Here is a 486,136-nt window from a genome sequence, read left to right on the forward strand (position 1 = left end):
TCTCTGAGAGCTGGGAAAGGAACTCAGGAGGCCTGACTCCCAATTCCCTGCTCTAGCCATTCAGTCTCTGTTCTTCCAGATGCACTTGGAAGGGGAGAAAATGGGAATTTAAGCACGAATCCCCTGGAAGAAAATCAATGATCGTGATCTGCCCAAAAATGCAGCACTAGGAGGGATGGAACATGTCACACTGCAAGAGAGAGCCCAGTCAGACAGCCATGTTTGCTTCAGTTCTGCACACTTGCTGTTAGCCCCAGGAGGGAGCTCCCCTCTGAGCACCCTGAGAATTGTCCAACTCTCAGCCTCTGCAAACTGCTTGGCATCAGCCCTGCCCCCAACTCCAGCCACTGTACTGGAGTCAGGTCTCTGTTGCTCCAGATGCACTTGTCCACAGCCCCCTGCGTGTTTAGTTTCAGCCTATAGAGCTCTTGCTCTGAAGGGGATTTCAAGGTGACTCCAGTTTTTACAGGGAGTCTCTTACCACTTCCCGCTTTTCATTGAAAAGGGCTGCTGCCTCACTGGAACAACTAGCCCTGCAACTGAACAAGGGGTCATAACGGGTAAACCACAAGGGTGGAAAATCAAAGGGAAAACAAAGAAAACCCCCAAATGCTGTTCTCTTGGCAGAAAGCCAGGATCCCAAGGCCCTGCGTCAGAACCGGTGACTGAATAAGATTTCCAGTCAGTCTGAGTCACCGGAGAATTCAAACTGCCAGAGATTGCTCTGGAATACAACACAACTGGTGGCCTTGTTATACTCACCGGGGTAGGTCCAGTGTATGGGTGATGGGTAGCCATGGTCCTCCTCTCCCCTGCTCCCATGCCCAAGCACTGAAAATCAGAGACCAAGGAGGAATAACACTTAGCACCTAGATGCAGTATTGCCAACTCCAAATTCTCAAAAATCATGAGTCAGACTCGCCAAAAATCATGAGATTGGTCGTAAATTCATGAGATGCTGTAAAAACACTAGATTTGGGATTCTTTTTATTTGCCTTCTGCTTTTTGAGCCTTTAGGGCGCACTGGGATCCCATTTTGAAGCTTTCTCCACAGCCACAAGGGCTAGCAACTTACTTTTTCTTTAAGGATGAAGACTAACATCATCACATCTCCGCTTGACTCCAGGAGCTGGGGCTTTAAGGAAAGCAATCATTATCAGGAGACTGATGACAGAATCATGAGAACTGGGGGGAGATAAACCTTGGCACTCACCAGACTGAAGAGATTTGGGATGGGGATTGACGGAGGGCAGATCCCAAAGCTCGTAGTCAGGCAGAGCACCCCTGGACTTCGGTGGATTAAGAATCGGAGCCCTTAGGCTGCTTGCAGGAACTGTACCTGAGGGTGAGGCAAGGCTTGTTTCTGGGGCTGGCTAGATTGCAGAGGGTAGAGCTGGCCCACAGGCTGGGATTGGGCAGTTTGCAGGGGCTGCAGTGGGCACAGGGGCTGAGGTCAGGCCATTTGCAAAGGCAGGGGCTGAGGACAGGCAGGCTGGAGTGACTGAAGCTGGGGCACTGGGCTGAGAGCAGGTAATTCGAATGCCCAGGGGCTGTAGCTGGGGCCTCAGGGCTGATGCCAAGCAGTTTGCAGAGGCCGAGGTTAGACGATCTGCAGGTTTTTCAGAGGAGAGCTCCCTTCTGGAGCTAGCGGCAAGCTTGCGGACAGTGCAGGACTGAAGCAAACATGGCTGTGTGACTGGGCTCTCTCTTGCAGTACAACACCTCCCACCCCTTTGGTGGTTGCAGTTTTCGTCAGATCATGGCCATGGAGTTTCATGGTTAAATTCCCATCTTCTCCCCCACAAGTACGTTGCCACTTGGACCTGAAAAAAGCACATGGCCTCTTGTGAGAACATACCATATCTGTGACTAAGCATCAGGTGACTGCCCAGCATACCGGGCCAGAGAGGCCCCGGGGCATGACAGCATCTCAATTAGAAGGTGAGGTAACTGCTGCACCAGCAGAAAACAACCGGCATGTATCCAGTGGTGGCGCATTTCTGCCGGCTGCCGATTGAATCAGCGGCAACCTATGTCCTCATCTGACATCGATCATTTATGGAGCTGTCCCCGTTGTACTGGTGTGATGGGCACAGACAGACCCAGGCATTGGCAAGTACATCTCTGGGTCCGACTGGCTTCTCAATCTCTCTGTGTGCGGTCTCTGCCAGAAGCTACAGTCTAGCTGACTGTCATGGTTACTGCGAAAAAAGTAAAATATTAGAAGTGAAACTTGTCACCTAAGGGAAGGAGGGTCTCACAGTCATGAATAACTCAGTGAACACCTCAGACAATGGACATCCATGGAGCCAGCATCATATACTGTCAGGACCAGGTGCCAACTTAAGGATTTACAGACAATAAAACCCCAAGAAAAGTCTCTGGGGTGAGAAACCATAGTGTGTAACTGTAGAAATGAAGCAGAGAGGACCCAAGATTTTATCCATTACACAGGAGAGACTCTGCCAGCCAGGGCGTCTCATGAAAGGTAGATCCCTGCTCTCTGGGCTGGACAAGGTCTATAAGGCCTGACCATTTGGTGAGAAATACCTTATTAGACAGGAAAGTAACTTGTTAATAAGGATAGGTTATAGATTACATTGTATGTGTTTCTTTGACCTGTAACCTTATGTTTCCAAATCCTTACACTTGCTTTTATTTTGTAACTTAAGTGCTGATAAATAAACTTCAGGGCCTTGAAATAAGTTGTGTGTTGAACTGAAGTGAAACGAGTAAACTGGGGTGCACTGCTCCCACACAGGCAGCGGATCTGTGTGCCTTATGGGTGTCCAGAAGGTGAGGGACTGGGCCCTCGAGAGTAGCAAAGTGGGGTGTGCTAATTGCTAGTCTGCAGAAGAATAGAGTGGGGCTTGTAGAGCCTGTGTTGCCAGTTGCCGGTGGCTGGGGAGAGATTCCCCGGGGAAGGCACAGACAGGGTTCCTTCCTGCTGTGAGCCAGTGGTGGGGATTCACCCCAGACCTTTCGGTTAACACAAAGTGTCACACAGTTGGTCCTTAGAAATTTCCCATCACATTCCTGTCATGCACTGATTTGATAACTACCCATTCCCCATTATCTTATTATCACCTCCTGGTTCCCATTGACTCATCAGCATCTCTCTGTTCCCACTGACGCCCTTCCCTTTCCATTACCTAGCCAACGGCCACCTCTCCATTCCCCTTGATTTGGGTGCACTAGCCTCCACACCTAGAGCATGCGAGGTGAGCACAGAACCAGAACAAGGCAGAATGTGCCGTTGGGGGGCGAGGGCTTTGGGGATAGCAGCCGCTGAACTGCAGGGAGGGCACTCTCTATGTAAGGTCTTGAGAGCGTGTGTCCATTAAAGTTCCCATTTGTTAGAATATGAGTGTCAGCTGTCAGGCTGTGGCAAGGGTTGATTCCAGACATTTCCCCTGTTGGATACTGTTCCTTTTCATTTCATGTCCTGAAAGGAATGCTTTTGAACAGCTGCCCTGTTCTGTTCCGGAGGTGGTTACCTTTCAGTTGTAGGTGAAATGAGGTGTACTTTGTAGGATCAGTCAGTAAAGTTTGTAAAGCGCTGTGGGATCCTATTGGATCTAATCTGTTCATCCATTCTGCCTTCCATACTATCCATTCATCTATCCAGATTATATCTACCTATCCATCCCTCTTGCCTTCCCCTCTCTCTCTATCTAGAGGCAGTTGTGCTTAATGGATAGACCACTGGACTGGGATTCAGGAGACCTGGGTTCTATTGCCTGTTGACCTTGGGCAAGTCACTTTGCCTCTCTGTGCCTCAGTTTCCCCATCTGTAAAATGGGGGTCACGCTACTGACCACCTTTGCAAAAGGTTTTAAGATCTACTGATAAGTGTTACGTAAGAGGTAGGTATTATCATCTATCTATAGCCCTATATAAGTAGTTGCTCTGCCCCGTTGTTTTTCCCCCTTTCTTTGTCCCATCCCATCCCCCGAGATGTGATCTTCAATGCAGGGAAAGAGCAGGCTGTAACCCGCTGAGCTGGATTGAATGCCTATAAGTGGAAAATTCCTTTCTGTTGAGTGTAGATTCCGGCTCAACAGGTTTTGTTCACAGCACTATTTTTTTTTTTTTGGTTGGTTGGTTGGTTGATTCAAAAACTCATCCCTAGGGCATTTGTTCAGATCACATGGGCAGGTGTATAAGAATGGAACTTGCCTGCTCAGGCCAGTTCATACTTCGAGGACCTGGGAGATCCTACCAGCTGTTCCTTGGACATAGGAAGGTGGAGAGAACGTACAGCCTCGTGCGTTAAGGCAACAAGAACCAGCACACAGGTAGGGGTGCCGGGTGCATTGCTTGGCTTTGAACCTTGGTTGCTGCTTTTAATGATTCTGCCTCCCTTTTTGTTGATGGTTAACCTGTATTCAAGGGGCTGAGCCTGCTCCATACTTAAATAAAAGGGAGTTCTGAGATGGAATTCCTCAGGAGTTAGGTCTTTCACTTGATGGCGGGGGGGCTACGGTGCAACTTCCGACCGCAAACTGATTCCTGGAGGGCGTGCAGAAGGGAGGTCTTTCTTTCTGGTTCCACATGGATAGAAGTGCCTCTTTAAAAGTGCGTGGGGTGAAGGGACATCTAGTAGTTCATATGCCTGTGATGTGGATTCAGATGTACTGACCCGATCCTCCTCTCCCATTGACTTCCGTGAGGGCTCAGCAACTTGCGAGATAGGCCTCTTGATGAGATTTGACCTGTTTGTGTACTCAGGGCCCGTATGCTTCATGTGCAGGTTAATATGTGTGGAATACTGGCAGTACTTTTGATTAAGGGAGTTCCCTCATTTTTATCAGGGCGCTGCATAGTGAACAGATGTCATATACAATCACCCCTGAACAATGCAAAGGGAGCAGAGATGGACTGGGACATTGGGTCCAAACACCCCAGCTGCCGAAGAAATTCTAACCTCTCTGGAATGGGATGAACCAGACAACTGATTCTGAGAAATTCAGAGTCCATCGCCAGGTTCTGTGGCTTGGTCCTAGCTCCCTATCTGATAATAATACTCAGCACTTAGAGTCCATGAATTTCAAATTGCTTTAGAAAAGTGGCTATCATTATCCCAGTGTTATAGATGGGGAAACTGAAGTATGGACTGGGGCTGTGACTTGCTCCAAGCCACTCAGTGAAACAGGAATAGAAACCATGCATCCCAATCCTTCACCCAGTGTCTTACCCACTGGTAACGTTTCACCCAGCAGTTAAATCAGTTAAAAAAACTTAGAAGTAGCAGGGCTGTCTCAGCTCTGAGACTCCAGGAAGGATGATCTAGTGAGTAGGGCACTGGATGGAGGCTTGAGACCTGGGTTTGATTCTGGTTCAGCCGCAGACTTTCTGTGTGACCCTGAGTAAGTCACTTAATCTACCCTGTGCCTCAGTTTGCCAGCTGTAAAAGGGGATGGCACTTCCCTGTCTCCCAGGGATGTTGAGAGGATGAAATCTATTGATCATTTTGAGGTGCTCAGATACTATGGTGATAAGAGCCATATAAGACAGACCGCTAGCGATGTCACCCATTGAACTTTGGAGAGAATAGGTTCTGGTCCTGCTCACCCTACCCTGGGGAGCAGGAGAAAATCTCCAGCACTATCCAGAAGGAGAGGCAGAGGCTATGTTACAAAACTGAAGCCAGTGGGCCCAGGGAAGGGTTTAGAAGCAAATGCTAAGATGGCTCCTAGGCTTGTAGTCCAACAGGCCACTTTAAAAGATCATTTTAAAAGAAATATTTCAAATGCTTCAGGAGCCATCAAGTTGTGCAGATTATTCAATAAAAGGGGTAGCCAATTGTTTGACTGCACTCACGGTTCATTCTTAAAAATGCTCAAGAGACCAAATAACCTAATTTAGACAAATGTATTGTTTAAAGAAAAACAGTACACTATGAAAAGAAGACATACATACCTCCTTCTGGGGAGCAAATTCTCACAGTGTGTTCTCCTTCCACAGGAGGTACACTTCCAAGATATGCATTTCAGCTAGTTGTATTTATAGGATGACTTCACAAATTACAAAACTTTTGAACATCGCTAAAATCCAACCCACCAGTTCCTAAGAGTTGCTTAGCTTGTGGTCTTGTTGTGTACTTCTCTTATCTCTGATTGGACACTGCATTCCAAACCATTTGTGCATGGAGGTACATCCCAACCTGTGCTCAGATACGCCATTCATGCATCTTGGCTTTCACAGGCTTCCTGTTTTCTAATGCCAAAGCTGACTTCAGCTTTGCAAAGTGTTGTGGGATACTTGACATGGGTGAGCAGAACTATGCGGAGATCATAATACATTCAGTTAACATAACGTCCCAACTCTTAGATATCTATATTAATACTGTGCACATAATACCTATTAATATGGCATATACTATGCCTAACATGTATGTATTGGCTAACAGTATTGGACCTGATCCTGATCCTATGGAAGTCTTTCAACTGGATTTCAATGGCAGCAGAAACAGGCCAGTTTGTAGCCTATCTAACTACAAGATATTACCGTTACCCTCATCCTCCATTGCCTCTTATTGTTTATTACACTCACTTGTTGCCCCTTGTCTTGGTTTATATTGTAAGCTTTTTGAACCATGTTTCCCTATGTGTATCTAGCATAGAGGGTATAGCCCTATGGCTCTGGTTTAGAATAGGCCTTAAAGAACTAAAGTGGTTAATTCATTATTAATTATTATTATTATACATACAAAGTGCCTCCATTTTTGTGTGTGTTTGTTTTTACAAATAACAAGACATTCAACTTAACAAATGCAGCACATGTCTTAAACACCATTCATTCCCTTTTCCCTCCAAAATCCAGCCAACAGCCCTGATTCACTTTGGCTTTTGAGGCAGAGGAGATGGTTTAACATCCCCCTCCAGCTTTTTCCCACCACCAGCTCTGTCACGGGATCATAGCCGTTAGAGCCAGAGAGCTTTCTGAGTATGTCTACACTGCCGTTAAACACCCATGGCCAGCCTGTGTCAGCAGGATTGGAGTCCCAGAGCTCAGGCTCCAGTCCAAGTCAGGGACACCGGCCAGTCGTGGGTGTTTAATTGTAGTGTGAACATATCTTCTGAGTCTGTGCCTGCCTTCCATGGGAATTGCAGGTGCTTAGCACCCCTTTGGCAGGGGGCAGGAGGAAAGTAGCGAGGGGTTATCTGGGACATTCAGAAGCAAATTGGAAGAAGGATTCTCTCCAGAGGCAGCTCTGCTTAGCCTGCTTCCATTTCGTCCGCACTTCTCTCCCCACAACCCTCTCCGCCTTTATTGCTATTGGAGACGGTTGCTTGGAAACGGGATCTTCATTTTTTTCCTTCTTCTTTATGTGCAAATTTAAGGCGGGGAACACGTGCCCCAACGAGAGCCCTAGAGAACGAAACCCACGATGGGTCCACAGAGCAGGGAGTGGGGTAAGGAGCCTCACGCGCCCACCCTGGGAATTCAGTGTCCATTCAAGACTTGGCTTCAAGAAGGGGGCCAGCTAGGGTTGGTCTTGACTGGGATTTAAAGGTGCGCAGCCCCCCCCCCCGCCCACGTCAGCCAGGAGGCATCACAGACCTGCTAAGTCCCTGCTGGGTGCATGAGGGAGACTGGAGCGGGCGTTGGAACAAGCAGAGGTTTCGCAGAGGCAGGCGTTCCGTTATCTTACTGTCAAGCCTGTAAATGAAAAAGAGAGTTCAGAGCTTCAGGCCCCAGCTAGATGGAGCCCAGGCTAGAGAGTATGAGGCAGTGCTGAGTTCTCACCCCAGGAAGACACTGACTCCCTCTGAGGCCTTATATTATTATTATTATTATTACTGGTGCACCTGGAGGCTCCCACTGAGATCAGAGCTTTGTACATACACATGCTAAGAGACAGCCCCTTCCCTGAAGAGCTTGCAGACTGAATAGACAAAGAGTGGAAAGAAAGCAACATTTTTATTTTTTCCTTTAACCAACGGGATTTGGCCAAGGTCACATAGTGAGTCTGGAGAGTGGCCGTACCAGGAATAGAACCCAGAGCCCCAACCTTTCCTCTCCCCTCTCTGGAACTCAGTTTCCCCCAGCTGTAAAAAGCAAGGAGAAGGATCATCATATTTAGCTCCCTCACAGATGCTTTGTGCGAATTAATTCATTGCTGAGCATTTTGCAGATGAAAAGTGTGAGGTACCACTGGCAATATCATCCTCCTATTTTTGTGCTGCTGTCCCCAGCAATAAAAAGCCCAGAGAGAGAGAAAAGCAGAGACCGCGGGGCGCTCTAGTATAAGCAGAACGGTCTCCAAATAGAAAGCTTTTCACAAGTTTTTATGAGATGTCAGCAGCTCTTAATACTGCATGAAGCTGTGAATACTGTATGAAGCAGCAGTTCAGTGGGGAGTCAGGCCTGTAAATGTTTCATACCGGCAGCTGCAGCTCTCCCTGCAGGCTCCGAATTTGTCGTGCATGCTCAGAACCAGGCTGGGGCTGGTGGCAGAACACAGCCGTAGAAGCCGCGGTTTGCATGATGCTGTATAAAGAACTGCTTCTTAACTTATCATTGCAGACTCAAGCCTGCTCTCACATTGGCCTAGGATTTGGCCAATCCCCTTCCCGAGGGCCCCAGGTTTTTGGTCTCAATACTGCAGTAACTAGGTGGAATTCTCTGGCCTGTGTTATGTAGGAGCTCAGATGGTCTGTTGGTCCCTTCTGGCCTTAAACCCTAAGAATCTGTCAATGGACCTATGAAATTCCGCCCCAGTATGAATGACAGTATGAGCTACACATTGGGTGCCAGTTGGTCAGACATGGGGAAAGTGGCAAAGTCACGAAACCTGCACTGACATAGGACCATATTCAGCCTTTGACCTCAGTAGGTGCAAATTCTACCGAATCAGGGTTAAAGCAATGACTGGATTTGACCCTGGGCTTGCTGGGTAAGGTGTAGGATACATTAAAAAGGGACCAGCTACTTTATCTTACATCCTTCCATTAGCTGCTTTTCTTGCTACACCTCCCATCAGTGTGAAAAGCACCCCCATTTTGCACCCCCATTAAATGACAAACTGGTGCAAATCACCTGATTTTGCCACTGACACCTGTGTCCTGACCAGCTCATGCCCTGTGCATCTTTAATACTATGGAAGCGGCCCCAAGCAAAGTCAGAGCCCCACCTTGTCTCTCTAATATCTGGGGACTGACATGGCTACAGCTACACTGTATGCCATCAAGAGCTGGCACCGTATGAATGGCATTACCTTGGAGACACAATGGAAGACCGAGGGCTGGACGATATTTTTCAATGACTGCCTGGCCGACGGGACTTTCCACCATTCTCCTCCCACACCTGAGCCCATGAAAGGGTGGGGACCATGCGGGCAACTCACTTGACTGCAACAAGAAACAAAGAGGAGTGTGAACAGACTGGAAGGACAATGCTGCTGTCTACCTACTGCAAGGGAGATTGAATCCTGGATGCTAAGGCAAGAGAGGCAGGTTGTGCTGCCAGGGTGGACTGGCATGTGAGCTTTGCTCTTCCATTTTAACCTAAGGATCATAAGAACGGTCATGCTGGATCAGACTAACGGTCCATCTAGCCCAGTACCCAGTCTCCAGCCGACCGACTTGCTTTGAAAAGGTTCCCTTGCATTGCTGCAAACATCTGCTGCTTGTCTAGCTCCCATGAGGGTTACGTCTCCAAGCAGGCATTCTAGCTCTGGAGGAGCCAAAGTAAGAGATGGAGGAGCTGAAGCTGGGGACCCAGTGTCTGGGTAATGGGGCCATGGGTCTCACCCCTATGAAAAGCAGGGGCCCAGAGCCTAGCGCTAAGAAGGAGACGTTGCCAGAGAGACTGTGTGAAGCAGAGCATGCCCTGTGGAAGTGTGACTAAAAGCTTACAGCTAAACAGACATGTCAGATCCCGAGTAGGAGAGATGAAGGATTATTACTCCTCCAGGCCACTGCTGCATCTGGCCCAGATATTTCCATGGGAGAGGCACCCGCTTACTGCAGGCTGTGTATTTTCGAGTCAGGTTTTCATTCCCATGAGCCCCGTGGAGCCAAGGCGGGTACAGGAGAGGCAGCCAGAGCCTGTTCAGCTCTGCGCATCATCAGCAGAATTGCCTATTTCCTTCCCATTGCAAAGAGCTCAAAGCTGGATGATGCCTGGGGCAGAAAGAACCCAGCTGGATTTGCAGCTCTCAGGTGGAGATTGTGGCACTAACATGTAGAGTATCATCCTTCCATTTGTAACCTGAGTCAATCAGATCTGGAACCAGCGAGTGGGAATCGATGTTGGCAGTCACTCCTCTGACAGAGTCTGATTGAGCTTTTCACGAGGAGACTTGTTTTGGGGATGTTTATAGCTTGGAGATGCTTCTGCTCTTCCAAGAGAAATGATCTTGTGCTCAGAATGGAGACTCCATAGTGATTCTAACTCCCATTCTGGGTTTCATCATCTGCCATACCCCTGACCCACCTGCAGCTGCGAGCCAGCTAAGAAGAGCGCAGGCTGTGTTAATACTTGTGTGGGAGACCTCCAAGGGAAATCTACATGACATAGGAAATGATGCTGGTGACTCAACTGGAGGTTCTTTGCTTCAGTGCCTCAGCATTAACTGAATGTTCCAGTAGGGTGTTAGCAGGTGCTGCATTTTGGATGGGACACGAAACCAAGATTGATCACTCACGTTTATTCAATAGCCCATGGCACGTTGTTAAAGAGTTGGGGTGTTAACCCAGGTATCCTGGCCAAATCCCAACGCTGGTGATTGCATTCCATCTTCTTACTATGTCTCCCCCTGCAGTTTCAATTCGCTGCAGGATTCTTCTCTGCTGTCTGTCCCAAACTGCTAAACAGCATCGCCATATACAGTGAAACAGCAGCTGCACTTCACCCCAGGGGTGGCTGTATGTCAGTGACAGGTAAACTGATCATGGTGTGCAGTTTTGCATGAATCTTTGTAAGTCTAACATGCTTTCACCCAGAAAGCCAGGAACGGGCGAACTAGAGCAGACCAATGGTGTGTCTAATCGAGTGTGCTGTCTCTGGGATGGATCTTGCCATGGTGGTGGGATTCCACCTTGGAGAGATGCTCTTTTACCTACTTCTGGCAAGGGGCGTGGCCTGGTGTTGCTGTTGCAGCTGTCCCAAGGGCTCCAGACTGGGAATATCTGAGAGAGGCTGAATTGTTAATTGTTAACAGGACCAGAACTGGTACCTTTAAATGTGAACGAGTCCCGGCCCAAAGGCCCCGGGCACCTTATTGTATGAGTGGCTCTATATGCTCGGGGAGTGGCTGGGGCTATTATCCCTGGTCATTGTCGCAGCTGTAGTTGATAAGGGGGGTTCTGGCACAGTGGCACCGCCTTGCACCCAGCTGACCTCACACCCCCCTACCCGCACTGTCATGGCACCGTTTTATCTGTGACATCAGCTCAGCCCTCCTGGTGCTCTGCAGCGCTGGCTCGGCTCTCCCTCCCGTGGCACCGGTTCCATCTCCCCGGTGCCATGCTCTGCAGCGCAGCATCCCTTTCCCGCTCTCCTCATTCCACTTACGGCTGGGCTAGGCTCTGTGATTTTGCAAAGTGCTTACTTGATACTTTTATTGCCTGCTGGGCCCGAATGGATATTAAGTCCATAAAGCCATCCATCTGAGATGCCATCTCTCTCCCCAGCCAGCTAGCTCATTAGACTATCTCAATAATGGGAGTAGACTGAATTAGCCCAGCACTGGACCAGTTCTTGTTGAAGGGGTTACTAGAGTTCATGCGAATGCTTAGCGGCTGGTGCACTGTGCAAGGGGACCACAGGTGGCTTCTGCCAGGAAGAAAAGTCGGTGGGATTTTGCTTCATTGTGTAACAAAATCAAACCTCTTTGTGCATTTCAAGGAGTGATTTTATCCACCTTTCCCAGGAATATCCCCTGCAGGATTTGGACTGCACTGGGCTTCACGTCCTCTGATCTTTCCTTTAGATTTGGGTTCTCAAAGTAAAACGCAGCCAAAACTAGCTGAGTTTCACAGCAACCCATAAATCGACCCGGCTTTGCTAAAAACTGCCCCAGTCTCACACACAACTTGTCCCGCATTTGCTGGAGACTCTCCCCAGGTTTACTTAATTCATGACCCAGCCTTGCTTAAAACTCAGCCTCAAGCTCCCTCCAAACAGTTTCCAAATCTCTGTGTCTGAAAGTCTGGCTGGTGCAGTAGCTGCTCCTTTGTATCAGGGCTCCAGCTTGCCAGCCTTACCCCAGATGTGTTTAGAAACTGTTGATATAGCAACTGAATAGAGAGAGGAGGAGAAAATGCCTCTTGTGCTACCTCACTTCAGAGTTCAGACGAGGGAAACTTTAGACAAAATAAACAAGCAAGAGAGCTCATTGGTCCGCTTTGAACTCTGGGGCACTAGGTTTTGCTTAGGTCACAAACAAACGGACTGTAATGCTCTCAGCAAAAGCTGTCTGACACATAGTGATTTGAGCGGGGGATGGGGAGTCAAGATTCCTGGGTTCTAGTCCTGGCTCAGCCACTGACTTGGGCAATCACGTCCTCTCTCTGAGCCTCAGTTTTCCCTTCTGTAAAATGGAGATAAGACTGCCCCACTTCCTTGGAAGAAAGGGTGAGGCAACCTTAATAAAAGTCTGTAAAGTGCTTTGAGATCCTCAGATGAAAGAGTAAAACAGATGCAGTTTAGAATGATGACTGGGAATAGTGCTGGTCCCTACACATCCCCTGCTGTGGGGGTTCTTAAGAACTGTGCCATGTGAAGGAATTAGGGAAGAAAGAAACGGATGTTAAGTTCAGCATCACTGAGAATTTTCCTCCCCATTACCCGAGACTGTGCAGCAAGGTCAATGGGCAGCCCTGATTCTTTGTGTTGCTGCATTAGAACTGGATTTTAAAGAGCCCAATATCCATCATGCAAGAATGATGGTCTAGGATCTCCCCGTCCAGGGGCTGCCTCTGCCCATGGGAAGGGAGGGGGCATCCTGCGGAGAGCCGGGGAGGGAGGAGTTCCAGGTCAACTCATCTCACCTGCACTTTTCCCACCTCTCCTTTCAGAGCCTGCTGAGAAGAGAAAGCGATGGAAACCCGAGCCAAAGCCCACCACACCGTGAAGAAGACCAGGATGGATTACAGCTCGTAAGTACCTAGCTCACTCGTGTTTTCCTCCTTAGTGTTTTGTAGCTAGACACTCACACGGTCAGTCCAGATTTGGCCCAGTCTTATTTTCCTATCTGGACCCACAAGGTGTCCAGGGGATTCCGCTCATTGTGTCCCCGTTTAATGTACCCCATGTCTGCATCTCCAGACGCCTTAGGGAGAAGGCCCATTGCTGGCAGATGGATACCCATTGGTGATTAGCTCATAGCAAGGCTTGGAGGTGGGTAAGGCAAGTTCTGTGCCCTGGAAATGCAGAAAGCTGAAGTGTTCCCGGCTCCATCCAGCCAGGATACAAGAAAGGCAAAGGCTGCTGTGAATTCAGAGGATACCCCCAAAGGAATCTGCAACACTTCACCCGCACACCCTCACCACTCCAAATTAGACGTGGTTGTATCACAACAGAGCTCAGCACCTTTTTTTAGTTTAGCCTGGCATATTGCCCGGGCATCCGAGTGCCTTAAAATCACCTGCTCCGCAGGGTGAATTCCCCTGACTATCACTGAGCTCGGGTGCATATGACACTCCCTTCCTGCACGATGGCCTGCACTTTAAGTTCTCCAGGACGATGTGTGGAGGGTTCCTTCGTGCAGACTCATGGGAACGTCAGCCTGTGCGAGGCAGAGAGTGGGTCTGATTTGAGGGGAAAGAGGAGGGTGCTTCCTGGGCACGCACATTAATGCAGCCCAGCTGGCCTGGACGACAACCTCCCTCTACCTCAGTGCATGGTCAGCTACCCCCCTTCCTATCAGAACAGGCAGAGAACACAGCCTGCGGCAGCTCTCTGCCCGTCACAGGCAGCATCTGAACTTTACCGGAAGGCACAGTTCTTCATGACCACACCCAGAGCTGACTCAGCTCAGCCTGTTGTGTGCTGACAGGGCTTTGGCAGCTAGCACCAAGCTCACCAGAGGAAGAGGAACTGAGCTTTGCAGGACTCCCCACTAGGCCCAGGCCACAGCAGGGGAGGGATGTACGGAGCTTGGAGGAAGAGTATTTATCAGTGACGTGAATTCCTTTGTGAAGTCACCGCACAGACTGCTGGGCGGGGACTCCATGGGGCTTCTGGGTAACAGAGAGTGCAGCACTGGGTCTGGATAGAAGCCTTGGATTCTGGACAACAGAGAATGTGGGGCTGGGACTGGGTAGGGGGCTGGAGGGTTGGTCACAGTATACGAGCCTTGAGAGAGTCAACCGATCGTGTGTGTTCTGAGAAGGGCACTTCTGGAAGCGGGTAGCAAAGCTGGCTGTTTGCCCTCTCTGCCTTCCTGACATCCTTTCATTTGCCGGTTCAATGCCGGTGGGTGTTCGTACCCCTTCCGCACACAACTCGCAGTTTGACCTGTGGCTGCTGTGATGTCTGGACGAAAAGCTCAGTGTGTGTATTTGGGTTTGGAGCTATCTGACAGGGAGCGAGGGTGATTATAAAGCAGGGCAGATGGGAGCCTTCTGGGACAAGTTCAAGAGGCTTATATCAGAGAGAGACACTGGCACACAGAGTAAACTGCATTTTAATGACAGCTGTGATAAAACAGCAGACGTGGGGGAAGGGAGGGGATGCTGCTGCTTCTGTTTTGCATTGGATCCAGTTACTGACTTACAGCTGGAGCTCCAAGGGCAGCTTAGGCCCATGCTTGGATGTTCTCTCACAGCTCAGCCAGAGCTCAACCCATTTGTCTGAGGCTGTGATGAGACTGTAAGAAGGGCTGGGGCTTCTGGTGAACTGGGCTCGTGGTCAGATTGTGGTCTCGGTCAGTCTTGCAGGAAGGGACAAGCGGGAAAGAGGAGAAAGCTCATGTTCCTGCCCCATCAGCTAGGCAGTGCCTACATTTTACATACCCCCTGGCTGGATAATGATTTGGGATGGGAGAAATCCATGCGCTGAGACTCAGAGCTTCAAATGTTCATCAGAAATAGATGGATCGATAAAGCTTTAGGCCTTCTGAATGGAAATGAACTATCTGCAGATTCTCTCTCACTCACACACACACACCCACACCTGTCAGGGATGGTCTAGGTATACTTAATCCTGCCTCAGCATGGAAGGTTAGACTAGGTGACCTCTCGAGGTCCCTCCTGGCCTTACATTTCTACGAGTCTATCCATCTGTCAGTCTGTCGCCATCAGTACTCCTCTGTCCATCCATCCATCACCATAGATATTCATCCATCCATCAGTCACCATAGGTACTCCTCTCTCCATCCATCTCTCTGTCTCTCTTTGCTTTCATACTGCTCTCTTTGTGGTATCACACATCATAACCATCTTAGCCCCTACTGGCCATTCACTTCCTACTCACAGGACACTGGGGAATTATGGGCCTGACTTAACCAGCCGTACGCACTGCAGCTGTAGCCCGGGGGTGGGGAAAGGTGGATCCTCTAGAACAGAATCTGGACCTTACATCTGGAGGGTAGCTGAGATGAGAACCCCCAATGTGCCAACGTTCCTGGACTAGTCCCTACAGCCTCTCCTGTTGGAAGACACTACCAGAGGAATATCTGTGGACTTCTCTAGAGTCAGTACTTTGCCTCTATTCCATACAGCACCTCCCGCTGAGGGACTGGACTAGCTGATAACTTCTACCCCATTCCCTACAATGGTTCCTCCTTAGAGAGGCTAGGACTGGAATAACTGAATTCCCCTCCATGCGACATCCTTCCCTGTGGTACTGGGAGAAGCAGGGACTGGAGTAGCTATGGGCTTCCCCACAGTCAGCACTCCTGGGCCAGTCCCTGCAGCACCTCCCACTTGGCCTCCCCCATAGCTAACGCTCTGGCTGGCAACGTTCCCTGAAGTGCCCTGTGGCCAGCACTCTGGCATCGTTTCCTGTAGCACCTCCTGTTGGCAGAAGCTGGGAATGGAATAGCAGTGAGCTCATCCAGAGCTGGCATTCTTTCGCCATTATCTGCTGGCTGGGCCTTGCCTCGCTCTTCACTCCTGCACAGCCAGGGCTCCTACACCATTCCCGGCGGCACCTCCTGCCAGGAGAAGCTGAGACTGGAGTAGCAGCGGGAATGTGCTTGATTGAGCTGTTTTTTCAGTGCCAACGGTACAGCCTGGAGGTTTTGACCAAAAGCCACAATTGTGCTTTTGTCTTGCTTCAGATGGTGGGGAGTCACTCAGGAATTAAACTGATCGTAAAGCTGCCAGGAACTTTTATGCCACAATTAAGCACCTGCTACGACAGAGCAAATAAGCCAAATCATGCGGCTGGCAAGCAAGCTTTACGTATTCCTTCCCCGTGACCCACTCGAGGACGGAAGCTAAAAGCTGCAGCTCAGCCCAAATGCAGGGAAATGAATAGCTTTTCCCAAGAAGTCGACAGCCTCATTGCTAGCTTCCATGGTCGCTGTGGAATACGGAGACTCACCAGGGAGAAGCGTATGCCAGACTTAAAAAACAAAAGGACCCCCCCCCCAGACAAGTACTCCAGATTCCTTCTGCTATGGAGAGAGAGATTCCTGTCTTACGAGTTAGGTGAGGAACGGCATGGAGCAGATGAGCAATGGTGCTGAGGAGAGGGAGGGAGGGAGGGGGGGCCGTGATGTTAGGAGCTGCTGGATGACTGTGTGACTGGACTGCAAAGGTGCGAGCTGAGGCAGATGCTGGAGCGGTGACGCTGGCTGACGCCGCATTGCATCAATGCCAGGCCTTTGAGCGGTTCTGAGGGATCGTGGCTGGCCGGATCCTAACGGGAAGGGAACAGGAGCCGGGGTTATTTTGGTTAGGCACCGAGGAGGTGGGGGGGGGGGAAAGCCTCGAGACGGACAATGAGGCATCACATGATCTGGATATGATGGGGCACAGCAGCTGGCCTGGGCTGCGGGGAAGCAAAGCTGCTTCTCATTGGTCAGGCCGCAGAGATGACTTTAAGTTTTTACTCTCTCTGCTCTGTCCTTGGATTGTGGGGCAGCGCAGAGGGGCTGGGGAGAGGGACTGCAGAGATGAGTCTGGGGGGGAGGCAGCGGAGAGGTGCGAGACGGGTGCAGTGGGAAGATCATGGAGTGGGTGGAGCTGGGAGTGAGCAGATCCGTGAGAAGGGGCCAGGGAGCTGGGTCAGTGAGAGGGGGCTACTCACCTTGTTAGGTGCTGGTGGAGCTGAGCGACCCGAGGCGCCTGTCTGTTGTAAAGATGCATAGCTTCAAAGGCCAGAAGGAACCATTAGATCAGCTAGTCTGGTCTCCTGTGTAAAACAGGCTGGAGAATTCCTCCCGCTACCCCTGCGCTGGGCCCAGGTAGAGGCAGATTTCCGCATGCTTCCTCAACCCACACCTCCAGGTAGGAAGAGAGTTCAGTCTGTGACCTGTCCCACCACTGGCATCTCTGCAGAGATGGCCAGCAAGGCGGAAGAGGGCTAAATCAAACGAGCTTTTGTTCCAAGCCTCCACTAGGCAGAGGACTGAGAACCCCCCAAGCTGTTTCGCACAGGTCAGGTGGCAATCTCCATCGCTGCTCATAGCCACGCAGGCCTGGTTTGAACCAGTGACCTTGAAGTGTAAAGATCTCTATCCCAATGCAGCTCCCTTGAGCCATCCAGAAACTCCTCTGAGCCTCAACCCCACTAGTGACTGAGTGAGGGGTCTCCCTATCAGAGCTGCCCCCGTCCCGATCGATGCAGCATCCTTCACCAGAACACCCCGAGACATTCTGCCAGTGGCAGTCCAGCCTGCAAAGTATACTTCTGAGGGCATTCTGCACCAAAAAATGTAAAATTCTGCACACAGTATTTTAAAATTCTGCAAATTATATCTGTCAATAAATAAATGGGGAGGCTCCAGCATGGCAGTGGGGAGCACATGCCACTGACTGCACAGAGGTAGGAGATCACCCTGCGCCCCCTCTCCCCGCACCCAATCCTGACTCAGTGCAAGGACCAGGACTGTCCCAGAAACACCCCGGGGCCCTGCCACTCTGTGCCAAGCACAGTAGATGTAGGCAGGCAGGCTCAGCCCAGCAGGATCTAGATATGGATGACCTTAGTGTAGGGAGGTCCAGGTGTGGGGTGGTAGGGTTCTGTGTGGGGCAATCTGGGTGCGGGCGGCTTGGTGGGGGGGTCTGGGTGCGAGGGAGATCTGGATGAACAGGGGCTCGTTGTGGGGGAGAGGGGTTGAAGGCAGCAGTTGAAGGTGGCTGGAGCTCAGGGCTCAGGGGGGGGATCCAGGTGCTGGCTTGGTGGGGTGTGGGTCTGGGTGCTGGCTTGGTGGGATTCAGTGAGGTGAATACCAGGATGGTGTCTGGGAGCAGAGAGGGGATGATAGCGGTGGTGAAGGAGGACGGATGGAGAGGCAATGGGCTGGATAGAGGCAGGAGCATGGATAGATGGAGTGGGTGGGTGGAGGGGGATGCAGGGAAATGGATGGAAGAGAAGAGATGCAAGGAGTGCAGGGGGAGGGGCGCAGGGGATGGATGGATGGAAGGGAAAAGGGGCGGGGATGCAGGGGATGGATGGATGGATGGAAGGGAAGAGGGGCAGGGGGAGGGGTGCAGGGGGAGGGTGCAGGGGGATGGAAGGGAAGGGGGCAGGGGGAGGGGTGCAGGGGAGCAGGGGGGATGGAAGGGAAGGGGAGGGGCAGGGGGGCAGGGGGGATGGAAGGGAAGGGGGCAGGGGGAGGGGGGCAGGGGAGCAGGGGGATGGAAGGGAAGGGGGCAGGGGGAGGGGGGCAGGGGTGATGGAAGGGAAGGGGGCAGGGGGAGGGGGGCAGGGGGGATGGAAGGGAAGGGGGGCAGGGGGCAGGGGGAAGGGGGCAGGGGGATGGAAGGGAAGGGGGCAGGGGCAGAGGGATGGAAGGGAGGGGGGCAGGGGGAGGGAGCAGGGGGGGATGGTAAGGAAGGGGGACAGGGGGCAGGGGAAGGGGCAGGGGGATGGAAGGGAAGGGGGCAGGGGGAGGGGGCAGGGGGGATGGTAAGGAAGGGGGACAGGGGGCAGGGGGACGGGGGCAGGGGGATGGAAGGGAAGGGGGCAGGGGGAGGGGGCAGGGGGGATGGAAGGGAAGGGGGACAGGGGCAGGGGCAGGGGCAGGGGCAGGGGGATGGAAGGGAAGGGGGCAGGGGCAGGGGCAGGGGCAGGGGCAGGGGGATGGAAGGGAAGGGGGCAGGGGCAGGGGTGCCGAGGAGCGGGCGAGGGGTGGTAGCAGCTAAGGCAGAGGACGGTGAAGTCCCCGCAGACTCCCGGCCCCCTGAGCTGCCTCCTCCCTTCCGCCCCCCGCCCCCGCTTGGCGGAGCGGCCTCGGCCGGGCCGGCCTGGCACAGGAAGTGCCCCGCTCCCGCTCTCAGCCAATGGGCAGCTGGGGGGGGAGGCGGAGGCGGGGCCTGTGGCGGGTTCTTGTTTTTGTGAATGAAGCCGGGCGCCGGGCGAGCGGCAGCGCCCGCGGGCTCAGGGACAGCGCAGCCCTTGGGGCCGCCCCGCGGGGCGGGGGGATGCTGCTGGTGAGGAAGCGGCGGTGGCTGTAGGCGCCGAGCCAGGGCCCTGCATCCTCTCTGGGGCCGGCGCCGAGCGTGGCGGGGGAGCGGCCGAGCTCAGCCCCCAGCGCCGCCCGGGGTGGCAGGATCTGAGCCGCGCGCTTCTGACCATGGACGTGTCTCCCGGGGGGAGCTTCCTTCTGCCCACTGGCAATTCCCCGCTATGTGTCGGTGTAAGTAACCGAGCTCCCCGAGCATCCTCCTAGCTCCGTCCCGGGCCGAGCGGGGAAAGCGGCAAACCCTGGCCTGGAGCCGCTGCGGGTTGTGCCTGCGCCGCGGCTGCGGCTGCTGCTGCTCCGGAGAGGCTGCACCGCCAAATGGCGAGTTTCTTGCCATGCCCCTGCTTGGATTGCACGGACGTGGGTGCCCTTTGCCAAGGCTCTTCGGGCCGATTAGCTTTCACTGCATAAGTCTTGGCGGTGTAGCCAGGCTCGCCTTTTAGGTCTGATCCCTTCCCGTTCCGAAAATCGTTGCAATATAGAGGCGTTTTGTGACTGCGTGGGGCTGGCTGTGTTTGTGCAGCATCTTTGCATTTTATTCTCGCTTTTTTAATATATGTATTCTATATTTACCGTTTATTTGTGCTTGATTTGCAGACGCCTTGCTAACATCTTTGTAAAAAGAAGAGGCAGACTTGTGGCACCTTAGAGACTAACAAATTTATGAGAGCATAAGCTTTCGTGAGCGACAGCTCACTTCATCGGATGCATTTGGTGGGAAAAAAAAAACCACGTTTGTGTTTTGTTTCCGCTTTGTTTGCACTGTGCCCTCTGTTTAGATTTGCATTTCCTCCGGCATTGCAATTATTATGACTACTACCACAAATAATATTGTGCAAGGCCTTAGCCTACAAGATTCTTGGCACCCAGTTTCTCTTTTTTTCCACTGAATGCGTCCGATGAAGTGAGCTGTAGCTCATGAAAGCTTATGCTCAAATAAATTTGTTAGTCTCTAAGGTGCCACAAGTACTCCGTTAGTGTCTCTTCTGATCATCTTTTGTTGGAGATGCTCCGATTTCACCTGCCCGCCTTTTCCAGTGGCTTAGAAGGTTCCCAGTTGGTGCTGCATTCATGAGACCATTCTATTTTTGTTGCATTCCTTCTGTTTAACAGGATTTGTGTGTGTGTGTTTGTGTGTGCCTGCCTCTTTATGTTGCAAGAGGCAGGATGGAGGATTTTTAGCCTGAGAGTTGCTAGGAAACATGCTGGGCTCCCTGGGGTGATTCTTTAGTTTCCTTGGTAACCAGAGACTGGGGCTGCCGAAAATGAACAAATCTCTGTTCTCCTTGGAAGGTAAAGGGGGTAGATACAGTGCCTTGGGAGGGGGATCCAGAGAAGGGCTAAGGGGCTGCATTGCAAGTAGGGAATAAGGGTTTGCATTGGAGATAGGGCAGAGAGAGGAGCACATCGTGGGGAAGGGGAATGGCTGAAAGAGGGTTTATGGGGTGATTTAGGGTTTAAGGGTGGCTCAGGAGAGGGAACGAAGCAGATGCAGGGGGAGAGACGAGAAGAATTGAGATGGGGTTATTACTGGGGACATATGGAGTGGAAGCCTGTGGCTCAACCTCAGGGCCTGATCCATCTCATTTCATTTACCTCAGTGGGAGTTGGATCGGTTCCTGGTGTGGACACGGAAGAGGGGAATGAGGAGATGGGACATTGGATTGTAGGAGGTAGATGCAACAGCGATAATGAAATGTGTCTCTGGCAGGGTGAAATGTCACATGGACGCTGATTTGCCACGCACACACACCAGCTGCTCTGGCAGAAGTTTCACATTTCCTTCCTTTTGCGCCATCCTTTTCCTCTCCCGTCTCCCGCATTTCTTTGCATGGATGCTGAAGCCTGCTCTTGTTGGCATTCTGTTTTTCAACTCCCTACGTTTCTACCATGGGGGCCCGAGTTAAAAACTAACCTGTGCTTAGATAAATGGGCTCCGAACTTACTGCACAGGGGCTAATGCCAAGACATATGCCACTGAACCAAAGCCCGCCAGGCACTCTCGAGGCGCACAGTGGTCCACCTTCCACGTCACCCAAAATTCTGGCTCTGCCCTGCAATTTGCTTCTTGTTTTAACTGATGGGCACTTTGGGGGCACTGGGAAGAACATGTTGTAGTTATATGTTTTAGAGGCCTTCTGAAGAGCTTACTACTCCCACTTCTCTCCCCTTCTAGGGCTGAACCATGTAGGGATCTAGGAGGAGCATGGGGCTTGGGCAGAGAAGTGGGAGTCCTTGGGCAGGATTCCTTATGTCTGCTTTAAAAAAATTCTGTTTGTCTGATGTCTTTGCCTTGTGCCCATTGCCACAGTATCTGAGCACCTACCTAAAGCTCCTTTTCTTTCCTGGCATTGCAGTTAGCAGAGGTCTTCTTCAGCAGGATATGAGCACCTCAGTTTAAATAATCTTTGTCCTGGGACATGGCGGTTTCCCCATCAGCTCAGGAGCTGGCCTGATGCATTGTCTTTGAACGCACAAAACCTGGGGCCTGCTCCTGCAAGGTGCTGAGCCCCTGCAAGTGAAGGGTGCTCAGCCTCTGCCAGAATGGGGCTCCTAAGGAGCTGGGCGGGGATGGTATCATTGGAAAGTCCCTTTAGTACTTTTAGCTTAGGCTACTGAGAGCTGCATTCACATCCCCTTCCGCAGCTCTCCGTTGCTATCGTTACTTTGGTATTAGCTCTGAGTGCCCGTGGGCTGGTGTAGGCGCACAGCACCTCAGAAGACCTTTGCCTAGAGGTAACGCTGCTCGAGAGAGAGTTCAAAGCCGGGCAACTTGGGTTTGTTGTTACCAAGAGAAGCTCTTTTCCCCTCTTTCCTCCCCACAGTAGCCTTGTAAATCCCTGGTTTAATTTAATTTAATTTAATTCTGTTTGCTGCAGGCCCCTGCTCACTACATGTCCAGAGCTCGGCGCTGGCAAAGCATGGCCGTGTGTGCCTAAGGCTGCTGAGAGCTGGCTCGGAGCCTCGGCCTCTCCGTGCCCAGTTACAACTCCAGCAGCGCAAACATCCTCCCAGCGGGGTGGGGTGTGTGTAGACATCTGGCGGGTGGGGGGAGAGGGAGGATGTGTTTGCTCAGGTGGATCTGGAAGCTTCCCAATGCTGGGAAGGGAGGAATGGGGGGAAAAAAATCTCTCTCACATGACCAAGTATGAGCCTGGGCTGGGAGGGAGGAGAGTCCAAGCAAACAGACAGGGCATGTGTCTTATCAGAGGCAGAGCAGTGCATGCTTCCAGGAACCCATTACACTGTAAAGGGAATCCGCCTGGAATGCACATTGAGAAGGGGTGGGGAGCTGCCTTCGCTCCGTTCCCCTTCCAAGGGCTGTTTGTTGCTCTCTGCTCAGAGCTGCTTTGGGTGGCCTGGTCCCCCCTGGGCTCTCATTGGGAGAACGGGGGAAGCAGCCAGCCAGGGTCTCTGCAGCTCAGGGTGGCTGGGGCCGTCAGGGGTGTGAGGAAGGGGGAGAAGCTCATAAGGACCCCGGATGAGGTTCCCTACTAGGAGAAATAACTCCGAGTGCATGACAGATGGAGCGAGTCGGACAGCCTGGAGGCTGCCCCCACGTGGGAAGGTTCTCTGGGAGGGACACAGACCATGTGGGAGTCCCTTTAAATCGGGCCTTGTGAGTATGGCAGGAGCAGAGGTGAAGCTGGAGGATGCCCACTCCCCGGTGCATTCCCAGGCACTGTCCCTTGCCCAAGCGAGCAGCGCTGTTCCCCAGATCCCCCCTGCCCCAGCTCTGAGCACCTGCAGGGTGGCTTGCAAATCCTCAGGCTCCCATCCCGCCGCTCAGTGGCAGCAGAGGCTGAAGTGGGTGTAAGTTTCATTCTCTTTCCGCAAGTGCAAGGTTCCCTAGGTTGGGTGCTCCCAGGAGATCCCAGCCCCGGGCCTTACCCTAGGTGCTGGCCACGGCCCAGCTCTCAGTCAACCGCGCTTGTTAATTGGCTATCTCCCCAGGGGTTTGCCATTGCTCTGCCTGGGAAATCTTTTCCCGCTGGGATGAGTAGGGTGGCTGCTTCCTGCCTGCAGAGTTTATATGGGGTGGGGGTGGCTGGCCACGCTGGGGGAAGAGAGGACCCCCTTCCACTTGGCCAGCTGAGGGCTCTCTGTGGAGAGTGGAGGATCCACCCTATTGTGGCCCATTGGCTCTCTGGAAGGGAGCCCACCTTGATGAGAACCAGGACCCCCCGTGTGTGTCCAGTGGCTCTGTGGAAAGAGGCCCATGTTGATCATGGGGGCCCAGTTGCTCTCTGGGATAGCAGGACCTCTCTCCCGCAGATTAGTCCAAGGGCTTTCCTGGGAGCCAAGGAGGCATAGGCTGGCGGCACCCAGAGCCGCCTTGCAAACAGGTCTGGAGCACTGACCCAGCGTCTCCGCCGTCCCCTCTCCCTTGCTTTCTCTCCAGGTCCCAATTAATGGATTCTGACATGGATTATGAGAGGCCAAACGTAGAAACTATCAAGTGTGTCGTGGTTGGGGACAACGCAGTGGGCAAGACCCGTCTCATTTGTGCCCGCGCCTGCAATGCCACGCTGACCCAGTACCAGCTTCTCGCCACCCACGTGCCCACGGTCTGGGCCATTGACCAGTATCGTGTTTGCCAGGAGGTGAGTGACGTCTGCCTCGCGGGCGGGATTGGTGCCGCCGGGGCTGGGGGGACTGTAGCTGTCACAGGACACCCCTCTCTTGGAGCATGGTGCAGACGGGTTGTCCAACAGGGTGCGGGGGGACCATTTAGAGAACTGGGGCAAAAAAAAAAAAAAATTGGGGATTGTGCCTGCTTTGAGCAGGGAGTTGGACTAGATGATCTCCTGAGGTCCCTTCCAACTCTGATATTCTATGATTCCTATGATTGCAGTCCACCCTCCCAAGCCAAGTAGAGGCTCAGGGGAAGAATTCCCTGGTCTGCCTCTGGTCAGCAGTGTCATTAACTCCCCTTTAATGTCCTACCTCCAGGGGGAGAGGGGAGCTAGCTAATTCCATCCCCTGCCCCTTCCCCTCTGCAACCTTACTTGGAAGGTGGCTGACCTTTTCTGTTCCCTCAGGTGCTGGAGCGCTCCCGAGATGTGGTGGATGATGTTAGTGTGTCCTTGCGACTCTGGGATACCTTTGGGGATCACCACAAAGATAGACGCTTCGCTTACGGAAGGTAGGGTGACAAACTGGTCTTTCCTGCGAGCCTAGGAACTAGAAGGAGAAAAAGCATGAAAGGGCAGGTGCATTGCACCCTAGGGGTGGGGAAGGGGGAGGAGGGCTGGCTTCCATGCCAGGAATGTGCATTGTACTCCTGGGGGGGCTGGCTCCCATGTGGGGGAGTGTGCATTGCACCCTAGCAGGGAGGAGAGCTGGCTTCCATGCAGGGATACGTGCATTGCACCCCTGTGGGAGGGGAGGCTGGTTCCTGTGCGGGGATGTGTGCATTGCACCATGAACAGGGACGGAGGGCTGGAGCGTGCGTTGCACTTGCGAGGGGGAGACTGGCTCCCCTTCTAGCCTTAGATAAGTCTAGGGTGCAAATAGTACAAGTCACTAATGGTTCACATTTTATTGAGTTTGAGGTTGGTGAAACATACCCACAGAGTTTATTTAATACAGACATCTATCCCTGAAATCACAGAAAAATAAGATAAAGCAAGATAAATACAACAACCCTCTTCCCCCACCTCCAGATCATGCATACTTATAGCCTTAGGCTAGCACAAAACAAAGCTGTCTCCAAATGTTGACATGCATACAACCTTATGGAGACTGGTACCAGCAAAAATAGAAGAAAATGCAAGGGGAGGTACCCACAAGACAACTCGTTCATACTCAGGCTTCCGCCATGGTCATCCCTGATGTCCCAAGTGGGGCTTGGTCTGATCATCTTTTATACACATTTTCCTGTTCCATCCACACGTATCCGGGACCATATTTGATCAGGTTTCAGCCCCTGCCCATGAGTGATATTCCAGCTAGGCACAATTCAACTTCCCACAGGTAATACCTCGGTTACATCAATTATTGTCCCGATGTGGTTTTTTCATGGTTACATATACCCCAAAACCCCCTAGAAATCCATTACTTCAACCTTCTGTGATGTACTTTTCAGCACAAGCTACGTATTGCAAGATGTTGCTAAATCTTCTAACCTTACATTAAGCAGTCTTGCTAACTCCTTTGCTAGACTATCAAAACTACTAACAGGCCCACAATGCCACAGCTTATGGCCAAGCCTGCCTTTGTGGTTATCCGGATTCTTATGTTTCTCTACTTGCATGTTTTGCATAGTTGCTGTTTCACTATTTTAAAGCATTTTAAAGCACAGAATATATAATTTAATCTTGCACCCTAAACTCAGGTCTGGGTTTACAGGTCAACACCACGCAGGGAACCAGCGTTTCCTCCTGGTGCTGACCCCTTGTGCAGGGAGTCTGCCTTGCACTTATGCACCTGTGCAGGGTAGGTGCATATGCTTCCCATGCTTGAATCCTGTATGGGATGAGTGCATGGCCCCTGGGGGACAGAATCGTAATGGAACCCTGTCTCTTCTCCACTCTCAGGTCTGATGTCGTGGTTTTATGCTTCTCCATTGCTAACCCGAACTCCCTGCACCATGTTAAGACCATGTGGTACCCAGAGATCAAGCACTTCTGCCCCCGAGCACCTGTCATCCTCGTGGGCTGCCAGCTTGACCTTCGCTATGCTGACTTGGAAGCAGTCAATCGAGCCAGACGACCCTTGGCCAGGTAGAAATTGGGATAAAGCAGCATACAGGATATGAGGAATGTCAGGGCAAGCCCCGGGGGACATGTATTGCTTACCAGGGAGCAGACGACCACTTGCAGAGGGGCGAGGCAGCAAATCCTTTCAGATGGACCCATGCTGTGAAATCGGCAATACAGAGCAATTCTCTTTTGGGCACGTCTGTGTGAGAGGAACAGAGAGGGAGAAGGGAGGAAGAATGGGAGAAAGGAGGGAAGAAAAATAAGACGGAGAGAGAGCCAAGATGGCATTGGTCGACCCCTGGGTAGGACGTTCCTGGCCCCAGGCAGCCTGCTAGGCCCGAGGGAGTTCTGTGTTTGCCACTGCACAGAGCCTTACGCTCCCCCTGTTGTATCTCTGTGCAGTCCCTTGCTATGTGGTTCAAGGTCTCTGAGCAGCTCTTACTGTTGTTCCCCACCTTTCCCTGTTCCAGGCCAATCAAACCCAATGAGATTCTGCCACCAGAGAAGGGGAGGGAGGTGGCCAAGGAGCTGGGCATCCCCTATTACGAGACCAGCGTGGTAGCCCAATTCGGCATCAAGGACGTCTTTGACAACGCCATCCGGGCCGCCCTCATCTCCCGCCGGCACCTGCAGTTCTGGAAGTCCCACCTCCGCAACGTCCAGAGGCCGCTGCTCCAGGCCCCTTTCCTGCCTCCCAAGCCACCCCCCCCATCATCCTGGTCCCAGACCCCCCTTCCAACAATGAGGAGCGCCCGGCCCACCTGCTGGAGGACCCACTGTGTGCAGATGTCATCCTAGTCCTGCAAGAGAGGATCAAAATTTACGCCCACAAGATCTACCTCTCCACCTCCTCCTCTAAGTTCTACGACCTGTTTCTGATGGACCTGAGTGAGGAGGACCAGCAGGGTGTGGCTGGGGGCAGTTCTGGGGCCACGGCTGCCACCGAGCGGATGCTGCACCAGGAGGAGAGGCACCACGGGCGCGACTTCCTCCTCCGAGCCGCCAGCTTCGACATCTGCGAAAGCACTGAGGAGTTCAGCTCCAGCCAGCGTCCACCGTGCCTTAGAGCCTCCACCAGCGATGGGATCCTGCGAGGCAACAGCTACGAGAAAGGGCAGCGCGGGCTGAGGCGGGGAAGGATCCTATCCTCCTGGAGCCGTGCCTTCGTCAGCATCCAGGAGGAGATGGCCGACGACCCCCTGACCTACAAGTCCCGGCTCATGGTGGTGGTGAAGATGGATCCTTCCATCCAGCCGGGGCCCTTCCGGGCGGTGCTCAAGTACTTGTACACGGGGGAGCTGGACGAGAACGAGCGGGACCTCATGCACATTGCCCACATCGCTGAGCTGCTGGAGGTCTTCGACCTCAGGATGATGGTGGCCAACATCCTGAACAACGAGGCATTCATGAACCAGGAGATCACCAAAGCCTTTCATGTCAGGAGGACCAACCGCGTGAAGGAATGCCTGGCCAAGGGGACTTTCTCTGGTACGGCCCAGGGGGTTCCCCGTTGGAGCGATAGCTGTGAGGGATGCGACTGCTCAGGCGGTGGGGGTTCACTCACCAGTGAGGAGGAGCCTGGGGCTCAGGGGACTGGGTGTGGGGAGCCTTTATCACCTCCCTCTGGGCCTGGGCATGGCACAGGGAGCCTTTCTGAGTCCGGTCTGGGTCAGTCGTGACTGAGAGTTGACACCATCTGATGGCTATTAGATGACCCGTGAGCGAGGAAGTGCATCTCAGTCCAATTCCTGGACAGGCATCTGTATCTCAGCTGCCACTCATGGGATCCCTTGTTGGCAGTTTCAGGAAAGGGACCCAAGGACTGAGTTAGCCATAGAGGCTGAACTCTGAGGCTTAACCATGCTCCATCCAGAAAAGGGCTGAGGCACGTTAATGGGGCAGCTTCCGGCATGGCTGTCCAGGATGTCAAATGTGCTACCAATAAACAGGCTGTCCGTCTTCAAGGCTATCCAGCCCAGCCTTTCCCCACGGCTTCTGGAGAGCTTCTAGTGCAGGTTTTATGTAATTGTGACGTCACAGGTTTCTTTCTCCCAGAAAGCCCTAGCTCTAGCATCTGGTTTCCTGCAAAATTTCTGCCCTCCAGCCAGTTTTCCAGCTCCAGTTATTTAAACAAGAGCAGCTCGAGCGACTTAGTTTCTACTTGTTCTGGATTATGTAGAATTGTCCCCTTACATGATGGGAAACCCACCATTTATGGGACATTCCTGGGTCCTGAAACCCCTTCCAGGGATTCTGAAATCACATCCCGGTAGGACGTTGCCATGATATTCTGGTGCCATGTCATCACGCTTTGTCGTGACATCATGGTACGATGTTATGACATCTTGACGTAAACGTCCCAGCGTCACCCTGGCTGAATTTGTTCCGTTCAGACAAACCCCAAGGTCACATAAGTAGCCAGTAGCATCTCTGAATTAGAACGCGGGTTCCAGAGGGTCCGGGGTAACAGCGTGGTCCTGGGAATAGGGAACCAAGAAAGGTGGCTTCTTCCACTCTCAGGTCTGCCAAGGATTGGTTTGCAGGTGTTTATCCTTTTGTGCCTTTGTTTCCCCATCTGTAAAATGGGAGTCGTGATACCTGTGTAGAGCACGCTCAGAGCTGTGTCTGAAAGGCCCTGTCTAGGTAGTATGTGTTCTGCCGGGCTTTGTTCCGAGCCCTCCCGCAGGATGCTCACAAGCAGGCAACTGGAGATAGGAAAACCTTGTAGAGCGTCGTGTCCAGAGACTTGGCTTCTCCTGGATTGTTCCCTGGGGCAACTGCCCCTTCTGGGCCTGCGGGTTCGGCCTCAAAGTTTTATCCTTGCTGGGTTTCTTGTAGGGAGGGGCAGAGACGCTGGCTGAGGCTGCTACACACGTGGGGGGCGGTTGACAGGCTGCGAGCTCCTTCCTTGACAAGGACGCCCCTTTGCTTGTTTGCAGATGTCACCTTCATCCTGGACGACGGGGCTATCAGTGCCCACAAGCCCTTGCTCATCTCCAGCTGCGACTGGATGGCTGCTATGTTTGGGGGTCCGTTTGTGGAGAGCTCTACCCAAGAGGTGAGGAGGGCGGCAGCAAACGCCGTGGCAGGATTGGGATTTGCCTTCTCTTCCTCTCCCTCCCTGCAGCCCCGCCCGGTGCTGCCGAGAGTCCTAGAGAAGGGAATGCAGCCTGCTCCGTGCAGCACTTGAACAGCGGTTCTGATGAGCAGGCACTTCCGCTCCCTGCATTGCTGTAGTGGCATCCCAGCGGCCCAGAGCTACAGCATTAAGGAGAGAGAGAGAGAGAGAGAGAGATTGAAAAAAGCCTAAGTGCCTTTTGCACTGACTCAGTGCTTTTCCTCTCTCTAGCCAGGGCCCATGGGGCAGAAAGGGAGGGAAGCCAAGATTTCACGGCAAGCAGTGACTGGCTGGGGTCAAAAGGAAAAGTCCACTCAGCAGATCCTGCAGGTTCCACGGAGCAGGAGGAGACCGGGCAGGGGAAAAGGGACATTTGGGAGGGCAAAGGGGAGTTCCTGAGACAGATCTCTCCCTTACACACAAGCCCCTCTGTGCCAGTCGGACAGCATAAAGTAGCCTTGACATGAGTGGGAATGGTCCCCCGAGATCCCCCTTGCACAGCTTTAGAACTCACGGAAGGACTCTGTTCCCAGCGTACTGGGTGGCCGGAGCGCCGTGCACTATGGCTGTTCTCCGCTCCCCAGGGGGCGAGTATGTTCTAGCAGCCTTGGGGCCATTCTGACTTACACAAGGGGCCAGGCAGGGCCCCGGAACAGCTGTAGAATACAGGAATTGCAAAGGGGGCTGAAAGCCTGTCCTCCCTCTCCCTCCCTCAGCATAGGAAGGGAGTAAATGAGAATCAGGCTCAAGCACTTCTCGGGGCCATTGCCCACACTGTGCATGGCCTGACTGAGAACGAGAAGTCTGAAGAGACAAACAAAAGCTCAGACAAAGGGGTGCGAGGAGGAGTGGTGCAGTCAGACAAGGGATTGGTCAGTAAAAGGTGCCTGCAGACAGACAGAGACACACAGATGGTTCAGGGGCTGGTGCAGGGAGCATTGGTGCCAGTGCAGCTTACCCTGCTTGGCCACGGGCAGCTGAAATCCCCAGTGTGGACAAGGAGGGGTGGGTGCAGCCAGGACACAGGAGGTAACCCTGTCTGTGTCCACGTCCCTCCTGCGCAGGTGGTGTTCCCTTACACCAGTAAGAGCTGCATGCGGGCTGTTCTCGAGTACCTGTACACCAGCCAGTTCAGCTCCAGCCCGGACCTCGACGACATGAAACTCATCATCCTGGCCAATCGGCTGTGTCTGCCGCACCTGGTGGCTCTCACAGGTAACTTGGGGGGGACGTGAGAAGGGCCTGTGGTCAGGCAGCACCCAGGGCAAGCCAGGCTTTGTCACCCACAACCACATCCTGAATCGGGGGAGTGGGGGTTCTGTGACCCTAGCTTACAGCTAGAAATGAATCTGAATGATCAGGGACTGGAGGAGGTGGAGGTGCTAATGGGGTCACTGGCCCCGGTGGAGAAGGCAGCGAAAGCTGGGACGTGACCATTTTATCTGGAGCTCCTTCCTCCAGTAGTAAGTGAAGGGACCCAGAGGCCCTCCCTAATCGGGGACTCCATCTACCTATCTCCATCGGAAGGGGTGGTGACTTAGGGAAACGGGCTTTGGGGGTTCTCCTGCCAGCTTTCCAAGGTTCATCCCAAGGCAGGTTGAACCCGAAAACCAGTGCCCAGTAGGATGGCCTGACAGCGCTTGTCCATGTAAGGGAGTGGGCTTGGGACCCCATGAGTATGGGCTGGCTTAGTGATTCATTGCTCAGAGGTTCAGAGGCATGACAAGCTCAGTGCCGAGTCTCCTGCTAGGAGTGTGGGCTGCAACATGGCAGACGCACCCTGCTGGGTCTGTCACCGTTACCCATCTCACACAGGTCCAGTGGCTTGGTGCTGGAGGTAAAGCCGGCCGGAGGGCAACACAGGTCCAGTTGCCTGAGTGGTTGTCTGTAGAACGCTCCCTAACCCCTCTGTGTGTGTTACAGAGCAGTACATGGTGGCGGGCCTGATGGAGGCATCGCAGATGTTGGTGGATATCGATGGGGACGTCCTCGTGTTCCTGGAATTGGCACAGGTACGAGTTGCTCATTTCTGGGTAGTTCCAGTGCTGCCCTGTGGCTTTTCATGGCCCGCTGGCGATGGCTGTTGCTGCACTCACAGGGGGATGAGAACTCCAGGAGGGAAAGGCCGGGAAGATGGAGTGGAGCTAGATAGAGAGCTTTTGCGAGCAGTTCTTCATGCTCTATGATCCCATCAAGTCTTGCACGCTACCACAGGGGCAGGTTGGGTCTCCGGCTGGATGGGAGACCCATAAGAGACACTGGATTGCGCATGAAGTGGTGTGGGTGGAACTCTTCCATCAGTACTGAATCCAATGGCTCACCGGTGGGTGTTTGGGGCTGCCACCTTTCAAACAGGAAGTGAAAATAACATCCTGACCTCTCGTGGTCACAGAAAACCCTATTGCAGGGTGTCCAAATTCCCAGGTGGGTAACTGCCTGTCGCATTTCCAGCGGGATGCCATATCCTCCTCCACTTCTCTAAAGGGCTCTGCGGTTAGCCGTGCATTGATAAACAACGCCTGCCTTCCACCCCAGAAGTGGCTGCACTGCAGTGACGGTAGTTCGTAAGGCAGGTGATGTCCCCTTGCAGGTATTGGGCTGGTGCTCGTAATGGTCGCTCTCTCTTCCAGTTTCACTGCGCGTACCAGCTTGCAGACTGGTGCCTTCATCACATCTGCACCAACTACAACAACGTCTGTCGGAAGTTCCCCCGGGATATGAAGGCCATGTCAGCAGGTCAGTGCTAGCTACTGCCTTCTTCATCACCTACCAGGAGAGTGGAGTACAGCTGGGAGGGACAGTGGGGTCAGCCCTAAGAAGCCCAGGGAGGGGTAGGCAGGAGAGCACTGCCCTGCACCCTGGGAAGGGGTAGTGAGCTCAGTGCTGTGGGCACTTGCCACTGCAGGGCTTGGTGGGATGCCACCTCCTCTGGTTGTGTTGTTAACATGCCCCTGGGCTGCCTCTCCCTCCAGAGAACCAAGAGTACTTTGAGAAGCACCGCTGGCCGCCGGTCTGGTACCTGAAGGAAGAGGATCACTACCAGCGGGCCAAGAAGGAGCGCGAGAAGGAAGACTACCTCCACCAGAAACGGCAGCCCAAGAGGAGGTGGCTTTTCTGGAACACCTCCTCTCCCCCTTCCTCATCAGCAGCCACAGCCTCCTCCTCCTCCTCAGCTGTGGTTTGACAGCCCCCCCATCGCCCTCGCCCCAGCGTCCCTGTGAGAAGGTGGCGGCCGACCGACTCCTACCAGCATCTGGTCCACCAGGCTTGAAGTAGACACCACCAGCTAAGCCCTTCAGTGGAGAACGTGGAAAGAGAGTCCTTGGTAGGGTGGGCGCATGCGATACAGGGGGGCTCAGGACTTTGAGCCCCTGGATCCCCTTAGGAGTTCTCCAGGGTCCTGCTCCCTGCTGTAGTTGCTCTGGTTGGAGACAAAGACTGGGTGGCTTTCAGAGCAGGGCCCCCACCACGGGGTGGCTGGCATGCCGAAGGCTTTGCAGAGACTTGGTAGTAGGAGAACCTCACATTTACCGGAGCGTGAGCCTTCTTTGGTTTTAAAAACAATATTCTACAAGGAGAAAAATGAAATTCCTTCAGGTTCTGCTTTTATTTTTTAACTGGAGGTTGTGTCTTGTTTTGTCCAATGGCAACTCATGCCTGGGACATTTCAAACCACAGCAGGAACATGCCCCGAGGTTTCCGCTGGGGCTCATTTGACAGGGAGCAGCCCGTTTCTCTTCGCACTTACTGGCCTGGCTCTGGACCATTTGCTTAGGCAAGGCACGTCTCCTGGGACCAGCCTAAGCCTGTACAACCTTCCAGGAGAGCCCCATGGACACCCAAGCAGCTTCAGCCTGGGAATCGGTCTTGCTTTGTTGCAGGTGGGGAGTATCTTCACCAAGCAGCCAGCTCCTCGACTGAGCGAGAGCCCCACCCCCATCCTCAGCCTTCCTTCCTACTTCGCAAGCTCTCCCAGGAGGATGTGGCATTTAACAATCCCAGCTGGAGTCGGCTGAGGTTCTGTGAAGAGGCTGCAGGTTTAGCCAGGGCCAGGTGGGGAGCATGAGCTGAGAAAAGTTTTGGGACAGACTGCTTCTGCACCAGTGTGGGACCCCAGACTCTGACTTCTTTTTAAAAAACCCCGCACACACACCCCCAACTCTCAGTGGTTGGGATTTGAGCTCTGAAGGCTCCATTGTAATAAATGGTATTTTAAAGACCAGCATGGTTCCTGTGTGTTTGGAAAGAAGCAGGTGCTGCTTAGGAAGGCAGGGCTCACCTGCCCCTGTGGATATCACTGACTAATCCCTCCCCCATGCCCCCACCTAGCCAGCCACACACCTGGCAAAGCCACAGACTGGCTGGAGGTCATTGAAGGCAAAGCAGCTGAGCACCACCACTCACATGAAACAGTTTAAGAGCAGAGCCGTCGATCAACCTCACGCAGGCAAAGCTCCCATTGAAGTCAGCAGGAGTTTTGCTACAGAGCTGCCTAATACTATTTAGCAGGCTCCATCCAGAGAGGCACAGAGCAGCGGTTTGCTCTGAATCCAAATCAGGCAGAAAACTCCTTGCCAAGGAGCCAGCCTCTAGTCTGGTGCCCTCTCCAATTGAGGGTGGTACCTCAGGGCCTGCAGTCAGGGCAACAAGGCAAAGGGAGAGAACATGTGTGCTTTGGCATGGTCATCTCTTTTGATAAAGGGAGCATCCGGAACCTGTCCTGGCCCATCCCAACAGCTGTTAAAGGAAGAGCTGTCCCACAGAGCAGCTTTGGAGGATGCTAGTTTCATATACAGGTGTCTTGAGGGATCATCTTTAAAATATATTTTTACACTTAAGTGGGGTGACTCAGCTCCCCACCAGAGGGCAGGGACAGTTGCAGAGCTGTGTGCATTTTCCACTCAACGCCCCACCTGGAGCAGAGGGCCAATTCCCCTGCTACGAGTCATATCCACCTCCACAAGGCGGGGCTGCACCCCGAGCAGTAACTGACAAGGGAATGTGGTAGGTAGTGTGGAATTAGGGTCTGATCTAACAGCCATGCATTCAGGGGGAGTTTTTCCTAGCTGGGTCAGGGTCATTAGCCTTAATGTTGCTGGTGACAGCTAAAATGGAATCAGGGAGCTCTGAGGGCAACAATCCTCTTGATGCGCTCTGGCAGCATGAGACCTTTCAGGAGGTGGGCAAGAGCAGGATGAGGTAGTCCATTCCATCTCTGTACCAAGGCAGAAGGGTCATTTATTCCTTTGCTGGTCCCCTCCCCGAGAGGGGCACTTATCTTGTGCACATCAAAAGGGCAGGTCTGCTTCCACCTCCCATTAAGACCCCACTTCAGCATTTGTCCAAGGCAGTGCTTTGTGCACACAAAGAAAAATTCAACCCGGTGCCCAATGGCATACTAACCTTAGGAGCCAGCCTCTCCTTTTGCAATGATGGGGAAGTCAGGGGGATACAGAACCCAGATCTCTCCCTCTGGTTGTGTCTGATTAGAGGGATGCCAACCTTTCCTTGGAAGCCAGACCTGTGTTGAGCTCGCCAGGGTGCAGTTTCTCTGCAACCTGGCTTGGTGGAGATGCAGTGATATATCAACAGAGCATTACTGCTGGCTTTGACACTACACAAATCTATCAAGGAGGCCCCACTTCCACCCCCAGATGCCAAAAGCTTATTACAGTGGATAACTTTGCTTCTGCCTGGCCAATGTTGGTTTTGACACAAAATGAGGTCGGTCTGGGGTAGGTGCCACTGAAGGTCTGATGATCCTTTGCAGTGCACCTGGTGTAATTTACATGTGCACCATATGGATGTTAAATGTTAGCAAGTGTGAATGGTCAGGAGACTTGGGGGGGTCATTTGCATATGAATCTCATTGGTTAGTGGAGAAATACCCAGGAGCAAGCGTTTGCTCTGCTGTGGTTGCTGCCATGAAGGGGAAAAACCACTGTGGAAGGATCATAACAGCCACAATGAACTGTAGACCAGATGATGTAAACATGTGACTTCACTCCAGTTAGAGCTATGTAGATACACACCAACTCGATCTCCATTAAAACCCAGACCACTAAGTCAACATTGTGGCTGAAGGCTGCGGTGGGCCGGAGGGAGAGAGACTAGAAGAGAAACTACAGCATATAAAAAGTTTATTCTTTCTTCATTCAAGTCATGTATAAAAAACTGGAAATACTTAAAAAAAACTGGCTGGGCCAGAGCTCTGTATAAACAACTACCACACACAGGAAAAAGGAAAAAAAAAATCCTATTTTTATATTACCTTTCAAGTTAATTTACATTTAAAATTCCTAATAAATACATAAATATGGCACCTACTCTTGCTTCTTGTTTTAAGCACAGCTTTAAAACCCAGGGAGGGATTGTGTCAGGGAAGGGAAGGGGAGGGTAATTTTGACATTCAAGCATGAGTAGCCTCCATCTTTTCCATGTGATGCTGGATGTGAGGAAGTGCAGCTTAGACAGCCATCATGCTGAGCAGAGTCCCGCTACCAAGGGCTGGCATGGTGGATAGCTCAGACGGCCGGCAGGTGCTAGTCTGGCTTGTTGGAGGGCTGGAGGGTTGTCCCTTGCACTCAAGTTGAGCCAGCTCAGTAACTGCAGGTAATTCCAACAGCCAATAAAATTGTCCCTCAACTATACCCAAAAGATATTTGGACTGGTGTCCGGACAATGCGTCCCTATGCATCTGATAGGGGACAAACACTGTTAACTTCACAACCCCTTGTGAGGTAGGGCAGTGCTATTATCCCCATTACTCAGAAGGAGAATGGAGGCAGAGGACTTGCTCAAGGTCCCACATGAAATCTGTGGCAGAGCAAGGATGTGAACCCAGGTCTCCCAAGTAGTGTCCTAACCACTGAGCCATCATTCCTCTCTGCTACGATTTGGCATCTTCTAAAAGACAACAAAACCCCCCTGGATCACAGTTTCAGTACCAATAGGGTAGACAGTTATTTGCCCCTCATTCCAGTAGAGTCCTCAGGTTTTAGGTACTAGGAGATTTAACCCCTACAGCAAATAAAACAGGTATCTACAGCTAAAATGTACAGTGGGTAACAAATGACCCAGGAACCAATTAAAACCTGCCTGCCACAGACAGAGGTAGAAGCTCCGGCCAGCTGGCTGAGGCTCAACAAGTTTTCTAGAAGGCTAAAGTATCCAGCAGCAGCGGCAGGAGGTATAACATTTAGTCAGAGCTTTCAGAGGGAGCCCTGAATGACAAACACGCCAGCTTTGCCAGTTGCAGCTGCCGATAGCCAAGTCCCTGCAGCTGGAAAGAGCCAGGCGATGCCAATACCCACCAGGGTAAGATTCCACTGGTGCTCCACAATAATGTATTAGCAGAGTCATTGCAACAGGAGTGTTGCAAGGAAATCCCAGCCTGGATGTCTCACAGTAACTTACATTCTGTCATTCAGAGGAAGAACCTGGGGTTTGTTCAACAGCTTTGGCAGCATCACACTCTTCCTAGAGGGCTTCCAAGGCTCTTGTGTCTCTAGAAGACAACCAACTCCCCCAGCCCAGCTGGTATCTATCAAGGATGCCTTACTCAGGAGCAGCCCAGGGGAATCTTTGGGCCGGGGGTATCCAGGATTTCAGAGGCATTTGTGGTTATGGCTTGGAGAGAAGCAAGGCAATCCCACCCTGTTGCTTAGTTTAATTCTTCTTCCTCATAAAGGCCAATAAGCTTGGAGCAGATAATGTCTGCGACGCCCCTGAGATCAATCTTGTCTAGTGTCTCCAATAGGTGGTTGACAGAGGCCCCTATGCCTGCTTTGTTCAGCCAGGTGCATAACATCTGGTAATGCGGCTCCTGTGAGTACTTGTCACTCCTCTCTGCAATCTCAATCTCGTTTTCCGAGAGGAGGAGGGCTCTCCCAAACCGTCTCCAGTCCTTGAAGGGCACTTCTTGAGTGAAGGTGTCGAAGGAGCACCGCAAAGCTGGGGAAAGAGCCAAGGCACAAACACCCCATGAGAATAGGGTAGAGAGAGTATAATGCATTTCCAGTGTCCCTAACAACCCAGCCATCTGTTTTGGTAGTTTCCATATCCCATCACACTACACTAGGCCAGCTTCTCCTATATGCCCCATCAGACACTGGATGCAACTCCACCCATACTCATTGTGCAATGTTATCCCATGGGAGAAGCAGGGAGATTTCTTCCAGACCCCACCTCTTCCTGGTAATCAGATCATGCCCTGAAGCATGGGGATAATTCACTTTTGTTGCTATTAACCACGTTAAAGGGCTAACCCTATCCCTTTTAAAGGGAACAGTTATTTGCCTCAGACTATACAAAATGCCAGTCACCCTCCTTATTCTCCCTCCCCCCACCCACCTTCTTCACAGCCACACGGGGAATAGGCCGGGGAAGATCACTGGGACATGGATTTTGGACCCCAGACAGTTATCCCCGAGCTATAGGACAAATCAGGAAAACACAGGGGAAGGATGATCCCCACTAAGGTTCCCTTTCTCCTCCAGGGATCTTTTGTCTGCCAGGCCGAGGTGACTTTTATCCAGAGCTAGCGGAGGTTGTGTCAGCCTCTCTCCAAGAAATGACCTCTCACATGAAGGGACAGTTAATAGAAGACTTGTCTCCTTCCAAGTTTTTCTGACTAAAAAATTTGCAAGTTTCCATTTCTATTCTTTCCTCCCCTCCCTGTTTTATGCAAAGAAGGGGGAGAAATCAAACCGAAACCCAAAATGAGAGTGTGTTAGATTTCAGCAAAAAAAAAAAAAATTAAGTGAGAAAAAACTTTAGTACAAAAGTATTTTGACCAGCCCTGTTTTCAGCTACTGGGGAGGGGGTGTGCAGTGGCACTCAGAAAGCACCCACTGGGACTACAACACATCCCATGGAGGCCCAAAGCACTATAACACTTACTCTCTATTGGGTCCTTTCCTCTCCCTGGAACCAGTTTCCTTCTCCTGCTCGCCATTTGAGATGCTGGGTTTCTCTGAAACACATGGAAAGATGACAACACATCTCCATTACCCTAGGCAACAGGTTGACACATGGAAAGATCCCTATGGGGCAGGTCTGAGCCTTTGGGGAGAGCTGTTCTTGATTTCCAGGAGCACCTCCATCCCATGGTTACTGGGCTGGATTCTCTGATCGAAGCCCCCAGCAACCTGTAATGTAGTGCACGCTGACATTACCAGCTACCAGTAAGCACCAGCAAAAAGGGGACTTTCCTCTTCTCCCTTGGCTGATGCTGGGTCATGCAGGGGATTTTATGCTGAGTAGTCTGCCTTTCCTGCAAGACTTCAGTTGAAGCTACTGTACAAGGATCATCTGAACTTGCTTAGCAGCGATATGCTGGGATCCCTAACCTGGGGCATGGGGAACAGCCCTGCCACTCCACAAGGAGGAGGAGAGCGAGCCACGACGCTGCTCATGACTCAGGGTACCTGTGCAGAGTGTTCAGCACCCCAGGGGTACAAGGCTTCTGCTCAGCCTGGGATATCGTTAAGTGCTGCAGGCAACAGACCCTGCAGTTCTTCCACATGCCACAAGAGACCAGGACTGGCTGGGAGATCCTGCCTTGCTAACTCTCATCACTCCCTTCCCTGGCCGGGAGCACTAGGTCAGCCAGTCACACAGGGAAGGGATGGGGCTTGGAGACTGAAATCACTATCTGTAGACTCAGGCTAGGGCACTGTGGCCACAGGCATCTAGTCCCCATAGTGGCAAAGACTGAACTTGTGATCTTCAGCTCTCAAGAAGCTGCTTGGTTAGAAGATGGAGGGGATGGTATGATTGAATAGCCTAATTTTGGCAGTTGACTACTACTAATGGTAAATATGCCCAATAGCCTGTGATGGGATGTTGGATGAGGTGGGATCCGAGTTACTCTAGAGCATTCTTTCCTGGGTGTCTGGCTGGTGAGTCTTGCCCACGTGCTCAGGGTTTAGCCGATTGCCATATTTGGGGTCAGGAAGGAATTTTCTTCCAGGGCAGATCGGCAGAGGCCTTGGGGTTTTTTTGCCTTCCTCTGCAGCGTGGGGCACAGGTCACTTGCTGGAGGATTCTCTGCATCTTGAAGTCTTAATCACGATTTGGGGACTCCAATAGCTCAGACATAGGCTAGGGGTTTGTTACAGAAGCAGGTGGGTGAGATTCTGTGACCTGCGTTGAGCAGGAGGTTGGACTAGACGATCATAATGGTCCCTTCTGACCTTAAAGTCTATATTTCTAAGAGAAACTTGCACCAGGTCAGATGTTAAAAAGGGACGGAGATCTACCCAATTAAGTCTTAGGATCTAGTACATGCAGTAAGGGCACATCAGTAAGTTACCTCCTGCTTGGGGGCACTGGCTGCTGCAGACAGAGCCGTAGTCTCACATTGGCTATCCTTCCTTACTGCTTCTTTGCCGTCTGACACAGCCAGCAACCCATGCTGGGATTCCTGATCTAACTGCTCATTCCGCATGTTGTCCTGAGTTCCCAGCCTCCCTCGAGCGCAGTTCCTCAGGGGTGACAGGATATGAGCCTTCGTTAAGGAAAACTAAAAAAAAAAAAAAAAAAAGCCTAAAACCAGCAGTACCAGGTCTGGAGGTATAAAATTCCAAAGGATCAGGACTGTAGAGAGGCCTATTGAAGGGTTACTTCAGAAGAAGCAGATTTCAGAAGCTACCATAAGTTAGAGATGGATCCCACCCCTCCAGATCTGGATTCTGAGCACCCAAGTTTGGTGGAGGGTTGGAATGTGGTCCCAGAGCCTAACTATGAAATATTGGCCAACCTGAGAATCCCTAATCCAGAAGTGGGGTCCCAACCCACCCTGCATTTCTGTTAGGGCAGGTAGAATCTAAACTCCCCTCTGATACTAAACCACGCTGTCCATCCATGACAGATTTACAGCTTGAAGAGGCCTGCTTTCCAACCTGGGTGCAGCCAAATTCTCAGACGACCAACTGGCAGGAGTTCAGTACTTTCAGATCCATACCCCAGGCCTTGGACTCCCCTCCCGGCACCCTCCCCAGCTAACCTAACCCCCACTCACGACACAAGAACAAGAGTGCTATAAGACAAACACCCCCCTCACAACGAGAGGCATGTGAAGTCAACAGCCCGCTGCATTTGTGCCTGGGATGGCAGGTTCCAGGGAAGAAGGATCAGCTACCTCACAGAGGCCAAGTTGAAAGTGGGGGAAGGGGAAGAGAAAAAACCCTCCCTGGCCAGAAATTGCCTTGAGTCACACAACTGCCCGAGTCCTTGCATTTCCACAGTCCCCACCCCCTAGCTAGGAGAGCTTCAGGCCCAATGCCCCTCCCTTTCCGACAGTGAAGGAAAAGGAGCCGCCACCCACCCTGTCCTCTTGGAAGCCCTATGGTAGCAGCTTCCTTACTTGGACCTATGCAGATCCCATGGGAACCTAAGAGGCTCACGCTTTCTGGTTACAGGCAGATCTTTGAAAGCCCAGTAGGTAGTGAGTGACAGCGTGTGAGTGACAGAGAATGAATGAATGGTGTTTTTTTGTAAAAATCAGACTCCGATTAAACCCACTCTCCCTAGGCTGCACAGCAGACTAAAGTGACCCTCACCTTGAAGCTGGCCGATTTCTTTCTAGGACCACCTGGAAAAGAAACAGGAGCCGATTAGCAGCTTTCACCCCTTCCCCCTGGCTCTCCTGTCTTTTCCTTGCACAGACTCCTTGTGCAGAAGGAGGGGAAAGAGGGAGGTGGCATGCAGCCAAGCCTGAACCGAGTCATTCCTGCCCCACAATCAAGCCATTTGAGTTCTGTTTGGCTGCTACAACCCAACCACCAGACCCACAACTGGCTAAACCACCCTCCCCATTACACTATGGGCAGTGGTTTTCAACCTATTTACCATTGTGGGCTGCAGCTCTGTGCGTTAGGTGGGCCACATCCACACAATCTCTCTCTCACACCCCCACCGCCCGCAGAGGTCATGCGGGCCACAGCTGTGTGCTGATTATACCACAAGCAGCCAGCAGGTTGAGAACAAAGGGCCAGGCTAGGGCCTGGCCACACCTCAATTAAGGTTGGGGGGGGGGGGGACAAAAACACCTCTGTTCAAAGCTGATAATTCTTCCCCCAAAGTGCTCCAAGATCCACATGCACCATCAGATAGTCCTGAAGGCTGACATGCCAGCAGAGGGGAAGGGGCAGAGTTTGTGGGGTCCCAAGATACAGGTCCCCCAAAACACAGATGTGTTCTTAAAAAACTTGGCAGCCAGTCACTTTTCACTGCCAGGATTCAACGTACAACCTTCCCTGTGTCATACGACCCCCGCCCCGTGAGCATCTCTTACCTCCCGAAGATGAGTTGCGACTGTAAAAGCACCACAGCAAGACTGCAAGCAAGATGGTGAATATGAGGAGTGGTGCTGCAATCCCAACTGCTGTCCAGGCTGCAATGCCATCTGAATGAGAAGAAACGGGGCCTGAGAAAGCACTCACGAAAACGGGCCAGATTCTCCTCTCAGCCACCAATTCCAGTGAAGTCGCTTCTTATTCACAGCAATGAGTGAAAAGAAGCAGGCCCAGGGAGTCTGAACGCCCACTTTTCTCCTTCAAGTACAGCACCAAGTTAAACATGAACTCCCACTGCTTCTGCAGGCATCTCCCCTCAATACCCACTCCCCGATAACCCTCTGCCCTTACCTGCCGCAGGAGGAGGGCCTGTGGGATGCGCACACTGGATGTCACTTTGCGGCATGCAGGAACTGACCTGCACTTCTCCTTCAGGACACCTGGGAAGAAGACAAGAACGGATCAGAACGAGGGAGGCCAGCCAGCCAGCGGCAGAGCAAGTTACAGAATTCCCCACAACAGAGTTAAGGGCAAGCCTACACAGCAGGGTCATCAGACGCTTCTGCTTCAGCGCTGATGACTCACCCACCTCCCACAGCCAGGGTCAAGTATTTCCCCCACTTCCTTCCCAGCCCAGCCCAGCAGCAGCTCTGACCTGAGTCTGCACCTCTGGCATATTTCACAGGGATGGTCTGGAGAGCAGAAGGTACCATTCTTGCAAGTACACTGTGTGTTCTTGCTGCTGTTGCACTGACTCAGCTGCACCTCATCTGCAGAGCATAGGAAAGAACTCCATTAGAGCATCACCTCACCCAAGCCCACAGAGCATCCAACATCAGTGTGATGAGCAAGAAGGGCTTTTCTTACACTAATGGGTCTGACGAGGTAAGGCTGTTACCTCCGTTTCAACTGAAGAGCTCAGATCCTTCTTGCTGGGGCTAGAGATCCTGCCCCCTCTACACAGACAAGATCCTGAGTCATATGTCCTTAGCATCACAATTTACCCAGAATTCTTTGCCAAAGTCTCCTCCCTTAGCCGCTCCTGTAGGAGGCGCTGGTTGATTGCATCCATACACCCAAGAGCTGACAGCCGTTCTCACACTTGTAAATAAGGTAGGCAAAATGCAGGTTTCCCTGTCTGTCCACTCCCACATACAACTGACAGATATCGATGTTGAGTTTTAAGCATTTTCTATTTGAATTATTACAGCCATGGGAAATCATTGGGGAGGAAGGTCAGGCAATTAAACGACAGCGAGATTCTGTAACTTCTTAAAAAAAAAAAAAAAAAAGACTGTCAACATCCCATGTCAAAATATAAAAAAAGTAAATATCCTTAAGCCAAACTCTAGTAAGTTCTCAAGCAGCATTTTGCTTACTTTGCCCATCTGTAAATTTCAGTCATTATCAATGGAAATGTGTCAGGGTGTACATATGTGAACTTGACATTTACCAATAGAAGTCTAATCCTTCCAGCCTACTCATAAAGCAGACATTGCCTCTCCACCCGCAGCGGCTGGTCCATATGGAAGATGGCCTACAACTGCTGCCCGATGACAGTTAGTACAACACTAACTCAAGCAGCAAAGGTCTGTGCTGCAGAGTTCAAGGTCTTCGATTCAAGCCTTGACAATTGCCCAGTTTGTTACATTTTATATAGATAATGGGATAAATTCAGCCCTGGCATATGCAGGTACCATGGAGTCAATGGTGCTGCACCTGCTTATGCCCGCTCTGCTATCCAAAGGCCGAACACCAATCCTGCTATAATAGACCAGCAGGAGGTGCTGTGCATCTGCCCATCACTCAGTAACTTTTAGCCCCTCCAATACAAGATGCTCTCGGCCAAACTTGTTTACCGCAGAGTAAGCCACTTATTTGTAATGTAGTGGCAGCAAACAGCCCCAATCATTGGCCAGCAGGTTATTGTGCTAGGCACTGTACGAACCGAACCAGCCACCTGTCCCACAGAGTTTACAATCCCTCCATCGTTTGACTCAAACTAGCATGGGGAACTGAGTACAGTGAAAAACTGCCCCCTGAAGGAGTGGAGGACCTCAGCATCTATTTCTCCTCAGTACCTTTTCTGCAGACACGACAAGTCAGGCACTTGGAAAGCGCATTGGGGTACTCTGTGAATTCAGCTCCTTCTTTACACCGAGAGCACTTCCCGCTACTGTTCGAGGTAACACAGTGCTCTTCAACATGGAAACCTGCAGGAAAGGAGGAGGAGATATGTGAAGAGAGACAGAAACATGACTAAGAGTACACAGGTGGCATTTCCACGAATAAAGGGCTAGACCTGCATTCACTGAAATCAAAAGGTAGCAAACTCAGAACTGATAACAGGAAACACTTCCCACATAATGGGTAATTAGACCGCGGAATTCTCCGACACAGGAAGTTAAGGCCAAGAACTTAGCACGGTTCAAAAAGGAATCTACATGGATAGCCTAATAAATAATTAGGATAACCTAGAATTACAACGATGTTGGAAGCGATATTAAATCTCGTGCTTCAGGGTTTAAGTCAATCTATAACTTCTGAAGACCAGCAGGAGACTAAGTCTACTTCCTGCAGGGGTGCAATGAGATGATGACCACAGGAGCGTCTTGAGACCATTGTATTTAATGTTCTGACTTATCCGTATGTCACAGCCAGCTCCCAAAAGAAGGAAACATTTCAAAAAAAAAAAAAAAGTTTGCTATGTTTAGATGAGCCAGACTATGTGGGCCCTTGGACTAGCCCTCAATGTCAATAGAGGTTCTAGATACGTGCATCTTGCTTGTTGTGTTGGGGGGGCCTACAGACTCTGGAACAACAGGGAAAGGGGAGGGGAATTAATGCAAAATCTCAGAGCAGATTATGCAACTAGCCAGCCCTATGAGGAGGCTAGTGTGACCTGATGTCCTGCTTTTAATCAGGACTCTCCCAATATTAGGGGCTGTGTCTTCTATAGGACCCTCTTCCCACCTCCACTCAAACCTATTCTGCCAGCCTAATTACAGTTTTGATCAACATCAGTGTTTATTTCAAATTTGTATAGCTATGGGAAGTTATGGGTGGTCAGGCAATAATCCTTTAGTGACAGATTTTGAGATTCAAAACGTTAAATATTTATAACTGCTAAACAAAACAGCCAACACCCTGCGTCAAAATATACAACGTAAATATCCTGAAATCCAAACGCTACATTTTTCTTACTTTTGTGTATCTGATTTTCAATCAATGGCATTTTGTGTTTGGGGGTATAAGGTGAAAACATTTACTTGTTTAAAAACAAACAAACCAAAAAACCCACTAATCCTTTCAAGCCTACACATGACCACCCACCCACACACCCTGGAGGAAGAGGGCTGTGACCTTTTCACAGGAGCCTGGGAGACAAAGCAGGAGTTTGGGATACAAGGAGCCAGTTTGAACTGACAGAGGGACCTTCATTTTGACTCGGATAGACAGGACCTTTTGCACTGTGGAAGGGGTGGAACTGCCAGGGTCTCCATAAGACTGATCAGGGAGGGTGTTACTGGCAAAGCATTCAGATGCTTTTATTGATTTATATGTTCTCAGAGAGCCTTATAAAGTAAACGTACTCTAGAAGAGCTGCTCGGTCATTATAACAACCACCACTCATAGCCCTTGGAGAGAAACCAAGGCCGCAGGGTCTGGACATTCATCAGGATAAGAGCAAGGGGCCTGCAAGCCTAAGCCCCTAGTCAGGAGAGAGATGGGTGTGGATCCCTGCTCACAAAGATGTGATGGTTAGAGGTCTGGGACCCAAGAAGCATTCCTGGAGCAGACCACGGAGTGGGGGGGCAAAGGGGCAGCCACCCTAGAACAGATATGGGGATCTTACACCTTGTGCAGCATTCAGAGCCACCATGGTCAGAGACAGGATTCTGTACTAGAGGGACGCTGGCGTGAACCAGTCTAGCAATTCTTATGTTGCTATTGCAGGCGAGTGAGCACCAGTGAAGCAATGAGATATATAGAGATTGCTACCTACTCAGAGGCTACTGGTAACCCCACTGCTCTGGCATCCTGGGGTGCTGGGGGGATGGACATATACACAGAGACCCAGTGGCACATGCACCAAGCACAGCTGGAGCAGGCGGCATTATTGCAATGGAGCCTCACACCCCCATGGACACCCAGGACGGGCAGCGGGAGGAGAATGTGATGCCCCCTACAGGACAGGGAAGGAGAGGGGAAGAGCTGGAGAGCAAAGTCACTCCTTATATCCCCAGGACGGGGACAGAGCAGGGCTGGATAGCAAAGGCCCAGGACACAGCAGGGAGCTGCAGGACGGCCGAGTTTCCTACATAATGACAGGTGTCAGAGTAGCAGCCGTGTTAGTCTGTATCCGCAAAAAGAAAAGGAGGACTTGCGGCACCTTAGAGACTAACAAATTTATTTGAGCATAAGCTTTCGTGAGCTACAGCTCACTTCAGCGGATGCATCCGCTGAAGTGAGCTGTAGCTCACGAAAGCTTATGCTCAAATAAATTTGTTAGTCTCTAAGGTGCCGCAAGTCCTCCTTTTCTTTGAGTTTCCTAGTGATCCCCAGAGCAGGGACAATGCAGGCAGGTGGACAGAAGAGAGGGGAGCAGACGAGGCAGCTCTGGGAGCATCATACCTGCAGGGCACTTTCTGCAAAGATGATCTTCGTGTTTGTAGAACTCGGAGTCCTCCGTGCTGCGACTCAAAGCTATGGGGATCAACTCGGGCCCCTTTGGATCCTGGGCCAGCGAGACACTTGCTGACTTGGCTCCATGCTATAAAAATAGATTAAAGACACAGAGGGTCAGTTGAGTTTGGGTGGCTGATTTGCTGAAGCGATAGCATCTGGCTGAAGACTGGAAAGCATGGCAGGGGGGTGCATGCGGCAGGAAAGAGCTGTGTGGTGGCCGAGACTGGGAGATACTCAAAAGGCGGGGGGGGGGGGGGGGAGAGAAATGTGGACAAAGGACTGGGAGTAAGGACTCCTGGGTTCTAGTCCCAGCTCTGCCACTGGGTGGTCTTGGGCACTTCATTTCCCCTCTGTATGCTCATGTTTCTTCAGGGAAGAACAGAGGCCCTCAACCCCCTGGAGAGGTTAATAAAGGTTTACTGGGATCCCCAGATGTAAGGGCCTACAGAAGGGTGCAGGATTATCAACATTTCCCTTTAATGGTTCTCTCCCACCTGTGTCTGGTGCTTGTGAACAAATGGTCAATTGTGGTGGGATTGAGGTGCTGTAAGAGGAAGGGGAGCACACGCAAAAACAGCATCGCCACCCCCCCCAGATGCAAAAAGTTTGCCAGCTATGCCACAAGAAAAACACCAACAGCGGGCTCAGAGTGACTTAAGCTTCAACCTCACGGTTTGTGAGGAGGCCAGAGCTCTCAATGAACAGCCTTGAACATGAGGTAACTTTGTGTTATTCCCCTTAATCTGGTCTAGAAGATCAGGAAGTCCATGGCCTGTTTTTATCTGCTCTAGTCATTACTCATTCATAGGAGGATGTTGCATCAGACCTCACCACCTCACCTTCTAGTGGTCAGATTAGAGTTAGTGTGGACACACCCTGGATTTATCTTGGGCCAAAATACCAGCCCCACGCTACAGTGCAGCCAGCCCCTCTGCAGGACAACAAAATTGTTGCACCTTTCGCCGGAGCATCTTTACAGAGGCAGGCACTGTTATCTACCCCCACATGTATATGTGGGAAAACTGAGGCACAGAGAAGTTATTCTGTGCCTGACTTGTGACTTCAGCAATAGAATATGGCTTTCTCCAACTTCCAGCACAAGCCAGATGGCCCAACAAATCTGGGGAAGTTCCCTTGCTGTGGGAAGACAGGAATCCAAGAGGCTCCCAGAAGTTACGGGGACTCGTCTTCTCTCAAGACAGGCCACGAGAAAAGCTTTTTTCCAGGGCGTCTCCTCTGCATGGCCCTTTTACCTGTTTCCATAACAAACCTCTAGTCTCTGCCACTTGCCTGCCCCTCCCCCCATCTGCCCCTCCCCACTAGTTCCTGCTTTTATTCACACAGGACAAATATCAGATTGCAACCTTCCTCAAACTCCCCTGCCACCCCATACACACTCCTTACCAGGGAGGGAGCGAGGGAGAGAGACAGGGAAGGGACAAGAGATGGAGAAACAGACAATGGGATGTCAGGGGTATGAGGGATAGCTCAGTGATTTGCGCATTAGCCCGCTAAACCCAGGGTTGTATGTTCAATCCTCGATGGGGCGGTTTGGGATCTGGAGCAAAAATTGGGGATTGGTCCTGCTTTGAGCAGGGGGTTGGACTAGATGACCTTCTGATGTCCCTTCCAACCCTGATAGTCTATGATTTAGAGTCCCTACCCCCTACATATCAGCCTGGTGCGACTGCAGAAGCAAGTAGGGGATGAAGGAGGATGTGGTCATTCCCAAACAGGATGAGCTGGGGGAAATGTACAAAGAAAATCTCCTTAGATTCTTCTGCTGGAGGCACAGCTCAGATACCACCACCTCCCCCACACCCCACACCAAAGTTATGCAGGGAACAGTGGAGAAAATCCAGCAGCACTTTCTGCATTCCACAGGCCTTCATCATCCCTCCACCAAACTAAGCTTCCACTCCCTTCCTCTCTTTCTAACCAAAAAAAGAGACCATTTTCTCCTCCCACCCCAGTCTCTGGCACCATCTGGGCTAGTCCTTCCTCACTCATCCCAATCTTTCTAGGCCCGTTGGAAGCAACACAGGTTGTTGTTTTTTTTTAAAAGCAGAAAGGAAAAGGTTTCCTGAGGGAGCCAGAAGCAGCTTTAAAAAAAAAAAAAAATCTCTCTGCAGGAAACAAGGTTTGAAACAATTAAAATGCACTTGACATTAAATAACTGCACAGATCCGAGCTGTGTAAACTTCGCCCAACACACAGACTCACTTTTATTGGGGAGGGTGTGAGCTAGTAAACTGGCTGCAGCTGGTTTCCCGCAATGGTGCTCCCTGAAACTAGGATGACTCAGATCCATAAACATTCTTCAGGCCAGCCCCCATTCCATAGCAAGCGCAAACTCTTCTGTTTGTTCTTTGCGGCATCAGGGCTGCACTTTCAAGTACACAACAGCAGCCAGGGGAGACTAGTGTTTTCTTCAAGCACGCAGATCTTTTGCTGGATGGATAGAGTGAAATTCACCCCTGGTTTCCCCTCCCCATTATCCCAGAGCCACAGCCATCCCCTGGTTAACAGTATGATTGGGTCGAAGCTTGAGGTGGAGGAAATTCCAGAGCCCTGCAATAGAGGACATTCCTTATCCTCGATTACTCCAGTACAATCCCATCAACTCAAGGCATCACATCACAGCCATCTGCGGCAATGCCACTGACATTTTAGCTGCATTCATCAACCCCACAGATCCCAAGGTGGTTCAAGAACACTCCCCCCCCCCCCCCCCCCCCGCCCCTGGATCCAGGATTTTATCACGCACTTTTGCAATGAGAGGTGGCTGCTACAGCTCAACACAGGTTAAGGCAGGAGGTAAGGATATCGCATGGCCCTGAAACTGGGGGTGGGATATTGGGATGGAAGTACGCCAGAACTTCCTGAGCCGCCGGATCTTTGATGCTCATGCAGCGAGGACACGCATGACAAGAGCGCCAACCCCTAAAAAACAAGTTTGTTCACCCTACCATCACATGCCACCAGACAGAACTCCCAGCCTCTGGAGACTAAGAGCCAGATTCTCCCACATGGCTGCCTGCTAGTGACGAGTGGGTGAGGGGCAGAGTCTCTATACAGCTAGGGAGGTTACAAACCCCCTCACCTGCTGATATATAGATGTAACTAGGGGTGCGTGCACCAGTTGAGTTACTGCACCCACCAGGAGCTCCCTGCACTCTTCCATTACTCCCATAAGCTCCCTGCGTGCCACCCACTCCGCAACTCCCCTCACCAGGGATTCCTATGTGCCCCCACTCATGACAGATGCTCTGTGTGTATGCCATTCCCCACACACATACATGCACCACTTTTCCCTATGCTAAGGGCTCTGTGCACCCCCACACCATGGTTCCCCAGTTTTGCCCCCTGCCAGGGATTCTATATAGCCCCATACAAGGGTCCCAGTTCTCACCCTCTGCTGGGGTCACATCCCCATACCTCCCCTTATTTGTCTGGGAGATTGTAACCTACTGACACCCTGAATGACTCTGTTGGAAGGAAGATCAGGGGTATTACATAGGGGAAGGTGTTAGTGGGGCCATTTGATCTAGACCAGAGGATTCTCAAACTTCATTGCACCGTGACTCCCTTCTGACAACAAAAATTACTACATGACCCTAGAAGTGGTGACTGAAGCCTGAGCCCACCCAAACCCCATTGCCCAGGACAGGGGGACCAAAGCCCAAGGGCTTCAGCCCTAGACAGGGGGCCTGTAACCTAAACCCTGCAGCCCAGGACTCAAGTCCTCAGGCTTCAGCCCCAGGCTCCCAGCAAGTCTAAACCAGCCTTCATGACCCCATTAAAATGGGGTCCCGACCCACAGCTTGAGAACTGCGGATCTACACAATTGCAGAGGTGCTTAAAGTTATAGCTGCACTAGTCAGATGGCAAGGGCTCAAGGTGTCCCCCACTCCTCCTCCCAATTAATAGGATTCTGGCCCTTGAGACCTAAAATTTCCAGGAATGTTTTTGAATTGATCAGATGGTGTTCCAGAGTAATTGTAAGACACAAAGAGACAAACACAGAAGTGGCATCAAGTTGAACACAAGGCACTTACAACTTGACTAACAATCCACATATCCACTCAAAATTACCCACAGGTAATGAAGTATGATTTCACCTTTCAGTAATAAACCCCATTTAACCTGTAACTATTTTACTCACTATCAACCCCAACTCTAACAAACAGCTTTTTCTTAGCTGTAGCTTAGGCAGGTCTCAATAAACACAAGACTTGAAACTCACCAAGCAAGGGAGCGAATAGACGCTCACCAGAATGTTCTTAACACGAGATAACATCATCAGCAGACACCCAATGGCAGCACCTTACATCAGTCACCCCAAGACAGCTCCTGGCTATTCCCCTCAAAAAGGATAAAAAATTAAACTAAAAGCCCTGCGTGATCTTCAGAGGGCACATTTTACATTAAGCCTCAGCCCCCTGTGGTTGGGACATATCCCATTTAGAAGCTTGGAAACGGACAAATGATGGAGACTTGCCCAAGATCAGATAAGGTACATCTATATTGCATTGTAAACTGTAGTCTGTCGGACCCAAGCTCATGGACTGAGTGTTTCTAAGTCTATGGCTGCGCATCTGCACTGCATTGTAAACCTGGGCTTACAATTGCTAGATCCAGGTCTGACAGCCCTACTAATGAACCTACACTGCACCATGCCGACCCTCTGACTTGGGTCCGCGGCTTGAGTTGTGTCCATGCTGCAAAATGATAGGGCTTGGAGCCAAATCACAGTGGGACTTGAGATCAGCCCCAGACCCCCAAGATAGGTTCTAGGATCTGGGTCCTGAGTGTTTGTGCATGGGGACTAGTCAGCAATCGGACTTGGAAGAGGCTCAGAGCTGCGTCTATAGACATATTCATAGTTCATCTGTGGCAGAATCTGGAATATAACCTAGTCTCAACCCTGTGTTTTAACCATAAGACCTTCCTTCTTCCCTAACCCCTTCCCACACAGTAGACACACCAAGGACTGAATGAATTGGTCCCTCCAGCTCAGGGTTAAGATATATTGGTGGGGTGAAGGTCACGTGGCTATATCCCCTCATCTGCTGAGAAAACCTGTCACATCCCTTTCCAGGAGCCTAATCCCCATTCCACTGAAGTCAGTGGGATCCTCTCTCAGCCTTCAGCGAAGCTGGCTTCGCCTTTGAGGACTGTACAGCATTTTCACGAACACAGCCTTCACCGAAGCAGTAAACTCAGGCCCATATCGGGCCACCGAAGGCACAGGTTTGCCAGCAAGAGTCCTCTACTGAGCGCACAAAGCTAAAACACATGAGACTCGTGCCATACAGCCAGGGAAAGCTTTTTGAGATGAAAACAGGAACCGTAAGTCAGTCATCAGTGATGAGATTGATGTTCTTAAAGTTACTCACCCTAGTAATATTAATACATAGCTGTCTGCAGAGGCTACCTCTCCCAGATGAGATATTTTTAAGAGGCAAGCCTGGAGAAGAGAGCATAATTCTCCCACCAGAAGACAGGCCTGGGCAATTATAGTCCATCATGCAGACTGCTATTTAGTGCAGTACAAGTCCCTTATAGCAAGAAATTCACCCCTCCCCCCCCCATGCACCGAGCCACAGCAAGGCCTGGGCACCACTTTAATGGTGCCGACTGGCCACACAGGAATGAATTTCACCAACAGCAACCTCCAATAGCTCCTAATATAGTTCAGGAGAATGAAAGTGACATTAGTACAAGTAGTTTAATATAGCAAGTGCCTCCCATGGCCCTACTCGAACAAGGATTGAAACAAAAGGGTTTCAACGCACGTTTGGATGGCCACATGGGACGTCAGTATTTTTTTGCAGCATAGAAGGAAACTAGCCATATTTTACACATAACCCAGAACCACAATACCCCACATGCAATAGGAGATAGAATAGATCAGTTTTTAGCCCTTCGATCATCATTTGTGGCGAGCACAGTTCTAGGGGCTTGTCTACACTTGCATTTTATAGTGCTCTAACTTGCTGGCTCAGGGGTGTGAAAAATTACCCCGCTGAGCACAGCAAGTTTGAGCCCTTTAAAGCCCCAGTGGGGACAGGCTCCCAACACTCAGAGCTATTCCCCTCGTGGAAGCGGATTACCAGGAGCACTGGGAGAGAGCTCACGCAGGACCACACTCACTTCAAAGCACTGCCACGGGAGCGCTCCAAGGGCAGCGCTTTGAAGTTTTAGTGTAGACCTAGCCTAAGTGTGCCTCACACACACACACACCCCCACCCCAGTTTTCCTCTCCTGCCAATAAAACCAAAGTTTTGGAGCAAAGCAGCCAGCCGAGAATCTACACCAGGCTTACAACATTCTGAAAAAAGCTTTTATGTCCACACCAGTGAAGGAAACAAGTCTATATTGCATTTTATAAGACACTTCTAAGATGACCCAACACTTCACGACCCTTGCCCCAGAGAGATTACAATCTTTAATTATTTTTAAGTACCCAAAAGCATTTTAAGTGCTTCCCAGAAACCAATGAAGCCATGCACTCTGCCCAAAGTCCTTACAGGTGAAGGCCCTGATTTGCAGACACTTGAACCCCTGGACCCCTAGTGAATGTAGTTCCCAGATAGAGCTCAAGGGGTTAGTCACATGAGTAAAGTTAGAGTTCAGGTCAAGTTCAGACATGACTCAGCAATTACGGGGCAACAAAAAGGAAGGAAAAAGGTGATGCTAAACACACGATCAGTATGTGAGGCATGTCACTGCCTAACTGTTTCTTTCAGTATGTTGCTTGGGCTTTGTTTTTGTTTTTAAAACAAGTCACCTCTGATAAACATCTCCACCAGGTTGCCCGAGGAAGGCTATAACCTGAGAGATGGGTTCACTACAAGTATTTGACATACAGGGCAGACGATGGAGGCACAGATGAGGGAGTGGGAGAAGCAATGACAGATTATGAAAGTTTCAGAGTAACAGCCATGTTAGTCTGTATTTACAAAAAGAAAAGGAGTACTTGTGGCACCTTAGAGATCTGATGAAGTGAGCTGTAGCTCACAAAAGCTTATGCTCAAATAAATTTGTTAGTCTCTAAGGTGCCACAAGTCCTCCTTTTCTTTTTGCAGATTATGACAGAGCTGTCAATAGCAGAACAAAGAGAAATCAACTAGGGGAGGAACATGGAAAGAGACAAGGTACGAGGCTGCTGCTTTGAACACAGCGCTGGCTAGTCCAGTTTCAACTACAGCATGGACAGGCCAGAATCCAAAAAGCAACTGCACTTCCCGCAGCCAAAGAGAACTGCAGATTATGAGCAAAATCCTGCCCCCAATGAAGCCAATGGCAAAACTCCCATTTTTTCCAGGAGTCTCCAAGCTATAGAGCAGAGGTGGGAAAACTACAGTCCCGTGGCCACATCTGGCCCACGGGGAGGCTGTCCTGCCCAGCCCAGGAGGCTAGCCCCCAGCCCCTTCCCTTCTGTCCCCCCTCCCCCGTGGCCTCAGCTCCTCTGGCCAGGTGGCGCAGGTGCCAGTCCTGGTGCTCTGAGCAGCATGGTAAGGGGGCAGGGGTTGGATAAGGGGCAGGGGGTCCTGGGGGTGGGGGGAGTGGGAGACAGGGAGCGGTTGGATGGGGCAGAGGTTCGGGGAGGGAGCGGGTCAGGGGGATGAGGAATTAGATAGGGATGGGAGTCCTGGGGGGGCCTCTCAGGAGGTGGGGGTGTGGATAGAGGTCAGGGGCCAGGCTGTTTAGGGAGGCACAGCCTTCCCTACCCAGCCCTCCATACATACAGTTTCAGAACCCCGCTGTGGCCCTCGGGCCAAAAAAAGTTTGCCCCCGTCCCCCGCTTTAGAGCATACACCCAACCAAACCATACTAGGAAGGTCACAGCCCAAGAACCCCGTTCCCCCAAACTCAAACCTTATTAGTTTAGAACATAAAACGAGACAGTCCCTTGCTCCTCGGCAAGAGCAGCCGGTTCGGGCCCGAAAAGTCACCAACCCCAAGCGCTCTCTGAACACCCTGGTAAGCCCACGGTTAGGAGAGACGCCCCAAGACACACAGCTCGCAAGTTCCTGGCGCGTTGACAGCAGCGGAAAAATCCAAGCAGGAAACCTGAGCTCAGACTCCAGGAGAAGGGAGATTCCCCCCCCCCCGGCCCCTGGGGTGCGGGGGAGCCTGTAGTCTCTTGGGGCTGGGCAGCGAGCTAGGTACCCCCACCAGAGCGCAAAGCAAACCCAGTCACCAACGCTCTCTCCAGGTATTAGGCCAGGTCTACACGACAGAGCGGTCTGGGTGTAACTAAATGGCTCGTAAATCCACCCCCCTGAGTGAGGCAGGGTTTGACCCCCAGTGTAGCCAGGGCTATCCCGCTCGAAGGGCTTCTCCCCGAGGGGTAGGACAGTCTCCACTTACCGCAGCACAGCTAGGTCCACGCAGCCTTGAGCTTACAGACCGGTCCACACCGGCTGGTTGTGATCGACTCCCTTCGCTGCACCCCCCCCCCCCCCACCCCTTACACACCTACCAACACGGCTTGAAGAGTGCCCAGCTGAGCCCCCCTCGCTTGCTTATCCAGGCGATTCCCCCCCCCCAGCTCTGCCATAGGGAGCGCACAAGTCCGGACACGTTCCGCAGCGGCGGGGAGACCCCGGGAGCTCCAACCCCGGCCCAGCCTGCACCCAGGGCGCTCCAGGTCCTCTCGCCAAGGGGGCTCTGCCCCGGAGTCCCCCCCCCTTCCCTTGGGGCGCCCCCGTCCGAGCGGTGGCTCACCGCGAGCAGGTAGAGAAGCAGCAGCAGGCTGGCACTCGTGCTGGGCAACCCCGGGCTCATCCCGCCGGCGAGAAGGGGGACACCGCCCCTAGCACTCCACTTCCACGGGCAGGACTCCTCTCGCTTGCGGCTCTTTCTGTCTGTATTCTCGGTTTGATCCCGGAGAGCTCCGCGCGGCTCGCTAACCACTACTCGGGTAAGCAAAAGCGGCAGCAAGCAATTTAGAGGAGGAGCCCAGAGGCGGAGAGGCGGGCGTGGGAGGATCCAGTTCCTCTGACCTGGAGATTAGATCAGTGTCTACCTCTCTCTCTCTCTCCCGCGTTAGCTGCAGGCACCTGGGCGTGGTGCATCACTTAATTCCGCTGCAAGGAGAGATCCTGCAAACACTGTGTGTTGCTTTTATTCGTGTGAGTAATGCCCCTGATTTGGAGAAGGTAACGTTTTGCAAGTGCCTAGGGCCCCAGTCCCCCAAACAAGAACATAAGAAGGGCCCTACTGGGTTGGACCAAAGGTCCCTGGAGCTCAGTGTCTTGTCTTCCGACAGTGGCCAATGCCAGCTGCGCCAGAGGGAGTAACAGAACAGGGAATCACCAAGTGTTACCTAAGTTCAGTAAAACTACTCCCTTCTTTTTGCGAATACAGACTACTAGCACGGCTGCTACTCTGAAAAATACTCCCTTCAGTAACCCTACTGGTGTGCTTAAGTGACTGCAGGATGGAGGCTTTCGTTAAAAGTTTGCTCTAGTTCTCTGCCTTAAAAAAAACACAATAGCAAGAACAAGACGAGACAAATAATTTAAAAGCAATCGTTTGCATGATGCAAAGACACAGTTCTCAGTTCCAAGTGAAGTCCGGAGGAAATTCCAAAAGTGAAAGGATCCGATTCCGATCTCACACATGTTTAATGACTGAATCCATGCGATGCGTGATTTACACCAATCTGAGGGAGCGAACGATCAAGCCTAAAGTTACTTACCTTATTGCTAACTCTGGAAGAGTGCAAATTAAGTCCCAAGACGTCATTGCTGATGTTATTGGAAACACATGCGGCTAGGCTGAGCACTTGTTGTGGAGGAAACCAATTTCCTGCTTTCTAATGACCAGTTTCCCATCTTCAGTGTTGCATTAAAGGGGGGAGAACGTTTTGTTCTTCTTTACCTTTAATCTGTTGTTTAGAACTCTGACTGGCAGCTGCTGGGGAGGTTGGGGTGTGGGTGTATAATATGAAGGGTAAACTGAGAAGAAATGGTATTATGCTTCTTAACAAATTGCCTTCCCCCCCCCCCCAGTATCAGATTGTCTTTTTTTAGCAGGAGCCAAGCCCAAAAGACAACACTTACAAGCCTGCTTAATTTAACTTTAGCTGCAGGGACTAGTCATGGTTGTAAAGTTAGTTAAGTGTTTGCAGGATCATGTCTTACGCTGCATTAGTAAAGCTATATGGGCATGTCCCTGTTCTCCATAAACAATCATATAAATGTCTTCATTGAGTGCCAAACACATATACTGCGTTTTACAAACACATCAGAGGCGGTTTGATGTTGGAATTAATTTCTGGCCTTGGATTATAATAAGATCAGAAAAATATGCTTAAAAGAATAAAAAACAAAGACTCAAATGACAATAAGAACCTGATTTTCAGCCATGTTGAGCGCTGTCATCTGAATTTGTGGGTACACGGCCCCTGTGAAAATCAAGCTCCAGAGGAGTCTTCAGCTTAGATTTTAAAATAGAAGAACAGAATGAGTCCAGGACCACTCATAAAAATAGGAATGATTTGAAGAGGCTGTGACAGTCTGTATCCCTACGTCCCCCCTTTTTACAAAACTATAATGGATTTTTTACAAAGTATATGGGAGGTATCATTTGAAAACTCATAATTTGCTGATTATTGTCCTGGTAAAATATTTGTGGCAACATTGTATGTAAAGTTATAAGATTCTACTGTATGATATTACTAAGACATAGACTAAGGCCATGTCTATATGACCACTTATGTCAGCAAAATGTATGTCGCTCAGGGGTGTGAAAAAAACACACAGCCCCTGAGCAACATAGTTTTCACCAGCATAAGTAGGGTGACCAGATGTCCCAATTTTATAGCGACAGTCCTGATTTTTGGGTCTTTTTCTTATATAGGCTCCTATTATCCCCCACCCCCATCCCAATTTTTCACACTTGCTGTCTGGCCACCTTAAGCGCAAGTGGGAGTGTGCACAGGTGCTTGTTGGGGGTGGTTTAATTATGTCGATTGGTGAGCTCTCCCCTGTCAGCATAAAAAGCAGCCACACAAGAGATCTTACTGTAGTGTAGTTGTATCAGTACAGCTATGCCACTGTAAGGTCTCTAGTGTAGATATAGCCTAAATCTGTAGAAACAGCCACAAACCAATACCTCCGAGACGTACAGTAAACTGATGTCTCAGTCAGGTGTCAACAAAATCAAATGGATTATCACCTGGGTTTCAGGACTATCTCCAGGTATCAGCTAAATTTCCCCGTCTCCACAGACTAGCTATCTCCTGAACCTCAGCATCAAAGAAGAGAGGTCCTGAAGGGAAAAATACTTTATCTCTACTGATGATATTAACAACACCTGAAGGACAAGGAAATTAACAGTGAACTAGAGGATAGATCCTGGCTGAAAGGATTCTAGCTAGTAAGACTGCTCAAACATGTAGTGAGAAAAACCTTTCCTTTGTCTTCAATTAATGCATCCGATGAAGTGAGCTGTAGCTCACGAAAGCTTATGCTCTAATAAATTTGTTAGTCTCTAAGGTGCCACAAGTACTCCTTTTCTTCTTGTTAAGTTAGGTATTAGATGTATTTTACCTTTTATTTATTTTTGTAACAAAACCTAATGTGGTATAAAAGTCAGAGTTGAAGTGATTACAAGTATCTTTCTGTAGTTAACAAACTTTTTTGATTGTTTTATCTAAACCAGTATGTGTTTGTTTAGGGAACTCCTTGGAAATAAGAAGCTTTGTGCCGATCATTTTCCATTAATGAAATGATTGGACTCTGTATGAGCTTGTATTGTCCAGAGCGGTGCTGGGTAATACAAGACACACATTTCTGGGGGAAAGTCTGAGATTTGGAGTTGGCTGGTGTTGCCCGTGGTGTAATTCATGGGTGGTTGGCTGCCTGATTCTAGCATTCGTACACAATAGCTGGGGTTGATTTACATGCTCCTGGAGGCTGTGCATGGGCAGACCAGGAGTGGTAGTTCTCATAGCAAAGTAGTCTAAAAGGCACCCCAAATTGGGGAACTGAGCAGACAAAGCTGTCAATCAGTCTAGATTGTACCACGGGGAATGTCCTGGAAGCCCAAAGCTGGAAGCCTTTCCTTCAACCTGTATAGTTTGTACAGGCTTATATGTATTTGTTTTCCAGGAAAAGTTTAAGATGTTTTGACCTACAGGGCCAGTTCAGCTGAAGCTGCTTAGAGCTAGTCAAAAAATATGTAAATGTTGTCATGAAACATGTCAATGTTGTTCCCATTTCTCAGGGTTGGAAATTGACCCTTTTTTCCCAAAAAAACATTTTGTGATACTTTTGAATCAAAATTTGTATTTAATAAATGTTGGGTTTCCCCCCCCCCCATGTTTTGTTTCCTCTTACTTGGAAAAAATTCTTTGTCTCAGTAATTGATCAATTTTAGTTTTTATAAAATTGTGGGAAATAGGGTTTTTTGGTTTTGTTTTGTTTTGAAATATCAACAGTTGTTCCTGAAATTTTTCATTTTTGAAAACTGTCATTTTTTTGTTTGGGGAGGAGGGAATTCTGCTCTAAAAATTTCAATCAGCCGGGTTAGTGTTGCTAAACACGCAGCAATACCAAGTCATAGCAGCTGCCACTGATGCTAGTGTTGTATTTTTTGCTTACACTCAACTGTTCTGAGTGTGGCTGTGGGCAGTTGACTCAGCTTTCTGAGGATAAATATTAAAACCAGTGGAAGTGAATTTGGAATCAGGCCCACAGTAATTTATATCGCTGTGAAGTGGGTGGAAATGCTACCGTATAAGAATAGTGTAAAGCCTGAACAAGGTGCAAAGTAACCCTGAATGTGTTAGTCTGGGGTGGTGTTATATGTCTGTTCACAGAATACACAACCCTGCTCTTTTCTGCACAGGATTCAATTCTTTCCAGCTCTGGACTCAAGTGGGGATTTTCACTGAAGTTTTCTAGGGACTTTTTTCTTTTTAAACTTGCTTTTTCTCCCATTGCGCAATTAGCTCATTTCCCAGATACCATTTTATAGGAACTGTACACATGAAGGCAAACCTGTCTCTCTGAAATACAGCCTCTCGATTTACAAGCTGTAATTTGCTAATCTCTACTGCTCCATCTCCAATGAGCTTCAGGACCCAGCAAATTCTGATTTGTGCCAGATCTATTCTGTAGCCCAGAGCTCTGGAAATGCAACCTAACCTCTCTGATGAAGGGTATAATTTCACCTCTAGCTGCCTCTCAGAGTGGCCCCTCACCCTTGAATCATGAGTGGTTTGGCAGAGATTCAGAACAACTGCCGGCTGATGACTAAATGTCTGACTCAGAAGTGTTGAAATAACCACTCCTTTAGTTTTTAAAAATGAAGAGATTATGTTAGGATAGAAGAAAAGGAGGACTTGTGGCACCTTAGAGACTAACAAATTTATTAGAGCATAAGCTTTCGTGAGCTACAGCTCACTTCATCGGATGCTTTTTTTTTTTTCCACCAAATGCATCCGATGAAGTGAGCTGTAGCTCACGAAAGCTTATGCTCTAATAAATTTGTTAGTCTCTAAGGTGCCACAAGTCCTCCTTTTCTTTTTGCGAATATAGACTAACACGGCTGCTACTCTGAAACCTGTTAGGATAGAGTATGAGGAATGGAATAGTATCTACAACAGGAGAGCTACCTCAAAAAAGAGATGAGCCTGGGAAAATGTGGACAGGTGGTTCTGGCTGGCAGACCAGGGGCCAACTTCTGCCAAGGTCCCAGGTCTCTATTGAATACTGACAAATACATAGCTGAAATCAGTCTGGCTCACCTGTGTGTTAGGATTGTTAAGATAGGTATTAGAATTATAAGAATGTGTCTAGCCAATTGTCCACCCCTTGCATAGGCCATTGATTCTGCTCCTCCATAGTCATAGGAGAGGGGCACATCCAAACATCTTCTGTTGATCTACACTATTTTACACACCCCTCCATTGATTCCCAGTAAGCTCCTCCCCTTCTCATTATTTCCAAAGGGCTTGTGGGGACCACCTTAGTTGCCGGTACCATTTCCTTTCCAGGTACCATAGTAGCTATTACACAGGTGCTGGCCTCCTAGTTGAGCATTTTGTACTCCCCCCCACCCCACCCCCCACTGTTCCTCTGATATTCTTGTTAACTGCTGGAATTAGCCTACCTTGCTTGTCACCATGAAAGGTTTTCCTCCTTTCCCCCCCCTGCTGCTGGTGATGGCTTATCTTAAGTGATCACTCTCCTTACAGTGTGTATGATAAACCCATTGTTTCATGTTCTCTGTGTGTGTGTATATAAATCTCTCCTCTGTTTTTTCCACCAAATGCACCCGATGAAGTGAGCTGTAGCTCACGAAAGCTTATGCTCTAATAAATTTGTTAGTCTCTAAGGTGCCACAAGTACTCCTTTTCTTTTTGCGAATACAGACTAACACGGCTGCTACTCTGAAACCTTGTATTCTCATAAACATCTTTCCTCCTCACCCCAAGTCAGCCTTTTGAAGCCATCCCCCACCCACATCATGAGATTTTCTGTTCATTAAAACACAACAATGCTAGCAACAAGACAAACACCACAGACTAACAAAACACAGATCCATGGTATTGTGGGTTATTTTTCCCGCTGGCGCCAGCTTGCTTGTAGAGTGCCTGAAAAACAAAAGAAACAATTGCCACCCCCCTGGTGGGGACAGATTATTGCTTAATAATAATAATTAATAATATAATATCACTTCCTTTTACAAATTTCCTTGCTAATTGCAGGAAAAACAGAAGAATTATCTCCAGGCTGTCCTTATTTTGTTCTATAGTCAGGCTAGTGAATTACCCCACTCACTGGTCATTTATGAAATTCATGAGGTGGTGTACCTCAGTTTCCCATCTTGTACAACAGACCATGTTTGCAATAGTTTCTCTGCTGTACCAAGCTTTAAGTTTATTCTCTTTAAGGTAATAGCTGAGACAGCTTCAGATTTTAACACTGTACACACACACCCCTTAGGGTTAACCTGTTCCCCTTATTTTCAGGCTTGACTTCTTTTTTTTCACCTCCCTTTCTTGGAGGGCCATAATCTGAGTCATCCGATGAAGTGAGCTGTAGCTCACGAAAGCTTATGCTCTAATAAATTTGTTAGTCTCTAAGGTGCCACAAGTCCTCCTTTTCTTTTTGCGAATACAGACTAACACGGCTGCTACTCTGAAACCTATTCTAGTAGCTTGTTTGCTGACCAGATGTATTCATTATTTGCGGCTCCTTTGTGCCCATCAGCTAGTTAATTTGCATTTACACAGAGGCTTACCAGCTTGCTTCTGGATCCAAAGCTATTAGCAGCTCAGAGACTGTCTTAAAAGGGAAACATTCCACTTCCAATAGAGTTCTGATTACTTTCCACTTTCATCTCCTGCTCCAGAACACACAGAGATCTAAAAAAGAAAGCACAACCTATTGTGGCTCCTTTTGGAGCCCTAATAGGATTTTAATGAAGTACCATGTTTTATTTGCATTTCTTTTACCCCTTTTCCAATATACACGGCACCCGTCCTGGGAAAATGCACATTCCTTCCATATAGTTTAACCTCTGTAACATTATATTAGCCATATTAATTTTACACAAGGTGTAACTGCCTCCCCCATGCCCACAGTTTTCATGCACACCCACCAAAGCAACAATCTGATCCCTCAGAGCCACCCCAAGGCTCAGTGTTCCCATCATTCCTCCCCTTTTCCTTTTCTTTTACCTGTGCGCGCACACAAAATTTTCTTTTGCCTAACATCCCTTGCACTGTGATTACTCTTTTTTATACAACTGTACCCCGATTACACTTCCATCTTGTACAACTAGACACAACCAGGGGCAGCCAAGTTAAGTTCCAATAGAAACCCCTTACATTCCTTTAGTGATTTTGATTACATTACCCAAGTCACATAATTTTGATCAGATTCTCTCTCCGCCTGCTGCCTGCAGCAGTCCCTTATAGGCCATTTTTGTGGGAAAAGGGCCCATTTTCTGTAAAGACTTCTGGAGACAGAAGCATAGTGGTGGTAGTAGCCACTCTACCTGACCCCCTTGCACAATTTAATTACCAAGCTTCCATCCAATGTGACTGCACAGAGTTGCACATACAGTTACATTTATATAACTGGGTTTTATCATTAAACAAAAACTTCCTTCTTGTAACACCACAACTGCTACCTTTTATCATTTCCACAACTCCGAAGTGTTTACTTTCCTGCAAACCCTGTATTATCAATTTTTGCAAAAGCTATTTGTAACTTTTCACTCACTTCTTTAAATCACTTACTCCTACATTTAGTTCTTTAAGGTAGTGCAATTTGTCTGTAACAACTTAGCCACCAAATACAATTATTGCCACACAGCTGCCTTAACCTGTGCTGTCTTTACCTTGAGACTGTTCAAAGAGGCAGTAAAACATTTGTCTCCGTGGATGCCCATGGATCTTTTACTCCAAAAATTCCAGTAGAATACAGTAGACCTCCCTCATACTTTGTCCAAAATAACCCAAAACATCTCACATAAGTATCCAAAGTACACCCTCCATTAAAATTTCAGAAAAACAAAAGAGTGTGGAAAGGCAGGGGGAGAGGTGGAAAGCAACCAATTAAGCCTGTCGGGTCAGTTTAAAGTATAGGCTACCAGCAGTAAATTAAGTAAACCAAGGAAAAGAAGAAGGAAAAGAAGAAAAGGACATAGCTAGCTCTGAGCCAAGAGTAGGCTCCCTGGGTTGAAACAGTTGGGAACCCTTATCGCCAGGTTCTCATTCTGGCTCTGGGAGAAGAGTGGGGGTTGTTACCTGTTCCTGCAAACCCTTCCATTTTGCACTTTGACAGGTTTCAGAGTAGCAGCCGTGTTAGTCTGTATTCGCAAAAAGAAAAGGAGTACTTGTGGCACCTTAGAGACTAACAAAAGTGAGCTGTAGCTCACGAAAGCTTATGCTCTAATAAATTTGTTAGTCTCTAAGGTGCCACAAGTACTCCTTTTCTATTTTGTACTTTGAAACCTTTTTTTTTTTTCTCCTCTTCTTCTTCCTCGCCACTCCCCCAGGACCAAGTCCCAGCTCCAGTCTCTAAAGGTAGTTTAACTCTGCTTTTGACTTTAAACCCTGTCATGCCAAATCATCTTTAACTACCCCTAACTAATTTACAACCCTCCAGCAGCCCTCGCTGAAGCAGCACCAAACTTGAAAGATTACTGGCAGCTTCCCATAATGCTGCCCTTACTTCAAACCTCTCACAAGCAGACTGAAGTGCCTCCTTTCCCTGGAAGACATTCAGTCCCATGGGCAGGGACCTTCTTCCACTACCCATATACCAAGGGGGGTGGGCTCCTCAGCCAGCCCCCATCCCTCTGGGTCCCCTAACACTTCCTCCATTTCCTTTTTAATCTCATCCCAGGTTGACCCCTGCACCTGGTATGGGCCCTGGTTCTTCCTTATCCATTTATCCAAAAAATCCTTTACTCTGGCTTGCCAGAACCCGCAACTACCGTCATGAGAGTTTGCGATACCCCCTCCAAGCAGCTGCGCAGACTGTTGGAGAGGGGGACTTACAGGCTGACACTCACTTTATCCGATGTGATGCATCCAAGTCACCGGCACCAAGATGTTAGGGGGCTTATTCCTTCACCCGCTTACTTCCCTGGTCCTTCTTGCATGAACAGAGAGCAACAATACCCAAAGTCCAAAGGTGCAAACAATGCAATGTTTATTGGGGTGAACTTCCAGCAAGCATGATTCCAGTTTCCTTCCTTAGTGTCCCCCTTCCCAGCTCTGACACCACAGAGCCTTACACCTGTGTCCCTGTTCCCATTCCTGCCCCTAGCCAAACATGATTCCCATTTCCCCCACCTACACACCCACTTCCTGATTGACGGCAGACTATATAGTAAAATTTGAGTTCTGCTTAGCTATACCTTAACGAGTCATTTTCCTGAAATTTAACTAACCAATCCTAACATATTGTAACATGATTATGTAATCAATTATATCCCACCACCTTAATTAGTTTACACCCAGCAAAATTAATTATACAGCAGACAGGAACAATCAGAGAACCAGACAGAGATTATACAGACAAATAATAGGGAAATGGGGACTACAGTGATAGAAAACACAGAAATGAGGTTTCAGAGTAGCAGCCGTGTTAGTCTGTATTCGCAAAAAGAAAAGGAGTACTTGTGGCACCTTAGAGACTAACAAATTTATTAGAGCATAAGCTTTCGTGAGCTACAGCTCACTTCATCGGATGCATGATATGATGCAGAAATGAGGATTTCACATCCCAGCTATTGATAAGTGAGTTCTTGACAGACAGGATGCTATCAAGCTAAGTTTCCTTTTACATCTGGAGGCACTTCCCTTTCTCTGGAGGCGACAGGCATTATCAGGACAGGATTGTATTCCTAATAGCCCAATAGCACCTTATTTCAATGTGATTAGTTTGGAATGTGACCGGTCGCTTCCCAGTTTATGGCTGCCTCTGTTGCTTAGCCAAAGGCCTTAGCCTAAGAACAGGGCCTCAGACTGTCACAGTAAGAGAAGGACCTTACACTGGCAGGTTTCAGAGTAGCAGCCGTGTTAGTCTGTATTCGCAAAAAGAAAAGGAGTACCGGTGGCACCTTAGAGAAATTTGTTAGTCTCTAAGGTGCCACCAGTACTCCTTTTCTTCTTACACTGGCAGACAGTGATTTTGATTCTTTCTTTTATACCTCTAGAACTAGCCAAGTGATAACTTCTTAGAGTATAGGCCTTTACAGATAGAACTGAATATCTATATCCTAACCAAGGGGACTGTCTGTGGCTCCAGGTTATGGCTATTAGAGTGCCGGAGTAGTCTACACAGGACGATTGGTTGGTGCAGTCCAAGTACGGACATGCCAGCCAACGTGGAGTTTGGGATTTGGTTCTTAACAGGCTGCCCTGAGGTTGGTACTGAACGCTCTTGAATCGCAGCTGGACAGCTTGGCAGTGGCAACCCTGTTGCACAGATCAGATGGGGCCCATTCACAGAGGCAGCCCACACTTCTGTGAGCAGTGTGAATGGAATCAGTTTGCCCAGGCTCGGGAGGAAGAGTATTCACGCTCAGTCTCCTCCCCCCCCTTTTTTTTTTTTAATTAAAAACATCTGTTTGCGTGTCTTGGCTACAGCTAGCTACAACCCAATCATTTCAGGGCCTTAGAGCAACGGTAGGAGTTACCGGCCCCTCGCAAAGAATGATATTTGAGACTAACAAATTTATTAGAGCATAAGCTTTCGTGAGCTACAGCTCACTTCATCGGATGCATTAGCTCACGAAAGCTTATGCTCTAATAAATTTGTTAGTCTCTAAGGTGCCACAAGTACTCCTTTTCTTTTTGCGAATACAGACTAACACGGCTGCTACTCTGAAACCTAATGATATTTGAGTGTCACTCTATGTGCCACGTCAAATGGTCGTACCTGGCCTTTCAAGAGAACGCCTTTCTTCTGAGGATCCCAGAGTGCTCGGCCCACATTCATGAAGCCTTGCCGTGTCCCCAGGAAGAAGCTAATATTTCCATGTGACAGACGGGGAAACTGAAGCACAAACTGGGGAAATACTTTGCCCAAGATTTCATGGTGAGTGTATGGCAGAACTTGACTGGATTTCCAATTTAACTAATAACCTGCACTGTTCCCTATGATGCACCGTGGCAACGTGGCGTATAGTGAGAAAGGCAGCCTGATTTAATGACACGAGTACAACCTTTTATCTGTCAACTTAGACAATCCTGTCTCATAGTTTCCATGGGCTCTCCCTGTCGATCTCCATCTGTTGTCTCTTGATTTAGACTGTAAGCTCTTCGGGGCAAGGACCGTCATTTTGTTCTAGCAGCCAGGACAATGGGGACTTGGTCCATGACAGTGAATCCTCGACACTGCTTTAATAATAATTAAGATTTAATAAGAACCCTGGGCACCAGGAAGTCCTGAGTCCTGCCTCTGGTTCCACTGAGTGAAGCAAATAGATAATGTTTGTACAGAGCTTTGAACACAAATAAGCATTCTGTATCTGAGTATGTAACCTGAAGAGTAGTTATGAGTGGTTAACATGCTCCCAACCCCCACAGAAGCGTTCAGATCTTTGTGGATCCCATGTAGAGTGAAAGGCTGACTCATGATTCACTTCACCAGGCAGAAATTTCCACCTGCACAACCTGCTTTGCCATAGGCAAACATTGCACTTCTATCAGCCCATCACTGAAAATGCCATTATTGCCATTTAAGGATTTAACTCCAAGGCAGGCATTTGCCTCATAGATGACGGAGGATGTCTGTGTTTATCTTTCGCAGACATGCTGGATTCACGCCTCCTGCCCCTGCTGCACACAGTCCTTATCACTCAGCAAAGTATACTCTAAGGGCCTCTCTCACCCTGGTATAAATCATAAGTAACTCAGTGGAAGCCATGGAGGGTACACTGATGTAAAACTGGCACAAGTGAGAGGAGAATCAGGCCCTCGACGAGTCACCAAGGTCAGTTGAAAAGGGGTTGGGAACTGGAGCTGGTTTTGGATCCTAAATCCCCATCCCATCTCCCAGTCTCTCTACCTCTGATTCAAAACAAAATTGTTTGCAAAACTAATTTCCCAGCAGCTCTAACAGCCTCTTGAAACAGGACCACTGGGACAAACAGACCAGTGATCCAATATTCTGCCTCCAACAGTGACCAAGACCAGGGGCTCCCAAGGAAGGTGTAAAATGCCTATAATGGCGGATGACATCATAACCTGCCCATAGGGGAAGTTTCTTCTTCACCTTGCACAGTTAATGGTTAACCTTGCACAGTGGTGTCTTATGCCCTGAAGCTGAAGGGAGCTTATGGCCCAGATCCTCCTACGTATTTAGGCACCGAACTCCTGTGGGCACCTAAAAACTTTTGAGGATCTGGCTCCATATTCTGTAGACATTTTTGTCCTGTCTGTTGCTTATGTCCATTTATTTAAGGAGTGCATGAAGCATGAAGATATTTGAATGCTGACCTCCGATTCCAATGGTTTTCCAGGCTTATTGTTTAACTGCAATTTCCTTGGCATGCCTGGGTTTTGAATTCTAATATTAAGTTGCAGCCTCGGCCTGTCGGCACTTTTGTCTGTTCATTTACGAAGGGGAGTTGAGATCAAGTGACCGTCTTGAGCCTCCCCTTCAGGGTAATCAAATAATTTTCTCATGAATGGAAGGTTCATTCCTCTTAAAGGTAGGAAGGGTGGTCTGAGGTTAAGACGTTGGGCTGGGGCTCATGAGAAGGGAGTTTAATTCCCAGCTGAACCAAAGTATAACCCTGGACAAGTCACTTTGGGCCAGATTTTTAAAGGAATTTGGGCTCAGCATTGTAACACCCAAGTCTCATGCTAAAAAGTGATTTAGGCACTTAAGAGCAAAATTCCATCACTTTTGAACATGAGGCTTAGGCTCCTAAATCAGTTAGGCTGAGTGCACTGACACCTGAATACCTATAAAAACCTGGGCCTTAACCGCTGTGTGCCTTAGGTCCCCATCTGAAATGAAGATGTTACATTTTTTTTCTCCCATCCTTTGGCTGGTCTTGTCTATTTAGCTCAGAAGCTCTTTGGGGTGGGTACCGTCTCTCACTGTATACTTCCTAACACCATGGGTCCCCAGTCTTACTATGGACCTCCAGGTGCTATTGTGACACATGTATGGTTCTCCCCACTGTTCTCATTATCTGCTCTTTTCTGCTCTCCCCATTGTTCTCATTATTTCTCTTTTGGACATTACAAAAGCCACGAGAAAAATTGTGTGCCTGTGTTATGAATAATAAAATGAATGTTACAAATAAGACCTTTCACTTTTGTATTGCCTTATCCTGAGGCTCTCAAAGCACTGGATTATTTTATCAAGTTAATGGGAATTTGTTTGTTGAGGTTTTATTTTAGATCAAAGTTCCTTTAGCAGCTTAGTTCATGGGCCTGCAGAGAAAGGGTTAAGAAGTTGGCTTCTTGTGTGGCCCGATTCCGATCCCACTGAATTCAATGAGAAAACTACCTTTGTCTTCAGTGGAAGCTGGCTCAGGCCATTGCTCAGCTCCAAAAAGAAAAGGAGGACTTGTGGCACCTTAGAGACTAACAAATTTATTTGAGCATAAGCTTTCATGAGCTACAGCTCACTTCATTGGATGCATTCAGTGGAAAATACAGTGGGGAGATTTATATACATAAAGAACATGAAACAACGGGTGTTACCATACACACTGTAACAAGAGTGATCATTTAAGGTGAGATATTACCAGCAGGAGAGCGGCGGGGGTGGGGGGGGCCCTTTTGTAGTGCTAATCAAAGTGGTCCATTTCCAGCAGTTGACAAGAGGAACAGTGGGGGGTAGAGGGGGGGAATAAACATGGGGAAATAGTTTTACTTTGTGTAATGACCCATCCACTCCCAGTCTCTATTCAAGCCTAAGTTAATTGTATCCAGTTTGCAAATTAATTCCAATTCAGCAGTCTCTCCTTGGAGTCTGTTTTTAAAGTTTTTTTGTTGAAGAATTGCAACTTTTAGGTCTGTAATCGAGTGACCAAAGAGATTGAAGTGTTCTCCGACTGGTTTTTGAATGCTATAATTCTTGACGTCTGATTTGTGTCCATTTATTCTTTTACGTAGAGACTGTCCAGTTTGACCAATGTACATGGCAGAGGGGCATTGCTTGCACATGATGGCACACATGGTGGCACACCCCTGGAACCCCGATCTGGGGTATTCTGTCTGCTACCCAAGATCCATAAACCTGGAAATCCTGGACGTCCCATCATCTCAGGCATTAGCACCCTGACAGCAGGATTGTCTGGCTATGTAGACTCCCTCCTCAGGTCCTACGCTACCAGCACTCCCAGCTATCTTCGAGACACCACTGACCTTCCTGAGGAAACTACAGTCCATTGGTGATCTTCCTGAAAACACCATCCTAGTCACTATGGATGTAGAAGCCTCTACACCAACACTCCACACAAAGATGGACTACAAGCCGTCAGGAACAGTATCCCCGATAATGTCACGGCCAACCTGGTGGCTGAACTTTGTGACTTTGTCCTCACCCATAACTATTTCAGATTTGGGAACAATGTATACCTTCAAATCAGCGGCACTGCGATGGGTACCCGCATGGCCCCACAGTATGCCAACATTTTTATGGCTGACTTAGAACAACGCTTCCTCAGCTCTCGTCCCCTAATGCCCCTACTCCACTTGCGCTACACTGATGACATCTTCATCATCTGGACCCATGGAAAAGAAACTCTTGAGGAATTCCACCAGGATTTCAACAATTTCCATCCCACCATCAACCTCAGCCTGGACCAGTCCACACAAGAGATCCACTTCCTGGACATTACGGTGCTAATAAGTGATGGTCATGTAAACACCACCCTATACCGGAAACCTACTGACCGCTATACTTACCTACATGCCTCCAGCTTCCATCCAGGACACACCACACGCTCCATTGTCTACAGCCAAGCTCTACGATATAACCGCATTTGCTCCAACCCCTTAGACAGAGACAAACACCTACAAGATCTCTGTCAAGCATTCTTACAACTACAATACCCACCTACTGAAGTGAAGTAACAGATTGAACAGAGCCAGAAGAGTACCCAGAAGTCACCTACTACAGGATAGGCCCAACAAAGAAAATAACAGAATGCCACTAGCCATCTCCTTCAGCCCCCAACTAAAACCTCTCCAACGCATCATCAAGGATCTACAACCTATCCTGAAGGACGACCCATCACTCTCACAGATCTTGGGAGACAGGCCAGTCCTTGCTTACAACCCCCCAACCTGAAGCAAATACTCACCAGCAACCACACACCACACAGCAGAACCTCTAACCCAGGAACCTAACCTTGCAACAAATCCCGTTGCCAACTGTGTCCGCATATCTATTCAGGGGACACCATCGTAGGGCCTAATCACATCAGCCACACTATCAGAGTTCACCTGCACATCTACCAATGTGATATATGTCATCATGTGCCAGCAATGCCCCTCTGCCATGTACATTGGTCAAACTAGACAGTCTCTACGTAAAAGAATAAATGGACACAAATCAGATGTCAAGAATTATAACATTCAAAAACCAGTCGGAGAACACTTCAATCTCTTTGGTCACTCGATTACAGACCTAAAAGTTGCAATTCTTCAACAAAAAAACTTCAAAAACAGACTCCAAGGAGAGACTGCTGAATTGGAATTAATTTGCAAACTGGATACAATTAACTTAGGCTTGAATAGAGACTGGGAGTAGATGGGTCATTACACAAAGTAAAACTATTTCCCCATGTTTATTCCACCACACCCCCCACTGTTCCTCAGACGTTCTTGTCAACTGCTGGAAATGGCCCACTTTGATTATCACTACAAAAGGTCGTTGTCATCCCCCCCCCTTCCCCCTCCCGCCCTCCTACTGGTAATATCTCGCCTTAAGTGATCACTCTCATTACAAAAAGAAAAGGAGTACTTGTGGCACCTTAGAGACTAACAAATTTATTAGAGCATAAGCTTTCGTGAGCTACAGCTCACTTCATCGGATGCATCCGATGAAGTGAGCTGTAGCTCACGAAAGCTTATGCTCTAATAAATTTGTTAGTCTCTAAGGTGCCACAAGCACGCCTTTTCTTTTTGCGAATACAGACTAACACGGCTGCTATTCTGAAACCTGCTCAGCTCCAGTTACTTCAGAGGAAGTGGCTTTCAGTATGTCTACAGTGCAAAGGAAAACCTGTGGCACAGAGTCTCAGAGCCTGGGTCAATTGACTCAGGCTTGTGGAACTAAAAAGAGCGGTGTAGACTTTTCTGCTGGAGCCCTAGCTTTCAGACCTTCCCCATATGCCGGGGTTCAGAGCCCAGGCATGAATATCTACACTGCTATATTTAGCCTCAGGCTCTGAGACTAGGTGCTGCTGGTTTTTCTTTGCAGTTTAGACATACCCTCAGTGAACTATGGAAAAACACTAGAATCAGTGGTTCAAATCCTGGCCAGTTAAGAGACCATTGCTCCCAAGTACATAAACTGAGCTTCATGTGGGTCTTTTGAACACAGCCTTCAAACACGTAGTTGTGTGCAGGCAGATCCCTTGGCACGTGTTGTAAAATGCAAGATTTATTAGTTTGATCTTGGGCAAAAAGTCCCTCTCCCTTTAGGAACTTTGCTTTTGCCCTCTCCAAATGTAGCTTAGCTTCAGTGGTGCTGCATGTAGAGGAGTTTGTGTATCCTTTGGTGTGTGGTAAGATGTTATGTTCCAGCAGTTATAGAGTTAAAGCCAAAATCTCCTGTCTCCTTGAGTTAAGGCCACTCTTTTTGCTGGAGAAAGCGGAGAAGCCCTGCCCTGCTGAGTCATCTCCTGTGCTGACATAATTATCAAAGAATGCACACATGGACTTTGCCCTAAACGGGTGACTCTCAAACTTTTTGTGTTGGTGACCACTTCCAGACAGCAAGCCTGAGTGTGACACCCTCCCCGCCCCCGTTTATAAATTAAAAACACTTTTATATTTAACACTCTTTTAACTGCTAAATGTATAACCCTCTTGTTTTAAATGAATGTACCTTTTCTCACCACTTTTAAATTAAGACTAACACATTTTTATTGAATTATTGTTAGAAGCAGAAAAGCTATTTTTAAAAAATAGTTACTGTTTAATACTGGGGGCAGGTGGCCGCATAATGAAACTGTGTCAATATCGTTTTCACAGCAGACTTAGTACCCCATTGTCACCCTTGCTTCTGGTGGCAGGTGCTGGCTTCAGAGCGGAGTGGTGGGAGAGCAGCAGCTGCTGGCCGGGCACCCAGCTCTGAAGGCAGCGTTGCTGCCAGCAGCAGCACAGAATTGCAGAAGTAAGGGTGGCAATGCCATACCATGCCACCCTTACCTCTGTGTAACATTTGACCTTTGCACTGGGAGAGGTGGCTATGGGGGGGCAAGAAGGCAAATTTTGGGGTGGCTATGGCTCCCGCAACCGCCCGCCCCACCCACCCACCCAGTACTGCCCCTGTCTGTGTGTCTGACTGTTAAATTTACTTTTTTTTTTTTGGATGTGCTGATCTCAGTGTTCTGATTGGTCTCCAGTTTAATGCAGCTCTTCAGCTGCTGAACAATCAAGCGCTCTAATGCAGTCTCAGTCCTACCTTTTTAGTCTCACAGCAACAAACCTGAGCACATGATACTACAATCCCTGCAGTCCAATTTCCTTAAAGTGGTGATAATACAAATATATATTTTGTTTAGGAGCAATGATCATTGCTTTATATGTTAACAGTACTTTCTGAAGTAAATACACTGCACTGCCGTGGAAGGGTATGTGTAATTTTCTAAAACGTTAGATTTAAATTATATATTTTATAGCAGTTGCTCTCTGTTTTGTGCATGTACTTTTGACCCCCACGTAATAACTTCATGACCCCCAGAGGGAGTCACAACCCCCAGATTGAGGGCCCCTGCCCTAAACATTGCTTCCTGCCTCCCTCACCCCAACACATCAGCCTCCGCCTCCTTTCCCTGATCAGACTGTATTAGAAAATCCCCTGAATATTCTTGGAGAATTTTTTTAATAATCAACAATGTCAATACCCTTGCATGGCCAAGACAATCAAGATCCTGCATCAATGAGTAACCTGCCACAACGATTCATAAGAAGGGCCATATTGGGTCAGACCAATGGTCCATCTAGCCCAGTATCCGTTCTTCTGACAGTGACTGATGCCAGATGCTTCAGAGGGAGTAAAGAAGACAGTGCATGCAGAACAACCCAGTGACAAACCAGGGTGCAGTAACCCACCTTCCTGAGCACCCTGCAATAATAAAGCAGAGATTGCAGTCTATGGATTGACAGGCAACCCTACATCAACAAGCCAGCATGCACAGCCCAGCTCTTGAGAGTCGACTCCCAATAATAGCTCTATGCATGCAGCTCAGCTGCCTTGAGCAATTCACCAATAACAAACCAAGGGCCAGATCCTGTAATTGGATCTGCATGGAGACAACCCAACACTTGCATAGAGCCTCACTGACTTCATTCAGGTTCCATGCAGGCACAGGGGTCTGCTCATGTAGATGGCTGACGTATCTACATGAGCAGACCCCTGTGCCTGCATGACATACAAGGCGTAAAGCTTATAATTGGCATAATAAACCAGCGCCCAGCGGCAGCCCTACAGTTGGGAGAAAATGTTAAAGCCCTTGCGGTGATCCCAAAAATAGTCTTGCCTGTATGCTCCTATTTAAAGCCAAAGTTTCAGATGGGCCTCTAAACAATGCAACTGGAAAATCTGTTTCAGAGTAGCAGCCGTGTTAGTCTGTATTCGCAAAAAGAAAAGGAGTACTTGTGGCACCTTAGAGACTAACAAATTTATTAGAGCATAAGCTTTCGATGCAAATGCATCCGATGAAGTGAGCTGTAGCTCACGAAAGCTTATGCTCTAATAAATTTGTTAGTCTCTAAGGTGCCACAAGTACTCCTTTTCTTTTTGGAAAATCTGTGCAACACACCCCATTACAGACAGCAAAGAAGCCTCTTCACATCTCTGTTTCCAAACAAATGCTCTACCAGGGGCATTTAAAAAAAAACATTTGCAAATGTGATCCTTACTTTAAACCAGTTCTATGGGAATATCAGAAAAGATGGTGAGGGTGAATCCTACCAAGTGTTCTGGTGCCCAGGAGAGTCACTGGAGGGGAGCAGAAGGGTCCCACAAAAAGGTAGGGGATGGGGGCAGTAATTGATGTGGCAGGAAGAGGGGCATATCAAATTGTTCAGGGAAGGATCACTGGCGACCCTGTTCAGTGTTTTTATATATATATATATATATATATATATATATATATATATATATTGAGCAGGGGAGGTGGGACCCATCTCTTCCTAAACTTCATGTCTTTCTACGTAGCTACAGGCCTGCCCCAGGGGTGGAAGGACTCGTAGTCCTGTACAGTTCTATAGGAGACATTTCTTGCCAGTGTAAGGCCATTTCAAATGCCTTGATGCACCAGACTATGGACAAGGTAGTGTGATCCATTGGTTAAGACACTGATTTAGGTCTCATGAAATATGAGTTCAATTCCTACCTCTGCCATTAAGCCCCTGGGTGACTTTGAGCAAATCGCATTGTGCCTGTATTTCCCCTAGTCTGTCTCATCTATTTAGTTGGTAAGCTCTTCTAGGCAGTGACTGTCTCACTGTGTGTTTGTACAGTGCCTGGTACAATGGGGAACCGGTCTTGCCTTGCTGTGTGCTGCTGTGATATGAATAAACAATAATTCACACATAACTTTAAGAACAGGAATGGTCTCATTGAAGCCAAGTGAGGCAAATCAGTGACTTCCTCTTACGGGCTAGAAATCTCACATATGGAGCTGCACAAAACTTCTAGAATTCACCTATTTTTTTCAGAGTAGCAGCCGTGTTAGTCTGTATTCGCAAAAAGAAAAGGAGTACTTGTGGCACCTTAGAGACTAACAAATTTATTAGAGCATAAGCTTTCGTGAGCTACAGCTCACTTCATCGGATGCATTTCAGCTTATGCTCTAATAAATTTGTTAGTCTCTAAGGTGCCACAAGTACTAGAATTCACCTAGTCATCTTGCCAAAAGCACTGCTGAGTACAATGGAACCCAGGTTAGATGGGAGGGGTGCAGAGGTGGAGCCAGTGTGCCATGAGCTGGTGGGGTGGGATGCTTAGTTTTGTACTTTCTTAGAGCTTTGCCAGGTTCTTTTTATGTCCTCAGTTTAAATAGTTTTATGGTCTTGTAAAATCAAAACAACCACAGAGAAAAGCAAATAAACTCACACCTATAAAAGAATTTCTGTTCCTCTTGCTTATGATATCTCTGTAACCACAATCCTGTATGCAACAAGTGAATGTGTCCTGTATTCAGTACAGATTGGCAACTACATCAGAACGTGTCTGTAGCTATGACTGGTCAGAAAATGAGAATTCCGTTTTCAAAAAAAGTTGTGGTTCTGCTATTTGTTGCCCTTCTGCTGTGAAGCAAAACCAAGAGCTACTGCAATCTTTAATGCAGAGAGAGGGAGACAGAGACACACTGGATTAGATAAAACAAGTTTATTAACTACAAAGAGAGAGATTTTAAGTGAGTACAAGCCATGGGACATAAGATTCAGAAATGGTTAAACGAAAAATAAGGATAAAAAGCTTTCTAGTGCCTAACTTAACAAACTATATTAGATTCAAGCAAAGTTTCTCTACATATGCTTCCAGCAGTATTACTTACCAACCTCTAGGTCAGGACCTCTCCCCCAAGTCCAACGTCTGCTTCTTTTGTCTTCTCGGGTGCAAAGGGTGAGGTGGATAGTGAAACAGAGAGGGGTCCCTTGGGGTGTTGCCCCTCCTTTTTATAATGTCAGTTCCCCTTTGGAAAGCATTTTGAGCTGAGAATCAGCAGACAAAGAGTCCGTGTGGAAGGATATTCCCTGCTGGGTTTTTTTCACCTGTGTGAGCTTTCTTTGTTTTCTCCCTTCCCCCTTTCTGCTTGATGACTCTGTTTACTGCTTAAATGCAAATTAAGATGAGTATTCACTCCTTTGTTCAAGACGGGTCTGTTTGACCAATTTGGTGCAACGTGAGTCTGAACATATATTTTTAACATTGTACAGGGGGGAATTTATAACTTTACACATAATGCTACTGCACACATTTTTACAATGATCTTACTGATCAGCAAGTTACGAGTTTTCAAATGATACCTCACCAGGCATACCTTGTACCAAGATTATTACAACAGTGGCTAAGGTATGAGTACAGGGGTACATTCTGGCGCAGCGATCCCTCCAGATCAGGACTGAGGGACACTGCACTGGAAACATGCCCTGCTTCAGTTTGTGCTATGCCTGTTCTGTGAGGAAGCTGAAGACTTCAGAGGGCAAAGCTGTCAAGCTGCCACCATTCAGCAGTAGAACATTTTCTGAAAAATAAATGAGCAGGGCTTTAGTTTGTGACGCAAAAAAGCTCTGGTTTGGCTGCAGGGTCTGGGTGTATAAGGAAGGTCTTGCCAAGCAGCTTTGCTTCCTTTGGACGATCCCCAAGGTTGTGGGGGGCAGGGTCACTTAGTATGCTGCCTTTTGGATCTCTATGCTATCAGGTGACAAAGGGCTTCCTGCTCTGGAAGCATCCAGACAACTTAGAATCAGGACTCTGGGGACCACCTGCTAGGTTTTTTCCCAGAAGACTATCTTTCCACCCATCATTGTTTGGATGGTCTGTGTTTCAAGACGGGTCGGGTGGGTTGCCGACATCACCGCAGACCCCGGGTGCCCTGGCGCGGCGCTCCCTGCCCGGCGGCGCGATGCGGTTGGGGCGCACTGAGGACAGTCCGCCCCGGTTGACAGTCTCGCTGGGAGCAGGGGGACCTGTCCCCCTCACGGCCCCCGTACCGCACCTCCCGCGAGGGGAAGGGGCAGGAGGCCAAGGGGGAAGCTGCGGCGGCGGTCATCTCCCTCGGCCCCAGGATGCGGCGAGAGCTGCTGCCTGGGGGCTGTAACACTCCCTGCCGTGAAGCGGGGAGCCACCTGCTTCACGGCTATTGTTTTAAGAAACTGCTGTTCATGCTCTAGTAGATGATTTCCTTTGATTGGAACCACAGGACTCTCACAAGGTTTCCGCTGACGTTTCCAGCTGGAGAAGAAATTTCTCAGCTCTGACAAGCATGCTGGGAAGAAAAAAGGGCCACATTTTCGAGGGGCATCAGCAGATAATTTGGCCCAGGATGGCCTCAGACCCCCTGCACACTTGGCACACTCTTTATGCAGAAATCTGAGGTGATCAGGCCCTGTAATGGTAGCGGGTGGATAAGGAATATTAAAGGAAATGTTTCTCAAAAGGAGGAGTACTTGTGGCACCTTAGGGACTAACACATTTATTTGGGCATAAGCTTTCGTGGGCTAAAACCCACTTCATCGGATGCATGCAGTGGGAAATACAGTAGGAAGATATATATACACAGAGAACATGAAAAAATGGATGTTGCCATACCAACTGTAATGAGACTAATCAATTAAGGTGGGCTATTATCAGCAGGAGATCCATGTGGAACTTTCACTCCTCTCTCACAAGCCAGTCCTCAGGACTCTCTGGTGCACGTGGGCAAAAAAGGGAAGCCGAGCACAAGTAAAGCAAGACCTTGCATGTGAAAAAGAGCAGTATAGCAATGCATACTTCTGTCCTGCCCACACACGTCATTCAGTTCCCTGCTCCAGCCATGTGCTTTAGAAGTAGGGTGACCAGTCAGCAAGTGTGAAAAATCAGGATGGGGTGGGCACCTATAGAATAGGCACTAATAGGCACCTATAGAAGAAAAAGCCCCAAATATCAGGACTGTCCCTATAAAATAGGGACATCTGGTCACCCTATTTAGAAGGTTTCAGAGTAGCAGCCGTGTTAGTCTGTATTCGCAAAAAGAAAAGGAGTACCGGTGGCACCTTAGAGACTAACAAATTTATTAGAGCATAAGCTTTCGTGAGCTACAGCTCACTTCATCGGATGCATTTGGTGGAAAAAACAGAGGAGAGATTTATATACACACACACAGAGAACATGAAACAATGGGTTTATCATACACACTGTAAGGAGAGTGATCACTTAAGATAAGCCATCACCAGCAGCAGGGGGTGGAAAGGAGGAAAACCTTTCATGGTGACAAGCAAGGTAGGCTAATTCCAGCAGTTAACAAGAATATCACTTGTTCTTACCCCACTGTTCCTCTGATATTCTTGTTAACTGCTGGAATTAGCCTACCTTGCTTGTCACCATGAAAGGTTTTCCTCCTTTCCCCCCCCCCCTGCTGCTGGTGATGGCTTATCTTAAGTGATCACTCTCCTTACAGTGTGTATGATAAACCCATTGTTTCATGTTCTCTGTGTGTGTGTATATAAATCTCTCCTCTGTTTTTTCCACCAAATGCATCCGATGAAGTGAGCTGTAGCTCACGAAAGCTTATGCTCTAATAAATTTGTTAGTCTCTAAGGTGCCACCGGTACTCCTATTTAGAAGGGAGAGGAACAAACTGGTGGAAAACACTCTGAGGAGGTGCAGGAGAATCTAGTGGGGTGACAGTGGCAGCTGTAGAAATTGGCTGGAGAATAGGAGATATGTCCCAAATGTGGAAGAGATTTACCTCTATGGGGCAAACTAAATGGAGCTAGGAAGTCTAGTTATGTACATTTGTACATGAGGCATACTGTGCTTATAGTGGCACTGAGTTCCCACTGACCAGTGAGAAGAAACAAACTGTTGTAGTGAACACCTGCTTCTGAAAGGAAATAACAGCGTTGATTCAAAGAGCCCTTTGTGCACAGTAAATGTTTGGCTACTTCAGAGCTGTCTGTTTAGATATCACTTTGATAGGTGCCTTACAAATATGATAAATTAGACACATAATAGAGCAGCAGTTGCAACTTCCCCAGTTAAAGTTGAGCTGAGCTTTCTGCTTAAAAGAGAATTGTTCATAGAGCTGTAAAATGCACATGCATAGGTAGATTGTCTTGAAAATTGTTGTTTCATATAGCTAGCTGGCAGGGTTTCCTTGACTGGATAAATACTTTTAAAATGAAGACACCTTCAGCATCTGCCATAGATTATGATTGGCCTTAGATTGTGTATTTATTGATCTACATTTTTTTGTCATGAGAATCAGCTAGTCTTCGGTCAATGGCTCAATTGTATAACATTGTTTTGTTATACAAGCACAAAATACAGAAGTCTTTATTTAGTTTTTCACCATGACAACTGTAATCGCACAGTGACCTGATGCAATGACATTGCCGCTCAGTGGGGCAATCTTGCATTGCACAACACCATGACCGTTTGGTTAAAGTGATATTTTTTTGTACAATGTGATGGGGCTTTGCTCTTTTGCGATGAAGTTTCAATGCGACAAGATGACAATTTAATCCTAGGTAGTGATGTTTGGCACACCCTGATGAGGAAGGATGATCCAGTGATTGGGGCACTAGCCTAAGATCTGGGCAATCAGGGTTCAATTCCTGATCTGCTACAGACTTCCTGTATAACCTTGAGAAAGTTACTTAGTCTCAATTCCCTAGCTGTAAATGAGGATAATAGCACTTCCCTACCTTACAGGGATGTTGTGAGAAGAAATATATTAAAGATTGACGTGCTTTGAGATCTACTGATGAAAAGTGCTATGTAAGAGCTAAGTATTATTACATTGTGTTGTGAATTGTTTATGATGTGTCAAGACGATCTCTCCCTTTTTTATTCCAGCATTCAGCATAATGGGATCCCCTATCTGATTGCTGCATTTGGGTGCTACTGTATGATAAATGAAATTAAATAATAATAATGAGGAATTTTTCCTCATTATGTTGTGAGGATGATGCTTTGCAGTTGGATGACACTTGACCCCCAAGAGGTAATGTGGTGATAGGGTCACAATGTATTATGATATCATAGAATCATAGGACTGGAAGGGACCTTGAGAGGTCATTTAGTCAAGGTCCCTGCACTCATGGCAGGACTAAGTATTATCTAGACCATCCCTAACAGGCGTTTGTCTAACCCGCTCTTAAAAATCCCCAATGATGGAGCTTCCACATCCTCCCTGGGCAATTTATTCCAGTGCTTAACCCCCCTGACAGGAAGTTTTTCCTCATGTCCAACCTAAACCTCCCTGGCTGCAATTTAAGCCCATTGTTTCTTGTCCTTTCCTCAGAGGTTAAGAACAATTTTTCTCCCTCTTCCTTGTAACAACCTATGTACTTGAAAACTGTTATCATGTCCCTTCTCAATCTTCTTTTTTCCAGACTAAACAAACCCAATTTTTTTCAATCTTCCCTCATAGGTCATGTTTTCTAGACCTTTAATAATTTTTGTTGCTCTTCTCTGCTTTTCTCCATGATTTGAGGTGATGTGAAACTTCAACCAAAGCTTATGATATGATGTGATGACGTTTGAATACATCATATTCTGATACTGTGTGATTGATGCCAGTTTGGACCTAGCTACATGACATTGGGATATGTTATTTCACGCTGTGAAGGCATTTTGACCCAAAGTGGTAATGATGATGCGTGATCCTGGTGTGCCATGGTGTGGCGCTGGTTGGATGGAGTGAGCTGACATTTTAAGACGTCAGTATGCTGTGACCTTTCAGCACGCCTCAGACTGATGGGACGTGCTGTTTTGCCGGGCCGCGCTGAGGTGCATTATGCGGCACCCCCACCCCGCGTTCTGAGGTGAAAGGGTGTCGTTTGGGGACGTCTTGAAGTCACAGTGACTTGACGAGACCCGACACGCCGTGACGCCATTTCCATGCCCTGCCCTGCGACACGTGTGAAGACCCCCCCCCCCAAGGTATGCCGGTGACGTGCTGGCGTGATGTCATGTCACCGTGCTGACATGATGATGTCATTCTGAAGCCCTGTGATGTCATGGGGTTACCACACACAGCTTTCTCCTTGCAGCATGATGCTGGCATGGATATTTGGGGGGGGCCCATGTTGGGGGCAGCACTGGCAACCCCAGCAGCCACACAGGGGCGGGAAAAGGCCCCCTCTGCCCCCCACCCCAGCTCCCGCAAAGCATTTCGGGAAGAGAACTTTGCCCCGCCCGCCAGTCAGCCGCCCGGCGCATGCTCAGGAAGGCCTCACACACGGGGCTGGGGCGGCGGCGCATGCGCCCTGCTGCTGCCCGGTCGTGAGGGGCTACCGGCCGCGGCGGGGCGAAGGGGGAGGCTAGGCCGCGTTGGGAGCCGCGGGCTCGCGTAGATGTGCTCGCCGGCGGAGGCGCTTCCCGGGCCGGCCCCGGAGGGGGCCCTGCCCCCGGAGTGGGAGTCGGACGAGGAGCGTATGGCCTTCCTGTTCTCGGCCTTCAAGCAGAGCCGGGAGGTGAACAGCACCGAGTGGGACAGCAAGATGGGCTTCTGGGCCGAGCTGGTGCTGGGCCGGGGCCGCCGCCGCGGGGCGGTGCGGACCTGCCTGCGGGAGCTACAGCAGGCCTTCGAGCGCCGCGGCAGCGTCCCGCTGGGGCTGGGCACCGTGCTGCGCGAGCTGCTCAGGTACCGGGGCGGGGGGGGCGGGAGAGCAATGGGCGGGGCACAGGGGATGTGGGGCGCGCTGGGCACGTCGGGCATTAAGGCAGGGCAATCTGCCGGGGGTCCCTAGAAGTGACTGGGGGTCACTAGGTGCAGGTACAGGGCTGGGGTACTGGGAGCAATATGTTGGGGGTCACTAGGTGCAGGGCACAGGGGTGGGTTATTGGGAGCGATGTGCTGGGGGTCCCTGGAAGTGACTGGGGGTCACTAGGTGCAGGTACAGGGCTGGGGTACTGGGAGCAATATGTTGGGGGTCACTAGGTGCAGGGCACAGGGGTGGGTTATTGGGAGTGATGTGCTGGGGGTCCCTGGAAGTGACTGGGGGTCACTAGGTGCAGGTACAGGGCTGGGGTACTGGGAGCAATATGTTGGGGGTCACTAGGTGCAGGGCACAGGGGTGGGTTATTGGGAGCGATGTGCTGGGGGTCCCTGGAAGTGACTGGGGGTCACTAGGTGCAGGTACAGGGCTGGGGTACTGGGAGCAATATGTTGGGGGTCACTAGGTACAGGGCACAGGGGTGGGTTATTGGGAGCGATGTGCTGGGGGTCCCTGGAAGTGACTGGGGGTCACTAGGTGCAGGTACAGGGCTGGGGTACTGGGAGCAATATGTTGGGGGTCACTAGGTGCAGGGCACTGGGGTGGGTTATTGGGAGCGATGTGCTGGGGGTCCCTGGAAGTGACTGGGGGTCACTAGGTGCAGGTACAGGGCTGGGGTACTGGGAGCAATATGCTGGGGGTCCCTGGGGGTCACTAGGTGCAGGTACAGGGCTGGGGTACTGGGAGCAATATGTTGGGGGTCACTAGGTGCAGGGCACAGGGGTGGGTTATTGGGAGTGATGTGCTGGGGGTCCCTGGAAGTGACTGGGGGTCACTAGGTGCAGGTACAGGGCTGGGGTACTGGGAGCAATATGTTGGGGGTCACTAGGTGCAGGGCACAGGGGTGGGTTATTGGGAGCGATGTGCTGGGGGTCCCTGGAAGTGACTGGGGGTCACTAGGTGCAGGTACAGGGCTGGGGTACTGGGAGCAATATGTTGGGGGTCACTAGGTGCAGGGCACAGGGGTGGGTTATTGGGAGCGATGTGCTGGGGGTCCCTGGAAGTGACTGGGGGTCACTAGGTGCAGGTACAGGGCTGGGGTACTGGGAGCAATATGCTGGGGGTCCCTGGGGGTCACTAGGTGCAGGTACAGGGCTGGGGTACTGGGAGCAATATGTTGGGGGTCACTAGGTGCAGGGCACAGGGGTGGGTTATTGGGAGTGATGTGCTGGGGGTCCCTGGAAGTGACTGGGGGTCACTAGGTGCAGGTACAGGGCTGGGGTACTGGGAGCAATATGTTGGGGGTCACTAGGTACAGGGCACAGGGGTGGGTTATTGGGAGCGATGTGCTGGGGGTCCCTGGAAGTGACTGGGGGTCACTAGGTGCAGGTACAGGGCTGGGGTACTGGGAGCAATATGTTGGGGGTCACTAGGTGCAGGGCACAGGGGTGGGTTATTGGGAGTGATGTGCTGGGGGTCCCTGGAAGTGACTGGGGGTCACTAGGTGCAGGTACAGGGCTGGGGTACTGGGAGCAATATGTTGGGGGTCACTAGGTGCAGGGCACAGGGGTGGGTTATTGGGAGCGATGTGCTGGGGGTCCCTGGAAGTGACTGGGGGTCACTAGGTGCAGGTACAGGGCTGGGGTACTGGGAGCAATATGTTGGGGGTCACTAGGTGCAGGGCACAGGGGTGGGTTATTGGGAGCGATGTGCTGGGGGTCCCTGGAAGTGACTGGGGGTCACTAGGTGCAGGTACAGGGGTGGGGTACTGGGAGCAATATGCTGGGGGTCCCTGGGGGTCACTAGGTGCAGGTACAGGGCTGGGGTACTGGGAGCAATATGTTGGGGGTCACTAGGTGCAGGGCACAGGGGTGGGTTATTGGGAGCGATGTGCTGGGGGTCCCTGGAAGTGACTGGGGGTCACTAGGTGCAGGTACAGGGCTGGGGTACTGGGAGCAATATGTTGGGGGTCACTAGGTACAGGGCACAGGGGTGGGTTATTGGGAGCGATGTGCTGGGGGTCCCTGGAAGTGACTGGGGGTCACTAGGTGCAGGTACAGGGCTGGGGTACTGGGAGCAATATGTTGGGGGTCACTAGGTGCAGGGCACAGGGGTGGGTTATTGGGAGTGATGTGCTGGGGGTCCCTGGAAGTGACTGGGGGTCACTAGGTGCAGGTACAGGGCTGGGGTACTGGGAGCAATATGCTGGGGGTCCCTGGGGGTCACTAGGTGCAGGTACAGGGCTGGGGTACTGGGAGCAATATGTTGGGGGTCACTAGGTGCAGGGCACAGGGGTGGGTTATTGGGAGTGATGTGCTGGGGGTCCCTGGAAGTGACTGGGGGTCACTAGGTGCAGGTACAGGGCTGGGGTACTGGGAGCAATATGTTGGGGGTCACTAGGTGCAGGGCACAGGGGTGGGTTATTGGGAGCGATGTGCTGGGGGTCCCTGGAAGTGACTGGGGGTCACTAGGTGCAGGTACAGGGCTGGGGTACTGGGAGCAATATGTTGGGGGTCACTAGGTGCAGGGCACAGGGGTGGGTTATTGGGAGTGATGTGCTGGGGGTCCCTGGAAGTGACTGGGGGTCACTAGGTGCAGGTACAGGGCTGGGGTACTGGGAGCAATATGTTGGGGGTCACTAGGTGCAGGGCACAGGGGTGGGTTATTGGGAGTGATGTGCTGGGGGTCCCTGGAAGTGACTGGGGGTCACTAGGTGCAGGTACAGGGCTGGGGTACTGGGAGCAATATGTTGGGGGTCACTAGGTGCAGGTACAGGGCTGGGGTACTGGGAGCAATATGTTGGGGGTCACTAGGTGCAGGGCACAGGGGTGGGTTATTGGGAGTGATGTGCTGGGGGTCCCTGGAAGTGACTGGGGGTCACTAGGTGCAGGTACAGGGGTGGGGTACTGGGAGCAATATGTTGGGGGTCACTAGGTGCAGGGCACAGGGGTGGGTTATTGGGAGCGATGTGCTGGGGGTCCCTGGAAGTGACTGGGGGTCACTAGGTGCAGGTACAGGGCTGGGGTACTGGGAGCAATATGTTGGGGGTCACTAGGTGCAGGGCACAGGGGTGGGTTATTGGGAGTGATGTGCTGGGGGTCCCTGGAAGTGACTGGGGGTCACTAGGTGCAGGTACAGGGCTGGGGTACTGGGAGCAATATGTTGGGGGTCACTAGGTGCAGGGCACAGGGGTGGGTTATTGGGAGCGATGTGCTGGGGGTCCCTGGAAGTGACTGGGGGTCACTAGGTGCAGGTACAGGGCTGGGGTACTGGGAGCAATATGTTGGGGGTCACTAGGTGCAGGGCACAGGGGTGGGTTATTGGGAGCGATGTGCTGGGGGTCCCTGGAAGTGACTGGGGGTCACTAGGTGCAGGTACAGGGGTGGGGTACTGGGAGCAATATGCTGGGGGTCCCTGGGGGTCACTAGGTGCAGGTACAGGGCTGGGGTACTGGGAGCAATATGTTGGGGGTCACTAGGTGCAGGGCACAGGGGTGGGTTATTGGGAGCGATGTGCTGGGGGTCCCTGGAAGTGACTGGGGGTCACTAGGTGCAGGTACAGGGCTGGGGTACTGGGAGCAATATGTTGGGGGTCACTAGGTACAGGGCACAGGGGTGGGTTATTGGGAGCGATGTGCTGGGGGTCCCTGGAAGTGACTGGGGGTCACTAGGTGCAGGTACAGGGCTGGGGTACTGGGAGCAATATGTTGGGGGTCACTAGGTGCAGGGCACAGGGGTGGGTTATTGGGAGCGATGTGCTGGGGGTCCCTGGAAGTGACTGGGGGTCACTAGGTGCAGGTACAGGGCTGGGGTACTGGGAGCAATATGCTGGGGGTCCCTGGGGGTCACTAGGTGCAGGTACAGGGCTGGGGTACTGGGAGCAATATGTTGGGGGTCACTAGGTGCAGGGCACAGGGGTGGGTTATTGGGAGTGATGTGCTGGGGGTCCCTGGAAGTGACTGGGGGTCACTAGGTGCAGGTACAGGGCTGGGGTACTGGGAGCAATATGTTGGGGGTCACTAGGTGCAGGGCACAGGGGTGGGTTATTGGGAGCGATGTGCTGGGGGTCCCTGGAAGTGACTGGGGGTCACTAGGTGCAGGTACAGGGCTGGGGTACTGGGAGCAATATGTTGGGGGTCACTAGGTGCAGGGCACAGGGGTGGGTTATTGGGAGTGATGTGCTGGGGGTCCCTGGAAGTGACTGGGGGTCACTAGGTGCAGGTACAGGGGTGGGGTACTGGGAGCAATATGTTGGGGGTCACTAGGTGCAGGGCACAGGGGTGGGTTATTGGGAGCGATGTGCTGGGGGTCCCTGGAAGTGACTGGGGGTCACTAGGTGCAGGTACAGGGCTGGGGTACTGGGAGCAATATGTTGGGGGTCACTAGGTGCAGGGCACAGGGGTGGGTTATTGGGAGCGATGTGCTGGGGGTCCCTGGAAGTGACTGGGGGTCACTAGGTGCAGGTACAGGGGTGGGGTACTGGGAGCAATATGCTGGGGGTCACTGGGGGTCACTAGGTGCAGGTACAGGGCTGGGGTACTGGGAGCAATATGTTGGGGGTCACTAGGTGCAGGGCACAGGGGTGGGTTATTGGGAGCGATGTGCTGGGGGTCCCTGGAAGTGACTGGGGGTCACTAGGTGCAGGTACAGGGCTGGGGTACTGGGAGCAATATGTTGGGGGTCACTAGGTACAGGGCACAGGGGTGGGTTATTGGGAGCGATGTGCTGGGGGTCCCTGGAAGTGACTGGGGGTCACTAGGTGCAGGTACAGGGCTGGGGTACTGGGAGCAATATGCTGGGGGTCCCTGGGGGTCACTAGGTGCAGGTACAGGGCTGGGGTACTGGGAGCAATATGTTGGGGGTCACTAGGTGCAGGGCACAGGGGTGGGTTATTGGGAGTGATGTGCTGGGGGTCCCTGGAAGTGACTGGGGGTCACTAGGTGCAGGTACAGGGCTGGGGTACTGGGAGCAATATGTTGGGGGTCACTAGGTGCAGGGCACAGGGGTGGGTTATTGGGAGCTATGTGCTGGGGGTCCCTGGATGTGACTGGGGGTCACTTGGTGCAGGTACAGGGCTGGGGTACTGGGAGCAATATGTTGGGGGTCACTAGGTGCAGGGCACAGGGGTGGGTTATTGGGAGTGATGTGCTGGGGGTCCCTGGAAGTGACTGGGGGTCACTAGGTGCAGGTACAGGGCTGGGGTACTGGGAGCAATATGTTGGGGGTCACTAGGTGCAGGGCACAGGGGTGGGTTATTGGGAGCGATGTGCTGGGGGTCCCTGGAAGTGACTGGGGGTCACTAGGTGCAGGTACAGGGCTGGGGTACTGGGAGCAATATGTTGGGGGTCACTAGGTGCAGGGCACAGGGGTGGGTTATTGGGAGCGATGTGCTGGGGGTCCCTGGAAGTGACTGGGGGTCACTAGGTGCAGGTACAGGGGTGGGGTACTGGGAGCAATATGCTGGGGGTCCCTGGGGGTCACTAGGTGCAGGTACAGGGCTGGGGTACTGGGAGCAATATGTTGGGGGTCACTAGGTGCAGGGCACAGGGGTGGGTTATTGGGAGCGATGTGCTGGGGGTCCCTGGAAGTGACTGGGGGTCACTAGGTGCAGGTACAGGGCTGGGGTACTGGGAGCAATATGTTGGGGGTCACTAGGTGCAGGGCACAGGGGTGGGTTATTGGGAGCGATGTGCTGGGGGTCCCTGGAAGTGACTGGGGGTCACTAGGTGCAGGTACAGGGGTGGGGTACTGGGAGCAATATGCTGGGGGTCCCTGGGGGTCACTAGGTGCAGGTACAGGGCTGGGGTACTGGGAGCAATATGTTGGGGGTCACTAGGTGCAGGGCACAGGGGTGGGTTATTGGGAGTGATGTGCTGGGGTTCCCTGGAAGTGACTGGGGGTCACTTGGTGCAGGTACAGGGGTGGGGTACTGGGAGCAATATGTTGGGGGTCACTAGGTGCAGGGCACAGGGGTGGGTTATTGGGAGCGATGTGCTGGGGGTCCCTGGAAGTGACTGGGGGTCACTAGGTGCAGGTACAGGGCTGGGGTACTGGGAGCAATATGTTGGGGGTCACTAGGTGCAGGGCACAGGGGTGGGTTATTGGGAGCGATGTGCTGGGGGTCCCTGGAAGTGACTGGGGGTCACTAGGTGCAGGTACAGGGGTGGGGTACTGGGAGCAATATGTTGGGGGTCCCTGGGGGTCACTAGGTGCAGGTACAGGGCTGGGGTACTGGGAGCAATATGTTGGGGGTCACTAGGTGCAGGGCACAGGGGTGGGTTATTGGGAGCGATGTGCTGGGGGTCCCTGGAAGTGACTGGGGGTCACTAGGTGCAGGTACAGGGCTGGGGTACTGGGAGCAATATGTTGGGGGTCACTAGGTGCAGGGCACAGGGGTGGGTTATTGGGAGCGATGTGCTGGGGGTCCCTGGAAGTGACTGGGGGTCACTAGGTGCAGGTACAGGGGTGGGGTACTGGGAGCAATATGCTGGGGGTCCCTGGGGGTCACTAGGTGCAGGTACAGGGGTGGGGTACTGGGAGCAATATGTTGGGGGTCACTAGGTGCAGGGCACAGGGGTGGGTTATTGGGAGCGATGTGCTGGGGGTCCCTGGAAGTGACTGGGGGTCACTAGGTGCAGGTACAGGGCTGGGGTACTGGGAGCAATATGTTGGGGGTCACTAGGTGCAGGGCACAGGGGTGGGTTATTGGGAGCGATGTGCTGGGGGTCCCTGGAAGTGACTGGGGGTCACTAGGTGCAGGTACAGGGGTGGGGTACTGGGAGCAATATGCTGGGGGTCCCTGGGGGTCACTAGGTGCAGGTACAGGGCTGGGGTACTGGGAGCAATATGTTGGGGGTCACTAGGTGCAGGGCACAGGGGTGGGTTATTGGGAGCGATGTGCTGGGGGTCCCTGGAAGTGACTGGGGGTCACTAGGTGCAGGTACAGGGCTGGGGTACTGGGAGCAATATGTTGGGGGTCACTAGGTGCAGGGCACAGGGGTGGGTTATTGGGAGCGATGTGCTGGGGGTCCCTGGAAGTGACTGGGGGTCACTAGGTGCAGGTACAGGGGTGGGTTACTGGGAGCAATATGCTGGGGGTCCCTGGGGGTCACTAGGTGCAGGTACAGGGCTGGGGTACTGGGAGCAATATGTTGGGGGTCACTAGGTGCAGGGCACAGGGGTGGGTTATTGGGAGTGATGTGCTGGGGGTCCCTGGAAGTGACTGGGGGTCACTAGGTGCAGGTACAGGGCTGGGGTACTGGGAGCAATATGTTGGGGGTCACTAGGTGCAGGGCACAGGGGTGGGTTATTGGGAGCGATGTGCTGGGGGTCCCTGGAAGTGACTGGGGGTCACTAGGTGCAGGTACAGGGCTGGGGTACTGGGAGCAATATGTTGGGGGTCACTAGGTGCAGGGCACAGGGGTGGGTTATTGGGAGCGATGTGCTGGGGGTCCCTGGAAGTGACTGGGGGTCACTAGGTGCAGGTACAGGGGTGGGGTACTGGGAGCAATATGTTGGGGGTCCCTGGGGGTCACTAGGTGCAGGTACAGGGCTGGGGTACTGGGAGCAATATGTTGGGGGTCACTAGGTGCAGGGCACAGGGGTGGGTTATTGGGAGCGATGTGCTGGGGGTCCCTGGAAGTGACTGGGGGTCACTAGGTGCAGGTACAGGGCTGGGGTACTGGGAGCAATATGTTGGGGGTCACTAGGTGCAGGGCACAGGGGTGGGTTATTGGGAGCGATGTGCTGGGGGTCCCTGGAAGTGACTGGGGGTCACTAGGTGCAGGTACAGGGCTGGGGTACTGGGAGCAATATGCTGGGGGTCCCTGGGGGTCACTAGGTGCAGGTACAGGGCTGGGGTACTGGGAGCAATATGTTGGGGGTCACTAGGTGCAGGGCACAGGGGTGGGTTATTGGGAGCGATGTGCTGGGGGTCCCTGGAAGTGACTGGGGGTCACTAGGTGCAGGTACAGGGCTGGGGTACTGGGAGCAATATGTTGGGGGTCACTAGGTGCAGGGCACAGGGGTGGGTTATTGGGAGCGATGTGCTGGGGGTCCCTGGAAGTGACTGGGGGTCACTAGGTGCAGGTACAGGGGTGGGGTACTGGGAGCAATATGCTGGGGGTCCCTGGGGGTCACTAGGTGCAGGTACAGGGCTGGGGTACTGGGAGCAATATGTTGGGGGTCACTAGGTGCAGGGCACAGGGGTGGGTTATTGGGAGCGATGTGCTGGGGGTCCCTGGAAGTGACTGGGGGTCACTAGGTGCAGGTACAGGGTGGGGTATTGGGAGCAATATGTTGGGGGTCACTAGGTGCAGGGCACAGGGGTGGGTTATTGGGAGCGATGTGCTGGGGGTCCCTGGAAGTGACTGGGGGTCACTAGGTGCAGGTACAGGGGTGGGGTACTGGGAGCAATATGTTGGGGGTCACTAGGTGCAGGGCACAGGGGTGGGGTATTGGGAGCGATGTGCTGGGGGTCCCTGGAAGTGACTGGGGGTCACTAGGTGCAGGGCACAGGGGTGGGGTACTGGGAGCAATATGGTGGGGGTCCCTGGAGGTGCAGCGTATGGGGCATTTAGAGAGGACAGTTTTCTGGGGGCTTGCTGGAGATGCAAGTTATAGGAGTGCAGAGGACATGCGGTATTAGCGAGAGCAATATCCTGGTGGGTTTGGGGTTCAGGGAGGCAAGGGACATGGAGCACTAGGGTGCAAGGAAATGCTGGGAGGGATGTGGGGCACGGATGGGGCAATATGCCGGTGATCACTAGGGTGTGCCGGGCACGGAACGTTGGGGAGCATGGGGCATTACGGTGGGAAACGTGGTAGGAGTTGTGGAGTACTGTGCACAAGGGGCAGTGATAGGCATGGATCGGAGGGGGCACTGGGCTGAAAGGGTGATAGAGAGCAGTATGCTAGGGTTCACTGGGAAGCTTGGGTGCTGGACACAAATGGATAGAAGAAAAGGTTCATAAAGGGTGCTTGAGGCAGAAGGAGTTAGTGGGCATAGGGAGCAATATGCTTAGGGACATTGGGAAGGCTGCTTTCCGTGAAAGTGCGTGGGGCCATATTGTAGTGGGTGCCGGGAGGCCAGTGTGCCACAGACCTCTGGAGAGGAGGATTAGGTTTGGTGCTGTAGAAGCTGCTTGGGCACTGGAGGCAACCTTTTGCCTTTTCATAGGCACTATCCAGCATCGGGGGCAACAGCACTGAGATTGTTCCCCTTTGAAAATACTTAAGGAACGCTCTAAACTTTTTATGCCAGTCGGAAAATCTTTTACCTACTGATGTTATAAATCACACACACAATGGTCATGTCTGGAAGAAATCAGAGAAGAAAATCATTTGTGTTTCCAGTTTATGTACTTTATGCAGAAAGTTCTGTCAAATGCACAATCACTATAAGAGCTTCACTGCAGCCAGTTTCCTCTGTGTGTGTGTGTGTGTGTGTGTGTGTGTGTGTGTGTGTGTGTGTGTTTGTTTTATTTTCACATGGTAAAGTGAGAGAACAACATAGGAAAATAGTTGTAAAATCAGCCAAGTTGCAAGAGGATGTGTAGGCAGAGGAAATCCCTTGAACTACTTTCTATAAATTTGCAGTGTGGAAAATCCCCACACAAATAAGAAAGGAAACTGACTATAGGGAAGTTTTTATAGTAAACCATTGTGTATAAATTCTGTCAAAAGCACAAAGTAAATACACTGGAAAAACAGTAGTCGTTTTTGAGCGTTTTTATATTGTATTGTGCATACAATTTTATTTTAATTGAGATTTCAAATTGATGTCCAAATAATCCCTCAGTTAAACAATCTTGTTAAAACTACTGCAATTGTGAACCAACTTATATGTTCTGTGCTGGGGAAATGTTACTGCTAAAGTTGATTCTTCAGAGATCTCTTCATGCACTGATGATTCCATCTGCACACTGGGGACTGCACGTCCATTTCTAATTCTTGTATGTCTTATTCTCTTCAGACGTGGCAAACTGCAGAGGGAGTCAGACTTCATAGCCAGTGTAGACAGCAGCTGGATCTCGTGGGGTGTGGGGATCTTCATTCTGAAGCCCCTGAAATGGACCCTGTCGAGTGTGCTGGGTGACAGTAAAGTGCCTGAGGAGGAGGAAGTGCTGATATTTGTGGAGCTACTTCAGGTGAGCATTTCACTGTCTGGAGCTTACCCTGGTTACCCCTGTTATGAGGATGGAGTATGTGTATGTGTGGGGAGGGTGTTGAGATGGGTTTTCCTTGAATCACATTATAAAGATTTCCCCACATTAACAGGAAAGGGTCAGAGTTGAATAAGAGACCTTCATCTCTACTCATGTACATTCAAAAACCCAAGAGAAGGGAGAGGGGTTGAATGGCTCATAGTTGGGACATAGAGCCCTTCCCTTCTACATATATGTTCAGATATCAGTGTAATGGCCGTTAAATGACTTCTGTAAAATGAATTGATGGGTTTTTAGTTCATTTTCTCGTGAATGACACTGCATCATAACACACAAGCAGAGTTGTTAGTCTCTGCTGTGAGGCCACTCTTCTCTTACATTTAAAAAGGGTCTCCTCCAAGTTAAGTTTGAGGAGTATATATATTTTTTTCAGTACAGTATGTGTGGAAGCCTGCAGATTACTGTCTGAGCACCATCTGTTCTATAGATACATACATAAGTGTCAGGGACTGTCCATCCAGTATCTCTTGTCTTCATTGAATTTACATGCAACTTTAAAATTAAATTGAAGCAGTGTTTATACACTTTTCAATCATGGTTATATGTGCGTCGCCAAACCTGTGAATGGCCCTTGTTTATGGCAACTTTTGAAGTTTAAAAATAGAGGCAGATTCTCAACTGGTGTAAATCAGTGTTGCCCCATTTGGCCTAAGTGGCATTGCATCTGATTCCTTTAGTTGGCCCTATGTCCTTGAGTTAGCTGAACTAAAAAATAAGAGTTTGAAGTGAAAAATCAACTAAAAAAAAATCACACATCTTTCTGAACTTTTGTTATCTATTTTCGTTACAAGCAGCAGCTTAAATGATTATAACTCACTGGGATTATAGAGAACTCTTTTCTCTGTTCAACTTGTTTGCATTGTGCACTTGACAGCATTCAGTGTACAGTTGCACTGTTATTTCCTGGATAGTCAGTGTCCCATATTAGAATGGGGCTTTTATACAGCATCAGGAAATAAAACCCTTTTTAAAAAAAAAGTGACCGTAAAGCCTCAAACGTTCACTGTGGGATTCAGGGGCAGATGGAATTCATGACACTGCATTCAAAACTTTTTTTTTTTTTTAAAGATTTCAAGTTTGTGTGTCTTTCATTTTGAAAAGGGACATGTATTTTGTGTAACATGTGGAAAAAATGGCATAACTGATCAAGTTGAAATTTAAAAAAAAAGTTTGAATTGGGACAAAGTCGAAAAGGAAAACCTTTTGAGAAGCATAGAAAGGGCTATGGAATGGCTTACTCACCATGCAGTGTCTGTTGCTTATTTTGGTATATGCTTTGGCAGAGGAAACAGGAAGCTTGCAGTTCCGGTTCCTCAGGAACTGAGGGAACCAAGTGATTCTCCTATACTCCATTAACAGCAATGCCATTTTTAAAGAATTACAAACTTTCCCTTTTTTTAAATTTTACAAACAGTTCTTTTAATTTAACCTTCATAGTCTACTTTTAGCCCTCGGACTTTTAGAAACATTACTGTGTAACATATGCAATAAATAAAATATACCCCCAGACCTCCTAAAATACAAAAGTCACCTTTCCCCAAAGTTGTAGACCAGAGCTATGATACCAGGTAACCTATAAGCCTCTGGGAAGAGAATACAGAGAGAATTTGATAGGCAGAAGAGGAGACATAGGAGTGTGAACACATTCGTTTGGAATGGATATGAAAGCTGATAAGGACATGGTGCTTTTTAAAAATGAAACATAAACCCTTAGTATTCCTGTGAGGGTAGGTGTGTTACCATTTTACAGATGCGGGAGCGGTGAAGTGACTTGCCTCACTTGGGATTACTACTCCACAGCTTCTGGCTCCCATTCCTGAGCTCATATCTCTACACCATGCTATTGTCGCTATGTTATGCGTTAAGACGTGAGCTATACGTTATGTGTAGATTTGCTGGAAAAAAAAAAAATTCTTGAATTGATATACATGGCTTGTGTGGGCCATGATACAATGTTGTTGTGACTCTTCACCTGTGTATGAAATCTACATTGGCACAGACGTGTCAGATTGGCACCCCTTGCAGTAATAAGAAAGGGATCCCAATGCACACTAACAGTTTTGTTCCTTTCCTTCAGGAAAAGGCAGAGGAAGTGTATCGCCTCTATCAGAATTCTGCACTCTCTTCCCACCCTGTTGTTGTCCTCTCAGAATTGCGTTCACTCTGTGCCAGCATATGTCCGGATGAGAGGACATTCTATCTACTGCTGCTCCAGCTGCAGAAGGAAAAGAGGGTCACGGTCATGGAGCAGAATAGAGAGAAGGTGCAGAATGGCAGATGAAATTTAATGTTGATAAATGCAAAGGAATGCACATTGGGAAGCATAACCCCAACTACATGTATAAAATGATGGGGTCTAAATTAGCTGTTACCACTCAAGAAAGAGATCTTGGAGTCATTGTGGCTAGTTCTCTGAAAACATCCACTCAATGTGCTGCGTCAGTCAAAAAAGCAAACAGAATGTTGGGAATAATTAAGAAAGGAATAGATAATATGACAGAAAATATCCTGTTGTCTCTATAGAAATCCATGGTTCGCCCACATCTTGAATACTGGGTGCAGATGTGGTCGCCCCATCTCAAAAAAGATGTATTGGAATTGGAAAAGGTTCAGAAAAGGGCAGCCAAAATGATTAGGGGTATGGAACGGCTTCCGTGTGAGGAGAGATTAATAAGACTGGGACTTTTCAGCTTGGAAAAGAGACGGCTAAGGGGTGATATGATTGAGGTCTACACTTTCTCGATACCAGTCATGATTTTAGATAAGGAAGTGTTGTTTACTACTTCTCATAACACAAGAGGTAGGAGTCACCAAATGAAATTAATAGGCAGCAGGTTTAAAACAAATAAAAGGAAGTATTTCTTCACACAACGCACAGTCAACCTGTGGAACTTCTTGCCAGAGGATGTTGTGAAGGCCAAGACCATAACAGGGTTCAAAAAAGAACTAGATAAATTCATGGATGATAAATCCATCAATGGCGTCCCTTGCCCCTGTTTGCCAGAAGCTAGGAGTGAGTGACAGAGGATGGATCACTTGACGTTTACCTGTTCTGTTCATTCCCTCTGCGGCACCTGGCACTGACTGCTGTCGGAAGACAGGATACTGGGCTAGATGGACCCTTGGTCTGACCCAGTAGGGCCATTCTTAGTTAGAGAAAGTGTGGTCCCATTCCTGTCTTGCATTCTGTTTGGCTGACAGGGCACTAATTTTTATGGCTAAATGCCAGTGTCTTCCATTAGCCGTTCACCTTGTATGTGTACAGGAAGAAATGGCTTTTCCCCTTTATCATAAGCTGGTGGTGCAGGGCTGAGGGTCTGGAGTGTTCACTAAGTGAGGGGTCTAAATTCCACTCCCCAAACAATCTCTTGTAAATATATAGGGCTGTTCACTCCAAAGAATTCTACACATTACAAGCTGATAGGCAAGCTATAGACCCGGGTTACTTGGTGTTCTTCCAGAAACACTACCCAATGCTCTAGGACAGGAAAAAAAGGAGAACACTGTAACCAGTTGAAGATGCATTTTGGAGTGGTTGAATGTAATCTTTCCAGTTGGAATTTGGCCACAACACTGGGGTTAATACTGCAGCTCTTGTGGGGTGGGCTATACCATAGGCTGGGTTTGATGTCAGTTTTACATCTAATCTGAATGATGACACCTTCAGCTGTGTAGTGCCCACTAATATTATGCAGGGGCACTGTTTAGATAGTAGTAATACTTGGTCACGTCACATCTTCAAAGTGTGACACAAACACTCAGTAATTGATGTTGAGTCCAAAAGAAGAATGCCCCCATGGAATTACCCAGCACCACTGCAGTTTCTGGGCATTCCTTTGAGGCATCGTGGCTGCATACTAACATGGCTCAAATGTGATATTTTACTGTATTATAGCACAAGCTGGCATTGCCCTTTCTTTAGACTCTAGTGTACCAGTATCCTTTTTAGTATTATGGGCCCAAAGCTGAACAGGGAACTGTGATGGCAGAGTTTACACAGCCTTTTATTTTTTTAAGGAAGAAGTCTTGCTTTCTTGGTATAGATGTTGCTCTAGAGATTCCGGCTTGTGAGAACACAAATCCTACAGTCTGGCAATTCAGTAATTTGCTGCTCCTCCTTTAGATAGTTAAGTTTGCCCGAGGTCTGCATGCCAAAGTATCCCCAGTGAATGATGTGGACATTGGGGTCTATCAGCTAATGCAGAGTGAGCAGCTGCTATCACAGAAGGTGGAGTCCCTTTCCCAGGAAGCAGAGAGGTAATGGGTGTGTGTGTGTCTCCCCCCTTCAGCTCTGGGGAAAAAACTTTGCTTGTGACCTGGCCCTTAGTGCATGTATAATATGTTGCTGAGGGACTTTTTTTTTTTTTTCTTGTAACTGTGTGAAAAGGTAAGAAATGCCTCTTATTTGCCTGTTGGGTGCATGGGGAACAAAGTATGGTAACCCAGGGTTCTCCACCCATTTTACCTTGTGTCTCCACAGTCAGCCGCTTGCCACGTGTTGTCCTTGGATGCACCCCAGAATACTTTGTATCATTTCTTGCTAGGCATCCTGGAAAGTGGTGGAGTGGTTTATGGGGTGCACTGGATCTGAGCGAGTCAGTTGCAAGTGGCTGAACAGTGGTAGAGGGGAGGATGGGGTAGAGAATATCACAGCTGTTTCATGACCCCCTCCTGCTTATAGGCTTGAGCTTCTCCTTGCCCTCTGTCCTTGCAGGTGTAAAGAAGATGCCCGGAGCGCTTGTAGAGCTGGCAAAAAGCAGTTGGTAAGTATACCCTGACCCTGCCTGTTCTGCTTGGGAAGCTGTGGTCTTGGAACTGTGATACGAGATGGGCAACTTCTGAGTTTCAAAGTTGCATGCCAAGACCATTCTGACAGCTGCAAAACCTACTGCTATGGCAGAGGGGTTTGATTCACATGGTGTCACATCATGCAAACATTGTGGTCTGGAGGAGGATGCTGAGGAGAGTTTGAGGGCATCTCAGTCCTAACATCAGCCCAAGGCGAGTGCTTTGCTGCACTGGAATAGTTGTTTTAAGAAGGAACTTTTTTTGGATGCTGCCTGATTTCTGATCAAGGTTGTGTATATGTTCCCAGGCACTGAGATGTTTGAAGTCCAAGCGAAGGACAGAGCGGCGGATTGAAGAGCTCCTTTCCAAGCTGGATGCAGTTCAGGGCATCTTGGATCGAATATATGCTTCTCAGACAGATCAGATGGTAGTGTGCTTCTTCCACCTCTCGCTTCATATGGTCATGTTGCTGCTCAAGTTTGTTTTGCTTTACCTACCTCTTCAAGCTCTGTGTTTGAGGAGCTCCTGCATATGGGTAAGATCTCATCCTCTCTACTCCAAGAGATACTGAGGATGGCCTAGGAATCTTACTGTGATTGTGGCAAGGAAATTGGTCTCTAGCTGCATCTTCTTTTTGCCTCTTCATGCTGCTGCCCTACTGAAAACTCTGCTAGGGTTTCTCTGAAGAAGTAACAGCTTATAGTGTAGTCTAAGGAACACATCCTAACAGAAGTAACATTCCTTTCTTTTCTCCTTATTAAGGTGTTCAATGCCTACCAGGCTGGAGTAGGAGCTCTGAAACTGTCCATGAAAGATGTCACTGTGGAGAAGGCAGAGAACCTGGTGGATCAGATTCAAGAGGTATTGTGAGATGATGGTGGAATATAAGAACCGATAGGGAAACAGTGGGTGAATGTTCTAGGCACATTTCCCAGGTGTTAGACATGAGGCTTCTGATACTGTTTTGCCCGTATGCTCTGCATGTCTCTTGGGCTGTAGGATCCATACAACTTACTTCCATGTTACTTCTTTGTCCTTAAAATACCTGTGACATTAGCACTTTAAGTGCTGGTAGATGCTCTCTAATGTTCTCTTACAGCGCTCATCTGTGTAGCGTCTAACTGCGGTCAAAACTACTTGAGGGGCTTTGTTGCACAGCCATGTACTGTTAATTCTCTTACAGCTTTGTGACACCCAGGATGAAGTTGTTCAGGCTCTGGCAGGAATGTCAATCAATGGCTTGGGTGAGTTCATCCATTTTGTGGGCTTTCCCTCCTCTTCTCTCCTCCTTCCCCCCCCCCGCCCTCCCACCACACATACACACCATTCAGGTGCTTGCCGGTGGCTGTTCTCTGAGAATAGGCAGTTGTTTTCAGCCCTTCAGAGTCATCTGCTTTACTGGTGCCTTGTAGAGGGAGAAAGCATTTACAGGTAGTATCCTGGTGTCTGATCACTGATTGCAAGTGACTCAACAGGTAGAGTCATAGGTCTGGAAGGGACCTCGAGAGGTCATCTATTCCAGTCCCCTGCACTCATGGCAGGACTTAGTGTTAGGTGATGGAGAACTGGGGATGGGAGCCGGCTTGCAGTTTGACTCCTCCAAACATACAGGCTCAAAGAACTGCTGGCAGTCCTCCAAGGTTGAGGCTGTAAACTACTGAGTAGTTTAGTCTGTTTTTTGGATGGATGCTATTAGCTTTAGAAATGTCTTCCTTTCTTCCTGGTTTATCTTTACAGCACCTCTCTGTGTTGCTATCTGTCTCTTCCAAAATACTTCGCCGCCCCCAGACCCTCCCCCACACACAGGCTTCAGCAGTGATACATCCTAATCTCAGTCAGAGGGTATCAGCTCCTACTGCCTTTAGCAGACAGAGGCTTCCCACCCCAGTCCTAGGTGTTGAACTTTCAGCTCCTTCTGCCCTGTGGCATGAGGTTCCTGTCTGAGGAAGACGCATGCAGCACTGCTCATGGTTTTGGAGAATAGGAGAGTTGCAGTGGTTCTTTTTCTGGCTTGAAGTAACTTTGGTGGAGGCTGAAACTGGGACATTAGTGCTTGTTCTGAACTTGACTTGTAAAGTCAGTGTTAAGTTTTCTTACCTGAGCAGGAATCTGTGCAAACCACCAGGTAAACGACGAGTTGGCAGGAGCTTTTCAGGCTCAGGTTCTCAAGTGTAACGTCTCCTTTGAAAGGGGTGTGACATCTTGGCTTAGTGTCCAGCCGTGAGTGAGCAGCTCTTCCACTGATGTAGGATTGTCTTTGCAGCACTCTCCTGCTACAATACCTTCCTTGGCCACTGGGATGTTTTGCTTATATGGTCTTCCAGCCCATTTCGTGTGCTATGAAGGTTTGTTTAATTCCTCCAGAGATTGATTTGTTTGTTTTTTATCCTCGCAGAGGTTGACAGTGAGGAACTTGAGAAGGAACTGGATAGTCTCCTCCAGGACTCCACTAAAGAGCCTTTGGACCTGCCTCCTGTTCCCCAGAAGCCTCTGCTTCCCAGCGTCTCTGACACTGAGCTCGAAGCAGAGCTGGAGAAGGAGGATGGAGGTATGTATCGGCAAACAATCTTAGCTGACGGCCTACTACTGGGATCAAAGCCAACCACATATCAAGAGGTGGTGGCTCTCTGTCCACGTGCTAACAGTCAAATGTCCTGCTCTACAAATTCACTCCTTTGCCGTAAATTAGCACCACCTGGCAGTCTTGGCATAAAGGCTAAGCACGATATGGGCCAGGAAAGCGTAGTTACCTCGAAACCTCTGTCAGTGGGGTTTCAGGGGTTGTCCTATTAGAGTGGTGCTGCAGGGTGGAGGGGTAAGCATGATCTATCCCTGCCCATGTCATCCCTATTCTGTGGCTAAATGACTGTAGTCTCCTTGGCTGTGAATCCAGCATTATATTATCACAGAGAGAGGACACCCTTCTCTGAGCAGACCTCCTCCCATTTACGGTGAAACAGAGAGTTCTCCTACTTTAGTAGCTAGTGGAAACTGTTTTCCAGCTAGTTAATGCCTTCTGAAAACAAAGCACTCAGAAGAACTGGGTGGAGCCATCTGCGAGTATCGTTGTTGTAAAAGTGTGTTTTGGTTCATTTTATAAATATTGATAGGCCCATAGTTAAAACAGTTTATCTGCCAGGTCCTTGAATATGCTGCTGGCCCTCTTTGTGTTCTTCTAGGCCCTGCATCCCCTCCTCTTTTCATGTCGGTGATACAGATGCTTAAATTGGCCACCAGTCTCAGCTTCACCTAGTAATAATGGGTGACTTAATTCCTTCTTTAAATTAACCTTAATGTACTGGATCGAATCAGTTGTGCCTCTAGTCTCGAAAAGTAATAAATATCAGAAGCTTCAGAGGAAGGCATGAAATCTTGTGATGATTGAATGACCTACCCATAGAATTTTCTTCATGTCTTTGAGCAGTTAGTAACTTTCCTATGTTCTGAACCATGAGGGTTAGTATCCTTTACATCTGAGGGAAAACCCTAGGTGGTATGCTATTTAAGTGTCAAGAAACCACTATGGATTTACAAAGTATGGGGGGCTTAGTTACTTTTTGCCTGTGTCTGTCTTCAGGACTTAGGATATGGTTGGTCTTTCTTTGACCCATTCTGCTGCTAAACGCTCACTTTTGTTCTCTGTTGCTTCTTCATTTGTAGGTTTGGCACAAAAGACTGCTTCTACCTACTCTGAACCCAAAAGAGCTCTGGGACTGGGTCTCTAACAGCGTCCTGCTGCTGTAATTTGAGAAGTTGTCTTAAGCTTGCTTAACTAGTGACCATAACTTTAAAAAGTAACTTTTGGAGTGTGGGCTAATGCCCCCCTCTTTACTGGATATCACTTTGCTAAACGACAGGATCTACTGCCATGACAATCCACCCTTTCTGGAACTGATCCTAGCTGGTGTTGCTGTCGTCTCTTTAGTGTCAGTATCTACATTGGTCCCAGTTTGATTTGTTATCCCAAGTTGCCTACGATGTTCACTCTTGCCAATGAGCTCTGTCTTCCCTTCAGGATTACGGTTCCTGAGCTCTCCTACTTCATAACAGTCTCAGTTTTGCTATGGCCAGCATTGAGGAGAACCTGAAACGCAGTAGGATCACAGCTGCTTGACCTCTGGCTGTTTGTGTGGTTGTGAAAAACGTTTGGCACGTAACATAGTTACTGTTCTTGACAGTCATCTATCTGCAGCAAGCTTACACACATGTTGATAGTACTATCTATCTTTCCTTGTTTGTATTTGCACGATTGTGGTTGACGAGACCAATAACTGTTTTAGTGTATGAGACGTGTTGCCACTTGGGGGCAGCAATTGCCAGCACAAGATGAAAGTTGCTCCTCTCTTTGTAATACACCAAGGCCTTGAAAGGAGACCTGCAAAGGATTTTTACAATGAAGGTGTTGCTTTTTAGACTGCGTGATGATAAATGCCAGCAATGTTTAAGTTTCTGCTTGTTTTTTACTTGTAGAAATAACAGATAGTTCAAGCTTAGTCTTCCCTGCCTTTGCCGGAGAGCTTCTTGGGAGTCACAGGGATGGCTAGTGTGAGCTTTTTACACCATCACTGAATGGATGGGGATTTTGTATCCTTTTCCAAAGTGTTCCTTAGACAGTGGTATTAACAGTAAAACAGCTCATTAAACCGTCTGACAATCCCCTCTGTTAGTTTGCAGTCTTGAGATGTCATAATTTTGGTAGGACACCGGTTGTCCTAGAGAAGAACTGAATTTCTAATGTAAAAAGACAAGCAGAAGGAAATAAACTTTAGGAGTGGCCTTTTTTCATTAGGAAGAAGTGCAATTCCTCTTTGCAGGTCACTTTTACGATGCTTATCATGTACATGGAAGAGGGTAAGTCTGATCTGTCTTGCTTCCAGTTGCATCTAGCATGGCTGGATTAGCCGCTTTAGGCGAGGCAGGTGCTTCCAACTGTGCTCTTGTGTATCCTGGCTTCTGATGGGAGCACTATGCCCTAGACAAGGAGTGGTGAATAACAAGTGTGGTCTGACCCCAGGAAAGAAGGCTATAGGGTGGACTAGGTGTGTGTACCTTTGTAACTGGTCTCCTACTTCTGTCCCCATGTTTGAGTCAATGTCTGCTTATTGGGTATTATCCCTATCCTGCCTCCTGTACCAGTGGCTCTCCATTGCTCAAGCCAGGTGGAGGGCAGTTTGTATGAATAGTAATAATGGGTCATGGAGTAATGAACGGGGAAGGGGTACTGGTCCTCACCCGACTCCAGGAGAGCCGGGAAAGAACTACCAGCAAAGTGTCTACAGTCTGCTGCATCTGAACACACCCAGCTTCTCTTCTACTCCCCTGCAGAAATACCATTACTGTTCCTGAGTGGAGACCCTCCCCCTGTGGAGGGTATGGTACAAGGGGTTAGCAAGTCACATGGGCCACAAACACAATCATACTAAATCATTTTAATCTCCGTGTTCCTTTCCTATGTAAAGAGAAGGGGGAAACAGTTGCTGTTTTTTCTACCTGCTGTGTAATAAAGAGGGAAAAAAACCAAAAACGTCCATTGTGCTGCCAGTTTTCTTCTCGCATTATCTCTGAGATTGATCACATTATTAATGCTGCTCCCATGGTGCTTCCAACATCTATGATGGAAAGATTGCTCACTAAATATAAATGGGCAGCTGACAGTGGTTTGATTTCAAAAACAGAGTGATGGATAATCCATGTACCCGGCTGTTGGATGTACCCACAACATGACCTCTGTAGGAAAGAGCAGCTAGTGATCTGTACTGCGTCTAAATTAAAACAGGCAGTTGCTTTCAGTGGGAGAGACAGCCCTGCTGGCTTGTGGTTCAGGAGCCTTGGCACGTTCATGAGCGTTGGCTTAAAAAGCTATTTGATTGCTCTCTTTGCTCTTCAGGGTATGCCATCCTTTCTGCCTTTTCTTCTTTCCCATGTTTTTCCTCTGGTTCATTTTATAAAACGTTGGGATTTTCACCAAGGACACTATCCCACAATCTAATAGACCTCCCTGCTAAACAGAGGATCAATGTAAACGTTCCTTTCGTCAGCTTCCTTTTGTTACGTCTCATGTCCCCTTGGATCACAGTAAATGACTGTGCTTGGTTATTGATCCCATTTGAATGCTTATACAGTCCCTGTCTGAGGACCTGATCAGTTATTACCTACTTTATTGGATTAATCTTCATAAATCATTCTCTCCTACTCTTTGATGATGTACGACTTTCCCTTATTGATTTTAAATTAAGGGTTAACATTCGGAATAGCAACCACTGAGTCCTGTATTGTCAGTCCTAGAAAGTAGCTAGAGTCTTCCTTGTTCTCTAAATTCCCAACTTCTCTCCTCATTTTTTGACGATGCCTGGAACTGAATGCTGTATTCTACATTAGTAGGGCAAGGGATTATTGTGTCACTGCTTCATGCTGTGGTACTGGCCCTCTATTACATTTTGCAGGGGAAGACATTTGTTTGGTTCACATGTTGCATTCTAAGTTACTTGTACACTGCCTGAACCTATAATGATAGGTGACACTTTGCTTACAGCCAGTAGTTCTAGATCCTTTCTGTAGGGACTTAAGTAGCAGAGTACCAAACTCCCTGACAGGATAATTCCCTTCTGTGAGAGGCAAGGCATGGAGAAGTTGCTGTATATATCCCTATTGCAAGCGTGTGTAGAACATGCCAGAGAGACTATTGTTCTGAAGGACTGGAAGAGGCATTTAAGAGTTAAATCTGAACAGCTGGTGCGTTACTTGAAGTGGCTTGTAATTTTCATGCTTTGACTCTGAGTGGTAAAGTAATCAAGACGACTGAATGGAAAGAAAGCTTAAAGATGTGAAAAAGAAGGGGGGAAAATAGTAGCGACGTAATTTAGAGAGAGCACCCTGTTGCTGGGAAGGGAAAGATATTAAATACAGAAGTGCTAAAGAATGACTTGCCACCAAAATAGAATGGTTTCTTACCAAAGTGCTTTGCAAAATATATACACAGTGCTCACTTCACTGAAATGCAGCTACTTCTGAGATGGATCAGCAGCTGTTTAATGATGCAACCTTACATACTAGTTTAGTGTAGGAAGCAAAGGATATCGCATCCAACAGAAATTGCAGGAAGAATTTCAGATGGGCAGAATGTAATTACCTAAGCTCCAATTTGGTCATGACACCAGGGTTAACAACTTTCTCTTTCAAAAAGGATCAGAGGAATTATAATGAACATTAGTTCTGCAGTCTGAGGTACAGAACCGTGGTTTTATGCATTAGGCAAAAGGTTGTTCCATAGCACCATGCTGAAGCATTGGTAAGGAACTAACTTAAAAGGAAGGACTATAACAGGGTTCAAAAAAGAACTAGATAAATTCATGGAGGATAGATCACTCGGTGGCTATTAGCCAGGATGGGCAGGGATGGTGTCCCTAGCCTTCTGTTTTCTAGAAGCTGGGAATGGGTGATTGGATGGATCACTTGATGATTACCTGTTCTTTTCATTCCCTCTGGGGTACCTGGCATTGGCCACTGTTGGAAGACAGACTACTGGGCTAGATAGACCTTTGGTCTGACCCAGTATGACCACTCTTATGTTCTTAGGAAGAATGCCCCCTTCTCCATGAAGAATCATCAACCCCACCTCCTGCAATGCCTAGGTTTTCCTGGAATGCTTCCCATCCAAGGACTGGCCTGTGTAGCTTGTGAGAGATAACCATGTCCTGGCGTGCGGTGGTCTTGCTTGTAGGTATCTTGAGACACTGATTCTGACCTAAGTGTGGGACAGAATGCAACTTTGGGTTGAGACTTATGACTATGTAACACTAGGTGACTGACTTCCAGGTGATGTGCCTACCCTATGTCCAACAATGAGAAGAACTTTTGAAATCCATGTGCTCTGCGTAGAGAGCATTGAGAGGAATGTCCTTTCAGATCCAACATGGTAAAAATGACCTGCAGTGTCAAAAGGTGCCTATGCATAGAAGGGTAACGCTTTGGGCTAATGCTCAGCATCATGAGAAGCTGCATCAATGCCTAATATCCCCAGTCTCACGCACTTAGTGCATCAGCTTGAATCATAGAAGTGCTTTCCTGTGTTTGTATGTCCTTGGCCAGGAGTCGAAGTCTCTTGTTGCTTATATTATCCACTCTCCCTTCTGTGCTGAAATGCCTTCGTCCATTTTCATATCACCATTGATTGGCAAGTAAAAGGTCTGACCGTTTCAAAGGCGCTAATAAAAGTTTTAAAGAGCAAACACACCTTCCTGGTATAAATAGTTGGCAGGAACCTGCTAGAAGGCGATAGAACTTAAGGAGACAAATGAAGCTCTTGCAAGCTGTTACTGTAATGTAGGTAGTTAGTTTCTTTTAAAGAGCTCATTCAGAGGGGATGCTGTGCCATGGAATTGATTAAAGAAGAAAAATATTTTCTTCATGATGAAAACAATCACTTTCTTGGCTAGATCAGAGAGAGTGGGTGTCACCTATGAACAGCCTTGAAGACAGCAGCCACAAGTAGTTCTGGGGTAGTGTCTGTTCAGACTGAAATCTGAGATTATACAATGCATGGGGCGGGGTAAAGCTAATGAAACCAAAACACACAATAGGCTTGGGTTGTTTCAATGTGATTGACTGCTGCTTCATTTAGAAATGGTGCCCCAAACAGGGAACGGTTAAGGTCACTGCACTGTGTTGTATTACAGCAAACAGCTGGGTAATTAGCGAGTTTAGTGCTGAGTGGGGCTGATTTCTTGGGCGTGTGTGTCTTGGAAGGGTTTTGCTGCTTGTTTCTTGGCAAGTTTGCCAGTGAAGAGTTTCTCTAAAGTAGGTTAATCTTGAGAGCTATTTCCCCAGAGACATCCCTAAGGAGCACAGGTCAGCGCTCTTTTGAGCCTTCTTTGGGGACAGACTGTGATTCAGTGCCGAAAGAATCCTAGGGCGAGACAGAACATGTGGCCCACAGGTAAAATGCATATAAAGGGATGAAGATTCTTTAGGGTGGTACCTACTTTTCCCTGAAAAATTCAGTGGTTCCTAATTCCTAAAATCTAAACCATATTTGCTGCCATTCACCTTCTCCTGCGATGAAGGCTCCAGCCTACTGGGCCAAAGTGACCCTTGGTATAACTTCGTTGAAGTCAGTGGAGTTGCAGGGGTGGTGGAAATGGCCCATGAACTGGAAGACTAAACTGCATGTGAATGGGTCAGTCCTGATTCCTAATAAATGAGTGTTGCTGGGCTGGGCTGGGGGCCCTCTAGGATGGGAAAGGTGGATGGTGTTAATGATAGGTTTCAGAGTAGCAGCCATGTTAGTCTGTATTCGCAAAAAGAAAAGGAGTACTTGTGGCACCTTAGAGACTAACAAATTTATTAGAGCATAAGCTTTCGTGAGCTACAGCTCTGTAAAGGGTCGGTGGCAGTTGCTTCCAAGTCTGCATTGCAACAGCCTCCCCGCCCCGTTCCCCCGGCCTTTGTGATGCTGGGGATCTCTCTTTCCTGATCTAAGCCCAAGGGAGTTCAGTCCTGCGTTTACCCAGCGGTACTGTAGATAGGATAATAAACTGAGATCACTGAATTCTCCTCTGCAACTGCTCCAGCACCACAAGAAGGGGAGGAGTAGTGACAGTGGGTCACTGCATCTCCTCCACCGAAGGGATGACCCCGTAGATTCAAGGGTCAGATTTCATTGTACTGACCACTGGCTACACAAGGACCTGTTTAATCAGTCTGGAATAGAGGCTGGCATTTAGATTTTGTACTAACATGAAAAGGTTCTTTGCTTTCTGTATACCACTCCATGGGCCTAGACCGTTGGAGTTTTAGTACGCCCCCTGCCCCCAAACCCTAATATAAGGATTGCCCTAATAAAGAAAACACCTAGTTGGGAACAGAAGTGTGTTTATCTCACTTTATTAAAATTGGACAAATTGAATCCTGGTACAAAAGTCCTTATTAAATCAATATTTTACACCTATTATTCTTTACTTCAGGCCCCCTTCAAATAAAGACAGTTGTGTACAGCCCTGCCCTCACTCTGTGATCGGAGGAAGAGGACTCTGGAGAGATTATACTGCAATAGCAAGGGACTCTATACAGTGCTTTTCATCTGTAGATCCTGAAACATTTTACAAAGGAAGGCAAGTGTCATTATCCACTATTTACAGATGGGAAAACTGATGCACAGAGAGGGGAAGTGACCTTGTCTAAGGTCACACAGCAAACCAGTGGGAACAGAACCTAGGTCTCCTGGCCCCGTAAACTAGTCATTAGACCATGCTGCCTCCTACTGGGAGGATCAAAATGACTTGGATCCCACATACCAAACTCCCAACCTATCAATAAATGTCATCTAAGCCTCCCAGATCTTCTCAACCCTGTCTGATTGCTCATCATCTCATCCCTCTCCCCGCCCCTGTTGCCTGTTTCCCTACCTTCTCTAAATCCAACCCCTTCCCCAATCTCTGCAGAAAAGTCCCAACCCCATGCCCCCAATATCTCAGGACTAAAAGGGCAGAGATTAGTAGGGTCAGAAGGCCAGAGATTGGAGAGTAGGGGGTCAGTGCATGGAGAAGGAGGGGATCTCGCCTGTGTAAAATCTGGAGCAAATTAGCAAGGGAGGAAAGAACTGTGGCAGCAGAGCAGCTGGGTGTCTGAGCTGAGAAGCAGAGAGCATCTAGCAGCAACAGCAGAGAGTGATCATCAAACTCCCCCGGCATCCGACCCAGCAGCAAGTCCCACCCTGGCCCGTACAAAAGGGATTGACAGGGATTCTACAAGCGATGGATTTGCAACAGCTGATGAGCCCCTTGTGAGAGGAGGGGGAGGGAAGATTGCAGTTGAGCCCACCCACCCCACATGAGAGCAGGAGGTGAGGACTGGCTCTTTGTGACCGGCAGGCTGCATTAGAAGAAAAGTGGTGGGGGAAAAATGCCAGGCTGCCTGCAGGAGACCTGGAAAGGAGCGAAAGGTGGGAGCACTCGTGACCGGGGATCTAGCTGCACTTGTCAGAGTTCAAGAGCCAGAAGGGTCGCAGTTTGTGCTTCTGAGATGCAAGAGGAGGAATAAAGAGGAGGCAGTTTGTGTGCCGATGGGGACGTAGCACCAGTGAGATCTCTGGGGACAGCAGGACAAAGGGAATTCATGGGTGGGCTTTACCTGCTAGGAGGGGGAGATGGGCTGGAGATGATCAATGACACGCTCAGCAGGACAAGTTGGGTGGAGGAGGACAACTCGGAGCTGTCCTTGCGGGTGGCGATGGCTGCCCTGCTCTTCTTCCTCATCCTCTCCACCTTGCTGGGCAACACTCTGGTGTGCGTGGCTGTGATCAAGTTCCGGCACCTGCGCTCCAAGGTCACCAACTTCTTCGTCATCTCGCTGGCCGTCTCCGACCTGTTCGTGGCCGTGCTGGTGATGCCGTGGAAGGCAGTCGCTGAGGTGGCCGGTTTCTGGCCTTTCGGGGGCTTCTGTGATGTCTGGGTGGCCTTTGACATCATGTGCTCCACAGCCTCCATCCTCAACCTGTGCATTATCAGCGTGGACCGGTACTGGGCCATCTCCAGCCCCTTCCGCTATGAGAGGAAGATGACCCAGCAGGTGGCTTTCATCATGATTGGGGTGGCTTGGCTGCTCTCCATCTTGATCTCCTTCATCCCTGTGCAGCTGAGCTGGCACAAAGCCAGTGACCTCCTTGCTCAGCAGGAGCCCGGCTCCAACTCCACACAGGGCTCAGAGGAGAACTGTGACTCCAGCCTCAACAGGACCTATGCCATCTCCTCGTCCCTCATCAGCTTCTACATCCCCGTCGCCATCATGATCGTCACGTACACCAGGATCTTCCGCATCGCTCAGCGGCAGATCCGCAGGATCTCCTCTCTGGAGAGAGCTGTGGAGCATGCCCAGAACTGCCACAGCAATGACTGCCCCCACGAGGCCTCCCTGAAGAACTCTTTCAAGAAGGAGACCAAAGTCCTCAAGACCCTCTCCATCATCATGGGTGTCTTCGTCTTCTGCTGGCTGCCCTTCTTCGTGCTCAACTGCATGGTGCCCTTCTGCGACCTTGGCCTGCATGATCCCGGGGAGCTGCCCTGTGTCAGCGAGACAGTCTTCAACATCTTTGTCTGGTTTGGCTGGGCCAACTCCTCCCTCAACCCCATCATCTATGCCTTCAATGCTGACTTCAGGAGGGCCTTTGCCACCATCCTGGGCTGCGGCCGTCTCTGCCCCAGCAACGCGGTGGAGACGGTGAATTTCAGCAACGAGCTGGTCTCCTACCACCATGACACCACCTACCAGAAGGATGTGGTGACTCTCAGCGACCCGCACCTTCTCCCCCATGTCACCCTGCAGGCAGAAGACAATGAGCTGACTTTTGACCAAGTGCCCCAGATCTCCAAGACCTCCCACAACAACCATGCCAACGCCATCTTGCCAGCTGTGGTCCACGTGGAGTGCGAGATGGATATATCACTGGAGAAGATCACTCCCTTCACCTCCAGTGTGCTGGATTGAAAAGGGATCAGGAGAGGGAGTTGGGACGGGGAGACGGGATATGGCAGGGAGAGGTCTGCAGCAAATGGCCCAGTTTCTGGGGAGTGTGCATACAGGGGAGGGAGGAGAAGAGGAATTGGTACCCCTCTGGCTGGGAAGGAGTTTGTATGTATGTATTAGCAAGTATGTTGGTGTCTTCCTTTGTTTCTCTGATATACTCAGAAGAGTGACTGTCTAGGGGACTGGATGGCTCGGGGGGATGGCGCTTTTCACCTCGAGTCCATGGGTTCAAACCCAGGGCCAGCCCAGGTTCGTAGTGAATGCAAGTGGTTGATGTCTGTTGGGTGCCTTATGTCAAATGAGTTTGGTGGGTCTCAGTGTAGTTTCTAGGAAAAAGAAAAATCCCTTGTCATAGTTGTCAGTAGCTTCCTCTGGGAAACCATGGACTTGAACATGCCCCTGAGACTGACCTTCCCCCTCAACCCATTGAGGAGGCGAAGTGAGGGAGTTTGCCCTACTGCTGCTTCTCCCAGTCCTGTGGCTAAGCAAATGCTTTCACTCTTCTGGGCTACTAAAGTGACACAGAAAATGCAGCAAAAAAGAGGGACTGCTGCCTGCATGATTGTTCATTCAAGCAGGCAGGGCGGGGTAATGCTATCAGCTTCATGAGTGTGACAGCCCTACCTATCCTGTCAGCCTTTCACTGTGGAGACAGACTTCTCTTGTGAAGCCTGTGTAGGGGAGGTAGAGAAGAATTGCTTTACAAGACACCTTGATCTTGGCCTTTTCCCCAGCTCCCTCGCTCATGTCTGCATGCTTGTGCTACAGACAGCCATCCCCTGAGACTAGCAGGGAACAGCCATCTAGGACACCTCGGTTCTGTTCCTGGCTATGGGAGGGGAAGATGGTCTAGAGTTTAGGACGGGTAACCCAGGAGTCCTGACTCCTAGCTTGAGGAGAGTGTTTAGAACAAGGTTCTGGGTGTTAGGAAGTTGGGATGCTAAGGCAGAAAGGTGGTGTTGTTGCCATGCTCTCCTTCTCTCTGGGAAGTAGAGTAAATAGGCACCAGTTCAGCTGTGAGGAGGTGTCTCTCTTCTTCATCGCTCTGGCTCAGGCATGTTATCTTCCAGGCCAATACAAGGCCCATTGGATTGGAGCTTTCAGGCTGCAGTAGTCTGCAGTAATGGGCCCAAAGGCTGTACCAGACTGTAGTGCTTTGACTCATTGCTGTAGGATGCTGTGTACTAAGGGTTTGGTCCTGCATTTGGGGCAGAACCACGAGTTCTGAACCGGTGCAGAACACGCTTCGGTCCTTTCTCCACTTGCACTTAGGCCGTGTTCAGCTTCACCATACCTGTTGCTTATCGCTGTTGTCAGCGAAGGGTGCATTTTCTGTGGCAGCTGACTCCAGCCTCAGTCCTTTGTATGCAGGAAGTGGAGGAAAGAGTCAGACCCCTGGTTTCAGAGGGAAGAAGTTCCTCTGCTTCCCCCTATCCTCCATCAGTCACACTCTCTCTCTTCTCCATTTCCCCTGCAACTTCCCAGTCTTTCCAACCCCCACCACCTCTCCCCATTACAACCGATCCCGGTGCATTGTCTCATTTCAATAACAATAGCTTTCTGAGAATCTCACTCTTTCCTTACTCACCTGTACTTTTAAATTAGCATCTTTGCATATTGTAACTTTGTCTGGTACTGGAGCAACCAGACACGTGTGTGTGCGGGGGATATGGGAGAAATCCCGGCATTGCATTGTAAAACGTGACACTGCTTTATCGTTTTTATAATATTTTGATAGGGGATTGGTTAAACATTGCCGCAAAAATGGTATGTCCACCTTATCCTGAATCCAGGTGCCTCCACTCTCTGGTATCTGCAACTCCATAGCGCTGCCAAAGCCTTTCGTTCTCTCTTCCCAACAAACCTTAACAAAGAAAAATCAGAAGGTGATAATTACAGAGTAACTGTAATTATCAGATACAGCCCAGTGACAGTCAAGTCACAGCGCAGTCAATGTGGGAGGGAAGCAGAAGTGTGGGGTCCTCCCTAGGATAGCTCTGCAGAAGCACTTGCAGGACGGAACTTATTCTCTTTATAATCGCCTCTTAGTACAGCAGGGTTGTCTCGTTAGTGGTTAGAGCAGAGTCAGGATGCCTGGGTTCTATTCCCTGCCATGGCGAAGGGCAGTCTAATGGACAGAGTAGGAGCGGGGATTGGGAGTCAGGATTCCTGGGTGCTGTGCTCTTCAGGACTGTCATTTACTATATGTTTATCCAGTACTTAGCACAATGGGGCCCCTCTAGGGTGACCAGACAGCAAGTGTGAAAAATCAGGACGGGGTGGGGGGTAATAGGCGCCTATATAAGACAAAGCCTTGAATATCGGGGCTGTCCCTATAAAATCAGGACATCTGGTCACCCTAGGCCCCTCCCTGGTTGAGGCATTACTGCATTATGTGATAATTAATTATACTATTCCCAGCTGTGGAAGAGGAGTATTTTCCAGCGGCTAGAGCAGGGGGGAGACTGGGAGTCAGGACTCCAGGGTTCTATTTGTGGCTCCACGGCTTACGTGGACGAGTCGCCTAACCTCTCCGTCTCGGTCTCCCCATCTCTGATGAGGGTCTAATACCTAACCCACAACGATGTTGTGTGAGGCTTAATGCGTAAGTGTTTGTAAAGTGCTTTGAGAAGGGCAACTAATTCATAATATTCTTGTGACAAAAGTTGGGTGAACTTGCCGCATGTATGACGACCAAGGACTCAGCCCTTTGACAGGGGGTTAGCTGGGCAGAAGCGGACAAGCAGAGGTGAGCAGTGGCTGCAAAAATGTTATTTATTATCCGCGTAGAAACAGAGAGACTTTGCCTTTGTGCGTGCATGTTAGGGGACGGGTAGTGGCAAAGGATTCTTCGCTCCCCTCGGTCTTCAGAAGCCCCCTGCTCCTCAGGGCTGGTTCTTCCCTTCACTGACTGTACAATGGATCATTTCCCCCCAGCTCTGACTGTGACCTCCGTCAGAGCCACCCGTGGCCGATGTTTTCCTGGTGCCTGCGGCCCAACTGCCCAGGGAGTGGCAATGACTGAACTGACCCCATGGCCTCCAGGGCATTGTACTGGCCCCTCTGTGCTACAGCAGCAGGCTAGGAAATGGATGGCAACTTCCAAACCACATGCGTGTTTCTGTGTTTAACTAGGATTTTCTTAGTCTGGCAAAAAAATACATCTCGCTCCTTTCAGCGTAGTGTGGTTTTCTTGTGGGTTTCGCGGGCAGGAGGATGGGATTGCAGGCTGCGGCGGGGCAGAGGTATTGTGGGACCGAGGCAGCACTTGTATGCTCCCATCCTGCTGAAGGCACCTCAGTATACACTCGGGGATCCCACAGCTATACAAGAGGATGAGTCAGACGAAGAGCCCATGCCCTGCTTCTGAGCTGCACCTTCCATGATGCTCAGCTTACTAAAGGTGGCTGTAGCCCCTGGTTTACCCTCAAGCATCCCCAGGGGCTCCCAACAAATCCCACAATTCCCTATTGGGCCATTTGGCAGCCTGGACTAGCCAGAGCGCAGCAGAGTGCACTCCAGCGGCTACGCTTGCAGGAGAACCCTACATGGGGGCGGCCAGGGCGCTCCTGCTAGGCTTTGCCACTGTGGAAGCCTGCCCCGTTGGGTATGCCCCGGGGAGGTGCTCGCCAGCCCCGGAATGCCCTCGGGATACAGAGACCAGAAAGAGTCAGCAATGCTAATGTAAGAGTTTATGCTAACGCATTTTGGAAGGGATCTAAAAGCTCAGGGTTTAAGCCAGTCTCTAACTCTTCATGAGGCTTTCAAGGAGGGCAGACGATCCCACAGCCGCCTGCTGCTGGGTTGCTTGCCCCTTCCTCTGAAGCAGTTGGTGCTGACCAGAAGGAGAGAGAAAATACTGGACTAGATGCACCTCAGCTGTGATGCAGTCTGGAAGAGATGCATGCAAAGTTTTGGCATTTAGCTGCTTCCCGTGAGCCATAATTCCCAGCAATGGTCCACCACTGACAACTGGCTCTGGCTTCTGTGTTGCCTCCCCTTAATGCTGCAAGGCTCTAGGCTGGGGTCAGGAAAGCATCTGGGCTGAACCTATTCCTAAATGGCAATCTCCTAGTTTGGTGTCCATAGGCTCGCTCTTGCCATGATTCTCCATCTCATCCTCTCGCCCACCCCTAGAGTGCACATCTCTCATAAGGTGTGAAACCATGGTCCTCGTCCATGTGTGGTCATTAGGTGGTGCCCTGTGGAGCAGTCCAGGCACGTTCTACCTTATATTGATTACTTTCTGCCTCTCTAAATTCCCCCCGTGGTTTCACTGGGATACATATTCTCCTTCGCTTCCCGTCCTATATTCTTGCAGTGAGTTGTTCTGCACCGTTACGCAGCGGCTGCATTTCAGGGGCAAGTGAAGAGACTCCTGTTTGTGAAGTGCTTTGGGATCCTGAGACAGAAGCACTGTCCAGCAGCAAGGAAAGAGTTCTCTCTGCTCATTGTGATACTTTTCGCGCTGTGAGCAGGGAGGGAGGCTGTGACCTGATTCAGAGACTGAAGCAAAGGAGTGGGAGTCAAGATTTCTATGTTTTCTTCCTAGATCTGCCAGTGACTTCCTGTGTGACCTTGCAAATCACTTGGCTGCTCTGTGCCTCAGTTTTTCCATTTACAAAATCGGGCTAGCAATGCAGATTCATCCAGCTGACATAGTTCCTGAATATTAACTGTTTGCAACACGTCAGTCTCTCTTTGCTATGATAACCGTCTATGGCTATAATTGTCGAGTGAGGCAGGAAAATGAGGCTGAGGGGTATGAGGAGGAAGAATGGGAGGAAATGAAGCTAAGGCAAATTGGAGCTGAATATCGGGGAAATGTCCTGGCCATTGCAATCTCTGAAACTGGAATAGTCTCCCTGGCCACAGGGTGGAAGCCCCAACAGTTGGGAAATTTAAAACTTGGCTGGACAGAGCCCTGGAAATACTGTCGGGGATTAAAGAACATTGGTCCCTCTGAGGTGGACAAGAGGGGACCTAACAGGACTAACCATGCCTGAATTTTCTTACCCTGAGGCCAGGTGAGGCAATAGCCAGGGGTTCTATCCCTAATGAGTGTGTGCATGTGGCAGGGTGTGTGTGCTCCTATTGGCCCCGGGTGTAAGAAAGGATTAAATGCAGAGGCTGCTATTTTCAAGGGGGCCTAAGGGATTTAGGTGCCTGATTCCAATTTGGTGGGAGTTGGGTGCTAGTCTCACACCTTACTCCATGATCCCTGTGTTGCTGGGTGTGCTGAGCGCTGACTGTGTCCTTGGCGGTAGCTGCTGCACACCTACCAGGGGCCCAAGATTATCTCACTAGGCCCCTGACAGGGTGGACGTGCAAAAAGAGCGTCTTGAATGTGAAGGGTTCTCCAGGTTCCCTGTAGGCACCGTTCAAGTGGCTGAAGCTGTTTGCTGAGACTCGGCCCTGCCAGGTGGCTGGGTGGGAAGAAGCCTTAAAACCTCCATTTAAATGGAAACTGGAAGAAAAAAGGACACTCAGCGGCCACCAGAGCAACCCAAGCAATCCGGGGAGAGGAGAGGCTTGAAGGGAAGCTGACGCGGCGGCACTGTGGCAAGTCATCGTCTCCTGCCCCTGCTTGTTTGAGCCTGCGTGGAAAATGACCCGCGCTCAGCTGGGAGAGCGAGGAGGTGAGATGTGAGAGAGGCTGGTTCACTGGCCAGTGGAGTAGGACTGGAGAGATGGGGGATTGCGAGGGCTCACAGCTATCCCAGAGCACCCCCACATCTCCCACAGCAGGAGGGGCTGTCTCCATATTTCTGACCCCTGGGACTTCCCTTTCATCCTAGGAAGGGGCTTGCTCTATATTTCATACCCCCATTGCCAACGCTGTCCCAAAGGTCCCCTTTTCCCACTCTGACGGGGGCTTTCTCTAGCTCTCTGTATAACTATAGGCGCATTCGCCGTCTCAGCTTGCATGCCCCTCCGCCCCCTCCTGCCAGAGCTCTCTGGTGCATCTGCCTACCTACTCAGCTCCCCAGAGCCCTGCTGGGTTTTTGCTTGAGGGTCACTCTGGGGTGATGAATAGCTAGTGCCAGGGTGACATTTAGCCTGATGGCCCTGTTACCGGGAGACGCAGGAGAGTGCCCAAATCTGGGGATGCTCACGAGGAGCTGCCCTGGAGTCTATTAGAGACACAAAGGCTCATGGTTCATCTCTGTTCCCTGAGGTAAATTCCAGAAGCCACACAAGGAAGACTCTCCTGACTCCCAGGCTGAGGGGGAGATGGGGCCATGGCATGAGGGAACCTGCCCTGATTCCCCACAACAAGGTGGGGATGGGGGCCATTTGAGCAGAAACAGCATCTGCCTTTCTGAGGGGAGGACTCAGGTGGGCAGGCATTCTGCAGCCATTGAAACATTGGGGCCTGGAGCTTCAGTGCTCGTCTGACACAGCCCCCTTAAATCAGGATGGCACCCTAGATGGTTGTGTAAGATGCTGGCAAAGCATGTCCCTCTCTGGTGGTTGGTCCTCACAGCAGATAAGTGCCTACTACTGCAGCTAGCTCCTTTAACTCGAGTGGTAGAGAGCTGTGTTTCTGGTGCAAAAGAGCCCAGATTCAATCCCTATGGATAATCCGGGTCAGAGTGTTGCAAGAGCCCTGGGCTGGCACTGAGTCCAAAGGGGCATGCTGCTATTACACGACCAAATCTGGCTCAGAATTTGTCCTCTTGAGTTGCCAGGCTGCCTGGAGAGGAAAGCAGTCACTTCCTAGCCTGCATCAGGACCGGATTGACCCTGCATTGCTCTGTGTAATCACTGATTCCGTCACAGGATATTGCCTGGGCGCTGAGGGGAAGGCGGTTTGGGGAAATCTACCCTGGCCAGAGGCAGCTGCTGCTGCTGCAGATTCAGCGTCCCCTTGAATTTAGCTGACTGGCACAGAAGCCACCTCCGCTCTTTTCCACCAGGGCTGCAAGGTTGGGAGTTGTGGGCACAGATGTGCCATAGCTGTGGTGAATGGGACTAGCCAGGAAAAAGGGCAAAACCCATCAGCCTAGAAGGCTATGGACAGGGAGGGGCTGGGGGAAGAGGTGGCTGGCTTGTTCCTTTTCTGATGTTGACGGGCATGAGGAGATGTGGGATTCTAGGGCTAGTCAGAAAGCCGCCAATCTCTGTCATTAGCTCTCCTCTTGAGTTTCTTTCCAAATTGGAGTCATTAGATGCTGCCCTCATCAGACAGAAGCAGGTGCAGGGGGCACAGGCAGAGATCCATCTCTGAGGGAAAGGATGGAAAAGGCTGAGGGTTTCTGACCACTTGAAAGAGCCTGGCAGAGGCTCTTGTGAAATCACAGGCCTGGCTGTCTCAATCTGTATGGTAATTCAGAGCAATCAGAATCAGCAGCTGGGGAAAGGCGGGAGAGATTAACCCTTCCCGGAGCAAGTAGGCCAAGACAGAGACCACCTCTCCTGGCTGGGATGGGAGAGAGAGAGAGAGGTGCTTATCACAGCTGGGGAGGAGATCAAGGTATCAGCCTTGTGCTGGAGTTCTCTGGATGGGGTAGGGGGGCGGATGTGCAGACAAGTGGGTGAGGCGTAAATCCTGCACAGGCAGGTCTGACTGGACCCTTGTACAAACCCCTCTCTCCCTTTTCCACCTCCTCAGTGGCTGTCTTGCTTTCGCAGCATTTTGTCCTCATCCAAATGAAAAAGTGAGAAACGTTCGTTCATTTCCCAGGCAGATAAGGAGAGCGAGGGGGGGGGGGGGAATCTGTGATGAGCACCGACCGCTGGTGCCGGGGTCTGCGTGTGTGTGGGCGCGCCTTGCTTCTTTCGTGTGCTGCCCACACTTTCTCCAGGATGCCCCTTTGGATAGGACAACGATGTCATTGTGAAACACCTCTCTGTGTGTGTGTGTGTGTGTGTGTGTGTGTGTGTGTGTGTGTAGGGGGAATGCCCTCGCACGAAGGTTGGAAAGCTGCGCTCCAAGGTAAACAGCCCCTCAGACTCAGCATAGATTTGGCAAACGCCAGCCGCACAAAGAAATCAAGAGGAAGAGGGTGACAGATGCACTTCCTGGCTGGGGAGTTATTGAAGGTTCTGAGACAGGGAATGGGAGGCGAGGGGGGGCAGTTCATCTTTCTCCCTACTTTACAAACAAAGTGCTGGATTCTGAACTGAATACAGAGTCTGTCAGGGTCCAGGGATAAACTGATCTCAGTAAAGGTTGCAGTGTGAAAGAGGGTTCCATGTGCCAACCGCAAGCTGGGGCTGGCCTTTAAATACAGCCCAAAGCTTGGGCATGTCAGGACCTCTATACACACCACTCAAAGTCCTAACAGATTAGCCAAAAGTGAAGATGACTTTGTAATAGCAAGGGCAAGGTCTTGCCCAGGGACAGGAATTGCACTGAGATGATGACTTCTCTGAGGCAGGGACTGTCTTTGTGTTGTCTGGTACAATAGGGCCCTAATCTCTGATTGGCTTCTACTGCAATAGAAATAATGAGAGTCGTTAATTACATTTTAGGAGCACTTCACTGGAGAACCGTGGGTTTATTTTCACCCTCATCCGTTCTTGTGCTTAAAAGCGACTGCATTTTAATCAGGGGCTGCAGGATGCCATCTAGTGTCTGTCTCCACTCGCAGTGGATTTTGCAAATTGCTGTGAGATCTTGTCCATTTAACATTATTACCCTGAACTGGAGACTGCCTTGTGGCTGGGGAATGAAACTAAATGGGGCTGTGACTGACGGGTAAACAAACCGAGAGAATAGACTTGCCTGAATTTTTCAGCTAGTGTGTAATCCCTCTCCGGCTCTTGGAAGCATGTTTGTAAGCCTGCCTTGTTCCCTCACTGCCCATTGCATGGCTCTAGCAATAACAAAGTTCCTTTTACACGGTATTTCTTCTAAATCCCTCTCAGCCCTTTGGGAACTCTGAGTGACCTTGGGCAAGTCACAACTGCTCAGATTTTCATGTGGCTGCTGATTGTTTTGGGTGCCCCACATTGGGACTTTCTTTCAGAAGTATCAAGCACCTGCAGGTTTCTTTACTTCTGCTGAAGGTGCAGGGGCCCAGACTCAAATCCTTACAGGTATTTAGGTGCCTAATTCCCTTTGAAATCAGAGGAAGTTAGATGCCTAAGTAGCTTTGCGAATCTGGGCATCAATCTGAAAATCAGGTCCAGGATTTTTCAAATTGGCCTCCAAAACACTGAGGCATTCAAAATCAGACTGCTTTTGACCACTTTAGTTCAAAAACAAACAAACCAACCACCTCAGTTTCCCCATCTATTATTGGAGACTAATGATGACCCCCTTCCTCTTTTTTATAAAGCCACTTGAGATCCTTAGATGGAAGAAGCCATGTAAGTGCAGAATACAGTACTATTATTTATTTGCTGTTTTGAAAAGAGAGTCAAATTACAGGTAATTTGTGCCACACAGATTAGCTATCCCTGCCTCAAAGCACTAAGGCCTGGATCCTCAAACCTATATAGGATTGAAATCAGTGTGAGTTAGGTGCCTAAATACCTTTGAGAATCTAGGCCCTACAGCCTAATGCCCCAATCCTGCAAGCTGCTCTGTGCACCTGGACACCACTAACTTCAATGAGACTCCACCTGCATGGAGCTCACTAGCAGGATTGCGGCCTAAAGATCTGAGCAGTGCACACAGCACACACACAGGTGCATGCGGTCATTGCAGCTGATGTGCATCATGAAGCAAAGTAGGTGTGGAGAAGCCTGTGAGCGGAAGAGAGCTTGCCAGACGAGCTACAAGGTTAGACTTGTTTCCATAACCCTTTGAGGATGGGGGACTATGTGCTGGAATCTTTTAAAGGGAGTCTCTGCTTAAAAAACATGTATTGCACGCAAAGAAATGTCTTTCTGATATGAATAGTAGTTTAAATATCAAAATGGAAATAGAGCCATAGAAAATACAGTCTACTTGTCACTATTCCTGTTCCCTGTTGGCTTTCCTCTCCTTTTCTGGAACAAAACAAATCAATGAAGTCAGTTTCCCTTTTGCGTCTAGTGAGTTTCTCTTTCCATTCTGGGCACTGCACTATTTGAGCTGCAAACTCTCTAGGGGGATATTTGTGTGTTTTAAAGACACTGGATTCTATTAGAATTTAAAAGAGCTGCAGCAGTGGGAACAATTTTATTCATCTTTATGTTTTGTAAATGCTTTACTCTGAACAAATTGAAATTCAGAGCCATGCTTTGCTGATCATGTCCCTGAAAGCAATGGTTGGGAGGTCTGCCTAGTGAGTTCCCAGGATTCAAGGCAGAGTGACTATGGTGGCCCTTTAAGACAGAGAGAGAACATTTTGGAATGAGAGAAGATTCTGGAGCAGTTAATCAGAGAAAGAAGGAGAAACAGCTCAGTGAGTTTCTCCAGTGATTGTAGAGTCAGTAAGTTCCCCGGCAGGTGGGGTTCTGATTTGTCTAAAAGAAAAGAATAGAAAATAAAATTTGTCATAATTCAAGGGCTAGAGCTCCTAGCCTGACTGCAGGGACACAATTTTGTTTGACCTTTAGTTAGTGGTCTGAAAAGCGTGGGGGGGGGTCTATCGTAATCTGGGAGCAGCAGTTTTGGTAAAACAGTGCTTAAAGTGTGCCCCTCAATAATCCAGATCCAGTTTGATTTGTGGGGGGGGGAAGGCGGGGTCTGCAGCCCCTTGTGATTCCCCACCCCACTTTAAGTAGTGTCTTGTGCCTTTAGTGAAAGTCCTAACCTCTCCCAGGTAACCAGTTTTTACTCTTGGGTAACCAAGTTTAACTGGTTAATGAGTTCAGTTCTTTGAAGTTGTCAAGTGCTGTATAATGTGATTGTTAAGCCTCCTTATGAGCCATGAATAAAGTTTTCTTGGGCAGCGATGGATTGGCAATATCCAGATGGGATCACTTCCCACCGAGACAGGGTGACACCCCCTTCCCCCCCCCCCAACAAAAAACAAACTCCTCTTCCAGTAAACTAAGATCCTCAAAGATATTTAGGCACTTTACAACTTACTTCAGAGAATTTAACTAATGATTTCAAGGGGAGTTAGGTGCCTAAATATTTCAGAGGATCGTGGCCTTAAAGTATCACAGTAGGAAGTGCCCAGCACAGATGAGAACTAGAGAGGGACCAGGAGAAAGTACTGCCCTGGGTCTAGCATCTGCTGAAGTAGCAGATGCTTCAAAAAAGCCTTGAAAAGCCTTTAGCATAGCACAATGATTGCACATGATTGATCTCTGATTTTATTTCTCATGAATTATTGCTTTTTGTACTTTGCCCCTTCACCTGCTGTGATAGATGAGGGAGGAGCCATCAAATAACGTATTAATTATCAATTTGTTTGTGATCATTATTATATAGAAGTAGAACTAGTGGGTTTCTACCTTGTTTTGTGAGGTCTAATGGAGAATTACTGACGCATACCGAATCTGATTCTTTCACTGGTATAACTCCATTGCCTTCTTCAGTAACTCCTGATTTATACTGGAGTGAAAGGAAGAGAATCAAGCCTGGCAAATGTAATACAGCCCTGCCAGTGTCTTGCCCAGCTTTCATTAGGAAGAGGCTTTAATAAATCCCTCAGTAGAAATACCTGCTGGATTAGAATGACTGTATAAGAAGCAGCTAACTCTGTATCAAACATTGTTCCGGGGTAAGGCAGAAATTACCCAGCCCGACTAGTCTTTAGTTGGGTGAGTAAGGATGAGTCATGTGAGCAGAGGTCACTGGACCAAGCCTGTAATGACCTGACTTGACCAATCATATTTTGAGAAGTGGTGTTAAGATCTAAGCTTAGGGGAGACTGTAGCACTTGGAACTGGAGTAATGTACCAAAATATTGGACTTGACAGCTGTGATAGGGAGCATCTGGGCCCATGACTGTCGGATAATCTAAACCTCTATAAAGCAGTAGAACAAATGAAGGCTCAGTTGTGCATGTAAGTAATTTTAGGCACGTGTCTCATCGTATTAAGTGCCCGGAGATTATTCATGTGTCTGAAGTTGTGTTCTTAAGTCTTTGCAGGGTTGGGGACTTAAGCTATGTCAATGCTATAAGAGATTCACCTGCAGTGCCGCAGCTGTAGCATACATGCTTCCTCCATCAGTGGAAGAGTTTTTCTGTCAACGTAGTTAATCCACCTCACCAATAGGTGATAGCTAGAGCGACAGAAGAATTCTTCCGTCGACTGAGCTGCGTCTACATCAGGGCGGGGGGAATAGTTCAACCTAACGACAGCGTTCAGGGCACGAGGGACAGAGCTAGGTTGGTCTAGTTTTTATGTGTAGACCCATCCGAAAGGGGTCCCTTTGTGGATTTGGGCCTAAGGGCCAGGGCTTAATTTGTGCCCAGGTTTGCCAGGGCTGAGCCCCAGCACCTCTAGGCTTGGCAGTTCACAGCCCTGGCACCTCTGGTTATTAAAGTAAAAAAAATTGCTTGAGTCCCGGCACCTAATTGCTTGAGCTGCCGCATCTTTCATTACAAATTAAGCACTGCTAAGGGCCCAGCCCTGCGAACCCTTCCTTAGAGAGTTGTCCCGTTGCCTAGGTGGGATGTCTCACGTGGGGTAAGGGTTACTGTGGAGTTCGCAGGATCGGGGTCCACCTTTTAAAATGGAAGTTGCAGGACAACACTTCCCCCGAACGCTGCTGTGCATCTGGAAACTGGTGTGTTATATGGGGGCACCTTTGGAGTGGGACCAGGAGGGCTAGGGAAGAGAGGGGACTCCAGGCCCCATCCCCAAATCTGTGAGGCTTCTATCTAGCTGCGCAGCTCTCCTGAGGATGGTTTGATGTGGGACGCCCAAGCGTAAAGGGTGAGAGCGAGGATTAGGACACCGTATCCTCCTCAAACTTACTTCATTGTCCTCCTTAGACGTCGTCTTTGCTATGAGGCCTGCAAAAGGTAGGACAACGGTCAGGCTATTGTTGAACTGCTATCACGCAAGGCCATGGGTCAGTACTGGTTCCTTGTACTCCCCCCGGTGGTCTGCACCCCTCTGTTGCCTGGAAGTAAGCATGGTCTACAACTAATGCTTAGGTCGACCGAGCTATAGCACGCAGGCCTGTGGAAAAATTTCACACCTTGCACGACGTAGTTAGGTTGGCCAACCTTAGGGCGCCCAGATAGCAAGTGTGAAAAATCAGGACAGGGGCTGGGGGGGGGGGCAATAGGTGCCCCTATAAGACAAAGCCCCAAATAGCAGGACTGTCCCTATAAAATCGGGACACCCGGTCACCCTAACCTACCTGTAGACGCAGCAAGGTGGATGGAAGAACGCGTCCGGGGCCCTAGCTTCCGCCTCTGGTGGGGATGAGTTTACTCCAGCAACCCCTTCCCTTTCTGTCGCTGCGGTGAGTGTCCACGCTACAGGGCCGTAGCTGCGGCCCTTGGGTTTGCCTTACAGCCTGTCAGCGCTTGCTGCGGCGTGTACAGCGCCGAGCACAGGGGGCCCAGGGCCAGGCACAGAGGCCCCGGCCATCCCCATAAATAACCCTTCACGCAACTAGGTGAGGAGCGTTTCTGCCCCCTGCCCTGGCCGAGCACAGCGGGCCCCGCTGCCCGGGGGGCCGGCGCCGGTCAGTCCCCGCCCACGCCCGGCTCTGCGGGGAGGCGGAGGCGGGGCCGGGGCGCGGTGCCGCCGCCGCCGCCGCCGCTGCTGCTGGTCCCCGGCCTGCCGGTGAGTGCGGGCCCCAGTGCGCCCCCCAGGCCGGCCCCGGCCCCCCGCTTCCGCCGGCCCGGCGCCGCCTCGGCCTTCCGAGCCCCCGGGGTCGCTGGTCCTGCGCCCGCAGTGCGGGCTGCGGGGGCGGTCCCGCTGGGGGTGGATACTTGCGGCGGAGGGTGGGTGCTGGAGGGGTGTTGCTGTGGGTCTTGTTGGGGCTGGGGTGGTGGATGCTGGAGAGGCTGGGGGATTGCTGGGGGTGGGAGCCACGGTGGATCCCGGGAGGGCGGGGAATTGCCTTTGGGCCTTGCTGATGCCTGTACAGGATGCAATAGGACTTTGGGTGGAGGGTGTGGGCTCGGGCTCCGCTGTGCAGCCTACATCCGAAGTGCCAAACCACCGTGGACCTCAGTAGTACCAAGGAGCCAAACCATTTATAAGTGCCCCTCTTCCCTCCTCTCCCTCTGCGTCCCACTCTTCATCAGGCCACCTCCCCGCTGTCACCCTGGCGCTGCGTTGCTTGGATGGTGTCTTCCTCTCCCCTAATGAGAATGACTTTGTCTGCAAGATCGCCGAAGAACTAGACCATTTTCTGCACCAAAACCAGCATGAGAAGTAGGTGGCTTATGTTGTGCTGTTTACATTGCAGGAGCTTTCAGATAAGGGCCACAAAACCTGGGCCCTTTTTACCCCATGTGAATAATAAGATGTTTGTGGTCCCCTTTGCCCACTGTCATGCAGGATGCTTTGTGTTGTTGGGTGGCTGTGCATTCCACCCAGAGGTGGCTGCATTTCTTTGCTGCTGTATGTCTGTAACTTCAGATGGGCCCTACAGGACGAAAGATTTTATTAGAGATGGGGGGGTTGAGCTGCCACATTTGGAGCCAGATCTCGTGTCCTAGAGCAGTGATTCTCAACCAGGGGTATGCATACCCCTGGGGGAACGCAGAGCTCTTCCAGGGGGTACATCAGCTCATCTAGATATTTGCCTAGTTTTACAACAGACTACATAAAAAGCCCTAGCAAAGTCAGTACAAACTAAAATTTCATACAGACAATGACTTGTTTATACTGCACACTGAAATGTAAGTACAATATTTATATTCCAATCGATTTATTTTATAATTATTTGGTAAAAATGAGAAAGTCAGCAATATTTCCACAATAGTGTGCTGGGACACATTTGTATTTTTATGTCTGATTTTTATAAGCAAGTGAGGTGAGGTGAAACTTAGGGTACACAAGACAAATCAGACTCCTGAAAGGGGTACAGTAGTCTGGAAAGGCTGAGAACCACTGTCCTAGACCATTCAGAACTGGGTTATGGTTTAAAGCAAGAGGGGTCAGTTACAAAGTTTGAGCCTGGATCTGCACTTTCTCAAAGTGCAGAGTTTTTGCCCTGGGCCCATCTCTAACTATTATTCTTCCCTGGGTAGAATTATGCTGGATGCTAGCAACTTCTGCAATAGCCAGTTCCCGGCCTCGTTCGCTTGATGTCCCCGCTTGGTGGGTTATTACCAACAGTTTAAGATCAAACTGTTCTTCATCAGCCCCTCACTGCTAAGACCTTCCTGTGCACAGTGTCCTCTGTCCCAGCAGAAAACTATTATGGGGCATGATGAACACAAACCCCTTGGCTTGGCTGCGCTCCAGAAGTATGTTTTGCCTGTCTGCTTGTGCATAGATAAGATTCAGATGAGTTTCTGTCAGAGAGTAGGGGCTAGATGAGAGAGAGGGACGTGTTCCAGGTAGACTTGCTTGGACTCCAGTTATTTGAATTGAATACTTAGTACAGTATTTTAGATTGAGGAAGATTTTAAAGTCCAGTTGCAAGGTACCTGAGAGTGAAACTAGATCTGATTTTAGTGTGTGTATAAATACCATGCAGTGTGAAACAGAATATCTTTTTTCTGACCTCATAATTTCTGAAGATACACATAATAAAGGGTTTCCCTGTGAATTTAGCACTGGTGAAAGGTGCCAGATTGAAAGGTCTCAACCTTGATGCCCTCTTGTTTATCCATAGAACAGATAAAGGCAGAAGGATAATCTTGTGGTGAAAGCACTGGCCTGGAACTGGGGAAACCTGGTTCTGTTCCAGACTCTGACCTGTGTAAACTTGGGCAAGTCCCTTCATCTCTCTGGGTTTCTGCTCCCCACCTGCAACCCGGGGTAATAACACTGCGCTGCCTGGCAGGGGTGTTGCGAAGCTAAACTTGCTTGTGTTGGCAAGTTGCATCATGACGGCAAGTTACATCATGCTAGCAGAGCAAGCAAACCCCGTCCAGTCGTGCCCTGGAGGGGTGAGAGGGTACATCAGGCACCACAGACTGTTCGCTCTCTAGCCCCTCTGCTGTTGCTCCCAGCTAGGGGGCCAATTGGCTTTTGGGATGTGGCTCGCTGGCCACAGGGAATGGAATTAGGACCCCACCCCAGGAGTGATTTGGGGTCACTAATGGGGACTTGCAGTGTCTGCTTCTGCTTCTCCTTCCCCGCCCATTTCAAGCTGATGATGCCCTGTCTGTTTTCTTTTTCCAGAGTTCTCTTGTTTCCCCCCTTGTCCAGCCGCCTCAGGTACCTGATCCACAGGACTGTGGACAATGTTGATTTGTTAAGCAGCTTTTCTGTCGGGGAAGGATGGAAGAGGAGGACTGTTATATGTCACTCAGTCATAAGGTAAGGTGCTGTAGGTACAGCAGTACTTCTCCCTTACTGTGCCTTCCTTCTCAAGGCACTGTGGCTCACTGCACCCCGTGAGGATGGCTTGATCCCTGCTCTATTCTGCAGATACGGAAAAAGGCAGTGAGTGGTTAAGTGACTTGCAAGGGTCACATGGCGAGTCAGTTATGAATAGAACCCAAGAGTCCTGACTGCCGGTCACATTAAAGGAATTGGCACCTGAAATTGCAAGCCCATTAGCAAGAATTTTTAATGAATCTGTAAACTCAGGAGTAGTACCGAATGATTGGAGAATTGCTAATATAGTTCCTATTTTTAAGAAAGGAAAAAAAAGTGATCCGGGTAACTACAGGCCAGTTAGTTTGACATCTGTAGTATGCAAGGTCCTGGAAAAAATTTTGAAGGAGAGATTAGTTAAGGACATTGAAGTCGATGGTAAATGGGACAAAATACAACATGGTTTTCCAAAAGGTAGATCGTGCCAAACCAACCTGATCTCCTTTTTTGAAAAAGTAACACATTTTTTAGATAAAGGAAACGCAGTGGATCTAATTTACCTAGATTTCAGTAAGGCGTTGGATACCGTGCCACATGGGGAATTATTAGTTAAATTGGAGAAGATGGGGATCAATATGAACATCAAAAGGTGGATAAGGAATTGGTTAAAGGGGAGACAGCAACGGGTCCTACTGAAAGGCGAACTGTCAGGCTGGAGGGAGGTTACCAGTGGAGTTCCTCAGGGATGGGTTTTGGGACCAGTCTTATTTAATCTTTTTTTATTACTGACCTCGGCACAAAAAGTGGGAGTGTGCTAATAAAGTTTGCAGATGATACAAAGCTGGGAGGTATTGCCAATTCGGAGAAGGATCGGGATATTATACAGGAGGATCTGGATGACCTTGTAAACTGGAGTAATAGTAATAGGATGAAATTTAATAGTGAGAAGTGTAAGGTTATGCATTTAGGGATTAATAAGAAGAATTTTAGTTATAAGTTGGGGACGCATCAATTAGAAGTAACGGAAGAGGAGAAGGACCTTGGAGTATTGGTTGATCATAGGATGACTATGAGCCGCCAATGTGATATGGCTGTGAAAAAAGCTAATGCGGTTTTGGGATGCATCAGGAGAGGCATTTCCAGTAGGGATAAGGAGGTTTTAGTACCGTTATACAAGGCACTGGTGAGACCTCACCTAGAATACTGTGTGCAGTTCTGGTCTCCCATGTTTAAAAAGGATGAATTCAAACTGGAACAGGTACAGTGAAGGGCTACTAGGATGATCCGAGGAATGGAAAACTTGTCTTATGAAAGGAGACTTGAGGAGCTTGGCTTGTTTAGCCTAACTAAAAGAAAGTTGAGGGGAGATATGATTGCTCTCTATAAATATATCCGAGGGATAAATACAGGAGAGGGAGAGGAATTATTTCAGCTCGGCACCAATGCGGACACAAGAACAAATGGGTATAAACTGGCCACCAGGAAGTTTAGACTTGAAATTAGACGAAGGTTTCTAACCATCAGAGGAGTGAAGTTTTGGAAGAGCCTTCCAAGGGAAGCAGTGGGGGCAAAAGATCTATCTGGCTTTAAGTTCTACTCGATAAGTTTATGGAGGAGATGGTATGATGGGATAATGTGATTTTGGTAATTAATTGATCTTTAAATATTCAGGGTAAATAGGCCTAATCCCCTGAGATGGGATATTAGATGGATGGGATTTGAGTTACCCAGGAAAGAATTTTCTGTAGTATCTGTCTGGTGAATCTTGCCCATATGCTCAGGGTTTAGCTGATCGCCATATTTGGGGTCGAGAAGGAATTTGCCTCCAGGGCAGATTGGAGAGGCCCTGGAGGTTTTTCGCCTTCCTCTGTAGCATGGGGCATGGGTGACTTGAGGGAGGCTTCTCTGCTCCTTGAAGTCTTTAAATCACGATTTGAGGACTTCAATAGCTCAGACATAGGTGAGGTTTTTCGTAGGAGCGGGTGGGTGAGATTCTGTGGCCTGCGTTGTGCAGGAGGTCGGACTAGATGATCAGAATGGTCCCTTCTGACCTTGGTATCTATGAGCTGAACAACAAAACTATCCATCGTCAATTCACGCAATAGGCCTGAATTTACAACTGTGGGTAATTTCACCCCTTGGGGTTCAAGCAATATGTTGGCGGTGTGCAATCAAAGCTCGTCAAAGTGATGCTGTGACAATCGCCACGCTGCCTAGTTGTACTGAATCCAAGACAGAAAAGAGAGGAGCAAGAATGAAAAAGCCCTGAGCTGGCTGCTTTTCCCTGTGGCAGATCCCCCGGCATAGAGGATGGGGCTGTGGTATGCTTGGCCCATCCAGTTCATGGCTGCAGCACTGGCCCATTGAGGCCTGGCACTCTGAGGACCAGTGTGGCCCCAGGCTCAGGGGAGCCTCCTTTGTCCTTCTGAGTGTATCTCATCCAAAAAGCTAACAACTTTACCCTACTTTTGTAATGCAGTGAATTCTATTCCGATATGTAAGGCGAGGGAGTTCGGTCTAGTTGGAGCACAGGACAGGGAATCGGGAGGCCTGGGTTCTATATCTAGATCTGTAAGGGAGTGTTGTCTAGTGGTTAGAGTTGGGAGTCAGGACTCCGGGAATCTAGACCCAGATCTGAGGCAGACAACAGGGAATGGGGAGTGCTGGATTCTATACCCAGAACTGGAAGGGAGTGTGTGCTAGTGGTTAAAGCCAGGTGTCAAAACTCTTTGAATTCCATTCCTGTTCTGTCATTTCCCTGTGCGATCTTGGACAAGTTACTTAACCTTATGGTGCCCCAGCTAAAGGGACGTTGTCCGCTTAAAAGTCATATGTATTAAACATCTATTTGTTATACGCACTTTAAGATTAAAAGTGCGAGAATTAAAAAGACAAATTCGTTTGTCAGTAACTTACGCTGTTTGGTCACGTTGTTTTTTTTCCCCTGGCATTTCTCTCTTTGAAGAATCAGCAGAATTACTTTCACTTTTGTGCACAGTCATCTTTGTTTTCGGATACTCACTGCTGCAATGTTTGTGTTGCAAAACCTCCAGAGGGACGTTTGTATGTGTTTAAAAACAAAAGTCCCTATTACAACCTAAAACAACAGCATGGGGCATTTCAACACATCTGTCGGACTCAGATTCGGTAGAAGCTCTTTTTAAAAATTCTGAGTCAAAAGAGAGTTGACTGTGTCTCTTTTAGTGTTAGCCTGGCGATCGGCCTGGATTCAGGCCGGAGGGGCTGTGATGTCCCTTTTAGGTGGACAGATGGAATTCTAGACCGAGGAGGGAAGCTTCTTAGTGCTGCAATGTCTGGGCCGCAGACGCTGCAGGAGATGAATGTTTATTGTTAAAAACAATTGTTTTCATTGACCCTTTTTTAAAAAAATTGTAGAAAAATTCCTGTTAGTCTTGGGGATTCATCAGAAATTAAATGTTGGGCCAAATGTAAGTGGATGGGCTGCCCCTTTAACCCACCTATCAAAAGGATAGATGATGAAAGGCAAAATACTGGTAACGTGTGCATGCTTTTGCAGGGTGGGTATCTGAAGCCGCTGTTATTGTATTGTCCCCAGTGAATAGGAGGAGGTGTAGAACTTTTTTCTCCATCAGGAATTAGAGCCCAGCGGTTTACTCTGTCCCTCACTTTATTTTTGGTGATGATCAGTTGGGTGGCACGCCGAGGGATGAAAGTAGAGCATAGCCCAGGGGTGGGCAAACTATGGCCCTGGGGCCACATCTGGCCCTTCAGGTGTCTTAATTCAGCCCCCGAGCTCCTGCCAGAGAGCGGGGTCTGGGGCTTGCTCTGCTCTGCATGTGCCGTGGCTCCCGGAAGCAGCAGCATGTCCCCCCTCTGGGTCCTACGTAGAGGGGCAGCAAGGGGCTCCGCACGCTACACCTGCCCCAAGGGCTGCCGCCGCAGCTCCCGTTGGCCAGCAGCCGTGGCCAAGGGGAGCTGCAGCGGTGGCACCTGCTCGTGCCTCTGTGTCGGAGCAGGAGGGGGGCCATGCCACTGCTTCCAGGAGCTGCTGGAGGTAAGGGCCAGCTGGAGCCTGCACCCCTGACCCCCTCCTGTGCCCCAACCCCCTGCCCCAGCCCTGATCCCCGTCCCGCCCTCCGAACCCTTCGGTCCCAGCCTGGAGCACCCTCCTGCCGGAGCCTGCACACCTGCACCCCAACCCCCAATTTTGTGAGCGTTCATGGCCTGCCGTAAAATTTCCATACCCAGATGTGGCCCTCGGGCCAAAAAGTTTGCCCACCCCTGGCATAGCCGGTTTTCTGAATTAATAGCTTCTTGTCTCTCCTTCTCATTTGTTGCTCCTCAGGCTTCTCTGCCCCCTGGTCCCCTTGTCATGTGCTAATGCATGTGCTTGGTTCCCTCCTCCCCCTGTATGCAGCTTAACACTTGGTCCTTTTCTCCTGACATACTGCCCAGTAGCTGCTTTCCTTTCTCTCCATCTTCCCTCGACGTTCCTCTCGGTTTCGTCCTCCTCCTATGTAGCAGAGCCTGCTAAAATGGCAGCTGCTTTTACAGGCCTCCAGGCTCCCTTGCAATGAAGAGCCTAGACCCTTGTGGAAGCAGCTGGAGAGGAGGGGGTGAATCCAGTGCCCTAGTGACTTAGCCAGCTCTGCACAGATCACCAGCAAGTGATCTGTGGGCCGCAGTTTGGATCATCTGCTGCTGCTGTGAAGGACGCATGCATGCAGTGTGTTGGTGACAGTGTGTGTGGTTGTGCTTTTGATCTTGTCAATAGCGCTGACTTGTAATCGGAAGGAGGGGAAGCTGATCCTGCTGAAGTTTGACTACAGCATGAAGTGTCCCAGCACATCATGTATTTCCCTGCTTTTTTGGCGCTAGGTTGCCTGAGGAGCCTGGCGATGAGAACAGTTCCTGCAGCAACACGGCGAGATCCCACCGCCCTCTGCAGTCCAGAAGCAGGGGAGGCAGAGCCGCGGGGCCGCGCCACGCGGAGGTACCTGCCGATGGCTCTCGAGTCAACAGAGGAATCGGCAGGACTAGGCGGCAGCCCCGGAGGAAGCCGGATAAAGCTTTGTATGTCCCCAGGGTGATGCGTGAAAAACTGGAGGAGTTGAGAAATGAAAACCTGGCAGCTGAGCCAGATGGTGATGTGGTGCGAGAGGCAGGGAGCTGCATTGAAAGTGCAACCGATGGGACCCCAGAGGAGTTGGGTAACTTTGAGGCCACTTCAGATTCCATCAGGGTAGCAAGTAATCTTGATTCAGTCCCTAACAAGGAACTTCCTGAAGGCCAGGGCCCTAAAGAGGCATATGAAGAACATATTGTGGGTGAAATCCGTGGTGATAAAAGTAACACGTGTCCAGGGGACTGTTCAGATGTCCCTGTGTTGGAGTGTGCCAGGAACCTATCCGTATTGGAAGGCCAGGATAAAGACTGTTTAGATGCCCCTGCATTGGAGTGTAGCAAAACCCTATCTCAACATGAAGACCAGGATACCAGCAATACAGATGCCACTGTATTGGAGTGTAGCAAAAACCTGCACCAAGGAGAAGATCAAGATCAAGACACCATGGATGCCACTGTATCGGAGTGTAGCGAAAACATACTGGCCCTGGAAAACCAGGATAAAGGCTCTACGAATGCCACTCTATCAGAGTGTAGCAAAAACCTATCCCTACCAGAAGACCAGAATAAGGAGTCTGTGGATGCCTCCTTATTGGAACAAAGTAAGAACTTTTCAGTACTTGAAAACCAGGACGAGGGCTGTACAGACACCATCGTATTGGAGTGTAGCCAGAATCTCAGTCTCCCAAAAAACCAGAATCAAAGAGGTATGGATGCCCCTGGAATGGAGTATGGTAAAAAACCATCTATACTGGCTGACCAGGATAAGCACTGCATGGATACCTCTGTACTGGATCGTGCCCAGAAGATATCGCAACCAGAAGATCGGGATGAGGATTGTACAGTGCTGGCGGGCAGACTGCGGTGTGGGTTGGAATTGTCTGCAGAGGATAGAGGCACGGAAAACCCTGCAGTGAATGAGCAAGAGGAGAGCGGCGTAAAGGATGATTGTGGCGCTGAACTCTTGCAAGAGGTAAAGGTTTTGATGTGAATGTTACCTTAGAGCCTGGATTTGTGACAGTAATGACCAGCGGATGGGCTGTGGATTAGAGACGTGGAAGTGATTTTAATAGGCCCTGTCTTTTCTAAAAGGGAGAGGAGGCGCCCCTGAGACACCTCTTTGTCATGGCTCTGGCAGACCTCTGGTTAGGGCTCCTGCTTGCTTTTATTGAACCACTTAAAAGTATAGAATTGTAGGACTGGAAAGACCTCGAGAGGTCTTCTAGTCCAGTCCCCTGCCCTTGAGGCAGGATTAAGTGTTCTCTAGACTGTGACTGGGGAGTGGGCGGCTCAGGCAGTGGGCTGTGTGGTACACACAGGTGGGTCTCAATCCATTTCCTAGCAGCCAGGGGTCTCCATCTTAAAGCCCTTCTAAGCTGCTAACTGGGTCTGTTGAACAGCACAGCCAAAGACTGAATGGGCGTTGGGAGCTGAATTCCCCCCTCATCCCTAGAGGGGTCTTTCCAGAGCAGGGCTCAGGCATGTTGGTTGGAGCAGCGGGTAGGGGAAAGTTGATGGCTAAACTGGTTATGCCATTTTCCAGTGGGATCAATCCTAAGTATCTTACATGGCTCCCATGCCGTAGTATCTGAGCATCTCACGATCTTTAGAGCATTTATCCTATGAGGCAGGGCAGTGCTATTATCCCCATTGTACAGGTGGGGAACTGAGGCACTGAGAGACTAAGTGACCTGCCCAAGGTCACACTGGAAGGGTGTGGCAGAGCAGGGAATTGAACCCAGGTCTCATCCCAGGCTCGCACCCTAGCCCCTATATATGTAAAATATACAGGCATACTTTGTGCTTGATAGAAGGTTGCATTTTTGAAGACCCCTAAATGTCCTTGCTCGTTGGCTTCTCTTGCAATAGTAGAAATGCACCTTGTCTTCTAACACTCTTCTCCTCCCAGATTACAACTTATTTGACTGTAAAGGACATTAGCGTCGAGAAGATCCAGTTCGATTATTCCAGCTATGGGGATGCACAGATCAATGAGGGAGATTTTGGACATGTTATAGAGATCTACGATTTCTTGCCATCCCTGAAAACGGAGCATCTGATGGAAGCATTTTCAGAGTTCCAGTAAGTACCTACCTCAGAACAGGGCAGTTCCTTCTTGCCATCCGAGCTTAAAGACATTCCGCTTGACATCAGTGGTGCCAGTTGCCTGAATGAAGTGAGCAGGATGCATGCAGCTTTGCATACACAATATAAATTGTTTCAAGGGCCAGTGCAAGAATCTAACGAAGTTTCATTGCATTTCAGTTCTGTTCTTGCATTGTTTTTAGTGGCTAGAGCACCAAACTGGGACTCAGAAGACCTGGGGGGTCTGTTCCTGGCTCTGCCGCTGGCCTGCTGGGTGACCTGGGGCAAGTCACTTCGCTGCTCTGTGCCTCAGTTTCCCCATCTGTAAAATGGGGATAATGTTACTGGCCTCCTTTGTAAAGCTTTTTGAGATCTACTGATGGAAGGCGCTGCGTGAGAGTGAGGTGGTTTATTTGTTTTACCCTCGATTTCTCTATTAAAAATTAGAAATAGTGATTCTTTAGGCCCTAATCCGGCAAACACTTACAAAAGTGCATGACTTTACTCGTGTGAGTATCATATGGATTTTAGTGGGACTGCTTGTTATCTAGGTGCTGATATTATAATAATAATAATATTTCGGCCTTTCATCTGTAAAACTGTTTTTCACAATCTTTAATGTTCTTATCCTCGCAACACTCCAGTTCCGCATCTTACAGAGGCTAAGTGTCTTGCCCAAGGTCACAGAGGAAGTCTGTGGCAGAGCAGGGAACTGATCCTAGCTCTCCCAAGTTCTAGGCTAGCGTGCTAACCGCCGGACTATCTTTTTTTTTTTAAACGGCCCTCATCTCTGTAGTATCTGAGTTCCTGATTAAAATTATACCTGTTTGATTAGAGTTCAACTCATAAAGTATATTCAGTCCTTGGCTTCTCTGCTGAAAATGCAGTAAGGATTGGGTCCTTACTTTGCTCTTTCAGAGATAAGATTGATCATGTAAATGTGTAGCACAGAGGCAGTAATCGAATTAAAGCTCCTTAAGGAGTGCATTGATTATTGTGTCAGAACAAAATTCATCCCCTTAACTGTGGAGCTGTGACCGGTGTGCCTCTAATACACTGTGTCCACATTGCAAAAATGTTTGATATTGCAACTGCAGATGGATACGCATTCATGCTCTTCCCCTCCCCTACCACCTGCTTAATGTACATAATGGTGTGGTGTTAAGTTTCTGTAGGAGACCCTGTAGTTTAATAGTAACGTTAACTCCTAAAGACACAAGCTACATTTTACAGTCTGTCCCTGGCATTTACTTTATGCACTTAGCTCTGATGGCGGGACTGGGCTGAAGGCTATCATTAAAACTAAACTGATCGTTTTCCAGTTCTCATGCCCCTAGCATAAAGCAACGGCATATGAGTTTCCAGTGCTGATGGGGAGTCTCTGAACATTTTGTTTGGCTGGATTTCATGCGATTAAAAACTCTCTCTCCCTGTTAGGTTTTGTACCACCTTTTTGGTACCCCTTTCTGACGCTTGCACTTCCTGCACCCGCATTCCTGTTGACATTGGAGGAATCAGTTTGTGTCTGAATGATAAATAACACTTAGCTCTTTCCATGACAAATCCCAAATCTGGGATTAGAATTAAACAGTGTGTTTCTTTTAAAGAAATGTATAATCACTGGGGGCAACAAGTCCCTGGTGTAGTGGGGGCACTTGAGTGAGGATCAGGATATGTGGATTCTGTGCCTGCCTCTTTTATTAAGTCACTGTATGGCCTTGAGTAAGTTCCACTTAGCCCCTCTACTTCTATCTTCCCTCACCTACAAAAAGGGTATAATGCTTTGTAAAGCATCGGGTATCTAGGGAAGAAAAGCACCCCTAAGTACTGATATTACTAACTGACGCTATTTGCCAGATTGTTTAAGGTGTTGCTCTCCTTTTTCTTTGTAGCAAGAGTGGTTTCAAAATTCAGTGGGTCGACGACACTCATGCCCTGGGTATCTTTTCCAGTCTGGCAGCAGGTAATGTGACTTGATTCTTCAGTAACCTATGGCGTTGGTGGGACTTCACCAATGTTGCACGGTAAATAGTTGCGGAACCTTAAAATTCCACTTGCCCTGTAAGCTGAATTCCAGTGAGTGTCACTGGGTTTCTGTTACTAAAAAGAAGACGCCCCATTCCTTCTGGTAAGGTGAAATGTGGAAGAGCCAGGGCCACAGCATGGTATTGGTAAGGAAATCGTATTTAGGATTAAATCCCGTTTCATCCCAAATCCCACATTCTCACTGGCAGTTGAAAAGAAATCCATTTCCTTATGTGGGCGTGGAGAGTTCTGTAACTTCTCATCACCCTCGCACACCCTATGGAAGTGGAAGTCTTTCTCCCACAGCTGTTAGGCATCCTGGTCCCTGAATGAAGCAACCTTCTGTAACAGTCATGGGAGATACCGCTGACAGTGCAGGCCAAGCCATTCCAGTACTGAATCTAAGCAGCTGCAAAACATTGATGCCAGTTCCCTGCCCTGCCACCTCCCCCAACTTTAAGCTTCTTTAAACCACAGGTTCAACTTCTGACACAAGAACCTAGAATTAATTCTGCATTGTTGATGTTCTCTTCTATTAAGTACATGTTTTGCAGAAACTCTGCTTTGCAGGCTTTTAATTGGCTTGGGTAATAACCAGGCTGCTGGGACTCCCTATATAAGGAATTAGTGTGTGAATCATTTTGCATTTTAGAAATGAATCTGTTCTGCCAACTGGGTTTATTCTCAAAAATGAACAAAATTCTAGCAAGCCTACAACAAAGGGGACGTGCGACCCTCTGTGGACATTGTTAATAGCTTGTGACATCTAGATCAAACACCTGACCTTATGGCAAACTGACCCCCCCCCCCACTCAATATTCCTTAGAGCAGTTCATGTCTGGCTGTACGTACATTCAGAAAGCCTTCATTCTATATGTGGGGCCTGATCCTATCATCCTTGACCCATCCTGAACAAAACAGTTATGAATTTCCGTGGGAATCTCGCAGGCCCAAGGCCTACAGGATTCAACATCTGAGCGAATTGAATAAATTCTGCTGTTGCGCTAAAAATCTTGGGCCAGATCATCAGCTGAGATAAAATGGTGTCGTTCTATTGACTTCAGTGGTGTTGTGTTGCTTTAAAGCAGCTGAGGATCTCACCGTGTGCACTGAACTTTTATAGTTACAAAAATTCAGCTTGTTGACCGTAACGATCTTTATTCTTTGAAGCATCTCAGGCCTTGGGACAGAGTTATCCTTCTCTAAAGATCCGATCCTTGATCCATGGGACAAGACAGTCTAAAACCAAGGCACTTCAGCGACCAAGTAAGAAACTTTTGATTTGTTTGTTTGTTTGTTTTGCATATCTTCTGCTGCTAGGGGTGGTTACTGTGACTGACTTATTAATTATACTGGATTTAAAAATAAACCCCCAGTAAAGACAGTTACTGCTTTAAGAACAGGTGTTTACTCTTGTGACACTGTTGTGGTGTAGGAAAGTGAGCTGAATTCTTTTGTGCCTCATGCATCAATTGTCACCTTAATTCTGCTTGTGGAAGATTTCGAGTTAGGATGCCTGAGGCAGACAGAATCCAGTTGGATCCGTAGATTAGAAAAATGACTGAAGGGGAGCACATCAGAGGTGGAATAAGAGTATTAACACACCAACTCAGTCTTGTTGCAAGTCACTTTTCGGACTATTGTGGCACACCTCAAAACCATCTGCTGCCTTAAGGAGCGGTGTGATGAAGTAGTATGTAACAGGAGGACAAAGCATGCAGAGGAAGATCATAGAGGTTTGTGTTAGCGTAGGCCAAAATTTTTAAAGTTGGGTGCCTACGGTTAGGCACCTAAATAACTAACCTGACTTGCAAAGTTGCTTTTCACAGACCACTCTAATTTCAGAGACAGCTGCAGAGATATCCCCACCCTCGAAAATCAGGCCCTATGGACACCCAAGCTTGAAAATCTTGTCCGTAGCCTGTTAAATACTGTAACTTCTACATTGTTCCACCTGTTCCACCTATTATTAGCAAATATCCTTTTGAAAAGCAGTAAGTCCCGACAGGAGGCATGGTGTCCAGTAACACAGGAGCCAGTTCCACTCTCTGGTACAGTCACAGTTCCCACTGACTTCAGTGAGAGGTGCCAGAAGTTTTGGGGGTAGAATTAGATTCATGGTAAGAAAGCCTGTGTTGGGCTCTGACAGTACAGACGGGATTGACGGATTGGTTGCTTTTAAGCACATGCTTAAATTCCACTACTTTCAGTGGGGCCTCGGCCCTGAGGCACAGACTCTGGTGAATCTAGGACTACTTTTCTATGCCACTTGCTTCAGTTGTATAAAGCATAAATAGCAGTCAAGAATGAGATCTGTTTCCACCATTGATGTTGGGGATCTGGGGTGTATATTAATTGATGTTAATAGAGAAACATGGTACATTTTCCCCCTATGCTAGCAATTTAAATATCACAGAAAATGAAACCAATAGCAGTTAGTTCTTTGTGGTTGGCATAATTTTATTTTTCAGTAGCAGATTCAGATAAAATTGTTTAAGCTTAGCCATTCATAGTAACATTCAGTTCATTTTATTACTTTAAAATCATACTGTAATCAATTATGCTTGCTGCAGTAAAAGTGAAAAATGCCATGAATCTTGGAGCAATAAAGATTTTACTGTACATATTATACTGTTTTTGTACAGTATATTGCAGTCAAAATAAATTTCAGTATTAATTAAAAGGACACTGTCATTTTTTTACCACTTCCTGAGTTACTAGCATTGCTAGATTATTGAAACTGAATTTTTCAACAAATCCAATTAGCTTTTCCCACTTTGTTCAGCTTGTACGGTGAAGGGACTGGTCTAGTTCACATCCTGATTCTTGTGCACTAGGCTAGGGGTGTGCTATCAGGGTTGCAGAGGAATGTTTGAACCTGAACAAAATTGTATTTAATTTAAAAAAAAAACAAAACGTGTTTTACCCAAACCTAAACTAGCTGACAGTGTCCCCTTTAGAACCTTGTCAGGAATACTGGTGATTTATTTTCCAAGCTGGGGGTGGATAAATTGAGCCACTGTCCCTCTTGTTTTGTTTTTTTTTTTTGCTGCCGTTGGGCCGCCTCCAGTTTTTTTTTGTTTGAACAATCTTTTAATAACCCAGGCCAAGCCATATTGCTCACTGGATAATTTCAAGTTTGCAAACAGTTAAAAAGGACTCTACTGGTATCAAATCCACTGTATATTAAACGAAGGCTTATTGAGCCTGCGGGTTTGGACTTGGTAAAATGTTGGCCTTTTTTAAAAAAAAGTAATCCATTTTGAAGCTTTAACAAGCCAGCTGGTGGCTAACGGCAGCAATTGCCAATAACCTCTGGCAAATGGGCTCTTCAGAAAAGCCATTTAAAATCTACACAATCATTTAAAAATGTTTAGTAGTTGAAGCAGTCTGCTTTCTACTCTGCCATGTTCCGAGGGGTTAGCGCTAGGCTCTCAGAGCGAGTGTCTCAACTGAAGTCCGTTGTTTTTCTTGGCATCTAAATTTTGCCAGGAGTGGTTCTGAAGCAGTTGGTGAATTTTAATCACAGAAGGTTCTCTACCACTGCAGTGAGGGACCAAGTTTTAAGCCATTTGAATATAACAGTTTGCCTTTTGTCTTTGAATCTCTGCATTTTACAGACAAATTTGGCCCCTCAGCATCCCATTGAGGCAGGTCAGTAAAATCCCCTGGTGTGAGGTAGGATGGTTGAGACAGCGGTGAAATGACTTGCATGGTGACTCTGTGGAAGAGTTGACTCCCAGTTATGTAGTTTAGCTACAAGACTGTGTTCCTAAACTAAGAGGATTTAATTAGGGGGACTTCCCCCTCTCCATTTTGTTTGATTTCTCATCCGTTTTATTTAGAGCTCCTTCAGCTGGCTAAAGAGAGACCCCAGACTGACACTGCAGTGGCTAGAAGGCTGGTGACAAGGGCTCTAGGTTTGCAGCACAGAAAGCAGAGAGTCTCCGGTGGTGACGTGCTACATCCCGGGAACTTGGAGTTGGAAGAGTAAACTGACCATAGGCTGAAGACAAGCTTCAAAGGAGCACGGGTGGGATAGTGAACTGCATGCGGAACAGTGAGTTGCCATTATAACACACTGTGGAGTTGGGTTTTTTCCCCCCTTTAAATGGAGGAAGGGAACAAGTTTACTATTGTTAATATTGAACTCCCTTGTTGCATTCTGGGAAATGGGCCATCTAGTTTTTCAAATTATTTCTCACTAATCCAGGGTACAGAGGCCACTGTAAACTATCTCTTTACTATGGAAAGCATTTTATCTTGTTCCCCAGCAGGTGGTTAACACCACCCTGCCAAAGCAGCTCATTGCCACTTTGGTGTGATTGCTACAACAGCAAAGCCTCCTTGATCTAAGCACTAAATTCTTTTTTCTTAAAATGAATCAAGCCTTGAGGAAGAGCTGCCCTTGATTGAAGGTTGTGGGAGGGGAGAAGGGAATACCTTGGGCCTTGATTGTAAGCAAGAAACACAGAGCAACACATTTGCAGGAGTCAATAGCTGTTTAATGTTTACTGAATTTGTAAAGCTGATGTTTGCTAAAATAAAGTTATACCACAAAACTGATAAGCAGCAAATGCATGTGGCAGCATCAGGTTTTTTTGGATACACAGTATGTAACAAGCATGATTAAGGTTGTGATGGTGCAGTATTTCAAGGAGCGTTCTTATGCACTGATTTGGGGGGGGGGGGAGCCAGAACTTGACCTCCCCTGATCCTGAGAGAATGCTGCAAGACTCCCACTGCAGGAGCTCAGGCCTTTACTAAAGTCTCTCCTCTTCAGAACAAAATGGAGCTTTGCAGATTACTGTACGTGCAAAACTTTTGCCGGATGCATCGCTCTAGGCAGAGAGGAATAACTTAGTATTTATTAGATACATACTTGAAGATCCTCTGATAGACATTAGCAAAAGGACTTAGCAGGCATTCCTTACACCTCACAACACCCCTGTGAGGTAGGTTAGAGAGAGCAAAAATGAGGTTAAAGGGACGCATCCAACTTCACTCACACTTTAGGTGTATAATAAGATAAAACATTTCAGTCCAGTGATGTTAGTATAACTATGTCATTTTCCAATTTGCACTCAGCTGATGCAATACCAGCCTTTGCTGTAATTTAAGAATTGACTAGAGCTCAGGTTTGTTGAAATCCCTTTAGTTGGTTTGCTGACTCAAAGCAAGCGAGTGGGAGTAGAACCCAGGTATCCTGACTCCCAGTCCCTTGCCCTAGCTACATGGCAGAGGGGTGAAAGAACTAAACTTCCAGGTCACTCAATGAACATACACAAAAATGGCATATAAAACTCTTTTGTGGGCAAAGGAGATTTTTATTCAAGTAGGTGTGTGTCTGAAGACATGTAGCAACGTGCATCCTCAAACAAACAGAGGAACACACTTAGCACCATTATGCATTTACCGAAGTGTAAAATCTTTTAAAAAATCACTTACACAGGTGGTCTGACATAATGCAAAGATCCAGATCCCTGATAGTAAAGGCCAATAAGTTATCTTTGTAAAAGTATATTGATGATAAACTATATTCATCCTTTAAAGAAAAGGCACAGATGTAATATCTAGCTTAAAAGGTGTTGGAAGGAAATAGATGTACATAAAATCATTTGGGTGAACAGCTTAGTGTGCAGCAGAAATGCTGTTTAGTCTCCCAACACAAGGATGTGTACTAAATAATGGAACTTTTCCAGGTCTAGATTGCATCATTGACTTGTAGCTGTGTGGAGTTCTAGAAAGTACTGTAGAGAACACAGTGCAGACCAGCCCTGCTTTAGATGTTCTTTTTAAAGATCATACTGTGAGTGTAGCATTTGAAATGAACAAGTTTGTTACAGTATTAAATTACACTTGGCAGCTTCCTGATCTCAGGAAGGTGCTCCAATTTTTCTTAGCTATGTGCTAAATTGGGTATTTTCATGGCAGGACTGAGGAGGAGTTGGATTTAAGTACCTTTAGAAAAGCAGTGTCCGTTTTCGCATCAGTTGTGTGTGTTCAGACTCAAATCAAAGCGTAAAGATGCTGAGACAGGAGCAAGGCAGCTGAGAGGGAAGTTATGTTTAAACACTGTCAACGGTAGGGACACATGTAGGTTGTCCTCACCCAAAGGAAACCACCACCACCTCTGCGATCTGCTCACTGCAGCCTGGACCTGTGCAGATGAACAAGGTAGGAGGAAGTCTCCAGTGAACAGGTCAGCCTGGATGGATGCGGGGACATGGGGCCTAGTGGAATTAAAGTCTGGTCCCAAATATCTTAATATTAGGAGTGAAGTTACAAAGCAAGTTATGTTTCCTAGTGTGCTGAGCACCTGAAATGGGTATGGAGGGTATCGCTGAGAATAACTTACAATGCTAATTTAAAGTCCATAGTTGTTTACTTAGTTTCTTTTTCTGTGCAGTGGTTAGGGAAGTCGCAAAACAGGCATCCCTGCTTCCTTAAATAGTGGGTGGGAGGCCAGCTGCTCTACCGCGTGGACACCTGGTTATTTGTGAGTCCGCTGAAGTGATCAAACTTCTGTTCCATTTCTTGGCCTAAGGCGTCACCTGTGAGAGGCAGAGAGAACCAGGTACCGTCAGCAAGATATCACTTGAGACTGTGTAAATTATGCCTCTGACACAAAAGGCAGATGCACAACAAACCAGGTAAATTGAGTAAATTACGCCTCTGTTTCTAAGCTGCTACAACATGAGTGTTCCTCCACACCACTGGGAGTTCTGAACTTGGATCAAAGGCCATTGCCTACCTTTCTGCTATTTAATTCTATTAACATTTGACAACCATATAGCTCAGCTTCAATTCATACACGACTGAAGGAGTGAGGGGAAGAATAAAACTAACACTTGGCTGTACACCTCACCCAACCCTCTAAGAACACTGTCCCACAATTTCCTGCCGATACAGACCAATATCATCTTTAGTACCTGTGCAGAAACAGGAACTGCTGGTAAGTGACCTGCCGCATACGACATAGCGAGTTAGTGGCAGAAGCAGAACCCACAATTTGACTCCCAGCAGCTGGCTCTAACCTGTAGTTCACGCTGATGCCATAGCAAAAACTATTTTTTGAACAGCTCAGCTTCCCACATGCTCCTGCTCACCTATATGGCAGTTGTACATCCAGATGCGCTGTCCATCATACCGGCTCTTGCACTTCATCACGTTGTTTGAATAATCAGATTCTGCCACTTCGTAGTTTGGGTTAATGACGATCTGGGAAAGGGTAAACAAAACATCATAGAACCCATTGAAAGATGCTCAGTGAAATGTAAATGGCAAAAAAGATGGTCTCTTTCTTTTGTTTGATTTTTATCCACCCTGATGCTATACAATGACTTTAAAAAAAAATAATTTTTTTTTTTTTTTTTTAGCTAAAATGCTTTTTGAAGAAAAACCAATCTAAAGAATTTTAATTAAGATACGTTATAGCTCAAAGGCATCTCATCACGGAATAGGAATTTTACATTCTAATTTGATAGTATGAGACAATATATTCATGGAACTCATTACAATAGTTCATGGATTAGGGACCCAATCTTATGGGGTTCCCGTATCGATTATTTAAGTTAATCTTTCTAATCTACCCCATGGGACGCAATGGTCAGTCTAGAACATATTCTTATTTTGCAATTCTCAAACTGTGGATTTGTCTCCAGAGAACATACTTGTTAACAGCAAAAATGTTTTTAAATAAATAAATGCATACATACATAAAGAGGTGAGAAATAAAACCTCAACTCTATTGTCCCTCTGCAAATTTGTGTACATAGAGTCAATCCCTTACCTCTCTAAAAGTGCAAAGGTTCAAAAGTTCAAGGAATAGAAGATTGTTGGGGGTGGAATAGATCTGGACAAGGAGAAGAAGTCTGGAGATAGATGTGAGAAGTGAAGGACATATGGTTGTTTTGTTAAAATATATGTTTGCTGTTGAAGAAAAAAATACAGACTACTTAATGTTGTTTTAGTTCATTTAAATGTCTGTCTGGTGATGTTCTCCTCCTCGAACTAATGATAGTTCACCTCCCAATGACTTCATAAATATCTGCTTCAGTTACCTTTGGTAAATGAAATAACCAAATAATCATTTCATTTTCTGATAGAGCTGTAAAACTAATCTGAGAAGTTTTCAAAATAAATCACTATTTAAAAATGTATAGTGTGTACCTTCTAAATATGAAACCTACATCTATCTCAGAGTTGTGAAGAATATGTATTAAGGTTATAGCCACCAATAAGAATGCACTTTTATGTAGAAAACCATGATTAAATCAAGTCTTTCTGACTGGTGATTTAAATCAAATCCACCCCATACAACGCCTGGCCCGCAACTAGGGCTCCAAGGTCTACGGTAATACAAATAATTAAGAAGAAGAGCTGGTCAGAATATTTTAAAAAGCCTGCATTTTTTTCCAAACTATTTTTCAGTTTATTTTCTGACTAGCTGTATTAGTAAATCCTTAAACTCTTTGCTACATCACAAGAGATTTCCTTAGACACCATGAAACAGTTTCACATGGAAGAGGATTTTTCACATTTGATTGCAATATTATTTGCATGCTCGCAGCGCCGAAAGAGCTAGGTGCTTCTCAATCCCAACTGAAGACACTGGACCTACGTCAAAGCTTACAGGCAAAGGGGAGGCTTGATTGTATTTAATAGGACAGCTGTCAAGACAAAACTAATTTATTTAAAAGCCTTCTCTCTGCTCTCCTGTACATGAAAGGTTTTAGATTTTTCACCCTTTCCACAGTTTGTTTGAATTTCAGTGCACTTGGGCAATGAAAGTAGCATTAAAGTGAAATTGACTGAAGTAGCACTGGTGGATTTTCATACTGCAATGTTAGAGTTGAACCGAGTGCATGAGAATGATCAGAATTCTTTTCACTCAAAAAAAATTACAGACAATGCTGTTTATACAGGGGGTTGTAAAACACTTAATCACCAGTCACCTAAATTTTTGTCCGAAAATGACTTGAGAGTATTTCTGAAGGAAGGCTGGAACAACAGTACGGTATTCAAAATATGGCGCAGATCATAGAAGATTAGGGTTAGAAGAGACCTCAGGAGGTCATCTAGTCCAACCCCCTGCGCAAAGCAGGACCAATCCCAACTAAATCATCCCAGCCAGAACTGCGTCAAGCCAGGCCTTAAAAACCTCTACAGATGGAGATTCCGCCACCTCCCATTCCAGTGCTTCGCCACTCTCCTAGTGAAATAGTGTTTTTTCTAATATCTAACCTACGCCTCTTCTCGTGATCTGTCTATTGTAACTAGCCATGCTACCTTGAGCTTATTTTTAAAATCTCCTAAGATTGATAGAAATGTAACCAGTTGGTTGCTAGATACCAGTAGACAAGTGACCACCCACATACCTGGAAGAGGTAATCTCCTGGTGGGATATCAGTAATGTCGACCCATTGGCAGTCAATATCGTGACGATAGACATCCCAGCATCCCACTGTGATTCCTTGTTCCCCAAAATTAGCACATTCATACTGTTTCTGCACATCTACAGAGGAAAGAGGTGTGGACAGAGAGTGCATGTCAGAACAATCACAGCTGGTGTGGTGGGTATTCTCTTATCACTATGAGACAGGCAGTTCCTCTGTGAACAGAAGAGTATATACACAGTGCTCCTGAGGTGAATATCGTATCTTAGGATAGTGTGTCCATCCCAAAGCAGCGTATGAACTCAAGGGATAGGAAGCCCCCTGAAATGCAGCAGTGTTTGTGACAGAAGGCTACAATGCTACATGAGAGGAAGTCTGTGTCCTTTTGAAATTAGAGGGGGAGTTTTAGGAAAACAGAATGTAAATACACAAGTTGGAATTTATCCAGGATAGCAGCTTAGCACTTCTCATGTAGAAAGTGCCAATGGTTCCTTCAACTCCCTCAAGAGACTTTAGGTCTCATCCAAAATGTTGCAGCTATAACAGTCTGCAGGGGCAGGGAACAAGATGATATAATGCACACCCTTTCCCTACCTAATCACCCAGATCTGTGGCTAGGAAGTACTCGTGTCATTGGAAAATCTGGCCTTACATTTCTGACTCCAAACAGCCCTGCACCCAATGAGCTGAGCACTTTTGAAGCTCCTCCTCCTTCTTGTAATGGCACGAGGAAGCTTTGGTAAGCACCAATGGGTCTCGACTCTTTTCACGGTTTAAAGACTAGGAAGCTTTGGCCTCCTTCGCTTCAAGAACAATCACAGCTCTTGGATGAGCAAGTTCGCCACCCTCCCTGCTAAGGGACATGGCTGGGTCTTTGGATCCTGAGAACACCAATAAATTCCCTGCACAAACTTCCCACGCTACGTGGATATAGCAAGAGTACCTGCTTCACATTCAGTATCTTCCAAACAGAAACTGGCTTTGTGTCCTTCGGCCACCTTGGTACCATTGAGGTTCAGCAGATCGTAGTGTGTGAAAACCTCCATGCTGTGATAATGTCTGTAAGAGACAAAGAAATATAGTCTTTAGTTAGCGTAGCTGTTAACTTACTGCCATCTTAAAAGCATAGCGTAACCCCAAGAGAGGAAGGACGGTCCAGTGGTTAGGGCATTAACCTAGAACTTCAGAAAGTTGGGTTTAAATTCCTTGCTCTGCCACAAACGTCTTGTAGGACCATGGGCAAGTCACTTAGTCTGTGTGCCTCGGTTCCCCTGTAAAATGGATGAATGCTGCCATACCTCACAGGGGCACTGTGAATATAAATGCATTAAAGAGCGGGAAACCAAGAGTGTTCGGGGCCATGTACGCATCTCAAAGATGGAAACCTTAGCCACCTTAGTTCAAAGGGTACAGAATATTAAGTTGCTGGCCAGAAATTAACAGCAGAATGAGATAAATTTAGTTTTGAGCTCATTTCACTCCGCCTCAAACAGGATAGCTGGGTTCATATACACAGTCCACTTCATAATTTTAACTGGGCACTAACAGAGTCAGCTTGACCCTGTCTGCGGTGCTGTCAGACAGGTTCCTGCTCTACACAATGTCATTGTAGACGGGGGTTCCACCAGTGCGGATGACTTGCGTGTGTGAGAGAAATGTGGTGCATCAAGCCACTGATTCAACAAAGTTGCTTAACTTTAACCATGTCTTTAAGTCCAACTGAAGTCAGTGGGACTTGGGCATAAGTGCTTTGCTGAATACGGATGGACTTAAAAACATGTTTAAAGTTAAGCATGGGCTTTGCTCAGTCAGGGCGTAGTTACACTGATATAACCGAGATCAGAATTTGTCCCCTGCTCCTTGGAACCAGAGGTAGAGCAAAATGACTGGAACATGGTTGTTGCCAGCACGGTTACCACCAAAGGCTCTCAGATACCATGGTGATAAGCACATGAACAAAACAGGCCCCAAATCCTGCCATCTGATCCCTGCGAGCAGACCCATGCCAAGCCTCATTGATTTTAGGAGCACTCAGGATGGGCCCCAAGAGTTCATCCGCACTGATCCAATTGCGGGATTGGGCCAATTGCACAGAGCCTAATCCAAAATACATTGCTGAAGAACTTTTAAAAAGTGGCTCGTCTTGAACAGAAAGCAGAACTAGCCTTCTGCCTGTAAAAATAAATCAGGGCTTCTCAGTAAATGGTGCTCCCAAATACTGTCTGTCAGATGTTTGCAACACCAAGCTACGTATGTGTTCATTTAACTAAAATGTGCTTACAGACCAACAAAAAGCATTTTTTTCCCCTATAGGAAAAGAGGATTTTTGTTCATCCCCCGCCCCTTCCAAAATTGCTGTCACTGAAATCGCTGCCAGATGTTCTTAAGTTTCCCTTCACCTGGACATTAAGTGACTTTTCTCCATTTTTGTCCTGCTCCTATGTCACAAGCCTGCTGAACAGAGGCTTACAGTACCGGCCTGAGACAGCTGAAAGAAAAAAAAAAAAAAAAAAAAAAAAAAAAAAAAAAAAGGAGCATTCTGTGGTGGCCAAGCTACTGATTTTGAAGTAGTCTATTTTGGCTGCCTCCACTGCAAAAAAATTTCGAACCTGGGGTCTGACTCAGTTCCTAAAATATGTCTGCATCATTCAAACTGGTGCTTATATTACAGTGTTTACAGACTGGAAAGATGCAAGAGGAATATAGTTCATATTCCTCCATGTAAACAATCCAGTTTCAAACACACACAGGGCCTGTAGCCTCTTCCCGAGCCACTCCTCACTTCATTTAAGGTGTCTTCCAAAAGACACGGACCTTTGCTCCTTTTGAACAGCCAGTCTCAGTGCTTGGATTCTCTTGGGCCATAGTATTGTATTATTCTCTATGTAATAAGAGGGACTCTTTCACGATGTAGCCACCTTGAGAAAGGCCAACTACTGAAGGCTCAGAGAGGAACGGAGCCGGCAAGCAGTATAGAGGACCACAAAGAATCTGGAAACTGGTGGAGAGGGTCAGCTGGATAGAATAGTCCCTGTGGAAGGTACTGTATTGCCTAACCCCCGCTACTGATCCCTCCCTATAAATGCTCACTTACTGTTCAGCAGACAGTGGAAACCTGTCCCCCAGTAGGGTGCTGAAAGCGTCGACAAAGGGGATGCAGGTTTCTTCTCTCTATTGGTAAATCTCAAGCTGGTTTCCCTTTCCATCTGCCAGGCAGGATCTCCTGTTTATTTTCAATCTGTTTTGTGCAGTTGTGGAGCTGGCCCTACCCCCTCCAACTTAGCTGGAGCATGGGGGAAAGTGTCCTGACTCTAATAAAAGTCTGCCCAGAAGATGGACCTTGGTTCATTAAAAGCAGGTTGGCTGACTGGGGGAGTCAAATGGGAAGGAGATACAGGAGGAAGGGTTCCAGCTGGTCATGGGGAAAAGGAAGGGAAATGGGAGCCTGACTGAGGAGATATGGAGCGATTATCTTTGAAGAGTCGTGGAAGACGAGTGAGATTCCAGAGGACTGGAAAAGGGCAAACAGAGTGCCCATCTATAAAATGGGTAATAAGGACAGCCTGGGGAATTACAGACCAGTCAGCTTCACTTCTGTACCCAGAAAGATAATGGAGCAAATAATCAAACAATCAATTTGCAAACACCTAGAAGATAATGAGGTGATAAGTAATAGTCAGCATGGATTGGTCAAGAACAAATTGTGTCAAACCAACCCGATAGCTTTCTTTGACAGGGTATCAAATGGGTGGGGGTGGGAGAAAGTGGTAGACATGGTATATCTTGACTTTAGTAAGGCTTTTGATACTATCTCGCATGACCTTCTCAAACAAACTAGGGAAATGCAACATAGATGGAGCTAGTATAAGTTGGGTGCAAAACTGGTTGGAAAATCATTCCCAAAGAGGAGTCATCAGTGGTTCACAGTCCAGCTGGGTGGGTATATGAAGTGGGGTCCCAATGGGATCAGTCCAGGGTCGGGTTCTGTTCAATATCTTCATCAGTGATTTAGATCTGGGCATAGAGAGTACACGTATACAGTTTGTGGATGACATCAAGCTGAGAGGCGTTGCAAGTGCTTTGGAGGATAGGATTAAAATTCAAAATGATCTGGACAAACTGGAGATATGATCTAAAGTAAATAGGATGAAATTCAATAAGGAAAAATGCAAAGTACTCCACTTAGGAAGGAACAATCAATTGCACACACATAAAATGAGAAATGACTGCCTAGGAAGGAACACTGCAGAAAGGGATCGGGGAGTCATAGTGGATCACAAGTTAAATATGAGTCAACAGTGTGACACTTGCAAAAAAGTATTAGCAGGAGTGTTGTAAGCAAGACATGAGAAGTAATTCTTCCGCTCTACTCCATGCTGGTACTGCCCCAACTGGAGTATTGTGTCCTGTTCTGGGTGTCACATTTCAGGAAAGATGTGGACAAATTGGAGCAACAAAAACGATTAAAAGTCGAGAAAACATGACCTATGAGGGAAGATTGAAAAAACTGGGTTTGTTTCGTCTAGAAAAGGGAAGACTGAGGGGGCGACATTGTAACAGTTTTCAAGTATGTAAAAGGTTGTTAAAGGAGGAGGAAGAAAAATGGTTCTCATTAACCTCGGAGGACAGGACAAGAAGCAATGGCCTTAAATTGCAGCCAGGGAGGTTTAGGATGGGCATTAGGAAAAATCTTCCTGTCAGGGGGGTTAAGCACTGGAATAAATTGTCTAGGGAGGTTGTGGAATCTCCATCGTTGGAGATTTTTAAGAGCAGGTTAGACAAGCACCTGTCAGGGATGGTCTAGATACTACTTAGTCCTGCCGTGAGTGCCGGAGACTGAACTAGATGACCTCCCAAGGTCTCTTCCATTCCTACGATTCTTGGCACCTGTCCCTTAGCTTAGGGCAATCAGGTGGTGAGCTCTTGTTTGAGGGTTATGGAACCATCAGTGTTTCTGTATTACAAACCCCTTTGCATCATCCATGGGGAGGTAAGGAATTTTACCCAGGAACAACTCAGCGTACTTTTGGTGTCCTTCAGTGAATTCTGATTTCTCAGTAAAGCAAGCCACAACGAGATTCCAATCAGTTGTGCTACCTGGCTTCATCAGTGATTTTATATTGTAATAAACTGTGTGTATGCGTTTGCTATTGGTTGGACTCATAACTGCTTAAGTGTGTGTCACAGGCCATATACTCTTAAGGAGCTTCTCCTTTACTCCAGGCCTATGCTTTTGAATGAGAAGGATCTGAGCTCTATCCCAGATGTCTCCATGAAGCCTGAGCGACTGTGGTGTGCAGCACAATGATAATGGCTCAAACATCTAGAAGAGGCCAGTTACTGCTATTTGGACTGGTGGCTTTGAGATGTGGAGGGGCCCAGGTGGGTCTATGAAGAAATGGACCCACCTAATCTCTCATGGCCAACAGGGGGAAGCAGAGTGGAATGTGTCTTGGGTGCTTGCAATCTGATTAGCAACAAATGCAGAGGGACCTAAGCACCCACCTGTGACAGTCGTGCCAAATCCAGGCGTGGCGGCCGTTCTTGGGGCGGAAGTCAGCCTGCCCATTGTTGTGGATCTGGGAGGAGAAGCGCAGGAGCCTCCTGTAGCCAGTGGACACGGATGTGTTGGCAGCCGAGGTGGCCAGACAGTTCTCCTCAAGTGCACACTGCAGCAAGAACATTGGGCGGTCCTCCAGGTAGGAGGTTTGCTCCACCACTTCGGCATTGAGCACCAGATCCGGGGCAGCTGGTCGTGGAGAAAGGAAAATGTCTAAGACCTGTCCACACCAAAGCGATGGTTTGCCACTCAAATCGTATCCCAATTGTAGCCATTGGCCTAGCTGCCCCGCTGTACGCTCCTAGAGGGAGCAGGACAAGGCCACAATCTGCGCTGTTTGAAACCAAGGTTTTCAACATAAACTGCAATACACATGGCAGTTGGCTCAGGCTTGAGAAAGTGCAGATGTTGCTGGTGAGAAGGTCAGAGCAGGCAGCAGTGGCAAATACCTGAGTTTGGAGGAGGAGAGGCAGAGCACGTGGGAAACGGGAGGCTGTTCCCAATATAAGGTGGAAAGCCAAGGGTTGGAGAAGATGCTGGAGAAAGCAGTTACAGAGGAGCAGACGACGGAATGAAAGTAGAGACTGAAGAAGGCGCACGAGAAGAAGAAAGAAAATCAATCAACTGAACACCAAATAAAAAGCTACGTTCCTACCACTGCTTTTTGGACATTTAACTCTATATTATTCAGACAGTCAGTTGATCCTAACATTTGCCAGTGTGTTAAAATAGAAAGATGGCCCAATGATTGGTATGAGCCTCTCTCTTTCCTCCCAGCATCCCAAGAGAAGCCCTTTGGAAGGGAAATCTCCATGATCAGTATCACTTTTCTAGGTGTCTTGACGATTGGAAGAAGAAAATCCAAGTAACTCACTTTCTGAGCAGGAAACTCCTGCGGCAAAGCGGCCGCCGCCTCTGGGGCACGACACCTGGGCCCCGTCGTGCCGGCAGTGCGCCAAGGACATCTCCGTCCCGGAACATTTCACGCCACTCATAACAACGTCATTGGCGCTGACGTCTCCGTGCCAGTACCAAGTTTCCTATGGAAAAAGAGAGAGAAATGGGTCATTTGATTCCAGTCGCAGGTTGCTCCTCTCAGGGAGGATGTCCAAGCACAGGTCACTGCCAGAAGGACAGACCCCACCGGTGTACTTTAATATGCAAGTTAGATCCATCCAAATCCCATAACTCCCACTGGAATGAGGGGCAAGTGTGTACGAGGCAAACTATGGCACAGGAGACAGCATCAGGGTTTTTTGTGAATGCATGAACATTTGCATCTGTATTTGGAACGAGCCCTTTTCATATTCCTGGAGAGGTAGTGCTCCCCTCAAAGCAAATCATTTAGAGGCCATCAAGCTAGGAAATGCTTATTCTGAAGGGAGACAGAGCTCTCACATCTATCACTTTGGGGCACATTTATTCACTTCAGAAACCAGGTAAGCCAGTTATTAATGATTTACAGCACCATAGGGGAGACCCAGGTTTGAATCCTGGGTCACGATTTCCAAAAGGGACCAGTGATTTTGGCTGCCAAACTTGAACCACCTTAAAGAGGCCTTGATTTTCAGAGGGTGGGTGCTCAGCACTGTGTAAAAACTCAGCCCCCCGCCTGCCCCTCTAAGAGCTCACATGTTGGGCGGCCAGAATCATCAGTCACGTTTGAAAACCCTAGACCCAGCCTTCAAAGACGAAGGAGATACCACTACCCTTGGGAGCAAAGTGTAAGTGGTTAATGTTCTGGGCTACCATGTGGGAAGGCCTGGCTTCTGTGCTAACCTCAGTCATGGACCACCTGGCATGCAGAGATCTCCTGGAGCTGGGCTAACATTTGCACAAGATGAGTTTTGCAATTCATCAGCCTTTCTCCACATTAAATTAGCCAGGAGCCACTTCAACTTTAATGAGCTGGATGGGAATCCCTTTTTCATACCGGTACCAGGCTCCCCAGAGTGTGTGACCAGCCGCTGCTGTGCAGGGAGGCAGGAAGCAACAAAAACACAAGTTACTGTATATGGAGTGAAAGGAGAATTTGTGACCATTTAGCAGGAGGAAAACTTTAAAAAAAAAAAGTCCCCCTCTCCGCCCATTTTAAAAAGGAGGAAATAGTAGCAAAATATATATAACAATATTCAGACACATTCTGGTGCCACAGCTTTATCTGTAAATGTATTATCACGTTGATTCCTATATTAGGAGGCCTGCTTGGGCTTTTTAACCCGGTCAGAGATTGGGATCTTCATTAACAGGTTATCAGCAAGTTGCCCTGACAAGGGTACATGATTTCATTGTTTGACTTGCTGCTGGGATTTTGTACCGTCTTAAATCAACTGAACTCTGTAGCAAGTGTATATATTTGTAAACATAAGTATGCAGTCAGCCCTCATGACATGGGTGTTGTACCACACCATCCTTAACTAACTCCCTTGGGCTTCAAGCCATGCAATTTAAATAGAGCAAAATTGTAGCAGTCTATATAAAATGAGCTGGAATTGTTGCTAATAGATATTTTAGAAAATGGCACATCCTGCCTTTTGTGGCTGTACTGAAGCCACGGGGGCATCCGAGACAATCAGATGTCTGTCTTATGATAATACTAAGCCCTTTGGATCTACAAAAAGCATTGTATAGACTTTTAACTAGTTCATCTTCACAACTGCCTGCGAGGTATTATCTGCACTATATAGACAGGGAAATGGAGGCACAATTTAACTGAGGTTAAATGACTTGCCACACAATGAGTTGCAGAGAATAGAAATCAGGTGATCTGACTCTCAGTCCCCTGCTCTAAGGCAGGAAACGATACTTCCCTCCCAGAGCTGGGAGCAGAACCCAGGAATCATGAGCGTCCTTTGTGCTGAGCATGGGTCACAGTTAAACATGGTTAAAAACATCTCTCCTTGTTTTTGGATATGTTTAAATTCCACTTTGCTGTAGTCCAACTCTACATCCACATCTCCACCCAGCCAGTTTATGAATTCATCCTCTCGGTCTGTTGGGATGGGCAGATACACTGCTACGTTAGGATAGGCGCCTGGCAAATAAACCATGTCTGCCTTGCAACATTTGTGCATCAGGGAGGGCCAGCAGGATGCTCCAGCAGGAGACCAGAATGCTGTTGCATGACTAACACCAGAGAAAGAGAATTAACAGCCGGACTGGCCTAGTGCGAGGCAGAGATGGTGTCAGCCAGAAAATAGGAAAGCCCAGAAGATAACAAACAAGAAGGAAAGTTTAGAAGCAAAAGTTTTCCTATCGGAAACAAACGCGTTAAAGGCCTCTGACATCATTTTAGGGCCAAGTCCTCAACTCCCCAAGGGTAGCAAATGGTTCAGTGGCATAGTCTGAAAGGGTAGCATGCTGTACTCAGAAATTGTGAAGTACTGTCTGCTGAGAGCTAGACAAGGACGGGAGCATCTCTACTCGTTAGAGCTAGAGTCTAGGACCCAGGAGTCCTGAGCTGAGATTTTCAAAGCAGTTCACAAGATTTAAAATTAATGGAAGATGCGTTATTAAATCCCCTGAACAGCTCCAAAGATCTCAGCCCTCCACCTCTTCCCAGCTCTGCCTCCGTGTAACTACGGGCAAGCCACTTAGCCCTTCTGTGCTCAGCTTATCTAAAACCGGTATCGTTATATTTAACAAGCTCACAGGGCCGTTAGGAGACCGAGTGGTTTAAGAGGCAGGATGGTCTAACACCTATAGCCCTCATCTGGATCTCAAAAGATCTAGATTCAGTTTCTGGCTTTGCCATCAACTTCTTGTTTGATCTTGGACAATCTCTCTCTGTCTTAGTTCCCCACCTGTAAAATGCAGATAACATTCCCTCTTCCCCTGCTTTTACCTGTCTTTCCTATTAAAACTAAGCTCTTCAGGGCTGGGGATTGTCTCTTACTAGGGGTATGTACAGCACTGTGGGGCCCTGATCTTGCTACTGTAATTCCGTTTTGGGTATGCTTGGCGATCTGCAGCTAAAGGGGGAACTGAGTATAGTGGATTAATTGTATCCACATGAACTCCAAATTAATTGTAAATATAGACAGTTTCCCTGGTGGACCAATGCAGGATTATTCCCCACTGTCCATTGCCCTGTCTAGTTGTCCCAAGACTTCTTCCTCCTGGCTAAGAACCTGACATTGGTTGCAGTTGCAATCACCTTATGCTGATCTATGTGAAAATGTCAAAGCTGGAAATGCATTTCAGGTAGAGAAGGAATGGTCTGTACCATGGCTGCTGTTGCAACACACTGTCTCATTAACCCTGTTAGCAATGCCCTGTGCGCACATAGCTAACCCCTGTTCCCCACAGTGTTGCTTTATGTTCATGTGTATAATGCACCCTGGTCCCACATAAGGGTCTTTTCTATTCTAAATACCCACGGGCCCTGCTAAAGGAAAATATCTCATTTCAAGACGGCCTGTTGGTGCCGCGTCAATGGAGCCGGGCGACTGGGAAGGGCAGTGTTCGATGGATGCAGCTGCCCTGGGCTCTTGTGCGCTAGCTTGGCAGCTGCACAAGAAAATAAACTGAAAGAACCAAAGCAGCAGCTTGTGAAGGTGGATTGCTAAACTAGCTGTGAATTCAAAGCCCTGCGTGAGAGAAATGACAGCACTACCCACCCAACCCCAATTCCTGAAGAATTAGGCCCTTCTGACCAGTGCTAGGACAGGGTGGAGGGAGGATCACCATCAACCTGAAGGCCTACAGTGGCGGGAAATCATTGCCTGGAGGCAGCCTACAGATCACTAGTTTAGGGCATGACGAACTAGAAAAGCTCAAAGGCCACGACGTTAGTGGCATCTCCACTAAGCCACTCACCCCAAAGTTGTGCTGGTGGAACCACCTGGGCAGCCTCAACATACCAAAGGAGGGGAACAGCAACTCAGCCTTCCCCTCAGAGCACAAAGGGCCAGGCCAGCTGGCTGGAGAAATGGGATGGGAGAGGGTAAGTCGGCCTATCAAGTGGATTCCTGAAGACACTGGGGAAGAAGTGGCTGCATGGGCAAGCCCCTGAAGGAGGAACTGGATCCTAAGAGAGTGCAGGAAGGCCTCCTGGTCCAGTAGAACTGCTGCCAGGTAAGGGGAGGCTGGGGCCTGGTGGGGAAGAAGCTTCTTTGGAGGGTCTCTGGCTACATTAACATAGGAGCATTGTGCAGCTTTGGCCGGCTCCCTCAAAAGCTTTTGTATAGGAATTACAATGTTTCGATTGCCAGGGGTCCTGGAACCCTCTCTGCCGGAAAGTGGGTAGTCTGGGCCTCGTGCTTAGATGACAGCTGTTTAATCTCAATGGTCTTCCAAGAACCTATATGCTCCATCTCTGGCCCTGTTAGTTGCTCTACGATAATGCTGTCTAGAGTCTGCCATGTTCACTGGGCCTAATATTTAACATTCTCCGTGGAGATCCCAGATGGAGTCGTTTATTACACAGAGACAATAACTCACCTACCACAGAGCTGCACTCAGGTTTTGCCTTGAGTCTCACCTATCTTCAGAGCAAGCTACCCAATCCCCGGCAGGATTCAGGAGCTATTAGTCATTTGAAGGCCTCGCTCTTTACCCACATTAAACAAGCCCAGGAATGCAGCTGGCATTATTTTGTACTGTTTTATTAGGGTGAAGCAAGATTGTGCTAGGCACGGCGCACCCACAGCGAGACAGTCCCCTTCCCGGAAAAGCTTGACATGTTTGCCTCAGCTCTGGACGAGGGTCTCTCTTGGGACAGGCCTCCATTGCTGCCCCAATCACTAGCTGTCCGGCCTGGCTGGCTTCCTTTATAGGGATTGCATTCTGCCTCCCTAGTCTCCTACTGCCATTTCGTCTGGATCGGGTAACTCTCTGCTCCCTGTCCTAAGCTGTTCTGCAACGTTCCAGTGTCCTGCTAAGCTGCTGCCACATTCTAGCCTAGAAGTGCGGGGCAGAGAAAACAATCCTATAGATAGGATACATCAGTCAAAGTGCTGTGGGGGGTCCCTTAGCATGGAAGTTGTCAAAACATTGCCCCAGATGTGCCACAGAAACCAGCAGAAAAGGGCTGAGGAACTGCAGCCCTGAGATGTAAGTTTCCCGAAGGTTTATTTTCCTTGGCAGCCCTGCCATTTCTGCCCTAGGGCAAGTGATATGGCTGCTCTGGTGCCCACTGTGGTGGCAGCCCTGTCCTGTACCTATCAGCCATGATGTACTTTGTAGTGCATGCTGCACCCCAGGCTAGATCAGATCATTCTGGATTCACTGTGGGATGGAGGCTGTGGGCAGTGCATTCCTGCAGGGGGCATTCAAGGAGCTTGGGCATTCATTTTGGACAGCGGCAGAGAGAGAAGCAGCAACCTACTTGCAGAGCATAACTGGTGTCAGCCCAGAGTAAAGGGGTCATCGAGATCAAAGAGTTGCCCTTGGGATTTAAAGAAACTCCCTTGGGCTGCTCCCAACCACTGCACCCCGCAGAAGCCTTAGTGCTGCTGAAAATACAGTCCTGTCTCGCTGGCTGAAGGACCTACGTGGCAGGCCCATGGGACAAACTGCTGGGAGCGAAGGGGCTGGATGGCTCCAGGGAATCTCTGCACTTGTGAGCAAAACCATTACCATGTGATTGACGCTCGGGGGTTCCGTGTGAAACAGTGAGGCTCCCCACAACCTGGTGGATACCCCCTTCCCCCCATCACCTGCACCACCATCACTGCTGGCAGGCTCAGCAGGGAGGCCAAGGATAGATTGGGCCCTGCAGCCTGAACTGTCACGCTCCTCACGGGTGCTCCTGCTAGCCCAGGGTTGAGGTACGCTGGTAGGGCAGTGTGCCCAGATGCTGCCTGTGTGGTACCTGCTCTGTGGATAAACACAGGGCTAGGGGCAAAAGGTCCCCTCGCTCCTCTATGCCCAGAGCGCGCGCCATAGAGAGGAGACGTACCTGAAAGGCGTGGCTGGCGAAGCCGAGGCCTAGCTGGCGACACACCACCATGGCTTCCACGGTGCTCCAGTTCTGGCTGCAGACAGTCCCCCACTTCAGAGTGCCATTGCGCTGCATGAGGACTTCGACCCGGCCCTCGTAGGGGTTACGGCCACCGCTCAGACGCAGCTGCAGATTACCAAAGAAAGAGAGAAATCGTCTCCTCAGCTCTCTGAAAGCGTCTGCCAGGAATTTCCCAACTGACCTAGTTCCACATCTGAACAGACACAGGCTCGCAGATGTGGGCAGCAAAACACATTCTCCGCTCTCATCTGAGTGAGTGATTTATAAAAAGACCATCCCAGCTGGTGGCCCGTGGAATTGTTTGCAATGAAGCTACAGCAGCTGGCGAGGGAAAGTTCAGATCCTTCTAGTCTCGCTGTGGTCTTAGGGTTAAGGCACTGGACTGGGACTCAGGAGATCAGGTTCAACTCCTGGTTCTGCCACTGACTCCACGAGTGACCTTGGGCAAGTCAATACAGTTCTACAGCTGTAAAGTGGGGATGATAATATGTCCTTCTCCAGCCCTTAGGGACATAGGCTTTACCCGTTCGGATCAGACCCATCTAGTCCAGTATCCGGTCTCTGACAGTGGCTGCTACCGACTGAAGCAGGTGCAAGACACCGGGCAGTAGACACTTTTAGGGTAACAGGCCCACCTTGATTATCACCACAAAAGGTTTTGCTCCTCCCCCCCGCCCCCCGCTCGTAATAGCTCATCTTAAGTGATCACTCTCCTTACAGTGTGTATGATAACGCCCATTGTTTCATGTTCTCTGTGTGTGTATACAAGTCTCCCCACTGTATTTTCCACCGAATGCATCCGATGAAGTGAGCTGCAGCTCACGAAAGCTTATGCTCAAATAAATTTGTTCGTCTCTAAGGTGCCACAAGTGCTCCTTCTCTTTTTGCGAATACAGACTAACACAGCTGCTACTCTGAAACTGTCAAAAAAGGCTCCCCAGGGAAAGATTTCTCTAAGGTCAGTTTAAGCCCTGAAACAGGAAGCTTTCTATCCCTTTCAAACTCATGTTAACAGTTACTACTGTCTTGTGTTATTAGATTGGATAGTAAGCGCCTCTTGGCAGGGCCTGTCTCTCACTATGTGTTTGTACAGCACCTAGCACAATGGGGACTAAGCCTGGGGACTTTAGGCACTGCTATAATGGAAATAATAAATCATGTCTCATCATGCTAAGCAGAGGCCTACACAAACTGCAGGACATGCTGGAATTAAACAACATTTATTAAGCACTGAGCAGAGAGGTCACAAAATAATAATAAATAAGACAGCTCCTTGCACTTTTAGAGCACTTTGCAGGCCTGGATCTCAAAGCCCTTTCCAAAAAGGTGGAAGGCAGTCTCATTATCCCCTTTTTAGAGATGGAGAAACTGAGGCATGGAGAACGGAAGCGACTGGCCAAGGTCACACTGCAAGTCAGAGGCACTGCTGATAATACAATGCAGAACACCAGACCCTTCCCTGTCTTCTAAACCCTAGCAGGCCCTCTAACTTATCAATATAGAACCATTAATAAACTCAGCTTGGCAAATCTTCGCACATCTTTCCATGACCTTATTATTATTATTATTATGTGTTTCCATTCCCACCCATTCTCTCGTCCATTTAGACGGTAAGCTCTTCAGGGCAGAAACAGTCTCTTCCTATGCGATTCTCTCGTGGCTAGCACAATATAATAGGCACTGCTATCATACAAATAAGAAATAAAGGACATGCCCAAAACCTATGCACCACTTCTATGCTGATGAAATCTTCAGGATAGGGCTTGAGTACGGCATGGGCTTTGTGCAGACTCTCTGCCCAGGGATGAGTTTCACTCACAGGGAATACTTAATGGCATTAAGCGAAGGACTTTAATATCACCAAGGGGCAGCCCAGCAGAAATTACGAAGCACAGCATTTGGGGAATTATTGTTCTGCTGCTCAAAACATTTTGCTCTCTGGTCTAACATAATACAGATGTCAAAATTCATGGAACAAGAGTTTAGCCAAATGATTCTGACACAATCTTTGTTCTTACTGGCAAGAGAGATCCCAAGTCAGTGTCTGAAGGGCTGTGGCACAGTACCAGTGGTTAGCATGAACCTCTGCAGGAGCCCACATGCTACTTCCAGATGGACCAAGGCCCTATTCATGCCCTCCCAGTCTTGGCTTTTTGTTTTGTAGAACAGGAAAATAATCCACATCACACTGGATTAGTAAGCAGAAGTAACCTAGTCCCAAACATATCTTAACTTCTAATGAGAGTTGGGGGTCCCAGGACAAACCCACACAACAGTGTCACTGCTGTGCAGACTTGTGCGGGGAGAAGGAAGGGGACCACCACCAGGTGCAACAGCCCTTTGATTGTAAATGCAACTGGTGGTTTTTGCCTGAGGCATTTCTGTGTTTCCCATCACCATGGTATCTGAGTGCCTCCCCCGAGGGAGAGGTGTGTTCTTATCCTCCTTTTATAGACGGGGAAACGAAGAGAGGGAGATGGTATGGATGCCTATGTATTGGAAATAGTATCTATGTCCCTCAGTCTTTGGCTGCTCAGCTTTAGACACAGTCTCTGATTTTTAGTGGTACCGAGCACCAGCAGCTTCCATCAAGTGAAATCAGGCCCCACGTGTATAAAGCTGGGCAATCAAAAAAACCCAGAGAGAGACACAAAATTAGAGGCTGCTTTAAAAATCTGACCCTAGGTGACCTGTGCAGGGTCACCCAGGACATTTGTATTAGAGCTGAGAATGCAACCCTAATCAAGTACCTTAGCCAATCAACCATCCTTCCTTTCAGTATGGAACATCCTCATATCTTGATGGAGCTTAAAGGTAGAAAGCACAAGGCCGACTCAGATGCAAAACCTCAACCCTGGATGTCTGCCCTGTGAAATCAGTGCGACTGTTCGCTGCTCTAGCTCCCTTTTCATCTTTCTTGAGAAAAATCTCAGTGGCTCACATTGGGCGGGGCGGTGGGGGTGAGATGCCCCACTATGCAGAGAGCCAACACAGGCACCACTTACGCCCTATTTTGAAGGTTAAAGTGGGACTTAAGTGGTCCCCAAACTTTGCGCTGGGCCAATTGCTGAGAGATTAATTTCACCCTTGGCTCATTTGACGCCGACACGAAGCAGCAGGTGCAAGGCGAGAATGAGACACACAAGGCTTCTTTGAGACACCGCACGTCCGGTACAGGGTTTTCTTTGGAAAGCACAATTGCCAGAACCAGTTATTTCCCCAGAATATTTTTCGGGACTGGAAAAACACAGCCCCAGGAAAACCATTTGGTTCCTCTTCCGAAAGCTGTTTGATTGCAGCTCCAAAGTAACAAGTAGTTCCAGTATTTTGTCTTTCAGAAATGTTAAATACAAATATCTTGAGGCCACGGCTTCAATCTTAAACTGCGTAATCTCTGACACACAGCAGCTCATTAAAGTCATAGGACGCTTTTTGTTTTCCTTTAAGACAACCATGCCATGTGTTAGCATTTCTCAGCAAAACTTATTCTATATTTCCTCTCCTAGCCTCCAACCTAGTTTTACAAGAACATTGTTTTAGGACGCAGGCCTTGTACAAAGATAGTGGGACGTAAAAGGTGGATTACATCCTGTGGACGCTGATTGGAGCATTGAAGATCTATCCCGCCTCCACAAACCACTAGACTAAATGACAGTGGGTACCCCAGGTTAGAGTCTTTAAAAAATCCTTTCCCATCAACAGCTTAAACTGAGGGTCATGTGTGTTGTGCTAGCAGAAGTCAAGGGTAATGGGGCTAATATTTAAGCAATCATTATTTTAGCTATGCTTGACTTACATCTGTTGCAAAGCTGGATAGGCTACTTTGCACCTAGATGCATCGTTAGGTGCCTAATACCTTTAAAATCTGGCCCCAAGTCACTATTGAAAATGGGACTTAGGCACTTTTGAAAGCGTTATCCTGTGTCCCTATCACTGTCAATACAGGGTTATGCCCAACTGTGCATTTCATATAGTTTTTTTTTTTGGTCTGGCCTAGTTTTATGTCTCAACTGATGGGGCTTCCATCACTTCCTTCAGGTGACTATTCCCACAAACAATTTGAGATCATAATAGGTACTCGGGTCCTATAGTCAAGAAGGCCATATAAGGAGGGGGTGGGGGAAAGACAGAGACACACACCCCACATTGTATTCTTGTTACATCCACATAATTTGACTTCTCACCTGATTCTGGAAACCCATGGCTGGAACGTTGCACCTTACAGCAGCATCTTCTTCATGGTTACAACTGAGTGACTCTGTGTTGAACTTGCAGTCTGTGATGGATTTTTCAAACCCTGTACAGTCTATTTCATTTAGGTGAATGGGACCCATTCCTTTAAGAGAAAGAAATACAGGGTGGTCATTTCCCTGCCAGCCGCCCAAGGAGAGGGAAGCAGAAATCAGCAAAAGTTTATATTATTGCAGATGATCAACAATGGAATCCAGCGTTCAACACACCAGCCCGAAAGGACTTCAGTTGATTTCTGCTAATGTCATCTTGCTGCTTGTTTTTAAATGTTAAGAAATTATTTCCAGTAGTCTAAGATTTTCAAATGTGCCAGAAATAAAGGAAAAGCCAAGTTTCCACTCATCTGTAATTTACACACTTCAGCTGGAGAAAATTTTAAAAATGACCCAGTTTTTTGGCTGGTTTTATCGGACAGGAACCTGCAGTCGATCAAGCTCTGACATTTTAAATGGGGACATATATACATGTGCCAGGGCAAGAAAACAAAGTATGCAGATCCTTATAAAAACCCAGCCAAACAAGTAATCTCAAATACAGGTGTGCAGTCCAAGATTCCAAGAGCACCGACATGAACGAGGATTGTAAGAGGGTGATCTTCAATTGTTATCATTTGAACTCTCTCTCTAGGCATTTCTATAGCAGGAGCCACTGAATTGTCTAGGCCGGAGGATAGGCGTATGTTCAAATTTTTCTTCTAGTTGACCTGCAGAGAATACTAAAATACCTACAGGGAATCAATAGTTGATCCAATGACACTTGAAACAGTGTGGTTCCTAGTATGACAAATGACTGCACAGAGCTGCATCTTGCACCAAGTAATGCCACCTCATTCTTGAGCAAGAGACAGCAGAAAAGCATGAACACACAATACTCCCTAGTGGTTACATTTTGGTTACTCTCATATCCAGGACCTGGGTTCAATAGCTGGTCAGGGATAGAGGCTTTCCCCTGCTCTTGGTGGAAGGCATCAGATAATCTAGTAGGTCTTTTCCATTTCCTAGGACGTGTCATACTGGATCAGACTTGAGATTCATGCAGTTCAGTATCCCCTGTCTGATAGTCACCGCCAACAGGTGTCAGAACCCTGCAGAAGATGATGTGGGATAATCTGCCCCACATATTAGGTCTCAACTTGGTCTCTGACAGATCTCTAATTCCTGTGATTGTCTATGAGGAGAGAGAGAAAAGAAAAATATTCTGAACTTTGCTATGGAGTCATCCTCTCTCTCAACTCAGCAGAAGCCAAACAACTGGCAGGTGGCATGTTCTACAGATGAATCATTTCAGTGTAGCCCACAGACGGCTATGCACATCTGACCCAGAGGTGTTCCAGATGCTCTTTGCTGGCTAGCAGTCAGCTTTAGCTGGAGGGCGCTGGTGGGGGAAGGCATTACTCACGGGCGAGGTTTCCAAAAAAGAGGAAGGAGTCCAACCACTGTTACTAAGCACAAGTTACCTTCCCCCACCTCTTTAGTCAGCCCTTATCCTTTGAGGTGGATGTTAAGAGCAGCCAATGTCGGAAATGGCAAACACTCCAAGTCATCACTTTTTTTTAAATATACTTATAGCACACAGCAATAGGCACCAGGCTGGTCCACTTGTAACCATGACCTTGGAAAAACTGAAGATGTCCTGTGAGCATATAATAGCAAGTGGGCAAACCAGGGGGAGAACGGCAATGCTTGTGTCGGCACTGTCGATCGCCACAGCTGATTTTTTACTCCCCATTGCTGGTTTTATTACAGTAGTACCCAAAGGACCCAACTCAAATCAGGGCCCCATTAAGCTCCGCATATAACCAGTAAGAAAAAGTCCCTGCCCTGAAAAATTTGTAATCTTCAAGGACCAGACAAAGGCATTATCATCATCCTCATCTTACAGCTGGAGAATTGAGAAACCGAGCAATTAAAGGACTTGCCCAAGGTCACCCAGGGAGTCTGTGGCAGGAAGCTGGGAACTACAGATCTCCCGAGTCACAGGCCCAAAGCCTTAACCACAAGACCATCCTTGTTTGGACCTCATTAAAGAATAAGATTACCCATCTCCATAGCTGTTCCTTTTAACCTGACCCTCATAGGAAAGGGCTGACTAAGGAATGCAGAGGTGGGTAACTAGTTTACCAACAGCGGTGGGGACTCTTTCTTGGAAAGCTCCTACCCCCATCCTTCTACTAAATTTAACTGCTAGCCAGAAAGTAGAGGTGGGAACACCTTTGGCTCAGATGTGCATAAATCTCTGTGGTTCACCAATCCATCTGGAGGACTTGCCATCTGTTCAGACTTCTGCTGAGTCACGACAGAGACCAGTAAAAAGGGGTTGAGCAGCAGAATCCAGAAGCATTTTTCTATTCGCTGCTCCTCTCTTCTCCTCAGAGCAATCACAGGGACAAAAGATGGAAAGGACCAATTAAATCACCTGACTTGATATCTAGATAGTTCTCTTTCCTGATGCTCATAACTCTGTATTTTGCCTTTTCAAGAGGGCAGAGGATTATATTTTTTTTAAAAGGAAATCAACGATGGAGGTAAAGGGGGAAATGTGTTTGTGCCGGTTTTTACTTCTTTATCTCATTAAAAATCCTTGTAATCTACATCTGCAGGTGAAATTGACACAAGTGTTCTGCCCTCTGTCAAATAGCTCAAGAAGAAGGTACAGTTTGATCTTGCCAACAATCACACCCATTCTGGAGTCTCTGGAGAGTTTTGGACTGGAGAGGCTTAATGCAAATATTTTACACAGCTCTCAGTAGGATCCCCCATTTGACTGAATTTTACCCACCATGCATTGCTCTCCACTCAAGCCAACTCCCATGTCCCCAAGGTTTCTGAAGCATTTGACCAACACTGTAGATTGGAAGATGCGGGGGGGTGTGTGTGTGTGTGCGCACGCGCGCATTTTGTCCAACAGAAAAACCCTTTTTTGGTGCATGTTGCAATGCCTCCAGGTGGGACTCTGGAATTAACACGTGCACTGAGCGGAACACAGAGAAAACAGAGCTCTCCAGTAAGGTCCTAATTATAATGGAAATTGCAAGCCTTCCCTCCCCCTTCTTGTAATATTTTTATTGGAATGAGACGTTTCATATACGTCAGATGGTATAAGGACAACGTTTGTGCGTGCTGCACTTCCGAACCCCTTCCCACAGGGTGTAGTTAGTATGAGGTCCAGGGAAGGGAATGCACTTAATGTTATGTCAGCTAGACCACCATACAGACAAGATAATCCAAAAGGCATTTCTATCTTGAGCTCTTAAAATTCTATGACCCTACGTTCCTAGCCTGCCTACAGCTCTCACAGAAGACAATAGTCTGGCCCCGGCTTCTGCAGAAGCCAATGGAAGGCTTTACACACAAAGGAGACTAACAATGGAAGCCAAAGAGAACGTCTCTGCCTATTCTGGTTTCTCTCTCATATTAAAATCCTTCTTGTGCTCAACCTCTGGAGAGGGTGGGATTCCAGATGGGTTTGACATGGACGCAATAATTTGGCCCTCTCTCACACATCAGGGAACCTGGATGGTTTAGATCCATGGTTGCCGGATGGATTGGGTCCTAAGTTTCCATCCCCATAGAAAATCTTAAAAAAAAAAAAAAAAATACAGGAAAAACAATCAGAGAGAGAGAAAAGAGACGGGGAAAAGGAGCAGGGACCTAGCTCTTTGATTCACCCCACCCCTGCAAATTTTGTCCTTCTCTGTTAGGTCTCTCTGCTGACTCTGCATGTCAAAGACCAACCCCCTTGCACTGGAACGTTTCCGTGTTGCAGGACAGTCTGTGCTGAAAGTTGCTGATAAAATGGAAAAATAGGGCTACATTTCTTCTGGGTAAAGGAGTGACTTTGTATAGCTGCATAGGAGGTGATCCTATAAATGTGATTCATGCAAGCAGTCCCATTAAGTTTGATGGAACTACTTGTGTGAGCAAGAGGTACAGGATTGGACTGCCATATACCATTCTACTATATACAATACTTTCTGGGTACTATAAATACATGTTTTCTCCTAGGCTTTCGGGGATGGGGAGCACTCAGAGTTAGAAGGGTTTGATGGACATGTAATTAAAGGCACTGGCGTGGGACTCAGGAGATCGGGGCTCTATTCCCAGCTCTTCAACAGACACCCTGGGAGAGTCATTTAATCGGTCTCCCAGTTCCCCATCTGTACAATGGGGCTACGTTTGGCTCGTTTAGTGAGGTTGAGAATTCATCGAGTTTAAGGCCAGAAGGGACCACCAGATCATCTAGTCTGACCTCCCGTATGTCACAGGGCATGTTTACACTGCAATCAGAGGTGTGAGTGCAGCATGTGTAGACGTACCTGAGCGAGCTTTGATCTAGCTAGCTGGAATACCAATTGCCGCACGGGCCAGTCGCCCAAGCAAAGAGCCAGGATTCCAGATGGGTCTGTACAGCCCATGCTGCTGTGGCTTCACTGCTGTTGTTACTCAAGTTAGCTAGACCTAAGCTAGCTCGGGGTCGTTTCCCCATGCTGGAGTCACACCTCTGTACGGCATATGGGATTAAGAGCTATCCCCCGTTACACTATATGAAATGCAGTCACATCAGTCTCTTATTCTACTGCAATAAGCAGAGATGACTTTCTGGAGAGGAGACTTTTCAAGATTTATTGATCCTAGAGAGAAATTTTGGCCAAAGTAAATTGAGCCTGGGGACTCAATGTTTAAAATAAAAAGAAAGAATTTCACTGGGAATGAACAGCCACTGCTAAAAGTTTCCAGGTTCTGGGCGTGTAGTATGACAGAGTAGGACATTCTCTCCTACTATGCTACATTTTATGCATGAAGATAATGCTTCCTTTTACCCACAGTCAAATACACATCAGCAACACTCTGTGTCCTATCACCCAGCTCCTTGGCAATTTGTTCAGTAAGGGCACATTTAAAGCTTTTCACTTTCTGGCTATTTCTCATACGTGTAATTAATTTTCCATTTCCTTCACCAAACCAAACGTCTGGAGGAGTTTCAATTATTCATTTGGTTTTACAGCATGGACTTTTGTTTGCTGGGAGTTTTCTTTAGATTTGACGCTAGCCATATGAGAGCAAAGACTAAGGACTATAGAGGCAGGCCTGGGAGATACTTCTCTGGATTTTGAGGTAACTAACGCCTGGGATCTCAATCATCCCCACAGGCAGGAAATCCAAACCCAGATCTGGTTCCAGACTGTACAAATAGCTCCTATAGAGTTGCCAATTTTCACATGGTAAATAAGCACCCTGACTTCCACAATAAGCCAAAAATCAAGCTAACCCCATTTCAAAACAAGGCCAAAACAAGTCAATCCCTAAGAACCCTAACACTCTATGTGACCAGATCCCCCAGTGTGCAATCTGGAACTGTGGTGGACCCACTGTGCACGACTGACTCTCTCTCTTCCCCCCCCCTTGCCCCTGCTTGCCCACCCTTGCTGGGAGCCGACCAAAAAAAAAAAAAAAAAAAGGAGCAACAAGCTACATACAACATGCAAGAAGCTACAAGCCAAACAAGCAACAAGCCAAAAAATAGCCAACAAGCAACTCACAAGCAAATTAAGCCAAAAACAAGCCCAATTTCTGCCCCCCCCCCTTTTTTTTTTTTGCTGGTTTGGCATATCTGGGTACAACAGGCTGAACCAAGACTCCAGATCTGAGTTTTAAGGTGTTTGAAACTAGGATCCAGACCCATATTTTGCAGCTGGAGCCAAGCTCTAGTAGTGAATGGCACCAGGATATTTATCCTAGCGAGTTTCTGAAAGCTATTTTTCATTCTTTAACTCTTAACAACCAGAGTAAGTAACAGCTGCAACAGCTGTCCAAGGGAATGGGTACATCCATCCTCACTAGAAGTCGTTAAATGAAGACTGGGTCTCTTTCTAAATGATGAGCTCTATCTAGTTCAACCACAAGTTATTGGGCTCAATAGTCTCACTTAAATAGCAGGGAAGAATAATTTTCCTCCAGTGCAGGAAGTTATGGAGACATATCCCCTGGCGTGCGTGATGCAGGAGGTCAGATGAGTTGATCATAGTGGTTCCTTCTGGCCTTTAAATCTACGAAAATAGCCATGGCCATAGAGAGCAATTTGGCTTATTTCTCACACAACCGGATATAAAGATACATCACTCCTGACTTCTCCCGCACACAAGCCTTATCAAACTTCAATTGCTTCCCATGCCTATGTCTTTTTAAAGTTAGTAGGAAACAGATAAGGAAAGGAGATAGAGAAGGCAAGAAAAGAAGGCCTCCATGTTTGAACACAGTTGTAGCCACTATTATTTCAAAAGTGGTGTGGCTAGGGCCTCAGAGAACAAACTTGTGCTAGTAAGGGTGGATTTGATGTTTGTGCAGATCTCTAAATATTTATGAATCTACGAAGCCAACAAAAGGTCTGTCGCCAATCATTTTGTTCCATACACTTGGCCAAATCCAAAGACACTCTGAATGACATTTCTGAAACACGACTTTTAAAAGTCAAAATGTCAGCTACCACTGAAATAACGACGTGGGAAAAGTTGCGATTCCGCTCCCCAATTCAACCAGCTTGACTGCTGAGCACTTGGAACAAGCACCGGTAGCAAAGTTTGTAATGGAATGGTTTTCCATCCAAAAGTCAGTTTGGTCAAATCAAAACATTTTACGGGAATGTATAGATTCTGATTTTTCTCATTTCATTTCAATAAGAAAATTTCCTTTTGGCTATTATATTATATTAAAATCTTAACTATAATACATACTATATAACATATATAATTTATATGGTATTAAATAATTTGACATATGTAGATATATGACAAATATGTATATATTATATTAAAATTCAAAAAGTCAAAAGGAAATGTTTCTACCTTATCAAAATACAATTATTTGACCAAATCTCTCTCTCTCTTTTTTTTTTTTTAAAATGAATTTTCATTCTGTGGGAAATTTCAGCTTTTTGTTCTGGTTCAGAAGGAATTTTTAATTTTTTTTTTTTTTATTATGTCCTGCAGAATGAAAATTCCAGTTTCTGACCAGCTCTTTCTGCAACTCAGTGACTTCCAACGACCCCATACTAATGATTTCAGTGGGAATTGTGGGTCTCAGGATCTGGTCCATAACATTACTGAAGTTCAAAAGACTTAGCTGAATTTCTCTTTCCTGTTCATCTAATTTCACATCCCTTGGGAGTTCTCTGAAGGCGGTCAAAGCTGACTGTCCATTACGTTTTCATCATTACCTTGCCCAAGCCTTGCGCCTGTTATAGCCTCCTGGGCACTCCCGAAACCCAGCTCTCGGCAGACCACACTCGCTGAAATCAGGTTCCATTGATCGTCGCAAATAGTTCCCCATCCCCCATTCTTCAGCACTTCCACTCTGCCTTCTCCAATCTTGGCCCCGCCTTTCAGCCTGACCAACGGCTGCTGTAATACAAAAACCCAAGTGCAACGTCACTCTTTATGAAAGCAACTGGCACAAGTAGTATTTATTTATAATTCAAACTTTTGGCCTTGTTATAGCCATGCTGTTTACCAACTTGCTAATAAACTTGACTGCACGGGCCCAGATTTCCAGAAGTGACCAACATGAGAACCTTAACGGGACCTGATTTTCATACAACATACACAAAAGCTGAGCCACATGCAATCACTGGTCACTTCTGAAAATACACAGCACTAGCCGAATGACCCCCTAATAACAGAACCGCTGCAACAGGACTTCTCTCTAGAGTCCCACTACAGTTCCTCTAAAAAAGATAGACAGTCTGTAGCAGGCAGCTGTTCAGGACGGCCAGGCTTAAGGAGACCCTGTGTGGTTACACTTACTCCAAGAGGGAGATGGTGGGAGAGAAAGGGAGGAGAGAAGTCCCCTTAAATGTATATTTTCATGCCTCAGGAAAGGGCTGGTTCCAAGAAATGGCTAAGGTTTACGATGCACACGTGTGCGTCTCCCCTTCCATAGTCCTAGTTCATGCAAAGGGATGGGGAATACAGTAGGGTAGAAGATGTGCTAGAATCTTATTCTCTGCTGTTCTGGTGCATGGGTTTGGGAGCAAAGAGGGCATGTCCACAAACCACCCTAGGCACAAACAGTTGGGAGACAGGATAGCATACAGGAACAGACCTGGGGTGGCTGACAGATCAGCCCTCACATCACATCCCCAAGAGAGTGAAGTCAGAGGCTTGGGACCAGTGTCTATTCCCCCAGCCGGCTAGCATGCTGGTTACCCACAGCAGCGTGTGCACGAGCACGTTGCAGTTGCCCAGAAGTAGGGTTGCCAATTTTGATTTGGACGTATTCCTGGAAGTTTCATCACATGACATCATCTTTAACTGAAGATTCAGCTTTGTCCTGGAGGCTCCAGGACAGTCCTGGAAGCATGACTGCCTTCCCCAGAAGGACGGCAAAGAATCTCAGTCAGACAGTGAATGGGCCTGCCTGTGGATTCCTGGCCTGGTAGCCAGGATTCCTGTGGCAGTGGGTGCACCGGGAGCAGCCCATCCTGTGCCAGTCAAGGCAGAATTTGGCCTGCGTGCTGCAGACAGACACAAGGAGAGTCAGAGTGAAATGAAAAACACATTCCTCAAATATGCTCAGTACTAAGAGACAATGAACTAGTGCAGCTTCACTGAAGTCAATGAAGCTTCAGCAATTTACACCAGTGGAGGATTTGGTCCAGTGATCCTATTTGGATAAGAACCTGGGGCCCCAAATCCCAGCGTGAACATCAGCTTTCATAAGAGCTGTAAAAAATATGTTAAACAAATCAAATACCATTGCATCATCCAAGTACACTGTGTCCATGCTTTCCCATAAGGTTGAGGAAATTGTCCCTTCCAGAAAGCTACAGATTAAGTAACTATTAACGTGGAATAAATGCAGCCTTTTCACAAGTTGCATGGTAACATGCTGTCCCAGAACACTGATCCCAGCTGATTATACCTTAGAACTGGGCTGGGTCTATCCTTCAATCCTTATGAGCCCTGATCTTGCCCGCACTGAGACTGATGGGAGTTTTGCCCGAGGATCTCGACCAAAAAGAATGATTTTTTCTTTTAAATCACACACAAGAAGGCTGAAGGTGGCTTTTGAGATAGGTGTAATTATATGTTCACTTGCCATATGTTATTCAGTCACTAGAAGTCTCTGCTGTTTCAGACAGAGTGGGATCCCTGGAAATCAGGTGAGACAGAGCTGGAGCTCAAGCTAAGTAGAAGCCTGTTTGTCTGTAGATGTAATTGTTTCTTTAATAAATGCTGCTTGTTTAAAACAAACAGACTACAATTAACACAAGAATCTCATTTTCAGAAAAAGGTTATAAAATTCTACCTACAGTACTTCACAGGGATGTTGCAAGGGTCGATTGATTAGGTCTCCAAAGTACTTTGAGATTCCCCAGTTGAAGAGCTGTATTTTAAAGTATATGATAATATAGAAACCCACAGTAGCGCACCTGCCTCACATTTACGGAAGGAAAAAATATCACAATTCCCCAAGAATACATTTGCTTCAAGTCCCTGCAATCTTATGAAAATAGACCATCGGTTCCATACAGTAGCCCAAGAGGTATTCTACCACTGTCTGGTGAGCATCTCAGTAACCAGTTATGTTGCTGAGGTTTAAGGGCAAAGAAGTATTTAACTCAACAGAAGGTAACACCCAGTATAATTATAGCATGCAGTGCAAAAGACATGTCTGCAATCCTGAACGGGGGCAGGAGGAGGGGGGGGAATAAAAGCCAGTTAAAGCTGCGCAAGACAGCACAACGTCAGTGAAATACCTTTGGCTTTGAAACTGTAACTGCATGTCAGCATACAGACATCACACCATAGCCATGATTACATAGAACTTATATTACTGAAGAATTACCATATACAGTTAAATGCCAAGGAAAGAGAAGAATGGTCTTGTGGTTAAGGCATTAGACTGGGAGTCAGGAGATCTGGCTATCATTCCTGGCTCTGTCACAAACTCCCTGTGTGACATTGGGTAAGCCAGTTCAGCTCTGTGCCTCAGTTTCCCCATCTGCAAAATGAGAATTATTAATAATTCTTCCCTACTCACAGGAGAGTTCTGAAAAGAACTGTTAATGTTTGAGGTGCACAGATACTGTGGTGACGGCACCCTGCCAGAACCATTTTCACAGTTCTGATGACACTTTTCACTGAAGTTTAAATGAAAACCAAGTTGGGTGTTTGTGACGCTGAATATATTAAAGATTATGAGGCGCTCAGATACTAGAGTAATAGAGGGCACAGAAAGTACCTTGGTTAGTTTTTTGACCTGCTGTAGAACTGGTGGTAATATTTTGGTTTTTTTAAAATTCCAACAAACATTTTTCATCAAAATTTCAAATTTTGATTAAAAAAAAGGGATGACACTTCCATGAAAATGACAGCCCATTTTTCAATCCATCCTACGAGCTCGCGATGCAGGAGGCAGAATCAGTCAGGAGACTGGGAATGGGATGATGAGTCTTTTACGGCTGGGTTGCTGGTTCAAATCCAGACCAGGATAGATTTAAAATGTTAGTTTTAAACTCAGCACTGGGAGGATTAAAACTTTTTCCAGCTCTGCCCATTACTTTCCAAGTAGGGAGAGAAGTGGCTGGCATTGCAGGTGGAGGATGAGCTATTGCTTTGGAGAGCCAGCCATAAATAAGTGAACAGTGATTTGAGCGAGGCCTGAGACCAAAGAACCTATAGGGTTTAAAACCAGAGATGCATACAGCCGGGCCCAGTTGAAGGACATCCAGAGCCTACAAGAATGCTTAAAGAATTAATTGGCGATTTGAAAGCCTCAGAAGAATAGTCATGGTTTACACAGCCTTTCACCTCTGAGGCCCAGATCCTGTAAACACTTGACCACACACGTGAATAACTCTAGGCATGTGAAGAGTCCATGGCCCAACCGAGATCAAGGCCTTAGCGTTGCAGGCCCTGAACAGACACATAGTAAGAGACATTCCCATCTTTATAGACCTCATGAGCTAAACAGACAAGATGGATGAAGGGTGGGAGGGGAACAGAAGCACAGAGAGAGGAAGTAACCTGCCAAAGGTTACAGTAAGTCAGTGGCAGAGATGGGAATTGAATCCATGTCTCCTGACACCCATTTTAGTGATCTATTGACTAGGCCAAGCTGACACGTTTCCCCAGCACTAAATCCCCTTAAAATCCAAACAAGCACTTGTGCTAGGATCTACTGTCATTCAACGGTATTTGTCAGTAGAAGATACCAAATAGCCAAGTTGTTGGATTATCTACAATATCTACAGTGAGAGACTAACCAGAAGAGTCTAAGTAACTGTAAACCAGCAAGCCCAGCAGCAACCAGGCAACTGTTCAATGGGCTTCAACAGACAAACTCAAAAAAAAGCTGTGACATATGTATTTTCTTCCTACTTGCTTGTTGCCCTGCCAATTTCGGCACTAAACGAACCCCACAACATCTTGAGCCAAGCATCCTGAGTGAGAACAGCAGGGAGGTTGGAGGATGGATGCCCAACCCAATCTACGTGCTGCAACGCTCACTGTAAAGAGAGCTCTGCTGGTTGAGGGGAAGGGAATTAAGAACCGCAAGGCAGGTGGTTTAGTTTTTAAGGCATTGGGAGTGGGACTCAGTGGGTTTGGGTTCCATTTCTACATCTGCCACTGACGCCATCGGGGAAACGGCTTAGACATGTCTGCACTGCAATCCCAGGGGTTGAGTGCAGCTTGTGGAGGCATAATGAGCTAGCAATGTGGGTTAGTGGCTCAAATCATTACCCGGGATTCTAGGTGGGCTCATACAACCTGCGCTGGAACCTGTGCTCTCACAGCTTCACTGTTCTGATCTAGCTAGATTAAAGCTAGCGTGGATATAGCTACACAAGCTGCAATCACACACAGTTATTGCAATGTAGACATACCCTTATTAGTCTCAGTGCGCCTCAGTTCCTAGTCTTCTCCCACCCTTTGTCTGTCTGGTCTATTTCAATCCTGCAACCAGCTCCATGCGGAGCCAGGCTGAAATCAATAGAGTACCACCTATGCAGAACAATTTACAGACTGGAGCTTTCAATTGTAAGCTCCCCTAAGCAGGAGTTCTCTCTTATTATGTGTATGTACAGCACCTAGCACAATGCAGTCCTGATGTGGGGAGGGGTCTCAAAACACTATTATAACTCAAGTGATAACCAAAAAATAAATTATTATTAGAAATGTTAAAACACAGGAAATAAATTACATCTCCCGCAAAAAACTAATTGTTTTTCCTGGTCAAAATCACATAGGAATTCAAACACATTCTTACCAGTGCTATAGTTGGTTGAACAACAAGGACAAAGTTGTCAAAACTCTTCCCCCAACTTTTTATTCTTTTAATTTTTGGCTCAAATTTGAAACGGATGAAATTTTTCATGGAGATTTCAAAACTCAAAACGAATTTCATCCAGTTCTAACACTACCACAAATTATTCTGAATGAATGCAGCGTAATCGACAGTCACACAAACATTTTTGTCCTAACACAGTGCAGCCCTGATCCTGCAAAGATGTACTCATATGCTTAAAAACTTTACCCACTGTGAACAGCTCCACTAAGTGGATGGACCACTTGGTAGATAAAGCTATGCCCATGGGTGAGCCTTTACAGGATTGGGGCCTGTCTTGTGTAAGGATAAAAACGTTTCCAACGGTAAACTACACTGCATTCATTCAGAATAATGTGTGTTATTGGAGCTGGATGAAATTAGTTTGATTTTTGAAATCTCCACATGTCCGACAGTTGATCGTATTTATGCAGTTGAACACAAACCTGTAAAATCAACGCTCTTTCCAGTGGGATGGCTGAAACGGTCTCCTTACCTCCTGCCTGAAGGCTTTTCGGAAGCCACTGTTGCTGCTGGGAGCAAAGGCACGCCCAGGGATGCAGCTCACCACGGCAGGCATCCCGTTTTCACAGGTGATATTCTTCTCGGCATCCACGCTGAGATGGTTGCCCAGTTTGCAGCTGGAGATGTGAGCTTCGTTGCCAGTGCAGTCCATGGAGTAAGCCCAGTAATTTTGCTTCCTCTTGCTGGCAAACATCCTGAAAGAAAAAGGGAATCAGACAGCTAGTGAAATCATTCAAAACCACTCAAAGGAAAATCATTCTCTGCACAGCCAGCCTGTGGAACTCCCTGTCACAAGAAGTTATTGAGACAAGTACTGCAACTAGAACTTTAAAAGAACCCTGGATTAATTGAAGGCTACTGCTAAATTTCTAGCAAATGGATTAGTACAGAAATGTTCCTATCTTTCCCATGTTGCATCTGCTTCCTGAAGCCAGACAGGGAAGCTGAGAGCAGGGTGATACAGGCTTTATTTACACTCAGAAGTTGCACTGGTTTAGCTACCTTTAAAAATAATTCATTTAATGAAGTTAAGATTGACTGGCCACAGATCCACTTGCTTGTGTAATGACCCTTTGCTTAGTTTGTCACCAAGGACTGATCTCGAGTCTGAAGTTCAGACCTCTGCCACTTGAGTAAAAGGACTAAGTCCATGAGCTGGGAACAGCAGCAGGAGACTATCCTCTCTTGGGATCAGCCATCCAAAGGGACGCAGACACACTTGTGCAATTCTACTTGCATCACACACTACACATGAATAAAATCGACACTTTGCACAAAATGCAGAGATTTTTTTTTTTGGCATATGCAAACTGGTGCGGTGCAAATAAAGCTGGTGCATCGTTCCAGGCCCTGTGAAAATGTGGCCCTTGACATAGCTGTTATCCCGGTAAATTAGCTGGGGGTAAGATGGCAAACTGGAGATAAAGCAAGGGCTCTCCAACACTTCTCGGAGCTGCAGTGTTAACAGCCTCGAACCTAAGGAGCATTTCCGAGCGTGAGAGCGACTCTCCTTATGACACGTTTACAGCAGAGGAGATTGGCAGGAGATTCCACATCTTTCTCCCAAATTGGATTGCTCAGCAGGAATGACTCCAGCGACTGGGGAGTGGAGGAGAGATAAGCCCCGGGGGAAAAAAAAAACTAAACAAAGCAAAAACAAAAAAAAACTGTTCAACTTCCTCCCGACCAAAAACACACGGCTGTCTTATGGCTGCAGCTGAGCTAAAATGGTTGGTTGGTTGGAATGACATCTACCACCACCAGAGGGGAGATTCTGCAAATTAAGTTAATCAAAATCCAAAGGAGCCAAAACACAAAACTGTGATCCTGAAGTGTCTTTACAAGAGCCCACATGTGGCACTATTCCAGAGTGAGTAGTAAAGGAGTGACAGTGATCCGAATGGTAGCTAGGAGAGTGTAATTAAGGTGGATAAAGCGCTAAAAAATGAAGCTAAGATATTGATTAATTGTAGCATTGATAAAAGAAAGCCAAAATGGGGTGAGGGCATCTGAACAGTTCAGGGAGCTGGTAGAGAGAGTCTTTTTCTGCTCGCTAGGTTGTTGGTGTTAATCCAGCCTAGATTGGAAGCGACTGAAAGCTGTTCCCATTTGATGACCATTCAGAGGGGCCATGTGAAATAGGATCTCAGTCCATTCCCCAGTGGGCAGCTGTCCAAAAGGACAGAATCCACCATTCAACAGTTGACTCTAATTGCCCGTCCTTGTTGTCAGTCTCAGGAGAGGTGTCTAGGCTGCAATGGCTCCTGGATACGGAGCTGTCAGGTTCCTAGAGCCAGATTCTTCCGGATCATCACAGAGCCGTGCAGGAGAAACGTGTCTGTCTTGTACCTAAAGGCCTCCAAGGCTGTTGTCAAGGTTCCTTCCCCACTCTGAACACTAGGGTACAGATGTGGGGACCTGCATGAAAACTCCCGAAGCTTATTTTTACCAGCTTAGGTTAAAATTTCCCCAAGGTACAAACTATTTTACCTTTTGCCCTTGGACTTTATTGCTGCCACTACCAAGCGTCTAACAAATATATAACCGGGAAAGAGCCCGCTTGGAAACGTCTTTTCCCCCCAAAATCCTCCCAAACCCTACACCCCCTTGCCTGGGGAAGGCTTGATAAAAATCCTCACCAATTTGCATAGGTGAACACAGACCCAAACCCTTGAATCTTAAGAACAATGAAAAAGCAATCAGGTTCTTAAGAGAAGAATTTTAATTGAAGAAAAAAAAGTAAAAGAATCACCTCTGTAAAATCAGGATGGTAAATACCTTACAGGGAAATCAGATTCAAAACAAAGAATCCCTCTATGCAAAACCTTAAGTTACAAAAAGACACAAAAACAGGAATATCCATTCCATTCAGCACAGCTTATTTTATCAGCCATTTAAACAGAATCTAACGCATATCTAGCTAGATTACTCACTAAGTTCTAAGACTCCATTCCTTTTCTGTTCCCGGCAAAAGGATCACACAGAGAGAGCGATCCTTTGTTTCTCCCCCCTCCTCCAGCTTTTAAAGTATCTTGTCTCCTCGTTGATCATTTTGGTCAGGTGCCAGCGAAGTTATCCTAGCTTCTTAACCCTTTACAGGTGAAAGGGTTTTTCTTCTGGCCAGGAGGGATTTTAAAGGTGTTTACCCTTCCCTTTATATTTATGACAGCTGTCAAACCAAAAATAAAATCTTTCCCCACCACTAAATTTACCCCCAAAACCGATAGACAATTAATTTAAAAGTCAAACTGATAGAAACCCAGGACAAAATCAGTCAAGCCTTGTTTGGTTTTCAGAGGCAGGGGTGATGGCAAAATTTTGAAATTTCATTGAAATTACAAAAATTAAAATAAAAAAACCTTTCTAATAGCTCTATTTCACCATCCATCTCCACCCCCAACTAAGTCTCCCTGGCACAAGTTTAAAAGGGAGTCACCAGCTAGAGCACAAAAGTAACAAAATCAACATCCCATTTAGAAACAAACACGCACAGCAGGCCGATCAAGGGAGATAAGGAAACACAGCTTGTAGATTTGGGCCAGCCATTCCATAACAGGAACATCCAGTTCCACTTTAGACCGAAGCTTGGGATTGAAAGGCAGTGAGAATTGGGTGCCTAATTCCCTTAGGCGTCTAAAAATCCCAGCAGAAGTGACCCCAAAGTTAATAACTGATCACTTTGGAATACAAACAAGGGGCCAGATTCTGTTGTCAGTCATACCAGGGTAAAAATTGAGAATAAAACTGACTTCAGTGAACATTGACTTCATTGACGTTACTCCGGACAGTATAATGGAGATCAGAATCTGGCCCTACATTGAGACATTTGTACTCATGAGAGCCGGCTGTTCTGGCCTCAGTTTTTTCATTTGTTTATTAGAAAAATTCAGGCATTATAAGCATGTACATTGGAAACCCTTGACCTGCCACACACATGCGAAAAGTTGCATGAATTTTGCAAGCAGACAAAGGACGCGAGTCTGCCTTATAATACCAAATGAAGGGATGTCTTCTTATAGCAAATAATGATCTCATCCCAAGGAATTTCTTGAGGTATTTACATTAACAGCCCTTGGTAAACTGGTTATTAATATTCAGGAAATGCCCTGGGCTTCTTGTCAGCTCACCTCCCTTGACAGATTCTGGATTTTCAAAGGTTGTAGAGTAAAGTTTACTTTACCGTTCCCTAGGCTACCCAATAGGCTACTGAAGACTATCTGGCACTGATGATACAGAAAGGACCCTATCCAAACTTCACTGGCGTAAATCAGGAGTAACTCTACCAAAGCCAAAGGGATATGAATAAAGACTCAGGTCCTGAAAGTTTAAGAGACAATCAACTGAGCGTGTTTTAATGGGTCATTAAAAACTGATCTTCACCATCCACTGAACTGTCCCTCTATCAGCTGTAATGGAAACAACACAAGTATGAGGGAAGTCTCAAGATTCAGCTGAGAGCAATCTTGCTTTGTTAGGAACGGTGTGAGAGGGGAAAGGGTCCTCATTACAGAAGAGCATAAAACGGTGGCTACAGCCAGCCAAAGTCACTGGGAAAAATTCCTCCATGGTATAATGAACTGAACCAATGATTTTGGCCACCTGCGGTACATAAGCATGGAGCATCCTCGGGTATTTAGGGGGAGCTAATCCTGTCCTCAGATAGATTAACAGGAAAAATCAATCAAATACTCTCCCCTCTGATTCAATGGGCCTGAGACACCGGTTTCTGGCTCTGCTGAAAAGACAGCATTTCCACCCCTGACTAACTTTCCCCGGGGCGGGCATCTGTACAAGTTAGCAAGCATCCTTTCTTCAGCCTTGCGCAGCAGGGCAGAGGAGCTGCCAGATCTGTTGCCTTCTGCCTACTGGGGATATTGCTTTCCCAGCAAAAACCAGCAGAGATTTATTCTCCAGATAGGGGCACAATGCATTGCCCCATAAATTCAAACACAGGTGTATGATCTTATGATTTTAAGGTTGAGGGCAGCTCTCAGCCACAGATGAGAAAGGAATGGTTTGATGTGAATACAGGTCAGAAAGGCACGAACTCCCAAGTTCTATTCCCAGCTCTTATACTCCTTGACCATCTTGGACTGAGATCCTGCTCACTCCAGTGAGAGTTGCAGATATTCAGGATTTCCTAACATAAACCCATCTTCCCCCCAATTTGCCCATCTGTAAAATCGAACTAATGCTGCTCCGCTTCCACCACCAGAACAGGGGTTTGGGAGATGAATTTATGAAAGCTCTTAAATAGCTCTGAAGGAGCAACAGAAGCATAGAAAATGCACTGAGGTTTGTTTGGTTTCTTAACAGAAATTGTGCCATCAAATGGAGAAGCTAAGTTATATTGAGGAATAAAACTTTGGCAGCACGAGATGATGAGCTAAGTTGTTTTCTTTCAAGCAGGATCCATCTGCAAATTATTTCACCTCCCACCATGGTACAGAAGCAAAGCTGAATATCTGCTAGCTCAGACCACCAAGCTGCAGTTAGCAGGAAAGGGGATTACTGTGGGTCTAGAAGGGGGTGTTTGCAATCCCTAACCTGCAGTATTATGAAGCCGATTTTGGAACTGGATCTGAAATCTGGTACCCCCAGCTGCAGGATAACAGTATGAAAGGTTTCACTCTCAGGAAAAGGCTAGTTACAAGTTATGCCATGCGAAGCCTGAGACATGAGAAAAACGCTACAGGGCTTGATACTCATGTGAGAAAGGAGGCTCATTCCACTATGAGGGACTAGGGGGGGATGAAATCTTTCCTTCCTCAAACCACTAAGCAATAGGACTCGAAGATGGTCATAATAAGCTACAGCAGGGATTGGCAACCTTTGAGAAGTGGAGTGCCAAGTCTTCATTAATTTAAGGTTCCGCGTGCCAGTAATAAATTTTACATTTACGGAGCCCCTCCGACGGAACCCCAGACTAGCAGCAGGCTGAGCGGGGCAGGCAGCCAGGACCCCGGCTGGCAGGGGCCAGCAGACAGAACCCTAGACCGGCAGCATGGGCAGCAGACAGAACCCCACACCGGCAGCGTGCTGAGCCGCTCATCCCGCTGCCAGCCCCGCTCATCCCACTGCCAGCCCGGGGTCCCGGCTGCCAGCCCCGCTCATCCCACTGCCAGCCCGGGGTTCCATCCATCCAGGCCAGCAGCAGGCTGAGCAGGGCCGGCGGCTGGGACCTTGGCTGGCAGCAGAGTGCCACTAAAAATCAGCTTGCATGCCACAGGTTGCTGACCCCTGAGCTACAGAATGGAGGATGAGCCCTGGATTTGCAGGGTATCACAGATGACCTGGATTCCTGAGCAGGACTTTAGAGTGACCAAAGCAGAAACTACCCCTGAAGTCACTAGCCCTGATTTTACAAGGCCCATGGGGCTGGACACTTGGAGTTTTACTTAGTCCTGGCAGGCCACTTTTCAATACAGCTTTGCCCTAATAAGGAGCCTTAATGCATTAAATGCAGGGTTCCAGTAACTTTGGGCACACACGCCATGCCATGGGAAGGGAAACAATTCTTTTAGATGTGACAATCCAATGAAACTGCCAGTCTGACAGATCTGTACTTAGGAAAAGTACAAACACAATTCAAACTTCTCCTCCCTTTGGCACAATCACACCCCAGGCTGTTCCAACACTGTGGAAAATATTCAACACATTTTCCAAATATTTTTATTTGGGTGTCAACAGCTCAGATACCAGTTCTCCCTTTTACCTGTAGATGGGCCTGAAACAGATACAAGGGGGAGACTGCCTGGGAACAGGCACCAGGTTCTCAGCCACTGACTTACTGTGTGACTTTAGAACAGTCACGCAGAGGCTGGTATTTAGAGTATCCACAACTCAAAGTGTGATAGCCAGCACCTCTGAAAATCAGGCTCAATCTCACTGCCTTATTTTTCTCCCATCTGTAAAATCGGGTTAATGATGCAGTATTATTTATTTTTATAGGCACTAGAAATATGCAAAAATCCCTGATCTGAATATCCTAATACACACACACACCCCCACGCACACACACGTGTACCCATTAAATATATATCTATACACACAGAGCATACTTTATCCCATCCATAACTGTGCACCTGAACACAAGATTCAGCTTACAAGGCTTAAAGGTAAATAACCCAATCCTTAATAGAGAACATACGGAAAGATACCACATGTACCTAGAAACACGACCCTCACCTCAGAGAGACCAAAGGCATATTGGTGGACATGATGCACACAGAAAAGGAGTACTTTTGCACCTTAGAGACTAACAAATTTATTAAAGCATAAGCTTTCGTGAGCTACAGCTCACTTCATCGGATGCATTTGGTGGAAAAAACAGAGGAGAGATTTATATATATATATACACACACACACACACACACACACACACACACACACACACACACACAGAACATGAAACAATGGGTTTATCATACACACTGTAAGGAGAGTGATCACTTAAGATAAGCCATCACCAGCAGCAGGGGGGGGAAAGGAGGAAAACCTTTCATGGTGACAAGCAAGGTAGGCTAATTCCAGCAGTTAACAAGAATATCAGAGGAACAGTGGGGGGTGGGGTGGGAGGGAGAAATACCATGGGGAAATAGTTTTCCTTTGTGTAATGACTCATCCATTCCCAGTCTCTATTCAAGCCTAAGTTAATTGTATCCAGTTTGCAAATTAATTCCAATTCAGCAGTCTCTCCTTGGAGTCTGTTTTTGAAGCTTTTTTGTTGAAGGATAGCCACTCTTAGGTCTGTGATCGAGTGACCGGAGAGATTGAAGTGTTCTCCAACTGGTTTTTGAATGTTATAATTCTTGACGTCTGATTTGTGTCCATTCATTCTTTTACGTAGAGACTGTCCAGTTTGGCCAATGTACATGGCAGAGGGGCATTGCTGGCACATGATGGCATATATCACATTGGTAGATGCGCAGGTGAACGAGCCTCTGATTGTGTGGCTGATGTGATTAGGCCCTATGATGGTATCCCCTGAATAGATATGTGGACAGAGTTGGCAACGGGCTTAGCCACACAATCAGAGGCTCGTTCATCTGCGCATCTACCAATGTGATATATGCCATCATGTGCCAGCAATGCCCCTCTGCCATGTACATTGGCCAAACTGGACAGTCTCTACGTAAAAGAATGAATGGACACAAATCAGACGTCAAGAATTATAACATTCAAAAACCAGTTGGAGAACACTTCAATCTCTCCGGTCACTCGATCACAGACCTAAGAGTGGCTATCCTTCAACAAAAAAGCTTCAAAAACAGACTCCAACGAGAGACTGCTGAATTGGAATTAATTTGCAAACTGGATACAATTAACTTAGGCTTGAATAGAGACTGGGAATGGATGAGTCATTACACAAAGGAAAACTATTTCCCCATGGTATTTCTCCCTCCCACCCCACCCCCCACTGTTCCTCTGATATTCTTGTTAACTGCTGGAATTAGCCTACCTGCTTGTCACCATGAAAGGTTTTCCTCCTTTCCCCCCCCTGCTGCTGGTGATGGCTTATCTTAAGTGATCACTCTCCTTACAGTGTGTATGATAAACCCATTGTTTCATGTTCTCTGTGTGTGTGTATATAAATCTCTCCTCTGTTTTTTCCACCAAATGCATCCGATGAAGTGAGCTGTAGCTCACGAAAGCTTATGCTCTAATAAATTTGTTAGTCTCTAAGGTGCCAAAAGTACTCCTTTTCTTTTTGCGAATACAGACTAACACGGCTGCTACTCTGAAACCTGTCATGATGCACACAGAATCATAGAAGCATAGGGCTGAACGGGACCTCAAGAGGTCATCTAGTCCAGCAGTTCTCAAACTGTGGGTTGGGACCCCAAAGTGGGTTGTGACCCTGTTTTAATGGGGTCTCCAGGGCTGGCGTTAGACTGGCTGGAGCCCGGGGCCAAAGTTGAAGTCCAAGCCGCACTGCCTGGGGCTGAAGTCAAAGACCGAGCCTCACCTCCCAGGGCCAAACCCTGAGCCCCACCATCCTGGGGTCAGCTTTGGCTTCAGTCCTGGGTGGCGGGGCTCAAGTTACAGGCCCCCTGCTGGAGATGAAGCCCTTGGGCTTTGGCCCTCCCTGCGTGGGGGGGTGAGGCTCAAGCTTTAGGGTTCGGGTGGGCTCTGGCTTTGGTACCCACCCCCCCGGGGTCGTGTAGTAATTTTTGTTGTCAGAAGGGAATCGCGGTGTAACAAAGTTAGAAAACCCCTGCTCTAAGTCCATCCCCCCATACTGAGGAAGCATTAAGTATACCTAGCCCATCCCTGACAGGTGCTCGTCTAACCTGTTCTTAAAAACCTCCAATGATTGGGATTCCACACACTCCCTAGGTAACCTGTTCCAGTGCTTAAGTATTGGAAAAACTTTCCAATGTCTAGCCTAAATCTCCCTGGCACAAGGGATGAAGGAAAGTTACCAAGGAAAGCTGGGATGAAGGAATATCGATGAAGAAAAGTTATCAAGCCATCATTTAGTAAGTACAGTTGCTTCCAACCATTAAAACGATACCATCCTTCTTGGAAACACCTCTAAGTGCAGAGCAGGAAGGATCTGCTTTGTCTTATTAGAGCGAATTGATTATGTGGTTCTGATGTGCAATGCAGGAGCACAACAATGACTGTGAGCGGAGGTATCTCTTTAGCTCAGGAGAGAAAACGGGCATGGATGGAAACGTGTTCCTCTACTCCAATAGTCCAGAACAAAACATGAGACCACCTGGTAGCAATTACTACCTCACTGCTCGTATCCCTTAGACGCCGGGAAAAAAATGCTAGTTTTATTTGTTTCAGAGTAGCAGCCGTGTTAGTCTGTATTCGCAAAAAGAAAAGGAGTACTTGTGGCACCTTAGAGACCAACAAATTTATAAGAGCATAAGCTTTCGTGAGCTACAGCTCACTTCATCGGATGCATTTGGTGGAAAAAAAGTTTTATTTGTGTTGCTTTGCCGCTTTACAGTATTCCAACCCCAGGACCTTTTCCACCCTTCATCTTCATCTCACTAATGAGAAACATGAAACGCAGCCAGTCAACTCCAACAGGAACCTAGAGAAACAGCCCTCCTGTGAGCTAAACGAACAAGCAGAAAAAGAACAACTATTGCTTCTTATGAATAATGTCCTCCCCCACCAGCTCAGTCCCTGGTCCAGCTCCATAGATCACGGACTTGGGGGGAGAAACTGGATGATTTCTTAGCATAAGCTATTTTGCAGCTGCCTTATTGTAAACTGTAAAGTGTTTATGTTACTAGCTGGAGACAAAAACAAATCTGCAGCATGTTAGCTCGCAGGGGACAGTGAGAATTCCTGCTGGTTTTGTTCTGCATGCAGCCAAAAGGACACTGCAGGCTTTTCCCCAGGGATCGTAGAATCATAGGAGATTAGGGCTGGAAGAGAACTCAGGTCATCATCTAGTCCAATCCCCTGCTCAATGCAGGGCCAACCCCAACTAAATCATCCCAGCCAGGGCTTTGTCAAGCTGGGCCTTAAAAACCTCTAAGGATGGAGATTCCACCACCTCCAGAGATAACCCATTCCAGTGCTTCACCACCCTCCTAGTGAAATAGTGTTTCCTAATATCCAGTCTACACCTCCCCCACTGCAACTTGAGACCATTGCTCCTTGTTCTGTCATCTGCCACCACTGAGAACAGCCGAGCTCCATCCTCTTTGGAAACCCCCCTTCAGGTAGTTGAAGGCTGATATCAAATCCCCCCTCGCTCTTCTCTCTGCAGACTAAATAACCCCCTTTCTCTTCCCTCATTTTATGCCCTCTGTGGATATTGCAAGAGAGTGCACTATGTAGTAGCAGTAAAGCCCTGTTTGTAGTAGCGACACTTGACCAATGTGCCACCATTGCTAACGTCATTTCAGATCCACAGGCAGCAGCCATGTTGGGAGGCTTAGCATAGACAGGCTGCTGACATTTCAAGCAGCGTGTCATCTAACCCTGTTCGCAGCAGGGCTAATTAACGTACTTAATACAGTGAAGGCAGCTGGCAGCCTGGCTACTGAAGAGCTCCCAAGGCTGCTAACTCCAGTTGAGCTGAGCAGTGGGAGAATTATTGGAAAATTTCTCCATGGCAGACTAGCTGAGCAGCAACCGACTCACAACCCTTAAATGCAGTGAGTTGGCAGCCAGACACCCAGGAACTATGGAGGGTGAGCCCAGGTGAGAGGCAAGTGCCAGAGAAGCTTGGTAAACCCTGGGTAAACATTTTATGTGAGGTGTGAAACCCTGAATTCTATGCCGTCGTGTGAATGAGGAATCTTGCGTTATGACGCAAAACAAGGACCCGTCTTACTACAGTTCCAATCAGTTAAAACTGCCCTTGCTGCATGCACTGGCCCTGATCCTACAACTGGATCTATGCAGATCTATCTATGGATCCTCTATGCCTGCTTAGGCTCTCTTTGAGGTTGATGGGCCTCCATGAAGATCTAGGTGCAGGACTCAGACCGCAGTCATATACATATGTTACACACACACACACACAGAGCCCAGGCCAGTAGAAAGAAAGAAAGATTAGAACTATCTAGTAGTTGGAAATAGAAAAACTTAGTGAACCAAGCCCATCTTTTTGTCTGACTTTCAACAGATAGTACACTTTATCTCCTCCAAAAGGTTGGGCTCAAACTGGCCTCATGCACCCCCGGTTACAAAAGGAAGTGCCCGACATTTAAGGTATTTACACAGAAGTAAAATCTGATCCACAGGAATGAAGCAACCAGCCGAGGTTTGCCCACTTCTAGGTCTCTGCTAGAATTTGAAATTTGCATTTTTGAACAAGGCCCGAGTGTTCGGGAAACACGACCAAGGCTTATAAAAAGATCCCCTCTTACTTGTAGACCTTGACATTGTATTTCCTCTCGCCTGGAAATCCAAACATGCCGCAGACGACTCGGGAATTCTTCGCAGTCCAGTGTTTGTCACAGACCTGCTTCCAGCTCCCTCCATCTTTCACCTCCACGTAACCCTCTGTAACGGGCACACGCCTACGGTAGGTAGCAAGAATGGCTCGGATCCTTATGTCCTCCAGCTGGATGTTCATGTTCTAAGGGTAAAAAAGGTATTTTAGGGATGCATTGAAGCAAGGCAACAGGTTCGAATGGTTAGATCAAGGAACTGGAAGTCAGGGCACCTGGGTTCTCCACCTGACTTGTTTTCCAGCTGAATAAACTGACCCAGGGAAGACAAAGTGGCTTATGCAAAGTCAGCACAGGGAGTCCAGAAGGTCCTGTTCCCAACTCCCCCACGGACCTTCTGGGCAACCCTGGGCAAGTCATTTCATCTTCCAGTGTCTGTTTCTCCAGCTTACAAAAGCGATGATACTTTACCGACCTATGTGCAGAACCTTAATATGCCCGGACAAAAAACATCATATATATGAATGCAAAAAGTACTATGGCCGGATGGACCTTTACAAATAGGACATTTCTGGAGTTTCTAAAAAGATCCTTCACATGAGATTTTTGTTGTTTAAATAATGTTTTTATTTTAGTCTATTTCATTTTTCACCACCACCCTTGGCCATAGTATAGCCATATTTTTATTTTCCCTTTTTCCAGATTGCTTAAAATGTCCTCTCCACTGAGCACCAGGGGAAACTTTACAAACGTGTGCACAATTGAAGATCCAACTGCAATGTTTCCCCCACCCACTCTGCGCTTGCCAGCAACAGCTGCGTCGTTCCATACTGTGTTGCAGCAATTAGCATGCTGTAATGGGGAGAAAAGGTAGCTAATGTCTTTGCATTTTAGGTGCGACTTGCTTTGTGCCTTAATTCACATGCAGGGGCCTGAGCTAGGCTGATTTACACCAGCTGAGGATCTGCCCTCAGAAGCATAAAAGTGAGCTGGGCCTGAAATTCATATAATCACAGCAATGTATCTGTGCATCACTTTCCTCACTATGGACCCCAGGTACTACAAGTACCCAGGGTCCCTGACGGGCTAGTACTCTGGTTTCTAGCCCATGCCACTGTGTCTACACTACTACTGTTACCCATGTTAACTAGGTTAACATTAGCACATGTTACAATCACACCTTCAATTGCAGTGTAGACATACCCACAGTGACTTGCCCAGGGTCACACATAGGAGGTCCTGAGGCAGACAGGGCATTGAACTCTGATGTTTCAAGTCCCAAGCTAGCATGCAAGCCCCTGGGCTTTCCTTCCTCCCTCCTTTCATTCACCAAGAGCAGAAATTTTAAAAGTGGGTCTCTCCAATTGTTATTTGCGTGTACTCGCTGTTTGCTCAAACTGGATTTCTCCTTTAAATGAAATGCACTTGGGACAGGACATGAGTCACAGCGGCCACATGGAGTTCACATTTTGAGCCTACATGAGGGCAGGAATACTGTACAGCAGAACTCAGACATTCAAGCCCTGAGCTTGGAGGAAAAAAAAAAAATCCGCTGTGGCAAGCAATTAAAAAGCTAATGGAATTTTATATAAAACTTCCAGAAGTCCTTTTTCTTGTCAACAGTATAAAAAGTACACGGTTCCCAATGGTTACATCACAGCTGTGGAATTCTTTCTCTCCCCTCCCCAAGTTTCAACACTTAAATGTGAACAAAGCCCAGCACTTTAAAGGAACACGTGCTGCTTTGATCCACTGGGGGGGGCACGAGGAGGGCTGCCCGTGCCGCAGCAGGTAACGGGGGGGGGCCATGCAGGGGAACTGCTCCCCGCCCCAGCTCACCTCCGCCACCCTCGGCCTGAGCGGGAAGCCGCCGCCTGCTTTTCAGCCCTCCCCGGCTTCCCGCTAAACAGCTGATTCGCAGGAAGCCGGGGCAGGTGGGGTGGAAAAGCAGAGCGAGGCGGTGCGTTCAGGGGAGGCGGCGGAGCGGAGGTGAGGTGAGCTGGGGCCGGGCGCAGGGTGGGCAGCTGCCGGTGGGTGCTCTGCACCCACCAAATTTTCCCCGTGGGTGCTCCAGCACTAGAGCACCCAGGGAGTTGGCGCCTAAGGTGCCACTTTTGATGTGATCAGTGGGGGAGAAACTGCTCCCCCTGCTCCTCTCTAGCTATGCTCCCTCTCCCCTAGGAGCCAGAGGGACCTGCCGGATGCTTCCTGGGAGCTGCCCCAGGTAAGCACCTCAGGGACTCCCCACCTCGCCCCCTGGCAGGTGCCTCTGGCTCTTAGGGGTGGGGTGGGCACCCACATAACTCACATGCAGACCCTCCTGCCTGGTTCTGGGGGCAGTCAGGGGACAGCAGCAGGGGTTCTGGGGGGCCGTCAAGGAACACGGGGGGGTTGGATGGGGCAGGAGTCCCAGGGGGGCGGGGGTGGGCAATGACCCCCTCGTGGGGTGAGGAGAGAACCCGTTGTTAAGATTTTGGGAGCTCATCACTGCACATCAGCATCACTCGCTGTATATTCCATTCATTATACTTGACGATTCCCCCCTCCCGCCCCCTGAAAAAAAAACTTCTGAATCAAAACTTCAGGGTTAAAAATCCACCCCCATATTCCAGTTTAGAGCCACTTCCATTTTACTTGAATTTTCAAAACTCAGCAACGTTCTGCAGCTCAGAAGTCTGCACTCAACTGGATGGAGGAGATGAACCCTTACAACAAAGAACGGTCTCCCAGACATGCCATCTTCTAGAATGCCCTTTGTCTTGGGAGGAAGGCCCACAACAGCAATCGTGAGTCTCAGCTGAACGATGCCTGGTCCTTATCCTGGCCAACAACAAAAAATCTGGGATCCTTGATCCCATATTGCACCCACTTAGACCCTGCCTCTCCATTATAACTATTCATTATTTTTACGGTGCAGCCTACAGGTCCCAGCTGAAAAGCAGGTTTCCGCATCTGCGACAGGGATACTGACACTGACCTCCTTCATGAAGCGTTTTCAAGAGCTCCTGATGAAAAGTGCTGAGTAAGATCTAGGGATTAATATTATTGTGCAAGGTCATGAAAACAAACCTAGTAGCAGAAAACCCTGAAGAGTTTAACATCTAAACAGAGAAGTCAGACAAAAGGTGGGAGCAAGGGGATGTTATTAACTCTGTCTTGTAGAGGGGGAACTGAGGCAGAGACCAAGTGGCTTGCCCAAGAGACACCGTGGCAGAGCCAAGGAAGTGAACCCAGACCTCGAGGTCCAGGCCAATGGCGTCACAAGACAACCCTTTCTCTAGCCCGCAGCTATGAGCCAGTTACCCTCTTAGAGCTAAACCATTCACTCTGTGAACTGTGTTTTTTCAAGGGACAAATACGTGCATTAGGAAAAAAAAAAAAAAAAAAAAAAAAAAAAAAGGGCTGAGAGCATCCTAACATGGAAAGGCTGCAAACACCCTGTGCCTCGCTGGGGCGTACCAGGGATTTCCAACAGCAGAGCAACAGGCAAAGACGGAAGCCAGCAATTTCCCACTGGAGACTTTCCCAAGTTACCCAAACAAAACCCCAAGAGAAGGAATTGCAATCTTAGGAAGGTATTTAAAAAACTAAAATCTACTGGCCCAAGTTCTGTTTTTGTAGTTAGTCCAGCAGCCGCTAGGCGAAGCGCAAGATAACATCTGTTCCCGGGACAGTGCTGATGTCCTAGGGAGTGGGAAAGTGGTCTAGAGAGTGAGAGGCACACATCCCAGCTGTACCAGTGACTGATTGTAAGGTGGTTGTGGTCTACTGGCCAGATCCAGGAACTAGGAGTCAGGACCCTGGGGGTTCTCTATTCCCAGATGTGCCACTGTCTCACTTGGGCACGTCACTATTCCTCTATCTTCCCATTTCACAGATGGGTAAACTGAGGTGCTAAGAGTTTAAGTGACTTGTCCAAGCCCATGCAAGAAATCCGTGTCAGAGACAGGATAACAACTCAGGAGTTCCTGGCTCCAGTCATATGTCCCTCTCTCAGAAGAAGCTCATGCACCAAAATACATAAACCAGCCAGCCAGCCATACTGACTTGTACTCAGCTTAAATAGAGCCACTCTTCATTTGTTCTGATTTGTAATTTTGTCCTAGCCAAGGAGAGAGAAAAAAAAATCCAATTAGCAGGAAATAAATCATCCTTCTTATACTTCAATCTCCAAATGGCTATAACTGGCCAGCACGAAACATCATTTCATGATCTCCCTGAAGACCAAGTATAAGCCACATCTATTTCCCCCCGTTTGTTTTCTCTCTGACTATTTGTAACCATACAACCCTTCAATTGCTTTAGCCATGGATCTAACCCTGAAGTCATTACTCAAGCAAAACTTCCATAGACAGAATCAAGAATGGCAGAATCATTGGAAAACTAAAGCGGGGACAAGGTGGGGAATAATCAAAACAACTAAATGCATCTTTCTTAGGGAACTCTTTAAAAGGACTGGTAAGATTCCCTGCCTCCATGCCTGCAACTCTGTATGGGTTTCAATGGCTTCTCTCCACTGCAGGGTTCTGTAGGTTGCACTTGAATTGGTGCGTAGTCAGTGACAATGCGAGTACAGACGGACATGCGCTTTATCCTTCCAACATGAACGTCTACAACAGCCAGGCTAATGTGGAAAACAGATTTCTCATAAATTCAGAAGGAATCACGGCAAACAACATTTAATAGCCAGAGCAGATTTCTTGTTTAAATGACTATTGTCGTATTTCATGTAGAAAGAGATCAATAGACACAGAGTGCATTTATGGGGACAATACAATATTTATTTTTCTGTTATAGTAGCATATAGCAACCCCCACAGAGATTGGGGCTCTGTTGTGTTAGGTGCTCACTGGGATTGTCAAAGGAGCCCAAGGAAATGAAGCACCTGAATCCCACTGAAAGTCAATCATGCACCCTTATTATTATGTGTATTACATTAGCATCGAGAAGCGAGATGGAGTCTCATTGTGCTAGGAGCTGCACATATAGTGCAAGAGACAGTCAGTGTCCTAAAGAGCTTACTATCTAAACAGACCAGGTAAAAAGTATGGGAGAAAAGCATCATCATCATCATCATCATCATCATCCATACTTTCCTAATGGGAAACTGAGGCACAAAGAGATTAAGTGACTTGCCCCAGGTCACACAGGGTGTCTGTGGTAGACCAGAGACTTGAACTCAGTCCAGTGCACCAGCAATAAGGCCACCCTCTCTTACAAGACCAGATTTCCCAATCTGCAGATTCCAAAGCATTTTATTAAGCAGATATTATCCTGTTTACAAATGGGGAAACTGAGGCCTTATTCTCACACATGCTGGAGACTCACGTGCTTCATCTGGAGCTGTGGGGCTCAGCACAGCATAAGAAGTAAAACCCAGAACCCTTGACTCACCCAGTTCCACATGTAAAAATTAGAGAACACTTCCCTTACTGTAAAAGGGTTCTCACAAATAGCCATCTTCGTGATGCAGGGGTGGAAGACAGATAAAAACCAAGAGAATTGAGAAACATATTGAATTACCATGCCTCTTGCATAACAAGCCCTCCCCTTTGGAGCTATTCAGCCAGTCTTGCATGACTTCTACCCATTCGCACCAACAGCTATTGAGAGTGAGATGTTGTCCCATCTATCCCAAACCTCAGCTCCCCTTTGGCTTGGAATTCAAGTACTAGCCTAATCCCAACCTGGATCCAAAACCTCAGCCTCTCTCTGCTTCTTAAACATCCCACCCGTATATTTTATATGCGGCCAGCTATTGTATTAATATTTGTAGCGTTACTTTCTCTCTGAAAGGATCCTGTTTCTTGCATTGTTAACCCCACTCACTGAGATAAATGAGTCTGTTCCTTCCTTGTCTGGCACTTTTCCACAAACTGCACTTCTTGTTTTATCCAAATGTAGTTTTGGCGCACATGCGCACGTGCACACACACACACACACACACACACACAGAGCACGTGCGTGCACACGCCAACACACAAGCAACAAGTAATCCTCAGGTCAGGGCAACAGATTTTCTCTTCCCTCTTTTAAGCTGTTTTACCCAAGAAAGATGTGAAGACCCCACTGAAACACGACAGGAGGAGGAAGTGGATTAGGTACAAGAGAAAGCACTGCAGATCTTTCGCTATGGTTTTTAAGCAATGGCTCTGCCAAAAACAACTCACTTTCAACTAAAGCTGAATGGGTTTGAGTGAAGTAAAACGCCACTCCAAACTAGACTGATGTAAACAAGAGGAAAGCTAGACACTGGATTGGGACTCAGGAGAGCTGGGTTCAGTTCCGAACCCTGCCACAGACACCCTGTGAGATCTTAGGAAAATCACTTGGTGTCTCTGTGCCGGAGTTCCCCTTCTGCAAAATGGGGCTATGGAAATCTGGAGCACAGGTTGAAGTAGTGGAGACTCTGGAGGAAGCACCGGAAAGTCAGTCTGCATGCACATGGCTAGAATGCTAGCTGCAACGTCTCTGCAAATAGTTCTCTTAAAAAAGAGCCAGTTGAGTTTTACAAGCAGGGAGCCCTCTCATGTCATTACCCAGTACGCATCCATGAAACGGGTTAATGATACCTCCTTTCTTCCACCTTCTGCCTGTCTTGTCTATTGAATTGTAAACTCTTCACAGTAGAGCTGTCTCTTGTGTGCGTTTGCATAATGCCTAGCACCATGAGGACCTAATCTTGGCTGACACCTCTAGGAGCTACTCAAATGCCAACACATAAATCAAACTACAATTCCAAGAACTGTAACGGTTTGAACCATCTATTTGTTCCCTCCTGCTTCCTCCAAGTTTTCTCAAGTCTGTATTGAGTTTCCTCACTCCTCCTCTACAGCCCTGGATACAACACCTACCATGTAACCAGCAGCCAAGGGTGGTTACCTAACCACAAATCTCGGGCTCAGATTGTACAGAAGACAGTAAAAATAAAAGTTTTCTTGTGATTTTTCAAGAAAGAGTCCCAGCTTCAAACACGTTCACGTGAATCTCAGCTGGTTTGGTTCCCCCATCTGAATCAGATGCTTTCTCACAGCTTTAGATCCAATTGCAAAAGGCTCACACAACCTTCAAATTTTTTCCCCGTCACCATTTGCCATCTGTTTTGCATTAGGCAGAGCAAACATATCCTTCTATATCCACTAATAGTCTCTCCCCCAACTTGCTCCTTGTGACAGTCCTGTCGTTTAAACACCCATGTGGATGCAGATTAATGCACAGATCGGAATGGATCCACTTTCTTAGTCCTGGGAATCTGGTCCCCATCCCTCAGGATCCACTATTCATACTTCATTAAAAAAAGCAAAACAAAACAAAATCAGGGAAGTGGCAGAAAATCTGCTTGTTTATTCCCTTTCCCTTTAGTATTGCTATAACCACAAAGTGGCTAGATCATGGCTTTAGACAGGGATTTTCCAACAGTGAAGTGCCTAATTCCCAAAGAATTAGGCACCACAATCCCTTAGGCTTTTTGGAAACACCCACAGAGTGGTGCTGCTCCGGGGCTCCAAGGCACACAGCAGCAGTATTGGCCTAATGGTGCAGCATTTGCTCCCCAGCACGTCGGCTCACCCCTGCTAGCTGGTTCACGTGCTGGAGCTGTCAAGGCAAGGGTCTGCAATCTGGCAAGGTTACAGGAGCACAAGGACAGAGATCAGACTAAACCATGCACAGGGACATAAGATGGGAGGATAGAGAAGGCTCCTCTTGGATCCCCAGCACAGAACAGCCCTTGGTTTTTACAGAGGAAGCAGAAGAAATGACAGTTTATATCCTTTTTGCAATTAAAATCCTTAGGCCCAGGGCCCACGGCATCACTCTGTAAATAGCTGCTAATGCATTTTGCCCTCCTAGCTAGCAGACTCACAATGTTGTGTTTAGAAGAGCAATGACTGTCTTCCTTCATTATCTACTCCAGCTCAACTAGTTTTTTCCATCCCAGCTGAATTGTCCCAGTTTGACATTCCTCAGGCTTTCCGTCAACGTTAAAAAAAAAAAAAAAAGAAGGACTGATCCCAGAGGAGAATATATCTTAGGCGACTTCAGCAAACCACAACAGATGGGCTTTTCAGAAGGGAAGCTCAATTGCCATATTAAATATATATCCATGCAACTACATCATGAGGGAGCCAGCCAAGGAACTGATAGGACGATCTAGTCTGAGCAGCTTGTGGTTTCTGCTCATTGACAGATAAGCAAGCTGAATGCTTTTCAACACGTAACTATGAGTCAGTGGTTCTGAACTGGTGACTTATCCTAAGACGAAGGGTCAAGCTAAGCCCAGAGGGGGATTTCTGCTGTGACCATTCATCATGTTGTGGGATTTTGCCTCTGTATATTCTAATATTATGTTACCATCATTAGAGCTGAATGAGAACTGCAAAAACAATGCTTGGAAGTGCTAGTTTGGATGTAGCTTGGAGCTATTTGGTTCAACCATGTTCATGATCCTATTTATTCACAAATATACATGTATATATTCACATGAAAGTTTGGGAAACAGCTATTCCTTGTATGGATACTTGCATTAACACATTCCCAGGGTCTCTACTCTAACAGGAATTTTGGTTACTCTGTACTCACAGTTCTCCTGTTTTAGAAAGCTTTAGTCATCCAATCAGGTAGCAGGAACAATTCCATGTGATCTTGGTGACCAATCATACTAGTAGTATGATTCCATATATCATTACATACCTTAAACAGGAGACATGTATTAAAGAAAGCATACTACAGACAAACAGACTTCCACACAGTTTGACTTCCAGCTTTGTCTCCTTCGTTTACCAGGGACCACACCAGGTTTAGAACACTATACAGCACACAAAGAGATCAGGCTGGACAATATATTGCAAGTAAACGCACCACTATGAGTAACAAGTAGCAAATCAAAGCGAACAGCCTGCAAATACACCATTGGCTGAAATTAGTTCACAAAACTGTTTAAACAGCTATGACTAGCAGGGGGAAAAACCCTTCAGCCTTCTTTTGGATCCAGACATCAGACAGTAGATTTGATCAATTTACCGTGCCAGCTCCTTCCAAGGCCATTTTAAAAATGGAGGAAGCTACATGAGGAAATCAAAGGGAACAAAAGCTCTGTTCATTATCGAAGCACTGGCCAAGCTATGTGTTTCCTTCATCCTCATGACCACTTCAGGAGTAGCCAGGCCAACAATAAGCTGAGCTCAGCACTGGAGTACATTTCTGGGCCTGATGAAGCCTTTTACACTTGTCAAAATGCAAAAGGTCCTGGTGAGATCACCACCCGTGAGATGTAAGTGTGAATCCTGGTCATGAACCAGCACACATAGAAAGATACAGCCTCATAAGATGGTAGGAATTTAAATTCATCTCCATTCTAGATGTGCACTAATTATATTTTGGATCATGAAGAGAAGTAGATACACAATCTGCCTTCTTGCAATACCTAGCTTGTAGCTTGTATCTAATGTTGTACATCAGTAGATCTCACAATACTTTACAAAAGGAGGTAGCTATCATCATCCTCATTTTACAGATGGGGAAACTGAGGCACAAGGCAGCAAAGTGACTCACCCAAGATCATCCAGCAGGCCAGTGGTCATGCCATGAACAGAACCCACTTTGAGTCCCAGCCTAGTGCTCTATCCACTGGGCTACGCTGTCTCCTTATAAAACCTTAGAAAGTAAATTAAATTAAAGGTTGAATTTTCCAGTCCTCCAGCCTTGTGGGCAAGAGCCACAATTCACCTATTGCTAATCTACCATCTTCCTCCTCATCCATCTTCTCTATTTACGCTTCTTTTCCAAATGCCTGGCCTATCCCACTGTCCCCACAGCTACGTAAACATCTTTTTATTTTAGTTACTGTCAAGTTCTAAAACACCACGTCCCAAGATGTTTTTGCTTCCAAAGCACAAAGTCACGAGGGTTGTGACTCAACAGACTGGCCATCTATTTATACTTTTTATCAAAAAACATCTCCATACAGCCCTATGCGCACCCCAGAGAGAGTCCTCCTCTCCTTTATTAAAGCAACGGTAACAAAGAGTTTATCGGCTCCCCCATCACAACAAAGGCATTACCCAACTAACTCCATACACTTAAAGTGACTTTTAAAACCAAACCATTTCTCCACCCATTCCCCACGCACTAATGTATAGGAGATCTGTCTTGGTTTGAACATCTGGAACCACCCATACACGCTACTGCTGAGTAGCATGGACTTAAGAATAACCCAGCGTCCCAGATGTGAAGCAAGCACGGTAGTATCGATGAGGTAGGACATGGAAGCTCCCTTAAGATCAGGAGACCCTTGAGGGAGCAATGCCAGAAGACCATTACTTAGATTATAAGCTCTTTGAGGCAGGGACCCCAGCACCTAACATGATGGGGTCTTTGTGAACGTTGGGAGCTTTTAGGAACTAATGCAATACAAATTGTAGAGGCTTTTGCTGCACAGTGAAGGGCTTCACAAGCAACCTCACCCTTTGCACTATAAGTTGCCAGCATGGAGGTGACAAAGGGGAAATGCTAGGGGAGAGGATCAGCTGGCAGACATGAGACAAAGAATAGCAGCACGCAGTATCATGGAGATTCTTCATTGTGACAAGTGGTTGCTTCAGTCCAAGAGAAGGATACTTGTCTCCCTCGCAGAAGTGCTCTGAGGATAAGTTCATTAATGGTTGCAAGTTGTTTAGGGGGGAGGCAATAGAAAATAGAAAAGTTGACTGTACCCCATCAGAAAAACCTAGCAAGGCCATTTCTGCTGGATGGACTTGCAAACTCAGGCGGAGCTGCAGCAGATTATACCTCGGTCCCTTTCTGAACCAGAGAACATCTCCTTCTCAGGTCTATCTGCTGCCCAACTCAGAACTTCTGTTAGGAGACCGCACGGGACCACCAAACCTGCCATCAGAGCCACCTCCCTCCCAGGTCATCAAAGTGACAGCCACAACCCAAACAGAAGGAACCACTTGAGCAAGCAGAAAGCAGCACTGCAAATGTATAGCATTAAACCAACCCATTGGTTTAACATGGCTGCACTTTAATTGATGTTTGTCTGGGCTTTGGCTGAAAGAACAAATGCTCAGATTTCCCCCTCCTCTCCGACACACATTTATGTTGCGGGCAGGTTTGCATTTAGAGAGAAGTAAACATTTAAACTGACACAGAGAGAGAGTAAAACAGAGTTGTCATAACAAACAAGAAAATAAAACTGTTCACGTCAAGAATACTTGAGAGTGGGTAAATCAGAAAGCAAGATGTACATGTGAAATCTTGTATCCTGGATTCAATCTGCTCTGTGGATAAATGGGGCTTTTCAGCTTCCAGGACTGAAAAGTCAGCAACTTTCACCAGTACTTTCTGTGTTTGTACAGTGCTAGCACAATGGGGTCCTAGCCTATAATTGCCTATAATTGATTCTAAGGTGGAGCCATAATATGAACAACTAAATAAATACTAATGGTTTGAACTGGCCTGGTAGACTGAGCTCCTCCATTTTGCTCAGAACAAGGACACACAGGAGTAAAAGCAATACCAATTTCCTTCACGTATCTCCCCTCACCCACATGTTACTTATCGTTTATTTGCACTGCTCCCCAGAAACACAGAAGAGTTGCCTGCCCTGAGGAGCTCATAGCCACCTCTCACCATGACAGGACAACCCTCCAGGGGCGAGAGAAGAGTATGTTCCCTGTAACCCTTTCCACCTTCGGCCTCTTTGCTGAGGCTGAGTGGAAAACATGGTGATGCCTTTCGTGAGGTAGATTCAGAGCCACCAACCTCATGCCACATGGGTCGTTGAAGACCATTAGATGGTGACTTGCTCTGGATTCTAACCAATGACTAAGAGGTACTTTAAAAAACTCAGTATCCCCTTGGCTAGCCATTCCTTAAGTTCAGTGTAACTTTTAAGAGGACTATATTTTATTCGTATGCAGTGGTGTTGTAGCAGTGTCAGTACCTGGATATTAGAGAGCCCACGTGCGGGAGGTCATATCTTTTATTGGACCAGTTTCTGCTGGTGAGAGAGACAAGCTTTTTATGTTATTTGTGCACTTCTAGCCATAATCTAGACAGAGAAGAGTGATAAACATTTCCTTTCTACGTATAAAATAGCCATTTTGGTCTAAACTTACCCTAAACAGGTACTGCTAGGGCACTTCTCTGTGACAATGATTAAGTCATTCTTTCGAGGGGTGTTCATTAAGGGCCTGATCTAGAGCCCATTTAATCAACAGGAATCTCTTCATTCATTGTATAGGCTTTGGAGCCGGCCCTAATAGATGGAATAGACCAGCCTACCTGTCCAATTCAGTTCTGGCACCCGCTTCTATTCTTCATCAACAAGATGACTCCATTCATTGGCTCAGAGGATTAATGAATCACCCTCTGAAGTGACCTTTTAGAAGACAAGGCAGTTTATGAGTGGCCAGCCAAATTGGACCACAATGATATTAATTATTGTTTGTGGTTCCTGAGATACTGCAGAGATGGGTGCATGAGAAAGCTTTGGACAGAAGTGCACACCATCTCTATGGAACATCACTCTTCAGTGCTGGAAATTCGAACAGGCCCTTGGCCATATTTTCTAGCCTAGAATCCCACCAACTAGATAAAGCCTACCATGCCCACAGAAAATCCTCATTTATTTATACAAAAGGAACTAGATGGTGAGGAAGATTTAAAAGTTGCAGATCATCATAAGAGGATAGGTTCCCCCCAAATCTTGCACATCCCATCTTGAGTCCCAAATAGTTATGTCTGAAGCAGATTATATACTACAACCACCACCTAGTCAACAGAGCCCAGAACAACATGGTTAAAAGCTGTAACATAGGCAGGATTTAACTGTGTTCCTCCCCATGGGAGGAACCACGCCTACGGACAGTTCTACCCACAGTCTAGCTAGTGCTGGACCCAAGTAGCAGTTTTATTTGCAGATATCTAAACGCTGCAGCCATTAAATATACTTAGTAGTGAATCCTATATTAAGTGAAGGGGCAGAATTAAATATTTTTTAAAGGATGTTTTTGAGATACTTTTTAAAAAAAACAACACCTACCATGTGTCTACTTTTAAAAATTATAGTAGGATCCTGTTACCGTAGACCATAAAATTGCTAAGTATGTTTAAACTATATTTAGACAACACAAGCTATTTGAAAAGCAGGCCGTGAAAAATTACGGCAGAAAGCCTATATCCTTCACTTATGCTTTTGTGGAGAACACAAACATTGGAACGAATTCGATGCCAGCTGCCAATGTCTGGTGAAGCCTTTGAAATCAAGTCCCAAATGTTTTTCATTTACACTAAGGCTCATTTTACCCCACTCTGGCATGGAAAGGGGTCTTAAAGCAGGTACAGAGTACATTTCCGCTTTGAAGGCACCTTTACAGTGCCAGAATGGTGTCAAGGGGCCTTAGTGTAACTGAAAAATCAATCCCATGATGCAGAGATTGTTTGGTTTAGATCATTCTTGTTCTACCCTGGGTCAGTATCATTTTTCATTGTAAATTAGCAGAGGAATGGGCAAGGCAGTGTGTCTAGGGGCAGAGAGTCAGGACTGTTGGGTTCTATTCCAAATGCTTCCCCTCCATTACTGTGTTTTTTGAGTGATTCACTGAAAAATCTGGTCCTTAGCCTTTCTTGCTTCTTTACACCATCTGCAAAATGGGCATCTAGGACAAAGGGGCTTTGAAAAGTTGAATTAAATGGTTATAAAGTGCTTGGAGATCCTTGGAGCTAATATTGCCAGGCCTTACATTTTCGAGAGTAGCTATTATTGTTACTCAGAGTACGTATTTATAACACTTATTGTTCCTTTCTTATATGCTCCCAAGGAAATCCAATGATCAATGCACGAGTGTATTCATAGACATACACTGGCCCCCCAAGAACAACCTGATCTACTTTTTCCCCCTGGCACTCACGCTGCGTACTGCTAGCAGGGCCTTAGAAGCATCCGATCAATCTCATTGTTTGTCTAGAAGCCATTCCACTACAAATAGCATGCTCCACAATCACGGTTAGATCCAAGCTTTAAATCTGGCCACTAATGTGGATCAGAGAGAACACAGCTTCAAGCTTTATCTGGAGTTTAAAAAATGGAATGCAGAATAATTTCTAAAATGTGGATACAAAATACTGAGATAAACCCACCTCCCTGAAGACAATGGAGTTACGCCAGGGATGAATTTGGCCATGTGTATTCTATAATGTGTTTGTACGTAGGTATGTACGTACAGTCATATCCATGTAAGTACACATGTAAAGACTGCAGTAAATAGATTTACAAATTCAATTTGCCTGTCTTTTCATTCACTAAGCTCAGCATTGACAAGCACTCCACACTACTCCTTCTGTGCTCCCTTTCCATTCACATGCAGAAACCCTATTAGAATTTGGTTAGACACTCACCTGCCCTGCTTCCACTCCAAGACGGTTGCTTTTTAACCCCTTAGTGGCATGCTGCTTACTATTACACACAGGTAAGAGTGATGAAGTGGAGAGAGGGGACTACTCTCAGCAGTGAAAGATTTACCTGCCTTTCCCTTTTAAGGTTCACAGAGGCAAAGAGGTATTAACAAACAAGCCCAAGCCACAGGTCCCTGCTCTCGTAACATCAATGAGACGCTGTCTGGGTATTTAGACTATGCACTTTTTTATTTTTTCCAGGAAAGAAATCTTCCCTCTGTAATATTCACTCACTGTAATTTAAACTTCCCAGTAGAGCTGGGCAAACACTCCTTTCCTAACGTTGGAAAGCCGAGTATTTGCACAGCCAAGGAGAAGGGGCAGCAGGCTAATTCTCACAAGCCAGCAGCACATTCATGGGGCTGCTCTGGTATATGCATTTTTAGGCTCACCCCCAAGAAATGATCCTTTGAACAAATCTCAAGGGTAAATCATGCCATGACCACAGAAAATATCTGGCAGGAATGAAGAGGTTTTTTGGAATGGTTGAAAATTTGCCCTAAGATAAATCTGTTCTTTCTAGCCTGGAGGCTCGCCATTCGTTGCAGATCTTCCATCGCTAACTCTTGGTTGTGACATTTCAGCCTGTCTCTCTCTTAATCCATTTGTTGCCTGACAATGAGTCTTCCCACAGGACCAGATCACAAACCCTATTGAAAGTAACGGGACAGCTCAGGCAATTGCTGTACCAGTGGGTGTCAAGAGTTCACCACTTGGCTTACAGTGAGGGGCCTGGATTCACCAAGCCATGAATGCAATACTGGGGACACAACGTCAGCAGCAGTGGGTCCGTGACAGGGTGCGTATATGATATCCCCTTTGTTGAGATGATTAGAGTTCTTATCCATATATAGTAACAAGTTTCTCCTAATCCCAGTAGAAATGTCCAGCTTCAAAAGGAGCTCCGCTCAGGGCTGGTCTACACTGAAAACTCACTTCATAATAGCTATGTCTGTCAGGGGTGTGAAATCCACACCCCTGGAGAGATGTAGCTATGCTGGTCTAAACTCCCGGTGTAGACAGCGCTAGGTCGACAGAAGAATTGTTCCATCAAACTAGGTATCGCCTCTCAAGGAGGTGGATTATCTCAAGTGACGAGAACCCCTCCTGTCACCGTAGTGAGTGTCTACACTGAAGCGCTACAGTGACACAGCTGTGCCGCTCTTACGTTTTAAGTGTAGACATAGACACCTGCTGTCCGACATGTATGGGACATGTAGGCTTTGAGGGCACTATGAGGAATGCTAAAGCATCAAGCACCATGGAGGTACAGAAGGTCAGAACAAATTCTGTCCCATTTTCAGCCAAAAACCTTGGTCATCTCTGGGCTGTGCTCACCCCCATGACCAGCTTTCCCCTGCTATTGGTTCTTGTTGGGAACCAGTAGGGAGGAGGAGGGTTGGATAAGCGTGATGGCCAGGGAGGATCAGGAAAGGCACAAATGGTGTTGCATGGCCTGCAGTGGGGAACTGGGTGGCAGCGACGATGGAGAGCTCCCAGGGGAGCAGGAAGACGAGCAGAGAGTGAGAAAGATGGTTTATAGAGAATGGGAAAAAAGTCTCCTCATCCATTCCTCAGTGCCGCTCCCAGAGAACTAATCTCAGTGCTGTAAGGGTTAAAGAGAGAAATTTCTCATGATGGAAGGAGTGGGATCTAGTGGTTCAGACAGGGGTCTGTGAATCAGCACTTCTGAGTTCCACTCCCACTTCTAACAGGGACTCCTAGGTGGCATTAGGAAAGATTTCACCTTCCCGTGTCTCGCTTTCCCCATTTGTAAGAGAAGGATAATAGCCTCCCTGGGGGGGTTGTGAGGATGAACTAAGCCATATTAATAAAGCACTTTGAGATCATCAGATGAAGAGGGCAAAGGGCTATTATAATACCTCCTTGCCACACAGCATGAACCAGTGGTAACAGTTTGAACAGCTGTGCCTCAAGGTTCTGTCTGTAACCATCGGCTTTTCCATCATACAAGAACCCCCACATTGCTGAAAGAAGGGGACTTAAGGACACTGAGGCATGCGACTGAAAAGCTCTGGGGAAGGCTCCCTTTGTTCAGCTGCGAGAAGAATTATTGCTTCAAAGAAGCAATGAGCAGGTATATTCTTTCATGTCAGGATGGGGTCGGAAGGAGCAGGGAAGAAAAGAGACACAATCCTCAGACTATGAAAAGAGCTGTAATGGGAAAAAAGATCTTTCTGATCATACACACAGAGCAAGCTTTTTACAGTCATCTCTGGAAAATTTCATCCTATATGCTTTACTTGCAGTGTTTCCAGATTAGGAATCTGACGGACATTTTCCAATAAAAATAACCTTTGCTAGAGGAATATAATGTTGCTTCTGAAGAGTGTAAAGATCTTGCCTGTTTGATTTTAGGAACCTGGGTCAAATCCTCAGCTGGTGTAAGCCTGCACAGCTCCACTGATTGAGTCCCACTGAAATGGAGCTACATCGATTTACACCAGTTCATGATCTAGCCTTCTGTATTAAATCTTAATAATACTTTATAGTTCTAAAGTGTTTATTCCAGGAGGATCTCAAGGCACTTTCCAAACAAGTAATCTTTCTTAACAAGGGGGCTGTGGCATATGATCCCCATATTACAGATGAGAAAATCTAACGTATAGAGAGGTTAAAAGTCTGTCCCAATGGTCACATAAGGAGTCAGTGGCAGGTCTGGTAATAGAACTCAGGAATCGATAACCCCTTAGGACATGCCTACATTGCAATAAAAACCACCTGTGGCTGGCCCAGGTCAGCTGACTTGGGCTCGCAGGGCTTGGGCTGCAGGGCTATAAAATTGCAGGGTAGATATCCAGGCTTGGGCTGAGGCCAGGGCTCTGGGTCCCTCTCACCTCAAGGAGTCTCACAGCCCAGGCTCCAGCCTGAGCCCTGACGTCTACGCTGCAATTTTATAGTCCTGCAGCCCAAACCTATAAGCCTGAGTCAGATGACACAGGCTAGTCACAGGTGTTTTAGCATGGTGTAGACAAAGCCTTAGATTAAAACATTTCGCAGCGGCAGCATCTGATAATTCATAGGATTTGCACTCAGAACCCACTTATATCAGAGAGAAACTTCACTTTAAAGTGGACTGGAGTATCACTATAAAGCATGAAAATCAACTCAAGAAATCTGGGACATCTACAATAAATCTGACAGCGAAGTGATGTAACTGAACTCACCCACATAAGCAGGTTCCATTGTACATAGCCACACAATCCTCCTAAGCATTCATTTAGGAAATGTCACAGTTGCTAAAAAATTAGGCCTTGCTATGCGAGAAAGATGCACTGGATTTGTTAAACTGCAGTTTTAAAGCTCCTTATTTTGGCTTAAACCAAAGTTTATTTTGATTAATCTTAAATTGATTAGGAATTGGTTTAAATTAAACTAAACATGGGAGGTTTGCATTGGTTTAAAAAGTGATTTAAGTTAAAACTAGTGGAATTTTCTCACCTAGACCAGGCCGCGATGCTCCTACTTAATAAAGAATTTCAGGTTACCAGAAACCTTCCAACTGGAAAAAGCGGATGAGTGGGAGAAGACTGCATCAGAAGTGCACTAGAAGTGAAAAAGTAGGAGCGTACAGAACAACAGTTTCCTTTGGTGAATCTGAGCAAGATGTGCAAGATTCTCAGACGTGCAATGGAAAAGCAAAGACTTTCAACATTCATTCGCACAGGCATCTTGACCTCCCTGCTTCGGATCTTATGACCCTCTGATCTCATCACCTTTGGCTTGAAACTATGTCATACCAGCTGCTAACAAGATAAAGTGAAGATTAGCCCCGGGGGCAGGGGCGGGGGGAGGGGAAGAGGTTAGATATTTAGCAGCTAACTGTTACTGAAAAATATCTTTGGAATGGAATTTTAAAATTCATAGCCGATCACCCTTAGCCTTGGTCTGTGATCCTGCTGTAATAAAACAGCAGAAGAGAGGACCTTCCAGCACACCCTGACCTCTCAGAGGGATGTGATAAAATGGGTTTGGCTGTGCGAAGTAGGAGCAATAGTATGTTTTTATCCTATTTAGGAGGCCCCAACAGTTCAGGCCAAGTGATGTGCAGGAGATAGGAACATACCAATATTGGACCAAATTCTCAGTGGGTGGAAGACGGCATAACTCCACTGACTTCAACTGAGCTACACCAACTGGTGCACCATCAATAGCATCAATCAAAGCTAGCAGGGGAAGGAGAGGGATTTCGAGAACTAACCCCTCCTTTCTGCCCTGCCTTTTAAAGGTTTCATGAGATAGTCGCATGCATCAGCCACAACTCAAGCTTTTATCTCCCTTTCATGCTATAATTAGAGGCCAAAATTTTCAAGCCCAGGCGCCTACACTGAGGACTCTAAATCCATATTTAGGCACCTAAATAAGAGAGGCCTGATTTTCAGAGGTGCCGAGCTCTGCTCGGAGCTCCAGGTGAAAGCCAGACCACTTTCGCAGGGAGACTGTGCAGCCTAGTGGATAAGGCAATAAACTGTGACTCAGGAGATCTGCATTCTATTGCAGGCTCTGCAACTGATCCGTTTGGTGACATTTCACCTCCCTGTACCTCAGTTTGCCCCAATTTCCCTCCTTTGTGAAGTGCCTTGAGATCTAGACATAACGATCTGGATGATGGAATGGATTGCACCCTCAGCAAGTTCGCGGATGACACTAAACTGGGGGGAGAGGTAGATATGCTGGAGGGTAGGGAGAGGGTCCAGAGTGACCTAGACCAATTGGAGGATTGGGCCAAAAGAAATCTGATGAGGTTCAACAAGGACAAGTGCAGAGTCCTGGACTTAGGAAGGAAGATCCCATGTTCCGCTACAGGCTAGGGACCGACTGGCTAAGCAGCAATTCTGCAGAAAAGGACCTGGGGATTACAATGGATGAGAAGCTGGATATGAGTCAGCAGTGCGCCCTTGTTGCCAAGAAGGCTAACTGCATATTGGGCTGCAGTAGTAGGAGCATTGCCAGCAGATCGAGGGAAGTGATTATTCCCCTCTATTGGGCACTAGTGAGGCCATACCTGGAGTATTGCATCCAATTTTGGTCCCCCCACTACAGAACGGATGAGACAAATTGGAGAGAGTCCAGCGGAGGGCAACGAAAATGATTAGGGGGCTGGGGCACATGACTTACGAGGAGAGGCTGAGGGAACTGGGCTTATTTAGTCTGCAGAAGAGAAGAGCGAGGGAGGATTTGATAGCAGCCTTCAACTACGTGAAGGGGGGTTCCAAAGAGGATGGAGCTCGGCTGTTCTCAGTGGTGGCAGATGACAGAACAGGGAGCAATGGTCTCAAGTTGCAGTGGAGGAGGTCTAGGTTGGATATTAGGAAACACTATTTCACTAGGAGGGTGGTGAAATCTCCATCCTTGGAGTTTTTTTAAGGCCCGGCTTGACAAAGCCCTGGCTACGACGATTGAGTTGGTGTTGGTCGTGCTTTGAGCAGGGGGTTGGACTAGATGACCTCCTGAGGTCTCTTCCAACCCTAATCTTCTATGATTATTAGGTCATACATAAAGGCAAATAGATACAAGGGTCATCCAAATTATCCCACCGTGTTCAAGCCTCTAATAGAAAGAAAGGGCTGCATGTGTCATAGCAATAGAGCTGGACTAAGGAGCTGATTCTGCAGTCTTTACTAAGGTAGACACGGCAACTTTCCATTGACACAAGAGGAAGAATGATTTTGTGGTAACCACGTTGTCCCAAGATTAAGGAGATGCGGGTTCAGTTCTTTCAGTCCACAGATTTCCTGTGTGATCTTTGGCCCAGGTGATTTACTCTCCCTCTGCCTCAACTGGTAATGGTAATAATAATGTTTACTGACATCAGAATGGGGTTTTATAAGAATCTAGACAGATTGAGGGTACTCAGCCTGGAAGGATCAGGCCCCTAAAAGATCAGTTCCACTTTCTTTGCAAACACAATATGCTTAAGTCACCAATGCTCCCCTGCTAGTCCTAGGAGGCCTGCTACTGTCCTTTAGCTTGGATGGTCTGAGAGCCTCCGAGATCAGCCAGGCGGTGGAGAATTTAATTTATTTCACATCTTTTCCTACTCCTGGGGGATCTTGCCAGTGACTCACATTTGCATCATTTAAACGGCTTCAACTTTGCTTGGAACGTATAAAATGAATTAAAGCCTCAAAAGCAGCAGCAAGTCGGAACAAAACAGCTCTAAGTTAACCCAATGTGTTTAACTCATTAGTCAAACGCTCTGCTTTTCCATTAGCTAAGCACTAGAGCTCTAGGATTTATGATTAATATCGGAAGCATCCCCAAGCGAGGTGACCTCTGTCTAGACTGATGCATGCTTTCCTCCAGCCTCTGTGCTGATAATTCCCGGGTGGCTATGGGGAAGCAAGCATCTGCCAAAGCCATCTCTGATATTCCAGGATTTTGTATATACTCCCCTATAAACAATGGTGCCATTGACCTGGTCACTGAGAGATCCCTGTTAGGATTTGAAAGGCCTCATTTCCCTTCTTACTCATTTATGGGAAGCTGCTAAGGGGATGGTGATGGGAAATGGGAGAAAGCCACTGTAACAATTCCTTGCACAGCTGCGACGCCTTTCACAAGATAGTCTCAAAGCTCTTTACGCGTTACCCAGTTGAAGCTACACAGTAGCCCCATGAGGTAGGTCAGTAGTGTCAGGTGGGGAAACAGATACATAGATACTAAATGGCTTTACCCAAGGCCACAGCTAGTTAGTGGCTGAGCCAGAACTCTCCGTCCTCTGCTCTAACCACTGAATCAGCGCTCCAAAAAAATCAACAACGACAACAAAAAACCCCCCCACTCTCAGTATTTTTCTCCTTTTTCACAATGCCACCAATATATTTCCTCTCTGTCAATCTGCTGCAAAGCGAGGGATGGCTAGGACTTCTAGCCTGGGGTTTTCTTTCCACTCAGGTGTGAATGTCAATGCATGTGCCACTCATACTGGAAGACTGTGGGCCTATGTCCTCCTCTAGTGGCTGGTCCACACAAGAGGTTTATGCGTCCGCCACACTAACCATTTTAGGAGGCTAAAGTCCTTAAGCTCAAGCAGTAGAGGCCCCTGCTTCAGCAGTGAAGATCACAGATTCAAACGCCACAGTCTACTCAAACAGGAGCAGCTACATAGTGCCACCCAGCGTGGAGCCTGAACCCATGAGCCTGGCAATAAGAGTCATGGACCGTAAATTCACTCAGACCGAGACTCGGAACATCAGATAGTTTGAAGAGTACACAGGTGAAAGTCTTCCACCATCCCCTTCATCCTGGAGAGCTCTCCCCCTCCTTCACAGTCTCACAACAACGCTACATTCGCAGCTCCGGGACCAGCTTCTCAGATGACTGATTCCATAATGCAAACGACACCCTCTTCCTTCTAATGGTTGAGATGACCTCATCCACACCACACACATGCTGGGAGGATCTGAGATTACTACAGAACTAGTGTGTGCGGTGACCCACTAGGCCAAGGCCTGCGCATTCTTAAACAGGGAGTGCTACATTTCTTCACCATCCGAATTATATTTACACCATCCTCCAGTGGAGCAGTCTATAGGAACCAAAAGGAATAGGAATATAGGAATCCTATATTAAAAGATTATTGCTAGTTATTCTACAGCTAACAGTCCTTTGAATAATCTTGTTTTAAAAGTGCATTAAAAAAAACAAAAAAAAAAAACCCCACATATCCACTATTGTTGCAGGTTGTAAAAGGTGTCCACAGCCAAGCCAGGACTTAGCCACAGAAATCACTCCGTGGTGATACCACGGATTCCCCCTTATACTTAGGCTCGGATATAACTGTGGTAATTGGATGGGATCTGCTGGCAAATGATGATGAATGGTGATCTCTGTATTTGCATATTAAAACACTGTAAAGAGAGCAACTTTGCGCTGAGTCATCATGAGTCGTTTGCAACCTGAAGGCACTCAGAAATCCACGATGGCAGAATTATTTGCTCATCTAGCTCATCCTCTTTCCACTACAGGATTCATCCTGGCAGTTTATTCTCAAGGAGTCTGTCAAATCTAGTTTTAAAATGACTCAAGCAACAGAGCTTTCATCATTTCCCATGGGAAACTATTCCATGGCCGAATAGCCTAACCTCCCTGTTAAGAATTTTTTCCGGACGTCCTGCCTACACGTATTAAATTTCCTCCCAGCACTCCTAACACTAATCCTCAACTCTTTCAGACACTCTGCAGAGTTATCACAGCCCCTCTTTCATCATCCTTTAGCCAAGCGGCACATAAATAGTTCTTTAAATATTGCCTTATAAGTCAATCCACTCAAACCCACAACTCTCGGAATCTGCTCATGTTCGTGGACAACTCTGTTGTACCCAAGTTTGCCCATAAGACCCCAAAGAGAAGCCAGATCACGACTATAGAAAACAACACCCAATAATTCATAGCTTTTAACAAATAAGGAATTCATCTAATTACAAGGACTGTATAACACGTGTCTTTCTGATTTGATTGCCATTAATATTAAAGTACAATAATTTTTTACTTTTGTAAAAGATGATCCACAAAGGAAAAATAACCGGGTTTGTACCTTCCCGTATACTACCAAGAAATTCTAAAAACGTTTGTTTAAAAATATCAGCATGTGTCTTTATTTTACTTCTGACAAAAAATTAATCTGTCTAACAAAACACCCTGGAATATTTGCTTGCTGTTATAGCCGGATTGTATACTATTCTTAAGACAGGAAGAAGGACTCATGCAGAGTTGTTGTTTGCCATTAAATATGTTCCACCCCAGAATCAGCTGTATTTTAGTACTGATAGGGGTGATTCTTGCAAACAGTGTATAGTTTGTAAAGAGTCTTGCGATTCTTCATGCTGAAAAGGTGCTACATGTTATTGTTCTCGATTATTTATACTACAGAAGCAGCTAGATGTCTCGAATGAGATCAGTGCCACATTATGCTAGATGCCGACAGTCTCTGCCTCTAGGGCCTTTGGTCTCAATAGACAAGACAGACAAAAGGGTAGTAGAAACTATTATTATCCCCATTTCGCAGAGGAGGAGCTGTAACACAACATTGTAATATGTACGTTAAGACTAAGTAGATAAGAGAAGAGCCATCCATAGGACAACTCACGAAAGCATCATGCAGTGCTGTTAAATATCAGATCGGATCATTTCCTCACACCCACTACGTGACATGGACTTCAATCGAAACGCCAGCTCTGACCATCTCGTGCGCTAGGAAAGTTTGAGCACGGATCTGAACGCTGCAGGTTGAGCCCAACAATTTCATCACCTGGGCAGATATAGCGCCTGATCCGAACACCATGGGAAGCCTGCCACTGACTTTCAATGGGCATTGAATCAGTTCCTTCAAGTTATACGTGCATTTACCTCTATTTGGTTGAGAAACGACTTGTCAAACTTGAAGCCAGGGATCCTCTTTTCACTGCAGACAACTCCCACGTCTTCGGTGTGTTTGCAGTCTGTGACACCCCAGCCATTCGTGGTACATGCTGCCAGCGTCGCCTCTTTGCCAGTACAGTGGACATTGTCCATCCAGATTTTGCCTGAGAAGGAAAGAATAGAAAGACTTGAGACATCAGTGGGCAAAACTGCAGAGATGGTAAATCTAGATTCAGTAATTGATCTAAAACGAGCCTGACACACCAGTTCTGCTAAGTGTGTGTTCCCCACTGTAACTCCTGTCAAAGGAAGGTCTAAAATCTTTACTTAAATAAATTGAGAAAACAGCTAAATCAATTCAGTCTATCCAGGCCTGTGCAGGACCCACCTCAGATATTTATAAACCCGAAACACAACAGTTAAGTTGAATAAGGTACATGTTTAGGGTTAGATCCTGAGATGGTGTAAATCAGCATCACTCCATTGAAGTTAATGGAGCTACACTGATTTGAGGATCTGTTCTTCAATGTCCAATAGCAACCAAGTCTGCATTAAGATACACAAGCCAAGAATTCCCAAAGTGACTAATGAGTCGGGGGCCCCAAGCTGACACACCTTACAGGGGCCTGATTTTCTGACAGTGCTGAGCACCCATCCTCTGAAAATCGGCTCCTTTAAATGCATCTCATGTTGGGAATCCAAAAATCAAGTCAAATTTTCAAAATCTTCCCCACCTTCGGTATTGAAGCTGAATTTAAAACGAAAAGGAGTACTTGTGGCACCTTAGAGACGAACAAGTTTCTGATGTGTTATGGACTTCATGACCTGTTGAGAAAACATGATTTAAATGCATCCGATGAAGTGAGCTGTAGCTCACGAAAGCTTATGCTCAAATAAATTTGTTAGTCTCTAAGGTGCCACAAGTACTCCTTTTCGTTTTGCGAATACAGACTAACACGGCTGCTACTCTGAAACCTGAATTTAAAATGTGAAGCATGTAGCGTAGTCATTTCAGATAGATACATGACACCACACTGATGCTGTGCTCAGAGAGTTCTGCGCTTTGTGCACATTGTATCTGAGTCCCACCGTAATGAGTGGATGCCAGGCACCGTGTCCCGCTGCGGATAGTCCTGTTTCGCAATGTGGAACAAAATCCTTTTTTCTTGCATACCACCCCCTCTGCCATTTGCATCAGCACACGAAGGAAAGGCAGGCAAAAGTGACTTTAATCATAAACTTTCTTGTGGTATAAGCTAGCTTCCCCTGATGACGGCCACTTCAGAGCATCTGGTGTCAGTATGTCCCCTCAGCTCAGTTGATTAGGGCACGGCCTCCAATTGCACATGCTATGAATCAGCTGTCTACATCCAGGGCCTCTTGCATCCTCTCTAATATGTCAAATCCCAATTAAACTTCCTTTTGGAGAGAACTCCGAGTTTTGATTGAATCGTGTCATTTTTTAAAATGTGTATTTTGGCCCAAATTTCAACGGGTGGCTAATGACTTGGGAGGCCTGGAATTCCAGGTGCCAATTTGAAACACCTTAACAAAGCCTGACTCTCAGACAGTGCTGAGCCCCGACTTTCTGAAAAATCAGGCCCCCTTTAAGGCATCACCAGGTTGGACACCTAAAATCACAAGCCACATCTCAACACCATGGCCACACTCTCCCTGCAACAGCTGATGAGGGTGAAAGCATTTACAGCATCACATGGAATCTACCGTCCTAACTCTGGGCTGCATATAGTGCCCATCCCTGGAGTCTTTAAGGGACTGATCCTCAGAAGCACTGAGCATTTGCAGCCCCTAGGACTTCAAGGGGCCTCTGAAATAAAAATCAAGCCCTGCATGCTTAACCCAAGTGACAGACCACAGAGGGGGTGTTCCACATTTGGGGATCAGAAAGAGATTCCCCTCCCCCAGCTGTAACAATCCATTCTGACACCTTTAAAAGTGAGATGTATAGGACCTCCTCGGCATCAGTGCTACTATGTTATATACAAGGGATCTGAGCTGTTTCCTCAGGCCCTGTGCAAAGCCTATGTGAATGGCCATGGTGTAATGCAAGCTCTCACGCTGGTCACATGGAAGGAATCCTCTCCTCTTCCAGTTTTGCGGCTGCTACTGAAAACCAGGGCAGCCTCTGCAACTGCTGCATTCCCTCCTCTGTCTCTCTAACTAGGTTCCTATATATCCCCCCCATCGCCATAGCTTCAGAGGGTGTGATTACACCACAACCAAACACCTGTGGCTCACCCATGTCAGCTGACTTGGACTTATGGGGCTATAAAATTGCAGGGTAGATGTTCGGGCTCCAGCCCAACCCCAAAGTCTACACAGCAATTTTATAGCCCCATGAGCTTGAGTCAGATGACACAGGGCCGCTGTGGGTGTTTGATTGCAGTGCATGTAAGCCCAAGATTCGAACTCAAGCTCAAGCTACACACAAATCGTGCTGACCCAGGGTTCCAGGACCCCATGGAGATGGAGGGGCCAAGCCTCAGCCAAGCTGGGATCCTGATTCAAGCTCCATGTCTTCAACGTAGACGCAGCCCCAACAGACTCGTGCTCTAGGAGTCTGCCAGAAGCATCCCACAGACTAACTTCCTTTGTCCTCTGGACAGTCAAGTTTGGTGGATAGTCAAGTTTCTCCCCCAGCCTGCTTCATAAACAACGGGCTACAGTGTCTACATTTTGGGTGGGCGCTAGGAAGTCTGGGATATAGTTGGTTGGGACTCGGGGCCGCATGACATCACGTAGACGCTATAGCCCCAGATTGGGACCCAGGCTTCAACAATTCCTAGCCAGGGATTATCAATGATGTAAAGGCTCATGCGAAAGCTTAACAAACCCAGGGTCTGATAAATCAAGTTCCAACAACCGCAGGCTCACACTGCAATGTAGACATACCCTGAGCCCATAGTGCATTTTACATTTGGCTGGTTGATTCACCGTATCCTGGATCCATCAACCATGCTCCTCCTCTCTTCCAGACCAAGCCATACTCAGACCCACCCCCACAGCAATGCAGAAATTGCCCTGGTGAATCCCAACTCCAAGGCATGGGCTCCCTGCAGCACACAGAGAAAGAGCACTCACTCTAAGTGAATCAGAGGGTAATGTTTTGTTTAAAAAGTGTCACGGCCTCTCCCTTGGAAATCTCCTGCTGGACCATGGGAGCCAAAATCCACAATGTGGGACAACATTTGAGGTCTCAAATTTCTCTCAAGTCAATTTTAAGCCCTGCTTCCTTTTTATGGGTAATTTTACAGGTGTGAGTGTTAAAGAACGGTGTTAAAAAACTATGGACCAAATTCGTCCCCAGTGTAACTGCCTGGAGTGAATGGAGTTACATCTAGCGTGAACCTGGCTCTATGCTTCATGCTATCAATTATAAAATATTCAGTAGGCAAACATTTACTTATGGTAGATAAGACAATTAAACAGAGTTAGAGGTTTATGGAGCTATTAAACCCCAAATATGATTTTAATAATCAATTCCTACATATAACAAACCAATATTTGCCTTCCTACATCTTAATTGAATGCATATTTGGAAGCCCCAGTTTGAAGTGTGATCGGTTTGACGTCTCGTCTATAACCGTCCACTTTACATCCAAGCCATCTGTATGTAATATCAAGGAGGAGAAAAAATAAACACAGAGAGTTCCATGTAAGGTTCGGCCTGATGAGAACTCTTCCCCTGCCAGACCTAGTATGTTAGTTTCCTGAATGATTAATATAAATTGCATTTAATTACATAATTAGAAATGCAGGCTGGGGCATCTCACAGGCTAGTCCAGAAGCCACTCAAGACAAACTGCTTCCCTCAGCAAAATTTTAGTCTGCCGCCCGCTTACTACCAGTAACAGACAATCCCTTACAATCTGAAGAATCAAGGCACAGGGCGGGAAGAAGGAAGGACAATTATCCCCATTCCACAGACGGGAAAACAAGAGACACAGATTAAGTGACTTGAAGAAGGTCGTACAGTCGTAGACCACCAGATCATGCCATCTGACCTCCCGAATATCACAGACCACCGACGCCACCCAGTTCCCGCACGCTAAACCTGACAACCGAAATTAGACCAAAGAAACTGAGACCTCCGGGAGATTAGACTATGATGTGCCACAGGCAGAGAATAGGAGGAATTGAGGTGCATCAGTGCCTAAGATCCCAGCAATGGCAGGGAAATGGTTAAGTGAGAGATGCCCAAATAACCTTGGCAAGTGACCTGCACCCACCCGCCGCAGAGGAAGGCAACACCCCTCCCCCCCGCTCCATGGTCACTGCCATACTGACCTAGGGGAAAATTCCTTCCTGACCTCTCCTATGGTGATCAGTTAGACTCTGAGCAGGTGAGCAAGAACCAACCACCCAAACTCCTGAGAGAGAGAATGCTCTGTGCCCTGGCCCACCCTGTCCAGTGTCCCATCTCCAGTCATGGCCATCCATGATACTTCAGAGAAAGGAGATCAATGATAACCACCACCCCGAATAGACTCGGCAGAAAATATCCCTTCCTGACCCCTGTAGGCATCTGGCCAAAACCCTGAAGCATGAGATTTTGGGAACATAAGCTATAAACCAGAAGTTAGCCCCAGGTCTGCTAAGCCCTGCCTCCTATCATCAGGAGCTACCTTGAAAGGTCCCAGAGGGGGGTCTGTGACAGCGCCCGAAATCAAACCCACATCTCTTGCATTCCAGTCCCATGCTTTAACCACAAGACTTCCACCAAGCCTCTCCCAATCTGAAATGTCTGGGTACCCTAAATCTCAGTTCCATTAGCACCAGCGGTGGTAGCCTGAGAATGGGGTCTGAGTCACTTCCTCTTCTCCGAGAGGTGGCCCCCTCTAGGCCAGGGCTGAGCCACATCCTCAGTCTGTTGTGTTGACACATCAAGGGCTTTAAATCTCCCAGTTGCTCAATCCGGCCCCTCTCAATAGCGTTAAACTCAACTCAGGCCTGCCTACACTGACACTTAATTCGTGGCCAGCTGGGATATAAATCAATCCCACGGTAGCCTGCCATGCTCCAAGCATCCACGTGGACCCTGCTACCACATACTATAAACTCTGTAGTGTGCTTTGATATATTCCGCTTTGAAACGGGAGTGGATTAAAGCACACTAGAGAACTGTTAGTGCACAGCAGCAGGATCCACCCAAATACTGGAGTGCGCAACAGGCTCGCGCGGAGCAGATGTACACCCCAGCTTGCCATGAACAAAGCGTTCACGTAGACAAGCCCTTTCATTTTGTTTCAATCATTTGCCACCAGAAACCCCACCACTGGAGGCCAAGGAAAGTAGGGTGAACATAAACACAAGGTGGGCCGTAGAGACCGGGCGACTTTACCTTCTCCCTTTCCATACTTGGAGCTCGACACCCACGACACAGCCTCCATGTAGCCCAGCTCCCTGCACACCACATGAGCGGCATGCATGGAGAAGTCGTCGTCGCACACCGTGCCCCACTCCCCATTGTAGAACACTTCCACCCGCCCCTCGTTGTGCTTCCGCTTCTGCCCGGTGAGCCGCAACTGAATCTTGGGGACGTTAGCTGGCTGCTGGGGGGTGTGGTATTGCAGAGGGGGCTGCTCAGGGTAGCCTGAGTAGGGCCAGTGCTCATACTGGGCAAGGCCCAAATGGCTCAGAGAGCTGAAGAAGAACAGCATGATGAAACAGTGGTTACAGTTGAAACTCTGGCATCTTCCCATTTTCAGCCCCTGCGGTTCTCAGGGCCAGCGTCTCTCTTTCGCAGCTGCTGTTCAGTCCAGGTAGGATGCTGCGTGGGTTGGCTGAAATGAAAGAAAAGTCTGTGTCAGAGGTAAAACATGATAACAATGGGGACTTATTTTTCCTCTCTACAGAAGGGACCTGACCAATGGAAGGATATGTCCAAGCTGCCCCTCCTGGTGTTTTTGTGAAATTTTTTTGAAATCATAGGTCTTGGGTTTGTTCCTCAGGGCAACGGAGACAAATGTCAAAACCGCAACGTGGTGTGTGACAAAGAATTGTTTTTCTCCAGCCAGCTCTAATCTGAAAACAATTCATGGAACTGCATTTAAAATGACCAAAGCAGACTAACCTATTCAACAGTCTGACTGAACAAGAGTTTCGCCATTTTAATTCAGTGGCCATCTCAGCAAATGTACAATTCATAGAATACCAGGGTTGGAAGGGATCTCAGGAGATCATCTAGTCCAATTCCCTGCTCAAAGCAGGACCAATCCCCAATTTTTGCCCCAGATCCTAAATGGCCCCCTCAAGGATTGAACTCATAATCCTGGATTTAGCAGGGCAATGCTCAAACCACTGAGCTATCCCTCCCCCCCAATACCAGGATTGGAAGGGACCTCAGGAGATCATCTAGTCCAACCTCCTGCTCAAAGCAGGACCAATCCCCAATTTTTGCCCCAGAACCCAAATGGTCCGCTCAAGGATTGAACTCACAATCCTGGTGTTAGCAGGCCAATGCTCAAACCACTGAACTATCCCTCCCGCCCTAAATACATACATACATACATAAATAAAAAAAGCCAAATCCATCCTTTAAATGGTGGAAAAATACAGGAGGAAACAAAATAAAATAATGTGGTCAAGAATGGAGAGATTTCCATTGCAGTTTGAGTTTTTGTGATTCCCAATATTATGACATACGGCATATTTCCATTACTGCACGTCTGGCTTCATCTATACGGAATTATTGTATGTGGTCATGCACAGGAATCATTTTTAATGTACATTTGTCTGACATTCTCTGGCCTCTTGGTAATGGTATACCTAAACTCCAGCCATAAGTCAACTAGATAGAAGTCCAGTTGTTAAACTTCTTCGTGTTTATAGTGAGTGAAGGGTCGGAAGGAGGAGTTATTTTCTGATTGAGAAACTTGAGCCAGAAGTGGTGCTGAACTAAATGTCAGCTCATTTCCTGCCCCAGCCCTCAGATATTCCACATTGTCATTCATGCAATCAGCACGTGGAGCAGTCAGGGAGTACACGTGGAGGTTAGAGGCTGAATAGTTTCCAAATGAAGCAATGCCAGAGAGCAGTGGGAAAAAGATCTCCAACTCCCCAAAGCAGTATCGTTCCCTGGCAGCAGCCAAAAAACACAGGGAAGGAGAGTCACCAATACAGATGTCTAGAATGGAAGATTGGTCAGTATGCGCTAGGTCTGTGCTACCCCAAAAGGTGACAAAGAGACACGGGCACAGGGAAACCTGGATAAAGTAGCCTTCCAAGCTGCTGATGGAGGCTGTGTGGTCTATTGGACTGGAAGCCAAGAAACTTGGGTCCTAATTCCCAGTTCTGCTACCACACTGCTGAGTGATCTCAGGCAAGTCCCTTCCAGGGATGATAATACAGACTCTCCTTTCGTAAAATGCTCTGAGACCTCTGGACGAAAAGCATCTCTCTCTGAACCAAGTGCAAGTAACAAAGGTGGGTGCATTTGAAACATCCCTATCCTTGACTGGCACAGTGAGGTTGTTAACTATGGTTCAAACGAAACTGGTTTGGGGAAACTAGGGGGATAGAATGCTACGAAGTTCTGGGTTTGGGCCAAATCTTGAGCTTGTTAACATCATGGATTCCCATGAACTTCACTGGACTAAGATTGATTTCTAGGCTATTGCATGGGACTCATCACTGTGGTAACTATACACCTCACAACACCTCATGAGGTCAGGAAGCATTATCTCCATTTCACAGATCAGGAACTGAGGCACAGAAAGAAAAGCGACTTGCCCACAGTCACACGTGGTGTCTGTGGCAGAGCTGGGAGTAGAACCCAGATTCCCGAGTCCCAGGGGAACATCTCAATCACATGACTTTTCTTTTCTTCTGACAATTCATTAAGGGGGTTTGCCAACGGAAGTAGAGTGAAATATGCGTTATGACTGAACTTAATGTGCCTTTTTTGCATATGCGAAAGGCTCCTGGGGACCAGATGCTGCATAAAACACTCCCGGCACATATCCAGTGATTCTAGCGGAGTTATGTTGGGACAGCACTGGATGGCCATGTGAGTTATGAGTTTGCTTTTTGTTCTTAGCTCGTGTCAAAATATCTGGAATAAAAAGCCAGCAGAGCCCACATGCTGATGTGATCCAATAAGGCAAATCTTAATGCCTAAAGTTCACATAGGCAGTCGGCTAGCTCAGGGATGGGTCCAGGACAAGAACATTTAAAGGAACAAATGGCAACCACCCGAATTAGGTAGGTTAAGAGCACAGTGCACAGACGTATAGCTCCATCTTCCGAAGCCACCAAACACCCCTCCCCCCCCCGCAAAAAAAAACCCTAGTGAGGTAAATATTTACAGCAAAAGGCTCACCCAGTGCTATGGCTGAGATCTGCAAAGTCATCCCAGGGATTGGGACTCCCCTGAATCTCAGTGGGAACTGAGCACTTTAAATTCCCCAGGCAACTGAAAATCTCACTCTGTGTTCATAAGATGCTCCATTTGTGCCAGGACTGTTTAATACCTTTGTACTTCGGCAAATCACTCTCTCAAGCACTCTGATCTCCCTCTAAAGAGCTCAAAACACATTCATGATTTAAACCTCACCCCCATGTGAGATAGGTAGGTTTCCCCATTCAGGGGAAACTGAAGCACAGAACATTAATTTGCCTAAGAAGTCAGTGGAAGAGCCTTGAAAAGAATCCAGATCTCTGGACTTCCTGTCCTGTGCTTTAAACCAGATCTCTGTCTCTACATTAACTCATTACTTAAGATTTGATTCTGCAAGATACTGATTCAGCCCTTATCAGGACTGGGGTTTTATCAGTCATGGAAAAGGCTGGATGAATGCCCAGGGCTCTGAGGAAACATGCAGCTCCTTTTCTTCACAATCATGTCATGCTGTAATTTCTTCAGAGAATTCAGCAGGTGAAACAAATATACTATTTGCCTCACAAAAAGTCCCAATATAAACCCTACAGAGCTCATCAAGAATCCCTTTTTAAAAGTTGTTGCATCATACGAACAATGGAGCAACTCAAACATGACCAAAAATATCAGATTCTCCTCGTTGCACAAACACCACCTTTCCCTCTGGAGTTTAAAAAAAAAAACAAAAAACAAAAAAAACCCAATGATTTCAATAGCCACCTTAAAGCAAATTTGAGTCCTTTTGTACAAGGGTGCCAGGAATGCTCCATTTGGCTTGCATGCAATAGTGTGTACATTCAAAGAGAAGGAACAATAGACATTCTGATTGCTATTGGCTGGGCTATTTCACAATAGGGATAAGGGAATAGCTGCCATTCACCGGCCCGAGAAGGTACCACATTAAACTGTACACTGTGTGTTCTATATTCAATGCCCCGACTCCCTACAGAACACATTCTTCAAGCACATTAATACATCCTATAGTAAGGAGAAGAATGTTACCAGAATAGAATACAACAGTCGAAAGATCATTTCATCTATAAACGGTGCGGTTTATCATCTCAATAAGGACACTTCCACACACAGGACCTGATCCGCTAAAGCTAGTGGGGGTTCAGAGATATGCAGAGATCAACCCTGCTGTTTATCTGGTTTCAGAGTAGCAGCCGTGTTAGTCTGTATTCGCAAAAAGAAAAGGTGTACTTGTGGCACCTTAGAAGACTAACAAATTTATTTGAGCATAAGCTTTCGTGAGCTACAGCTCACTTCATCGGATGCTCACGAAAGCTTATGCTCAAATAGATGTGTTAGTCTCTATGGTGCCACAAGTACTCCTGCTGTTTACGGAAATCAACATCACTTGAATGGGAGCAGGAATGGGTCTAGCAGCACATAAGCCCGTGTTGACCCTCAAATCATTCCCAGCCTGCACTGGGACTAAGGGACCACTCATTGAAACCATTATGCACTTGAGAAATCCCACTGAAGTCAATGGGACAACTCATGAGAGGAAACACTACTCCTAGGCTTTCAAGATCAGGCCCCAAGAACCCTTTTAAGGTGCCACAACATACAGAGACACAGACAGCCGTCAAGGTCACCAGCAGGGATTGAACCAGAGACCCTCGGCACAGGCCCCTACCACTTCAGCTAGAGGAGTAACTTGGCTGAGCTCAATGCTCATGTCAGTTATTAATGTGACCTGAAATAAATCATAGGTTTCAGAGTAGCAGCCGTGTTAGTCTGTATTCGCAAAAAGAAAAGGTGTACTTGTGGCACCTTAGAAGACTAACAAATTTATTTGAGCATAAGCTTTCGTGAGCTACAGCTCACTTCATCGGATGCATTTAAATCATGTTTTCTCAACAGGTCATGAAGTCCATAACACATCAGAAACCTGTGTGATGACTTAAAGGCCTGACTTTAGACCCATTTTAATAATTTGGTAGGTGCTGGTGTGACTATGGGAAAGCCACAAGAAGAAAAGCAGCATCTTGCTGGTCTGGAGAACCTGATTTGCTAATTCAGTGTGCTAAAAGGAGAAGAAAGTACTACACTGATGAACAGCCCAAGGGTTCCGGAATGTGCAACATTGTGCAATTGTACCTTCAAGCAGCTTCCCCACAGAAGTAGTGAGGCCTCGATAAAAAGATTGGTGACTTCAACAGAGCTCTTTAATACTCCCTTCTGAGATCTCAGCATCCCTACCCTCTCTCTCCTTATAAAAACTACTGTGCAACGGGCAAGTGGAAATGTGTACAGTAGATGGAAGTTTAATGATCCACAGTCCTTGCCCTACCTGAGGCAACACAGAGCACATACCATGGTGCATCATCAGCTTTTCAAGAAGAGTCAATGGCTTAGAGGTATAGCTTGCTTCTGATAAATAGATACTCACCAGCAACTATACACCACACCACAGAAACACTAACCCAGGAACCAATCCCTCTAACAAACCTCATTGCCTACTCTGTCCCACATATATACTCTCGTGACACCATTGGAGGACCCAACCACATCAGCCACACCACCAGGAACTCACTCACATGCACATCTACTAACGTGATATATGCCATCATGTGCCAGCAATGCTCCTCTGGCATGTACATTGGTCAAACAGACAGTCTCTACATAAAAGAATAAATGAACGCAAATCAGACATCAGGAATGGTGACATACAAAAGCCAGTAGGAGAACACCTCAATCTTCCTGGACATTCTATAACAGATTTAGAAGTAGCCATACTTGAACAAAAAAACCTTCAGAAACACACTTCAAAGAGAAACTGCAGAACTAAAATTCATTTGCAAATTTAACACCATTAATTTGGGCTTGAACAGGCACTGGGAGTGGCTGGCTCACTACAAAAGCAGCTTTTCATCTCCTGCAATTGACACCTCCTCAACAATTATTGGGAGTGGACTACATCCACCTGATCAAATTGGCCCTGTCAACACTGGCTCTCCACTTGTGAGGTAACTCTCTTCTCTTCATGTGTCAGTATAGTAAGGTCTGCATCTGTAATTTTCACTCCATGCATCTGAAGAAGTGGGGTTTTTTACCCACGAAAGCTTATGCCCAGATAAATCTGTTAGTCTTTAAGGTGCCACCGGACTCCTCGTTGCTTTTGTGGATACAGACGAACACTGCTACCCCTTGATACTTAATGCAGGAGTAAGTACTCTGGCAGAGATCACCCTTATAGCAATGTTAATTCATGATATCATATAGGGTGAACAATGTATAGGGGCTTTTAAAAGCAGCATTTCCAAAGAGATTGCACGCCACCCTGATAGGCTGTACATATAGCTTCAGCTCTTTAAATGGGAGAGAGTTTCCTAGCTCTTCACATACTGCAGGTGAAGAGCCAAGTGCTGTAGTTTGGAATTTTTCCATAGGCAACTCCTGCTTGAAGCATGCAACTGTTTCACATGCAGACTCACACTGCAACGTGCCTGCAATTTACCTGTAGCTGGATCCTCTTGGATTGGATTCAGTTTTGATCAGTAGTTACAGCTTGGTTTAAAAAAAAAAAAAAAAAAAAAAAGATAATGGTTAGATCAAAGTGCTCTCATATGGCATCCAATCCAGGGTTCACTGAAATCAACGTAAAAGCTCCCGCAAGATTCAAAAGATGCAAGACCGGGCCCAGGACAATAAAAGTGTAGAGCTCATTATGGGCCCTGTTTGTTGGATGCCGCAAGCCCAGTCTAGTCTGCAAACCTTTCAGTCAATAGTGATGTAATATATTCAGCTGCTCATCACCTAAAATGAATGGAACCGGTCATATGAAAAAAAGCTAACAGATGTTAGCAAGTAGCATCGGGGTTTTTCCATTTGCCTCAGTTCTGCCTGAACTATCATTAAAAACAGAACACAATGGACGGCCAGTAGCAAGCGGATAGCTGCTTTAGCAAACCCAGGATCTCAACAGACTGCTGCAAACTGAATAGGCCCAACTGGTAACATCTGCGAAAGCAAAGAGGATTTAATTCTATCACTACCCATTCACTTTGAAGAACGGATGAGTCTTGGGCATAGAGAGACACTTGTACTTCATTAGGGTTTTTCAGGGACAAGGTAACAAACAGACATCGTGCTGTACTACGGCACAAGCAACATCTGACTTGTCTCAGGATCTAGCTTGGCAAAGAACATAGGATCGGCAGATAATTACGAAAAGCTTTCTGGCATCAGCTGCACATTCATGTTAGGTAACGAAAAAAAGCCACTGACTTAATGAAATACGTACAACGGGTGGGGTGGGGGGAACCCACAGAAACAAGACAGAGCACAGTGCTCTGCCAGAAGAGAGAAGCTGGAGGGATAAATGTATTTACAACACACAGAACTTTTCACAACAAAGAAGAAAGAAGCCTGGGATTTTCCCTCATTTGCTTTAGACAAGATCTGAAAAGAGAAACTCTGGTAACTGAAAACGCAGACTACATGTTTAACGAGCCATAGGTCCAGCCACACAACTCAACATTGAAGGAAGTCAAGTGACTGAACCCCTTTGTACCACCCAGGGAAATTCTACAGGTCCATGAATCCACACTGTTCCAGCATGCCCTTCAAATATCCATGGCTATCACAGTGTTTGTGCTACCAATCTCATGTAACTGAAAAGCCCAAAGAAGGGGCTAGGAGAGGTGAGAAGCACAGGATCTCAAACTCGCTCAGAAATTGTATGGTAACAGCAGCATTGCTGGGAACTGTAGTTGCTCAGGCTGGTTTTGACAGTACCACTGTAGCTATTAGCTTCACTAATTAATTTTCAATTCCCTAATCATCCCTGAAGATTTTCTGTTTCCTGAAATGTATCTGGCCTGAAGAGTGGGATGGAAGTGTGGAAAGATAACAAGAATGCGAGTCTTAGCACCATGGCATCAGTTAGCATTAAAGCTCTCTCCTTTCTCTCTCTCACTGCACTGAAGTCACTTACCTTCACTCTCAGTTTTAGCGCTTACTTTTTTTTTTTCTTCTTTTTTTTTTTTTTTTAATTCCCCTTTACAGTTAAGTAGAAAGAATTTTTGTTCTGGGGACAGAGGGACACATGTCAAGCCCCGTCCCCACCTCAACAGCTGCACTTTCTGATGTGTTTTATTTTGGCAACAGAGCTTCACTTTTCTCCCCTCTCCAAATTTGCTTGGCAATGAAGGACGGAGCCAAATGGAGAGCGACACCCTCCGTGTTACAGCATGACTGACTTTCTCAGGTTCCTGGCCAATATTGATTCTTGGCTATCCTATAGGTCTTGGTGACTAAATGGACCATAATGTATCAGTATGAAAAAGTCCAGCGACAGATATGACACTTACACCCTACCCTTCTAATTCACATCGGAACTAAACTTTTGAACCCAACGTTATTCTAGTTATTTACTGTAAGTTCCAGAAATATCCTATGGTTTCTTAAACTTTAGGACAATTAATCTGCTCAGAACCCTTATTCATTTTAACAGAAGCAACAGCAGCAACTTGAACCACAAAACGTATGTTTTTAGTTTATGCATAATACTGCCTAGCATCACTGTTTTCATCAGTCGATCTCAAAGTGCATTATAAAGGAGTTCGGTATCATTATCTCCATTTTACAGATAGGAAAACTGAGGTGCAGCTTGGGAAAGCGATTTGCCCGTAGTCACCCAGCAGGGCAGCTGGGAATAGCACCCAGATCTTCCGAGTCCCAGTCCAGGACTCCATTCTTTAATGGCATGTGATTTGCTCATTATGAATACGAGGCTACAACTGGGTAATGCAATGAAATCTACAGCTGACATGCTTGGATTCATCGCAATAGAACGTGTGCGTGCATTCACACACACACACACACACACACACACACACACACTCTGGATACACAATGATTTTGTGGAATGCTAGCAAATATTAAATACCTTTTAAAAAAAAGGAAAATCCCCGCATAATGCTGATTCAGTCTAAATACCTGAACCATCAACGCTACATGTAGTCGCAGAACTGGAATGGTGACCCTGGTATTTAGAGATGCATACATCTTTCTGGTTTTCCATTATGCGGATATGTAGCCCATGTTACTTTTGGACTTAATTCACCCCTTGATGGAACATCCCTTAATATTAATGGGCATGATGGCTGGGGTTTTCCATCAAGTCCAAGGGAGTTGGGAGCCTAAGTCCCACTGAAAGTCAAAGGGAGTTGGACCTAACTCTCTTTTGAAGATCAGAGTCTGGAGGTTAATAAGCATAACCACAGGGAACAGAACAGAACAGCTAACTAATACCTTATAGCACTGAATAAAGATAAAAAATATTCTGGATATCACATGCACAGGGATGATGTATACGGTTTCTCCAAAATTCACTAGACTTTTCCATCTGGGACTTGGTCTGATTTTTAATTTTTTATATATCTACTTTCCATATTTATTTTGCCATTGATTATTTGCAGACTCTATATTTATAGCTATCTATGTACATCCTCAAACACTGGATCAAATGAATCATTGGCAGAACTCTATTGACTTCAAGGGGCTTATACTGTGCATCAATTTCACCCACGACATATATTTACACACACTCACAATATACACCGTATCTAGGCACACACCTCATTCCTAGAGCATTTCACACTTCTATACAGTCACACTTTTCATCCTGAAGTGCTTTACAAACAAACTGAGTGATGAGCTGTGCAATCATGCCACCTACTACTGAAGAGAAGCCATTTCTAGGGTGGAACATGGCAGCTGTTTAATAGTGTATGGCAACACCATGCAAAAAAGTTTAGGATAAGAATTAATAATGGATTACACATGAAACTGGAAGGAGAATTTAGGAGAATTTCAGACCACATGTGCCCTAGAGATCAGTTTTACTTCATCATGCAAAAGACAGCACTTACAGCAGCAAGCACAGATCATTTAACAACATGGGTGGCGGGGGGGCCCGATTGTCTCAGGGATGGAATGCCACATACTAATCATTAAGGCAACTTTCAGCAGCAGTTGGATTTCCTTGGTAGTACTAACCTGGATAGCCTCTGCTTAGCTTGTCAGATTTGACCAAGACCATAGCACAGGGCTACAGACCTCCTTCAGATGTACTTTTTATTTGCTAGTAGTGAAGAAGGGCCAGAGATGGAAAGACTCGATGTTAGATCTCTCTGTATCATATGTGATCTTAAAGAGAGTCATCCTGTTACTCACTTATCTCCACTTGACTGTCTCAAATATTACAGCTAATGTTAAAAAAGAAAGCCCTTCTCATGTGTTTTCTAAGCTCACGTAACACTTAGCGAGCCCAGATGAGATTTGTTATTATGCAGCAACAACCAGCAAGCATACTATCCAGGAAAATGTGGTTTCTGGTTAGATTTTCTACTGTTACAATAGCTCATGCCAATATTTGCGTTGTCTGATTTGTAACAGCACTGTAACCTCCACCTAAGGAGACACTATGTGGGTGATATAACGTGGGTGCAATTAAAACGATGAGTGGAAACCCGAAAGCAAATTATTTCCAGTCTCTATCAAGCAGCTGTTTGAAAACAGGACAACGTTGTCTTTATGAACCGATTCCTACCTGGGATGCTAATTGGTTTTCTCCCCATACTCACAGATAACTGAGGCAAGTATTGTTTTAAGCTCACCTCTAAACTATTTGATCTCAGGTTCTCCTCCGCTGCTGCAGACAGTGACACCTGTTGTTTTCAGCTAAGTTGTAGCCGCTAGTCTGAAAAGAGAAGAGTCGTTTGCTTCTCTAACACCCTCAGCACAGGGTCCATATAAGAGCAGCATTCATTCCAGAAAGAGGTTTCACAAGTTTCATTGCTGAAGCTTTGTTCGCTTGTATTCAACTGTGCATCTGGTGTCACCTCTAGGTAACACTCCACAATTCTCTCTCATGATACTCACAAGTTGAAAGTCATCCTAAAACCTACTGGGACAGCTGTCACATGGTCACTCTAAAGAAAGAATTGTTTGGTGCAAGGACCATGCTTCAAGGAACAGAGTGTCAGCTCAGATTCAACTGAATCTTAGCACAACAACAGAAAGAAATGTCCTCTTATGAAAATAGATCTCTGTATGTTTCATGCCATCCCTGGATGGGGAACATTTGCTTTTAAATGTTTCCTTTGGAGAATCATTTATTCAGGCAAGAGAATTTAAACTGCTTCTGAAGTCTTAAATGGGTGACATTTACACAGAGGTTACTGCATGGACTGTAGTTTCCTAGACTCAGTCAGGCACAGGCTAACAGTGTTATAGAAACTACGCTGTCTCAACTTGCAGGCATTTAGTAACACGGCTTTTCCACTTCATTAGTTCAGTCCCAACTCATTCCTGTAAGTGAACAGGGGAGAAAATTTTACCTGACCACAAACATCTTTGCCAAGTGACAGAGAAAATCTGCAGAACTTTTTTTTTTTTTTTGAAGAACAAGTTTCCAAAGGAATACAAGAAGATCTGTTTTACTGGTTCTCTCCCCACCCTCGCCCTCCTTTTGAGATATAGATGCTAAATAACCAACTGAAGTTAGAGAAATAAAAAGTTCAAAGAGTAGTGAGGTTGACTTTCAGCCCCAACACAGGCTAGGTAGTTGGTTTAAGCTGGCTGTCAAACACCACCAAAAAGAGTTTCCCCACACAAATCAATCTGGCATTACTTCTGTAATGGTAACGCCACTCTTCGGATTGCAATGCAGCAGGATTGCACTTACCTGGAGATGCTTTGGTGGGGGATGACCTCAATTCCTTCTGCTCTCTTTGCACTGAAGTGTCTCTTCTGAGCAGAGAGTGCAGTTTGAGGGGTCCCCTTTCCTTTAGGAAATACTCTGCAGCCAGGGAAATGTGCTGCAGAAATCCTGGTCCTGCTTCTTCCTGGCAAATTTCACTGGAGTTATCCAAGCAAACCCCTCCCAGGGCCCACCCCCTCCAAGCTCAGACACACCAGCTAGGCTGATGGGTGATATCATGGGTTTTTGCTGTAATCTGAGAGCTGTGGCATTCCTTGAGCGCTGCACTGAAATGATTTGCAGCCAAGGAGGTGAACAGGGAATGTGAGCTGCTTTCCAGGAGGCCCCTAAAGAACAGACCATTCAGGATCACTTTACTGTGTATTATTATTATTTAAGATCTATATTGCTGTAGTGCCCAGAGACTCCAATGGGGTTCACAAAAAGAAAAGGAGTACTTGTGGCACCTTAGAGACTAACAAATTTATTAGAACATCAGCTTTCGTGAGCTACAGCTCACTTCATCGGATGGGTCCCGTTGTGCTGGGTACTGTACAATCAAGTAGTAAGACATGGTCTTACAGCAAAGCATCCGTTATAATTGCCTCCCTTTCTAGGGCTTTAGTCTTGCAGCATTCCTCCTCCAAGGCTGTTTTTTGTGTAGGTCTCATCTCACCTTAACCCGTTTGGTGTTATGTTCATCCCTATCTAGCACCTCCAGCTCTGTGCTGTTTTTCACAGCAAGGATAGTCAAACCTGAGGCACATACTCACAGACTATGTATCTATCTCTCTCCTGGATCTGCATCATCAGTTACTCCAGAAAGTCTGATGCCCTGGGGATTAGACAGCTCTCATTAAAGCTGTATTTCCCCTCCATCAAAAATCTGACCCCTGCAGGTACAGGAGCACTAAAAAGATTAAATTCAGAGAGAACCTCAGCCATTGAATCCAAATACACCTGAGATTTGAGGCAGGGGGTGTTAAAATATACATTTCACCATTCACGCATGCTCTCTCTCTAATAGGCCAGGCTAAACCAAGATCCCTGAGCCCTGGAGAGGTTTAAATTCAGTTCTCATTTGAACAGTTCTCAGTTGTAGCCTTTGAAGAATAATATTGGGTAGAGTTGGTCAAAAAATTGCAATGGAACAGTTTTCCATCAATGCAGTTTCATTGAAATCAAAACATTTTGTGGGAATGCATTGATTTAATCTAAGTTTCTGATGGAAGGAAGTTAAAACATTTTCTGTCGATAGCGTTAAAAGGTTTCATTTCGACTTTGTTTCATTTGATTTCATTTTGACTTGTATAATAGAACATTTTAATATTTTATATGGTACCCTTTCAACCTCATCTCAAAACAAAAACTTTTGGAATTTCCATTTCATGGGAAATTTCACCATTATGTCTTCAATTGGAACAAAAATTTTGATATAGCAGTTTATCCCATGGAACAGAAATCCTGTTTTCTGACCAGCTCTGATAACAGGGATTTTCAAAGGAGACTAGGGTGTTTAAGAACCCAAATCCCACTGAAAGTCAATAGGCGCTGGATTACCGACTCCTCAGTCTAAATGGGTATAGGTAGGACTCGCAAAGGGTGACCTTCAGAAAAGAACTAGAAGTCGAGAACTAAGAGCCTGAGCAAACAACCCATTAAGTCTGTGGGAGACTTTCCAGATACTTCAGTAGCTTTGGATCAGACCCCAAAGTATTCAAAGACCTGCTGGCGATCCATTCCACCCCCACTCCACATGCACAGCCCCCACCAGCCCAGGATTGTTCCTTCAGCACATTCTTCAGGGTTTGGTCCCCCCCGGTTCTATATTAATTTCCAAATTCATTCACTTATTCTGAAAAGTTAAAACGCTTAATCCAAACCTCTGATTACATTTCCAGCAGTCAGCCTATCAATGTGAGAGAACAGACTCTTGCATCAGATTTCTGCCATTTCCCTGCTTCTTGTCAATTAGCAGAGACCCGTTCATTTCTAAAACTTCATTTATTTACACCAGATATGGCCATTATTCCTTTCACAGGGAATACCACCAGTGGCCTTGTGATTGCGTCAATCAGTTGTCTGCTCCCGATTCATATTCGGGAGAAGTATTACTAAACTATCCATTCCAGCTGTTTGGGGCTCAGGTCAACCTGTGAAGCACCATCAGTCTCTGATTAGGTCTCTTACCCTGGAGCAAGCATCTGAATGTTCTTTAGCGCAATCATTAAGCAGAGACAACATACTGCTCATTTCCACCACAAAGCTCTCTGTTGGAGTGATTTTAATATTAACTGCTGCCTCCTTAAAAGCAAAACAGTGTCAGCTTAGATCTTGATATAATGCCCATCACTACAGGCAGATTCCTTATCCACCAAAGAGATACAGCATGGATAACAATAAGGAAGTTTTCCCCATACCGATGGGGCAATGTGCCTCAAACTCGCACCAGTAGGGGGAATAGCTGGATTCAGTCTCTGCGACCCATTCAATCCTTGGCCTCTCTGTTAAGTAAGCAACAAGGGAGGCAATTATTTAAATTGGGGACCATCATTTTGTTCTGTTTTGGTACAGGTCTAGCACAATGGAGCCCTGGTTTATGACTTTGGGTTCCAGGTGCTAATGCAATACCCAATGAAACAAACAATAACAGTGCCAGTCACCTAGTTGGTAGTTTTATGACATGGACCCGACTGGAGCGTCAGCACCAATTCATTTCACACCCCGGATACCAGAGCAGCCCTCAGATGGTGGTAACTTGGTTATAGCTTGGGCCAGGAAGCCCTGTATTCTCATACAGCTGCACACATTCTAAGAAAAAAAGAAAAAAAAAATAGTGTTTCATAACGCTTTCCCCTCTGCCCCCCACACTCGGTGTGGGTTTCTTGCTCACACTTAATGTTGATGTTTAAGGAACTCCATGGACTAAGTGCAAAATTGGCTCAGCTGCAGTGAGAAAGAACAGAGCTTTAAGGAATGAGCAGTACAAGCCAGCAGTCAGTACCAAACTATTACATAATTAGGAAAAATACAACCAGATTCATAATAAACTGCACCAGCCACTGGTGGATGGAGACTTCTCCAAGCTGACCTTGCTCTTCTCAGTGCAATGGACATGTGTCTTCACCTTGGTCAGTACTTGGATCTCAACCACTCCTCTCCCATTCTCTTATTTCTCTTCCCAGCTAGTTGCTGCTCTGTCCACCACTCATTCTAAATTCTATTACCATTATACCAAAACTTTACCGCTTCACCTGCAATCAAGCAGCAAATGTTGTTATGGACGCCTTACGCTGTTATCACATTAGATTTCAGCTAAGTAGGGGATGAGCCTGGTTAGCATTTGGATGGGAGACCTCTAATGAAACCCAAGGTTGATGATGCAGGAAGTACATTCTTTTCGAATAATCAGCACTGAACTCATCACCCGGCAGCATCATACGGGGCTGCATGAGGGAACATCTTTCATATCTAATTTGCACTTGGTTAAAAAAAACCCGTAACACTTTAAAAGAAAAGTGTCTCCCTTCTTGGTGCAATGCAGAATGTGAGCATGCAATGAGTTAAACCCATACCAAAAACATAACCGAGTTACAGTTAAACCTCTGGCCTGATACGATAGAGTTAAGAAGAGTTTAAGGAGGAAAGTAAAGCAGCATGAATCAAGGGCATGTCAGCAAGACACCTGAATAGCTATGCTTCCGTGGACCCTTGATACTGCCAAATTTCCACCTTGATCATTTTCTTCCCTTCAGCACTGGGAACTGGTAGTCAAGAAATCAAAAAAACAGTGATGATATAAACCAGCATTTCAGAGTCACCAGTGATTAGAGTGCCACCTCGTGGTCTAAAGCTCAATGTGGGGGCTCAGCTCACTAAGATGGGACCAGCGAAGCCAAAAATGTGTCTCAACATAAGCTCCGAATGGCAAATCTACTTCATGCTGTCAGGAAACTGAAGCTAAATTGGTCAGAGAATGGAACGTGTGAGCGTCTGCCAGTTTAGGCACACAGAAATCTGATTGTCCACAGTAGGAATGTTTGCAGCATGCCCAAGTGCAAAGAGGTCAGGGGAGGATATAGAAGACAAATGCCATGTAAGCATCCTGCTTATTAAAGTTCTTGTCTTTTATCTAAAATGAGTTGTTCAGCTAAAGCTCAGTACCACCCTTCCGGCAAAATGCTGAACGTGTGCTCACTTGTTGGGCGTTCCCCCTTTAATTTTTGTCTCTGGTTAAGGCCCAAGACAGAGACAACTCACAAACATGAAAGTCACTCTCTCACAAAATGCAATCAATTGCAGGAAAGAAATGCTGTTCAGAATTTGTTTTCAACATAACAGTCATCACAGAGAGAAGGCTGTTTATAGTGACTAAACCAAGGTCCAGCAAAACTCTTTGGAACACTGGCTTTGCCAGCCCTATGGGCCATCAAAACCTATATCCTTTCCCCAAAGAGATCCCTACTTGCTGCTTCAGAGAAAGGGGTAAGTTGCCACCTAATGGATGTTTATAGAATAACCTGTCCATAGGGAAAAGGAGTACTTGTGGCACCTTAGAGACTAACAAATTTATTAGAGCGTAAGCTTTCGTGAGCTACAGCTCACTTCATCCGATGAAGTGAGCTGTAGCTCACGAAAGCGTACGCTCTAATAAATTTGTTAGTCTCTAAGGTGCCACAAGTACTCCTTTTCTTTTTGCGAATACAGACTAACACGGCTGCTACTCTGAAACCTGTCCATAGGGGAAGTTTCTCCCTTAGCCCTATCACTTAGTGGTTGGCCTGTGTCCTGAAGCACAAGGATTAACATCCCTTATGTGCTTGTATCCCATCTAGGGCAACTGTTGCCTAAAGAAGTGGTTAGGAAAGTGAAGGTCAAACAAAATGAGAGTGAAACTTTGGGGGTGCTCTAAAGCAGATGTAGCGGTCTTTTATTCTAACCTACCACCACTGGAAGGTTGTTCCACCACAACCCATGGCAAATTGTTCCAATTATTAATTACCCTCTCTGTTAAAAATTTGTGCCTTATTTCCTGCATTTGTCTCACTTCAACTTCCAGCCATTGGATCTTGTTATACCTTTGTCTGCTAAATCAAAGAGCTTATTAACCAACTTTTGTTCCCCATGTAGGTACTTACACATCGTGATCAAGTTGCCCCTTAATCTTCTCTTTGTTAAACTAAATAGATTGGGCTCCTGGAGTCTATCACTGCAGGGCAGGTTTTCTAATCCTTTAATCGTTCTCATAGCTCTTCTCTGACTCCTCTCCAATTTAGCAACATCTTCCTTGAATTGTTGACACCAGAACTGGACACATTATTCCAGCAGTGATTGCACCAGTGCCAAATACAAAAGGTAAAATAACCCCCCTATTTCTACTCGATATTCCCAAGGATTGCATTTGCCTTTTGGCAACAGCATCACACTGGGAGCTCGTGTTCAGCTGATTGTCCACCTTGACCCCCAAGTCTTTTTCAGAGTCACTACTTCCGAGGATAGAGTCCCCCATCTTCTAAGTATGGCCTGCGTTCTTTGTTCCTAGATGCATGACTTGACATTTGGAGATATTCAAAACACATCTTGTTTGCTTGCACCCAGTTTACCAGCAATCCAAATCGCTCTATATCAGTGACCTGTCCTCTTCATTATTTACCACTCCGTCAATCTATGTGTCATCTGCAAACCTTGGAAGTAACGTGTTTTTTTTTTTTCTAGGTCATTGATAAAAGTGTCAAATAGTGTAGGGCCAAGAACCAATCCATGCAATAGTAGAGCATACACACTTGAAGCCCAGTTTTTAAAGATGGGACAAAGCAACTGCAAACACAAAACACAACTGCATGCACACCCTGTTATACAAAACTTAACGTGTGGACAAGCAAATACCAGATTTGCATCAGCAGTCATGGTGTCTGCTTGCAGAAATTAGCTACACACCATTGGTTCTCTTATCTTGGATAGCCGGTCCCTTGATCATTCCTCTCCAAACTTCAATTCATTCTCAACACCAGGCGGAATGATTTAGTAGTCTAAACCTTGTGTTTTCATTATCTAGACTCCCTGGAGCCACAGGTTCAAATCTCACCTAGGTCGCCTCGGCCCTTCATATTCACAAAGCAGATAAGCTGAGCTCTGTGAAGGTTACTTTGTGCACAGATTGCTTGGATGATACCTTGAGAACAGAAGGAGCTACCCGCTCTGTAGGAGCATTAAAGATGCCGTGGCACTTTCATGAGAGTTGGCCCTCACAGAGAATGCCAATAAAATTTAAATTTGAGAACTATATCCCTGCTTTAGAATTCATAGCATGGTTTAAGAAAACTAGAGACAGGATGTCATTCTCCAATAAAAATTGATTACGTTGTTTTGTTTGTTTTTTTTAATATAGAATCCTCTTACATTTTTATTGGTCCTTATTGTTAGAAGGAATAATTCACCTCTGTGAAGAGAGCCATTAAAAGGTCTAAGCACTAAGCAATTCCTATTTAAGACATGGTGATTTATTTCACCCCAATGCCAATAAAGTTCAATAGGACGTTAACAGAAGAAGGTAATGGTGGCTTTGAGCTGATCTCCCTGACCAAATTTTCCCTTCCACCCAATATTGTGCAACATTACCCTCCACCCCAGAAGTGGCTGCATTTCATCAGTGCTGTCTGCAAATTGACAGTGAGGCACTTTGGAATTAAAAACACTACAAAGCAGTATGGATCTTTTCTACACAGTAAGAGGAATGGTTTTCTAGTGGACTGTTTGTTATTTCACTAAAAAAAACACTGAAAATGCTGGAAAGTTCAGATACAACTCTTCTACCTAGCGTAGGAAAATCCCAGAGGATTAAAAGTTGTAGCTGCTGTGCAGAGTTTTTAATTAATTAAAGCACAATTCTGATTCTCCAGCTGAGCAACAAAAAGAGTAAAACCAAACTCCAATCTAACTAGATAGGGTTGGTTTTATTTAATATATGTAAATAAATAAAATAAATAAATATATAAAAGTCACCACAATTAATTTTAGGGCCTCGATGGCCGAAGACTTCATTTGTATTACAGCAGCTCTTAGAAAATGCAGCTGAGAGGCAAGCTCCATTGTGCTAGGCTTTGTACAAATGTATAGTAAGTGAAACTTCCCACTCTGAAGAACAAAATCTACGCAAAGTCTCTCTAGACAGGCAAGACAAAGAGTGGGAGGGGAAACTGAGGCACAAAGAGGCAAAGTCACTTGCCCAAGGTCACCCAGCAGCTCAGTAGCAAAGCCAGGAGCAGAACCCAGGGTTCCTGACTCACAATCTAGCGTCCTATCCACCAGACAATGTTGCCTCCTACCCACCCCCTTAGCTTAAATTGTCTCTGACATTGAAAAAGGCAATATACTTGATTAAGACTACCGCAAGAACAAAACCTGAATATACATCACATCGAAAGGCAGAATTCTGGACCTTGCCTAATCCTGGCCACCGATACATTTCTGTATTGGGGACATCATCTCAGAAAGAACCAATTCGGATTCTAGATTACTAATCTCACAGGAGATAGCTGCTCCTGGTCAGTCACAGACAGTGCTTCACTCGAATAATGGAGAAGTCAGTTTAGGACAAAGTGGGTTTATACAATCTTCCATGCCACAGATGTTAAAAGGAAATAAGAGATCAGTTAACACTGATATTTTCCAACTGGAGTCTGAACTTCCTCTTTCTCCAGGTCAAAAAGGACTGAAGCATCAGAGACCAAAAAGGCCAGGACTTAGGCCAGGACTTTTTTTTTTTTTTTTTTTGCTCTCAGTCCCTAAGAGCAATTCACAGACCCGTGCCACCTTTGGAGGACTGACTCAGACAGTCAGCTGTTGAAAGCCAATCTTCCCAAGGAATCTCCTAATGAAAAGGTAGCATCTTTCCTGCAAACCATTGACACCTGGTTGCTTGTGCCTGTAGCATCTTTCAGAAGTTAAATAAGGGTCAGGGATGAGTTATGAAAACCAAAGTCTGCGCCCCAAAATGGAAGAACGGTGAGGTTTTGTATGCGGGAGGAGTTTGCTGGAAATTCAGGCTCAGCCACTCAATGCGCAGACCATCCTCATCTCCTACTGAGGACCAAGGACAGGTGGCAGGATTTGGCCCTTTGGCTGCAACCAAGGCCCAGTCCAGGCCTTCAGAAAATCCCACCCATCACCCGATCGCAGGACTGTACCCAGACCTCTTTGAAAAGGGGAACAGCAAGCAAAAATAGAGTGTCCATCTCACCTTGCAACATGGAGAACTTGAAACTGTTTCTGACGTAGGATTATCATTTCTCAACCAACATCATTCATCTGTAAAACAATAATTTGACAAATTAAGGTCATTAAATGTAACATGAAGTTTAGTGCAAAACTGGTGTCTCATCTAATAAGGTCTAAAGCTCCCCAGGAGCTCCTAGTTTAGCTGGAAGCATTTCTTTTAGGAATGGAAGAATTTGGTTTGCAAAATCTTGAACCTGCTCCAGAAAAGTGATGATTTCTAGATTTAGGGAAGAAAACACTCACAATTTTTCAGGTTCTTCTTCAAAGTGGTGTTGGCAAAATACATGTCCTAGACTGGTGCTGTGCTGGAGAGCAAGGAATATCTTATGGTTATGGTACTGCATTCAGGAAATTTAGATTCAATTCCCAGCTCTGCTACAGACTGTCTGTGTGACCTGGGGCAAGTCACTTCAGCTCTGTGCCTTGGTTTCCCATCTATAAAATGGGGAAAATATTTCCTTTTGCACTGTCTGCCTGTCTTGTCTGTTTAGATCATGAGCTCTTCAAAGCAGGAACTCTCTTACTATGTTTTGTATAGCACCTTATGCAATGGCAGCTCTCATCTCAATTGAGTCCCCTTGCTGCTACCTTTAATAATAATTTTGTTTTTTAAAGCCATATTCTTCTTGTGATCCTAAGAGCCTGGAAGAATTACCTCCAAACCATACCCTTTATTGCTTGCATAGCACAGGCCTCTAGTGGTTAGAGAGAGATTTGTTTTAAAATTAAATTTCCACTGGAAAACAAAAGGCTAGATTTCAGGGAAATAAAGATTTTCGAAGACCACAAAACTTCTGCCAAACCATGAACTTTAATTTAAAAAAATTAAATAAAATAAAAAAAGTTTAAGAGTTGCACACAACTCCGAGTGCCACTCGGTCTTCCAATGGCAATATTTGTAATATTCTTCCAGACAGTGAAATTAATCAATTGCAGAAAGCAATCCGCTATAAACTAAGACCACATGCCATGGGAAATATGGCAATAAACATAATGCAGAGGGCGCACAAGCACCACTAATAAAACCAAAACACAATAAAACTGTTGTTTTTCTGAAACAGATTTGAAGGCAATAGTTGCAAGGCTCCTAACCCTCTTATCACTCCTGGAGTACCTTGGTATGTGTCTGAGCCCAGTCTGCCCCCGCCCTCCAAATTCCCTTGGTATGCTCAAAGAAAGAACACTCCCATGGGCATTATGAAAACCCACTGTACACTGATGAAAACAGGAACTCCTTTGAAAGGCACAGCCTCTGGAGTATGATGGCCTTTAATCAAGGAAATGAGCTCAGTGTAGGCATTAAAGGAGACTTTTTATTCTCGCGCCTTCCACAGACAAGGCAACATTGGTGGAAGAGAAATTTTCTTACTATCACTGATGTCAGAGAGGGGCCTACATGCACCATACAGATTCAGCAGATGTATTTTTAAAAAACAACATGATATTAAGAGTGTCATGTGGCTGTAGAGGAAATGAAAACCAACAATGCCATTTGGTACTATCAACCTTTAATGTTTAAAAAAAAAAATCACAAGTTAAGATCCAAAAAATAATGAGATTGGCTTATAAAATAAGATTTAAAATATAATACATTTTGGAAGTTTTTTGTTTCCTGTCTGGTTTTTGAGTCTTTAGGGTCATGGTTTCAAGATTTTCTCTGCAGCCACAGAAGCTAGAAGTTTACTTTTTTTAAATGAAAGCTGAGTCTCGCACATGATCACGTGACTCCAGGAGCTGGGGCTTTAGGAAGAACACCTAATCTTGCAAGGCTCACCAGGACTGGCAACACTGGTAGTTGTCAATTGATAGGACCACAATAGCTATGGACACTGTTAATACTCCTTATATATGGGAAATGTACCATCTATTTAGGGCACAATGCTATAAGGCACTTAAGACCATCTGCACCCATGGACTCAGGCTCCTGGATTGTAAGATCTTCTGGACTGGGCCCTCTAGGTACTACTAGAATACAAAAAAACCAAAAAACAATTAGAAACTGGCTTCTGGAAAGTAAGCTTTGATCCATACCGAACGATCACTTCGGCAATTAGGATTATATGATAGAAGACTGGAAAGTCATTTGTTAGCAAAACAGGCCCTGGGAGTGCTATGTGTTTTGTTTTTTAAAAAATTTGAAGACTCTGCAATACCATTTTTCCTTGGGAATTTAGCACCCCTTCCGTGGAGACCTTTATAGCGGTGCAAAGAGACAAATTACCACTAGGTGGAAACAGTTCTCCTTATAATCAATAATATCCTTTGGTATGTGGAGCTTTACATTTCAACACAACACACCAAAAATTAAACGGGTTTCAGAGTAGCAGCTGTGTTAGTCTGTATTCGCAAAAAGAAAAAAGGAGTACTTGTGGCACCTTAGCGACTAACAAATTTATTTGAGCATAAACTTTTGTGAGCTACAGCTCACTTCATCTTGAGCTGTAGCTCACAAAAGCTTATGCTCAAATAAATTTGTTAGTCGCTAAGGTGCCACAAATACTCCTTTTCTTTTTGCAAAAATTAAATGTTGTCTTACACCCACTGGGCCAAATTCAGTAGGGACTTAAACACTGACTAAAGCTGCTTTTGGGGGTTGATTGTCCTACCCCAGTGAGAATCAGAGGTCATTCCACTGTAGGAAATGCGATTACACCAGCGTGAGAATTGATGAGGGAGGAGAATCAGGCCCTTTGGGTGTAAATTGGTCAAAAAGAGATGCAAGGGGCAAATTTGTGCAACCTGCACCTCGGTTTGCAAACTCAGTGTTTTATGCGTGCAATTTACAGCTGTAGCCAGTTACATCAAGGTTAAATTTGAATGCAGGAGCATTGGGGATAATGCAGCATGAACTAAAGTGATGGTGGCAGCTTTTTCTTACACTTCCTGTCCATTTCTTGTTTTGCCACAACCTCTCTTTGCTCCCCTCAGTGTATACGTTGCTCAATTAGCGTGACATCTACAGGAGGCCAAACTGGTGTAAGTTACGCTGCCTTGCTACTTACACCCAATGTGTAACTTACAGCACTGCTTATGTCTCTGCTGAATTTGGCTCAGAAACAACAACAGGCTCTATTCCAGGCTGCATGGGTAACGCCATCACCATGGGACGAGCATAAACGTAGGAGTTCTGGGATACATAAATTCTCCCCTCACCCCAAAAGAGAGTTATGGAAACCCGCGTACAGAGGAATTTAATGTGGATTCATTGTGACAAGCACAGATCTAAACTAAACTAGGAGAGTCTCTGCTAATTGTGCTCTTATGCAAGAGGCTGAACTTGTAACAACTAGTTCAAGGCCTGGTAAAGGATTGAAAGATGCTCCTTGCAAATGGCATCAGCAGATTGTAGGGAGCTCATGCTGATGTGAAAATGGGCTGAGGGATATAGGTGGGAAACAAAGATGTAGGGGAGCATTGCGGGGAGACGGGCTTTTGGACCTGTCCTGCCAGATGCTGAGCATCTTCAAATCCTATTGAAGTCGGGGGGGGAGGAGGGCAAAGGGGGAGCTGAGCAGCCTTAATTTGCTTTGAGCTCACCAGGGCTGCCTACACCAGCCTCCTCTGCCCCTCAAATTTCCTACTGGGGCTCACACCAGCTCAGCTCCACTGGCGGAAGCATTAATGTAGGCAAAGTACCAATGGTTGCGTGAGTTTATTACCACTTCATCTAGACTTGCTCTGAGCAAACTTAGATGACACGATGATAAAAATGCCTTGACACCACGTTTACATTAATATTCCCACCGGCAGAGCTGTATCAGTGTTAGCAACCGCAGAGAACTGTGGAGAAGAAACAGCTCCTGTAGACAAGGCCAGTGAATGGAGGGTGTTCAGCCCCTCATAGGGTCAGGCCCCTAGAAAGGTGGAATTTATTTTCTGTAGGCTCAGATCATCCTCCACCTTGCAGGCTAATTCTAGCAGGGAATTGGGGGCCAACAGGTGCAGTCCACCCCACAAAGCACTCAGAGCTTTTGAGATCCCTAACAAACATCCATCTGGACTGCCTGTGCTATTAAGATGCTTGGTAGTTAGGAGGGAATAGTCTGTTTTTCTATGGCACTTAGTACAATGGGGTCATAGCCCACAGCAAGATGCTACAGCAATACAAACAACAAACACGAAAGGTAAAATCCCAATGGTAAGCAAATGAAGAACAAGAGCAGATAACCTCCAGAGATCTGCAAGACTGACATCCATTTGATCCCTCAACACTGATCAACTCCTGCGTTTTCTCCCCGTGGCCAGTTTGTCTTTTTCACTCAGCATTTATCTTGGCCAGCTAGGTGCTGACCAAGACGCTCCATCGGAATAGCAGCAACACGCATGGACGTGTCCAAATCTGGATAAAGCATCTTCTCAACAAGTGCAAACCCTATGGGGATCCCAAACCTTGGGATGGTTCTTCAAAGCTGAATGACAGCCTCTCTGAGGATCACCTGTCCACATACACACTCCTTGTTTTGAGAAGAGCGTGTGTGCATTTGGGGTTCGGGGCAGGGGGAACAAACAAAAACGGGAGCCAAACCACTTTATAGGATGCAAATTGTTTTTAAAAAGTTCTATCTATGGTACTTATCTGGCCTCTATCACTCTAGTACCTGAGGATCTCACAAGCTGTAATGTATTTATACTGACAAGACCCCAATGGGGTAGGGTTATTATGTTACTATGTTATTATGTATAAATGTTACTATCCCCATTTTACAGATGGGAAATTGAGGCAAAGAGGCAAAGTGACTTGCCCAAGGTTACACACAAAATCTGTGGTGGGTGAGAGAAGTGAACCTGGGTCTCCAAAGTCCTAGGCTATTGCCCCAACAACTGGACCATTCTTCCCCTCAAGGCTGTCACTCTGTTCACAAGACTTTCCAAAATGCTCAGCACCCATACTCGGGTCCAGATATTCAGAAGATTTTAGTTCACATTTAAGCACTTAAATAAATGGACACATTTTCAAAAGGGCTCAGCACCTCGAGTGCATGGCTTTTCTGAAAATCTGGTCGTAAGTATCACAATGGGAGCGGCCGAGCTGGGTGTAAATCGATCCTTACTCTTTCAGGTAATGGAAATGGTGTTAACACTACTGCAGCCGAGGGCTAAATATTCCATCTCTCTTCACAACAGCCAAAGAACAGGGAGATAGAATGACATTGGACTGCCCTGGTTTCACCACATCTGCAGTAAGACAGTATTGAAATTAGGTGGAAGATGATTCATTTTTAACATGTCAGTAATTGCCAATTCCTCCCTCCACTCCAAGAAGAGTATTAACAATGGAACTTTGTGTTTCGGTTCTTGGTTGACTTATTTGTAATGGAAAGAAAATGGGGGAGGTTTGGGTGGCTAAATTTGGAATGTCCGAAAGGGGCCTGGTTTGTAGAGAAGTGTCCTGAAAATCAGGGCTTTCAAGGCATCTTACCCTCGTCACCCAAAACTCAGAACACCCCACATCATGAGTCACTTTTGAAAATTTAAGGCAATGTCCCTGCCCTCAGCAACTTACAGATGCCACCAGGGACTGGGGTGGGGAATGTTCCACTGACTGGGACAACTATGTGGGAAAGCATCTGTTGCTCTCCAAATTGAGGGAAGGGATCAGAAAAACAAAGCTCTGAAGAACAGGGGCAGAATACCGCTGTGCACCCAAGACTGTTCCTTGGTGGGAGGAATATAGCAAATCACTGCTGGGTACACTCCAGCCTTTATTGAGCTTCATGCATTATTTACTAGCAACAATGGTAGGAACAATGAAGCAAGAAAGAACAGGGTGCCCCAGATCAAGTTTATCTTCAAGCTGGTTAAAGCTATTGTCCGTCCCCTTCACTAAGTGCTGGAGAAACCTGCATAATTAGAAAGGCTCTTTTGTTTCCACATTCTGAAGGCTCCAACCCTTCAATCTGGGTAAAATGAATGGTGTTGTTTTAAAAGCCGAATGTTTCCCTGCTCCACAGGTATGTTTCAAATGGGATCCACCTTTGTCTTCCAACCACTTCGCCCATTAAGGAGATGCATTTAAGAAAACGGCTGCACCTTTTGTTTGCTTTGCACATGTTTCTCCAACACAGGAGCAAAAAGAAGAGATGAGCGATACATTTAAGTGGCCATGAAGCTAAAGGCTTAGGTGTCACTCACCTGCCCAGCCAGGTCACCGGCAAAGGTCAAAGAGCAATGCCCTAGCCTCTTCTTTGCGTTCTTCCCACATGGCTTACCAACCTTAATGGGCTTGGGGAAAGGAAAGGGTGAATGGTGGAGGTAGGAAAAAGAAAGCAAACCTTGTTACCGTATAAACACACACAAACAGATCAACACTGCCTTTGTCCCAACACGGTCTGATCACAGGGTTAGGACTAAAGTGAAAACTGACATAGCTAAGTCTCTTAAAGGTGTTGCATTTCACTCAGGTATTGTTGCTCAGGGCTAGTCTCGAGGTAGCAATACAGATTGTTCAGGAGACTGGGGGAAGGGAGAGATTAGCGTGTTTTCCTTTTCCTTTTGATTGCCTGACCTTTTGAATCTACACAATCTGCAAAAACAAGTTGTTTTTGTCCTTCTCTCTTGGGTTGGGTCACAACAATTACTTATAGCAGAAAAAAAGAGAACTAGTAAAGGAGGATGATCCAGTTTATATTGATAAAAGTATTAGATCAGGATCACATGGCCAGATTTTCAAAGCCGCTCAGGACTGGATTTGCCAGTGCTCAGCTCCCCATTTAGGCACTTGAATAAGAGCCAGAGTGCTCAGGACTCAGCTGCTCCCATTGAGATTTACAGCCAGATTTTCAAGAACCCCAAGCTCTTTTGTAAACCTGCTCACATATTTTGGGGCTTAGCTGAGCTGTTCTGCAGTTCTGGCCCCCACTGGGAGTGATGATGAGCAGTTTCGGCAATCTGGGTCCATGTCCCAAAATCTCTTTGGGGAGGTCATTTACAACAGATGAAGAAAGCCACCCATTTGCCGCTTACGCTGTACAAAGAACATGCAATGAGTTCATATGAAGTGATTAGAAAGAGGGACTTGCGGGACTGGCTTGTGCTAAACTGAACGCTGCTAAATTATAGAGAAGATACAAAAAGAATGGTCTCACCAATGTCACACTCACGCTTACAAATACTAATATAAAAAGGGGAATGAATGCACTTTAGGGATTTTGCACAGTAAATGCTAAAAATTGCAAAGAAAAACTGTGGCCCTAGCAAGATCCTCACTGACCATTACCTTTTAGTCAACTGGCTTTTTACTCAGCACCCTATCTCTTCATCCTTGCACAGCCAGAACTGCAGGAGACTTGGCACAGGTACATAGACGCACCAGCACAGATCCCGTTGAAGGACTGAGGCCTTTGCATGAGTTTTGGCTGTTTAAGCCAGTCCTGCAGTGAGCTCCATATAGACATCCCATTGTGCTGCAGAGAGACCATTGGTTTCTAGGGGCCACAACTGGAGAACTCACTTTGGGATTGGGTCCTTAGGAATTGTGTACATGGGAAAAATGACTGGAATTGTTATTCTGCAACAGTTCCCCACCTGGATGTTCTTCTTTTGGAACTCTGCCCGAGGAGTTACTCCAGAATAGCTCTTGCGCTTTAGATTCACACCCTGCCTTATTCTGGAATAATTTCCCCATGCAGATAGGCCCTTAGATTGTCTGGTCTTTGGCGGTAGAGGCTATATGGATAGCCCCCACCCTGCACACAAATTAAACAAATATGCTCACATTTCCCCACAGAACTAGGCATGGACTCTCAACTGTTTATCTTTAAAAAGTCCCCAAAGAACTAAGCTTGCTTGTGTAAGCATCCCAGCTCCACGCCTCCCAAGAGCAACGCAACCCAGAGGCCCCAAATTTGCATATAATTCTCTTTCCAAATAAACAGACTGAAGTAGATACTTAACATTTTTACTGCAGAGCCCAGGAAACTGCAGGATTCCCTTCCCTCTGCCCCTGCTCGCTCATTATTCTTCATGGAAAAGCACATGCACAACTTCTGTTTTTAGGCTTCTGGGAAATCAGGTAAGTTTGATGTTGGGCTCTAGATTTTCTTCTGTACTGTGCACCCCACTGCAAAAAAAAAAACCCACAAAACCATTAGCTACCCTGTACACAGCATTACGCTGGTGTTCCCCTGCACGTGCCCCAAGCAAACTCTAGTAGGCAGTGTCAGCACACAGGGCAGATCCGATCGCTCCACAGCAAACAAACAAACAAAAAAAGGAACAACTGAAGGCTCCCTCAGCAGGACTCCTTCCTAAAGGGCTTATTCTTTAGACTTGGAGTATTTCAGACCAACCACACAGCACAAAGATCCTGAGCTTGGGATACAGCCTCCTGTGGCCCTCAATATGGGGCTCCTTTCTCAAGCAGTCCTTCTCCTTACTAAAACTGCGGGCCTCTGATTGGACCCTTAGCCCCAGCCCTGCTTCTTCACTGTATCTTGTGCAGCTGCCTGAGGTCTGTGCAAAGGGGTTAACTCCCTGCTTGCTGAAAAGTAGGCGGCCTTTTGTTGCCCACAAAACAACTGTTGCATGCAATTCAATCTACTCCTGGTTCTCTTCGAGTCTCCTGCTCCTAAACGTATCACTGTGAATGACTCTATGTATTGCTAAGCTTTCTGATTTAAAAGAACTAGACCCCCTCCTCCCCAGTTCTTTTAAGTATAAACTAGATTTTATTAATGAAGCACTAAGGATATTTAAACCATAACGTAGCAGAAGCCTGCCCAAGAGAGCAGGAGTGAAGGAGCAATTTGAGGAATCTATAGTTTATTGATCCTTGAAACATACCTTCCTACCCCTATTTATGGATATGTTAGTGACTGTCTAAGACTGGTGCTACATTGTAAACCCATCCCTCTTGTGTATTGACAGCACACAGAGGGACAGGTGAGTACCTAACAAGATTTCTTTTAGCCCTGCAGGATTCCTGGTCTGATTTTCAAAGGTGCCAAGCATGTCCATTTCCCCTGGAGTTCAACACAATTTGTAGCAGCTCAGTACTTGCTCATCTTAATCAAGCCTCAACAGCTGAATCCAGGAAGCTTTTGCATGTGAAATAAGCTCTTAAGCACAATACAATTTACATTAATGAGGAAGTTTGTCTAAGATTTTAGCCCACGGGCCTGATTAATCTTAAGTGTTTTGCCATGCGCTGTTTAAATTTTCAATTAACCCCAGCTCAGCAGCTTTTATTGAAACCAATCCTTTTAGGGGCTGTGCTTCCACGGTGGGGGTAAGGAACAATCATGCATCCGATGAAGTGAGCTGTAGCTCACGAAAGCTTATGCTCTTATAAATTTGTTAGTCTCTAAGGTGCCACAAGTACTCCTTTTCTTTTTGCGAATACAGACTAACACGGCTGCTACTCTGAAACCAATCATTTGGTATGTCATCCTTATTTTCCTTTCCCACAAGATCCAGGAGACCCGAACCACTGGCATCTCAGAGTCACTACACCGCTGGCACCTTTGGGGACAAGACTCAAGGGGAGAAAGGCAGGTCCACCCATTCTGGGTACCAGAGACTCACCCTCATCAGCTGAAATTCCCTTGATTTTTTTTTTTTTTAAATTACTGCCACTGGCTTTCATCTTTCTGATCCCTGCTTTGAGCCTTTGCCTTTCCCCCTCCTGTAATTTGCTATACCCGACCCCTACCCTTCACTCATTTTCATCTCCCTGTTCCTCCCACCTTCCCTATTCATCCCATCAGTTCCACACAACACCCCTGCTCCCCAGCAGTTTTTGAAAATGATCTGGAACAGTCAAATTCAACACATTGTTTTCCTCTGTAGCCTTATGAGCTATTCACCATTTCCTTTATCCTACCCCCATACATCTCTCTAGGGTTCATTATCCACAACTGGTGTAACTTGTTCAGACAGCACTCAGAACAACACAGGCCTGATCCCCCACTGGGGCCTGTGGGCATTACCATGACACCAGTCAAGGTGCTAAAATAGCACAACCAATTCTTGTCATAGCTTGAACTACCGAATCACACTTTTGAAGCTGACACACAACACATTCTAGTGCAGGCGTTCTCAATCTTTTTCTTTTTGAGCCCCCCCACATGCTATAAAAACTCCACAGCCCCCCTGTGCCACAATGGTTTTTCTGCACATAAAAGCCAGGGCCAAGGTTAGGGGGCAGCAAGCAGGGCAGTTGCTCCGAGCCCCACGCCACAGAGGGCCCTGTGAAGCTAAGTTACTCAAGCTTTGTCTTCAACCCCAGCTGGCAGAGCTTGGAGCCCCAGGCAATAGGGCTTCAGTTTTCTGCCCGGGGCCCCAGCAAGTTGAATGTCAGCCCTGCTTGGTGGAACCCCTGAAACCCGCTTGTGGTCCCCCCCGGGGGCCCTGGACCCCAGGCTGAGAACCACTGTTCTAGTGCAGAGTCCATAAACTCATGTTCCAGTCCCTGCTCCCCCGATGATGAATTGTGGGACCTTGGGAAAGCTGTTTATTGCTTATTTTCAAAGCTTATGGAGCTTTAGGGCATCACCCGTCTTTGAGAGAGAGAGAGAGAGAGAGAGAGAGAGAGAGTAAAAAGCATCTAGTGGAACAGGACCTCAATCCCACTGGAGAATTATCTATAAAAGTAAGCATTGGGGATAAAAACCCGATCGTTAAATCCTCACAAAGAGCACCGTTTAAAGGGAAACATACTTAGGCCCTGAAACTCTCCCTTCCAACTTTTTGTTGTTTTTAGAAGTGAAAGTCACCCCTTGAGTTTTATATTTTTGCATGCCGAGTTTGAGACACTCCACATCTTTCAGTAAATGATCCTTGGCATCCCCCATGCCAGTCAGACTCTGCATGGCCACTGTGCAAACTTCCTCCCCACTTCACCACTAATCTCAACCCACATCCGGAGGGAGCCTTTACCCAAGCATGCTTTTGTGCTCACTCGGTTCTCGGCATCTCAGCAGGAAGTACAAGCTCTGACATAATCATTTGGGTAATCGTCCTGATAACGATTATCAGGTCAATGAGTGCAACAAGTTGGTACCAGCATTCCAGACATCAGAAGCAAGCGATTAAGCCACTTCTGCTGTGGAGGTATATCATCTTATGTATTCATTTAGCTAGCAATCAGAAAAAAATACCACAATTCCAAGCACATTTGTCCTTCAGGTGGTGAAATGCCCAGTTTTATGTGATGTGCTACTCCCTTTTTTTAAAGCTATTTGTTCTTACTCAACAAAGGTTCAGTTTAAGCCTTCATTACAATTCCATTTCGAAGTGGTAATCATCCATCCAACTATGGTGGTAGTTTTTAAACTAACCTTTCCAGCAATCAAAATAAAGCTATGTCTGTACAATCATAGGCATGGCTACAACATAACCATCTGCAACAGATATTGGTAAAACTAGACTTGCATGTTAAAGCATGGATTTTAAAGTAAAATCAGGGTCAGCACTGACAAGTCTAACACAAAACCCCAGGAACAGAATGGTCAAGCTTTCTTAATCTGTGCTTGGACCTGTCTCAGGCAGGAATTTGAGAGGAATTGCAAACCACGAGTCAAATTAATAGATTGAGGACAGAAGAGACCATTACAATCAACTAGTCTGACCACCTCCAAACACAGGCCCATATCTTGTGGTTGAACAAGAGTACATCTTTTAGAAAGACAGGCAACTTCTGCCTCTGTGTGTGCACTTGAATTACCTGGAACCCTCCTACACCCTGATGCTATGCAGCAGAAGGCTTAATTTGGCCTGAGAGGAATATACAGGATGATCATCAAGCTAAGATCTGGGCTCGGATTCGGGAAATATGGGTTCTAGTCTCTGCTCCAGACCACAGGTAAATCATTAGTCTCGGTGTTTCAGATTTCCATCTGTGAAATGGGGATAATTCCTCCCTGCCTCACGGGGGTTGTGATAATAAATATGAAGTGCTCAGTCAGATACCATGTCAGTGCTACGTAGATTATCTACAATATACAGGTTTCAGAGTAGCAGCCGTGTTAGTCTGTATTCGCAAAAAGAAAAGGAGTACTTGTGGCACCTTAGAGACTAAAATTTATTAGAGCATAAGCTTTCGTGAGCTACAGCTTATGCTCTAATAAATTTGTTAGTCTCTAAGGTGCCACAAGTACTCCTTTTCTTTCTACAATATACAAAAAGGCACAATTCCTTGAGCTGGAGATACAGTCACAAAAACAAACCAACTTTCTCATAAGTGCCCAAAGGTTTTTTGCAGGAGGATTTAGCCTAACTTCTCCTTAAATCATTCCCCCCATCTCCTTTCAACTCCTTGGAAGTTATACAGCTAAAAGACTGTTTTTAAACCTGGAAACAAGGGTTAAAATGCTACTGGCAAGCTGCATTTTTTAACATTTAAAGCAAACCTGTTATTGAAATTGTATTCGCTTTAGAAGGTAAGATCTCCTCAACACTTACAGTGATTGGTTCTAAAACTTGAGTTCCAATTCTGGAAGTGGTCTCCCACTGGAGAAAGCATAACTACACTTGTAAAAGTTTACAGGCTTGGGCCCATAACATACAGAAACAGCCAGTCCCCCCCCCCCCCCCCCGCACTCATTGCAACCACTTTCCTTTTCCAAAGAAGTAGCGTGCTTTAGGTCAGCACACACTAAGTAGCTCTGAAAATTTAGAAGAATATTCAGATTGCATCAGGTCAGCATAGTCTTTGGTAAGCCCTTTGCTGTAGTTCTGATCTATGTTCTAAAAACTGATTGAAACATTATGCTTACTACGCTTGCCAAGCTGCTGCTTTTCTGGAGTAACCAGAGTTTTAAATGCGGCACACACTGTAGCAGTTAGCTACATAGCGATGTCCTAGTCAGACCTGCAGTGTAAAATACTTTGCATCTCTTTGGCTCTAAGTTATGGGGAGCTTTCAGAGCTCTACCGACATTAATTATGCCTCACAACAGGCCTCTGAGGAAAGATATTTGATATACTTGGAAATTTCTATCATACAGCAAGCCGTGTTTACAAGATTGAACAATGGCCCTGATTCAGGCACAAGACAGATCCATCCCCAATATTTTTTCCTGCTCACCGATTGGGGAATCTCTTTATCCACCCATGAAGTGCAGCAACTTCTGGGATGGAGCTTAACCCCCTCGAACTGCATATCCAATCACACTACAACAGTTCAAAACAGGAAGTGAAAACGTACAAACCACCCACAGATCTGTTTGCTCTTAGTTTTAAAAAAAAAAATGGACAAAAAAGTCAGCTCTCTTCAGAAGCTGAGAGGGGGGGGAAAAGATTCCAATATTGAGAATTGCATCAAGTTTCATAACACATTTATACTCATCATGGCAGGTGATTTATAACGGGCATGTTAGAAGTGAGCGCCAGCACTGTTTTATATAGGATAATAAAGTTTTCATCAACCAGAGGTTCATATAAATGCCACTTTTAATCATGAACAAGTTTGCTTTCAAGTAAAACTAATATTGTTTTAAATAAAATATAAATTAACAGGCAAGAAGTTATACCAGGAAAGAACAAAAATAAAGACAATGTGCACGTGTCTGCTCCACTCGGACTAACTGAAGTCTGTGCATTTTCCAGTCCTTTCAAGCTTGTAAGCATTTCAGGGAGATCTCTAGACCATCATGAAACACTGTCAAATGAAGGATTAAAAAGAAATCACTTTTGCCACCATAAAACTATGCTTCTGAGACATCAAGGCGAAACCTATAATGACTAAACGAAGCAATGATTTCAGTTGTGTTTTGCATAAACACAGCAGTAGCCACAATAGATGTTTGTCTTCCGTTGCAGTACCTCACTTCAGATGTCAGCTTTTCACATTTTAACAGGTCCATTTGTTACTGCTTCTAAAAAAAAAAACAAACCCACACTTCCTTTTTCTTGATTTAGAAGGCTGAGAGTTTAGAAGCTGAGTGATATCAACCATGGACTTGAACAAAAAATATGCATAGCTCTATCCACTCATACTACCTAGTAAGTGATATTTCAATATTTTACTGAAGAAAGAGAAATCAATCAATCATTCTGTTATCATAAGCTGCCTCCATTTATTCATTTACTGGCATCAAGTCTTGACTTCCCCTCCCCTTTAACGTGAAAGTGCATTTACTTTTTTAAATTAATTTTAAAAACCATTTTTGGCAGATATTCTCTAGTCCATTCAGCGTAGTCTGACCTCGATTTCCCATAATCTAAGTTGTTTCCAAAGCTCTTGCTGAGTTCAATACTGCTGGGAGAGGTTTTCTCATATGATTTTGGGGGGGGGGGCGGGAGGGGAGGACATACGGGGAGGGGGGAGGAGAAACCCTGAGGTAAAAAAAAAATGGCTTGTACTTTAAAAAGTCTAATAAGGAGGCTCTTTATCCTAGTGTTTCATAAGGCTCCCGGAATCTTCTGCGGTGGGAGGCCTTCCTCAATCCAGAGGGAAGCGGATGAGCCATTGCGCAGCATTCTCCGGTGAATCCGTCTCAGCCTCAGCAGATACAGCACAATGGACAGCAGCACAATCAGAAAACAGACAAAGAACAAGTAGTGATTGTAAACAAAGGAGAAGCCCCTCCAGTGGGAGTGATTTCCTCTGAAGTTCTCTTGCTGGATGTCTCTGAGAAACAAAGGGGGAAAACACGTACAAAACAGGACTTCAATCCTTCAGCAAGGCAAAAGGATTGCCTTTTGATCATCTTACCACAAAAACTGAAAGCACGTACACTAAACACATCTCAGCAACCATTACTGTCGTTGAGCTATCTGAAGACAAGACGAATCTGGCTGATTTGCTGGTGTTTGTTTTTTATCCGCAGAGATTTTTACTAGACATGCTTTGATTTAAAAGAAGCACCCAGGCCCTACGTACAAGTGTTTTATATGCTAAACTTGAAGCAATGTTTCCTCTGCTCCTGTTCGCCACGTGCTTTCATATCAAGCCACCCCACCATCCAAGCCTTGCACCTAACCATTTGCATAAACAAACAGTACCTTAAAGGTAAAAATCGTGTTCGGTAAAGGATGGCTCCCAAAGTCCATTGCACTTCCTTATCATAAACCTGCAGAGCAGTTTTTAAATTGCTGTAGTTGATGGGAAAAGAGAAACCACTGTGGAACACTTCATACATCCAGGAAGACTTAAAACACTGATACCTACAGAACAAGCAGAATAAAGGCTGGTTATGTGTCATTTGATTTTTCATTTTTTAATACTACTTATACAGTGCCATCGGGTCACACAGCACTTAGATATACAAGATTCAGATCCCAGCTCTGAGGGGTTTATAATCCACTGTGAAAACAAGAATATAGATAGCCCCAGGCCCAATGGTCTCGCACATTAAGGCAGGCACAGAGAAGACCTAACGTATATATAGGTGACAGAGGATTAACTGATCTCTTATTATTTAAGCCCACTCTTCTTCTCCGATCCAGTACTGATGTGGGTTAGCCGTTTTGGGCCTCACGGGAACTGGGGGTTTGGTTCCCCCTCTCCTCCCCTTTCATGAAGGTATGGCACCAAGCACAATGAGACTGGAAAGCAACACGGAAGACTCGATTCCTAGTCACCTGCTCCAATCACGAAACTACACCGCAAGATAACACTTGTCCTGCCAATCAGTGACATACGGGAGATACCTCAGATTCCATTAAAAAGTTTTATAAACCGCAATAAAAATGCATTACAAGATTGTTCCCATACTCCAAGAGTTGCATTGCTGTATCGCTAAAGAGCAACACTGGTTTATGATCCATCTTTCTTATAGAGGATGCAATTAAGTTTCACTCAACCTGATCACAATAGGTCCCTTCTGGCCTGGGAATCTATAAAACTTGCATTCAGATTTCCAATGCCTTTTTAAAATGAGAGAGACCCCACCTTCTCTCTCTAATATCCTGGGACTGACACAGCTACACCTACGCCACATATAACAATGTTTTAAAATCAGTCATTTGGGCATGACGCTTCTCTTCTGGCAATTCTGCACGAATGATTTCTGCTGTACAAACATGAATACTCACTTCAATCTATGAAGATCAGCATGTGATGCATAAAGACCACGGTCAAACCGTTCCTGCAGGACAGACCACTTAGTGGCACAATAATCCTTAACGAAACAAAAAAAGGCTCTGTTTACATATTAAATAAAGGAAAATATGCGATGCCAATGGATAAGCAGCTTTATAAACAATGAAATGGAATTTAAAAATAAAAGTCAAGGGAAGGCTGGCAAAAAGTTAGTGGGTCACAGTTGGTTTGTGTTCTGGTCTCCTTTTATATGATTTGAAGCACACATGCTGCATGACAGATAAAGAAACTGTAGTTACATTTTTCAAGTGTAAGAGTTCGGCTTGAGTTTTCTACAGTTCCTCTGGAGTTCAGCTCTCAAATTCTGGGATGGATCTTGCTCACCTTAGAATCCCTCTACTATTATGTAGTAGTGAATCGTTCTCATGAGAAAACCCCGATGAGGCCAGACAATGAGCTACTGTCAGTTATATAGGTAAAAGGAGTTTGGATTCCAAAAGAAAAGCTTCATTGACCCAGTTTCAGAAGTGGATGCTGTTTTGGATTACTAGGAAGAGTATACCACAAGAATACTTCACCTTTGCAGCTTTAATAAATTTAGCAGCATTGTAGTCTCCCCCCATACGCAATACATCTTCGGTACAGTAGAAGAACTCAGAGAAGCCATAAAACTCGCTATTCTGGAAGTGCACTGCAGGCTGATAGATGCCATTTAAAGATGTCTGGGTTTCATTGGTCTTATTCATGAGAGGCTGAATAATTTCACGACACAGATTAAAATCTCCAGTCCCTCGCATATACAGTGTCTGTCCATTCTGTCGGATTTCATCCTCAACCTCTAGAGGCAGGCAAGGGTCCAGGTAGGGAGACTCAGAAGTCATACCAGTCTGTTTACCCAGAAGTCTGTCATAAAATTAAGCACAGTTGAAACAAGCGTAGGTACGGTATGCTCAAAATCCTATTTCGGACAAAGTTACATCATCAAAACAGATAGAGGGAAGACCAAGTCATTCTGACTCGGGCAAGTTTTGGCACCTACTTTTGCATTCAGAAACCATCATACGGAGTACATTAAGTCAGGCACACTACACTAAATCTACCAGAGATACAAGCCATCTGGCCCGGAGACAGAGAGAACAAAAATTCAAGCAACTGCAGATTTTTTAATATTATGTTAAGATTTTACACTAACTCCATGAAGTGCATCTAAAAAATGTCTTGGTGCAGAGCAGGCTTTATTCAGAATGCTGAAGCTATCAGAAACAACAGCTGCATCGCTACTCCAGTTGCAGCTTGGCTAACAGATACAAAAGTATTTAATTAGCATAATTAAAGAAAAGTTTCATAAAACCAGTAACTGGAAGTTGGTACCAAAAAAGTATAGGTGCCGCTAAAATGGATTCTAAGGCCCAGTCTACAGTGCCCCACATTTTGGATCAAGGCGGTGTCAACAGCAAGGTGCTGTGCTGTAACTCCCCCGTGTGGACACTGTGCACACAAACTAAAATAAGCAAAGTTAATAACTTAGTGCAACTTGATAACTTAATTGGTTAATAACACAGTAAAAGCATCCTGATCGGTTAATCATTAAATCACACAGTGTTTTAATAGCATGTGATGCAAAGAGCCGCAGGAGACACATTAAAGGGCTACTTGCAGCTCCCAAGCTTCAGTCTGAGTATTACTGCTCCAGACTGATGCAGTGTGAGATCTGGAGGAGATTTCTGTTTTGAGGGTGAGTCAGAGACTTTTCCCCCAGCCCCAAAAAAGAAAACAATTCTATTTATCCAGTCAGACATTTGGCACCTGCTGTTAACTATACAGCTAGAACAGACTGCTTGGCTCAGTGAAGTCTGAGAACCTCACATGGGCTAATTCAAATGCTCCCAGACCCTCCTGTGGCTGAAGGAATAATTCCTCCATCAGCAATCTCAATGGTAATTTACAGCACTTGCATAAAAATTGACTGTTTCCTAGAACAGAGCTTCAAAATAATTTGCTAGAATGGCAGGTCTTGGGAACACCAAACACTTTGGATCATGAAAGCAGGCTTAGGTGGTTCTCCCAGTCCACGCTTTCTTCCCTGCAGCAGGACAGTTCCATAGCACTGAGAGTAAAGCCACGTGGCAGCATTAAAGCACTTGAGTCCTGCTGAGCTAGCCGTTCTCTGAACATCATACATCTGCTATTTGTGGATCACAAACCTATTTCAGTCCATCAAGGTTCCAGAGTATTCAAGTTAGGGAATGAGTAGGAATAGTATTTAAAGAGGGACAGCATACTGCTCAACAATTTTAGATGCGTCTATTTAGGGGGTCTACATTTTGCTTGGGTTTTCAGGACCGTTTAAGCATTTATAATATGCAATCACACAGCAAATTACCTGTTTCTAAACATTGTGTTGGTAAATATACTGTCCTCGTATCTTTGCCGTGCTGCATTCCCACCAAAACCAAGGAACGTCGCTACGTACACTCTGTACACGTGCTCGGTCTGATGAGCATCACAGCCCAAATTGAACTCTGCTAGTAAGTTTTTGGCTACTTCCTCCTGCAAGCACCGAAGTGACAGGAGATTAGAGAGACTTTTGCAATACAAAGCCAAGCTAGTCACAACAAGCCTTTGAACACTGGAGTGCTACAGGCACTGAAGTGTCATTTCAGATTGGTTCTCAGAGACTCTGCATTCAGCCACTCTCACTCAGATCGCCTCAGACACGTCCCAAAATTGCTTGTCAAAATTTCTGAAGCACTTCAGAGAAAACACCAGTACCACTTTGGGATGGTCTCCACTACGGGGAAATTGATACTGCTGCAATCGATGTACCAGGAATCGATTAAGCGGGTCTAGCAAAGACCTGCTAAATCAATGGCAGAGTGCTCTCCGAGAAGAGTACGGGAAGTCGACCAGAGAGCGTTAATCACGTAGCTGAAGTAGCATAACTTAAGTTGATTTACCCCAGTAGTGAAGACAAGCCCTTCAAGTAGAAGGTGCAAAGGGAATCGGCGTAATGGTGTGTGGGGGTTCCAGCATCTGTAGTAGCAGGCTCACACATATCACAGACATTTGCTTGGTCAAGAGGGCAGAGGAAGGACCAAGGCATCACAAAAACTCTTTAGATCTAACATCTGACCACAAGTTCAGATAGTGCCTTATAAAACGATATGCTGGTAAACAATTCTTTACAACCCCTCGTACTATCAAATTCATCTTTAGTTCAGAGGACAATTTTTTTTTTTTAAATAGCACAAATAGTCAGTTTCCTCTCCCTGTTCAATTTTTGAAACACTTAAAGTGCTTTGTCAAAGACTTGTAATAAAATAAGCCCAGATGGTATGTATTTTGAAGATTAAGATGATCCCCCATTAACATTGGTATTGAATTCCAAGTTTTTAAAGAAGTCTCCAATCAGATTTCCCCTCCAGTATCCTCTTCCTATACATGGGCATATCCCACAGATGTATGTAGGGAGAAGGGGAAGAATATTGCAGTAGATCTTTTGAGGAAAGAGGACAATTGTGCCCTCTATCTGAAGAGGCAGAACTTGCTAATACAATTGTTCAGAACGAGGAAAAATGCAATTTCACAGACTGCTTAAATACAAATTGTTTAGTTTTAATAATGTATTGTGGGTCAAAGCCTGTGGTTCTTATACAGTCTCTCCTCTGGCAAATTTCCCAGGAAGTCAATGGGAGTTTGCCTTATTCAAGACTTCAGGATTTGTCCTAAAAATCAATACATACTTTTGAGATTAAAATAAGTCATATGGTTCCATTTGAAATTTAGAAACAAGTTAGTTCTCGTCTCTCCCACAGCACATATACTGTATGGTACACATAGCACATTTTGTTTAATACAGTGACCTGTTACTTTGATCATTTTCTCATGTTCTAGCTTATCAAGGGAAATTACATGACAAATACAGCTCCCTTCTCACGCGGGAATTACACAACTTTTAGCATGAAAACTCTGAAGTACAAGTCTGCTTAGAAAAATCCAATTAAGAAAGTTAAATACTTGTACAAATGAACGTTCCACCATGCTTTATCAACTTATTTTTTTTTCAAATGAACAAAACACAAATGAATTGCTTAGCTGATGAGGGACTTGTGGTCACATCTTCTCTTGCCTGGTGTTGGGATGTGATGTAATGAGACAAAAACCAATGGATATGGGTTAAAAACAGAATAAAAAACAAAACCCAAGGAAAATTGTACAGATAATAACCTGCTGTGAAGAGGCAAAGCTTACAGTTTTAGGGACTTCATATGCTATCTGGGTCGACACACCGCCCATGTCGAGAATACCCACTGTCCTCTTACGAATGATGGCTTCTTTGTTCTCACTGGTAGGAATATGCACCTCCACTATTGCATCATCCTCTGGAACACAAAATGGATAGCTGGCAATACTGAGAAATACATTTGGGATGGGATCTGAAGCTGCATCAAATTCAAAAAGAAAGAGCACCTTCCATTGAACTGCTGTGTTGTTAATTACAAAATTTAATATTGAACATGAATCACTAGACTAGTCCTGAGAAATTTAGATATCGCTCTTTGCACAGTGCATGACTGGTATGCTCCAGTATGCCTATTTGAAGACACTCATTAAAAATAATGATCTGGCACTTCACTTCCATCCCCGTGTGTTGATAATATACAGGAAGTTCCTTTTAAAATATAATCAATATACTTGCCATCATCAATATGTTCAAATCGTCCCAAAACAAAGTTGATGCCAATCCATGCATACACTCCTAGAAGCATTTAAAAAAAATAAAATAAAATAAAAAAATAAAAAAGCAAATTTGTAAAAAATGTTCGACCATCTGGTAGCTTTTTAAAAGCCTATTACAGTTTAGTCTCCTTCACTTATCTTTATGTTCATTTCATTTGTTAACACATTGTATGTCAACTGTGTTAGATGCAGAAACTTTTTATAAGCATTGCTTCAAAATGTAACAGTTTTTGTCACCTAAAATATTCAAACAATTCTCATAAAGTTCATTAGTTTAATCATTCAGTAGTTCAGTCATTCTTTAAGGCAAGTTTTTAAGTAAAAAAAAAAAATCAGAATAAAACGGGAAGATCTTGTCATCTCATAAGTAAGGCTACATTGTAGTCATGGGTATTTTTAGTAGAAGTCAAGGACAGGTCACGGGCAGGAAACAAAAAGAAAAGGAGTACTTGTGGCACCTTAGAGACGAACAAATTTATTTGAGCATAAGCTTTCGTGAGCTACAGCTCACTTCATCGAATGCATCCAATGAAGTGAGCTGTAGCTCACGAAAGCTTATGCTCAAATACATTTGTTTGTCTTTAAGGTGCCACAAGTACTCCTTTTCTTTTTGCGAATACAGACTAACACGGCTGCTACTCTGAAACCGGGCAGTAAACAAAAATTCAGGGGCCATGACATGTCCTGACTTTTACTAAAAACGCCTGACTAAAAGTTGGGGTGGGGTGAAGAGGGGAATATTGGCTCAGCAAGACAGCCTGGATGGGTGCCGCGGGTGCTCCCTACTCAGTTCCTAAACGCCTCGTGCTGCCTCCGCTCCGCCCTAAGCGCCGGTTCTGCAGCTCCCATTGGCTGGGAACCGCGGCAAATGGGAACTGTGGGGGTGGTGCCTGCCGGCAGAGACAGTGCATACTGCTAGGAGCTGAGGGAGGGGAGTTCCTCTAGCCCTTCCAGGGAGCCTGTCCTAGGTAAGCTCTTCCCCGCATGCCAATCCCCAGCCTTGAGCCTCCCACACACCCAAACTCCTGCTACAGGGGGGCGAGACTGCCCCAGCAGCAGCCGGTGTGACTGGTCCAGGGGCTTCCTTAGCTGCTCAGGTGGCCCCTGACCAGGCACACCAGCAGCCACTGCAGAAGTCACGGAAAAAGGTCAAGGAATCTGTGACAACCACAGAGGCTTATCTATAAGCCTGTCATAGCCAACTATTCTTCCTCTACAGCGAGCTTATATGTTTCTAAAAAGACTATTTTTTTCATACAATCAGAAATACAGGGCTAGAAGGGATTTTGTGAGGTCATCTAGTACAGCCCCCTGCGCTGAGGCAGGACCAAGAAAACCTAGATCATCCCTGACAAGTGTTTGTCCAATCTGTTCTGAAAAATCTCCAGTGATGGGGATTCTACAACCTTCCTTGGAATCCTATTATATTGGACTGGCTGATGTCAGAAATAAGAGAAAATGGACACACATGGCGTGACAGCTAAATAAGGAGGCATTTGTTATTTCTCCTGATTTTAGATGACATTTTTCATAAAATATTGGGGCATTTTTTGCTTTTGACCAGGATGCAAAACAGTTGCTGTTGAGACATAAGAACTCTTAACTTACCAAGCATTTGGACAAGCCAGAAACAACAAGAATTTAACAAAATGGGAAAAGAAAACAAAAATATGTTAAAACTGTTTTATTCTACAGCATTAACTTACCTTCCTGTTTCCCTGAAATAACTTCTGCATGAGAGTCCGAAAACAGAAAATCAAAATGCACAGGAATATCAGTGAGAAGATCTTCTAGTATTGCCTTCTGCTGGCTGCAAAATTACCAACATTTTGAACAATGGTTAAACTACTCAAAGCACTAACATCTTTAAACTAAATATTGAAAGAAATAAGGTACCTATTCACCTCTCAGGCAGGATTCTCATCCCTGCAGTACAGAGGATATAGAGAGGAGTTTCTTTGTGTTTTGCACGGGGCACGTGTTCTGCAGCGAAGTTCAGAAGTGGAGAAATATAATCACTGACTCTTTCAGGAGAGCTAGCAAACTCTGAAATGCCTAGAGAAACAGACAGATGAATGAGGAAGTGCCAAGGGTAACGTAAAAAGTTTCTTTCACATAAAAGCACCAAACTTGCTTTTTTTTTTTTTATTAAAAACCCCTCATAGGCTTTGAAGATTTAAAGTAATTATTTTTACATACAGTAAGCTATTTACAACCGCTAACCAGTTTTGTAAGAAAGGGGCTCACAATCAGTTAGTGTGTGTAAGGGAATTACTTAAAGACTAAAGAAGACTTGATCTACTAATAACTTTCCTGCTAACAGTCAATGCAAGGCACAAACCAAGTACAAAATATTATTAAAGTATCTATGCTATATACAAGCCTCATAAGAATTCATGGTAATTTCTTTTTGGCTGGAGCAATATAAGGTAGTGAAGTTCTGAAATACAGTTTACCTCACCCTGCTCCCATTTCTAGATATTTCAGTTCATTGTGGTTTTTAGGTTAAGATTAATATAAACTTTTAAATGTTCAGCACAGACTTTGGCCAATCCTCATCGTGATCAGAACAGTGCTTGCTATGCTGTCACCAGCAGCATTTCCATGGTCAGCATACACAGGTATTTTCACACAATGGCATGAGAACTATGCAACAGGAAGACATGGATTGGACTTCAAAAGGAGACTGGGAACTTTTAAAGTAAGAGTTTAAGCAAACAGTCAGTTTTTAATTATTCAACTACATTGTTCCACTAAGTTACCCAATTGTCTACTTTCAAATTTGAGACAGATTCCATTTATCAATTAAAAATAACTTTGAATTTCACTTAAGACCTTACAGCATTTTACAAATAGTAAACCTTATAAACCCTGAGAGAGAAGTATTTCCCGCTCTGAACAACAGAGGTAACTTCTGTACAGAAGTTAAATGACTGAAGGTCACCTAGTGAGTTAACTGAAGACGTGAGAAGATAACTCAGGTCTGACTCCTATTCTAACCAATAAAAAATGGCCACAATCTATAGTTCAGCCCATTATCACTTTTATGAATTTGTCTCTGAAACATTTAAAAAAAAAAAAAACAAAACAAAAACACCCACAACTTGTTTATCAAAATAACAAAATCAAAACTGATTCTAACTGAGCAGAACTGGTTATTTAACTGACAGCTCAACCAGTGATGCTTTTAGGTACCTCCTACCTCCACAATGGCAGCATTGTAACCAACTGTAAAGCTGAATAAAGCACCTTTCAAACCAAACACAGATGAAGTCGATGGAGGTCTACAATAATGTAGTTGTCCATTTCATAGTGCTTTGGGAAGCCACTGCAATCCAGCCATTAATACATGATTTGATATGAAGCAATTTTAAATAATCTGTGGCAAGAATTGCTTTATTGATGTGCCTAAATATGAAGTATTTATTACTCCTTAATTTATACTTGCATCTAAGATATTTTAAAAGATAGACGTAGGTTGGTTGGTTGTATTCCAACTGACCTTTTAGGCAGCAGGAAACAGTTTTTGATTTTGAAGTTAAAAGCCCTATTTTCTCTGCCAACCTAGCATGATTATTTTTATGATTGGAGACGGGAGCAAGCTACATTTTGACAACATTTAGACAACATTTCAACAAGCTTAATTTTCAGATGGTTTTAAAATTAAGATAATTTTCAAGAAATTGCAACACTGTTCTATTTATTACTCGGAGGCCCTTATAAAAGGCTGTTTATGAAATACACCTAATTATTCAAATATGCCTAGAGACCAGTTGTAGCTACTAGACTCCAAAATTAAAAAAGAAGTCAGCTCTCTTCTGAAAAATGAAGCCTTGGGATTTTAATTTGAATCTTGAACATTGTTTTGCGTTAGATAATCAGCTGTTTAGAAAAAATGACTGAACATTAGGGTTTTTCATACCTGGTTTAATTTTCATAACCACTGGTTTTCTGTTTTTGTCCCTCATTTGTTTGATGTCCAACAGATCATGCGGGTTGCCATTATGTCTTGGCCAACAATACACAAAGATCCTAGACCCGCTGCTGCCACAGTCTACCACGATGCCATAGTTCAGATTGGGATTGCTGGTATCTGTAGCTTCAGTGTCAGTCACTCGAGCAAGGTATCTAGAAGAAAAAGTGGATAAAGTCTATTGGGAATAAGGTTTTGTTTATATATTTGTATTACAAATGTAATTTGATACACCAGACTAAAAAAAACCCCAAATACTTTTGCCTCTATTAAAGAGCCTCAATTTTTTTTTTTTTTAATAGACATTAGGCACACCACACATTGTGAGATTTGAGAGCATTATCGTCATTTTGCACAGGGACAACATGAAACACAGGGAAGAGAAATGTCTGCCCAAAATCATACAATTGCTGGTGGCAGAGCTGGAAGTGGAAGCCAAGAGTTTCTGACTCCCCGTCAGAAATGTTCTCTACTATACAGCACTTCTCCTTCCACCTTTTATATGCCGAGATAAGGACAAATCAAACATGCTAAATTATTGGAAAGTTTAATAGTTAATAAACTAAAAGCAATTTTAAGTGAGGAGAGGTACATCTAAAAGAGAAACACGAGTGAAAAAAGTTAAAAAAATACAACTATGCAACATATAGACATTCATATACAGTTGATTCCCCTTATTAGCAACCTCTCTGTTGCCAGCAAAGAGTTGCTATTATCTGAAGGTTGTCAATAAGCAAAAGATAGATGTGCAAAGCTGCAACTCGGCGAGGAAGCACTGCAACATGCACGATAAGTCTCCCTGCAGTCCTGCAAAGCTGCCTATGGTTGGGAGGGGAGTCTGTGGACAGGGCAGCAACAGGGAGGATTGTAAGACTGCAGCCAGGGAAGGCATGTCCGAGTGCTTCCTTCCTTTGCTGCATCCCTACAAACCTTCCTGAAGCCGGGGCTTGGCACGTCCCTGCGCTTCCTTCCTGGCTGCTGTCCTGCAAACCTGCAGCCAACGAAGGAAGCCCTGGGACATGCCGAGCCTAGGTTCCCGGTACCAGGCCAGGGCACAATCTGGAGAGGACAGACAGGTACCGTGCAGCCTCTAGGGCCCCCAGCGCTCCTGATCCCTGTGGAAAGCCCCTGCAGCTTCCCCTTCCAGCTGCAGGCAGGTTTGTGGGACTGCAGCCAGGGATGCCATATCAAAAAGTTGTCAATAAGTCACATGCCTGTTGCCAATATCGAAATCCCATTTACATTAAAGGCAGTGGGACAGGATCGGTTCCTGGCAAAACACTGCTATTACCTGGAAGCTGTTAATATCCTGATTGTTATTAAGCGACATCCACTGTATATGTAAGGAAGAGATATAAACATATACAGTCGTCCAACAAGTTCAAGATAAGAGTACCAAAAGGATATAGTATTTAAAAAAAGTTCAGACCTCACTTACAAGCTTGTTTAGGAGTTTACACCTTTGCCTTCAAAATACAAAAAAACAACAAGTGTGAAATTACCCCAAAAGTAATACACAAGGTTTGGAGAGAGGAAAGATTACTCCAAGACTGATTTCAGTGAGCAGCATCTTACATAAAAGGCTTTCAGTCAATTTATTTTTCCATGCTGCTTCGTACACACCAGGAGATCCAATCACTACTCGCTGGTTCAACTGTTTGAAGTGTTCAACACGGAACTCCTGAGTTATGTTTGTTTCCTGTCCTGAACATTATATTAGTCCTCACCTGTGAAACTTTTTATCCTTGTATGACTGCCCATATTTATTCCGGATGACAAGGGAATAATAAAGCAAGGAGCCGGCAGCAGCAAGTATTCCAATGACAATAATTTGTCGCATAGTGGTGTTCAGTATACGAGGACATCCCACTGGGGAGATGCTGAAGTGCCAGGAAGCAGGAAACAAACAGGAGATGCTGATCCTGAAATTCATAAAGGAGACAGACTGTTTGAAATGCATCCTAAAGGCAGGGAGTTAAGCCTTCCCAAAACTGGCGAAGAATCTGAACAAATACTTAAATGAACTTCCAACTTTAAAAAGTACATACAACGGACCTGCTCCTGTTCCTAATAAAATTACACTAAACTCAGTGGGATCAAGATTACACCCTGAATGCTTGAAGAATTATCACCACAAGTTTAACAGCCAAACACCTTTCTGTCGGAACATGCATCCTACAATTTCAGTCATCAAACAGATACTTTTTTCCATCTTTAACTACCAAAATCTTAATGTTGCATAGGCCTCCTACTCAGGTTTTACTTGTGTTTCAATGACATCCAGCATTAACAGAGGTGTTTGCCTTTCTAAAATGCAAACAAGCTGGAAACCCAAATACTTCAGCACTATGATAGTACATGAGCTTAGGCAAGCGTTTGACACATGCAGCATTCTAATCCACTACACAAACTTTACAGTTCGTAATTTCTGCTTCAGAAGCCATGCATAGCAAGTTTTAAAAGCTGCACAACAAAAGCTTCTTTCATAAGGCTCATGAGCACAAACATATCAGAATGAGTTTTGAGTATAAAACTGTTAAAACCCTTTCTGATAAGAACGGCCATACTTTGTCAGACCAAAGGTCCATCTAGCCCAGCGTCCTGTCTTCCAACAGTGGCCAATGCCAGGTGCCCCAGAGGGAACGAATAGAACAGGTAATCGTCAAACGATCCATCCCGTTGCCCATTCCCAGCTTCTGGCAAACAGAGGCTAGCGACACCATTCCTGCCCTTCCTGGCTAATAGCCATTGAGGGACTTACCCTCCATGAATGTATCTAGTTCTTTTTTGAACCCTGTCTTGGCCTTCACAACAGCCTCTGGCAAGCAGTTCCACAGGTTGACCGTGCATTGTGTGAAAAAATACTTCCTTTTGTTCGTTTTAAACCTGCTGCCTATTAATTTAATTTTGGTGACCTTGCTCTGTTCTTGTGCTCTGAGAAAGAGTAAACAACCCTTCCATATTTACTTTCTCCGCACCGGTCATGATTTTACAGACCTCTATCATATCTCCCCTTCGTTGTCTTTTTTCCAAGCTGAAAAGTCCCAGTCTTATTAATCTCCCCTCATATGGCGGCCGTTGACCCCTAATCATTTTTGTTGCCCTTTTCCAATTCCAATATAGCCTTTTTGAGATGGGGCAACCATATCCGCACACAGTATTCAAGACGTGAGTGTATCATGGATTTCTATAAAGGTAGTATGATGTAGCTTAATTTGCATTTTAACAGAGCTATATTAAATGCCACTGTAATTACTTTCCTTTAATACCATTGTTTCATGGCATCAATCTGTTGTGCTCTGGAGGATGGTGTTACAGTGAAAGTGCTTTATAGTTCTAACACCTCTATTCTGCATTTATTGTTAGGTTTGCATAATCACGTTCAGCAGAAATGTGATCCAAGATTCATCACTTTTCATTTTCAGAACAATTTCCAGATAACTAACCAACTAATCCTCAACGTCCCTGTGAGATGGGTGGTATTGTCCCCATTATAGAACTATGCAAAAAAAAGATTGAGTGGATGCCCAGATTTAGAGGCACTCAAACCTCAGAGCTGGGACTGGAGTTCAAGATTTCTAGGATTGCAGCCCTATATTCACCATCCTGCAACTCTAGCTGTTTGATATTGAGGATTAGTTTTAGAGTCTCACCTTCCCATGTTGGGATATTCTGATCAGGGCAGGCAGTCAGGCACAGTAGCTTGTGTTCTAGTATCATCCAGACATTCCAGATTTATAAGGCACATGGATCCTCCCCAGAGCCATTGTTCTTCTATTCCTGCATAACACAGATTTTAGTTAAATTAAAAAGTGATATTCTCACTAAGGCCCCAATCCTGTAATTCAGGAGCCCGAATTAAGTCAAACATTTATTAGGATTAGTTTTATATACTCCTTGCAGCATATCTGGTAAAGCAGCTCATTTTGAGGAGTTTATCTTTAGCTCTCGTAAATCACCAACAGGGATGGCAGCCCCCCAAATATAAATCATTCCAACTGTATTCTTCGAGGATTTTCAACATTTCAAACACAAAAAGCAATAAATCCAAACTACATTTCATTAATATTCTTAAATAAAGGATTTCTTTCCAATTAATCCCAAAGCACTTTACAAACATAGGCCCCAGTATGGCAACAGGATCTGCACAGTTGGTTGATGGGATCCCATGTGGATGCACGGGTACACCCACACACATCACACTGTGAGATTGAAACTCTAAATATATACTGTATGAATTATATGCATGGATCACTTACCACTGAAATGCAACCACCAATGAGATGGAACAGCAGCTGTAGCAGTGCACAGCAACACCATATAAAAAGCTCAGGATGGGAGGTGCTGAAGAACAGTCAATCAAGTCGGAACTTCAGGGAGAATTTAAGGAAAAAATCTGAATAATTAAATCGGAATTTGATCCACACCAGCGTTTAAACACATTTCAACAGAGGAAACCTACCAGTTTACAAAAAATTTCTGATATGTGATTTTTATCTACCATTGTTAAAAACAACATTTACACCTGAGGGAAAGAAAAAAAAATACACCTTTTTCAGTTTACTTTCCCATGTGACAGCACCTTTCTTATAGTCAATTTCATGTCTGTGTGGGTTCAAACAATAACAATGGAGAGAACATTAAAACCATGTAAATATAATTCTGAAACCACAAATTGCCATGGAAACCATCAGGCATATGTAATACCCAGAACTACTTTTGACTTCTTCTGCTTTGTATTTTTTAAGCTTGTCTAGGTTTCATATTGGCAACGTTCCTTTCTTAAATAAGTAAAAAGTTACTATTTCAAAATAATTTTGGATGTACGATTCTTATTTATGGTCACACGTGCCTACTTTTACTCGAACCATCATCTCAATCAACGATTACGTAAATCCAGATTACAGGTTATTAAAGCACTCTGGTTCACAAACTCAGTGGAGTAAGGAAGAACTATTTTTGAAAGACGTTGTGAGACCTGGATCCCCACATGCATTTTCTCCCTCAACTCAAAAATCCACATAGCAAATGCAACTACCACTATCATTGCCTTGAATATGAGAGTGTTTTCAAAATCTCATTTACAAAATCACATACCAACCAGCCTTAATTATTCTAGCAGATACGCTGTACAACAAAGATGCTACAAGACATTTTGAGAGTTAGGTTAGAAAACAGCCAATCCTCTGTTAGTGCTGCAGTCAGTAAAACGGTGTCCTTCAATACTATAGAAGCCTGGAAAGATCAATATTTCAAGGTCTGTGTGGCCTTTAGCAACGGGAGGCAGATAAACGTTACTGACCCAGATGACAAAATTGAAATTCTGCATTCAGAGAGGGTTTGTTTGAAGGAAAGTAAAACGGTGCAAACCTATAGGGTCACAGTGCAGTGTATGGTTTGATTAGCAAGGCAAGGACAGCAACGTTACTACTGCTTACGGCAAGTCTACACTACCGCACTACATTGACATGGCTACACCAATGCAGCTGCACCTCTGTAGCACATCCGGTGAAGACGTGCTATGCTGACAGGAAAGTGCTCTCCCGTCAACATAATGACACCACCTCCACAAGAGAGTGTCCTTTCCACACCCCTGAGCGAGGTAAGTTACATCGACTTCACCTGTAGCGTAGACCGGCCCAAAGCAATAGGATAATAATGTCAAACTCTTATACAGACCTTTCCAACACCAACATTTTCACAAGCAACAGTTATACCCTTCACTCATTCCATCACAGAACGGAGACGTGACTGGCCCCAGGTTGGTCACATAGTGAGCCACATAGCAGAATCAGGGAAGATCCCAGCAGTCTTAGCTCCCAGGGGCCCCCCCATCCTAGTTCCCTAGACCTCACTCCCCTCCTAGACTCAGAAAGAGAACCCTGGAGGCCACACTTCTAGTTCCCTCCTGCTGTAACTCGCTTACCCCATCCTAGAACTGGGAAAGGAACCCAGGAGTCCCAGCCCAAGTATAGAACCCAGGAGTCCAGCCTCCCAGTCCCCCCCCCGTCGAGAGCCAGAAATGGAACCCAGGAGTCCGGCCGCCCAGTCCCCCCCCCCTTCCAGAGCCAGAAATGGAACCCAGGAGTCCGGCCGCCCAGTCGCCCCCGTCGAGAGCCAGAAATGGAACCCAGGAGTCCGGCCGCCCAGTCGCCCCCGTCGAGAGCCAGAAATGGAACCCAGGAGTCCGGCCGCCCAGTCGCCCCCGTCGAGAGCCAGAAATGGAACCCAGGAGTCCGGCCTCCCAGTCCCCCCCCCGTCGAGAGCCAGAAATGGAACCCAGGAGTCCGGCCTCCCAGTCCCCCCCCCCCGTCGAGAGCCAGAAATGTAACCCAGGAGTCCGGCCTCCCAGTCCCCCCCCCCGTCGAGAGCCAGAAATGTAACCCAGGAGTCCGGCCTCCCAGTCCCCCCCCCGTCGAGAGCCAGAAATGGAACCCAGGAGTCCGGCCTCCCAGTCCCCGCCCGTCGAGAGCCAGAAACGGAACCCAGGAGTCCGGCCTCCCAGTCCCCCCCCCGTCGAGAGCCAGAAACGGAACCCAGGAGTCCGGCCGCCCAGTCCCCCCCCGTCGAGAGCCAGAAATGGAACCCAGGAGTCCGGCCACCCAGTCCCCCCCGTCGAGAGCCAGAAATGGAACCCAGGAGTCCGGCCACCCAGTCCCCCCCGTCGAGAGCCAGAAATGGAACCCAGGAGTCCGGCCTCCCAGTCGCCCCCGTCGAGAGCCAAAAATGGAACCCAGGAGTCCGGCCTCCCAGTCGCCCCCGTCGAGAGCCAGAAATGGAACCCAGGAGTCCGGCCGCCCAGTCCCCCCCCCGTCGAGAGCCAGAAATGGAACCCAGGAGTCCGGCCACCCAGTCCCCCCCGTCGAGAGCCAGAAATGGAACCCAGGAGTCCGGCCGCCCAGTCCCCCCCCCGTCGAGAGCCAGAAATGGAACCCAGGAGTCCGGCCGCCCAGTCCCCCCCCGTCGAGAGCCAGAAATGGAACCCAGGAGTCCGGCCGCCCAGTCCCCCCCCGTCGAGAGCCAGAAATGGAACCCAGGAGTCCGGCCTCCCAGTCGCCCCCCGTCGAGAGCCAAAAATGGAACCCAGGAGTCCGGCCTCCCAGTCGCCCCCGTCGAGAGCCAGAAATGGAACCCAGGAGTCCGGCCGCCCAGTCCCCCCCCGTCGAGAGCCAGAAATGGAACCCAGGAGTCCGGCCGCCCAGTCCCCCCCCGTCGAGAGCCAGAAATGGAACCCAGGAGTCCGGCCTCCCAGTCGCCCCCGTCGAGAGCCAAAAATGGAACCCAGGAGTCCGGCCTCCCAGTCGCCCCCGTCGAGAGCCAGAAATGGAACCCAGGAGTCCGGCCGCCCAGTCCCCCCCCGTCGAGAGCCAGAAATGGAACCCAGGAGTCCGGCCACCCAGTCCCCCCCGTCGAGAGCCAGAAATGGAACCCAGGAGTCCGGCCGCCCAGTCCCCCCCGTCGAGAGCCAGAAATGGAACCCAGGAGTCCGGCCGCCCAGTCGCCCCCGTCGAGAGCCAGAAATGGAACCCAGGAGTCCGGCCGCCCAGTCCCCCCCGCGTCGAGAGCCAGAAATGGAACCCAGGAGTCCGGCCGCCCAGTCCCCCCCCCGTCGAGAGCCAGAAATGGAACCCAGGAGTCCGGCCGCCCAGTCCCCCCCGTCGAGAGCCAGAAATGGAACCCAGGAGTCCGGCCGCCCAGTCGCCCCCGTCGAGAGCCAGAAATGGAACCCAGGAGTCCGGCCTCCCAGTCCCCCCCGCGTCGAGAGCCAGAAATGGAACCCAGGAGTCCGGCCGCCCAGTCCCCCCCCCGTCGAGAGCCAGAAATGGAACCCAGGAGTCCGGCCTCCCAGTCCCCCCCCCGTCGAGAGCCAGAAATGGAACCCAGGAGTCCGGCCGCCCAGTCGCCCCCGTCGAGAGCCAGAAATGGAACCCAGGAGTCCGGCCGCCCAGTCCCCCCCCCGTCGAGAGCCAGAAACGGAACCCAGGAGTCCGGCCTCCCAGTCCCCCCCCCGCCGAGAGCCAGAAATGGAACCCAGGAGTCCGGCCACCCAGTCCCCCCCGTCGAGAGCCAGAAATGGAACCCAGGAGTCCGGCCTCCCAGTCCCCCCCGCGTCGAGAGCCAGAAATGGAACCCAGGAGTCCCCATCCAAGGGTTGGAACCCAGGAGTCCGGCTTCCCAGTCTCTCCCCTCCCCACCCCGAAGCGAGAACGGACCCAGGAGTCCCAGCCCCCCTCCGTCCCATTGCTCTCCCAGCCAGGGGATGGAAGGAACCCAGGCGTCCGGCCCCCAGGCCCTTGCTCTAGCCATCGGACTCCAGCCCCTCGCCGCCCGATGCTCAGGGGGGAGAGGAAACCGAGGCGACTCCTCCCCCGGGGCCCGCCCACCCGACCCCGCTCACACCTGCGGGTCTGGCTCCGGCCCCGGCAACGCCGCGGCACCTAGCGACACCTCAACCATTCCCACTTCCGGGTCCCGCACGCCGGACGTGACGCAAGCACGCCGGCCTTCACGCGAGGAACTAAGGGGAAGGGGGCAAAGGGCAATGGGCTGAGCTAAGGATTGGTCTGCGTGGGACTGGGGGGCGTGGCTAGAGGCTGGGGCGGGGCTGAGATGGGGCAACAAGGCATGATGGGAGTCTGGCTAAGACAAAGCATCATGGGAGCTGGGTGTCAGCTGGGAGCCTGGCTAAGGCAAAGCATCATGGGAGTCTGGCTAAGGCAAAGCATCATGGGAGCTAGGTGTCAGCTGAGAGCCTGGCTAAGGTAAAGCATGATGGGAGCCTGGCTAGGAGCGGGCTGGGGGCATGGCTAGGGTCAGGTAAAGTGGGGGCTTAGTTATGGCAGGGCAACTGCTGTGTAAGGGATCCAGGCAAATAATTAAGTGGATATTTAACTGCCCCTCACGTGGCGTTCATGCTGGGCCAGCGGGGGCTGCGCCTTGACCTCCCGACTGTTTATTTATTTAGCTTTACAGAGTATTGAACCATTGCAGATTTCCATCAGAATTAAAATTAACAATTAACACAGCCTCTTTTTAAATGTAATTTTGCTGCACAGGTACTAAAGCTCTATGTGCATTAACGGACCACTACTGTATTTATATCTAAAATCTTTAGCACTACTTACAAAACACTCTAGATGCTTAGGAATCAGTCCCATAACTTCACACCTAGGGCATTGCACACATACAGTACTGGTAACCCCACATGTTTAAAAATCATCAGTCTCGGGACGCAAAAAAATCACGGGATTGGTTTTAAAATCAAGATTTTTTTAAAACTGGGCTTCTTTTTATTTACTTTTGGATTCTGGTTATTTGGATCACATTTTCAAGCTTTTCTGTACAGCCCCAGGGGATAGACATCTAATGGTGTTTTTAAATGAAAGCTGAGATTCTCACATAATCACTCTACTCCAGGAACTGGGACTTTAAGAAAAAACATCAAATATCACATGAGACTCTTCAAATGTTGCAGGCTGGTGGCAATGCACTTATAAAAACATTGCACACTTAGGGCCTGATCCTGCAACTTTCACACTGACGGCACTGTGCACTTCGAAGAACACTGCAGGTAAAATCCTGCACCCTTTGAAGTCAATGAGAGTTTTGCTGTTCACATTAATGGGGCCAGGATTTCATCCTGCCTGTTTTGGGCCTGATCCTACAAACACTTACACATGGGAGTTGTTTTTGTGGAGATGTATTTGCAGGATTCAGCTCACACTCTGGAATGCTTTGCCTATAGATTGTTTTATTTCTGCATGTTGGCTAGCAGACTGGAGCACCTTTCTGTCAAAAATCCACATGCGATCTTAACAAAGGCATTGTCCTCACAAATGCACTTTAAGAAGTTTTATTGCTTAGTCTTTATAAGCAGTTGGTATTGGTTTTTATCTGCAAATCCATCCTAGGATATAAACATTAAACAATTTCACATGCAACAGACACGCAGGTAAATGTCAGTGGATGCAGCTCAATTGTATTCCACAGTCTAACAGATCATTGAAATGGAACCAAGAAACAGAACACTGAAAGACTTCAATCTCTCTGGACACTCGATTACAGACCTAAAAGTTGCAATTCTTCAACAAAAAAACTTCAAAAACAGACTCCAGTGAGAGACTGCTGAATTAATTTGCAAACTGAACACCATTACATTAGGCTTGAATAAAGACTGGGAGTGGATGTGTCATTACATAAAGTAAAACTATTTCCCCATGTTTATTCTCCCCCCTCACCCCACTGTTCCTCACACCTTCTTGTCAACTGCTGGAAATGGCTCACCTTGATTATCACTACAAAAGGTGTTTGGTTTTTTTTCTCTCCTGCTGGTAATAGCTCACCTTATCTGATCACTCTTCTTACAGTGTGTATGGTAACACCCATTGTTTCATGTTCTCTGTGTATATAAAATCTCCCCACTGTATTTTCCACTGCATGCATCCGATGAAGTGAGCTGTAGCTCACGAAAGCTTATGCTCAAGTAAATTTGTTAGTCTCTAAGGTGCCACAAGTACTCCTGTTGGTTTTGCGGATACAGACAAACACGGCTACTTCTCTGAAAATTGCCACTGTAGGGTCTCCTTAATCTTATTGTCAGGAATGGTCTACTTATTACATACTCCTGCCGTGAGTGCACGGGACTGGACTAGATGACCTCTTGAGGTCCCTTCCGGTCCTACACTTCTATGATTCAGCCACTCTACCTGGATCAACAAGGCTTTTTAGTAAGTCTTTCCATTAATACTGGACCCATCACATATGGGTTGAGTTGATAATAGCATAAAGTTCACACCCCTGACTGGAATGTATCTGATAAAGTGTGTCTGTTTTTCTTCACATCTATTTACCCGTAATGCCAATGGCTCTTCCAGCCAGTAATTTAGGTTGGGGAGCCTGCTAATTAGAAGAGAGCTAAAAGATTTTTGCATAACATTTAAAATGTGCCTAACTGGAGATGCTGTTTGTCTTATTTTGATAAGAAGTGACTTGAGGTCAATTTTTGTGTGAAACATGGCTTGGGTAATGTGAACATTTACAATATAAAATATAAATCCCGGTACGGATTATACATGTCAACAATAGTTCTGTCGAGTTTACAAAATTATTTTAAACACTGTTCTCATCTGGGTCCCAATCTGACAGGCACCCCCAGGCTTAATTTTAAGTATATGAGTAATCTGACTCAGTGGTTATATATTGTCAAGGTTCCTTCCCCACTCTGAACTCTAGGGTACAGATGTGGGGACCTGCATGAAAACCCCCTAAGCTTATTTTTACCAGCTTAGGTTAAAACTTCCCCAAGGTACAAACTATTTTACCTTTTGCCCTTGGACTTTATTGCTGCCACCACCAAGCGTCTAACAAATATATAACAGGGAAAGAGCCCGCTTGGAAACGTCTTTCCCCCCAAAATCCTTCCCAAACCCTACACCCCCTTGCCTGGGGAAGGCTTGATAAAAATCCTCACCAATTTGCATGGGTGAACACAGAGCCAAACCCTTGGATCTTAAGAACAATGAAAAAGCAATCAGGTTCTTAAAAGAAGGATTTTAATTGAAGAAAAAGTAAAAGAATCACCTCTGTAAAATCAGGATGGTAAATACCTTACAGGGTAATCAGATTCAAAACATAGAGAATCCCTCTAGGTAAAACCTTAAGTTACAAAAAGACACAAAAACAGGAATATCCATTCCATTCAGCACAGCTTATTTTATCAGCCATTTAAACAAAACAGAATCTAACGCATATCTAGCTAGATTACTTACTAAGTTCTAAAACTCCATTCCTGTTCTGTTCTTGGCAAAAAAAAAAAAACCCACACAGACAGAAATAACTTTTGTTTTTCCCCCCATCTCCAGCTTTGAAAGTATCTTGTCTCCTCATTGGTCATTTTGGTCAGGTGCCAGCAAGGTTCTCCTACCTTCTTAACCCTTTACAGGTGAAAGGGTTTTTCCTCTGACCAGGAGGGATTTTAAAGGTGTTTACCCTTCCCTTTATATTTATGACATATATCATGCAAAAATATTTTGGTTCTCTGCCAATTAAACTCACTTGTAATAACATTGATGGGATTGGGGCCGTTATTTGGTCCTGTCTACAAAACTGGCCACTCAGGACTGGGAACCATTTTAGCTTGAACTTTATTTAAACGAGTTGAAACAAGTTGATTTATGGATTTAGTTGGTTCATTTTTTTTACTTTAAATAGCAGGAATATCAAGTCTAATCTTCCCTGTTTCTGCTGAAGGACTCATTGGAAGATCAGAGAACTGCAGTAGGAGCTTTTTCAGCCCTCATTGGAGGACATGTGGTATTGAATCTTTCACAAAAAATGGATCTACACTAGATTTCTTTTTATATCTTCCAGTGGTATCAGCAGTAGAAGCTCTAGTGTAGACAGTGCACTGGCATCTGCACTACATCTATCCAGATGGTTCTATAGTGGGCTGGGGCATCAGCCCAATTTCATCCTCCTGCACGCTGATAGAAACCCATTTAAATTCAAAACCAAAATCCAGCCAGGTTGTGGTCATTAAAGGTCCCAGTGCACTTTCTGTATGTGTTTGAATATTAACCCTGCTACTAATTATTATCATTATTATTTTATTTATGATATCGTAGAAATGCCTAGAGGCCCAAATCATAGTTTAGGACACCACTGTGCTAGGCACTGTACAAACAGAACACAAAAGACAGTCTCTGCTCTGAAGAGTTTGCAATTTAATCCGAGCCAAATGTCAACCTAAATTCACTCTACAATTTCAGATCGATAAGGGCTTCTTCACTTCTTGCACTAACACATTGTGTAGCGTGTTACTGTACTGTGTTAAACAGCCATCAAGTTCTATTCCAGAGGTGGCTACATTTCAATGGTGGATCCCTAAATATCCCTTGCTTACATCTGAAGGAATTTGTGAGGTTTAATTAATGTTCTTCGAGATCCTCCGGTGGAAGGCACTATAGAGAGGCATTATTAATCTGCTAAATATGTTTTAAATTTACAATCAACATAAAACATGCCAGTGCTGACAGTTTCAGGGCCGTGAAAGCTTCCTTGACATGTGCGCATATCATGTTTTCAGTCAAACACTGTTTCCATTCTTACCCATTTGCATGACTGCCTGGGGCGGGGTTGTATACTCAGCTGCTTTTCCATCTTTGCTGGGCAAGAGATTGACACAGTGACCTCCCTCTGTTTTTTCTGTGGTGTCTCTAAACATGACATCCTGGCACTTTTGCCCTGTCAGAGACACTTTGGCAAATCTCCGGCACTTGGTCAATTAATATGAAGATTTCTCACTCCTCTTTGCTCAGCGTTGGAGGCCATTATTTATTTCTTAAAGGCACAGTATCCCACATCTTACAGTTTCTTTCCCAGTTTTTTTGCTATTCACAAATTCATGCTGCCTTACCAACGTGCACAGTCTTCCCCAACAGGGTCACCAGCAGACTGAAAGGCAATGCTGGCTGGTGAAGATGGGTATGAAAAATTGATATATAAAACCAGAAGACACAGTGTTATCTAATGGATAGGGCACTGGACTACGAGTAGCTAGTTTTATTTTCATCTCGGCCATAAAACTCATCGTGTAACCTTGGGGAAGTGATTTCACCATCTGTGCCTCTGTTTCCCCTCCAGCCCTTTGTCCATCTTGTGTATTTAGATTTGTGCTGTTCAGGGCAGGGATTGTGTGTCTGTGCAGCACACAGTACACATACGCCTTGCTCTGGGCTGAGATCTCTATGTGCTATTGTAATACCAATAAAGAACAATAATAAAGATGCCACTTAGATACAGTTTATAGCAGGCGGTAAAGATCATAATGTATCTCATTCAAAACAGGGCAGGAAACGCTCACACTACATATCTTTTAGTGATAAAAAGATAAGACTGTCTTCTTGGCCTGCTATCCTTGGTATCTCTGGTATGACTGCCCACAAGAAGGACTATGTAAATATACTTAGAGAGAGAGAGACCTACCCAGTGCGTACTAGAATGAGAGCCACCAATTCAGACAGACCACTGAACAACCATCAGATGCTAACAATTTTAGGATGCTACTGACAGAGTCTGGAATTGAACCAATGACCTGGAGGTTGAACATCTTCTCTAGTTTCCAAATAGCCACCTTTGAAATCATGGTGTAGCTAGGGCGTTTGCTATGGAGCAACAGCAGCTCTTTAGCCAAGACTCTGTATGAGAGAAAGGATAACCCGTATGAAGCCATGTGGTTGCAAAGAACTTTCCAAAGGCTGAAGCTTATCTCCCTCAAATCTGCTGCTTGAAGTGGGACGGAGCCACATGCTGCTGTGCAGCTGCTGGGCTCTACATCCTTCGTACGTAAGGCAGTGTTGCCCATTAGCGTATTACAAGTATGTATGCAGCACAGGGTGCCAAGCAACGGCGAGTTGGTCGATGGTTTTGTCAGGTGATACCTCGCAGCAAGGATTTAGCACATATGAACTGCTTTGTTGAAATTAGATTCTGAAATTCTTTCCAGTCAGTCACCTGGAAAATGTCTTTTCAATGCAGACTCAGCACCCACAATATTCTTAAGAGCTTGTATGTATTCAGCAATGGTGGTTATATGAGGCCCTGACACATTAAGGAAGGAACCACCGTATATATGGCTGCGTCACAACCTCAGCATCACTCCATGTTTCTTTTTCTTAGCTGTTTTGCCATTTTCTCCTCTACCACCAGCCTTGTTTATGTGAAAGAGTCAAACCACAGTAAGGGCTGGGTTTGCACATGGGCCACACAGTGACCCTCCATATGGCTCAGCAGCAGGGTTTGCACTGAGGAGCTTCAGCACTACAGCACTGAACACTACCATCTGAGCTAAAGAAGTACCATTTGGTGGTAGTAGTAGTAATAATAAACTATTATCCCCTAGTGGAAGAGCCACTAGAAGGGAGGGTGACACAAACTTTACCAGGATGTTACACCAGCAACCTCCTCTCCATGAGCGCACACATGTCCTCCGTTGTCTTCTGGCCTGGTCTAATTCCCAACCGTGGCAGATAAACTTGGGGAAGGGGCTATCTTCTTGTCCTCTCCCAACCCTCGCCTCCGTGACAAGTTCCCTAGCCCCATCCTCCCTAACCAAATCTTGATTTACGCTAAGAAAGGTGAATGCTATTCCTAACCCTTGCTGTGCAGATAGGAAAACAAGGTCTGGGGCTAACTAGGTAACAGCCTCATAAGGTTTTCTCTTCTCTGATCCATGCTGGTAGGAAAGACACATGATTCAGCAGGAATGTTTACCTAGCTAAAGTGTTACTGTTAGTGATCTCTGGTAGTATAGGTGGTCCTATTCCCAGCTCTCCCAGGGGCCTTGTCTGTCTGCTAAGAACTTGTGTTTCATTCCAGCCCCTAGTGTTATGCCATGATGAATTAACCTGCTAACACAGGAGCTACAAAACAGACACTGGCAACTTTCTGACAGGTTTCAGAGTAGCAGCCGTGTTAGTCTGTATTCGCAAAAAGAAAAGGAGTACTTGTGGCCCCTTAGAGACTAACAAATTTATTTGAGCATAAGCTTTTGTGAGCTACTGCTCACTTAGTCAGCTGTAGCTCACGAAAGCTTATGCTCCAATAAATTTGTTAGTCTCTAAGGTGCCACAAGTACTCATTTTCTTTTTGGCAACTTTCTGATGATATTTGCTGGAACAAAGGTAGAGAGGAAATGTCCAAATTCACTTGCCCCTTTAAACCATTACAGTAGTCTAATTCTGCGCTCAACCCTTCTCTGTTTGTTACTGTGCAGTTAGAAATAAACAGACTAAATTCAGGGATGGGCCCAGGAGTCTGGGTTTTGGTTGTGCAAAACCTCATCAATCATGTTTTAAGTTTGCAAACCCCAGGCTCGAAACCAAAAGGGGTCTAGGTTCCAATTTATCACGACTGCCAGAGTAGGGGAGGACTTTGGGTGACAGGTCCGGGTTTTCTTTCTTCTCAATAAGAAACAATTAGTTTTGCAATCCGTCAGCCGTCAGCTTTCAGTTTCACAAAACCAAACCTGACCTAGTTTGGATCTAGGATTCATTTTTTTCTCCAGAGCACAGTTCAGGGGATTGTGAACAAAATCTTTCAGTTGTGGCCCATCTCGTATTACACAGTAAAGGCCAAACCCTGCTCTTTCTCTCATGTAAATTGGCTGTAACTTCCTGATGTCACTGGGAATTTACATCAGTGTAAGTGGAAACAGAATTTGGCCCTGGGTGACTGGAATGAGAGCTGCAGATGCCCAGCTTGTCTGTAAATAAAATGAGACCACTTGGATTATTATTATTATTATTACTATTATTTGCAGTGCCTAGAGGTCCTACCCAAGCTCAGGGAGTCATTGTGCTAACTGCTGCACAGACACATAGTAAAAGACAGTGCCTGCTCCAAAGAATTTGCAAACTAAATAGGCAAGACAGACAAAGGTTGAGAGAGGACACAGAGGAGTGAAGTGACTTGTCCAGCGTCACACAGAAGATCAATGGCAGAACCAGGAATAGAACTCAGGTGGCCTGGGTCCCTGTCCATCGCCTTAATATGGATGTAGGTGCTCAATGTTGAGAATTTAGGCCTACATGACCTACTTGTGACATAGACAGGTGTTGTTATCCTCATTTGCAAGGGGAAAAGTAAGGCTCAGAGAGCTGGAGTGACTTGCCACGGCTCACACAGAGTCAGTTTCATCCAGGAATGGAACCCACAGGCCAAGCTTCTCTTTTCCATTCAAATGTGAACATCTGTCCCAAGTATCTGCACTATGAAATGGAATGTTGTCAACTGGATTTAGACATTTTTAGTTTAACCCGGGGGTAAATATTTAGACAGATGGGGATTTATTCCCTTCACAGAGCCATCGGGGCATCAGCATTTTGTCAGAATTATGTGGGGGCACTTCTTACATTAAATATTTCTTGGAAAGAGTGACACAGCTCTGCTCCTGACTAGAACTGAGATTACCATCATCCCTGTACAAACTCTGTATGCAAACAGAGCCGATCCCAGCACAGTGCAGAGAAAGAAAGTAATGCTTTTTGTAACCACTAAGTGGCAGAGAAGCTTTAAAGTGGCTGCATTAATCACTGCTGGGAAATATATCCTGTCCAGAGCTATGAGAAGAACCACTGGTTTTTCCTTGAGATAGGTACATAGATCTGTGTTGAATTTCTCATGATCACAGATGTGATAATGAAAGGAAGATGAGATTGGTAAGGAGGTGTAGAGTGGTGGGAGGATTCTCTTGTAGTTGCTATTTAATGTTTAAGTTTGTATCTTTGTTTTAAAATCAGCAAAGACATACTATTATTAGGAATAATGATAACAATACTAATTAGTATATAATAATTAATCCTACAAATTAGCATTCCTTTTTTCAACCTGAAAATGTATATTTTGTGGGAGGAAAATTTGGTAAAAATCCATTTTAATTTTCCTGAGCCATCCAAGAATTTGAAAGAAAGTGCTACCTGTTAACATAATACAGATAATTATTAATAATAATGATCTCTCATTGGTCCTCATCTGCTATGCTATTTAAAATGAGACCAGTAACCTTTACAGGCATACATTAAGGCTTTTCATCTATTTATTTGACAATTATTTTCTTTCAGTTACAGATTTGTTTTCCCCCCCTACTTTTACTCTTTAAACAATTTTATTTTATTTTGGTTCCATTTTGTTTATTATAAGGAAGCTCATTTGTTGTCAACTCTCTATGACAAACAGATGATATGTGAACCAAAAAAAACCTGAAAGCAAAACACAAACCCACCCCAGAGCTCTTGATTAACTGGGTCTAATACCAAACTTTCTGCATTTATCTTATCGTATACTGACTCATTCATTCCTTAGCCTTTCCGTCCATACTGACTCTCTCTCCGTACAAAGTACAACTTCATTTCATTACTGTGACTTGTTTCCTTTTCAATTCACTATTGTTTCAGCATTTGTGTCTTTTACTGTATTGTAGGTTTGGGGAAAAGATGTGTGTGTTTTCATTCCTGCACTAGGGGCTCAATCCAAAACCCATTTAGATTAAAAGGAGTCTTTCTACCAACTTCAAAGGGCTTTTGGATCGGGCTACAGCTCTGGTTTTCATTGATGAGACCATGCAGCCTTTGCTTTTGTTTAAATTATACCTGTTTAGTTATGTAGCTATAAACATCCAGGAATTTTCAGGCTCTTTATATACAGACACTTGTTATTAATTATTATACTTTATCATGATTAATTTTAAACCTTGCTGAGAACTTGACTCAAAGGGAGAATATGGGGCTGATTCTCCTCTCCCTTACACTGGTTTTATACCAGGTAGCTCCAGCAAAGCACTTACTTTAGCTTTAAGCATGTGCTTGGTCAGGTGTTTTGCTGAATAGGGATGGACTTAATCATGGGCCTACAGATAAGTACCACTTAAGTTCTTTGCTGATTTGGGGCCTAGGCTTTTCCAAGGTGTAGAGTGAGCGCAGAATCAGATGCACAGAGTTTGTCACCAAGTCCCCTATTTGACTCTCTGCACCTCGGTTCCCCATCTGTAGCGTGAGGTTGGGAATGGCTCCCAGGGGTGTGCTGAGATCAGTTGTATAATCTGGAATGCCATGGAAATGCCTATACATCATGTTGCCTCGATGCACAAATGACAGTGGAATTTGCTTTTGCTTCTCCTCACCTGTAATAGTTACTCATTTCCATGGGACAAATCTTACCCTCTAAAAGCCAGCTCCCTTGTACCTTTGTTCCTAAATTAGAATGATCAGTGGGGGCTGTTAGGAGCTAGGATCAGACTGGAAACTATTCCTTTGATTCCTTTTAAAGTTTTTAAAGTCGGGCAAGAATTTTGAATGGCACTCAGCTGCAGGCAGAGAATGCTAGAGCTTGTGAGACTGCCAGTTCAAACCAATTATGATTTAACTGACTTGCCTGGGCATTAAAATGCCTAATAAAGCTTGCTCAGTCATTGTAATATGGACACTATGTTTCTATTTGTGGCACCTTAGAGACTAACAAATTTATTAGAGCATAAGCTTTCGTGAGCTACAGCTCACTTCATAGCTGTAGCTCACGAAAGCTTATGCTCTAATAAATTTGTTAGTCTCTAAGGTGCCACAAGTACTCCTTTTCTTTTTGCGAATACAGACTAACACGGCTGCTACTCTGAAACCTATGTTTCTATTCTCATTATCTGATTTGGGAAGGTCATGGACCTGCATGTACTAGTCCACAGAAATCATTTTGGTGTAGTAGTTACCTCTGATGGTGCCCAAACTGAGCCTCGTAACAAACTTCCACTCTGTGTACAGCTCACAAGAAATATATTGTATTGAGGCTGTGTACCTTGAATGGTCCCTTGAAATATGTATTAACTCCTTACACTAAACAATCTGTTCCACCTTGTATTTAGCAGTGACACTCTGAGTTAGTTTCCCAGACCTGAAGAAGAGCTCCCTGTAAGCTCGAAAGCTCGTCTCTCTTACCAACAGAAGTTGGTCTAATAAAATATATTACCTCACCCACCTTGTCTCTGTGGGTCAGGAAGGAATTTAACTTCATGAATGAACAACATGCTTATATCACAGTGGCCTGGGGTGGAATGAACTGTGGGCATGTAAGCTAATGTGCATACATTAGACCTGTCCTGACATCACCCTTTGGAGAATGTTATATAAATCTCCAGTGGTTCAAACTGGAAGTGCTTCCAAAACAACTTTCACACAGACAGGGAGCAAGTTATATAGTGGGTAATATGGTAACTTCACCGAGGATTAAGTTTTTCTTGGAGGACTGCATCACTACAGCTTCTTATCCTTTCAAAAGCAGCTTTTCATCCATTGATCTCAAAGTACATTACAAAGGTGGATATGTGTCCTTATCTCCATTGTACAGATGGGAAAATTGAGGCACAGAGCTTGGCGGTGACATGTTCAAGGTCTGTGGCAGAGCCAGAAATAAAACCCAGGTCCAGATAGTCACCTGTTGTAAATTAGCATAACTCCACTGAAGTCAATAGAGATGATGCCAATTCACACCAGGATCTGGCTCTCCCTTGGATTTTCCATTGCCAAAGTGATTTCTGTTGAAAAAGCGAGAGGGCCAGATTCTCCACGTGCATATCATAATGGTAACATTTTACACTCACTCGATTTGCCTCTCTATTGCTCTGCACCTTGTGTAATCGATTATTCCAGCACTAGTGTTTTAGACCCAGTTTGAACATGAGTAAATGACGGCAAAAGATAGTGGGGACACAAGGCCTGTATTTAGCAATAATACGAATCTTTATTCTACTCTGAAATCTTCATTAAAGCAACTACTATTCACATGAGTAGACTTGATGCTCACCACAGAACTAGCTTGTCTTGCCAGCCAGCCCTAACAAGTGCTTCTTTTGAAAGCTTTTTATCCTTTCTCATACTGCCAAGCCTTGTTTTACTGCAGTGTATATACATATGTTTGGCACTAACCTAATTCTCTTCATTTCTTCTTCTATTGCAGGTCATTACTGTGCCCATTGCTAGGCTCATTCTATTGCCTGGAACTGAAACGGGCCACAGGAAATCAGATTTTGGAGCTCTTGCCACGAACAGCTGACGTAAGTGACCTGTCAACAGGTACTCCGTAGGTCCTTATTCTGCAAGTGTCCCCTCTGCCTGCATAGAACTCCATTGTAGTTATCAGATCAGATAGCAGAATCAGGGCAATAGTTGGATTCTCAGAACAGTGTTCAATAGGAATGATAGAACAGTGTCAATGTGAAGTGAAATGAAATTGTGATAGCTCAATACTATTGGCATTTTCTTAGATTCATCAGGTGTTTCCAATCTAATCTATCATCACCTACTTATATAGCACTTATCACCACAGTGCAAGATTTTCAGAAGTGACTAGACATTTTGGATACCTACATTTTGAGGTGCCCAGTTTCAGACCATGCTGAGCACCCACATGCTTTGGAAAATCAGGCCCCTTCAAGGTGCCTCGAGTTGGGCGCCCAAAACCACTCGTCCCTTTGGAAAATCTTGGCCACATTAAACATCTGAGAAGCTCAGTTTAAAAGGATCAAGCCTGGTATGAAACATGCAGGAATGGGATGGTGTGTCTGGGCCCTTTATGAAAACTAGATGGGGCTCTGATGTGGGCACATTGTTAAAGTGGAATGTACACTCTAAGTCACGATAGAGTTGCAAAAATAATGGAGGGATTCAATGAAGTGAGGTAAAGTACTGAAGGCTGCAGGTTTTCTTTCATGCTTCCTCTCTTTTCAACTTTCGCTGTTACTCTCCCATATATACACACACACAGTCTTTCTCTCTCTCTCTCTCTCTCTCTCTCTCTCTTATACTAACTCACACGCTCTCTGTCTCTCTCTTATACACACTTTGGCTATGTCTTCTCTGCTAAGAAAAGGGGTGTTTTTACTACGCTGTAACTAACACACATTAGTTATTCTGCAGTAACAACACGCTGGTGAGAAGTCAGGCGAGGTCAGCACCATACCTCCTGCCTGAGGTGACCTCGCCTAGTTTACCTTGCAGTAAAACTAAAGTGCCTTATCTCCACTAGCTAATGCACACACCTTTTCTCAGCAGCACCTCCACCTATCTCCCCGTCTTACACAGACATCCACCAATTGGCAGCCACAGAAACTTCTTTCGTTTCATGCTAGTGGCTAAGGATGCCTCTTCGCTGGTTAAGTAACTTGTGTTTAGTAATTACTTTCTAATGTAATATCCTTCAGAAATGCCAAGTGTGCTGTTCCCAAGGCTGCGACCAGAGGCAGCTGGTAGGAGCCATGTCTTCACTGCAGAGTTAACTTGGGTAATCAGCACTGGGTCTGAGTGCTCAGGTTGGCCTAGCTGGGGCATGAGTAGCCACACTGCAAAGCCCTACCTGAGTGAGTGTGTCTTTATAGGTGCGTCATTCACCATAATTTACATGCCGATGGAGACAGAGAGATGAGATACCTTTTGTCTGGCAGAAAACGTGATTGTCAGTTCTGACTTTAGGAACATATTTGCAGGATGCATACATAACTCCTTACATAGTATCTAGTACATAGTATTGCACCATGATGTACGTGTGACCCTCGTTTTTATTTAAGAACTCACATGATATTCTTTGATGAAACAGACTGGACATACCAGGATCAGGATATTCTTGTCATCCCTGGCTAGTTGGCATTGAGGGGTTTATGGAAGATTCTTTTTCAGTGGAAGCCATTTTCTCCTAAAGCGATTGGACCTTTGCATGGAACTACAGCATCTCAGTCTGCATTAACCCACAGCTATGGGGATTTGTAGGACAGAAAGAATTACTGCGCAGGGAAAACCAGACTGCAGACTCTTTTGGTTTAGTACCCAGCATGGGTATAGCACAGGCAGTGTCAGAACCAACTTTCCTCCCGCCCTGTACTGTCTCTGCCGGTGCACCTCAGGCCTTACAGTTGGGCTGGATCCAAAGCCCAATGAAGTCAATGAAAGAGTCCCATTGTTAATAGTCCCCTCAAGGGCTGAGAGATGAGCTCATCTCCGTAGCCTCTTCATTTCTTGTCTCTCTGTTAGGACTGTTATGAAGGAGGCCAGTTGTTTTCTTATCTTCAGCAGAAGGGTGGGCCTGGAACCAGCCCTCAGAGCCTCCTGTCGGCACAGATAAAGAATCACGGGCTAACAGGGGTGGAATTCATCCAAGGCGAATACGGTGAGCAGAGATCTTAGTAGTTCAGTAAGCAAGTGGGTACTTTTGGATCAGAAATATTGGTAGGACACTGAAAGAACTTCATGGGAGACTGGAGCTAGTACACTTGTCCTTGCTTTTCCAGCACATGAGAGACACGAAACCTTGAGCGCAGCAGCGGTTGCTTTCTGCTGTGATGGCTCATTGGTTCAACAGAGGTGAGCAAACTTTTAGGGGGGCTGCATCTCACAGTCTTAAAAGGCATGATCAGCATGTGATCCTCTTGAAAGCATAAGGACCATGCTTCCATTCAGTCATCTGATAATGATGTCAAACAGCTATTTTAGATATACATGGCTATAGATACAGCGGCTAGCTGTGCCACTATACCTAAGATAAACCTTATTTCCCCTCCGACAATATTGCACTTAGCTCGTCTCCGTACAGGAATTTTAGCCACTACTGTAACTGCATCAGTTTGTATCACTGCAGTGTGATGTGTGATGTGAACCTTGTTGCAAATACCGCTGCACTGGTGGAAATCATGCCTACACAAGAGGTTTCCACCAGTGTAGCTAGCTATGCCAGTGTATACTGAGTGTAGACCAGCATTCAGTGATCTCTTCTGCCAAGACTCTTTTACTAAGGTGAGCTCTGGTCCCTTTTGTTTGTTGTTCTCCCCTTTTTTTTTTTTTTTTCTTCCACACAGCAAATCCAGTTGCCTTTGACAAACTGCACAGAGACAAGGCTTCTGTATATCTCAGAGCAGGGGCACAGTCCACAAAATTGGGACCCAGATCCACATGCAAATTGGCTTAAAATAGGTTTCATAATTCCAGCCTGGGCCTGTTATAGGATGGGTCTGAAATGTGAAGTTCAGGAACAATCTGAACTTTGGGAAAGTTTATCTCTCTGCAGAAAAGTCCTGTGGAACTGAATTGAGAATGAGCTCCTTTCTGTAGTTTTCTCAGCCATCCTATAGAATATTCCTGCTATAAAGTTCTATAGAATAGTTAAAACAACCTATTCAAAGAATCTCATCCTCTATTTAAATTCTATAGGTTTTTCAGAGTAATTACTCTAGAAACACGTTGGTTCCATCCCTATTAAATTCTATAGGACGTATATCAGGAAGGAAGAGGAAGTGCTGGCCTGGATTCCTGGTTCAAGCCCATCTCTGTAGTGTATATGGCAAAAAGGGGAAAGGTTATTTGCCTTTTGCAGACTGAACAGAGATGAGGCAGAGGTGCATAGGTTTGTGTGAAACTGGCAGCTGGCTGCAGTGGGGGTGTGACTGGCGGCTACAATGTGTGACTGGCAGTGGGGATGGGACTGGGGGCTGAAGTATGCATGGCTGGCAGATGCCACATGAAGGAAGCAATTTGAGAGTCACCAACAATCCCAGAGGCCACACATCGAGCAGCCCTCCATTCATGTCTGCTTTGCTGCTGACTCCTAACTGAACCTGACAGGAAGACAGTTACCAGAACCGCTAACTCTCTGGGGAAAAGCTTACAGAAGCTCATTCCCTTGACACTCACTTCCCGTACAGAGACTAAAGGAGTAGCGAGAGTGTGTGTTAACAATAGCTAAGGCTGTGTGCGGAAAAAATAGAGTCACCATGAAACCAGTCAAAGATAAAAACCCTCCTTTGGGCCCGTTTGTTGGAAAACCAAAGTGAAGCTTTTACTTTGTCAGCAAATCTTGGCCAGGGTTCGAATCGGGCCTGTTTGTTGCAGCTTGGTAAGCGGCTGCAGTAGCTGCTCTGGAATCTAAACTTTCATTTAATAAAATAAGGTCCCCTGCCCTTACAGTTGTGGAGAAAACTTCTAAAACCTGGCCTGAGTGTAACTGGTGCAGCCATATCTGCCTGAGTCTGCAGACAGCCTGAAGCACTAGAGGGTAAGAGGCACAGATAAATTATTATTATGGGGGTTCTCCAAATGTGCTAAATGCTTTCCAGGCACAGCTGGAGATACAGTCTCTGCTGTTAAGGAGCATATAGTCTTTATTTGTTGGCATATTTTCAATTATTATTTATATTACAGTCGCACCAAGGGGGTCAAACAGAGATTAGGGCCCCATTGTGCTCGGTGCTGCACAAACACATACTCAGATATGGTCCCTGCCCTGAAGAGCTTGCAATCTAAATAGACAAAACAGATGAAAGGTGGGAGAAGAGGAGTATTGTTGTCACCGTTTCATAGATGGGGAACTGGATCACAAAGATGAAGCGACTTGCCTGAGGTCACACAGGGAGTCTGTGGCAGAGCTCTCAGATCTCCTAAGACCCAGTCTAGCGCATGAACCACAAGACTACCCGTCTGCTAAAATTTACAGTTACAAATCCATTATATTTATATGTCACATTTATTCCAAGGCTTTTTAAGTTTGAATCCTAATGACGACAATTTAAATGCAAATTTTAAATTCCTGATCATAGCATCCAAAAAAGGAGAATGGCCATCCTATTCTGAAGATCTGCACCATCTGCTGAGTAGCGTCTCATTTTGGCAGCATGACTTGGAGGAATTTGGGTGGAGCTTGGGAGAAACACCATCACTTATTTTTCCTTTCTGACCCCTGTTTAAGGCCTTACCCATCTCAGGTCTAATATCCTGGGACCGACATGGCTACAAAGTACACTGCATAAGACAAAGTTTTAAGGCATTGTTCCCAGCCTCTCATCTTAGCAAACAGGAATAATATGCCATGTACGTAAGAAAAAGATAAATAGACATTGATGCAACCGGCCAGGTGATTATTTGTCACATTATTGACTCTGCTCATTATTTCTATGGGGTGGGTTACTAAAGTGGACACCTGAAGGTTAAGGAGGAGCAATAGTAGAAAAACATGAAATAGATCGGAGAGGAGCAGAGGCTGAGTTGAGATAGAATATAAAGGCCTGATTCTCCGTTGCCCACACTCTGTGCAGTCATTTATGTCAATGCAAACTGGGTGTAAAGCCAAGCCATTCTGATATACGAGCATGTGGTGCTCCTTTTGCACCTGGGTAAAATACTGCACAAGATGCAGAACACCAGAGTAGCAGGCCCAGAAAGAGGTTAGAAAAGAGGAAAACGGATAATTAGACAGGTGATGTAGGTGATATTTTAGCCTATGGTATGATCTAGCTTGAAGAGAAAAAAGAATTTGTCCAGGTTATCATTCCTGGAGAGGATAATTTTGGAGAAGTGCTGAGAAAAGTCCTATTTCCATTTTCAAGCTGCGAAATGCTGTTTGTGGTGGTAAAACCTAGAGTGACCAGACAGGAAATGTGAAAAATCGGGACAGAGGGTGGGGGCTAATAGGAGCCGTTATAAGAAAAAGACCCCAAAATCGGAACTGTCCCTATAAAATCGGGACATCTGGTCACCCTAGTAAAACCATCTCTGGCAGAAATGGGGTCCGCTGAGCTCCCAGGTCACATCCTCAGCTGGTGTAAATTAACATCACGCTACTGAAGTCAAAGCAGTAATGCTGATATACACCAACTGAGGATCTGACCGTGGGTACCAAAGTCTGTTCTCAGTTCTGCCTGTCTAACTAAAGGAAATGGAGTTACTCTAAATTTGCACCCGTGTAACCAAGAGTGGAATTTGACCCTAAGGGTCCAAACTTGTTGTCCTTGCTGCCTGAATGAGGACTGCAGGATCAGACCCTTTGTAGAAAAGACAAGGAGTAAAGGACCTGCACACATGGAGGCTGTTCGTGATATTACAATGACTGTGACTGCCCCAAATGCACTCCCCTACCTTGGAGTTAGCACGATAGCATCTTGGCCCATGACTAAGGCTCCTAGGTGCTAAAGTAATACAAATAAATAACAATAATAATAGGGCTTGCTGTCAGTGACTTCAATAGGCTTTGGATCAGCCCCTGTTGCAGAAAAGGAGTGGACCTCATAGCACCAGCGTAAGGAGATGGCTATGTTGAGTGAGTACAAGAAAACTTTTGCTAACCAAAAGCTTTCGCTCCATGACAACCTTGTTCACTTGCCTTGCACTCATCTTAAGCCCCACTGACCTTTCTGGGTGGCCAGAGAAGCTCTTTTTTTCATCCAGCTTCAACCCAGAAGACACCTGGTGAATGCAATGGGCCGGGTCTGATGTAAACAGCAAGCTCCTCATAGATGATCTCATGTTGAACCCCCTGGTTTCTTGCTTCATTGAAGACCGTGGATGACCATCAACCATATTAGGATGTTACATGGAATATGTAACACCTGATGCATGAATGCAGAACCAAGGATTCGCCACAGTGTGAATGGGGAGACCTCCAAGCCACTGAACACATTGTGAACAAGTGTCCCATCATTCCATCACCAGGAGGTCTAGCAAAGGTGCACTCTGCATCTCCTGAAGCTCTTGAATGGGTTTCAGACCTTTCTATTAACTTGTAAATGTTGCCAGTTCCATATGAAAGAAGAAAAGGAAAGAGGAAAAGAAAGACTTGGACTTAGTTAGGCACTCCATTGCCTTCAGTGGGAGTCAGGCCCTTAAATACCTTTGAGGATCTGGATCTTGGGGGTCTGGTTTTCCAATGTTGTTACTGCTGACTTCTACCACAATAAAGGTGAGGAGAATCAGGTCTTCGGCATTCACTTAATCTGTGCCATGCTTCTGGATCCCCGGCCCCTGTTCAGCGCAGCCCACGTTGAACAGAACAGCCCTCCACTTTCTATTTTAAAGCAGGTTTCAGAGTAGCAGCCGTGTTAGTCTGCATTCGCAAAAAGAAAAGGGGTACTTGTGGCACCTTATTAGAGCATAAGAGCTCACGAAAGCTTATGCTCTAATAAATTTGTTAGTCTCTAAGGTGCCACAAGTCCTCCTTTTCTTTTTATTTTAAAGCAGAAGCTGCATCTACAAAACAATCTTGTTAATATCGTCCCTTGAGGAGGCTGATGGGAGAGCCAAGGTGTATTCAGAATGGGTGGGCTCCTATCTTTTTGTAACATATCTGTGGCTAATCCACTATCCTGCCAGCACCCGCCCAAATATCTGGTTGCTGCCTGAACAGCAGCAGAGAGATACAAGCTGAGGACTGGAAACGCAGACCTGTGTGTGTGTGGGTGCCCTTTCTGATCAATCTAAAGTCACCATTTACCAGTCACTTGAGTCAGACTGGAGTAAGAGGGAAACTTGTAGAGGAGGAGGCAGCATAGAGAGGACAGTGTACAGCGATGGAGGCAGAGCATTGGTTTTATCCTCTCTTCCTGCATTTTTATGCATTTTTCTTAATCTCCCTTGTGCTCTGGTTCCAAAACCAGATGGGCACCTCCACAGACTAACTTGTCCCTGCAGCCTGGCATTCTTTGCTTCATATACATTGTAAAGCCAGAAGAGACCATTATGACTCTTCCAAACCTGTTGGGTTGTAGGTGTTCTATGAACTAAGATACTTGCATGGTCCTGATTACTGTAATGAAAATTCAAGCAGCTCCTACTCACTAATGACCTGTACCCCTTGTGAAGAAGGTCTGGTTTATTACTCCCTTTTTTACAGGTGGGGAACTGAGGCACACAGCGATGAAGTGACCTGCCCAAGGGCACACAGCAAGTGTGTGGCAGTCCCAGATATGAACCCAGATTTTCTGAATATTAATACGGTGCCTAAAAGACAAGATCATTCTTTTCCCTCCTCCATTCCAGCCCATTGATTTCTATGGATTTAAGTCTGCTGACACTTGTAAACAGAACTAAAGTGAGGACCGCAGCAGAAAGAAGCCAAAAAAATGCAAATTCATTCCAGAGAAGTCACTTCTTCTAGATGCATTCCCTGTCCTGGCAATATGCCTTGGAATCACTGGCACCACTTCAGACAGCTGCATCTTCCCCAATGTTTCCTGAGGGCTTCAAACCAGAAAGGCAAGGTGATGAAGAGATTTGGCTAAGGGAGAAACAGGAAAGTGACCAAAATTACCCAGTTCTATATAACCTCTCTGTGTTATATTAATCCACCTTGCTAAATGATGACAAATTAATTCAGATGATGTGCAGTGGGACTTCAGGAACAATGCCCATTAGTCAATTTTTAGCCTCAGTTACATATGTGAAGTCATTGGGGCAACATGAGAATAAATGGGTACAGAATCTAGCAGCATAGCTTTAATGGAGCTGCACTGTGTAGATTCCGTCTTTGGTTTCTACTCATGGTGGGGCCATATTCTGATTTTAGTTACATTAATATAAATGTGGAGTATCTCTACAGAAGTCAGGAAGTCTTGATTCCCTCTGAGTTACTTCAGTTTTATGCTGGTGTAACTCCATTGATTTCAAAGGCATGGCACTCTGGTGTAAATCTATGACATTGTAATACCCTACTACCGAGGTGATAATAACGAGGAGTCCTTGTGGCACCTAAGAGACGAACACATTTATTTGGGCATAAACTTTCGAGGGTTAGAACCCGCTTCATCAGATGCATGGAGTGAAAATACAGGAGCAGGTATAAATACATGAAACGATGAGGGGTTGCTTTACCAAGAGTGAGGTCAGTCTAACGAGATAAATCAATTACTAGCAGGATAGCAAGGGAGGAAAAATAACTTTTGAAGTGGTAAGAGAGTGGCCCATTACAGACACTTGACAATAAGGTGTGACAGGTTTCAGAGTAACAGCCGTGCTACTCTTTTTTATTTGCAAAAAGAAAAGGAGTACTTGTGGCACCTTAGAGACTAACAAATTGATTTGAGCATAAGCTTTCATGAGCTACATGCATCCGATGAAGTGAGCTGTGGCTCACGAAAGCTTATGCTCAAATAAATTTGTTAGCCTCTAAGGTGCCACAAGTACTCCTTTTCTTTTTAAGAAGGTGTGAGTAACAGTAGGGAGAAATTAGTATTGGGGAAATTAAGTTTAGGTTTTGTAGTGACCCAACCACTCCCAGTCTCTATTCAGGCCTCATGTGATGGTATCCAGTTTGCAAATTAATTCCAGTTCTGCAGCTTCATGTTGGAGTCGGTTTTTGAAGTTTTTTTGTTGAAGAATTGCCACTTTTAGGTCTATTATTGAGTGACCAGAGAGACTGAAATGTTCTCCTACTGATTTTTGAATGTTATGATTCCTGATGTCAGATTTGTGTCCATTTATTCTTTTGCCTAGAGACTTTCCGGTTTGGCCAGTGTACATGGCAGAGGGGCATTGCTGGCACGAAAGCTTATGCCCAAATAAATTTGTTAGTCTCTAAGGTGCCACAAGGACTCCTTGTTTTTTTTGCTGATACAGACTAACACGGCTACCGTTTTGAAAACTGTTACCTAGGTGATAAACTTTTTATACATGCTTAGGCTATAAATCTATTATTATGGTATGAATCTGGAGTAATGCGGCAGTCAATCAAGCCAACAAAGTTACTCCAGATTTATAGGAACTGAGTTCAGAATCTGGATCATGACGTGGGAATCACATGATTGACAAAACTCTATTTTTCTCTGCAGCAATTATGTCTTTGTAGAGAACGAATGTTTTGCATTGCTGTTTTTCTGTTACGAATCCAAGTTGTGGAATGCAGGAAGCATTTTAGAAAAGGGTTACAAACACAAAGGTGTCTTACACTGCTATTTGAGTTCGTGGATTAAGCCAGGCTGAAGAAACAGAAGATGCCTTTGTTCGTTTTTATGGCATTTGCCAGCATTATGAAACCGAAATAGGGCACAGACTGCACAAGTGAACTTTTCTCCTCTGCTGATTTTTCCTCTCCAGTTAATCAGCCATCACAGTTAAATTTGTCTCAGGTGGCCCTGGCCTAAGGCCTGATCCTGCAAGATTTATCCAAACGAGTCTGCCTTGCTCCTAGGAGCAGATTCATGAAAATCAAGGGGAACTGGTAGCTTGAGCAAGGAGTGATTGCATAAATAAGGCTCGCAAGATCTGGCCTAGAGTCTTTCTTCTTCTGTAATTGCCTGTTTGTTATTTACCTTGCCAACTGTGTCAGATGCTGCATGAGGAGGACTTTGCTTTGAATCAAAGGTAATGCCCCCAGAGACTTTCAAAAAGAGTTGTGTGTATCACTGCCCTGTGCGTCCCCTTCAATTCATATTGGGGCAATGTAGGGTTAAGCAATCCAGTTCCTGTGCCCAATTCCTACTAAGGCAGGCCACTTACTCTAGTACAGCAGAGAACAGACCAGCAATGGAGCAGTATGCTGGTTGTGCAGGACCTTGATGGTGAAGATGGGGGTATTAAGTTCAGTGTTGAAAAAAGAGGAAGCCAGAGAAGGGATTCAAAGAGGAGAGCTGAGGTGGGAAGGGCCATGAACACAGATGGAGCATTTTGGGAAGGGGAGATGCAGGGGGCTCACAGAAGAGGAAATCGTAGTAGTCATGGCAGAGACAGAAGGGATGTAATGTAGAAGAAGGAGCAGGATTTAGCAAGAACCGAGAAACGTGGAGGAGAAGGAGAAAGAGAGTCTACAGTATACCTAAAACTTGGCTGGTAGCAAATGCAAGTTCATTGATCTCAGTGGAGTTGCACTTGCTAGCACCAAGTCTTATGAGTTTGTATTACTTGGGAGTGGGAGATTTTTTGCACCAAGAGAATAAATAACTGGCTGGTATCTTTCCTTGTTTCCCGATAGATGAAGTACCAGAGAATACAGAGGCGATGGGGTTGTACCTTATGAACGCTGCTCAATAGGACCCTGGAAATGTTCAGCTGCCTCCAATGTTTTTTTAATTTAAATGAAGAGAGAAGCACTTCTTGGAAAGCTGTCCAGCTCCCATTGAAGTCTCTTAGGCCCAGATCCTCAAAGGTATGTAGGTGTCTAAGTCCATTGGGAGTTAGGCACCTAAATCCCATGGGAGTTAGGCACCTAAGTGTCTTTGAAGCTGTAGCCCCAAGTGACCCCATTAGAAGAGGAGGCCTATAGGGAAGATAATAACTAGTCATTAGCAGAGGCAGGTAAAATGTTCCCAGCTCAGCTTCCACTTGGGTGAATCACAGCTAGCTTTGTGTTCCATTACAAACGGAAAGCCTAACACAGCCTTGTCAAAAGCATCTCACAATGAAGCCCGAGCACAGTTTAAAGGGAGCATAGGAAGGATTTAGGTGTAGAAACAACCTGAACTTGCAATCTTTGTGCAATTTAAACCAGGTGATGCTTAATGGCTTCTGATGAACTTCGTGTTAGGGGTTTGGTCCAGACCTGCAGTTCCAACAAAGAGGGTCTGAACCTTTATTAGGTGAAAGTGAAGAAAAGGCTCACATGACTACTTGGAAACTTCACCACTCATCTTTCACCCAGACCTGGTAAAAGGAGGCCAAATCCATCTCTGGTGTAACTCAGTGGGGGCTGCCGGAGCTCAGCACCTCACAGGATCAGGCGCCAGCTGTGTTAGGGAACAAAATATACTAACAGGAGCCCTTGAGTGAAAACCCTTGCTCCTTAATGGTCTGAACCTGGGACAAGGCTGGCAAGAAGAGGCTTTGGGGATCAGAATCAGACACAAAGCTCAGCTTCATTGCATTATATAATTACCTAAAATTTCAAAGGTGTTATAGCCTAAATGTAGGATTGCCAATTTTGGTTGGATATACTCCTGGAGGTTTCATCACATGACATAATCTTTAATTAAAGATGAATCTTTCATTCCTGGAGACTAAATTGCATGCAGTGCATTCATTCGAATCCTCCTTTTGAAGCAAATGCCTCAAAACCGTACTTACTGCTTCTGTAGGTGTCTTTCTCTCATTGCCATAAAATATTATCTTCTATAAAACATATACACACAAAGGATGTGTCCTGTAACTTGCCATTAGATGATGTAATGTTTCTGAAGACTAGATTGCCTTACAATTAGGCTCATACCAATTAAACATAATGGTCCAAATTCTCTTCTCAGTTACACCGCGCTGTCCGCTTCAATGAAGTTGTAACAATGCAACTGAGAGGGAAGTTTGCTGGGGAAAAGGGGTGTGCTGGGGGGGGACACCTCCAATTTAGTGTGTTACTGAATGGCTGGAGAGTACTTAGCTTACGAAGAAAAAAATCCTGCTGGATCTTGTAGATAAACAAGACCGTTTTTTCGGTTCTCAGAAGGGTGTCCTCCTGCCCTGCTCTAAGCCAGACGCTCCCACTTTATCTTATTGTATGCACTGTCCTTAGCTGTCCCTGGCATCTCACACACCTCCTGTTCATAGAATATGACTTGTGATAAGCCTAACCTAGTCTCCCTAATCAGCTGAGAAGGGCTGAGCAGATGCCTTGGGATGGTGGAGGATGCATTACACCCTTCTTGGTCAGAGGTTTCATTCAAGACAGGAAAGGACGATTTAATTTTAAATAGGTGGATGAAATGCAAGTAGGTGGAACAGAATTTATAAATGCAAATATTATTGCCCTGATTCTCTACACTAAGGCAACATTACATCAGCATGGCAGTGTGTCACATTTACACCCATCTCAAGGCCCTATTACACTGCCACGGTGGTGTAAAGTAGCCTTAATATAAATGACACTGCAAGCCTATTGGTCTGATTGATCATTGTCTTGCATGTTGTTTAGTCATTTGCACCAGTGCAATGCTCGTGCAAATCACTACTATTCTGATTTGGTAATGTTTCACACCCACTTTGCACAAGTATAAATGACTGCATTAGATGCAGGGCAATGCTGAATCATGCTCTTTGTGACTTATTGCCAGAGCTATTTTCCACCACCGTTGTGATTGCATGACTTGCATCACCACCTCAAAGTTTTTGGCTCTATGAGCAACTAAATAACTTATTAAACCAAGGGAAGGGAAAGTACCTGGAAGAAGAAGCTCTTAAACATATTTCACACTCATAAGAAAAGGAGCAATTTGCTTGCTGAAATTGCCTGAGATTCTATGTTATTTCAAGATGTTTTGCAAATATAGTCTAATTCCCCCTGGGGATTATATACCGGCACATGATTATGCAAATTCATTCTTAGGTTGTTAATAATTTTTAATCAGGCAACTCAGATAATGTGGAATCCTCTGAAAGGCAATGGATTATATGTCTTCCTACTAAGAATAGGACATGCCTGGTCTGACTAATCCACAGTATGGACAGATTCTTTAGTGGGATTGTAAGGATGTAAGTGAACATAAGAACGGCCACACACGGTCAGACCAAAGGTCCATCTAGCCCCGTATCCTGTCTTCCGACAGTGGCCAATGCCAGGTGCCCCAAAGGGAATGAACAGAACAGGTAACCATCAAGCGATCCATCCCCTGTAGCCCATTCCCAGCTTCTGGCAAACAGAGGCTAGGGACACCATCCCTGCCCATCCCAGCTAATAGCCATTGATGGACCTATCCTCTACGAATTTAACTACCGGTAGTTCTTTTTTGAACCCTTTTATAGTCTTGGCATTCACCGCATCCTCTGGTAAGGAGTTTCACAGGTTGACCGTATGTTGTGTGAAGAAATACTTCCTTTTGTTTTAAACCAGCTGCCTATTAGTTTCATTTGGAGACCCCTAATTCTTGTGTATGAGAAGGGGAAAATAACACTTCTATTTATGTGTTTGTACAGCCGCTAGCACAGTGCGGTCCTCGTCCCTGACTGGGGCTCCTAGACACTACCACACTACAAATAAATACTAATAATGATTTGGTCCCATGTGGATTTAGGCAGTTTCAGAATATAGCTATACTTCACAAGGGCACAAACAATAGGACCACAGGAACAGAACTCATTTTCTCAACCTTAGATAGGGTCTGATAGTTTGGAACCATTTCAACCTGTAGGGTGGAGGGCAGCAGTCAGTGCATGCTACGCTAATGGAGCGATTTTGGCAAAAAACATCAGGGAAAGCCCTATTAAAAATGGCCTGATATAAGCTAGTAGCTGCACAGAACATGGGTTTTTAAGGTGTCATCCAGGAGACATCGTTACCTCATACAGTAAACAGCAGGAGACAGATTTTCAGCAGGTATAATTTGCTCTAGCTCCATTGAAGTCAATGGAACTCGATTGCTTTATATCAACTGAGAGTCTGATCCCATAACTTCAGACCGATACAGGACTGTGGCAACAGTGCTGGGCTATGAGCACATGATTCCAGGGAGCTTAGGTATTTCAGACCTGATGTTCAGACCACTAAAACCCTCTCTAAGGTTGCTAGACAAAGTCTTCTGTCCATTTATCATCACCCTTTGTATCTTTGTCTGGATGGACACATCTTGTACACTGGCACCAATACACATTCCTGCCAAAGCAGGCCTCCTTGTGCTTGTGCAGCAAAAGAGATAGCAAGGCTGATCAACAGCAGAATAGATTCCTGCTGCGTCTACTGCCTGAGGTTAAATTATAACCAACTTTTGCGCAGAAAACACACAATACATTTTGAATCGGTTCATGCAGCTACTCTTCCAGGAGCAAGGCGTAAGACTGAGAGAGAAAGGGCTCATTAAGGTAAATGACCCACTGTAATTTCTACACCTTGCCATGCCAGGCCAAATAAATTGGAAAGCGATTAGTTGTGATTGACTCTGTCATTTATAGAGTAGAAATTGAGATAAACTAATGGGAGCAATAAATGAGTGTGTTCTCCTGAGAGGAGTTTTAATTCAACAAGTGTTGTTCAATGACTAATTTTGCCTTATGAAAAGGAACTTATGCCCGTGTTTAACTTTGTGAAAACAAGAGGTTCTGTTGACTTCATTTGGGACTACTTACGTGATGAAAAATAAGCACACGTAGAGTTGCTTGTTGGATCAGGCTCTTAAAAGTTATTTGAGCCTTAGAAACTAAGTCAAATTGTCTGTAAATAGGACGTATTTTGTTTAGCCTCATAGGAGAAGAATCATCTATTGCAATCTCATGTTCCATGGTGGTTGTGATGCAGCAAAAAACCGACAAAGATAAAACAATTGCCAAGTCATTTTAGTTTTGTTTAAAGATTTTTTTTTAAGTTGTATCCATTTCTTAGTGAGATAGAAGTGTCAGGGGATTCATAATATCCACAGAACACCTTTGTTTTTCAAGATTTCATCTGAAAGATTTGACACATAATAACCTTGATGGCTGGAAGGTCTGAGTTGAAGCTACCGAGATCTGAACATGTGGCTTAATAGATTCTAGCTATTCTGAACACAGGGACAGTTTCTGCCAGTGTAGAAGAATAGGGGAGGCATAAACGGGACCTGTCAGAAGGCCAGTCAGAATCTCTGCCTGACCCCAGCCCTGCAACAGGTTAGAGCATTGGTTCCTAAACTTTAACAACCTGTGAACCCCTTTCACGAAAATGTCAAGTCTCGCAAACCCCCTCCTAAAAATGAATATTTCCAGGGATTTTCTCCTTTACCTGAGTATAAATTATGAGAGCAGTGATCTTGGAAATATAAAATTTGTTTTTATGACATGCTTATTACACACTATTTATTATTAATTATTATTTAGCATTATACTATTTTTATTACATTATGAAAATGGCAACAGTCTTCCAAGATCTCACTTTCATAGCTTGTATCACTTTGAATAAGCCTGTTATAAGACAAGGCTCCTATGTTTTATCAAGGAGTTTCATCAGGGAGTATCAGATGTGAAACAGCATGAAGGTATTTAAGAAGCCAACTCAAAGAGTTCCTTCTACACAAGCATTCAGGTCTTGAGCAGTCCAAGCAAACAATGCACGTTACAACAAAGCTTAAACTTGTTCTCCGTATTCATTTTAAAAACATTACTAGCTGCCTATTTAATTTTAAAAACAGCAAAAAATATCCACCTCCCTTTCCATTTCTTATAAGGAGTCTTGAAGTTCAAATCTTCTCAGTGTGATAGATATGCTTGCTTTGATCTGCTTAGCTCTTGGAAGTCCAGGGGCTCTGGGCTGCTGGCCCTGTGCTGCCCGGGATTCCTAGGGACAGCTCTGTCTGCCTTTAGGGAATTTTTCCCCCGAGAACTCCCTGTAACATTTCATGAACCCCCAGGGGTTCCTGAACTCCAGTTTGGGAATCACTGGGTTAGAGCAACCTGGGGGCTGCTCTAACATGTGCCAACTGGCAGTGGTCCCCAAGGGATTGTCTACAAGTTGAATAGAGCCAAAGTGAGGCATGCTCTGACTGTGGCTCCACCCTGCACCTGACGCCCCTCCACTCCCTATGACAAAGGCCGCAAGGATGGTAGGTCTGTGCCTGTTGTGGCCTACCCCATGTCAGAGGAATCTCCATCAGGGGAAATACTATTAGATTCTATCTCCTCTGGGCTGTCACAGCGGTGAAGAGGAGGTGGAGCAGAACAGAGAATCTGACCTCTGGTGTTTGGATAGCTGAGACGTCACACATTTAGATCCTTTTAGCAAATAAATTAAACCTGGAGCAAGGCGGTCTGTGTTTCTGGAGCACCCAGGGTGAAATGATGGAGGCCCTGAAAGCAGAACAAATTGGTTTATGGGGGTGCTGCATCAGCAATCCTCTTTGCCCCATGGTGCCAAGCTTTATAGTGACATAGCGGCAGTGACCTAGGGGCATAGCCAGTAAGTCCATGCCTCAGAGACACGTGCACGGGGAGGAAAGTAGAATCATGTTGCCAATACATTTTACTCATACCCTGCAATAACAGCTAAGCACCTTCCTAGTCACTTGGTCTGCAGAGTCTTTTAAGGACTTCATCCTGTCCAAGGATTGCAGGGTTTGGCCCAGGGATGCTACTCCAGACCCTGAAAATCAGCTTATTTTCCCCCCACTAGTAAGCCACTTCTCTGGCACACATTATCTTGTTGTTATGTATTCGGATAATACCTAGAAGCCCCAGTCATGGGTCAGGACCCCATAGTGCTAGGTGCTGTACGAACAGGGAACAAAAAGATGATCCCTAACCCTGGTTAGCTTACAGTCTAACCATAAACCTGCAATTTAACGCAGGGGCAAAGTGGTTAATAGTGGGGAGAGGAGGGTTGTGTGTATCTGGGTCTGGGTGTTAGCAACAGGGCTCAAATCCAGTTTTGCATAAGAAAAGACATTCCGTTCTGTGGTATTTCGAAGCTTCCTCCTCTCCTGGTATCTCCACAACGCAGCAACTGACTTCTCATATTTATGTAAACTTCCCTGAATGTGACGTGATGACAGAAAATGCCTAGAATAATTTATGCTTCTCAGTTTCACTCTTTGAAACTCAAACTAACTCAACCGTAATTGGAAGGGGGCTTGGTTTAGGCTTACATTTTCAAACATGGCCATTGGATGTGGGTGTCTAAAATATTTGGGGAGTCTAACTTGAGGTACCGTGGGCCTGGTCTGCAGAGGCGTTGGGCACTCACTGCTGTCAGTTAAGTGGAGCCGGGGGTGCTCAGCACCTGTGACAATCAGGTCCAGGGTGGGTCAAACTGGTCTCCCAAAATCAGCAGCCACTTTGGAGAACACTGGCCATATTTATTTATTTTAATTTCAGTGGAAAAACTGAAAGCTGTTTCTTCTCCTTCTCTGTGATTTATATCTTCACAAGCATGTTTTACAGGGGATCCTTTGGTTCTTCACTGTCTGAGGCTGAAGAACACAGTAAATAACTTTATAGGAGGGTGACAATGGCTTCCATGTCTTGAAATGGTTTTGATATAAGTATGCATCTAGCTGCACGACATACAGCAAGACACTGAATTATGTGATCCACAAAAGAGTGCAGAGAAAGTCCTCACCACGCCTGTACCGCATCCAGACTACCCTAAGTAAGTCGTCTCTAGAGGTGTCAGACCAATGTTGGATCAAAAAAAAAAAAAAAAAGTCAAAAGGAACACCGTTCACAACTGAGAACCTTTTGCCAAGCACTTTCTGCTTCCAGGTTTCAAGTTTCAGAGTAGCAGCCGTGTTAGTCTGTATTCGCAAAAAGAAAAGGAGTACTCGTGGCACCTTAGAGACTAACAAATTTATTAGAGCATAAGCTTTCGTGAGCTACAGCTCACTTCATCGGATGCATTTGGTGGAAAAAACAGAGGAGAGATTTATATACACACACACAGAGAACATGAAACAATGGGTTTATCATACACACTGTAAGGAGAGTGATCACTTAAGATAAGCCATCACCAACAGCGGGGGGGGGGGGGGGGGGAAGGAGGAAAACCTTTCATGGTGACAAGCAGGTAGGCTAATTCCAGCAGTTAACAAGAATATCAGAGGAACAGTGGGGGGTGGGGTGGGAGGGAGAAATACCATGGGGAAATAGTTTTACTTTGTGTAATGACTCATCCATTCCCAGTCTCTATTCAAGCCTAAGTTAATTGTATCCAGTTTGCAAATTAATTCCAATTCAGCAGTCTCTCGTTCGGAGTCTGTTTTTGAAGCTTTTTTGTTGAAGGATAGCCACTCTTAGGTCTGTGATCGAGTGACAAGAGAGATTGAAGTGTTCTCCAACTGGTTTTTGAATGTTATAATTCTTGACGTCTGATTTGTGTCCATTCATTCTTTTACGTAGAGACTGTCCAGTTTGGCCAATGTACATGGCAGAGGGCCATTGCTGGCACATGATGGCATATATCACATTGGTAGATGCGCAGGTGAACGAGCCTCTGATAGTGTGGCTGATGTGATTAGGCCCTATGATGGTATCCCCTGAATAGATATGTGGACAGAGTTGGCAACGGGCTTTGTTGCAAGGATAGGTTCCTGGGTTAGTGGTTCTGTTGTGTGGTGTGTGGTTGCTGGTGAGTATTTGCTTCAGATTGGGGGGCTGTCTGTAAGCAAGGACTGGTCTATCTCCCAAGATCTGAGAGAGCGATGGCTCGTCCTTCAGGATAGGTTGTAGATCCTTGATGATGCGTTGGAGAGGTTTTAGTTGGGGGCTGAAGGTGATGGCTAGTGGCGTTCTGTTGTTTTCTTTGTTGGGCCTGTCCTGTAGTAGGTGACTTCTGGGTACTCTTCTGGCTCTGTCAATCTGTTTCTTCACTTCAGCAGGTGGGTATTGTAGTTGTAGGAATGCATGATAGAGATCTTGTAGGTGTTTGTCTCTGTCTGAGGGGTTGGAGCAAATGCGGTTATATCGTAGCGCTTGGCTGTAGACAATGGATCGAGTGGTATGATCTGGATGAAAGCTAGAGGCATGTAGGTAGGAATAGCGGTCAGTAGGTTTCCGATATAGGGTGGTGTTTATGTGACCATCGCTTATTAGCACCGTAGTGTCCAGGAAGTGGATCTCTTGTGTGGACTGGTCCAGGCTGAGGTTGATGGTGGGATGGAAATTGTTGAAATCATGGTGGAATTCCTCAAGAGCTTCTTTTCCATGGGTCCAGATGATGAAGATGTCATCAATGTAGCGCAAGTAGAGTAGGGGCATTAGGGGACGAGAGCTGAGGAAGCGTTGTTCTAAGTCAGCCATAAAAATGTTGGCATACTGTGGGGCCATGCGGGTACCCATCGCAGTGCCGCTGATTTGAAGGTATACATTGTCACCAAATGTGAAATAGTTATGGGTCAGGACAAAGTCACAAAGTTCAGCCACCAGGTTAGCCGTGACAGTATCAGGGATACTGTTCCTGACGGCTTGTAGTCCATCTTTGTGTGGAGTGTTGGTGTAGAGGCTTCTACATCCATAGTGGCTAGGATGGTGTTTTTAGGAAGATCACCAATGGACTGTAGTTTCCTCAGGAAATCGGTGGTGTCTCGAAGATAGCTGGGAGTGCTGGTAACGAAGGGCCTGAGGAGGGAGTCTACATAGCCAGACAATCCTGCTGTCAGGGTGCCAATGCCTGAGATGATGGGGCGTCCAGGATTTCCAGGTTTATGGATCTTGGGTAGCAGATAGAATACCCCAGGTCGGGGCTCCAGGGGTGTGTCTGTGCGGATTTGTTCTTGTGCTTTTTCAGGGAGTTTCTTGAGCAAATGCTGTAGTTTCTTTTGGTAACTCTCAGTGGGATCAGAGGGTAATGGCTTGTAGAAAGTGGTGTTGGAGAGCTGCCTAGTAGCCTCTTGTTCATACTCTGACCTATTCATGATGACGACAGCACCTCCTTTGTCAGCCTTTTTGATTATGATGTCAGAGTTGTTTCTGAGGCTGTGGATGGCACTGTGTTCTGCATGGCTGAGGTTATGGGGTAAGCGATGCTGCTTTTCCACAATTTCAGCTCGTGCACGTCGGCGGAAGCAGTCTATGTAGAAATCCAGGCTGCTGTTTCGACCTTCAGGAGGAGTCCACCCAGAATCCTTCTTTTTGTAGTGTTGGCAGGAAGGTCTCTGTGGGTTAAAATGTTGGTCAGAGGTGTGTTGGAAATATTCCTTGAGTCTGAGATGTCGAAAATAGGATTCTAGGTCACCACAGAACTGTATCATGTTCGTGGGGGTGGAGGGGCAAAAGGAGAGGCCCCGAGATAGGACAGATTCTTCCGCTGGGCTAAGAGTATAGTTGGATAGATTAACAATATTGCTGGGTGGGTTACGGGAACCATTGTTGTGGCCCCTTGTGGCATATAGTAGTTTAGATAGCTTAGTGTCCTTTTTCTTTTGTAGAGAATCAAAGTGTGTTTTGTAAATGGCTTGTCTAGTTTTTGTAAAGTCCAGCCACGAGGAAGTTTGTGTGGAAGGTTGGTTCTTTATGAGAGTATCCAGTTTTGAGAGCTCATTCTTAATCTTTCCCTGTTTGCTGTAGAGGATGTTGATCAGGTGGTTCCGCAGTTTCCTTGAGAGTGTGTGGCACAAGCTGTCAGCATAGTCTGTGTGGTATGTAGATTGTAATGGATTTTTTACCTTCAGTCCTTTCGGTATGATGTCCATCTGTTTGCATTTGGAGAGGAAGATGATGTCTGTCTGTATCTGTGCGAGTTTTTTCATGAAGTTGACAGATTTCCACTGTGTAGCCAAGGGTTGTCAGCACATAGTCTCAGTGGGTTTGAGTTGATTTTGTGATGTTGCAAAGTGAGTATATGTAATTGAAATATGCATAGGAAAACAGGATCGTTCAGTGTGTGTGTGTGTGTGTGTGTAACACACAGTGCCTGATTCAACTTTCATTGACACTGCTGTAAATCAGGAGTAACTCCACTGAGCTCAATCGACTTACACCATTGTAAAATGGGGTTTAATAAGAGACGAATCATCAGGGCTTTTCTTCATGCGAGTTGTGATCTGCAATGTCTCCACAGTAAAAAACACTACAGAGAAAGGGAAGGGGCAGGCAGAAAGAAGGAGACTACGATTTTCCAGCTGATGATAGGCACGGTAATTTCAACATTAAGGAGTTTACATAAGATTCTCGGCAAATCAGCAAGTCATGCTAAATTTCCTCGCTCAGCCTAGGTGGGGCTGAGCACAAGACAAGTTCTAGTAATGTTCCCTCCTCATGCTGTACTTCCTCTCTCCACAACCAGGAACACTGCAAACAGCGGAAAAACAGCTGCTGTTCTCTTCTGAAGTCTCTGGCTTAATCCGCTTTCCCTTCAAAACGGCAGTTGTAGATCCTCCTCTCCCTAGGAATGCCCCAGTTGCTCCTGAGGTGCGTGGTGTGCTCTGTTCATACCCATCCAACCATTCCAAACTGAGTAGTTTATTTTTGCTTGGCCTAATGGATGGGGCACTGGACAGGGAGTCAGAAGATCTGCGTTCCATCTGTGCCATGCCTGCAGCCTGACTTTCAGCGAGTCTGTTTCCCCTCCCACCTTTTGTCTTTTTAGAATGTAAACTCCGTGTGGCAGCGATGGACTCTTAGCCTAATGAGACATACTACGTAGTGTATGTACAGCACCTAACCTAATGGGGCCCTGTTCTTGGTTGGCTGCCCTAGGCACTAGTGTAATACTCGATAAATAATAATCCAGTCCAGGTTGATTTACTGGTCTGGAATTATCAGCCCTCTCTAGCACTTGGAACAGGATCAAGCTGTAGAAGAGCTCAAGGGATTGAAAAAGAAGAGTGACAATGGATGGGCCAGAAATTGGAGAAAGAGAGAAGACATACAGCAGAAAAGAGGCAGAAGAGAACAAGGAATGGCTGGAAGAAGAAAAGAGAAAACTGGAATTGGCGTGTATGCTTTTGGGTTTTTAAAATACAATATGGTATGAAAGAAGTGGTACTTACATGAGTGGCTCGGCTTCTCCTCTTACTTACCCAGTTTTACACCATTGTAACTCAGATGCGACTCTTGATTCACAGAGTCTGCCCAACTCATTGGCCATTTGCACTTACTCCGTGCTCAATATACAATTCCATGCTAGAAATGCTGCAGATTTCAGTGTGATAAAGTACAGAGGTGGGCTGGAAGCTCTGTAGCAAAGTGGAACAAAAATCATGAATGGTTTCAATACCCTGCTAATATGCTAGTTGCAGTTCTTGGTTATAATATAACCTCTGCTTAGAGGATGAAGCTCACACCAGCACAAAAGGGCCATGCACAACCGACTGAGCCACTTAATTCATATACCAAGGCCTTAAATGGTCTAGACAACTTGAGGTGGGCCATTCGCATAGGGGTGAATTTTACCTGGAGTGAAAAGAAATCACTTCAGCTTGGGCCAAACGCTGCAGCCTCTATTCAGAAAAAACAACCGTTGAAATCAAATGGGTGTTTTGCCACAGTCAGGACTGCACAATTAGGCCCCCGAAGATATACACAAGATTGCTGCATTCATTAAAACCAAGAAAACATTCCTCCCAAGGCACTACGCACAGCTGACATGCAGCCACTTCTGGAATGGAAGGTGACAGTCACCTGGCGCATTGCCCAGGGAAATTTTGGCCAAGCCATTATTCTTCCTTCAGCAATGTGGGTAACCTTCCTGTCAAGAAAACTGCATGGAACTCAGATAAACTGCTAGATTAATGCTGCAGGGATTTGAAAGTGTGGCTTGGGCGGGGGTCCGGCCAGCCTGAATCCCAGACCACTAAATCATCCAGTTCTGTATTTGTATCTTAAGCATTTGTTTTTATTTATATGAGTATTTACATTCTGCCCCATGGCTTAGGGAGGCCTTTAGCAGGTGAAATAATGTAAGATTCTTGTGCATTTCAATTCCTGAATGCTATGAATACCCTGAGAGTAGCAGATTGCTGGTAACTTTGACCCTATAAATGTTCCCCCGATGCAGTGGGAAAGACTAAAACCCACATATACAATCAGAGGGACAAATTCTCTGTCCAAATGAAATAATAGGCAGCAGGTTTAAAACAAATAAAAGGAAGTATTTCTTCACACAGTTGCACAGTCAACCTCTGGAACTCCTTGCCAGAGGATGTTGTGAAGGCCAAAACTATAACAGGGTTCAAAAAAGAACTAGATAAGGTCATGGAGGATAGATCCATCAATGGCTATTAGCCAGGGTGCGCAGGGATAGTGTCCCTAGCCTCTCTTTTGCCAAAAGTTGGGAATGGGCGACAGCAGATAGATCACTTGATGATCCCCTTCTGTTCATTCCCTCTGGGGCACCTGGCATTGGCCCCTGTTGGAAGACAGGCTGCTGGGCTAGATGGACCTTTGGTCTGACCCAGTATGGCTGTTCTTATATTATGTTAAGTAATTAGGCAAGACTCCATTGAAGTCAGTGGAAATGCTCCCATTTAGAACAGCAGAGAATTTGGCACAGATACTTAGTTTTGATGGAGGTCCATTTTTAGATCTCCTGGGCCTAATCACCCAGTGCCTTGCAACTTGTGTCAGGGTAACAGCTCACTACCTCCCAAACATCCCCTTATGGCATTACACAAAGTAAAACTATTTCCCCATGTTGATTCCCCCCCACCCCCACTGTTCCTCAGACATTCTTGTCAACTGCGGGAAATGGCCCACCTTGATTATCACTACAAAAGGTTTCTCCCCGCCCCGGTAATAGCTCACCTTAAGTGAAAAGGAGTACTTGTGGCACCTTAGAGACTAACAAATTTATTTGAGCATAAGCTTTTGTGAGCTACAGCTCACTTCATCGGAGCTGTAGCTCACGAAAGCTTATGCTCAAATAAATTTGTTAGTCTTTAAAGTGCCGCAAGTACTCCTTTTCTTTTTGTGAATACAGACTAATATGGCTGCTACTCTGAAACCTGTCGCCTTAAGTGATCACTCTCTTAACAGTGTATACGGTAACACCCATTGTTTCATGTTCTCTATGTATATAAATCTCCCCACTGTATTTTCCACTGAATGCATCCGATGAAGTGAGCTGTAGCTCACGAAAGCTTATGCTCAAATAGATTTGTTAGTCTCTAAGGTGCCACAAGTCCTCCTTTTCTTTTTTGCAAATACAGACTAATACGGCTGCTGCTGTGAAAGTTGGCTCTATAGCAGCCCTTCCTCACTTTCCCCTTTGAAGCACCTAGAAATAATTCAGAAAGGTTTTCTCAAAACTAGTAACACACCTGTTTGGGGCTAGCTTAATAACAACCAACCTGCGCCATCTATCACCACATACTTTTTGAAGGGGGAAAAACAACCCCTTGAAAGGGAACCCCCAATTTTCCATCATAAAAAAAAAACAACCACCCAAAACCCATTTCAATGGAAAAGTTTGCAACCGGCCCTAGGGCAGATGCTTCTATTTCAGGGCCCTGGCTCATGCTCTCAAGTCTCTGAACCTGTAGGTCTCTTGCAGCCAAGAGCATTACCAGCAGGCAGGTCTCCTACCTATAGCCCACTCCTGCTCTTTAGCCCTTTGCATGCAACTCGCCTGCCCTGCGGTTCTTGCCTTCACGCCCCTGCCTGTTGCTTCCCCACTGCCCCCCACCCAGACCCTGCTACAGCTGGGGGGGGCCCTACCCCTCGCACCGCACCCCCCCCCCCGGGGCTTTGCAGCCGCGCCTCCTGGTGCTTTTGCAGCCGGGAGCTGACATCACAATGGGAGGGGAGCGGCCCCTTCCAATCAGCGCCCAACCCAGCTTCTAAGCCGGGCTGCCATTGGCGGAAAGAGCCCGGGGGGGGCGTGGTCCGCGCCAGGGGGGCGGGGCGCCCTGCAAGAAGCGACTGAACTTTCTCGCCGCAGCGCGCTCGCCTGTTCGCGCTGATGGAGCTGAGCCGCGGCCGGCCCGCGGCGGCGCTGCCCGGGATGGAGGCCGAGAGCCTGGGCGAGGACTATGAGAGCCTGCCCACCGGCGCTTCCCTCTCCACCCACATGACGGCCGGGGCGGTGGCCGGCATCCTGGAGCACACGGTCATGTACCCGGTGGACTCGGTCAAGGTGCGCGGCGCTGCAGGGCGTCCCTCGTTGGTGCATGGGTGGGGGGGAGCACTTACCGCTCCCTCTGCTCCGTCCCCTCCTCGCCCGTCTCATTGTGTGGCGCTTCCTTCTGCGTTATGGCAAACGGGCTGTGTGTGTTCGTGCAAACGTGCTTCCTTGCCCGTGTATTCGTGCAAACGTTGGGGTGATTGTGTTCCCATTTTTCCTCTGCTGGGGGGATGGCAATTTCCCCTATCTCCTTGTGAGTGCGCACTTTCCAGTTTAAAATGCGCGGGGCTGCTGTCTTTTCCCCCCCCCCATCTTCCCTCTGCATTATACTTTCTTTTCTTATGTGTCTTTCCATAAGGGGGTTGTGCTTTCCCCCCCCCCCGCAGCCCTTTCTGTGTTGTATTTCCCTATGTATTATTGTGGGGTAAGGTAGAATTTTCTCAGTCCCTTTCCCCCCCCCCCCACTTCCTTTCTGTCCTGTTGCAAAATTGGGGTGCATGGAGCATCATTGCCCCTTGTGGTTCTGTGCCATAGATTATGAAGTGGGCCTGGGGAATGACTGCAGGCTTCAGTAGTAAACTCAAGAAAGCTGTCAGCCTGCATGGGAAGGGCTGTGTATCTTGGACTAATGCATGTGCCGCTCTAAACACGTGTGATAGCTTCATGGAAGGGAGGGTTGCAGCTCCTGCACTGTGATCTGCAACTGCAGCCTGGACAAAGGTGTAAAGAGCTGTTGATTCTGCACTTGTGTTTTACTCTTCTCTTACTGACTTTTACGGGGCCCAGATAGTGGGGAGGATGTAACAGTGCAGTGTCTGTGAGTGCACCGTGGCTCATTAGAGGGGTAAAAGTCCATATTGTGCCATGTTTCTGCTTCAGTTGTATCAGGGAAGAGTTGGTTTGCCTTAAGTGTCATGTTAATAACTCAGGTTGTGCAATCAACAGTGAACCTGTCTGTGGAACCTGTTGGATCCCTTTTCAAGGGTGTTTTAACATGTTCTGCTTGCAGAGAAATCTTGTAAAGAAGGTGGTAGTGCCAGCTAGTATTGTCTGTTTAGGAGTTCCGAGGAGTCTGCGTCTCCAGGATGCTTGATGTATGAGCCCAGGTTAGAGTGATCCAGGTGAGGGTCAAAAGTGGTGGGCTAACAGAAAAGGAGCCAAAGCAGAAGCCTTGTTTAAATGATGGGTGCACTACCTGTAGCCGGTGGAGTCTTAAATACAGGCTAGCAGCAACTCTCTTTGCCCAGCTTGAGGGCAGAGTTTGATGAACTGATCTCAGTGGCCAAGTCCATCTCATCCCCTCTGGAGGAAGATAAAACTGTTGGCTAACGCTGCGATTGTATGCATTTAGTTCTGACTTGTACATGTATACTAGGCTTGTACATGTATATGCCGATCCAGGCTGGCTGCTGACTTCTGACAAGCTGTTAATAATACAGCGGTATTGTTATGAAGATAGACCCCCTGTTTGTGCTCCGGTCTACTCCAGTGGAAGTTAGCATGTATGTTAGGACACTGAGGTTATTATTAACACCTCTATAAAGAATGGAAGGTTTTAAAGGTGTCTGAGGTTGTATGGATCTCAGAGTAATTATTTTGACTTCTGTTTAACTATATATCCATTCACAAATAGACTGTAGCTTAAAATCGGGGGAGGAAAAAAAAAGGCTATAAAGACTGCAAACAGTGTGATTTGTAAATGACAAAGACCTTTTAAGAGATGCATCAACATTTTGACACAGTGAATTTAGTGAGCAGGCAGGCTTAAGAATAGGAACAAAACATGGGTAATGAAAGCTGGCAGAATTCTCCTGGCCCCAGATTTCACCGCAAATCCCAGTTCACTGCAGGTTTGCAGCGCTGGGCCAGTGTATGGCTTTTGGGTGGAAAAAAATATGAAATTGATTAGCTTCATATGGTGTTCGTCTGAAACCAGACAGAACTCTGCAGTGACCTGAAACTCTAAGTGAAATTAGTGGGTTGCAAATGGACACATCTGAGTCTAACACCAGCCAAGTCCAGTGCAAAAGTAAAAACCTTAATTGGGAGGCTCAACTTGCTTACAACAAAGGCCTGGAGCTAACTGTCTGTCCTGAGAGAGAGGATGACCTTGTGGGTAACTGGGTATTAGGCTCCCTGGATTCGGTTTCTGGCTGTGCTGTAGGCATCTTCTGTGGCCTAGTGTAAATGCCTCAAGGTAGGTCTACACGGCAAACAAAGCAAAAAACAGCCCACCACAGCGGGTCTCGGAGCTTGGGTCAACTGACTCAGCCTTGCACTATGGGGCAAAACATAGTAGTGTAGATGTTCTCCCTTGGACTGGAGCCCAGGCTCTGAGACCTGGCTCCAGGCTAAAGGGGAACATCTATACTAGTAATTTTTGCCCCTGTAGCATGAGTCTGAGTCGGTTGACCTGGGCTCTGAGACTTGCTGCTGTGTCGGTCTCTTGTGTGGTGTTTTTTGTTTTGCAGTCTGTTGTCACCATTGGTCACATGAGGATAATATCTACTTTGCATATGGCATGAGACGAAGTTGTTAATATTGTAAATCTTTTGAGGTCAATGCACAGAAGTAGCACTTACTGATCAGGGATAATAATATATTGTACAAAGTTGCTAGTCTTCACAACCTGTCTAGGATGTCTTATGCCCCAATATTCCTAAGTACATAGTTTGATAAACACCCCTAGAATAGTAGGGCATGTCCCTGTTAAGAAGTGGATTGCTTCAAAATGTTCCACTAAGCTTTCTTTCCTAGTTCAAACAAATGATCCCCGTCTTATTCACTGTAGCTATCTAGAAGCATGTTGTCCTAATCATAAGTTAGAGATGGCAAAGACCTATTTGGCCATTTAGATTGTAGGTTTTCAATGTGGGGGTTGGGGTTACCTGGCCTTTCACATCTTGCCAAATGGGAGAGGGATCCCAAGTAAATTCTGGGGGAGCTGATGCTCTAATTTATCTCCTGTACTTGCAGGGCTGTTTGAAACCACAGTAGAAAGATGAGTTTGAAGGGAAAGGGAGGAAATTCCAGTATCACACTGTTAATGCAGAAGACACTTCCACGCTGACAGATGAATGCACAGGGAGTATTCCTATGCCCATTTGTTCCCCTCATTCCTGACTTCCATTCTAATTGCAGTATTTCATGATGAGCCAGTTCCTTTGGGTTCTTTTGTGCAACCTTTCTAGGTCACTGAATTGTGCTGGATTAAAAATTTTTTAATTTTTAATTTGCTTTTTCTAACAATCTGCAGAATGGTGTTAATCGTGGGGCATCGCTTTTCTTATATGGCTTACGTTAACAGTGTAAGTAGTGTTATCTCCAAGTCACCTCCCTTTTCATGCCAATAGGCGGGTATAATGAGCTTACTGCCAAGTCATGGTTAGAGTTGCACATCACCACTCAGGACTTTCCAGTGTTATTCAAGAGGTCATTTCCTTTACTGGGAAATTGGTGGGGAGAGGGAGTAAATGAAAGTAATGCCTGTTTTCTTTTAAGCAGAGCTGCTCTGTAGCAAGGTTAAATACACTGAGATCTATGTCATGGTCAAGGGGAATGACAGTCCTAAATTGCTTCACAGTCTGATTACTAAGAGGGTAAAGAGTAGCAGCCGTGTTAGTCTGTATTCGCAAAAAGAAAAGGAGAACTTGTGGCACCTTAGAGACTAACCAATTTATTTGAGCATAAGCTTTCATGAGCTGTAGCTCACTTCCACGGATGCATTCCGTGGAAAATACAGTGGGGAGATTTATAAATTTTCCACGGAATGCATCCGATGAAGTGAACTGTAGCTCACGAAAGCTTATGCTCAAATAAATGTGTTAGTCTCTAAGGTGCCATAAGTACTCTCTTTTTTCTTTTTAAGAGGGTAAAGTTTTCTCTGATGGGGGGGGCGGGGTGATGACTTAGATGGCATGCTCCATTAGAAGATCTCAAATCACTTTAAGGTAGGTAAATGTTACCCCCATTCTGTAGATACTGAAACTGAGGCATAGAACATAAGCAAATAACCCAAAGTCACACAGTGCCACAGCTGGGAATAGAATTCAGACTTAGAGATTCCTGGTTTTGTGCTCTACTTACAGTGGCAGGCAGTATTATCTAGAATCTCATCTCTCAAATCCTGGTGGGTTAAGAATGAAAGCTGACAACAATGAAGTGCAAAAAAAACCCAACCCTCTTTTTTTTTTCCTCTAGCAAAATTCTACTTTAAGCAACTTGATTTATATCTCTTAATCCCATACTCCTAATTCTATATGCATGTTCCTTTTTCATCATCAGACATTGCCAATCTGTTACATTGCAAATTGTATACGTGTAGGGGTCACTTTCCCACCGCTGAAGTGCAGCCACTTGTGGAGCGTAACGCAACAAACTGTGATCCTCACCCTTGTGCAGCACTATCGGAAGCTGCAGTTGCTCATATAGGTAGAAAATAGGTAGTCCTTACCATTTACATGGCCAAATTATGCCTTCATTTAACCCATTGGGATTGCACAGGTGTAATGGCAAAACTCTGTCCATGTAGGCTGCTCTTAGGCAGTGTTGTCCAGTGGCTAGAACACTGGACCAGTGCTCAGGAGACGTGGGTTCTATTCCTGACTCTGCTGAGTGACCGTGGGCCGCTTTCCCTTTTGTGCCTGAGTTTCCCCATGTAAAATAGGGATAATGATCCTTGCCTCCTTTTGTAAAGTGCTTTGAGAGCTACTCATGAAAAGCTCTACGTAAGAGCTAGGTATTGCGTTGAGCCATCACGCTTGCTTGAACAGCAGAATTTGGAAATTCAAGAGGCTGTCTACAGTTTCTCTCCTAAAGGTTTATGATGCCACCAGGAAGCTGCAGGCACTTTGCTCATTGCTGCTTCTGTGCCAAGTAAAGCAAAGTATCTAGGAAAGTGAAAAGGAAGAGCCCATTTCAGCTACAGTGTGTGAAGAAATGTTAGAAGTGACGCTGCCAAGGACTTTCCCTGCCATCTATTTCCTGGAACGTCCCATCTGCTATGATCTCTTGTTACATCTTTGATCGTAGTTTTCATTGCTTAGGGTGTCATTTTTGATAGTTTAATTCAAAGCTTCCTCTCATAAAGGTTGTTTCAGGTCACCAGGTGTTCTGTGCTGACTTCAGTAGCAACAGTTGTGCTACAGCAAACTGCAAAAAATGAGAAGCGCTCTGTAAGAGCTGGGTGGTAAAATATTGCTTCCATCTGTAGGTCTTAGAGCTCTTTACAAAGGAGGAGGTCTGTACCATTACAAAGAAGGGAAGTAACTTGCCCAAGGATACCCAACAGACTGGTGGCAGAGCCAGGAGTAAAATTGGGTCTCTTGAGTCCTGGTTCAGCGCTCTATGCGCTAGCCAGACTCTCCGTTCTGTCATTCTGCATCTGACCCCACAGACCAGCCACACTTCTGTCCAGTGCTATACTTAGTACCAAATGGAAGGGTGATTGTGTGGTTAAGGCAATGTACTGGGACTTCGGAGATCGGAGTTTAATACCTGACTGGGCCACAAACTCCCTGTGTGCCCTTGCACAAGTCACTTCGTGGGTGTCTGTTTCCCAGTCTATAAAGTGAGGAGGATGATCCTTCTCTTTTGTACATTGATCATAACACTCCCCACCTTAAAGAGTTTATATGCCATGTGTTTGTATGTGACCTAACACAATGGATCTTGGGTCTCCAGGTAATACTATATTACTAATAAAGCATTTAGAATCTGACTTTACTAGTGCACTGGGTAAGCATTATTCCTCTCTTTCGATGAAGAAACTGACACGGAGTTTGATTGGCTTGCCGAAGGTCTCAAAGGGTGTCCGTCGGAGCTGGAATTAGAAATAAGGAGTTTGTCTCTCAGTCCTGTGGTCTGATACAGTTCGGGAAAGTTCATGTTTTACAGGGTAAGCCAAAGCTTTCATCCTCTGAGAATCTCTTCCTTTAGTACTGATTATGTTGGGTGATCTGCTTGTCACCTGCAGTGACAGTGAAACTAGTATATTAATACAGTTGCCTGTTTAAAAGCAAGAAGTTTCAAAGTACGTATATACCAAGGAAGTTGCATGGCTGGAATTCATAGGTTTCATTAAGAGGATTTGACGCTTACTCAGCCAGACTGTAGCCGTATGTACTCCATGTCTCGGACTGTTGAAAAACTTGACTTCTCGTGACTTTGTATTTGTAATTGAAATGGTCAGTAATAGATCGCTTGTAACAAAATGTGTTGGCTGTGACGCTAAATTTCCATCCTCTAAAAGAAATTGACTAAACATTACTTACAACACTGATGAATTTCTGTTTATACTTATGTAATGCTAGTGGTGAAATATAGGGATTAACTTTGTGAAACTTCCAGAAAAACACCTTGTAGACTAACTAAATGTCTGGACAGTATTTTTCCCCCTCCTCCCCCCCACCCCCCGAGTTTTGTTATTAACTATTAAGAGGTCCTGAGTCTGACAGGCAATTTATTGAAGTAAATTAAGCTCTAATTATTCTGTTAATGTTATCTTTAGGTAGAAAATTAAATACTTGTTTGTTTTTTTTATTGCTCTACTAGGAGTGTCCATCAATGTTCTTGGTGCTCTTGAAAATCTTAGTGTATTTTTTAACAAATAAACAGTGGCATCACTTACCCCAGCTCAAGTCAAATAACCCAGTGACAAGATAGCGCAGAGTAACCTCCCCACAGCATACCTCCACCACCACTACCTAGTGCTGCCCAACACCCCTCTCCTCCATCTGCTAAAGTAAATTTGATTGCCTACAGGTCTCACAATGACTTTAGAGTTTCTCAAACATTTTGTAGTGTGAACCTCGCCTCTTCCCACTGGTGCCCGAATAGTAATCCTGTGGCAGGTATAACCATTGTTTTCATGAACATGTATTAGGAGTATAATATATCTTAAACTCTTTTAATTCAAAAAGAACAGGAGTATTTGTGGCACCTTGGAGACTAAGCCCACGAAAGCTTATGCTCAAATAAATTTGTTAGTCTCTAAGGTGCCACAAGTACTCCTGTTTTTGCAGTTACAGACTAATACGGCTGCTACTCTGAAACCCATCTTGGAATGCAGTTTCTCAACTGGAAATGAGGGGGCAACTTGTGACCCATCGGCTCTCTGTGGACCATGTGCGAAGTGCTCTGCAGATCACACTTTGGAATCCACTGCTCAAAAGTCGCTACTGTAATGTATCCCCTGCTGGGTGAAATGCAACTGCTTAAACTGCTGTGCTGCTTTGATCAGCACCTGGCACTGGTGGACATCAATTGAGGACTGCACTGAAGAAATGGGTGTATCATGGGGCTTCTCAAACCTTGTAGTATCCTGATCCTCCTGTCTGCTTCCCAATCCTGATGTGATACCTTCCTGTCATTGAGTAGCATTTGCAGCACAGCTTCAGAACCACTGTTCTATTTCTATATTCAGTTAAAAGGGCAGCAATGGAAGCTCTGAGCTAGGGAGTAAGAATCTTGTGAAGGGGCTAGTGAGTAGAACTTCTGTACTGTACTATCCCCAAAGTAAAACTTGGGGGGTTAAAGTGGTATATGCAGCATTGAATCACTTTTTTGCTTTAACAGAATAGTCACTACGGCTCTGCCTTGCATCTTTTCATAAATATTAGAAAGGGTTAAATAAAATGTACATTGCAGATGAAAGCTTCCTCTGTTTGAAGGCCTGGGTCATGAAGCAGGAACTGAATGAATGCAATGCTTAGGGCAGGACAAATCCAGAATGTGGTAGGAAGTCTAGTAGCCAACTCTCTTGTAATAGCCATGTGCTGACCAACAGCACTAGCGAGGTCATGTCTGGCTTGAAGGAGAACTTCAGATCTCTTTCTTAAATGGTTAAAGATCTTAAATGATTAGCAAGGTCTAGAATTTGGGCGGGGGGGGGAGGGTAATTAAGATAAACATTGGAATTTTTCTTCTTTCACTTGACTGCCCAGACCAAATAAATAATTGTGGGTACCACTGTATAAGGGATTTATCAGACTCCCATTGACTTCAGTGGGCTTTGGATCAGGCATTAAATGCACCCATCAAACTGATATTTAGCGAGTCTTTATAACAGATTGACTGTATCCGTGGACTGGGCTGGTAACTGAAGGGTGTTAGATAATCCAGCTAGTCCTGTACGTTGTTCATGTCCTGGCTTTCTGCAAGGAGTTCAATGGCTTGTTTCCAGCATTGCTTCCTTTAGGGAAACTGAAACCAGCTTAACTGGATAACCTTAATTGTTATATAGGCTTTTTGCTGCTTATGCAATAAGGATTATTTTAAGTGGCCAGGGTAAAATCTCTTTCTTGATCACTTAAGTAATAAGGATGTGAGGTTTTTAAAGAATCTTTCGCTGACTTCACACAGGCATCTGAAAAGGTGGACCAGCCAACCTCGGTACCGAGTTGCAGCGTCTAAAGCTGTGTGTCTATGCTGCAGACTTCTGCTGGCATAGCTGCTATGTTGGCAGGGGTCTGAAGAGTTGTGATCCCTGGCCAACATAGCTGTGCTTGGAAAAGCCCCTAATATTAGATGCAGTTACACTGACAAAGCCACACTTCTACTGATATAGCTTGTTTGACTTGGGGGAAGTGTGTGCATGCATAGGGAGGAACGTGTGTGAGAGAGAGAGAAATGCACTATACTGGGAAAAGTGCAGCTTTGCTGGTATAGCAAACGGTTACGTCTAGTTCCTGGTGTAGACGTGGCCTTAGATGCAAATTGCAGCTCATGGTAGTTTCCACATATCTGATTTGAGAGATTCTGAAGGCACAAGATAACTGCTGTACAACTCCTATATATTAAGGTTTGGCTACTGCACACTTAGGATGGATCAGATCACCGTAATACAAGGAATTAATATTGCAAGAAATCATGAGAGGTGCAAAAATAAAAAAAGGAACATTGAAACGTCTTGGATGAGTAAGCATACACCTGTTAGTCATTTTTCCCCTCCTCCCTCAGTGTCCTAATCTCACGACTGAGGGATAAATTAGTAGGCAACTATATAGCCACTATTGCAGCTTTCTAAATGTGGAAGTATGTTCAGGTTTATCTTAGTGCTTACAGGGAGGCTCAGTGCAGGTGAATGCTCAGTAAATTGTTTTCCACACAGCTCTGCGGAGTTGGTGTCAAAATAATAATTATCTAATGTTGCAAGTGTAAAATCCAATATGGCCCCTGCTCTCAAGAATTTTAGGTCTAAAAGTCTTGATTGTAGACATCTGGTTCTGGGGGAGAAGGGGAAAGGAGGAGAGAGGGAACAAGGCTTAGAGTTACAAGGGTACAAGGTTGCTTTGACAGTTCAGTACATGTCTTTCTCTCTTGAAACCTGGGCTCGCATCCCTGGCTTTGCTATAGGCTTCCTCTGTGCCTTTGGCAAGTGGCTTAGATTACATGGACACAGCAAAAGTGGCGGGGGGGGGGGGGGAGAGGGAACCATGCAGCAGTGGGTCTCAGTGCTGGGGCCAACTGACTTGGGCTTTCAAGTCCAGAACTAAAGGTAGCAGTGCAGACCTTTTCGGCTTGGGCTATAGCCTGGGTTGAGAGACGCTTCCCACGCCAGGTTTCAGAACCCGGGGTTTCAGCCCGAGCGGGAGCATCTACATGCCTATCTTTTTGCCCTGCAGCATGAGCCTGAGTCTCTTGACCCAGGCGCTGAGACTCTCAGCTGTTTTTGCTTTGTAGACGTGCCCTAAGTCACTTGCGTGCGGTCACGGAAGAAGCCCTGCAGTGTGAGTCTGAATCAGTTGACTTAAGCTCTTGGACTCGCTACGGTGAGTCTCTTTTTGCTGTGTAGACACACCCTTAATCTCATTGTACCTCAGTTTGCCCATCTGTAAAATGGGGATGCTCCTTTTTTTTCTCCCATTCCTTGTCTTGCCTATTCAGATTATAAGGCAACTCCTGCACAGAGAAGCTTATTGTATGTACAGCACCTCACAGTGTGTTCCTGAACTTGATTGGGGACTTCAGCTTCTACTGGAAATCAAAGAATAAATAAACTGAGAATGAATTAACATGCCATTCCTCTTTGCTCCAAAACAGTGAAGGACGCTTTCTGTGGGGTGGGGAAACGTAACTTCCTTCAATAAAAGAAGACTGCTCAGGTGTGTGCCTGCACATAGATTTCCAAGTTGAGGTGACACTTAAAGAGAATATAACGGTCTAGGTTCACTGCCATTAAGACTGCATAATAACAATACATAGCTCTTTATATGATCTCAAAGCACCTTACAAAGGAGATCAGAATCATTCTCCCCAGATTGCAAATGGGTAAACTGAGGCACAGAGGCAAGTGACTTGCCCATGGTCACCCAGTAGGTCAGTGGCAGAGCTGAGAATGTAACGCAGGTCTCCCTAGTCCTAGTCCAGTACACTAGCCATCATGTATAGCTTATTCCTGGCTGCTCTTAGCATAAACCAATCAGGAGGAGGTAAGGTGCTTGGCCTCTCACAGGGTCATGCTCTTAGTTTTAACGATAGACCTTTTTTTTTTTTTTGCATTGTTTGACACTTCCTGCTTTGGACAGGATAGAACACACAGAGCATCACTGATAACATCGTTTCTTTCATCCGTAAACATTAATTCCTTTTTTAAATCACTCTTCTGGATTGGACAAAGAATGTGTTCTAGTTGGTGCAAAAACGGGGGACGGGAGCTGCATGCTTGTGAACCCGTGTGACTAAAGAGGGTGTGGCACAGAAGTATTTCAAAATTCCTTTAGTGCTTTGCCTGTAGTCACGTGTTTTCGTTAGCGCCAGTGATTGGTTGCTTTTGAAAATTGAGCTGTCTTTTCATGCTTTTGTTTGGTGTGTGGGTTTAACTAATCAGGTTTCCCTGGTTTTCTGCCAAGGCTCAGGTACTCTGGATGTACTGTTTGAGTGTTCTAAAATTTTATAAAACAGATCTGGCCCAGTGAGTATCAAAACAATTGAGCCTGGATGTCAGTAATAGCTGTGGTCTAAGGCCCTGATCCAGCAATGTTTGTGTGCATACTTCACTTTAAATGTGTGATTTAGTTCCACTGAGTTCATTGAGGGCGTGTCTAAATGGGGAAATAGACCAGAAAAGCTGTTGTGGAATAAGATATTGCAGAATAAATATTCCAAAATAGCTCCCCTAAATGAACTTTTATTCTGGAGTAATTGAATCACTCACAAAGCAGAATAATTGTTCCGGAATAAAATCACTTTGGTTCTGAAATAGTGTCTACATGGGAAACTATTCTGGAATAGTTTATTCTGCATTAGCTGTTCTGGTCGGCTTTCCCAAGTACGCAACCATGAGGACGGCATGTGAGGCCTAATCTGCACTAGAAAAGGTTTGCTGGTGTTGCTGTTCCGACAAAATGTATGTGTAGATGCGGTTTATAAGTTTTATACCTGCAAAAGAACTCTAGCTGGCATTAGTTCCCTGAACAAAATAAGCTGGAAAAGTGCTTTTTTCGTCCCTTCTCCACCCCCGGTTTAACTGGCTGCACAGGGCTTTGCTGCTATAAAAGTGTCAGAAAAATCTCACTCTTAACAGACATTACTCCTGAAATTTAAGCGTAGACCTTAGCCAAGCTAAGCACATGAGTTTTCAGGATCTGGGGCCTCAAATGGCATTTATATGCCTTGACAATCATAGCAATTAAAACTCTGAGATGGGGCAGGGGAGGGGTAAAGCTCTTGGAGGTTTTGAATAAATTCCTGTACCTGTTAATTGCGTAGTTGTTAAAACTTTTTACAAAAAAAAAGTCTCATGAGCTTGGCTTCTGACTTGCCTTTTGAACTTGCTTGGATGCTGAAGAAATGACAGGAACAGAAAGTGAAAATGTGTCCTTATATTTCATTGATAGTGGCCGTAATGTGCTAACCCAATGGAGCAATGTTTGGGTTGCATAACCTTCAGGAAACATTTTTAAAATAAATAGTCATTTTGGTTATTTTTAAAGATTTCTATCAGTACAAAATTAGATTCTGTGAATTTTTTCTTGGAACACAGTTATTACTTGTATTTAAATAACTCTCTCAAAGCACTTTGCAAAGGCAACTAAACATATTTAAGATGGGTGTTTGAAAACTGAGGCCCAGGGAAGGGAAAACTGCTTTCTCAAGGTCACACAGTGAACTAGGGAGGATTATCCAGTACTCTTGAGCCCAGCCCTGCGTTTACAATTGGAGCAACTGCCACCTAGTGTCCCTTACATAGGTGGCTCTTTATGTGACTTGTCAGGACAGATGTTTTTAAAATCAACTAACGTGATTCCAAAATAGACGGGAGGGTGGCTATTCCTAATGTCAAGTCAGTGGTGGGGGTAGCCTCTTTGACAGAAATCATGATTTATTTTTTTTCCCACCTGGTAAGACTCTGGTTAATTCACTTTCCTTTCCCTGTCATATCTTTAGGTCGTCTTTGTGTTGTTGTTTTTTGTTTTTGTTTGTTTGTTGATTTCTTCCACCACTTGAAGAAAACAAAAAAATACCAAAAGCACTGCATTTTTCAGTTAGAGCAATGAATGCGGTTTGTTATGGGGTTGTTAAAGGAACTTGATTAAACTTCAGAAACAGTCTGGGGAGGGCGAACTTGGGTAATGCTTACTGTGCTTTGGTTCATGGTCCTGCATCTGAGTCGTAAATTACCACCTATGGGTGGTGGGTTTTTGTTTGTTTGGTTTTGTTTGGTTTTGTTTGGTTGGTTTTGTTTGTTTGTTTGGTTTTGTTTTGTTTTTGGACTTTAGCCAAATGTTGTCTCTTTGGTATTCATTCAGGTTTTCCACTTGATAGAATTATCACGCCCTTGTGCCCAGCGAGTCTTAGAGGGTCAAAGTAACTATTATTTTATAACCGGCGAAGGGCTAGCTGAATTCTAGATGCTTTTGTAGGAAGCAGGGGAAGTTCTGACATGATTTGTAACTAGATGCTTAAGCCCTTTTTTCTTTACCTATGGATTCGACTGAGCATGGTGCAAAGTGTTTGCTAATATAATAGAGGTATGTTTTATGGTATCATTAAAGGCTTGCTACCTAATCTCTGATTTTTATTAGGTAGTCTGTTCCTTGCATGACTGCTTTAGAGCATATGACGACGCACATGGCCAGGAAGGAAGCAGTGCCTTGTGGTTAAGACACTTGAGAGATCTGAATTTGATTCCTGGCTCTACTGCGGACTCCCAGTCTGGCCTTGCGCAAGGCATTTTAGTTTTTTCCTGCTCTGGTTCCCTATCGGTAAAATGGGGATAACACTTCCCTGTCTGAAGTGTTTGTCCTCACCACCTCGGGAATGATTGAAACATTTGGATTCTATAGCAGTAGGGGCTATAGAAATACTTAGATACACCGATCTTCTTTGTGGTGTGCAGAAAAGAGTGTTACAGAAGGGCAAAAATGCATCCGATGAAGTGAGCTGTAGCTCACGCAAGCTTATGCTCAAATAAATGTGTTAGTCTCTAAGGTGCCACAAGTACTCCTTTTCTTTTTGCGAATACAGACTAACACGGCTGCTACTCTAAAACCGCAAGCCTGTCTCTGGTATTTCTCCCTTCTCCTTCCCCCCCCCCCCCCACAGCAAGTTAGAGGGGTGGTCTCTATTGTTGATCTCAGTGCTTAGACCTACTGGATTCACTTAGTAGGCCCGACAGTTGCAAGTCACCAGCTGTAAATTAGCCTCTGTCCATTAACAAATATAATTCCTGTGTTTTTTTTAGGGGGGGTTACTGCAAATATAACAATATGCAGGGGACTAGCTTCATGTGCCTTGTATCTTCCTTTAATCGGTAGTTCTGTGTAAGTGGGGTTTACTGTACTGGGTTGGCAAAAAGCAGATTTACAGCCTGCAATTCTATTTGGGTATTATTTGGGCAAGCAGGGACACGGGTTGCTCATGCAGTCTAGCACTTAGCACCTAGATGTAATGGAAATGCAGGCCAGGAAATGCGTTTAAATTGCTAACTAAGCCCTGATATTGCCCTTGAGGGCCCTGGCCAGTGGAATTGAAGGAGTGTTCTTCAGCGGTTAGAGTAGGGGACTGAGAATTTGGATGACTGGGTTTTTCCTTCCCACTCAGTTGCTTTGACAGCGTGGACAATTCACAGTGTGTCATCAGTGAGATAGGTAAAGGGATGGTCTCAGGTATTAGTAAGTGTGTAAAGCATTCATGTCCAGGATTAAAAAGTAGCATAGGAGTGCTTAATGTCTGAAAATGTCTAAGTTAATAGTTGCTTTTTCCAGATGTAATGGATATGGTGAATAGAAGCTTTTTTAATAATCATTTTCTGCTTATCACTGGCTTCCAGGCTGTTAATACCTCTGCAGTTTTGAGCAGGAAAGCTTTCACCTCTTGATTTGCAGTACTGTGAGCATCTTGTAAGTACACTTTCTGCTTTAGGTACAATAGAAACCCTTCTACTTTCAGACTAATACTACAACTTTGCCTTTACTCTGACCTTTTGAACCATTCCCTGACAATGAGTGCAGCTCTTACTCCTCAGTTTAGTCTCGCCTGTAAATCAGCTGTTATAATTCAGGGTTTTAAAAGACAGATGCAATATTGTTACACTTATGTGTCAGTCGTAGATATTGTCTTGGTACTGTAAAGTACCAGGACCATATTTCTTAATGCAGGTATTCTCCAGCGCTCTGAGCTTGCAAACACGCATCAGAGGTAGGCTGTGTCTATGCCACCAGCGCTACAACGCTCGCTACAGTGCTCGCTACAGTGACTGAGGGGGTTTTCACAAAAAAGAAAAGGAGTACTTGTGGCACCTTAGAGACTAACAAATTTATTTGAGCATAAGCTTTCGTGAGCTACAGCTCACTTCATCGAATGCATTCGGTGGGGTTTTCCATCACTATAGTCGATCTGCGTCCTCGAGAAGCAGTAGCTAGGTTGATAGCAGAATTCTTCAGTCTATCGACCTAGCAGTATCTACTCTGGGGCTTAGCTTGGCTTTACCGTGTCTCTCGGGGGTGAATTTTTCAAGCCCCTGACTTACATAGTTGGCTGACGTAAGATTTGGGTGCAGATCAGGCCTAGCTTTGTGGAAGCGAGAAGGTCCATATTTGGAGGGAGATTAAAATGAATACCTCAGTGCCCACATCAGAGTATGTGTTATGCAGTCTTCATAAAACAGAAGATATAGTATTAGTCTGTGACCGTTCTGTGCAGTTGGATGGTATCTCAAGCAGAATGCACTAAAATACTTTTCAGATCTCTACATCTACCAAAGAAAGTTTATAAACTTACTTGGTATTATAGTGGAGGCTGTTGGTCCTTTTCTGACCTTGTAATGGTTATCTTCTGTGTCTACGAGAGCTGAGCTGGACAAAGGTGGGGGTAATTTTGTATTTTGAAAGTGTCTTAATCTTTTTTTATAACACCTCTGGTTTTTATTCAAAGGCTCTCCTGCATAGTTACTCAGGCTTTGTCTACACTACACAGCGTTTACTGACATGGCCATGTCATTAAAAGTCGGGCAGTGTAAACACTGTTTGTTGGCACTTTTGCTGACAAAATACTTCCACCCCCTACGAGCGGGGTTTGCGTTTTCCGCTCCTGCCGACAAGGATCTATTTACACTGCCGCTTTGCACAGCAAAACTTTTGTCTTTCAGTGGGGGCTTTTTAAGCATTTGTGAATGACAAAAGTTTTGTCATTCAGTTGGCAGCGTAGACAAAGCCTTGGATGCTTTAGGGCAGGGCTGGCCAACCTGTGGCTCCGGAGCCCCGTGCGGCTTTTCCGAAGTAAATATGCGGCTCCTTGTATAGGCACCGACTCTGGGGCTGGAGCTACAGGTGCCAACTTTCCAATGTGCCGGCAGGTGCTCACTGCTCAACCCCTGGCTCTGCCACAGGCCCAGCCCCCACTCAAACCCTTCCTGCCCCCTCCCCTGAGCCTGCCATGCCCTTGCTCCTCCCGCTCCCCACCAGCGCCTCCTACGTGCCACGAAGCAGCTGATCGGGGGGGGGGGGGGCTGCTGATGCATTACTGTGGCTTTTCGGCAATGTATATTGGTAAATTCTGGTGCCTTCTCAGGCTGAGCTTGGCCACCCCTACTTCAGGGCCTCAGCTCTGAAAACACTTAAGTTGTGAATGTGTGAGAGAAGGTGTTCTGTGTTTTTTGTTTTTTGGTTTTTTTTTTTTTTTTTTTTTTCAAAAGCTTCAATGATGACGTCATTGAGTGAGTGGCCAAGGACGTACCCTATACCTGTAATACTTTCCGTGGAGTGTTCTGGATCAAAGGCGTTCCTCAACATCCAGATCCTGTGTCCTCTGGTCAAAACAGACACTGTGGTATCTTGTCCTCCTAAATGGTCTGTTAGGGGAAAGCAGCAACACTGGAAAACTCGGCTAGTGAGTTTAAGGAGATATGAAGTCTGCTGTCTGAGGTTAGGAATGTGGGTAAACTTTCCATGGAACTTCTGTAGACCCTTCTCATGAAGTGGTCAAAAAATGGATCCTGTAGGGCCACAGTTCTGTCTTCTGGTGCGGCTGTGTAACACTGCTTACCAGTCAATTCTCATCCAGATAAATTAGGCCTCTCTAGAGATCTGCTTTTCTTGCTTACAAAATGGAAAGCCTCTTTCTCTTCTTCCAAGGGGCCTCACCTTTTTACAACTTTCTCAAATTATATTTTTGGGGGGGGCTGACAAAAAACGTGACTGTTTTTAGAGGCATGGAACGTTACAGGCTTGTCACCAATTACAAAGCACGTTGTGCAGTTGATGATGAAATAATTCGGTGTGCATTTCTGCATGAGAGTCCTCATTCTGCAGAAGAGGAGAAGAAAATATGGAAGTTTTTGCAGGTTCTGGTAAGCAGGCAATTCTGTATGTTAACACACGATCTACTAGATTGCCTAAAGAATTGCACAAACTCTCTGCAAGTTCTCGCTATTTTCCCCCACCCTGTTGGAGAATTTACTTTCAGTAATTTCTGCGATATGTGACTCTCAAGATCAGTTTTAATTGCCTTGGTAAACAGCATCTGCCAGGAAATGACCAAACAATCACTAAAACCAGGCTGTCATGTGGAATGGGGAAATGGCGTATGGGTTATAACAGGAACAAATTTTAAAGGCTCAATGTGTCATTCCTTGCTCAACCCAAACTCCCTTAACGAGGAAGCTGGCAAACTTGCTGTCTCTGAACTCGCCCCACTTGTATGTTCATGCTTTGAATATACTGAATTATAACCTCCCGACCTAGACATCCTGCGAATATTTTAAAAATTTGGTTGTCGACACTTGGAGTCTTGGATGTAATGCAGTATAGTCTAGCTGGCCTAAGAGCGTTAATACGTTCCATTGTCCTAGAACTTTGGAAGAGACTGGTTCCTGGGCTCTGTGCCAAGGAAGTGTGCTCTTCTTTTGTGAAGGAGCCCCAAGGCCTTAGGCTGTAGCAGCCCCTGCTGGCGTGAGGCTGGAATGTCTGCAGCATTGGTATGCATCGCACAAACGGTTTCTTGGGTGCCCTTCATCAGAAGAAATCTGCTGCCTGCTTGAGTTCCTTACTACATAGGGAAGGAAAGGTGGAGATGGGGCTGCTGTGTGTCCGTTACCCTTGGGGATTGCAGTTCTTTAACAAGCTGCAGCTGCTAAGGACTTAACATAGAAGTCCTTGTCTGGAGGTTAGTATAAGCGAAGGCATCATGGTGTGTTCTGGAATTTTTAAATGTCAGTGATGGATTGTGTGATGCAAACTGGGCTGCGCAGCTTTGGCAATTGCTGAATGTTTTAGACTTTCTCAGTACTGCAGGCTAAGGATTAATGTGGCACAATCTGGAGATGTCAGAGCTCCGCATAACGGAATTATTCACGTCTCTAACCAGGGACGCGCATGTTGGCTCGCAGGGGCCTTGCAGTGCTTTAGGACGATTGGCACACCTTGTTCTTTTGAAGACAGCTAATTAAAGTCCTCTTACTCTTCTTACAGACCCGAATGCAGAGTTTGCAACCAGATCCCAAAGCCCAGTACAAGAGCGTGTATGGGGCCCTGAAGAAGATTATTCACACTGAAGGCTTCTGGAGGCCTTTAAGAGGAATTAACGTCACTGTGCTGGGGGCTGGCCCTGCCCATGCAATGTATTTTGCCTGCTATGAAAAAATGAAAAGGACTTTAAGTGACATTATTCACCATGGAGGAAACAGCCACCTGGCCAATGGTATTTTGCAAATGTTTGCAGTTAATTGCTTGTCTCTTGCCTGCTTCCTGCTTTTACAGTGGCCTGGAATCCTTGTGTCTACTCTGGTGCTTTGGGAAGAACTTGATGCTGGCTTCGATTTGTTGCATTCAGCCTGGTCTTGCACAGACCCTTGAAGTGTACATGTATTTGGGGGCGGTGGAGAAATACAAGATGCAAAACCTACTTCCAAGTTTCCAAGGCCAGCAGGTTCCATTAGGACACTTTTATGGTCAGGCTTCCAAAAGTGCTCTGCATTCACCGTGTCAAGCTCTTGACGAGCTGGCCCCTTCCTTTGGTGCTTTATATAGTGGCTGAGCTGCTCAGAAAATCCGGCCTCTAGAGAATGTTAAGTGGCACGGTGGGCCTTTGCTGTGTTAGGGCTAACCTAACATAATGCTCCAGAATTGCAACATAGGATATGTTTGCACAGCAGCTGGAAGGTGCAATGCCCAGCTCAGGTAGACGTTACACAGGCGAGCTTTGATGGAGCTAGTGCTCCAAAAATAGCCATGTGGTAGCGGTGGCATGGATGGTGGCTTAGGCTAGCCACCTGACTACAACCCCATCCGAGACTCGAGTACCTTCTTGCTTGGCTAGCCCAAGTCGCCACCTGTGCCATCACAGCCGTGCACCATTTTTAGTGCACTAGCTGAAGCGGCACTGACATGTCTATGTATTCCTGAGCTTGGGATTCCATCTCCCAGCTGTTTAGACATTCCCGTAGAGAACAGATTGGCTTTGAAACAAGCTTTTCTGTTGTAGGCTTCTGCTTTTGAGTGGGTTTCGTCTTTCTCCTACTGGGTAAGAGGAACAGAAATGGCTTATTAGAACTTCTATGGGGAGCGGCTTCTTAAAAGGGGACGCTGGCATAAATGTATTTGTGTGTGTGTGGTTTTTTTTTAATACATATGCACACAGCCCAGTTGCAGTGTTCAGAACAGAATAGTTTCCCTTTTTAATGCACAGCCCCTTACTTGGCCAGACAGTGTCTTTGTCAGAGGTACTGCTGGCCACCAAAATGTTGTCTTCCTTCTACCAAAAATTTCTGCCACCCTGCAAACCATGGGAAGAATGCTCTGTCTCAATCAGAAGTTAGTCTGGATGTAGGAGTCACTTGCAGAAACCCTCTGGCCTGTTACGCAGGTCAAACTAGAGGACCATGATAGTCCCTCCTGGCTTTCACCTGTGAAAGCTTGAGTGGAATTTGTTCATCTTAGTCCCCCAATGAGTGCATTAGTCCCAACCTATTGTCATAGCATGTCATTAATTTTGAGATGGTCTTGAAACTGAACACTGTGTCGAACGTTACGTTTCCAGATGGACCAAGGTTCAGTCATGACGCATGCTTCTAACACCATAGCAGCATGGTGAATGCATATGTAGCTTAAAAAAAACGGGGCTTTGTTCTTACTGTGCTGACGTAGGGTTTCTTGGGTTTCCATGCAGTACTCAAAGCAGTGACGGTGACTGATGGCCAGTTGCATCAGTCTATCATTTCTTCAGCAGACCGATCTGCACTAGATCTTTCATTAAGCTGCTTGATAAAAGGCCTTCTCTACACAGAGGGTTTTGCCAGTGTAGCTATATTAAGAAAACCATCTAGTTTGGGCACTTAGTAGTATAAAAATGCTTATACTAGAACAGCTTATGCAGGTTCCCATGACCATCATAAACTGTACCGGTATAGCTGTGTCCGCACTAGAGGGTTCTATTGGCATACCTATGTTGATTAGGAGTGTGGTTTGTTTTTTCTTCCACACCCTTAACAGACATTGCTTTGCCAGTACCACGTAAGTATAGGCCAGGACTTAATGTTTTTTGCTTAACGACTCCTTTAAAGTCATGTGCTCTTATTTCCCACGTTTATTGGCCAAAACTGTACAAGCTTTCAGTAGCAACAGTGGAAATTTAAGTTAAATACTGAGGACAAGGAGAACTGCTTAGAAAAGCCATTCGGGCAATGGAGAAATGGGTTAAGGGAGGCTCTGGAAATCTAGTTACGCTTGAAGTGAAGCTCATCTACCAGTGCTAATTAAGGAATCTGTAAGGCCTTAAATGCACTAGAGATTACATTAAACTAAGTAAACTTTAAAAATCAGTCTGGGTAAACTGATGTAAATTCCCGGTTAAAAACACATTTAAACCAGTGTTAACCTTGCTTAAATCAGTAAAGCTTGGATGTTTTTACACTGATCTAGTAAAACTGGCGCAGTTTGCTAGCATAGGCGGAGCCTGCATCCGTTCCATCATACGGAAACAGGATGGACTACGTGACTTATCATATTGACCCAACTCCAGTGGCAGGCACATTAAGTTGTAGCAGATGTCCCTTCCAGCCCATTCTATGGATGGATTTTATCACTTCCATGAAGAGCTCAGGACTGTTAATTTGAGAATATACTGTGGGAACGGAGGCTGTTGCGTGACTTTATGCACTGCCTGTCTAGAATTGTGACTTAACACTGGTCGAGGTTAACCTACAGAAGCTGTCCAGAATTATATTGTGAAGGGAACTCTTCTGTTTTGCAGGGATAGCCGGGAGCATGGCCACATTGCTCCATGATGCAGTAATGAATCCGGCTGAAGGTAATGTCCTTTATTGTATGTGGAAGTGGAGTTGAATTGGGGGAAGAAAGTAAGTTGCTTGGCAACTCACCAGTTGAGTAGTGTGTAACAACTACTTTTTTTTTTTTTTTTCTTTTCTCCCCACTGACTGAGCTAAGGGTCATGGTAAGCTTGTGCAAAGAAACCCTGTTCACTTCAGTTGAAATTGATGGAACTTCTCAGTTGCGTGGATTCTGAGCACATTTTCTCCTAACATATATATGAGGAATAAAATTGATCCTTCATTTGAATGTTGACATTTTTTTATCCGATTCTCTAAGCCAACTGTTGAAGGGCAAAACATTCTGAATGCCCTTTCGGCTCTCCTGGGTGTGTTTTGTTTTTGTTTTTTAAAAAGCCTCCCTAAATCTGTAGCTTCTTATATATTGTGTAGCCAGAGATCAGAAAAATAAAAACCAATGTGTGCTGCAAATGTCATCCGGCTTAGATGGAAATTCTGCTCATGAGCAGCATGGTACCCTTCTGAAGGCAGAGTATCATCTTGGGGAAATTCTAATAAAGTTATTGGTAATTATTCATTCTCTAAACATGGTACTTGATATTTAAAGCCCTCATGCTATGGTGCTGAGCACACTATATATACTTGGGTAGAATGCCTGATGGTTTCTGTGTGGCGTTTCTCAGTGTACATCCTTCTTAAACCGATGGGGAAGACATCTGCAGTGAAATTCTAGCTCCTTTGGAGTCAGTGGGGCCATGATGTCACTCCAAAGTTCCAGAGTCTTCAGAGTGTCTCAGCTGCACAATAAATCACTTGCAGCGTAACTACTGGCCGGAGCCCATAACTTGCAGTGTAGCATGCAAAATGCACTCTGGATTTGCAAGCAAATGGATGCTATCCACCGAAAGTATCCCAGCACTCCTCATTTCTCTCTGTGTGGTTTAACATTCACTACTGCATGTTTATCAGTGAACTGCTTTTGAAGTGTATGTTCTTGATATGCTGTGGCCTTCATGTGTTTGATTTCTATGTGCTTTAAGAACCCTCCCATAATTTTCCATAATGTACACTTGAAGGAAAAGTTTTCCTTAAGGGAAAAATATTTATAGCATCAGATTTCTCTATATTTATTGAAACTGTCTGAGGAATTTTTTTGCAAAAACTCACAAATTCCTCTTCCCCCCCCCCCCCAACAGAAATGTTTGAAAGCTAAAAATTTCCAATCTGCTTTATTGGTTAAAAACATTCTTTGAAGAGGTAACATCACAGTGGCTAATTAGAGCGTGGGACCACAAGCCAAGCGCTTGTGAGTTGCACTCCTAGCTCTGCCACTGAGTCTCTACGGCCTTGGACCAAATCACTTAACACGTGATAGTGCTTCCATTGCTGTAACAGGGTTGTTGCTATGGTGAGTTTTGCAACTGACTTCTAAAGAAGCCTCTTAATTTGTCCCTGTTATCTCTAAAATGATCTTTGCCTCATTAAGGAATTGAGAGTTCCCTCTGGTATGGGAAAGCTCTATGAAAGGGTGAAGTGTGTAGCTTTTTGCTTAAAGACGTGACTAGGACGTCTACAAAAAGATACAACAGATGCTTCTGTCTGCAGCATTATCCAGCTAGGGTGCTCCCCATTGCTGTAGGGAAGGTTTGCAATGCTCGTGAATTGGGAGCATAGCTCAAGGTTGAGATGATGTTAATTACAAAAGAACTTGTGTCTAACTTGTTTATCTTTTATCCCATTGGCTGCCCATCCCTCCCATCTGGTGCCATGTGACCTCCCGCGGCCGCTACTGTATCAGTGGTGAAGCAGCGGATGCAGATGTACAACTCCCCTTACAAAACAGTTTTGGAGTGCATACGAGCCGTGCATAGGACTGAAGGGCTGGGTGCCTTCTACCGGAGCTACACCACGCAGCTCACCATGAACGTCCCCTTCCAAGCCATTCACTTCATCACGTACGAGTTCATGCAGGAGCACATCAACCCGCGCCGGGAATACAACCCCCGCTCGCACATCCTCTCTGGTGCCATCGCAGGAGCCGTGGCTGCCGCGGCCACCACACCCCTTGACGTCTGCAAGACATTGCTGAACACTCAGGAAAACATGGCCTTGAGTTCAGTGAACATCAGTGGGCACCTCTCCGGAATGGCCAATGCTTTCAGGACAGTTTATCAGCTGGGCGGTATCCCCGGGTATTTCCGAGGGGTCCAGGCTCGTGTCATTTACCAGATGCCTTCAACTGCCATTGCGTGGTCAGTGTACGAGTTCTTTAAGTACTTCCTCACGAAGCACAAGCTGGAAAAAAGAGCTCCTTATTGAAAGACTTGACTAGAGCGAGCCTAAGGTTCAGATGACATTTTTGTAAACTCTGAGGGACTCGCTAGTGTTGTGAAACATGCAAGATTTCTTGTGGATTCACAATTGAATTTCACTTTTCTGTCGTTGGTGGGGAGAGGAATTAAGTGGTCATTGGTGAAATTTGGCACCCTCTTTGCTAGAATCAAATGTTCTAAAGACTTTTTAAAATATATTTATAGCTTTGGAGAAGTGACATTACTGATTCCCCTCCCCCCCTGCCCCCCCCTCCCCGATAAGCTCTAAGATGTAGTATTACAGCTTTGCCAGAAAACTTGAGACTGCACAGGGGGGAAAAAAATAGTATGGTGAGATATTTTACAGCAAAGAAATTAAATATCCTGTCACTGAACAAACTTTTATATATAACATAATATAAAATAGATGGATAATGTTTATCCTTTATTTTTCTATGTAGGAATTTTGTTTTAATAGTATTACAGCTGGAAGCTGAGCTGTTTTTAGAGGCGGGGGGGAAGCTGAATTTTTCCATCATGATATGCAAGAACCAAAGCATTTTTTTTATTTTATTTTTTTTTAATAGCCAGAGTGGCTTTAATCATAGCATTTAACCCAAAACAGTAGCCAGGATTTTCATTTGTACGTATGTAAGCTGCCTCCAGTTTTATGGCATCCACTTGACACCTTAAAGGAGCCCAACTTTTTGAAAGTGCTGAGCACATGCTCTCGGAAAATGGTCTGTTTGAGGGGTCTCAAGTTGGGCAGCGAAAATCACTGATTGCTCTTGAAAAACCTTAGTTTAATTGTTACACCTGTAGCTGACTTATGATTGTACTTGAAAGATGAGTATTTTTGGCAAACTTATTTTAAAGGTACCTTTTGTGGCGTTTTAATAGATAATAGGTTTCATTACTCTTATTTATTCATAATCTTATTTTCCACTAAGGCCTCGCTCCTGCTTACACATGAGTAACTGTGCAGGACTCGTGCCCGTTTACATACAGAATGTAACTTTTGTGTATAAGTGTGCAGGAGCAGAGTATCGGTTTACAGTTCTGTAAGACAACTCGCCTTGAATTATAAGAGTTGCATACTGACCACAAGGAAACTGTCAATCACAATGCAAAAAAAGCTCTTGAAAAGTGAAACCTTAAACAGGAGAACAGCAGAATCAAAACCTTTTTGTAAAGCAAAGCCAACAAACAGCAGCTGTTTGTTGTCCAATTGATATGTATAAAAGAAGTGTCCTAAAACCTAAAGTTTAGTGGATTTTAGTGCTTTGGGTACTTCGTTTGCTGCTATGACGTCCGATGCTTCATTTCATGCTTCTGTAGAAAAGAACTCCGTGCATTCAAAAAAAGCAGATCGGACCCTCGGTTCTCTTTTTATGGGCTTTTTTTTTTTTTAAGCGAGGTTTGTGGATGGCTCCACTTAGCCTCCATACCTCATCTTCTTACAATGTGATGTTGAATCCAGTGTTTATCAAATATAGCTCCTGCACTTGAGGCTAGGAAAACCATTGACTGCTCTCCCCAAATTAAACTGACCACTTTTGCAAATATAGTGTCTGAATTTTAAATATCTAATATTTGACCAAGTTATCTAATTTAGGTGCAATAATATTATAGAAGATGAAAAGGTTTTGCTGGTCTAAAGAGCAAAAGCTGAACTTGTTGCTGAACTATAGATGCTGAATTTATTAACTAATAGCCAGTTGGCTTCCTAGTTGAGACTAGGTGGCTAACATTACAATCAATGAAAAACCTAGCAGGATTTTTCTGGTTTTAGAAATGTAACTGAATAGTAGCCCCCCTTTGAAGGGACATCAGCGTGAAAAGGTTGATTCTACCGGAAACTGTCCACCTACTAGTGAAACAACAAACATTTAAACTTTCCTAAAACTGATACTGCAGCAGACAGTATTTCTCTGATGGCTTGTTTTTTGCATTTGACAACTTGGTATAAGATCATTTTTGCTGTTTCTCCTGTATTTTTTGAATGGGTTTTTCACCCAGCAATGTGGAAGAATCCTTTTAAAAGGAAAATTATGATCCAAAAGTTGGCTGAGGGCCTGGGAGAACATATAGGACCTGAAGCTACTTTTTCGAGTTGACTAGATTGGAAGTTGACATTCCTCTAACCCCAAATTAAGTCTTGATCGTGCACCTTGTACCAATGACTTACCGGTACATTTTTCTGCTCACCTGAATGAGGTGAAAAAGCTTTACCATGTCTAACATTGGCATTTAATTTTTTAACATGGAGTTTTTCATTTAAAGTACAGCTTAGTCTGTATCTATCTAATAATGAAAAGTCACCGTAAAATTGGGGAATTTCACTAAGGCCTGAGTGAGACAAATTGGAAGTCAGGTCCTTCACTGTATGGTGGCTTTAATGTGATCTTACTTTTGCATTACACTAAGTTTGGCTAATTACTTTGACCGATATTTATTTGGGGAAGTTAAATCACTACAAGAAATACTTCTCTAGCGAATGTACGTGCAACTTGTGTACATTTTTCTTTACAAGTGATAAGGAATTATGAAACATTCTTTTCATGTCTATTGCTATCCCTTACATTCAGTTAACTTTTTTCCTTTTTTTTTTTTTGACGAGCTTAGTTTTTATTTAGCTTTTCGAAGTGCAGAATTTGTAACCTCTGCCTATTGTGAGCATGGTATTGACACTAGAAAGCATTCATGCTCATCTTTGTACCAAGAGCTTGGTGTGAAAGCAGAGGCAAGCTTGGCAGGGTTTTTAGCCTGAGGCTTTCAAAGGATTTGGAAGCCTGTTTAGACGGCTTTCAAAAATCTCATTCCTAACACTTAATGAAAAGTGAGTGGAGCTGGGGGCATGCTGAGTGTATGGAAGAATCTTGTTAAGAGTATGCTGAATACAAATCTGATATGGTTAGGACACAAACCAGCCAAAATAGAGACTAGGTAAACTTTCTCAAATGTAGGCTTCAGTCTTCTGTGAAGGCTTTTAAGCTTGGTTAGATCAGACTTCAATGAGAAGACTTTTTGTCTGCTTGAATTTTTGATAGGTGACCGTTTAATGGGCAAGCAACATTCAAGAAGTATTCCTCCGTTCTTAGCACTTGAAAGTAATTGGTGAGTGTGTGTGTGTGTGTGTGTGTGTGTGTGTGTGTGTGTGTGTGGTATTTAGAAACTAGTACACATTTAGATTGAAGTATTTCAGTTACGGTATAACAAGTAAACTTTTTATAGTCCAAGGACCTTCCTCTCCATATCTTACAGCTGCAAAACATTCATCCCTGTAGTGAGGTGAATGTTGATAGTGCACATTCAAATTGGAGGTGGGTACTTCACTTGTTTGGGCCCCTTTAAAAATTCCAAGTATCCCCACCTTGTTCAACAGAATAAGGGTGGATTTGCACCTATTCAGTTATTTGGCAAAACTTTCACTACTCTTATTGCAGAGAGAAGGATATGGTGATGTGAGAGTGAGCTGGGATTCTCTCCTGGCTCATGTATTGCAACCTTTTGTGCTGATGAAGCAAGCCAGAGCCCAGCTTGACATTCACAGTCCTGGGTGAGGTGGTAGAGCTGGTAGCTAGAAAATTCCCCTGGAAAATCATGTGGCTCTCCTGCTGTCTCAAATGCCTTGTTTAGACCCTTCTTGGAGCATAAGACTTTTTTTTTAATAATTCATTGCAACTCAGGTTTGATGCTAATTGAACAAAGTTTCTTGACTTCGAATAAGACCACCTAGAACAGCCTGTTTCCAGCATGAACTTTCTTTAGTGTGTAGAAGTCAACCTCTTAACCTCTGTAGCAACCTGCATAAATTCTGGCAAACATTTCCTTTCTACTGACTTGTCAACTTTACTCCTTTTGATGACTTCACCCTGTCCAACCTGCACATAGAGCCTGATCCTATGTCCTTGGAGGCCAATGGAAAGCTTCCACGGTCCTTAAGGGTGCAAGATCAGATGCAAAGAGCCAGATTTGCCAAGGGCTCAGTGCGTAAAGTTGATGCCAAACTCTTTTTTCTGAAGAGTTGAGTTTCTGTTTTGGTACCAATGGGGGCGGGGGGGGAGGGGAGGAAAATTGCTTCAAGAGATTGCACAGCTGATGCTGATCTCTGCTGAAAGTCGGACTGTTCTCGTGGGATCTCCCACTTGTTGAGCGCTTACAAAAACCTGGCCCCTTAAGTCCTATATAAGTTTCTAAGTATTTGGAAAATGTGGGTGGTGAGCATTTGAAAACCTAGCCCCTTAACTCTGGGCAATATTCTCTTTTATGTAATCAAACATGGACCAATAACTTCAACTTGGAGTGGAGACCTCTTGGAACCTTGTCCAGTTTCTCTTCTTGAGGGACTTCATTAAAATTCAGCTCTTGTTTATCAACTCCAGTATTTACCTGCTGGATCTCCAATTTAAAGGGTTCTCACCAAAGCCATGTTGGGCTGCATCTCATGTAGGTTGCAACTTTAAAAAATAAATACATTCAATATTCTGCCAATAACATTCTGTTGACATTTTAAAACCAACTTTGTATGTGAAACAGATGTATTGCTGCTTTGTGGCTGCAACAAACGCACATTTTTTTTTTAAGGGGGGGATGAGTGTTAAAATTTATTGTTTAAGTTGATGTTTTAAAATTGCAGGTTTTTTAAAATTCAACATTGTCCATTTTTTAAGAGAACATGCATATATTTTAATAATGCAGAAAGTTTGGCTTCTGAAATGCTGCTACAGTTATAACACTGGCGCTCAAGGAAATAAAAAGTGTTTGATCTTTGTCTTTGTCACACTCGTGCTTGATTTCGTTTTAATTTAACTTTTATATAGCGGTTGTACCTGGAAGCCTCAACATCCTGTTGTGCTAGGCATTAGGCAAACACTGTAAATGGCAGTTCTTCCCCTGAGCATGGAAAGATGCTCCAGTGGCTAGGGGTGCTGGCCTATCATTTGGGAGAACCGGGTTCAATTCCCTTCTCTGCCACAGACTTCCTTTGTGATCCTTGGGCAAGTCATTTAGCTTCTCTGTGCCTCTATTCCGCATCTGTAAAATAGTCACAGTGGCCCTTCCCTATTTCACCCGAGTGTTGAGGATAAATATATCTAAGATTGTAAGGGCGTCAGATACTAAGGTAATGGAAGTCAGAAAAATACCATAGACAGGGCCTGCAGTCTAAAACAAGACCTCATAGCCACATGGGCCAGAGCAGAGAAGTAACGGACCTAGGATGACTTGGCACAGATCAGCTGGTGGGTAAAAATTGTCCCTATGAGCAGCAGTAGCAATCTTGCTGTTCTTACGGAAGAAGACATTCGTGGAACGTTACCTAGTAACCCTTAGGTAGCCAATGCCTTAAGGATTTACTGGGTCCCGGGGGGTGGATGGGAGGTGGTGGCTACTGAAAGGCAAGGACCAGCACAGTGGCAACATGCACTCCCCTCTTGGATCACTGATCTACGCATGTCCCCCATAACTTGTCCTGGTTGGGATGCAAGGTAGTGACAGACTGTGGGTCATAGTGAAATGAAGAAACCTCATCCTGGCGTCTGTCAGCAGAGCAGGAAGCTGAGAGATGGGCAAATAATAACACAAGGATTCTTTCTGCCTTGGAAGGATGGTGCCTTCTAGCACCTGTGGGGCGGGGATGTCTAGAGAAGAGGGTTGGAAGGATCTCCATGGAAGGAGGCAGGGCTGGGAGGGAAAGGTTGAAATTTCACCTGGCTCTCATCCCTTCCCCATTAAACCTCAAGGTAAAAATACTTTGTCATAGTATTTAAAAGTTGAGTTCAGATCAATTGTAAACGTCTACTGCAAATCCAGGACTCCCCTTTCAGTGGCAACAATTCCTAGTCCAGGAGACATTTGTTGAAGCATTCCTGCTATGCATGGATTAGTTTGGGAGATTCACAAGTCCAAAAGCTCCAGAATTTTTGGCTGGCTTGTTCCTGTAGCAAATCATGATGGGGGGGTTTTTTTGTGTTTTGTTTTTTTTCTTCCCACTGTGGAATTTAAAATCATTCACTAGCTAAAAGGAAGCTTGTTACAGGCAGAGCTTCACCGAGAATACACATTCTATTTTATGGAAGATTCTTCTGATTAGGAATGAAAACTCCAAAACTTGGTTGATTTTGAAACAATCTGGAATAAGAGTCAAATCCTGTTGTATAGTCTGAAGTTTTATGCTAATACTAGGACAATGCCAGTGGAAATTATTCCTGTTTGATCTTTATTTTGGAAATAAAATCGGTATTGCCAGCTGCCGCTTCCAAGAAAGATGAGTCTAGAAGCCCCAAAGCAAGGGGGGCTCGTAAAAAAAACCACCCATCTTGGGGGGGTTTGCCTTTTGGTTTCTGAGCAAGCTTTTCTTTGCCATTCTGAGGGCTAGAAACTTCCTTTTGAAATGAAAGCTGGGATTTTTTTCTTATATTCATATCCATTCAAGAAGAATTCATTTTTTCTTTTAGGAAAAAAACACCAATTATTACTAGGCTCCCACACGTTAAAATTAAGGTAGTTATTAACTCTGCAACTAGGGTTTTTGATTTCCAAAGGGCTGACTTTCAAAAATGAAGGAAATTAGTTAGGAAAGTGGATTGGACTGAAGAATTTATGGATCTAAAGGTAGAGGAGGCCTGGGATTACTTTAAATCAAAGCTGCAGAAGCTATCGGAAGCCTGTAGCCCAAGGAAGGGGGAAAAATTCATAGGCAGGGGTTGTACACCAAGCTGGATGAGCAAGCATCGCGGAGAGAGAGGTGATTAAGAACAAGCAGAAAGCGTACAGGAAGTGGAAGATGGAAGGGATCAGCAAGGAAAGCTACCTTATTGAGGTCAGAACATGCAGGGATAAAGTGAGACAGGCTAAAAGTCGAGTAGAGTTGGACCTTGCAAAGGGAATTAAAACCAATAGTAAAAGGTTCTATAGCCATATAAATAAAAGAAAACAAACAAGGAAGAAGTGGGATCGCTAAACACTGACGATGGAGTGGAGGTTAAGGATAATCTAGGCATGGCCCAATATCTAAACACATACTTTGCCTCAGCCTTTAATAAGGCTAAAGAGGATCTGAGGGATAATGGTAGCATGACAAATGAGGATATGGAGGTAGATATTACCAAATGTGAGGTAAAGCAAAACTCAAACAGCTTAATGGGATTAAATCGGGGGGCCTAGAAAATCTTCATCCAAGAATATTAAAGGAATTGGTACCCGAAATTGCAAGCCCATTATCAAGAATTTTTAATGAATCTGTAAACTCAGGAGTTGTACCCTATGATTGGAGAATTGCTAATATAGTTCCTATTTTTAAGAAAGGGAAAAAAGTGATCCGGGTAGCTACAGGCCTGTTAGTTTGACATCCGTAGTATGCAAGGTCTTGGAAAAAATTTTGAAGGAGAAAGTAATTAAGGACATTGAGGTCAATGGTAAATGGGACAAAATACAACATGGTTTTACAAAAGGTAGATCGTGCCAAACCAACCTGACCTCCTTCTTTGAGAAAATATTTTTTAGACAAAGCGAACGCAGTGGATCTAATTTACCTAGATTTCAGTAAGGGGTTTGATACGGTGCCACATGGGGAATTATTAGTTAAATTGGAAGAGATGGGGATCAATATGAACACTGAAAGGTGGATAAGGAGTTGCTTAAAGGGGACACTACAACAGGTCCTACTGAAAGGTGAATGTCAGGCTGGAGGGAGGTTACCAGTGGAGTTCCTCAGGGATGGGTTTTGGGACCAATCTTATTTAATCTTTTTATTACTGATCTCGGCACAAAAAGTGGGAGTGTGCAAATAAAGTTTGCGGATGATACAAAGCTGGGAGGTATTGCCAATTTGGAGAAGGATCGGGATATTGTACAGGAGGATCTGGATGACCTTGTAAACTGGAGTAATAGTAATAGGATGAAATGTAATAGTGAGAAGTGTAAGGTTATGCATTTAGGGATTAATAACAAGAATTTTAGCTATAAGCTGGGGACGCATCAATTAGAAGTAACGGAGGAGGAGAAGGACCTTGGAGTATTGGTTGATCATAGGATGACTATGAGCTGCCAATGTGATATGGCTGGGAAAAAAACTAATGCGGTCTTAGGATGCATCAGGAGCGGTATTTCCAGTAAGGATTAGGAGGTTTTAGTCCCGTTATACAAGGCACTGGTGAGACCTCACCTGGAATACTGTGTGCAGTTCTGGTCTCCCATGTTTAAAAAGGATGAATTCAAACTGGAACAGGTACAGAGAAGGGCTACTAGATTGATCCAAGGAATGGAAAAACTTGTCTTATGAAAGGAGGCTCAAGGAGTTTGGCTTGTTTAGCCTAACTAAAAGAAGGTTATGGGGAGATATGATTGCTCTCTATAAATATATCGGAGGGATAAATACTGGAGAGGGAGAGGAATTATTTAAGCTCAGTACCAATGTGGACACAAGAACAAATGGATATAAACTGGCCACCAGGAAGTTTAGACTTGAAATTAGACGAAGGTTTCTAATCATCAGAGGAGTGAAGTTTTGGAATAGCCTTCCAAGGGAAGCGGTGGGGGCAAAAGATCTATTTGGCTTTCAGATTAAACTCGATAAGTTTATGGAGGAGATGATATGATGGGATAATGTAATTTTGGTAATTAATTGGTCTTTAAATATTCATGGTAAACAGGCCTAATGGCCTGTGATGGGATATTAGATGGGTGGGATCTGAGTTACCCAGGAAAGAATTTTCTGTAGTATCTGGCTGGTGAATCTTGCCCATATGCTCAGGGTTTAGCTGATCGCCATATTTGGGGTCGGGAAGGAATTTTCCTCCAGGGCAGATTGGAAGAGGCCCTGGAGGTTTTTCGCCTTCCTCTGTAGCATGGGGCACGGGTCACTTGATGGAGGATTCTCTGCTCCTTGAAGTCTTTAAACCACGATTTGAGGACTTCAATAGCTCAGACATCGGAGAGGTTTTTCACAGGAGTGGGTGGGTGAGATTCTGTGGCCTGCGTTGTGCAGGAGGTCAGACTAGATGATCAGAATGGTCCCTTCTGACCTTAGTATCTATGTATCTATGTAAGTTGTTCCTCTAGGTAAGAGACGGGAGCTTTTACGCTCCTATTGCTTGCCACAAGGTGGCATCTTGCTGTCATTCTTGGTTTCAAGTTATTTAGGCATCAAAAGAGAGCAGTTCAGTCTCAAACTTTCTTAGAGACACAAGGTGGGTTAGGTAATATCTCTTATTGGACCAACTTCTGTTGGTGAAAGAGACAATTTTTCGAGCTACACAGACCTAGTGTTTAGAGCCAGTGTGCTACACTGTTCTGTGAGTGCCCTTCAACTTCCTTAGAGGTCTGAGATGAAAATCTGCTTTGGTCCTGCAGATTTTTGCATCTAAACTGGAATAATATCTGAGCACATTTTGCACATGCAGGGAAACCTTCAGATTTCTGGCTGGCAGTGAGTCTGGTACAGAGCTAGGAACTCATCCCTGACATTAAGCCCTTGGCCCTCTCCACAACCATCCTTCCTCCTTAGGCTGTCTGGGCAGGTAGGCAAACCTGACTTTCTTTGTCCTCTTTTGCAAATAAGCTTTGAGATCATTCTTGTCCCTAGAGATCTTTCAAGCAACATGTACACGGTGTATCCTGGCTGACTCTTGTCACATGAGCTTATCCCAACCAACCAAGGTTCCTTAGGCAATTATTTTTGGCTTATACCTTGCTTCCAGGACTGTTGGAAGGCAGAATGATTTGAAGTACCCAAGGACTGCACTAATCTTTAGAAATGCACTGACTGCAGAGTGACACTACTATTATGAAATAGAAATTACAAATAACAAACTGGGATACAAATGCAGCTTTGTCTTTGGCCCTGAAGCTATTTCAGAATCCATTGGAAATGCATGCAGGATGGCTGCTTCACTGGCAGAACTCCTATTGACATAGACTTGTGTATATAAAGAACAAGGATAATCTGTAACTCTAAGAATGTATGACTAGGGTTTAGCATTCTGGGTGATTGTATCATTATTTCATCAGATTGTGCAAATTACTGAGGCTGGTAGCAGAACATAGGAATGGCCACACTGGATCGAACCACAGTCCAGCATCCTATCTCTGACAGTGACCAATGAGTTGTGCAAATTGGGCACTGCGTGAGCAAGTGCTCCATTTCAGTGGTTTTTGAATTTGCCTCATTTCATTTTAATGGAGTGGGTCAGTACATGGATGGGAGACCTCCCCGGCATGCAGCAAAGGGGTTGTTGGTAGATCAGGCAGGGGATGCTGTATCCTCTGGTTCAGTGTTGAAATGATGACCAAGTATGGTGCCATTCCAGTCTGCTGGAGGAATTGCCTTCCAATGAGACCTAAAACCAAAAGGTCTTGGCACTAAAGGCAAGAAAGGACCTCATGGCACATTTTGCAAAAGTAATCCTCGTGGCCTGTCCGAATTGTCTCCGGTTCTGATGACCTAAATTCTTCCTGCATAGTCAGTGGCACCTGTTCTCCTGTCCATCTTCTCTAGCAAAGTCCAACTTGGCAGGGTCGCATAGTCTTTGCTCCAAATGTAGTAAGGAAAAATAAGTTAACTAGATTTACCTTGAGATACATTTTAAACACACCCATACTTCTTCACAGCAGGGACTGCATTCTTTAGTGGAAGCACAAACTCCAGTCTGCAGAAAGCTACAGCTTAGCTTCTCTGAGGGATTCTCCTGGGAACCATCTCATATAATTCTGACAAGGAGATCAAGGGTAATTTTTTTCCTTTCAGTTTTGGCTGGAATATGACAGGTTTGAAACGAATGCTAATCCTGAGGGTATGCAGATTCCAGCGATAAAAGGTGTGAATTTCACAGTGCACTGTGCTGCAATGAGGAGATATACCCAAGACCTAAAGATTAATTTTTTATTGTCACATGTAGAGTTCTTTGAAAGACAGTAATTCTCTCCTACCCACCAAACGTGTCAAGATTGTAATGCTAAAAACCGAGAACCTAGTCAATGTGTGACTTCAGTTTTGATGTACACGGTTGACAATGTACAAGGTATGCTATGTGAAGATTACTGCTATCTTTTGGCCTGTCAGGAAGTCTTCTATGCATTTTGCTATTGATTTTACATTGAAGGTACTCAAATCATATGGCAATAAGCTACAGTATAAACCACAAAGCAAAATAGATCAATTGCCAGCAAGCATCAGCAATCTCACCAGCTTGTGCACGGGGAAGTGAGTGTTCAGAACCCTGGCCAATGTAGACACATAGGATACATCTACACTGGGGCTGGGAGGTGCGATTCCCTGCCAGGCTCGACAGGCTTGGGCTAGTTCAGTTTGAGCTAGCGTGCTTCAAAACGGCAGCATGAATGTTGCGGCACAGGGGCCAGCCTGAGCTGTCACCAGTGCCTCGACGGACATGCTACTATTTTGAATGTGCTCGCTCGAACTGAGCTAGCACGAGTCTGTCTACAGGGGCTGGAAATCGCACTCCTCAGCTCCAGTGTAGGTGTACCCATAAAAATTAAATGGATTAAAAAAATGGAAAAGTGCTCTAGACCCATTTGCCTAGGTGTCACTGCAGACTTGTGCCCCACACCAGTGGTTCTCAACCGGGGCTCCGTGGCTCCTTGGGGTCCATGAGCCCTTTCGGGGGGGGGGGGGGGTCACAGAACCCTGCCGCTGAAACCCGGTGCTCTGAGTCCCGGCGTGTTTCTCTTCCCCCCCCACCCCAGGGTTGAAGCCAGGAGTGGCATGGGACTGAAACCCCAAGCCCCCCTCCCCTGCAGCCGGGAGCAGTGTGGGCTAAATCCCTGAGCTCCCCCTGAAGCTGGGAGCAATGCGGGGCTGAAACCCCAAGCTCCCCCTGAAGCCAGGAGCGCTGAGGCTTCACTGGCAGAAATCTTGAGCCTATGGACAGAATGTAGGGGGCACAAGGGTGTTTTCCCCCAAAACTGCAGTGCCTTACCCAGAGTTGGACAGTCCTGGGGGCAGCTCTACCCCTCTCCCTTGGCCCCGCTCAGGCCCCAGCCTCTGGCCAGATCGTAGGCAGGAAGACAAAACCAGGCAGTGAGGGGCCGCTGCTCCTCTGGCTGGTGGTGCCATGGAGTGGGCAGCCCTGGCATTCCCCCGTCTGCTGCTGGTGCCTAGGGTTGGGGCTGTTCCTCAGCTCCCAGCCCCCTTTGACTGCTCATGCAGCTGGTCAGAGCTGCCCAGGCAGCTCTGGGCCCAGGAGAGCCCTCAGGGAGCAGCCACCGGCTACAGCCCCAGACTGGTGGGTGGCCTGATGAGGCGAGTCAGGTGCTCCTTCCCTGGACCCCACTGTGCAGAATTTGCCAGAGCCTTGCCAGCCCTTGCCCCCTCCCCCCAAAAGAAGTCAAACTACACCTATGCCCAACGATCCCACCCCTTCCTGGAGCTCCCCAGAGTTTTTCTAGCATGCTAAAGGGGGACTCAGGAAGAAAAAGGTTGAGATCCCCGCCCTACTCCACTGTTTTGTCTTGTGTTCTTGTAAGTGGTTCCTATAAAAAGGCTTCCATCTTTTCCTGTGGGACACTATTCCTTCAGCCCAATAAATATGTTTAGAACGATGATTTCTCGAGTATTTGGCCTTGCTTTTCCTTTTCTTATTTCTCTCCCTTTGGCCATGCTTCACGATGATGTGGACTAGAATGAAAGCTGCATGAGTGCTGAAAAGCATTTGCCAGTGATGTTTGGTGAGCTTTTTAAACTAATTTGCTTCAGTTGTGTTTGCACCCCTGGTTGTGTTTGGCTTTGTGATTATTATTGGCATGGGAGTTCAACTGACAAGAATTTTTTTCCTGTTGTTACCTAATGTTAAATGTGTGAGGAACTCAATGCCACTGGATATGGTGTGTTAGCAAACATTCAGGGTTTGATGGCTATCAGGAGAAGAATTAAGTGTCAATTACTGCAAGATCAAACTTGTTTGCCCGTTGTGACTAAATATAACCATCTGGGGTTAGGTTTATAACTTGAAATCAGTGCTCCAGCAAATGGAAATTAAAATCCACCCATTCTACTACCCTTGGTCTATAACCCCGTCATTTCTCAGCGCTAACTCGGTAGTGCACACAATAGGATTGGTAACATTGCATAACTTTTCCACTGCAGGAATCATGAGGAAAATTCTGTGGACTGTGGTTTGCAGGAAGTCAGAGTAGATGATCTTTAATGATCTCTTCGGGCCTTAAAATCTTTTGTCCAGGGTCTCATTTACCCCCTTTCTGCTGCTCAGGTAATCGAAAGGGGCCTTACCGTGGGAATAAATATCAGAGCACTGTAAAGGGGCGTTCATGTAAATGAGAATCATTCCTGGGAAATATACAATAATATCTGCAAAAACAAAGAGGAGTCCACAGGGTTTTAGCCCACGAAAGCTTATGCCCAAATAAATTTGTTAATCTCTAAGGTGCCACAAGGACTCCGTTGTTTTTGCTGATATAGACTACCACGACTACCACTCTGAAATCTGTCACAATAATATCTAGCTCTCTCTGTCAATAGCTCTCAAAGCACTTTTCAGAGGAGGTCAGTATCATTGTCCTCATTTTACAGAGGGGGAAACTGAGGCACAGAGAGGGGCAGTGACTTGCCCAAAGTTACCTAGCAGGCCAGGGGCAGAGCTGGGACTAGAACCCAGGTGTCCTAAGTCCTAAATACTCTGTCCACTAGGCAATACTGCCCCCTCCCCCCAGCAAGAGTTCTAGATGAAGGATTAAAACAAATATTTGCCTTCTGAGAAAAATTGCCCCTCTAACAATCCTTTGCCCTTCCGTAGTGCTTCTTATCTCAGGGTTTCAAAGTATTTAACAGACATTGGCATATTTCATTTGACTTCAGTAGATCTATGCTGATTGACACCAGTTGAGTATCAGGTCCATTACTGTAGTTAGCCTCAACCCTCAGGTAGGTAAATGTCACCCCATTTGGAGAAAGTTAGAGAAGGGAAGGTACTTGCCCAAATCAAGGACAGGGCTGAAATAGAATGCAGCTCCTCTGACAGCCCGTGACAAAGCTAAGGAGAAACCCAGGTCTCCGGATTCTCACCCTACTGCTTTAACACTAGCTCTGTCCTTTCCTCTCTTAGTCTGACTATCTTTAAACTTAAAATCACACGGTGGCCCGTGCAGGATGTATCCTCTCTTGCAGCAACTAGCCAATCTTAGCAAAGAGCTTTGCAGATGACAGGCGCTACATTAGTGTACACTGCTATGCTTGTGAGAGCAGGCCTGGCCAGCTGTTTGGAGTGCCCCATCCACGGAAAAGAGCTTCTTCCTCTAAAGGATTTGAGAGTGCCATTTTCTTTGTGTAGAAAAGGTGACAATGGTTTTAGCATCCTCCGAGATCTTGTGTTTAAAGATGCCATGCACAGGTTGAGAGGCAGCCTGGCCTTGTGGATAGGGCACTGGACCCAGAAGACCTGGGTCCTCCCCTTGGCTCTGTTACTCGCCTGCGGTGTGACTTCAGGCCAGTCACTTCCCCTCTCTTTACCCACCTGAGGATGACGATGATGATATCCTCTTTTGTAAAGTGTTCGGAGACCTTTGAACCAGAAGCACCAACTGTTATTGTTGCAGAGGTAACCTGATGCCCCGCGTGGCAAGGTGCCCCAGAAACGGTCTGATGTGGATGTCATGCATCCAAAGGCAAAAGAGGGAGAGTAAAGAAACCACAGTAGTCAGGGCAGGAACTAAAAGGGTGTCTTACTCTGAATTAGTCAGAGGGAGCTTTAGCCAGAAGCTTTAGCCAGAAGCACCTAACTCCCACTGAGGAACTGAGCCTTACAGACTATACTAGAGAACACTGGAGCGGACATGTGTCTATCTATGGTACTTCTATAGCCCCCTTTCTTGTAGGAACTGAACATCTCACAACCCTCTGTAATGTGTTTATCCTTACAACACCTCGGTGAGGCAGGGCGGTGTTGTTATTCCCATTGTACAGATGGGGAAGTGAGGCACAGAATGGGTAAGTGACTTGCCCAAGGTCACACAGTCAGTATATAAAATGAATGGCAAAGCACAGAATTGAATCCAGGTCTCCTACGTGCCAGGCCAGGGTCGTAGCCACTGGACCGTGTTTCCACCTTAGCAGTGATGACTATACTGTAGGGAGTAAACATAATTCTGGAGATTAAACTGTGGGGGTGGGGGATCTTGCATTAGAGGAGGTGAGATATTGTATTCAAAAGCATGGCTCAGATCAGTTTTGAGTGGACAGGCATCTATCTCGCCTTGCTGGCATTGCCTAGCCTCTTGGTTGGCAGTCGCAGCAGGGCACCAATGACCATGGAGACTCTGTCTGGAGTTGATCTCTCCGGGTCAGACGCACTAGAGGTGCTGTGGTGGGAAGTTTGAACTGCTGCTGCCCCTGTGAGCCTGGTTCCATGAATATCCAGAGGATTTTGGGCCACAGGGGAATCAGTCTGCAGTAGCCTTTCACCAGCACTGAAATTCCTCACAAAGCTGTCCTGCAGGAGACAAACTCCTGACCAAGGGGGTGCCAAGTCTGACTCGCGTAGCAGAGCTGCTGCCTGGCATCCCAGTTTGAGACGAGGCCGTAGTAACCCTTGAGAGCCTGCCCATGGGCTAGTAGGTAACTGGGGACTTGGGTAATCAATTAAATCCTGCCCCGGTGCATGGCTGCCTGCAATTGACATGCACGTTACTCCACATAACACTGTGCCGAGTGACAGTGGTCAGGCTGTGAGACCTGACCCAGATCCACAGTACAAAGGCATCCTACCCAACCACCCTGGGCCTTGATTAGCATTTATATTCCAAGGCAAGGAACACCTTGCCAATTGACACACCATTTGGGGGACAGGACGCCTGCTGGAAATGAGACTCGGGTGAGTAGTGAAGCCACGAAGCAATGCACTCAATGTGCAGTTATCCAGTGTGCCTGATTTGCAAAATCTCCATAGCCACAATGCAGTTACGAGCACGCTGGCCAGCCTCCAGCGGGGGATTTAGAACAGCCTGGCAAAGCTGAATGGAAGCAAAACACAATGGGGCTCTCGGAAGCAGGAGGTGATGAATGAATGATAAATGCCAGCCTCCCAGATAGCATGTGCCAAGAAGGAAGGAAGCAGGGAGAAGGGTAGGTTTTCAGTGGCAGCTCTGGGTCCTGGGTAGGAGTTGTCAGCCACGCTTTAGTGCAGATGGAGAAGAGGTGGACAGACTTAATGCAGTGCCAGCAGGCTCCACTCCTAAAGCTAGCAACAGAAAGGGTTAGTGGGGAGCCAGGCTGTGCATAATAATCATAGACAATTTGTCAGCAAGAGCTCTCCCAGCAGTTTACAAAGGAGGGCAGTCTCATTGTGCCCATTTTACAGATGGGGAAACTGAGGCAGAGAGCAGCAAAGTCACACAGTAGGCTAAGGGTAGAACCAGGAATAGACCCTGGGTTTCCTGAGTCCTAACCCAGGGCTCTATCCACTAGGCAACACTGCCTCAATGGCTCATACGTCTGTATGAGTGCAAGACATTGATTTAAATCGTGTCCATCAATAGCCACGTGAGGCCTCCATTCAGGACAGCACTTATACACAGGTTTAAATCCCTCCTTGTTCACAATAGCACATACACACTTTAAGCTTATTCTTAAGTCTCATTGGCATCAATGGCGACGCAGATACTTGCTTAAAGTTAAGCATATGATTAAGCACTGTCCCATATAGGGATGTTTTCCAGAACCGGGGGTCTATGTGCCCATGCAATAAATGGATGCAAATCATTAAGTTCAGAGTAGAGGAAGAACCAGCCTAAAGCAAATGGTCTGGACAAAGAGCGATTCCCAGGGGCCTCTGACAAGCCTCCCCCCTTCCCCGCTCACATGCCAGTTAGATGTGGATTGATCCCTAATTATTACCAAAAAACCAACAAAAATAGTGTCGGGGTAGCAAATATGAAGAATAAGAAGGAGGAATGGTCAGCAGGGCATCAGGAGATTTATCGGGTCAAATTCTGGCCCAATTGAAGTCGATAGTAATAATCCCATGGACTTCAATAGGGTCGGGATGTCACCCCTAGATTTTAAGGTCAGAAAGATCTATGACCACCTAGCGTGACCTCTTGCACGATTCAGCACTGGGTCTCTTACAGACTCGTATGGGAGCTGAAACAAACGTCCTTATGCTTCCTTTTCCACGTCTGTAAATCAGGGATAAAACGTTTCCCTAACTCCCAGAGGGGTTGCGAGTCTACATGCATTGGTGTCGGGAAGGCACTTGGATACTATGATGAGGGGGCCATGGAAGTAGGCACCTAACCCTGCCAAAGAAAACAAGACTTTCATCACGCCCTAAAACCATCCCGCAGCCTCCTCCCGGAAAGTGTCCCATGGCTGAGGATCCCTGAGGAAGTCTTGCCCCCAGCGTTCTTGGGAAGGACAACAGACCTCCCCAAGGTGATCACAAGCACTGGGTAGGTTGTAGAGTGAAAGGTATTTAGTTATCAAGTATTCATTATTAGTAATGTATTTGTTCTGTGGTAGAGCCTAGAAGCCCCATCCATGGACCGGGACTCCATTGTGCTAGGCGCTGTACAAACCCAGAACAAATATATGGCCCTTGCCCCAATGTGCTTACAGTCTAAACTCATCCTGTGTTGAGGGCCAGCTCAAGGACTGTGTACTCCTTAAGCCTTCCAAATAGGAGTTATATGATGCATAGGACTCATGCTTGTCCTGATGGGTTAAGTGCGTCTGGCCAGCTCTGATATTTTTTACGTGGTGCACAACTTTTTTGCTGGCCTCTGTGTACTAGGGGTAAGTTTCACCTTTAGTGAAAAGCCAATAAGATGCGCCAGGGCCCTGGCGTTCTGAGATCTAGAAGAGACCGGTTTGTTTGACTGATGTGTTTACCAAAAGGAGATTGAATTATAAATTTGTTATTTATGTTCAGTAAAATGTTCTATATCAGTTTTCATCACAGAATAAATATTTAATCTTTGCTCCCTTCTGCCCCCTTGTAGCAAATGTGGGTGCAGTTCTGAAAGATGAGACACACATTGGAAGGCAACGTGGATTGTTTATTTGCAGATCTGCAGGTGGAGAGAGTCTGAATTTCCCAATACTGATGGTCATTGGAGGAGGCTCCATTTTTTAGGTATCAAACACATTTCACACCTGCATATTTTTATACAATATAATATTTTCATCTATCTATGTATCTATCTATCACCATACATGCTATCTATCTATTTCACATACGGGGAGTGGAAAATGACCCCTACATTTCAGTTACTTAACACTTTCCATAAGAAGAGAGTCTAACAACTCTAACACCTCCATGATTTGCAACAGGCCTCTGAAATTCCATGGGAAGAAAGAGAAGTGCCTTTTCTCAAATAGATATATATTGATAAATAAATATAAATATATATAGATAGATAAACTCCCCTCTAATTAATATCTATATATAAAAGGACAGTTTTGTGTTCTGTTGGCTGCATAATTTTATTTGGTTTTGGAATTAATAACGGGTGCTTAGAGTCCAGATTAGATACCCCCTCTTTAATTTTGTATCAACCTGAATATATATGAGAGACAGCACAAGCTGTTTTATTAATTTCTGTTTTTAAAACGTGCATCTCCATTTGCTTTAGAGCAGGGGTGGGCAAAATACGGCCCACGGTCCGCGGTCCAACATTTCCGTCTGGCCTGCCAGGCTCTTTGCCTGCCCCCTCGCGATCTCCAGACCGCTAAAAGTCCCACGGCACAGTGGGGCGCTCAGGCAGGCTGCCCGCCTGCCGTGGCCCCACGCTGCTCCCGGAAGCGGACGGCTGCTGCTGGCATATCTCTGTGCACCCCTGGTAGGGGCGAGAGGTGGCTCTGCGCGCTGGCCCCGCCCCCAGCACTGTCCTCACAGCTCCCATTGGCCGGAAACCTGCAGGGTGGTGCTTGCAGGCACAAGCAGTGCACGGAGACCCGCTGCCCCCCTCACCCCAAGGGGCACGCAGAGACGTGCCAGCAGCAGCCGGCCGCAGCCACTTCTGGGAGCGGCTGGGGCCACGGCAGGCAGGCAGCCTGCCTGAGTACTGCTGTGTCACTGGCTGGGAGCCACCGGTCGTTAGCGTCCCCCTGCCAGAGCCTGAGCCTCACACCCAAACCCCCTGCCCCAGGTCAGAACCCCCTCCTGCACCTAAACTCCCTCCCAGACCCCGCACCTCCTCCTACACCCCAATCCTCTGCACCAGCCTGGATCTCCCTCCTGCACCAAACTCCCTCCCAGAGCCCACACCCCTCACGTTCACCTGCACCCCAACCCCCTGCCCCAGGTCAGAACCCCCTCCTGCACCCAAACTCCCTCCCAGACCCCGCATCCCCTCCTACACCCCAATCCTCTGCACCAGCCTGGATCTCCCTTCTGCACCCAAACTCCCTCCCAGAGCCCACACCCCCTCCTACACCCCAATCCTCTGCACCAGCCTGGATCTCCCTCCTGCACCAAACTTCCTCCCAGAGCCCACACCCCTTATGTTCTCCTGTACCCCAACACTCTGCACCAGCCCAGAGCAGCCTCCTGCACCCAAATTCCCTCCCAGACCCTGCACCCCCTCCTACATCCCAATCCTCTGCACCAGCCTGGATCTCCCTCCTGCACCCAAACTCCCTCCCAGACCCCGCACCCCTCATGTTTTCCTGCATCCCAACCCTCTGCCCCAGGTCAGAACCCCCTCCTGCGCCCAAACTCCCTCCCAGACCCCACACTCCCTCCTGTACCCCAACACTCTGCACCAGCCCAGAGCGCCCTCCTGCACCCAAACTCCCTCCCAGAAACTGCACCCCTCACGTTCTCCTGTACCCCAACACACTACACCAGCCCAGAGCACCCTCCTGTGCCCAAACTCCCTCCCTCCATTAATAGAGTGGAAATGTGCAGGCCAGGACCATTTACCAAAATTCATGGAGTGGCCCCCCTGCTAAAGCTATTGCCCACCCCTGCTCCAGAATCTAGATGCATGCATGCTAAAATGACCCTGCAAAACACAATTACAAATGGTCAGTGGTTGCATTGCTGATGTCAGTAGGTCTGATGTACACCAGCCTAACTACCACAGAATGCCTCTTGATAGACACAGCTGTAGCTGATAACCTAATCAGGCCCAAAGGAACTATGCGTGGGTGAAACTCACCTCAGGGCAGGGCCTATGTGCCAATTAAGACTTCTTTTGTGAGTTTAAATGAATCTAAAGTGTGCAAATAGGGGTAAATTTCACCTAGAAAGAGCAATGGTACACACGGCAGTAATTGTGTGTAGGTTTGGTTCCTAGCTTACAACAAAGTATTAAGCTTTTTTGCCTAGATCTACAAACAGTCTCCTACCCCTCTCCTTTCTCAAAAATCTCAACAGGGCTTGCAGTATGTTAACTGACTCTAGGCCTAATCTCACTCACACCTGTGCAATCCTGGAGTCGTTAACAAGCAGAGTTACCCCAGTGTAAAACTGGCATGAGAGGAGATTCAAGCTCATTGTAAAGCATCCTTTAGCAGAGGCGTTTTCCAGTGTGTTTTTCTGGTACCTACTTCTTTTCACTGAAGAGAAAGAAATGGCTGCAGTCCTAAAATAGCCATTTTGCATCTGGGTGCAGCAGAGTGCATTAGCTTTCCTTCTAGTTGGTGAGTGATTTTGATTTCTTTTATGTTTTGACCTTTCTCTTCTTCCTGTGAGGGTGGCATATGTCTTTGCAACATGCTCATGTGATAATGAGTCTTGGTGGCACAGAGCAAACCAAGGAGCTCGTGGCTTCAGAGTGACACACAGAAGACAGGCCATAAATGCCCTTCTTTTAAAAATGTTGCTGTAGCGCTCCTGAAGATTGTTGTGTGGCTAGTCCTGCAGGTCAAAGCTGTCTGTCTAGCCACAGAAGGGAGCTACGTTAAAACATTGTGAGTTTTAACGTCCTGAGAAATTGATGCTTTTGCTCTTAACATTAAAAGTGTGGTTTTATTTAAAAAAAAAAAATGAGGGGGAAATGTTGAGGTGTTTTTTTTTTTTTTTTTTCCTGCACACTTTGTGCAATTGCATCCAATAATGGTGCATATGGAGAAGAGAAATTCATTGCTGTAGTGTGGCATTCAAGTTGAATTTATCTTTTTTTTTTTTTTTTTTTTTTTTTTTTTTTTTTTCCCCCTGGCCTTGTATAGAGGCTCAACACAATACCAATGCTCTGCTTTCACTCTGTTTGTAAGACTTAAGTGGGGCACAGGGCCTATGCTGGCCCTCCATATATGGGTGCATTTTATCCCAGGACTATTGTCAGTCAATATTTGTCAGTCAGCTAGTGAAAAAACCTCTCCCAGTATTTGTGCTCTGTTTTAGCCTGAAAACAAAGACTAAGGGCTTGTCCACACTAACATTTAGTTTGTGGGAAGCTGGGGTGTGACTCAACCCCCACATTAGCCTGCTAGCACTGTCTGTTTGTGTGGATCTTGCTGATGTGCACTAACAGTTCCTTAGTGTGCTTTGATCTCCCCTGTTTTGAAGTGGGATTAGGATCAAAGAGCGAGTCAGCAGGATCCACATGGACAGTTAGCACATGGCAGGCTTATGCAGGGTAGATTCACACACCAGTTTGCTGCCAACAAAATGTTTGTGTAGACAAGCCCTGAGTCATAGAATTGCAGGATTTGATAGAAAATATCGCTTAAGTCATCTGGTCTGTTCTGCTGTGCAAGAATCTGTGCAAGATTGCTTCGTATAGTACATTTTCTCTAGTGGTTTTTCTAGCCCAGTTTTAAAGGGCCTGTGTGAATAGCACTGATACACTGGGAATGTGTAATTGTTGCTATAAAATCTATCTAAAGTGTGTCTAATTAGCCAGCGCTCTGTCTGTGACTGGAAGTCACTAATTTTTTTTTAGTCTTGCTAGAGAGATCCGAAAAACTGTCCCATTTTCCTGGCATCAACCTGGATTGTTAATCAGACGGTTATGTGTAGATTGTAAATTCCTCTAGATGGTAGCATTGCTGTACTGGACCCTGATAAACAGGATTAGACCGCTATATAGATAAGAATATCTAGTTATAATGGTAAACGTTGTGGTTTTTTTTTTTTTTGGTTTTTTTTTTTTAAAAAAAAAAAAGGGTACCAGTGGCGATAGAAATCCTCATGCTCCCAGGGCTTAAGCCAACCTTATTGAGGAAGAAACTTTCTTTGGAGGCAGGTTATCCCATAAATGCCAACTCCAGGGCTTCTTGGTTCGTTTAACCCTCTATTACTCATCCCTCTCCGTACTTGGACCGCGGAGGCTAAAAATGTTACAGCTCCCACATCTGTTAGCTCAAGCTATAGAGGTTCCCCGTCAGTCCCCAGTTCAAACCTTGTTCATGACCAAAGATTGCAGTCCTCACACATAAGTCTGGTGCTGTTCCTCTGCACAGGGCTGAAATTCAGCTTATTTTACCAGTCATTCTTTTTTTTTTTTTTTTTTTGGGGGGGGGAGGAGAAGGGAGGATGTGAAGAAAAAAATTTATAAATAAAAATAACCAGCTCTCACGGAGGTGCTGTATCAGGTTCTTTATCTGACAAGTGCTATGATCTACGGTCAAAATGCACACCAGGGCCTTTTTGAGCAAATTCTTTTTTCCCCCTCCTTACAAAGACTGTATGTTCCAACAATATTTATTTACGTAATGACACTAATGGCTCCTTTGGAACCATTACAGATTATTGTGTAAATATCTTTCTAAGGTATTTTAAAATACATCTGATTTACCCAATGGACCGTAGCAGCTCCTTTAATGACAAGGATCTTTTTTTTTTTTTTTTTTTTTTTTTTTAAACAAAATCGGCAGGGCTTTGGGCTAATACCTTCTCTGTTTAGTGTTCTCTCATTGTAAAGAAGTCTTGGGCTGTTACCAGAAAGTAAACTCCCTTCCACGGTGCCATGCATGTACAGTAAGCTTCCTGGTTGGTATGTTTCCCACTGGGCTGAAGTCCACACCCCCACTGAAATTAGCAGTATTTGGCCTCCTTGCTGGCAGGTTCAGCAGAGAGGACTTGGATTGGATTGGGGGAAGCGGAGTGAGCTCCTCTTTCCTGCAGAGAGGCAGCCCCAGCCGGACAGGGTGGGGGCATGTTGGCAGAGCAGTATGGGGGAAGTATGTATTTGCTACTGTCTATACTGTACTTGTTCTTTCGATAAACCAAGCTTGTCTAGCTGGTGGCTCAGCACTCTGGGTGGAGCATTGTATCTGGCCAAAGTCACTTTTATGCCCAGATCTTCAAAGGTATTTAGGTGCCTAACTTCCATTGATTTTAATGGGAGTTAGGAGCCTAAATACCTTTGAGGATCCGGGGCTTAGTCTTTTTGTGCCACAGTTCCCCATTTGAAAACTGGGGATAATATCATTGCCCTACCGCACAGGGAAGTTTGTGAGGGTAAATACATTAAAGACTGTGAGGCACTCGGATAGATACAACAGAGGTGGATGCCTTATCAATACCTAAGATAGATAGGAGGAAGGAGTTTAAAGAGTAAAACAACTAATTACTAACAGGTCCAAGTCCAATACAATCTGTTTGCACAAGTGAAGGGTGAAATGACTGTCCCACAAATGGCAAAACTGGATGATGATGTGGTGAGAACACTAAAGTCCCTTGGTGGATCTGGGTCTAACTTTTTTTTCACACTTTTGCTGTGTTCCTTTTTCCATTTTTAGGGGGAGTGCTACATAGCAGGTGCTGGTTTAGGGGTCCTGAGCCATGCACCGGATCCTGCTGGCTTCCTTCCCTAAATGAGGGTGGTTTTGGGAGAATTAAAAGAGGCTTGGTTAGGCAGTTCTCTAATTATGCATGTGGGAAAACGTTGTTGTGTGATTAGTTAACATTTAGATTTACAGATATCCCTTTCCTTTAACAAGTCTCTTTGCACATATTTAGAAACAGCGCACTCTCTCTTTTTTTACATTTTTAGCTTCTCTGGTACATTTAGCTGCAGTTCTTTGACATTTCTAAGGATGGCACTACTTATCGGACACTGGTTCGGGGGCTCAGGGCCATCAAAACCTTTCATTTGATAATTTTGAAACATTTCATTTGGATTTAGATTTTTTTTAAAAATGTGTTTTATCTTTTTTTCAAAGATAAATTTGAAACCACAAAACTCAACTTTATCTTTCAAAAAAGTAAAACACATTTTTTTTTTAAAAATCCAAATCCAAATGAAATGTTTGAATCAGGAGGTTTGTTGAAACTGGCCCGTTCCCACAAAGTGGTTTGGTTTCGATAATCCAGCATTTTCCAAAGAAAAAAACAGTGTCTGAAAATTCCTGACCAGCTGTAGTTCCACTCATGCAATCTACGGGTAAAATGCTACCATTCTAATTTGCTAGTTTCAACCCGACTGCACAGGGAAATTAAGACACAAGGTGCAGAGCAATGGAGCATCATCTTGTGCTAGATCTTCTCAGTGAAAGGTGTTGTGGTGTTGTTAATATTTATATTACCATAATGCCTAGGAAGCCTGGACCAGTATCCTATTGTGCTAGGTGCTGTACAAATATAACAAAAAGATGCTACCTGCTTGCAAAGAATTTACAATCTATGCCCAAGACAAGACAATACAGACAAAAGTACAAGGAAACGCTGAGGATATTGACATGGATGGTCTGTTTCTTAGTGTGTTAGTGCACAGTACATGTAAAATACAACCAGCCTGATTTGGTAGCATTTTACACCAACTTTGCAGTACTGAAAAAGATGTAATGTGTAAGATGCAGGGCAAAGAGAGTTGGGTATTGTATCATTATTCTATCCTTGCTAATAAGAGAATGCAACATGGAACTGAGTGGAGCCACGAGGCAGGGGAATTAAAAGATCCATGTACCTTTGTTGCGAAAGAATTGTCATCTACCCATGACTGATGACACATCTACATCACGTGCTGTACCAGTTAATGGACATGTACAACCATTCCTGTCCCGGGCTGCCAACGTTCTGTCAATTGGATTATTATTATTACTTTGTCATTTGATCAATCCAGGATCTGAGCAGTATTTGTTCACCGCATGTGATTATCATCTAGTTTGTTCTGTTGTTTGTTTCTCATCAAATATTATTCCGGCGCTAAAGGAAATTTAATTTAAAGGCAAATATCTCCCCTTCTTTGCTCTCCCTCCCCCTTGAAATTGCATTAAGCCATGTGTTTACCTTGGATGACAAGATACTGCACACAGAGTATGAAAACATTTTTTTTTCCAGCCACGCCCGCTTACTGCTCTCTTACTCTGTCATCTGGGAGAATGAAAACATATTTGGCTATGCAGATTTCTGTTTACAAGACAGAGGGTCAGGCTGTAGAACAACAAAATGGCACAAAGGGCCATGTGCTGCTTCTAGTTAAACTGCAGTAACTCCACTAAAAGAAAAGCAGTACTTGTGGCACCTTGGAGACTAACAAATTTATTAGAGCATAAGCTTTTGTGAGCTACAGCTCACTTCATCGGATGCATTTGGTGGAAAAAACAGAGGAGAGATTTATATATACACACACAGAGAGAACATGAAACAATGGGTTTATCATACACACTGTAAGGAGAGTGATCACTTAAGATAAGCCATCACCAGCAGCAGGGGGGGGAAAGGAGGAAAACCTTTCATGGTGACAAGCAGGTAGGCTAATTCCAGCAGTTAACAAGACTATCAGAGGAATAGTGGGGGGGAGAAATAACATGGGGAAATAGTTTTACTTTGTGTAATGACTCATCCATTCCCAGTCTCTATTCAAGCCTAAGTTAATTGTATCCAGTTTGCAAATTAATTCCAATTCAGCAGTCTCTCGTTCGGAGTCTGTTTTTGAAGCTTTTTTGTTGAAGTATAGCCACTCTTAGGTCTGTGATCGAGTGACCAGAGAGATTGAAGTGTTCTCCAACTGGTTTTTGAATGTTATAATTCTTGACATCTGATTTGTGTCCATTCATTCTTTTACGTAGAGACTGTCCAGTTTGGCCAATGTACATGGCAGAGGGGCATTGCTGGCACATGATGGCATATATCACATTGGTAGATGCGCAGGTGAACGAGCCTCTGATAGTGTGGCTGATGTGATTAGGCCCTATGATGGTGTCCCCTGAATAGATATGTGGACAGAGTTGGCAATGGGCTTTGTTGCAAGGATAGGTTCCTGGGTTAGTGGTTCTGTTGTGTGGCGTGTGGTTGCTGGTGAGTATTTGCTTCAGATTGGGGGGCTGTCTGTAAGCAAGGACTGGTCTGTCTCCCAAGATCTGTGAGAGGGATGGGTCGTCCTTCAGGATAGGTTGTAGATCCTTGATGATGCGTTGGAGAGGTTCTAGTTGGGGGCTGAAGGTGATGGCTAGTGGCGTTCTGTTGTTTTCTTTGTTGGGCCTGTCCTGGAGTAGGTGACTTCTGGGTACTCTTCTGGCTCTGTCAATCTGTTTCTTCACTTCAGCAGGTGGGTACTGTAGTTGTAGGAATGCATGATAGAGATCTTGTAGGTGTTTGTCTCTGTCTGAGGGGTTGGAGCAAATGCGGTTATATCGTAGCTCTTGGCTGTAGACAATGGATCGAGTGGTATGATCTGGATGAAAGCTAGAGGCATGTAGGTAGGAATAGCGGTCAGTAGGTTTCTGATATAGGGTGGTGTTTATGTGACCATCGCTTATTAGCACCGTAGTGTCCAGGAAGTGGATCTCTTGTGTGGACTGGTCCAGGCTGAGGTTGATGGTGGGATGGAAATGGTTGAAATCATGGTGGAATTCCTCAAGAGCTTCTTTTCCGTGGGTCCAGATGATGAAGATGTCATCAATGTAGCGCAAGTAGAGTAGGGGCATTAGGGGACGAGAGCTGAGGAAGCGTTGTTCTAAGTCAGCCATAAAAATGTTGGCATACTGTGGGGCCATGCGGGTACCCATCGCAATGCCGCTGATTTGAAGGTATACATTGTCCCCAAATGTGAAATAGTTATGGGTGAGGACAAAGTTCAGCCACCAGGTTAGCCGTGACAGTATCGGGGATACTGTTCCTGACGGCTTGTAGTCCATCTTTGTGTGGAATGTTGGTGTAGAGGCTTCTACATCCATAGTGGCCAGGATGGTGTTTTTAGGAAGATCACCAATGGACTGTAGTTTCCTCAGGAAGTCAGTGGTGTCTCGAAGATAGCTGGGAGTGCTGGTAACGAAGGGCCTGAGGAGGGAGTCTACATAGCCAGACAATCCTGCTGTCAGGGTAACTCCACTGTGCTTCTGAAACATTGAGTAGACGGACCAGCGATGTGTCGGAACAGAGGGGAAGGTATCAATGATGCTTTTCTGGAAAGAAGATGGAAATGATCCAACCAAGGTGCAACTCCTCCCTTTGCAGAGGACCAGCCCAAAGACCCTATGCATCATTAGCACCCTCCTTAGAGGGCTTGTGGGACACACATGGCATATAGGCCTTATACCGAATATCTGCACGGGGTTGAATTTCACCCTATGAGAAGATGGAGGTTTGTTGGCAGAGTAACTTACCTTTGGTAAAAAGAAAAGGAGGACTTGTGGCACCTTAGAGACTAACAAACTTATTTGAGCATAAACTTTCATGAGCTACAGCTCACTTCATCGGTGCTGGTCTTATTTTTTCTAGCTGGCTCTAGCTTCTACCTCACTAAAACATGGTCTTTCCCCTCCACCCCAATAGCATCCTCTAGGAGACTCAGCAGAGGGAGTGCCCGTGACTGAATGAAGTATGGAGCGTGAACTCTCCTCTCATCCCTATAGAGGTTCTTGGGGATGTGTGTGTGTGTGTGTGTGTGTGTGTTGGGTGGTGGAGGGGAAAGTGCATCCTGTACCTGTTCAATGGACAAGCAGAGGACGTCCTAGGGGGCTGGTCCTGTGCTCCCTTACACCAAGTTTATACTAGTTTAGCTCTGAGAATCAGGTCTTATGTATTTATTTATCTATTTTTTTTTTTTAAACAAACTTTAATGCTGCTGTCTGGGTGCTCTTGAGCTATAGCAATATGGCAACTTGCACCCGCTGGCCCTACAACTCCAGAGATGTCAAGGTAGCACTTTTTACCAGCAGGAGCGTGCTCCCTTCCAGAACTATTGGGGTCAGGACCTAATTTCACTAAGTTCAGGAAGATTTTTCCCATAGAGTTGGGATTGTTTTTTGGAGAAGTAATAACAGTGGGTGTGAGTCAGGTGAGAATGAAACAAGGACTACTTTGAAATTGGGTTCAGCCCTCGTAAGGCCTTTGGGCCAGATTGAGTCTGGACTGTTACATGGATGTAAATCCACAGTCGTTCCAATGAAGCTGGTCCAGTGAGAGAGTGTGTCACTGTGGAATGGCAGAAAGAGAGAAAGCAAGCCAGAGCTGCAGAATCTGGGAGAACTGGAGAGCAGAATTCACTACAGACATTTTGCACATCTCAATTACAGTTGTCAGGGCTCAGACTGCATTGAGTTGTTGATGGCTCCTGTCACGTTTTCCAGGCAATCTCTAGCTCTTGCAGTTGTGAAGGTAACCTTGAAAACATGAACTGATGTGGTGATGCAAGCCTGAATTTGCAGGCAGCCTGAAACAATAACCTTTACATGCCCATTCATCGTAACACAGTGTTGACACGGATGCTTAATGAGGGTCATTTAAATGTACCGCATATATTTATCTCCCCAGCCTTGCTGATGACTGTATTCAGTGCTCAGGTAGCACTTTAAATAAACTTACAGTGATGAGATCAGAATCTGGCCGTATGTGTGAGTCTCTAAGGGGTCTGAGAGGAAAAGATCAAAGTGTTGGATTCATCCCTAGTTTAAAACCATTGATTTCAGTCTACTATAGCCTAGAATCCATTTGAGGGAGTGCATCTTGGCATGTCCTCACAGCAAAAGCTGGGCATAACCTACCTGTTATATGCTTCTAAAAATTTCCTTTTCCAAGTATCTATTTAACAAGCTGAATGTAGAGAAGCTTATGCTGATCTGTGCCCCTGGGTCTGCCTTGCAATTGCAAATGAAACGAACAGTCACCTGATGAAAGAAATTGTATTAGATAAATATGATGATGATTCCTCTTTTCACTGGAACAAATAGAAGGCAAGGAGGTTTCACGTACTGTTAATACCCAGCAAAAGCCAGGGACGGGTAGAATCCTGTTAGCTCACTAAATAATGGCAGAGGTCTCAGGTGATTATGTATGTGACAGGAAAGAATGTCTGCAGCAATACTAGGTAAGGCAAATTGTTCTCGGGAGGGTATCCCTTTTTCTGATCTCCGATTCTGGGCAAGAATTGATCACTTGTAGGGGGTCAGGAAGGAATTGCTTCTTGAGGAAGCAGTGTGCAAAACATGATTTCTTTGCCTTTTTTTCTAAAGCATAAGGCTTTGGCTACTTTCAGAGGCAAGAAACTGGCCTAGATGGCACGATGATCTGATCTGATTTGTTAGTTGTATTACTGTAGGACTCCTACATTTGTGCAGCACCTAGAACCATGAACAAAACGCCAAAAGAGATGGGTTCAGTGTTTGTTGTAGTTATGTGGGTCACGAGATATGAGAGAGACTGCTCTGTTGGTGGAAGAGGCAAGTTTTCAAACTCTACAGAGCTCTTCTTGAGGTCTGGGAAAGGTATTTCATTCTCAGCGCTCAAGAGCAACAAAGCACCGAGATGCTCTTGAGTCATGGTGGATCGAGGGCATTTTTTGACTGTTGTGAGCAGAAAGCAGGAACGTGATCCACTACAGTTAGTGATCGTTAGTGACGAAGACAGCCGTAAGGCACTTGGGAAACATTCTAGCACATTGGGTTCAGTGATAACTCGGTTCATCCAAATAGATTTGCTTTCGTCGCCTTTTCTCTCTATTTCCGAGGGTGAGGTGAATTCAACAAATGGAAGAAATTCTTTAATAAAATCTACTGGGAGATCGTCTGGGTACTTCTGACACAGACATTTGATACCTTCGCTGACTTCGGAACGTGAAATGTTGGGTAAAAAAATCTGTCAGTACGCTGAAGGTTTTGTCAGTGTTTTCGTAATCCTTGATCCGATGTTCTAATGAACTCTTCAGTTGGTTGATGACAGTATTAACTCTGAAGGCCTCCTTGTCACTGAATGAGTGGGCAGTTGCATCGTCACATGTCTTCTGTCTTTTATGGCGTTTGGCTGACTTGTACTCATGGTTAGCAGTCTTTGCAGCCCCCTGAATTTCATATTCATCAAAACTATCCAGCCTTTGTCGAAGAACAGTTCCAAGACTCCTCATTAGGTTTACAGCTGTGGAAAGGTCAATATGAGCACTTTGTAAGCTTAGACTGCACTTGCTGAATGGCTGAAGAATATAATTCCAGATCTCACACAAAATACCAGTTTCCAAAGTGCACATTGCGTCACTCAGGATCTTTGCATCTCTTCTTGTGGCTGATTTTTGAGATTCATCCTCCTTGATGCTCTCTAGCATATAGTGGTTTAAACTAGATTCTCCAGAGACCATCAGACAAAGAAAACACTCAGGGTCATCCTCCTGATCCAGCAAACGGACCGGACCCTTGATTCATGCAGGACCCCAACCCTTAGGAAACGATTGGAAGGACTTGGCCTACTGGTAGGACAATTTGGCCCAGCCGATAAGAAATCTCCAGAGTTCCTAAAGGAACAGACTTCTTTCTCTCCTGACAAGCCATCTTACCTCTCTGTGCCTAACTTCCTGCCCATGGCCCTTCTGTAAAATGGGGGTAATGACTTTTTTTTTTTTTTTTTTTTTTTTTTTTTTTTTTTTTTAAATCTCCTGGTGGGGAAGAGAAGTTCTGCAAAGCTTAAAGAATGTGCGAGATCTTTGGCTGAATAGCACCAGGTGATATTTCTCAGCTACTCTGGATGGCAAAATCAGATAGATAGGCTTCAGTCCGTTGCATGTACCTTATGGCTCTCAATGACATGGGCATTTGAACTGAGAGACAAGTGGCCAGTACGTGCCAGAAATTCTATTTCAACATGAAAATTCATCTTTGAAATGAGGATTCTGCATTTACCCCCCCCCCCCCACTTCTTGTGCATGGCAACACCTAGAAGAAAACAAATAAGAGACATATTGGCACAGATCCTGGCAGCTTCAGCACTCTAAGTCTCTAAAAAGGATTAATATTATCTTTCTGGCATAAAGGGCCTGATAATCCCACATTCTGTTTGTTTCAAACCCAGCTGAAAAACAAAATCGCTCAAGGGGAAGGTCTGGCATTGTTTCCAGCACTGAAGTGCACCACTCATTTGAATTAGGAGTGGCTCCTTCTGAAGTGTGATCAGCCATTATGTCTGTAGGCTAGTGGCTGCAGCTAGAAGCTGAGAGTCAGGGACTCCTGGGTTCTGCTCCCAGCTCTATGTGACCTTGACAAATTCTTTGGGTCAGATTCCCAGTTCCCCTCCCCGCCTTCCCTTTTTAGACACCTGTGTGCTTCCCATGTTCTGGAGCTGTGAAGGGGTCTGCTTGGTGCCTGATGTAACGAGCTAGAGCAGCCTCAAGGCTGTTCTAGCTTATGCTCTGCTTCCCATGTCACCAGGAAGGTAGAGAATAGCCATAGAAGAGTGCAGTGCACTGGACCATGTCCCCAATCTACCCCTTATGCTGGGGCTGGGAACAGAGCTGGGGTAGAACCTTTTATGTCAGCTCCACACTGGTTGGGGGAAGCCTCCTGCACAGGTCATATATAGGCAGTCTTTGGGGGATATTCCGAGATCCTCAGATGAAGAAAGCTATAGACATTTCAAGTCGACTGCCATGATTACTGTAGAAAGCTGACAAAAGGTGTGTCCTTCATCCCAGGAGTTCTCACCCTTATCTCAAGGCTTATTTACACAAGTAATTATTCTGCTAGAGCTATGCCAGTCAATTTCCTCACGTAGACACGCCCTTTTCAAATGAGATCTTCCATTCTCCCTGAGGGCAGTGACAGAGAGCCTTTGGTGCCTCCACCCAAGCTGTATTTCCCAGGCTCACATTAACCCCGTGATTATAGGTTCCTACTGCAGGACTCCACAGTGTTCTGAAGCCTGCCATTGTTTCACAGGAAGGTGGTTCACCTGGCACGGGGGTATATGTTTTACTCTCGTGCCAGGTACCAAGAGCTTCAGCAACCTCCTTAAATCCCGATAGTCTTTTGATGACGGCAATATCCAAGGCAAAGCATCCAGACGAGGACGATGGAAGGAAAATTGATTTACCATGAACTATTGCACTGAAAGAGGTGGCTGGGTATCATGAGATGTTAGAAACACCAAGTAAGGATAGTCGTGGGTGTTAAGGAACTCGGGAGGTCTGTGCTCAGTTCCCAGACCAGGCTTTCTGTGTGACACGTATATAAGCTACTTAATCTATCGCTGCCTCAGTTCCTCATATGTAAAATGGAGCTAATGGATGCTTCCTTTCTCCCACTCCGTGCTTGTCTGTCTATTTAGTCCCTGCCATGAAGAGTTGCATTCTATCTCATTATGTATTTGTACAGTGCCTTGCACGATGGTGCCCAATCTCACCTGTAGGTGCAAATGTAAAGCAAATAATGATCATCATACAGATGCATAATTTGTTTTTGTGACTTTTTTTTACAATTTAGTCTAATTGGAATTTCCAAATGAAGTGTAGTGTCTGTCAACCTGCTGCTGAGAGTCAAACTGCCCAAATCGGTTAACAAGATAAATCTGGGGCAATTTTCTCATAAATGTGCAGAGCCTCCCTATTCAGCTACGGATTAAACTGGTTTGATTAATCACCACTGAGGTTTCAACAAGTGGATTTAACAATCAGAGTCTGGAAATGACCTAAATTGTCTACCAAACCCTGTCATGAGAATTTAACTTCCCGAGAAGACTGTATTTTGTGGGCTTAAATCTTCATAAAGTCAGATTTTTTTTTTTTTTTCAAGTGTGCGGCACTCACAAATGAGGCCAGATTCCCCAGAAAGCTCAGCATTTTGGGTGTGGAGCTTGTCCTGAAAATCTGACTCCTATTGTGGTTGCGGAGGACTTTGGAGAATCTGGTCTTTATTGAGGTGCCTAAATGGTGCTGAACTCTCTTATAAATCTGGACCACAGTGCTGCAGAACTCCCCGAGCTAGAAAGTAACAAGGCAGTAACAACAGCTGTGGCCCCAGTAACCTCCAACTCCATCTCCCAGCATAGTTATCATTGATGTTTGTTACTAGGTTGTTTCTCCTTTACAAACTGGAGAACACTGTGGCATTGTAAGAGGCTGAACTTCAAGGGGCTGCTGGCCATGTTGATTGTGTTGACAGAACACAAGCTGTAATCAAAATAAGTTACTTAGAACAAGAGCACTTTTTTTTTCTTTTTTTTTTGTCCAGGGTAATTTTGTATATTGTAGCTCTTGATTCTGTTCCACTGCTATGCTGTGCAGATTGCATTGTTTGCGGCTTGTAACGTTTTTGGTTTTGCTGATCTTGCTTTATTCTCTGGACACTGTGTGTGGGTGCTGTATGAATCTTTGTAGTTTGGATATACCTGCACGCATCTCTGAGAGCTAAAAGGCTTTCCTCGTGCTGTTCATCAGGGTACTGGACTAGAGAAGGATGATAATTCCTAGCTTTTATATATAGGGTCCTACCAAATTCACGGCAATGGAAAAACTCGTCACGGACCACGAAATCTGTCTACTACAGGATAAAAGCACGAACAAGACCAGATTGCACGGGGGAGACCAGCATTTCTCAAATTGGGGGTCCTGACCCAAAAGGGAGTTACAGGGGGGTTGTAAGGTTATTTTTGGGCAGGGGGGTTGTGGTATTGCCACCCTTACTTCTGCGCGGGTGGCCGGAGAGCAGCAGCTGCTGACTGAGGGCCCAGCTCTGCAGGCAGCAGCGCAGAAGTAAGGGTGGCAATACCATGCCAGGCCATCCTTTCTTCTGCGCCGCTGCTATGGCGGTTCTGCCTTCAGAGCTGGGATCCCGGCCAGCAGCTGCCGCTCTCCAGCTGCCCAGCTCTGAAGGCAGCGCCGCTGCCAGTAAGGGCACTGAGGTAAAAGTAGCAGTAGTGCAACCCCCCCGCTACAATAAAGTTATGGGGGGTCCCCCCAACTCCTTTTTGGGTCAGGACCCCTACAATTACAACACTGTGAAATTTCAGATTTAAATTGCTGAAATAATGAAATTTTTTTTATTTTAAATAATCCTCTGACCATGACTGACCAAAATTAACTGTGAATTGAAAAAGTGCCATATAAGTAGGGCCCTATCCATCAGTAGATCTCACCGTGCTTTGCAAAGGAGCTTAGTATCGCCCCATTTTACAGATGGGGAAACTGAGACAGAGCAAGGAAGTGACTTACCCAAGGTCACCCGGCAGGCCAGTGGCTGGAGCCTGAAATAGAATTCAGGACTCCTGAATCCTAGTTCAGTGTTCTATCCACTGGGTGAGAGTGCTGGTCTCATCCATTATGGCATTTCTTATATCTCTGCATTTCTCTCAAAACAGCTTCCTAGGTAGCACAGAACTGCTGTTCAATAGCCCTGTGTTGGCCCTAACACTCCTAGTTTAAGGAGCGTGGCTGGAGCATGCTGCACTTGCGTTCATAGATTCCCAGCCTGGAAGCAACCACTGTGATCATCTAGCCTGACCTCCCGTTCAATACGGGCCGTAGAACTTCCCTGAAATAATCCCTAGATCAGATTTTACAGAAAGTATCCAATTTTTGATTGAAAAAAGCTCAGAGATGGAGAATCCACCACCATCCGGGGTCAATTGTTGCAATGGTTAATCATTTTCACTAGTAAAAAAAATGTACGCCTTATTTCCAGTCTGTATTTGTCTAGCTTCAACTTCCAGCCATTTGATCATGTTAGACCTTTCTCTGCTAGATTGAAGTGCCCATTATTAAATATTTGCTCCCCGCGTATGTACTTCTAGACCTGTAATCAACTCACCCTTGAACCTTCTCTTTGTTAAGCTGAATATATTGAGCTGTCTGAGTTTATCACTGTAGGGAATGTTTTCTAATCCTTCTCATGGCTCTACTCTGAACTCTCTTCAATTTATCAACATCCTCCTTGAATTGTGGGCAGTAGAACTGGACGCAGGATTCCAGCAGCAGTGCCAAACACAGAGGTAAAATAATCTTTCTACTCCTCCTCGAAATCCCCCTGTTTATGCATCTCAGGATCACATGAGCACTTTTGGCCACAGCATCACATTGGGAGCTCATGTTCAGCTGATTATCCACCACCACCCCAAGTCTTTCTCAGAGTCACTGCTTCTCAGGATAGAGCCCTCCAGCCTGTAAGTATGGCTGACATTCCTTGTTCCTCGATGTGTAAGTTTACATTTAACTGTTCTGAGAGGCATATTGATTGCCTGAGCCCAAGCGATCCAAATCTTTCTGAAGCAGTGACTTGTTCTCTTCATCATTTACCACTCCCCCAAGTTTTGCATCAGCTGCCAACTTCATCAGTGATTATTTTAATGTTTTTCTTCCAGGTTATTAATAAAAATGTTAAACAGAATAGGGCCAAGTACCGGTCCCACTAGAAACACCCTCTTGATGGCAATTCGCCATTTAAAATTTCCTTTTTGAAACCTATCAATTAGCCATCTTTTAATCTGTTTAATGTGTGCCATGTTAATTTTACATTCTTGTTTTTAAATCAAAATATCATGTGGTACCAAATCAAACACCTTACAGAACTGTAAGTATATTGCATCGACACGATTACCTTCAGCTATCCTAATGGATGGCTTGTGGGGGTTGTTGCTGCAAGGACATATGTATGGTTAGGCCATTAACCTGGGATTTGGGACTTCAGTTCCCTGCTCTGCTACAGATTCCCTGTGTGACCTTGAGCAAGTCACTTAGAACTTCTCCATTATCTCCCTACTGCAGAAAGACTATCTCATAGAGGAGTTGGGAGGATAAAAGTGTTTTAAACATTGTGAGGCTCTCAGATACAACAGCAATGGGGACCAGATAAGTACCTTAGCTAACTTACTCTGGAGGCCACTGACCAGATTGATTAGCTCAAAGGTGGTTAAAATCTTTGCCCCTCCCTTGCACCTTCTGGTCTTAAGATCACAAACGAAACAGTTCCCATAATGCTTTGTCACCCTTCTGCTAGAGTCATCCAGTTTGGGCCTTCATAAACCTGACACTGAGAATGTGCAGAAGGTCCCAGAAAGACCTTTTTAAAGTTTTCCATTCTGATTTTCTTCTTGGGCTGGAGATTGTCAATAGAACACCAGTCGATGTGCATTTCCTTTTTGTTTTCTGTAAACGACAGTACTTTAGTTTAAAGAATAGACGTCTTTTTTTTTTTTTTCTAAGAGCGAATAGCTCTGTAAATTATTGCAGCCAGACGTGTTTGGAAATGCCTCCGTAGCTATCCGTTGTTGATTTATTCTGTTTGTCCACCTTCACGCCATGATGTTCCATATAAAAGCCAAGCAGCCTATTTCCACCTTGATTTCTTTTTGTGAAGTCATGCATTGTAATTTCCCATGGGAAGATCATGCAACTGCAACTGGAAGTCTGTGGTTTGCCATTTCTGCAAAGTACCTTTCTTCTTTTCTAAGTTGTATGTGGTGGACTCTGCACGTCAGAATTATGGCTGGGATGCTGAAGCTGCTTAGCTGCTCCTGCACTTTACAGGCTCAGTGCTGCAAGGTGGTGAACGCTCCAGCCGCCATACAGTAAAGCATTTATCCACTTGTTTTAACTTTAAGCATAGGTATCAAAAACGGATATAACCCATTGTGGAATGTGCCAATTCACAGAGGATGTGAATGGTTGCAGTTGCCAGCTACACAACCCGGGCTCTTTAGCTCAATCTGTAGCATCATACGCTTTTAGCCCCAGGTTCAATCCCCAGTGCCGGACAAGATGTTGGGCATCACAGAGGTGCAAAAAAATTGAATGCAAAATTGGAGGCCGTGTTTCAAAATCAGGCCCATGGAATGCAGAATTTTTGGGAATCTGTAGTCTGGCTAGTGACAGCATAAATCTAGCCCCTCTTTGAAGAGAGTCCCTTCCAGCACCATGAGTAGGGTGACCAGATGGTCTGATTTTATAGGGACAGTCGCGATATCCAGGGCTTTGTCTTTTTATATAGGTGCCTATTTACCTCCCCCATCCTGATTTTTTCACACTTGGTCACCCTAACCATGAATAATCTTACTGGGATGTATGCAAACCTCATAAATTTATTAATTCTGTCCCCTGACTTGTATGTTCCTTATCAGAGAGTGTCCTATGTATGAATTTTGATTGATGGAGGAGCTGGGATGGGGACAGACCACATCTGCTCCAGGTATAGATTATCTGGTGGATGCTGTGCGTAAAACCTGCCTGAATGTGATCCTAAACTTTGTCACTGTGTAAAGCGCTGGGGCGCTTCTGTCCCACTTAAGCCCTATTTTGAGGTCTTATGTAGAATTTAGATAGTGTATAAGCCTTGGGCTCATCCTCTGCCCAGGGACCGATTTCACCCTATATTTGGTCTCGTTAGGCCTGCCTGTGAGACAAGGTGAACATCTGCAGCTCCCGTTGACTTCAACTTGAGTTGTGGGTGCTTGGCGTCTCTCAAAATCAGGCTATGAGTGTTTGGACACACTACCTATTAGCTGCGCTTCCCTGTTCATCCCATCAGGTTCTTCTGGTTGATCCTGCAGTGCAGTCATTGGGTGAAATTCTGGCTTCATCGTTGTCAATAGTAAAGGGTTTTGGAAAAGATTTTGAAATCTTCGTGCTTCAGAGCTTAAACCAGCCTTTAACTTTTGGGGGTCAGAGCAAACTTTCCATAGGGTAGGTAATCCCTACAGGGATTATCTACAGCGTAAACCTACAGGGTTTCTTGCACCTTCCTCAGGTGGTAGTGGTCACTTTCAGAGCTAGGATATTGCATTAGATGAAGGATGGGTCTGATCTATTATGGCAATTCCGATGTCTCTGTACTCTTTATGCCCCCTGCCTCCGACTGTTAGCCCAACTGTGTTAACTAGTTGCCATCAATCTGGTTTGCAAATGTTGATTTAGGTCAGACAGTGTTTTTTCTTGGTTCCCTTCCTGAGGGTGCTTCTCAAGTGTGTGGGTTATTCAATGCAAATGTTAGTCAACAGTTACGTTATCCCCCCCCCCCCTTTTTTTTTTGGCTGTGTTAAATGGTTTGGCAGAAACAAGTGTAAATATTATGTCAGCATTAGACACTATTTAATCCTGATAGATATGTTGGCTGTGGAACCTGACTCTAATTGACGGATGTTAAATCATGTTTGTTGCACTCCGAGAAACAGGAGTTCTGCATTGTAAAGGCTGATTAAAACTCCATGTCTCCATAGTCTGGGTGGGATTTTCTTTTATGTATTAATCAAGAGGAAATTTATCACAGCAAGAGTTTGCTTTGTCCTTTCTATTGTTGTCATTAATGCTTTACCACTGGATTATGTGGATATCAAAACATTACAGCCCTTTTTTTTTTTGTTTTTTTCTCTCTGTGTCCTTGTGCTTTGCATTAAAGTATCAGCGGGAAGGAAGCCTTACAGTCCCCTGTAGAAATGCACTTGGGGGATTCAACAGAAAAGAGTTGCAAAGGAGGAAAAATTATACAGAACTCGAACATTCGTTGTCTCTAGGCAGGAGTCGGCCAACAAACTCTTAATGGCAGGAGTTGCAAAATAATCTGCGGGTTCCCGGCCTAATCAAGTTGGGATGTTAGTACTGCAAGTTGCCTCTCTGGATGTGAATGTGATCACAGTGGGTGAGATGTTACCTTGGTTCTGGTGCCAGGTGTGTGTGCATTCGTGCTCGCTGGCAAAAATCTAACACCTGGGACGGGTAATGCTGATATTACTTGACACGTGAATCCAAAAGCTTTTGTATTCTCAGTTTACAGATGTGGAAATTGAGGCATGGAGAGGCAAAGTGGCTTGCCCAAGGTCACAGAGCGAGTCATTGTCAAAGCAGGGAATAGATCCAGGTATCTGGGACCAGATTTTTGAAGGTATTTAGATGTCTACCAATGCAGCTAGGCATCTAATGGGACTTAAAGTGCTGGGCCCACTTAGCATCTGTCTGCATCATTAGGTGCCTAAATACCTTTAAAAATCTAGCTTCTTGTCCCCTAATCCCATGCTCAAATCACAAGAGAGCCCCACCTCTCTTGTCAACTGCACATACACAAAGCAAGTCAGTCTAATAGACGTGGTGGATTTGAGGTTTGCAAAAGAAACTTCTCAGACAAGAGTGGCAAGTAGGATGGATCTTGTAAAATGGATTGGCTTGTGTAAGGGATTAATAATGGGCTGAGGAGCTTTTCACCTCTAGGCCACTAGTTCTAATGCATCCTGGGGCAGTGGAGACCAGAAGTTGTTACCAGCTGGTGTCAAGTGGTAGCTTGTGTGAAATGAATTGTGGTCTCCATCCGTTTAATTGCAAGATCAGCATTGCAGTGGTGTCTGGTTTCTTTAGTAGTGCTTTTGGCACTGGGGCTGACGACTGAAACGGGCATTGGGAAAGAAGGGCCCTCTCAGCCCAAGAGGGGTGTCCCTCTTGATCAAATTCTGCCATCTTGATGGCTGGTTTGGTAGCTTAGGTGAAAATGAGGTGATTTCAGTCCAGTTCCTTTTATCTGGTAAGAAAAACCACCGCCACAAGTAGCCATGGAGGGACGTCTCAAAGCTGAGACATGGGCTTGAATTCTAGACCATTCTCACACCCTCACTCCCTCGCTATATGCAGAAGCTTAATTTGTCCCATGTGAAACTGTTGGCTTCAAAAGGTTCACTTTATGCTTTCTTCTCTCTTGAAGAAGATACTTCAACTTGGCGCATAACACCTGATAATCTTTAAATTACTTTAGGATTATTTTTTTGGGGGGGGAGGGCCCTATAAGGCCAAATTATACCCTCAGTTGCACCCCCATAAATCCATTGCAGTCAAGGAAGTTAGTCTCTCAATTTACCTCAGTGCAACTGAGAGCAGAATTTGCTCCCGTTGTTCCTGTTCCACGGATACAGGACTTCGGTCTCCAAGGCTATACTTTTTTGTGTGCCTTTCACAACCAGTTAAAATCACTGCTTTGAAAAAGTACCCCACAGGCAACATAGCAGGGCCATGTATGGCTTATAAAGAGCAGGTGTGTGTGCTAGGCTCCCAGCTTTATGCCTATTTTTCCTTACAGAAATTTAAATCCACTAAATTAACAAAAAAAACATTTAAGAAATAATGAATAGAAAAATAACCTTTTGAGTTCAGCTTTGTCCGCACAAACACCGACACGTTTCTGCTCTTGCTTACGCTAGTGTAAATCTGGACTATCTTCCAGAGAAATCAACTGTTACACTCGTGTAAAATTGATATCCGCTCAGAGCCAAATCCCATAAGTCTGATTCTGTGCTGCATGGCATCTTTTGCTGTTCTTTACACTTGCACTATGAAATCAGAACGGTAGCAGTTTACACATACTTTGCACTGGTGTAAATGAGGTTGGAAAGTGCAGGGCCATGGAGAAATGCTACCGTGTGGTGTGAACAGATGGGGGGGGGGGGAATTGTCCCAAATTCACTTTGGGTGTCCAATTATTCCATTGACTTTTAATGGATGAAGGTGGCCCGTTTTGCTTTCTTGTCAGTTTGGAACAAATCTCCTTAATGGAAGACGGATGGAGAAAGCGACTCATCTGAAAGAAACACTTATTGCTTAGTTATGGAATTTATGACAGAGGTTCCTGTGTGCTTTTGCGCTAATATATATAATTTTTCTGTTTGGATGAAAATTACTGCAGATTGGAGCGTGCAAAATACCTGATTTAAAAAAAATGTGAAAAGCACAGAACTTATTTCTGAGCTTCAAGGGTGAAATTCACCCCTGTACAGAGAGCCAGCACAAAGCCTCACTTAGGCTTCAAAGTAAGGACTATGTGGGACGTCGGTGGTGAGTAGCCATGGCTCTGGCCCACGACATGGATGAATTTCGTCCAAAGGCCCCAAACCTTCAAACATGCACATGCTTAAACTTTAAACATTTTGAGTAGGCCCACTGGGTTCATGCAACTACTCTCCTGCACAAAGGTGAACACATGCATAAGTTTTTGTCAGATGGGGGCCTAAGAGTGTGAAAATAAAGAGCAAAAAGAAAAGGAGTACTTGTGGCACCTTAGAGACTAACAAATTTATTAGAGCATAAGCTTTCGTGAGCTACAGCTTCACTACAGTCTCTAAGGTGCCACAAGTCCTCCTTTTCTTTTTGCGAATACAGACTAACACAGCTGCTACTCTGAAACCTGTGAAAATAAAGAGCTGCATTGTCTCCTATCTGGAAAGCAGAATGGGTTGGGTTGAGTTTACAGGATTAATCCAAATTGAAAACATTTAGAGGCCTCTGCGTATACTCAAAGTATGGAAAAATGTGAAACCATCATACATTTTAGCTAGAATAAGCGCCTTGCTGTATTAACTGCTGGTGGCTAGAGAGCCGTCCATTTGCTGCTAATCAGGTGAATGACATCAGCTTTCATGTGAGTTTGGAGTAGTAAATGAATGGGGGGAAATGTTCTCGTTCCTGCAAGGTGCGGTGGCTCCTGAGGCCTCCTTTAAAGTAAACGAGAATTGAGGTAGTTCAGCACGTGTCGGGATGTGCAATTGCTGGCTGGACTGGACCCAGGGTTGGTAGCATTAAGTGTTGGCCTACTCTTAACAGTGACGGGTGATGATCTGATACCTGCAAAATTGCTGCACCTGCTGCTCCTGACCATTGATTATGTGCTGCTCATATTAGGCCTGATCCTGCAATAGTGACACATGCGAGTAATCTACAGTCATGGTAGCAGCCCCGTCGACTTCAGTCTCGACTGATTTTTCACATATGAAAGTACTACTCGTAGGAGTAAGATCCTGGAGGAATAAGGGCTCAATTATGGCTTTGAGAGCCAGAGTCACGTTTCTGGAAATAGGCTACAGAGGCACCATGCTAGGGAAGGTATTCTACCTACGAAAGGCAGAATGTGGGATGCTTGGGTGGAGCTGTGAATCTGTGGCATCTTAAGGATGCAGCATGAGCTCCCTTGAAGCCAGATCCAAATCCCATTGAGCTCTGAGGATAGACTCCCGTCAGGCCCTATCTGTACAGCCTGTAAGCGCTATTAGTTGTGCATCCGGGCTGGCCCCCAGCCATGACCCTTAACCCACTAGATTCACTCCTGTTTCAGAGTGTTGAGTCATGCTGGCTGCTTGTCTTCCTCCCTTGCATTCATAGCATGTGAGCGAGCCCCATTGCTACTCCTGGTAATAGTGCACTAGGGAAGGGAGTAAGGGATCCTGAGTTTGCACACCATGCCTTGGCCCGGTGCATTTGCCTGGCTGTAGCCAGATTTCTGGCCCCAAATACATGAACTTGAAACACACGTAAAGGAGATTTTAAAAAATGAACGCCCAAGCCAGAAACCCCACAGAGGTCCATTTCTAATACAGGCTTTTTATTCCAAAGTACAATACGCACATTGGAAAAACAGTATCAAAATATATATACAAAAATAACAGCCGTTTGCACTGGGCTGATTTTTTTACATAAAAATACAAAGGGTGGCAGTTCAGAGTGAGAATAGCCAACAGAGTTTTGTTCTATTTTACAAACTGAGAGCAGAACAGATGGGTCACAGGTGAAATATCCAAGTGGGTGTTCGGTTACCATGACTACTAAGGAACAATGGATCAAATCCATTGTTACCCTTCAGATGGGGCCCAATTCTTCACTGCCTTATCATTTACACCTGTGCAAAATGGGTGAGCCACTCTCTATGGTGCATATTCTTCTACTTTATCCCCTCTAAGGGCCAGGGTGTCTGGGGCTGGCCAGCCCTGTTCAGTTATCGGACCCAGCTGGGAAGGGGGAAGGTGATCCCTATGAAAAGATTGAGAGAACTCCGCTGTGGGCCCTGAAGCAGGGGGACTGGAGGGAAGGGTGAGCCCTCCTTTCATCACAGGGGCAACGGGGAAAGCCTGTGGGCGTTATAGCGCAGGATGGGCAGAGGAACTGCTTTTGTGGTTGATATTTTTGCCTATATTTTACGTGCAGGGGAGAGACTGGAGTGTGGCAGTGAGTCCTTCCTGAGGAGGTCGGGAAATTGAAACTAAGTGAAGGGAAACTGAAGCTGCAGAGAGCTTGAAGCCAGACCAGGTAGGTGACATTACTACATTTACACTGGTGTGAATCAGAAGTAAGTTCATGGAGATCCGTGGAGTTAGATCAATATAAGTGAGATAAGAATCGGACTGTATCGTTCTGATTAGGCAACGTTTTACACCCACTTTGCACTGATTTAAATGACCACACAAGGTACAGGGCAACAGAGAATGAGGAGCTTTACACCAGTGCAAAATGGGCATGTAAAGCTACCAAATCAGCATGTTAAGTGTTTTGCACTGGTGTAAATGATGGAACAAGGTGCAAAGTATGCCCAATTGGGCCCAAATGTGCCTGTGGATTTCTGCATTTGGTGCTTACTCCTGCAGCTATTACTCCTTTTGAGTAATCATATCCCATTGAAGTTAGTGGGGCTCCTCAAGTGAGTCAGGGCCCCAAGATAGGACCCTAAGGAATCTTTTGTTCTAAGTATCGTATGATCACTTCTTTTGGCAAGTGGATAAGCAGCGTGCTTGAGTTTGAAACATATTGTAACAGCCCAGGGATGACCTTCTACTCTTAATGCTGACTGAGAGAAAGGACTGAATCCTTTCAGAATGAATAGGTTCTAAATAAAGAACGAGCTGGAAGAAAAATGTTATCTAGAGATATTAGAAGTTACATTCCGACTAGTTAGAAAACGGGCAGTTGTCCTTTCATGTATTTCAAATAATTCACACAGTGGCAATGACCATAAATTGGTGAGTTGTTCACTTTAATGGGTTTGATCCTGTAAATTCTTACTCCCATAAGTAATCCTGGCTCACGATAGGAGTCTTCTGGACTTCCGCAGGTCTCCTGGCATGAGTAAGGATACGTGTGTGTGTGTGTGTGTGTGTGTGTGTGTGTGTGTGTGTGTGTGGTTTGCAGATCTATTGTGTTGGGGGAGGAGGGAGACAAAAAATCAATTTTGAAATGTATATTTTCATGAAAAATAAGATTTCTAAAAATTCCCCAGACCTGAAGACGAGCTCAGTGTCATCTTGAAAGCTTGTCTCTTTCCCCAGTAGAAGCTGGTCTACTCAAATATATTGCTTCATTTCCCCACACCCCTTGTCTCTGAAAAGAAATTATTACACTTCCCATTCCGGAAGCAATCACTCCAACAATATGCAGTCCCAACTGCCTCGAGGAGAAGGGAGGGAAATTAGGCCTTTAGCTTTTTGTGATTTTGGGGGGGTTTTAATACTACAAAGATGGGTACCATTATAAAGAGCTTGATAGATATCTAATTTTTTTTTAAGCCACATATGCTCAGAGGGCATAAATTGCCATAGTTCTGATTTGTACTACCTGAGAATTTGGTCCACTGAAATTATAAATGATCTAACATAATTTCCTTCCCCCCCCCATTTTTATTTCATTTCTATTTTAAAACCTTTCTTTCCTCCACAATAGATGTTACCTCAAACTTTATGTACGGACAGGCATTTCCTTTGTTCCTAAAAGCCATCACTGCTACTTTGAACAGACTAACAGAGGTCAAAATATTGCTATTCACTTAACAACCATGCATAAAAGCTTTTATCCCATGTTTCCCTTGTATACTGCAAAGTGCTGAGCTTTCTCACTTCCCACAAAAGAAGATAGGATCAGAAGATGCTCTGCATCATGCAGCATCAAGCTAGTATGGTATGTATCAAACGGAAGCAGGAATCGCCTCCTGTTAGTCTGCTCAAATGGCGAGTGTGAATAACAACAAGATCATTTAACTCTGTGATCATAAGAAAACCTTACAGAAAAAGTGAGTCTCTTCTAAAGCACTAGGCCGCTTTGTCTCATCTAATTTTACAAACAGAATTGCTTTTCTTTAAACTGTTAGGAAGGCTGAAAACTTAGGCTATTAATACAATAATTCTGTGTGTTAATGTTCAAACAGCATCAGCGTGGTGATATGCAAAACAGATCTGTCTTTGTGATACTGAATTTCGTGCTATCTTCTGGTTTGGAACATGCTGCCATGTTACTGGTGGTATACATTGGTGTGTAGACTATAGAACCTGAGCAGGTGTAAATGAGCATGGTTCCTTCAGAATCAGAGAATTGATTGATATCGGCCGAGGATCCTGCCCACAATATTTATTGCATATGGTAAAACCTCTGTTGTCGCCTAGTATTTCATGTTTTGTTACTATGCAGCACATCATGGCTACATATCACTTCGTGACACAGCAGAGAGAGTGGCAAACTTGCTACTTCAAACCAAAGGCCTTTTACCACTTAAGTTACTTTAACTAGCAGTATAGGTGCTATGACACGTAGTTATGCAGTTCTAATTCTAGCCAGTAAAGAGCAGTGGTGTACAGATGCATTGACCAGTTCATGACAGTAATTTAAATGGGGTTTGTCACGTTGGCTGACAGTTCTAATACATCTCACAGTCTTCACCTTAGGACCACATGGCTCTTAGTTTCCATTGAATGGGGGGGGAGGGGAAATGCAGACTCCATTTTTTTTTCCCCATTCAGTGTCCCATCTGTGGTCTGTTTGAGAAGACCAAGTATTTAAATATTAAAATATACTATGCAGTGTCACAGAGTTAGTGGCCTAGATGAACATGCCGAGACAATTGCTGTGCAAAACCATCATCATTACTTAGTTTTTACACGCTGATCGTGGGGAGGGCTAAAGTTTTCCAAAGCACCTAGGCTCCCACGTGTTTAAGTCTCTTTTCAAAGTGGGACTTAAGTCCCATTGACTTTCAATGAGAGAAAAGGGCAGACACTATATAGGTTAGTGGACTGTAACTCGGGGGCCTGGGTTCTATTCCTGACTCTGCCCCTGGGTGGCCTTGGATAAATCACTTCATTGCTCTGTACCTCCATTTCCCCATCTGCAGAATGGAGATCGTAATCCTTTCTAAAGCACTGTAAGTTGTACCCATGGAAAGCATTATACAAGAGCGTGGCATTTGTTAATGGGTGCTTTGGAAAATGTTATCCTAGACTTGTAGCAGTGTCGAACCTTGCAAGTCCCCGGAAAGGGAAAAGGGCATGCAGGGTGCTCAGCATCACTGAAAATCTGGTCAGAAGTGCTTTCTCCTCCTTCCCCCCGCCCCCTTATTAGAAAAAGCAAAACAGTAAAAATAAAAAGAGAGCTTTTCTCTTTGGAAAAATTGAAGTCTTTAGCTGTAGTTATCACAAAGAGGGACTCCAGCCATTCAAGTAGTACAGGTATGGATAGTACTGGTAGCTGTTATACACAGAAATCAGAGCGGCCCTGGAGACGACATCCTCTTTAAGGACTGGGAAAACCGAGTTCTTACCGAGTCCACTAAGTTCTGAGGCTAGCTGCTTCCTTTTGGTCTTGTACCTTCTGTTCTGGAACCAGATTTTCACTTGGGTTTCAGTGAGCTTCAGGTTCTTCGCCAGGTGGGCTCGCTCTGGGGCGGACAGATATTTCTGATGGCTGAACTTCCTTTCTAACTCGATGACCTGAGTATGGGAGAAGGCTGCCCGTGAGCGCTTTTGCTGCTTCGGGGTCCTTTGGTTGCTCAGTGAGGATTTCAGAGGGTTTTCACAGTCCGACAGGTCGGTCTCCGTATATGCCCCTAAGGGAAGGAAGAGTTAGACACCAGAAAGGAATCAAAACAGCTTGTTCTCAGGCGTTTCCCCTGCAGAGAGCACACAATTCTATTGTCATCCTGGAGACATTTTTACATGCTCACGCGAGCTTAAAAATGCAAAAACCTTTGGTATATAGTTCTCTGCCTGCCCCTGAATTTTGATACAGTGTTCGCTCTGAGCCAGATTTTTCAAGGTATTTAGGCACCTCACTCACATTGATTTAAGTGGGAGTTAGGCACCTAAGTACTCTTAAAAATATGTCCCTCTGTTGTTAATTTGCCTTTTTCTTCTGTACTCACAATGGGTGTTGCCACTATGGGGCCCTGACTGGGGCTCCTAGACATGATTGTAATACAAATAAAAGAGCGATGCCAACTCTTGGGATTTTATTGTGAGTCTTGCAATAGTTGGTGTTTTTTCTTAAAGCCTTAGATCCTGGAGTCCTGTGATTTATGTGAGAATCTCAGCTTTCACTTTAAAAAGGTCAGTTCCTACTCTCCCGGTGCAGAGAAAAGTTTGGAAATATGAAGTCAGTGCTCCCCAAAGGCTCAGATAGCAACTATATATAGCAAATTAAAAAAACAAAACAAGACCCTACCATCCTCATGATATAGGGTTTGGTTTTTTCAAGGCATATCTCCTGAGTTTTGAATGCTTGGGAATGGCCACCCTAGTAATTTGTAGTCATTAGCTAAGATTTTCAAAGATGGATGCCCAGTTGCATGTCCAGGCACCCATAAAAGTGGGTCTGATTTTCAGGTGCTGAGCACCTGTTACTGTCGTTGAAACCATGATAGATCTATATAAGCCTTTTTTTTTTTTTTTAAGAGCACCCTTATTCAGGTGGATCAGGATAAAATTAGGGGCCCAGTTCTCTTCCCACACACATTCCACTTACTTCCATAGAGGTATTGCTACTTTCCACTGCTTTAATTGGCCGCAGAATCAGTCCCTTAGCACCTAACTTAAGGCACCCAAGTTTGAGAATTTGGGCTCTCGACTCAGTCCTACCCCATCCCCATGAATGGCAAAGCTTCCAGTTCACGTCGATGGGAACAGGATCTGGATTCCTACACAAGTTACCATTCAGGTGGGAGTTTTACTGCTAGAAGGCTGAACTTCTGATATATTCAGGGTAACGAGATCAGAAGTGTCTCTTTGCTGCTGCTCTTTTTGCTGTGGCATTGCTGAGCAACTTTAGAAGGATAAAGAGGATACCTGCCACATGAAAGACACACTAGTACATGCTGGTTTTAATGTGACAGGAGAGCAGAACAAAGGAATTGGGGCATCGTTGATGGACATCACAGCTCAGCGGTGTAGCAACCAGACACGTCGCCTTAATCTTAATTCCAGTAGAATCATTCTGTCGCTTGAGCCCCTATCCAGACAGGTGCTGAGTGCCCACAGCTCTGATCGAAGACCATGGCAGCTGGGAGTACTCTGCACTTTTCAGGATCAAGCCCTCCATAACTAAAACCCACAGTCTGACAGATTTCTTAAAGAGACAGCCTCAGGTAAAAATAAGAACAGCAATGTCCTCCTCTGTGGTGCTAAATGACGCCTACAATTACTAAAACCGAACGAACCTTAAAATAACTTGTCACTATTTATACAGTTTGTTACTTTGGTGGTTCTTTTTTTTTTTTTTTTTTTTTTTTTTTTTTTTTTTTTTTTTTTTTTCCATTCAGCATGGACAATGGCAATAGACCAGTTTCCCATGTTGATTTGTTTGGGATGGAAACAATAGGCTAAAAAGAAAAGGAGTACTTGTGGCACCTTACAGACTATGCTCAAATAAATTTGTTAAGCTTTCATTGGAGGCATCCAATGAAGTGAGCTGTAGCTCATGAAAGCTTATGCTCAAATAAATTTGTTAGTCTCTAAGGGGCCACAAGTCCTCCTTTTCTTTTTTGCGAATACAGACTAACACGGCTGGTACTCTGAAACAATAGGCTATTCCTCATGTGGTGTAAATCGGTTTAGCTCTGCTGAAGTCAATGGGGTTGTGAAGATTTACAGAAGCTGAAGATCTGGCTCAATGTAAGGGATTTTTTTTTTTTAAGTAAATTTCCAAGGGAATTTCTCCCCCATCTTTTTAAAAAAAAAAAAAAAAAAACTTCATTGAAACATTTCTCTTGATCTTCAGTTTTGTGGAAAAACTTGTTTGAACGTCGGGCCCAATTTCACTTGGAAAGATCCCTTTTAAGAAGAAAGTGATTGATTGATTAAAGTGTCTTTTATTATTATTATTATAAATTTATTATAGTAGTTCCTGAATATTTGGATTGTGCTAGGTGCTGTATAGATCAGTCCCTTCCCCCAAAGAGCTTACATGTGTTTGATCCCGCTTCTTGTATATCAAAAACACAATGGAGAGAGACACTAGCATTCCTTGGAGAGTGCAGTGGTTTCCACTGCTTCCCCAACACGAACAATTTAAAAAAGAAAAACAAAAAATTGTAGCAGTTACTTTCTTACCCCCTCCCCCCATCATGTGCGAGAAACTTGTTGATATTGAAAGGGCACCATCCTTTAAAGGAAGCGCCATGCTATCTTTAAAGCAATTACCTTCGCTGTGGCAGGGATTTGCAGCCTTTTCTGTTTTGCTGCCCCAACCTGGAAATACACGGATCCAGAAACGCACCAGCTTAAAAAGGACACATCAGCAGGTGCATGAACAATAAGATGCCCCTCAAAGTGAATCCAGCCAATATTTTATTATTAGGTGCAGCCCCAATCATGCACCAGGACCCCCTTGTGCTGGACAGGCACAGAACGAACAGCCAGCCCCTGTCCCAAAGAGCTTCTACTCAACGACTAGGAGGACTTGTGGCACCTTAGAGACTAACATTTATTAGAGCATAAGCTTTCGTGAGCTACAGCTCACTTCATTGAATGCATCCGATGAAGTGAGCTGTAGCTCACGAAAGCTTATGCTCTAACAAATTTGTTAGTCTAAGGTGCCCCAAGTCCTCCTTTTCTTTTTGCGAATACAGACTAACACAGCTGCTACTCTGAAACCTACTCAACGAATGGGATTTTCAGACCTCCTGTTAGATTTAAGTATTCAGTGATGGTGACTGCAGCAACTTTACCAGGCCAGAAAACAAATAAAGGGAGCATCCAGGAGCTCTTTAAACACGCAGCTGCGGCACGAAGTGGGGGGGGGGGGACTCTTCTTTCAGTCTTTCTGGGCTCTCCCGTGGACTCAGCCGGGGCCATATCTATATTTTTTCCCCCAAAAATGGTGGGGCGAATTTGCAGTGGCCCAGCACCCCACCATGGTTGGGGTACCTAACTAGGAGCAAAAAGAAAAGGAGGACTTGTGGCACCTTAGAGACTAACAAATTTATTAGAGCATAAGCTTTCGTGAGCTACAGCTCACTTCATCGGATGCATTTGGTGGGGGGGGGGGGAGAAAAGCACACCAGGAGCTGAGCTCTTCTGCGAAGAGAGATAAGAGTCTGTGCAGACGGTGGCCGTTTCTATTGCTTTTCCCCGGCAGAGACCCCGCTTCTGCGCCCCCGTCGCCTGATTTGGAGGGGCCCCGGCGGCACCCCGGGACCCAGCGCTTGGAACTCCGCTCCGCGCTCCAAGGCAGAGAAGCTGCCCCTGGTTCAGGCTGCAGGGTCGCTGCTGGCCAGGACGGGGACCCGGGATTTACAGCCGTGCAAGCGGGGCAGGTCTTGCAGAGCCAGGCACGCGTGGGGACCGCTTACCTGCGGCTGGCTCTCCTGCCCGCTCCTGGGGCGGCGGGGGGACCCCTTCAGGGAGGGGTTTCCCCGCTGGCGGCCGGGGAGCGGAGCTTGCACCGTCCAGCGCAGGCTCCGGGCGAGAGGCACCGCAGCATCCCCGGCTCTTCCTCCCTTGCCCCGCAGCTCCGCGGTCGGCCCCGTCCCGCAGAATGTCTTGGATGAGGAAGGACGTGAGCGGCTTGGAGGAGAGGGGCATGGTCTGCAGCGAGCCCTGGGGGAGGCTCCTCCCAGCCGGGTGCAGCTGCGGGGCCCAGGGGTGGCTCTTGCCCTCTGAGGGCTCTGTGCTGCCCTGTCCCTCCGGCCTCCCTGGAAGGGGTGCCCGGGAGCTCATCTCCCTCCCCGCAAGTCCACCAGGGAGAAGCCCACAGGCACTTTCACTTTGCAACACTCCCTGCTTTGCATTTATAAGCCAGCCAGCTAGCCAAGCCTCCCGGGTCTGATTGGAGCCTGGGGCAGCGGTGAACGCCCTCGGCTACCTCTCTGGGCTCCCACCGCTCCTGAGCACTTGCTATGTTGTCGGTGCCAAGGGAAACTGCCATGCCCCGGCTGCTCCTGGCATGCTGTGTCCATGGGGATTTGCAAAGTATCTCTCTTCTATCTCAATCATAAGATTTTATATTGCTGCCCATCACCTTGGTATCGGAGAACCTTCCACTTCCAAGTAATAGCAACTATCAGCGGGATAGCCGTCTTAGTCTGTATCCGCAAAACGAGGAGTCCGGTGGCACCTTAAAGGCGAACAGATTTATTTGGGCCTAAGCTTTCGTGGGTAAGAGAACCTGCATCTGAAGAAGTGGGGTTTTTTTTACCCATGAAAGCCTACGCCCAAATAAGTCTGTTAGTCTTTAAGGTGCCACCGGACTCCTCCTTGTTTTAATCAGGTTCCTAGTGGACTTCGTGTGGTCTCTGGCATCTCTCCCTCTGCCTGTGGGCAGGGTTTTTTAGGACGGCCCCGGGTGTCAGTGTTGGGCTTAGAAGGTGGTGTCGGTTGTCTGGTGGAAAGTAATTTGCATTGTTTATAATACCCAAACTACTATAAATAAGTATTAGACATTTAGGCCTTTTATCGGTGATTAATAACGAGTGCTATTTTTCTGTGGGCCGTGTTAACATGATAGAATCTTTTGGGTCAGAAATAAAGCTGAGATCCTGATTCACTGTGGTCATTGAAGAGCACGTGGCGTAGATATTTTGTTCTTGTCGTTGTAGGAAAGGGTCTGAGCTTTGAGGTGCTCAAGTTATGCAGTTGGTGGTAGAGCTGGGGTAGGATCCATGAGCGTTTGGACATTGTCACATACCTGTGCTGTGGGGATGGTGGGGACTCTTACCTCAAGTCATAGCCCCTAAACTATGACAGTCTCCATTTTTCATGCTTGCAGGAATACCTGGAGATGGACACTTAAGGCAGCCAGTAGTGGTCAGAAGGGGGAAAAGAGCTGCACGTCTTTCCTTTCTCAATGGGAAGCAGCCCTTGCTATTCTCCTGGGATACTGCATCCCTTTGTGTACTTGCAAACCCTCATTCGATCCTCCCTCGTCAGTTTGGTGTTTGCTCACAACTAGTTTTTGGCCATTACATGATCTGACCCCAAGTACAGAGAGGAGTTGAGTATCGTGGGGAGCAAATCTTTAGTTAAACTTACAGGATCAAATTCATCTCCACTGTAATTTCCTTAACTTCACTGGAGTTAGCCCAGTGTTGAATTTGGCCCATTGAGCTCTGGTAAGGTAGCCAACGTTACAGGAATATTTATGTAAAACCATCATAGATGATGGACTAAAATTCTGCCTTGGCTTCCACGGGAAGCGCTTCTTTGAGAACAAAATTTGCCCTAAGGTCTAGATCCTCAGTTGGCAGGAGCGGATTTACCGTGAAACAAACCATGCGGTGGCAGGGGGCCCCCAACAATGCAGGACAAATATCTGACAGCCTGCCCCCGAGTCCTGGCCGGCGGTGCAGCAGACTCAGGCAGGCAGGCTGCTTGCATGCCGTGGCTGGTGGTCCCGCACTGCTCCCAGAAGCGACCGGCTGCTGGCTCCCCTCTGCGCGCAGAGGGGGAGGCAGCTCTGCGTGTTGCCCCTGCCCCAGGCAGCGCATGGAGACCCGCTGCTCCCCTCCCCGCAAGGGGCACACAGACACGTGCCAGCAGCAGGGCTAAAGCCCGCTTTTCCTCCCTCCCTCCCCCCGTGCCGCTTCGCTCCCAGAAGCGACCGGCCTGTCCCTGCGGCCCCTGGGGGGGGGGGAGGTGTGTCTCCATGCGCTGCCCCTGCCCCAAGTGCCAACTCCGCAGCTCCCATTGGCTGGGAGGTGCAGGGGTGGCGCCTGCGGGCAGCGGCGCATAGAGACCCTCTGGTCCCCCCCCGGCCTAGGAGCCGCTGCCGGAGGGGGGGGTGTGCCGGTCACTTTGGGAGCTGTGCTGCCCAAGATAAGCACCGCCAACCTCCTGCCCCAGCCCAGAGCCTGCACCCCACACCCAAATTTCCTCCCAGATCCCTCACCCCTTCCTGCACCCCAACCCCCTTCCCCAATCACGGTACCTTACTTTATTTTCATTTACTTCCAATTACTTATAGTATAGGAGGAGGATGAAGGAAAAAAAGAATGAAAAATGGGAGGGGGGGAGATTGTTTTTTCTTGGCTGGGTCCCGAGAGGGGGCAGAAATGAAGCTGTGCACAAGGCCCCACCAACTCTAAATCCACCACTGTCAGTGGGCGTAAATCAGTATGGTTCCTTTGACTTCGTGGAATTATGCTGATTTACATCAACTGAGGAACTGGCACTGAATGTTTAGTCTGATATATTTGCAGGTGGTCCCTAATATCCCTTTCCCCTCATAAGCATGACATTCACTACACTGACGTCTCCTTCTACTCCTATACCCTTATCCACCCCAAAATCCAAAAACAAAGCCCCTACCCCAGGGAGAGCATATACTCTAAAAAGTGAGAGGTGCCTTGAAATCCTCGTGGGACTTCACTGTTGCTATTGACTTTTACATGGAAGGTGCTCAGATACTACACTGATAGGAGGCAGTATAAAGCCTTTATAGACGGGTAATGATCCTGCTTTTAACTTTTTTTCCATTCAACCTCTCTAAACTGTTTACACTGGGTTTTTTTTTCCCCCCTGCAGTCTGTTTTGTAACAGGAATTGCGTCCTTTGGAGAGCTTCAGTAGCTCCAATAATAACTCCGTCTCATTATCCTCTTATTGCCCAAGAAAAGCAATTTGGAAAGATTTATGAAGCAATTGGAGCTGAACAGTATTATTCCAACAATGCCCTTGCGCCAGGCTCGCTAACCCCTGTCGCTTGCTTCTGGAGAGCAGATTAGGAGCCGTTGCTTGCTGCCCGAAAGTTTAGAATGCATTCAAACTGGGTGGCCTGCAAGTGACTTCCTTCCCAATCTGTTCAACAGCTTAGCCAGAAGTCCTCACCTGTAACACACATTGGGAATGTTTGCTTAGAGCTGGGGGAGGTGACCTTCTCACACTCGGTCAGTGAGTGGGGGGGAGTGCAAGGCTGTGGCTGGCCTGCGCATCTTGAGATTTCCCACCTCTTCCCCTGGAAATATTGCAAATTAGCGTAGTATTTGGTGGGTGAAGCAAGGGTGGTGGTGGGTTACTGGTTATTGTGGGTCTCCTTTTCCTCTTACTCAGGCACGTGTAGGTCAGGCGTAGCCACGTGGAGATAAAATTGTAAGAGGCGATTAAGATACCATATAAATATAAACCCAGGGCCTTGCAAAGCATTTCCCTGGACTTCTTACGCCTGATTCTGATCTCAGCCCTGCGGCTTGCAACAGTGTGAGCGCACCATCCGTGTAATTACATCCATTTAAATGCATATTGAAGCAGCTTTTGTGTATAGACAAGTTCTATGCTGATGTCAATCAGGAGTACTGAAGTCAGTGGAGTTACATGGAGGTTAAAAAAAACAGTGCAAATGGAAACAAAATCGGGCTTATTGAGTAAAATTTTCGAAAGCACCTACATGAAAGTCAATGGGAATTAGGCTCCTAAATCATTTCGGAGCTTTTAAGAATTGGACCCAGAGTGTTTTTAATGCTAAGCTGTGTGATGGTGTAACTGATCACTTACGCTTTTGATCTGAAGTAATAGTTTTTACTGTTACTATTCTGTCACAGGACACCATTTACCTAGTGCTTGATCTGCCAGGTCCTTGGGTAAGTCTGTGCGGCTATTGCCCGTGTGTGTGTGTGTGTGGGGGGGGTACTTGTGAATAAATGGAAAGCTAAGTGTTCGGTGTGGTCTTCTGCACTGAGCAGTCGAGAGCCTCTGTTTCTAACGCATGAGAGACAGGAGCTCAGTTACTACAGTGGCGAAGGCCATACAAGTGCCGAAGGATGTAAGAGTACAGGGTAACGATGGAGCGGACTGAGGAGGACGACTGGGATTGTCTGATGAGAACAGGGGCGTGACCCTATTTGTCTTGGTACTATTTCTCCCACCTCTTCAGCCTCTTGCTGTTGAGCAGCAGCGAGGTGGTGGGTGCAGGGGCAGTGCTCTTGTCGTTGTAGGAATGGGTTTCCCTGCACATCCTGTCCTGCTCACCTTCGGCTTGTATATGCAGCGCTCCTCCCCTGTGCTGCACAGGACCAGTTTTGTAGGGCTGCCCCCACCCCCCCTGTGTAATGCAAATAGTAACCAATCAACTAATTAGTCATAAGTGAACCCTGAATAACAGAATAGCCCCCATTGAAGCTGTTGTCAGCTGTGTCTGCTTCTGCCAAGGCTGAATCAGCCCCAAGTATATATGCACATAGACCAAATGCTTCCCACTGTGGCCTCATTGATTTTAATAGGACTATTTGGTCCCTGTGCCTATAATTTTGAACGAAATCAACATTCAAAACCTAGGGCAAGGTTCATCCCTGGTGTAACTCCACTGCCTTCCGTGGCAGCCAGGTCTCCAGATTCCCAGTCCAGTCTCCTAATCGCTGGACTATGCTGCCCCCCACCTCACTCCTTGTAGTTGCAGGGCTATAATAATTCAATTGTATCCAAGCATAGGCGTGATCACAGTGTATTGCTTTGCTAGGTTTATTTATGTGGGTGTTGCTTTGCTAGGTTTCACCCCAGGATCAACCTTTACCAGCCCACTCTGGTTACAAGTGTAACAGAAAACTTTGTTGATGAATGCCAGGTAGTTCAGCACAAACTACAGACGAGCAATAGAAACTGCAAGTTTTCAGGAAATTCTCTTCTCTCAGGTTTCAGAGCAGCGGCCGTGTTAGTCTGTATTCGCAAAAAAGAACAGGAGGACTTGTGGCACCTTAGAGACGAACAAATTTATTTGAGCATAAGCTTTCGTGAGCGACAGCTCACTTCACCGGATGCTCAGTTTGGCTGTGGGAGTGCCCCTGTGTGGTTGGTTGGTGTATTGTGCTAAACCCATTTGAGCGTTGGTTGAAATCTTTGCTATAGTGTATGGCTGGCTTTTCAGATGTCTTAATGCAACACGATTTGGGGTTTAGATGAGGTTTTTGAGTGGGGAGTGGAAAACGGGATAGATTTAAAGGGAAGGGAAATGTAATGCCCTCCCAAATTGCAAATCATTCTACAGAACGGAGCAGGGTTTGGCCCTGGGCTGAGTATATTTTAAATAAGCCAAGAATTCTAATGGGGGGGCAGATGGGACTTCTGGATGATTTGTTGCCAGCAGACACCGGTATTGTAAAGAGGCTGACCCTGCAGGCATCAAGCTCACAAAGCTCTCCTGGCTTCTGTGTGTTTCTGTCTGTCATAAGGGATTTGGATTGTGCAGTGGCTACTGGATTAAGTCCTAGAGTGTGATCCTGAAAAGCCTTATACAGTTGAGTGATTCTATTTTGCATTGCTCCTGTGAGGTAAGGCTTGCATGGTGGTGCCTGTAGTTTGCTACAGGCTGTAAAATAAGCTCAACCTGACATTGTTTGTGATTGGCAGTTGACAGCAGATGATGGCAATGCCTAGGGAGGGCAGACAATAACCTTCAAAATGCCACAGTCTCTCTCTCTCTCTCTCTCTTCTCCTCACCTGACATGTTCCTCCCCCCTCCCCCGAGAGGCCAGGTGGATGTTGCATTGGGATTTCAGTAGAGTTAATGGAGTGGCCCCACCTCCTTGAAGCTGCACATGCCTGTAAATGCATTTTACTCAACTAAAGCACCTTTAGCCATCTGGGAGGATGTACCACAGAAAAAACACTGAGGGCCCAATCCTGCAACCTTGACTCATCCAGGTAGCCCTTACTCCCTGCCACTAGTCCATTGCTAGGGTGAAACTCTTATCATGTATTGAGTTGCATTATTTCCTGTAAGGTTTTGCCCAATGCATCTTCCCGCTGGTCATTTGTGAACATCCCTGTATGAGTTCCTTCTCCCTTGCTATAAACTTGTTTAGCAGTCTTCAAGGTGGGGCGAGGAGTTATAGGTGGCATTCATAAAGGTATTTGGGCACTTAATTCCCATTAAAATCAATACCTTGAAATTAATGGGAGTTAGGTGCCTAAATACCTTGATGAATCCCACCCTATGTGTCTAACAGTTAGCAGAGCCTAGGGCAGCTGGCCTGTCTCCCCAGCTCAGGAAGGACTGACAACAGACCCAAAGTATTTTAAGCCTCGTCCTTTGGGGAACAGTTTTATTCTTCACACAAATTTCCACAAACAAAGCAGGCTGCCAGGACCTAGAGGCCTTTCCCCTTGCATCTCTTTCCCTCTGCTCCAAGGCTTGCCAAACAGTAGCTAACCTTCTTCTTGCAGCTCTTTCTAACTCTACTTTCTGAGCTGTTTGTAGGGAACACATGACCCTTCCCCTGGAGGATGTCCTAATTGAACAGAGCTGACTGGTCTCCGACTCCCTGGGTCTTAGAGGGGCAGACCGTCCTGTTACTCCTCCTCAGTGCAGTTTCTGTTGCACAGATCCAATAAAGTAGTTAGGAGTTTACATACCTTTTGAGGATCTGGGGCTCGGTGTCTTGAGAGAGCATTTTTGCAATCTACGTATTTTGGAGAGATAGTGACCCCTAGAGATTGGATGTGAGAACCTGGAATTGGTACTTATGTCTCAGCTCTTGCTATGTCGGTCCCAGTCACGTGAACCTGGATGACAAAGGTCAACACCGCACCACATGACCGAGGTAAACATCCGCTGATTCCAGTGGCTACTGTTACAGTTGTTAACGTGTCATGGCTGTTTGGGGGCCTCTGCGAAATGAGTTTGGTGGGTCTCAGTTTTGTTTTGTAGATAAACAGACCGCTTCGTTCATTCCCCAGGGCTGCTAATCCATCATCTCTCACCAGCGCTAAATTCGCGGCACATTAAACAAGTAAATAAGCCATTGTAGTTTAGTGTCCTAAGAAGAGGGACAATGGTCAAAGCCCAAAGAACCAATCACACTTGAACGACATGGGGGCAAAAATTCCCCAGCATTATTTTCAATTTTAAGAAGAATCCACACAAGCATCAGCAAGCAATAATGCTGTCAGAGCATCACCTGATGCCTGGGTAAAATGGTGGTAGGGGTACCAGAAATGTAGAGACTGTTTGGACTAGAGAAAGCAATTCAAGAGCTTGCCGTTTTTCTTGAGATGCGGAAAGACTTTGAAGGAAGGAGGAGCCGTTCCCCTCTCGTGTTGTTTTTCATCTAAAGGAAACATTAACAGAGGAGCATCAGTGAAGCCGTATGAAAAGGGCCACCTCCCAGCGGGTATAAATTGGTGTTGTGCCATTGACTGCAATTGGTGCTGATTTACACCAGTAGAGGATCTGGCCCAATATCCTGAATACATGTCACAGCGGCAGTGACCAAACACAGCACAGAATATAATTGCGGGCTGTGACCCATGACTGATTTTTCCTCAAACCTATCCATTGAGATATTTATCTGAGGGCTTGTCCACAAAAACAGGTCGTGCCCAGGAAAGTGGGGCGTTAATCTACCCCGCACTAGCCAGCCACGTGCCGAGTGTCTGTGTGGACCATGATGCCGCGCACTAACCGTTCCCTAGCGTGCCTTCTTCTACCCAGCTTTGAAATTAGAGTAGTTCAGAGTGCACTAGGGAACTGCTAATGTGCAGGGTCCGCGCTGGTGCAGGGTAGATCACACCTCGGCTTGTCATTAGCTAACTGTTTGTTTGTGTAGACAAGTCCTTAAGTACTTATATGGGCCTGTCGTATGGGAGTGTCTCTAAATCTTTAATCTCTTTCTCCTCACTACATCGCTGGGAGATAGCGAAGTGTTGTTATCCCCCAGTTTACAGATGGTGAATGGTGGCACATGTAGGCTAAGTGACTTGCCCAAAGTCACCCAGGAAGTCTTTTGGCAGAGCTTTGGACTCCCAAATCCTAGGCTATAGCTCAAACGCTGAACTGTTCTTCCCTTGAAAAATCAGAAGAAAAGATTATTTATGATAACTATGTAATATATTTATATGAATGAATAATAATAGCTAGAGTGACAGTAGCAAGGATAAAACTGTAGAAGAGTTAACTCTCCTGCATCTGGGTATACTAAATATCTGAGATTAAGAAGAAACTTCCACTGTAGAATTGATAATTGCCCATTATGGAGTTTTTTACACCTTAGCTATGAAGTACCTTGTATTGCTTGCTATGAGAGATGGAACACTGGATTGCATGGAACAGTGATTTGATCTGGCACAGTAATTCCTGTGTGTGTGTGTGTGTGTGTGTGTGTGTGTGTGTGAGATAAAATACTCTTGCACAGTATCAATGTATATTAGGAGAAGAAATCTATATAAAACATGACTAATTCAGTGTCACCAACCCTGAGCACACAAAAATCATGAGATTTTTAAAAAAATACATGCCTTTTGGTTTTTGAGCTTTTGGGATTGATGTTTTCAGACTCTTCTCTGCGCTAGCAATTAATATTTTTAAATGAAAGCTGAGCTTCCCGTGCAGTAATCTGACTCCTGGAGCTGAGACATTAAGAAAAACACCAAGTATTGTAAGATGTGATTAAAACTATAAGAGTTGGCAGTGCTGTGGGATACATTACACATGTTTTGCCTAGCGTTCTTAAAAGCCAGGAGCCTGTCGCTTCTCCTGATTGTGCTAGGGCTAGAGAGGAGATCCAAGGCAGATCTGATCTCAGAAAGTTCCCAGAATGAGCTAGGATTGAACCAGGGAAGAGCCAGCATGTCTGCAGCTTTATTGATTTATCTACCTGGCCTACATGACACCTCAAGCCCTGGGACAGGCAGGAAAGTGAACGATACTATCTCGTGTGTGTGTGTGTGGGGGGGGGGGATTATTTTCTTTAGATGTCAATTTAAGTCCCATTTGGGAAGTGAATGAACACTAAAGAGTGATGGGGTTGAGCAGGAGTAGAGATAAAAGCCTAATTGCCTCCTGAAAGTCTCTCCCCAGCAAATACTTCAAGGATAAATTGTCAAGAAGGGGGCTGAAAGGGAGGTAGCAGCCTTGAGTGGAGAGAGAGTTCTCACTGAGGAAGATGAACCAGCAGGGGGTGATCTTGAGGGGGGCCTGTTGTGTGTACTCTTGTAGAGATGTGGCAGGAGGAGTTGCAAGGGGGTTGTGAGGATAATTTAGGGGCTTCTTCATAACCAGAGTGAAAGTTCTGGGAGCAGATGGTTCCCTTACGTAGATATTTGCAGGCTAATTTTTCATAGGATGCTGAGCATTAGCGACTCCAATTGACTTCATTAGGACCCATGGGTACAAAGATCCTCTGAAAACCCACCCATTTAGGGCCAGGTTCTCAAAACACATCTGCACTAGAGCTAGGTGGGAAACTCTTTTTTCCTACCCTGGGAAAACATTGGAGCTTTTAGAAAAACGTTCCTGTTTCCACTTGGGGGACACAGCCGTAATCTTGAATTGTTTTTGCAAAACTGACAAATGAAGCATTTTGTTTCCATCCTTTCTAAACATTTCATTTCACGTTTGACCATTTTAAATGTGGGGTGGGTTTTTTTTTTGTTTTTTTGTTTTAAATATACTGTAATTAGCTCAACGTTCAAACAAAAATGTCATTTTGATCTGGAAAACTGGAATTTTTTGTTAGGAATATGTCAGAATGGGATTTGTTGACCATTTCAAAAGTGTTTCTCCCCTGCCCCCCAAATGTTTTTGAATTGAGAAATTCATCAAAACTGACCCTTCCCTGGGAGCAGTTTCAGTGAATCAACATGTTTTGATGAGAAAACAGTTTGCCAAAAAAATCACAACCAGCTCTACTTGGCACTTTGGGAGCTGATCCTTTTGAAAATCAGTCCCTCACTGTGCTGAGTGCTGAGCAGTTGAAAAACTGACCCTAAGTAAATGAACTGTGGTGTAGCTTTCTTTCTGTCTTCCTTTGAAAAATAAAGGGAGGGGTTTCCAATCAATAAATGGATCACAAACTGCTAATCCTGGACTATATTAAAAAATAAGATATTTTTTTCTTTTTTCTTGGTCAGTTTAATAATCCCCTATACACAGAATCACACACAATCATCTTGTAAACACAAGCACAATTACACAACGACACATTATCTCGCTCATCCAGTTACTTGATTGTACAGTTGTATGCTTTTTGTTTTTCTACAGTTAGATTTGTACTGCAGGTAGATCTTTTTCAGCCTAAAACTTAGATAGTATATTTCCTGGTTTAAATGCTATTTGTTTACTTTCCTTTAATGGCTTTGCTTTGAAAACACAGATGCTAATATTAACAAAAATCCTTAATTGAGTGTGTGTTTCTGCCTTAAAATAGTCTGTTTTTCATTAGAAAACTACAAAATTATTTTTCTGGAAATATTCATTCAAATAAAAAATATATATATTTTGTAGTTGGTCACTTTTTTTTTTTTTTGATTCACTATCCAATAATCCCACTATCCTAGGGTAACAGATTTTACTAGCAATAATATTTTTGGAAACAGCAAATAGTAAATGAGCATTAGAAAATGTTCATGGGATGTGAATTTTAAACTCTCTCAAAAGGTGTGCGCTGGAAATCTGATTCCAAGTAACTCATTCAGTTAGGGAAGAGGAACAATACCAAGTGACCTCGTGTCCAATGAAAACTAATCGACGGAGCTCAAATTCTGAACGCTTCCAATGATCTGTTCACGAAGGATCTCTAGATCTAAAATTATTTAGAAAAAGCACGTAGCAAATAATTTCAAATAACGGCTATAGCCGAGGATGTTGGAAACTGAGTGTGGACTGCCTGTGAACAGGAAGAGGAAGGAGGTTTGTCTAATAAATACTTGCTTGTTAGTTGTATTCACTCAACACTACACTGAAACATTGTGTCCTTTCAATTAAGAGTCTGATCGAAACCCCATTGGGCTTTAGAACCAGGCCAGTGCTTAATTTGTAATGAGAGGTGCTGGGGCTCAAGCGTGTGTGTTTGTGTTTTTGTTTGGTTGTTTGTTTTTTTTTTACTTTCATAACTGACAAGTCCAGGGTGCCGGGGCTATGAACTGCCAGGTGTAGAGGTGCCAGGACTCAACCCTGGCACAAATTTAAGCTCTGGATCGGGTACGAAGGATGGCGTTCTCTCCTGCTTTGTGAATCCTGAGTAAATGAGCAGGAGTTCTCCATGGGTGGGTGGGAACAGCATTGTGAAATTTATTTTATTTATTTATTTATTTATTTAATTACCTTCACACCCAGAATCCGCATTGCTCTAGGCGCTGTACACGCATATAGGAAGTCCCTGAATTGTTGCAGCCTTCTAGATCTCCGTCTGCCCGCAGATGGGAGGGATTTGTGTGAGCGTTACATAGTCCAGTGTTCACTGGCCATACACCATCCAGCTACCTCTCCCTCTGACCCCCCCCCCCCCAAACACCACACTACTTCCAATGGCTCCCCTAATGCAGCACACTTCCAATGCGTACTGGGATTTCACAGCTCCTTTGTGGTGTGGGCTCTCCCCTTCCACTCTTCAGTGCAGCAAAACCAGGCTCCGAAGGGGCTTGGATGATTGAGATTTCATGATAAAAATCTATTTGGACAGACGTGGTCCTGCTGCTGCATAATATTACCATCAGTTATCTGTATTACAGCAACGCCTAGGGTCCCAGGTGTGGTTGGGATCTCTATTGTACTAGACACTATACATACAAGATTTTTACAAGATTTAATGATATTCTAAGGAAAATAGCACCGATTTGTTTCAAAGCAGGATTACATCATCTCCATGGGATTGAGACTGACATAAAAATAATTCAGTATCATGGTTTGAAATCTCAGATTTCTAGGGCAAATAAAATGGGCCAATTCTCTCATGTACACCAATTTAACTTGAGCCTATAGTATGACACTGTTGTAAGGTTCAGAGTAGCAGCCGTGTTAGTCTGTATCTGCAAAAAGAAAAGGAGTACTTGTGGCACCTTAGAGACAAACAAATTTATTTGAGCATAAGCTTTCCTTTTCTTTTTACTGCTGTAAGTGGAAACCAGAGTTTAGCCGAGGGGGTAGAGTTCTCCATACACCCGTTTCTCACCATCCCGGGTAAGGGAACCCAGCAAGAATAAAACAGCTCACCCAAGCTATTGTGGCTGAGTCAGAGGGTCTGGGTTTCTTTCATGGCATATTGGTGACGTGGAGCGAAAGGTATATCCCACACCTGCTTTTCAAGTGCTGTCTTGTGCCCGAGGCTATGTCAAGCCACAACATGCAATGCTTTCTTTGGAGCCTAACCTCGCAGTGACAGCAAATATGCTGTGCCAGAGGGCCTGGCCGAGGAGTTGCATGTTGTTACCTGACATATTTGGGATATGTGCTATTTTTGGTAGCTACTGTCTATATCTAGGTAGTTATGTGGTCCCATCACTGTAATGGCTAAGTGTAATGTCTGGGATAATACACTGTGGAATCATCTTTTCTGTTAAGACCATGTCTTTCAACACAAACATGCTTCAGATAATTAATTTTCCAGTTAGAAAGGTGATCTCTTTGATTCTACATTTGAAAGCTAGAAGGCATCTTTGAATGGCCTAGTTGTTGGATGCACATTGGCTCTGGGGCTACTCACACAAGTAAGGTGAGCAGAATTGGCCTCATTTGTATTGGACGCAGACTGTATTGGCCATATCTATGTCTGTCTGCTGGGGAACTCCCATTGACATTAATGGCACCTGTGTGTAGACTGACCCACCGTGTTTGTGATAAAAAATGAACGGGTAAAATTATGGCCCCTGTGAACTCTCACCATACTCAGGAGGAAAAAAAAAAAAGTTTAGAAGTGTGACAGCTTCCTGTCTGAAACAATTTTTCCTTTCTGACAGCAGCATCTTCCTCTGGGCGGTAGTTCTACCTCTTGCCATTCCGGTGTAGAGAAATATTAATCCTTTTACACAGCGTTTCTTTAATAATATAAAAAATTTCAATAAAACCATGTCCTTATTTAGTCATCGAAAAAGATTTCTACAGTATCAACCAAACTGATCAGTGTAGCTATTTACAACATATCTAATGCCCCTGAAAATGCCAGCACAGAAGTGATTCTTGAAAAGCTCTCATCCTCAGGCTTGGAAACAGGGTTCGGCTCTTCCAGATTTAATACTTATGTAGTTCTTGTAACCTGCAAAGCACTTCATATAGAGAGAGCCAGAGCCTCAGCTGTGTAAATTGCCATAGCTCCTTTTGAAATCACTATAATTAAGCTGTTGGACACCAGCTGAAGATCTGACCCAGCAACTAATTAATTAACCCTCACCGCTTTCCTGTGAAATAAAATAAACCTATTGTAGGTATGGGGAAGGGAAGCGGAGAGGTTCAAGGATTTGCCCAGGGTTGAAGGGAAAGGAGGCTGTGTCAGAGATCAGAACTCCACAATTCCTGGCTCTCAGAGCTGTGCTCAGGCCATGAGGCTCTGACCTCTCTCTCTCTCTCTCTCTTTGGTAATTTGAGCCTTTATTTCCAATCGCTGTGCTGAATCGGATTTCGTGGTAACTGCACTTTTTTTGAATGGGGCTAGATACAGGAAAGAGTTGTTTTTTTGTTTTTGTTTTTTAAAAAAGTGTGAACAGTGTAATTGAAAAAATTGGTGGTTTTTTCATTTTTTTTATTGGAAAAAAATACACACAGGGAAAATGTGTGCTGGGCAGGAATGAAGATCGGTATATCACCGAGGATACAAGTTTTTTTTGTTTTTGTTTAGGAATTAAATAAAATGGTCAGCTGAAAATAAATGTGCAGAAACGTGCACACCCAGTACTTTCACATTTGTCTTTAGGAAAGACACGAGGTTGGTTGGTTGAGCTCGCGTGATCACTACTCTTCTTGCATTCTGGAGAAGCAAATACTTTTGGGGGGCAGGAGGTGAGAGAGAGAAAGGGCTGTATTTAAAAACACCCATGTTAAATAAATAAAGGGAGCAGGAGCTTAGTCCCCAGGGATCAGAAATTGAAAGCGCCAGAGAGCCCCTTCTTCCAGTACAACGTCTTTTAAAAGACACAGTGTCCATGGGGAGGCCCAGCACCCGGCCCTGGGGGCGGAAGAAGGTGGAAGGGGATTGAGCAGGAACTGTCCTGGTCCGGGCTTTCTGATCCCCGTCCTGCCCTGCAGAGGTTCAGCATCTTCCAGGTGGACTGTTTCAAGGGAGACCTTTACCAAGCCCTGATCCCTGCTTGCAGCGTGGCTTGCAAGTGACTCTGCTGGCTCTGAGCAGCGCTGGAGACACTAAAGCTCATGTTCATGATGTGACCGGCGGGCGCGGCACTAGCGGGCCCCCCCGCGTAACTACCGCTGTAGTTTGCGCTGTACGGGCTATTGCTGTAACCGCTGTAGTAGGTGTTGTAGGAGTAAGGGCTGACCGGGACGTTATAAGGGGCCGTGTAAGCCTGTGAGCCCCCAAGGCAGGGCTTGCCGTCCCTGACAAGTACAGGGACCGCTACTCTCCTGGGAGGAAGGGGATGGGCAGAGAACTCCAGCGATTTATCTTGCCTTTGGCGCTTGCACTTGTATCTCCTGTTCTGGAACCAGATCTTGACTTGCGTGGAGGTGAGTTTCAGCAGGCTGGCGAGATGCTCCCGTTCCGGAGCCGAGAGGTACTTCTGCTGTTTAAACCGCCTTTCCAGCTCGAAAACTTGAGCTTGAGAAAACAAAACCCTGGGTTTCCGCCTCTGCCTTGGGTTGGGCCGCTCGCACGGGTCACCTTTCTGCTCCGGGGTCTCGAAAGAGTCCGCGGCCAGAGATTTGCCTGCGAAACCCAAAGCAAAGGGAGACATTTTCAGCTCCAGGCCCCCCCAGAAGCGCGCTTAGAGTTTCCCAGCCCTGGGTCAAAGAGCTCATCACGGGCTCCTGTGAAATTTAGATTCATGATTATTAAAGCCATTCGAAAACCGGGCTGAATTAACCCGAACAGCTTTGGGGGGGAAATCACCCCATGTTTCTGCCAAAAAAAAAAATGAAATTTCGATTATTTTTTTCATTGACAACACAAAATTAGTTCAAGTCTTTCATCTACCAGCACTGATCATTTCTCTCTGTCTGCCCTAAAGTGATTATAATCAATAGGCCCGATCCGAACCTCATTAAATCAGTGGGTGCCTTTCCATTGACTTAGCGGACTTTGTATCAGATCTGTTAAGGCTGGTGAGCTGTCATTAATGACTGCTATATCATTTATGTATATTTCATTGGACGAAATCTCTCTCCAGTTGAATTGTATAAATACTCACAAAAAGAACAGGAGGACCTGTGGCACCTTAGAGCCTAATAAATTTATTTGAGCATAAGCTTTCGTGAGCTACAGCTCACTTCATCGGATGCAACTGTAGCTCACGAAAGCTTATGCTCTAATAAATTTGTTAGTCTCTAAGGTGCCAAAAGTCCTCCTGTTCGTTTTGCGGATACAGACTACCAGAGCTGCTACTCTGAAACCCTGTCATAAATACTTCTATTTCACTGAGACTGAGGGGTGAGGAAAGTAAAACAGGAACTGATCCACTGAACATATCCCATGTGAACGATTCATAGCAAATACCGTAATTCAGTATATACCTTGCTGTCTTTTATTACCGGAATATTGTGTGTGCGTGACCAGGGGAGACACTATAAGCTCTGTTCCCTCTAAGCGGTGTGCCTGCGTGTGCACACAGATCCTAAACCCTGCGCCCGCACCAAAATTTACACAGAAGTACAACAATTTGCACAGAAGCATTTTTTTGTGTGCACAGGGCCTGTCAAAAATTAGAGGGAACAGTGACTGTAAGGCTATGGTTTTGGGTTGTTTAATTTGATTCAAGAAACATGAAGCGATCTTCAAATGAAGGAGGGAAGGCTATCGCCTCCAGGAAACAATGCCCAGCAGAGCTTTGATTGAATACATAGATAGCTAGGTTTCAGAGGAGCAGCCGTGTTAGTCTGTATTTGCAAAAAGAAAAGGAGGACTTGGGGCACCTTCGAGACAAATACATTTATAGCTAGATCCACTTCGCGAGAATCCTACTCGAAGTGAGGCACCTGTTACCTTCCAGTGTGATTTCTTCACAGCTGGACGATGGAGCCGCGGCGTATTCCCGCTGCTCCTTTCCACCCACGCCGCCTCCCTCCCTACTCATTTCCAAATCTAGACGTCCGATCTTGCAAGCTCCTGCTCGCAGGAGTAATCCTTACTCCGGGGAGGAGACCTCTTGGCTTGAACAGCGCCCCGCCTGATTGATAGGCGCCAGTGTGGCAGAATCAGCCGCCAGTTTACTTAATGTTTCCCCCCCAATGGGCTCTAATGTGCAGTCCCATGCTGTGGTGGTGGGTCCTAGCCGGAGGTTGTGGAGGAAGCAGGAAACCCAGCACGTTCGCAAGGAATCGGGGCGCAATGTAAAGCCACCGAGGTGTATTCTGTTCTCTTTGCTCGTCCAGACTTTGGTCCCCATGTTGTTTGAACGAAATTATTGAGCTCTTCCGCCTTCTTCCTCCACCCCGTTACGCTTGCAAAGAAAACCGGTGTAGGAGATTAAAAAAAAAATAAAACTAAAAAAGCACAAGATGAGCCTTATTGACTTTCTGGCTTATATAATAATAATAATAATAATAAATAATTAATTAATAATTCATAATGCCGTTTAGGCGTTAGGAAAACGACCCGCCTTCCTATTTATTTGCGGGGTGCAGTAGGAAGTTTTGGATTGTGTTATGCAAACCCAAACCAATCTGATCTGTGTGTGTGTGGAAAATGCGGGTCCCTAAGCCCGCGTGTCAAATACACGTGCCGGTTAACAAACCGCTGAGAATGAGTCAACAACCCCACCCCACCCCGCCCCCCCAAAAAGGGATCGGTTTGGACTAAAATTTCGACCCCGTCCAATCAATATTTAGCAGGTTACAACTATTCTCGCTCTTCTGGTGTGACTTGTGCTGCTCATGCAATCCTGCGCGAACGAGATTTATTGCAACTTTGATTGTTCGTTTAAAAATCACCTCGGGGCACTGAAATCAACCTCGTAGTGGGGCTGTAATATTCTGAATGATTGTTTTGAATTACAATCGTGCACAGGTTAAATGACCATCCAGTCATTTCCTATGTAATTGGGGAATGATGGGATTTTTCTCTTTTTAAAAGAATGTAGAGTGTGTGTGTGCGTGTGTGTGTGCGCGCCCGCCCATCTTCAACCGCTTTGTACGTATTGTGTGTACACCCATTCAAACGCTTCATATTTTATATATTAAAATAGTGTTAATGGATGGACACAATATATTCAAACACCTTATAATATATACACACACATACAGATCTTTTTCTCTATGTATACAGTGAAATAATATAAAACGACTTCATATTTTAAATTATTTTCAGCGTGTAACGATATTTGCCTTAGATGCTTAACAAGAGCTAACTATGAGTTGGAAGCTTGAACTATTAAATGCAAAGCTATGTTGTTTTTATTTCCGTAAGACGTAATTATTTCAAATCAAAATACAGGCCCCCCTCCCTCCCCGCTTGACAGGTCAGTGGTTACATTTGCCATTTTATAAAATTCCCTGTCCTGAGGACTTAATTTTATGGATTTGTTACTTTGTGGCTGGTTTTATTTTTGAAACTTGTTAAGTACAGTGTCGACAAAGAAAAAGCCACCTTCATAAAACATAAGTTGGAGGAAAAAATAAAGGTTGACTGTTGACCATTATTTGTTTTAAATAATATATAAGGGTTTAAAAAATTTAAATACCAGCTTTGTTCGTGCAATCAAACGGGATCTAATTTGAAACGCGGTTATGGGTTGGATTTTTTTTTTTTTTTTTCAAAAAAAGCAACAATATTTTTACATCTTTCACGGTAGTAATTTTTGTAACTGTATTCTCTGCGGCTGCGAAGTACCCGATTTCTTTTCTATTTGTATGTATTCAAATGCTTTCCAATATAGTGTGTGACGTATATTGCTTCACACTTAACACCGGTTGTGAAAATTACTTTTCCTGTATCCATACTAGTGGCTTTATTCCTGGCATTGTTTTACTGTAAGAACTTTTAAAACTATATGTAGGTGAATCTGAAGAGACTAGAATCCAGTTTTGTTGATGATAGTTACACAGAAGAGTTTGAACAATTAAATTTGCATAGGGTTCTGTTAATATCTATCAACACGTACATCACATTATATATGTCTCACAAAGATAGCAAATATCTATATTACAAATTCCAAATTGCAACCTCTCTGGCTACTCAAAAGTTTTATCCTGCCATTATATATAAATCCCAAATGAAATCACATGGCATTTTAAAGTAAACAAATTATTTCATTGCAACGGGTCTAAACACGATCTTGTAGCCCAAATTTTTTCTCTCAACGTTTCCTTAACGATTTTTAATGCTGATTTCTTGCCATGCACTAATATATGGCTTGATGATAAGGAACCTATGCAATCCCCTTGCCCCAGATTTTGTGTATTAACCAAAACTAAAAGCCTATAGATGGCCTCCTTTCGCTGGGGGAATATTTTGGAGAGGTAATTTGCTATGAAAGTCAATCCCAAATCTGTGCATCTCTTTAAGGGCTTAAGAACATACGAATGGCCATATTGGGTCAGACCAATGGTCCATCTAGCCTCATATCCTGCCTTTTGACAGTGGCCAGCGCCAGAGGCTTCAGAGGGAATGAACAGAACAAGTGAATTATCCAGTGATCCACTCCCAGCTTCTGGGAGTCAGAGGTTTGGAGACACCTAGAACATGGGGCTGCCTCTCTGACCATCTTGGCTAATAGCCATGGATGGACCTATCCTCCATGAACTTCATCATTGATCCAAAGCCTCTGAAGCCAAGGGAAAGATTCCCATTGACTTCCATTGGTTTTGGATTAGTCCCCAAGTTTATTAGCTGGTGGAATTTCTCCCCCTCCCCTTAACTTACTTAGGTCCATGTCGTCGTCTTCTTCACAGGAGCTTCTCAGGAGCTCATACTCCTCCTCACGCCTCCTGCAATTTCCGCGATGATCGACTTCCACCGGGAAGGGAAGGTCCCCAGAATTGTAGGCAGCCTCTCGTTTCTTGCGCAGGCAAGCAGGGGGTGGCTGCAGGGCCGGAGGCTCTTGCAGATCCTGGGGGAGGAATCCCTGAGGGTCCCCGCTCTGAGCGCTCTGCTGCTCCAGCTTTAAGATGTCTTTGACCGAGAAGGGGGTGGAAGTGATAGGACAGGGCAGCATCCTGCTCGGACTCGTGGGGGAAATGGAGAGGAAGAAATGTTGGAGCCCCAATTCTGGGGGCCTTGAGATGGAGGAGGGGGGGGGGAGGAGCAAAATCAGGGCTCCCCGGACTGGAGGGTTGTGTGTGCCAGGGCCCTGTCCTAGTTCTTTGGCTCGCTGGGCTGCTTCTGACGTGCTCCCACGGGCTTAGGGTTACCTTGGAATTGTGAATGGGAGGGCGTCCTTCGAAAAGCCCATTGGTTCCCCCGGAGCCACGTGACTACCCCCTGCCTCTTATTTACCTCTTGACTGATACTGCAGAGTTGGGTATCACCAAGAGATCAATAAATATACATCGATATGGGGGGGGGGGGAAGGAAGACAACGGGACATCGTGACAGAGCTAAGCAGGGATGAGGTCAGCCTTTCCTTTTCTGAACTCTTCCTTTGGGTGAATAGAAAAGGAGGACTTGTGGCACCTTAGAGACTAACACATTTATGAGAGCATAAGCTTTCGTGAGCTACAGCTCACTTCATCACGAAAGCTTATGCTCTCATAAATGTGTTAGTCTGTAAGGTGCCACAAGTCCTCCTTTTCTTTTTGCGAATACGGACTAACAGGGCTGCTACTCTGAAACCTGTCATTTGGGTGAATAGTTGATCGTGGGAGTGGGAACAGCAGTTGTTTTATCCTTGGGAGATTTCAAACCAACCAACCAACCCCACTGCAGGTAATAATCCTCGCTTTCTAGAGCACCTCTTGCCCGGGTTCTGCGTTTCTAGGAGATGCAAAGATGGCAAATTTAAAACCCCCCAGCTCTGCATACAGATGAAAACTATAACATGTAATCCCGCCGGTTAGTAGTAATATTACTGATGGGTAGATATTGTAATTAGTACAGCATTATTATAATAGGATTGCGTGCTTCTGCTTAAAACAGCTGTGAAGCGAACAATTGCATTATGCGTCCTAATCGTTGCTTTACTAATTACAATATTACAAAACATCAATAACACTAGGCACCTCCATAGCGTTCTGTAGTCTCAGTAGAGCTCTACAATTACGTGCAAGGCTGCATGGGTGGATATGCACATGCATGGAGATCACTGTGTACAAGTAAGGGTGCATGTGTCCGTATAATCCATTAACAAGTATATAAGGGTTTATGGAAGCAAGTGGCAAATAAATTTGGAGAAAATAGGCACACTGGTATTTCAGAAGGGGGGGGGAATGTTGGACCAGCGAAGTTGGTTATATTTTTAAAGCAAATTTCTGACAGGCTTGCAAGTGCAAGACTATGGAAGCACTGTCAGTTGCCCATAGCCAGAGATTGATACATTTCCAAACCGCACTGATTACCCTGTAATGTGGCCGGCTGGTGTACCCACTTGTGATCTGATATTTAATACAATAGCTTCTGTTGCCCAAATTTCCCGTTATCAGTAAAAAGAAAAAGGTGCCACAAGTCCTCCTTTTCTGTTTGGGAATACAGACTAACAGGGCTGCTGCTACTCTGAAACCGTTGTCAGTAGGAGTCATAACAATTAAAACAATCAACTTGAAAAAGAAATTAAGTATTTTTAAAAGAAAACGCCACAATCATTACCTCCAAGGGCGAGAGGAAGGGAGAACAAAACACACCAGAGTTTTATGGCATTATTTGCCTCGGTTCTTTGTATTTCAGTTTCAGACATATCTGCCATTAATAGTTTTCAGCCTGGATATTAGTTTGGATCCACTATTTTAGATCTATTCGGAGAGATGCAAGAATGCAGTTTCTGGGGAATAAACACAACTCAGTTACTTCTGAGAAAAGCCCATAAACTCCCGATAAAAATCACTGTGTAAAAACGAGCTTCATTTTTATATATATATATATATATATATATATATATATATATATGCATCCGATGAAGTGAGCTGTAGCTCACGAAAGCTTATGCTCAAATAAATTTGTTAGTCTCTAAGGTGTCACAAGTCCTCCTTTTCTTATTTCTATATTTGACTCCGTTTGATCTGAATCTGGGGTCACTGAACGGGGTTTGGGGGGAGACACTTTTTGAGCCTAGGGCAAAAATGTCAGACTTGACATTTTAATTTTTCTTTTAAAAAAAAATCCTCCAAGATGAATTATAAGTTAACTGTTAAATTTACACTCGGCATAGTACAAATTGCTTACATTACCTTTTAAGTTTTTCCTTGTTCAGAAAACACAGGCGACGTATAGATGGCCAAAAGAAGGAGGGAGTAACATATATAGGTAGATCATATAATACAGAAGTAGATCATAGACTATATCGTAGAGGTAGACGACATATGTGAGTAGATATAAAAAGCTCTGAGATTTTCTATTTTTAATTATTATAATAGAGGATGTTTGCTAACTAGCGGCCCAACCTTGTATTCCTTGCTCAGGCTAAACTGTCATCAACTTTAATGAGAGTTTGGGGTCCTTCCTTTAGGATGCAGAATCTGGCCCAATTCCGGGTTTTCAAAGGCAATAATCTAATCCCTTTCTGGACAGCATTCCCTTCAATCATTTAGCAGCACGATTAGGGAGGAAGGCTTCTAACTTCCGTCCCCTCCTCCCTGGGGTTTTGTTAGCTTTCCTGACTCGCTTGTATGTTTCAGCCTCCCTGGGTGTTTGTTTTGCTTATCAAACAGCTCTTGAGCACTGACAAGTTTGAACTAAAGAGCAAAGGAGCCAAAGCATCCCCTCCCCACTTTGTATTCCCCAAACAGGGGAAGAAATAGAAAAGATTTGCCTAAGCGGCAATAAAATAAATCTAATCGATTTTAGCCTCCATTAAGATCACATTAGCGAGTGGATTTGGGAGATAAGGGCTGATAAGGTGCAGGACCTGGGGTGTGGAGACCACCCTAGCTCTTGGAGAAAGCTCTGTGCCTCTGGCCTGGGAAGAGGTTTGGCTGGAGAGAGGAAAAAAAAAAATCTTCCATCAAGGCTCGAACTCCCTGCTGAGAATGCACTATCCGAATTCCTGTACTCTGTGCAAACTGTGGTTGAATTACCATCAGGAGCCCTGGGATCTTCTCTAGACCATGGATGTGCGGCGAGCACAACTATGGCATAGTAGACCGAGCAGAGAGTCCAGTTTCTACTCCCAACTGCCTGTGTTCCTCAGTGTCCCCATCTGTAAAATGGGCAGACTGATTCTTGCCCTCTTTTGTAAATGACCGTTGGGATCTTGGATAGTGACGGTACTCTGTTGCAAAATTCCAAGTAACACATTTCCTGCAAACGTTCTTCTGAGGAGTGTTAATTTTCTGATATTCTCTTGCCCACCACATTTTCTCCAAGTGTTATGGTCGATCTGTGTACATATTTTTTTTAATATCGGCTATATAGGCTCTTTATGGTATTGCCTGCATCTGACATTTTCTGCTACGCTGTTAGAATGGAGAGCATCTTACTAGCGGTTTCTCTTGTTGCCTTTAAAAACAAACTGTACAACATCCCTTATCCCTAGAGGAATAATGAATAGAAATAGAATATCTGTCTCTCTAGATTTATTATAAGGTTGCCCATCACCATGGTATTTGAGCACCCTCCATGAAAAGTATATGCAAAATCTCTCTCTTCCAGCCTGGCTGACAAGAACAAGCTTAAAGTTTATTGGGCCTGATTCTGCACAGCATTATGGTAGTGTAAATCAGGAGTAACTCTAATGAAGCCAAAGGACTCGTCTAGTGAAAAAGTGGGATGAGGAAGGAATCAGGCCTATTGTTTCTTATTATCTGCCTTCTAGGGTGTTGCAAAGATTAACTTAGCAAAATTCTGTGAAGATGAAAATCGTTATGTAAGCGCTAAAGGTGTCTATATTCAGGCAGGTACACACACACATACTTTCTCTCTGTCTGATAGTCAGATCCTGTAACTCTGACATGAATACCCAACCTTTCACACCAGTCATCTCATTCACTTTAATTGCATGAGAACACATTACTCAACTGAGTAAGGGCTGCAGGCTTCATACAACACTGAGGCACACGCTCAGATTTTCAAAAGCACCTTGGATGCTGAGCTGATTTGAAAATCTGGCCAAAGGTGTTGGCAATGGGAGCTGCAGGGTGCCGAGACATTTTTCTAAAACTGCCTCTTGTTTAAGTGTCTAAACGAGAGCCGAGCTCTGCGGACAATGTGGCCGCTTCTCTGAACATTTGAAAATCTGGCTTCCAGAGCCCAGACCTGCCCTCCTTTCTCCCACCAGCACTGCCACTGAAGTCCATGGCACTACTCCAGTGCGTAAGGCAAGCAAGTAGGGCTCTCTGCTGCTCAAGTCACTCAAGCAAAACTCCCAGGGACTGCATTATAGGTCCAGAGATTCAAGTGCTAGCATCACTCAGGCAGCTATTAAAACCTTATCTCTGACCCCTCCTCCCCAGCCCAATTTCCCTCCTGGTTTTTCACAAATCTATGTCAGAAAAGAATAAAATGGCACGTTCTTTTCATAGCTGGGAATCCTTGCCTGCCCAGGTGAAATTATGCAAATTATTTCCACCTGTTCTTAAATGTCGTTAGGAAGATTAAGGTACCCGGTTGATATTTGCAATGTAAGCTGTGTTGTTCAGATTCTGTAGGCTTTTTACAACAAGAAGTTATAGATCAAATTAAGTTAACTGCTGAGCTGTGAGGTAATAGTCAGATAAACTCTCATCTTAAAGTTTGATACCAGACTTCTTATCTTTGTTGTACTTTGCCATTGCTACACTGAAGCTGAACATTCATTTCAATTAAAATTCCAGGCTAGCTTCAGAAGGCTGGTGTCTGCTGATAGCACTGACAGAACAGAGCTAGTTTTGGCCTTGGTTGGGCTGATATCTCTCCACACCACAAAAATAGCCAAATTGGACTATTAGAGAAGGCTAAATAAATAAACCACCCAAATACAGGCAAGGAAATGAGGGCCTGAAACAGGAGAGAAAATAAATACAATGGAAAAAGGTGAGAAAGAGCTCATGAATCCACAGATAGGTGCTCGTAGCTGTGATTTAAAACATGAATTTCTTTGTGGCAGCAAATAGATTTTCTAGCAATGTATATATTAAAATTATATTTATGCCCACATAGTTATGGGACATACCTGGCATGGATCAGCATAACATTATGGCATTATTTTTCAGGTACATATAACAATAGTGACTGAAGGGTATGTAAAAAGAAAAGGAGTACTCGTGGCACCTTAGAGACTAACAAATTTATTTGAGCATAAGCTTTCGTGAGCGACAGCTCACTTCATCGGATGGCTTATGCTCAAATAAATTTGTTAGTCTCTAAGGTGCCACAAGTCCTCCTTTTCTTTTTTGCGAATACAGACTAACACGGCTGCTACTCTGAAACCAGAGACTATAGAAAGTCACTTGAAAATGCTGAAGAACCCTGGTTCTTATTCCCTGTTTCTGTACTCTGTACCAGTGGCTCTCAACCTTTCCAGGCTACCGTACCCCTTTCAGGAATGTGATTTGTCTTGCGTACCTCCAAGTTTCATCTCACTTAAAAACTACTTGCTTACAAAATCGGACATAAAAATTCAAAGTGTTACAGCCACACTATTACTCACAAATTGCTTCCTTTCTCATTTGTACCCTATAATTATAAAAGAAATCAAGTAGAATATAAATATTATACTTACATTTCATTGTATAGTATGTAGAGCAGTATAAACACGTCATTGTATGAAATTTTAGTTTGTACGACTTCCCTAGTGCTTTTTATGTAGTGGCTTGTAAAACTAGGCAAACATCTAGATGAGTTGACGAAGATCTCTGAGTACTCCCAGGGGTACGGGTACCCCTGGTTGAGAACCGCCGCACTACAGAATGCGTATTTACATGTACGTTGTAAAGTAAGGCCATAAACTATGCTTGACATATATAGCCAGATGGAAAATGGGTACATTCTAGTTACAGAACTGTGGCCTCTATACAGCAAGGTGGTGAAGCGTGTCCCATTGGCTTGCATGGGCCTACTCACCTGGTTAAGTACATTGCTAAATTGGGGCTTCCCCATCCTGTGAGCATCCTCAATTCCCCCTGAATGAAAAACCAAAACCAACCAGAGCAGCTCCAAATCGGTATGAATTCTTTTGCAGGGCGTTCATCACGTCTCTCCCGACGAGACTAACCAGAAATTCAGGCGTCTGTTTCCAGGTAGGATGTGAACACATACAGAACCATCTCACCTCCTAGGCAATTAGGGCTTGACCCACAAGCCTATTAAAGTCTTACTTCTTACCACTACAAACTGCAAACTGGGGGAAACAGTGGTGGATGGGGGTGGGAGAGGAAATTACTCTCACTGCTTCCCCTGACTGAGTACTGTGTAGAAACACCCAACTGGTGGGCAGAATAAACAGGGCACTCTTCAGCACTTTAGCAGTGCAGTATATTTTCTGCAAGAGATTAAAAATCCTCTGCTCTGCTAATTGATTAAAATGTTAAAAGGCTGGAAAAAGACCTGGTTTGATTCACCTGCACACAGGAGGGAACTCTGAGCCCACCAGGGTTCCACTTGCATTATGTTCTTTAATTTGCCACCTGGCATAAGATAATATTTTGCACTTTAGAGGTATCTGTATTTTGATGTGTTAAACCTGCTCCACACCCATCTTCACCCAGAGGAAAAATACAAGACCTTAGGCCCACATCAGAGGGCAAAAAAAAAAAAAAAAAAAAAAAAAAAAGTTTGATTTCTATCTCAACACCTATTTTTCATCCTCTTTCAGAGGTGAGGCAGACTTAAAACACTGTCCAGTTTCTACCAGAAAACGCAGCAATTTCAGGAATCATCTGACTCAATTTAAATGAGCTTTTCAGACACCAGCTGTAAAATTCTTTCTGGATATTTATTGGGGCCCGATCCTGCATTCTCTGTGTCTGCAAGTTTCTTATCGAAGGCAGTTTTCCATGAAGGAGGAATGCAGGATCCGGCCTTATGGTGTTTAAATCAAAGGAATAAGGTATTGACAAAATTTGTTTCTTCTCCGTTTGAAATCGCTCGGTGGTTAGCCATTGCCATTAGCAGCGCTCTGGCTTCGTTAGCATTTGCAAAGGGTTGCTACTTTATTTCACCTCATGGTTTTGTTCTGACGTGCCTGAGTTAAAATCCACAGGGGTTTTTCTGTAACCATGTTGTTGGATTCGTGTGACCCGCGAATGGGATAGGAATGAGAATTTATTCTAAACTGGCAACTGACAGCTACAAGTTAACGCCCAAAAGACAAAGCCTTCTGAATGCTTCCTAGATCCTGCATTTTTCTGAGACTGGAAATCCGATGAAGTGCATCCGCTGAAGTGAGCTGTAGCTCACGAAAGCTTATGCTCAAATAAATGTGTTTAGGTTCTAAGGTGCCACAAGTCCTCCTTTTCTTTTTTGCGAAAACAGACTAACACGGCTGCTACTCTGAAACCTGGAAATAACTGGACACCGATCTATTAAATTTCGGCGCAGGAACAGAAATGAGATTTCTACTTTTCGGTATCAACTAAGGGGCTGTTTAACCGTTTGCTCTCGGGACGTTTCCTTTAAATACTGAGTATTTTATTTTGATCTGGAACTGTGTGCGTGCGTAGGGGAGGGGGAAGAAGAAATCGAAAAGTTGCAAAATCAACAACTCTAGTTCAGAGTATCAGAGGGGTAGCCCTGTTAGTCTGTAGCCACAAAAACAAGGAGGAGTTCGGTGGCACTTTAAAGACTAACAGATTTATTTGAGCATAAGCTTTCCTGGGTTTAAAAAAACAAACAACCCACTTCTTCAGCTGCAGGGAAGCTGTAGTTCAAAATCTCTTTTCAAATGGTGTTTTTTAAATACAGGTTCTCTAACATGAGACTGACTTTATTGGACTGGAATGCAGAAATGATATTGACAATATTGTGAGGATAAAATCACTGGATTGGTGATAATAAGAGGCGTGAACAGAAATGTGGGCAAAACACTTTCCGCTTGGCAGGGATGCAAACGTGAAATCATTCGGGCGAAATGCACTTGTAGAAAAGACAAAGAATATACCAATGTTAATGGATCATCGCCTGTGTTTTTCTTAACGGCTGAGTTAGAAAGGCGTGGGAGGGTTAGAGAGTCTTCAGAAATGTTTGTATTCATATTTAAATCCTCTGGGGAATAGCGATCTTCCTCGATTAATGTTCACACTTCAACTTTCCAGGCAAGTCCAGCAAATGTGTAGACAACGCCAAAGAGCGTTTAAAACTGTGGATTGGACCCAGTAAAGGTGAGGGGAAGTCTCCAGTGCTTTAATTTAATTTTAATTTAATTTAAAAAACAACCCACCTGCTTCTGGTCTGAAAAGATCTGATCTATTTCGTGCCAACTAGTGGCACCTGACTCTGTAGCAATGACTAACAATAATCCTTAGGCTACCACCTGCATGCAGTGTCCTAGTTAATCTATGATCTGCAAATTACGTGCCAAAAATGTGGGGGTTTTCTTGCCGAATTTGCTCCTTCTTTCTGGGAGTTGGCGTTGTGAATCAGCGTGGAGGGAAAGTATTTTCAGAAGCCAAGTGATTTAGTGACCACAAAATAAAATAAAATTGTATCAAATAAAATCACCCCGAAGTTCAATGTGCTGGGGTTGAAAGAGGATTGGGAGATATAGCACGGTGGGAGATACCGATTCCAAAGGGTTATTTTAAGGCTTTCTTAGGGAGGGAGGCAACGGTTTAAGAGAGGAAATAATTGAAAGACGATGAAGACGGCATCCAAAACAGCGGAGTGCTAAGAAAGTGTCCCAAAATTCAATAATTGCGGCAACTTGTTCTTTCTATCTTTAAAATATTGCTAGGCATGAAATACCTTATCTCATATTAGACTCACACACATCTGGGTACTTGTGGCACCTTGGAGACGAACCCATTTATTTGAGCACAAGCTTTCGTGAGCTACAGCCCACTTCATCGGATGCATTTGGTGGAAAATGGGTTTGGTTTTTCCACCAAATGCATCGGATGAAGTGGGCTGTAGCTCACGAAAGCTTATGCTCAAATACATGGGTTCGTCTCCAAGGTGCCCCAAGTCCTCCTGTTCTTTTTGCGAATACAGACTAACACGGCTGCTACTCTGAAACACATCTCTGTGTGTGTCTCTGTCTCATTTAACTTCTGCTGCCCTCTCTTGAGAACTTTTCCATGCTCGCTCTCTGTGTAATGCGGGAACCCTCCTGCCTCCCGATCATAAGGTAGATCTTCGTATTTTATTATTATTTTTTGTTTTTAACCAGAGTCCCCACTGGCGGCGGGTTGCAGAGAGGTTCCCCACTCAGCGCCGGTGCGGCCAATCCCCCGGCTCATGAAGTGGGAGCGCAGGCGAGAGGCGATTCCTCCCCGCTAGATTCATGGTCAAGTCGGAGGGGCCGGTTTGTGACTCCGCCACCGACCAGACAGTAACATTACACCTTGGCTTGTTGATGGCAGGAGGCAGCCGGCGCCAAGGTAAAATGCTTGGCTGGGATTGAGACAAGCAGGAAGGAATTGGGGGTAAGTAGCTTTATCCGCCCCGTAATGACGGCTGCTCTGGAGATTAATGTGGAGACGCTGCTTTGGCTCCACGGGCTTTCAGTCGCAAAGGGGGCCTGGCCCTGGGCAGAGAGGAGGTGTGTGTGTGTGGGGGGGGGGGGGGACACATGGATTGCCCCAGCACTCAGGGTTTTGCAGATTTTTGGAATTAAAATGGAGGAGGGGAAAGAGTGGATTCGGGGGAATCTAGGAGAGGTCTCCCCCCCTTATGCAATCAGATTCCCCCTCTTGGTAGAGCAAACCTTACTCATCGGTTTCCATCTAACATCCTGTGACCATCCGATGAGGTGAGCTGTAGCTGACGAAAGCTTATGCTCTCATAAATGTGTTAGTCTCTAAGGTGCCACAAGTCCTCCTTGTCTTTTTGCAGATACAGACTAACAGGGCTGCTACTCTGAAACCGGTCACTCCCTTGACTGATCTGTCTGTGCCTGGAGTTAATAATTGGCTTTTAGACTGGTAGCCTTTTGGGGCAGGGACTGGCCATGATCTCTGTGTTCTCTTCTGTTCTCTATAGGTGCTTATACTGCTCTCTTGTCACCATAGTATCTGTGAACAGTGCTCGGCAAAAAGGGGCCCAGTCTATTGGAAGCCTCCTCCTGCACCCCCAATAGAAATAACATCAGTAAACTGAATGCATCCGATGAAGTGAGCTGTAGCTCACGAAAGCTTATGCTCAAATTAATTTGTTAGTCTCTAAGGTGCCAGCAGTCCTCCTTTCCACTACAGCCAGAACACCACAGATTTTTGAATGCCTCGTTTATTCCAGAGGTTCTGCGAGCTCACAACTCCCACCAATTTCCACTGGAGCTGTGGGTGTTCATCACCCATTGAAAAATCCTTTAACCAGAATTTTCAAAAAGTCTCAGAACTCACAGCTGGGGTCAACCCCAGGCGTCTAAATCAACAGCCAGAATTTCAAAGAGCTCGTTGCATTGCACTCCTGCTGAAAATCTGACCAATGGGAGCTGCTCAGTGTGTGCTGAGATTTCTGAAAATTGATTCCTTATTTTGGTGTATAAAGCCTAGAAGAATTTCAATGGGATTGGCTCCTCTGAAAGTCCCTTCCCTACATCAGAGCTGCTTTCAGACAGCCTGGCTCAAGTTGGGTGCCTGAAATTTGAGGCAACTAGACCCAGTGGCACTGTTCCCTCTAAGCTGTGCGCGTGTGTGTATGCACATATATCCTAAACCCTGTGCATACGGCGAAACACCGTGCACACAGAAATTTGCACAGAAGCACAACAATTTGCACAGAAGAAATTTTTTGCGTGCACAGCCTGTGAAAAATTAGAGGGAACATTGCCCAGTGGCCACTTCTGAAAATTTGTCCCTAGTTTATTTCTGAGAACCCATCGCTGTGGCATCTGAATGCCTCCTGCAGTGTCCCAACAATCCCTTTTTGGATTTACAGCCCAGTGATTGACAGAAACAGAGTGGCAGGCGGTGCTAGATCATTGGGGGCGCTAAATAGGAATATTTTGCCCCCCTCTGCCCCCCCAACACATAATAAAAAGCGAGTGGGGCTTGAACTGCTCCGGGCCCTAAGCAATTGCTTAGTCTGCTTATGCTTAATGCCAGTTTCGGGGTGATATAGACACACATGACCACGCCTAGGACTTGCTGCCACTGGAGTCCATGGTAAACCTCCTATGGACTTCTGTGCCACCTTGCCCTGACATTTTTCTAGCTTTGTCAAATACATTAACGCCCGTTAAGCATGTTTATTTAATAAATGTCCTTATTCAAAACAAGAAAAATAATGGAAGAATTTGTTAAGAGCACTTGCAAAGTGAATTCTGTAATGGCACTTGTATGCCGATGGTGATAGAGGAGGTAGTGCAGGAGGTCATGGTAGATGACCTAATGGTTACTCTGGCATTCAAGTCCATGGAGCTATGAATATGCCTGGCTTTGAAAGGAGCTGGCTTTGAGCATTGCTGTCATTATATTGCAATTTCAATTGCATTGAATGTTCTTATCAGCTCTAATTTTGAGTCTTTGGTGCATGGGCTCAGATTATACTCTCTTGTACTGACATGCTTCCAGGTCTATTATACGTTGTAACTGTGTTGGTCCCAGGATATTAGAAAGGCAAGGTGGGTCCTTTTATAGGACCGAATTCCATTAGTGAGCGAGAAAAGCTTTTGAGTCTACGCTGAGCTCTTCTTCTTCAGTTCCTTGTCTCTCTCATCAACAGAAGTTGGTCCGATAAAATATATTGCCTCACCCACCTTGTCTCTCTATTATATGTTAACGTTGACATTGTCACTGGCCCTATATGCAATTGGGAAGTTCTAATCACCTCATGTCAAAATACAAGCAGATGGGACAATCCATGAAATTGAAAGGTGGCAAATTTAAATCTGATAAAAGGAAATACTTTTTCAGCACAATGCACATTTAGCCTGTGGAACTCATTGCCAACAGGCATCATTCAGACCAAGAGCTTAGTGGAACATACTGCCTTGGAATCCCCAGCAGCGATCCTCCAACCCTGATTCCCCTTCCAGTCCCCGCCACTTATCACCCTCTACTCTGCACACGTATCTCTCCCCTCACCCTCCCCATGCTTTTGTTATGCCTTGACCCTGGTCCCACGATTTTTTGCAACCACAGAAAATTCAATTTCATGGCAAGAAACCACAGATGATTTAGTGGTCTAGGGAAGGAAAAGCCTGAGAACCACTGCAGGATCATGGCCTCAGTTTATATTAGTAATGATCATAAATCATTCACCTCTTTCTGACCAGCGAGTTAATTCTATTATAATTATCCAGGGATATTACCTTCATTCTTAACTAGATTAGATGAAGTCAGGAAAAAGCCGCTACTGAATCCTGGAGCCCATTTAAATCAGGGTGTCTCTCTGACAATATTGTAGCCACGTCTCTATAAAAGTATCCGATTTCTCACAGCTATAACTAGAACTCCATCATGCTGATGAGCAATCAGAGCAGGGGCTTGCTCCCTTTGGAAATATGACTCTCCCTGCCTGGGAATGCATGATGGGACCGAGCCAACTAAGTCAGCTGTGTTCTTCCCAAAGGGATTCCAGGTTTATTTTTAAAAGGTTCACAGATCAGAGCATAAAGGGAAATAAAATGTAAAGTGAGCGGGTGACGGTTGTGCACGGTTGTGCTAGATTTTCAAAGGCAGCCAGCATGCATAATCCAGGACGGATGTTCAGAAGAGTTCACTCCTGCTTAGGCACCATGATAAGTGGCCAGGTACAACATGTTAGGTGCACGTTTGGTGCTGAGCTCTTTTGAATCGTTAGCCCTTTTTTCATTGCCTAAATAGGAGTTCAGATCAGAGAGGAAAGACGGCCCAGTTGTAAGAGCTCCAGCATAGGATTGGGATTCGAATCCCTCTTTTTCTGTGTGACCTTGGGCAAGGTCAGTCTTGTGCCTCAGTTCCCCATCTGTGCGATGGGGATAATGCAGGGGTGTTGTGAGGACAGAGAATGAGAAGTGCTCAGCTACTCCAGTAATGGAGGGCAGATAAGTACATAAATCCACTGTAAATCTGGCCCATCACGTGCAGTTTTCAAATGTGGACCATGTTCAAACAAGCTTTTAAGGCTCTGTCCTGTGATGAGTTGTGTATGCCCTCAACCCTACTAGCTTTTGAAACCTAAGCAAGTGTTTCAGGATTGGGCCCTAATGCTGCATGCAACAGATCCCCCATTAATAAAGAATCTGCCTTCGCCTTTACTCAGAATCAAGCAGTGGGTAATCAGGGGGTTGTCCTGGTCACCCAGAAAACACAGGCCCTCGGGAAAATCTATGACACTGACCAGGAAATGTGGAACTTTGAAAGAGAGAAGCTCGGTAATCATTATAGGGGAAATAAGCTGATCCAAAGCAACCACATGATCTGTTTTATTTTGCGTTGACACCAAACAGCATGGTAGTGACAGTATTGGAACTATGGAACTGCACATATCTTTCAAGACGTGGGAGGAGGTTATCAAGCCTCAAAAAAAAAAAATGTCAGGAAATGGGTTGTCAGCAGAGAAATAAATGAGGAAGATTAAATGTAACAGGCAGAGAGGATTTACTAACTGAGCCCTCTTCAGCTCTGCTTGAAATCACCCCTGGGATGACTGTCGCCCAAAGTGTCACTTGCTAGTTGTAGTAAGATGCCACGCTCTTTTTGGTGCTAAAATTGGACTATGGAATACACCAGGGGCCGTGTCCCAGTTGGGCAAGTGGTGAGCTGAGGTTTCTGCTTGCATGCTAAGCTATCTCTTTTATTGTTACCTCATTGTCCCACCCCCATTTGCCTGACTTGTCCATCTGTTGTCGTTTGTATTTGTATTATCGTGGACTGGGACCTCACTGTGCTAGGTGCTCTCCAAACAAAAATGATGGTCTCTGCGCCCAAAGTTACAAGCCAAGTATAAGACAAGAGACAACAGGTAGAAACAAACGAGGGAGCGCAAGGAAACCATGTTGGTCATCCTGTCTGACACCCGACCTCTAGGACAGCTCTGTGAAGCTTGACTGCTTGCATCTTTCACCAACAGAGGCTGGTCCAATAAAACATATTCTCTCCCCCACCTTGTCTCACCTATACTGTAAGGTCTCTAGGGGAGGGGCTTCATTACTTGTCTGTATGGTGCAGGGGTGGCCAAACGTACTGACCCCCTGAGCTGCGTACAATAATCTTCCGAAGTTCGAGAGTCGGGCACACCTGCCAGGGTGCGCAGCTTCAGTCCCGCTCCTGCGGAAGCCACAAGCTCCCGGCAGGCACCTCCTGTGGGGCTGAAACCCTTAGCCCTACCACCCTGCTGCAGGGTAGAAGCCCTGAGCTCCCCCGGTCCCAGTCTGGTCGGTGGAGAATGGGGGTGCGGAGAGTGGGGGGGACTCTGTGAGCAGCACTTTAACTGTAAAAGAGCCGATGAGCAGAGTAGAGCCCCAATGCTTAATTGAGGTTCCTAGGTGCCCCTGTCATACAATCCTACTCTCCTAAGTGCTGCTATGGCTCTATTACTTACTGTCATGTGCGTAAAGCAAGTTGGATTCGTACATAGTCTTTAAATACTGACTTTCTGACTATTAAAGCATCGAGATACATGTGAATGGTGCTTTTGAAAATCTCAGATCCCATAATTTGGGAGTCATGGGTTCTCAACAGCTTACAAGGTCAGGCTCTAAATCAATCAATCAAATACCGGTCTTTTGAAGAAGAGCTGGTTGAAATTTTTCAAATGAAAAATGTTTATGTTGAAAAAATCCTTTTGTTCATAATTGGACATTTTTTGCAAAATTTTCCAAACATTTCTGGGTTTTTTTGGATGCAACTGGAAAATGAAAATGAGCATTTTTTCAGTTTTTCTCTCCCTCTCCTACTTCTCCCCCCTCCCTTTTCTGTGACAAAACAGACACAAGAAAAATAAAGTGGGTGCAGGGAAAGAAGGAAAAGGGGAAAATGTACCCCCCCCTTTGTTTGTTTTAATAAACATTCCTAGGAAAAATTGGGACTAAATGAAAAATCCTTCCCTTGCAAAACCTGTGGGATGAAAATGACTTTGAAAGTTTTCACAACAAACTTTTTTCAACCAGCTCTGATTTGAAGGACAATTCAATTTCACTGCTGAATTTGCTTAATAGAGACATATCGTGGGTCAGCTCAGTAAAGCCATGCAGACAATTCTCAGTGCACCGATAAAGACTAATTTGACATACCAACAACAGCACGCACATAGCTATGCTCAGATTAGCAAAAGCTCCGGAGCAGAAAGGCAGCACTTGTAAAGCTTTTTGTCTCAAGATCTGGGATTACAGAAGAGGAATGGCAGATTGCTGACAAAGGCTGGCTGCAGGGCCTATCTAACCTGTTCAAATCTTGGGTCACAGTGCATCATTTTTTGTCAGTGTGGAAGAACATCTTTACATGACAAAACCCAGATGCCCAGTGCCTAAAGCTGCAGTGCTTAGACCAAGCAGCCATGACACACACAGCCCAGCACTGTCATCTTTTGTTCCCAATTAATCTTGTTTTCTGCAGTGTCCCAGCGTCTATTAACCTTTTAAGATACAACAATATTTTCCCAGCGCTATCCAATTCTCAGTAGAGTTACAGCATTAGCAGTTGCTGACATTGGGCGGCTTGATCAGGCTGTCATTTAGGCTTAAATGGTTCTAGGCTCTATACAGACTTTGAGTTTTTCATTCAGACTGTTTCCAGTGTAGGACCAAATACTTTGCTGGTGTAAATTGGCACAGCTCAATTGTCTCCAGTGGCGTTTCACCCACTTATGCCAACTTGGCTTGTGAAATTGCTGGGCCTAATTCTCCACCCAGTCCCCTTTGATTTGAGCAGCTTGTTTGTTTCACGACTTCCATGAAATGCTACAGGAGGAGAGTCATGGCAGTCTGGCCCTGAAACCTAATTATTACACTGCCCAGCCCTCTATTTGGACTCTTGTAACATGCAGCTTTTTTCTGTTTTAAAAATCAGAGCAAAGCATTTCAAAGAAAAGAAACCTCCTTTGGTGATTTCACAGCTTTCATTTCAATCAGTGGATGCTTGAGAAATGTCATTGACACATCTCCCTTCTATACTATTGTCTCTTTCGCTAACAGAGGCTGGTCCAATAAAAGATATTACCTCCCCCACCTTGTCTCACCTATACGGTAAGGTCTCTAGGGGAGGGGCTTCATTACTTGTCTGTACAGTGCAGGGATGGCCAAACTTACTGACCCTCTGAGCCGCATACAATAATCTTCCGAAGTTCCATTTAAGTTCAGAAGGGCTGATGCGTTTGATGAGCAGGGAGCCGTTCCTGAGTGAGAGAATAATGACCCCATCTTGGCACACATTCCCAGCCAGAGGGGTGGAGGGTGGTAGAGAGGATAGAATGTCATCTGGGACCACAGTTTCCTCCTTTCTCTCCTCACTGTAAACACCTGTGTGGACTTGGCTAAATGGGGACAATCTGCCATATTATGGCCCAAATTCTGGTATACCAGGGTCCAGATTTTCAGTAGTGCTCAGCATCATTCAGCATCAAACCCAGTATCCAGGAAGTGTGATTAAAAAAAAAAACAAAAACAGTAATTTGAGCATAGGTTTGGGATCCAGGAGTAAATGAGTCCTAAACAGAAAAGGAGGACTTGTGGCACCTTAGAGACTAACATTTACTTGAGCATAAGCTTTCGTGAGCCATAGCTCACTTCATCGGATGCATCAAATACATTTGTTAGTCTCTAAGGTGCCACAAGTCCTCTTTTTCTTTTTGCGAATACAGACTAACACGGCTGCTACTCTGAAACCTCAGTTCTAAACGTGTAGCTCTGGGTGTGTTGGTTCACCTCTCTGCCTTAGTGTCCCCGTCGCTAACAACACTTACCTGCCTCCTGTGGCGGAGGGGGCGGGGCTGTGTGGATTAATTCGTTAACGCTCAGAAGGTACTTTGAAGTTTAAAAAGTACTGAGTATTTTTTTATTCATGAATGTGGTGAATAGCATGTGGTTAGTCAGGAGAATCTGTTCTGCTGTTGATATATGCCCTTGTACCTCCCAGCAACGTGTGCAGGCCAGCTAGTTGCTGACTAGGCTCCTTAAATCCAGACAAACAGTGACAACTTGTGATCAGCCATACAGCTCTCTGTCAGTGCATTTTCAGCCCTACTGGGAGTAGTCCTATTCTTGGGGCTACTGATTGTATTGGATTGTACATTAGTGTTGTAAAATGTAATGTCAAACCTTTACCAGAGGAGTTAGGACAAGACACTCCAACTCATTCGCACTCATTAACCAATGGTCCTACTTGAGCTCCGGTCTCTGAAAATATGGGAGTCTAGGTTCTGATCCAAAACACATTGAAGTCCATGGGAATCTTTCAGTGGGCTTTGAATCAGGCCTCTAGCATTAATAATTCACTGTGTCGCCCTATCCCAGTGAGTTGGTGGAAGTTTGAATTCATTAGGTTATATTTCTTATACTTGTCTGTCATGGTATTTACTACTTCTGCACCCGAGATTTATAACAACTGAAGAGAGTTATAGAATGCGCATTTTCTCACTAAAACTTATTTATTGAGCCTTGAATGCATTGACTTATGTGGACATTTTCATAATTGGTAGATATTGGATTCCAGTATTCCTGGGGAAATGATTCATCTTTACTGGAAAGATGTTATATTCATGACATTCTTCATCAAGGTTAGCTACTTTTCTCTTTCATTTTATGTAATCCTGAGTGGAACCATTTTACTTGTTACGAGCATGTTGATTTCACCTCTTGTTTTGAGGGGTTTGGTTTGTCCCCTGAAAGTAAGGGAACATGGGCAGCTCAAGACTCTCATGTAAATATGTTTTTCCCTCTCTGTATCAGTTGTTGCTTAGCTCTGTATCAAATACTCTACATATCTTCATCTTGGTGAAGGCTCAGTAAAATCAGAGGGGATGAATCTGTCCCAAAGTCAGTAACAATTTTATTACAATGTATTCATTTTTCCTCTGAGAAAGTCTATGAAATTTAATAGTGATGAAATAAATAGACTTCTTTAGAAGTTGAACAGGGTTCAATAGGATAAATTTCTAGTTAAGGCACTGGACTGGGTCCCCGGAGAGCTGGGGGTCTTGGCTGTGCCACAGACCTCCTGTATGACCTTGGGTAAGTCACTAAATCTCTGTGCCTTATTACCCCATCTACAAAATGTGGGTAAAACTTTATTTGTCTCACCTTTTAATCTTCCGTGCATACTGAGATTGTAAGTGAGGCAAGGACTGTTTCTTACGATGGGTATGTACGGCACCTACCATAATGGGGCTCAAATCTTGATTGGCACTTGCAAGTTATACAGTAATACTAATACATTTTTATAATAATATAAATGACTAAAATAGAACAGAGAACGGTCTCCTTTTTATACAAGTTTTATTTTAAACAAATATCCTGTAGAATTCTATACCTGGATAAAATTTCCATTCCAAAATTGTATAGCATGGTTAAAACCCCCCTTCAAAAGAACCACGTAGAAAGGCCAGCATTGTCCATTAAGGGTTAATTTGTATGGGATGAAAATTGGCACAACTGTGTCTTTAAATGCTTTTGCTTAGCTATAAAATGATTTTCTCCTTTTTCTACAGCGATCAAAAATAGCTTTAGGGGTTATAAAAACCACTTTAACTAAAACAATGACTTAATCATTTTGAAAAATTGCCAGCACGTTGTTCCTCAGAAATCCTGAAGAGATGTTTGCTACTTGTTTTTAAATTACCATATTAGTTAACTTTGAAAAATGACAGTTATGCACATGTTATTTCTTCAACTACTTTTCTCTTTCCCAGACACACCAGGAGTTTGATAAATAGGAGGCCCCAAACATGAGGAAAATTCAAGCTATTTGGGTGAAATTGTGTGCAGCCTTCCCTTTAAAATGTTCAGAAATGAAATGAGTCCCCAGAATCTTGGCCCTTGTAATTGGACCACATTGCCTCGATTCTCGGGTCCCCTGGGTGGGAGGTGTGCAGGAAGTCTGCCTGACTGTGCTCTGTGCTCGAGATAAATGGAAAATTTCAGTCTTCACAGTGTCTATCTGACACCTTTCGTCAGTGCTCAACCCACCTCACAAAACTGTAGTTTAAAACGTATGTTTTTAAATTAATAAAGCAAACTCTGCGCTAGCAATATTCTCAATGGTGCAACTCTCAAGGGCTTTTTTGCCTCAGTTCTCAGCCATGCACCTTTCTGTGTTGGAAGTTGTGCAGAGCTCTCCAGGCCCAATGGAAGCACCAGAGGGCGTCCTTACTCCTGGAACTCCTGGGGACACAGTTGCAGTGCCCCTGCCTCCTGTTTCTGCCCCCCTCTCAAAGTCCAGAAGCTGATTGCAGTAATTGACTTACTGTAGTGCAACACAATGATAGCCTGAAGGCTCCGTCTTGAGACCTTTACTCTAGCAGAACTCCTGATGAGAGACCAGATTGTGGTCGTCGTTACTGCAGTATAAATTGGGAGAGAAGGGAGTGACTCTGAATTGTCATTGAAATAACTGAAAGATGTTTCTGAGGCCCAAGGAGTTGTATGCAAAATCATAAATAACAAGAAGCCAAAATCGTGATCTCCCTACTTAGGTTTTTACTCAGTTCTTTCTCACGCTCTTTCTTCCTGCAGGCCTGCTAAGAACGAAGTAAAACTATGAAAGGCTCCTAGGGTTTGGCCCATTATTATTTGATTGTACAGAATGCTCGCTCTCTTTTTCTCTCCCCCTCTCAGGGTGTTTTATTGTTTCCTATCATCATAGTATCTGAGCACCTGCCATTTACAACAGATTGACAATAGTGAAGTCCTTAGCAGATTTCATAGGGTTTCTGATGCTCGTGGCTTTTGGGGGTTACGACAAGCTCTGTGTGGGGTACTTTCTTGGGAGCGGAAGTGGGGATGCAGAAGGGGGAAAAGAGGGTGCGTATCATTCTGGCTATGGTGGCAAAGCTTTATCATTCATAGTTTCATGTTCTGGAAGTCCTCAAATTATACGTGATCAGGCGCTTCATTGAAATGCCCGAGGAAATCCTCGTTTGGTCAGCAGGTGGCACCAGAGGGATGAGCAGCAGTGAGCAGACTAAAGCATGAGATTTCAGTTTTAAAAGACAAGTGCTGACTATTGTTTTGAGCTTTTGTTTGTGTTTAGTTGGGACCTTCACACTGGAGCAAACTTGGGGGGGAAAAAACCAAAACACAGCCACAGTTTGAAAATATTGGACACACAGAGCAGTTTGCTTGGCTAGTCATTTCCTGTTTTTTCCCAGGCTATTTTCTCTGATATTTGTTTCTCCTTCACAGTTTTCTCTCAAGCCTCCCACCCTTCTCCTTCCCTTTGATTCACAGTCTGTAATCTTGTATTTGTGACATTGCAGGAAGTTGCTCTGGAAATTTAATATGATGCCACAGATTCGGCGTTTCTGTTGCAGGATCAAGTAGGAGAAGACTGGTATGGGAAGCAGGAAGCCTTTGAACAATAAATGCAGAGCAGGAAGTACGACAAGTCAGAGGCACGCTGTAGATAAATACTAATCTAAGATAGCCATCTAATTCTAATCGAGTCTCCTCTCAATCCATCTAAGCTCAGATGCACAGACTGGGTTTCTATTTTATCATCCATTTCATTTTAATTTAATCCCCCATTTAGCTAACGAGCCAGTCTTAATCGAATCTGATCTTTCCATCTAATTCTAATATCATCTCTGGTCACCTATTTAATCTCCCCATTTATTCATTTTTCTAGCCATCCGGTCTAATCTAAATCTAATTTAATCTGTCAACACGTCTCAATGGCCTGTCACTGTAGTTTCCAGACACCGATGCATCCCTGAATATAATCCCATCCAATACTAGGAATACAGCTGCTTCCTTATACTACAGTTTCCCTCAGAACTGGTGTTCTCATGGAAGTGCAGTGAAGGTATTTTCACCCTCTACCTTCGTTCCTGGGAGATATCTAGATTGTCAAATCTTTGGGATAGGGACTGTTTCTCACTGTTTGTCCAGCACCTAGCACAATGGGGCCTGGGTGTAGGTTGAGGCCTTTCACTGCTGCTGTAATACGCATAATAAGTAATAATGATCAAAGGTGGGCGGGGGAGGAGTCTTGAATGTTTCAAGGACTTTCCAGTGACGAGGGGCCATCAGCTCGCTTTAAAGGAGCAGAGCACCAGGACTAAGCAGAAATGTTACCTGGCTGGCTTGCTCCAGGGCGGGGCAAGAAGGAGATCTCTTGCCCCAGCAGATGGTGGATAAATGGATTGGAAGGGACTGGGGTGACCAGTTATCCACCTAAAGGCCTCAGTGGCTGGAGAGGGGAACGTGCCATTTGGTTACCCCATCAGAGGAAATCATGGTGCTTGGAAGGTGGGAAGCAGGCTGCAGGGCCTCTTCCCGTAAAAGGCCAGGTAAGAAGGGGATGGAATGTCGTGCAACCTTGTAAGTGCCCCAGTGAGACATTCAGAGAGAGACTTTGGGTTCAAGTAGGAACATAAGAACAGATCAATGGTCCATCTAGCCCAATATCCTGTCTCTGACAGTGGTCGGTGCCAGATGCTTCTCAGCAGAAATGAACGGGGCAATTATCAAGTGATCCCTCTCCTTTTGTTCAGTTCCAGTTGTCAGTTTAGGGATGCCCACAGCATGGAGTAGGTGGAAAGTTAGAGTAGGGGTGGTAGTGCTCCATGTTTTTACCAAACAAGTTTGTTCCTCTCGAAGGCAGTGTGTGGGCTGGCTGCGGCAAACAGGAAAGCCCTGGTCCTAATCCCAGCCCTGCCACTCACCTCCCGCTATGCCCTGGGGCAAGTCATTTAACTTGGCGAGTGGTATTCTCCATCGTGGAGTCTTTAAAACCCCAGATTGGATGTCTCTTTCTAAAAGATAAGACCCACAAATCGTTGGGTTTGATGCAGAAATCATTGTGGGAAATTCTCTGGACTGTTTTCTGTAGGAAACCGGATGTTAGATGATCATCAAGATGTTGGGAATCATCTAGAAAGGCATAGATAATGAGATAGAAAATACCATATTGCCGCTATATAAATCCATGGTACGCCCACACCTTGAATACTGCGTGCAGATGCGGTCGCCCCCATCTCAAAAAAGATCTGTTGGAATTGGAAAAGGTTCAGAAAAGGGCAACAAAAATGATGAGGGGTATGGAACGGCTTCCTTTTCATCTTGGAAAATAGGCGTCTAAAGGGGGATATGATAGAGGTCTATGAAATCATGAGGGATATAGAGAAAGTAAATAAGGAAGTGTTATTTACTCCTTCTCATAATACAAGAACAATGGGCCACCAAGTGAAATTAATAGGTGGCAGGTTTAAAACAAACACAAGAAAGTATTTTTTCACGCAACGCACTGTCAACTTCTGGAACTCCTTGCCAGAGGGTGTGTGAAGGCCAAGACTATAACAGGGTTCAAAAGGGAGCTAGATAGATTCATGGAGGGTAGGTCCATCGATGGCTATTAGCCAGGATGGGCAGGAATGATGTCCCTAGCCTCTGTTTGCCAGAAGCTGGGATTGGGTGACAGGGCATGGATGACTTGATGATAACCTGTCTGTTCATTCCCTTTGGGGCACCTGCCATTGGCCACTGTCAGAGGACAGGAGGATACTGGGCTTGATGGACCTTTGGTTTGACCCAGTATGGCCGTTCTTATGTTCTTATCATAATGGTTCCTTCTGGTCTTAAAACCGATGAACCTCTATGCGTCATTTTTCCTTATCTGTAAATTGGGGATATTAACGCTTTTGTATCTCATGTGTGGCTTAATGTCTGTACAGTGGTTTGAAAAATATTAAGCATTATTCAAATGCTATTTATTGTTTGGTTTGACGGACTTGGTGAAGTGGGTGGATTGGGTCTGTCAAATTGGTTGGTTTTGTTTTCCGCTTTGGAGTGGCTGAGTTTTACCGTGTGTGTGTGTGTGTGTTTGTTTTTTAATCTGAGACCTTTCTTTAAATTGAAAAAAAGGACTTTTGGGAACAGTGGAGGAAAGTCAACTAAAATATCTGAGCTCAAAAATAAAGTAAAATTAGGGAAATTGCTTAATTTCCGTCTGAGGTCACCCGTGGACTCCGTGCATTGAAATTCTGGGCACATGCTATCGAAACAAAATGCAGCCTCAGAGAATTAATGGGGCAGGGGGAAATGCATCATGCGTTAGGAACTATTACATTCCATAGAAGAGTTCTTTGTCTCCTGCCCCCAAAATACATACGCTGGCTATGAGCAATTTCCAAAGTCTCTGCGCAGTACCTTGAGGGGAGGGTGTGTACTGCATGGAAAAGTGATTAGAAGTCAACTTGGAGACACATTTTGGTGTAAGTGATTGTGGAATTCTTTTTGGAATTAAGAATTGCAAGGAATTCAGTATGATTAATGTTAAGACAAACAGTGCCAAAGGCAGTCAGTACTTTTTGTCACTTTCATCTAATCTTCTGCCAAAGGGAACAGACTCCCTAAAATATAAATTAAAATAATATAATGCATCAAGGGTTAGAAAACTCATCTAATGAAACTATCAAGGCCACATTAGGCAGCTCACAATGATAATATCCCCTTCTGTAGAGTGCTTTCAATCTAAGGATCTCAGTTCTTCGTTAATTAAGCCTCACAGCTGACCTACTAGGTTTGGATATCCATATGGTACAAATGGGTCAAACGAGGCACAGAGAGCTTAAGTGACTTGGCCAAGGTCACACAGCAAGTCAGTGGCAGAGACTAGGCTATACTTAGGAATCCTGACTCCTAGTCCTGTGCTTTAACCACACTTGTACCTTTGAGTTCAGGAGGGTTGACCTCATTCTCATGAACTCAATGGGAACTGCAGATGGTCAGCACCTCTTGGAATTTGGCCCCGGCTAACTGGGCAGGTTCCTACCTTGCCTTTTATCGAGGCTGCAATTGATCTGGGCTCAATCTTTTAACATTTTCCACCGAGAAAAGGCTGCAGGGTCATGACCGTGTAACTTGCCTTTATCAGGGCGAGGCGGGGGGAACGGTCACATCCTTAGAGTGGTGCTAAAATGACTTAATCTTGGACCAAATTCTGCTCCTGCTCCCACCGTGCTGGCAATGGTGGGAACAGTAATACAGACAAGGCATCAGCATTCTAACAGCTCGGAGTCTAGAATGTCTCTGAGCTATGATGAGAATGTCTGCAGCTGGTTTCTAGGCTATCGCTATCTCAGCCACTGACGGGGCTGCCTCAGTGGGAAATGTTAATCGAAAAGGATTCCCTTGCACCTTGTGTCAGTGTTTACACTTGTGCTTTTTACACCCACTGCAGACTCATTCTGCACAAGCATAAATGATACTGCTAGGTGCAACAAATTGGAGAGGAAGGCCCACTCTCTCTCTCCTGCAACCGCTTTCCTCCATTGTATTTCTGCCTCTGTCCTGAGGCTATCTGGAGCTTCCTCCTAGCCCGGTTTTGCAGACTCGGGGTTCGGGTGAATTATGGAGAAGCAACAAATCTTCTGCTACTTTTTCAGAACCCTGACATTTTTTTAGATTCATCCATCACTAACAGGGATGTCTCCAATAATTCCCTCTGTTTTTCACATTCCCCTCACCCTTTCCAACTCTAGTAGACATCAGGATCCCCGTGTTATCATTCACACCAGTACCAAGAGGGTGTAAAATACACAGTGCTGTAGATAAGGCACTAGACTGGGAGTCAGAATATTTGGGTTATAAAGTTTGCTCTACTACTGACCTGCTGTGACCCTTCCACTCTCTTTCCCCTCCTTCCCTTTGTCTAGTCTGTTAGATTGTAAACTCCTCAGGCTAGGGACAGTCTCTCACTGTGTTTGTACCCCACCTAGCACAGTCGGGCCCAGAGTTTGATGAGAGCCTCTCGGGGCTAGGGTCGTATAAAGAATGTCAAGTCACTTTGCACACGTACAGATAACTACATGAGGTGCATGGAAGTGGTGAGTCACTGGGTTTAAGTGAAGACAGCATTTGGCTTAATGTTCATTCCCTGCTCAGTGCACCACATCAGTGAGTCTGAGCTGGCGTGAGTCTTGCACTGTATGACAGCATTTTGTTTTCAGAATAGCACAGAGCAGCTAAGGTTTCGATGTATTATTTGCTTAATGTTCAGAGAAGGTTATTCATGAAGCATGGCATAGTAAGACTGCTGGGAGCTGGACTGGATTATACTATGGCACCAAGAGAGCGGGGTGAAGTGTTCATCACCTGGAGTAAATGGTTGAGGGGCAGGAGAGTGCTGGGAAAGGGGATAAATTGCAATAATTGCTTTGCCATTTTCTGTGGACTAGATCTATAAACCTAGCAGCTTTTCCACATCCCTGTAGGTAACTGTACAGTATCCAGACATCCTGATTAGCACTATGCAAATAGGGTCTACAGATGTGAGTAAATCTGAATTTCAGAAGATCTGTATTTGCATTTTGTGTTTTTTATTGCGCTAGGGAGCCATTTATTGAACCAAAATAGTTGAAGGTCTGGGGTCTTTCCACCATAAAAGAAAAGACCCAGATCTCGTGTTGCTTTGGCCTGCTCTGTGTGGTGGTAAAATAACTATTGAAAATCCAACAGAAATACAAAGCAGAGATGGTCCCAAGTTGCAAAATGTGAACTGAATCTGGCTCCAAACTTTTCCAAAGTTCAGGGAGTGCTCCCTATTATTAGCTGTGTATTGTACAGTTTCACCCGGAGCCTCAAATGAGAACAGCACCTCCCATGTACCAGGTGCTGTACAGACATGTAATAAGAGAGTCTCTGCCCTGAAGATCGTACAATCACAGATGAGATAAAGGGTGGGAGAAAGGTAGTAGAATTATCTCTATTTTACAGTTGGAAAGCTGAGGCAAGGAGATGTTAAGTGACTTGCCCAAGGTCGCACAAGTCTCTTGCGGAGCTGGGAATTGAACAGAGATCTCCTGAGCCTCAGCCCAGGGCTTTAACTACAAGACCATCCTTCCCCAACGCTGGGGTTTTGCTTTGGTCCACCTGTGCAGTATGGACTTCACCTTTTGGGTTTTTCTGTCTCCAACTCTGTGCTTCTGCCAGAAGATTTTACACAGGGGCTTTTGTCCGTAATACTATGAAATCAGAAGTCCTTGACTGAGTACGACTAAGTGTGTCAGGACTTTGTTTCTCTTGATTCCCCAAAGAGTTTTGGATCCTTCAGAGGACTGTCTCAGTAATCCTCAAATTCTTTATCACAAGGATTCCGTGGCAGTCTGCCATTTCTAATCATTAAATAATCCATCATTGTGGTCTGCTCAGTTCTCTTTCGGAAGTAGCAGTTGGTCCCCCCCACTAATGCCTCTCTTGGCTGGGGTGGAATTTGGTCTAATCACAGTGACAAAGAACATACCCTACTTTATATACTGTCTTCATAAATCTCGTGCATTCTTTCTAAGAATGTGCTGGGTGCACTTTACAGACATTCGAAAGACAGAGGTCCCTGCCTCAAATAGGTTCCAGTATAAACAGAGTCTGCTCCTATATTTGGGAAGATCTGGGCATGCCATACTTTTGGCAGCGAAGTAGTTAAAGTGCATACTGCCAACTTCCCCGAGTACAAGGCTGCCATTTCAATCATAAGACTCCAGTTCCTTTGGGCCAAAGTCTGACATCGGCAATGGAACTGATGTTATCCAGCCAATCAGGGGCTGATGCATCACTTGTTTGAGCACGCAGCAAGTAGTAACCCAAATGCGGCCTTAGCAGCCAAGAGAGAACAGAAGTGTGTGTACAGGAGAGGGGGCAGCCTGGTTAATTTAGAAGTCTTTTAAAAATATGACTAAGTTTCTTTACATTATTGAAAAGTCTCTTTAAAGAGCAGCTGCCTCCTATTAATACTGCTTGGGATGCTAATCTTCCCTCTGATCTATCTTTAGAGAGCTGCCAGCACAAATGGGGATGTAGCACAAATGGGTGATGTCAGTCACTATGTGGGTTTCAGATCTGGGCCCAAACAGCTGAAAACACAATGGTGCCTCCCTGAAGGAGGAAGGGGGGAAAAAGGGAAAGAAAATAATAGATCCAACTTGCTCTTCAGATGGATTTGGACAAACAGAAATCAAGCTGTTTGTCATCCATTCTCCCCTCAGCTTTAAAAGTCTGTATGTGCAAAAGTGAGAAGGGTGTCTTTGTGGTCTGGGTTCCCTTGGGCAAGTCACTCGTCATCAGATTTGCGAAAGTTTGGGGCCAGGCTCCCAAGTCCTCAGCGTCCATAACTGGGGCCAAGTTTTCAGAAGAGCTCAGCTCCCATACAGGTGCCGAAATAAGGCTCTGATTTTCAGTAATGCCCAGCAGCTCATGCCGTGACTCTCCTGGCTAGATTTTCAAAAGCTCACCGCATACTCAGGCCCTTTGAAACTCTGGCCCCATATCCTTATTGCCTCATTCCCATCTGTAAAATTATGCTTCCTTTTGTCTTGTCTGTTTGGATCAGAAGCTCTTTGAGTGTAGTGCCTAGCACAATGGGGCCTCAATCTAGACTAGTGCAAATAAGAATAATACAATGCTGGAAACTGATGGTCACTGAGCGCTCTCTGCACCGCACAGGATGGGGCTGAGGGAGAAAGGGGTTAGAGCAGTGGACGGAGCTCCGAGCGGTTCATGTTTGGCTGTTTATCTGAAGCTCCTTTGTCGAGAAAACAGACGCAGTTGGAGTCTTTCCTCATATCCACCCGATTCGCCCAGGTACTGCAAATAATAGCCTTACTTGTGGTATGACATCACTACCACGTGTTACTGAAAACCCCATGTTCGGGAGCCGGCAAAACAAAAATAGAAAATCTGGCCGAAAGAGAACTCAAGCGAGCAAATGAACAAACAAAGATTTTCTCAGCGCAAACAAGACTCAGCTTCCTGTCCCTTGCCCCTAGGAGCTTACAGGTTAGAGAAGTCCCAAAAGGCTCAGCAGAGGAGAAGAGTTCACAAGAGGGATGGGGATAGCTTGGGAGGAGGACAGATCCATGGGAGAAGTGGCTTTTGAAGAAGGTATTTTTGAAGGAGGAGAAAGAGGTGCTTGGTGACTGAGATGAAGGAGAGTGTGTATTCCAGGCAGCCGGCATCAGGCTGAGGTTTGGTCTACACTAGAGACCTATATCAGTATAACTGTCGCTCAGGAGTGTGAAAAATCCACACTCCTGAGCGACGTATTTATATTGACTTAACCCCTAATGTAGACAATACTATGTTGGCAGGAGAGCTTCTTCCACCAACACAGCGCCCACCTCTTGGGCTGGTGGATTAACTATGCCGATGGGAGAGCTCTCCATTAAAGCGCTACGGCAGCGTACCTGCATCGATGCAGCATTTTAAGGGTAGACTTAAGAGTGGGAAAGGAGACAAAGGGGGTGGGAAGAGAGATGCAGGAAAGGGGACATGTTAGGGGCTTGAGTTTGCTGCCGTAAGAAATGGAAAGCCGGTGGAGGGGGTTCAAAGAGGGCGGCAGGCAGATGTGATGTGAAGGATGCTTTCAGTGATTGCATTTAGGACAGAGCTGGGCATTAGTGAGGCCGAAGAGGAGAGATTTGCATTAATCAAGGTCAGAGATACGTGTCAGGGCATTTGCAGTGGGTACAGTGAGGGGTTATCGTGGCTATCCCCTCATCTCAGGAATGGAGTCTGAAGAGAATTGCAAAAAGAAAAGGAGGACTTGTGGCACCTTAGAGACTAACAAATTTATTTGAGCATAAGCTTTCGTGAGCTACAGCTCACTTCATTGGATGCATACAGTGGAAATGCATCCGATGAAATGAGCTGTAGCTCACGAAAGCTTATGCTCAAATAAATTTGTTAGTCTCTAAGGTGCCACAAGTCCTCCTTTTCTTTTTTGCGAATACAGACTAACACGGCTGCTACCCTGAAACCTGAAGAGAATTGCTCATTCAGGCTTGCTCGTTGCAGCTATACTGTAGCATGGGCCCATGGAGGGGCACTGGGCTAGGATTTGGCAGACCTTCTGGTCTCAGCTCTGCTGCTGACTTGTTAAGTGGGCGTCAAGCAAAAAAACCTCTAATCTCCCTGTGCCTTGGTTTCCCATCTGTAAAATGAAGACAACAGTCTTTTGTATATCTTGCCTGTTTAGATTGCGAGCTCATAGAGGCAATGATATTTGCCTGCCTTTGTAAAGAGCTTTGAGTTTGACAGTGAAAAGTGCTGCATAAGAGTTATAGATTCTTTTATTATTATTATTATTATTTATTTAGTAAAAGTGGTCAAACGTATAGTCTGTATCTCAAACAGAAAGCTAAGGAAGAATGTCTCAGGTTTATTATTATTTATACTACAATCGTACCTAGAAGCTCCGCTGTGCTAGGCCTAGCCGACTCTTAACAATTAGATCAACCTAGTTATGGCGCTCGGGGCTGTGAAAAATGTTACGCCCCGAGTGCTGTACTTAGTTCGACCTAACCCCTGGTGTAGACGTGGCTAGGACAACGGAAGCGTTCTCTCGGAGAGGTGGGTTAATTACATTGATGGAAAACTCCCACAGTGTCTATACTGTGGCACAGCTGCAGTGTAGACGTACCCGTACTTTGCACAATGTCTAAAGGTCTGTCTACATTGCAGTTAGAAGTCTGACTGCAGCACGTGGAGCCAGACCTGACCTAGCTTTGATCTAGCTCAGATAACGGCAGTGAAGCCTTGGTGGCATGGGCTAGCCGTTGAGTACATACTGGAAGTCTTGGGTGGGCTTGTACAGCCTTTGCGGCTGCTGCTCCTGCTGTTGTTTGAGCTAGCTAGATTAAAGATCGCTTGGGTCTGTCTATCAGTGCTGCAGTCGCACCTCTAATTGGTGTAGACGTACCCCAAGACCCTTTTCTAAACAAACAAGGTGTGAAGGGAGACAGAGGTCAAGTGACTTGCCCACGATCACCCAGTGCGTCACTGGGAATAGAACCCGAGTCTCCTGACCCCCAGTTCAGAGCGCTATCCACTAGGCACTGCTGCTTCACCGAGATATAATTCAGGCACAACCCCCAACCACCCGCTGCAAGTGACTTCATTAGGACTTTGAGCAACAACTGCAGGACTTGGCCTTTAAATGATTAAATAAATACTGTGCGAGTATACGTTGGCTTCTCCAGTCTTCAGTGGTTTCTTGGTGTTATTAAAGTAGGACAATGTCAGGGTGCCGCATCCGTATTCCTTAGGCGCTGACAGCTGGTTGCTGATAACAAGGTGATGGCTCCTATCTTGAAGATACTTAACAACGTAAGCAAACGAGAAGCTTGGTTCGTAGGATGGGTAAGGCTTCCATTTGGCATCCAGCATATTTCTTGCTCTAAGGTGTTGTCCTTTGACATTAAGCTGAGCTCTGAGCAATTCCCTTCTCCCACGTCAAAGGGGATTGTGGGCTGGGGGTGGGGGGAGAAATGTGACTGGGATCAAAACTCTCTGACTTTAATTTCCTCTGCTTTCTTAATCATTTCCTGACAGTCCTTGAGCTGCCAGGAGAAATCTTCGCACTGATACGGTGTAATAAATTCCGTGGCTCCCTCAGTCTCCATGGGGTGAGCGATAAGGTTTTTAAATAATAATAATAATAATAATAATAATACAAAAAAAAAGCTAGTACCTTTTCTTCATCTTCAGTTGTATCGTTCCTTCGCTGGGATGCTTTAATAAACCATTGATTTGGCTGGCTCAGACCACATCTGCCCTTTGGTAGTGAGGGCTTGTCTACACAAGGATGCTCAGGAAAGTAATTCTGAAAAGAGCAACCACACCAGGATTTAATGTGGTTTAACTAACCCACTTTAAATTTGCATCTTCATTTAATTCAGATTAAAAGTGGCCTTAATTTGAGTTAGTTTAATTCACTTTGGAAGGGAATTAAGCTAAATCCGATTAAAGCCACTTGAGTTTTGAACAAGTGTGTCCACATAGGGGGTTAATGCAGTTTATTTAAACTACGTTAAAATTCACATCTTTATTTAATTCAGATTAATTTTCTTGTGTGTCCCCATGTCAACAAGCCCTAAGTAAGATGCAGATCCTTAAAGGTATTTAGGTTCCTAGCTTCCATTGATTTCAGTGGAAGTTAGGAGCCCAAATATCTTTTCAGAATCTGGGCCTAAGTTAGTTAAAAAAGTAAATTAGTTGAAAGTTGTGCTGTCTCTTTTCATAGTGGTACCACCAGAAAAACTCCAGTGACACTTTCCCTTTCTGCCACGCCATCCAGCTGTGGATCTCAAAGTACTTCCCATTCATTCTGCTAAGCCTTGCAACCTCCACTGTGAGCTATGGAAATAATACCCCTGTTTTACAGAGAGGTAAACTGAGGCCTAGAGGGGCTGAGTAGTTTGTTGAAGGTCCCACATTGAGTCACTGGCAGAGAATGGAGTTCTGACTCTCAGCCACCCTTAGACTACACTGTACTTTCAAGAGCACAAGAAACATTTTACAGCCTCAGTTTATTTTCTAGACTGTAACCAGTTAAACCAAAAGGTGCAAGGAAGGCATGGGTTTTTTACAAGTTCATTATTTAATTTCTCCGGTCTCTCTCCCTGTGGGGGCATTTGTTGGGCACAAGGGCCCATTGATTGGGCACAGCCACATTTTAATATATTATTTTGAAGTTCACAAAGGTTGAATGCACTCAGAGCATCTGTTGTTGGAGGTCTGGGAGGGGAAAGAAGACAAGACAGCAGAACCAAAAGTTACAGGCCTCAGCTCACTAACTATACTAAACAAAGTGGAGATGAGCTGCCCAGGAAAGGAAGGCATTGGTGAAGGGTAGATTCTCAGCCCGTGTAAATTAAGGTAACTCCATGGAAACCACTGGAGCAATGCTGATTTACACCAGCAGAGGATTTGGCCCTCTGGTGGCGGTTTCTGTTTCAAAGGCCAGATTCCGGCTGCACAAAATGCCTGGAATGCCACAGCCAGAGCAGCGGTGGAAGGGTGCTATGCAAAGTTTGCCTCTCATAAATTCCTTGGACCAAATCCACTGTTAGTGTAAATTCAGTGGATTCCTACCAGAGGTGACTCTGACTTCTTGTGGGCTGGAATATCTCCCCGGGATTTCTGTTGGGGAGGAAGGCAATAAGATACTGCTGTTATCTTGGAGCTCTCTTGTTGCAATGAGAAATGTGTACATGATTAAAGGCAGTTCAGGGCTATGAGAACCGCTCACTATTTACTCAGCGTGAGAAGTGTATCACTGCGTGAGAACAATATCTACTATTTCCATAAGGAACTGCAGTATGCATGAGAGGTACCTAGGACAAAGCATCACACCAGGCCACCGTGTAAGTGTACACATGTAATTTAGAAAGCCATGAGGGTTATTTATACGGTCGTATCATGACTATTGTATCAATATTTGGGGGTGTTTGCAAAGAATAACCCAATCTATCGCTCACAGCTGCTTACAAAACAGGGAATTTTCTGCTATCACTGCCCTGTCTGAACACCTGCTCAGTTACTGAACCTAATCAGCAGAAATACTGAAGAAATATATGTTTCTTGCTCTATAACCATGGCTCAGTGACAAAAGATTGGTTCCAGAGCACAGAGTCCTTTACTGAGGATTCCAAGTTGTCTGCACCCTGTTGTGTTTGTTTTTTTGTTTTGTTTTTTTTTTTTTAACCTCAGGTGACAGGTAGCAAGACATAGTTGTTTATGTCTCAAAGATTAGCCAGGTTCCAAGCTGTGCAAGGCTTGATAGATTCTAATCAAGGCCTGGCATTGTACTTGGGAGTGTATTGAGTGTCAGTCGAAGGCAATTCCATCAAACAGTTGCAAAGAAGTGGTAGTTACAACATAAGTAAGAGGGGCTGTGATATTAGGTGTGGCTTATGTTGATGATTGTAGACATAGGATTGGTGCTAAGATTTTCCCAAATGACTAGTGATTTTGTGCGCCTCACTTTTTTGGGTTTCCAAAAAGAGAAAGCATTGAGCATCTTTCCTCTAAAAGTCTGGCCCCTTTTAATTGTTTCAGGTTGGGCACTCCAGAATGGAAGCAATCAGTATCACTAGTCACTTGGGAAAATCTTAGCCTAGATCTGTACTTGCCCAAAGTTCAGGAACGCTTAGGATCCAGAGATCCCATCTCATGTTGGTTTTGAGTTAAAGGTTTGGTTCCTTTCTCTAATCCATTCTATAATAAATCTTATAACAGGAAGGCTAAAATTCAGGCTCTGGCTCCCCTAAGAAAACTCAGTGTCTCTCATAACTGGTCCTCAATGAGGATAAAGATTCACAATGCTGGAAGCTGTGCAAAAGTCCTTGCTAAAGCCAAGAGGGAAAACCAATATTGTCCTTCTGTTAATCTCATTCTTCTTACAGAATGTACCACTCCCCGTCATTAAGGGAAGTTTGCTCCTTGACCTGAGAATACAGCTCAGGAGCAAGTGTCTTCCCCTGAGGTCTCATGGGTGGATCTGCCTGAAGTCCCTTCCTGTGGTACAGCGATAAGACATTGAATAACATCAATCAAGCCTTAACCATGCCATCTCAGAAAGCATGGGTTGTGACTGACTCATCAACACATCTTGCGCAGAGTTTGCTTCTCCAGTCCCAAGGTAGTGACGGGGAGGAAGCTGCTCTTGCGTCTTTGTGTTGCTTTGTATTCATTGCTCCTACTATGTAATCATTGTGTTTTCTGCGTTACTTGAGGGACCTTCTGATTGTCTTAAGGCAACCCATTCTGCTCTGGCAATCCTTTATAAATTAATAGTTTGCCTTGTCTTTTCCTGAGATGGTGGCTTTACCCAGAGGAAGGAAAGATTTACCCCTGTCAGGAATGTCTCCTTCATGGTCTGGATATAAAACACGGTGCTGTTCCTCTGCCTTGCCTGATAGTTGAACAAAATTCAATAAGGGTAAAATTGAAACTGTTGGCTAATTCAGTAGTTTTGGGAGGTGAGGGTGGACACCCCAACACAACAACCACAGCCGAGCTAGTCGTTCTCCCTCTTGCTTGTGTGTTTTCTTGTCCATTAAGTACGTAAGCTTTTTGGTGCAGGGATTGCATAGTGCTCTGTTTGTATGGCATACGATGGGACCCTGATCCTGTGTTGGAGTCTCTAGGCATTAAATGATACAAAAGATTATTAACAGTAACATACAGAAGCAGTTCATCTCAATACATATTTGTAGCTGAAGAACAGAAGTAATCCTGAAAAACAGGTATGAAACAGTTAACCATACCAGCACTTGGAAAAATATTTTAAATCCTCTTGAAATAACTATCAGGATTAATTATCAGTGCAGTAAAAAAAAACCCTTAAATAATTGGAATAAATCCCCTTTTCTGCTTGTTCATACTGTATAAATTCCCCAGCTGAGAGTACAATTGTGCTAGGATTTCAGTGTGATTGGCAGCAAATCTTTGATGATTTTATGGAGGTTGGTTGATTACTCCAATCAAAACAATGTATCGAGAAAAGAATAATGATTTGTTTTGTTAACAAAATGAGACAAAAAAAATAACCCTGAGCAAAACTCAAAGGACAGAACTGGAATTTTCACCCCAGGAAGTGGTGGAGAGAAAATACTGTGGATATACTTTTCATAGGACAGGTTTCCCTATTAACGGAGGTGCGGTATAATCGGGTTGTTTTTTCTTATTACAGGAGTGCGTAGATCTGGGATTTACATCAGGACCCTTTGGTGCAAGGTGCTGTACACACAAACAGTAAGTAGTTCTCGCTCTGAAGCATATATAGTCTTAGTAGAGACAGGCAAAGGGTAGGAGAAAGAAAGTAGAAGTCAGATTGTACAATGCAAGGCATTGAAACAATTTCTGGTTTTTATTCTTCTTTATTATAAAGGCAGAAGAGGGAGCATCGTCTAGCAGTTAAAATACAGGATTGTGCATGGGGAGAACTGGGTTTTGGTCCTGCCACAGGCTTTTGGGCAAGTTGCTTAATCTCCCCATGCCTCAATTTCCCAAGCTATATCATGAGTGTAACAGTTACATCACTGGTGGGGGAGGGGTTGGCTGTATAATTTGCTAATGTATGCACACAGCTTTGGGACACACACAACGGTATGGAAAACAGTGCTTTGGTATGGGGCAAATCCCGACCCTCCTTGGCTGTTGAGGGTCGTCTTGCTTCAGAATGAGGCCAGTTTTGGGGAGCTCATACAGCCCAGTTCTACGGGGTCTCCTTGCATGCTGCCACAGAGAGGGAAGCTGTGGGTCGAGCAGGTGTATCCGCCATGCTGGCTGGTCCCCTCCACCGAGGGCATTCCCCTGAGACTGGAGTATGAGCCACAAAGTAGCTCCACAGCGTTGTTCTGTAACCCCGGAGGAACTCCCCATCCAACTCCTGGGCACGTGCTCAGGGTTCAAGATTGGAATGAAAAGTAGGTCTGATTGTATTGCGTCGGCCAACTACCACAGAACGGTTCTCCTCTGAGCCTCAAGTCTGTCTTGCTATTATCACTTTTGTGTAGATGTTCTCTCCTGCACCAAATTCTTCTGTTCCCTCCTTACTTTTGAATCTCTCATGGCATTTCATCCTCAAAGAAAGAAATAAGAGAAAAATCCCATGTGTACATACAAACAATCGTATCCTCCTGTGTATTTGTATAGGTTCCATTAGCTTTTCCAGCTATGGGTAGGAATGAAAATGCTACACATTTCTGCAGTGCTTTTCATCTCAGCTTCTTAAATGGCTTGGCAAGCATCAATTACTCTGAGCCTCTGATCGAGGTAAGTAGGTATTATAACCTAGGACTAAAATGCATGAGGTTCTTTTTAGCTTCTGGATGAGATTTGCAAAAGAGATGCCCAGTTCCCATAGCTCCGTTTGAAAATTCCAGACCCTCTGTTGTGAGCACTGATGTCGAAAGGGTGAAACTGCTCCATTGATAAATTATATTGGCTTCTGGTGATGATGGAGGCATTGCTTATTTTTGTAAAATTTGTGTTTTGGTAAAAGGGACAAAGTTTGACCACATTTGCAACTGCCCGAGTGAAATTTAACCATTGCCATCGCATTGCCCACCTTGCTAAAAATGTGAAGCCCAATCTGCAGTCCTTGCTCAACCAGTACTTCCACTGATTTCAGGAGAAACAGCTTTAGGGTGGCCTGGGGCTCAGACTACTAGCAGTCCTACCTTGTCTTTCCATAGGGCCGAAACATCCCAGTGGGCGTGACCCTTCCAGATGATGTTCTATTTGAGACTAAGGTGCACGGCAAGTTTCTACAGCTCATGTAGTATCTGCAATGGTGTGACACCCATTTTAGTGCATTTAGTGATTTGAATCCGGTTTGCATTTTTTATTTTGACTTCACTGGTGGCATTTTCAGAAACATAGACTGGGACAGACCAGGCTTCTCTCTATTCTTGTCACCAGAAGTGGCCAGATGTTCCAATGGAAGGTGAATCCTATCCTCCCAGAATTGGGGTATTGCTTCAGGATCCTAGCAAATGATATTCTAATGCCCTGAAATATGTGGATTTCTAGGCCTGATCATATTATCCTCGCTTATGTAACTGCACTTGCGACCCTTACTCGCATTATAAGACCAAGATTTGAATAAATGACTAGTGCCAGACATACACCACCTTAAGAGGTCTGATTTTCAGGAAGTGCCAAGCATCCAGCCACTGGATATCAGGCCCCTTTAAGGCATTTCAAGCTGAGCCCCCAAAATCATTTGTCATAAATCTTGGCCATATATTCTACACTTCTGTTGAAACATCCGTCTCTTTATCCATTTAATTCTTTTCTGCCTTTTCATTTAAGCAAGTTGCTTGTGTCATGGGAAGGGGCATTAGAGATTAAATTACAGTTTGAACCTTGCATTATATTTCATCATCCTACTTTATTTTTTTAAAACATTTTTTTTATTCTAAGTCACGCTTGCTGAAAGATGGTGACAGAGACAACATACATGAATATAGACGGCAGCCTCTTAAGAAAGACAGAAAGGTCCCAGAGTTAGGAAGTGAAGTGAGTTCCCAAACTTCACACCTGGACATTTTTATACAAAGTAATTTTATGTGCCAAAGGTTTCTCTTTTTTTTTCCTTTTTTCTCTCTCCTCATAACTATAAAGAAAGCCGGAAGGGTGAGGGCCAGGAAAAATTGAGATGATTTCCCCCTGGTTATATAGCGAAGCTTAAAAAAAAAAATAAAGACAATATCAGTCACATCCTTTGGTCCCGAGTCAAATGAAATTATCCTTTGTTTTGTTTGTTCTATTTTAAGATGATGGTGATTTGACTGCAACCCACGTTCATCATTTAGAGGTGATTTACTCTTCTAAAACCTAATCTGTGAATAGTTTTGTACTGATATCACTACTGCAGTTTGAGCTATGTTTTTTTTTTTTTTATGGTAATACTTATAACTAGAGCTGGTTGAAACTGAGTTTCCATTCCACGAGAAATTCTGACATTTCGAAATTTCCAGTGAACAGAAATTTCCAAAACAATTCATAATTCATTTGGGAAATACTGAAGTGACTGTATTGAAGCTCTTGGTTTCAATAAGGTTGAAATGTTTCATTTTGACTATTATAAAGTATGTAACAATCAAAATGAAGTTGAAACAGAGTGTTCTGATAGTTTTTTAATAAAAAATTTCCGTGAAATCGGTACATTCCCACCAAATGTTTTGGTTTTCTCAAATCAGCATTTTTTCGTGGGGTGGGAACTGATCCACTGGAAAATTTCCAACCAGCTCTAGTTATGACAGTACAAATCCCTAGTGAGGACACAGTGAAAGGTCCCTTTATACTGGTATAGATTATTCTCCTGCCCTTGCAGGGGTAAGCATCTTTCTGTCACTTTGGGATCCTCAAGGATGAACAATGTGACATAAATGTTTAGATGGCATTGTTATTTTCTATCTGAAGATCTACAGCATGTCAGATGAATATATACATAGTCTCTTTAAGCTAACAACGTTAGGAGCATTTTTGAATCAATTATCTCCGCGATGGATTTTGCATTTTTAGCCCAGGAATGATAAGTTTTTATATATCACATTAGCTTCAGAGGTGATTATCCGTTCAGATAGTGTGAACAATTGTACACTTCTCAAACAATAACAGATATTAGCCCAATCCGTACCAATGACACTGTGCTGTCACTCCTGGTAGTGAAAATGCATTGATCCTTGAAAAGGGAAGCAGAAGGATAATTAGCTGAAGTACTAACTTCCTGCCTAGCGGAAGCATTGCTTAGATACTTGCAGCTTTGAGAGCAAAGAGACAATGGAAACTGCTAAAAAAAAAAAAAAAAAAAAAAAAGAAAAATCCCAAATGGTCTTTAAAAGAAAGTTATTTTTAAGTTACATATGGCTTAATGAAAACTCCTGCCAGCAATATTTATTTATTTATTTAGATTTTTATTTCTGTATGATACAAGAGGGCTCTTCCAAGGACCTGGGTCACCGAATTGGCATTTGGACAGCTTGCATAAAAGCCTTCAGAGGAATGCCTCATTTTCCTCACAGTGGTGTGACAGCAGGCATAGCTGAGGTAAGATCGCTGGCAGTAGAAACAGCCTATGAATCAGTCGAAAGCAAAAGTGCACTGATTTCCTTAGCGTCATTGATTTAGCTTGTATTGCAACAGGCAACAAAAGTTAATAGTCTTAACTAGAACTGTAAGAATAACGGGTTTTTTTCTGGGCGTGCTGAAAAAAATTCATTGAAGGTCAAATGACATGGTTCATTTTGTTTTGAGCCTGCTTTCGTTTAAAAACATGGTTTTCGGTCAGTTGAAAACGTTTCTATTGTGAACCCTGAAAAATGGAAACAACTTTGAAGTTGCTCATGAAATCATTTCCCCCTTTCTCAATCAGCTCAAATACATTTTCTTCTTTGATTGAGCCCCCTCTTGTTTTAATATTATGGGGCACTAAAAAAAGGGACTGATCTCTTTCGTAACGGCGAATGTGAACAAAGTCTCCTTTAATCCCTTCTCCTTTTCCAATAAAGACTACCCTCATTTTTGTGATCTTTCATGGAAAGTTAGAGAGAGATCCTGGACTACGTGTAGGTAAGAGTTCTGTGCTTGGAGCTCCATGAGATAAGATGAAGGAAGCCTGTAAATTAAAATAAGAAATCCTTCTCCCTATAATAGCAGAGCTATTATAAAGATGGTCTCTAAAAAGTGCTTTTACCTTCATTTTACTCAAGATTCTGCTTTGTCACAATCTCTCTTTATTAAAGCTTCAGGAGTCTCCTGTGAACAGCGGAATTTGAATCGGTGACTTTGAGCATCCACCGCACAGGGTTCTATCTTATGAGGTAAGAGTTACTGTAATGGGCAGTACAATAGGTGCTTATCCTCTGTGGACAGAGGTGACATGAAACACTTGGCCACTCGACCATCCTTCTGCCTTTAAAATGTATTGAATACCTTGGCTATGGCACTGGACTGCAACGCAGGAGACTTGTGTCAAATTTCTAGCTCATCCCTAGAGTGACATGGGTAAGTCCCAGAGGTATGTCTACACTGTAGTTGCAGCACCTGTAGCCATACCAGAGCTAGCTTTAATCTAGTTTGGCTCTTATACCAATGGTAGTGGAGTCACGGCAGCATGGGCTATACGCTCACCTGTACCTTGTCCCTCAGGTCCTGATCTGTACCAATGGGGAGGAGAGCACTGCTCTACCTCACAGAGCTGTTGTGAAGACAAAATCCATTAGTGACTGAGGTTGCCTAGCTACTAGGGCGAGGAGGATCCTATGAGTGCTGAAATAGAACTTGGGCTGAAAGTAACTAGCAGGAACTAAAGCCTCGTCTACACCTAAAACTTACGTGGACATAGCGGCGTGGGGGGAAAAAAAAAATCACTCCTGAGAGAGGTAGTTAAGCCAACTTAAGCTCCATTGTAGACACCATTAGGTTCATCGATGGAGGAATTCTTCCGTCGATGCAACTGCTGCCTCTTGACGAGGTGTATTTACCACGATGATGGAAAAAGCCCTTCTGTTGCTGTGGTATGTGCTACAGGGGTACGGTGGTGCCGCTGTAGCACTTGCAGTGCTACGCAAAGATTAAAATAAATAGGCCTTAAAATCCATTGGTCAGGATGTTCTCTATAGCAGCTTTGTTCATGGGTCTCGTATTTGTTAGAGAGAGGTACTCTGGGTGTCAAATTTCCGGCCCATGGATAAGTACGTGTGCTAGCTTTGAGCGAGTGCAGTGGCAACGTGGTGGGTTAGACGCCCAACAAACTCTGACTATAGCCCCAGCTATATTGTGTGTAAAGTCTACACGAGCTGGAAAGTACATCTCCAGATGCAGTGTAGATAGACCCTTGTCTGTGTTCCTACAGGCAGTGCTATCCCCGCTCCGCAGTGTGGAGTCATGGGATATTCTCCCCTAGTATTAGTTAACTAACACTTTCAGGGTTTACAACTCTGGAACCAGGGACCCCATGACTTTTTAAAATGAAAGAAAATATAGCTGCACCTCTCGTTGGAACAAGGTGGAGAGACCAAGGCAAGAAACCTGCTTTTCTCCTAGGGATCTTGGACTTAGAGGTACTAATATCACACTGGCATTTGAATATCAGGTCTTGGATAGCGGGGCATGGTAAGGTGTCACCCCAATGACAGGAAGACACAGACTGAAATACAAAACCATATTTTGTTGCATCTCTCATGGCTCAGATCCTAAACTGGTTGAAGCAAAATGCGGGACTTGCCCTCCAGAGACATTAGACTGTAAACTCCTTAGTGGCGGGAGCCTGTGTGCTCCAAACGTGGTTGGCTTTTTTGCCACCCCACTTTAACAATTAATCAAAGTATGTACAAGTCAGCAGTGTCTTAGAAAGCTTTGTCTTTCCAAACAGTGAAGGTTTAGTAAAAATCAGACACTAGAAAAAGACTAAATTTAACATTTTATTTTGTCTCAGAAGGAATCCACCAATCGGCCTCATATTAAGTTATGCATCTTTAATTATAAAAATAAGCAAAGAAAATAACTCGCATCTCTCATTACCATGATATGTTTCAAATAACCTTTATATGAACATATGGAGCTTTAAAAATGTAATTTAACAATAAATAATGACATATACCAGATATGCTCACTGTTTATTCCAGTAATCAGTCAAAAAAACCAAACCAAACCCCCCTAAGTATCATTAAATTATAAATACATAATGCAAATTTATAATGGCACAAACATGTCTAAAGTGCAAACAAATCACAATGAGAATCATGCAAACGCTTCTAGATAAGCCCCTCGACCCCCAAGAAAATCACTTTGCAGTGAGCACAAGACCAAAAAAAAAAAAAAGCATTAGAGATTAAATGGGTGTGACACAGTCAGACTCTACACTGAAAATCATTTTTCCCCTACAAAAGTTGTGTGACTGTATTGCAGTGCTAGTGCTACTGTAGGCCAAGGGGGAAAAAGTGAGACATTAGGCATAAACTAAGCAGCTCAACTATTTATGTTAAACAGATTTTCTCTGCAATGAGTAGTTGCTTGGGGGGAGGAGGTAAAGCCACTAGATGAGATTTATCCCGGCTTGAAACCACAGTAGTAGGGTTGCTCAGGAAAAGGACCCAACCCCCTGTCCTCCCCAGGTGAAAAACTGATAAGAATTGATTGGAAAACCAAATTTTTTTTGACAATCAAAATGTTAAGTTTTTTCCTTAAGGCTATTTAAATGCCCAAGCAGTGTTTATACAAATAGTTGGAAAATGGCTTGACAGCTTTTTCCAACAACAAAATGTTCAGAGGGAAAAAGTGTTTGACCTGCTTCGCAAGGTGAGTTTTACTGGTTGAAATAGCTGCTTTGCACTCTGTATGTAAAGGGACCGCAGCGCCAGTGCATTTATACTGGTAGCTCTATTTGGAGCAAATCCCCAGTCTAGACACGCCCCTATGTAACTGTGTAGTGTACTTGATACCCAAACTCTGGTAGACTTCCTGTTTTAATGCCCCTTTCCTAATGGTACCTCTCAAAGTGCTGAGCACCTGCACCTGGTAAAATCAAGCCCTTGCTACTTGAGCACCCGTAATTCCCACTGGAAAGCATGCAGCACCTTGTAGGATTGCATCCTCCTTAAATTGGATTCCAGTATACCTGACAGTGTTAAGAATGAACGACAATGTTGCACCTAGCTTGAACGGGACTGCACAATTCAGAGTATATCTATATATATTAAAAAAAAAAATCACTGTCAGCAACATTTTTTGCTGCTTACAATTTTACAACAGCACTTTGGGGCTATGTTTAATGAAGACAGCAATTCTGGAAATGCTGCCACTACATCTGGTTTTAATATATTAGCAGCAAGTCATTGTTTAAAGGCTTTGTGGTTAAAAAGTTCTATTGCTTTGTATTCTGCAAAAAGAGATGTCCCTCCTGTTAGCCTTTTACAGAACTTGATTAGCTTCTTAACGAGCCGAACCAGAATCAGCTACCCCCCAGACCTAGTTTCCAAGGGGGTAGATTTTGGAATCAATCCTGCTGCTCACAAGCCACAACACAAGGTTGCTTTTTCTGGCGTACAGAACCCAAGCCAGACTCCTGTTCAGAAAGGCTGCTCCTGTGGAGGCCTTCAGCTAGGAGTGCCAAAAAAACCAACTTGTAAGCCTCGTTCAGATCTTGTTGTCCAGAAGAGCATCGTAGGAAACGCAGGCTTGCAACAGACACAGCGATGCATGTGTTTTGGATTGCCCGGCTACCTTTTAGACATACCCAACATGGCTCTTTTCCTTGGCCTGGCTCAGACGTGACCCTTCTGAAAGCTGCAGCCGGGATATTTAAGAGTTGGTCTGTCAGCCATTTGACAATTCCCAGATTTGCTTTTTAGCAGGACTTCTTAACTTGCATCCCAGGCAGGACCGTGGTAACCCCTGAAGTAGCTTGGGCAGTCCAAATCCAGCCTATCTGTGAGTATGAATAGCTACTCACCAGTTCTTTTGTCTGGTCCAATTCTAATACGTGGTTAAACAATTTCTCTCTCTTTCATTATAAAAAGGCCACCGTGAGGAATGTGTACTTTTGAACACGACAGAGATACTGTTTCCAGGGGAAAAAAAATAAAGCTAAGGTACAAAACTAAATTTATATGCAATAAAATTATTATATTCTGCTTCTTTTAAGCAGACTCTTCTGGAATTTATGTACAGTACATGACAGATTTTAAAACTATGTATACCACAGTTAGACCAAGACCTTTAATACTCTAGTTTTAAGACAGTTTTGTTAAGGATTCTTTTAAAGCTTTTAACAGTTAGATACAGTACATAAAGATGCTGGGGATTTTAAACCAATGCAAAGACTGACCAACTTAAAAATCTGCTGTCACCACATGGTCTTGCACCCCATGCTGTCGTTCTTGCACTGAGATGCAGGGCAATACTCAACAAACAAACAGTCCTCCATAAGTGCTAGACCTGATTGTGGTAGATTAAGTGGGTAAGGGAGTTTTATGACAGAGGATTAAGACTGTATGTCACTGAGACCAAGAATCCAAACATGACATTCATATTCGTCCATGGCCAGCACAGATTCATAACACAAATTCCACTGATATCTTTAGGATAGATCCATTAAAAGCCATCACCACCTACCAGCCTCATACTATTAATAAGGTTAAACTATTCGAGTGGGTTTCAAACTGCAAGGGTGTTTGAGCTACAGTTCATTGATAATTTGGTGTCTGCTGAAGAACTGACTGTTGTAAAAGCCTAGGTTTATGATTTCCCTTTTTTTTGGTGGGGAAGAGGAGAGAGATGGAAAAATTTCAAAGGCAGAAAGCTGGGACATTGAACACAGAAGCCTAGTTCCATGCAAATTGGTTTGAGAGGGATAGAAAATATGAACGACTAAATCTAAAACCAGTTTCTAATTGTTATTTAAAATCAGCCTACAGTACATTTGGATGGGTGTATTAACTTTTCTAGAAAAAGAGGCTTCTATATTGGTAGTGCTTAGATCCCCTACACACCCATTCTCTCTCCCCTAAGGAATTATGCACTTTCTGAAGAGGTACGTTTCACATGGGATGGAATAGACCCCTCACCTCGGAGGCTCCTGAAATAGATTTTTAGCTTTTGAGGCTCAATGATGCGTCTCCTGTTGAAGTCTGCTCTGGGGTGCGTTTGAGAGCAGTGATCTGTTTGCAGCAGATGGAAGAGGCTGGCCATGTTGGGTCCTATCTTCTCCATCAAACTGTCTTTGATGGTGCTGACAGTCTCTTCATCACATTCCAGTAAACTTCTCACAAGCTTGTTGTAATACCTGGATACGTGAATAAGACAGTTACTGCCCATTATATTCTCTCTCTCCTGTGCTGTTACCCCACTAGTGGGAGAACGAGTTGATCCCAAGCTAGAACAAATCAGTTTGAAAGAGCCTACTCCAGAAAAGTTGTGGTGCTGAGAGAGAACTGCAATTGTCGGGGTTGGTTTCTGTGGTGTATTGAGGACTGTGGGCCCAGGTCCTGCTCTGTAACAGTTTCATAGCAAATACACAAGTTATAATATTAGCATCAATTTACATAGATTGCCCTCTATCCCAGAGACTTAACACCATGTACGCATCTCCATCTTTGATTCATGGAGTTACAGTAACTATGTTTCTGGGACAAAATTCTAGTTTTAGTTAACTAGTCCTAGCTGTGCTCCTGTAAACTTTCTGAACGGTAAATATACAAATTTGGGTTCTAATTATTGCTCAAATTAGTAAAGGATACTCTGATTTTTTTTTGGCAAGTTAGTGGTGGACTAGAAGCAAAGGTCACAGGTTTATCAGGACTTAAAGAACCATCAAAATTGTAAACTGCCTTATTTCATCCCCACAAACAAGTGTAATATCAAGACCATAAGCTCAAAATAGATTTGAGCACATGTTGGACCATATGATAATGGACAGAAATAAGTTTAGACCCTTATGTGCACCAGAGTATAAATTCCCCTATGCAAAGGTTATTCCCTAATCATTTGCCTTAGGGCTTTTTTTGCAGCTTCCTCGGAAATATCTGGCACTGAGCACCATTGGACAGGACACTGGACTAGATGGACCGTTGGTCTGATAATGTATGTCCACTCCTATAAAGGAATCTCTATATGCGTCTTAAGACTCTTCTATGAAGATTTGACACCAACCCTTTCCCCCCTTCTGTGTAGTCTTTAGAAAGAGTTAAGAAGAAAACAAGGTCAGTTTAGGTCTAATAGCCTGACAAATGCATGCATTCCTAGTGGGATGAATTTTTAGGACTTACAACCAGCAGTAAGATGCTGAAGATGAGAAAGTTTGTTAATTTAATCAGGCCCTTTTGCCTTCCACAGGGCCTGTGACTGCAGTTTCTACTCTCTACTGTGGAATTTTATTTTAGCACAAGGCCCTGAGAGTATGCTTTCCTTGCTCTCCTGTTTATGAAAGAGAGAGCCAGGAATTTGTGCTGATCTGTTTCCACATCTCTGTTTGGAGTCAAGCAGAGAAATAACAGTGCTCAAAAGAATTCTCCTCAATGGGACACAGAGAGAGCTGTGTTGATTCTTCCTATCACTTAAGCAGACAGCGCAAACCTGAACAAGGGGACTTAAGGGCAATCATTTTGATCTCCTAGAGAACAAACTGGAGGGAGGTGTAGAAGTATCAGAAGCCCTGGGGGCAGGATAGAAGGCCATAGGGTAAAGAGGAGGAAAAAGACAGACAGTGCTTTTCTCACAGATGTTACTGCAGGCTTCTTCCTCAACTGCTACAGGTCAGGGCACATTGATATTTCTGCTACAACTGGAGCGAAAGGCCTGGGAGTTTGGAGTAAGGTACTAAGGTTAATAACTCAGACCATCCCAGGAGGGAGTTCTGGGTGACGCTTTCTATTAAGTTGACATTTACAAAGTGTTAGAGGTCATAAGCAAAAAGTACTATGTTTATAGGTAGAGCTGGGTGAAATTTTTACGCTGAATTTTTATTTTTCTCCAGCAGAAAAATGCTTATTTGGCAACTTCAAAACATTTCGTAAATTCACGTTGAGGTCACCAAATTGTTTTTCGATACAAACAAAAATTGAAATAAAGTGTTTAAACTTTTTCAGAAAGTTTCCTTCAATTTTGTTAAAAAATTGAAAACAAAATCTCACTTACTCTGATTGGCACATTAAAAATGTCTCTCAATGATGCAAAGATTTTTCAAAATTTCATTTTCAGGTTGAACCAAAAATATCCATTAGTTGCACAGCTCTAGTTATAGGTACATCAGGAGAGGTTATAGAAAAAGTCCTAATGTTAGAGACTTTTTGGATGCAGACAATGCATTAACCCTTCAAAAAGGATCAATAGAGGTGTTCATAAGTGGCCAAAGAATTTATACATTTAACCTTAATACAAAGTGTGACAGAATGTTATCCAATGCGGCTGCAGGTGTATCAACGCACCACAGAAACTAGTGATTGAGAACTGCCTAGTGACATCTCTTCTTCCTGGTGTCAAGTTGTGCTCACTTAGCATCCTTTGCAGAAGAGGTTCTATTGAATGATGATGACGCTGTGTTTATCCTCAACTGAACTTTCAGATTCTATCCCCTTCCCTACCTGGTCCCTTAAGATCTTGCCTACACCCCTTTTCCACGCCTTAGCTATCTCTCCAGCACACAAAGTTACTGGATAGAAATACAATCTGATGTTTTTACAAAAGATTAAAATCCATTCATTTAATAATCTAGCTACAGCATGTCCAGAGGCAGAAGGGCCTTCCTCCTTCACGGCTACTGACTGGAGATTAAATCAGAGGAAGCTGCATGACCCTTTAACTACTTCCTGTTGGAATTCTGTGCCAACTGGCACATTCTTATTTTGTGTCTATGTTGGGACTTGGGCTGGGAAAGCAGGATGCTTTAGGAGAACTTAGTGTAAACTATTAGCTGGGAAATCCTGCTTCTTTTGTTATTCAACATGTTACAATATCCTTTTGCTTCACCGCTGGTCGAAGGCTGTGTGTGGAAGTTTCCTGTACCACATCTTATCCCAAGACAGGTCTCTTAAGGAACAGCGACCCTGTCCTAGGGCTAGATTCTCCACTGCTTTGCACCTTGTGGCGCAACTTACACCTGTTCTACCATTTCAGTGTGCAAGTGACCACACAAGGTGCAAAGATGTAGAGAGAGTCAAGTCACTTGAACTCTTCAGGGGTGCAAATTAAACATTTATACCCAAGAGATTATAAAATTAAGGGCTTGTCTACTATGTACGCCTGTAGCAGTATAGTTACTTGGTACAACACCCCAACCCTGGGGTAGATGTAGTCATACAGGTGTTTATAGCTTACTCCTATATAGGAAAGGGAATAAGTTATCCCTTATATTGGGGGTAACTGTATCCACGCTAGGGATTGTACTAGTATAACTATACTGGTAAAACCCTCCCCCTCCAAGCCAAAATAATTATTACATTGCAGACATACCCACGCTAGCTGTAACCTTCTATTTTATCAGGAGTAGGGAAGGCTCAGAATCCTACAACCTAATGAGTCTATGACAACATAAAGTCATAGGAGAGCCCTTTAGCTGGTGCCCTTTTTAAAGCAAAGCATTCTCAGTTATTTATATTAAACACAGAATGAGCCTGTTTCAGTGGAGAGAGGTGGAGTTGCCTTGGGAGGAAATTAAGCTGCAATATTCACTAAGAGACGTTCAACATAAGAATTAAAGGGACACTCAACTGCATGTCTGAAAATGTTGGATCTAACATCCATCGCTATAAGTAACACGGCTGCTAAGTATAACAAAGTTAGGCACAAAGTAAACAAAGCTGAGAATTTTTTGGTTTTCAGAGCTCTTAGTCTAGCTAGTTTCACCGTTTCCCCCAATGTACAGAACTTTAAATAGTACTTTTTGGCCCCCCTGCTCATGTTTATAAAGTGAGCTGTAGCTGGAACATTTAAAAGGATGTTCTCAACCCGAGTCTAATTTTTACATGTGCTTCATTCTGTGTTCCTGTATGCTTCACATAAGGAAACAGCCACATACCTGTTTGAGAAGTGATTTGGAAACTGGACAACTTCAGTGATGGCTTCAGGATTACGCTTTGCAATGCTGCACATATCCAGTTTGCTGTAACATTCCTCCTGCACCTCCGAGATCATTCTTTGGAAAGTGGAGCACCTCCGAATGGCAAGGAAAACCTTGGAAGTAACTCCGTTTGCAATGCATTTCAGGCTCTCTTTCACAAAGGCTTTTCCCTGCAAATTTAGAAGCAGCAGCATCTTAACGTGCAACGGCATAAGTCGGTCGTAAAATGTTAACCAATATCCTGTTTTTGCTAATTGCCGCTATTTATGTGTTATGTGTCAAAGAAACCCATTTACGGTAAAGGCATTTTGTTCCACTGGCTTGTATTCCTAATTATTGTAAATATAAATATTGATTAAGGCCCCAATTGTACTGGGCAAGGTACAAACACAATACTTATTCCCTGTTCCAAAGAGCTTCCCAGTCTAAGCATCAAAAAGGCCAAAAATGCTGGTGTCACAGCTGTGCGATAGCGATATTGCATATATAGGGGCCAATCCTGTAAGGTGTTGAGTGCCCCAAGCAGGCTTTGAGGCTCGCATCCTGATGTGGGGTGTTTCACTTTAAGGTACCGTGAGATCTTTCAAACGGTGTCACCCACCCCTATTGGAAGAGGTGGTTATTATGCCCCCTTTATAGAGGAGGCTAAACGTCCCTAGCAAAGCCAAAAGACTATAGTCCTTTACTTATGCCCTTTCTCTAGCTATTCCATGTGAAAAGAAGGGGGGGGGGGAGGAAATCTGCAGCTCCAGAGAGTCAGGCTGATCCGGTTTTGCATTCCCAGGGCTGAAGACTTCCAATTCAAATCACATGTCTGTGCCAGGTTACACAGCCACAATAACGTTTATATTTTCTCCTGAAGAGGAAATTTAGCTCTCTGCCCCACAAGACAGCCTCTGCCAAGTCCTCTCACACAGCACTCGCTCTGTGGAAAATCTCCCCGAAGAATAGATTTGTGGCCATAAAAGCAAAAAGTCCTGGTTCCCACAAGAGCATCTAAGTAGTAGCAAGGCCCATTAGGAACTATGGGTGACCTGTACAGAACCCATTGCAGGATCAGGAACTACAAAATTAAAATCTCAATTCCAAGCATTTAAGTGCCATGGGGATTAAGCAAGCGCTTTGCTGAATCAGGGTGTAAATCTGGCCTGAATAAAGAGGAAGCTGTAAAAGAAAGAAAAAAAAAAAAAAGTGAGCCTTGTACTGTACCTGAGTGTCAAATTTAGCAGCGCTATAGAGGAAGGACTTGCAGATGTCGTACATGCCATCCGTGTCACACGTAGAGTTCTCCAGGCAGGCGAACGCACCGCAACCCACCTGGAGGGCACTATTTAAACAGCGAACCACTTCAGCTGGAAAACAGGCACAGGACACCTTACTACATTACACAATGCTTCCCATTTCCGTAGCCCCCTTCATCTGAGGGCACAAAGCACATTACCAACGACTAAGTTGCAGAAGTCTCTTGTAGACGTAGTCAAGTGATAGCCTGTGACACAGGATATTTTGGGGGTGGGGGGAAAGAGAAGGGAGTAAAAACAAGAGGTATATCAGGCAAGTTATTAATTGAAGTCATGCAATAAACCATCAGCAAAGCTTGGACCAGAACACAGATCTTCTGACTGGCCGTTGCAGGTCCTAGACGCACGCAAATTAAAAATGTTTCCTACTGGTCGGTTTCATTTAATATTGACCAGAGGCATTACTTATCCCACTTCTTGAGTTTACACATTTTTTATTTAAAGGTTGTGCAGAGCCTACTTAATGTAAAAGGAGAAAAAAATTAGTGCATTTGAGGCAAACTAGTGGAGACTGTGCGACAGCTAAAAGCCCTGGGGCTCCAATAGTTTATTAGTCTGAAAGGCGAATTGACAATATCTAGATCATATATAATGGGTGAAAGGGAAAAATGGAAACAGTAGCGCACAGGGACACTAGCCAAAAAAAAAAATAAAATAAAATAAACCAATGGGATAACTTCATTTTCATTCTTGTGGCTGTTTTGACTACTGTTGAGAGTACTTTATTGTGCTAGGAAGGAGAAAGTTTTAGTCCATATATTAGTTCAACTGCAGCATAGATAGTCCCTGCTTACTTGCTTCATAAGCAGAGCAGAGCTCTGATAAAGGTTTTCATGAAAATAGAACAAACACTTGAGCCAGGCAGTTAAACTAATGAAGATCAACGTGTAATTAAAATAATTCAGACACAGGCACCAATGTGTGAAAATGGCAGAACATAACATTTCTCTGTATTAAAAAATGATATTGGGTGTATTGAAACAATGAGCCAACTGTATTACCAGATTACTGCCTTAAAGTTAACGGGCATTAACCTTTTCTAGCAAGCTGAATGTCTGTTCAATCATGTCCCTGTGCAGGGCATATTCACTACTTTTTGTCATATCTTGTTACTTACTCTTTTCCCTGAAGAATGTCAACCTGGAGTCTTAAATCAGAATATTAGAGGTCAGAGACAGGAGGCTATATGCAGAGTAGTAGAGGAAAACCTGTACCAAAAACTAGCTCCTAATCTAGAGAGGGGTCTGTTACAACTGCTATCTTTTGAGGGAAAAAGAAATACAGCCTCTGTGCTCCAATACCACTTACACACCTGGGGAGAAAGATTGATATGATCCTATTCCTAATTCACCCCTGGCCATCTCAAGTTGTTTTCATAACTATATGTTTTGATAGGTTCCGATTATAACCTTGCTTTCAGCAGGTTTAATATGCATTAGGCTTTTATTGTTTTAGGCACAGTGGACTAGAGAGAGAGAGAGAGAGAGAGAGAGAGAGAGAGAGATCTTATGTTTCTATAGCAACCAAATACAAAAGGAAATTGAGCAAACACCCTCATATAGTACTGCAAAGCCCTGCAGATCTAAAATAAAACAGCTCTTAATGAGCTCCAAATTAGAGGATCCCTCCCCACTGTCTTTACCTTATATTTTAAAGACAGATTTTTATTTTTCCATTGCTCAAGCGAACATAAAATGTGCTCAGCTCATCTGGACACCTATAGCACACAAAGTAGAGCCATTTAATGATGACTTGCTAGTTATTCCTCTCATCTATTGTAGAGGCTAGTTAGGTAAGTGTGCTTATATTTTCATGTTACCATTCTGACCAATATCTATAGACAATTAAGACAACCTGTTAACAGTGGACACATGTTTAGCTTATTACATTCTCTGAAGTGGTATTAGAAAAAAAAATCCTGTTCTTTCTCCCTTTGAACACACAGATATTTCAAAGGAGCAGCTTTAACTTGCTAGTAAGCAAGGAATTTAACATTAAAGTGTATTTATGACAGAGAAAAAAGTGCATGTAACTCATTTAATATCTGCTATATGTACATTTGCAGGTTATCTCCTGAAATGAGATTTCCTTTAGCTATGCATCAATATTACCCAGAATCAGTTTCCTAGGATTTTTGCTTATATAATTTATTGCTAACAGCCATGAAGGGAGACTCTCTAGCTATTTAGCAGCAGAGATATTTGCAACAGTTTAAACACATCAGGGCTCTCAGATCTAAAGCCCTCTTTGAGGGGTGTTACCTGAATTCTGTGCTGCAACCCTGGTTTTCCTGGGGCTCACAGAGTCATTCTGTTCGGCTTCATAGGATGCAGAAGCACTGATCACCAGCAGCAGGAGAATAACTGACTTTTGGAGCATTCTCTGACAAGTTTCCGCTAAGTTTTTGAGATGGTCTCTTCTTTCTTCGGCTTCAGCAAAGATGCGGATCTGGATACACTCACGGAGAAAGGAGTCTGTCAAGGAGTTAGTACTGCTGCAGCCTTGCTCTGCTTGTACCCCTAGCTCCTGCTCACTGGGGGACCAAGAGCAAAGCTCAGGGCTTTTATAGCCGGCCTTATCTATCCCCCCTCCAGGATCTGGAGCCAATCAGGAGGTGGTATGGGCAGCCAATGGGATACTGTGCTCATTCAAGCACCAGAGCACTGGAACTTCACAGGAAGAATATTTTCCAACCAATTAAAAGGACCTGCCAAACAATTAAAAAAAAAAAAAAAAAGTTAATCTTCACAGAAGCCAGGGGGAAAAAAACCTAAACTTCCGGTGATTAATTTTGCTCAAGGAAATTGCACGACAATGCTAACTCTTTCCCAAGATCACCTGCTTTAAAAAGTTACTTAGTAGCTACTGCAGGAAAATACTGATATTATAGTCTATCGTCTATAAATAAGTAGATCAGCTAATTAAAGCAGAGGCATTTTCATGTATTACACAGAATGAATATTTGCCACATAGGTTGCATACAGTCAATACTGCCAGTCAGCCATGCACATAAATAGCAGCCCCCATCTATGCATACTGATTATATACACAGTGCTTGCATACACTACATGTATACACCCCACCCCACCCCCCCAAATATGCAGCACACACAGAGTTCAGGCACAATCACCCTCCCCCCAAACATTATACAGACCATACATATAGTCCCTAAATCCTCCAACATGCAAATACGCATATTGATACACACCTGTGCATAACCACAGTATAAGCTTCGACCTATGCTCACAACAGCATGTCCTTTCTCTTCCCCCTGCCCCGCCCCTTTTCCCATAAAGTCAGCAAATGTTTGTTTGTTTTAATAAACTGGGTATTCATGCCCGACACTTCATCATAAACTTTTTTTTGGATGATAGAACAGGACCAAGCTCGAGAAACAACTGTTGATCGTTTACTTTTTTGTTGCGGCTGGTTTTAAACCCGACAAATTCACGACCTGAGGAGGCAACACATTTCTTAAGCTTTGTTTTTAAAACCAAATGATGTTTAAGACACTGGAAGCCTGGTTCTTATTTACACCAGGGCCCCTTTACAGCACTCTGAAAGTGTACAGGGGCTTAAGGGGGCCTAAAAGTAAACAAGGCTGGCCCTAGATCTTGAACCTGAGGGTAGGAGGGTGTGTGGGGAAGAAAGATTTATGGGATTAAAAAAAAAAAAAAATCTAATTTCAGGAAAAATTAGAAATAGATACCAGTATCATTTGTCATGGGAACTCTGCTTTTCCGCGGATCTCGTAACACCTCACAAACATTAATAGATTTATCCTCACAATGCTTCTTTGGGGAAGAAAAGGAGGAGTTGTGGCACCTTAGAGACTAACAAATTTATTTGAGCATAAGCTTTCGTGAGCTACAGCTCATGCTCAAATAAATTTGTTAGTCTCTAAGGTCCCACAAGTACTCCTTTTCTTTTTGCGAATACAGACTAACATGGCTGCTACTCTGAAACCTGTCTTTGGGGAAGGAAAGTATTGTTGTCTCCATGTTACAGGGTGAAGAACTGCAGCAACAGAGCGACGAGGAGTTTGTCAGCATGAAAAGATTGCACTAATTACTTGAAAATTGGTTTAAAAGCTGAGTTAGTTAAAAAGCCCAAAAGCCTGCATAGACACACTAATTTTGTTCAACAGTGGGTTACTTTGGTTTAAATTTAATTCAGTAAAAAAAAAAAAAAAAAAAAAAAAAAAATAGAAGTAAGCCCTTCATAAAACAAATAAAAGTGGGCTTTGTACCAATTTAATTAGATCAGTTTTAAAAACGCCTCTTTCATTAAACCACTAAGTTTGTGTGGAGAAAGAATCTGAGTTGACTAGTGCATGATAATACATTGACTCGGAGGCAGACCAGAAAATAGGCCCTAGATGTCCTGAATCCCAGTCCAGTACCATGATCTCAACCCTTCCTCTCATACCAAGGATAGGAAATGGCACAGCCGTGAAGAAGATGGGGCTGTTACGGTTCTGCAAGCATCTCTTCAAAGGCATATTGCTGCATCCCCCCCACCCCCCGAGTTGAATGGAGCCTCTCCACAGAGAGGTACAGGATACATCTACACCACAAATTAGGTTGTAATTATTGCATGGTAGACATATCTACAGTAGCTTTAATTTAGCTAGCACAGATAACAATAGCAATAGCAGGCCCCAACTCAGGCTAGCAACCTGAATATGTACTCAGAGTTCCCAGTGGGGTCACACTCAGAGAGCTAAGCCTGTGCCACCCTGGCTTCGCTGCTATTGTTACCTGCATTAGCCGGACTAAAGTGAGCATAGATATGTGTAACCATGCTACAATTACACCTTAATTTGCAGTGTCGATGTACCCACAGAGGCAGCTGAAGGATAGGGGCCTTGGAGCAAAGTCCTGTTCTCATTGGTATACTTGCTATCAACTTCAATTGGAATAGGATCAGGCCCTGGGCTGTACTCCTGCCTTGGGGGGTTAGAATTACAGCCATACCAGATGTTCAGAAAACATTCAGAAATGTTGAAACAGAGGGGTTTTGTGTTTCGTCTCAGGTTTGTGAAACTGTGCCAATTTCATTTAAAAAAAAAAAAAAAAACACCAAAAAACAACAACCTGAAAAAACACAGTGGGTTTCTTCACCTTGAAAAAAATAGAACCAGTCCAGTTTGCAAGTGAAAATGATCCCTGGGGTTTGATTCTGACCAAATCAAAGGGAACACTGGCATTTATGTCAAAGGGAGCTGAACCACCACTCTATCTAGTTCCTATTTTATGGGCAAATTTTCCTAAATGTTGAATTTCAAATCTGAATTTTTGTCTCCCCCCCACCCCCCAACTAAGGTCAGTTTTCATGCCAAGTTTTGAATGCTTCAATTTACTGCAAGAAGTTTGCAAAACCAAACCCCCCCCTCCCCCCGCACACAAATATTTAGAGCTCTTTCTATGAATGACTATGGGGAAATGGTAAGCTGGGCAGATTGGCAACATTCTGTTATTTTTTTAAAAATGAATTATTACTTCCATTCTAATGACTAGAGGTCTGATCCACTGACTTCAGTGGGCTGTGGGAAAGGCCCTACGTGCAGTTATGCTGGCAGGTATTAACACCACCACTAGTCAGATGTTTCTAAAGAAAGCAAGATAATAGCCAGCTATTACAACAAATATTTACAAAAGGTGATTGAAAGGAGGTGGCTGGATATTGTAATAGGAATAGACGTGGTTAGAATTTAATCTCTCTGGCTATCATGGTGCATTGGATCAACTCACATGCACACATTAAGAGCTCAGAGCATTTTAGAAACATTTAACTAAACCTCAACCCCCCCTTCAACGATGGGGAAACTGAGGCAGGGAGAGTTCAAGTTCCTTGAGGCCACACAATGAGTCAGTGTCAAATTTGAGGCTAGTCATGTGTAAGACCTATGACACCATGCTCCCTTCCTTTGGGGGTATCATTCAGGAATGCTCTCCAGTTCGCTGAGAGACAGATCAGATATAATATGCATGGTGGCCATTTACTATCAACAAATGATGAAAACAACCTCCTGTCCTTTCTCCTGAAATCATCATACTGCTTATGGCACTGGAACACATATGTTGTATTAACGTTCTAAATAAAAATAATTAAAACAAAAGCCAACATTAGGAATTGCTAGACTAGGAATAGACAAGTGGTCCATCTAGTGCAGCGTCCCGTCTCTAACAAAGGCTAGTTGCAGAGGTGCTGGAGCAATTTTTATCGAGGGGGTACTGACAACCATTGAACCAAACTGTAACCCCTATATAGAATGGAAACCACTGTAAGCCAGGAGGTGCGGAAGCACCCCTAGTTCCAGCACCGATGGCTGGTTGTGGATGATTCAGGACAAGTGCAACAACCAGGAAGTGGTCTTTGTGGAATAACCTTCCCACAGGCGAAGTTTCTTCCTAATTCCCTTGTCTTGAGGGCTTATATCCTATTCAAAACATTTGTTTAATTTTTTCCAGCTGGGACATAATGCATATTTAAAAAAAAAAATCACAATTCACCTTGCATGCATCAGCCCTTCACACCATCTCCAACAATAGATCCTGTTAAACTGACTAACGTTTGCTATTACATAGTCATTTGTTCCCAAAGATTGTGTTGATTGTCAAGCAGAAACTTGGAGGAAAAGAGGAAAAAAAAAAGCAAAGGGAGGAAATGCGGGGGGATAAATGAACAATCAACTCCCTTTTTCCTCAGCTGCTTTCGCGTTGGATGAGTGGAAGCTGCTCTCTTTTCTCTCCCATTGTGTAATAAGATCCTTGCCCACCTCCCCAAGAACACAAGCTCCCTCCATCAGCTGCACTGCGGACGGACGTGAGCAACTGCATCGCCTCAAGAGTTAGCAACGCTCCGCTGATTTGTTCCCCACATAATCCTTGCACGTCGGCGTCTTTCAAACAAATGAAACTTCTTAAAAAGACCTTCAGGAGCTGTGACACTTTCGCCTCCCCTCCCCTTAAACTCTGCCGTTTGACACAACTTGAAAGAGCCACACAGCTCATTCAACAAGCTGGAACTGCAAAGGGGATGGTTGTAAACCAGGCACAATGAATGGCTTTGCCTGCAAGGGATAGATTTACATAGAAGCAGGAGATTAGGGTCCAATTCCAACCCCGTGCAGAGCCCTCTCCACTCCACTGAAACCCAAAGGATGTTCAGAGCCTTGCAGGAGGGGCTGAGGACTTTGCAGGATCAGGCCCTGAGTTTGCACTGGCCAAAAGCCTTGATACACAGCTAAGAAACCAGATATTGGGCCTTATCCTCAGCTGGTGTAAATCAGCATAGCTCGATTGTCTTCACTGGAAGGACACCAATTTATGCCAGCTGTGAAGCCTGCATGCATCCAATGAAGTGGGCTGTAGCCCACAAAAGCTTATGCTCAAATACATTTGTTAGTCTCTAAGGTGCCACAAATACTCCTGTTCTTTTTGCGGATACAGACTAACACAGCGGCTACTCTGAAACCTGGTACTTTTATGTATTTTGGGGGCCAGATGCTAGACCCGATTCACCACTCTCAGTGGGTGTAAATCAGGAGTAGCTCCTCTGAAGTCAATGCAGTGACATACTGGTGTAAAACTGTAGCGAGAGAGAAAATAATCAGGGCCTTTTAATTCGGTGCAACAGGCATCGACATGTGGCCTGCAGAGCAGGAAAGTGGCTAGAAATCACTTCAACTTCCAGTGAGGTTTTCGGACTCTTACCAGAGCTTCTAGAGCAGAGGTGGGCAAACAACGGCCCGCGGGCCCCTGAGCCCCTGGCCCGGGCGGCTTGCCCCCTGCCCCACAGCCTCAGTGCAATGCTCCGGGCGGCGTGGCAAGATCCTGGGGCAGCAGAGCTGCAGAGCCCGGCCTGACCCAGTGCTCTGTGCCATTTGGTGAGGGGGCAGGGCAGGTCGGATAAAGGGCAGGGGAGTTTGGGGTGGGGGTGGTCAGGGGATGGATAGGGGTGGGGACAGTCAGAGGGCAGGGAAAGGGGGGGTTCAATGGGGGCAGTTGGGGGGGTTGGATGGGGCGGCGGGGGGCAGTCAGGGGCAGGGGTTCCAGGTGCGGTCAGGGGATAGAGAGAAGGGGGGGTTGGATGGAGCAGGGATCCCGGGGGGGCAGTCGGGATAGAGAGAAGGGGTGGTTGGATGGGGCAGACGTCCCGGGGGGGCCGATAGGGGGTAGGGCTGGGCCATGCCATCCTCCCCTAACCGGCTCTCCATACAATTTTCGAAACCTCATGCGGCCCTCAGGCCAAAAAGTTTGCCCGCCCCTGTTCTAGAGTCTGGATCTGGGCCCATAAACCTGGTCACAAAAATATTGATTATTTGCCTTGGGATTGTTTTGTATAAAGAAAACCATTAATCCAATCTCTGCTTTAAGTGCAAAACCCATTGCAATTTTACACCATTAGATATTTGGTTCAGACACAGTTGTTTTAAGTCTAACACAGGGTAGTGCTGTTATACGGGGAGCATGTTCCAATTACACACAAACAAATTAAACCATCCGAAAGAGCGATCTCCGCGTGTACCTTTTCCTTGCGATTTCCTGATTTTACACTGTTTGGAAATAAATAGAAATAAAAAAAATCATGTGTCTATTTTAGACTGTTTCTGACAAACACAAACACACTGTTAGGAGCACCCATTCAAAATAACCCTGTATTACTTTTAATCCTATGCTGTAAATCCCAATGACACCTTTTAAATCGGATTTTGATTAAGACCAAATGTATTTTACAGACTGGAGGCTGCCTAAAAGCCATCAGACGTTTACATCTTTCATGACTCTATCTTGCCAAGTGCTCTGGCTTGATCCAGTCGATGGGAATACTCGTGTGCTTAAGTGCTCTGCTGTAATCAGGACCAGACTGCTGTCAGCACCGAGCCGTCGCACACTACTAGCTTGGACTGGATTGGAACTGGGAACACAGGACCAGTACGCACATTAAGCGGCATCTTTCTCCATGAGTGACAGGTCTCAGAGTAGCAGCCATGTTAGTCTGTATTCGCAAAAAGAACAGGAGTACTTGTGGCACCTTAGAGACTAACACATTTATTTGAGCATAAGCTTTCGTGAGCTACAGCTCACTTCAAGCTCAAATAAATTTGTTGGTCTCTAAGGTGCCACGAGTACTCCTTTTTTCTCTCCATGAGTAGAACTGTTAATTTCAATGGGGCCAATTCCAGGAGGCAGATAACAACTCTACAGGAATAAGGGCAGAAGAATCTGTTCCACAGAAGAGAAAAAGCTCTCTGTCTGCAGCCATATGCACAGTGTGTACTATTGGCAGGGGCAAAGCTAGGGGACAGTGGTTACAGCTGCTCCTGGGTATGCTCAGGGATAGGGAGTGACATTGCACCTTGGAGGCCAGCCTGGAAGGCACAGGCTGAGTGTGGTGGACTCAGTGGGCAAGGCGCAGGGGTCACTGGCTGCAGCAGGGATGGGTCCCCAGGGATTGCTGATGACGTCTGGGATCTCCCCATCTCCTCCTGGGCCGGGCTCAGTGACTACTGTACTGGAGGACTGCTCCACTCTTGGTGGGTGACTCCGTTTTGTTTCCTTGCTCGAGGCTGGAGTTTTGTTGGAGAAGAAACTTTGAGCCAGAAGCCCTGGTGGCACCATGCTCGGTCGTACCATGTGAAAAATTTCTGGGCTACCCTTCGTTCTATGAGCAAGCCCATCCCATCTGACAGGGAATAATATTATCTAAGCAGTGGATGAAGAACAAGGGCCAGATTTTGTCCATAATGACACAGCTGTAAATCAAGAGTAACTGACGACAATGGAATTACACCATTGTGAACAGGAGTAGAATATGATCTCAAGAATGAGGTCGGGAGATTTGGTTAGAAAAATTAGCAAGTTTTGAAATTTTGACATAAAATGTGGAGAGAAAGGGCTTTTAAAATCTTCAGACATTTTCCCCCCCTTTATTTTTCCAACCAGCTCTAGATATTCACTAATGGGCCGGAACCAAAGTCCATTGAAATCAATCCTTCTATTGACTTCGATCAGAGATTTGCATTGACTTCAAAAGGTTTTGGATCAGGGCCTTGATCAATGGTGATTCTATTTATGCCTTATTCCAAGCCAGCAAAATCTCACTTGTCTTGTAACAAACATTCTGTTTTTCTAAGTCTCAGCAGCTGATGATACGGACAAATCTTTTAAAAACAAAAATTTAGATAACTGCCTTAATCAGTCAGGGGAAATCTGACTAAAGCATAAAATTAAACACCTCAGAGCAAAGATATTAGCACATTAATACGGAGATTCTTCTCTTCCCTCTAGCCCTAACTCATCTGAATGCCTTAGCTCTGGATGTGCAATTTGCATTGGAAAGTGTAGGAGTCACATAGCATTAACAGCTGTGAAATTGGTGTCATTCTTAAAGGTTAAAATAAACCCAGCTATTTCCCCAAGCTGCCAAACATTTCTTTGCAAGATCTATGGACAGGGGGGCCCCATGAATCATAAATTTGCTTTATTCACTGCAAAGAGCTGGTTTACCTTCAACACCAGTTTATTGGGAGACAAGGGCGTTCACGGCTCAGCACCTTGCAAGAGTCAGGCAAGCAGGACTTAGACCAAGGTGTACATTTTAGTTTCATGGCAGCTCTTTGAATCGGAAGTCGCGTGACAGCCTCCCTGCTCTGTGCGTGAGAAAGTCGCTCGAAACCATTCTAGCGGGTAGTTACTGGAATGCATTTTGCAAGTTTCATTTTTGATTTTTGCTGTAAAAAGTTACAGCCCCTGAAGGATAACCAACATATTTAACATGAAAATAGTGCTTTCCCCCTGATTCTTCACTAGCCAGAGAACGTCACCCTGAACAAGCACATCAACTTCCAAGCCTTAAGTAATGCACTGTCTTTTTAAAGAAGGTAAGTTAGGCCAGTGGTTCTCAACCAGGGGCACACGTACCCCTGGGGATACGCAGGTGGTACATCAACAAATTAGGTATTTGCCTAGTTTTACAACAGGTGACATAAAAAGCTCTAGTGAAGTCAGTACAAACTAAAATTTCATACAGATGACTTGTTTATACTGCTCTGTATGCTATACACTGACATGCAAGTACAATATTTATATTCTAATGGATTGTATCATTATACAGTAAAAATCAGAAAGTCAGCAATTTGTCAGTAATAGTGTGGTTGTGACACTTGTATTTTTAAGTCTGATTTTGTAAGCAAGTAATTTTTAAGGGAGGTGAGACTTGGGGGTGCGCAAGACAAACCAGACTGCTGAAAGGGGTACAGTCCTCTGGAAAGGCTGAGAGCCACAGCTAAAGCCCACTGAAGTCAATAGGAACGCTCCCCACATTGGAGCAGATTCTGTGTAGCTCATACAGCAGGCCCAGCACAGAAGGTGCAACCCAGAGGAAGCAGAGGCAAAAGGGGACTTTAATCCACCTGCATCTGGGGCTGGCTGAGAGCTAATGAGGCCCCTGGCATAAACTGAAGTAGTCCTGGAGGTTGCTTTAATTTACAGAAGCTGTAAGCAGCCAGACTATGGACTGCTCTGTAGCCCAGAATCTCTGTAGCTCTGTGCTATGGGCCCTTCGCTCCCTTCTGCCCCCCAGTCCTACCCCTGGAAAACACACCTAGGCTGGTGGCTAAGAGTGGGACGGTATCCCTCTGCAACACTTGCACCGAGGAATTCTCCCCCAGGACCTTGTGGCTGTTTAACACCGCCTTCGCCACCACTGGAGTCGTACTTGGGGGCGAAGCTTAGGGAGGCAGAATGGGGTCCATTGACTTCAGTGAGCTGTGGCTCAGAACCTTGATGCTGAAATGGAATCGCGCACAGCAGGGAAGAGCAACCCAAAGGGCTAATTTTAGAAGGGGAAGAAAAATGGGGAAATGTCATGGAAAAAAATGCCCATTAAAACAAAAAAAAATCTATTTTTTCCCCGTGGCTCGTCGAAAACTGGGACAAATAAGGTTTTGTGAAAAATCTGACCCTGTTCTTTTTCTAAATTTGAGCTAGTGGGGAAATTGGTTCTATTCCTTCCTCCTGCCCCAGAAAAATCTTGATGAAAAATGGAAAAAACTAACTATTTTGCTTCAAAGTGGCACCACAACGCCTCATGGGAGCTGTAGTTTGCATGCTTTATACCCTCATTTTCCTCTGGGCGGGTGTCTCTGGCTGAACTACATCTCCCTTGATGCATCACTTTCTCCCCTTTTGATGAGCAGGTGCTCTCAAAGGAGCCCCTGGCTCTTTTAGTCAAAAAAGACAAACCAAAACCAGTTTGCCCCCAAAAGGCAAGATTCAACCAGCCCTAGTCAAAACATTGTACAATTCTGTGACCAGCTGTGGTTAATTTTAATTGCTGATCATTCAGAGAGGCGACCCAATTCCTGTGAAAAAGTTTTTTAAATGGAGCAGAGAATCAAGCCCATGGTAAATAATGTTCCTGATCTGGGGTTTGTTGTTTTTTGGGGGGGCAGGGACATTAATAATTCAGGGATTTTTTTTTTTAGTTTAAAGGTAGGTGGATAAACAATGACCTGGTGGCTCAGTAAACACTATGTTAAAAAGAGAAGGCATCTAATCCACCAGAGTGTTCACTATAACCTGCGAGTTCGTTTGTCTGGGAAGTTTTAAATTTTTTAATAGCTGTCAGAGTAATTTGATGGAAAGCCATCATCACATGGTATTTTAGAAATCCTGTAGGAAACTAGCATGGAAAATAGAACACACAATTCATTATTTAGGAGAGGATCAGAAACAAAGAATATAGGTTCAGTGGAATGGTGTCGGTTTCAATGTGACACTTTTTTGGGTTTATTTTAAAGGAATACAATGAATTACTGGGGGGGGTGCGGGGGAAGGGGAAAGGAAGATTTTTCTTTTTAAATGGATGGGTCAATAATAGGAAAGAAAAAACATGCATTTTTAAATGGTTGTGATACATTATTTAGTTAAGGACAAAACTCACGTGTAAGGAAAACGCCATGCTTCCTTCAGAAGTCAACACTTGGGAAACTCACTGATGCTGGGAAGTTTTGACATTACTGTATTATAAGACCTAGTGTGGAAGCATCATTTTGTGACTGATGTATTTCCCTGCAACTCAGTTTCCAATTTGGCCACAGACTCGCAGAGCAATCTTGAACAAGCCACTTAGGGTAGGTCTACACTAGAAATAGTTGCCAACAGAACAGTGTTTGTTAGGGGAATGATTTTGCTGGCGAAAACGCTTGTGTAGATGCTGTTATACAGACAAAATGGTGCTTTGTTAGTATAATTTATTTTGCTCGCTCAACTGGTATAAGCTATACTGGCAAAAGCACATTTTTGCCAGTATAATGACACTACATTACATCAGTTTGCTGGTATAGCTACAGCAGCAAAACTTTTCTAGGGAAAACTAGGTCTTAATTGCTCTGTGCCTTAGTCCCCGATCTGGAAAAATGGAGAGGACAATAAAATAAATAATAAAGAAAGGAAGTATTACAATTTCTTTTGCATTGCAGTATTTAGGAGTCACAAGCCATGAATCATCATGCTAGGATCTGTTTGAACACAGAACAAAGACAGTCTGGTTTGTCAGACCTAGTGCCTCTTCCACAGCTCAAGGGAATCTTAGATTGTAAGCCCTCTGGTGCACAGACTGTCTTATTTATATATGTTTGTACAGCACCTAGCACAATGAAGTCCCGATTTTCGTTGCAGCCTCTACTGTAATACAAAGAACGATACTGGAAAAAAAGGATATGCTTTATTTATGCTGTTCCCTATGTCGTCACTCATCAATCCAGGATACTATTTATGGAATAATAAATAAAAATAAATATAGATCATAGAAGTGTGTGGCACTTGTGTGGAATGCAAGAGTGCTGGTCCAGATTTACACCACCATAAAGAAAGATCTGAATCAGGCACTGGAGCTTTTTGTTTCATGTCGTCACCCAGCCTGCATCCTTGAATACACGTCATTCCCATCTGTCACTGGGGATTTTCAGTTGTGAACATTGCTAAATAAAATGGGACAGCAAGGAGTTGTGTGTGTTATCTGGGTTACTGTAACTGGGGTTATGGTCCAATAAGAAGATGTTTAGCTTGACAGCCATGCCAGAACTATGAGAAAGGATTGATTTTGTCAAAAAGGCAAGCCAGCATCTTTCCCCCTGCATCAGCCTAGTGGGTAGTTCTGTATTTGTCTGTTGTCTTGTACAGGTCTGATTTGCATGGTGAATGTCAGCACCTGCTTATGCAAACTGGCAAGAAAAAGGACCATGGGGCACTTTGAATAATTTAATGTGGCTTCTAAGCTTAGAAAAACAAAACCGAATACAAATAGGGGAAAGCAGATTCATCTCTGTGCCAATGCAGAGACGGAGGGGAGATGGTCAGCACGTCTCCTTACCAGTGGCTATCGGAGCCAGTTTGGCTCCTGGTGCAGGCCGGGGGCTGCCCTAAATTGGGCCTCTGCTACAATAGCTTCTTTGGGCCACCGAAGGGGAGCAGAATACAAGGATGCAGGACTGACCTGACCATGCTTCGCACAACCCTGATCCACCCCCTCTCTCCTCCAAACCAGCCCTGTTCCGCCCAAAATGCCTCTTACTCCCAAGGCTGCTCTGGAGACAGTTCAGATTGGTTCCTGTACCAGGTGTATTCCCAGAAGTGGGAAATTCTGCCAGTCCTAAGGTCCCTTTGCAGCAGCCTAGCTGGTATAAAGGGAGTATATAGCAAGGATGAATCTGGCCCCTTGGCTATACACATATATGATCAGAAGAGGCCATGATCCAGATAAGAGACAAGAATGTGTCTCACCAGCAGGAGGAGGGCCATTGAGGTGATGGGCAGGTGAGAGTAGATATTTTAAAATAAGAAATGCTGTGCTAAGGGTACTTCAAACAGAGACAAAGTGCAAACCACAACCCTCCGGTCTGGATTCTCACTATGTCCCCAACCTTCCAGAAAACTGGTGGTTTTGTTTGAACTCTCCCATCTGCTCCATTTAACTGGGGAATTTCCCAAGTGAAGCACTCTCACTAACTCTCAATTTTATTTGACATTTTCCTTAAGGCCCCAGCTCCTGGATTCATACGATTACAAGAACATCACAACTTTTGTTTCAAGGTAAGCTTCTAGCCCTCAAGATTGCAGAGAAAAGTCTTAAAAGGAAACCCAGATGTATCATTTAAAAAAAAAAAAAAGTCTGATGATTTTGGAGCATGTGGTGGGGAAGGCCGACACTGATTCCTAGACTTGCTATGTATTCATCTTACTTTTTTCTGAAGCTGTCTGGTTCTAGATTGGAATGGAAATGCCCTAGTATGCCAAGGCAGATTGCTCTTATGACCTATCCAGTTTTATGTTGTTCCAGTGGATCTGGAATATGTTGCAAGTGCAGTCTCCCTTGGCATAGTCAGACACATCCACTCCAGTCTGGAACCAGATAGCTTTAGAGGAAGGGAAGATGAATACACAACAAGAACTTAATTAAACCTTTTCAAGTGTCCAGTGTGGATAAAATGAAATCTACATCTAAGCTTTTCAGGTTCGCCTGCTCTCATATGACTGCTACCTGCACTTACTAAAGACATCTGCTTCCTCTGTACACACTTCTGTGTTTAGTAAGATGTGTTTCGGTTTTCATAAAATGAAGCAAAACAGAAACATTATGGAGCACTAAAGGGCTCATGGACTGGTACTGGATTTAAGAAGCTTCTACTTCTATGTTGCTGATTCAAATCCAGCCTAGGTCGGTAGAGACCAGAAGGTACATTACCATCTCTGACAGTTATTTGGTGGCCCGCGTCAAATGGATTTGTTGAATCTCAGACAAGTGCCTCGTGGACTGGGATCCACATCACAGAAACCACAACTGGTGCTAACAGTTGGCATCTTATCAGCAATCTAAGCTGGACAGAATGGGGCTTAGAGACTGAACTAGGGGGTAGTTTGGGGCTGGAGAGCAACTTCTGAAAGTGCCGCATTCGAGACCAGAACTGAAAAAGCTCCTGCAGCTAAACAGCCTAAATGATCCCCTCCTCCTAACACAGCCTGCACCTAGGGAGCCCATCTGCACAGCAAAAGCTGCAGATCTGGGCTGTCCGAACAAGGGACAAATTCTCCATCCTACCAATGGGGAGTGGAAGAAAGATAGGAGGGAGGAGAAGCAGGAGGAAAGGGAAATAGAAGTCCAGGGAGGTGAGAGGGAGACCAGGGGAAGGGATAAGGAAATACATAGGAGTAGGGTGACCACTAAGTTGACTCTAAGACAGGCACCGAAATGGCATTTGCCTAGAAAGCCATTACACCCATGTACAACCCTGGGACAAACTTCCTAAAGGGGATCTCTTCAGATCAGGTGTGGGGCGACGTGGGAAAACTCTCGACACCAGCATCCACGCTTGTGGTTTGTAAGTAGAGTTCTTCCCTGTCTCAGGCTGGCACCTCACATTTAAAAATAAAACAAACAAACATAGGAGTCAGACAGGTTTTACAGGGTCTGGTTTTCATATATCTGTTTTCCCGCATGGGCACTGAACACACTGGCAAGGCCTGCAGGTGAATATTAAATGAGCAGGTGAGGGTGTGTGTGTGAGGGAAGAAGCTGTGAGAGGTGAAATTAATGATCCAGATTAGCTGGAAGTCTAATTTACTCTTTGGTGGCTCTTTCTGAGCTAACCCTGGGAGAATAGAGACATTGCTGAACGCAGAAATCAATTTGCACAGCAGATAACACACCACTTTCCAAGCTGTTATCTTTTGAAAGAACAGCTCCCTTTCCAGTCCTAAATTAAGATCTACCTCCAGATTGCAGTTACATCAGATGGGACCTAAAAATGGTGCGGTCGCAAAGTAATTGGTCTTTTACAATTGTTGCTGATCTAGTAGTTGACCGTAATAAACTTTCTAAGATCTTGTTGGAACTGGGAATTTGCCCTAATTCTCACTCCTGCTCCAGTACAATGTGGGTGTACTCAAGGAAAGCTGTGATTTGCTCCAATGGATCTTATCTCAATTTCAAACAGGGGTAAGCTGCACCAGTGTTAATACCCGCTTGGCCTGTCTATACCAAGAGTTTCCACTATCTATCTATGGGACGTATGTGACTCCTATTACTGTACTACCTGAAGACCTCAATCCTTATTTTTTAAAAATTTATTCTGACCACACCTCTGTGACATAGGGAAGTACTATTACTCCCATTTCACAGATGGTAATGGAGGCCTTGATCCTCAAAGATACTTAGGTGTTGTTCTAGCGAGCGTTGCAATGCCTAGCCCCTAGGGGTACGTCGCACACCACAAACAGCAGCAAGTCTCAGAGCTCGGCTGGACAGATTCGGGCTCACAGGGCTTGCGTCACAGTACGAACAATGGCTGGGTAGATGCTCTGGCTCAGGCGGCAGCACGGGCTGTGAAACCCCGCCGGAGCCACACTGTTTGCACAGCGCTGCCATGCGAGCCCGAGTCTGTCGGCCCGAGCTCTGAGACTCGCTGCCGTGGGCTGCCTGGACGTCCCCTAGGACGGTGACCTACTGCCTAACAGATGGCTCAGCCTCAAGCGAGGCACCCGGGCTCCCTCATGCAATGCATGGGGAGAGTTAGGCGCCTAAGAAAGGGATCCCCAGAAGCCAACTAGCTGAGAAGGGAGTCTCCTAAATTAGCCAGGAAAGAAATGCCAGGACGTGGCAGGGACAGGAGAAAGACTTGGGCGTGTAAGAGGCCGACAGACCAGATAGGCGATTCCCTCCACGCAGAATCCTCAGCCACAAACCTTCCCCTAAAGTTAGGCACCTAAGCCAGGTCAGCCATTGAGGTACCCCGGACCCGAGCAGCCAAATCCATCTGTCACTCTCTTCTGGCCATGCTCACTACCTCTCTCACATACTCACCCTACATTTCCCTGTGCCCCCAGCTGTCCTTTGGGCTGGTGCTGTGCTCCCACCTATTGGTGGTCTGCAACCAGCCCTTTGAAAGGGTCAGTGGCATCTCAAGACTGCTGAGAATCTGGGCCTAAGTGATTTGTCCCAAGTCACTGTAGTGGGGTGGCCATTTTCTGAGCCCCCTCATGGTCTGGGTCTCTTTGCAGACACCCTCCTGGGAGTCTCTTACAAACTCACTAAGTGCAAAGGCAGCTCAAACAATCCCCTTCTGGGGGTCCAATTTATTGAGTCCTTAGGTGCACACTGGCCCTTTAGGCCCCAATCCCAATTCCACGTTCCCACTAGCCTAAAACAACAAACAGAACACAGACTCACACAGTCTTCATCCCAGTTTCAGATGGTCACAGTCCTTGCTTCCCAGCGCCTCCTGCCTGGAGTTTGCCCTTCTCCTCAGCCTCTCTGGTGCATTCCCCCTATTGAATCAGAGCCCTGCAGGAGCCTCTTTCTCCATGCAGCAGCACAGACATAGCTGCAGTTTCCTGGGCTTTCTGTGTTGGAAGCACCTGATTCCTCTCAGGTGCGGCTCATTCTGTAATCAGGGTAGGCGAAGCTCCAGGCTCTCCAGCCCCTGGGGCAAGCCTCCCTGTTACAGTCACCCAGGAAATCTGTAGTATAACAAGGAATTAAGCCCAAGTTCCAAGCTAGGCTCCTTCATCTAGAGCTCCTTCTTCTCACTAGTGCAGCTTCTCACTAGCGCGCTGATTGGTGAAATAGGTGCAAATTCCCAAAGTGGAGAACAATTAGTTATCAAGGCAAAACAGATAGGGCACAGGATTCCCCCACCCCCTTCCCTTCCCCCTAGTTTTATGAAATTTTTTTCACATGGAGAACTGGTGCAGATCTAAAAATGCAGAAAATATTTCACAAAAAAAATTTCAACCCCCTACAAGCGGGCAGAGGAACAGCCAAAAAAAAAAAAAAGTGATTTAAAATTGGGTTCCAAAATTTTTATTGACTTTTCAACTGCTTCTATTAACTCCCCTCTCCTCCTCCCCCATCCCCCCCCAATCAATCTGGAAACTTCTCAAAGCAGCCTTTCGCTGTTCGGTTTCTGATTCAGCAGGAGTCAATTTTCAGCCCGTGAAGAGACCCAGGGAAGTCAATAGGATGCTGGAGATGTTTAAAGTTAGGCACGTGCTTAAGAACCTTGCAGTGCTGGGGCCCTCCCACATTTGTAATCCAGGCAGTGGCACTGGGCCACCATCTCCAGTTAATGAGGCAGATGATGGACTAGAAGTATAATCTCTAACGAAGCAGCAGAGAGACTGACAGATTGGTATGAGCCTTTTCATCGTAGAATGAAATGAGAGCGAGGGGCAAGCCGCCATCAAGTCACTGGGAAAATTTGGGCCTGATCCGTTAAGTCTATGATCCCTAAACTTTTTACCTTGCACCCCCCTTACTCCTGTATATGCCATACCCCCACCCCACCCCCTGAGCTGGGCCACAGCTCTGGGAGCGGGGGAATGCAGATGGGGTAAGGGGACCACAACTGGAGTCATGGCTGGGAGTGGGGCCGAGGCCGGGGACCTGGGGCCATGAGTAGAGCTGGGTGGTGCTCCTGCCCCGCCCCCTATAGGAGCTGGCCTGGGCCCCAGCCGCACCCCCCTCTGAACATTCCTCCGCGCTCCCCTAAGGGGGCAAGCCCCACAGTTTGGGGACCTCAGTATTAAATTGACCAACACAGATGGATCTTTGCAGGCATACAGAGTCCTATGGGATTTAGTGGACCTCCATGAGGGTGGAACGATCTACCCACTGAGCTGAGCTTACAGATCAGGTCCTTTTTCTGCATTTCAACAGCCATCCAGACGGGGCCTGTACTTTGGTACTGTTTGTCTGTATGGTGCAAGAAACACAAGCATTCCGGATCTGTTAAATTGTCTGATAAGTACATGTCTCTCCTTTCATGTTTAGCATAAATTATATTTCATGCTATTTCCAGCTGTGTCAGTGTGGCTCCCCCATGTTCTTCATGTTTTGTAGACTGCAAATACACAATACCCCCGCACGTCAGTTAACGAAAAATTCCGCCCAAGGGATTAAGGCTGATTGCAGTAAAATATCTTTCTAATATGACCCTCTTTCCCCCCCCCCATTATTATTGCTAGCCTGTATCTACTTTATGTAAAAATTGCTAAGATTCTGTCAAAAGCGACTAGGGATTTTGGAAAAAGAAAAGGAGCACTTGTGGCACCTTAGAGACTAACACATTTATTTGAGCATAAGCTTTCGTGAACTACAGCTCACTTCATCGGACACCTTGCGCATAAGCTTTCGTGAACCTAGACACGCCTTAAAGAAGCCTGATTTAGAAGGCAGGTGCTGAGCACTGTCTGACAATCAGGCCATTTGAGACATGTCAAACTGGGCACTTAGAAAAGAAAAGAAAAAAGCAACATGTCCAAGAGCATTAGCCTGGGACTTGGGATAGCTGGTTTAATTCCCTGCTCTGCCACAGGCTCTCTGTGTGACCTTGGGTGAGTTACTTAGCTCTCTGTGCCTGAGTTCCACATCTGTAAAATGGGGGAAATCCTTACCTCAAAGGGGTGCTGTGAGGATAAATACAATAAAGGCAGGGAGGCAATCAGATACTGTGGTGAAGGGGGCCATATAAGTACTTGAGAAAGACAGAACACACACAAAATCACCTCTGAAAATCTTGGCCACAACATTTATTTTAGTAAATTTGATGATTACTTCCATCTTTACTCCTCTGATGAAGGGGCAAATCTTGTTTGTCCTATTCACTCCAATAACCCTCCCATTGCCTGCCAGTTCAAAACTAGATAATACAGTAAAAGATCTGGCGAGACAAGATGCAGCACCCATGTGAAGCTTTATTCCATTCATTCATTTAAAACTAGACTGAACCAAGCCCCAGAAAACATACAATAGGGAATAATCCTGCATTGTTCCACGGAAATGGACTAAATGACTCCATAGATTTTTTTTTTTCCTAACGCTAGCTTCTAAGATTCCAAATCCTGCTGGCCAATTTGTTCGACAAATAAAATAAAATAAAAACTTTCACTTGCTTCGTGCTTTCAATTTGATGACAATGCCTTTGGAATCTCAGATTTCTCTAACTTTCCCCAGTCAGCAAATTTATCAATGGGGCTGCTACCAACTCTCCTTAAAACAAGACAATTGCTCCACAGTGATTGTTGTAATAAGAGGCTCTGCTTGCAACTGAATAGCTAATCCCAAAGAGATTAGCAAAGCTTTGAAAAGCTTTTACCAACATTATACCAGGAAGCTACTTATTTCTTGGACGAGAAACCTTCCCTTAATCTCTCCAGCCTAACTGAAGACAATTTAGACTGAGACACCTTTCTAGGAGAAAAGGAGTACTTGTGGCACCTTAAAGACTAACAAATTTATTTGAGCATAAACTTTTGTGAGCTACAGCTTGCGGATACAGACTAACACGGCTGCTACTCTGAAACCTTTCTAGGGGAAGAAGGCATCTTTATGGTGCAGGGGAGTTTGTCTCAAACAAGGCTACCCACTCCCAGTGGCTTCAGAGCTCACCTCTATCCTAAGGTCTTTTGCTGGTTAGGCTCTTTTTGCTAGCTAGGCTTTTTCTCAGGAAGTCAAGTCCCTTCACCACTAAAGAACCAAGTTGTGATATCCTTATTTACCCTGAATAGTACCTTGCTCCATGAGGAGTCACATCAGGGCCCACTCAGAGGAGCTGCTTGTCACAATCAGTAAGGGCATTAGAACCCAGCTGTAAATCACTAGTGGCTCGATTTGTAAAAGAGCTCAGCATGTTGGGTACAGATCTTTTTTTGAAAACTTGGCTTCTGCTTAAATGGGAGATGAAAACGGAGTCAGGGAGATCTCCGGGACCAGTGCCAATCCACAGACCGGTCGTTGAGAAACATTGGACTAGGGGACTCCATCCCATCTTAGCAGACAGTGATCTGGCCTCAGTGATTCATGCCTTCATCACCTCTCAGCTGGACTACAGCAATGCAGTGTACCTGGGCATAAAGCCTGCAGCGCTTAGGAACTCCAACAGGTACAAAACACTGCAGCAGGTCCCTTCAGCAACACTGGCTACCGCAAGCACATTGATCCTGTTCTCTGCTCTTTACATGGGCTGCGCATAAAATCAAGTTCAAGGTTTTGGTCCTTATCATCAAGGTGCTCCCTGTAGTGGGCTTAGGATATCTAAAAGAGCAAGTAAAGCTCTGAGTTGAAGACTGTAGTCAACAACGTCATTCCTCTGGCAGAATGGTGCTCTCTATAATAAGAATAAAACAGAGATCAGTGGAGGACAGAATTTTCTTGGGGGCCAATTCGAGATTGTGGAATGAACTCACTCGGGAACTAAGGACGATCACAAACCTCACCACTTTCTGCATCAAGCCCAAGGCATTTCTTTCACCTTACCTTTTCTACATAGTAATATGTACATAAAAAGAAAAAAAAATGTACCTAAACAAGACCCTTCACTGCACACACTTCTCCCGCACAGGACAGGATGAGAGAACAAACAACATGGGACGAGAACTTATTGAATAATTTAATATTTGTTTCCCGGATAAATCTGAAAAAATATTGTTTCAGGTCAACAAGAAATGAAAATGTTTCAAAATATTTGACTAACTGAATTGAAATGTTTTGTTTCGATTTCCTGGTTTTTAAAACATTGATATTTTTATTTTAAATAAAACTGAGGGATATTCTGTAACAAAATGCTCCTTTGAAATGAAGTCAAAACATTTCATTTCAGAAATGCTGACAATAACTGTTTCGACATTTCAGAATTTTTTCCCTCCCCTTCCCGAGGGAAACAATTTGCTGAAATCAACCCAAATTGCTTTTGTTGACCCCAATATTCATTTTTCGGCAAAAAAGGGGTTTCACATGAAAATTTTTGGCCAGATATCAATCATGTTGCTTAATGCACTGCTGGAAGGTACTGAGATACTATGGTGATGACAGGTTTCAGAGTAGCAGCCGTGTTAGTCTGTATTCGCAAAAAGAAAAGGAGTACTTGTGGCACCTTAGAGACTAACAAATTTATTAGAGCATAAGCTTTCGTGCATCCGATGAAGTGAGCTGTAACTCACGAAAGCTTATGCTCTAATAAATTTGTTAGTCTCTAAGGTGCCACAAGTACTGCTTTTCTTTATGGTGATGAGTGCAATATCAGGGCTTGTCTCCACTTACCAGGGGATCAACGTGCAGCAATTGATCCACTGAGGGTTGATTTAGCGGGTCTAGTGAAGACCTGCTAAATCGACCGCCGATCACTCTCCCGTTGAACGAGAAGCATAAGGTAAGTCAATGGGAGAGTTTCTCCCATCGACCCAGCGCGATGTAGACACCGCAGTAAGTCGATCTAAGGTACGTCGACTCCAGCTACATTATTCACGTAGCTGGAGCTCTGTAACTTAGGTTGACGTAGGCCCGTCATGTAGACCTGCCCTAAGAAACGATATAGGAAGGGTGTGTAAGACATAATGTCTCCTGGTGCTACTCCTGGAGTGGAGCAGTTTATGCAATTTAGCCCGAAGTGGTAAACAATGAAAATCGAGCCAGCAGGTTTTGTAGTATACGGCGCTTACGGTAGTGGTTGGTGCTATACACAAAAGAGCCAAATTTTCAGTAGCCAACTTGCCCAAGCAAATGTGCAAGCTCATGAGTAATTCCGGCACCGCTTCTGTGACTCAGATTGACAGGTTTGGGCCGCAGCACAAGGATGCAAAGAATGCTAAGTTGGTCAGATCCTATACTGATGGGCAGCAGTACAAAACCTTGAGACAGAATCCAATTGAATATCTAAATATATTAACAAATAATGTCACTAATGGAGGGAAGAGATAAACACAATATAGCTCACTATGGGCCTGATCCAAAAGCCACTGAACGTAGTGGAAAGCCTCCCATTAAGTTCAGTAGGCTTTGAATTCACGTGGAAGGGCACATTCTGTTAGGACTTACAATAGACCTTTGCCATCAGAGCTCTCTGATTGGAAGGCTGTGCCTCCAAGGATCTCATTGACTTCCAGAGGCTAAAAAATAAAGTTCCAATTTGGAAGTGAAATCACCACTGTGACTGTGATATAGACCAGAGCTATTTATGGATCAGATTAACACAAAGGCTTTATGAGCCATCAGCTGTATAACTGTGGTGAGTGAATCAGCAGGCTGTAAGCCTAGGGGCCAACTGCTAATTGAAAATGGCAAGAGGAAAAAAAAAAAAAAGGGCTGGAGTTTTGTATTTAACCGTTAAATAGACTGCGACTGTGGCAAATACTTTGCACAGTTTGGACCTGCTTGTGCCCAGCCCTGAGAGGGGGGTATGCATGAGGACTGCCCGTCTCTTGCATGCTTGTGTAAGAGCTGGGCATAACCGCAGCAGTTGCACTTCCCTGAGTGCAAGGACTATACAAGGATTGCACCTATATAACAACCACCATGCGAAATATCACCAGTGATAGAACCCTGGACCTTCGGCACTGGATTTACCACTTGAATGAAAGAGGTAACTCCATTAGGTGGTAGCTGTAGTAGCTTATTTTCTTATGTAGACCAGCCACTAGAGGGGGGGCATAACATACTATGCTAGTGGGAGTTGTACTCTCAGCAACCTAAGCCTTTCCAGAAGGGGGAAAAGTGGTGCCATGGCCCTGCCCCTTGTGGATCAAAGAGTAAAACTAGGTGCCCTAATGGGAGAATACACGCTGTGTCCTGCAACAGGAGAGAGGGTCCTATCTGAGTTATAATACCGCTCTGGAGCTCCCATTGAGCGGTACATCTTTGCACCACTACCAGTGTAGGACTGTACCCTAAAAAGAGCCCGCAGATGGTCTTTAGATTTAACTTGTCTTGCTGCCATTTGTTCAGTTACTTTACAGCTTTAGTACCAAGCCACATTATAACAGTTTCTTTTTCTCCCCTGGCCAAAAATTCTGCTTTGTTACACAAGTGCAACTCCATTAACAGAATGGAATGTCACCAGGGGTCTAGCAGGGTAGCCCATCAGGTGTCGGGGGTCACAACCATCCTGCCCTTCCCACATTGTTAAATGGGAAGAGTGTTCTAGCTAGATCCAGACCAGATGGAAGGGGGCATGTAAAAGGGGGCTGCTTGAGGGAAAAAGCGGAGAATCACAATGTACAATACATGCCTTGTAATGACATGTTTCTTTGCAATATATTATTCAGTCGCTATGTCTATGTGCACTATATGGAGTCCCAAACAGAGTGCGGTCCCTGGTGAACAGCTGGAACTCAAGCTGTGTGGAAGCCTGTTTGTTGATTATAGTTGTTTCTTTAATAAATATCTCCTCTTTGAGAGACACTACAATTCTATATATGACATGCCTGCAACAGACTGACCTTGTACCTGATCCTGCATCTTTTACTCATGAGAGCAGTCCTTACTTTCACAAATAGACCCTTACTTATGTGAGTAAAGTCTGCAGGATCTGGCTCCTGATTATACATAAAAGACTTAAGGAAAGTTTCAACAGATCTTGACAAAAATACTTGTAAAGAACGGACTTGAATGAAAAAGCCTAGTCAACAGAAGTAGACAGACTTGCAAATGAACCTTAATATGAATGAATATATTTAAAGCATTACTTGGATGTTGTACTGAATAGAATTCTATTGTTTCTAGTGTTGTCTACCTCCAAAAGTTAATTTCTCCCTAAGCGATTGATAGGAAAGTCTATCTAGCTAGTCATTGACCACAAAGGAGGATTTCAGATAATAAATGCATGTAGCTACTTACAATGGCACACAAATAAAATAAAACAATAATACAATATAAAAATAAAAAAGTGTATAATAATAAAATTAAAATGATAAAAAAAATACAATAAATGCATGTAGCTATGGACAATGCCATAGAGGCCCATTTCACCAGGTTTGCAGAGTTTCACGGTAATCTATGCAGTGATGCCATTTGTCTTTTGGTTTGAGACAAGGAAAGTAACTCTATCTGATGGACCAAGTTAATTTTAAATACACAGTTTAGAATCTGATTCTGAGTCAACACCAAATGAGGAAGGAAAAGGGATATTTTGTCTGTCCGCCGTCCCTTTCATCTGAAAGCATCGATACACTTTGCAGAAAATGTAACTTAATTCAGGAGTGGATTTACCATGAAACAAACCGTGTGGTGGCACGGAGCCCCCACAATGCAGAACAAATATCTGACAACCTGCCCCTGAGTCCCGGCCAGTGGCACAGAAGGGCTCTGGCAGGCAGGCTGCCTGCATGCCGTGGACGGTGGCCCCACGCTGCTCCCGGAAGCGGCCAGCTGCTGGCACATATCTGTGTGTCCTGGTGGGGGTAGCGGGGAGGTGGCTGCATGCGCTGCCCCCACCCTGGGCAACACACAGAGACCCCCTGTCCCCCCTCTCGCCTAGGAGCCGCTGTCGGAGGGGTGTGTGTACCAGTTGCTTTGGGAGTTGTGCCACCCGAGGTAAGCACCGCCACCCTCCTGCACCCCAACCCCCTTCCCCAGCCAAGAGCCCGCCGCCTGCACCCACTCCCACACCCCAACCCCCTGCCCCAATCAAGATACCTCACTTTATCTTCATTTACTTCCCATTCCTTATAATATAGGAGGAGGATGAAGAAAAAAAGAATGAAAAACAGGGGGGAGATAAGAGAGAATGTTCTTTTTCTTGGCTGGGTCCCGGGGGGAGAAGAAGGGGGGTGAAAATGAAGCTGCGCACAGGGCCCCACTAACTCCAAATCCACCACTGGCCTAATTACATCATCTCTCTGAAGTAGGTACTGTTATCCCCATTTTATAGATAGGTAAACTGACCTACAGAATTAGGAAGAGGACCCAGGCATCCTGACTCCTAGTTCCCCTGCTCTAACCAACCGATTCATAGATACTAAGGTCAGAAGGGACCATTATGATCATCTAGTTCGACCCCCTGCACAGCGCAGGCCACAGAATCTCACCCACCCACTCCTGAGAAATATCTTTCACCTATGTCTGAGCTATTGAAGTCATCAAATTGTGATTTAAAGACTTCAAGGAGCAGAGAAGCGTCCATCAAGTGACCCCGTGCCCCATGCTACAGAGGAAGGCGAAAAACCTCCAGGGCCTCTTCCAATCTGCCCTGGAGGAAAATTCCTTCCCGACCCCAAATATGGCGATCAGCTAAACCCTGAGCATATGGACAAGATTCACCAGCCAGATACCCAGGAAAGAATTTTCTGTAGTAACTCAGATCCCACCCCATCTAGCATCCCATCACAGGCCATTGGGCCTATTTACCACGAACAGTTAAAGATCAAGTAATTACCAAAATCGTGTTATCCCATCATACCATCTCCTCCATAAGCTTATCGAGTTTAATCTTAAAGCCAGTTAGGTCTTTTGCCCCCACTGCTTCCCTTGGAAGGCTATTCCAAAACTTCACTCCTCTGATGGTTAGAAACCTTCATCTATTTTCAGTCTAAACTTCCCAATGACCAGTTTATATCCATTGACCAGTTTATATCCACACTCCCCTTCTAGAGCCAGGAAGAGCACCCACAAATCCTTACCCCAGTCACGCATGCTTTCATCACTAGACCTCCCACACCCAGGAATAGAACCCAGACATCTTGATTTCTAGTCCGTTCCCCTGGTTCTAACCTCAACCCACAATACTGGTTAGTCTGCTGAAATTTTTAGATACATTTTCTGTGAAGCTCCAGATGCCTCCACCTTATCTATTCCAAAACCATCTTCAGTGACACATTATGAGCTGTTCTCATTTGCATCCTTGCAGCCAGAGGCTGTGGTGGGTTGAGTGGGAGAGAGACAAAACTCACATTTGATTTCCAAGTCAGCCAAGACTTGCACACGAGAGCTCTAACCTACCACCAAAAGGGTTTCTTTCTATGGTTCGGGCTTGTGGTGTCCCACCAGCGAGACACACCATAATGGAATTAAACAGATAGGGAGGCAGCCTGGCTGTCTGCCTCTTAAGTCAGTGGATAAGTGACTCTGTGTCAGCAGACCTGTGGTGAGCCACATACTGCTGTCTCATTTCAAACGGTATTTCCCCTGAACGGTAATATCCCTGACTGAAACCAGAGACTTGATTGTGGGAATCCTAACTGGCTATTTATCTTATTTAGCATTCTATGGTATTAGCTCACATAAGAAACAAGTTTCAGACCAGCAGCCGTGTTAGTCTGTATTCGCAAAATGAAAAGGAGTGCTTGTGGCACCTTAGAGACTAACAAATTTATTTGAGCATAAGAGTTCGTGAGCTCACAAAAGCTTATGCTCAAATAAATTTGTTAGTCTCTAAGGTGCCACAAGTACTCCTTTTCTTTATAAGAAACAAGCTGGATTTCTCTCTCCGAGTCCCTGAGTCTTAAGCACATCTTTAACTTTACCATTGACTTCAATGGGACTCATGCATGTACCTAAAGTTAAGCATGTGTGTAAATGCTTTGCTTCGGATGCATTTAAGAGCTTTGCAGAATTGGAACATTGCGCTGCTTTTCTATTGTGTTGAACGCCATCAAATTTAGTGGGGGCGATTCTTGGTTTACATCAAACCACATGCCTTTTTGACTCTTTTGTATTCCTATTCTCCACTGAACGAAACCTCAGCGTGGTAAATCTCTCTCTGCAAGCACAAGCCGTCTGAACGCCCCCAAACTGAAAAGAATACATATTTGGCATGTAAATCACTCAGCATTGCATATGGAGCTTATTAAAAGAGGGATTTCCCTTATCCTAATTAGTTTTAGAGGTTTTAAAAATAATAATTAAAAAAAACAACTCTAAACAGAATCCCTTCTATATTCATTTTAAACCTTGCAGAATCATGTTGACTAAAGACAGACACAGGGGCTGAGATACAGCGCTCAGAGAACTGGCTTCTGTTTCATTGGATCCTGCTTCATCAGGCCAACCGATGCAGATAAAATTCTCAACAGAGCCCTAGCTAGAGTTAGGCCAGAACCGAGCACTCAGTTCTGAAGAGGACTCTCTGAGAGACAGCCCTGGTGTATGCTCTCAAAGTGAGATTTTTATATATGTAGGGGTTTTGCACAGCTGTTGGGATGGGAGAAGCAGGCCAACTGTGTATCTTAACAGAGCTGCTTCGCTACAAAACTGGATGTTGGGTAGCCCCTGAGAGAGTCTGCTGGGAAGAGGCATTTGTTTACATATAGGATCTGTGCATCTCGCAAGCATTATTGATTTTATCCCCATAGCCTCCCCAGGAGGTAGGAAAGCGCTATTCATCCCACATTACAGGTAGTGAAATAAGGTATGGAGAGATCAACTGTGGATGTGAGCATTTAAGAACCTAACCCTACATGACTTGACCAAGGTCATACAGAGTTTGCAGCAAAGCTGGGAACTGACCCCAGATTTCCCGTGTGCCTGAACAGTGCCGTTACACAGGGCCATCCTTCCTTCTGATTTCTGGTTGAGGAAGGCTACTCCAGGGAGGTGTCAAATATCAGAGGAGTAGCCATGTCAGTTTGGATCTGTAAAAGCGGCCAAGAGTCCTATGGCACCTTATAGACTAACAGACGTATTGGAGCACAAGCTTTCGTGGGTGAATACCCACTTCGTCGGATGCATGTGACCTCCAGGGAGGTGCTGAATAAGTGCCTTTATTAGCCAGTGCAGCCCATATCTGGGGGACCCTGTTGGAGGGTAAATTACAGCCTCTTCCCACCCTGCCAAACTCCTCCTTGGCACAGCCTCTGCAAAAAATTTTGGCTAAGGCTGCCATAGCGAATGTGAGATGTAATACTGAAGTCCTTCACTATGTCACTCCTGAACTATGAGACCATCCCTAACGTACAAATATTTGGGGCATCTCACTCTTATGTTTCATCTCCAGCGGGACACATTTGCCTGTGTCACGACACACACCACCCTCACCTCCTGCTGAAATCCAACAACCAACACAGCAAGAAGCAATTTGCCTGTTCAAGCGGCTGTTGCAGGCAAAGCTAGGACCCACTAGGTGGGGCAGAGAAATAAATTTCACTTGTAGTGCCATACCTGAAAGAAAAGCAGCAGCAGATTTTTTTGTTGCTCTTCAAATTGCAACTAGTAGGTATGGGGGGGGGGGGAGAGGGGGAAAATCTTCCCATTCCATATTTTTTATCCTGGAGGAGGTCTGAGCTTCCTTAAATTACACTTAAAAATTAAAAAAGAAGAGTTGATGATCTGTGAGAACATGATAACCTCTTGGCATGGTTTTAAACCCCAATGTAGTCTGCTCTGTGCTGCTGAGAAAACATAGAGGAAGACTGTCCCTGACTGTTGGGGCTTCCTTTCTAAGGTAAAATCTACAGGGCTTGTGCTCAGAAGCCATTTAGGCTCTTTTGAAAACCCGTTTGAAATGGAAAGACAAAACAGATATGTGGCCGGATTTTCAAAAGAGCTCAGCTCCCATCTAAGCCCCTAAATGAGGGCTTGTCTATATGTAGCGTTGCTCTGATTTAACAAGAGAGTGATTTGCATTAGTGTAAATCCAGAGTCGCACCATGAAACTCAGTGCCATCATTTACACCATGTTGGAATAAATCCCCGAGAGCCTGTCCCATGTCCCTAGCCTTGACCTCATCCTGATCTCCTTTTTTCTGGCAAATGTGCACTAAACTCAGTCGCGCTCTGCCCGACGAAGGAGTTCAGGTTCAAACTTACGCTTGTTGACGGTTGATAGTTTAATATCCTGCACTCAAAATTCTGGGCAAGTGGGCCCAGAATAGTGCACAGTTCAATTATATTTAGCAATTTAGATACGCGCACACACTTTGCACTTATTTGGCACCTCCCATCTGAGGATCTCAAAGCACATTACAAACTTTAATGGCAACCCTCTATGTCTCTCTGAGGCATTGCAAAGCATCTCTTGCCAACTAAGGCCACCTGGAACTTAATAGCAGGGATAGAACTACTTAAAAAACTCAGACCCTACCACTTGAGCTAAAGGAGAATCTCTAGTAGCAGTATGAGGCATATGATATACAACTGATTCCATCCAATAGGTGGCAGTGATGCACATACACACAAGCCACTCATTATCATAACCGCTCTTCACTCACCTGCAAAGCGGACAAGTGATTTTCTTCAGCAAGTGGGTGACAGAGCTGGGAACACGACTCCTGGCTACCCACCACTTCCTCTAACTTCTAGACCATTCTGTGCTGCCTCAATTTTTACTGCTTAATTATTTGTGCACTTGAAGGCTTTTTTTCCATTCAGTCCTGCACTACTTTTGTTTGTCAGGCCAGACTGTTAAATGCCGAATAAGGAAAAGGCCCATAGCATAGAGCAAAAGCACTAGATGTACTCTGAAAATAGACCATGTCAAGGGAAATGGGTTTTTTGTTACCAAGTGTCCCTAATCAAACTCTTTGTGACTTAATCACGCTTTTGGCAGCGGCGTAAGAAACGAGCAATGAATCGGGTTATTGTATTTCCTGGATTTTACTCTGCTATTGTAGTACACGACCCCAATGAACATGCGGATTCTACTTCTTTGGCAGGGTTCATTTCTTCCCCCACCCCAGCCAAATCATTCTTCAGAAACGGCAGTTTTGCTGCTGCCACACAGTTTACATTCCTAATGTTTTAAAATCTCATCTTTAGCAGAGATTTAACATCTCCTGGAATAGGGGACAAAGCAGGAAGTGAAGGGAAAAAAACCCAAAGAGCACTAGAGACCGATATACATTGAGAGCAGGAAGGTGGGGGAGCAGGAGAGAAACAACAAAGAAGTTGCTTTACAGACACAGGCCTCCTACTTTGTTAACACATTTAAATAACGTTAATTGCAGTGCACTGCAGTATAAAGAGGCATTTGTAACTGATTAATCTGTGTTTGCTATTTTCTAATTATAGCGAAAAGGAACCCTAATTATTCCATTCTGTACCAAGCAAGCTGAACAATCATTTGAATTTAAGGAATTTTCCTCCATCAGCCCCTAAATTCCCTTATTCTCCCACGTTAATATAAAATCCTCAAAGCCTAGAGCTTCTTACAACATCTTGCTTCTGCTCATTACGCTCTGCCACTATTTGTAAATTTCACAGCATCCCACCAGGAGACAGTGCCGGGGTGTGGATTGCAAATTTCAATTCAAGCATCTCTACACATATGGAGCTTTCAGAACTTTGCAAACAATGAATTCAAAGCACTTAATTCCTGCAGCGATAGGGGCCTCGGAAAAATGATTGAACAGAGATGCCAGGTCTGGCGCTCGTTCCAGGCCCAGTGCAGTGGCAGTGTACGTGGGCCATACAGGAGCCAAAGCAAGCACTCTGCAAGCCCTGGAATAGGGAAGTGACTAGAGTAAGATCAAGGGGAGAGCTGTCGTTGCTCTAACTTATACCAGGAACCATTCTGGATCTTTCAACAGCCAGGAATCCAGAAGGTGGAAAGCCACATCTGCCCTCTCCTTGCACCCAACTTGAGCTATATCTTTCAGGAAGCACATCACAGCATCCAGCCCCTAGATTAGTTACTCAAAGTGGGGTACTTTTGATTCTACAGTGCCCTCTTGGCCAGACTGTCCAAAGACCTCAGCACATTGGGTGTTGAGCTGTTCTGAAAATCTGGCCAATGGTGTCACCATGGGCGCTGCTGGGTGCTAAGCACTATGGAAAATCGGGCCTGAGCTCTTCTGAAAACCTAACTCCAATTGTCAGCGCTGAGCACTTGAAATTTGCTCTGGCCTCTTTTGAAAATCAGGACCTATATGAGGCACAAAGCCCAGGCTATGGCAGGAGAAGAGGACACATGAAATACAGAATAAGACCATTCAGAAACTTGCACAACTGATATCACTGTTCCTGTCTCTTCTCAAATTGTCTTCTCTTTAACCTTCTGTGTCTGTCAGGCTTTAAATCATTTAATAAGGGGTTTGTGGGTTGTTTTTTTTCGTCTGGGTTAAGTGACTCAGGATGAAACACTTTCTCTTTAATTCGGAAGACACGCTGATGACTCAGGTTCTGCTGATGATAAAAAAATCCTAGGGCCTGGCTTTAAACACTGGGCAGGCTGCAATAGCCTAATTCGTTCCAATTATCTGCATAGCACATGTAAATTACAGCATTCAGGATATTTGGTAGGCAATAAAGAAGCAGCTCCACTGATCATTTAAGGAGAATATTCTAGCAAGTAGCACTACCCTGAATTGATGCCAATGTACCTAAGCTCAGAATTTGGATCTCTGTTCTCCATGCTGGATCAGGTAGGAAGAAACAGGTAGGCCAAGAGGAAGACAGCTCTGATAACACAAATAGTTTAAATGATAGCCAAGACAGCACAACAGAATCTGAAAAAAGAAAAGGAGTACTTGTGGCACCTTAGAGACTAACAAATTTATTAGAGCATAAGCTTTCGTGAGCTACAGCTCACTTCATCGGATGCATTTGGTGGAAAAAAAAAATTTTTTTCCCCCCCACCAAATGCATCCGATGAAGTGAGCTGTAGCTCACGAAAGCTTATGCTCTAATACATTTGTTAGTCTCTAAGGTGCCACAAGTACTCCTTTTCTTTTTGCGAATACAGACTAACGCGGCTGCTACTCTGAAACCTAACAGAATCTGAGACTCTGATCCTTCTCAGTGTCCATGCTTGGAAACAACCCCATCATAATAAAGTCACTAAGTTCTTTGTGCAGAGGTATCGCAGGGTTGAGTCCCAGTTGTTGCATTTTGCTGTGTCATTTTTAAAGATTGAACACTTTTTAAAAAACAACAACAAGGAGTCCGGTGGCACTTGTTGTTTTTGTGGATACAGACTAACACAGCTACCCTCTGATACTTGACACCATGCAAGGTACTTTTTTTTTTTTTTAAATCACACAATGCATGTTTAGCATGTGGAACTCATTGCCACAAGATAACACAGAGGCCAAGACTTTAACAGGATTCAGAAGGGGATTAGACATTAATAAAAATAAGAATATCTACAGTTAGAATAATTAATTCTAAAAAGTTAATCAAGGGTTTAGGAAGGGATATATGCCCTCATGCTTCATGGTTTAATAGCTCTAATGATCAAGGGTTGGAAGGAAGTTCTCTCTATGGGCCAGATATCCCATAGCTGCCCACTGCAGGGTTTCTTGTACCTTCCTCTGAAGCAACTGATAGTGACTGTTCCATGTTCTCACTCTGGCTCTACCTGCTTCTCTCTCTCTCTCAGTGCAGTAGGGCGGGTTGAAGATTTTACATGTAAACATTTTTCCCCCCGATGGAATTTTGGATTATCAATTGAACACAAAAAAATCGATTTTTTAACTGGGGAACCAAGCATCCACAAATTGATTTTGGGGGCACAGGGGGTGATTTTCAACTCATAATTTGCAGAGTTTTGATGAAAAAAATCAAAAACGTCCACTGAAAATGTAGACAAAAATGGGTTTCCCACCAACCCTGTTATCATTGAGATTTTCTGAGTGTGTGTGTGTGGGGTGGGGGGGGGGGGATTTCAACCAGCTCTACAATGCAGATTTAAAAAAAAAAAGTAACTTTCCTTGGCCAGAAATACATCATCCAGTTCCTGAACTGTGGAAGCACCCCTTAAACTGCTCTGTACTGAAAAGGGAGTCCGTTTTGGGGGCATGCAGGCAGGTCTCTGAAACAAAGAAACTGGGTGGAGTTTCTATTGAATCCAGTCCTCACGGCAGCAGCCAGTTCCCAGTAATGTTATTCTTACCCAAAGTTTCCAAAAGTACAAGGAAACATTTGGCAATCAAAAAAAAAATCTACAAGCTGTTTGGAAGAGTAGTCAATGCTAATATTGTCTTATGGGATGGGCACATTTCCCCCCAGGACCTCATGTTCCCATATACCAACCATTTAAAATAATAACCCCTCCTTTCCCTTTCATCCGAGTACATTAAAGAGCTTTACAAATGTATCTGATTGAGGCCAAGTCTACACTATAAACTTTTAGCATTGAGAGGGAAGAAGACAAAGTAAGAAAGGATACAGCCGTGGGTAGGAGAATGTATATAAGGAGCGAGGGCGGTGTGGATACTAGTCTAATAGGTTATACTGGCTGTAGAATGACTGTGCCTAATAGGGTACAAAATGTGAGCGAGGCCAAACAGCAAAAATTAAGATGTTTGTACACCAATGCGAGGAGCCTAGGTAACAATATGGAGGAACTAGAGCTACTGGTGCAGGAAGTGAAACCAGATAGTATAGGGATAACAGAAACATGGTGGAATAGTAGTCATGACTGGACTACAGGTATTGAAGGGTATGTGCTGTTTAGGAAAGACAGAAACAAAGGTAAAGGCGGTGGAGTAGCATTGTATATCAATGATGAGGTAGAATGTAAAGAAATAAGAAGCGATGCAATGGATAAGACAGAGTCCGTCTGGGCAAAAATTACATTAGGGAAGATAACTAGTAAAGCCTCTCCTACGATAGTGCTTGGGGTGTGCTATAGACCTCCGGGATCTAATTTGGATATGGATAGAGCCCTTTTTAATGTCTTTAATCAAGTAAATGCTAATGGAAACTGCGTGATCATGGGAGACTTTAACTTCCCAGATATAGACTGGAGGACCAGTGCTAGTAATAATAATAGGGCTCAGATTTTCCTAGATGCGATAGCTGATGGATTCCTTCATCAAGTAGTTGCTGAACCGACTAGAGGGGATGCCATTTTAAATTTAATTTTGGTGAGTAGCGAGGACCTCGTAGAAGAAATGGTTGTAGGGGACAATCTTGGCTCAAGTGATCATGAGCTAATTCAGTTCAAACTAAATGGAAGGATTAACAAAAATAAATCCGCAACTAGAGTTTTTGATTTCAAAAGGGCTGACTTTCAAAAATTAAGGAAATTAGTTAGGGAAGTGGATTGGACTGAAGAATTTATGGATCTAAAGGTCGAGGAGGCCTGGGATTACTTTAAATCAAAGCTGCAGAAGCTATCGGAAGCCTGTATCCCAAGAAAGGGGAAAAAATTCACAGGAAGGAGTTGTAGACCAAGCTGGACGAGCAAGCATCTTAGAGAGGTGATTAAGAAGAAGCAGAAAGCATACAGGGAGTGAAAGATGGGAGGGATCAGCAAGGAAAGCTACCTAATTGAGGTCAGAACATGTAGGGATAAAGTGAGACGGGCTAAAAGTCGAGTCGAGTTGGACCTTGCAAAGGGAATTAAAACCAATAGTAAAAGGTTCTATAGCCATATAAATAAGAAGAAAACTAAGAAAGAAGAAGTGGGGCCGCTAAACACTGAGGATGGAGTGGAGGTTAAAGATAATCTAGGCATGGCCCAATATCTAAACAAATACTTGGCCTCAGTCTTTAATAAGGCTAAAGAGGATCTTAGGGATAATGGTAGCATGACAAATGGGAATGAGGATATGGAGGTAGATATTACCATATCTGAGGTAGAAGCGAAACTCAAACAGCTTAATGGGACTAAATCGGGGGGCCCAGATAATCTTCATCCAAGAATATTAAAGGAATTGGCACCTGAAATTGCAAGCCCATTAGCAAGAATTTTTAATGCATCTGTAAACTCAGGAGTAGTACCGAATGATTGGAGAATTGCTAATATAGTTCCTATTTTTAAGAAAGGAAAAAAAAGTGATCCGGGTAACTACTGGCCAGTTAGTTTGACATCTGTAGTATGCAAGGTCCTGGAAAAAATTTTGAAGGAGAAAGTAGTTAAGGACATTGAAGTCAATGGTAAATGGTTTTACCAAAATACAACATGGTTTTACAAAAGGTAGATCGTGCCAAACCAACTTAATCTCCTTTTTTGAAAAAGTAACAGATTTTTTAGATAAAGGAAATGCAGTGGATCTAATTTACCTAGATTTCAGTAAGGCATTTGATACCGTGCCACATGGGGAATTATTAGTTAAATTAGAGAAGATGGGGATCAATATGAACATCAACAGGTGGATAAGGAATTGGTTAAAGGGGAGACTGCAACGGGTCCTACTGAAAGGCGAACTGTCAGGTTGGAGGGAAGTTACCAGTGGAGTTCCTCAGGGATCGGTTTTGGGACCAATCTTATTTAATCTTTTTATTACTGACCTCGGCACAAAAAGTGGGAGTGTGCTAATAAAGTTTGCAGATGATACAAAGCTGGGAGGTATTGCCAATTCAGAGAAGGATCGGGATATTATACAGGAGGATCTGGATGACCTTGTCAACTGGAGTAATAGTAATAGGATGAAATTTAATAGTGAGAAGTGTAAGGTTATGCATTTAGGGATTAATTACAAGAATTTTAGTTATAAGTTGGGGACGCATCAATTAGAAGTAACGGAAGAGAAGAAGGACCTTGGAGTATTGGTTGATCATAGGATGACTATGAGCCGTCAATGTGATATGGCTGAAAAAAGCTAATGCGGTTTTGGGATGCATCAGGAGAGGCATTTCCAGTAGGGATAAGGAGGTTTTAGTACCGTTATACAAGGCACTGGTGAGACCTCCCCTAGAATACTGTGTGCAGTTCTGGTCTCCCATGTTTAAAAAGGATGAATTCAAACTGGAACAGGTACAGAGAAGGGCTACTAGGATGATCCGAGGAATGGAAAACTTGTCTTATGAAAGGAGACTTAAGGAGCTTGGCTTGTTTAGCCTAACTAAAAGAAGGTTGAGGGGAGATATGATTGCTCTCTATAAATATATCAGAGGGATAAATACCGGAGAGGGAGAGGAATTATTTAAGCTCGGCACCAATGTGGACACAAGAACAAATGGGTATAAACTGGCCACCAGGAAGTTTAGACTTGAAATCAGACGAAGGTTTTTAACCATCAGAGGAGTGAAGTTTTGGAAGAGCCTTCCAAGGGAAGCAGTGGGGGCAAAAGATCTATCTGGTTTTAAGATTCTACTCGATAAATTTATGGAGGAGATGGTATGATGGGATAATGGGATTTTGTTAAGTAATTGATCTTTAAATATTCAGGGTAAATAGGCCTAATCCCCTGAGATGGGATATTAGATGGATGGGATCCGAATTACCCAGGAAAGAAATTTCTGTAGTATTTGGCTGGTGAATCTTGCCCATATGCTCAGGGTTTAGCTGATCGCCATATTTGGGGTCGAGAAGGAATTTGCCTCCAGGGCAGATTGGAGAGGCCCTGGAAGTTTTTCGCCTTCCTCTGTAGCATGGGGCATGGGTGACTTGAGGGAGGCTTCTCTGCTCCTTGAAGTCTTTAAACCACGATTTGAGGACTTCAATAGCTCAGACATAGGTGAGGTTTTTCGTAGGAGTGGGTGGGTGAGATTCTGTGGCCTGCGCTGTGCAGGAGGTCGGACTAGATGATCAGAATGGTCCCTTCTGACCTTAGTATCTATGAACTTATATCGGGGTAACGACGTCACTCAGGGGCATGGAAAATCCACAACCGTGAGCCATGCAGTTATACCGACCTATATACCACCGGTGTAGCTAGCACTCTTTCGAAGGGGGATTTATTATGCGGACAGGAGAAGCTCTCCCATTGGTGTAGTAGCATCTTCACTGCAGTGCTACAGTGGCGCCAGCTGTTTCAATGTAGACCTGCCCTAAACCTCCAAAGTCATGTCAGTTAGAATCATCAGCTGCTTTCTTGGAGCTAGGCTGATTTACATCAACTCAGGAGCCGGCCCATCATCAATGCCCTTTGAACAGATGAGGTGGCTGAGACAAAGGGAAGGGAAGTGACTTGCCCAGTGTGTCAGTCTATTACCGGGTGGGTGCCATGGCAAGGAACGGAATTCATCTCCTGCTCCAACGAAAATGATTAGGAAGTACATAAGTACTTCTCCATCCTTAGAAGTTTTTAAGGCCCGGCTTGACAAAGCCTTGGCTGGGATGGTTTAGTTGGGGATTGGTCCTGCTTTGAGCAGGGGTTTGGACTAGATGACCTCCTGAGGCCCCTTCCAAACCTGTTATTCTATGATTCCACATGGCCTTATCATCCAAGGAAGTGAAGGAGGCCTATGAGTCACTCAGCAGCCACCACTTCATCAAAGCTAAAGGGTGATGAGGCCACTCCACACATCGCCGAATCAGACCTACTGTGAAACGTAGTTAATGTTGGTGAAGTGCTTTGAGATCTTTAGATGAACAGCAGTATGCAAAAATCCCACAAAAATCACCCTTCTCCATTTCTTCTTCCCACTGGAAAAGGGTCAAGATGAGTTGAATGTGAGTGATACAAGAAAGAAGAGGTCATTTGAGGATCTAACCAGACTTGTATGGCAGTGCTCACTCCCGTTTATCACGTCCCACTTGCTTTGCTCCTTAATTCTCACCAAT

The 486,136-nt window shown here is 45.5% G+C and overlaps 12 protein-coding genes and 3 long non-coding RNA genes across 40 annotated transcripts; 7 read left to right on the plus strand and 8 right to left on the minus strand.

Annotated features, from left to right (window-relative positions):
* The first annotated feature begins 23,220 nt into the window (after window positions 1-23,220).
* RHOBTB2 (Rho related BTB domain containing 2) lies at window positions 23,221-35,730 on the plus strand. Its single transcript, XM_043502919.1, is given in 11 exon segments — window positions 23,221-23,401; window positions 23,991-24,192; window positions 24,631-24,734; window positions 26,128-26,313; window positions 26,763-27,001; window positions 27,004-27,780; window positions 29,232-29,350; window positions 30,475-30,625; window positions 31,334-31,422; window positions 32,041-32,146; window positions 32,383-35,730. Coding segments are annotated over 10 exon segments (2,175 nt in total). The 5' UTR covers window positions 23,221-23,401; window positions 23,991-24,000; the 3' UTR covers window positions 32,595-35,730.
* LOC119848738 (tumor necrosis factor receptor superfamily member 10A-like) lies at window positions 25,133-55,503 on the minus strand. Of its 7 annotated transcripts, none has more exons than XM_043502929.1 (11): window positions 55,135-55,347; window positions 46,345-46,483; window positions 43,791-43,922; window positions 42,365-42,479; window positions 42,061-42,149; window positions 41,709-41,819; window positions 40,969-41,006; window positions 39,726-39,935; window positions 38,312-38,384; window positions 26,389-26,491; window positions 25,133-25,517 (listed from the first exon to the last, which is right to left on the minus strand). In XM_043502929.1, the coding sequence occupies exons 1-11, from the start codon at window positions 55,192-55,194 to the stop codon at window positions 25,511-25,513; spliced, it is 1,077 nt and encodes a 358-aa protein (XP_043358864.1). In that variant the 5' UTR covers window positions 55,195-55,347; the 3' UTR covers window positions 25,133-25,510. The 7 variants fall into 7 exon arrangements, with proteins under 7 accessions (XP_043358864.1, XP_043358863.1, XP_038240836.1 ...); XM_043502928.1 differs by having other exon boundaries at window positions 38,312-38,393; window positions 55,135-55,339; XM_038384908.2 differs by lacking the exons at window positions 25,133-25,517; window positions 26,389-26,491 and adding an exon at window positions 35,537-37,363 and having other exon boundaries at window positions 40,975-41,006; window positions 55,135-55,503.
* Window positions 55,504-80,212: 24,709 nt separating this feature from the next.
* CHMP7 (charged multivesicular body protein 7) lies at window positions 80,213-102,054 on the plus strand. 5 transcript variants are annotated; one of them, XM_043502923.1, is made up of 11 exons: window positions 80,213-80,734; window positions 80,990-80,999; window positions 91,488-91,664; window positions 93,820-94,005; window positions 95,866-95,999; window positions 96,457-96,505; window positions 96,838-96,957; window positions 97,293-97,391; window positions 97,714-97,773; window positions 98,922-99,078; window positions 100,191-102,054. In XM_043502923.1, the coding sequence occupies exons 1-11, from the start codon at window positions 80,700-80,702 to the stop codon at window positions 100,253-100,255; spliced, it is 1,092 nt and encodes a 363-aa protein (XP_043358858.1). In that variant the 5' UTR covers window positions 80,213-80,699; the 3' UTR covers window positions 100,256-102,054. The 5 variants fall into 5 exon arrangements, with proteins under 5 accessions (XP_043358858.1, XP_038240835.1, XP_043358855.1 ...); XM_038384907.2 differs by lacking the exon at window positions 80,213-80,734 and having other exon boundaries at window positions 80,990-81,444; window positions 91,490-91,664; window positions 97,714-97,774; window positions 98,926-99,078; XM_043502920.1 differs by lacking the exons at window positions 80,213-80,734; window positions 80,990-80,999 and adding an exon at window positions 81,002-81,444 and having other exon boundaries at window positions 91,490-91,664.
* A 5,588-nt stretch (window positions 102,055-107,642) lies between these two features.
* On the plus strand, window positions 107,643-109,075 carry LOC119848567 (D(1) dopamine receptor-like). Its single transcript, XM_038384535.2, has one exon. The coding sequence runs from the start codon at window positions 107,643-107,645 to the stop codon at window positions 109,008-109,010; it is 1,368 nt and encodes a 455-aa protein (XP_038240463.2). The 3' UTR covers window positions 109,011-109,075.
* A 1,716-nt stretch (window positions 109,076-110,791) lies between these two features.
* LOC122457524 lies at window positions 110,792-122,535 on the minus strand. Its single transcript, XR_006277080.1, has 3 exons — window positions 122,254-122,535; window positions 121,863-121,900; window positions 110,792-110,913 (listed from the first exon to the last, which is right to left on the minus strand). It is a non-coding gene; the product is annotated as an uncharacterized LOC122457524 (long non-coding RNA).
* Window positions 119,236-139,124, plus strand: R3HCC1 (R3H domain and coiled-coil containing 1). Its single transcript, XM_043502931.1, has 8 exons — window positions 119,236-119,389; window positions 123,152-123,281; window positions 125,205-125,342; window positions 130,203-131,421; window positions 132,358-132,530; window positions 134,426-134,496; window positions 135,729-135,824; window positions 138,404-139,124. The coding sequence occupies exons 1-8, from the start codon at window positions 119,338-119,340 to the stop codon at window positions 138,550-138,552; spliced, it is 2,028 nt and encodes a 675-aa protein (XP_043358866.1). The 5' UTR covers window positions 119,236-119,337; the 3' UTR covers window positions 138,553-139,124.
* On the minus strand, window positions 139,049-242,137 carry LOXL2 (lysyl oxidase like 2). 10 transcript variants are annotated; one of them, XM_038385089.2, is made up of 18 exons: window positions 240,313-242,135; window positions 234,143-234,210; window positions 228,567-228,714; window positions 224,819-224,901; window positions 220,654-220,703; window positions 214,152-214,593; window positions 208,778-208,953; window positions 184,925-185,136; window positions 173,551-173,773; window positions 167,944-168,127; window positions 160,665-160,816; window positions 156,418-156,585; window positions 150,391-150,556; window positions 149,462-149,705; window positions 144,900-145,015; window positions 143,939-144,075; window positions 141,668-141,779; window positions 139,049-141,112 (listed from the first exon to the last, which is right to left on the minus strand). In XM_038385089.2, the coding sequence occupies exons 6-18, from the start codon at window positions 214,510-214,512 to the stop codon at window positions 141,033-141,035; spliced, it is 2,331 nt and encodes a 776-aa protein (XP_038241017.1). In that variant the 5' UTR covers window positions 214,513-214,593; window positions 220,654-220,703; window positions 224,819-224,901; window positions 228,567-228,714; window positions 234,143-234,210; window positions 240,313-242,135; the 3' UTR covers window positions 139,049-141,032. The 10 variants fall into 10 exon arrangements, 9 of the variants coding, with proteins under 9 accessions (XP_038241017.1, XP_038241018.1, XP_038241022.1 ...); XM_038385090.2 differs by lacking the exon at window positions 228,567-228,714; XM_038385094.2 differs by lacking the exon at window positions 220,654-220,703.
* A 5,414-nt stretch (window positions 242,138-247,551) lies between these two features.
* Window positions 247,552-267,422, minus strand: ENTPD4 (ectonucleoside triphosphate diphosphohydrolase 4). 2 transcript variants are annotated; one of them, XM_038385102.2, is made up of 14 exons: window positions 267,276-267,422; window positions 263,135-263,245; window positions 262,529-262,655; window positions 260,603-260,797; window positions 258,825-259,030; window positions 256,807-256,957; window positions 256,609-256,712; window positions 254,862-254,921; window positions 254,414-254,544; window positions 252,546-252,712; window positions 250,741-251,065; window positions 250,156-250,241; window positions 249,124-249,285; window positions 247,552-248,749 (listed from the first exon to the last, which is right to left on the minus strand). In XM_038385102.2, the coding sequence occupies exons 3-14, from the start codon at window positions 262,534-262,536 to the stop codon at window positions 248,521-248,523; spliced, it is 1,824 nt and encodes a 607-aa protein (XP_038241030.1). In that variant the 5' UTR covers window positions 262,537-262,655; window positions 263,135-263,245; window positions 267,276-267,422; the 3' UTR covers window positions 247,552-248,520. The 2 variants fall into 2 exon arrangements, with proteins under 2 accessions (XP_038241030.1, XP_038241028.1); XM_038385100.2 differs by having other exon boundaries at window positions 254,390-254,544.
* LOC119848570 (basic proline-rich protein-like) lies at window positions 265,304-267,317 on the plus strand. The gene is made up of 2 exons (XM_043502912.1): window positions 265,304-266,659; window positions 267,078-267,317. The coding sequence occupies exons 1-2, from the start codon at window positions 265,304-265,306 to the stop codon at window positions 267,315-267,317; spliced, it is 1,596 nt and encodes a 531-aa protein (XP_043358847.1).
* Window positions 267,423-281,381: 13,959 nt separating the features above from the next.
* Window positions 281,382-304,150, minus strand: LOC122457523. The gene is made up of 4 exons (XR_006277079.1): window positions 304,058-304,150; window positions 301,555-301,710; window positions 290,616-290,699; window positions 281,382-281,515 (listed from the first exon to the last, which is right to left on the minus strand). It is a non-coding gene; the product is annotated as an uncharacterized LOC122457523 (long non-coding RNA).
* A 222-nt stretch (window positions 304,151-304,372) lies between these two features.
* SLC25A37 (solute carrier family 25 member 37) lies at window positions 304,373-328,141 on the plus strand. 3 transcript variants are annotated; one of them, XM_038384945.2, is made up of 4 exons: window positions 304,373-304,607; window positions 322,505-322,733; window positions 325,284-325,340; window positions 327,119-328,141. In XM_038384945.2, the coding sequence occupies exons 1-4, from the start codon at window positions 304,434-304,436 to the stop codon at window positions 327,637-327,639; spliced, it is 981 nt and encodes a 326-aa protein (XP_038240873.1). In that variant the 5' UTR covers window positions 304,373-304,433; the 3' UTR covers window positions 327,640-328,141. The 3 variants fall into 3 exon arrangements, with proteins under 3 accessions (XP_038240873.1, XP_043358867.1, XP_043358868.1); XM_043502932.1 differs by lacking the exon at window positions 304,373-304,607 and adding an exon at window positions 319,705-319,901; XM_043502933.1 differs by lacking the exon at window positions 304,373-304,607 and adding an exon at window positions 321,948-322,199.
* Window positions 328,142-348,104: 19,963 nt separating this feature from the next.
* LOC119848758 lies at window positions 348,105-440,629 on the plus strand. Of its 2 annotated transcripts, XR_006277077.1 has the most exons (7): window positions 348,105-348,249; window positions 370,632-370,733; window positions 431,010-431,245; window positions 432,299-432,360; window positions 433,264-433,383; window positions 436,028-436,164; window positions 436,860-440,629. It is a non-coding gene; the product is annotated as an uncharacterized LOC119848758 (long non-coding RNA). The 2 variants fall into 2 exon arrangements; XR_006277078.1 differs by lacking the exons at window positions 348,105-348,249; window positions 431,010-431,245 and having other exon boundaries at window positions 370,066-370,733.
* On the minus strand, window positions 370,018-378,440 carry NKX3-1 (NK3 homeobox 1). Of its 2 annotated transcripts, XM_043502934.1 has the most exons (3): window positions 378,327-378,440; window positions 378,028-378,287; window positions 370,018-374,289 (listed from the first exon to the last, which is right to left on the minus strand). In XM_043502934.1, the coding sequence occupies exons 1-3, from the start codon at window positions 378,392-378,394 to the stop codon at window positions 373,877-373,879; spliced, it is 741 nt and encodes a 246-aa protein (XP_043358869.1). In that variant the 5' UTR covers window positions 378,395-378,440; the 3' UTR covers window positions 370,018-373,876. The 2 variants fall into 2 exon arrangements, with proteins under 2 accessions (XP_043358869.1, XP_038240877.1); XM_038384949.2 differs by having other exon boundaries at window positions 378,028-378,440.
* NKX2-6 (NK2 homeobox 6) lies at window positions 390,477-397,713 on the minus strand. Its single transcript, XM_038384948.2, has 2 exons — window positions 397,398-397,713; window positions 390,477-393,248 (listed from the first exon to the last, which is right to left on the minus strand). The coding sequence occupies exons 1-2, from the start codon at window positions 397,687-397,689 to the stop codon at window positions 392,656-392,658; spliced, it is 885 nt and encodes a 294-aa protein (XP_038240876.1). The 5' UTR covers window positions 397,690-397,713; the 3' UTR covers window positions 390,477-392,655.
* Window positions 438,579-465,408, minus strand: STC1 (stanniocalcin 1). Of its 2 annotated transcripts, XM_038384950.2 has the most exons (5): window positions 465,208-465,408; window positions 449,235-449,680; window positions 446,882-447,024; window positions 445,631-445,842; window positions 438,579-441,901 (listed from the first exon to the last, which is right to left on the minus strand). In XM_038384950.2, the coding sequence occupies exons 2-5, from the start codon at window positions 449,350-449,352 to the stop codon at window positions 441,631-441,633; spliced, it is 744 nt and encodes a 247-aa protein (XP_038240878.1). In that variant the 5' UTR covers window positions 449,353-449,680; window positions 465,208-465,408; the 3' UTR covers window positions 438,579-441,630. The 2 variants fall into 2 exon arrangements, with proteins under 2 accessions (XP_038240878.1, XP_043358870.1); XM_043502935.1 differs by lacking the exon at window positions 465,208-465,408 and having other exon boundaries at window positions 449,235-450,058.
* Between the last annotated feature and the right edge of the window lie 20,728 nt (window positions 465,409-486,136).

This window comes from Dermochelys coriacea, chromosome 26, assembly GCF_009764565.3.
Source record: "Dermochelys coriacea isolate rDerCor1 chromosome 26, rDerCor1.pri.v4, whole genome shotgun sequence".
NCBI classification, from domain to species: domain Eukaryota; kingdom Metazoa; phylum Chordata; order Testudines; family Dermochelyidae; genus Dermochelys; species Dermochelys coriacea.

Excerpts from the sequence above, each read along its gene's own strand:
- LOC119848738 (XM_043502924.1), bottom strand. The coding sequence starts at position 50,701 with ATGATGTTATCTCGTGTTAAGAACATTCTGGTGAGCGTCTATTCGCTC. Across the intron at positions 41,820-42,060 it reads AGGCCCTCCTCCTGCGGCAG|ATGGCATTGCAGCCTGGACA; the intron begins GTAAGGGCAGAG and ends CTTCTCATTCAG. Across the intron at positions 37,364-38,311 it reads AGGAAAGGACCCAATAGAGA|CTTTGCGGTGCTCCTTCGAC; the intron begins GTAAGTGTTATA and ends CTCTTTCCCCAG.
- CHMP7 (XM_043502920.1), top strand. The coding sequence starts at position 81,155 with ATGTGCTCGCCGGCGGAGGCGCTTCCCGGGCCGGCCCCGGAGGGGGCC. Across the intron at positions 94,006-95,865 it reads TGGAGCAGAATAGAGAGAAG|ATAGTTAAGTTTGCCCGAGG; the intron begins GTGCAGAATGGC and ends CTCCTCCTTTAG. Across the intron at positions 96,506-96,837 it reads GAGCTGGCAAAAAGCAGTTG|GCACTGAGATGTTTGAAGTC; the intron begins GTAAGTATACCC and ends ATATGTTCCCAG.
- LOC119848567 (XM_038384535.2), top strand. The coding sequence starts at position 107,643 with ATGGGTGGGCTTTACCTGCTAGGAGGGGGAGATGGGCTGGAGATGATC.
- R3HCC1 (XM_043502931.1), top strand. The coding sequence starts at position 119,338 with ATGAGAGAAGATTCTGGAGCAGTTAATCAGAGAAAGAAGGAGAAACAG. Across the intron at positions 119,390-123,151 it reads AAAGAAGGAGAAACAGCTCA|GCCACCTCCCCGCTGTCACC; the intron begins GTGAGTTTCTCC and ends ACTCTTCATCAG. Across the intron at positions 132,531-134,425 it reads GAAGCATTTTCAGAGTTCCA|CAAGAGTGGTTTCAAAATTC; the intron begins GTAAGTACCTAC and ends TTTTCTTTGTAG.
- LOXL2 (XM_038385095.2), bottom strand. The coding sequence starts at position 214,512 with ATGGGAAGATGCCAGAGTTTCAACTGTAACCACTGTTTCATCATGCTG. Across the intron at positions 144,076-144,899 it reads AGATACTGAATGTGAAGCAG|ATGTGCAGAAACAGTATGAA; the intron begins GTACTCTTGCTA and ends TTTCCTCTGTAG. Across the intron at positions 141,113-141,667 it reads GATGTACAACTGCCATATAG|GTGACGCCTTAGGCCAAGAA; the intron begins GTGAGCAGGAGC and ends TGCCTCTCACAG.
- ENTPD4 (XM_038385100.2), bottom strand. Across the intron at positions 256,713-256,806 it reads ATGAGAATCCTGCCTGAGAG|CCAGCAGAAGGCAATACTAG; the intron begins GTGAATAGGTAC and ends GTAATTTTGCAG. Across the intron at positions 254,922-256,608 it reads TATTTCAGGGAAACAGGAAG|GAGTGTATGCATGGATTGGC; the intron begins GTAAGTTAATGC and ends AAATGCTTCTAG.
- LOC119848570 (XM_043502912.1), top strand. The coding sequence starts at position 265,304 with ATGGAACCCAGGAGTCCGGCCTCCCAGTCCCCGCCCGTCGAGAGCCAG. Across the intron at positions 266,660-267,077 it reads GCCAGAAATGGAACCCAGGA|CGAGAACGGACCCAGGAGTC; the intron begins GTCCGGCCGCCC and ends CCCACCCCGAAG.
- SLC25A37 (XM_038384945.2), top strand. The coding sequence starts at position 304,434 with ATGGAGCTGAGCCGCGGCCGGCCCGCGGCGGCGCTGCCCGGGATGGAG. Across the intron at positions 304,608-322,504 it reads ACCCGGTGGACTCGGTCAAG|ACCCGAATGCAGAGTTTGCA; the intron begins GTGCGCGGCGCT and ends CTCTTCTTACAG. Across the intron at positions 322,734-325,283 it reads AAACAGCCACCTGGCCAATG|GGATAGCCGGGAGCATGGCC; the intron begins GTATTTTGCAAA and ends TCTGTTTTGCAG.
- NKX3-1 (XM_038384949.2), bottom strand. The coding sequence starts at position 378,394 with ATGAGCTCCCGGGCACCCCTTCCAGGGAGGCCGGAGGGACAGGGCAGC. Across the intron at positions 374,290-378,027 it reads GGCAGGAGAGCCAGCCGCAG|GGGCATATACGGAGACCGAC; the intron begins GTAAGCGGTCCC and ends TCCTTCCCTTAG.
- NKX2-6 (XM_038384948.2), bottom strand. The coding sequence starts at position 397,689 with ATGCTGCCCTGTCCTATCACTTCCACCCCCTTCTCGGTCAAAGACATC. Across the intron at positions 393,249-397,397 it reads AGACGACGACATGGACCTAA|GCAAATCTCTGGCCGCGGAC; the intron begins GTAAGTTAAGGG and ends TGGGTTTCGCAG.
- STC1 (XM_038384950.2), bottom strand. The coding sequence starts at position 449,352 with ATGCTCCAAAAGTCAGTTATTCTCCTGCTGCTGGTGATCAGTGCTTCT. Across the intron at positions 445,843-446,881 it reads CTGCTAAATTTGACACTCAG|GGAAAAGCCTTTGTGAAAGA; the intron begins GTACAGTACAAG and ends CTAAATTTGCAG. Across the intron at positions 441,902-445,630 it reads CCAAATCACTTCTCAAACAG|GTATTACAACAAGCTTGTGA; the intron begins GTATGTGGCTGT and ends TCACGTATCCAG.